The 526800-nt window shown below is 40.3% G+C and overlaps 6 protein-coding genes and 1 long non-coding RNA gene across 9 annotated transcripts; 5 read left to right on the top strand and 2 right to left on the bottom strand.

Annotated features, from left to right (window-relative positions):
* Window positions 1-16701: 16701 nt before the first annotated feature.
* SLF1 (SMC5/6 complex localization factor 1) lies at window positions 16702-54669 on the top strand. The gene is made up of 18 exons (XM_086480032.1): window positions 16702-16809; window positions 16860-16973; window positions 17123-17198; window positions 19526-19769; window positions 21941-22103; window positions 26634-26762; window positions 28178-28231; window positions 32809-32967; window positions 33529-33695; window positions 35104-35241; window positions 37001-37166; window positions 43748-43895; window positions 46100-46245; window positions 48197-48366; window positions 48864-48997; window positions 51021-51113; window positions 51507-51689; window positions 54169-54669. The coding sequence occupies exons 1-18, from the start codon at window positions 16702-16704 to the stop codon at window positions 54651-54653; spliced, it is 2877 nt and encodes a 958-aa protein (XP_086336158.1). The 3' UTR covers window positions 54654-54669.
* A 17400-nt stretch (window positions 54670-72069) lies between these two features.
* MCTP1 (multiple C2 and transmembrane domain containing 1) lies at window positions 72070-357440 on the bottom strand. 2 transcript variants are annotated; one of them, XM_086480292.1, is made up of 21 exons: window positions 356862-357440; window positions 242998-243112; window positions 224955-225097; window positions 222080-222159; window positions 221426-221534; window positions 214698-214736; window positions 200613-200783; window positions 198982-199112; window positions 186893-187079; window positions 181816-181909; window positions 169741-169843; window positions 167517-167619; window positions 167057-167158; window positions 166637-166711; window positions 164675-164794; window positions 124881-124994; window positions 108798-108851; window positions 80078-80187; window positions 76862-76971; window positions 73259-73356; window positions 72070-72141 (listed from the first exon to the last, which is right to left on the bottom strand). In XM_086480292.1, exons 1-21 carry the CDS (start codon window positions 357438-357440, stop codon window positions 72070-72072), a joined length of 2709 nt encoding a protein of 902 aa, XP_086336418.1. The 2 variants fall into 2 exon arrangements, with proteins under 2 accessions (XP_086336418.1, XP_086336419.1); XM_086480293.1 differs by lacking the exon at window positions 214698-214736 and having other exon boundaries at window positions 200613-200777.
* Window positions 357441-395071: 37631 nt separating this feature from the next.
* FAM81B (family with sequence similarity 81 member B) lies at window positions 395072-419162 on the top strand. Its single transcript, XM_086480031.1, has 8 exons — window positions 395072-395124; window positions 396790-397033; window positions 400650-400768; window positions 405845-405974; window positions 409529-409635; window positions 414000-414135; window positions 416402-416597; window positions 419056-419162. Exons 1-8 carry the CDS (start codon window positions 395072-395074, stop codon window positions 419160-419162), a joined length of 1092 nt encoding a protein of 363 aa, XP_086336157.1.
* A 4657-nt stretch (window positions 419163-423819) lies between these two features.
* Window positions 423820-470901, bottom strand: SKIC3 (SKI3 subunit of superkiller complex). The gene is made up of 40 exons (XM_086479248.1): window positions 470812-470901; window positions 470163-470306; window positions 469021-469112; window positions 468283-468358; window positions 466862-467002; window positions 465653-465751; window positions 465451-465559; window positions 463496-463636; window positions 461517-461618; window positions 458521-458654; window positions 457791-457877; window positions 457598-457701; window positions 457358-457484; window positions 455987-456166; window positions 454455-454579; window positions 453757-454010; window positions 451014-451116; window positions 450043-450219; window positions 448949-449093; window positions 448707-448785; window positions 448525-448586; window positions 448344-448400; window positions 447157-447225; window positions 446125-446199; window positions 445359-445500; window positions 444102-444195; window positions 443437-443514; window positions 442011-442135; window positions 441049-441172; window positions 438955-439173; window positions 438044-438116; window positions 437305-437358; window positions 437081-437192; window positions 435699-435827; window positions 434873-434994; window positions 432891-433049; window positions 430001-430153; window positions 428072-428202; window positions 426233-426356; window positions 423820-424706 (listed from the first exon to the last, which is right to left on the bottom strand). Exons 1-40 carry the CDS (start codon window positions 470899-470901, stop codon window positions 424629-424631), a joined length of 4689 nt encoding a protein of 1562 aa, XP_086335374.1. The 3' UTR covers window positions 423820-424628.
* A 1528-nt stretch (window positions 470902-472429) lies between these two features.
* On the top strand, window positions 472430-496525 carry ARSK (arylsulfatase family member K). The gene is made up of 8 exons (XM_086479749.1): window positions 472430-472573; window positions 476831-476960; window positions 478727-478886; window positions 485521-485803; window positions 488991-489162; window positions 490591-490815; window positions 494178-494402; window positions 494488-496525. The coding sequence occupies exons 1-8, from the start codon at window positions 472430-472432 to the stop codon at window positions 494760-494762; spliced, it is 1614 nt and encodes a 537-aa protein (XP_086335875.1). The 3' UTR covers window positions 494763-496525.
* A 7662-nt stretch (window positions 496526-504187) lies between these two features.
* On the top strand, window positions 504188-510818 carry RFESD (Rieske Fe-S domain containing). Of its 2 annotated transcripts, XR_015184067.1 has the most exons (6): window positions 504188-504370; window positions 505207-505387; window positions 505478-505512; window positions 505738-506162; window positions 507422-507883; window positions 510798-510818. XR_015184067.1 is itself a non-coding variant. In XM_009952357.2 (4 exons), exons 1-4 carry the CDS (start codon window positions 504293-504295, stop codon window positions 506086-506088), a joined length of 645 nt encoding a protein of 214 aa, XP_009950659.2. In that variant the 5' UTR covers window positions 504188-504292; the 3' UTR covers window positions 506089-506478. The 2 variants fall into 2 exon arrangements, 1 of the variants encoding a protein (XP_009950659.2); XM_009952357.2 differs by lacking the exons at window positions 507422-507883; window positions 510798-510818 and having other exon boundaries at window positions 505738-506478.
* Window positions 510819-513338: 2520 nt separating this feature from the next.
* Window positions 513339-520071, top strand: LOC147413221 (uncharacterized). Its single transcript, XR_015184068.1, has 5 exons — window positions 513339-513759; window positions 515426-515550; window positions 516114-516404; window positions 517907-518011; window positions 518978-520071. It is a non-coding gene; the product is annotated as an uncharacterized LOC147413221 (long non-coding RNA).
* Window positions 520072-526800: the final 6729 nt, after the last annotated feature.

Below are 526800 nucleotides of genomic sequence, written 5' to 3'. Positions count from 1 at the left end.
ATTTCAGGGTCTATTTCAGGGTAGTTGTCAGTGTTCCACATTTCCCCCCTCCAGCTCACACCATGGTCTGGCACCCTCCACTTGCACCACGAGTTTTGTGTGTTCTGTAAATCAGAGCACCTCCTTTACCAGTGTCCCCACTGTGCTTTCAACACCACCCTCTTCTCTCACGTCAGTCCTTACTTTGCAAGTCTGTGAACAATCCTATGTAACCTCTTTTCCCTCAGTCATTCTGCTCCCTACCCCTTTTGTTCTGGGAGATGAATCACTCTGGATGCTAATATGTTTCACTCTGCCGTGAAGATAGGTGAAGATGAGAGACGGGACTTGCTACACTGGCGTGGCTTAACTGTTCAAACGTTGCATGATGATGTTTGAAAGATATGAAGCTATGGCTATGCTAAATAACAGCAAAGGCTTTCATGTGTCACCTGTTTTCCTTTCAGTTCTGTAATTTCCTATAAAATCTTAAGACTCTACACTGAAAACTGCCCCAAAATAGAACTTTTTGCAAAGTTCCTGTACTGGAAAACAGAAAAAAAAAAACACATAGAAATGAGAGCAACCTTCAGATTTGACTCATCAGATGTCTTACATCTGCACTAAGTTGCCTATTCAAAAATTGAAAGTTTACCTATACAACCATGAGATAAAACAAAGGATTAAAATTAAATAATAGATTGTACATTTACTAGACACCAAAAGATGCATACAGTGTACAGCTAATGTATCTTCAGCAATTAAAAATTCAGCTATATGAATATTGCAATAATTTAAGTTTTTACATTATTTATCTCAAAGTGGCAGAAAAGATCACTATTTAAAAATAACATGCAAGATGCAAGCCATGAAAAATTGATGTGAAACAGCCATCTTTGAGACTTGAGCTCACTTTATGCAAAACTATTAATGCTAAAAAAGTCCTACCAAAATTCATTGGAAAAAGAAATTTTATGACCCGTTCCATCAATTCTTAATCCTCGGTTTTATTCCCTCTGAAGTATACTAGCAAGCTGTATGAACTCAGAAAAAGGATAAAGAGTGGCTGCTTAAATAAAATCACAAAAGAGAAAATTAAATTCTTTCTGAACCACTCCCTTTTTCCTTCCGTTTGCCCCTCCAGTCTTATGTTTTCTGCTACACTCCCACTCTCAAATTTCCCAATGAAAATAAATGCTGGATGGCTTTGTGTTAAGTGAGAAAAATCACCTATAACTGCATTTTACTGTATTTGCTGCTTAACATATCCCAACAGTGAACCTAACATTTAGAATCTATCATATCAACATAGTCATCATGATCCAAGCTGCAAATAATAGAGAGTGTCACTGTCAATTTTGCTTTCTCACACTTCCTTCCCTTCACTTCATCTGATTTTAATAATCCCTGTCAAACCACAAACAGTCCAAATTACCTTCTTGACACAGACGCTTTCAAGGAAGAGACAGAATCTCAACTTTCATTTAGTGACTACAAAAGCAAGCTGTCCAACTGGACAAATATTATTTCCACTCTTGACAATCTCTACAGTAAAGCATGCTTTTTAATTTTCACTGAAGCTGCCAAGCGTTTGAGATAAGCTTCTTCTTGGGTGTAGATTGACTCACAGGATTAGCAAACGAACAACTGTAATTGTGTTTAAAGAAGCCAGCACTTGCAAAAGGTGACAATTGCATGTCAGAAGCTAACTGAAATAAGAAAAAGATTATACAAATAATTTCAATTTAGTAGATCTGATAGAATCTGGTTTAAGATCATTTTACATTCCTAAGATTGACCAAATGTTGCCGCTATAAATCAGAATTTCAAGGTGGACAACCTTATGTTCAACTACATTAGCAACAGTCTAAGAAAGGTTAGCATTTGACAATGGGAAATATGTTCAAGGCAAATAAGCTTCTGCAAAAGGATGTGATCTGTAATAATTTTCCTCTCTGTTGGCTTGTCTTCAAAGTAAGCTTGATAACATAACCCGCTCCTTCATATATATCAGTTAAAAAGTAATTGATTTCTCTGATGAGGCACAGTATTGTATAATTAGCATTCTATCTGAAGTTTATGTGGATTAATCAAAGCATAATACATTTTCATATAAAATATTTTCTTCACATAAACACTCTAATCATCTGGAAGTCTATTGCTTCTTAGTACTTATTTAAAGTTGCAATCATGTTTTGAAGTGTTACTAGCTATGAAAACGGAAAACAGAATAACCAAGATGCTTCCATCAGAAGCCTCACATGAAGTATTTGTTTAAATGCCTCAGATTGCCTGTCCCATGCACAGGCCTAATTTAAGACTAATCAAAGCTGGTTTAAAAGATTCTTTGGTAACTAGTCAGAACACACCGAAACAATAAAAACCTATCTTTGAGGAATCTATAAAATCACTATGAAATGTCGAAGTATGTGCCTAGATTATAGAGTTCCACAGCAAAAGAATTAACCCTTTCTACTAATACAGCAGCATTTTAGTGTTCTTTTAACAGTTTGGGCTGGCAACTGGCTCTCCATGATCACTCATCTCCATGGCCAGACGTGCTCCTGCTTTGCCTTTTTATTTTGTTTTCCTTCCCAGTGAAGAGCAAGAGCTTTAACAGCTCACTGTATTTTTCTCCTTCAGCATCGCTAGCCAAAGGACTATTTTGATACGCAGCAGCATATTGATTCTACCACAGGCCTGCATCAGATTGGAGCTGTATGTTCTTTTATTCTAAAAAAAGCATCTGATCAAAAGATCACTTAAAGGAGATGAAAAATTGCATGAATAACACATAGACCAATGGTATTCTCAGTTTTAATTAAAGAGACATTGATTTAAGCCTCTTTAAGTTAAGTGCTTAGTCCTGACTGTGTCTTGACTTCCAGTTAACCATCAGTTTGAATCCAGTTAACCACCAGTTTGAATCCAGAGCAGAACCCATAACTGATACCAGCTAGCTTCACGCATTGTAAAAAAGCACAGATTATATATCAATTAGGGTTTAAGCACTACCAAACCAAATAGAAGTAGGAGATAGGAAAGATATCTGTAGAACAGTATATTAAGGTACAAATATACTGACTGATATGAAAGTATCTCTACACCACACCTACTTAACGGTTATCAAAATAATTGTACAAAACTAAACCTTATGTCTAACTGGTTTGCAGTTCTGTTACTCTCAAATAAGCTAGATTTTTAATTTTTTTTTTTTTTTTAAGACAGGAGCTTCTTACGAATTCATAAGCCATACATAAATTATTTTTTCAACCAGTTGCTCAGAGGTACACTTTATCTTCCCAGAGCATCCTCTGTCTATTTCAATCCAGTTTTGCCTCACTTATAGTATAAGATGTTACTAACATCTTCATTTCTTGGCAGGAAGTGCCACTCATCACAACTACGATGCTACAAAAGAAAAAAAAAAAAAAAAAGCATAACCAAGTGGCACTTTTAAAGAATATTTATTGACAATACCTTTCCATTTTTGTTGAAGAAGAAAGGGAAATAAAGGAATATCATGAAAGGAACTTCCTTCTTTTCAAGGATCTCTTCAACTACACTCTCGCACTCCAGCCTGAAGTTCCTTATCACAGGTCAACTAAATTCCTGCAGCTGTCAGCTCATGAAAGAAACACCTCATATTTCATGGTGAAGTTCATTTACCTCTATATTGTTAGTCTGTATGTGCCATGGAAATGCCATGCGGGTATAATTGAAGAATACTCATGGAGAGCTCTAATACATTCTACCATCTCATCTGGGAAGATGCTGTGTCAAGAATACTATTTCAAAATACAACAGAGGCAACAGTGTTAAAAGGTGGGAGAGGGAATCATAACAAAATGCATTCACACAGGGGAAAATAAATCTTTATTTGGAACCAGACCAGGTCATAAATCACCGTGTAAAAAGGAGGCCAGTCAACCAATTCGTGATGCAGAAAAGGGTTCCTCCTCCCTATCATCTTAAACAACTACTGTAAAGACATCACATTAAATTTTCTAGTGCAGAAAGCACTTAGCCTTTGGTTTCATGATTAAGAGGGCAAGTGCTCATAAATATCTTACAAGTGAACACCATGCACTGTGTTATTTCTTACGTAATTACAAGACTCAAACGAGTTGTGCACCCAGCCAAGAAGTGGAATTACAGTATAAACAATGTGCACGACTTGCCTATCACATGAAATAAATCGTTTGCTTCAGAACAAAACTGGATTGAAAATTAAAGGTTGGGTTTTTTTTGAAGGAATACCACATTTCCAGTTTCTAGAGAGAAAAAGAGAAGGACATCACAGACTAAGAAAGAAGTAAAAACTTTTTCTAGGGTCACGTCAACATTTTAGTGAATTTCTTTTTCCTTATATTAATTTTATAGCATTTTACAACTTTTTTAAAGTTAAAAATTAATAAGCCATATAAAATTCAAGCTGAAAACTTATATTACAATCACATTTTTAAGGCTCAATCTATAAATTTTTTTAATTTATCTGCCTAAAACTGAGTATAGTAACAACTCTAGCAGAATGTCCTTCAGAAGCATGAGTTGTGACCAAATCTATTTTTATATAGAAGTTTCTACAGTGAACCTCAGAGTTTCAACTCTACTCTATTAATCTGTGAGATGAATTATGCTTGCTGTGACTCAGCCGACAGCAGGTGGTCCCAACCCAAGATCCCCTTCGCTGCTACACCACCAGGAAACAGTGTGGAGGATGTTACAAGCACAAACAAAACATCCAAGTAGTTAATCGCATGTATTCTGAATAACAAAGAAATAGTTTAGGGATAGAAAAGGGAGAAAGCATGAATTGACAGAACATATTTTTCCTCGATAAGCCAGTAATATGTGACATTACAATATCCTGACTCATGCTAATCTTTGGAGCTGAACGTTATTCCGAAACTTTAAGTTTGTCCCAAATAAGAGAATCAAAAGTCTGTTGCTTTGCCAGTGTATATCATCGAACGTCATTGAACAAATACTTTGATTTTTGTTATCAAAGCAGACTGGAATGATTTTTCCATTTCTTTCTTCTATCACACTGTGCACCAGGGATAAGTTCATCATACAAAAAGAACTAAGTGGGCTGTATTCCTCACCAACCCCTCTATCTGCATTACCTGATGTACCTCACATGCTCCCAGCCAAATAGCATGACAGGAATTAAAGACATTTTAGAGCCTACTATTCATATTTCAAATAATCCACTCCTCTATCTGTACCGCTGGATGATGCAGCTCCCTAAACCAGTTCTTCTTGTATGATGACAAGTATTTATTCAAGTTGGATTTTTGTACTAATACGCACTAATGGCAACAGAATAAAAGAGTGAAGAGAAATAGATTGACTGTACTGAGAAAAGATTCAGAAAACTTTAGAGACAGGCCACATTTTCTGATCCTTGCTTCACAGGGTCAAGAGAGATTATTACAGTTTTCTGTATATTACAGAAGAGATTGATTTCTGCTGCAAACAAAATAAGTATTAGGGACTGTTGCACTTACAAAAATGCTGCAAAGTACAATATGCATTTCAAAAACAGTGGCCTCAATTATCTTTTACAATAAATGTGTAAGTCCTTACTACAAAGAGATACCTTATTCAAATTTCTTACAAAATTACAGTAATCTAAAGTTCATACCTATTGATTTCTTAACAGTTAAAACACCTAGTAATTTTTATAGCTGTTGTAAAGACATAATAATTTACAAAATAGTTAATCTAAACAAAGCTTGCACAGAACTTTCTAAAAACTCTTACATTTAATTGAAGCTTCTCTTACTTTTTCTTCAATCAATAAAAATTCATATCTATTCTTGATTAGTATCAATAAGCACTTTTCTATAAACTTCACAGGTCTCATCTAACCACCCAGTTAGAATTTTTTAAGCATTTATAGTTTATAGCAAGTCAATTTCAGAACATATCAACATACAATCTACATAAATACATACCTTCAGTCAATACGTTCTCTCTGTAACTGAAATCTTGTTTTCAGTTTTAAAGGACTATGCATAACATTCAGTTAACTGTTCATCAGAGGTCCTATGTAAAGAGAAGGTATTAAAGTTACTAACAGGTAGTATCTGAGGAACTAACACTTTCACAGTTAAAAACCCTAATTGATTAAGTATTATATAAAATTGTTCATACAGTAAGACAGTATGCTTCATAATTCCAAGTTCAAAATGTTAAAGTTTTAACTTCAGGAGCCTCCATTTCTGTTGATACTTATACAAACCATAGTTCTACTTAACACTTCATTTCATTCCTCCAAAGGTATAAAAACAATGGAGAGAAGATATGTAGAGGATGTAGAAGGCCACATAATCTCCCAAAATAGCACATGGCAGCTGTAAGAAATGCTTAGACAAGGTGCACATAGCTCAGTAGTTTCACTGAGAATAACCTACCTTGTGGTCATCCACTTGTAGAACAAGCAGCTTAGTGACAGGACAAGGGGTAACGGTTTCAAACTGAAAAAGGGCAGATTTAGGTTAGACACAAGGAAGACATTCTTCCCTGTGAGGGTGGTGAGGCACTCACACAGGCTGCCCAGAGAAGCTGGGGCTGCCCCCACCCTGGCAGTGCTCAAGGCCAGGCTGGACGGGGCTGGGAGGAACCTGGTCTGGTGGAAGGTGTCCCTGCCCATGGCAGGGGGTTGGAACTGGATGAGCTTTAAGGTCCCTTCCAACCCAAACCGTTCCATGATTCTACAATTCTATGACTGTATTAAAAGAACTAAAGACTGACTGATGCATCTAGCAATGGCTGTGGTTGCTAATGTAATGAGTAAAATCAGGCAGCTAAAAACTAGCTTGGCAAAAATATCCTACCGAGCTTCTGTACCAGCCGCTTACCCTGTGCAAGCCCATTTATCCCCACCGACCAGGCAGCTGCACAAGCACTGATGGTGGCACAGGTTAGGTGACAGTGAGTGACTCGTGAATATCTGCCCACTTGGCAGCAGTGCCAGTTTATACTAGATTAAATTGACACAACTATGATAAAAGTGATAGATTGCCTGCATTAGACTTAAAAACTTTGAGAAATCATCTCTATAGAGGACCTGAAAGGATTGTGTTTACACATGCATGCTTACATACCCAAACAGAAAGTTCCATTACGTTTAACAGCAACAAAATGGGAAAGCATACGTAAGAAGTAACAGGAAGTATCCTGTTCACCTCCTTTTGTTTCACAGTATTTCTATGTGTATTACACTCTTGTTTTATTCAGTACTGTTTTTTAAAAAGACAATGTTTCTTTATGTGGAAAAGAATTGGGAACTCTTAGCACCTTCCAGGGTTTTAGTTAAAGTACCCCAGGACTAAATTTCTTGTAACTCAGAAGTTCTGTAGAAGAATCAGCAAAGGCAAGAGCAAAGGAAGTGTAAAAGAACCGCATGTAAGTTTGACAACGGGATGGCCCCTGTTCTTTGACCAATACTTTCACATTCGTGCTTTAAATCAAGAACAAAGCCAACAAAGTCTGTACTTTTTCCACCACTTTTATTACTTTTCTGAAAAGAGAGGCTATGCAAAAAAATGTATCAAAAATGACAGTAAGGTTGTAACTCCAGCCCACAAAAGCCAAGAAATTTAAAGTTAGTCTGACATTCAATCCTTAAATCATGCAATTGTGCTTCTTTTTTAAAAAGCAACAATGCAAGTTAATGACAAGTTGTCAGCACTAACTTTGAATTGCCTGAAGTTTGTCATTTGGTGTTTGTGTCACAACCCTAATGTTATTTAAATGTAGTTTTTAGTATCTATTATTTAAAAAGGTCTACTTCACGACAGCAAAAAGCTTTGATGGAATAAACCTCAAAGTACACTGTAGTGCTGGTATGCCACTTCATTAGAAGTAGTGCATAAAACATATGCTGTTGACAAATCTAATTCATTAAAGGTGAGGTAGATGCACTTTAAAACAACTGGATGGCATCATTATCTACAGTTCCTTTTATAAATTATTCTTCTTTTCCCTTTTGACTGAACTTGTCAGTGCTCCCTTTTCAGACTGTGAATGTTTTTGCCTTAAAATTCAATACCTTCAACATATTTGGACAAGTTAAATTAGTGTCGTATTTGCTAAAACTGAAATTGTAAGCAGAAACATTCACTCTAATTACTTCACCTATATTAACTAATGAGAAATAAAATTAAGCAAAAACATGTAAGAATGGTAGATTTATGAAACATTAAAGTTAAAAATGGAGAGAAGAGGAAATTACAAAGTACAAGAGAGTAACACTGGCAGCATTTTGCATTGCTATTCAGATGACTTGGATTTGATATTGAATTGAACTCTGTAAGAGAGAAGATCAGGCACATCACAGAGCTGACAGCCAGATGACATATTTAGTTATACAAGGAAGAACTGCTAAGTTCATTACTGACACTTCTAGTTAAAGACCAATATTGGTATAGGAACTAAAGGCTATAGAAGGGTCCATAAGTAAAGTTAAGCTGGTATTTGAAGCATGGCCCGTCAGAGTGGTGAATTCCTTGAACGGCCTTCCAACAGATAAAACACATGTAAGCAGTCAAAAACTGATCAAACTCCATCTTAGAATATCACTGCCTGCAAGAACAGTTTCTCCTCAGCCCAGAAAGAATGAGGTTCTTCTATCACTGCAGTCTTTAAAACCCAAATCACAGTGCAGGAGCTTTGCTGAATTGATTAAAAAAAGAAAGTGAAAAAATGCTTTTGAGGACTAAATATAACACGAGTTATGGTTAAATCCCACTTATTTCATGTTCAGCAAAATTCTAAGTTACACTGTATACAGGGAAACTGGAAAAGAGAAATAAATGAAAGATTCTTACTCAGTGACTCTTTCTATAAATATTCCTTTTAATTCCTTATAAAGTGACTAAAACCTATCCATTAAAAAACAAAAGAAATTTTTGCACAGAATGCATAACCATACTTCAATATATCAAAACTCTGTACAAATACTTTGTAATGAATTAGGTGAATTAGCAAAGAATTTTGCTTTGTTCAAGAAAAGCCCATGTATAGCACATAATGCCATCCTATATATTTTTATATAGACATATATTTTTAACTAGAAGCAGTGTCTCAGATTAATTCTATATTGTCTCTGACGGAGACAAGCTCACTCCAATATAACATGTACCCTGAAAATCTAAGAGGTGGACATCTTGCTTAGAAAAAATTGGCAAACGAGTAACTTAAATACAGGAACACCTCTGAATGGAATCCATCGAGGCTTATTTTGTGCCTCCACAGATTTCAGCAAATCAGTTTCTGCAAGCAACTCTAAAACCTGACAGATTAATTTACCACATTTCAATCAGCATCTACCATTTACCTCAGAAGATTTACACCATGTATGTCCAACATGCTACACATGCCATTCTCCTAATCAGTCTCCCCATTAATCCTCATCCTGCTCTTTTTTCTTTTTGTTCCCTCTCCTGCCATACTGTTTTTACAATCCCATGAGTAGAACAGTCAAATTTGTTTAAGCCTTCCGCCACCAAAACACAGGAAGAGTTAGCTGCAGACAGACAAGACTACAGTGGTATCTCCACTCAAGGAGACACATCCCAAAGGCCACCTGTCTCCAGAATTGCTTCATGAACTGAATTCAAAATCGTTCCACTTACAACATAATTATTACAGAGAAGATCCATGTCCTATTGACTGCTGGTACTAGCAACTCTTCTTGTAAAATCATTTCTTATATTCTGTGAAGGGGCTTCTGTTCACCACCAAACAACAGGGAAGCAGGACTTTGGGTACCTAAATTCTACCCTGTTCTGCCTAATAAATCTTTGAGGATGCTGCTGGGAGTAGGGAGGCAGGAAAAGGAGAGAAATGGGGCTGGCATCCTCAGAGAGTTTATGCTTATATAGCGGAGCCCATAATGCCTTCCCAAAGGAAGGTTTTGTGCTCTCCAACATTTTCAAAGAGATGTTCTGTTCCCAGTTAGGGATTGCAGTCCTGCTTTTACTTCACCCCTTACTGATGATCTTTATGAGCAATAAAGTTGCTAACCACACAGCCCTTCTGTCAATACTGGCACTCCAGATGGGAGAAACCGCTAACAGCAAAAACCTTCTACACTAATAAAGGTCATTGCTTCATTGGGAAAGGGGAAGACAAGAGGGAGAGACCTTATCTATGTCATTGCCTCCAAGGAAGTCTTTTATTCTTCTGTGCATAAGGGAGTGCCGAAGCACCCCTTCTGCAAAAGGTCTAGCCACTCCTTCTGCAATCCTCAGGTTATTTTCAGGAAGCTATTTGGATGACCTCACCAATTCTCATAAAGCTCGTGTGACTACAGAGCAGATTATGCATCAAAACAGACCTCAAAGCCTATCTGAAAAGAAACCTGCTTTTTTATGGCAATAGATTACTACATTAATATGATCTATTTTTTTTGCTATTGCTCTGACAGTTCACTTCGGATTTACTCCTTGGTAAATGCTGTCTGCTTTTTGAGTCTAGTAGACAATGATCACTGATAAAAAAAAACCCCACAACACAGCAATGAACACATTATTTTAGTACTGAATGCTTCTACTGCAATCTTCTTCACCTTCAGGCAGCAACCTGGAATTCTCAGGGACGGATGACAAAGTTGTAAGAATACAATAGTTACCTGCTGATAACAGGGGTTTCACTTTAAGTTAAGGGACATCTGAACAGTTACAAGGAGCTGCTTCAATACTCTGCTAACCTCACTTTAAGTAGCAAATCTGCGTCTGATACCTGTATGTCACAACTTTATATAATCTCCCAGTTACACATTGATAAAATACATAGGTAGAACTGTAACATACTGTAAGGTATTTTGATACTAGCTTGCTCTTGTTGTACCTTCGTTATCTTCCGTATTATAATTTATGCCACACTGTCTCCTAACTTCTTTTTAGTATTTTTTTTCTCCTTACATCCATGATCATTTACACCTTTTGCCTACCCTCTGTACTGATGTCATGTACAGCAAACAGCAGAGGAGGTAAAAAGTGTCCATGCAACACATTACCCCACTGGTTATATCACATCTAACTTGATTTTCTAACACCTGTGAGCCAGGGTTCATGTTTATCTGCACTGTGGGTCACCGATCTTGCCTCTGGCAGTTGCCTAATAAGAAATAAATCTAGGAGGATAAAGGGGTTATTGCAGAGAAGAAAGCATTCTGGAATATTCTGAGCATATACCTTGCTATTTAACAACATACAATTATTAAGAAAAATATATAACTTCTGCTACCATTACAGACATTCACCATTCTGACTCAAGTTACTTAGGGAAGACTAATACACAAAAGATAAAGAAAATATATTTTAAAACACACTGAAACATTTTTTTTAAATTTCAGCAAACACAATCTGAATGAACTTATGTGGATCCTCAAATAAAAAGAAGGTGACAGGACTTTGATGAAGCAAAACTTGCTGATCACATCAGAACAGATCTCCTAGGTAGCAGAAAATATTAGAAGGTCAGCAGGGGAATTAGGTCAATTAAGTATTCCAGGCAGGTATAGAGGATTTAGGTCAGGGCAGAAGAACAGTAATATGGTTAAGAAAGACGGTGCAAGCAGCCAGGGACTAACTCATGTCAGGCAAGGACAAGAAACTTGAACTTTACATGGTAGGACAAGAAATTTGAACTTTACATGGTAGGAAGAGTTAACTATTAAATACAAAATAAACCATTCCACCACCTATATTTTAACAGAAAAAGCAAGCAAACAAATAAAACCTTATTCCAAGTCATGAGTGACTGAAAGTGCACTAATGAAGTGCAGTTCACTAATTCATTAACGACTGAAGTAATACACATACAGTATACACACTGGCATCATTTACAGAAGAGCTGCTGAACACCGTTCTGTGCCCTCTGCATTTGTCCCTCAATGCTGACTCACGGACCTACGTTCATGGAATGTGAGCTGGCAGAAGGGCAGATGAACGCAAAGATATTAGAAGATTGGTTGAGTTTACAACAATCAGAAAAAGAAAGGTTCTTTTTAAGAAAAATGGTTACACAGAAGAAACACAAACGATACCTCCAAAAGGACCATAAAAAAGATGGTTTTAAATTTAAGTGCAAAGCTATGGTAACTGAGAGTTGACACAACCCGTAAGGCTTGAAGAAAAGCAACAATTTTCACAATGCTTGTTCTGCCATTTCTATATTCATCAGCTCATGAAAGGAACTATAGCTACACTTATAGAAGAACGATTATAATTACAAAGCTATTCTAGCTTCTGTGGGTTTACATTATGTTTATATTATTTCCCATTATTGTAATCCCATGTCACTACAGAAGAAAATTTAAATTCCTTCACTGTTCCACCAAAGCCAGAGTCAGTGCTTCCTACTGAAGACATACTTACGAAATGGACTTAGAAACAGGGCACAAAGTTAGACTTTTCTCCACATGAAGGCAGTGTGGAGACACTTCATACTGGTTTAGCTTTTTTTGACTGACTTTTCAGTGCAGCTTCTGGGGATGTTTTACAAAGCTGTGATTACTGAATGTTTGACCAAAATTTGCCTGTGATTTTTGTTTCATCAAATGGTACTGCTTAAACAAATATACACACGTTGAGGCAACATTAGAAAAAAGCTCTAACTAATAATTTTTTTAACTCTGAAATTGTTAATCACTCAATCGATAAACTTCTTTGCACGACCGAAAATATTTTAAGCACACAATGCAAAGTACCTTCCACTTAAGTAAAAAAATCTGTCAGATTGTATTTCACAATGGAAAAAATGTTTATGCATTGATTGTATCACAATTACTGCAAGAAATTACATATGGTATTTGATATAGGAAGTCAAAAGGCTAGTGTGGGACAGGAAGCACTAAAAAAAAACCCCAAACCCTAATTTGAAAAGTTGAGGATAAAGTAGTGAAAGGCATGCAGAAAGAGGTTGTGAGATTTAAGGACAAGGATCAACAGTGATCTCATTGATCATGGCAACACCAACGAGGCCTGGAGAAAGGTAATTTCGTGTATTATGTGAAGGAAAACACCTATCTATGGGAAAAAGTAGGAAGTGACATTTCAAGGCAAAAGACATGGTGGAAATACAATTATGTGCAGAAAATAAAGGTAACCAAAAGTACAGGCTAGAAGGCTAGAACGCAGAATGAAAAAGAATTTTCTCTTTTTTATCTCCCTAAGAAACAAAACTAAGAAAGAAGCAGTTACAGAAGTCTGAAAAATATTCACCTGAAACACAGTAAGTAAACTCTGAAAAAGTAAAAGGAATACTTTTTTCTCTGATCTTGGCTTCTTAAAGAACTGAGGACATGGGAGCTATCAAGCCATTCTTGATAGTCCTTAAAATGTCATTAGAAATTTTGTAAGTGAAATACCATTTGTGTAGCTCTGAAAATCACTTCCAAGATTTAATAAAGATGTCACATGTACAGTAGAAGAGAAATTGTACAAGTGAGTATCCATCCAAAACCCAGAGAAAAAGTTTAAATATAGTTTATAATACTGAGCAACTGAACCGTATATTTGACAAACATATTACAAGAACGAAAAAACCTACAGATACTGAAAAATACACTAGCTAAAGAGAAGGCTCCCTAGAACTACAAGACCTCATATAAACTCTTGTAAATATAAAAAAACATAAGGAATTAAGAGATATTTAGCCACTATAATAAGATCACAACACGGACGGAAAAGAAGAAAATATTTTAGGCTTATGATGAAAAAATAATAGAGGGAGGGGATAAGTGAAATCCGAACTTATCAGACATCATGAAAACAAAGGTCTTAATTTCTTAAAGCTACACTTCAGCAGCAATGTATTTTAAAGTGAAAACAGGCGTGAAATGTTTGAGGTCTCATTTACCTTGATTCCACATATCTTAGATACCTGAGACAAGAAAAAAAAACCAAAAACTACAAAGTATTTAATTCTTAAAGGTAACAAATGGTCAGAATATATGTATGCAACTTTTCACTAGCTGCTAGTTTACAGTATCACGTGCTGAAATTCACAAATTAAATTTCTCCAGTCTGTTAAGAGCCCTGCGGCATAAAACTGCAATTAGTTACCAGTTAAGTAATAGTTAGTACGGATTAATAAACTGTTAACTTTAAAAAATATTAATCCAAACATTATTTATCTCAGCTTTAGCAGACTAAATAAACACAGAATTACTTATTCATATGAACTGTAGTCCTAGTTTTTAAATAAGGTAAATTTTTACTATCAAATAAAAAATAAATACTCAGGGACAAGAGATTAAATGTGGTCTAAACTTTAGAACATATTCTGTAAAACAAACACAGGTTTTTTATTTTCTGCACTCCAGTTACAAGAATTAAAATGAGTACCTTTACAGTGCAGACAACTGAACAGCGAAGGTATAAAGGTGCAACAAGTACAAAATAGGAAATGCAATTAATCTGCACGGTCAATCAGGAAATGCAAGCAATAAATACAGCCATTCAACTCCGACTACTCAAGTAGATGTTTAAAGATTTTTAAGTGCTGCTTATATCAAGAACTAATGACAGAGGTGGTTGATAGTTACTTCTTCATGCCTGCATACAAAAATATAGCTGCAATGTTAAGGAAACAGAAGATAGAAAAAAGCATTAAGGGTACCAGAAAACTTTATAAACAGCAACACAAGACCCATCTGAGGCCTGGCAGAAATCTTTTGCCATTCTGATATTGGTGAAACTCAGGTTTAAAACCAAGCATCCAAAGTGCTGCCAAATTTTACATGCCCAAAGCTAGGTGGTTTTGGTCTTCGTTCCACAGGAAAACCTATGTTTTGTAGCACTGGTGAGTTCAAAGCATTGCTTCTAACGATCTAAGCTGCACTGACAAATACACAGCACTTGTCAAAGTTTTGCCATACATATCTGAGTTTACAGGTTTTAAATACAAACCAGCTACCTCAATGTGTACAAAGTGACTTGTCCACTATCACATCAGAATTTTATGGAAGGGGAGAGAGTAGCTTTCAGTTCTCTAAGGAGGTAATTCAATCACCTTTTCTTGTGCTTGAATCAGGATGTGTGCCTTCTACTCTCTAGCTGTATAAAAAAGGAATCAAAAAGAAAGTGTTCTACAACGCTAATTTTATTCATTATGAAGCACTAACAGATCTCTTGTGCGCTACACATGACACAGCAATCAAGTTAAGTCATCTCCCAAACACACAAGGGACCGAAATAGAGTTTCACAAGCAGTCATAATCTTGGCACTTCCACATTTCTCAATTCTAAATTGAGTGCGTGAGGTACAATCTGAATATTATTTTGACCTTTTTATGTTGCTTTGTAATTTAGAAACAGAATCAAACACTGACTTCCATAATGAAGTCAGTAACAACTCGATCAGCGGGGCAGGAATCCCTTCACTATGCGGTTTGATTATGGGGCTGTGGCAGTATCTGTCCATCTTCCCGGAGTATCTGCCATCATGTGGCACAAGACACTCTGAAAGTTCCTCTGAGATCCACAGAAAAGGGTACAGAAGGGCAGAAACCCCCGGTCCCTTTTCTGACTCTCACAGACAGCCCGCTCCAAAACGAAGCCGCTTCAACCCGCATCCACATCCAAGTCCGCCTCGTTCCTCCGTCAGCTTCCTCTACTTAGCGAGGTCTCTTCCATCTTCCAGCACACACCCCTACCAGACTGCTTTAACTCTGCCAGGCGACACAAACCGTGACTTTCTGAGGCGGCGCCGGCGTCTTTCCCAGCTCAGCCTCCGCCACACGCCCCCAGCCTTCCCCCCACCCCCCCCCCCACTCCACCCCCGGCGACCCACTCCTCTCGGCCCGGGAGCAGACCTCCCCTTCCCGCCCCTCGTTCAGGCGCGAAGCTGGGCCCGCTCCGGCGGGGACGCCCTACAGGGGCACCGGCACCGCCCTGACGCCGCGGGGGTGGCCGCCCATTAGCCCCTCGGCCGCCGCCGCTCGGGGAGCCGCGGAGCTGCGCAATACCCCACGCCGCAGAGAAGAGGAGGCAGCCGCAAGGAACCCCGGGGCTCCGTGGCGGGTCGCGCGTGGCGGGTCGCGGCGGCCCGCAGCCCTGGCCCGCTTGACGCCGAGGCCCGGTCGCACGGTAAGGGGAGGGGAAGGGAAGGTCAGCCCCGCTGGGGGGGGGGGGGGGGGGGGGGGGGGGGCGTGTCACTTACCCGGGTGGGCTCCCCCCGTCGCTCCGAGCCGATAGCCCCGGCGACCGCGGAGCGTCAGTGACAACGGCCCGGAACGGCCGCACCGCCACATCCGGGGGCGGGGCGGGGGAGGGAAGGCGGGAACGCGCCGCGGGGCGAGCGCGGAGCGCAGCGCCCGGTACGGCTCGGACCGGCCCGAGGGGCGAGAGGGACCGGCCATAGGGCCCGCGCCCCCGCGGCGCCTGTGCGTGAGCGCGGGCGGGCTCCCCCTCCGCCACAGAAGGGGAGGGAGGCGGTTCGCTCCCCGGGGCCGCCGCACCTCTGAGGCGCTTCCCCGCGGGCCTCCGTGGAAAGCGGGCGGCGGGAGGCCCCCGCACCCGCGGCGGCCCGGTTGGCAGCGGGGCAGAGGCTTGAAGGGCGCAGGCTGCCGCCTCCGGGCTTGTGGGTTGCGCGGGGCCTGCGCCGGGGTAGCTCAGCCCGTTGCAGGCCGCAGTTTGGGAGGCTGTCTCTGGCCTACCCCGTTACCGTTTTTCAGGTGTCCAAGCAGTGACAGCCTCAACCATGGTGTACCGCCGTCGTGTAGTGTTGGGTCCTCGTGGTGTGTTATCGCTTCTCCTTGGAAAACAAGCAGGGACTACTAGTAAGATCGTGCAAGCAGCGTTCAGTGATGTGTGTTTTGTGTGTTAACATTTCCTTTTCGTTTGTTTTTCTTTTAACAGATGGCTCACAGTGAGCAGAAACGGATAGTCCAATTCACCGGATTTAAAAAAGAAGAGAAAAAGGCACTACTCAAAAGGCTGTTAAAACTGGACTGTGTTTTTTTAGATAATAAGGTATTGTTCACTAAAGTACCTGATGATTAGAGCAGAAAGAAAAACCCGAACCTTGAAAGAAAGGACACTGCAGTAGTTCTGTATGAATAGCTAAGAAAGTTAAGCTGTTTTCCAGTGATACAAGTGTGGTTTTTGTTTTGTTTTATTAGAAATATGGAAATTGTACACATCTTATAGCAAAAAAGCTGTGCAAGAGTGAAAAGTTCTTAGCTGCCTGTGCTGCAGGTGAGTAAAAGATTTGCTGTAAAATTTCATAGGACTATAACATGGGACTGGAAAGGACCCTTTTTCTAGTTACCTGTTTACATTTAATGAACTGTCTTACGAACTCTCATTCTTCTTGTTCCATTAGTTCTGATTTTCAGTATTATGTTCAAGTTCCGATTTACTTGGTTTTGGTTTGGATTTTTTCCTAAATGATATTCCTGTCATATTCTTTTATTTAATCTGCATCTGTTCCCGAACAGAGAGCTTTAATATGTAATAGTTAGATCATGAAGTCATATCCAAGTGGTATGGGCGCTTGAAAATGGATTGCTTGAAAAGGAGGCAAAGAGAGTATGGACACCTGTAGTCGCCATGGATTTTTGACACCAAATTCACACGCAACATCCATTGGCAAAGGTTACTGTAAGTTCCTCTTTATGCAGCAAGAGAAAATTACAGGCTTTTGCCATTCGGACACAAGTCTCTGGTCTTTCCTCTCACTTTTCTTTTACCTAAGGCCTGATGCTGAAATCCCATACGTAAGCAACTAAAATGCTTTTAGGATAAGAATTCTGCATCTTAAGATTTCCTTATAGACTGATTACCTGGAAGGATTGTATCATGAGTATAGAAAATTTTGTTGACTTATGAGATTTCACGATACTGATTTATTAAACGTGATCTTTATTTTACCTATATTGTATTAGGCCAGAGTGTTAAATCAATTTTTAGGATGGACAATCTTAAATTTAAGAGACAACAGACACAAAAGACTAAACGTAGATTTGGGTTTAAAGATACATGTAAATGTCTTGAATTTACATTTGTACCTACCATATTAGTAGGCATTTTCGATCATCTATCACTACCAGAATGTAGGTGTGAGTTTATATGTATACACATATATATAAACATAGACACGATTGCTTGAACTACTGTAAAATTCTGATCCTACTCTTATCAAAAAGGAAGTAGACCAAAAGTTTCAATGAGGGAAACAATATTAAAATGCAGATAGATTTGTGACATAACTCTTTGTTTTAAGTATTACAAACCTTTGAGTTAATGTTTTGTTATTTAAATCCCCTTTTGGGGATTTAAAAGATCTGGAGATGTTTTCTTGAACTGAGTGGAAATGGTATCTGTAGTGTCCACATGGCAATGTAAAACTCTTGTCATGTTTCTATACTTGCAAATCTTCCCCAATACCATCTAATACTTTTTAATCCTGGAAGAGGTGCTATTTTCACATAGTCGTTGCTCTTGCCCTTGATGGCAGAGACTGTGTTCATTCCTACTGCAGTTTTTCCCAAATAAGTGTAAAAAAATTGTGTTCATACCCATTTAGAACTCCCTAGAGGTGAACAGAAAATACTAACAAGGTTGCCAGTCTTCATGGACTTCCTAGCTGACAGAAGTTTTGAGATGGCAACTTTGAAATAAAGTGATTTTAATACAGGTTGTGCATGGCATACCTTTTCCAGTCCTAAGTCTACTAGTACCTAGGCTAGGTTATGTAGAAGTACCATCTGTGCTTCTGCACTGAGACATTCTGCCAGTCAGCCCTGCTGTTCTGTGAAACCAATTAGGTTCACACAATTCCAGTCAATTTCTCTTACAGTGTCTTCTGTAGGTAGTTTCAATACAGGAGCAGGGTACTAACCACAGCTCTTGACCTGAACCTGTAAGAAGAGAGAGACACAGAAAAAGGGGAAGATCATTACATACAGTATCAAACGCATACATGCGGAAGATGAAAGAGGAGAGGCGGAGGAGGTGGAGCCAAGGGATGAGAGAAAAGGATGTGAAAAGAAGAAAGGGGAAAGACAAAAGTCTAAAACCGTATCCCCCTAATATTGCTATTCACTACACTTGCAGTGCAAGTAATATTAAAAATATATAAAAGAGACAGCTTACATGCTAAAACCTTTGTTCCTCTTTTTCGTATTGGTCGCAAAATATTTCTTCATTTTACTACATTTATAAAAGTGCCAAATTATATTAAAAATAAAGGGCTAAGCAAGGCTCTGTCGTAAGAACAAAATTTGGGAAGCTGAAAAATTCCATTCGCAGATTTTTGAGGAGATAGACAAGTATTTTATCGAGAAATGGTAAAAGGTACTTCATCGTTTAAAGAAAACAAAACGATCATTTTCAATGGCATTTCTGATTCCAAAGCGTGAAGACGAGAACTCTTGTAGGAAGAAGTTTTTAAAATGGTACTTATAATTCCAGCTTTTATTTGCGCAAGAAAAGTTGAAGTTAATTTTGTATTAGATCTTCAGTTGATTGCCATTTGTCTGCACAAAAAATCTTTTGTGGTTGACAGTTCATTTGCTTTTTAGGAAAGTGGATACTAACTAAGGAGTACATAATTAATAGTGCCGAAAGTGGCAGATGGCTTGATGAAACAACGTACGAATGGGGATATGAAATTGAAAACGACAGCCATTATTCACCTCAAATGCAATCTGCACCTAAAAGATGGCGCGAAGAACTGACATGCTCTGGTGCTGCAGGGGCCTTACACAGATGGAAGGTTGTCCTCGCTGTTAAGGAAGGTGATAAACGAATGGCGTCTATTAGAAGGTAGGAGGATATGTCTTAAAGCTTAAATAATGAACGATGGAACACTTACTGTAAGGTTGAACACATTTTTGTTCTTCAATCCCAGTTATTTTGGTCCATAACAACCTCCAGCTCTTCAAATGCTGAATTGTTTTCGTTAATATACTTACGTACTTTTTGTAAGAAAAGGACTTTAAATCTTTAATTTCACTGCTTTTCTTGCTTTCTTTTAGTGTAGTGTCAAAAATAACACGCATTCATGTATGTTTCCATCTTAAGTAAACTGCTGACAGAAACTTTCTTCATGAGGCAAGATAGAGTCTTACGGTTTTTTACGAGTCATGGTTTGTTTTGTGCGGACGTTGCGTTCGAGTAGTAGCTGGAACAGGAGACATTACTTCACTTGGGTGGGTGACCTGAGCCAGCTGTGAACTCTCTGTCAGGGATCTGGGCCACACTGTGACTGACCTGATCCATTTGTGTGTCACATCTGTGCAACAGCTTGTAGTGCTGCAACGCGTGTTTCTGATACAGTGTAAATACAGATAGTTAAGAAGGGAAAGGACAAAAGTATAAGGGAAAAGGAAAACAACTGAAGTGCAAGAATTCCGTGAGTACAAGGGTTTTTTTTTTCCCCCATGTTCTTCCTCCACATTTGGATTCCATGGTATAATTACTACATTGGACCGCGAACAGAGCATGTTAAGTAATGTTTGCTTCTGGTACAGTAAAAGCAAACATACCCTGACACTGTTTCAGAGCCTTACATTCATTGCAGCAGCAGGTACTGTCCTACTCTCCTCCTCTGTTGAAATTCCAGTTGGTTAGGAGCTCTCCAGTCTGTGTCTGCTGGAGATGCACGAGCAAGAAGGGAAGTGCAGTTTGACTGGTTGATGGTGGTGCGGGGCTGCATGCTGCATCACAGAATGACTGTCTGTCTGCAGTTCATAGAGACAAAGTGAGGTGTAGCTGAAGTTACCATCTTCTGCTCTTGCCAGCTGAAGACATTCTAAGGATACTATTTTCTTGGCTGAGCAAAAGAGTTTACTGTGCGCTGTCTTGCAGAAGAGTGCGCTCATCCTGCTACCCTTGTGAAAAATGCTGTTTCTTTCTCCATAAGAACTGCTTATGCAGCATGATAACACTATTGAAATGCTGTCTTGCTCAACTCTCTGTTCACAATAGAAATAACCTTTAACGGGAACTACATCAGCGAGACAGGTGAACAGGCAGTTTTGTGGAAAGAATCTCTTTTTCCAGACTGTTTCCCATACACCAGCATGGGCATCCTTTTACTTGGTTAGAAAATGCTGAAAGGTGGATGTTTTTTGTCTCTAGTGAGTACTGTTTTCATTCATGAAGACTACTGTAGCCTTGGGGAAAGACTGATTTTTCTGTAATATTTACAACACTGCCTTTTTTCCCCTCTGTGCTTTTCCTGCTGTTAGTGCCTTAGCTGTTGGATGGGTAAGTGTGTGAGACCAGCATCGTTTTCTTCTTACATACTTGGGTTAATAAAAATAAAAAATATATCCAGCATGTCAAGAGCCCCTATTCCTTCAACCATGTTTTTTGTCTGGTGCCTTTTCTAAAAGATCAGAGTAGTTGCAGCTGTTCAACTCTGGAAATTGCCCATCGGGAAACTCTTGCATGCAGTGGTGTCCCAAAGACAAAGAAATCTGTTTTCTATGTACAATACTGGACAGCACCAAGTGCTGTAAATTATTCCAAAATGAATTAAAAAATGTGTATTTGTGTTATGAAAATACAGTGTTATGTTTCAGAAAAGCAGTGTTCCATTTTTGATAAACCACTTAATTTATTGCAAAACTTTATTGAAAGACCATCATCATTGTGGGGGACATAATGCAATAAATTATAGCTGCTGTCACCAAATTTGATCTTTGAAAAAGTGCACAGATAACGTTTTCTGTCAGATACGTAGGAGGTATACATTGATTTCAATTAACAGTGTTAAATTGTGAAGAGAACATGTCTTGTTAAGTGAGTTCTTTTCTTTCCTGAAAGCTATTAAGTGCCCTTTTGACCTCCTAATGAAGGCTGGTCAGTGCCATACGTCTGGAACCCTTATTCTTTTGCACTTGCATGCTTGTAATTTGTGAATGATAATGTAGTTTTAGGCAGTATTAATATAACATAGTAAATACATCTTTCTAAATATGTTTATTTAGAGTTCTTGAAGCTGGAAAAGCAACCATATGTCCATCTCAAAATGCAGAGCACAATATAACTCATATATTCATCAATAATAACACTTTTCTTATGCAAGACAAAAAAAGTCTCTCTGAAGCTCGATATTACCCTTTCCAGTATCTAGGAGAGTACCTTTTTGAGGTAAGTAAATTAAAAAACATGTCTTACTAATACCTTATTATTATTACTATAAATAATGCGGCATTAAGAATATATTTATTGTTATAGGCAATGGGCACAGACAGAAACACAGGAGGTTCTGCCTGAAAGTCAAGAAACGCCTTTTTTTTTACTATGAGAGTGGTGGAGCACTGGGACAGGTTGCCCAAAGAGGCTGTGGGGTCTCCATGCTTGGTGATATTCAAAAGCCATCCATGCATGGTCCTGGGCAACTGGCTGTAGGTGGCCCTCTTTGGGCTGGGGGTTTGGACCAGATGATCTCCAGAGATCCCTTCCAACTTCAACTGTTCCGTGATTCTGTAACAGAAAAATTGTCTTTCCAAAAGTAGTGGTTTGTCTCAGACCAGAAAAAATAACACCAAGGAAGCATACATTATTGCTTCTTCCCCTTCATGTTCTTCCTTTGCTCCTGCTTTGCGCTGGAAAAATGAATTAGGCTTCAGGAGGAAGTTCCAGTGTAGGTGACTATCAACTACACAGTTATTTGCAAAATACCAAGAAAAAAAATACTATTTTTTATTTACATTCTCTTTATTTTAGTAAGGATTTCAAATGTGTTTATGTATCTATCTGTCTACCTATGTATGTGTGTGCATGTATATATTTTACTGGGTTTGGCAGTATTGTAATGCTATCTTCATGCTTCAAGATCTATGTAATAACTTCTTTTGTCAACAGACCTCAATTCTACCTTTTTTTCATGACGTTATAGAAAGACTATGGTAAAATAGTCTGTAGATAATTTTGTTTTAGTTCAGATTCTTAACTCAAAATCAGTTTGCTAGCTGTCCCTCATGGGTAGGAAGAGCTGGTTGTTGCAATGTGAGTCTTGTAAGGGAACGGTGTACTAGGCAGAGAAAATTCACTTAGGCTACTTCTGTTCTAGGAGTCTAATGCAAGCTGGTCACCTGTATTCCGTTTTCAGTGAATGCACTGAGCTGGATGCTGCAAGAATTATAATTTCCTAAAACAGTTGTATGAATCGCTATCTGAGCATGCCTTTAACTTGATGTTGCTGTAGAAAGATCATTCCGTGCTTGTAGACAAAATTAGTTTAAATTCATGTTATTTAAAGATTTCATAAACAGCCAGCAAGTCTGTGAGTGTAGATTAGCATGTCAAGAGGACTTGTGAAGAATGTCTTATATACCAACACTTTATATGTTGTAATGCTTCTCCGTTTGCAGAACTCTCATCCAGGGAGTCAGAAGGGATGTAATTGTCTGCATTTCAGAAAATGTTATGAGTCCTTGCAACTCAAATCACATGATGCTTACATGTGCAAAGACTAGATTCTACTTTGTCCATTTCCATGTTAGAAAACCTGTTGCCATATATGACAAAGTTTTCTTTCTCTTTCACTGGTCAAAAGTGTTAAATTCTTCAGAATGCAAGCTCTGCATTTCTTGGTTGGTAGAAGAGGATTCTCCAAGGTCCCTGTAATAGCTTTTTTCTGTTAGCTGATCTAGAACATGAGACAGTACATCATCAGATCCACTAAGACATGAGGACCTGGATGGACCTTATTTGGAGAGAGAAGGCACAGTAAAAGTTGTCATTCCAGAGAGACAGAGTTTTTTGTTGGACTGGCTAAGTCAGATGAAGCATCCAGTACATTATCAAATGGTTCAGATTGTTAAGTTTACCATTCAGCTCCAAAATTGGATCAGGAGTTAAATTTACAGTGATGCAAAAGAGAAGGCAGAGCAAGAAAAGCAGATTATTTCACTTTCATCTTTCCATCGGAACCGTGGGGTAACATGGCACTGTTCAGTTAATTTTGTTGTATGTGAGGAATTCACTGGAACTAGAATTTTTTCTTGCTATTTGCTTTGAGAGATGCCTCGTGATTTAAAGTTCTTTGCTTGCAAGATGCGCTATTCACTATTGACTCAGATGCACTATTCAGAACTTCTTAGTATTTTGACCTGGAACTACTCGAAAGGCCTCAGAAGATTCTTTTAGTCTGGTAGTTGCTCAAACTGTGCGATGATTTTAGTCAGCTGCTACATGAAAATACTACATTTGCAAGCACGTAGGAGGTAAAACTGTGTTTGTTATTAGGCATAACCTACTTCATTTGAAAATCCTTTGGATTCTTCAGATCATAGAATATACTTTGCCTTTCCTATTTTAAGGAGCAGTAAAGCTGTTACAGAAGGGTGAGAAGAAGGTTGAAAGGCCTTAATGTTTACACCCTGAATACACACATCAATGTGGGATCTCAGTCTAGTGCTTAGTCTCTTAATGAAACTTGTTCAGGGAAACTGTTCTCTATTATACCTTTCAGCTAAGATAGACGTTTACATTTAATAGAGGAATGAGTGTCAAGTTTTTATGGCTACCTCACCTTTTATTGATCTCTATGAGAATAAAGTGTTTCTTGCTATGCACCCTGAATTCCTCCCAGGTGTGATAACAGGTTTCCATCTTAACCAGTCCATTAACTTGCGCGTATCTTTTTTTCTTAGATTTCATTAAAGGAACTCACCTCAGAGGCCAAGACAGCATTAGCTTTCTATTTAAATGCATCTAAAGAACTCAGAAAACTGCCAAGACTCCTGGTCTCTTAAAGGGAAAAGAATAAAACATAGGCAATCAAATCACAGCACTTGTCCAAATGTATTAGCCTTTATCAAAGAATGTTATAGACATGCTCTTTTTCTCTCCCTCCCAGAAGTACTTGGCACATAATTCATTAGAACGTTCCAACTTTGTAAATTCATAGTCCTGGTATTTGACTGCTACTTTGAGCAAAAATAAATACACCCCTTCCTCCCCTAAAGACCCACGTATGTGTCCAGATGCCAAATTCGGCAAAGCAGCATTATATTCTTTTTTTTTCAGTGGAACTGCACTGATAGTCAGACCATTCTTGCTGTAATTTTTTTTTGAGCCAAGTCTTTTCTTCATCCTTATATTTTAGTATCTGTTCTTAAAATCTCAGCCTCATAACTCTAGTGTTAAAATACTCTGTGGAATTGTCATTAATGATTTGATCCTACAAGGTGTCAAATTTATTGGTACAAGATACTAAAACACATGTATCAATTTAGGAAGCTAGTCTCAGATTTAAAATAAATGCTTTGTTGGATGCATGCTGGAATTCATAAGATTTTGCCAAGATCGTACTATAAATTGTTCTAATGTATTTTTATAAGCATGTTGAAAATAGTATGCAGAAAATGCCACAAGAAGTAAAGACTAGTTAGTGCATCAAAGTTCGATTATCCCTGGCTCTTCAAAAGCTAGTTAGAGCTTTTTTCAAGTTGCCAAAATACGTAACTCTCTTCTGTAATATGCAACAAACTCAATATTTGTTTAGAAATACAGTTATGCACATACCAAATACTTTTGGTTTGAATTACACGTTTTAGGGAAAAACTGAAAACAGGATGAAATGTGCAGCATTTGAGACATCATCTTGAAAAGTTAAAAATATAAACTGTTTATGGCTTGCATCATGCCATTGCGTGCACTACTGTGTTATTTTGCCTACTGTTATTTCCCATATTTCCCATACTTGATTAATCTGTCAGCTTTAGGTGTTTGGATTGGAAGGCAAGCTACCCCAAGTCTTCCACACCTGCTCAAAATAAAAAGTGGCTGTCAGTACTATGACGAAGGGGAACACTTCACCTGTATCTGTGTTCTTATCCCATCACACTTCAGGAAGAGACTGGTTTTGAAGTTACACGTGTATTTGCCTGAAGCAAAGATGGTGTTTTATTCGTAGTCTGTGTATCTTTGACGAAAAGCATACACTGAATCTCTTACTGAAATGTGTTGTTCTCATATGCTGAAATAACTTTTAAATTTTTTTTTGTCATTATATTTTACTAGCAAAAATTATCTTGTGGCTTCACTGGGAGTCTTTTCAGAATGAGTTGGAATCCAGTTTAAGAAATACTTTCTCGTTCCCTGCACTGAAGACATAGCTGGAAATTATCGTTGGACTTGGAGATTAAATTACTAAAGAAAAAAGGAACTTTTGTATTTTAAATTACTAGTTTAGACCAGGCTTACAGGCAGGAACTAGGATTTCAGTGTAGTAGCCCTTTTAAAACGAATGCATGGTCATAGTCAAATTGATAAAAAAAATGTCTTAAGCCTCACTATATTTTTGACTTAATTGAAAAGGTGTGGGCTTTGGTTTTAGTTTTTGAAAAGTCCAAACAGAGAATCGTTATGGAAGCATGGCTCTTATTTCAGCCCCAGGGATCGGGTCAGAGTTAAAGTCAGGAGAAATAATTGTGGGAAAGCTTACATTGATAACTCCTGTGCTATAGCTTCCTACAACATCAGCGCTTTGTTTCCAAACTACTGTCTGTTTATCTGGCACGTGGTGTAGACCCTTGAAGAGTTAGATAAGCGTGCATATGCTTACAAGGGTTTACAATAGAATATATAGAAAGACTTAGCACATAAAAGCTGGTTTAGAGCATTAGCTTTGAAACTAAAAAAAAAGTGGTATTTTTTTTCTCTGCACAGCATGAAATACAAAATACGGAAGATATCCAAATGAACAATTTCATGGTTGCGCAAGAAACAGACCAAATCATGTCTGACATGCAGCTTGAAATGAAAAATGCTGTTATAAAACATATGTATTTTGCTGCAGTAAGTAACAATCAGTTAATGCTTTCTTAGCGTAAAATGTATGTTATTGAATTTATCTTTCATTATAGTACTGAGCTAATAAAGTAAGTATTTTAACATCTTTTGAAATAGTAATAATGCCTTTTAACCTGCAGTGTTTAATAATCCCATATTTACTACATCTACCATTAGCTAAAATATAATTGAGTAGTGGTAATTGGTAAACATGGGTGTGTGGAAGGCGTGGTGGACTACTTGAAGTCTTGGTATGATACATGAGATAATTAGTGGCTAATATTGTTCAGCAAAATGTCTTTGGAATACAATATTTCTATGACTTTCCTGTTACCTAGGTGAATTACACATTTTTAAAACTAAGTGTGTTGTAGAGCAAGTATTTTGTTGATTCATACGAATGTTTTTGATTACAAGTAAAAAGCAGAGCTAAATGCACTACTTTGTTTTAAAGTTGTTACATTCCTAATCCTGATAAATGTGCTACCTTAGTAATTAAAGACATTATTTCCTATCTAGAAAAAACAGTTACTTTGAGTTAGGATGTATTATCTGTAAGTTGCAGTGAGGCAGATGATGGTGTGTATTTTTGTAGGAGCTTGCTTACATGAAGCGCTATGATTTTGTAACTGCAAAATAAAGTCCTGTATGTATATTAATATAAGTTCTTAGCAGCAAAAGAACTGAAATTTTTAAGTCCTCGATGTACACAGTGTTTAAACACGAGATTTACAAATAGCTGACTCATGCCACTTAAATCTATACGCCTTCAAATGCTACGTCTTTTATCAGTGACTTTTTATCAAATCTCTACCCTCCAGACCTTTAAAAAAATAAATGTGTTGTTGACTTTTCATGTGTACTACACACAAATGCACTTACTATCAGATTATCTTTCCCTCAAACTATTACATAGTTATGTGCAGATGGGGTAATCGCAATTCCAGAGACAATCTCTCCTAGAAGACTGTTTTGGTAACATGTATTAATAAGATTTTAACACTAGGCCATAACTAAAGATAGCAATAATACTAATAGATTTTTGCACCTGCTTCCATATCTTCACATTGTAGGTATTCCATTGCAAGAGGAATGCAAAGGTTGTGTTTTACCCTAGAAAAAGTGAAAACAATATTTTTTAATGTGTCGTCTAGTAAAACTGTCCTTACATAGCAACCACATAAACAACAAGAAGAGAATAACAGGAAAAATGGGCAGAAAAATTGCCCATATAATTTTAGGTCTCTAATCCTCTATTTCATAATTTTGCCATCCAAATATTAAAAAGATAAATAGGTTGCTATGTTGAATGTTTTGCTTGAACTGTGTTTAACAAAAGTTGCCATTTTGGGGGTTTTGTACGTTATTTGTTGAATATGTTTATTGGTATCTAGGGAGATTGACTTTATCCTGTTTTACAGGCTGTTAAGCACAGGTTTGCTCAAAAAGACCAGTTGAATAACTGCAGTCCAAAGGTAAGGATTCTCAAAAAAAGGGCATGTTGCATATGTGGAATTTTATTATTATAGGCAAACAAACTTTCTTGGTGAAATTAGCTATCAAAGAAACGTTTTAAAACATTTATGTTATCCAGAATGCTAATAAAATTATTAACAATTAGAGCATCATTGGAATATTGTTGAATTTTGTTTGTTCTTGCAGTGCTTTGGTTTGAGCTAGAACAGAACGAGTTCTCTGTTCAGTGATTTTACTTTTCAGCAAAGTCTCTTACAAGTAACTGCAGTTTCTGAAGTTAGCATATTTTTTCATACAGTGTCTGCTTCTAGAAGTTACAGTACTTGATGTTTGTAGTTACTACTAAGGAATGGGGTGCAGAAGGGCTTTTGCTTACACTATAGAAACCAAGGTCACTGCTAAATCTTGTGTGCTGTGTTGAAGTGCCATAAGTAAAAGGGTCATAAGCAAGTAAAAGGGTCGTAAGTAAGTGAAAGGGTCACACCTGCAGGGAAGAAGCGAGCCAGACAGGTGACCCAAACCTGACCAACAAAAGTCTTCCATTACTTATACATCATATTCAGTGTAAATGAGGGATCACAAGGGTCAAGTCCTCTTCTGCTATGGCCAGTGTCCAAGGAGGACTCTGTCTGTTCTTTGGCCTTTGATACCAATCCATGCATTCCTGCATCCAGTTTCTGAGTTGGGCTCCCATCTGCTGCTGAGTCCAGTCTGGGACTTTTCCCAGTGCCCACCCTGCAGCATCTGTAGTGACGTGGTTGGGGGAGTTCAATATTTGTTTTGTATATATTTCGTTATTTTCTTACTGTTTCATTAAAGCTGTTTTAGTATTTTTCCAACTTGTAACTCTCTCTCTCTTATTCTCTTTCTCTTCCCCTTCTGGGGTCTGGGGGTGGGGGGGTGTAATAGAGAGTGTCTGTCATTCATTTAGTGGCCAGCCCAGCCGTAACCCATGATATACTGTTAGAAGCAAAGATGCCCTAATGTGATTTAGAGCATCTTAAATTATTCAAGCACTGTATTTATGCAGTAGCAATAAAGAGAAAGTATACACACCTATTTGCAGTGCTCACCTGTTTTTGCTTGTATGGACAGACTTCAGCTAAAGGTTGTCTCACTGTAGAAAGAAACAGGAGTTCTTACTTAAGCGTAAGCCTTAAACATCATCATGCATGTTTCAGAGTCTACTGAAGCACAGATTGCAAGTAGAATGCATTATGTTTTCCAGTCCTGTTTTCATATTTACTTTGACTTAATCTCTTTTTTTTATCCTATTTGGTTAATTTTTCATTTTTTCTTCCCATTAAACCAAATATATGCAATAAGTCAGGTACAGGTCAGCACAAGGTTTTATTAAGTTTTCGTAATATATCTTTAGTAAATAAATACTTTCAAAATTTTCCATTTTCTATCTATAATCCTAAGAATAAGTCTTTAAATAAGGTTGAAACATTTCCTCGTAATTTTTAAAAAGCATTATCCGTAGTAGCTATGAGCTACTGTACTTTATATGGTAACTTGTGTTATTTAAAAGTTAAAAGGGGAAACACTTAATGAATATCTGTTAGCTTCCTGTATTTCTTAATAGCTGAGGATTTAGTATCTTCATGAGCTATACAACATAAATAGTTACTTGATCTGTAAATGAGGTCCCGGTCTGACAAAATGAGCTCTCAGGCTTCACAGAAATCTCTTTTTATCCAATTTCTTTCTGTTGACACAGTAAGGAAGGGAGGAGAAAAGTATTTTTAAAACATGACCACTAAAATGCCTTCATCATTGTCCGACACTACGATTAGTAGGCAAAACGCTGCATGCATTTCTGTTACTAAAAGGATTTACATTGAAGTTTAATGTTAATGTTTAGTTTATTTATAGGAAAAAAACCTTAAGCTTTCCTAACACATGTAAGCCAAAATTGTTATTCTCTATTCTTAATAATACAATTTTTTTTCTTGGAAATTTTAAACCTAGTTCTATTACTTTTCTTATGCATGACTTGCCACTGCCTTCCGTTGCTTTGTGGAATGTCCGTTGCTAGCCTTTGCATCTGATATAGCACTGCTATACGCAATATATTTACACCTTTTAAAAACAGCTCCAATAAATATTTCAAATAATACTGATGAAGTAAAATGAAACCTATGGACTAAATTAACAGATTAGAAATACATACTAAATTCAGTCATCTCCATTTGCATCTCCTAGGATGGCTAAACTCAGCCAAGTGTTCTGTTGTCTGTCTTCTTCCTTAAAATATTTATTTCTCTTTTGTCAGCTTCTCTTTCACATATGGTGTGTTTTATATACAAAGAATATAAATTCTCTGAATATAAAACACAGCTCATTGTCTGTGGACCTTCATTTTTCATTTGTTTCTGCTGGAAGTTTTAATGCTTGTACCAGCAGTGCTTCACAAGAAACTGCTAGTTCCTCGTCAGCCAAAATGTGAGCCAATGCAGCTTTGTACAGCTTACTGAGTATTAAGGCCCTATAATAGGTGTCTTCTGATAACTGAAAAAAGTTCATTACCTCAGTTTTCAATCATCCTTCCTTACCCCTTACAATTAAGCTGAAAACCAGTTCTCCATTTCCTCTCATCTTGAATGCAATGCAAAAGGCCTCACGCTTTGCCAAAACAGCTTTGTTTCAGTATGCTTTCGAAATAATGCATCCATGCTGCTGTTTCTTCTAGTACTGGAATTTTCAAGAGAGACAACTTTCAATCACAATGTAAAAAGACGGATGCTGGTACAATCACCAGATGAGGGCCAGTAGTAACAGGCTTGTACATGCACAATATACTGAGTTGTCTTCAAACATCTTAAATCCAGGCGACAGAGAAGTTGCTCTTTGACTGCCATTAAACAGTTTATGATTGCTCTTTAGATGTGCTGTTTGCATATAATTAACATTACAAAAGTATGAATGCAACCATTATTTCCAAAGGAAATAGCGTGAAGATTTTAATAGTGCATATATGAATGAGAAAATTAAAATAAATGTAAGTTGCGAACACCAGATGCACAAAGACTTGATTAAAAGAAAATTGTCTGGATGAGCAGCTTTGTTTACTGTTAATGTAACAATGGCGTACATTAGGAGTCTGAGAATTGAAACATTTGCAGATAAACTAAATATCTAATGTTGAGGTAATGTTCATTCACTGAGACTTTAGCTGTGATTTAACTATGATTATAATTTCTTTCAAAAGTTTTTTCAGGTTTGACCTGAGCTGCTAATGTTTCTAGTTTATAACTGAAACATTTCTAGAAACTGTCTCACTAATAGTGGACTGTGTAGACCTCAAGACCACAGTTGGACTCAAAGTCTGTGTTAATTTAAATTTTAAAGTAATTTTAAAACGAATGGTAGGATGTCTTAAGTAGCTTGTATCTAATGCACATTAGAAGCCAAGTTTTTTGACAGAGATCATGAAGTCTACAAGTTGACAGGGACTAAAGCAACGATAAATTTATGTAACTGTTTAATTCCCAGCAGTCCAATCAGTGATCTCCCTGACTCTGCTTTTCAGTTGTGACTCCCTGTCTCAGTTTCTTTGAATTTACAAGAGCCTTAGGCTGTGTGGTCAATGAAATAGCTGGATTTCAAAACAGAAGGTACCAGGCAGAGGAAAGGGGTCCTTCAGTTAGCAGTAGAGTTGCTCATGGTTTGTGCCTCTTAGCTTTGGCTTGAACCTGGACTAGGGGAAAGATGTAAACAGTGCTGTAGCTGAGATCGTCAGTAGCTCCTCTTTTATACCATTAATCTGTGGAAATAAAGGTTTGGAAAGGTGAGTGTGCAGACAGTAACAGGGAAATTGCAGGGCAGATAGAGCATTTCATGAAAGCCATTAGATCCTTCTGGGTCCTCTGAAACCTTGCAAAGTTAAGTGTTTTGCTGTCATAAGTGGTAGAGAGTAAGAAGGAAGCCCTGTGCCATTAAGATCTTCAGAGTTTTTAGATCTGCTGGGATCAATACCCATGCTGTCTGTAGCATTAGCTGCTTCTCTGACATGCTATAAGGGAATAGGAGAACTAGAGAGATAAAAGTTATGTGGTTTTTGATTTTAAGTGTGTACTCATCAATGATTTATTTAATGATTTTTACGTTTTTCTTGCCTTTTTTTTTTTTTTTTTTTTTTTAGCTGTTCAGTGGTACTACTTATGTTACTGCTCCAGCCACATACTGTGGGATGTACTCTGCACTCTTGGAAATATTAATGCTCCTTTGCATACTTTTCCAGAATAAATTACAGACAAGCTACTGAGTGTGTGAATTGTAATTTGTTTTTTAAAAGGGTAGATATATTCAGATCTTGTAAGAAGAGAAGCGCATTCTGAAACCTACTATCTTTTCAGTGAAAGCCCTGTAGTGAAATGAATGCCTTTCTAGGTGACAGCAGCCCATTGGATCGGGCAATAAGTAATATTTCTGCTTTGATTTATAACCTTCTTCCTGTTTTATTATATTACCAACATCTTACTTGGAGATTTCATGTTAGTTCTTGTAAGGGTTTGTTTTTGGTTTTTTTAATTAAGCTGTTCTTTTATTTACAAAGACATCTCATTCCTAGGTTAAAAGTACTGACTTGTCCAGAGACACATGGTATATACTTGAAGGCTTAATGGAAGAGTATTTATTTGATGATGTGATCACAGAACTTGCTGCTGAACAAAAGTACTCTAAACCTCCTGTGCAACTTCTTCATTCTCTTCTAGAATATGCTCTATTGGTGAGAGATGGAGACTATAGTATTATAAATACTAAGAAATTGAAGTAGTATGATCTTTGCTTCTGACATAGTATTTAGTGGTTTGTAGTGATGTATTCACACTTCACTCTATGTTCATCAATGTGTTTGTGTTAAAAAAGGGAATAATTTAATACTTAAGGATTTTATTTATTTATGAACTGTATGCATATCGTGCTCTTATTACATTGTGGAAGAATTGGCCCAGAATTTTTTTGTTGCTTTCAGAATCAGCGCTTTTGCTACTTTTGTTTTGTAACCTAGTGGGCCACAGATAGAGAGTGCAATTGAGAAGAAGGTTTGTTACAGGCAGTGATACATTCAGCTGGAATATCACACTAGAGCAAGCTCTCATTGTTTCCTTCCTATTTTTCTGTAAACTCTGAATTTTCCTGCTTGTAGTTACGAATTAAATTGCATGTTACTTCACTAATTAAATTTGGTCACTTGGGATTGTAAGGACTAAAGAAAATACATAAACTCTTAGCGATTATGGATCTTTGCCCAGTATGGAGCCAATATTATTTTCTCATTTTATTACAGGAACATACTGATGCAATTTTTTATGCTAAACTTCATGATATTTTGTCCCTTGTTCTCCAACAAGATCCTCCTTGGAAGTCTCCATCTATGTTAAAGTATTATTTTGATATTCTTCAGTGTCCTATCTGTAAGAAGGGCACATGGCCTTTCATAGAGATGCTTGTAAGGTAAGAAAGTTTAATGAGGTGATGGATGCAGTAGTTGTGTTACTCCAAACTCGGGACGGGGGAGAGGGATACAGTGCTGTTGTGTCAAAGTCACATTTTCACCAGTGCAAGTTAACTATTATGTGAAGGTCTAGAATTGTAACTTGAGATTTGGACCTTTCGCTATGTTTCTGTAGGTGTTAGCGCACAGGCAGAGGGGTGGGGTTTTCTGAAAAGGAAAAAATGTATATTTTCTTGTCCTCTTCCTCTTTTTAAAAATTATTTTTTAATCTTTTCACAAATTATAATTATGTATTATTGCATACATATTTCGTGTGTCTGTGTGTATGTATGTATATATATATACACACACACAAACATATGTATCTGCAGTTGGAAAGGAAATTCCAGTCTTGTCTTACAAAGGTGAAGCTTCATGTTGTATTTTGATTTTAATCATAAACTTTACCATCTTGTTCAGGAAGTCTGATTATGCCCTTACATCTACAAATACAAGACTCGGTACATAGGAGCTGTTTGGGTAGTTAGTCTATGCTTTAGCTTGAGAACGCAATTTTTGTAATTTGTATCAATAGAAAGTAATTCTTCCGTTCATTTGGAAGAGAAATGTTACCTCTTCTAATTACTGTCGTAAAATCTTAGTAGCATTTAAATACTTTGATACAACCATGATTACAGATATATGAATGTGTATGATTGTAAGCATGTCTATAGTCGTGAAGGATGTTGAATCACTGTACTTGAATTACTGTAATCGGGGCATTTAATAGTTTTTATTAGAAAGATGTCACATAGAATGGAATAGAATTTATCTTTCAGCTCAGTCATTTTATCTTTTAGTACTTACTGGCAGAATGTGAATACCCAGCAGTTGTATACCTTGGTGGTCCATTACACAAAATTCTAGCCAAAAAAAAGTGTTTGCACTTTACTTCAACATTATCTTCATCATGTTAGACAATCGTTAGGCTTGATCACAAACTGTGGTCCTGTCAAACAGTACTGTGTGTAAGCTGTTATCTGAACTCAGGTTTGTAGGATATTAAATACCTATAAAATATTACAAGACTACCTTGTAACTGAAGGATTTTGAAGAAGTTCTGTTAATTTTAGTAATTGTACAGTACCTCAAGTAGAGACATAAAAATAAAATAACAGTTAAATTATGTAGTTTACACTATAATACAAAATCTTCATCTGTGACACAAAGCCCCAGTCACAAACATATTAATTGTTTTTTTTAAACACAACTTTAAAACCAGAAAGTTAGGCTTTAAAATGATCAGTGTTGCTGGGGAACAAGGTACGTCCTTGTCAAAATTGTCGCAAGTCAAAGATGACTTTTTTGCTGATAGGTCAGACTATGATTTCTGTCATACAAATGGATTTTTTGGTGTTTATTTTTCAGCTCTTGCCTTCATTGCAAAACCATTTGTCACGCAATCCCAGTTTCAGAGAAAGGAGGTGAACAGAGGATAGTTCACAAAACATTATTGAAGTTTTTCTTTGATTTAGTAAAAGCTGAAGTAGAGTTTCTGACAAAAAGGTGGGTTTTATAGGATAATACTTTCTCATTACTTTTTCACAATTTCACATGCATTTCTGTATCTACAGAAGGTTGTATCCTGATTTTTGTGTGTTCCTAATAAGATACTATTCTACAGAGATTCTGTAGTTTAGCGTTTCCTTTATATTTCTCGATTCTTAGTTTATTGTAATTTGTATACTTTTTTTCTGATTGTGTTTTAAGGCCTCAAACTTTTTCCAGCCTATTATTTCACTATATTACAAATAACAGTAAGCATTTAGTTCTGCACATAAAGTTGTATTTTTAGCTTTGCCGTGCTTCAGTATTCATTCTTTTAAGATAGACAAACAGCATTTTGAACATCACTTGAACATTCTTTTTTTTTTTTTTTTTTTTTGTTTAAATTCAGTTAACTGTTACCTTTTGCTAGGGAGACAAGTATCTTTCCTTAGTTTATGGAGTATAAGAAAAGTCTTCATTTTGCTCTGCCTTGGTATAGTAAAGTGCGGTGGGTTGGCCCTGGCTGGACCCCAGGTGCCCACCAAAGCTGCTCTGTCATTCCCCTCCTTAGCTGGATGGGGAGAAGATACAACAACAGGCTCATGGGTCAAAATAAGGACAGGGAGAGATCACTCACCAGTTACCATCATGGGCAAAGCAGACTCAACCTGAGGAAATTAGTTGCCAAATAGAAAGAGTAGGGTAACGAGAAATAAACCCAAATCCTAAAACCACCTTCACCCCACCCATCAGTTCTTCCCGGTCTCGCCTTCACTCATGATTTTCTTAATCTTCTACCCCTCCAGTGGCACAGGGGGACAGGGAATGGGGTTTGGTGTCAGTTCATCACACATTGTCTGTGCCGCTCCTTCCTCCTCAGGGGAGGACTCCTCGCACTCTTCCCTTGCTCCAGCATGGGGTCCCTCCCACAGCAGACAGTCCTCCACAAACTTCTCCAGCATGAGTCCTTCCCACAGGCTGCAGTTCTTCACAAACTGCTCCAGCATGGGTCCCTTCCATGGGGTGCAGTCCTTCAGGAACAGACTGCTCCAGTGTGGGTTCCCTATGGGGTCGCAAGTCCTGCCAGCCAACCTGCTCCAGCGTGGGCTTCTCTTTTCACGAGGCCACAGGTCCTGCCAGGAGCCTGCTCCAGCGTGGGCTTCCCACGGGGTCACAGCCTCCTTTGGACATCCACCTGCTCCAGTGTGGGCCTCCATGGGCTGCATGGGAATCTCTGCTCAGGTGCCTGGAGCACCTCCTCCCCCTCTTTCTTCACTGACCCTGGTGTCTGCAGGGTTGTTCCTCTCACACAGTCTCATGTCTCTCTTCCATCTGCTGTTGCTCACGCTTTTTCCTCCCCAATTCTTAAATCTGTTATCCCCGAGGCGCTACCACCATCGCTGATGGGCTCAGCCTTAGCCAGCGGCGGGTCCATCCAGCTGGCATTGGCTCTGTCGGACACAGGGAAGCTTCTAGCAGCTTCTCACAGGAGCCACCCCTGTAACGCCGCTGCTGCCAAAACCTTGTCACACAAACCCAATATGTAAAGGCAACCTTTACTTTAGGTAATATTAGCACAATATTAGAATCCCTTCAGTCTGACTGAAATAGTCATAATTATTTTACTTGTTATTCATCAGAAATTGTGTCTGATCTTTCCGTACTTAAAAATTGCCAAACCTGTGTGTGTTTTGACAGAAGACAAGGTTTCTGTCTGGTAACTATAGTAATCAAAGTGGCATAAAGATTTAGGTTTTTTTCACTTTCTTTTTTGCAGTTTGGTTGAACAGACCAATTCACAGCATCAGCAAGTCATGCCACAGACAGTTCTTCTGAAGACCTTTTGGCCGGGAAGCGAAACCTCAGTGCTTTTTAGCAAACATATAAATATTTTAGCAGATTGGGTCGTGCTTTCCCATAGAGAATTGAACAGAAAAAATGATGTGAGTATGAATTTTGTACTTTAAAATAATGAAGACCAGCATATTTTTTTTAAAGGTGTTCCTTTGTTCATTCCTTTGTGAGGAATTATATGTAAGTATCACAGCTGCTTGTTATAGCTGCCTTTTGTTGTGAAGCGTGCTGGGTTTTGCTCCACTAAAGGAAATGAATTGATCCATAAGATTCTCATATTGATCTGTAGAGAAGAAACGAGTCATGAGTAGCTTGTTGGCTACATTCAGATGTTCACATGCCCTTACCAGCAGGTATTACTGTAGTCATTAGGGACACCAGCTTAACACATCCTGTCAAACAATAAGGTGTAACGAAAGAGGTGATTATCTTATTTTACAGTGATTGTATTCAGGAAATGTTGGAAGGAGAAAGCGAACAAAACTAATAGTTTTTTCCTGTTTTCTACAGATACGCATTATTTTATTTTAATAAATGCCCCAGTTTTCTTCACGAGTCCTTTAGTTTCGTTTGGTATCTTCCCTAGGTCTTTTCATAAAAATGGAATTGAAGGCAACTTAATTGCTGTTCTGTGACCTGCTGACCAGCAGGACATTGACCTGAAAGATACTGAGTGTCCTCTATACCACCTCTTTCTTTTCAGAAGCTAGAGGCCTTGTAAAACATCTTTGACTTCTAGATTTTCACATAAAATACAAACTTACTGCTGTCTCTGCATTCTCTTTTAAATTACTGTGAAAGCACAGAATAAATAGGTACTTCATTCACTTTTTCAATACAATAACAGAACAACAATAGAAAATCAAGTATTCCAGAGAAAAAAGCACGTTCAATATAATACCTGGTAGTTCTTCATTATGTTAAGAAAGCAGAAGGATTAAACATAATGAGAGCTTCACTCATCTTACCTAGCCAGACCTCCTACCTTTTTTGAGGGCTTTCAAAGCAAGACATTCTGAAACAGTGCTGCCTTTTATCCTTGGTCAAGATGTTAAAAAAGTGCCTAAAATTAGGCTTCTATACCGATATTTATATTTAAACAACCTACCTTTTCAAAGGTACTGAGCACCAAGCAGGCTTGCATTCAGTTGGTGTCAGTGGCCATTCTGTTTCTTTGGAAAATGAGACTGCTTTCATACATTTCCTGGTGTTGAATCTGCAGTTTAAGTGTGGGCACCTTTTTCTTTTTTCTACTATGCCTTCTTTTGACAAGTTCCAGCACTGTAAGCCATACCTTTTTTTTCATAAACTGTTCTTTGCATAAGCAGAATAATCACTTGTGTCAGACAGAGCGTAGTACATATATGAAAAATAAACTTAAAAGAAAGAATGAAACATAACATAAAACATAGACCTACCTCTTGTTTAGATTCTATTTTCTTTATATACATAGATAGGAATTGTACTTTCAGCTCAAAACCCAGATGCCTATTCCTTTCCCTCTTTGATCTTATGCACTGTAATGTACAATATCCCTGCAGATATGAATTCTAGCCTTAAAAAGCGGCTTGTTGCTTTATAGTATCTGTAGTGTTGTGTGTTCTTTCTTACAACCTTATTCTTTAACTTCGTATTTATATATTGCATTTTTCTTTCCCTTTGTATTTTTTGGCAAATACAAACTCTAAAACAAAATACCATATTTTTACATTCAAAACTCATCATTGTCCCTTTCTGCACTCTCAGTTTTGTTATACTAAATCTTAATCTACTGATTTTTCCATATATTCAGAGACTTCATTTAAAATTCCATGACATAGTTGAAAAGGTTACTCAGAAAGCCAAGGGAGCAGATCCTCCCCAGCTACGTAGGCAGTACTGTTTTTTCTTTTCTCCTTTTTCTGTTATTTTAGAGATGCATAAATAAAACCACAGTATTTCCATGTCATTAGATATAGCCTGTTGGGTGCAAAATTTCACTTTATCCCTGGTTTAAGGGTGTGAGTCATTATTAACTAGTTTTGTTTTTTAAAAGTCATTTGTTTAAGAGGCCACACATTGTCAAGAAACGCATAAGGCCGTTCAGAAACCTAAAAGAAAGGAGTGACTTTGAGTATTCTTACTGTCTGCATGGGCATGGAAATTGTTTCATAGCACAGTGTAAAGGGATGACCTTGTTTCCCACTTACGCAAGTGTGTTTGCTTGTGGGAAGGAACAAACGTGCCGGTTGTGGTATTCTGAACTTCCATGGAATCCTCCCGTGGAAATTTCTGTAAATGAAAACAGGTGAATAATTTAATTAAATTCCTTTTTGGGGTATATCAAACACATTCTTTTCTAAGTGGTGAAAGTGGGCAATTATTTATTTATTCTTTCAGAGTCAGATTCTCTTTTTTTTGTGATTCAAAGAGATTCCACAAATCAGCACTAGAGTGGAGGGAAAATACCTGAATATGTTTCCTTTCTTTTAGTGCTAATTTGTTGAAAAATTACGTGTGTGTGTGTGTGTGTGTGTGTAAAAAGAGAAATCCAGAAACAGTTACAGTATTCTAAGTGAGAAGATCCGTGCTGAAATTCAGTTACTGGTTTCCTTGACTTACATAGTTGGAAGATATTTTACTTTTCAGGCGTATTATAACCTACATAAGAAAAAGGAAGAATGAAGGGCTCTAAAGACTTAAGTTACACATATGAGTGCATTGGTTTCTTGTGTTAGATAGAATTTACTTTATCTGAAAAGTACCAGAATAAAATTAATGACAGGAAATTGGATGCCCTTGCTCATCAGTGTGTTAATCTGCAGGGACAGCTTGGTGGAATAGAACTGATACACTATCCTTGTAGTTAAAAATGCGCTGCCAAAGAACGTAGGAGTTTTTCTGTCACTTGAGATCTTCAAATCAATATTGAATATAATTTTAATATGAATAACATTTATTATTTAAATAGGTTTGATGCAGAAACTCCTGGTTACTTGAATCAAAGCTGTTAATTCAGTCTTAGAATTTACAAAGGAATGTATATATTGCTTATAACACTTTGAGTAGCGTTGAGCTATTGCATGGCTTTTCACAGCGTCACAAATGGTGTCAGAAGTGCTTTTCATCCCCGATACTACCGGTGTTTTTTTTAAAAAAGCCATCTTACATAGCCTGATAAAGGTGTCAGAGAGGCATTAATTTGATTTTTTTTGTTGCATCATCTTGCATATTTCTAATTTGTTTTCTTCCATGTTTCAGCCGTTGTTACCTGGTATAAATTTTTCTGGTGTAAATTAGTTGAATTAAATGTCTTTCTGGTCTATCTGTGACTTGCAGTAACTTTCTTGGAACTGTATTTTAGGTGCTTTTGGAGTACTGCGTAACTCTAAAAACATTTATACCACATAAAAAAGAACTCTAAAGAATAACCCTGTAATTCAAAGTAAAATAGCTAAAATGAATTTTCCTGTGACTGAAAAGCTTCCCTGTAAGAACTTTTATGTGTACTAAAACACTCTGTGAAACTTCTGTCACGGTAGCACTGTACTTGACTTGGCTAAGCATTAAATGGATCAGTGATGTAGAAATTGCATTTGCTAAGCTGGCAGACATCAGTGGTACTGATGTGACCTTTGTATGCTAACACGGTCAACAGCCTCTTCCCACTTCAGTGCTTTTCTCAGTGAGATAGCTTTGATTCTCAACAGTAACAACAAGGAGGAGAGTTTGGAAAAAAGGTTTAACTGGATCTTACTTAATTCGCTGTGCATGGTGTAGTGGGTTGACCCCAGCTGACAGGTAAGTCCCCACCCAGCTGCTCACACACCCACCCCGCAGCAGGATGAGAGAGAATCAGAAGGGCGAAAACTAGAAAACTCGTGGGTCGAGATAAAGACAGTGTAACCTTTGGTCATTTTGGGTCAGCTATCCCAGCTGTGCCCTCTCCCAGCTTCTTGCACACCCCCAGCCCACTTGCTGGGGGGGGAAGAGTGGGAAAAAGAAAAGTCCTTGCAGCTGTCATCCGTGGTAGTGATTCCAAAGTTTAATGGAAATGCTTGCTTCTTTTTTCCTTTAGAATATTGCTTGTGTTTTCATAGTAATGTTGTCATAGTAGTGATGTCAAATAATTGCTTTTGTGGTTGAAAATGAAAATAATGAGATGTTAATATTTAAATATTTTTAGAACAGACAATACTTTCAGTAAACTGGAGAGCATATCCCTCCTCATTTGTAGCATTGAACCATTTATTTCAAAATATTAAGGAGAAGCTCTTAGCCTGTATACCGCTGTTTTACCAAATGTTAACAAAGCCTGCACCCATTGCCAGTATCTGGTTTGTCTTTGTCAGTGTGCAGATACTTAGCTGAGCAAACGTATTTGCAACTAGTGTATCAGCCACAATTAATATGCAGCTATATATCTGACTGCGAAACAGTATTAACATTTGCAGTATTAACAGTAATTATTTCAGTCTGCTGCCTCAAGGTCAGCTTTCACTCTCCTCCCGTTTCCTTGAAAATATTTCGTAGATGAAGTAATACAAGCTTGTGATTTAGAAATAGAAAAAGAATGTAAATACTTGTGGTTTACATCTCTATTTACCTCAGATTGCATCTATATGTCCTTGATCCTGTCACTCACCTCTGTTAAAACTATGCTTATTTGCTGCATTTGTATAATTTATTTCCTGCAGAGAACTATTGATGGAATTTAATTATTCACCCAGTATTTTGCTTTGGGGTCCAATGATAAAAGAGGGAAATTTGAATGCATTTCAGATGTTTTAAGTTAGTTCTTCAGTTTCTATTCCTGAGTCCTCAGAAGATCGGGAGTAATGTAGCTTTTAAAATATTTAAGTTTTAGTTGAAAAATTTACTTTCATGTTGTTGACATGCCATATCAATGTTCTCAGGGGTTTTTTTGTTATGCGATCCCACAATTCATCTACAATAAAGTGTTATGTACAGGAAAGCAAGAGGCATACCGAATCAAGTAGTGCTTAACAGAGTAAGAAGAAGTAGAGCTGGAAGCCATCTCAGAGATCACATTACTAACAGATTTTGCCTGGCCATTTCTTAAAAGCCGTCAGGATGGAGGTTATACTGCCTCCCCACAGAGTATTTATTTTTAGTACGTTTATTCGTTTTCTTTTGCATGACAAGTAAGTCTATTATCTTTAGGGACCTTATTTGTGTAGGTTTTCAACAAATTACTTTGTAATCTTTTTTATAATAAGTCTCATCTGTGTCACAGTCTCTGTTGCTCCTATATATGTCTGTTTGATTTACTAATGGAGCTCAAACTGTTTCAGTCTTTGGTGCTTTCCAGCTACTGAGGGAATCCTATTAAATTATTTTAAACCAACATTGAACATACTTTGTTCTCAAAGGAGTATCAGACAAACCATTGACTGTGGTGTGAGGCCACAGCAACAGACAGAGAAGTTTTGTTTCCTGTAAGTAGTTCTATAACATCTAAAGCTGATGATTAAGTAAGTACATATTCAGTTCAATTTCCCTCTTATCCAAAATTGTCCATTTTGAAGTACTCATTCTTTTTCACTAGAATGCAATATATTGGCTAATGGTCTGCTGTAACTATAGTGATTCTCTGGTAGAGCCTTAGGTAGGTATCTTTGGGCAAATGAAGTTTCATGTGTTCCTACTATGGTGCACGTATTCTTCCACTTTGTTCTTTCAAAACTGACATAAAAATACTGGATTTTCTGTGGTTGTCCATGTGGTCAGAGGAATAACTTATTTCAGAATCATGGCATGAAATATTCTACGTGGCACAGAAGGGTGTTGGGTAGACGGATCTGACTTGAATTTGCACAGACTAGCTCAGACACTAGAAGCACTGCTTTACCCAGCCACTACTGATGAAGTGAAGTGCTCATGGCAGGGAACAAATGTGTTTGTCTGTCTCACGGTACTTTCTGGATAGCATGTTGAAGTGCTGTCTCAATGCCTCCAGGAGAAAATATGCTTTGGCTTTTTATCTCCAGATGACCATTTACTGCAGGTTCAGGGGAGAAAAAGGTAAGGTAATACCTGTAAGCATGTTCTTTCTAAATTTGCAGCTGCTAGTCTCTTGGAATTTTTGGTAGCAGAAGTTTTCTGATCCCAGAAATGGGCTGCCAAAGTTTTTTCCTGTGCAGAAAGCTAACACCTTGCATCCTTTTCCCTTTTGGCACAGATGTACATGGTTGGTCACAAAAGGAGCTTTAATGTCATGATGAAATCTTTAGGAAAAGAGAATCCTAATAGAGCAGGGAGAATAGGATCCCTGTAATTGTAAAATTAAACACAAGGTTAACTAGCATAAATGCAGTACTTGAAATCTTATAGTTAAACAAAACCTAATTTGAAAAGAAACACTTTGTGCTTGTAAGCTTTGATCCCATTTTGCATGTTGTTTTAGACAAGATGTTGTCAAATAATTTGTGTTTCTTCAGTGCCAAATCTTAATTGATGTGGCATCGGTGGCATATTAATTTCGTTGACCTGGCTGCAACAATTAGCTTCTGAGCAGAAAAAGAAAAGCCAGTGAAGGAGTGATGTGGCAACAGAGTGGGCTTTTATCTAAAGTAGTTCTCTCGTGTTACTACTGGTACGTTATCAGTGTGAATTTGTTACACAGTACAGGTCTATATATACTTTCTTTTTTTTTTTTTTTTTCATTTAGACTTTCAGATGTGAAATAGCTCGTCTATTAGATGGAGTTCTTGGAACTGTAGTGGAATATTGGATCATCTCAAGTTTGCTTATGGACAGAAATGTGTTTCATCAAATAGCTGATGATTTGGCACAGTACCTTGCCATTTCATCTGATGGTAAGTGTTTGAAAGGCCTCTCAGTCTTTTAATCAGATAGACTAAAGTCCAAACTAAAATCCTTAGTTTTCTTTCAAGTTATATTTTACCTTCTGTTGCGGCTGTGCAGTCTTACAGTGTGATGTGTATGTATGTTTTATTGTGTGTATGTGTCTGTCTGTCCCAAGCAAAGACCAAGTAGAACAGGCTTTCTTATTAAAATCCCTCTAAATAAATCTCAATAGGTATTAATGCAAAAGCAAGACTACGCAGTGTGAAGAAGAAGAGCTGTCTTGTCGGTTTAGGAAGAGCTTTAAGCATATCATAGTAAGCCATAACTTCAGAGACAGAGTTGGAGACAGCTTAGCTCAGACCAATTCTCAGGTGAAATTTTTCACTCCACAAACTTGATCTTGTTTGCTAAAGACACTTCAACCATAATTCCAAAAGCTGTGCTGAACTCTTTGACCCATACAGAGTTCACATGAAACATTTCAGTGTCTCATTCCAAATCCTTAGTTTTAATTGACTTTATTTGGAAGGTGGGGGAAAATTCCAACTAGTCCCATGAATCACTGTTGTTTCTCTTCGTTAAATAGTCTAGTAAAGGGAAGCGTTGCAACTGAAATGAACCATTATCTTTTAACGTGGAATGTCAGTTGAGGTATCTGTCCTTTTAGTGACTAGGGGATGAGCAACTCCAAAGACAAAAAAAAATACTCTCAAGAAAAGTACTGCGTGATTAACTTAATTCCCACCAAAGCTTCTCCCCGCCTGCTCCACCCCCAATTAGGAAACAGTGGCAAAACTGTAACTCAGCTGTTACACCTGTATGGATATCCTCGTTTCAGTCATCATTTTCTCTAGAGGTGGGTATACATAGGCTTCATTTAAAGTGTGTCTGCCTTCTCCTACTTGGACACTTAGAAGAACTATCCTGAAAAAAAAATAAACTAAGATTTTAGTGTCTAGACACATAGTTCCACCCCAGTCTCGCAGAAAGCAAATTATCAGAACTGTTACAGCCTGCCTTAGATCTTAGAAGGCTGAATCAGTTGGAACTTTTAAATCAATAGAGCTTTTAGTATCTACTACTATTGCCACCTCTCTAACGGATATTCTAGCTTTCGTAATGAGAATCTTGGATATATATTTCTGTAAGACCCTTCCTGTACACAAATGGAAAATCATACTTTCTATGCTCTTCTTCATTCAGAGCATTCACAAGAGCAACATTCACAATCTGGTTAAAAAGAATAAAGATTCTGTGACCTATTGGTGATCACTGTCACTTGGTTCAGTCCACAGCACTCAAAGCCCAAAAAGCTGTTGCAGAATTCTCCTAAATTTTATCGCTCTTAGAGTAGAAAACGTCTGTACTCTGAAAACTTGTGTTTCTGTTTTGATAAGAGTCTACAGATCAGTTAATGTATGAGCACATCTTAGCAGAACAGAATATTCCCTCAATACAGTAAAGATGTTCCTCCTCATGGCAGACCTTGCTTTCCACCTGTTTCAGCTGCTATTTTGACAAAATTAGTTTGCTAGAATCAAAATACAAATTCCACCCCAAGAAAAATCAGTCATTCTGTCTCCTTTTCCAAAAAAAAAAAAAAAAAAGAGGTCGGCCAGACATATGCCTGATATATATTGAGGTAGATCTAGGAATACATTCTTCTGCCACTGTCTGTTTTGGGGTTTTTTTAAATGGTGGGAACTATTTGATACATATGAAGGGGGTTGAAATTTGCTCATGGTGACTTTTAATGAAGAATTTATAGGTCAAGTCCCTGCATTACCTGCAGATTTCTTTGTTCATGTGTTATACATTTTATCTGAATTGTGTTTGTATTGTGTCACAGATTTGAAAAGTGATCACTTACAAACTTCCCAAATAAATAATTTTACTCTCAAAATCAATGTTTGACTTTTATAAGATTATATTTAGAGCACTTATTTCAAGAGTTTCACATAAAAAGTGGTGCTTTGCCATTTAAAATCTGTTGACCATTCTCTTAGAAGCTCATCTTATTATCAGATGATGGACAGAATCTTTTTTAATAGGAGTATTTTTAGTAATTCTCATGGAGAATAGCTTCTGAATCTGCAACAGCAGGGAAAAAAAGACTGGAAGAGATCTTCTAGATAACTCTGTCTGTACAGACTTGTATATTCTCATTTTAAGGCTCTTCCCCCTCCACACCCCCCCCCTTTCTTTTATCCAGATTTTTCGATACGCGAATTAAAAATGTTCATTTGTTCTATACAATCTCCCTGGCTTCAAATGTTTGTTGCAGAAGCAGTTTTTAAAAAAATGTGTTTACAGAGGAATATAACTATTTCTACAGAACCTCTTTCCCTTCAGAAAATAGTAAGTAACTCTTCTACTTGTTAATAACCTATTATACTTAAATATTTTACAAGTAATTGGATTCATGAATGTCTTGGAAAATGCCTTTATTTTGTGGTCTAAGGTCATGCTCATTGCATGTGTTGTTTTCTACCTGTAGGTAGACTAATGCATTTAAATTTCTCTTTGCCTGACATCTGGGTTCAAACCCATGGTTTCTTACCAGAGAGTTTGTAACATGTGACCAATTTGTTTACGTGCAGTCAACATGAAGAGTCACAATGAAAGCTTTTTAAAGTAAACTTTGATGTATATACTTTATTGCAATGTTACAGTTGTAATTAAGGAAAATCCAAATACAGTGTGTTCTTCCTGGGTTATCTTTTCCTTCTGGTTTTTTGAAGAGGTGACAGTCTATTATTCTGCTGGGTTCAAGCATCTGTTAGACACCAGATTTTATGATTTCGAACCCCAGCGTATTCCTGTGAACTTCTCGTTTTAAAAACTTTCTCCTACTTGCAAACCTTTTCCTGCCTTCAAATTACGATTTGTGATAGTTGGTGAGGAAATACATGATGAAAGCTGTGAAAGAAATTCTCAAAACCATGACTGCTGTCAGAAGCAGGCAAATCAGGGAAGTCACACGGTAATGACGTGACCTAACTTACAGTCTCATTTCAGTAATCTTAATACTAATGACTAAACAGAATACAGAATCCATAACTGTTTCTACCTAAAATTCTACAGGTAGAGTCAAAGAAAAATAAATTTCCACTTTTGTACATTTTTCCGTACATAAGTTTTTTCCTGAATTTTACAGGAGTTCATTGTGAACAGTGTTCGTTGTTTATTAATACATCGTGTTTAAACAGAGTTCGAACAAAAGACTGTCAGAATTTTAAAAATAAACCAACTATGTATCTAATATTTAATGTATGTTGCCAACACATATGCAGCAGCAATTGCTATTTTTAGTATTGCCATGACTACTGATCACTCTCTGCAACTACTTAAATGTAAATTTTTGTAGTGCTTGAAACAAACCCATGTACTTTTTGTGGCTTCCCTTCGCATTACAGTGCTTCCTTTCTCGTTCCATACAACAAGTATTAACTATCACCAGCTCTTCTCACACAGCATCTTACCAGCTAGGCTTTTCTATGGCTTCAAATAGTGACCTCCTACTCTGTGGTGGTAAATGTATAGTGAAGGTGCAGGTAAGGTGGTCCTCACCCACTGCAAGTTGCCTGCAGAATCTACAGTGATCTGCTAGATACTCAAAAACATCTTTAATATCTTTCTTCAGTTATAACCATTGTGTAATCAGTGAATGAATCCCCTCACTGGACTTCTTCCTATGCTTTTGCCAAACTGCAGAATGACTTTTTAAAATGAGTGGTATAGGTGGGTTGGAAGCTCTGTATTACAGGAAAGAAGCCAAAATATCTACAATGTCCAAAGCTGTCCTAATAATGAGCAAACACCTGAGATAACTAGCTTACTGCCTTCGCAGTGCGCAAAGGCTTATCCAACCCCTCATCTTAGAAGGAATGAAGGAGGGCAGCGAGTATTTACCAGATTGCTCCCTGGATTGGGAGCAGGAAGCTTGTAAATACTTCCATTAAGTCCCTGAGAATCAATTAGCTTTACCTCAATCTTATGTCCAGCTAAAGTGACCAACAACCCAAGAGAGAGTTCAAGAGTTTCCCACTTTCCGGATCAGACAGACACAACCCACTCACCTCTGAGGCCAGCATCAAGAGTGAGTTACAGCTCAAAAAAAAAAAAAGAGTGCAGAAGACAACTTTAAACAATCTATGTACACAGTCATTTAGGGTTCATATTTTTAAAATCCTACATACCGCAAGCTGTGGGTGGTGGATGACTGCTTTGCACGAAGTGCAGCAAAAGAAAATGACTGCATATTAATTTGCTGTATACAGAGTCATTGAAAACGTTACTTTTGCAACAGGTCTGTTCCTATTTGCCTGCTTTGCGAGAGTTAGGGATGCATGAGACAAGAAAAATACACCAAGCAAAGAGAAATAAAATAGGGCAACAGCCATGCCCTGGGTCTCAAAGTGTATTAGAGATGCTAAATGGCAATAAGCAGAACCAAGTCAAAGTGCTGCCTGATCTACCGTAAGTAATACCTATAACATCACCAGTTTTATTCTGCTTTGGGGGACAGCTTCTGACCTGACACATTTCTTGAACTTTATGTGACCTGTTTTGTTGTCTACAAATTACTGCAACTGACAGAAAGCTCCATTGTAACACTTCTGGGCTGGGGTTCCCCCTTTCTCCCCATCCTCGCTCTTGGTGTGTGTATAGACTGATGTGGTTCTATTTTGCCGGTATTAAAGGGTACATAGAGAAGTTGAACCAGTCATAGAATTATCTTTAAAGAAAGTTTAATTGTGGGCAATTTTATTACTGTTTTAAATACTGTTATAATTAAATGACATAAACATTATGTAATTAAGACATTTTGGAAATGGATAGATTGTATCTGATCTATACAGATAGATGCTGTATAAGTGTGCTGTATATACACATTTAAAAGCATTAAGTACATTTATATTATCTTAAAATATGAAATAGTGATTTTAGACGTGTCCGTTTTCCTTTCTTTTCAGTGACTTTGTCTTTCATAAGTGCCCTTCATTGACAAAGAAGCTTAGAGCAAAAGCAGAAGTTGAGGCCAGATACTCCAAAGAGAATTGCTGCCTTTTGGCTGAAGAGGTACATTTTTGCAACAGAAATACTAAAGGTATTCTATGTATCTAATTTTGTTAAGAACTTTACATGGTTAGAATCAACAGTTTCAGGTTTAAGAATCAACAGTTTCAGGTCTAAAAATCTTGTCCTGATGAATGCTGAGCTAAAGTGTTGGGTTATGCCTAAGAATTCTTTTTTTATGGTTCCTGTTTCTTTTTTCCAGTGTCTGTTTATAAAAGGAGGAATTGTCTATATGGTGGAATAAAACTGTGTTCTTCGTTCCCCTCCCCCTCCCAGATATTAAATACAGTGTACAGCTTGTGTGAGCTCATTCCAGTCTTGCCTGCCTTACTTTGCTAATCCACCTCAACCTGTGCTTGGTAGGATCAACGTCTTCTGATTTGAAAGTATAATTCAGTCTTCATCTCTTTCAGTCCTAGACATTTTGTGAACAAAGACTGAGGAGTATGCTATGTTACATAGCTGTGTTAAGCATATGGACTGTTTTCTTCCAGGCATTCAGCCCAGACTATGAAAGGCATTTGGCTTTTGTCTTAGCTATACTGGAACCCAAGTACCTAAGGAATAAAACAGCACTGCAGTAATTCATTTGGTTCCTACTTATTACACAAACTTAATAAATCGTACTTTACATGAGCCTTTACCTGAACAGAATTACTTACTGGAACTACTTTTTGTCATCTTCATCATCAGAAATTTACCTATATCACTTAAAACACCACTATATTAATGTGACACCCAAGAGAAGGCTTAGAAAGAAGTGGCAACAGCAAGCTGAGGTTGTTCAAAAATTAAAACCAGAATTGCATCACAGTGAAGGACGAGAAAAACCCTCACCCTCTTGTGGGATTTAAGAGAGCTTCCGTAACAGAGCCAGACCATGCATTTTTAAAATTGGTTCCCTTTCACTTTATTGCTTTTGCAAGTAAAATTGATGTGTGAATTATTAGATGCTGACTTCTACAAAAAAAAAGTGAGCTGAAGGGCTAGGGTAAAAAAAAACCAAAAAAACAAAAAAACAAAAAAACTTGATTTTTTTCTCTATTCTTCCCCTGCCAAAATTACAAGTAGTATCTTCTGTTGAAAGAATGAGTATGGAGCTGACAGATTTACATAGTGAAGGTATTAATATAACAAAATATACCATGTAAATCTTATCGCAAATGCTGAGAGATTTAGCCTCAGATATTTTTCATTTCTAAGATGTTTGTTGCATCATCGTTCACCTGGCATCAAGATTTTCCTCTGGCTCTTATTCAAACCTAATCGTTTAGTGAGAGCAAAACAACGTTGAGAATGGGTCTGAAGTTCTTACCATGCAGAAACTTAACGGTGTCTTTACATAGAAGCAGCAGTTCTCAGTTGCTTGCTGTTCAATTTTTCACACTTACTTCAGCTTTACATGGGACTAAGGCTTGGGATTTTTTTTTTCCAGGGGATTTTCTTTTTTTATTATTATTATTGTTGTTAGGACCCCTTCATTTACTTCTCTCCCTTTCCCCCCCTCCCTTGCTACTGTAGCCAAGTCAGACAGCCTATTGAGAAACAGCAAACCATCTGTTAACGGATTTGAAGTTCTGAATTATACTTGAGTGTGTAGAGGCACTCGTGCTTAGCCAGAAACATTCATTTGAATTAAGCTATAAATGCTGTGTAAAAAGAACCATACATTTTAACGTAGGTTCATGAATAAATTTAAGGGAGGGCAACTGCACTCTAAAGTTTTATTGCTTCAAAACCCAGTATTTTCAGTGTTCTGTGATCACTTGGTGCTTTTATAGTGTGATTGAAGCCTTAAACCTTGAACTGGGGGGAGATAATTCCTGTGTTAAACCGTTTGCAATACAATTTCATTGCTGGATCTCTTGTGGAACAGAAGCTCTGTGGGTTTTTTTGAATTTTCTTAAAAGATGGTTAAACAGGATAAAGGAAAATCTTACTCATTATTGAATTTTCTGGCACACAGCCAGGTCTCCTAGTTCCAGGCACTTTGATTATTTTCTTTAGTTGCTATCTTGCCTAGTCTAGTGTAATCTATTAATTTTTTATGGTAGGAGAGACAGCCCTGCATAAAGCTTGCATAAGTAACCAAGTGGAGACACTGATTCAGCTTCTCTCTTACCCTGGAACAGACATTAATGCTAAAGGTAAGTTATTAATTTTCTCTACAGAAAGGAGAAATTAAGCCAGATAAAGAACCGTATTAATAGGAGTCTGGTAATACAGTTTATATTTATTCTATTAAAACTGTCTTTACTATTTTAAACAACACAAAATGATGACTTTACAGCAAACATGGAGGAGAGGTTAATTTATAGCTAAAGTGTGTTTTAACATCACATTTTCTATTAATTTTTAAAAATGCTATTTAATTTTTTTCAGATGTTTTCCGGTAGAATTTCTTGTTCTGAAATCACAGGCTGCCACTGTAGCTGTGATGAATACTAAAAAGTAAAGTGTTTTGCTGTCTAATGAATTACATTATTAACATTTTACTACTACTTCTGCTGTTTTAAAACTTCCCTTGATTTATAATTCAGACTATGCTGGCTGGACGCCTTTGCATGAAGCCTGTAACCATGGCAGCACAGTGTGTGTCCGTGAAATTTTGCAACGTTGTCCAGAGGTAGACCTGCTCAGTCAAGTGGACGGGGTGACTCCTTTGCATGATGCACTGTCAAATGGACATGTAGAAATTGGCAAGCTGCTACTTCAGCATGGGGGTGAGTGCATTTATGCTAAACTGGTTTAGGGAAATTATCCGCTGTTCTGAGTCCATGTGAAGTTGGTGGTGTTTTTCTTAATAGTTGCTTAAAGTACAATGTTGTTATTAAATACTTATTTTAAAACATTTTTAACTAAGCTGTTCTCGTCACAATAAAAGTAATACTGTTTTCACACTTACCTTGATCAGCTGAATATGAAATTAACCAGGATTTTCATATTTTTTCCAATATGGTAATGTTTTTATTCTGCATTTTACACCATATGCATTGTATCTATATCCTCCAGACTCATTAATGAAGATAAAGATTACCTAGTCACTAAGCAAAGCTAAGGATTTTCTTTTGTTTTGATCTATTTTTACCGTGATGCAAAAATAGATCAGTAAATCTCTATATAATGATGTATTTCAACATAAATTTGTTCAGCATTTATGAAAATTAATGTGATGGTCTTTGAAGAGCACAATTAGCTTGGTAATTAGTTTAAGAAAGGAATCTATATTGTAATTGTGATAACTGCTGTTTAGGGATAATAGTGGGAGGGATGCCTTAGTTTCTAAAAAAAGATACATTGCCCCTTAGGCAGATACATGATAAATGTTTTGAACAATATTTTTTTGTTCACTGACAGTGAACTTCTATCTTGTCTTCAAATATGCTGTATCAATATAATTAACTTAGCATGTTTTTTAAAAAAACAGCTGCAAAGAGTTGTCTCTAATATCAACTCTTCCTTCTTTTAATTATTTACTAAAATGAATATTTGCAATATCCTTTACCATTGACATACTGTGTCAGTTTAATCTCTCTGCAATATATGCAGAGTCCAGAATTTTTCAGTAAAAATCATGGTGCGTACAGCCATGAGGCAGAAGAGTGTACTGTATTTAGATGGCCTATTACTTAAGGTAGAGAAACAAAATTTTATTTCGTTCTTGGCATAGGACCCTCTGTATTTACAGTCTTCTCCTGCCCCCTAAAGGCTATTTCTGTGTCTGTTGTGCAAGCACCGGCTCATAATCAATACATTCCTCTGCAGTTCTACCTCTCTGTTTGCTGAGCTTCAGTTCTCTGGCTCCCAGGTGTTTTATATATCTACTGAACCGTGTATCTGACATGCCAAGCCAATACCTGGGCTCGGTTCAATCGGTCTAAGTGATGCAATAGCCAATACTGTAGTAAGCGCAGCTCCTCAATTGGTAGTGGCATTGTGCTGACAGATGTGCATTTTTCCTAGGCTATTGTGAAGAATAGGTACCGTATGATCCTGTTGTCCTAGGGGAAGAGCTCTCCTTGCACTTGCATTCATCAAGGTTTTCTGGCAACTGTAAGGCTGTGTGTACCCTTATCTCTGCCTTTGTCACACTCTGGGTTTTGGCCTGTCAGCTGAGAAGACTATGGTAGAAAGTATGTTACCCATTCACTGTGGATTTACTCAGCCCAATAACTTAGAACACGTCTCTGCAAAATCTTCCCGCTTTCTTTCTCTAAAAAACCTTCAGCTTGCAAAATTTAATTGTATTGCATAATCAATGAGGGAGTAAAACAATACAGCTTTAATCACAGCAAAGTGAAAACCTCTAGTATGGATATGTAATGTGGTGAATTGCCTCTTGTAATTAAAATACATTTCTGAAAATGTATTGCAAGTTAAAATGGCATTGTTACTTTAGCATAGTGACCCAAATTTGTGTAAGAGGATTACCAACGTGTTCATCTTCAAGGAACACCACCTGTAGTGTGTTCACTGCTGTCAATTTTTTCTTACTAGTGCAGCCTTCCTTAAACTTACCAAGATGTCTCTAAACTGTTTAAATATTATTAGCACCACTGTACTAATAAACAGGAAATACCAAAAGACTGTAGTAAAACATATGTCCTATTTGCATACTTTCAATCTATTTATTAGGGTAATTACTTTTTGTATTTCAGAAGTCTGTTAAGGCCAAATTTTGAAACTCAGTTGTTGGGAGAGTCTAGGATTCATACCTCGGTAGTTTATGTTGCTGCGTAGCCTCGGACAAGGTTGGCCACACCATCTGGAAAAGTAAAATAAAGACCGTCATAGTAATGTGCCTGTAATTTGGAGTCAGTGTCAGCAAATAACTTGGTCTATAAAACACTTAGTAGAATTTTACAACAGTAATAACTTTACATTTTTATATACTCTGAGTATCGTTACTTGAAATTTTAGGATAAATCAACATTTTAATTTCTTTTCCATTTCTATATAATAGTCCTTGGCTTCCAACCGAGCAAAACTGGGAAGAAAACTAAGCCAATATTGTAAAGAAACTGTTACAAAGGGTCTCTCTACATGTTCTAGGCTGCATTACAAATCTGTAACTCATCAGTTACATCAACATAACTTATTACAAAAAGGAATTTTAACAGACCTCTGGCAAAAAAACAAACCAAAATCTTGTTCGGCTGCCAAATGGAATGTGCTGTTATTAATGTTTGTGTTTTCCTGCAGGACCGGTCCTTCTACAGCAGAGGGACTCTGAAGGGAAATTGCCGCTGGATTATCTTGAATCTGTAGCAGTAAAACAAGAACTTTTCCGTGTTGTTCATCCAGAAGAGAATGTTGAAAGCTTCTGTGAACGCACAGAACAAGATTTTTGCAGTCAGCAGAGAGAACTGTGGTTGATTTTATTTAGTAAGATGTTGCTGAATTTTTGTTCAGTTTATAACCTGTCTTCACCCTTTACTTTAACTCTGAGAGAGGCAGCTTGTTCAAATGTACTTCAAGCAATGGCTCGTGGTAATTGTAGGATGAAAAATAAGTTTTGTGCAGGTTGGTTAGTAGATACGTATTTTAGAGAGCTGGAAGCTTTTCAAAAGCTACCACATTTTATTCAAGAAATATCTGCAAACATGGCTTTTTTCCATGAAGAACAGGTGCAGGCCTTATTAGCAACTCTGGAAACTATGGTACAGGCATATCAGCTCTTTTCTTAAATCTTTTTAACAGTTAGTTTCCAAACAAGGTGCATTGCTTGAATCTTGACTGTTATCCCTTGTTATCGGGCTAGCTTTTTTTTTTTCCGGCAACCAAAGAAGTACAAATTTCACAGCCCTGCACAAGCCTTACATATTCGTATCTCCCACGTTGGTAGTACTTCCGTCTACCAGGACCTGGAAGTCAGATGCGTTGATTCAGTGCGGGTTTTGCGCAAGATTTTTCCAATACCACTGCCCTCTCGTTGTCTGACAGATCTTGATGCCTGTGACCACTTCAGGAGGGTGCTATATCATTTGCACTAAGTTAAACATTTTGTTTTCTGTCCTGGAAATCTTTGTTACCGGTCTCATGCCCTAGTTCAGTTTGGTTTCTGGAGGTAGTGACCCTAAAGTTAGGTGAAGCTGAAACGCTGCCACAAGCAGTTTTTCCTTGAGAAGGGCTTGTGTCTACGTATTTTAATGTCTTTTAATAAAACTGGTGTTATAATGGCCTTGTCATTAAACAAAAACATGCAGAAAAGAAAATTCCTTTGATCCACTTTTGTCTTACTTGTCCTTGTCTTGTAAAAATTAAAATTATGTTGTGTAAATTAATTATATCTTGTAAAATTCAAAACAGAAGGTAGTATATTTATATAGTGTATTTACAGAATCAGTGTACTAGCATTTCCCATGTCTTTGATAGAAATGGTCACCCAAAGGCATGTGGGAAATCTCCCTCATGAGCACCATGGCGCTCATGGTCATGTTCATTCATGCAGTGACTGACTTGAGGAGGCTGGCCCAGATACTCGAGTGATTTGTGAAACTCCAGTGGGTACCACTGGCTAGAGCTTTCAAAGGATCAAGTCACCTTGTTGCTTCGCAGGACCATGATGCTACAAAGGGCCAAATCCACCCTCAGCATCACTTACGGTGTCCTTGGCTCAGCTCTAACTCAGTTGGCATGCAGTGGTTTGGTAAATCCATTGCACTGGCAGTGCATGAAGTGATCTGGTAACACTCCTGGGATTCACTCAACTAAAGATGCCGGTGGAAGCAGTGGCACAAATCTAGTTATGTTGGAATTTACAAAGGATTAGACAAGACAGTTTAAATATGTACTGGGCATCAGATTCTGACACTAAGTATGGATCTCCTTAAAATTACACCCCATTTAATATGAGAATTTTGTTCTCCATTCTGTGAATACGTGCAAACCACACATGATAAATCCTCTAAACTAATCCTCTAACCTAATTTAGGGTTGTGTGCTACGTATTCTATCAGATGGTCCTTTTAATTAATTAAGAAAAAGAAAATCCTGTGCTGTTCTTAAAAGGTATTGAGGCTCACAAGACAGCTGAACTACATCATTGTGCTGCTATGGAGATGGGGATGCAGAAGAGTTAGGTCTTTTGGAGAGCCCTTAGTGCACATTTACACAGCAAAACCAACTCTTCCTACCTTGTATCTTTGTAGAGATCCAGTGCCAAATTCATTCCAGAATTTCTGGGAAGTGAGATCCCTCTAAGGGAAGTTTATCCTTCCCCATTCCAAGGGAAGAGAAGGAAGTGCTGCTCTGTCCTGTGGATACCTGTTTCTTTTCTAATAGATTTGATAATAGACCCGGAGTAATTTAAAATCTTAGCCTTTGAAAGGAAGGTACTAATTAGCAACGTTTCCAGTTCCAATTCTTCTATACTAGCAATTTAGAATATTAAAAAAAGGACCCTAAAAGACAGGGTGTGGGTAATAGCAGCTTCTGAAATTGATGTTGCTTGACTGGAGGGAGTAAGTTGCATTGATGCAGCTGGCTTGCAGCACATTAAAACTCCCATTTAGCCTTTCTGCAGCTGAGATGCATGATCTATGGACTCAAGCTGCACCTGGGTAGGTTTAGGCTAGATATTAAGAAAAAATTATCCACTGAAGGGATTGTCAGGCATTGGAATAGGCTGCCCAGGGAGGTGGTTGACTCACCATCCCTTAATGTATTTGAAGGTCGTTTGGATGTGGTACTTGGCGATAGGGTTTAGGGGTGTACTTCATAGAGTACGGCTGATGGTTGGACTTGATCTCAAAGTTGTTTTCCAACCTGAATGATTCTATGATGTCATAGTAATCCGGTGAAGATGCTCAGACTGAGTTGATCTTGGAACCAGACTTTCATTACAAATATTCAGTGTTTATTAATGACTGATTATTATCATAGAATACCTCAAGGATCATGTAGTCCAACCTTTCAAGGTTAAAAATATAATTTAAATGACATAGCCCTGCACCTTGTCAAGCTGAGTCTTAAAACTGTCCAATGTAGGGGAATCCACCACTTCCCTTGAGCGATTATTCCAATGTCTAATTGTCCTCATGGTGGAAAAGTTTCTTCTGGAGTCCAATCACAATCTCTCCAGAAGTAACCTGTACTCATTACCCCTTGTCTTTTCCATGTGACTCCTCGTAAAAAGGGAGTCTCCATCTTCTCGGTAGCCACCCCTTATGTACTGATACATGGTAACAAGGTCTCCCCTAAATATTCCCTTTTCAAGGCTGAACAAACCCAGTTTTCTCAGCCTTTCTTCATGTGGCGGGTCTTCCAGTCTAGTCCTCTGATTATCATAATGGCCCTTCTCTGGACCCTTTCCAGCTTGTTCACATCTTTTTTGTATAGCGGGGACCAAAACTGAATGCGGTATTTTTATACATGCATGCAGAACAGCCTGCTCTGATGGCATAAAGTGTCAGCACATACTGGATTTGTTTCTGTTTGTGCACTTTTTTATTTTCCTCCAGTAAAAAAAGCAACACCTTTGTCATATATAAGATGGACTAATAAACATCTGCATTCCCTGTTGCAGGACGTGATGAAAGAAATGCTACATACATACTTTCTAAAGAATGCAAAATACACATTTAAGTTGGTGATACTAAGATTTTCTTTATAGTAATGAATTTGAAAATTAAAATAACTGGGACTCGGAGAACCACAGAAGAAGAGTTCTGGTGGATCTGGAAAAGCAAACGCTTCAGAATATTCCTGTCTGTTCCTAATATAATAGATTAGTGACTGAGACGAAAGCAGGAAAAGCATTCTGTGGTCTGAGAAAGATGCTGCTTGTATATCCAAGATACTCATACGATTATTTGCTATTTTGTCATTTGGACAGGAAGTAAAGCACATCAGTCATTTTTAAGTCCTACTTACCTGTTTAGACTAAATTCAAGTACACTTCTCCAGAAGATATGGTAAAGAGAGGTAGATGACGTATGCTGAATGAACATTATTAACATTGCAAAATGAAACATGCGGAAGTTAGCAAATGTCTGAATTAATATTCCACGTGTAGCCCCAACTTAAATATTGTCTGTGTGCGTCATCAGTCTTTAATTATATGGTGTCACAATTTTGCTCTCTCTAATATTCTCTCAATTTAAGGATCATATACTGAAAATTTTCCTGTTATTTCCAAGTAACGCTTTTAACAGTGTTCAGTTTTATACATACTGAGTTTTATGTATACTCAAGTTTGCAAACTCCATATCCTTAAAAAATCTTAACTGTATCTCAGTCGTATTTAACATAAAATTATGTGCTTCGTCTAATTTATTAGAGTACCTGTTCTCTTTCAGAATAGCAAAACTTGCCTGTTAAATCATGATGGCAATAATGTGAGATCTATTAAGGGATTAAACTGTCTTGCTTTTTAAGATCCCTCTCAGTATGCAGGGTATTTCCCACTTCCTGGCTGAGTTAAAAGAACAAACAAAATCAGCCCCCCTCCCCTTTTTCTCTCTGCCCACTTTTCACGTGCCAACGTGCTTCACAAGCATGAAGGTACATCTTCATCCTCAATCAATATTATTTTTCCGAGGCCTTTAAAAATGTTCTTCATCATTCTCCATCTTCAGCATACAGTGGGAGAACACCGCTTCTGTGTGTGTACCAGATGCTGCCCAGCCAGACGAGTGACAGTGGCCAGCAGCAGGATGGTTGCTAGCAGCAAAATAGATGCTGGAACGCAGCAGATACACAGTCAGGAATTACAGTGGCATTCAAAGATGTTGGCCGAACTTCGGAAGTTTCTGAAAAACTTGCATTAAGGTGAATTTCAGTGTTATGTTTTCTCTGACAAATACTCTTTTTTTGCACACTAGTGCCATTACTAGATATGAAGCACGTCGCTTTAGGTGCAAAAATCTTGGTGGTATTTGGAAGACATTTTACAGGGTGTTTCTTGATTTCAAAACGGTCACACTCATTGGCAAATCTACTGCCAGTATACTAGGAGTCTGGGCTCAGGGGTTTTGCTGTTGGTTTGTTTTATTTTTATTTAGGAGCAAAGGTTAGCTTATAAAATTTAAATATTCCTGTAGCTTCAATAACCATTTAAAATTTGTTATAACAGAGGGGAGGCTCAAACCTCAGAGCCTGAGCTCCCTTTAAACTGTGTAGCTCTAACTAGGCCTGAAGATCTTTCCTGCACTATGATCCTGACTGATGCTAAATCGCTGCATTGCAGAAGGGGCAGCATCACGAATGCCCTGTGATTTGCCCCTGCCTTGTGCCCCTGTACCCAGCACTGGTGAGGCCGCACCTTGAATGCTGGGTGCAGTTTTTGGGCCCCTCACTGCAAGAAGGACATTGAGGTGCTGGAGCATGTCCAGAGAAGGGCAACGAAGCTGGTGAAGGGTCTGGAGCACAGGTCTTGTGAGGAGCAGCTGAGGGAACTGGGGTTGTTCAGCCTGGAGAAGAAGAGGCTGAGGGGAGACCTCATCGCTCCCTACAACTGCCTGAAAGGAGGTTGTAGTGAGCTGGGGGTTGGTCTCTGCTCCCAAGTAACAAGTGATGGGACAAGAGGAAACGGCCTCAAGTTGCACCAGGGGAAGTTTAGATGGGACATGAGGAAAAATTTCTTCACCGAAAGGGTTGTCAAGCATTGGAACAGGCTGCCCAGGGCAGTGGTGGAGTCACCGTCCCTGGAGGTGTTTAAAGGACATGTAGGTGTGGCATTTCAGGACAGGGTTTGGCAGTGGCCTTGGCAGTGCTGGGCTGACGGTTGTACTTGATGATCTCAAGGGTCTTTTCCAACCTAAAGAATCCTATGACAGACTGCCCCTTTGCCTACACCTTCAGGGACCACACAGCATTTTTGTGTTAGCAACGTGCCATGCTCCCTTGTGGTCGAGTGCCCGGTCAGTTCAGAGGACTCCACCTGCAGTTGGTTGTCAGGTCAGTACAGCCTTCACTGTGTGCTCTCACCTTTAGCTTGCACCGGCTGCGTTAAGACGCTTTCTTTTTTTAACCAGGGATCCAACTGAATGACTGAACTGGACCAATCTGAGTGGGCACTTCATCGCCTCCTGCACCACGTGCAAATGTAAATATGAGTGGCTGTGTATTTACTCTGTTGGGGAAACATGCCAGTCTGAGTGCCGATCCCAGGGGAACACTATGGGAAACATTTCACTCTCAGTCATTATTCCCAAATGCATATGATTTTAAAAAAATAATCTGTGGGATAACTCCATTTTTCATCTGTTAGATGCATATTAAATAATTAGAATCATCAAGCTGTAATATATAAAGATCCTTACAAGTTCAAAAATTTATCATCATGTTTACCAGCACATGAAACAATGTTTCTTTAGGAAAATATCTCTAAAAAAATTACACTTTGCAAAAATACTCATCTCTGCTGTCATATTCAGATAAAGATAGTGAAAACGCACCTGATTTACCAATCAAACCTGTAATCTCTGTGAAAAAAAAGGATTCTGGTTTGTCTAAGAAGTTTCTTTAAGTCACGATATCAATAGATACTATTACAGTAGCATATTTTAGGTGGTTGAGTAGATGCAAAATACCTTCTTTTCAAACAGGATGAGCTGAGGACTGTTTAGCAGACTTTATCCTCCTGCAGGCCAGCAGGGAACCCGGTGCAGAAGAGACGAAAAGTAAAGCTGCAGAGCTCCGGTAATGCTCTCTACACAGGCATCTGTGAAACAGGTGTTTGGATACCGTGATTAAATTGCTCCAAAAATAATTAGAAATATTAAGAAACAAGACTTCTATCTGCCTAAGGCTGATGGTTATATACATTTAAAAAAAAAAAAAAGAAAAGAAAAGAAAAGAAAATAGGACTGTTTTGGTGTTGTTTACCAACATCAGGAATTGCTGTTACCACCCACATTGAAAGAGACTGCTGGCTGGAGAGGGAAGGGAAGAAGAACAAATGATGCGAAAACACGACGATCAAGTCCAGTTAAGAAATTGAGATCCAGCTTCAGGGATCTTTCAGTGCAAGTTTCATTAATCTTTCAGAAGAGCTATCTTACTGATGCTGGAAATTTGTCATTATCCTGAATATAGAAGTGAGAGCAGAACAATGGAAGAGTGAACAGTCAGCTTATACCAACTGTTAAGAGTGCTGACACAGGGAAGTTTACCTGTTGTGGCTTGTCACTTGCCAACAGCTGAAGTCTAATTAATCTAAGTCTTGCCTTACGTAAATGAGCTTGTATACATTTGCTAAATGTCACAGTTTTTCAGGAGAGTCATGAAAAGAAGGTCTTATTCTTGTTCAATGCACCTAAATCACCTTGCTCTTGTATTTAAAAGTAAGGGATGGTTTGCCACGATATGTTACTGTCTATATACCAGCTCATCTGTAACCAACAGTGATTTGGGAAATTTAGGGAAGGCAAAGCTAAGTAAAAAAAAAAAAAAAAAAACAACCAAAAAAACCCCTACAAACAACTAATCTAGAGAGATCTGTATTAAAAAACCATTGAACTGCAGTGCCAAATTTCATTTGTTATTTGCCTTACTTACCCATTTAGTCTTAAAACTTGACGTTTTCTACTCCTCACTAATGCTCCAACTCTGATTTTCTGATGGTAACATCTACCTCAATATACATGTACATGCCTGCTGAAATTTTGCTCTGAGAACAAATACAATCTGGTAGTTTGCAGTGGTTAACCAGTCACCACTTCCAGCTCTTCAGAGCTCTCTGCGTAGCGAGTGTGCTCTTCATAATGGCTCTTGAACTACTGAAGACTGAACTTCATATGGTACCATGTGGACTGATGGTAATGTATCTTCTCTACCAGACCCTTCGGATTTCAGGAGATTTTCACGGAACATGAAGTATTGCCTGTTCCCTGCTGGGCCTTTGCCAACTCCCACAAAAAAAAAGCAGGGAGGGAAACGATAAGATTAAACAATGAGTAGAGTTATCAAAGGCTCTAGCATCGCTGGATTCACAGGGACTGCACCACCATTACTAAATAAAAGTTGTTGTTGTTTGTTTTTTTTGTTTTGGTTTGGTTTTCCGACAAATCCAGAAAAAAATCGTTTCAAATGTGCATTGTGCCACAGCAGCACCAGGTTTAAGGCACAAGGCTTTGACACGGGATTCTCTCATTTGCCTACAGCAACTGCTGTCAGTAAAACCACAATCTGCTGGAGGGGGCCGTCATGGGCTGCCCAAGGGGAAAGGAGGAAAACTCCTGCTTCACCTGAAAGACCACAAACAGGCAAGCGGGCTGCCATTTCAAATATTTCCCTTTTATAAATTTAAGCACAAAACTTGAGTTTCTTAGCCTGTGCAGCACGCTGAAATAAAGGCCTGTGAATAACAGATGAATAACACGTCAAGTTGCTAGCAAGTGTCAGATCCAAGGAAAAACTTTCAGGTCCCCTCTGGGCTTCTGTCTAGTGACACAGGGGGAGAGAGTTCCCTACCAAGCAGAACAAGGGTTGTACTTATCTTTCAAAACTGTACCCTCACCCAGAAACCTCTACAGGCCAGAGCGTCTTCTCAAAGCGAGATGCTTTTCTCCTGCAGAGGAGCACATGCACATTCCTGTTTCTGCAATAGGTACGTGAAAATTGCATAAATATTTAATAGTTTTATTTCCAAGTTTTTCTGTCACCCACTGGAAGCATCATCCTTGAGGCTGCAGGCCATCTCCTGCCTCTGTGGTCTCTTGCACACCCACTTGTGTACCGAGCTGCAGCTGCAAGAGGATCAATACGCTGATTAATTAGATCCCCTCTCCCCGCCATCTGAATAGAATCATAGAATCACAAAATCACAGAATTGTTTGGGTTGGAAGGGACCTTAAAGCTCATCCAGTTCCAACCCCCTGCCATGGGCAGGGACACCTTCCACCAGACCAGGTTGCTCCCAGCCCCGTCCAGCCTGGCCTTGAGCACTGCCAGGGAGGGGGCAGCCACAGCTTCTCTGGGCAGCCTGTGCCAGTGCCTCACCACCCTCACAGGGAAGAATTTCTTCCTAATATTTAATCTAAATCCACCCTTTTTCAGTTTGAAACCGTTACACCTTGTCCCATCACCACACACCCTGATTAAGAGTCCCTCCCCACCTTTCCTGCAGCCCCCTTTCAGCACTGGAAGGCTGCTCTAAGGTTTCCCTGGAGCCTTCTCCAGGCTGAACGCGCCCAACTCTCTCAGCCTGTCCTCACAGGGGAGCTGTGGCCTCCTCTGGACCCGCTCAAGCAGGTCCATATCTGTCTTGTGCTGGGGCCCCCAGAGATGAACGCAGCACTGCAGGTAGGGTCTGACCAGAGCAGAACAGAGCGGGAGAATCCCCTCCCTCAATCTGCTGGCCACGCTGCCCTTGATGCAGCCCAGGATGCGATTGGCTTTCTGGGCTGCGAGCGCACATTGATGGCTCACATCCAGCTTTTCATCCACTGGCACCCCCAAGTCCTTCTCGGCAGGACCGCTCTCCATCAGTACATTCCAGGCTGTACTGATACTGGGGGTTGCCCCAACCCAGGTGCAGGACCTTGCACTTGGCCTTGTGGAACTTCATGAGGTTCACATGGACCCACTTCTCCAGCCCGTCCAGGTCCCTCTGGAGGTCATCCCTTCCCTCAGGTGTGTCAACCCCACCACTCAGCTTGGTGTCGTTGGCAAACCTGCTGAGGGTGCACTTGATCCCTTTATGTCATTGATGGACACATTAAACTGGCCCCAGGACAGACCCCTGAAGGACGCCACTGGTTACTAATCTCCGTTTGGATATGGAGCCGTTGACTGCAACTCTTCGGATGTGGCCATCCAGGCAGTTCCTTGTCCGTCAAGTACTCCATCCATCAAACCCATGTCTCTCCAATTTAGCAAGATGTTGTGGGGGACCACCCCACAGGCTTTACAGTACCACTTGTCCACCTCTTAAGTTTATCTGCATCCCCTGGCTTAAGTAGCCAAGTTCTGGGTTAAGATTGAAAATTTATTTCCTCATTTAATAGCAGAGAGACTTTTATGTGGAGTCTACACAACGTTGATATCTATAGTTCTTCATTCCATGGCTAAACATGTCTCTGGTAGTGGGCTGGACAGGGATGAAATCAAGAGACAAGCTGCCAACTGCATTCCACTGCTGAACATAGGGACGGATAAATTATTTTGAAACGCATTATTTGGAAATAACATCAGAATTTGCATGTGTTTCTTATCACTGAACGTTACTCTGAGAGGGAATTTGAGATGCGTGGCCCTTCCTTGTTGCGGGTGTGTGATGTAAGAGGAAAGGATACTGTTCAGCATTAGCGCTGGATGTGCAGTCTGTAGGGTGTGTGCAAATGAACTGAAGTATCAGTACAGGATAGTTTCCTATCAGTATAGCTTCTAAAAGCTCAGAACTTCTCAAATAGCTCAGTGGTGTATGTCACATTTCCTCAAGCATGTGCTGAAAGCAGAAAGAAGGTTTAACATTCAGGTTGAGATGGAGAAAACCCAAGAAACTCAAAATCGAGGCCAAGTGTTCATCTTTCCCTCTCACTGTTAACATTTTCCTATTTAAATTGATCATTTAAATTAGTGCTCACAAAAAAATGATCAACTAAGGCACTCGGCTGAGACAGGACAGATGCTCCTTAAAGCTCTTCGCAAAAAGCTAACTGCACCTTGTGCCCCCTCTGTTGCAGCCCTGATCATCTCATCTCTGTTACTGTCAGACGTGCAGAGTGTTGGCGGCTCTGGGACAGCACACGTCCAGCGCACAGCTCTCTGTATCCTCAATAATATGTGAGGCCAATTTCCTACCGCTGGCAGGTGGGTGCAAACTCACTGTGTGATGCCAGCTCCTCTCTGCACCTCTTCCTTTGCTTTATCACAGCTTAAATCAAAAGGTAAACAGAAACCCTGGCTTTGAACTTCCTGGCATTTGACAGCTTTGCCATCAAGTGTAAGTGTCAACTACTTCAAATATTCCTTCCTTGTTAACATACTACTGTTTGTTCTGGAAGTGCCTGGTCAAAGTGCAGCCTCCACATTACCCTGTAAAGAAGAAAGCCAAACTGCAAAAATCATGGTGCTGTATTTAATTATGAACCTGAGAACATTTAACAAAGAACGGAAAATTGCACAGTGAAAACCCATTGTCCATGATGGACCATTCATTACAGCAGTCCCCCTCTCCAAGCAAAAAACCCATGCTTGCCACAATTCCCAATTTTAAACATAACCTCCCTCCATAAACTACAGGTTTTATGCTTTGGCATGACTTTATGTTAATTTTTTTACCCCCCAAAAATTTGGTACAGCTTTGTGTTAATTTTTACCCCAAAATAAAATACCCATTATGATTTGATGCAAGCCACACAGAAGCCCAAAGGCTTTAACTGGAGTAGAGCAAGACTCTAAGCTCAGATATTTCAGAAGCAAGTAAGTAACTCACGGCAAGACACATGTATATTGCAGAAAGAGTTACACAACTTCCAGAGGAGGTTTTCCTTCCTTTAAACTAGGATTTTTCATTTCCTGTATTAATCTTTTCTGCACCAACCTTCATGGAGAACAATTTCAAAATATGTCAAAACCAGGGAGTGGAGAGTCAACAGGGTCTGGATGTGGAGTACCAAGGGGAGGGCGGTCTAAGTGGGAGTCACTGCAGGCCCAAGAGAAGCAGTGATGATGAAGGGCAGGAATGACCCCAGTTCACACTGCGACGAGACACCAAACAAACGCTGAACTTCAGAGGCAGAAGGTACATAAGGAAAACCAGAACTGCTGACACAAAAGTGCCAGCTGAAGCTTTGTGACCATATTGCCAAAGAATTAAGTCTGTAAGAAGAGGAATAAGCCAAAGAGAAATTGTGGATGAGGAAAAGAAGCCCACCAAAAACACAAATAGGGAGAGGAAGCAGCAGAGTGTGACATGGCAAACAGCGAGATTTCCCCGTGAGTTTTAATTGCTGGTATCAGTAGTGACCAGCAAATGAAGGAGAAGAGATACGGTATGGTAGCCTTGAGTTTGGTCACCCGGAGACTACAGGCCAACGTGGAAAAAAGGGAAGAGCCACCCTTCACACCGGCGGGTGTGGAACTGACTCCATGGTGTGTCTTCAGCAAGGTCCGAAGTCAAGAAGAGGAGGAAAATGGGTCAGTGGCTGGAAAGGAAGATGTGGATGTCACTGTGGTTTTGAGCTGTGGATTTCCATAAGGATGCCAAGGGAAAGAATGTGTCTGTATTGTGAAGGGAAAATACAAACAGGCTGGTTCCAGCCTTGTAATTCACTGTAATTCTTCCCCAGCTCTGTTCTGAGATGCCACCCAGCCTTCACCAACATTGTACACTGACTCAGCAAACTGTGGTGACCAAAACTTTCTTCTAAAAGACAGACATTTACTTCTAGAAACATAGCACAGAAATACTTTTGTCCTTGAAATAAATCCTGGTCTTTAAAAAAAATATCCTGCAAGAACTTAAGTTCTATTTGATAGTTAATCTGATTTATGAGTAAATTTTTATTTAAATAATCCAGGCTTTTCCCCATTTCTCTTCCCCCTTCCCCAACAGATGTGTTCAGGGACCCTCAGCCTAAGGAACAGAAATACAGCTGACGAAAGCGATTGCTTCAGTCTCCAGGCCCATTTCTTCTGATCGAGCCATTATCTTGTGCCCATGAGCAACAGCTCCTCCCAATACGACTGCACGTTGAGCTTGTTACACGTCCCAGGGCTAGCAACCCTGAGGGGAAGGAAAACATTTTTTGCTTTTGTTACCATATTTGTCCAGGAGGCAGCAAAAAAAGGTCTTCCTTTATGTAGTAACTCAAGCACAGACGTGCATCGAGCAGGCTGGTTTCTGAGGTGTAAATTTTTGTGAGAGAAACGGTCAGTGTGCTGCAATGTGCATTAGGCAGTCCTATAATGTGGTAAAAACACCATTGGAAAAGAGTTTTCTCTGCACCCAGTTTAGCAAAAAGCCAATCCCTTTTTCAGTTACCCTTTGGTGAGGCAGTGGTAGAGGCTCAGAGCAGCCTGTGGGAGATCAAAATGGGTCAGTGTCAACTGACTACCAATGCTGCAAGGTAGTTAAACCACTTTTTCCTCCTTTCTTCCAGCAATATCTAGGAACGGTGCGGTATGACAAGATATTTGTTTGATATTTTAATTTTCTTTTCAAAGTTCTGGTACTTGCAAAGGCACACACTAAGCAAAGAAGGGAAGGTGCCGAGTTGCAGCTCTTGTTCTCTTCTGTACAACTGCCCAGTGCTTGTCACTCTCGACAAGTTTGACCCTGTCTTTTCAGTGTGTTTGACCTTTCGACTGAGGATCCTTCTTCACCAAAAGGCTTTGGGTTGGGTTTTTTTTGTGACATGCCTAAAAAAAGATCATGTGCCATCATGCAAAAAGTAAACTTTTAGCAATGCATCTTCATGTCACGGTAAAGCAGGTCAGGCAACACTGACTTACTAAAGATTCCAGAAAACACTTATCAGCACTCTTTAATCAATATATATATCAATTGTCAACATTTTAGGCTTTCCTTTAATCACCTGCTGTAATTTACATAAAAGCTGAGTGAGAAAAGGCTGTTTTGAGTTTCTTTTGATTATATTAAAATGGAAAAGTGTTTATTACTGTATGACTCACAACTAAGGGTTTCAGGCTTCTATTTGTGCAACTTGAACCATAAAAAAGTTTTTGACATTTACATTTCATTCAGAACCAAGGCTGATGAGCTGAAAAACATCGTTAGACTCCTTTTGGCCCCTTTGGTAAGAGAACTCAATTTCAAACTTCCAGAAATTTAAGTTGGACACTCAGATTAATTGATGGGGAATTTGTCATGTTAAAAATATGGCTGAATATAAAATTCTTCGAGTGTTAGATTCTTATAGAGAAGAAAGAAAAAAAAAAATCTGGAAGTACTATGTCCTGTATGATGGGTAGTAAAGATTTATTTCAATTTTTGCACAACGAAAGTTTATGGATTCTTTTAAAATTAAGATCGAAAATCCTTAGTTTACAAGAAACATGCCTTCTCTTGAATGATTACTATGACATGAAAGAAGCAGAAACCTTCTAACATCGCTTGCAGTGACAAGTGCCCAACCTCCTGGTCTGACAACATGACCTACACTTACTCAGCTCTTCTATGGATGGCAGCAGTGTTTTTTTTTTCCCTTTTCCTGAGCAAGAGGCTGCTGTTAAGGAAAGGAAGGTAGTGTCCACAACAAAGACCAAGCCTGGCCAATTCAAGGAGCTCGCTGTATTTGCGATGTGCAGAAATACGCAGAGATGAAGGTGGTTTGGGACAGCTACATCAGCCTCCAGGTATGAAGGATCTTTTCTCTCCACCAACTGCAGAGGGAGAGCACCACCTCGAGGTGAGCCCTTGTGAGCGTCTCTCTCTGGGTCTACATGCCCTTCTCCAGGCTGCTCCTCACCCTCATTTCTTCTGCTCCACCCCTCAACGATTTACCAATTGCATGAGCCTTTCAAGCAGTTGCATTTCACCCACTTCTGTAAGCGAGCAGAGAACAGTATGCTTTGTTAAAGCCTTCACATTTTACTAAGTTCATGTCTAAAGATTGCATTTTATATGGGAGTGGCTGAATTTCCCCTTTGAGAGTCAGAAGAGCCACTCCTTTTATGCCATAATCAGGCAGAAAGTAATGGAAATCCAGTGTTCAACACTAAAAAATAGCTTTAATTGCAACCGTGCTTGATGTAAAAAGATTTGTTTTTTTTCACCTTTGCAAGATTTCAGAAGAATTCTGGAGGAGGAGGAGGTATTTACTGAAATTTTGCAACACCAGTGTTGGGGGTGGGGGTGGGGGTGGGGAGATGAGCTGTCTGTAATAAAGCAGCTGCATGTCAGGCTGGAAATTAGCCCAGTTGGGAGGAAAAATTTTACCCTCAAAAGAGAAGCAGGCTCAGAAATGGAAGGAAGTTTGTGTCTGTCAGCAAGACTCCTGCAGCCGAGCAAGGAAAGGAGGCACGGGCACAGGCTGCCCTTCTCCTGACCCCTGGCTGCTGGTCAGAGATATTTTTTTGTGGGGCAGGTATGTGATCTAGCGCTGATGGGAGAAATAATTTCTCCTTTCTCTCCTTCGCTTTGTGCTCTTGGGGTATCCTAGAATGAAATACTTCACCATCACATAGTACACTTGGTGGCAGGTCCAGCAGCAATTCCTCTTGTTGGTAGAGCCTGTGCTCTTACAGCCCACATTAGCAGATGTACTGTATGCAGCCTGCTTATTGCTTTCTCATTATTCCACTGTGGCTTTAATTGCAACAGAAAAAACTCAGGTTTCATTCCACTTGGATTTAAAATGCCACAGTACAGTAGCTCTTCTAGGTAAAGCTCATTGCTATTACGAAAAATGCTTAGTTGTTCCTTACTACAAACAGCAACTGTAAAAACAGGGTAAGCAAGCTCTGTACTGTGAGTTATCAGCAGAAATGTAACTACAGCCTCTGAGACAATCAGCCTCGATGGATCCTGAGCACTCTGACAGCTGCTTTTAAGTGTGGACCCCGAAGAAGTTACTCGTTTTTACTGGACCCAAATAAAGTTGTCAAATTTCATTTTCCAAGAGCAGAAAGAGTTTCATGATCATGAGATGCATTATTCTTTTATGATTATGATTGGACAAGTTCCTGAGGAATAAAACCTGGCAGATCTAACAGGTTAGAAATTGACTTCAGAACCAATCTGGAAATAGAAGACACGCTGAAATATTTACGGCATAAGGCAGGACCGATTCTCCACAAAGGCCTCCCACATAAAGCAGGGCAGAAAAACCGCAAGTAGTGAGAATGGGCCCACTGACAAAGTACGATGAAATGAGACTTTAAAATGTCCTGTTGTGGCAGGAGAACCGTATTTAACCAGCCTGCGTTCTTAGCCTTGCCTCTGTGCATTTGTTATATTTTCAGTGAGATCAGTTTTGAGTGATTGAGGCATTAAAAGTAGTTCACCAATTTTCAATAGACCAGTGTTTTTCTCCCCCTGTCTACTCTGCTTCTATGTTTTGGGGCTTTAAAACACTGAAATCCTGCACACAGAAACAGGATCTTTTAATTCACTTGCCCTTCACACCACTCATTGGAAAACAATAGCATAGGACTTCAAAGAAAGAGGCTTCCAAATACCTGGTAGAGAGATGCTTAAAACTGTGTTTAATGCTGTAAATGTGTATAACTAACAAACTCAGACAGTACCACCGAAGAAGACATGTGAAATTGAGTACAGAAAAGAAACACAACAGGAAATCTCACGCAGACCGATGGGCAACAATAAGAAGGTACGAGGCTTGCAGTGTATCAAAGAACTCTGCAAAACTGACAGCTGGCAACAAACATCAGCACATTGTCAAGTCAAAAGTTTGGCTTTTTTTTAAACAAAATAGGCTCAGTGATTCTGACCTCATCAATACACGCTGCTCTTCAGGCAGTGTGCAGTGAAAAAGTGGTTACATGAGCTTCGCAAATAAATTCTTTTAAAGTCATGACATAACAAGAGCGTATTTGGGTCCAAGACTTTCTGCAGAACAGTCGTTTGGTTGGCATTCTTTCAAACGTACAAACAGAAAGATCAAAATAACCGTCACTTCATAAACTGGCTATCAACGTACCCATAACACAAACAAATCCAGGATGATCTTTCATGAGCAATGCAGCTAACATATAATTCTTTAGACAAATATATATATACATTTGCCTGCAAAGTATTTCTAAATAGTCTTTTCAAAAAGTATCGTTACAGTAGTGCAATATAACTTTATCAGCAATTGCAACCAACGAGAGGTAACCCAGAGAGGACCACAGGAACAGCTCCTCTCCAGGATGCGGTCCTGCCATTCTCCCCTGGGCAAAAATCCCCTTTAATGTCACCGGGAGCTACGACTAAGAGCTGCGCACGGGTAGTCCCTTAGGAATGAAGTCTTTGCTCACTACGTGGGGAGCTCAGCATGGAAGTCTACATGCAGCTATCAGAATATATCCCCAAGTACTCGTTATGCAGTGGCCACTAAGACATTTGAAATGTAAACGTTTCTCATCTATGTTCCACATAATTTATAAAATAATGCAGTTTCCATGCAGTAGGGCACAATCGTATCAGAAGAACTGACTACATTATTAGCTAAGGAAATAAAACTGGTATATCAGTTTTTCCACAACTGCATTTTTTTCCTCTACACTATATTTCACACTGGTAACAGGTAATGTGTTATACCATAAAGCCTATTAATATGGTCTTGTGATCTGAAAGCAAAAACATTTTCTGCAACATTTCCATATTAAAATAGTTATGTGCACAAAAGGTGTTCATAGCATGACACCCAAAGCAATATGGAGTTAAGTTTGATAGTATTTCCATTACAGCAGAACTATGAACCTCAGTCACTAAACTATGTAGTACAAATGAAGATTACTGGTACATATAGAAAAATCAGATAGGCAATCAGTTACAAACCTGGCAGTATTTTGAGAGAGACAGAGATTTTTAGGTCTTATAATGGAATGATAAAAACGGCAGGAACTTCTTTTGGGAGCTCCAGAAAGAGATTTGCACTTGGTGGTTCTCATTATCTCATAAAGCAGCCCTACTGCACAGGAAAATGTTGCACCAGGAGTTCACATCAGGGTCTGGAGTTGAAAAAAACCTGCTAAAACTTAAGTGCAGTAGGCTCCACTACATTGTATTTCTCTTGAAATGTATAAAACATAGAAAATTGTAATGGTGACTTACTGGATAAAAATATTAATGCTCACAAATAAAATCTGACTGAATTTTTGAGCCAGATTTAGATTTACACCTTTTGTAGATTTAGTTGGCATGATCTGAGTATTTCAGGTATCTTTGATCATCAAGTAGCAGTGCGTATTTACCATTTCAGATTGATTCCTTTAACGCGTTATGCTGTTTCTAACAAGGCTTTCAAATGGCAAAACCCCTACTTGACACCTTCGTCAAATGTGTCTTTACAGTGCGAAATATATCTTCAACGAGAAATGCCTTTTTACAATATTTACAAAATCTCCCCAATAGATAAAAAGGCAAAATAAATAAAAAGCTTAGAGAAAGGAAACACGGCTTAGGCTGTAGGATTTTTCTCGTATCTTCCCCCAGCAGACGCTAGTCTCCTCAACACACGATGATGGCTAGCCAGGATTGTTTTTCTTCCTCTTGCTCGGGCTGTGACTGGGTTCTTGTTTCAGTTCACGGTATTGCACCTGTTTAAACACAATGTTCAGAAAGAAACCAGTCAGGTGGCGCTTGCTAGAAAAAGAAAGGTTTCTATTTTTTTCCCCAGGCAACAAGAAAGAAAGGAAAAGAAAACTATCCCCCTGCAAACTACTTGGCATCTGCAGCTGTGATTCAACAACAACAGAAGAATAGGTCTGGAGAAAGAAGGAAGAACAGCATTAGGAAAATCCTGCCAGGAAGAAACACTGTGTGCTGACGTCACCTTTAAGAGGGCTACTTTTTCTTTTGTTTTCTCGAACAGAGAACCAACAGTATCCTCCTGAATGAATTGGATGAATATTCTTTGCAAGGTTTCTTAAAACCTCGCTTATCTTCAAAGGCCTACCACAGAGGTGACCAGAGTGGGTACGTGCACCTCTATCTGCTGTTCATACCAGCTCTGAGCTAAAACCGTTACCTAGAAATGTGGAAAGTACATAATCTTTGTGATACTGGACGTGATTTATGTGCCTGACATTATCTTAATGCTTGCAACTTCTCAAGAGACTGTGTACTGCATTACAAAAGCTTGTAATTCATAACCAGCTTATTTTTAGAGGAGTTTATCAGCACAGTTGAACTGGGGCCACAGCAGAAACTTTCAGCCCAGGAAAGGAAAGGCTGAAGTGCTCTCAGCGCACTGTTGGGAGACCCTGGGCAAAGCTGCCTGCCACCGACAGCCCATCGGTGCAGCTCCTTTCATCGTTTGACCTCCCTATTCCCTCTCTGCACGTCCTGATGGCTCAGCTTCAGTGTCTCCTACACGGTGCCTTATCCCAGTCAGATTCACGTGGTGCTGGAGGCTGCTGAACACAAGCTCTGGCACCTGCTACCGTCTCCCAGATACTCGCCGTTTTACTGATTGCTCCTAAGGATCCTGAAAGGCACAATCCAGGTTGTAGCTACTTTCTCACTGGAAAAAGGTGTAGCAGCCTCCCTACGGTTCATGGACTATCCCCAGCTTGAGTCTGCAGTTTCTTTGTGCCAAAGAATATAACAGTGAATCAAAATAACTGTTTTAAAATCCATTTAAAGAAACCTAGAAAGTCATGATGCCATGTATCAAATGAACCACCGTAAGGACACTTTAAAAAATATACACACCACTTGCACATCTGAAGGAACTCTGGATAGAAAGTCAAGTAGCTCATTGTTATCAATTGCATACGGACTTCGAAGCTTCTTTGTAAATTTATTGATGCCTGCAAAAGCAAAAGTTCAAATGTTACTACCATAATTTTTTTTAAAAAAAATATATATACACTTTAGGCAAAATTCTAAACAGGATTTTAGGATCCATTTCGAAGTGACATTGGCACTGAATTGATGAATGAATGAACTATAAACTCAGGCTCTAAAAGTTGGAATCTGCTGTCGTGGTTCCCTCTCCTTCAAAACGCAAAAGTTCTAGGGACATGTTCAAATTCCTCCAATACTTTTTTTTTGAAAGTCACATAAACTGTGGTTACTATGCGGAGGTTGCAAAAAGTAGAGGAATAAAGTGTACTCCATTTCTGTAGTGGAGAGGATGAGCAGTAATGGGTTTAACTGCAGGACAGAAGATTCAGGTTAGACACAAGGAAAATGTTTCTAATGCTAAGGACAGTGAAGCATATGGGAAGCAGTGACGTCTGCATCATGTGAAGGCTTTAGGATGAGTTTACATAAACTTCTGCCCGGGAATGGTAGATACAGATGAGCTGACGGCAGTGCAGAGAAGAGGCGCGATGTCTCCCTTAGCCATCGTGGTCTTACCATGCCTATTGACAATTAGCTTTCAGAAGCACCAAGAAAATCCTTCCCAAACTAAGCAGAAAGCAGGCTTTTAAATTCTCTTATCATTACATACTGGGTCAGATTCACACACTCGTCATGCAAGAACCTGGTTTGTGGGATCTGGGAACACTCATCTCAAACATGGGCAGGAACGGTGCAAACTGCACAGACACTCATGCAAGTGGGAGAAAGCCGGGACAGCGTTAAAAATGTGTTGTTCTGGGTAATTTATCCAGGCTGTATCAGAGATAAGATAATACAGTTTATCTTCCATGAAGTCTTTGCTGCCTAGGCCTTTCAGAAAGCTTTAGCAAGGACATAAAGCTTTGGGATGGAGTGTGCAAGCTGCGGTCTCGATAACACCCGTGACCTCCCACTGCATGAATTCTCAGTTCTGCGGTGTAGATAGGAGATGCTGCCATCCCTTTATCTGGTGATTGAACAGCCAGTGTTGAGAAAGAATATCTGAGAGTCAAACACCTTTGTTTAAGAAGATCCTTTGCGTCAGCAAGTGACCAAGAAATTCAAGGTCTACCCCACTGTTCATCGCATGTGGCCACTGGACCACCCACAGGTGAATTCAGGAGTTGATAAGATCTCACGTTGTCACATCTCATAAAGCAAAGTACCAGCCACCCTGTGGAAGTAGATGCATGAGTAAATCATGATCAAGGCTCAAGAGAAGAAAAGCGCTGAACAGATGATATGGGATGCTACAGAAGAAGTAAAATACAACAAGGGGATTAGGTCTTTTCCAAAAGCTGGAACATTTTCTGATTCAAATAATTTTCTTTATAGTCTTTCCCACCTAAACAGCTGCAGCAGTTACCAGGATGCTGCACTCTTGCAAATGCAATTAGAGTGCAGAGGGTGTTCCTACTTCACCATGGCTAACAGACCACATGTTCAAATAGTCTCCAGCGTCAAGAGAGAAAGAACCGAGAATTTCTTGCCAGGACAGGCTGAAAGAGGGAGTCCCTATGGACACACAGAAGAAAGACATCTATACAAGAGACCAGCTATAACATGGAGGAACTTCCCTTTAAAAAAGCTCTGGCTTCCCAAAGAACGAAATGGGCAGGTACCGCTACAGACCAGCTCAAACTTCCCTACAGACAAAAGTCAGACAAAGAGGTCTTTTGCTTTCAACTGCAGGATGGATGAATGGGATGAACAAGTGCATACAGGCAGGCGAGGCTAGAAAGACAGAAAAATAGAGAAAACAGGGTTTGGAGTACCGCATTTTTTGAAGGGACAGCTGCTCAAAGCTACACGCACGCAACGCCACATGGTTCTGTGCCAACGCTTTTCACCCTGAGGAGGTGTGGGCTGCTGTAGCTGCAGCTACGCCCTGGCATGATACAAGGTCACTGAAAAAGGGATCACCAGACACCCACTGAACAAGGAGCTACCTACACTGAAAAGCAGGAGGAAAACGTGGAGCTGAAACTTCTCATGAACAAAGGTGCCTGAAGTCGTATCTGGACAGACTATGTAACTTGGGGGCAGGAAGGGAAGAGATGGAGGAAAAGAGAGCAAGGTGCATTTACAATAATTTCTGTTTATATTATTCATCCATGGCTGGGGAGCCACGGACTCCAGAATGGGAGTTGGGGATCTGCCGTACCTGAAACAGAGACATTTCTGGGTGAGTGTGACCCCTGCCTGGGTATTGCAGGGGTATGTGTCAGGAGCTTTTCAAACTACAGTGCTGACTGTAGAGTTTTGTGGGTCTTGAAGAGGTACCATAATCTCAGGTTCTTGCATGAAATCAAAGGGATGTATGAAAGCAAGTGTACAAGATGCCAGATCTGTCTGAAAAATGTCAGCGAATGGATATAGACCAAGTACTTCAAACATCAGCAACAAGAGGCCTACCATCTTGTGTGCACTAGGAAGAATGAAATTTTAGGAACAAACTAAGAGTTTGGGTTGCACCCGAGTGACACAGGGTTTGTGGGGAGTAAGTGAAATTCTGAGACAGAAAAAGACGCTTGAATCTTTTAGTTGCATAAAAAAATTGTTTGAATCCTCCATATTGGTTCTTCTCCATGTTATATACTCTGCTACACCTATTTATGAAGACTCCATAAGAATATTTGTAATACTGACTGAGAGACAACAAATACATTCTTTGGAGTCAGTTTGATCATTTTATGTCATCTCTTTTGAGTTTAGAAGTTTTTACAAAGGCAAAATTGTTATTCTTTTCTTCAGAAAGAAAATCTAGGCACAGATTTAATTGAGACAGTGCTCTTCAAACGCCTGTTCTACTGAATAAGGGTACAGCTGCTGGTGGTGTAAGATGTATAAAAAACGTACAAATGAAACTTGGAGCATTACTTACAACAGATGTGGTAATGGTAGCTGTTTAAAATCAGTATAAAGAATAAATGTAAGAGGACAAGTAGTGAGAGGTTGGATCAATCACATTTCCACCCCCCTGCCTGCCCCCAGTTTCTGTTCATTATCAGCCAGGCAAACACCACATACACCTTTCTGTCTGACTAAAGGTGACCCTTTAAACAGGTTTCTTGTTGCTATGTTTACATACGCGTTCACAAGATAAAGTACTGCAGTAAAAAAAGCATATTGTCCTAAATGCACTGTATAGATTGAAATGCCTCTGTTTGTGTATAAGTGGCGAAAATAAATCAGAGTAATATCTAGACAAAGCTACACTTTGATCTATGAAGAATCCTCATGGCTACATGTTTATAGTATGATGAAGCCTAGAATGCCAGTCGAGAAAAATGCATAATGCAGGTGGGCCTAAATCTTTACGCGGTTGTGATTTTTAACTAACCTGTCTGTTTCCATCACAGGGCAGCTTCATGACCATAAATACAGAAAAGTACTGACAATGTAAGTCATCCCTTAAAAACCAGTTTTTCCTAAGCAGCACAGACAGTTTAAAAAGGCTTTACTTACCCCAGACAAGGACAATGTATCTCAGTGGAATGAAATACAGGATGATGGTGAACACGGATAGGCCAACAATTGCCAGCCAGCTCAGGAATGGGACAGTCCAGTTGAAGGTACTAAAAGAAAAATCCACAACAGTCAGAACTGTGGTCACCTGGCAGAGCCAACAGAAGAACAAATAATGGGCAGGACAGGGGGAGAAGTGCCTGCTTTCATCAGTGAGAACAAACCGAAACTACAAACAAACGCGTGGATGCTGGACAGCAGGGCAAGCTTGGGCTTGGACCTGCTCCCAGTGGAAGTGAAACAAGGCCCTGGCTTCACCCACTCGCTCGCTGAATGGCATGTCGCCCAGTCCAGAGGTGCACATCTTCCAGAGGAACCACTGCTCCGCCATGTCTGCCCCCAATTTCAGCACCAGGAAAATCACACGCGTTTCCTTTCTCCCCAAAGGTATTCGTTCAGAGAAGAGCACTGCTAAGGCTTTCTGTTTGCTTTCTGTTGTACATCCTCCCTGCTCTACCATAAGGACAGCGCAAGCAGTGAAAGGCTAAGCAGGACCTTCACCTCTGCCCAATGTGTTCGTGCACTCCCCAGTCAGGAACCTGTCTGTCTTGCGGGGTACCCTCAGGGAAAGGCAAGAGTGTGGGTATGTAAAGCTGGAAACACATCCATGCACCTAGGAAGGAGAGGGTTAGGGAAAAGGAGACGGCAGAATAGTCAGTCCTGAAGACAGGGATAATGCAACAGCACTGGGTGAAGGAAGGAAATAAAACCACTTGGGATGGGAAAAAAAAAAAAAAGGAGAAAAAGGATGGAAGGAGAAAAAAAAGGAGGAAGAGGCGTAAGATAAAGTACATCACTGCGGAAAAAGCAAAGAAAACCTTTATCGTCCAGATAAAATAAAATAAAATAAAAAATATTTCTTTATGGATAAAGGAAGAGAGCTTCTGTGATCCCATCAGACAGGGATTTTCAGGACATTGCCTTTCCAAAAAAGCCCCAGGTTAAAATGTCCTCATTAAGGGTCCCAAACTCTACACTGTAACAAAAAAACTGCTGGTCACCTCATTCTGCAGAGGTTGAGGTGTGGTAAGAGCGAAGTGAAAGCTTATGAGTCTTCAAACAGCCATGCCGTAGCTCTCCAACCCCTGTGTGCAGGGAAGAGAGAAAGGCCAGATGGCCCATTTATATAGACGTCTCATGGGAGGGCTGGTTAAAGGGAGCTTGGCTCAGTGGGATTGTTCCATGAAAGCACCACCATGTCAAAGGTGTTGCATGACATTTATCCAGAAGGAAAATGTGGCTTTGGCTCTCAGTACCCTGATGATACTCTTCAAAGTATTACCACTAGCTACATCCCCAATCAGTGTGATCACATTATTTTGGCTTCTCTGGCTGAATAATTGCAATTATCAGAATTGCTAGCCATATTTTTGATAATGAGCTCTGGCTTCCTGTGTTTATTTGTCTTCTTTTCTCCCTGGCAATTTTGACATGTCTCCAGAGTGAACATTATGTTAGTGTCACTTGGTGTAGGATCACTCCCTTTCTCCTCAGGGGACACCTGCTCTTTTCCCCTCTTCTGCATGCATTTGGGATGAACAGAAGGTTGAGGGTCTGCTCATGTTCCTGTGACTCGGCTTTGTGCAACAGATCACAGACACACCATGTGTGGGAACACTGGCTCCTCACTTAGCAAACCTCCTTATGTGCTGTGTTAGCACAGCATTCAGTACAGGTTTCCCATTATAGTTTTAGGAACAAATTACAAAGATTTACAAGAAGATTCGGTCTCACTCGGTTCAGAAAATTCTGTCGCTCTCATCTGGTATATAATAGAACAAACCCTACTTTCAAAATGCACAATTAGAAAAACTTAATCATCAAGACAACTTCCACAAACAGCCTTTTGATAAAAGACTTCTTTCAGAGAGAGACTCATTTTGCTTGTCTGGAAACTCGTGCAATATAATGTGCTTGCACCTGCCTCTGCTGCTGTGAACATAGCCTGCCTGGAAGTGTCCCCATGGGAATGTTTCCCAGGCCTTCCTATTAGGGATTTTGCTCTTAAACGTGTAACTGGCAACCTCCTCTTCATTCTGATTCTGATATGCTTGCCATTGCTCACAGTTTGGGTGAAAAAACCCCAACCAAACAACCAAAAAAAAAGGCAGAACAGCATGATAGATGATCCTCATGTTTCCTGCAGGCTGACCTCCACCCCATGCATCCAGTTCCTAAAATTCACTTCCAGAAGTCAGTATATATTTTGGCCCCACCACAGGCTGTGGTGGAACACCAATGCACTGCAGCTGGCACCAGCAGTGGACAAGATGGGTGCCTGATGCTCCTAGGTCACACCTAGAGCAAGGGAACACACGGCTTTCACTCCCCTGGAAGATGCACTGCTTTACAGCAAAGCCTCTCACGAAGGTTTTCTAACCCGATGTGGCTCCCGGGTCACCTCTCTGCCTGCCCCTCTGCCTGCACTGCAGTGGGTGGTGGCGAAGGCACTGCTCCCAACTTCTTGCCCCACAAGGATGAGATGCTCTCAGCTTTCGAGGGGCAGAAAGCCAAGTCAATCCCAGCCCTGCTTCACAGCCGACAGCTGGAAGATGTCTTTCTGAAACCCATCTGACCTCAAATAATAAACCTTGCACTGCTGTTCACTGACTGTGCCAAAAATACACCAAACTTCCTGCAGAACCTCTCTTGCTTAAGGCCTAAGTTTGTTGGCAATTCTTGTATGTCATGTATTAGGTGTTACAAATTACAAATACTCTAGAAGGAAAGGTTTTGCTAACTCACTTAAACAAACACTTCCAGTAACTGAACATATGTGCATCCTGAAAATCTGAAACCCCTACGAAGCTCTGCTTATTTCTTCTACCAAAGCTGCATTTTTATTATTACATTTAAATAACTATTGTTAGGAGTCACAACAAGATTCTCTTTATGTTTCACTTCAAAGCCTTAGTTCCAATTGTTTCCACAATTAATACATATTTCTAAATTCCAAAATTAATATGACAGGATTTTCATTAACTGAGGGCCTCCACAAAGTAAAGTAAATAAAGATGAGTTTCAACAATGGATCATCCAAAACTGGCGTCCCCCGCAAAAAAAAAGAAAAGCATAAAGGTCTAACAGTTTGTACCCCAGCTTGTAAAAAATACGAACAGTATTGGAGAGTAATCTAGCACCTGTGTCAGCACTTACTTCTTGATCCTTTCTCCAAAGGAAGCCACTTCATCGAGAATATTCTGGACACTGACACACACCTCCTGGAGGGCATAAAGTTTGTCCATAAATCCTTTTTTTTCACTGTCCTAAAGAAAAGAATAGAAGTAGTTGAATAAAACTGAATAAATTCTGACTGTAGGAAAAGGACCATGCCTCCATCAGTTAAGTTTCAAAAGTGCACGTGTTACCTATTCATCTAAAAGTAATTGGTAAAACCTAGCAATCAGAAATTGTTTTCTTTAAGCAGTGCATATTGACAAGTATGATTTAGTATATATGCTGAGCACCACACAATTTTGTTTGTCATTGCATTAGTTTCTAAATATGTATTTCAATAAGCTTGGTCTCTGGTTTATAAACACGTTGAAGGTGCCAACCTTATATGTTGTGTGCTCTTTCAAGAGATTAGAGTCAGAAGGTGGAATAGGGGCAGTTTGTCGAAACACTCGTTCTTTTGCTGCTGTAGGCACCAGGAAGACAAACATTCCTTGTGGGAGGCACTGAGTGAGAAACCAGAAACACCTCAGCTCCTACAGGGACATCCCCTCTGGCTCCAATACCTGTTTAAGTTGTCAGATGTGCCCCCCATCATCATCTATTCTGCTTGGCCGTTGAGCACATGCTCATGCTCTCATTCTTCCTTACTATACTCAAGTGCTGCTAGGCATGAAATACATGGGAGGTGTAACTCCAACTGCTTTTACAATACGGTTAGTGCAGCCCATGGCTCCTAAAGCATATAAAAAGCCAGCCACGGACAAAATGAAAGATGCGGGGGACGGGGCATTGTAGGAAATAATTTAATTACCTCCTTACTTGCTCACATTTCTATACCCTATTGGACTTTCATTCACAAAGCCATCAATTTACAGCAATGTAGAAGTCTAACCATAATTTCATTTTGGTTAAATTTATCAGGATTCTTTCTGCCCCTGAAAAAGGAGGATTTTTTTCCAAACCAGAGACCATTTGTTCCTCAAAAGCAGGAACCACCCTCATTAAGACATTATCTGGGGTCTTTGATAGATTTGCCACCAGCGAATGTTGTCCTTCTTTCTGCTAGCTCCAGTAGACTTTGTGTTCTAGAAGAACTCAGCAAAGTGCTGCCTGGGTATATCAATGTGCTCCATGGACCATTCCTCAACTGGGCCTCCTCCCGCTCTGATGACCTGTTATTTTACCCTCAAAAGCTTTCTTATCTCTAAACCCAGATGGGCTGTAACATCAAATCCACGGAGAGCCAACGGTAATCTCAAAAAAACTACTGTGTTACATGGGATTAAAATGAAGCATCACCATGGAAAAAAAATTTCATTTTTTGCCAGACTAGATGTAAGTCAAAAGTTTATGTTCAACATTTCCAATGGACTGATGCCATATTGCTCTATCTAGTTTGAATGAGATTAGTGTTTTCTCAAAATAAGAGAATCGTAATAAAGAATGGCTAACTAGCTTTTAGAAAACTGGCTTTTAGAAAAGTGCTGCTGACCAGCCCTTAGAGATAGGGAGGGAGGCCGATTTGTACTAACCCTTATGCATATATCCATTGCGGACTGACTAACAAACACTTCAAAGATAAGAATGAAGCAGAATCCGCCAAGCGAAGGACACCAGGTGGAATCTTCCAATTAGACTGTGGGGCTCAAGGAACACAAAGGGCTGAGCAGGAGAGATCGGGAGGGCAGCTAGCAAGAGCTGGTCCTGCAGTTTGGAAAAGACCCAGGATGGTACAGTGCATGCGCCACAGCACAAGTTCAAAAGTTCAACCCTGAGGAAGACTCGGACCTTCATCCCCAACGACCACCAAGGACCCCCGACGGGGGCGTAACTTGGGCGGACTGAGGCGGGACTATGGGAGGAACTTATGTTAATGAAATAATTAGAATAACCCAACCTTTTCTCAGAAATGTAATGAATAAACATGAAAGATGTAAATATAAGGCAAGAATCCTAACACTTGGGCACGCACATATAGAAGGAGCTATCCCCCGTGCTGCCCGGTGCCACAATAAAGAATCCCTGCTTAGTAACACTGAGTTGTTATTGAGTTTTCTCGGCTTCAGAAGGAAAGAAAAATATTTCAAGATTAGCAAAGTATTAGACAAAAAAAGTTCAATGTTTTGCCGTCACAAACCATGCAACACAACACTCTCTGTAAGGGACTCCAAATTCCAGCACCTAGGAAATTAGCATATGTTGCATTTCATTTTCCTTTTCTTCTCCTGATGCTTAATTAGCAGACAGTATATTGGTTCACTTATTTTGTTGTTATTCTTGCTGTCTTAATAAACCAGACTGCATGAGGAAAACATTATTTAACACGTAATCATCTGAAGTTACTTCAGTAACACTGGTTCTGCAACTGTGTGGTCAAGATTCCTTGTGAAGACGTTGAAAGTATTTAGCTACAGAACTCAGACTGTATAAATAAATAAACCATCATGAGACAGACAGACAGGAGATGGCAAAACTGCTTCTGGTGACTGAGTGTGATTTAAAAAACCAAACACTTTACAGACAGCAAAACCAGGAGTTTCTCTGGCAATGTGAAAGAGCTCATGTCATCAGTCAAGATTAATAATTATTCATATCATGAAGAAATATTTTTGCTTTTTGAGGATCACCATAACCGCAACGACTGATACCAACTACATCCAGTGCTGCACAGCAACACTGAGTCATTTGTGAAGTTATTTCCTTAATATTTGTCACATTCTTGAAGCCTTGGCAATGACAGCATTATCGTCCTCAGGTATACAGCTTCTGAGGAGGTGCAGCATATATCCAGCGCATTTCATTTGTCATCAGGAAAGAGGCAGCTGCTCTATTGCTTCATGTAAAACACATACTTTGGGTACTGGAGAAACATGAAAATAATCGCAGAAGTGAACAATAAGCCATACAGAAATCACAGGTGGTTTTCTGCTTTTCAAATACGTATACACTTCAGTTCTGTTTAACAGATTCTGCCCTGTCTGTAAAGTTATCTAGATTTATGATTAACTTGTGTGAGAAAAGAACTATGTCACTGTAACAAAACCAGAACCCTTTGTGACATCTCCAGAGCTCAACTAGGATTACATTCAGAGGTCCTGAGGCTGTTTTTCTTTACAAATATTTTATAAGACAAACGTGTACCTTTTTTTTGAATAGACATCTGTTTTAAATCATTCCCTAAAAAACCCCACCAAACCCCCAAAGACAGAGAGAGAATCACTATTTCCACCCCTCTGCACCTTCTGAGCTTAAAGCAAATTTGTTGACATACTCCAAGGCAGGAATAGACAAAACAGCACAGGAAAGAGGAGGCGGTCAGAAGGATCAGGGTTTGGCTTTGCTTAAACTAATTCCACATGCCCCACAACTATTAGCTGTTTTTTATTTCCTGCTCCAAAGATTTGTGGAGAAAATAATCTGGGCTGGGGAAAAGCTGCCCTTATTTTCTTCCAGCAAGATGCTGTGTTAGCAAATACAACATATGAGCCACCTTGAGCAAACCAAGGTTCTTAATAATCCATTTTTCAAACACTACTGGTATTTCCTTTCCAAAGAAAGATGGGCTGTGACTGGAATCAATTTCATCATTTGTATGGCTACAATTGCCAAGTTTCTGGAAATAATTGCCATTTAAATAGGAGATAAAATTTATTATACAAAGCTAACAACAGCTTTATTACTATTTAATTTCCATGATTTGTTTGTATGCAGTAGGCTTAAGGTATCTGAAAAGCAAGATGTTTGCTAGGAGATGGCTTTAAGCATAAAGTGTGAAAGCAAGTCAAATTGATGTTGATAGCCTGACTTGAATTTACAAAAGGGAATGAACCCAAAATAAAGACTGGACCATGTCCCCCTCCTCCTTCATAGGAAATTGTAGATTACAGACTGATATACTGCTTGGCTAATAATAATACTTAACTCTTGTATATCGACTTTCAGCCATAACCATATTTTACATTTGGTGAAACCAAAGCAAAACAAAGTCAATGACTTGCTCTAGACCGTGTGGAGCTAATTCACCTGTGAGTCTCTTTATTCAGTGGACTATGCTTCCAATCTCATGATTAAATAGGGTGATTTAGGAAAAGACTGTATCCCTAACCCTAAACCTCTCTCTTCTCCAAGTTAAAGTGCATTTACAAAACAAACATATCAAAAGAAAGGGAAAGCAGAAGAAATAAATAAGCCAGACTCAAAAGTAAACTTTGATCAAGTTAATGGAATTAGGCAAGCAAAAAAAAAAGAGCTTTAAGTGAAAGGAGACATTTTTAGTAGAGAGAATAGAACTCTGAACATTTTATGGTGGGTAACTGTCCTATTAATAACTGCTAAATTGTAGAGAAAGGCTCAGATCATAAAAACAGTCAGGAGAGTTTCAAGAGTAGAAGTAAGTTTTAAAATTTTTAGGAGATGCTCTCTGGCAAAGTGAGAGGCTCCAGATGGACCTTCCAAAACCACCCCTCGTTGCCCAAGCTGGTAATATAGAGCACCTCTGTACAAACCAAAGCGACTGAGACAAAACCAGACTAACTTGCAGACACTAACTGTTGAATACCATCCTATGGTCTGGTCACTGCTCAAAAACCTGTCACTGGGGATTACTGGCCTCAGCAATTACCTCCCAGACTCTAACCTCTGCTTTCTGGGAAGGTCACTAAGAAGAAAATAGTAAGATTATTCCAGCTCTGGAGGCATTCGACCTCCTCCAGGTCTTCCGAATCCCCATCAAAAGGCTTCAGGTCTGGTGATGGATTCTTGGGTAAGTCATTATTTTACCATTTTCTCAGGGAAATGGAAAGAGGTCAGGCAACCATGATGATATTGTCGTCTTAAAGCCGACTGTGGAAGCACGATCGTGAGGTAAAGCTGAAGGGTGTCTTCAGGGCCTGAAAAGGTGTGTTGGGTGACCTGAAACTGGCCTCCTCCATTATGTCTGTGATGAACAGAGAGGGTCAGGTTGTTTTAACTACTCTTCCCTCTGGAAGGCTGCCACTTGTGGAGGACCGTAACGATTCTGTCTTGCCACTTCTTAAACTGAACGAGTACAAGATGACTCCTGGAGGCATTAAAACCTTTCAGCGGGAGAAGTTTCCTCCACCCTTCCAGTAAGCCAGCTCATAAATCTTCAGACTTTTAGTTATTTTAAATAGTGACTGATGGCATGCTGGGCAGACTGATACCAGCGTGTGTTCTCCCCTTAGCACCAACAAAAGAGAAGGTTTGGCTGCTACTAAATGCCGTCCTGAAAAGGAACCCTGGGAACAGGCCTCCTTGCAGCGCTGGCACCATTTCGCATTGGACATCAAATCCCAGGGTTATGTAGATAACCAGAAGTGAGCTTTTAAACTGTGGGGCTTCACTTTTGCCCATATTACCTGGCACCACACCTTCAGTGACCATATTTTCAAGACACTCATAGTTGTTCACAAATGCTCAATGTCATCTCTAAAGTCTACCTGCTAACTTAGGTCTTTACGTGTGCATGGAGAATAGGTCTGAAAGCAATTGATCATGCCAAATGGAAATCAGGCTGAGGATTTTAAAATATGGAGAAAACACCATGATTATTAAAAGAGCAGGGTTTTACAGAGAGAAATGGTATTTGTGGTCACGATTTTAAAGAAAGAAGCAATAAAATGTTATTGCCTAGTAAGCATTCCATATTCAAAACAGCAGAAAGTAGGCACAATAGAAACCATATAAACATGTGGACGAAAACACTGAAGATTCACTGTTTATGAAGACACCATGCCTGTGAGCATGAATATTACAACAATCTGTTCTTCCTCAAACATACACTGAGAGTTGATAAAAATGATTTTGAACCTTCTGTGACTTTTTGGCACTACTACCTATATAACGAATTAGACTTTTTCATATGTAATGAACTGCTACAGTGCTACAACATAAATATAAAATCAGCAAAAAAGTCAAGAGCTACACTAACAATTCTAGGGAAAAAGATGATATTGCAAGCTTTCTACAAAGTACAGAAATAATATTTTAACAGCAATTCTTATGTAAATTCATATTAAATGGAGAATTTTTTGCCAATGCATTTTATCTTCTCTTTCTCCTGACTACATTCCATACTACTGCCCAATGCTGTTTAAATCTGTTCCTTCCTGATCTCTCCTTCACTGCACATTTTAATACTGTAAAGATAACACTCCTGATAAAACACAGCAATGAAGCCAGTTAATGGAGGGACGAGCAATTTCACTGAAGGGCCATCTAGTGGGGGGAAACAAAAAATTTTCCTTGTGTGATACCTTTTTGGCTAATGCTAGACCTTTATGAGGTGTTAATTTCATAAATACTCTAACCAAACATATTACTTCAAAAGGACGGAAGCTTGTTTGTTGATGGGTATATGTTCAAGGGCAAAAAGTCAACAATGCCAAATAATGCTGTGCCTTTTTTGATGTTATTTTGGAAGGAAACTTACCAGAATTAAGGCACTGTGGCATTAAGCATTGAGGTGATGAGAATCCACCAGATGCATTTGCTTTATGTTCAAATTTGAAAAACCTGAAATTTTTCTCTCGGCTGCCTCTTTTTCTCCCCTTCACCCTGTTCTATATTTAAACAAGGGAAGAGAGGGTTTCTTACTTTTGGCAAGACAGAACTATACGGGACCTTGACAGTGATCTCATTAACATTCCTCTTGTACCCTGTCACATCGATGTCATCCGACAGAGGCTAACACAGAAATCTCGGTGCATTGTCCAGCGGTCGTTTGCCATAGCTGATTTTGCTACAACATAGTCCTGAGGTTTCTACTAATGAATAAATGTTGGCCATGATTTTACAGTTGGATTTGTAAATTCCCATGGTTCTAACAGTGTGTTATCCATGGTTTTTCTAAGCTGAATGCAAAACTGCAATTAACAGTGTGTTCATTAACGCAACTCTTCAAATTCCGTGATGCAAATGTGAGAGATATGACAAAATTAAACCTGAAAGCTCTAATAATCTTGAAAAGGTAAGGAAAGAGCCTGCTAGTTCTACTAGAAAGAGTAATTTTAAATAAGAACAGCACTGCTATGCAATAGCCTGGAAGGATAGTGGGGTGAAAATAAGTCATACCAGCTAGAATAAAATATCTGAATTCAGGTGGGAGAAAGAGACAGAGAAACCAGAAAGTGAATGCAGAAGGGTTGTGGTTAGTGAAACAGCTGAATTTTTGAGATGCTTATCTAAATCACACCCACACATTTTTGTTGCCCACTTGGTACTAAGAAGGGTCTCATCAAAATAATATAGTGCTCTGTTTTGAAAGTTTAAAGTATCCTCAAAATTTATCTTTCAATAAATGTCTATACAGCTGTCACTGACTGATACAAAAGGAAGATTATGGAGTTCTGCTAGAGTTGCAGTCATTTAAAATTTCAGTTGCGGTTCTGAAATACGATGGCTCGAATGTAGCAGGTGTAAAAGTTAATTTGATGTTTTAGTGTATGTAGAACGTAATTTTCATTTTCTCCTTGAAAAGATTATGACAATGATAAACATGCTCTTGGACAGAGGATAAAGACTAATTATTCAAGTTCACCTCTGTACAGAGCTAGGACACTGTCTCTGCACCAAAGTCTGCATTTAGATTTACTTTACTGTCTCTGGAAGTTTTCCAGTCCTGTGTTGACAGGATATTATGATCTTGTAATTCTTATGTAAGTTGTTCACCTAAACCAACAGAGATAATGATTTTACACAAACTTGTCTGCTGGAACTGGCAAGCTGAGCTGTAATTGTTTCTGCTGCTGAAAGACCTGCACCTCCAGTGCAGGACTGCAGAGGGTAACCTCGAAGTTGTCATCACTGCTATGTGAACTGTCACCACAAGAGCCAGCTGAAACCGAAGCAAAGCAAAAGGAGCCAAATACTGATCCAAAACATGATCTGGCACTCCAGCCTTAGACTTCTGTTTCAGAGTTAAGGTGAATTGTTCTCTAGAAATGACTCCTCAGGAGGAGGAATGTGGTCTTCCTCTGTCCTCCCCATGTATCACTATCTGGGGTTAGACACCTGAAATGCAAGTCACTAAAGATTAGAGACAAGAGTCCTGCTCCCTTCCTCCTTTGATTACCAGGCTACAATACCCAGCTCCTCTTTAAGCAGGGCTATTGCTCTGATGTTTCTCTCTCACACTCACCGTTACTAACAATATGTTTAGATCAAACACATACAAAACCAATTTTGTATTTCAAAACTCATGTGATCATTGTCTTGGACTGCTGCTGGTTTTCATTCACAGAAATCAAAACCGGATTTTTTCCCTTTAAGGTTCCATACCCAAACAGGCACCCAGACAGTTGTGGTACGAAATTACCTGGGCCTGGTCAAACAGACTGCTGAGCAAAGGACTACAGAAATGTCTTTACCAGTGGTATTTGCTGCCCAAACTTGACTTTTCCGGAACAATCAATCCAAACTTTTTCGCTGCCTTGGATGCTAGTGATTTAACTCAATAGCAAGTTGCTATGAAAAAAAGCAAACAAAACCATTTTCTCGAGGACACTATTTGTAAAGAGCAACTGTTCACAGGGACTTGAAAACAACAGGCAAGATTCTCCATGCGTGCACCATATCCTGAGGTCAACAGAACCCAGGTAGTTTACAACAGTCGAAGACCAAGTATAAAATCTGAAACACTTGATTGCTGTCAAGTGCTCCGTGATCAGATAGAACTCCTCCCTTAAGGAACATGATCTGGAAAAGAAAAACATCAGGCCTTATGCTCAGCTAAGCCAGCAAGTGTAGGTTATCTGGAATATTTCATTCCAAACATGAACCTATAGCAGTGAAGAAAATAGTAATATGTGAGAGCTGGGTGACATTCTCTGTATGAGCTGAATGTTTAAAGAAAACTACCTTGGAAGCAGTTTGGGATTGAATCCCAAACTGGTGAACAAGAGGATGGTCAAAGAAACATAAACACTCAAAACCAAAAAGCACAACACCATGGTCATGTCACTAGCTCTGCCACTCCAGCTCAGAAGAAATCCTACCATGTCTAGAGCAGGAAAGATTAAGTAACGTTCCAAAGACAATGCACATATAAATACATATTTCAAACAGCAGCTACAATTATTCAAAGAATCTATCAAATATTAATAAATTGAAGGAAGAAAGGAACAAAGCAAGCAAGCCTTTCAAAATCACTCGTTTTTTACATAATTCCCCTGGGTAAGCATTCAAGCTGTGCTTTTGGAAGATTACATAGTGTAGAAAAGTAGTTTTGCATTTGAGGCAAAACAAAATGAAAAGGAAGAAAAAAGCAGCACCTAGACAATAACCCTGCAAATATTCTGGGGTGAAAAGTGATAAGTGAACCAAGAATTCTAGGGTCCCTTTGGAGAAAATCCAGAGAAAAGCCCGAAAAGGCTTCATTGTCAATTTTCTCTCTATGCTTATTTCACTGAAATGGGGGAAAAAAACCCTCTTTGTTTATTAGAAAGTACTGAAATTTTGGAAAATATCTAAAGTTGAGCCATCCAGCGAAGATGAGGCAGGTCCATAAATATGCAAAATCACAATGAAGAGTAACTTGTAATAATATTACTTTCATGTCTAGCCACTACAATAGTCTGTTCTACATTCATTTTAAACATGCTTCAGCATGCTAATATCTCAGAAGGAAAAAAGTACATATTTATGCTGGACCACAGTAAAATGATACTCTGACTGAAAAGTTTGTAAGAGGTGCTCATGATCTGGTATTGTACTGCAGTCTACAATACCAGAAAGAAAAAAAGTAGTTGAAAGGCAAATATTTACACAAACTTCTAATTGTTTTTTTTTTTTTTTTCAGAAAAACAAATATTTGTAGTTTTGAACAAGCTTTGACTGCCTACTGTATGTATATAGCTGTTTCAAAAAAGCTTTGACTGCATACTGTATGTAATATCTGTTACTTTACAATAAGAGACCTTGTAGAAAAAGCTACCAGCTTATCTTCAGTCAAATAGGTGAATTCACTTTTGAGAAATGAATAATGGAACTTGCTTAGTTGAATTGTTAATGAATAGATATGCTTTAGAAGGAAAAAGGAAAGCAAAGTGTTGTTAAAATTAAATACAAAATCTACATGATTACTGTAATGTTGGTATGACAGCTGAAAAAATAAATGGCAGGAAACACAAAAATTTTTTGTCCTTCAGGCAATATTAACTTGATCACTGAGCGCTCACAACATAGGAAGCACACTGGACCACAGATGATACTATTTATAGTATATAAATCCTGCAACCAAGGAGGGAAAAACATCCAGCTAAAATACCTAATTTACAGAAGATGAAAAGCAGGCGTCCAACAGAATTTATCTGCTTTCCTAAAGAAACACATAAACAAAGTATTTTAACCAGGCCCCACATGACAAGCATCTTCCCACTTTATCTTTTTCTCATCTTGTCGTAACTTGCACAATGCCTGTTTCACAGAGTCACAGATTGTCAGGGGCTGGAAGGGACCTCGAAAGATCATCTAGTCCAACCCCCCTGCCAGAGCAGGACCACCTAGAGCAGGTCACACAGGAATGTGTCCAGGTGGGTTTTGAATTTCTCCAGAGAAGGAGACTCCACAACCTTTGAAGTACCAAGATCGACAGATTTGGAGGAGGTAGGCTGGGAAACCTGCAGGGAATAATGAGCCTGACAGCAAACTAACAAATCGTTGCTGTTTAACAATTCGGAGTGGATATTGGGCATTAAGCAAATGAATGAACGAGACTGACTTAAGGATGAGCAAAAGGGGCACCCAACAGCATTTCGCTTGAATTCAACTTTGACGCACCCCTGACAGAAGTGGACTCTCTTGAACACGGAGTTATTTTCAGGAGAGAAAATGGGAAATTGTGAAGAGCAATAGAGAGCGCCCCTCCCTTCCTAAATTCCCGATCCTTTCCTGACATCTTCACAAATGCGAGAGATCCGTGTAGGGAGACATCAGCTCCAAAGGTTTGCCGGCACCAGCTGTGCACAGATGCACGAGTGCCGTGCCACCTCTTCTTTCTCTGACTCCGCCACTGCTGTTTAATTGAGGAGGGTGCTGTGTAGCGCATGATATCTACCAACGTGCATTCTGTTTAGAATAACCTATTTTATTCCCATAGGCCTTTTCAGCAGAGAAGACAAATTAGGCCTCCATACTCAAAAAAAAAAAAAAAAAAAAAAAAAAGCGCAGCTTGTTTCTTCCAAAACTTTAAACTCGTTTCTTATTTTAGTGACAGAAAAGCAACAACCACCAGCCACAGTGCAAAAATTCAATGGCAGACCTCTTCTTCAGCTTTCAGCAAACAGTCTTTGTATTATTTACTGTCTAGTAAATAAAGTTTAAATGCTTTTCAGCCTTGGTTGCAAACTTCGTACCCATCTGCAGTCCAACAACAGCAGGGGATAAAGCTGCCATCATAAAATGTCTTTTTTCTCCTGCTTTCCATAGATTTCATTATTTCTCCTGGATCTGCACACATTGTCATATCTAGGGCACAGCGATGCTAAGCAAACAGGGAGAAGGGCTGTGAAATTGTTATCATCATTCAAACAACTGGCTGAGTGGTTCTATCGTATTCAACCTTTTTCCAAAGAAAACACAGAAGAGAGCAGGTGCCACTCCTCCAGAAGAAGAACTGTGCTGTTCTAGCCTGACCGTTTGAGATTAAGCACACAAATACTTGAGGTATTTAGACTCTGTGGCACGACATTTAGCAAAGAGACTACAATAAGCAACTGTGCCGGCTTCAAACAGCTTTTTGTAAAGGGCCAGATTTGTGTGACGTTTGGAAACGCCCAGACTGTACTACAGGTTTTTGCTATTAAACATGTGGAAGGACAGCTGATAGAATCACAGAATGGTTTGGGTTGGAAAGGACCTTACAGCTCATCCAGTCCCAAGCCCCCTGTCATGGGCAGGGACAACTTCCGCTAGACCAGGTTGCTCAAGGCTCCATCCAACCTGGCCTTGATGATGCCACATGCAACACTTCAGAAACAGTTTTCTTTGCGGAAATTTGTTTTTAACATATCTAAGACACTAGAAGCTAAACATATTACAAGAACTGTCCAAATTCCACTTCCCATGAAATCTGGTAATATAATTTAGAGATTTTTCTTCTATTTGGTAACAGAAGAACAGTGCAGTACTCTGTACAGACTATACTTACACTCAACATGACCTTTACTAAAAACTTTTCCTTTTAAGACAGAATAATTGAACATAGAAACTTTCATTATGTATAGAAGTAAAGAGGAAAAAGAAGGAAATCCTGTTAGGAAAATAGTAACATTAATCCATTTCTAACATTTATTCCTCTGCCAACTTTGTTTCCTAACTTAGGGCTTTTGAGGTGCGACAGAGTTCTTGTATGAGGGACTTAACACATGCAACGAACAATAGAGTAGGCTCGCATGTCCCAAACTTGTTTTCTTTGGGTAGCTTTAGTAACTGCTGCATTAGCAAGATATGGGCTGCAAGTGACATCCTGGCGCATGCAGAAAGCCTCACACTTCCACCTACTGGATGGACATATGCCTGTAGAGAAATAGAGTGGCCAAGAGCAGACATCCACAGAAATGACCAAGTTGAGGTCAAACGGAAACTACAACTTCGTAGAATGTATCTCAAGCTCTCAGAGAACTGTGGTACACGATTTTTACAGCTGCTTGTTCTGGATAGCTCTCAATGGCTTTTTCTTCTGTGAGTTTGTCCACTTTCATGTTGGACTTACACGAGCTTCAAGCACCCACAGCAGTGTTAGTGGTTCAACCGTGTCCCCCCCAGGTGTTCCTTAGGCAAACACCCTCCACTCCTACTAATTTGTTATTGTTCATTTTGTTGACTTTTTCCTACAACTTCTTTTACCAACTCTTGATTTGAAATAGATCCCCTGTCACAACCCCTGTGGAAACCTTCCCCAAGCTCTTCCACAACGAATACTCACGCAAGAAATTATGAGTGGGGCTTGAATCCAAGCGCCTCAGGTAACTTGTTCTGAAAAGTTCCTAGTACGATACGCAGAACTTTTAAAATTATTTATGACAAATTTCATGAAATATTTTAGAATTTAAAACCAGTCAAATCAATACTGGGAAAGCAAATGATAATTTACATTGTGCTTAAAAGAAATCTTTTAGACTGTTCCTAAAAGAAAAAGGGTATTAAGGAACTAAGCAAGGAGAAAGAGGTAAAAAACCAGATATATTTCAAAGGATTAATAGTAAACTACCCTGCCAACTGGAAAAGAGGAAACATAACCCCATAATTAAAGAGGGAAAAAAGGAAGACTCTTGGAATTACAGGCCAGTCAGTCTCACCTCTGTGCCCGGCAAGATCATGGAGTGGATCCTCCTGGAAAATATGTTAGGGCACATGGAAAATAAGGAAGTGATTGGTGACAGCCAACATGGCTTCACCAAGGGCAAATCCTGCCTGACAAACTTGGTGGCCTTCTACGATCGGCTTACAGTGATGGTGGATAAGGGAAAAGCAACCGACATCATCTACCTGGAGTTGTGCAAAACATTTAACACTGTCCCACATGACTTCCTTGTCTCTAAACTGGAGAGACACGGATTTGATGGATGGACCACTCGGTGTATCAGGAATTGGCTGCATGGTCACACCCAAAGAGTCACAGTCAACGGCTCAATGTCCGAGTGGAGAACAGTGACAAGTGCTGTTCCTCAGGGATCGGTACTGAGACCGGTGCTGTTTAACATCTTTGTTGGCAACATGGACAGTCGCATTGAGTGCACCCTCAGCAAGTTTGCCAACGACACTAAGCTGTGTGGTGCAGTCGACACGCTGGAGGGAAGGGAGGCCACCCAGAGGGACCTGGACAGGCTGGAGAGGTGGGCCTGTGCAAACCTCATGAAGTTCCACAAGGCCAAGCGCAAGGTCCTGTACCTGGTTCGGGGCAATCCCAAGCACAGATACAGGCTGGGCAATGAGCGGATCAAGAGCAGTCCTGGGGAGAAGGACTTGGGGGTGCCGGGTGCCGCTGGATGAAAAGCTGCACATGAGCCATCAATGTGTGCTCGCAGCCCAGAAAGCCAATCGCATCCTGGGCTGCATCAAGGGCAGTGTGGCCAGCAGGTTGAGGCAGGTGATTCTCCCCTCAGCTCTGCTCTGGTCAGACCCCACCTGCAGTGCTGCGTCCAGCTCTGGGGGCCCCAGCACAAGATAGACATGGACCTGTTTGAGCAGGTCCAGAGGAGGCCACAAAGATACTGAGGGGGCTGGAGCAGCTCCCCTGTGAGGACAGGCTGAGAGAGTTCAGGGTGTTCAGCCTGGAGAAGAGAAGGCTCCGGGGAGACCTTAGAGCAGCCTTCCAGTGCTGAAAGGGGGCTGCAGGAACGGTGTGGAGGGACCCTTGATCAGGGAGTGTGGTGATGGGATGAGGGGTAACGGTTTCAAACTGAAAAAGGGCAGATGCAAACTAGATGTATTTTATGATTGGGTGGTGAGATACTAGAACGGGTTGCCCAGAGAAGCTGTAGCTGCCCCCGCCCTGGCAGTACTCAAGGCTGGATGGGGCTGGGAGCAACCTGGTCTGGTGGAAGGTGTCCCTGCCCATGGCAGGGGGCTGGAACTGGATTAGCTTTAAGGTCCCCTCCAACCCAAACCATTCTGTGATTCTATGATGTTTAATATATTTATTAATGTAGAACAAGAAGGAAGGTTGAGATGCCAAGTTCAGAGGCGACAGAATTACATAAGGAGCTTATGTCACATTTCTGAGGAATATAAACAAGTTAAATGAATTACTAACAGTAGTCGTTTAACTTTACCTAGAGCCATTATATAACCTGATGAGATAATCTCAGCTGAAGTACTGAATTCAACTCAAAAAATAAAAATAAAAAAAGCAGATCCAGAAAAAATGCAGACACGAGTTATTGAAACAACAAAAACCGTGCGAGGAAAAACAAGACAATGAGCAACAGAAAGTACTAGGACATTTTAATTTACACGGAAGATGAATGAACATAATAAAGATATTCAAAATAATGAATGGTTTAGAGAAAGTAAATTGGGACTCTTAATTACTCTCATAAGGTGGTAGAGAGAAATGTTCCATGAACTTGAAAGGCAGCAGAGGTAAAACTGATAAAAGTAAATTATTTTTTCCATACTACGCAAAACTCACTGGTGGAACTTGCTGCCGAAACAGCCTTAATATGAAAAGCTTAATAAAACTAACAGCAGAATTAAGCACATACACCATAATTTTCCCGTGAAATTATCCAAATAGTGGGTAGAACAATTATCCATCATTTGAGACAAAAATATGACAGAATTAAAATCTCTCGTGGATGTCAAACAACAGTTCAAGTCAGAACAGTGAGCAGAAGTTACTATGATAATTAAGCATATACAATACACACATGAGCCGAAACCTTTCCTGTTTATTATTTGACATACTTGTATCTTTGTTAAAACATGTCAGAGCAGTAGTAGGGGAACAAAAGATCAATGGACATAGAACTGCTGATATTTTAGCCTAGGAAAAACGTACTGAGAAGTACAGTCCATTGGTTGGTAAAAAGGATTGCATAAGTATGCACAAAAAAAAAGGTCTTCTGATTTTTCACCTCAGCAAAAATAAACTTCCCATAAAATTTCTAAACAAACAGGGTCACGTGAGTGCTTTCCAGCTACAGCACTGATTTCTTCTAGAAGGACAAAAAATGTGCAAATTCTACTTCTGGCTAACCATTCCCATTCGAGATGAAAAGACGGTTAATTTTACTGTGTTTTTTCTGGTTGTGGAGATTGGGTCTAGGAGAATGCATGGCGTGCCCATGGCTGTAGCACTAGTCATTTACACCAATACTTAATCTCTAACAGCAATTATACGTTTCCTTCTGTTGAACCCTGCCAACCCATGCTTCGCAATAGATTAGTTTTTACTGAATGGTTGTACAATAGCATGCATGAAACAAACATGTAAGAAGTTCCCCAGTGTTCTTGGGAAGGAGGGGAAACCCAAATACCTTTCAATCCAACCTTAAACTGAGAATCACCTGAGGGCCTCCGCTTTACATATAAAAACAGCGTTTTTCCTTGAGTTTGCTTACTTTTTATTTATATGATAGAAGAGCTTAGAAATCAGCTACTATCAATCAGTGCCTCAAAAGTTTGTAGGAATTTCTTCCTCCTCCTGAGGTGTTGAGCTTTGCTTTAAGATGGACTCCAAGCTTGGAGAAGCTGGCACTCCCGAACGCACAGCTCCCGCACAGCATCCTACCGCACTGCTTCGGCCCCGAAATCTCATTCCCTTTGCATTGACTTTAGTGTTTTTGAGTCCTGTGCAGTTGAAAATACTAATGTATGCAGTGGAAAAATATTAATAGAGTGCTACAGGGGAGAGAAGGGGAGTGAATTCACTAACAAGGCTTACTCAAAAACAGGGTTGTGCAGCAGTGTGTAGTGTGCAAGTGCTTTCCTCCAGTACCTGGAAGCACCTGGGAGATATCCCGGTTGTGTCATGGTAACGCAGAGGGAACGTAGGGAAGCTGTGGCAGCTGGAGATTGCACAGCCTGACTGGGTGCCCTTCCAGGGTTGTCTCTGAGATGGCTCCCCACCGCAGGGAGAGGGCTCAAGCTCTCTATTACTAGCAGTATTAACATTAATAAGTAATAATATTACTAATAATTAATGATCATCATTATAAGGACTTTTTTGTTTTTGTTTGCCCTAGGAAGGGGAGGGGGGACCTGTCAGAGCAGCGCCTGGTGGGTCCCAGCATCCCTGGAGGATGAGGCAGAAAAACAATTAGCTGCACCAGAGAAGGTGGGTGAAGGAAGTAACAGGGCATTAAATAGGAAGTAATCAACTATTTCTGAGCGTGCAAGGTAACAAAGCAAGCCCAGGTAAACCAAAGTAAAGTGGGCACCACTTCTCAGAAAAGTAGTATAAAAAGATAGCCATCTTCTTCGTAATTATTTTTATATTTCAAGCACAGGCTCTATTTCCCCTCCTCAGTTGTTGCCATGTTGTGTCCTTAGTCATATTTTTTGAGTGCCTAAAAGACCCTCTCAAGTATGAGAGCACCACTATGAATAGCACCATGTCACTACCTGCGGTCCCAGCTTCACAAGGGTTGAGATCTGCTCAGTGGCAAGAGGCTATTGTTTCTTACACCCTTCCATGTGGTCATTTGTTTCCAACTTTTTAATATTCCATTTATGTGGCATAAAATCTCTTGGCTGATGCCAGTGACAGAGTTGCACTGAGCTCTCCCCTCCCCAACTTGTCTAATTTTACGAAGCAAAACAGAAGTATCTTAATCAGAAAGGATGTCTACTATTAAAAGAAAGATCCAAATTATCCACCTGAAATATTATTAAGAAGCAGTATAATTTAATCTCATCCACACCACACTCTATTTTCCTCACTGTTACTACAAGTGTTACTTTCAATAAACATTTTAAAAAACCTCAGGCACTATTAAAGTGGTTCAAATAGAACTCTAAACCTTTAAACAAAAGCAATAACTAAATGCTGCAAATTATATGCAGCTTATGGTGGAGCTAACTTAGCATATCTAATCACAGTTCTGATTTTCTCCTAGAGTGTAAGAGTAGGATGAACCATACATGGAAAAGAGGAGGGAAAAGGAAGAAGATAAGATTTGCTAAGCATGAAACTTTTCAAACTCCTAACAGCAGGTAATCTGTCTAGTATATTATACTTCAAAACCGCGTGCCAGGGCTTTGGCTATGCTTCTGCCTTCTGTCCTTACAGGCTTTTGTTACGATACAACTCCAAATAAAAAAATACAACTCCCAGAAGAAATGTATAGTGTCTGGATGGTATTGACATCTCCAAAGTGAAAGAACAACACTACGCGTCTCGAGGTAGTGGAGCAGTGCTGGAGTGCTCCCCACCCCTGACCAACACCTCTCTAGATACATGATGGAGAAAGCAAAGCAGGGTATTACTAGAGCATAATGGTAACCATATTTCTGCTGTTTAGCTTCATCCTCAAGGAAATATATCCCTTTTCACTCCCTGGAGGCCATTACAGACCTTGTCTTTGTAAATGACTTTACTAAAAAAAAAAAAAAAAAAGGAACACTGAAATAAGAATACGTGGTAGGAGCCCACTGACTGCAGACTCTTTTATTCTATTTTTTACTGTCTTTTTAAAAGGTAATATTATATTTTCTGAATGTTTTTGATGTTCAGACTGTGAAAACTAATTCCTCCAACCCTCTTCACTTTTCCAGGAAGCTGGCAGGAGGTACAGAAACCATATTGGGTGTCCGAGTCCTTACACTGATGAGACCATTTCGATCAAAAAATAATCATCACAGGCTTTGAAATAGAAACACAGATCATGGTTCTACATACTTCATCAAATCTTGTATAATGTGCTACTTTTCCTTGCATTTTAATGAGGATCTGCTTTTAAAAGCAAATGGTGTTTCTTCAGACTCAGTAGATTACGTCTATCTGTGGTGACATCTAGGCTCCTTATCAAAACAGTAATTTGGACATATAACACTTGTTGAACTTTCCCTATATTACTCCTCCAGCAGGCTCCCAAGAAAGGGTTATGCTGTTCTTTGGATCAACAGACACAGCGTCAAACAGCTGCACTGGGAGCAAAGGGGTTTCTCACTGAATTTTTTGCGGGAGATACCACAGTGTGAAGTGGTGCTCTTGAATCTGCTAGCTTTTGTTTGGGGCTTTTAGGGCTTTTTATAGCCCGTGAAAGAGCAGCCCCTGAAGCCCGACTGGCATCAGAGGAAAAACCAGTCCCGGTCCGAACCGTTGTGTTTTCCTCTCGAAGGGAGCCAGTCTGAAGAACGAGGAGTTCTCTCCAGTAGTCTCTGTGCACAGAGGCGAGTTCCGCTCTCCTGGAACAGGGTGTCCCCAAAAGACCGGCATTTCACACCGTCAGGTGGCCTTTGCTTGCTTGGTGGGTTGTGATCGAGCACAATGTTAATTATCGATTATTTTGAAAAGCACCTTTAGTCTTGCTTGAAAACAACTTTCGGCAAGCTGCTGCAGCTCCTCTCCTTAGTTTGCAGGCACTGATTTGCAAAAGCAAACCAACAAAAGGACTACAGGCAGCTGTCATCTGACAGACAACATTTCACCAGGGAAAAAAATCTTCAGCACTTTCAGGAAATGACATTTCCATATTTATGCATTAAGACCTCACAATAAAGCATAAAACTTTTTTTTTTTTTAAATATTGCAGTGTTAGAACACATTTTCTTCTGAATCAATATATCCTGAGGAAGATGGGTGAAATACGACGCAAGAGCTGTTTGAAAAAAAAAATTTAGTAACAAACTGGCTCTTGCCCTGTAACATCATATAATGTAACTTCTGATAATGGAGTTTCAAGCATTCCCTGAACAGACTATAAAATCTTAATTTTTAATAGACTGTCCAGAAACCACAACTATTACTATGCAAACCATTTCTCTATCAAAATGCAGGGGTGGGTATTATACTTTAGAAAAATAGCTAAGTAAACTGTTTCTTGATCTTCAGGATATGGTATGTATCGATCTAACTTAGGCAGCATTTCTTCTTTGAGAGTGGGAAGGAAAGCAGCCCTGGGACTTCACAGAATAGACAAGAAGATGCTTTGGTGCACACAAACATGTGCACAAATTTCAAATTCCCCTCAAAATTTTTTAAAAAAATCCAATCACAAAATAGCTTTCTACTCAGCAGCAGAGAAGGTATTCTAAAGGTCTTCCATCTGCTCTTTCCCTATTGGTATTTAAAATTTTGATCAAATAGCAACTACAGGCCAACAAACAGCTTCTCCTTACTTAATTTTAAATTATAGCTAATACCATACATTAAAGAGATATCAACACACTGTCATATATGCTGAAGGTAGGAGGAATTATCCTGTTCTTTCGTGTAAAATACTAAAAAGCACATCTGCTGAGCAATTGATCTTAAATTACTACTTCTGATTGCAAGAAAGCTTCAGATTAGCAACGGTGTTCTGACTTTTTCACACTGTTAAAGAAAAACAGAAAGCAATACTTTTTCGATAGCATGCTTTTCTCTCAGAGCTCCGTGTTACCTAGATGCCATTAGATATCTATGACATTACATAAACGAGTGGTGTCCATTTTGTTTTTCTAAACTTGTTAGCCTTTGGAACAAAACCAGTTTGCTACCATAAAATCTGTTTTTCCCATCCTGGACTTTGTTAGTTGGGCACTGGAGCAGGACAAGAAAAGATAAAAAGGGAAAGGAAATAGGAGAAGGAGAAATAAGAAAGAAACAAAACTTAAAAATTTATCAGTCATTTTTCTTATATGTTTTTCGAGATGCCTGAGAATAATCCGTACACATTCCTCAGCTCGATTACATACAAATAACTTAGCTGTAGAATCAAGTAAATCTGTCAGTTGTGCAAGTTTATTTTTCCATGTGCTATCTCGAGATAAGCAGGTCTGTAATATTAGATTTCCACTGACATAATTGTGCATGAATTCTGATCTGATTTAGTATTACATGGCGCAAAAGGTGACACATTTTCTTTAATATAGCCCATTAGAAAAGGAAAGGAATTGCCAGTGTATGAAATCTGAGGAGTTTGACTGAAAGACTCTGGGACTTTGGGGTCAACTCTGTGGAAAAGTAACTTGCTCAACTACCCCAGGCACTAAGCACTGTGACAAGCAAACCTAATACCTGGTGTAGTTACTCAGTTAAGACAATCAATAAGAACACTGCATTATCAGGCTGCTACAGCTGTATGTTAACCTATCGTATTACTTTGTCTGCTCTGAAACCAGTCAAACATGCATTTGCTGATCACTCAGATAACACAGATACCACCCCAGTCCTTAAGTCACATTTAATACTAAGCCACAGTGCTAAAACAACCATTTATTGCTTTTCCATATGCCATAAATTCTAATTTTCTAGTCTACCTAAACTGTACCCTGAAGACCACATTCAAAGCACTACTGAGATGGTGAAGCCAACTGCTCCAAAATTAACATATGTGAAGCTTAAGGAAAGCTCTGTACATTCCTACACGGATGCTCAATCCACGCCTGTTCCCCCAGCACACCTTCACCTGGGACTTTGTGGCCTCTCCCTTCCTCCTTGCCTTCTGCTGCTGTAGATCTCGGTAACCTTCCCCACATCCCTGCCTGCCCAACATCTGGCCACCCCTGCTCCCTAAGTTGTCTCTACCTTTCTGTTTTTTTTTTTCTCTATGTCTGCATCTCTTTCTGCCTGTTCCAGCTCTTGTTCTCGCAGGCTCCTTGACTCAGAGCTGCTCCCACAAGGCCCATGGGTGGGCATCTGTACCCTTGGCGTGCAATTCAATAGAAAAGGCAGCAAATTCACAGGAAAATCAGTGCCCTCCGCAGCACTGGGTTCCTGTGCTTGACCTCTCCTGAGTCCACACCAGGCAGGAGCAGTCATAGCAGGTCCCTGCCCCACTGGAAGGATGCTCTGCGAGAATACAGGTGGGAATTCACAAATCAGCTACTTGGCTTCAGTAAATTTCTACCGAAGGCTGGCAGACTGCTGCCTCTTTCCCCGGCCAGACCCCCCACCAAGCCACATAAACTGTCCAAACAGAGACAGAGTTTCACAGAAATTAGGAAAGCCTCATCCTTCACATTGCAGTCACCTGTCTCTCTGGTTATTTTCAAGTCTCTGCTAGCAACAAAAACTCATTCTTTTTCCACACTGAAACCCCACATACTCTTCTCTGCACTTATGCTTTAAAATCTATAGAACTGTTTAAATGGCAAGTTCCATTAATTAAAGAATTGTCCCTAAAGCAGGATTGGGAGTACTAGAAAATAAGCAAATTTCATATGTGGCGCACACCTGATGCCCACAGACACCAAAACCAAGAAGCTACAAAAACGGAGCAGCAAAGGGATGCAACAGAAAGTGGGAAGAGATAGTGCAGGATGGAGGACTGGGCAAAGCTTTTTTTTTGGCAGAAACAATATCATCCACAAGCTTTACTTATGCCAAATCTACCTCTTCCTCTGCCAGCAGACGAAACCTGCGTAGCGGCAGACTCTGCTCTCCACCACGCTGCGTGGACACTGCCACACAACGCCAGCTTTGTAATTCCATAACACACTCCTCTAGGAGGAGCTTTGCCCTTAAAATTCTTTGGGGCGGGGGTGCCTCTTTCATTTTGTCAGGATTGCATTTTGCCTGGATGATCTGTCCAGCAATGCCATCATTGATCCACACATCAAGTAAACAATATGAAATCTTCTGCTGACACTCAGATAATTCAAACTGCACATAAAATATATGCACATTGTTTACAAAAACTTGCAATTTATTTTCCCATATTCCTGTATCTTCCTCCCTAAAACACAGCAATGACTGATCAAGTGTCGTGGCAAATTCTTGTAGTTGAGATTGCAATTTTTCTTACAAGCATGTCAGTGAAGTCAAAGGCACCCAGCTAGCTTGAAAGGTAGATTTTCAGTTGTGCTGTGCTGTGAGCCTGAGCATCACACCTCAGCTGAAAACCCAGACCATGACATACCATCTGTTCTACAGACAGCCACATTGCTGGGCATCGTCTTCTCCCACAGCATCATCTCTGCCAGTCTTTCGTTCTCATTCTTTGAGTCACAGAATGGTTTGGGTTGGAAAGGACCTTAAAGCTCATCTAGTCCACCCCCCCTGCAACAAGCAGGGACATCTTCCACTAGATCAGGATGCCCAATGCAGGTTGCTTCACGTACACTGTTGTCAGCCACACGTCTGCCACCAAGGACTGGGTTCATACAGCGCTCATCCTCACGCTAGCACATCTTGACCATCACACTTCTTCTACTGGTCTTCCAAAGCTGTGTCTTACCTGTGACCATCTCTGCTTTCTCTGGGACTTAGATGAAGACTCGTTCTGTGTTAAAGGCTCTACACTTTGCTGTAGAACAAATTTAAAAGGCACCTCTCTAAAATGGGGCTGGTCTTTGGGGGGCTAAAATGGGGACCTATGAATAAACCTGAAGCAATATTCAGGTGGCTGGCAAATACGTATCAGTGACTATGCGGCTTGCTTAGTGTTGCAACTGGTTCATGGCAGCAGCTTAAACAGAACCCAGATCTTATGATTCTATGTGAAACTATGATAAAAAATTCTGCTAGAAAATGAGGAATGGTCCATTTTCAGCACTTCTGAAGCCTCATAACAGATGGATGCCTTTGGAGCTATGGAGGAAACCAACCCGCACACGCAGGAAGGTTTCACAGACAGTCCAGCAGCAAAAGCTTTTGGTTGTTTCCTTCAACACTCAACATTTCTCTCCCCTGAGTCACAGAGAAGACCATACAGACATTTTTACTACACTCCATTTAATAATGTTACTTTTTGTGGACCTCGGTGAAAACAAAGCTTTGCTTGGTCTCCAAGAATTTCAGTCTGCTTAGTTAGATTAAGAAATATTAAGGGTAGAGGAAAAATGTAGGGCAAAATTATGTCACATTCTGAAACAGCTAACATAATTAAGACATATTCTTCATTTGATTTAATAATTTATTGAATTATACTTGGATTACTTAATAAATGAGGAACATTACCCACACTATATTAGTCACAGGTGAAAAAACCCACGTACATCGATGAGTGTAATTCATTCAACAGCTGATAGACCCTTGGTCCCCCAGGGACTCCCTCGCACACACACCTCCTCGAGTGCTGAACTTCAGATATAAATCTCAGATTCTGATCTCACTAATCCTCGTTTTACTCCACTAATTTTGACAGCATTTCAGGACTGCATGGGGATGAAGGAGCCTGATCTCGCTAAAACTAAACCTCTCACAAGGCTGTGCAAGTTACTGGTTTCCAAAGGTGCACACTTTGATCACGAAGCCTGTCCGACGCTCCAGCACAGGGCAGGACGAAAACTGCTTTGTGGAAGCTCGTGTGCAAAGGCTCCACGATCCGAGGTACATCCAGGCAAAACTAACGCCATGGCTGTGGCTTTTGGGTGAGTCAACGATCAGAAACAGCACCTGCTGATATTCCAGCACATGGGCTGAAGCAGTCTACACCATCACCCCTCCTATTATGCACCATTTTGACAAAACCCACATGCCTCTTGCACCATCTCTGTACGAATAATTAAACTGAGATGAAATCAAACTGCAGTGGGAAGCCTGACTTCTGCAGCTATGTACTCTAGATCGCCCTGCTGTAGGTTTGTTTGATGAGTGCACATAGTCCAGATAAGCTTTTAGGGGACAGCAGTTTCATATGAAGCTACAGTTTTCAATGGAAGCTGTTGTTACTTTTTCATTTGGTTAGCATTTAGGTGCTATGTTTAAGTAGAATTTAATGGTGGAATCAAGCCACAGGTGAACCTATGGATTTATTCGTTCTCAAATTTTCTCTTCGCTCCATTGACTCCCTATTTCTTTATTGTTTTTCCATCATTTATTTTATAGGAAATAACCATCACTACAACAGATTACTATCTTCTCTTTTATAGAACACAAAAATATAGGCTACATCCGAGTTATCTTTCCTCCTCCTCACGATCTACTCTTGGTAAAAACGCAGGGCATGCTTCTGAGACAGGTTACGAACATGTCTTCGCTTGAAAAGAAAGTTGGTTCCTCTCAGCAGGGATGATTAAAAGCTTTAAAACATATTTTAATTTGACTCAACTATCTTTCATTATAAAAGCCTCTAGTTATCCCGAAACACAGTAACACTGATTGAGAACTGCAAAGAACTTTTTCAAAGAATGAAAACCTAGAGAGAGAGTAGACAAAGACGCAAATTATTTGAATATTTTGTATTCATAAATTATTGTTACTGTTAATAGAAAGGTAAAATAAAATACTGCTCATACTGTGCACCTTCCTCCACGTAAATCTCTGATGGTGGCATTGCTCACTGGCCTGATTCTGTGGCGTGCCAAGGGCTTCTCATAAAATGCCGAGCCAAAATTCTTTGTGATTATCTGAAATCTTACCTGGAGCTTGTTCAAAGAATAAAGCTATGAGAAAATCATACCTGAACTTCTTAAATGGCAAACTAAAATCTCATACACACTGATTATGCATATTGACCACTACATTATTGTAACATAACTGTGTAGAAATCCTTTTGATAGCTTGCGGATAACTTGACTTCATGTAATTTCACTGACCCTTATTTGCTAAGATACTGCATAAGCCAGTGTTTGGAAGGGAGCCAAAAGAGAAAAAAAAAGAAACAGGAGAGAGAGAAATCAGATTAAACTGTAAATCTGTGGTTGGCATCAGTTTAGCAAGCGGTACAGAGCATATGGAATGCAGAATCCTGTGCTATTTCTTGGAAAAACTACTATTAAACTCAGGACAAACGCCTGAGCCAAACAAACTACAACATCTTTTTCAGTTCCTAAATACAGAATATGACTAGGAAACAAAATTAGAAAAAAAAGTGTTCCACTGCTAAGCACCAGTTTATAACCAATATAACAAGAAGTATACTTGCCATTTTTGTTTATTAGTCATATTGCAACTGAAGACGAAAGCTAATGTTCTCCAGTAAAAAACCCCACAGCCTATGACCTCAAACTGACAGCCCTGTCTACCTCAGTTGCAGCACAGGGTGGGAAAAAAAGCTACTAAAATCCAGAACATTAGAATGCGACTAAGTAATAGGGGAAGTGCAAATCTACCTTGTCAAACTCCTCTCAGCATTACACACTACTGCTAATAACATGCATTACTTTAGCTAATTACATACATTTGAGCATTCATCATCCTCAGTTTATTACTTCTGTAACTCTGCAATTTAGGGATGTCGAGCAACATCCCTCCATCACACGTCCCGTAACCTACATCAGTGCATGCCCACATGGACCTCATCAAGTAGCCAAAGAGCTGCCCTTTCACTGTGAGCAAGTGACTAATATCTAAGCTGGCTCTAAAGAAAGACACTTTTCATAATCGCCCAACAATCTGCTAAGTGAAAACATATGGATAGGCTTAGGTAGAGCCTGCCAGGGGTCTTTACTGAATGGAAAACAGGTGCTCCAGCTCTGTGCCATGTAATACCCCATTTACCGTTAAGTCCAAAGGTTACAGGACTAATAGCTGCCTCGTGGTAATCAGGGAAAGCAAAGACACTGGCCATGGTCAAACATCTGGGACATATTTTACATACTTGCAACATATGCTTCAGCTTCAATTAAAGTGAGGCTTTGGCACATTTATTAATCTTTTCACTTTTATCACATAAGAAGACTCATTTACCTGACTCTTCTATTATACCATATGAAAAAACAGAGAAATAATAAAAGCCAGAGGCCACCACCAGCTGGTGTTACAAAATGTGCATTTGTTTTCTCAGAAAACTTCACTTTGCGCATAGCTTTAAGAAAACACAGACACGAATTAAAGTAATACAAAACTGCACCTTTCCATTTTGTCACAGAGGTGTAAGAGGAACAGCAGCAGGTAACACAGTATGTCTAGTACACTAGAAAGGAAAAAAAAACAACCTACCAGCTTCTAACAACAAGCACTCGGTTATAACTATGCGCTTCTGTTTCACAGTTTAGACCAGTGCAAGAAAATCCCGCTGCAAAGAGCACTGAATACACACGGCAGTCCATACATGCATATCTCAAGAAGAGTAATTTTCTTTTCCAGTCAAACAGCATATTCAATCACGAGAACTCGAAATGTTTGCAGTAATGAAGACAGCTTTGAATTTACAAAAATCAACCTAAACACCTTCTGTATAGAAAGACAGCTCTTAAATATTCAATAAAAGGGCTCACTGAATGCACACGGTAATGTCAGTACTCGCTTTTGTTCAACCTTGGTAACTAGATCTAGAAAAATGTTTGAACTCTGGTGTCAATTTGAGAAAGCTGAATATTAGATCATAACATTGAAACCTAGAGTGCTATTTCTAATTGGGTATGTTTTGCGCAGCATCTGCTGATCGCCAGACAATTTTTTGGGGGGGGGTGGGGGGTGTGGAGGCGACCCCCGCCCTCATCTCCCCATTTAAAAGGGGTTTGTTTAGCAATTTCCAAAAACCACTAAGCGCTAACTGCACAGGCAGGCTTAAACTACAAGCAGCCAAGCACTATTCTTTGTGAACTAATCACAGTGATTAAAATATCTAGGAATATATACACGACTGGGATGATACTTTTGCACCAGCTCTAATAATAAAGCAGAAGAAACAGGAGAAAATGGTCTCAAATGGATGGCAGATCAGTGTTTATCAGAAAAGAAATGATGATTCAAAGCCGGCATGTTGAGTTAAAATACAAGCTCTCCATGGCTACATGACTGACCTTTGCAATAAATCTTATATTTTATTGCCAGAAGTGTATGCTTGTATCATTTAGCGTTAAAAACCATCACATACGTGTTTTGTAAAAGAAGGTTTTGTTACTACAGTGTTTGCCAATTCTGAAATGATGTAGCTAATGATTTAAGTGATGTATAGAAGAATTTCGCATAATAACTTTCTGTCAATTGTAAAATGTTTGAGCCGGCGACAGAATGAGGAAAATACTCTTTTTTTTTATCATCTTTCAGATCTTAGGTGTTAGCTAACAGAAAAATAATCATTCAGGGGATTAACTAATCACAGTGAATTTTCTGACATTTCAAATGCTGCTGCCAGCATATGACTTCTTACAGTGGTATATAACTGTACATCTCAACGAGAAACAAAGGTCAAGGGCATAAATTAAGATACACTGTTTTTCTCCTCTTGAAAAAAAAATAATCTAAGGCTCTACTACAATAGAAGTGGAGGAACAGCTGTGAAGGTTGAAATCGTCTGTATTTTAATTCAGAGTTCTTGTGAAATTATCTATTTTTTCCCTTTTCTTCCACAAAAAACACCTTCCTGGTATGAAAATACCAGCAACAACGGGGCTGTCTTCACTGCACTTGTCTCACCAGAAAGCTGTCCTGCCAGTGCCAGCCGTCGCTTCAGTGATACAAGGTCATTCTAATTTCTTTTCTCTGGTTTTTCCCTCTCCCTGGGGGACAACCCATCCAAGCAGTCCCATAGCTCGGCTCAATAAGATGTGGAAATGAGCTGTTATTTACTGTGGCTGCAATCCTCAACCCAACCAGCAGCCTCCAACCTGAACCGTGTTTGCTCAAATAGCTGAATGATCTGCAACAGTTTCCCGGCTTGCTGGGCCACAATGCCAACTCCGAACCAAGTGCACATCGATCGGAATTGTGATTATTTAAATGCCATATGGAGTGCAAAACATTTCAGCCATTCCTCTACCAAGCAATTCTTTGAAAATTATAGACGTCAATATCCCATCTTTAACCAGTATGGAGTTGCTATTTCTGCACCATTTTCCCCTCAACTGCAGCCCTATTTGTAATACTCAAGACAGGACAAATTTTTGTCCTTCAAAAACAGTTGTCACCGCAGTTATCTTCAGAAGAGCTATCAAGTTCCAGACAGGCTGAATTATTTTTGTTCCTGGCAGAAAAAATATTTGACCCAGCTCTGGACCAAGAGGAAAAAAAAAAAAAAAAAAGCAGGATTTATAGTCCTCTATCCTTTCCTGCTACACACGGTAGCATTGTTAGGATGATAAACAGCTCTGTCCAATTTTCTGGACTAAAACACTTCAACTCCTTTTTTAACTGTCTGTAAAAACAGTGTCATGTCTAAATTCTCCCATCCCCAGATACCCAAGTGCTAGGAAAGATAATTACCTTGTCATCTCTGTCATCCTCTTCTTCCTCGTCCTCTAGCATGTCCTCCACTACCTGCAGACAGAAACAGTAGTAGTTGTCATGATTTAAAAAGGAAGAGTTTTGTTCTGTCAATTCCAAACCTTTTGTAGATGAAAACTTTATTAACATTTGAAATAAATGCACAGAAGGAAAATGTACAACTAGGAAAAAACACTTGATCTAGAGATTCAGATTCAGGAAAGTGTTATAGCTTTAATTGACTTCCATTAGGGAATTATATACTGAAAACCCTTGCTGTACAAAATACCTGCTTGACAATTTAAAAGGTAGTTCAAAATTCAATATACGATTGTTTTAACTAAAGGAATCCTTCGTTAACTCCACTGGAGCCTATGCAGCACACAGAAACGTTTGCTTTAAATTTACTGTTACCTACACAAATGTGCAACATTTTTAACAGAATTTACAGCATTCACCAAGAGATTTTTGAATACAAAGCTGGGAATAAATTCATACTAGCTTATCTCCTTATGATCTACAACAATGATATATACCATATGCTCCACCAGCATTAGCACTGTGTTTCTTAATAGTGACTTTATCCAATCTGTGCATCTAACTTTATGCACATTCAGTGCTAGCTGCAGTTGCCACATGTCTGCACGCGTCTACGTATCTTTCCATTTAAGCAGTCTTTTCAATGTAACACTATAAAATATACACATACATTCAATTCATTCTACAAATATCAACAATTATTAATCACATCACGAGCCTGAAATGAACCACTATTAAATCTAGTTTACAGAGAGCCTGAATGACTTTCCAAAGATGCTCAGTTGCAGATTCAGACTTAAAACTCACAAATTCATCACTCAGAACACTGTGATCAAATCTTCAGCCTACCCTATGGGGAAAATTCTCTGTTGGTGGAATTGAAATAAAGTTGTACCTCCTTATAACTAAAAAATAATGTGCCTTTTTGTATTATTGCTTATGTGTAAGTACTTATTAGGATATAATGAAGGTCAGCAAAGATCCACCTAGCCCACTGTCATATTAGGGGTGCAAAAAGTGTGTATTATGTATTATAAAATATGCATAAAAAGGACAAGAGAAGGAAAAACTCACTGATATGAAACATTAATACTTTGGCCTATTTTACGGACTAAAACAATAGTTTACTTTGTTATGTAGGTGAAGCTACAAACAGATATAGCATACTTGTCATTTAAGACAAATCATTAAAATAGTAACTTCATAATCACCTCTCCAAACACAGCTCCAAGGATATTCTCATCAAGTCCAAATCCATGTCCAAGAACTAAGGGGACTTTTAGCACTATCCAAGAGCCAAAATCAGGAAAGAGAACTTAAAACTGAGAAGTGCTTGTATCAGACGCCTTTTGCTGAGTTAGCTCAACCGTCAACAAGGTCCCAGTTAACCCTGTTACGTGGGCCCAGGTAAACAACACACAGATTGATTTAACAGGCACATCTAGTAGAGCCCTCTGCATACATGCGTAGTTCAAAACATTTGCAGTTTCAGCTGCTCCTCCCCATTTGAACCCAGTCCCGAAACACCTCTAACAGAAGCCTGGGCCTTCTGACGGGAAGAAGCCTCCAGTTCTGTCCACTGGCTGCTCTGTCCTCGAGCTTAGTGTCAAAAGAAAAACTAGAAACACAAAGAAACAGTAGAGAGTGAGCATGTCCAAAAGCACAAGGAAGGAGCATGACCCGAGCAATTAAGGAACAATCACTCTTGAATTCTTTCCTGCCCAGAAGAACAATTTTAGCAGGAGGAGCCTGACTGCCCAAATCTTCAGCAGCCTCTGACCTGATGCCAGCCAGGAGGATGTATTTGTGAGTCCCCTCAGGCTGAAGAAGTAATCAAGACGGTGCTCTAGCACTACCCACGAAGAAAAAGCCTCCCGCATCAGTTTCTCTTCTGTTTCCCTTTCGGGCCAGCTCTGATTGATTTCTTAAAGAAAGGGGACCAGACACAGTGCCCAGAGGGTTTGGGATGGTTAAACCTCTCAGCACGGAGAGAGGGAAATGTTGAGAGTGTGTTGCTGAAATGCTTGTCAGCTCCTGCTCAGCTTAGTACATCATTTTATGCATCCAATTTGGAGGTGTCTGAGAGGTCCTGTCTTCACAGACCTCTCTGTGGAAGCCACGGCATTTTCAGTTTCCCATGCACCTGCATCAGCTTCTTGTTCCTCTCCTCTCCTTGTAGCTCACTGTCATCTTCCCTGGCCTGTTCCAAGTGCTTGGAGAGCTGAGCTGTAAATTACATCACTGAGTTCTTCAAAAAACTCACCCTAAAACTTCTAATGTGGATGGTTTCAGTGACCCAGTTTACCAAACAACCCCAGAAACACCTCAGCTCTACCAAGAAAACTGAGAAGTGCAGATGAAAACAAGCTGTTAAGGGCTGCAGCAAGATGGAAACTCTCTCAAATCAGTTTTGCCACATGCAAAGAAGTCTGTAATTACATCATTAGGTGACTAAAGCCCAACGTATAAACCTGAATCTGTTGACTCAGATAACTGCCTACGCCTGGAGCTGACTAAACTCACTAGGTCTCTTACATTTCAACATTAATATTCCCCAGACACTTAAAGATGTCTTTTATGCACACCCAGAAATTCCTTGTCTTGACAGGATTGAACAGCAGAATACCTATCTCACATTAGTGCTAAAGTTAGCATGGAGACAATTAGTTGAATTAGAAACATCTAAAATTGTTGCAAACAATGAGACCTCGCTGAAATCACTTGCATGACAATACCCATTCTAAATTATCCAGATAATAACACTTCAAACTCACTTTTTTTTCCCTGCTCCATCTGCTGATCCCAAACTACTTTACAAGCTTCTAATGAGTGGCAAAATATTAACTTGTTCAAAGGACATAAAAAGTCCTTTGAAATCTCTTGAAGCCCATGACCGAGCCCAGATTTCCAGCTCCTACGTTCCATTTTTTAATTCAAAAGCCACTACCAGTCTATGCTCTTGTTCTAGGCTAGTCATATCGTTGATTACATTGAGCTTTGGAGTACTGAATTGTCTGGAAAGGAAAACAGAATTGTAGCAAAATAAAATGTAGTACAAGTGTTCCTACGCCCAAGATGTATAAATGATTCTTTAAAACATATGAAACATAGTTCATATTTCACTTGTCTTGAAATTCAAAAGGAAGAGTTAAAAGGAGAAAAAAAAAATACATTCAGACAATACAGACACTATAATACCATTTATTAAACCAGCAAAACAAATGTTTTCAGAAATTTGACACAAATTAAAACAAGGGAAGTAGATTCTTCATAACCATATGACACATGAAGAATGGGTATACTGAAGACTTACAAAAGCCCTATACTGAAGTACAATCTATTTCTGCAGAACAAAGCAAGGCTGTTCAAGAGAGGTATGGTGGATCTGAGCCACAGATTTCAGTTTAACACTATAGTAAGAATACTGTAGAAAAAAAATCCACAATGGAATTTTTTTCTCCTTTGATTTTGCCTCGTTGCTATTCAAATAAAGTGCATATGTGCTGCTTCGGTTTGAAGGAACACAGTAGTTATTCGTATCTCTATGTCAAGCATTGTACCTGGGGGAGGTATGATGGGGGGAGGGAGAAGACAGGGAAGGAGGGCGAGGAGAGAGAGGGAGGACAGGAAAAAGCATATGAAGATAAAATGAAACATTAGAGTTATTTTATTAAAAGTTCTATGGCAAAAATCTTAGATTGCCCCTAGAATACGCACTCTAAATTATGCCTTCCAATACTTTGCTTGAAATCAAGTAGTATTAATCAAACAAAGGAAGGGCACAGGGGAAATCAGAAAGATCTAATGCAAGCAGTTAAAAGTGACATGACCTTCTGTAATGTCACTTGTCACAGACTTATATGCCTCATACTGGTAGAAGCTCTTGAAAGAACCTGCTTCTTGGAACTGTCCCTCGAATGTAATACTAATACAGATGACATTTTAAAAAACATACGTAGATGGCCTCAAATACAGCATGTCAGCTACTTCATGGCCAAACAACAGTAAGTAGATGACGTTTAAACATTGCGAAGTAGCACTCTTCATGTGCAAAACAGCCCTGTCGCAAGCTTATTAATTGTAAGGAGCATGCAATCTGATTCCTACGTACTGCCATTGCTCCCGAGCCATTCCCACCCTCCCTGAGGACCCCCGTCTATAAACTCTGTGCGATTCGTAATCCGCAGGAGCTGGGAGGAATGTCTGTTCTATGGCAGCAGCTGTGGTGTGCACCCTCGTTACACCAGGTCGCCAGAAGGAAGCACAACCACCACATTTGCACGCCAAAGAAAACCCCTAGTTGGGCTGAACACAGTCTTCCGAGGAAGCTGATGATTAAGTACAGCATGCATTTGTTCAAAAGGTGATCTATGGACTAATGAACAGGATAGGATTTCTGAGAGAATAAGTAATTTTGGCTTCTAACCCCAACCACCTCAACAAAAAGTATGGTTGGATCCTAGGTATTTACAAGTACGTTAAATCAAAACACCACGATTGTAGAGAACTTTAAAATACCTCCCGAACCTAAAGACTCTGGAAAAATGGCATTGTGCGGGAGCTGCGTGAGGACACTGACATGATCAATGTGATCTAACAAGTGAACCTTTATTTCCGTGTTTCCAGTGCAATTTATAACCCTCGACCACACCCAATAGATACTGATTGGCTTCATCGCAAATAACAGCCCATAGTCCAACCTGATTGGCCACATTGCGAGTCATGTTCAAGTCACGTTCACAGATGTTCACACCCATCTTCTTCAAGAAATTAAAACTGCGTCATTAATGGCGGCTGTCTCTTCTCCTGCACCTGTAAGATGTTGATGCCCCCTGCACCGGAAGTTGTTTATGCTTTCAGCAGTTCCGGTACGTCCCAGCTCGGATTCTCTGGAAAGGCTGGATTGTTCACATGTCCCTTATTTCATAAATGTCCTCCCACAGCATTGAAACTGAAAACCACTATTAACGAACGGTCCTTCTCTCTTAGTACCAGCCTGCCGCTTCTCAGACAAAACGTGCAAATCACAAGTCACTCCACGAATTGCCTACTGCGCCAAGGTCTTCTGGCAATACAACTGAAGTATCAGAAGATACCTCAATGACTATACATGCTAGCAACGCCAGACATCTGCTCTGCACTAGTATGCAAAATAAAGAAAAAACAAAAGGAGAGGCACTACTCTGGCACCTTAATACATTCCTTTAATGCATAGCAACACCTGCCCCTCGTTCCCATTAGCACTTCTCTAGATTTGCTTTTATCTTACTTAATGTAGTCCTTCAAGCATAGGTGGTTTCAAATGAAAAACAAAAGAAAACACCTTGTGTGCTATATCACATGTTATGGTGTCAAAATATCTGCAGGCATTTGTATTTTCACATATAGGTACTAACAGCTGTAAGACAAAACAAAAGAGAGAATAAGCTTTGGTTCCGAATTAAACATGTATTAGATGTGCAAAGCATGTGGTCACAATTGTCCTGTTCAGGACTGTTTGGATTTCATGTTGATTTGTACTGTCTAGACATAAACTGTACCGTATGCTTGTGTGCCACTCAATTCAGTGTTTACGTGTAAATGTGATATAAAAAACTGTGCAATGTTTACGGCTTAAGAAGGGTGCATAAAACCACTTGGGCTCTCTGAGATGATTTCCAGTTACTTCAACTTGAAGCAAAGACGTCCATTGTCAATAAGCCCGCTACAGCAGCAGTTTTGTGCGCATTTTCACAGCACAACGCCTGCTTCTTTCATGGAATTGTCGAGGAGAAACTTTATAGGAGACACGGCTTAATTAAAATGTCCACCTTTTTTATACCACATTTATAAGGAAAATAAAAATCAAATTAACAGATTCTGATTTAAGAGTGCAACGTATCTGGAATACAGCTGATCCTGATTTATACCATTAATGTTTTGACCTTGGGGTATTTCATCTGCAGTAATCACCAAGATAACTGAACCACTAGATGTAATAATAATTAGTGTGATAAGCTTGCCAGTAAGGTTGAATATATTGCACTACAGAAGACAGCAGACTAAAAAGAAAGGCATTAGTACTTTATTGCTAAAATACTTCCTGAATTTTACAGAGACACTCAAATACAATTATGTCTTCTTACAGAATGCATTTTGTTAGCTTATTCTGGGAAGTGCTCATGTTGTAATTTAGTCTGATTCTTAATAGGAAATGAGACTTTAATATGGCTATCAGATGCCTTTTGATGCATGCTGCTGATTACATGTAGTTCTGTAATGTCAACAACAATTTTTATTTGCAGTATAATAAATTTCTTGGCCACATGCATGGGCAGCAAGTACAGTTCATTATACAAGAACATGTAACCTTTTTCCTGTTGTCAGCTTTATATGCCCTCAATATTCAGTTGCCAATGTAGTTAAGACTAAGTCATTTTTAACATAAAAATGGCACAAGCAGTAGGCCTTTTTCTCTGTATTTCTTTCAATATTTGGTTCTTATTTATTTTAGCTTTCTCATATTTACACAATGCACTATGAACAGAATATCAGGTGTTTATTTGAAGTATGTCTCCATCTAAAGGCTTCAACATGTACTGTAGACTTGAGATGTCAGATCTCTCTTAGAATGCTTCATTTTTAGTTCAGCAGAACGAAAAGAATCACATTCTTTGCTTGGCTAAATATCAATGGCAAGTTTACAATGCAGGACTACTAAAACTAACACTTTCACAAAATTTTGTGAGCTAGAATTCTTGGGCAAAACCTCATGATACACTATGTCATTAATGACACAATGGCTCAGTATCGGTTTTCGCTGTTATTATTACCTCTCTTCAAACAGTTTTCAGATTCTAGTTGGACCAGGTATGCTTCTCTTATAAAACAGCACTTACCCAAATAAATTTAAGCTTGTGGGTGTGACACAGTCTATTACATTCAAATTTGAAGCAAACAAGCTTTTTGGGAGAAAAGTATTTTAGGTGACAATGTCTGTAATACACATACTATCGTAATTTCAGTTAAGTTCTTATTGTTTTTCCAAGGTATTGATGCATTTTGGTAAATACATTAAAACTGCAGTACAATCGCAAAGTCCTTGAAGTCTAGGCTGAATTAAAATGTGCTAAAGCAAAATAAAACCAAACCAAAGATGAATAAAAACCTCACATGACTATGGGAATTTTTACTAGAAACTAAACCCATGTTAGTTTATATAATATCCATTACTGATAATAGCCACTGCAACCTGTCAAGTGAATCTTGTTGCCACGTAAATCTTGATGCAAATGAAAATAAAAAATTATTAAAACAGTCTCATAAAAAAAGGCCTCTACGTGCACTGAACTTCAATCTTATTCTAGATGCCCACAATATTGGAAGACTATATTTGAAAAAACATGTGGCAAAATTTAAGTTTAAAAATCAATTTGTTTACGACAAAAAAAAAAATTCTATTTTTTTTTTAAATGCCGGAGATATCTAGGGTGGGGTTTTGGTTTTGGTGTTTTGTTTTCAGGTAACCAAAACCAGCCGAAATATTTCAACTCTGTAGTGCGTTTGGTTTTTGTAACTGCTACTGGAATGACAACAACCACGTAAAGTTTTAGCAAGGGGTTACTATGTGCTCTGATACTGTATGAAACCTCTGATGCGGGGATTGTCATCGCAGTGCAGACAGTCTCTTTTAACTGTATCCCAGGCAGCCACTTACACTATTACATTCTGTTATGCTGCAGGAGAGAAATGCTTTCTGCCCAACGTACATCTTTATATAGTGTCGTGTGTCACTGTTAAATTAGTGCATAATGCATTTAAAATATTTATAGTACCAACATTTAGTTAAATAACCTTTATGTAAGATTTATGTTGATTTGTTCATTTCTCATTTAATGGCAAATTATGAAGAGCATGTTTCATAAAGATAATTCTCCATTTAAATTCAGCAGGCCATTAAATATTAAAATTATGTTTCTGATGCAATCTAGAGCAAATTTGTCCAGCTTCAGCGATTATTTGCACTCATAAAAATTAGACTTGATTAATAAAATTTAAATGCTTGATTAAGCTGACATTTTCATGTTTCTTTTCTGATTTATTAAAAAAAAACCCTGTCCCATAGTGGGGCAACATAGTGTATTTTTCCTCCCTGAGTATACGGATCGTATAGAAAGAACAAACAGCAGCAATGCTTTTCAGCAGACTACTTAACATTCAGGCACGTGTTGCCGGTGGTCTTTGTGCTCTGACAGCACCCACACCGAATGCGCAGACAGACAAGGACCTGTTTGCAAAAGCCTTTCTAACTTGTTTTATTGATAATACCAAATGGGGAGTGAGGTTGCGATTCTGATTGATTTGGCGAAAGTGAGGCAGGCTGCATGTTTTAAGAAAAGTTGACGGGCTTTGCTGAGATGTGCTGTTCGCCGTCTGGCTGGAGCAGAAACAGAAAGTCACTTTCTATTTTGAGGAGTGGAGCAGAACGCCAGTCTAGTCAGCAGTTAGCAAATACAAGGTAGAATCCTTTCTGCATAATGTTGAAAATCACTCTACAAAAACAACTGTATTTTCCTCACTTTTACAGGTGTCATAAATCAGCCTAGTTTTACACACATATTGTTCTACGCCTAGCTCTGTGTTCTCCCAACAGCCCCCAGGCTTTGGGGATTTTGTGGCTGCTGCCGTAGCTATCACACCGGAGGCAAAACTTCTCAGGAAAGCACAGTCAAAAAAAAGTCAAGATGTAATTGCCAACCTGACAACACCCCTCTGTATCATCTTGTGTAAATGACATACTCCAGACACTGTCCAGCTAGAATACAGGAACAATGGTATTTATTTTTGCCATAAATTCATAGCAAGAATTCAGTCCTCTGCTAAAAATCACTGCTGACCCACTGGCAGAAGAGGACTTCTGGACTTTAAGCACAAAATCCCTCGGTACTGCACAGGCCATGGATCTAAAACACTTGTTTCATCTGCAGATGAAACCCTTTGAAACCCTTCCACACCAAGAACTTGACGAGCTCAAGCTTCCATGCTTCAAGAACATAATGTGAAGAAACACAGGAAAATCAAGTTACTACCTTGTTTGTTTGCTTGGTTTCCAATTTGCAGGGAAACAAGTGGTTAAAGTCAGGCAATTTCCTGGTGGGACTGATTTCTCTATCAAATGTACAGCACAGTGGCACATTCTGCCCCAAACAGGAGGAGCAACAAGTTCCCCAAAAGCTCTGACTGACACTTTTGCCTTGCACCCAGAAGAAAGTGAAGGGGCTCTAATGCTCTTCTAGCTGCAACCGAGCTGGGGCTGCACAACCAACTCAAGTTCATCATGCTTAACACCTGTTAAGAAGAATCTAGTGAGAAGGATATATTCCTAAGCATCCTTCCCATTCCCCCTTTTTTTCTTCATGTGGCAATTTCCAGAAGACACATAAATAAAAAACCTGAGTATACATAGCATATTGGAGGATTATATAAAAAGTACCCACAGAAACTGTTTAAAATCTCAAAATGAAAGGCTGTCTTTAACAAGTTATTTTTCTTCTAATCTCAGAATTTCATCCTAAATGTGTCCAGCGCTATCTTTTAATGGAAACATAGACCCTAGAAACCTAAGTCATCAAAGCCTATTTTGCAAAAGATCTCCAGTGAAATTAAAAGATGTATTGTGCCACTTTACATCAGTCTTACAAGATTAATAATATGTGTATATACTCTATTCTACAGTCTCATAAGAGTTTGTGTATGGCACATTAACTCCCAGCTGCTCACCATCATTTTCTATGCAATGACACATGCAACTTGAAACTTTAAGAGGAAATTAGCTATTTAATATTTCCTTAAAGGCTCTAAGTATTAACTATAAATGCAGGACGTGAACTGAAGTGATTAAACCTCTTCTCCATAGGGGTATATATGGCAGAAGAACATTCATAGGTAACTCCAAGCATGTGCATTGTTCTTCTACTAAATTTCAAATTGCTTGGGAATAAACTCTAACAAACAATAGACCAAAAGGACAGAAAGATGAACATCTTCAGTCAGAGAGCCAGAGAGTGGCAGGGGTCGGCAGGGCTATCTTGAGAACAACCCCCCTGCTCAAGCAGAGACCATCAAGTCCAAGCCCCCTACTCAGGCAAGGTCACCTCTGAGCAGCTTGCCCACAGCCATGCTAGTAGGGTCTTGAATATCCCCACAGATGGAGAATTCACAACCTCGCTGGGAAACCTGCTCCTGGGTGTGACCACTCTCAAGGCAAAACTGCTTTCTTGTGTTCAGATGGAATTTCATGCATTTTGCTTTGCGCCCATTGACACTGTCCTGTCACGGGGCACCACTGAGAAGTGCCTGTCTCTCTCTTCTTTCACTTCCTTCAGGTATTCATACACATGGTCAAGATCCCCCCTGAGACTCATCTTCTTCATGCAGAGCAGCCCCAGCTTGCTCAGCCTCCCCTTGTACGCCAGATGCTCTGACCCCTTCATCATCTTCCCTTTGCTGGGCTGAAGTGCAAGTCCCCCTCCTCACCTTCCCAGCCTGTCCTGACTAAAGAGCCAGTACACACCCACTGCATGATGGCTGTGAGAACAATCCCACCATGTCTCTGTGATCATGCATGCACGTAGCGGCACGTGGACCTCTTAACTCCTATGCTGTGCACTCAAACGTACAGGTACTTCAGGGAGAGACTCCCTGGCATGCTGGGTTCTCAAAATGGTGCAAGAGCCTCTTCCAGAGCGGCATTTCCTTATTTGTGTGCGTACACTTGGGGTGGGCCCTCTCTGCCCTCTTTGGTTGGTTTTGAGGTCTCTCCCATCCGCTTCACCCTGCACCCTTTGCTTGCCAGCTCAGGCCACCACTTCCTCACTTGCTTGTGGGTCATCATCACCTCCCTCTCCCATCATTTCTACTTTAATGCTCTCCTCAGCAGGCTGGCCAGCCTTCTGGGAAAGAAGATTTTGCCCCGCTTGGTGAGGTGGATCTTGCCTCTTCCTAGCAGCACTCTCAGTCCTCGAGGAGGATCCCATAACTGTAAAAAACAAGTCCCCATGGTCAATAACAGCTGTGCAACTGGTTGTTGACCTTCCAGATCTGTCCACTCCTCTTCCAGCCCTTCCTCCTCCATGGCAGGATCGAGGAGAATACGACCTGGGCTCCCTGCCTGCTACCTATTTAGTCAAGGAAGAACAAGAACTTGCAGTGTGATCAGAGGAGATCCAGTGTGCCTGCTACAGCAGTCAATGTGTTACAGCCCAAAAGCTGAGAGACTGTCACAGTTTGTCCTAATTGCAGTAGGCAGGCTTACAGACATAGCGAAAAAAAAAAAAATTGATAACTATGCAAACCAGGTTTAATTCGCAATACAACGCACTCCAACCACATGATCAACTGTTTCATCTCAGGGAAAGGAACAAGAGCAGCTGGAGAGTGGGAACATTTTTAATCACTTTGAGGGATTATCTGACCATTCCTTAAGTTAGGCAGCTCCAGCAGGCAGTCAGAACACAGCCTGAAGTAGAAAAGCAGGGGAAAAAAAAAAAAAAAAAAAAAAAAGATTTGCTTCTACTTGCTTCATGCAGTTCTAATAACTGTGACTTTTGCTTAGAAATAGAAGTGGAAAAAAGACCCCAGAGAGCAGTGCTGCTGTTTTCTCCAAGCTATAAAGGTTAGTTTTTTTTGTGCAACACATTTGAAAACATCAAAATATTAAGTAGTTTCTTAAAAAGACTGAAAAGAAGCTTTAAATCCCAGCATACTTTGTGTTAGTTTCAATACATCTAGAAGTCTTTCAATTACAGCTGCGAAGGATGAACTTTTTGGTTGGTCCATCTATTGAAAGAGGTGATTTGGGGTTCCTAAAGAGTCCAGGCTGCTACGAAATAAGCCAGTCCTTTGCTCTCCCTCTGTCTGTGTTCTCCCCGAGCATCCCAAGCGGTCTGTCACTGTCCCACGCTCCACTACCGTGTACCTGCCATTGGCACAGGGCTGGCAGCACACAGGGGCGACACTCCCATGCTGCTCCCCACCATGTGTATCCAGTGCAAGTGACGCGGAGCAGTGGGGACAGGAAAGTGGCAGCGGTTGATACCTCTCCTCTCCCTCAAAGGGTGTGAAAAAGGTGCTGGAAAAAAGGCAGGGGAAAAAAATAAAGGCAGTAAGATCCACTTAGTTCTAGTCTTGTGTGTTGTGGTGGTGATAGTTTAAGATGAGAACGGCAGTGGTGCTGAAAATAAATTCTTTTGTGAGGTCACATATTTAGGAGTACAACTATAAGGAAGTGCAAGGATCCTTGGAGAAAGCAGCTAGGTAAGCTTCATGCAAAAATGTTACTGCAAAATTCAGAGGAAGGCATTAAGAATGCCATTTTAGTGATTTTTTTTTTCCTTGCCTGGAAGGAAATATTTATTCTGTGATTTTTTTATACCTGCCACATGACTCCACGACAGAAGTTCATTCATTTTAGATCAGTTCTGAATTCTCACAGATTCATTTAGAGAACCGTTCACTAAATCTACATCTATCTACATCCGCTTACACCAAAGTGTAACGCGAGAGTTTGTATTTCATGATAGCCTATCTTTCAGAAACACAACTGATCTTGACCAAAATGTATAAAAGACAGGGAATCCAATGTTTCACTTCGTAGTTTGTGGCAGCGCTCAACTAAAACCACATCCATCCTATGAAGAGAGCCCAGTTGAACCCCTCAAAGCAGTAACGCCTAATACGCTGCTTCACCTCTCTGACAGACTTTCCAATAGATGTATCTCCTATTAGCAAGTACACTTGGGGCTCCCCCTTGCCCCAACCTCACTGCACTTTTAATTCAAGAAAGGACTTGCACATATAACTTGCTAGGAGTCAGAGTAAATGGCAAAATAATCACACTCACACACAAACCAGCAGCGCAGGCTCATGTTAACGGCACAGTAACCCAGATGGTTTGACAGGTGAATTATTCCACAAGAAAATAAGTTCCAAACTACTTCAAAGAAACTGATGCCCAAGAGGACACAGCACACAATACCTTGTCTATAGAGACAAACAAGGATGAGCTAAGGCTGGCCCATCTGCCATAGCCAGACAGAAACTCAGTGACCACTGTTTAATTGACCTGCAGAAGAATGCAGTCCCTAATGCCTGAATTGATGAGACAATTAGTAACTGTTTTCTTGTAAGGATATTACAATGGAAACTAATTCTTCTGAGCTACTTTTGAAGGTCCCAAATTTAAGTATTTTCCATAGAAGTTAAACAAAGATAAAGTGCATATGATACTTAACTATGCTTGCCTAGAGTTAATTGAGTAAGAAAAGTTAATAAATATGTTTGTCTTGTCATTAGCTTGAGGATTTCAAAGTAACTTCTAAAGCTAGACGATATTCCTGAGACATGGAGGCAATGATTTCACTGAGGCACACAAGGAATCTCTGGAGACCTGGGAACAGAAGCCAGATCACGTGAATCCTGAAGCATTCTCTAGCCATTAGGAAACACTGCTTAATTAATTTAGTTAATATTTACACTCTGCATAGGAAAACAGAAATATTTAAATGACTCCTAATCTAATGATACTGTGCTAATGACCTGAGCTAAGGACTTGTGATATTACTGAAGATTTGTCAGTTAATTAGAAAGGCATCCAGTAAGTCTGCAGATAACTTCATAGCAGACAGATGCTCACCATGATGATAACCAAGCTCAAATCATTAAAAATGAGGTCCCAACTTACTTGTGATAAACCTAAACAAAAAATAGTAATTAACGGCACAGATATCAAATATTTGGGATGAACACGGGTGGTTGATATAAGCTGTATAGCTTGGTCTGAAGCAATCTCAGCAAGAGGAACATTTTTAGAGCAGCATTTGGTGTCCTCAACAGAGAGCCCCTCAATAGCTTCATTATTTTGTTAGAAAAGTGACATGACCCAATTAATCTTCACAGGCAGGTGATCTTTCAGAGAGAAATGAAGTATATTGCAGCTCACAAGTGAAAACTCTCCTTTCACAAGGGATTTAACTTGCTCATAAAATCTTCAGATTGAGAAGCTTTAAGCATTTCGGGTAGCAGGAGACTAAGATCAAGATTTAAGTAACGCACCTTTTAAATCTTGATCTTAGGCATTTTCCATAAATGTAACTACTTTTGGGATTAGGGAATACCTCTATCATCCCCAACCCTAATTTTAGATGACCCTTGGAAGTATAACAGCCTTAGTGACGTGAAGAGGTAACACCAGTGCCAGATGCCTATATCTGTTCCTCTGGTCACTAACAACTGCAGCTGCTAGACATTAGGGTCATGGCATCATTCAGGCTGGAAGGGACCTCAAACCTCCTGCTCAAAGCAGGGTCATCCATGAGGTCAGATCAGGTTGCTCAGAGCTTTATCCAGTCGGGTCTTGAAAACTTCCAACAGTGACTGCACAACTTTCCTGGGCAACCTCTTCCACCGCTGAACAGTTCTCACGGCAAAAACGGCTCTCCAGTCTGAATCTGTTTCAAATTATGCCTCTTGTCTCTTCCACCACATGTCACTGTGAAGAGTCTAGCTCCATCTTCTTGATAACCCCCTTACAGATAGTGGAGGGCAGCTGCTCAGGTCACCCAAAACCTCCTTTTCTCCAGGCTCTTTCAAGCCCACCTCCCTCAGTTTCTCTTTACAGGGCAAGTGCTCAAGCCCCTTCACCACCTTGGTAGCTCTCCACTGAACTTGCACAAGTTCATCAACAACTTTCTTGAACTGGGGTGATCAAAACTGGGCACTGTTCTAGGTGCAGTCTAACAAGTGCTGAGCAGAGGGGATAACCGCTTCCCTCGATCGACTGGCTGTGCTCCTGTTACGACAGCCCAGGGTGCTGGAGGCCCTCTTTCCTGCTGGGGCACACTGCTGGCTCATTTTTGACTTGCTGTCTCCAAAGATACCCAGGCCCAATTCAGACAGCTGCTTCACAGGCAATCAATCCCGAGCCTGTACCATTGCAAGTGGTTATTCCTTCCCAAAAGCAAGGCCTCGCATTCTTCCTTCTTGAGTTTCATGTGGTTCCTATTGGCTCACTTCTCCAGCCTACCTGGGTCTCATCGGCTGGCAGACCCAGGGTATCAGCTGCTCCCACACACCTGGTGTCACCTGAAAAGCTGATGGGCGTGCACTCTGACACCTCCTACAGGTCATTGATAGAGATGTTTAACGGACAGGTCCTTCTGCACTGCAGTGTTCCACTTGTAACCAACTTCCACGGACCACTATACTCTGAGACCAACTATCTAACCCGTTTTGGTTTTCTTCCACCCATCCAGTTATCCATCCAGATCATAATGTCCTAGACAGCACATTGCTTTTGGGATACGAATACTGATACAAACATCAAATTCATAAAGCTCAGCAACAAAATACATGCAAAATCCTTAAGCTGACTGGATACTAGAAAATTTGCACAGCATAGAATATAACTTCAACTTTTGATGTGTACTTCCGAAAATTCGAACCACGCTTTTATTATCAATAAATGTCAGTTAATGTTTGCTACTTTATACACCAACTACATGCATTTAATTAAACGATGGCATTAGACAAGGAGAAGAAAATAAGAAAAGGCTTTTATTCAGCTCAATGAATGGTAACATATTAATGATAAACTGTGAAATCCAATAAAATGTGATACATTCTGAAACTGTTAACAAATTGGAATAATTTTAACCTTTAACTTCAATATGTGAAATAAAAAATGCAACATAAGGACTTAGCCACACAAAACCATTTTCAAAGAATTCATCTTCTCCTGACCAATAAGCCTCTTGTCTCCGCTCCCACACAAACCAGATTCTGAGGGCAATATATGTTCTACTGTATTTTTATATGACATTTGCAACAAAATTAGACGTGTTTATTGGAGAGTTGGAGAAAAAGTAAATTGCAGGTGGGAAAATTGTCCACTGAGCATTAAGAACTGAGATATTTTCAAAAGGATGTAATATTTAAACTCAGTTACAAAATTTTATCTAGTTAAAAAAAGAAAAGGACATGTATGCGCTTGAAGTAGAGAAGACTTACAGTATCATGTTGCCTGATCCCTGATACGATCAAGAAGTAGTTCCATGCCAGCAGCAACAACAAAGCCAGCGGTATCATGTAGAGCTCAAAGTTCCAGACCACAAAAAGAAAAAGCTAGAAGACAGAGCAGGAAAAAAAAGTGATTCGAATCAGCACTACATTAAACACTTCTGCATAGTCAACACCAATAAATTAAAACAATCCTAAAGAAACCCACCTTTCCTTAGGCAGGAAAGCTGTTTAACCACTTTGCTGACTAGCTGCTTACCCACCTGACACAACAGCTACACTTCACATTGCTTCGTACCTTAATTCTTGCAAAACGGAAACTGATCTGGTACAGTCTAAGAGGAGTATTAATTGTTCTCTTGTAAATTAATGCTTATGTGGACAAAGTAATGCAAAATAGCATAAAAAGAAGATCTCAATTTCAGAAAGAATAGGCTAGTTATTTCCACAGATACAAACTAAGTTGCTGTTTAGCAGAAGGAACTTGGTCATTTTGTAGTTATGTCACACAAACAAGTAGAAGTAGTAAACGTCACAACCAAATCTGAAAAATCTTTTGCACAGAAAACTAGCAAAAAAAGGTAAAGATGTACAACTGTTCTAATGAAAGCACAGTAAAACAGTACTGACCATAGACTCATTGAAATGGGATTAAAAGGAATGCTGAGAGGACACCAAAGTCCACCCATTTGAAAACTTTGATTTGTTGAAGCATTTCCTCAAAACACCTCGAGGCTGGCGGAAGCGTGGCCAGATGACATCTACCAGAGGGGTGTGCCTTGATAATGGGGGCTGATTTCCAGCCTGGGGGCCATGTGGGCATCGCACCCCGGGAGAAACCCGTCCCCACTGCCAGCACTGTGTGCCACAGCTCTCTGCTGTGTGGCTCCGACAAGCTCCGCAGGCTGGACTTCAGCCTCGGCTCTGTCAGACCCACTGAGCGGTACAGAGCTGACTTTTTGAAGCCTGGAAATCCTAAGTATTTGTCAGAGCCTGCAGCTGCCCGGCAGAGACATGTCCAGCTACATACTGTTCCCTGCCGGTGCTGGCACAAAATTACTGGTTTGCAGGAAAGAACTAAAAATATTAGGACTTAGATGGGCTCAAACTAAAACCATTTTGACATCCAGTTTTCCCTATGAACAAAACCCCCTTTATTATAGCCAGCTCTACCCATAACTTGGGTATGTTTTCTTCTAATATAACAAAAATCAATCATGAAAGTATTCCAGCAAATCACACTATGTACCACAGCTGGATATACACCCAGAAATCTTGCTGAGCCTTTTTCACCCAAACAGTTAAACTTTTCAATACTTTACTACCTACTAAAATGAATTAAGATTTTGTGCCACAGAAATAGCAAACCTAAAGCAACGCCAGTATCTAGACAAACTAAAAAAGGGGCTCGTTTTCCCAAATCAGTCACCAAGATGTACACAAAGCCGAGTAAGAATAAAACTGGGATTTTAAGTCTTCTGCTGGATTTTTGTTTAGACTTAAACCAAAATGCTCTTATCAAACACAAACTCCCACATAAAAGAAAAAAAAAATTATGTGTTTCAAGTAATCTCCTCTCTCAAGATCAGCTAACTTACCTCGCCCCCCTACTTTCTACCACTGAATGCTATGTATATGGAAGTCCTGGGAGACTGTAAGGCAAACACGATAAATACTGAAAGAACTGAAAAAGTAGCATGTGTGACATACATAAGAGGATATCAGCACTTCTAATAGTTAATATTTCATTTGAAAGAAAACTGCCTTTTTTCAGGTTGTTTAGTTTAAAAGGAAATCTGTTAGAAATGGTAATGAATAAGAAGCAAACAACAGCTCAGGAATTTGAGAGCTCTTCTACGAGCTTGCTAACTACCCTTCTGAGAGAAAGATCTACGGGGATCTGATGCAGTAAATTCACATCTCAAAAGAAAAGCAAAAAATCCTCGCACCCTTTAACCCCAGAAATGCCCCGAGTCAGTGGATACATGCTGAAGGGAGCCCTGGAAGTCATCAAATAGCACCCAAGTATCAGACAAGCAAATACTAGACATCACTTGTTGAGAAACGGCAATGCATAGAGTCTTCCTTATGGTCCCATCTGAACTTTGGTTAGAAAGACAGAAAGAAAATCAAGTAATATCCCAACAATCCCTGGCTCCAGAGAAAAGAAGCAACCCAGATGGTCTCAGGACACACGAACCTGACAGGAGACCGAGGAACACAGTCATCATGTACTTGGTACTCCAGAACATCAACGAATTTGCATCCAAACACTCCTCACTTGAAGTTTCTAAGTGTCAAATGATTCTTAAAAATATCAATTCCTAACAGTACTGTACAGTAGGCCACTAAAATATCATACTAAGATACCACCTCTTGTATAGACATACCTTTCAAAAATGTGGATATTACACCTGCCAGCTCCTGTAGATGATTTCACTGACCTGCCACCTTAATTTCCATCTAGCCTGGCTGATTTTTAACCAGTTCCTCCTTTCAGGCACTAGTAAAACTGGGACTCTGTATGTGCAACACAAAGAAGAGGTGTGCTGTGCGAGACCAGTGGCCTCACTATCTTCCCCAGAAGAGAAATGCATTCATGAAACACACGGGGGATAAAACAAGCAGATTCCCAGTATTTGACAAAACTTTTAAGTAAACGTGAGCAAACTCAGCAAGAAAATCCAGGGCCTCAGTTCTTAGGCATAAAGGGCCTGACAGCTGCGGGAAGAGGGAAGTGGCACGTAGAAACCTTTACACATGAAGGGGAGGAAAACCTACGTATCCATCCATTAAACAAGGGGGGGGGGGGGGGGGGGGGGGGAATCCAGAAAAGCTAAGGAAAAAGTATAAAAGGGTAGTTCTAGGACTTGCCTATGCCTATAAAGCATCCAATGGAACACGGACTGTATCTGGTATGATCTCTTCCAAGGAAATAATGGCTCTAACTCTGTCTAAAAAAAGGATCCTCATTACTACTGAAACAAGCCAACTATTTTAAGGGAGGAGTGGGAGTCTCAAAGGTTACAGTTTAATATAGCTGCCATTTCCTACACACAAAAATATAAGGGAGGACTTTTTTTCTTCTCCCCCATGAGATCAAGATTTTCAGAGTCACAGGCATGAACTGGCCATTTACAACATCACATCAGTTGATACTCTTAGTGAGAGACACATGCATTAAACGATCATTCAGGGAGACACATGACACCATCCCTGGTGTACAACACTTCAAAAAATAATTTAAGTTAGAATATTGAATATCCTATTCTTTTGCAAACTACAGTATATTTTAAAAAGAAATCTCATCCAAAATGATTAACACTTCCTACTGTTCAGAAAAAAAGCCTGCCCTTTCAGACTAGCAGCTGTGGATCATTAGCTTTCCAGTGATGAGACGTGTTTGATGAGTATTTTTCTTTCTAATTAAGAGATGAGATTCTCTATTTGACTCTCTCTTCAGACAGAAGCAAAGAGAAAGATTTCTGCCTATGTGGAAAGGCCATATTCTACAGAACAATTATTTCAGATTTCTTTTTATCTACCTCCACCCAATTTCATTTCATTTTTAACAGAACCCTGTTTGCACCCACAGACTTCACAGCATTAACCCCTGCATTTCCCAGCTCTCTTTATTTTTCTTTTTGCTTCTGTTTTGACTGCCAGCAGACAAGAGCACGTATAAAAAAAGGAGCAGCCGACGCAGGAGACACTGACCCACACCGTCAGGTGCAGGAGAGCAGAGTGGACGTAATAGGAGGGCTGCTTGTACCGCTGTTTGAGAACTTTCTGACAAAAATCAGCTCACTCCACGGAAATGTCTGGGTACAGCGAAAGCCACAGGACTGAGTGTAAAATGCTCCCAGCTGACACGCAGGGAGGTTTCCAGAACCTGCAGCTTCACAGCAACCGTGACATGTGGATTGCTTCGATGCAAAAACGTTGGTTGACAGCACGCCAGCCTTTCTGCATCCCCAGGCTTCTCCCGGTGGTGATGGGGAAGGGAAGTCTCCGTGGGCAAGCCACCCAGCCAGCCCCAGGCTGACAGAAGAAAGAGCCTTTGAGGTTTGCAGTGACAGCCCCCAGAGTCATGAGCTGTACTGCGTTGAGCAGGACGGTGAGATACGGCCGTTCCCACCGCTGTCGCATCACGCAGGGCATGCCGCTCATTCCACAGCCTCCTCTTCCAGCTGTGGCTTTCTCCGATCACTTTCAAAGAAGATCCCTACAGCCTCATTTACTATTACCTATATCCGTGCCTTACATGCATCACCCAGCTCCTGATTAGCCTTGAAATGCAAAAGTTGGCTGCATGGCGTTTTGGCAGGATCACAAACAGAAACGATGTCTGCAGCTCCAAACACTGTGCTCTAATCATGAGATCATCCATTTACCCTTTAGGCTTAAAAGGACAATTGTATTTCCTGAGGCCTTGTCCCTTGGATGTATTCTCAGAAGACTAGAAAGAATGAAAGATAACCCACATATCTGCATGGTACAGACTGTCTACTGCAGGTTTTAAGGCTCCAGTAAAATCCTGCGTGGTGTTTATACTACGGAAGACTTGAAAATACTTTTTGTTGTACCTTGGAGAGTCAGCAGCTTCTTCCATTACAAAATTAGCCAGTTACCTCTGGCTCCTCTCATCTTGTACAACAGATCTCAAACACACTAGTATTAATGTAAACATGTATGGGAATCCATTTCAAACGTGGTGCCGTCATTCAGGTAAGTCTGGAAGCAATGTACCTTTTGAACATATTCTAAAGCATCCTCCAACAGTTTTTTTCAGCAGTCCTGCAATTTCAGTTCCAATTACCTGAGTGCCAGGAGAAGGTGCAGTCTGAAAGACTTCAGTTTAAAAACACATTATCTGTTATTTTGTTTCTTTAAACAGGCAAAAGTGAACTTGAAAACAGCAAAAACATGGAATGTGTAAAAAAAATACAGGGAAAAATTCATGTCATTCCCGCCTGCATTATTTTGACAGACTTCCAGTACAACCTTGGATTAGCGTTGGCTCTCTCATTTTTAAATGCCTGAGGTCTTGTAGGCTGAGAAATGCTGAGTAAGTAATATTTTTGATCCTCTAAGAACTTTTCCTTTAACACAGAAACTAATTTAGGTGATTTCCCATACCTTCTCTCTCTTTGCTGGAATTAGAACGACCCACTTCAATTCAGATTTTTACTCTCCTATTTACTTCATGCAGAAAAAGAAAATTGAGATATACTTCCATGATAAATAATAAGATCTTAACAGACTAGATGAAGTATTATCTTAAACCCAGTCCCAATGAGGCTTTTGGTGCATTGAAAGACCTGTGGTTGGAGCACTTCGGTCCCACATCTAGAAGAACACTCAGCAAAAAAAAAAAAAAATAATAAAAAAAATCCATTTCTTACTAGGTAGGATATTTCTGGTCGTGTTTTTTCCCATGTTGATAACCTGTACAACAAATACACAGTTCTGTCTCATCTTTCATCTAAGCGTGGTGTGCCACTAGTTATTAAAGAAACAAATCTGGCGATTAGATGTGACTCACTTGATGCGCTTCAACCCACCCAGCTTGGTTTTGAAACGCATCTACAGCTGGATATTTATTTCATCTGAACAACCTTCACGATGATACGATTGTCCCATCACATCACAATGGAAGGTACCTGAGCCTTTACAAGATTGTCAGCACCCATAAAGCGTCCTAGTCAAAGACTCAAAAATGTTTTATTTTTGTTTACTTTTTTCCTTAAGACTTTCAATCAATGTTTGACATAATTTCGCAAAAGTGTTATGACTTTGCTTTGAGAATGCTGACAATTCCAAGAACATGAACCTCAAAGCATGAATGCAGTGCCTTTTTAAACAGCACATGAATTACGCAATAAAATTCGCTATAACCAGTTTCACCTAGCAAAAGTTAGGTGGAAATAAAAAGGACACCCCACCTGGCCACCCTTCCCTCCACCAGTAAATATTCACAAAACGAGGAATCTCTTAGGTCATTTTCTTGTCTTCACTTAAAGAGTTTCTGAGCTGCATTACTAAGCTGTGTAGTTAGTATCCAGGTTAAAATTAGAAGGCCCAAATATGGTTCATTGACACCATTCCCATACACACAGCCTCTTGCCATTCTCAGGGCACTACAACAGGATTTGTTCTCTCAGACTGCTAAAATGCAGACAACCTAAGAGAAATCAATAGTATTTTCCCTATGAGCAGTAACACCTGGCATCAAGTAACAGATGCCCAACCAGGATACGTTAGATCAAAGGCATGTGTGAGAATGGGGCTATTAGGTTCTTCGAACCTCTGTCCCATTTTAATACCGCATTTTCTGAACAATACATAACTGTTTGCTAAATGACCCATGTCTTTGTTTCAGCAACAACTACTTGTTGAAGACTGTCCTACACACTGATTATTTTCAAAGTATAAAAGTGCTTTTAATGCCTGTCCCCAAACTGATTTTGCTTTGGCTTAATATGTAACTCTTAGGTTGACCTATTCTTTTTAGCACAGTTCTGCTGACAGGGGTAGTGACCAGCTGTAAAACGTAAGCCATTTTGTAACTCAAAGTGTCAAATTTATACTCCGTGTTTTTTAAAAAGACGCACTTTGAGCATCTCCCCATTGCACGTACCTCCTCCCATCGCAAAAATCAAATCTGTCCTTCCCAATTTTGAAGTTCCTTAAAAATTGGCTAACAGCTACAGAACTGCACGTGCCATTTATTTCTGTTGGAAGTGTCATACTATGAAAGATACTCCTAAAAAGTGCATTTCATCTAATTATTTACCTTTTTTTGCACACACAAACCCACAAAAGTCACAAATCTATGTTTACATTCCCTTTACATAAAAATTTGGAATCTGGCCGATTTCTCCTCTGTTACAATTGCACTGCTAGGAGAGTGGGACTGTTGAAAGTGTAAAAGTATGTGCCACTTTAGAAGAAAAATCTAAAGTGTTGACTTTGTGAGAAGTGTAAAATCACAACATGGATCACGCTAGATAACTACAGCTATTTATGTGTAATGGATTGCCCCCTTCCTTTCATACAGCTTGAGATACTGAGCAGGGGCTGATGGGCTTTGAACCTGCCTCCTGTTCCTCCAAATTCCTCAAGATTGTAAAATTAAATTGTCTGTCAAAAGTTATCAAGCTGGGTAAAGGGAAAAAATATTTGGCATCTTCTTTAGCTTCAGAGAACAGCTTTGCTGTATGTCCACTGTAGTCCAAACAACAGATATACTCCCCAGACTTCTGTACAGAAGTTGTTGCAAGCACTGTGTTTACGTTTACATCCCATACTTCATCAGAACAGCTTTTTCTTCATTTGCTCCCTTGTCCTCCGTCCATTTGTGCAGATGAAGGAAAATTATTCAGCATTTTAAAAAAACACTATAAAAAGTCTAATAGGGTAGAAACAGTCACCATTACCCAACTACTGGAAAATGAAAGACTTGCAGACTTACTTTTTCCAAAGAAAAATAGGTCACTTACTTTAAAAGGTTGAATGTGAACTACTTAAACCTCACAAATGTTTAAACTGTGCTCATCTGAACTACAGAAAAACTAAACAACCCCTCCTCACTATTCATTCACAAATAGCCACCATCAAAATAAATGAACCATTAGGATACTAGGAAGTCTAGTCATTGAAAAAGTAAGTCCTTTGGTTGTAGGAAAACCTACACTTTGCCAACTGTCTGTCAGAAGTGAAAGGGACAGCAAGAAAATTTAAATTGTATGCATGAAGACTAAAATCATGTAGTTAAAGGTATAAGGGCAGCCTGTGATTTCCAGTGATAAAATGCAAAAATGCTGATTTTTGGTTTGATAACCACCCACATGTCTGGAACAAACAGAAATATTGGCTTCCAGAGAAGAGCAGAGGCATTTCCACAAGCTGTTCCGAAGGCTCGTTTCACAGAGTGGAACTGCATGGCCCTTATTATATTGAAAGTACTTTGGCTTAAACTTCTACTTAGGGCTAAATCCTGTCATTTTGTTTCCACAAATACCTGGAGAGAGCTGCATCAACACATGATGTTTCTGTGATGTCCTGTGGATGTCAACTGTTGGCACACAGAAGCTGTCTCACTCAAGGGCTGAAATCGAGGTTGAATCAAGCCACCTTTCTCTTTCATCTGTTTTTGTCTCAGTACTTAAAAATACTCCAACACGTTTTGGGTTTGTTCTTTGGGTTTTTTTTTTGGAAGAAGAGATAGGCACCAAGGAATAGGATGACAGAAGAATCACCAAAGAGGCAGGGCCACTGCTTTTCAGAATGATAAGAACATCCGTTCATTAGACCACTAATACAGGTAGACAATCAAATTTCACTAGTGTTTTCTTTAAAACCTTTCTTACATGTTAGGAGCGATTTTAGAAGGCGCCATCAACTATGACTTGTTATCAACTTACTTGGTCTAATGTTAGCTTATTTTAACTTTTCAAGACTGTGAGTCAACACTAGTGATCTCTCCAGACTGATTTTCATATTTGTGATTTACGATCCTGCTTAATTTTGTTGTTCTATGATGTCCGGACCATTGGTTGGGTATAACTGTAAAGCAATAAATAAATAAAAGCCTAGGATTTTTGAATTAAGTACATATGGCCTAACTTGCAAGTTGTTCACACAACGTAAGAAAATGTCTTTCTACCTTTTAATGTACTTCTTTGTAAATAAGTGTTAATGAATAATAATACATTTCAGCCACCTTACTGCTCTTTGTAAGCTCATCTCCCAGTCTGTTTTGTAATTTTCTAATTTTCTCCTTCACTGATCTCAAGACTTCACCCTCCAAACTTCAGTTCTCAAAACTTGCAGAGTTATGTGTAGCATCTCTAGCAATGTCTGCCTGTTTCTATTTGCAACGCTAACAGTAATCCAGGGCCGATACTACCTACTTCTTGTTTCTTTCCAGGGTCTTACTCTCCCCTTATGGGCATCATGCAGTACTCCCCTCTTCCCCCTGAATGATCTGCTTAAAGTTACTCAGATGCTAGAGATATCTACACGTCAGCATGCTAGGTAAATATTTTTCTTCAGTATTTACCAAGCCTCTAGACTTTCTTGTGCAGAGCAAGACTGTAGGTTGTAGAGACGAGAGGTCAGCAGAGAATACTGGTGTAGACAGGAGAGAAAGACAGCTCTGGGTGTTTGAACAACCTGAATATTGTAGTTGTAAGACCTTCCCTGGGCTGAGGCCACTGAGACAAGCAAGTATTTTTAGTTCCCTGGTAGGATAGCTATAATTATATTCTGCAATGCTTTCTTTTAACAAAATGCAAAATAAAACTCTCCAAGTTCATTTTTAGCTGGCAGTTTTCTCTAGCAGACTACAGCAGATCCCAAGAAAGCTAAAGAATGTTCACAACCTCCTAGGTAAAAGTTAAAAAATTGACTATAAATAAAACTACTTCTGCTATTAGCATAAACTGTAAGAACTCAAAATATTTCAATGAGGTAAATACAACAGTAGTTAGAATACAGTTCATGACATGTAAGGTATCCTGTAAATTTTCAGTTCGACTCTCTTTACTGTAAAACAAGCACAAAGGAGTGGAAAGATGGCTATTAGCAATCCCTTTACAATTTGGTAGAATTCAGTCATGAATGAATAAATAAAAATAATTTAAAATAACACTAAGATAGTAACTACCATATCACTACTCAGTCCTTGGCTGAGTTTACTTCATGCCTTTGCCAGACCTCTCCGCTCTGAAAAGCTCCATTCAGGTGCATTTGAGGAGTGGCACTAGATTCATACACCACCTCCTGCAAGAGCATCGTCCTGAACTGTTGGGAGCTGTACAAGAAATGGATTCATACACCTTGTTAAGAAACACGCTAGTCACACCTAACGATGGCTGATGCACTTTCGGTCCTGTGAAAAGTTCCTCTCAATACCCACATAACTGCCCCGCTTAACGAGGGCAAGCACTAAACTGACATCTCGGGGAAACCAGAGGTGCTGCATGAAGAAAAAGAATGCCAAAGGTAGACTTGCAAAACAAAAACCCCTAAATTCTTTTTGTCAAGAAACTACAGGAAAAACCCTTACATTCTGCCTAGAGTTAGGTAAGCATTCATATAAGGTGCTGGAAAATCAGAAGTGAGATGCAGGCTGAGAGAAGTAAAGGTGACAACATTCAGAAGTTCCTAGGAATAACAGCAAGCTCTATGGACACCAGTAAACTAGAGAGAGCACAAACCATCCAAAGCAAAGAAAAAGCATACCACATAATTAAAAAGGCTATAAACATTTTTGAGATTTTTAATCCAGATTAATGCCAGATTTATTGAGAAATAAAATTTTTCATCTATATCTATAATACAATTTGTCAAGCAAACACATTTGACAAAACAAGATTTTCCTTCTTATGATCCTAAGTGGAAAACTGTTTCCTGCTGCGTTTGTTGAGGTAATGCTTCTGCAGAGAAAAGTATATTTTCATACTATTAAAAATCAAACATGCCCTTCCAATTGTTTCTCTGTAATAAATTTAATTATATTTGTGCTTCCAAAAACTACATGAAATCATATTTAGCACTGAGAGGTGTGCCCTGGCAACTTTCCTATCGTTTTTTATAGATACTTTTCCCAGCCAGCAAATGCTGCAATGCAAGCTGTCTCCATTTTTCACAATCATCTCTCTTCGTGCTGTAGTAGCTTGCAAAAGTGTGGTTGTGCACTCTAAATATATGATGTTTCACAGAATCTACCTCACCTTTCAGTAGTTCATTGTTTCAGCAACATTACACTTCATTTATTTAGACGTCTGCCACTCCAGCATGTTTAGCCGCACTTTAACATAGAAATGTCCCACAGTCTAAAAAACCATTTATTGAGCCAGCCGCATCATCAATAACGTTTACTAACCAGTGAAGAACAGTACATTTTATAGATGTTCATTTCAAAACACATCCTTAAAAGGTGAATAGGGGAATGCAGAGTATTTTATTGCCATCTACAGAACAGCGTATCATCATTCTTAATAGCCATTGCTACATTCTCAACTTTTTTTTTGCAAAATAACATAGCAATGAGAGCACTGGTGTCAAAACAAGGACAGATTTTTTTGTGTGTATGTGTGTTTAAATGCGTTACACATACCAGGGAGAGCAGTTTTCTCCTTGAAAGGACCAAACCCTGGAATCAGGACATTTCACAAATTTAACAGAGCAGAACTCAAGACATGGAATTATAAACACACGCTGTCCACACCTTAACAGCCTATTTGCGTCCCAGAACCCTTCAGTCAAACCAAAACAGCTGAATACAGTATTACAGAAGCTCTCATTGTTATTATTACCACTTCCCATTCTAAAAGATCTTTTGCAATTTTATAGAGGTTCTAACGCGTTTATTAATCACAAAGGGTCTCTGAAACACAACAAACAGTTGTTCTTAGGGCAAAAGGAGTACTTTTTCTTTCCCAAACACAAAATCACTAATGCTTAGTTGCTTTACACCCTTGTGAAAAACCTCCCTTCCCATCTCACTTCTGTGTTGCTAGCAAGGCAACATAATAATGACCTTGAAAAGCCAAAATGGAGACTTGACCTTGTGATTCTCACGGCTGAAGCAGCTGAAGTATATATGGTGTAATTACTGACCTCGTATTTTTATTAATATACAGGACCACAGACTTGAGGTTTGAGCAGACCTTCCTTCCAGTGTCACTCATCCTTCCCTAACAACCCAGCACCTGCCTTCCACCAAAGCTTTCGCTGACATCACTGAGAAGGCAGCAGGGGTAGCTTCAGCTGGGATTTTAAGAATCCTGTTATGTTCTGTGGAACTGATCTGCCACACTGAAATAGACGGATGGTTTGGGTGCAGGCCTGTGCTCTTCAGATCTCAGTGTTTACCACTCGAGGGAGCACTCTGCATAACGGCAGTGCTTGGCTGCCACCTTCACAACAGCATCTGAAAGCGGGCTAAACATTTTGCTGATGCTTATCAAAGCTATTTGCAAGACTCAAGAATTTGACTACCTGTACTCTAGGAAGGTGTATTCCAGCAGGTATAGACCTCTCTACTCTTCTACTGTTCACTCTTACCAGCTCTGATTGACATCCTTCCCGTATTTTCTACGTATTCTGTCTTCACCTGACTCCTGGGGGAAGGAAACTCGCCCACCCTCCGCTGCTGGGTCTCACCTCACTAACTGCACTCTCCTCTCTTTCTCCTGGTCTCACCTCTCAGCAGAACCCTGTCTTGTCCTGTTTCCCATCCTTTCTATCATGGGATGCCTTTCTGTGCCCTTCCTCCCTCCCTCCCAAAAAAGCCCTAGCTTTAAATCAGGATCCCTATTCCTTTACTGTGCTTGGAGAGGGAAAAGAAAACACATGGGATTTTCTATCTTGATATCTGCACGTGGCCTTCCTCCATACTGCCTCTGGAGGACCATTTGCAGCCCTTGGTGCTTGGAGCGCCGAGGCTGCTAGCAGGGGAAAGCAGTGTATATGAGAAGATGGTAGCCAGAGGGACACATTTAACATGTCTCTTATGACACAGGCAGGGCAGCCTTCAAGAGCTGGCCGGTATGTGTCAGTGCGCAGGCAGAAAACAACGGGCAACACTGACATCAGAAATTGAACCCTTTTCAGGAATCCCTGGTAAGTTTAAAAATATAGGAATACATCCTCAAAATGACTGCAATTATTTTAAGATGAGCATATAATTTTTGTAGGTCAGAAACAAATACACTACATGACTACGTTGGCTCAATGAAAAGTTTCAACCCCAGAATTCGAAGACTGACAAAGTCAAAGGCAAGCGAGGAGATTACAGACAGATTTTAACTGCAGACAGCACCACTGAAATAACCTATAATAAATATCAAGCAGAAAGAAGGAATTTGGGTGTATAACCAGAACAGGATCTCAGTTATTGGAAGAAGTCTCTATGGAGATCTGAGATAATCACAAAAGCTGTCTTCCTCATTAAGGGTTTCACAGCTGCACGGTCTGTCCAAAATAGAACAAACTATCAAGAGTCCCCTCTCACAGTCTCTCTTCACGTCTTCAAAGCACGAAACTTCTTGGGTTTTTGAAAACCCTTAGTGGAGTTTAACTAGTAAAGACATCCTGGTGTCTGATTCCACAGTTTTTGTTGGGTTTTTTTTTTTTTTTTTTAAATACTGGTGAGGTGAAAATCACCATAGCTGGAAGATATCTGTCATGGCACTAAAAATAACGCATACAAACTCGAAACAGAAATGAATGAGCTCAAAATAAAGCGGTAAGTATACATTAAGTGCATACATAATTTTATACGCATGCACACGCAGATACAACTATATATTTACATAGCACAGTAATCTTTCCTCCACATATTTTTTAATTCCATTTTTACACCTTTTACATCGGTCCTTTGGGCCATGCACATTGTTTAGTAACACCATCGTTGCGATGAGGTTTCACTGATCGGTACCTCATTTGATCATTTACATCTTTGCACAGTTAAGAAATAAGATGAAGGAGAAAAGTTGTCTACTACTTTGCACTTGTTCTGCCTGGGTGAAAATGATACCTAACACTTACTCTTACTGAAAGGACCACAACTCTAATTTTGCAGACAGGGCTGAAAAACTTTCTTTTGGTCTTACTCTTTTTGTTTTATTAGAGCATCCTTTTTTCCTAGATGATTTCAAAGTGCATAAGACAGTATTAAAAACTCATGGGGATTTTGTTTAGATGCTACATCTACAGCTAACTAGTCGGTAGTTAATTTTGGAAATTTGTATGAAAACATCAAGAAAAAGACTTTACAGATATGGGCAAACACAGATAAAATCCCAAATTCAGTGACAAACTATCAGTACTTTACTATCTTCTCTGAACATTACAGGCTTTTTATCATGCTACAGGCAACAAATCTCAGTGAAAATCTGGCTAGATGCCCTTCCATCCTGCAGTGCATAAGTAAAATCACCAATAAACTATTTGAGTTTCTTAAACAGAGTTTCTTAATACTCTTTAATTACTGTCCAGAACACTTTACCATCATTCTTTAAATATTTATATATATATCATCCAATATGTTACATCAAGGCCCACCACAATGAAGTTTCCTACATTGAGGGAACTTGAATAATTTAACACTAATGACTTGTCAGTAAGGTATAGAAACAATGTAGAAAGTGGCTGTTTGGTTTTTTTTTAATAAAATACACACCTTGTGAAAGCATAACAGAATTTTTCACGTCCTTCCAGGCATGTTTATACAGCCTTTCCACCTGAAATTTCCCACCAGTGCTTCTCCTTGTCTATTAATGAGCAGTACAACTTCCATGAGACAAATCAGAATGATGTGTACTGACCACTACACAGGTGGAAAAAAATTAAGTAACATGGCTGCCTAAATCTGAAGGCACAATCTCACTATGGCCCGTAAGAGCAGAGTGTAAAACCTGCCACCTACAGCAAGAAGGTGCTTGCACGAGATCTGCGATAGGAGTCACCGCCATGTTCTCCAAGGCTGTCCCACCACGTCAAGAAATCTGCGTAACTTCTGTTATTTCTGCGTTACAGGGACAAAGACATGTTCTGACTGTGAAACAGGTGATGTCAGGATGAGACAGCATGCTGCGAGTCAGTTACTCATCTTACCTTCAAATCATTCCAGACGCAGCTGTACCTCCCCGAGTCTGTACTGCCTACAGCACTGCTTCTCAACCTTTTGAAGTGATAGCCCATTTTAAGTTATCACATTTTCTTCCAGACTACCACACATCCTTATCGCCAAACTTTTAAATACATGCTGCTTAATATGGATTTATAACTGGGAAGCACTCCCTGTAGAAAGCGACTACAAATCACAGTCTGAGAACCGGTGGTGTAGCAAGTTATTATAGAGCACAATAAAAGATAAAGTAATCAACAGAAGAAATACAGTCTCAAATAAAGGAGGGCATAACAATGAAGCAAGAAAAGAGAAGGAACACCAGTAAGTATAAACACCTGCCAAACCAGCAGACATTTTGGAAAGTTGTATGGATGCCTTATGTTTTAAAACTAACCAACCCATGCAGTTACCAAAATAAAGGCAGTGTCAAAATCCCACCAGATAATTACATCACTTTTTTTATTCCTGTCACTTTATTACTTAATATTGAGTATTACTGCACAGTATGCATTATTTGTGAAATAACATTAAAATTGTTGAGCTATAACGTCTTATGTTGAACGAACCTCAATTATGAGATACTTTAATTTTCCTTAATATAACTTCAGAGCAGGTAGTGTCAAAAGGCAGAAGCAACCAGATTTATATATATGTATTTTGCAACTACATCTACACACAGGTTTAGCTATTTCTCTCCATATGAATAGCAATTCTGTTTCTAGGAATAAAAAGAGAGACAATTGGTTGAATTACTTCTATAGTGTATTTTTATACTTGAATATATTACTGTTAGTTTTATAGAAATTTTTCTTGAGCTGTGATGGCAATCTTTGAATATTTTAGTAGGCAGGTGTTTTTTGTTGTTTTCCTTCCACACACCACCACCATGAAATTGTCATTCCCACCTCAAGCAAAAAAAAATCCCAGCAGAACAAGTTTTCTAATAGTACATTAAGTAAAAAGTAGTATGGCAATAATGATGGCTTTTTAAGCCCCAAAATGCAAAGTGAATGACAACTAATAGAGAAGAAAAAGGAAACTTTTATTGAAACACAACACTGGCATACAGGTAGACCAGGAATTCCAGAGGGGGAAAAAAAAAATCTCATAAGAAGAAAAAGTAGTATTTACTGTCTGTTTGAATTCCCTGTCTCTTTAAAACCTTTCTCCATATTTCTGGAATCTGTTTCAAATTTTTTCTGAAGAGTGGCCTTCATGCTACCCAAACACATAAAGCAGTATAACTGAATGCTGGTTTCAGAGAGATCGTGGAACAGGTACGTGTCCCATCTCCAGTCTGGGACAAGGATGTCACCCTTTCCTCTTGTCACTCCTTTCAGAAGGAGGCGTGTGCACCCAAAAGCATGCACTGAGGAAGAGGAGAGGGATTGTGGGTGCGAATGCACCCCTGCCAGTCAAGTCACTTTTTATTTCAGTGCCTACACACAAACGTTGGTGTCCAAGTGCCCACATTGTGGTTAGCGCCTTTAAAAGGCAAAGAAAATAAGTTAGCAGCTCTTCAGCTACTCCCAGCTCTTCCAAAACCTGTGGCACCAGGGAGAATTCATTTCAGTCATGAAGATTGTGACATATCTGGAGAAAGCTCTATTTGCAATTGCTGGAATATCATTTGCTCTGACTGTGCCTTGCTTCAAACATCAGAAAACAAAAGCTTATTTCCTATGCTCTTGCTTCTCGCTACCATATGAAGGCATGAAACCCCCAAATGCTATAGAATTATTTTCAGTGTCAATTTCTTGTTTATCACATTTTCTACCCTATCTATTTTTTAGTATCTGATAAGTCTCCCCGGGATCTAGCTACATCTCTGATAAAGAGCTGTTTGAGGACTGCATTCTTGACACAAGATTTCTCACATACATTTTATCTATATGTAAATAAACAAAAAGGGCATAAAACATATTTACAAGTATAGGTGTTCCTGGTATCATTTTCAAACATGTACACAAAGTGAATGCATGTATGCGCTCATATACATACAGTAATACAATGGGATTTCCACGGGGAAATGTGAAAGTTATTGTTAAAATGTCTGTCATCCATGTAAGAGAAACAGAAATGAGCTGGGCATTAAATTTGCATACAGCCCCAAGCACAGAGGTTCCTGCATGTGTAGTGTTCTCCTGTTCTTGATGATGGGCATATCTGCCAGGGAGAGTCTGTCAGGATTAGCTCAGGAAGAAACACCCCCAAGGAGATAATTTGAAGACATACTGAGAATTTGCCTCAGTACATGAAAATAAACATGAAATCCACTGCAAACTATGCACACTAAAAGTAACCACAAACACTACGCCACACACCAGGGGATAATCTATTTCAGCTAATTAACACACAGCCACACACAACACTGTGAGAAGTGGTTGCCACTTAGGATTGATTTAGGTCTTGCATCGCTTAAATAGACTCAGAAAGAAAAGGTCTTTTTAAATGTTCAGACGGAGAGGGGAAAAAAAGGTAAAATTAAAGTAGCTGTGAAATAAACAGGCTCAGATTCACTTGGTGGCTTAGCTTTCTAATGAATAACAAAACAACGTAAAGACTTTGCTACTTCTTCTATAATAAATATCCCAAAGGTACAGTCTCCTTCTTGATCTTAATGCTGCTTTTGACAAAGTCAGTACTAACACCCTCTGCTCCAAGTCACAATCAAGATTATATTTTACTTTACAAGTAAACGGGCGTTAACAGAGTGTATCTTTTAACAACAATACCGGCTGCTGAGATAGAAATTATTGTGACCTAAAACTCAAGTAGAAACTAGACAGGTTATTACACTGTGTGAGATTTTACTTTAAAGAAATTATATAATCGATCTGTGAAAACAACTTGGCCTGAAACCACCTAGCATAAGAAAATGAAGTATTTATCTTTTCTTTCCTTCTCTTTTCCCCCAAGTCCTCTTTCCCTTTTAATTTTTCTTGTTATGAGAAAAAGCATGATGCCATTTCTAAAAGCTTTCTACTTTCTTAACACACACACACAAAGAAAATAACATGTCATATCAAAAGTAGGATGTGAAAGCACATCTCCAAATGTTCACAGCTTCACAACTTATTAAGCATCTTTACTACTCTTAAATAAGTAACTGGAATTATTCCAAAGATCTCATGCACTTCTGCACTGGCATGCTAACTTAATTCCAGTTGTTTCACTGTTAGACAGTTCACAGACACTACTGAAGAGTAATAAAACAGATTTGACTGAAAAAAACCCTGAACAGCTAGAGATTGCTCACCCACCCACAAAAGGTCTGAAGCAAGCTTGTAAACCAAGGAAATAAGGAGCGGTCAGAGAACTACCCAAGGAAAACTGAGGTGGTATCTGTACCACTTTTGGGGTGTGCTCAGCTGAGCTGGGCTTCTGCACATCACATTGCTCAAGAAAGTATGGCTACAGAGGCACAGCTATGGTTTGAGCCAGCGACAGCCACGTCCCTGGCCATCTCTGTCTGGTTCAGCAACAGCGCACTCAGGATCTGATACCGAGATGTCTGTCCTGCTGACAGCACGGACAAGGAGTTTGGGCTTGACTTCAGGCTTGAGACTCCAGCAAACGTGAGAGTATCATGTGCATTTGTGGTAGAGACAGAGCTGACAAGACTACCTACTGTACGAGAACGGGAAACAAATCTAAATACCACCAATCCTCCTTAATGAAAAAGGGTGTCTTTCAACATAGATACGCAACTCTGAAACAGAAAATTAATTCCCTACATCTAAAACATCAAATTTCAGAGTTCAGGAAGATGAAGCATTAAAACATACAAACAGAGATGCAACTTTCAGAAAGGACTGGACAAGTTTTAACATCTCTATCATAATTAACTGGCAAAAGTTGTGAAGCGCTGTCCCTAAGGACCGGACACCAGCCGGGGTGCAGGGCCTTGGCTGTGCGATTCTGCTTTGGAAAAGGGATCACTTCCAGACAGTCGTGAACCACCAGCAGCCAGCTAAGACCCGGCTGAGGTAAGGGAGTTTGTGTTCGGGCTGTGCCTGAGCAATGTGCATTCTCTGCTCCATTGGCCCCATTTTCCAGAATAGCTACCGCAGCAAGCAGCCAGTTTTTATGACAGCAAGGTGACTGTCGTTTCCTCTTTGCTACACACCTCTCAAGGTCTAACAGCAACCAGCCGGAAACACGAGCCGTTATGCTTTAGTCCAGCAAAATTAGCCCATCAGAATTTGAGCCAGAGTTGATTATCCAAGGCCAGGCATGGACCAAACTTCAATCTCCTGTCCTCATATTTGGGACCATCAGTAGACAGCCACTTGGTTTCACCATCAGCTCTCTTTCATTTCATCTCCTTCCTGATGTAATGCCTAACCACTACTGACATTTTCTTTTGTCAGAAAAACTGTTTCTTCATCACAAACAGTCTGAGAAAAGAATATCAGCATCAGAATGAATGATGCTTTGCCATTTGGTCAGCTACACCTAACAACATGGAGAGAAAAGGAGAGTCTGTCACAGGTAACCAGGATGAAGGGGAACCATTAGTTTTCATCCCAGCAGGAGTGAAAACTAAACTTTTTACTGGAAGGACCATTTGATCTTCCCAGTAAAGTAACAGGAGAATGTTTCACATAATATACATAAATGGAAGTAAGGTTTAGAACTATAAAAATAAATTTTGAAAAGGCTGTTCTGATGATTACAGTAACATCAACTACTATTATCCTTAAGTTACCTAAAGGTGGGGTTACTTCTGTGTCTGCAGCTAGATGTTCTTCTGGTACAAATGCCAAAGTTGGGTAGCAAACCCATTGACTGATGGCATTAATACACTTAATTTCAGAGTAAAATGACTGTTCTGGTCTGTGAACAAGTTAGTAAAAAGTTCAGTAAGTAACTGGCAAAAGACTTTATAAGATTTTAATAAAGGAACACAAGATTTGTTGATGCAATAAAGATGCACAAAGAATTCATTCAGCAAAAAAAAAAAAAGAAAACAATTTTAGTGGGATTCCATCTTGGCATCCTCAAGATGGGTGGTAACTGCTGCATAAACACCTCAGATCAAGGAGAAATGGGATAGGAGTAGTGTTTCATGGATCAACCTGTAGGTTGTTGTGAGGTTTCCAAACAAACCTGTTTGTTGTTTTTCAAATAGCTGTATATTTAGTTTACAGGAGGGGCTCCTAGTTAATAGATTTCTTGATACAGATGGGTGAAAAAAAATCTGGTGACCTTCCTTTTATGAAGGCACAAACAACCTGAGAGGGCACAGCTATTTCAGATAGCAGAAAGCCAAAAACAGAGCAGTGTTTACATCCCACTCTAAAACACCACCACACCAAGACCAAAGATTTCAGATCACAAAGAACCAGCCGTAAGCCTCTTCAGTTCTGTTCTCTTGGACCTTTATTCCACTACGTTACAACCTCAGGCAAAGGCATCCCGACACCAGCAAAGGAAGACCCCCTTCCCTAGCTAGGACGGTACTACACCAAGGACAGAAATGCACGTGGCAGTGGGGATCCTGCCACAGCCCTCCCGATGTCAGAAATGCCGAAAGCAGTGACTTCTGGATGCCGCCAGCACTGACCTGGACTGAATGAAAGTGCCATTGCTAAAACACGCCATCCTTTCTCCCCTAAAAGAACGATGTCACTGGCAGTCTGGCCCAGCAAACCAGTCTCAGCAACAAAATACATGAAATCTGATTTAAAAAAGGGTGTAAGCAAGTGGAGAATCCAACACAGTTAAAATCCTGATGTAAAAGTAGCCTAATGAGAACAGAATCCGTCCACAGATTTTTCACATCATACAACAAAGTAATACCAATAATCCCCTAAAACAGTACTTCAATAATGTTTATCTGTGTCAGATTTCAAAAAGAAAAATACATTAAAAGTAGGACCACAATACTCAGTGTCTGCTTCGTGAAAGCTTGTGATTGCATTCCAGTTTTTTTTTCCTTTGAAAATTTGATCTTGTGTCTTGACAGTGACAAATCGCTGGTTCTTCGCTCAGTGGACCTTCCTGATAATAGAAGATATTCTTCCCCAAGAGAAGGAATATTTCAGGTAAACACATTCACATGCACTGAGCCTGTCCTTTACTGAAAAACAGTTTGATCTAATTGCTTGAATGTTACCACAGGACAGAACATCTTAAAATATATTACCAGGTAAATTTTAAATGGCTATTTTTCTTAAGATATCATTCAGAATTATCTGTGAAATTTAAGTTTTACACCAAGGTAATAGCCCATGCACAATGAGAGCTGTGTAGTATTTATATTCAGAATATTCAGAATAATTCTTTAAAAATAATTAGTTCACTTAAAAAAAGCAGGAAGCGAAAACAAGGTTGAAAAACCCAAAATTGCACTACAGCAGTTTTAGCATAAGTTTATCATGAGGTATTGTTTTATACCCTCACTTAAGATTTTCTTTTAAGTTTAGAGGAATCTACCGTAGAGGCGCGTAAGTGTATGTCTCTGTAATCTTTCTGCCACAGACCCTGACAGATTTCTGCCTACTGCTATCTAACTATGAAAAGTTTAAAAAGATAACTTACAGCATATCCTCCAGACAAACAGTTAAATGGTTTCCTGTCATGTTTTGTGTAGCCTTATTTTTCCCACACACTGAGAAAAGAAACACAGAGAATGCTATACACTGAAAGAAACCTACCAGCCATGCCTGTATACGGTTAGCTTTTCCTTGCGATACAAACTGATACCTGTGTATGACCTGCATATAAAGTACCTGACATGAATACGCGCATTGCTGTGAGGATGTAATAGAGATTTAAAAAAATAAAATCATACTAAAACAAGATTTTTTTTTTAATATATAGATGCAGAAGCATCATTTCCTCACACCATTTTTTTTTTTTTTTTCCTTCTCCTGCTATACTAGTCTATGCTTCGGTTTGACATAAGTCAGTCATGATGGGACCCTCCTCCTGGGCGTCCTGCTTCCCTCAGGGACCCCCGTGCTGGAAAATGACTCCCTTGTCTAACGAGCTACGATATGAGCATTTGCTATGAACAGCAGATGCCTTTCTAACTTGGCCACTGACACGACAAATTGAAGCAGGGCCTTCAAAAACAAGTCAGCTTTTCTCACTAACCATGCGGCACTTGCCCAGGCAAAACAACCAATAAAAAATACTCACTTCTCAGTTTTTTTAATGCTTGGGTTCCTGTAACAACTTGAAAGATGAGGAGGTTTGCATTTTACAAAAAAAAAAAAAAAAAAGAAAACCCAGACAAAGAGTGGCTCGGTGTGTGTGGGAACTCAATCTGTGCCTCTCTTCTCCACGACAAAAATGCCTTCTATTCTAGCGAGAAAAGGGAAAGGCTGGAAACTCCCATGCTGATAGTCCTGATCTTTTTCTACTGCTACAGTGAGTCAAAGGTTAGTTCCCTCCCACCTGCATCGCACTTTGATTCTTCTAACATACATCCAAGCATTCAAACAATACAATTAAAAACCAGTTTGTTCATGGGGGGCTCTCCCAGACATTCTGTCTTTCCTTCTCAAATATCCCAGTCCAGCACACAGACAAAATCATTAACTTGTACATTAACAAGAGCTTTATATGATTTTTTCTTCTTTTAACCCTGCTTACTGAATGTCAGTAAAATTAAATAAATCTTAGCAAAATAGAGTAAATGTCAATGGTTTTATTCAGCATGCAGTGATCATGGGTAAGGGTGACAATCATATCTTCTTTGGTACGATCTCTTAGGAAAAAGTAGTAGACCCAGACACATTCTGCACCGAGTGACAGAAGAGCAACTCCAGAGGAAAATAAACTGTCATTTTAAGAGATGGTGCGCTATCGCTGAGTTCTAGAAATGGAAGCAGTGATTTTACGAAGCGTATATTGAGGCAAAAAAAAAAAAAAGTTAAACTCTAAAGATAATTTGCAGAACAATTTTCTATCTGAACAGCCCAAGATTTAAAAATAATGCGAGTATTACATTCTTTGCTATTGCATATTTCGCAAGTTGAAAAAGGAAGCAACAGCAGCATTGGTAATGGGTCACCTCCCCAGCACTGACAGTGGGCTGATACCCTTCTGGGATGGCCTGATCCTGCATGGCAGTGGTCTCAGTGAAACTCAGTCACCACCAAGCCAGCATCCAGCTACTCTAGGGACAATTGCTGACTTGAGTAAGTGTTGGATCAAGCCCATGGTGAGGAGGATGAATAGAGTTTGCTTATAGTCTTAGAGTTCACCTTACCCAGCAGCTGGAAGAGACCATGAGTGTGCAGATGAGACAGAAACACAGAATTACGCTCATGTGTTAATACCTGATGGACAGTATGTTGAAGTGAATAATTATGAGAGAAGAGGTTCCTCATGACAGCGATCTGTTGTGCCTTCCTCCATCCGTCCCACAGAAAAAAAGGATACATCTTAAGAGAGAAGTGAGTCACAAGGCCAAACAACTTAATGCGTAATCTTGAGGCTACTGTTTTGAGATCACAGATTGTCATCAAAGTCTGGAAATTATGCAAATAGTACTAGCTGCATTTAGAGGTCTGCACAAGCAAAGGCTTCCCGACCTAAATAGTAATTGTGCCTCAGAAAAGGCAGTGATTTTTTGCGTGATGCAAGGGTGCTACCTACAGGCTTGAGGGAAGAATGACATCCAGGGAAGATTAGGAAAAAAGATCCTATTTTTATGAGGAAATAGGACTGAACTAGCATTATCACTAAACTAAATCCTTCTTAATTTCAAGCTAAAGAACATACGTTTTACTGAAATTTTTTAAAATCCATAATCCCAGAGATTTTCGGTTAACCCAAATTAATCCTAAATCTTACAACGGTGCTTATGTTTTTCTATTTTTCTCTATTTAAATAATTTCCAATATAATGAAAAATAGGCTAACTTTCTTTTTTAATCAACAAACATTAAATAATCTCTACACTTGTCTAACACACATATTTCAGACATATTTTTGTTGATAAATAATTTTGGCCATAACTGTTGAGAGTTCACATTCAAAGATCACAATTAGTGCTTGGTCTTGTAAATGCATTAATTTCCCAGACAGGAAGTATTTGTACCATGTAGCACAGAAATGTATTTCTATCCTATGCCTCTTGTATAATCAATGCTTCATTCAACACAGTGCAGCCATGCCAAGAATTACTTACAATAGCCTAAATACAATAGTACGCCTGATATTTTTGAGATAATGAAGAGATGCTCGGGAAGCTCCATTAATCTAAGTGCATGCTTTTTCTTCCCTGCCTCTTTCACACATTCGTCTCTTCCCCGAGCAGGTCAGATATGGCAAACACTTATGCATACGTGTAAATTTACTCCTGGGGACAGCCCTACTGATTTGAATTGAACTTAATGATATGAATTTAACAGCACAGGCTCAGTTTGTTAACTTTACAGAACGAGGGTCCCTACGGTGTGCCCACTGCCCCGCAGACACCACCGCAGTATACACCAGCAGGTAATGACAGCAGCAGCAGCGTCCTCTTGCATTTATGATCGGCTAAGATTCAGGCAAGCCATGCAATTCAAAAGTAGCACATTCTGGCTTTCAAAAAAATTCTGACATCCTTTCTTTCCTTTTTGTGTTTTTTTTTTTTGTTTTGTTTTTTTTTGTTTTTTTTGGTGGGGGGAACAGTTTCACAAGTAGTATAAAACCAGAAAGAAAAGATAAAGATTATTAAATGCATTTTATATTACATAACGTATATTTTACCCCCTAGTTATAGAATTCAGTACTTCTGTATTTCAAGTCTGTATTTTTATATCCATAGTGATGAAAGGACATCACCCTGTCACAAGTACAACTAGATATGTTTTAAAATCACTGCAATGCTATAAAAAGGGTTATTTTAAAATAGGTCTTTTTTGTGTCCATTTGTCGAAATCCTGATTACTTTTTAGGGAGCAAATGTCAAGATATATTTTTATTTGTATCAAATTGTTATGATATTCAAATTAATAAACTGACAAGCTGAAAAAATGCTTCATTTTACAGTGTCAGTTGAACAGAGCACCTAGATTAAAGCACTTTTCTGAAATAGTCAGGATACATTACTACGTAATTCCAGCTTAGCTAGACACAATATTAGAAAGAAAAAAAAAACAAACAAAAAACCCAACATAAACTCTAGTTAAAAAAATATCTCAGAGAAGAATCAACTGATGTATGTTACAGAATGAAATAAAAAGTACTCAGCAATGGTATATAACTTCTGCTTTATTCCTAGGCAACTAAAATATCTCTTAAGTATGAAATATATTGGTCCTACTAACACTGCTACTGATTTGAGATTAAAATTATTTTGTAAAATATTCAATTAGCCATTATTTTCAGATGAAATTTCAAGACCATTTTTACCAAAAAATATCAGCTATTATTTTTCTTATTTTTAGATATTGGGAAAAAAAACTGTTTACATTACTTTAATGACATCCTACATATAATATTATAATTACATCACAATTAAATGAGCTCAATTCTATTTTAATTAAGAACATAATCCTGAATAATTTTTTTAATAGAAATGCCTCACTATAATTAAACTGTTCAGAGGACACTTAAATGAACGTTGAAGAGAGAACCATACAAGCTGCAACAGTATATTGAAAACAACTTCGCTCTGAAATTAAAATTTAATTGATTTTGAAATACTTTATGCCTCCTATGTAGTTGTCTGTAAATTACTTTAAGTTGTCTTTCCCTCTGATTGAACTTCTTCATATTTTCTTCAGTTCTCCAAACTGTTAACTGCATCGGAAAGCTCTGTGAGCCCAGTCAGTGGCAAAGTCTATGGGCTGGCTAGAGAAACACTAGTGAAGGGAAAAGTTCCTACCAGCTTCCTCATTAGGATAACTAAATTTTAAATCATATGCCTACAACTTTTTATTAATTACTTGCCTGTGACAAACTAATGTATCAACATATAACCTCGCTTTGATGCCTTCTAATATTTCAGATGCAAAGATAAGGTTTGTTTTTTTCCCCCTTGTTAAGATTTTCTGAATCCGTAACCGGTGTTAAATTCTTGCAAAAAGCGGGGATGGCACACATCTACAACCCCCCTATTTTTATGATAGAAGGAAAACAATTACTTGTTGATTATTGCAAAAATGTTTCTGATAAGGAAAAAAAATCAAATCAGTCACATGCAAATGTCATTCTCAATTTTGCTGCACGCATCTGCATTAGAGGTATTTCCAACTTTTAAAACTTAACCACTATTACAGAAATCATAACTGACTTCTAATGTAAAATAATTCTAGTTAAATATTTTTACCCTGCTAGAGTATTTCACATGTGTCCTAACATTCATTTCTTCTTTGAATTGCTGTAACATTATGTTGCATGAAGTTCCTACCAGGAAAACTGCTATCACCTTTTTCTTTGTGCTCTTCCCTGAAATATTCACAAAGTTCTTCAGAACAAAAATCAAAACTTAAAAAATAAAATAAAAACCATTTCCTTTATGAAAGCTCAATGACCTTTGACATCATTCACTATTTACAAACCCATAAAAGAATAGATAACAAATATATGACTCACAAATTATCAATTATGAAAAATAATCTGGGGTACAATGCTACACTAATGCAAAAAGATGGATTACTTGTCATAAACCAATAAAGCTTTTGTTTGCGAATCCAATATCTCATTTCTTTCCTTCGTGCGGGGAAACTTAAAATGATTTTTAAACTGCATTAACTTAAAAAAATGCAACTATCATAAAGGTGAACACTGAAAACACCCCCAGAAATAATCTGTCATTTTTTAACTGATTTATATTTTATATTCAACTATCAGTTCTAAAAATCAAGTCAGCAGTGACTAGATCCATCATAGAGTGAGCAGATAGTCCTGTACTTTAGGAGTACATGGGGGTGTTGGTTCTGCCACCCAGATTTTAAAGTAGTCTCAAGGAAGTGCCATATTTGTCATTGCCAGGCAGACAACAGAATTTAATCAGTCTATAACGACATTTTAGAGCACAGACAGCCTGTTTTGAAGCACTCCTCCTGCATCAGAATTCTTCAAGGCTTCGGGTTTACTTTGCTCTCTGTAATTTGGGGGAGGGGGATATTTCGGGTTTTTAATGGAAGAAATGTGAGAAAGAGTGGATGTCTGTAGAAAATAAAATAAATAGCAGCCTTGGAGTACCACAATGCAGTGCCATCAGCTGTTGAGGGGTTACCTACTAAAAACCCTGGCCAGTGATGCAGCAGAGAATTCATTACACTCCCTGACTAGCAAATGACAGGATTGCTCAAATCGGGAGATAAACTGAGATGAGCTTTATTTCCATCCAGAAATCACAAGCTCCCTGCTCGGCCTTTTGCCTTCCCTGCAAACTGTGAACCCAGTGCTTGTGGCACACCGTGGAAAGACACATACCGGCAGAAATGCTACTGATGTTTATAAAAATAACTGCTGTGACTCTCAGTTCTCGTTTAGTTTGTGACGGCTTTTTCACATATACCTTTTGCTCTGCCTGTGCCAGAATCCACAGTCGTCTTTGGCTCACTGACTTCAGTCCGACCAAGTGGAGACACCTGATTTAAAACACTGCCAGCTACAGTTCTTAACCACCTTGCACTGTGAGAAACAGTTGAATGATTTAATTAAAATAATTTAATTTAAATTAGGCGCATTAGACATTGTAAGTAAAGGAGCAGAAGGGTGAGTGCAGTGATCCGGAGGCAATGAAGCATGCTAACCAGAGATTCCCAGGTTCAGATCCCGGGGTCAGACAGGCACTCCCTGCTCCCAGCTTCAGCTGGGAGTGTGCCTGGAGGTGGCTGCCTCCGCTTTTGGGAGAATGGAGGAGCAGGGTTGTGTGTCGGGGGGGATTAACTACATTGTCACTCACTAATGACAGCTGCCAGATGATTAGAAACCACATTAAGTTCTTAACTTTAACTTTGCTAATCAGCAAGATCAAACCCCTACAACTGGGTTGGAATTTTTCTATTTAAAAAAATAAAAAGAAAAAAGAAAAAAGAAAAAAGAGAAAGAATATGAAGCAAATAGTTTGCGTGTTTGCTACCTAATCAGAACGTAAGGCAGCAAACAAGCATACATGCATAAAAATGAACTTTGACAGAATGAAATACTCTACTTATTTGGACCAGCTTCAATAGCACCATTTGCAAGGGCTAGGCTCTCCTTTGCATAAAGGACAAAGGTTTTAAACAATTAATATTATTTCTCCCTATTAAATGCTGACAGTCAAGAAGGAACCAACAAAAAGGAAATTTTATTTAAGTATTTTGACATCATAGTCTTCAAGAAAGTGGAACTTCAGAACAGTAAAGCTCTGCTACATTTACTGTGAGAAAGCAAAAAGAATAAACCTTGTAGAAAAAGATCCAAGTAGCCTGTACCATAACCATTCACTAGGTAGGCTGTTGGTCAAGCCAAAATACATACAATCGCCCTCAGGAAACCTGTAATTTTGCCATATTCCCCATATAGACACAAGCCTTACTTCTTCACTATCATTTTAAAAGCAAATTCAAAACGGACAGTTAATAGTAAGAAGAATTTTTTTATTTTTTTTTAACTGATGACCCCAATAAGGCCACTTTCTAAAATATAAGGGTTACCCAACCCTTTTATGGCTTTAACAAACTCTTACTTCTGCCTCCTATTCCATACAATGCAGACTCTATTTGCACCCATGTGATACTAAATTACAGATAAAGTTACAGCAAATTTGTTTTCTCAAAAAGGCAGTGAGGCCTAATATCCCTTGAGTAATAACAGCCTTGTCTTTCATTCAGCGGTAGAACTGGAATAATTTTCTCTCAGAAACAAACGTTTCTCCCCGCAACAATAGGGCCGTTCTTGCTGTGCTGAATGGGACGCGGCTCGGTTTGCAGGTGCTCCGGGGAGAGGCAGGAGGGTGCCTGGCCGGGTGGGCAGCCCGGGCTGCGGTAGGTACCTCCAGCATGCTCCACCGCCCGTTAGGAGGGCTGAACGAGTCCTCCACTCCAAAAAAGAGCAGAGGTACACTCGGGTGGATCAATAATTTATACAGTTGTATCTTGTTCATACTGATGGAATCAAGGCAGCTAATAAAAACCTGAGGCAGGCTTGGAACAAAGCAAAAATCTCTTAAAAGGTTAAAAAACCACAACTCACACCCAAAGTGACTTTTGTATGTGAAAGGAATACTGACATAATAATGACCTACCAGTGCACTACAGCTATTTTCCAAATGCTCTAGCTAATAGACTGTGATGAATAAATAACTTTTTAATGTGTTTCACTGGAGTTGCACCAGGGAATATTAATATCCAGTATTAAAAACACTATTCAGATTGACGTGAAGCTGCCATGCTATGAGTACAGTGACGTAATAGAGAAACAAAGCTCAAACAAGGGACTTCATTAGTTACCCCTCCTTTAAAATAAATCTCTCCAAAATGTTTCCATGTTTACATGCTACAGCACTGTGATACTATTCCTAAAAGATGAAAATCAAGCACATTTAGGGAAATAAGCATTAAGTGTTGTTAATGTGGCCTTACGCTGTTAATCATTATCTTGGGAAAATTATATTGTGTTTTATATACTAATACTATGACATTTTTATTAACTCATAATCCCTCTGCTAACAGTGGTGCTTTAAGCAAGTAATAATTAAGATGGCAGCAAATATTTAAAATACCTACTTTTAAATTTTTCAGCCATGTTACAGGGATATGGTATTTCCTGGTAGTAGAGGGCCTTTAAGGGCAAAAAGCAAAAAGAATACTGTATATCAAGCAAAAACCACTCATTCTTTCTTTATTAAGGAAAACAGGCTTAAATAATTCCTTACAGTATGGAACATTCATCTTTAAAGGAATTAGATTATTTTAATTATTAAAAATACACTTTTCCTGGAAATCGAAGAATTTGCCATTGGAAAATACTTTCAAATACATACACCTGTGCTCTCTGGTCTGAGATAAGGAAGAGATTTTTCCTCTCCCTTATAAATGAGCACCAGAAAGAGGCAGACCTCAGGAGAGACAGAGCGAGAACAGAAGTCTCCTACAAGCTGACTTTATTAAGATGAGAATAGTCCAGAAAGGGGCATCTCAAGCTAAATAGACGTCACGCGCTCCTATACTTAAAGGCTGAGGAGAAATATTAGGAAATAGCAAAAACTCATGCATTAGTCCTGCCAGGGCTACTTTTAAAGTAGAGATTTACCTTTGGCTTAATATGTTTACCCCTCAAGTTATGATTTAGAGGAGACATCCTGAGTGCAGAGAATCACAGATATGCATTAATATTGGCTTGATTTTTTTTTTAATTATAGCTTTCCCAAGTACACAGTTCCTGTAGTTATGAATGCAAAATATGTATTCAGTATATCAAAACAGAATTAATTTTATCCACTTTTGAGCACATTGCTTTGCTACCTTTTTATTTTTTTAATGGGGTTAGAAGTGTCTGTCTCTGTTCATTAATGAGCAGTGTCTACTTACAGAGGCCAGTCAATTAGAACTGGAATACAGGCACGTCTAATCACAGCTACTATACGACTGTGGAGAGAAAATCATGTCTCCTATTCAGCTAGTGCTGCACACTAATTGCCCAAGAAGTTCCAACTGCATAATACCAGTTTTAACAGATAACTTCGCAGTGCGAACAATAGCTGCAAGAGCAGTGGTCAATCTCAAACAAACAAGACTAAATTACGTCAATTTTTTTGCTTTTGCAAATCAGTGGGTTCTCAGAGTACTTGTGTCTCTGGAAAGCAGTTGGTATCTTGTCACCTCAGAGCTACAGTAATTGTGCAGATGTTATTCATGGAAATGCACAAACTCCAAAGATCTGCCATGCAGTTGCAAGTCTATTCAGTATCGGCTGCAGCCATTTGGCTTAGAGTTATTAATTATTTTTTTTCTCTTCAGTAACAATTCTGGTCACAACATTACTTAGGTCCACTGGATAAATGTTAATAGTTATTCTGGAATAAATAAAATCTACCAGTGAAATCAAAATAAATTATGCTTTTAAATTATGTCTCCTTGTTTATTGCAAAGTAATAAAGAGATTTTGGGATATAAACACCTATTATTTTTCTTTTTAAAAATAAACAAACGAAACAAAAAATGCTATTTCTATCAAACAACTGGCTACGAGGTTTACAGGCTTTTTATTTCAAGGTCAACTGAAATCCTCCTTTCCTGCAGAAGCTAAATTGCCTAAGCATGACACTCAGTAAAAATTTAACATTCTGTCCGCACTCTGAGGGTTTCAACTATTAAAAGACTACCTAGACAACATTGTTTCTTGCATTAACACTTAACTAAAAGGATCTTTGAGGTGATTTTTGCTCCTCCCTATATTGCCGTGACCTGTACAAAAAGTTACTGCGCAAGACAGGCCACTGGAAACACCCAGCCTTTACAAATAACATGGCTAAGGCTATGTAAGGCATTTCTTCACAACTTTGCGACCTTTTGCCCTTTAATCAAGAAATTGCAGCAAACATTCTGCCTAGATAGTGACTGGCTTGATGCAGCCTTGTCACCAAGGTCTGCAGCCGCTGCCTTGGACCAACATGCAGGAGGGAAAGGTGGAAAAGCATGTGGGAAGGTAGTTCAGGGAAACATCATTTTTTCTGGAACAATGGATTTAATCTTAGTTCTTCAGGTACAGAAAACACCCTGGGTGGAAATGTTTACCGTGACTGAACTGTATGATAAAGATTACGTTAATAACGTGCTGTAGAACTCATGTCTAATTTAGAAGAAAAAAAAAATCTACCCCTTGTGAACTTCTTAAGTATTCTCCTGCAACATCGCACTTCAGTGGTTCATCCTTTTGAAATTAAGACTGTCTACTCAGTACACAGAGAGATGCATTATCCCAAGCAAAGGATAACTTCTAGCTCTACTGCTTTTTCACTCAATCACAATGAAGCTTCCCTAAGTGCCAAAATAAGCAGCTTTCCTAGTGTAGCTGCAAATACCCAGTTCCTCCATAGGACTTTCCTACATAAATCGTAATGGAGTTGAGCTGAAAACAAAGCTTCCTGCATGGGAAGTCCACCCCATGCTGAGAAGGCAGGCAGAGGAGCCACAAGAAAGGGGAGAGCAGTACGACCTGAGAGGAACAGACTAATCATTCACTTTTTCTGACAGTTCTGCTGGTCTTGGATATCACCATCACAAGAAGCATCACCATTCACCCGTTATTTCCAAGTGGGAAGCAAGCTTTCAAACTCTCTCTGGTCCAAACCAGCCATTTTTAGAATGGGAAGCACGCAGCATCTCTCTTTTGCCAAAAAGGTAGGATAAAGCTGTGGTACGTGGCAGACAGTCCCATTTTAGGAAAAAGGGACAAAACTTTTACAACGGTTACTTAGGGGTGTTTTTCTTTTGAGGCTTTACTTACAACACCAATAAAACCAACTACTGTGAGTCATATAGCAAGGGTGGCACTAGTAGAAGTATGTTCTACACCTTTTCTATATTAACAGTCTGGATTTCATCTTCTGCAATCAAAACTGAAATGATAAAATTGCATGCTAAACAATATAAGCAGGACAAATATTTTCATGATGCGTATTTGAAACATTAGGAAGCTACCCTAAGTGTTTTCCCTCCAGTAAAATCCAGCATATTGAAAATTACTTGTTTTTCCTTAATTCTTCCACCCAGGTACAGATGCTTCTAGTATTACCTACAGCTACACACCTACTAAACAAGTGACTACTCTATAGAGATAAGCACACTGAGGAATCCTTAAGGAGCATTAAAAAGAAACTGGTAGCTTCATTTCTGAACAGGCTGTCCCTTCTAAGCCTTTTGCACATTCTATTTGCAAATGTGTTGATGGATTGATTCACTGTTCGGCCTTTCTTCCTTGGGCTTTTCTCACTAGCATGCAACATATCCGGTCATTGCTTCTTTCTTTACTACACTGAAACTTTTTTGCAAAACATTAAGTGATACTATTTTAAATATTGAACAGCCTAGTAAAATCAGTGTGTCCCATAGTCCTTCTACTTCAAAGCAAACCATGTAATACCCACCACTGCTAAAGTGAAAAGGAGGTAAAACACCCTTTGTTTTTAGAACTTTTTAGGCAACACTAAATACTGAACAGTAATAAGCAGTTTTTCTTCACTTCTGTAATTTTTGATCAACCACATTTTTGTGCATCAGACCTTTTGGTGTATCAAGCTGTAATAGCATTCTAAAAGCTTTGATAATCATGTATCTTCAGTGGAAAGTTGTCATTTTTCTATGTAGAGAGAAAAGGAAAATAGGTGAGAAGAATGGGCTGGTAGTGAAGAGGGAAGTCCAAGACTTGGGATATCAATGCTCTATTTTTCTACTTCCTGTTTGAGAAATCATAAAATAAGGAAAGTATTTCCCCACACTGCATAGGTGGTTTTGAGATTGAAAATTTTAAGTTCATGAAGAACTCAGAACGGAACCTACGTAAGTGCCCAAAATAGATGTGCAGGTAAAATAAACACCTCAGGGAGCAATTAAAGCGAGGGTAGGAAGGCTCTGCAGAGGGACCTGGACAGGCTGGATCGATGGGCCGAGGCCAATTGTATGGGGTTCAACAAGGTAACAAGCAATAGGACAAGAGCAAATGGCCTCAAGTTGCACCAAGGGAGGTTTAGATGGGACACGAGGAAAAATTTCTTTACTGAAAAAGTGGTTAAACATTGGAACTGGCTGCCTGGGGCAGTGGTGGAGTCACCATCCCTGGAGGTGTTTAAAGGATGTGTAGATGTGGCACCTGGGGACACGGTTTAGTGGGCATGGTGGTGTTAGGTCAACGGTTGGACTTGATGATCTCAGAGGTCTGTTCCAACCTAATGATTCTATGGTTCTATTTTAGACAACCTGGTGTGGGTAACCCAGTCACCTGCATGGTGATGGCAGAAGTGACACAGAACCTAAGGCAGACACATGTCCTCCTGGAACAGCAAGCAGCTGAGCAGCACACAGGATGCTCTTGAGTACCGAAAAAGGCACAAAGTCTGTGCTTAGGCAATGAATCACACCCCTAGACTGGTTTAGCAAGTATGCATTTACTCCGTGAAGGAAGTAAAATGAAAATTACTTTTAAAAAACAAAATAAAATACTAACATAAATTTTTAAGTATATAAATATTGCCCAGGCTTTCCTTGTATCAGATTTGCAAATACAGAATGTGTCACACACAAGAAGGTGCATTGACGACACCAAGTATTTCCATGCCAGCATCATTCCTCAACTGCTATAGGTAAATACAGAGGGTGTTTTTAATCACTGTGGTGCTGGTATGTTCTTTGGGTATGACCGGTTAATGGATCTCAATGGTCATATATACCAGGATCCACTATTTTTTCCTTTTCTTTCCTATCCTCCTTTCTGAAACCTGGAATGCAGTATAACTAAGCTCAAATCCCTCTGTACTTTTGCAGCAGTCTCACATTAGTTCTGCCAGGCTATAGAAAATCAGGGAAGAGGAACCAGGGTTTAGATCACTTTTCTTTTTGTCTGCTTAACTTCTGAACAGTAAGTTCTGCACAGCAGTCTGGTCTACTTCATTCTCTTTCCTGCTGGTGAAGATACAGCTGACAAAAAGCTGAAAGAGTCTCGCACGTGTGTGCAAACTGCATCAGAAATGAAGCTTGTACCTGGCCTTGCCACTGCCATGTCACTTTACCTCTGCAAATCTCTCTTTTGAGAACAGGCAGTTTTGACAGCAAGAGGATTTTTTGGAAAGGCTGTTCTAGGATGTAAGAAGTTTTTGCAATTACTTTACCAGAGCTTCTTCCAATTTCAAATTCTAGACAATAGATGGCAAAGAAAATCTGATGGTCAAGTTCACCCAAGTTTAGTAAAAAGCAATTTGAAGGTGTTTATAGATTATATCCTCAAGAATGCTATCAACAATGGCAAAATCTATGAGCTCTTAAATATACCTGCAAAATTCTGATTCTCCTACAACTACAGTGTGGGGGGAAAAAGGAAAATACTTAAAAACCGACACAAGTGCATTCACACTTCTGATGGTACCACATCAAGTTTCTCCCAAAACATAATCTCTGTCCTTCAGCTTTGAGTGAAAGTTGCTTCTGAAATACATACTTTTTAACAGGAAAAAGATAAGCAAGTTGACAAAATTACTTTACTGTCTCATTTCCTGCTAGGGATCAGCTCTTTTTTCTCCTGTTTCCTTCTCGGTTTCAGTTCATTAGCATGACACCACCACAACTAACTGGTGTACGTGCAAGAGAACTAACACTTAATCAAAAGCTAGGGACACTGTTATGTCATTTTCACACATGAATTGTGTAACATTAGAAGACAAAGCGAAGGTGAGCGAGACCTGACAAATGAGTTGGATGCAGGGAGAGTCATTTTATCAATATTTCAAAGCCTAAGAGAGAGGAGTATTTTCTACGTGCAGGTGTATACACGTATAAAATGATCCAGAGGAATAAGAACAGGAACAGGAGAACATGTTCACAGAACGCTTTAATTTGAGGACATACTGAAAAGTACGCGTGTGGTCGGGTGAGGGTACTCTGCTTCCAAATGAGAAAGGAAACAAGTTTATTTTATGAGTAACAGTTAAATGTTCAAGCAGGCAATTAAAGTGCTTTACTGAGGCCATTTTGGGATACCAAACACTTTGAAGACTATATATTCCCTCATATTTCATGTTCAATGTTCCTCTAAGTAAAATATGTGGTTCCCTTTAGTTACTCAGTTATGAATTGTACTTTAAAGGCAAGGGGACATTTTTGATAATGCACATCTTAAACTTCTCATTAAACTACCAAATTTAAATTCTACCTTTTTGTGCACTCTGACATTTTTGTCTGGCATTTTCATTAATTTTGCGACATACATAAACGTAGCTGAAATGTTAACTGATCAATACTTTGTCTCTCTCATGTAGCACTAGAGCGAAGCTCCCCAAGGACCACGCAGCAGTACAGAAATTAAATGTGTAAAATATCAAATGTTAATGTTAAACACAGCAGCACTTACTGTATAACGACTGAAAAGGCTAAAAGAATTCCAAATGGACAGATGGTAGCACAAATTATCTACAATCACATTTAAAGATTAAAGTTTGTCCCGTAAAATAATTCATTGACTCACATTGAAGTGTGTCCTTTTACTGATAGCTCAGTTGTCCAATTATTTTTGTGCTCATTACAGTGAGAAATGACAGTATTGGAAAAACCGAATGTACACTTTTTTCCCCCCTGCATTGCACCCACTGACATCTGCAAGAACACAAATGTCTGGTCAAGAAGCTGATGGAAATTAGGCACAATTTAGTAGACATTTCTGTGCCCACAGCAGAATTATCTAAAGAAAAAACACCCACTTTTGCATGATCGAATAAAGTTCTTCTGCCTGAAACACACCATATTAATTACTGAATTAAAAATACATAAAAATTAACTGCTAAATATTCCAAAGGTCTGTTTCAAATACCGAAAATCATATGAATTTACAGCAAAAGTGTCTCTTATGTATTCTATTCTTTTCCATTGCATTTAGGTGCTTAAGAAGCATAAACACAAGCACGTAACACATTCTTGATCAGCCTCTAGACATAAGAGGGCTATACATGATATATTAAAGCTGTTCTGGAACTGAAACATTAATTGAACATTGTTGCTATATGCCTCCTTTATTTAACAGGAAATAAATATGGAAAAGGAAGCGAGAATATAAAATCTTCTGATGGTTCAAATCCAAAGTCACATTTTAGCCAGATCAAACTATGTTTCATGAGCTCTTAACAAATATCTTTGAATATCTGAAAAATAACAGCTAATAATATGTCACAGTTACACCAGCACAAAAATGTAAAAAAATTGTGTTTGGGTAGCAATTATTCTTCTGCTATGAATTACTGAGGCATAGGAAAAAAAAAAAAGGAATCAAAACCTTAAGTCATTCAGACAAAATCCCTAGTGGAGGCAATGAGTTTACAAAGTGCAAGAGAAATAAGTAAAATATTGTTTAGTTGAGGAAATGCATAGTCTAGAACATTGAAAACTTAGGTTCTAGGTTTCTGTACTTCTAGGTACAGCATGGGCAACACCGGTCATTGGGCTGGTGCCTTCTTGAGAAAGAACCATGCTAAAACTTTAATAAAACATCTTCTTTCCTAAAATGTCCCAAATAACATAAAGGTTTGAGACAGCTAAGTTCTGGAGTATAAATAATCAGCAAGACTCTTCAATGAGCACTTTTCGTCTCAATGACTTACACTGTGACTCTCCATGGAGAACGACTTCAAAAAGAGCTGCAGAGAACTCTTCACTGTGCGCAGAGCATAAAGCTGATAACTGTGGCTTATTACAGAGTCACCATATTAATCAAGGCTTCCTGTGGGTTTCCAAGGGCAGTCCTCCTTTCCTGATCTCTCATTAATTACAACCAACTTACTACATTTCTGTAAACTGAGCTAGCCTCTCCAAATTTCTTCACCTGTTGTCTTCCACAACGGTGGCCACAGCAGAAAGTAAAGGCATGGGGTGAGCTACAGAAAAGGGTACCTGTAATTGCAACGCCAAGAACTTGGGGCAATGGGAGATCTGAAAAATCAACCCCCATATACATAACTTGTGTGAAACGGCTGCAAATCTGTATCAGGACATGGTCCATCAAGGTACGTCTTCAAGTCCAACAGGAAGGAAGATATGGTTAGTTTAAAACTTTACTTCTCATACACTATTTGTTAGTCTGCCTACAGAGGTGGAAAGCTCCAGAACGGCCTATTTCTCATCTCCTTCCTGGCACTGGCATTTCACTGTGACATTCTCCAACCTCCAAGAGACAACTTCAAGAGGAGATACAATTTGTATAACAGTGAAGAGATGAAAATGATACATATAAGCACACCTTTTCTATAGAATCTATTAAATTCCAGCGTAACCTTAGTGCAAGCATAATTCAGCATTACATGCACAAGCGAACCACTCTCAAGATTTTTCAAGGGCCTAAGATAGCTATGAAACTCCAGAAACTATCTAAATCCAAAACTTACGATCATGATAGAAGTTCATGTAGATTTGGATAGTTGATTTGGATAGACAGTTCACTTGGCTAACAAAAACGTATCAATGTTTTCCCCAATAGAGGGATGATTTGATTCTTGGACAGAATAACATCAGCTTGAAAAGCACAGGAGACACTCTGGATGCAGAGCAGGAACACATCTGTGAAGTCACAGCACTGGTGCAGATGTAACGTGTCCATAACTACCACAACCACTACACAGCAAAACAAATACTAAAATGAAATTAAGAAAAGGAGGCTTTTGAGATATAAAGACATATATGAATATATATATATATAAATAAAATCAAGAACATGTTTCTACTGCAATACACTATAACCTAAACAATGATGTAAACTCATTACAGACCTTCCCGCTCAAATTCAGTGTTGTATGCATTTCCAACTACTTATTATGACACTGAATTTCCTCTATGATTGGAAACAATTACAATCTCACAGTGACACAACTTCTTTCATAGCCACAGCAGCACATCATGAGACAAAATTAATTTTGTCTGCCCCAAAGAATAGGATGTCTTTCATTTCCTTTCTTCCACCAATGACTGGTGGGTGCTTCACATCTGTATTAAAATCAGACTTGGACATATGAGTATTTACTAACTGGAGCAGTAACAGCAACACGAACGTTCGAGTTTTATGTAGAAACATGCAATTTCCTATAAAATTTTGATCAGTTTAAACTGAAATAGTAACAGATCACCTTTCTAAATTAAACAGTAGCAAGTACGTTTAGATTTTTGCACATAGTGTAGTTACTACAGGCGTCAGTAAAAGTATAAAAATCCTGAGAGTCTGAACAACACATGTATCTCCTGTAGTCTTGATGAACTTTGCAACCAAGGACCGACAGCTTGCTGCCATCCCTTGACAGGCTACAGCATGGTTTAACAAGTCATTTAGTACAATTTGAGCCCCGCTAGCAGAAACCTCCTGCAAAACAGCATGATTTAGCAACACACTAGAGTACCCCAACTTTACTGCTTTAGTGCAGCCAGCTCCAATGCCTGGTTTGATGCCTCCAAATTTGAGGCACCTGAGCTTTAGGCACCCAATCTAGGAGTACTGTCAGCAGACTCCCTCTATAAACACTCAAAGAAAGAATGAAAACATTCCCTGCTCATATTCATGGTGGAGAGGCTCAAAACTTCAGTATTTCAGCCAACTTAATAAATTTAGATATTCCAGAAAGTGTGTCCATGTATACATTTTTACTCCTGGTGGGATGGACTCTTTCAGGCAAAAACCAAACAGGGACTCTGGTCTTGTTTGTAGTTCATATGATTTTGAAAATAAAGAGATATTCATCTGGGAAACACAATGGAATCTACAATTACGCTTGGAATTTTCAAAATTTAACAGGAAAATAAAGGTTAATATTAACGAAGCTAGTGTTTATGGAGAAACAGCAGTTTCATTTAAACTGATAAAAATTGAATTCACTAAAATCTGAACTATGACCAGAACTCAATTTCTAAAAGGTACTTGTGCGTTTGCATTAATGATTTTAAAATTGGTTTTATTTGTGGGTTTTTTTTTTCAGTAAGGAAGCAACTCTTTGGGTCCAGAGCTTTGTAGTTATAAAAAAGTTACAGGCGTAACATATATTGCTATGTGGAGGACAAAATAACACTAATTTTATATTCATGATATGTAAAAGCATTCAATTAAATATTCAAAACAAGTTTTAGAGTAAATATGCAATATACAAGGAGGCCAAACAAAATTAGTAAATATGCAATATATAAGGAGGCCAAACAAAATTTAACAGAAATAATGCGCAAGAAGCTCAAGACAGATCCATACTTCACTGATTCTGAGTTGTGTCACTTCCTTGTGTTATTTGTACAACTATAAACTAAAACCCCCAACTTTCTATCTTGTTTGTGTGACATTTTAAACCTTTTTTTTTTTTTTTTTCCAAAAAAGTGAATAGACATAATTTATGGTTCCTTCATAATGCAAACTTTCAAATAAATTAAAAAAAAAATCAGAAACACCGCCCCCCATCAGCACTGTATTATGCCTCTGTCTAGAACACAGAGACAGCAGGGTGATTAAAAATAATATAAAGATGATCATACCAAAAAAGCAGCGAGACTTCTTGGGGGAGAATCCCAGTCAAAGCAACTGCTAATGTAGCAGGCGGCATTTATGAGCACCATGATACAACGCTTCATCCGGCTAAAGTTTCTTGACAGTAGCTGTTAAAAAGATGAAAGAATGAAAATGTTTCAAAACCCCAAAAGCTTCAGAAGAGGCTCATGCTTACAATACTATCATTCTTAATTTCAGTGAAGACTGACAAAATATCATGTTAAGCTCTCTAGGTCACAAATTGAGAAAGATAGTTTAAAATCTGGGAGATGGAAGAGAGAGAATTTGTTAGCTATCTCAACTGGTAGTTGTTGAATTTAATTCTAAATGGTACACAAATTCTTATTCAATTTTAAAAAGTCACTTGCAAAATTTCACAAATTATTTGTTATTAACATTTCAGAGTTTTATTAAGTAGGCAAGACTTTCCCTATTCTGAAGTGCCTACAAATTTTGTCCATTCTTAATAAAAAGATGCTGTAGGACACTAACCTGAAACCATGCAATATTATTGCTCTAATCCAACTAAGATCACATGGCCCTTTACATCCAATTTTTCCTTCACTTATAACAAATCTATCTGCTGTGATGTATTTTGACCACCTATTTTTAAGTATTTATCAAAGTAACTTTAACTGCATACATTTAAACTATACAGAGATGAGACCTAACAGTGCTGGGTTTTGATTCAGGAGAATCCTTAAATCCTCTAAAATAGCAATATACTGGACCAAAAAGAAGTTAACAAATCAGTAAATGATTTAATTTGCATATTGAGTACCACAGAAAATTCTAGGCAGGCAAGACAACCACTCTCAGAAAATGTGGATGTTTTAAAATGCAACCACATCAGTCATACACAAAGATTACCCCCCGCCCTAAGTGGTATTATGGTGGGGTATCCCATGGAAGTCAATTTAAAACAACAAACAAAAAAACCCACCCCAAAACCAACCCAAAGTGGGTGTGTAAAGTTAGCCCATTCTGCAATATGCAAAAAGCACAATGCCATTTTCTGTGATGATAGTGGGAAAAAGAATGAATCTAGAATAAAACGCCTTGCTGTTTGTTTGCTGGAATAGTAGTGCAAAATGCAGCTTTAGCAACTGCATTATGCACCAATAAAGAAAGAAGTATTTTGCCTCTTGAAATCTTTTTTAATGAAGTACATCATACAACTGATATAAAATTCATCCAGAAGATAATTTAAATTGCACTCAAATCTACCAGCTTCCAGAAAAATAAAAAGAGGTTTTGAGACCTTTGCCTTTTCACTGCTAACAACAAATTCCTTGCTCCCACAGTCCAGCCAAACGCCCAGTTCTCTCCATATAAAATACATCATTCGTGGAACATGACAAACTGAATCAGAACTAGTTCAAGTGGAGAAAAAGATAAGCTGTGTTTTAAAATATTTTTTACCAAAACATTAAAACTGTGAGTGGCAAAAATATCCATTAAAAAAAAAAAAAAGAAAAAAAAAGGGTCCAGACATTTCCTACCCACAGAACTCTCAAATACATTGCAGAGTTTTAGTCTGCTTTCACCTTTGATTCAAACCTCACTCGACTAACTTATTTAAAATTTGACTAAAAGCATGCTGAAAGAGTCTCTGCCCTGCAACAAATGGAGATCTTTTGGGTCAAGGTTAACAGCAAAAATTTATGCTAGACTTAGTTTACATGCACCTGTGCTATAATCTGATATGTGTGGAACCTGATGGTTTCAACTGTGTTCTTATTCACGTATTTCATGGAAATTAAGCTGCAATTTATAGAGGAGACACAGTAAACCCATGTATTTTGTTTCTGCCTTTTCTGACCTATCATATTCTTTTGTAAACAGGTAATGAAAATGTTATTCTTTACCCTCAGCTGTATGATACCAGATATTTGGATACACTTGATATTAAGGCTTTTGGAAAGGATTAGTGTTTCCTTACTCTTTACCTGTTTAGACAGTCTGTTTTCCTCTTCAATGTACTTCTGTTCTTTGGGCATTAAGGTTCGTATGCTGGCTTTCACCTATGCATTAAAATGCATGTCAGTATTTCAAGCTTACTCACTCCTTACTAATAACACAAGCTTCAATTTGCAAAAATTACGAAGTTTCAAAGTCATGGCTGCCAAACCCGGGAGACACAAACATACACAGAGGCATGAGTTGCTGCTCCTTACATTAGCAGCAATAGCAGCGGCAGCAGCAACAAAAAGAGTGGGTGTGCCAGGCAGTGGCAGAAGAGTATTCTGTAGTATACATCAAGGTTTAGAGAAAACGAGGAATGACAGAAATTCTCTACAAATCAGGAACAAAAGCTTTCATGAAACTGAACTCTTTAGCAGTACAAAAAAGCCAAAGTTAAGACTTACAGCATTAAAAATCACATCTATTTCAAGATAGATGACCCCCTTTGTTGGCCCTGTCAGCTGCTTGTTTTTCAAGACGTAGGCTTTCTGTTCACCATTTTGAATCTGCAGGAAAAGGACATGACAGCCGTCTGTCTCGCGGTCTCCACTGAATACACCCCCCCGGTGACCCCTGACCCCCAGCTGCTGAAACTGACAGAGAACCCAAAACAACTGTGGCAAGTCTGACAAGTACCTGTTCATTACCAGGACCGAGTCTGTCAGGAAAAATTAACTATCATGGGATTCAACATGGCCGTGAATTGAGTATGTTAAAATTTTAGTGTTCTTATTACAGACCTTGGTTGAGAAATGACAGACACAGAGCTGCAAATCTTTTTTTTTTTTTTTTTTTTTTTTTCTTCTTTCTTCCCCCCTTCAGCAGGAAAAATTCAGATCAGTATGTCAGGTGAATGAAACTTACAGACAGCAACGGTATAGCAACTTTGCCTAGGAAGTCAGCGCTCCGATCGCGGTCCTCGTCATAAACTGTCACTTCAAGCACCGAGTGGATGTCTTTAATATTGCTACAAAGGGAGAAGCACAACACAGAAGAGAGAAGAGGTCACCTACACCAGTGGGTATCAAGGACAAAAGCACAGAAGGTTAGCAAAACCAGATACCCCTTGCTTTTCCAAGCCATGCCAGTCAACAGAACTTCAGTAAATGAGGTATCCCTCCATATAACCAAAATGCTTTCTAAAGGCTGCAGCGCTCAGTCGCTCTCTGCGAGGCTTCCCCAGCAGAAGTTTTCCAAAGGGTGTTGCTTTAAATCTCCTACCTGGGGTTTGCGCTGTGTGAGCTGCAAGGAGAGCCAGCGCGGAGCAGCGCTGGGGGATTCATAGCCTCGAGCAGCAGGATTGAGAGCCTCTAAAGGCCATCCTCTAACACTGCTATCCTTGCAGTAATTCTTACTGCAAATACTGTGGAGTCTGTAGGTTTGTAAACAAAAATAATTACGAGCTACACGAGCACCTCCTTGCACTGAGAACAAGCTCTTTAATTCTGAAATCCTTGCTTAATTACAAGTATACAACAGTCATTACAACAAATTAGGAACAACCAATATGAAATGATCCATTTTTCAGCTACTAGTTTGGGGTTTTTTTGCCTGCGAGCTATTAAACACTCCATCACCATGCTCACAAATGTCACTGTACACTGTAAACCCTCAAGTGAAAAATTCACATTCCTTACTTGGAAGAAAAAAACAGAATTGTTTGAGAGAACTCATCTTTGATCAAATGGCTGATCCAGGAAACATGAATTCAAGCAAAGCAGTTTCACTTCAGTAAAATACACGCCTCCAGATGAAACTGGATTGCGAGCCCAAAATTAATTTACAAATCTGAGGATAAAATAGTCAATGCAAATATACATATAAGAGAGGTGAAAAGTCTCCTTGAAGGCCTTTTGAGTTTTTCTATTTAATTCCTGAGTAGTCTTTTGTCCTCTACAAAACCAGGCAATTTCTTATGCAGTGAACACTGTCAAGCAGTAGAGGTTGATTAGCTATTGGCTCTATTTGTAGATAATCAAAAATAAATTAATGAAGAATTTAATGTGGTTCTGCAGATACACAAATGAGAACTATGTTAACAAGCTAATGAGAAGTATCACTGTTGTGAGGTTTTTTTTTCTTTTGTTCTGAGTTCATTCCTGAGAGCTTACTGCAGGGTAAGAAAAGCTATGGATGCCAAATATATGAATGACAAATTTAGAAGGGAAAAGGAAAGAAAATTAAAATCAGACTGTTTTGAGATCAAGAGGAAAATATAGCATTTTCATTTATGATAAAGTGAAATAAGTGTACCCAAAGCTAAAGCTTCTACTAGTTTTGCAGTGGACTGTTAGCCGATTTCAGCATCAGAGAAACCTGCAACTGATCTGTTTTCTACTCACTGGTGTTGCACTGCAGTCAGACAGAAGCAAGGAGAAAAAGATGTCAACTGAGCAAGACAAATAACAGGAGTATTTTGTTTGTGGAAGACTTTTTCCTATTTTGTCAGAGTCTTTTACTGTCTTCAAAATAACAGAAGGATGAAAAAACCCAACCACGTCACTGCCCAATAAATGAAACGTTTAAGACTGCATGTACCCAACAGCAGCGCAGCACTACTATTGCACTAGAAGGTATTGACAGAAGCACAGCTGGTAAAAGGAAAGAACAAGTGGAAAGCACCTGATTATAATTCACAGAAGTATGAATGCATTTTAAATTCCTTCTTTGGTATAGTTACCTAATGTTTATTAATGTCAAAACCCACATTTTAATGAAGGTCATAACCACAATATCCTTTTTTCGACCCAAAACTTCACGGCCAAATCCCACGTGATGGATTTGGCCCTCAAAACTCTCACTGAAGCTAGCAGGAGTCCTTAGCATTACTCATATCTGGTTTCCAAGAAAGAGATCTCACTTTTTAACTTTAAAATGGTATCTCTAATTTTTTCCACTTTTTTAATCCTCAAAAATATTCAGCTGTTTGGTTTAGAAATATCAGTATGTCATCAATATCCTTCTTCAGAATCAGCAGTAGGTATCTTCGATTCACATGTATATCCCCTCAAAACTCTATCCCTCAAAAAAACCCCAAGAAACCCCAAATCCCACCGCCCCCAAACACTCACAAAACCCAAACACCTACAATGTGAAGATTTTGTTCCATTCCGGATTGAGGTTCTTGTAGATGGTATGTGTCAGCAGTCTGTCATTGTTCAATTCAACTACACAAAATGGGTCACTTTTACCTATAAGATAAAATTTGGAACAAAATTTATGAACTAGGAAAACCCACCATGAGTAAGGTTTAAATAAAAATTAGTTTTGGGTTTGCTTTTTTTTTTTTCTTTTCCTAAGCTGCACTGTAATTCTCTCGGGAATTAATTCAGGGAAGTCCTATGGTCTGCATTATATTCAAGATGATCATAACAAGCTGTTCATCTCTGTAATCCTAAAAGAACATCTTTTTTTTCTTTAAAAACAAAAAAGAAAAGAAAAGAAAAGAAAAGAAAAGAAATCACCACACAGACTTTTCTGATGAAAAATCAGCATGTTCCTAAAAGGTGCCAAGCACCCTTCTGAGACAGCTAAGAGAACTTTACTTTAATGGTGCCGATCCTACATTGACTGCAATGATAACATAATTAGGGCACTTTGGTGTGTAGGAAATGTATTATTCCATATTATTTGTAATAACATAGCACCTATGATACTTATCCAAAGATTACTATGCCCTACATGTTTCACGCTGTACAAATCCTCTCCCCAAAATCAAAAAGCCTTAAAGACAGTCTCAGATAAAAGCCTAACACCAGAGAAAATGGGCAAGTACAATTAAACAATGAGACGATATCAGCTGGAATGATGGGCTGTAGCCTCAGCACAGCAGAAGCTCAAACGCAGTTGAGATTTTTGTATACATTAAAGTAAAATGAAGTAGCTTTGCATATATTTACAAGAAGGTCCCTCAGCATGAAAGCCACCACAGGAGAAAGTATGAAGATGCTGCTTTGAAAATGTAATATGTAGATAATAGAAGCAGTATCCCAGACTGGATATGGAAGGGATTTTGTTGTGTTTTTTGTGGGGTGGTTTTTGTTTTGTTTTGGTTGTGTTTTTTTTTTTTTTTAAGCTAAAGAAAAAGAATGCAGAAAGGAAGTATGTGTCTGTGCATGCCCCTGAATGTGAAATAAGCAGTTTACAGCCAACAACTGCAGGTGAGCAGTGCTTAGATACCAAGCAAAGAGCAAGAAAAATCATCCCAACTGAAAGTTTAGAGGAAAGACATGAAACTTAATACTAAGTTTTTTCTTAGATATCCACGAAGCCAAGGTTTGTGTTTGGAAAGAGAAGAAGGAAAGTAGACACCTGAACCTAGTGCTTAAGAACAGCTTGTTTATGTAAAAAAGAAGCTCTCTGAAGAGGAAGAAAGCAAAAAAAAGGGGAAGGTGGGTATCTCCAGGATTTCGGTGTTTTGTGAAGGTGTTGAAGAAAGTGTTGCAAGGAAGATCTGAGGAATAGCTACAATGGAAGGAGCAATAACAAAAACATGAGGGGCATGGTGAGAAGACAGTTGCAATAAAGAGGCAATAAACTGAAGAAATCACAGTGTGGAGTAAATTATTTAATCATATTCCAAATTACAACAATCAATTTAAATGCTGGCCAAGACATAGAGATGCTATCCCTCCTACCTATTTTGATTTCCTCCAGTAATCGGAGCGAACAACATTTGCCTTTGGCACAGAACACAAGCATATGCAATTATTTTCATGTAAGGCTACAAATACATACATAGAAAGCTGTAGAAGAAATTGCTGCAGATGGGAATCAACAACTAAGCTGCATACTACAGAGTGGCTTGTTCTTGTCTCTGGACTTTCTTTGGACAGCAAACTGTTCGAAAATTATTGAGTGTTGGCACTGGACTTCCACAATCAAATCCAGCACACTAAGCAATTGTGTTTCAGAATGTCTTCAATAATGCCATAATGCTTTGTCATGCATTATAAGAAGCCATAAATTGAGTAGCTCAATGGGGCTACATTAATGATATTAGGGAGGCATGTAATTTGTTTCGTACCTTATACAAATGACAATGAAATCAATATTTAGACAAAGCTGTCCAGGGGTCACATCTCCCAAACTGCAGTATCGATTCAGACTACATCAGAGGTTAATGTGCATATTATTAACTTTAATGATAAAGAATAATTGTTTTAAACGCACTGTGAATTAGAGTTGATGTTTACCTTCTATAGAAAACAATATACCACTGAATCTTTCCCATTAAACTTGAAAAATGATTAATTCATTAGTCAGCAGAGATGGACATACCACACATCTTAATGTTTTCCTACTGCACAAGCCTAAAAGGTAGTAGGAATCTCAAAAGTATTTATTTAGATTCTTTAGGTTTCAGTATTTGAAAAAGAAACACCCAGAAGACAGTTAAAACAACAAAGCAGAGCTGACACAGCAGGTGAGCTAGATGATACTAGGTATATATGTATATCCTTTTTTAAAGTATCATCAACCATATTCGCATATGACGGTACAATGTGATTTCTGTTTATTCATTGTATACAGACACAGCAAAGCACACTGCCATGTCTAAAGGCCACCTTCTGTAAACAAAGAGAAAGTATTTACTACATTCATTTATTTTCTGCATCTGTTGACATGCACTTTCTCAATGACTCTCCTTATAGATTTATATGGCTATCAATCCACTTAAGAAAACTAAATAATATGTAACATCAACCACAGAGGTCCTCGATCAAACCAAAGAAAAACGGGTTTCAGAAATAAAAGAATCCCCTTCTCACACTCAACATTTCATGTCTCTTACCCCCTATAACCTGAAACAGTTCGAGACCAAATTTGACAAAAGGAGATATTGTGAGACGGTACAAGGGAAGGCCCAAATATCACGGTTGACAAGTAGAAGTTTCCCGGCTGTGAACATCTCTAGTAAGGAATGCTGTCTTTACTATATGAGAAGGCTATGAAGCTCCCATACGCAAAGCCCTTCACCATCGCCTATGGGCACTTCTTCCATATGCTAAGACACTCATAACCAAGCCAGGTATCTGAAAGGCGGCACTCTCCGCTGATGTGCTGAACATATGGTATGTGCAAACATTATTTGGATACCAATCCAAATAAGTGAACATGATCCAGAAAGACAAAGCCAGAGCAATGTACAAGTATTTGGTTAAACTCATATCCATCTGTCATCTTTTAAGTTCTCATTATTAGAAACAATAACTGCAATCTTAACTCTCACTGACAGCCATGGCAACCTGCTGCATTGAAGAGTGTTCAAAATAATGGGATCATTCCCAACAAAAGCCTTAGGAGAGCACTAAAATATTAAAAGACATCTTCCTTAGGTCTCCTTGGTCTCTAGGAGGACCAAGGAAATCCAGGATCTTACAACGTATATTCATCACTATGTTATTCAAAACCAGTACCTTTCGCACAAGTGCTCTAATCAAGGCAGCCTCAGACAACTTCTGTCTACTTAATGCAACCAGCAATTTTGAACAAGAGGTGGATAAACGGTGTTCCTTTTTTTTTTTTATATAAAAGAACCACATGTGTTCAGAAAAGTGCTGTCCATCTAGCAGTTCTCAGAGTACTCTTAAAAACCTTTGACGAGGCTTGTGCTTCCTAAGCTCAATTACATCATTCTAAGTCATGCTGTCATCACAAACATGCCGTTCACTACAGACTAAATCACGACCATCACATATCACTGTGTATCACCTGTCATATGTCAATAAATGCCACCAAAATCCCTGTGTCTACTGAGGAGCTCCCTGCTCTGCGCCTTTCATCGGCCTCCAGTGACTGTTCTGGTGACTTTAGAGGTACTTTACTCTGTTGATCAGAAGCACATTCACAAACCACTTCTGAATACAGCCCTACATATATGCTCAGTGCTGTGCAGGAGCAAGACTACCACCACCTCCTTAAGGCACTTACACATTAAAAGCACGCTCCTAGCACCTCCGAAACCAGCACTTAGGATTTTAAGCAAACCCACGGCCTCGGTGGGACTAATCACTATTACTCCCAGCATTGTTAGAAGGAATTTGTGATATATGTAGGTAGTGAAAACCAGCAAAGTGCACCTTCCATCTTACTGGAATCAGACTTGCAGCAAACCTCAATAAGAAGTAAACCAAATCTCATTAATCCATTCTGTTGCTGTAATGTCTCATGCTTTTTGGACTCTACTTGTACAGTCCTATGGGCTCCTGAAATGACAAAAATAAAGTGCTCATTTACGTAATATGCATAAGAATCTAGAAGGGAAAGCAGCTTCTCTTTTGATGGACCTCCCTCACCTTTTTTTCCCTTTACCTGTTACTGACCTGGACTATCTGAGAATGTCCCCTAGAAGAAAATCTATTTCGTACTGTAAGCTACCACTGAATAAAATTAAAGAACTACTTATCTTTTAAAGCTTCCCATTCTACCTATCATGCCAAACATTGCATCTAGTCTGACAGATATCCTTGTTTGCGCTATGCTGTATTGCGTCTAATCTTCAGACAGTCGGCAAGACCAGAGCTCAAATTGAGATTATTTTACTCAGAAATAAGTAAAGCATTTTACTTTCCATCAGCGCTGTGTCTCTCACGTTGCACACCGTACGCACATTAATTAAAACATTAGTCTTTTATTTGTCACCTTACTTCTCAGAACTACCACGTGCTCCTGGATGAACTGTACACCCATCAACTGAAACCACCCCAACTCTACAGCAGTGGTTAAGCTGCAAGAAAGACTAACCAGGAACTAGAGAGGTCTTGTTTGTAACTTCCTTCAAAACTCAAAGTCACCCAAGGCCCAGGAAGTCCTTCATAAAAGAAATGAAGTTAGTTCAAAGCTCAGATTCATTACCTGGGTCTCAGAAGGCTGGCCACAACTTTTTTCTCCTATATAAGTACATTAAACATACTTTTTCATTGCAGAAGAGAGACCTAAATAGTGACAATTTTTAATTGCTTCTTGAAATATTTAGAAAATTAAAACAACAAAACCTCAACTTTTACACAATTTTAGCTTCTGCTGAAGCTTTATCTTTTTCTTAAGTAGCCTAAGAGCTTTACTGTGTTTCTCACTTGGAAACTTTTGGGAAAGGCCCTTTCCACCAGTTCAAAGGCCACAGGACTTCCACATTTGTAGACAGCTGGCTCGCTATGCTGGAACTCATCAGCAAGCACTAAAGATGTTAGCTCACTCTTGTGAGCTGACATTGTGGACTAGTCTCAGACATATATCACTGCAGTCCATCTTCCAGGCTGGAGGTAAGCTGGACTCTGTCTGATCTAGTGGGCAGCTAAAACAACAAAATGTTGGGCATCACCTCAAATTGAACTTCAAAACTGCTGCTTTTTCACAAGAGACCAAATGACATGTGACCAATTCAGTTGCCAGTATTTTTTGTTTGTATAAATATGAACTTTACCTGAATATTAGAGCTGTCAAACTGCAATATGATGATATTCATATTTCTGGGCAAGTTAAGCAGCTATGTCCTTCAATGGTCCCTGGGGGGGGAAGTTGTCCAATAAAATTTTTTTATTCTTGGCAGACTGTTTTCCCAGAAAAAAAATCCATTTTGGAGCACTGCAACTCTTCCAAACAGGGACTTCAATTCAACATAATTGCGCTTTTGTACTCGTTTTCTAGCTCCGCTTGTACACGAGTAGTTTTTCTTGTTGAAAAGCTACGAAAGCTTAAGTTTTAACATATTTTGTACAAGTTAAACTGTGACATCCTTTTGTTATAAAACTCTACCAAATACACGCATTGTCTCCAGAAAACTGCATGTCACCTGCATATTATTCAGTTAATATTGTAAAAAAGAAGACTAGTAAACAAACACACGGCAACATCCATGTTTCATGCAGTAAGATGATTCTGTATTTTAGACAGCAAAAACCCACCTGCGTACAGTCATAAACATCATTTTCTGTTTTCAACCTTTGAAAATCCAGTTTGTAGGAGAGAAAATAAAAAAAAATCAGAAAGAGCACCAGTTGCTGTAGAACAATGCTCTCTTTCTTAATCAGAGCTGCCATGAACTCTTACAGGGAACCACCATTGATGCAATTGTTTTTCAGAGTAGATGCAAGCCGAGGAGCACATGGCAGACCTACGTGTCCCCTGAAAAAACCTACTGCCTTTCTAAGGATTAACTTGCAAAGGACAGCAGACAGCATGGGGCTAGCTCCTCATGAGTGCTGTGGAGATACTTCTGCCATGGCTATAGAAAGCATGCATTGCTTCAGTATACAACCAGAGACCCAAACAATTTCCTAGCTTTGTTTCTTCAACAGTTTTCTCAACAGAAGGAACAATATGGCAGGCTAAACACAGATTGATTTTTAGCATTTACCTGCCACTGATCAGTCTGTGAAGTTACACAAACTGATAGAAAGTCAACTCCAGCATCGGCTAGACCATGAACTGATTTTAAGCAAATCGCTAACATTCTGAATAAAGTATTACAGGAGTTTTTGCATTGTTCAAATTACATTATCAAAGCTGAACTAGAATCAAAAAGACTACTAAAAAATGTTTTGGATAGTTTAAAAATTTAATAAGAGATTTCAATTCCATTTCTACTTCTAAAAGTCAAGTTCACAAACCACAACTTCACAAAGTTCAATCAAGTTTAATGTGGTTATGAAAGCTGAAATATTGTTTGAATATTTCATAGGCTATTACAGATCTCCCCTACCGCTGGCCATGCCTGTCCATTACAGATCTAAGTCTCCACAGCCAAAAAAAGGCCTTTATTTTTTGGGAAGACAAGACAGCCAGTTCATGACTCTGGGGGGCAGTGCCACTCATGCAGACGCTAATGTCAGTAATGTTGTTCCAAGCTCCCTGCCAGCCAGCTGCTTGCAACAGAGCAGTCAGTCTGACCTTTGGCCAGGAGGAGGAATGGCTCAATAGCATGAGAAGCTGCCTTATCTAATGGATTAAGTACAGGACCCAAGCCAAATGCCAGCTTTGACAAGGACTTGCTCTGTTGGCCTTAGCTGAGTCAGTTAACCTTTATTAGTTTTCCATCTTTAAAATGGAAATGATAATTCCTCTTTCACAGTGCTGCCACAAACATGTTGCAATGGACTGGTATCATGCACGTGTGAGATATCTCACCAGGCTATTCAGTGTAGTGCCACAACCGTGTTAAACTCATTTCCACAGAATATTTACAGAAAAAACCCTATAATGTTAATAATCACAAGTCATCCTTTCACTGTATATTTAATTCTAAATGTTACTGTTAAAGAAAAATGTCTCTTAAATCCTAATTTTGCCATTAGTATCCTGAAACTGCTACTTTCTTTTAAAAATGTAGGTTTGCAGTACATGGTACTGGACTGATGTCTTTAGGCGACCTGTACGATAGGACCAGGTGAGATTTTATCTAGCAAAGCATACTGCCCATCTAGTAGATTTCTGTACTTTGTGAAGATAATTCAAGTGTATATTGAAATCTGGTTGCACTAATTGATAGAGCAAATTACTTTTGGAACCATATTTCCAAAGGGCCTCTGAATTTATTCCTTCAATTTTACATGCATGGGCTTCCATATCTTTGCGAATTTAACGTTTGTGTACATCACTCTGACACTTCCTAGCATTTGGAGAACAATTTCAAAGACTATTTTTGAACATGTGGTATTAGGACATTTTAGTAGAACAGACTTTAGAAAACTCATTTACATTCTGCGCATTTAGCCATCTTGGTACCTTCATCCTACTTTCAAGTACTTTAGTCAAAATTTTAACATAGAATTGTCTTACAACAGAGGCTGAATCCCAGACATAAAACTGAAAAAGAAGAAAAAAAAATTTCTGCCTCATTTTCTATGCTTAGTTCCTGTTCTTCAGAGGAGGAGAAGCCTGAAAAGCCTTTGACTGTAAAACCGAAATATTGCCAAGCTCTGTAGTAAAATCTGCCTGATATACCAGGTTCTGAAATCACCGTACCCACAAAAAAACACAGACAATTGATTAATAATGAGGTCAGAAATACAAATAAATTTACTTCTAATGAAGACTGGAGACACAGTAATCAAAGTGTTAAAAATTCATTTCATGCACATCTCATTTGCCTCTTAGCTGATATTTATCACATAATTCTGTGAGAAAGTAGAGGCCTAAGATGCTCCAGATAAATGTCTCAATTAATTGTACAGAGGTAGCCCTCTTTGAGCTGAACCAGAGCTGTGAGCTCTTTATTAAAAGCACTATTCTGTAGCCTGTAACCTTGTTCCTTGACTCCTCTCTAGTTTCCAATTTAAACAAGTCCCCATGCGGCTGGCTCTAAAGGGCTTTGTCTCCCTGTCATTGTTAAGAGAGCCGAGGCATCCTGGAAGTGTGAAATCAGACCTCATGAGCTGAACGGTTCCCCAGGGAACGCCGGACCGCGCAGAAGGTCAAAGTCATGGGCTGGACCATCTGAAAGCGTCTGATCGCCGGTCTGTGACACAGCAAGCAGGGTGGGGGCAGGGGGAGAGGGGAGCCAGGGGGCTAGAATTGAGCACATCTTAATTAAAGCCCAAAGACAGCAAAACAAACTGTTTTCTAGGCAGGCCGTCACATGGAGCTTGGATTTTGCTCTGCTAATGAATCAGAGTTGCTAACTATTATTCCTTAAAATAATAGGACTTTTGCTGAAGTTGATCAAACCCATGGCACATCTGTTCCCATCCTGCTTGCTTTTCGTCAATAATAAGGCAGAGGTTTTGAGTTTTATTTCATGGTACAGGGAAAAGGAGGAATGCATCTGCCCCAGTAAAGGAGATGCAAGCACTGCCTGCAAAGCCAGCAGCCTTCTACTGCAACCACCTACGCCCAACTGTGTTGCAGAAGGAACATGCTTACCTGACTATTGCCTAAACTGGCACTATATCATGGTGAAGGGTCTGTTGCTTTCCAGAACTCACACGGGTTAGGTGAACACAGTGTGTATTAATTTCAGAGGCCAGCTGGCACGGTGAGTCCATTCCACTTTACATTTTACTGCACCATCAGAGTATTTCATCATCTAAAATACTGCGGGCACACGTGCTGCTATGCCAGGTCTCTGCAAGCAGCTGAACCCTCGAGAAGGTCTGCCTGCCTCCCAGAGGAACCACAAGTGAGCAATGATGTGGGGAAAGGTGAAAATATAACTTCTTTCAGCTGAGGATTTAGGGAGAAAACAGCCTTGCACTGAGTAGCTACAACACAATGGAAGGTTTAAATGAAACTTTCTAATCAGAAAGAGGAGGGAAAAGTAAACACCACACTCAAATGTCTTTCCATTTGTTAGATTATAGTTTAAAAATAACATACTAAAAAATATGTGTTTTCCAAGAAAGGGTATTTGCCACAAGTTCCAATAGAATGTCATTTTGCAGTGGTGGAAGCCCTAAAATTGTGTTTTGACTGTGGAAAGACTCTGTTTTCTCTGGGGGAAACATCCTCGTAGACCTGGCAATTCTCTGAAAGGCCCTGGTCCTGGAAGATGTTTCTCAGCTCTCCCCAAAATCAAGGTACACTTTTAAGCACTGGTAGGGAATCTCTCAACCCCACAGTCATCCTCCCTTTCCTACGCTCCCTTGCAAGCAGACTGAGTGAGGAGAAGTCTCACTTTCTTCTTTTCTGGTGTATTTTTAAAACCCAGTTATGGCACGCACGAGCAGCGCCCCATTTTCAAACTGGTAGTGCCCACTAGCCCCCTTGCCCAAAACTTCACTGAAGTTTCAGCCCACGCTGGCATCTTGTTCAGTGCATGTGTATGGGGGGGGTGGGGTTTGTAAACTGAGCCCTAAACCACCACCCTTAATGTCTCGCTTCTTTAAAAAAAAATATGTGCTAACCTTAACGATTTGAAGTGCACTGCCCAACACTGGGCTATTGAGACTGGAGAAAAAACTGCCCTCAACTATCAACAGTTTATTAGGGGCTTAACTGAAGTGACCTACTGTAGTAGTATTCAGCTGAACACAGCTATGGGCTTTCTGTTGAAAGGAGAAGAATTGAGGGTTTCATTAAAAAGTAATTTGTGCTTTTTACTCATTCATTCAACAGGAGTCTCAATTGCTCTTTATTCACACAGAGTTAATACAGTATTACAATGCTGCTCAATGAATGTATGGTAACAAAAGAAAAATTTCACATTTTGAAAGGAAAAAAAAATCCTTGCAAGTGTAGTAAGATTGATGACTACTTAAAAGATTACAGAAATCTTTTTCTGTCTATGCTTATACTTAATGATGGAATATTAAGGATTTTTAAAATCCATTCAGCCCAAACTAATAAATTTTGATTTATTACCTCACATGAAAAGATTCCTGAAAGTGAAATGGGATACACTCAGCAGACAGGAAACAGAGCAAACCACACAGGTATCATACAGGTGTTTCAGGTACTTCTCAAACTCAAGAGAGGGCAAAAGATTAACTCTGAAAAAAACGATATAGTAAGAGCAAACCAGTCCTTAGCTTTTACTCAAACAAGCCATCCTTGAGTTGTGTAAGTTATACCACTGACGACAGCACTCTCCACCCTGACTAGTAAAGTATCGTTCAGTTGAATAAAAGTGGAGGGTCAAGTTTTACGGAGTTTTTGCAAACGTGACTTATTGACAATCACCAAGTAAGTACTTTGAGTTATTTCTAAATATTACTATTCAAAATTCAATCTGAAAAGAATGATCTGTACACATCCACAAGTTACCAAAAATAGCTATAAATTACTACAGTAGTCAATAAAACCCCTTTGTCCTCTTTTCAAACTTTTTGTCCAAAGTATACAACGATTTCTGCAATGTCTGGAATGCACAGCCATCTTACAAAACATATCTGCCATATAAGTGTTTTGCTTGCTAATGAACAAAGTATGCAGGACACAGGAAGGTATGGAGTGCTCTTCCTCCTCTTCCTGACCATCGTTCTAAATGCAATGTCTGAAAATTTTGGTAGCTCTGTACATCTTTAATTGAATCAAACGTATTTCCAAAAAATTTGTTCAACCAGCACAAATGACATGTTGATCTGGAAAAGTCGAAGACCGAACGAGGTCAGGGACTGAATTATCCCATTTGCCCCTGAATAACTTAATCTCTCTCTCTGTTCAGACCACACCGGATTATAAGGTCAAAGCCGAGTGAGGAATCTTTAGAAGCATTTCTCCAACCTCCCCAAAAATAGAATCTGTTATTTTGTGTGCCACAAGCTGGATGATCAGTTTCAGCAATAAAATGTTTGCTCTGTTACCTTGTCTGAGAAAAAAAAAAAAATTACTGGTATTCATGCTAATTTACAAAAAACTATTAAAAAGTGAGTATGTTGCTATATATCTACTTCTGTTTCTGTAACAGAACATTTATGTCCAAATTGCAGTTAAACCAGCTAGATTAGTATAGTTTCCTTTTTTTTTTCTTTTTTTTTTTTTTTTTTCCTTTTTTAAAGCAGAGCCAGCTATTTTCTGACACAGAAGCAGCTCATTTTGTTCCATTCAACTTATGCAGTGTGAAGGTGATTGTACTTACAGGAGATAATTGGACATTTCTGGAGAAACATGGTCAGTATGGCTGAAATACTTTATTTTGAAAAGTAAAAGGTTTAATTATACGTTTGGCTTACATTACATAAAATAGAAAATAAAAAAAATAATCTTATTTCCCTTCGTAAACAAATAAGCAGCAGTTATAGTTAACTGCATTTATTTCAAATGTCTGAAACCAACAGCAGTCTTGCTAAATATCTGGAAGATATCAAGCAGTTCTCTTGGTGACAACTTTAAAGTAGTATCTAAGTCTAGCACCTTTTATTTGCCTTGTCCTCTGGAATTCAGCTTTAATTTGGGTAATTTTGTGTATTTTTATCAACTAGAGAAAGAAGTCTTTCCTGTGTGTTTTTTCCAGGATGTCTGATGGAGAAAAATGGATACTTCACCGTTCTGAGAAATAACCCACGCAGGGGTCTGCTAGCATTAGAATGGCTTGCTGCCTTTGCTTATAAAAGTTTCGTTTGTTTGCCTGAAGATTTCTTCCTTAATAAGCAGAAGGTGAGTCTGCACAAACAGACTATAAACCTCTAGACAAACTTCTGTTTTAAACATATTATTTTTTCCCATTTCTAAAAAGGCCCAGTCTTAAAACAGTATTTACTGTCACAGAAAGTAAATGAATCCTTGCCTGTGACATCAGCTGCCATCAATGCTTCTGCCCTGATGACCTTCACCTGAAGAAATCCCACATCCTTCATGTTACGGAACATCGCCATTGGACTCTAAAAAAAAAATAAGAAAAAGAAAAATAATTCTGGATTGTAAAAAAGACAAACTGAAAGCAATACTGATGGTCTCCTCCCTAGCCCACATATAAGTTAGTGTAATTCTGTCTAACGTACTCATACTTTTAAATATAATTTCCTGAAGCACGTACAGCTGTCAGTGCTTCTTTCAGTATGTGCAACTTAAACTTACCAATGAAAAAAAACAAAGGAAAAATTAGAATATGAATGATTAAATATAACAGTAATTCTGCTGAATTAATCCCGTAACAGTACATGAACAACCGTCCATCAAAATTTTAAATGATAGCAGTGTATTAACAAATTTAATACAAATACCTTTTCCTGAATAATTTTGTGAGATCTATGCTTACATCTGCCCTTTGATGGCTCCAATAATATTTTGAACAGTGACTGGGGGCCAATATTGTTTTTGTTGTAGTTGATGATTATACACAAGCTTGCACATAGCACATAGGCATATATAAGCTTACATATAGCTTGCAAGTAACATGGACAAAAACAATCAAAAGAGGATTACAACAACTTAATAATTTCCATAACAATCACACGCAAAAAAGATCAAAAAAAAGAATTAAAAGATGGTTCCAATTCCATGGCAGAAAGTTCTTACTATATTTTTTTTTAATTTAAATTTCTGCAATATCTACATATATTAAAAAGTGGAAGAAAGAATGAAAGAGTAGACTATCACTTGCATTTGCCCATCCAACACAGTTTTAGAAAGCTGCCTGCAAAATGTGGTCTGTTGCTGCTTTTTTTTTTCCAAATAACTAAAACTAAACAACTGGGAGTATTGCACCAGTTAGGTGAGATATGCTAAAATTCTCAAGCTCTAACTCCAAACACAATTTAAAAGTTACAGAATTTCAAATGATAGAACATCAAGTGCAACTTTGAATCTGCAATCAATTAATAACAAACCTGGCATTATCATCAGGTTTTTACATAACCTGGGGGAAGAACTCCAGAACAGGAGACTAAAATTAGATTTTCAAATCCATTTTAAATCATACATGTATGTGGCCTAATTTCTGGTTGGTTTTGCAAGTTTTGTTCATAAATACTAGCAGGTACCTTTATTTTTAAGTATTTAGAAATCTGAACTAATGCATTTAATGCCTGTGGCCCTGTCTAAAATTTTAATGTAGTGCAGCTGAAGCCTTTTCCACGGCTCACGATCACGTCCAGATTTCTAGAAAACGCAAACACCAGGTAAAATGCCAAGTCAACGACTCTTTAATTTATTATGAAGGCAAAATCGACTGTTAAGGAAAACCAGAACAAATAACATCACTGATCTGAAACACACAGGTGCTGCTTAAATGCAATATTAAACATCAGCTTGCAAAAACTACAGTATGTTTACACACAGATAACCTATCCAGTAAAATGTTCGACATATACTACAGATCTCTGTCTTTTTATTAGTAAGGCAATGGTAATAGTTAAATCACATTCTGATATTAATTTCACAAGCCCCAACAAGTGACCATTTACTGTTTACAGCAAAGGTCTGACCTTAAGTATGGTACCCCACAGGCTGCCTACATATGGATACACGCATGCATGTTATCATAGGATAATGGTTAACAAATTTTTATCATTTTTAATGTGTTAATCATCAGAAACACAGCTTAAAAATACTGATGGTCAATTTTAATCAGCACACACTCAACCCCCTGCTTATGTGCTTACAAGCTGAGGGTGGCAGAGACGGTGTTATAGATAGCACTGTTATAATTCAAAAGCATGTTGGCACCATCCCTCATTTATTACAATAACAATCAAGGTTTGGAAGCTTCTTATCGGAAACGGTACTGTAACAGAGATAATTCTGCTCTAATACTGTGATGAAAGTGAAGTGATTTACAAAAACGTTTCCACATTTTACCCAAGTTTCCCAATGACCGAAGGAGGCACCAAGCTGCAGGAAGAAAACAAAGCAAAAACCAAACACAGACCAAGCCAAGTGACTGCCCCGCTTCCTGCAATGCCATGTAGTCCCCTTTTTCCAAATTTCACCCTGGTAAGCTCATTCTGCAATATCTCACAGTGCTGTATCTCACTTTGCTACCTTCGTTAGCATCCTGCAGAATAATTAATTTTGAACTTTCAGTTCCAGCCAGTCAGCTGGCTTAGATTCATTTACTACACATCGTGACTGCAGAGACTGATGAAAATGTATACAATGCCACAGCAGAGACTCTGGGAGAAGCAAATGACTTTAATGCATTACTTTAAATACATAACTTTAAGTAATGATTTATCAGATGATATTCTGTCTTCTTATTTATGATTATTGTTGAAGGCCTCAAAACCCACACGGTTTCTGAAGCCTGAAATTTCCATAGCAGAGGAATCCGTGATTTGCTGCGAATCTTTTCAGCCCTCAATAGATGGGAAAAGATTGAAATGCTCTGGAGATGAGTCCTCTTTATTTTTTTAATGAAAGGCTGTATAATGTATTTTCTGTATGGCTGCAGCAGCTGTCAGGGGGAGCATCTCAGTTCAGCTCTATTATGGGAGAAGCAATACCCCATCCTATGGCATCGAGATACACTGAGGGGCCAGTACTGATTGACAGCTTGTCACCATGACGTCTTATTCCATCTCTGTTATGGAGAAAATTAATGTCACACCACCAGCCTTATGACTCGCTGTCATCTTAGAACTGCTCACCTTTTATCAATGCTCTAAATAACATTTCAAGCCCATCGTCTCACGGTGGACAATCTGGTCAAGGGACATTAAATCGGATGACTGCGAAATGTCATAATAAAAATGGAATGCTAACAACTTCTTCTCTAAACTAGCTCCTCTGGTTTTTAAACTGTGACAAGGGGGACCGTGGGTTCAGCACACCCGTTCTGAAAAGGTCATACAATCTCTCTTGGTCTGTACCCATTAATGCGCCCCCCTCTTCACCCCAAAAGGAATTAATCTTTTCAGACAATTGTGGTAAAATAATGGTTCAAACAGTAATGCCTGTTTAATTTGTAAGGCTCCGACGTTCAGCTACAAATGGTTAAATGACAGTAATAGAGTCATTTTCCAAGGCTATTTGATCTGATAGCAAGGTCAGCTCATTAACTGTTTTTGGCTGCAGAAAGGGTGCAAAATACATTTCTCAAATAGAAACTACATTTTTTAAGAGGACAAAAAATAAACCCCAAAATACAGCCACTCAATGGGGAACAGGACATCTTGCTAATTGCATACTCTTTCTTTGTATCAGTCTGAAGTAGACACATGAATACCAAAGACAAACCAAACATCAGTGAAAACAAAGTATCTGAATTTCGTTAATCCTTGTCATTTCTTTCTTCTGCTGTCCACCAGTCATCTTAATAAAACCAGTAAAATTTATTAGGTATATCAATGCCACAATTTTCAAAAATACATAATGACAAATTCATGCATCTGCAATACGAACACCTTCCAAAAATATAAACGTTTTCAAATGCATACAGTAATGTGAAGATAAGAAAAGACACATATCCATGAATATGTAAGAAACGAAAACAAATAGATGAATCTTACACCACACAATTATGCATTACACTGGGGACAAAAAACTGAGAATTTAGGAAAACTGATTAATAATACACAGTCATGACATGTTTCTATACTGCTACTAAATTATCAAAACCATCAGTATCACTTGACTGCCGTATCATCACACACAATAATCCACAGAAATACTGTATTGTTGCGCTTGGTAGCAAGAAGTATGTATGTCACCTCAAAAACTTATCCATCAGAAATTTACTGTATTTATAAAGGTCTATTCTGACAACCACAGACTGTCTTGGCGGATACCAAAATGTGCAATAACTCTCTTAATTGTAATTATTTTTCAAATATGGTGCACAATACCTTAGCTCTCGGTTGGTTTAGGAATATTATGTTTAGCCTCACTAAGTCACCTCTATTAAACTGTGTTTATGATAACACTATTGGTGTATGAGTTGTACAAGCATTAGCAGACAGCTGATTCAGTGGAGATAGCCAGAATAAATTTGCTGAAGCGCACATCCTGCTAATCTGTTTGAAGAATATTGTACAGCATTAGTACTAGCACTTCATGTTATCTGCACAGCCTGATAAGGTACATCTTTATTAAATTCAGTTATTGAAAGGATGTCAGTCATGGAATAGGAATATTTTAAAATCTAAAAAAAAAAAATTAAGCGGCTCTTTGTTAGTCAGAGCTTGGTTTAATGGCTGAGTGTCTAGAGAAGCCTTTCTAAACACCTGGCAGCATTGTACAATAAAAGCTTTGTAATTTTAAGTGGAAATAGCTTTTTTCCCCTTCTTCTTTCTCCCCGTGTAGCGAGACAGTTACTTTTAGTGATTTAGGTATTAGCAAATGCTGGAGTAAGAGCTCCCCTCTCTGTTCCTTTGGTAAAACTACACAGATTTTGTGTAATGTGAGGATGCTGGGAAATGAAAATAATTTGTTTCAAAATATTTTGAAATGGAAATATTGTTTAAAACAATTATTTTGATGATACCAAATAGTGCTCCAGCCTCTAATATGCAGGCAAAAAATAAGTTTTCCTGCCCTTTAGTAGATGCTCAAAAAAAAGACGAAAACTATTGGCACCTCAAACCATTTGGCATAAACACTCAGGAGAAACTGTACAGCCTCTGAGTGACCCCCTGGTTATTTTGTGCTTAGTAAAATTTACCTGCAAAGCAGTAAAATTAACTTCTCTATGTCACATGATCGGATTCAATAGCTGAATTACTATGCAAAGAATACCTTACTGTATAAAGAGCCTTCCTGATGTTACCTGTACCAGCCATGATAACATTAATTGCTAGTTCAAATGACTGTCATCAGCCAAGCGTGCTAAGGATATAAAGTATATATTTAGCTTTTTTTCCCCAATAGTCATCATTCATACAAGCAAATATTCTGCAAACAAAAGGCAAAAGAGAAGGACTCCATACATATCTCCTCAGTATCTCCTCTCGCTCCTTCTGGTCCTCCAGGGAGTTGACAGAGAGGTCAGAGATAGTGACGGCAGCTGAGGCTGTGAGAGTAACCAGCAACACCAGGCATCCCTCTCCCTCCTCCAGCTGCATCTCCAACTTGTGGGTTTGTTCTTTGCTCAGGATTGACAGGTCAACCTGGCACCTAGAAACAAACATTCTCCATCAGCACGTGGTTTTCTTCACATCAAACAAGAGCACATTGGCTTAGTTGCATTCAGTTGGAAAAAAAAAAACAAATCAGTAGAAATTTCTTCCAGTTTCTGGAAGGATTTCTCTTCAGCTTCAACCCATGCCACTTGCTTGATTTTTTCTTCTTTTTTTTTTTTTTTTTTTTTTTAAAAGCTACAACCTGTTAGGCATGTGAACAATAAACACTGAAAAGAATGTACAGGCACTAGAAACAAGGTTAGTTAATATGCCTTACTCAAGTGCAGTCAAAGAGAAATTTAAAAATTCAGCTTCAGACACAAATTGTACTTTTTAATTACACCTCTTGTATAAACACAACACGTAGGATTTGATGTGAATGTTTTTGATACCATTCATCGAACAACAGCAAAAATCCTCTCCTAAAAAAAAATTAAAACATCTGTGTGGACTTAATTGTGATGGAGTTAACATGAATGAGCACAGAAAAACACGACTTGAGCACCACCCAAAAGGCTCAGCTCTTTTGCAGTAAGCTGTGCATGGCTCAGGGTCAAAGCTTCATGCAGGCATCCAAGATAAAATTTGATGCCACAACCCCCTATATAATAAGACGCCTCATGTTGTAATGAGCGAGGACTGCTTACAACTGTGCAGAGTGGAGGAAGCCAATCCACCCTGCTTGATCCCTTCCTGAATAACCCTGGCTGTACCATACACTGATCTAATGAAGAATGGCTCCACACGTGCCAGCCAGCCGAAAGAGCTTTACAACGTCTTTAAAAATAAAAGGTAAAGCACGGAAGGAAAAACAGTATCGCTGCTAACAAAGAGCTGACCACAAGCTTTTAATTAAAACAAGAATACCTTCGGGTTAGTAATTAGCCTGTGCACAGCTTAAAAGTTTTCATATTTTAATTTGTATGATTCACGAGTTTCAGCTTTCCTAGACTGCAACTCTCAGCACGCCTAAAAATTCAACGCCTGTGTCAAACGTAACGCCAACTTGCACTGCAGATGAATTTCTGTGAAAAAGCACTATTTGGGATACTTCTACTTAAAGCATCCCCCAGCAATGTTTTGTCAATTCACTACTCTAAATAAAAACAATAACAACATCGAAATAAAGTAAATGAATATATTCTATATATAGTTAAGCCACTGAATATTCTACTTTTAACAGTGATTATTTAATGTGACAAGCACATGTTCTATATGCCACTCTCAGTGAACTAAACATCTAGCAAACTCTTTTCATAAAATGTCAATTGATTTTGAAGAGAAAGATAATGTGGTGACCGCAGGGCCAATAAACTGAGAAAAAGGTGGCAGACATGAATAAATAGGCATTTAACGACAGGAAATAGCCAATTATGAGAGTAAGTGCGGCCTCATAAAATGGGTGCTGTGCTATCACAGGCAGACTGGATTTGCTACAGGAAAATTCCATTTTAATTTAAAAAAAACCCCAACATTTACTGTCTGTTGTGTAGCTGTCAAAATTAGACTACTGCAAAGCTCATACAGTAACAAGGTTCAATTATTTTACAATGAAAAACATTTCTAAGTGACATAGCTTTCTGAGGTTAATGTTTACCTTTTATTTTGAACTCTACGGATGATAATGAGTGAGAAATGAAATGAAGAGCAGTAAGGAAAGACTAAAGCTGCTGCTGTCAGTGCAGGCTGATGGTCAATGCAAGTTTCATACATGTATACAGGCCATCAAATTCTTATTTCAGGCTGCAGCGAGGAGTATAACGCCCTCCTTGAGGTAACAAATACTGTAATCAAGCATTCAAAGCCAGAGTAGGTTAAGATGCCCTTGGCATTGCATGTTCTCTAATAGGTTATTTCAAAACAGACAGCCCTCAAAAATACATGTCTGCAACAATAATCATTGAAATTGAATCATTATTTAACCAATAATTATTGAAAGAATCAGTCCAAACTCTCTTAAAGTTAGTAAAAGAATCAGAAAGTCATTATGATATAAGCAATGAAGAAATAATCTGCCCCTCACTCAAGAACAGGCAACAAATACTACCCCCACTGGAACACAAAAACCCACAGAACCCTACATGCATTAGAAAACTGCAATGACGGAGGGTTTACATCTGAGCTACAAGCTCCAGCTTCTTCAGTTCTTGAAGTTACAGCACTTTTGCTACATTAGCAGTCCATGCTATTTTTTATTTAGCCTAAAAGAAACAACTGACAATTTTACCCATGCACCTTTCCTACAGATATAAAATATTCCTAATAGCACCACATCTAGAACAGATTACCTGAGAAATATGTCTCTATTGTCTGCTTGATAGATCTCCAAGACTAGCCCGTCACCAGCTAGTTATTTCCTAAAATCATATATAGAAGGGGTAGGGAGTGATCTGGAGGCGTTTTCCAGTGAAAGAGTTAACCATCTTACAGCAAAAATATCCTCTGAAGGGCCCTCAGATAATCTGACAGAACACAAGGGTTATTCCGTTAAGGAGTGTCACCAATGCGCTTTACAGAAGTCTAGGTTAAGAGCGTCTCCATGTACACATGGTCAGGTGAAAGCACTTTCTCGTTCTGCACCAAGTCCTCTCCTCTGGCCTCGCAGGAGATGCAGCCCACACGCGTCTAACTCGAAGGTGCTGAGGCTTGAGGAGCATTCAGCAGGAGGCCACAGCATCGGTGGCACAGGCACCTCAGTCGAAAGGAGAGCTTTCCAATTTACAGACATGATAAAAATTTAAATTTTTTCCTGTTAATACTTGAGGGTTGTTTTTTTTTTGGGGGGGGGGGGGGGGGGGCAGGGCAGAGCAGAATCACGTTTGTTTGCTCTTGCACTAAATTTTCCTGCAAAAAATATGAAACCATTAGATCTACTTTGCCCTCACCAGACCTTTGCAGTGATGGAAGCCTGGTTTTATTAAGGCATTACCTAAGCACTTAAAGCATTACCTAAGCACGAACCCTATCCTAGAATAACCTTTGCAGACATCAGTAGGAAACACACGAAACTCCTTTTTGGATTAGATTTCCTTACAAGCACCAAAGTTAACAAAATACTTCTAAAGACAAATAGCTTTGGAAAGTTCAAGTTGACAACGCCCCTTTACATTTTACTGGGAGTATATACAAGTATGCCAAGCTTAAAAGCTTCAGCAATGCTGACTTTCACAGCAGTTAAGATGTTCTCTTATTAGACATTTGTCACCTACAACTGTTTCCATGGAGAATAAAGATCCTTTGAGGAGGAAGGTGAACTTGAATGTTACCGGAAAGTGGTGCATGATGAGCATTGTGGTGGTAGAATTTCTTTTCTTGCATTCTCAAATTGAGGACCATGAAAAATTAGAGCCATTTTGCAAAGGCCATAAGCTGCATATGACCTGCGGCTGTTGCACTGAAAGCAGGAGACAATAGTAATTTTGGACAATTCGGTTTCTTATGCAATTACTATTTACATGCTGCTGCTGAAAGAAAAAGTTTCTCCACCTGCGAAGGTGTCAGCCTGAAGAATTATAGCAAAAGTAGCCATTAACTCCACAGACAGATTTCCAAGCATGGCTATAAATCATATTTCAGGGAATTTTAGCTTTTGGGGCAGTTGGAGCATTTTGCATTACTCCACTGCTCCACGCTGTATGGACCCTTCAGTGCAAGCCTGTGTCAGCATTAAAAGTGGTGGGCAGGGGGAGTGGAACAATCCCCCTGGCTGGCTGACCCCTCGGGAAGAGGCACGGAGGCATGTCCCCCCAGATCAGCTCTGCACGTGAACATCATCGGGCACTGGGTGGATCTGGATTTTCAGGCCTTGAGAGGGAGAAAAACCACACAAGTGCCTCAAGCTCATGTGCCCAAGTATCACAGATAAGTCACACCAGAAACAGGGTACAGCTCCCACAGAGGAAGACTTGAAGGTTCAAGGGGAATCCACCACTTCTCTGAAACTGTGTTCTGTGTGTTAATCGCCCAAACTGTTAGAAATACATCTCTGATTTATTTTTAATTTTAATATATCTGGCCTATGGTTCTTTTTATGTCTTTCTTTACTCGGTTGAAAAAGCCTTTAGTGCTCCGTATTTCCTTCTAGTGAAGGCACTCATATACCATAATCATATCTCTTCTTGATCTTCCTTTTGATATGTTAAACACCTCCAGCTCCCTATACATTTCCTTGGAACACATCTCCTACAGCCCTCAAATGACTTTTTGTAACTTTTCTGATCCAGTGAAATTCTCCTGCATCCTTTTTAAAGTATGGAAGCCAGAACTATATGTAGTATTTTATTATCAGCATGTCTAAGAGGTAAAAATCACCTCCCCTCTCTAGTTCTAACAGAACCCGGAATGTAAGACCGCGTTGGCACCCTGGTGAAATATCCTTGCTAATGAATGAATTACAAAGGTAGCGACATGACATAGAAGGCCTCTTAAAAGCCAGGTGGCCAGGCAAGGGAGAGACAGCAGATAGCGAGATCATTTTCTCACATGACAAAATAAAGCATAAAAGAAGAATTGGCACAATCCTAAGTGATAGGGACAGAAAAGCACCACTTGGCTACAACCCAGGCAACTTAATTATCATCATGACTTGTTCAGGAAGACAGCCTTTTAACTCCACTGTGATCCAGGTCTATGCTGCTCCAAAGGATGCCAAAGAGAGGAAACTGTGCGATTCTGCAATTAGAACTGAGCTGGACACACATCAGAAGCGGCAAGGCATGAACTGCTACAATTTGTGAGACTCCGTATCCTTTATGAGCAGAGTATAATGTTCCAGTAAAACCAAGAAACAAATGGAAAGGGGAAATTCTGCAAAGCACTGACAGAAAATGACACTGCTCGGAAAGACAGGACTGCAGTAATGTGAAGTTCTTGCAAGAATGAGAGCGCCACATTTTTAAGTGTAAAGATAATGAGAAAGAAATAAAATGACAGACCCCACAGGATGATGCTTGTGATAGGTGGTGGATAGAGGCAACAGACTGAAAACCAGGAAAGCTCCCAAAGGAGTCAGAGACTGTAACTCAGCTACGTAGGACGCCGACTGAGTGGGAGTGCAGTGGCGATCTCGGGAAGCTGGAGAGGATCCCCAGGAAGCTGGGAGTGTGCTGCCTTGTTGCAGCAGGACCTGGGACACGGTGCTGCCAGCTGCCACGCAGCAGCAACACACGGAAAGCAGGAAAGAGCCCTGCAGTTTGGGGTAAGTCAGTCTTGGTAACGGACATATGAGAGCTACATGAAGTACAGGACAATCTCACCAATCAGGGAGCAATACCTGAACACAGACAAGCGTTTATTGCTTGCTAAGGGAAATACAGTTCATGCCACAAAATCCTGTTGATGGATTTTGAAATGACCGAGTAACGTTTTCCTAAGCATAGCTCTTCACAAGAAGACTACAGACTTACTTTTGAAATCGCAGACAGAAAAAAGTACTCGCAGATGTTTTATCATGTGATATTTCCTACATCGTCCCTGTGGCACAGCCATACGCTACAGATGTGCACTGTTAGTGCTGTCACCAGAGCAATTTCTTTACAGCAAAATTAACGCCTTCCTCTGCTAAACCCATCTATCGCTTTGATGAACATTGTGTCTTCCTGCACGGTTCCCCCCTCACTAGTTGGTCCAAGCAACTCAGCAAGAGCTTTCACACAGCTCCAGTCTGTGCCTTCCAGAAATTCTCACAAACCCCTGCCTACACCCTTAACCGCTTCTTAACCTTACTGTCAAGCTCCTCTTATCTAGGCAGCCACTCCACCTTTCCTTCTCCCTTGTTCTTATTCCGCCATCCTTACTTCACGTAGTGGCGTACACTTCCATGTGTGGGAGACGGAGTGTCGGAAGAAGGATCCATAAACATAACCCAGCTTGTGTGCAGCATTCTGGATTTCAGAACACATTGGGCAACAGTACCAATTTTGCAACAGTGCGTGACAATAACAACCGTGAGTAAGACTTGTAAACAATAATGTGGTAAGAGAAAGTTACTGAAGATTTGTGAGACAAAACTCAACCTTTTTTGGCTTTCTAGCAGAACGACAGTGCCTCTGCATTAATAGAAGAAGTTAAAATGTGAAGAGATAGTAATAAATAAGATAGTAATAAATAAGACTACCTGAAGGCCAAATTTTGAGATGCAGCATTTACATCTAACACCCTTTGACAACAATCAGAAACGGCAAAGGCTCAGCACATCTCAAGATTTCTCAACAGCAGGCCTGTCCATAGCATTTTTAGATTTTAATGCTTTGGGCAAAATCTTAATTTTACATAGAGAAATGCATCTGCAATAATTTAACTTTAGTCATCACGTATCATCAACAAACTATTATACACACAGGCTGCTGGTTCTGTGCTTGATGTGCTTGTCTATGTTTGCACAGAATTGCCATGTAATTCACACACGCACATGGTTCAAAAGTCAAATTACATTATTGTAATTAACATATTGACCATTACATTTAAACTCTGAAAGCAATATATCCTTCCAAAGCTACTTTGACATGCAGAAATTTTCAAACCACCATGCAAAAAAAAAGTATTTGAAAGACCAGCGTAATAAAGTACTATTTATAATTCCAGAGGAACCTATTTTGTCTATTCTGAAGAGTTTTGCAAAAATTGAGAAAACTTCAAGATTCATCAGTTTCAACGTTGACACAGGCTTTCACATCTACTAATCAAAACCTCTTTCTTGGGCAACAATATTTGAAAATTAAAATTGCTAGCTAGTATTTTAATATAAAACACAGTGTCCACAATGTCTCTAGAAAATACCTGGGAAGAAACGTTAGCAGTAGCATATTTAGTGTCCTTCACTCAAATTCATATGCATGTTGGAGTACCCACACACAGGTTTACAGCACCACTCAGTTCTCTCTGATAACGTTCAGTCTCCCATAGTGAAATGATGTAGATTTCAGTGGAAAAAAATGAAAAAGGCATAAATATTTTCTGTAAAAATGCCACTTCAGGTTAGAACTTTGTGTAGTGTATCACTGTGCTTTCAGGTTAATAATGCAGCAGCACAGGTCTCATATTGCCTGTATTTATATGCACCCAGAAACCCCTCTATGGCTTCACTACTGTCAAAAAAAACTAAACAGACAAGACATAGCAAATTAGGACCTGAAAACCTAAATACTTAATTTTCAATGTTTTAACTTTTGTATTTTGTAACACCCATTATATGGTGTGTACCCGTACATGCATGTACAGAAAATCAATCTGAATTTTCATGACACTATTCAGAGAGAATATGGGAAATTTCAGTTTGCTACAGATAAAATTAAAACATAGCTTTAATGAATATACTATATACAATGTCTTTTGCTCTTAATTTACATCAGATGGGAAAAAAGACAGTAGTGTCTATAAATATTGATGAAAATAGATATAGATTAAGTCAACAGTAATCTCCTAGCACAAAATATGAGTAAAAGTCAATGTCGTTTTAAAGATAAACACAGATTTTTCATACCAATAAATAATGCTATAAATCCCGCCATACAGGATTGAAAATAACTTCAGCCAAATAAAACTGCATGACATGGGATTTACTTATCCTGTATGTTCACAGAAACAACTTGTTCTCTGACAGCACTCATTCTTTGCAATTTATTGCAGCTGTCAGCAGCCAATTTGTTCAGATTACTGCTATACATAAAGGTGTAACTATCATGAGGATTTATTAGCTGATTATCGTAAAGGTGACAGTCAGTATCACCCTCAAAAACACAGATGATAATAAAGTTAAATAATTACATGAAGATTAAAATAATTTCACCTTTATTTTGATCTTACTATTACCTACACAAACTTCCTGTAGTATATGTGTTTAATCACAGCAGTATATTGACTCAGTATGGAAAAGAAATTATTTACTTCTAGCAAAAACATGAATATTAAAAGCATTCAAACTGAACAATATACACACACACATATGTATTTCTACTTATCAGATGAAGCAACGACTAATACTGCTCGTGCAAGTCCACATGTTTATTTGAACACAAGAGGGCTGCCACTGTGACTTTAGCTCCTGGTGCTTTCCAAAAAAAGGAACTTCTAGACCTCATGTCTTTGGTCCTGGAATGCTTTTTTTTAAAAGGAGTTTTTTTTTTAAAGACTGGTATTCAGAAGAATGACAGAATTTTGTACCCTGCATGATGAAGCACAGTTCTGGTCAAGCCCACCGTTTCCTCATAATAGTCAGCATACGATTGGTAATATATTTTCCTCAAATCTTCTTCTAGGCTTTTGAAATCCCAGAATAAACACTGAAATAGTTTTAGGATTTAGGGGTTTTAGAGCATTCTAAGATGGAAGTTCACAAAGTGCTACACCCTTTAAGCTCTCATGGAGAATGCACACAACAAACTCAGATGAAATTGAAAAAACAAAGACATAATGCTCAAAGTTAAGAATGAAAATCAACCAGTCAGCATCCCATTTCAGGCACTGCCATGCTGAACACGACTGGGTACCAAGATGAAGATGGACCTTTATGCTACTTCTGTGACAGATACATCTTTCTCCTTCTCTGAATTCGGATGCCATGCTGTCACTTTCACTCTCTTAATACCTTCCTCCTTCTTATAAGCCACCCCTTCCACTTCCATCCTCCTCCTGTCATGCCACTCCAAAGCCAGAACCTCACTGTCAACTCTTCAGCCTCCTCAAACATCCTTCCTTCATCTTCCTGCCCCTCAAAAACAGGATCGCAAGCCCATGCCATCACAGTCTGCGCACATATGCCATCACCACCTTGTCACATTCCCAGCTTCATCCTGGCCCTTACCATGCACCAGCCTAATGAGTATGATGATACACACAGGGCCCAGGGAACTCTATGTTCCTGATTTCCCACTTCTTTTATTTCACTGAAGCACAGCAGAGAATCACTCCAGGAGAAGTTACAGCATTCTGTTTTGGAATAAAATTGGCAAGTTACAGAATGCGGCACAGTAAGAACATTTCAACTCAAAGGGGCTTTCCTATGCCATTTTCCAGGAGGAACCTGGAGTTTATCCCTTCAACCTTCCATCCAGCAACCCTGTTCTCCCACAGCCAGCTCAGTCTGGAACTGCTGAACCCATTTTAGGGATTGCACTCTTCAAAGAGATCCCCTGGCAAAGCAGTTTGATAACTTTGGCATGGGACATTCTGCTCACCTTCATCCGTGCTCTGCAAGCAGATGAATATGGAGGACACAAGAAAACCAACACTGTGGATGAGAGGTGAGAAGTGCTCCTTAAACAAACTTTTTCTTTAGTTTTCCCAATTTGGCCTGCTGCTTCCCTCAATGAGTAGGATCTCTTCAATCAGACATGGCTTCTCCCTAACCATACAGCAGTATGTCCAGGCAGGACATCTTCAAGAAATAATGGTTTTCATTTGCATTTAATAAAAGTATTCCTATATAAACATAACAGCTGCTGCTTGCACACTGTTCAAGAAAGAGGGAAGATCACAATAAGACGGAAGGGATTACTCTCCCAACACTGAGCAATGCTAGAATACACCAGGAAGTCTTTTGTTTACCTCCCACAGCCTCATTATCACTTTTCCTGGAACCTGGATCAAAATATTCCATTTATAACGTGTGCCTTGAGAGCCACAGAGCCTTAGTCATGGAGCATGACTCAGTCATGCTTTACAAAATTAATATACATAAAGCATAGCACACACACACAGCAAGTCTGTAGTGTCTGTACAAAAGTATTTCCAGCTTTTAGAGGCAGCCTCAAAAGGAGGAACTGGGGAAGGCAGGTCAATGTGAAGTGGAGCTGTCAGATGTCGGTGATTTTTATCCACAGTGACTGGAAAAGAGCATCAGGAAGGAGGAACATTAAGACCTATTTCTGTATTCAAACTGAGCTTGACAAATGACAAAAGTTTTTCAAGAAATCCTCATGGACAGGAATTTGTTTGCAGGCTGCACTATACAGAGATAAGGTACCAACGGAAGGTGAAAAGAGACACTGTCTGAAAGGACAAACTGAGGAGGGATTATACATACACTGACAGCAGAGAGGTCACAAAAATCAAGAGCAGCAATATTTCGGGCAAAATACCACTGATTTTGCTAAAATCAGTTATATACTGCAGGAGCACTACAGTTTAGCTTTGTCCAAGGAGCATCTTTTTTGTTGTAACAAGAATTACTTCTATTTAAGAAAATGATAGGAAACAAAAGGAAACAAGATTCTCCCACTGAAAAATGTTAAAGGCATTCTTAGAGAGAGGATTTCTCATGCTATCAAATTTTTGGGGCCTAAATAAAATGCAGAAATCATTTGCTACTTGCATAATAGCCTGCAGTTACAAACAAGAACTAGATGCACACTGAAGATGTACAACTTTTTTAAGTATCTGAAAAGTTACCTGAGCAGCTCATGTGTTTGAAGTTACAAAATTTCCTTCTCCAATTTCTCTATCACATTCCTAAGTAGGTTAAAAGTGCCTTGGAGCAAAAATGGTGTCTTTTATTTTATGCAATGCTCTTAAAAAGACTTTATAATGACTGATAACAGTAACAACATAAGTGCCACTTTGATGACAGTTCTGAAAAATCACACATGAAAATTCCGAATCTCACCATCTTTTGGATAAGTCAGCCAGAAAACAGGAATAATTTCCCAAGATATATCACGTGTTGACATAGAAAGATTATGTTACTTTAGAAAAATAGTTATTGCTGCCATATGCACTGACTGAAATCAAACAAGGGAAAAAATCATAATGTAAACTTCAAATATAAACATATCACCCTATCCTTAGGATTTCATCTTATATACTAAAACGCTGCTGTGTATACTTTTCAAAAGTGATTTTTTTGATAACAAAACTGTTTGCTGCTCAACGACTCTGTGTGTATTTTGAGTTCCCACAATTTATAGTATTTATGGTATTTATATCACAGAATATTATCCAGCTGATCTAATTTGATGAAGAAAGCTATCACCCTAAATAGAATGAGAGGGAGGAAAAGGTCTGTAGAAACATAACCGCATTGACAACAGAAGGACAGGGCTTGGTCTGTGGGATTTCCATTCCTGATTTTAAGTACCAAAAAAAAGTAATTCTACTAGTTAATAGGATCAATGACCCAGTGCGAGCACCTACAACCAATATTCTAACAGAAAATCAAAACATATACCATTAATAATAATTACTATTTTTATGATTGCACGGATATCAATTAAAGTATGATGTAAACAAACATCTGAGCTTTCCAAATCGCACCTACTTTGTTGTATCTATAGGCACCAAACAGTTTCCTTCCCTATTAGCTCACAGTTAATGTCATTGTTAAAAAACATTAGCATCTTTCTTCTTCCAACACAGTAAAATAGAGCATAACCACACAAACTTATACCATTTCTTGAACTCTAAGACAAATCCCGAAGATTCTCTTTTCCTGAAGATGAGTTAGGTGAATGATCTTATTTCTTTGCCCCCAAAGCCGTGCTTAGCCCTTCAAGACTCTCATTTCATTTACCAGATAGATTAATAAAATAAGTACAGAACTTTGGAATTATGTGTCTGTTACAAGCCATGACAGTTACTTCTCCTCCGAGCTAGATGTTGCCGTATGGAACTTCCTGCATCTTGATTACTGGTCTAAACGCGGGATTTTTAGTCTGGGAAAACCTGTGTCTATCAATTGGTAAAAGCTGCCACCTACTGGTCAATAAAAAACATTTTACACCTAAGTAAAGAATTACATCAATACAGCAAACCGTACTGATACTTCGTAAAAAAATTCTCCCCTACCTTTAAAAAAAAAAACAAACCCAAGAACAAATGGTCATAAGAAATAGTTTCAATGGCAAGGCTCATTTTAATCATCAGCTTTCATCCCCAGGGAACAAGAAGGCTGTAATTGCACAAACCTGCCAATAAAATCATCCTTTTTGCCAGCATCTTTGTCCCACACGGTAATATCAATAATTCCACCTCGTTCTTCATAGAGATGAAAGTCAAACTGCTCCCTCCACTGAGGATTCAAAGTTTTTGGCACGATCTGAAAGGAGAGTAAAAAGAAAGTCATATTACATTGTACAGGCATACGCTTTCTTGAACTGTGAATCTGATCTTTATAGTCTGTTCAGGAAGCTTTTCCCATTTGCAGTATCTTAAACAGTGAGAATTAAACAATAGTAATTAGAAAAGACTACTGGCCAGTTCTCTCATGCCTCTCTGACACAACAGCAACCTCCAAAATCGTGCAACCTGTCACCTTCAAAAGCCTCCTGAACAAAGGATTTACCCTGGGAATGGAGCCATTTTTCTGTAGAACAATTATCCCCTCTCTTAAGTGACAGTTAGCTGCAAAGTTATGTGTCTGAGCCTAAAGGAAAGCAATGCACCTGCAATGACAAGTAGATAGTGACTGCACGTATTTAAATGGAAACAATTTTATCATGTCCTCTTTCCCCAGCTGCAGTAATACAGGGAGAAAGATGACACTACAGTTCACTTTTTATGGAATAATATTCTCTTTTTTTTTTTTTTTTTTTCCCAAAGCTGTATTTTACTTCCTTTCTTTTGCAACTTGGACAAAAGCAGCTATCTCAATCATTTTCAGTCCAGTTACTTCTGACAAAAGAAGTAACTTCAATGGATTTCAGCCCATGTACTTCTGACCATGCTCTGCAGAACAGAAAGCTTGCAGATTTTCTACCATAATGCAAAAGCAGTAATCACAGTAGTCACATCTGTCCTGAGTAAGAATGGAAAAAGTCTAGTATCTCCCTTGTGAAGCAATCGCTAACTTTTACATCCACCAGTTCCACTGGTATGCAAACACGGCATCTCAATCCTCCTGGTCTCTTCCTCACTTTGCCCTTTGTCTGGCTGTGAAAACCACATGGGCTGTCACGGCCCTTGAGAGAGGAAGGTCTTGTGCGTCACTGGCCGAATCAGCATCTTCCATAAACAGCAATTTTCAAACCAACAGAGATCAGGGAAACAAAAAATAATATCAAGAAAGCCAGGCAAGTCTCCACAACCACTTTCTCCCTGACAAATCTGCTCTACCTGTTAAGCTCATACACGTACAGAACTTTAATGAAACTTGCTGTAAGGACACAATGAGGGAAATGAGAATAAAAGTACAACATGGTTTGAGGTATGACTATGTAAAGGATCCAGGAGGCAACTGGCATGAAGCCAGAAAGATGCAGGGGTGGTATCTACTTGTCAGAATCACTTCACATCTCTCCCCCACTGCAAGTGACCCATAATGGGAAATAAAAGCCAACATAGTCTGTATGGAAAAATGAGGTGTGCCTCCCCAACAGCCTGCATTTTTCAGTGCTATGTTTTTCCCCATCTAGTATTATTCTTGTTTATAATAAAATATAAAGAAAACATCTAAACAAAACTTCAGGTGCTCTGACAGCTAATTAACACAATAAATCTCCATTACTATTTAAATAGTAGTGAAAGCCAAAAAACCACAAACAGGAGCAAAACATTTCAAACGCAGCCAACGTGCGTTTTAGGTCACAGCTGAAATTACCTTGCTCTTGTACTTCTGATGCCCCAACCGGAACTTCACGTAAGGATCACTTAGTCCATTTGCATCCATCGCCTTAAGATTGCGACCTTCTATTAAGGTAATGCTAACTATCCCTCTCCATAGCTGAGACTTTCTGTGCAGGTCTGAGAGACGTAAGCTCTGGGTCTGAAACTTTAGGGAAAGAAAAACAGATCTAGTTAAAACAATTCCAAAAAAATCCTCTGCATTTTAATGTTCTTTTTCATATTACTATGAATGTAAAACAACCATCTTAAGCCATTTTGAAGTTATTTGACAGTACAAATGTACACTGCATTACAAAGAATTACTTGGAAAGAAACAAAACCATGACAAATACGTAGGTAATGTCATATGCTGCTTTTGCAGAAGCAAGCAGAATAAACACTACTTAAGGAAATGTTCAGAAAAAAAAAAGTGTTTTTTCCTGCTTCACCTCTCCCTCTGCTGATAGAATTAACAACATCACAAATAAATGTTCCAGTCTCTTCTATTAGTAGCATATGATTGAATGAACTTGAGAAAATACTGAAATAAACATAAAAACATTGAGAAAATGAAAATTCCATTAAAATAATATAAACCCACCATGACCATCATGGATCAAGTTAAAATAAGTCAATAAATTCCCATGCACATGACAACTATCTCAGCCTCTAAACTGATGTGATACTCTCAGAAACAGCACGGAAAACTGAATTAAATACCAATACATTAGTTCAAGAGTTTCAGGACAAGACGTTGCAGAGCCTCTGATCCCAACTGTGTGGAAACCTGTGGGCTGTGTACCCTCTGCCACTGACTTCAGCAGTTAAAAGAAAATTCACACGCACCCACTCAAACTGGATGGCCACAGCATTCATCAGTGAACTCCCCTGGGGGTGGGAGAGCTTGAGTAACTTAAGAGCAGCTCCAGCTTATTCTGAGCCACAGGGGGTACAAGGTACCAGAACTGGGAAATCGCCTTTGCACTCCTAAGGTAGGCAAACACGTCCCGGGTGCATCTGAGGAGCAAGGCACCTGAAGGCTCTCCCTTTTATTCTGAAATTTTATTCGTTCAAGGTTACCTTATCTAAAACCAGAACACTTGATAGCTAAAGAATATTTAAACTCACTAATCATTCATTCCAGGAATCAAAAGAAGCAAGTCTGCATGTACTCAGCTGTAAATACACCAAATACATGCATATTCTTTATTATGCAATATAGTTTGAGCAACAAAGGCTTCAGGGGCTCAGCAACCCTCTGTACGTGAAGGGTTGCATGGTTGGCTTCATCACTTGCATACCTCCAGTATCTCTGTTAGAGGTATTCAGTGCAAATTTGGTTTGAGTCTTTCAGAGGGTAAACACAGCTGGATGGTTACAGCTATGCCCAGGGCAGGAATTTCACTTTATTACCCAGAGAAGATTGTAGAAGATACACTGGAGTATAACCACTACATTATAATCTGCACTCACCAGACGCTACAGAGAGGTGTTACACGTGAGGACTGGGGTCACTGCGGTTGGAGCAAATCTGAGTAACATGCTGTCAGCAGTATTTCAGGCATCATATTGGCATGTATTTGGGTTTTCCATGGCTATTCATTCCAAGCAGTACAGTTACTCCCCCCAAAAAATCACTATATTTATTAAAGATTTCTCTTTCTGAAGTTAAGGATTTTACTGTGGAGAAACTTCTCACAAAGTTACTGTTTCTTCAAAGGTAAACATGGAACAGCGGAATAATAGTAAGTTAACCTGCAACACGAAGCTGTAGTGGGACACCAGAAAGCAGAAACTCTACAAAAATTGGGGCACAAGTGGGAAACTCAGTTGCCAAAAGAGATTTCATTTACAACACAGGAACATTATTAAACTTCATAAATCTTCCACTGGCACATACACCCCTTTGTTGGGGGTATACAGGCAACATTGCCAAAGACTTGTCTTGCGAAGAAGAGGTAGATTGTTTTCTTCTTGTTGTTCTAGTTTCTTAGAGGGTTTAGAGCAAAAGAAAGACTGAATGGTAAATAACCAAAACTGACTCTGCCCTGAACATAAGGTGATGAGAGACACAGAAAGAAGAGACAAGGCACATTTAGGAAGACAGAAGCAGTGCTCAGTTAAGACTTGTTCTGGTAATGAATACACAGTTGTTGGTTTGTTGGTTTTGGTTTTTTTGGTGGTTTTTTGTGTGGGTTTTTTTTTTTTTTACAGTTGAGCAGGAATCCAAGTGATTTCCAGGATACCACCATGGAAAAGAAGCACGAGTTTGCATTTACAACTCTTAGAGTAAAGCTTAAGCACAACTGCATAGCTCTATACTTCACTAATCACAAATGAGACAGTGAATCATTTAGAGACTATACTTGTTCTAAAGTCAGTATTTTCAACTGCTCTTAAAATAATAGGCTGCATTAGAGCACCTGCCACCATACAAAACACGCTGATTTTTTATGACTAGCAGGGAGTTTCATCAACAGGGGTAATTCACATACGAGATGGCAAGGCAAGATCTTAAACGACCAAGCGCAGAGTATAAACTGACTGATGGGTCAGACAGGAGTTTACAGGAGTCAGGCAGAAACCCTGAGAACAAGTGTTCATGTGTTGCTGGAAAAAGCCCTTTTGGTCAGAGCCAGAGCTCTCAGTCTACAACACGCAAAGAGCCCAGTGGTCCATCGACCGATAGCAAAGCCGCAGAGCCTACACCTCAATCTGCTGGAAGAACAGCAGCCGGCTGCTAAAAGTAAAGTGGCATGGGCTGTTGTGGCTATTTCTTCCTCGAGGCAGGGAATCTGGACCACAGTGGTGCTCTTTTCTCCCTGTCTTTATCGGTAACACACAGATCCATGGAACAGCAAAAGGGAGACACACCAACAGTCAGGGTACAATAGCTGGAGCTAAAGCCATCGAGATTTCCTGGACATGGACTATGTGGCCTTCTCCAGCAAGAAAAACTTCCAGCTAGCATTTTTCTTGTTTCCAAGCGAAACAGAACAGCATCTGAACAGACATCTAAAACACGCTTTCCTTCCAGTCAAAGTCATCCTTATCCTCAGAAACTGCAGATACTGACGTAATCCCTAATTTCATACAATCTTTCCTGGAGGAAGTAAAATAGATACGAATGTTTAGATTTCAAGACAAATTTGACAAAAAGCTAACAGATGAAGAAGTGGGGAAAGAAGACTGATTTCAAATTTTAGAGTTCTTCCCTTATGAACTTAATTTCACAGTGTGAGACAGGTACATCAAATCCAGGTGTGTTTTTAGGTACCTCAGCAACCTTCTGCAATTCAGCCCACAGTGAGTTAGTTACAAAGTCAGAAGGGAAACCATGAGAGTATATCAAATAAATGAGCACAGAACTTTCCAAATTCCTCCTACAAAGGAATATTTCTCAAGACAGAATTCTTAGGTAGCCTATTTCCCTCAGAAAGCAGGTAATGTGTATGGCACCCTGGTTTCACTCTTCTGCCACAAACAGAAAAAAAATCCCACCGAGAAACTGCACAGCTTTTCATTTCTCTGGAAATAGGTGTGAAGGTATAGATTTCACAGTATTTCCACCTGAAACTGGCCATACTGTCTATATAATGCCACAGTTTGGAAAGAAGCAAGGTCAAGATCTTAGGCTACAACCAACTGTTATTAACGTGGGATTATTATTCACATTCTTATGCATTTATATGCAGACAGGGAGACTCCCACCTGAAATGTTCTAAACAAACAAACAAAAAAAAGGGTGTTGGGGGAGAAATTGCAGCCTGCACACTGCGAAGCTTTTTCTCTTTTTCCCAAAAGGAAATTAAAACTAAGACTTCTGAAAAAGTCTTGCACATCAAAGGACACTCAAAGCCGCCTGTGAAAGAAAAAACTCACATATTTTCATATCCATACATTACTTTAATACTTCTACTACAAATATCATGCAAAACCAACATCTTCTTACATGATAAAACTAGCTTTTATTTGTGTTAAACCTATTCTGACTAAATATGGGGTAGTGGAAGGGCTACGGATGCCAATAGCAGAAAATCTTCTGACACAGAAGTGTATCATCTGTTACATATGATCAATAGAGTTAGCCAAGTATAATGTCAGAGCTGAAAGATGCTCTTACAACATGATTTAATGTTTTGTATATGGTCATGTATTATTGGGCAACATTACTGGGTGGGCAACCATCCAGGCTTAGCCAGAATCTGAGCATTGTTCCCAGACTGATCAAGACCACGTTCTTGACGAGTGCATTTAATTGTCACAACTTTATTGTGACTTTCTTCAAAAGATTAGATGCCTTTAGTACATACTTCTGAAAACCCTACTAAGTATTTAAGTTTATCTTTGGGTATCTAAGTTACCTTTGAAACTCTAGCCCACAATGAGTCTGAGAAACCCCATAAGCTGTCCCCTCCCAGCCTGACCTCACCTCTTCACTGATCAGCCCTCACGCCCTGCAAAGCACCACCTCTCTCACTTGCATGTGCTTGTGCCCATGTAAACAGACTCTGCTTTTACTACATCTCCTCCTTGCTACACACAGCACTAGGACATGCTCCTCCTTCTTTGCATCCTTGAACACAAAATCCATTGGTCAAGAACGGCTGAACAAGAGACAAAAATAGAACAGTGTGTCCACCACAAACTTATTTTAAAAAAGAAAAGCTTTAAAAAGCAAATAAATAATGACACTATATATCCTGCAGCGGCATTTCTATTCAAAGATAGAAGCTTTAAATAAAATACCAATCAAGAAAACAATGAAAGAATGTAGGAAAGAATTATACTCCTCTCCATTGCGGAACAGAGGGCAGATGGAGTGAATCAAAGCCAGTGTTGTAAAAGACTGCTGCTAACAGGATTCTTCTCTCCCAGTTTCTCGGATGCTTGCGCAGCTTGGATTAAACATTTAAAATAAAGACTGAGAGTGTCAACAGATACAGCTGCTAGTCCTATGTACTTTGTACACACACTGAAAAGAAGTCAAGGGGAAGCCATATGCATTCACAATGCTTTTCCTCTATTAGAAACTACACAAGGTATAATGCCTTGCAGAAGTTATCCACAGGTAGACACTGAGCTATGTAGACACAAAAATGCCTTCGATGGGATCATGAGGATCCCTTTCTAACGTCTGCTCGCTGTGACTAAGCAAGCTTTGATAATGGACTACTACTGATAGCTACTGCAACAAGAAAGAGTATTTTCCTTAACTTTCTATGACCTGTATTTTACATTTTAGGATATTTTAATTGAAGGTGAAGCTAATCTACATTTCTGTAGTTGAGAAATTTGCACTGCCCTATACCCTGTGAGTTTTTGATACAACTGCCATGTTAAACCCCGGGTGTTTGTTCTAACAACTCAATATTGTCACTGCAGTAGCAATCTTGTGGTGACACTACAATATTTGTAATACGAGAGGATACATTTCACACATTTTTGTGGTTTGCTAAATGTAACCATTGTGCAGGCAACTGAAGGGCACTTGCTGGAGCTAGCTCAGGTGTAATGTGATGAAGGCAATGACTCTATTAAGCACTATGACTTTCATTTTTTAGAAAAGGGTTGAAATATTTATACAAGACCATAGGGTGCTGGCAAGAGTTGTCAGAGAGGTTGCCAGTACAATCCTAAACTTCTCCCTCATCTTTCTCCCGGCAGCTGCTATGGGAAACTGTGTTCACAATATGTGAAAGTCAACGGGTCTCCTGATGATCCTGTTATCGCCTGGGATGACCAGTGTCACCACGGTCCTAACGCTGACGTCAGCGTGACACACATAAGGACAACAGCCGCCGAGACTTGATAGAAACTCCCTGTGCTTTGAGAATTGCAGGCATGAACCCAGAAAGCTGAAATGCTGCTCTGCTGTTTTGATCGTTAACCTTATCAGCTGTTATCACTCACATACAAGTAATGCAAATATAAGACTCACCAAATATTTGCATAATTTTTATGACCAGATGTCTAACAGACAGGTGTATCTATTCTGACATTTTTTACTTCTACTCCATTATTTAGCAGCTTTCCATCAAGCACTATTTACAGCTCATAAACTGACATCTACAACCTCATGGCTCACAAAAGCAAGTATTTTCTCAAACGATTCTTCTTAAAGAAGAAAACCCAACAATTCTACCTTCTATTCCAAAATTCCAGAGTTTTGGTTGAAAGATTCTGGCTGAAAGACTGAACTGATTGCAAATTCCTTCAATTAAGAAATATCATACAACTCTACGCTTCTGCTTGTCTTTGCAATCCTTAGACCATGATCTGCTATATTTCCAATTTTATTCTCTACTCAAGCTGCACCTCGTTCCAGTGGAAAACCATTTGTTTCAATTTTAAAACAGGAAAAAACGCTTCATAAGGCTCCTGACATCAGGAAAAGGCAAATTAGGAGTCACACAAACTAAATATTTTGAGTTGGGCATAAAAGCATCAGTTAATAAGGCCATAGCTTTTGGCACTTTAGTTTGTGCAACTGGAACACACATATTTTTAGAAAAGCTTCTAAAACAACTTTTTAAAACAGCCAGTAGTTAGGAGCTGAAAGCCTTATGTTTTGCAATTAATTTTTGTTTAAAACGTTCATAAATTGTATTTTTCTTTTTAAATGTATATGCAAAAATTTCTAAAGCAGAATTAAATAGTTATCTAAATGCAAATTAAAAAATCACTTTAATTCACTTGCTTTAGGCAGTAAATACACTCTTTTATCACCAACTGTAATTAATCAGAAGTAGCTTCTCAGTGGTGATGATTTTGGGATGATAAAGTATTTTTACTCTTGGTTTATGCATAACCTGTTGCAATCCAGACTAATTCACCTTCATTTCTGGGAAGAATAGACCTGTGGTTCCAATTGATCAAAGTCACACTGAAACAGCTCATCACATATTAATAGTATAAATTAACAGTATTATTACGTTTTAGCGCATTCTAGTCTTCCCAGTTCTAAACTCACTGATAATACAAAACAGAAGACAAGGTATGAGAGAAGAGAAGATGATATCTTTCCTCCAGATTTTACTGGAATACTGTGACTGGATAAGGCATAGCAGGTAACTGTTAAACATCTTTTCCCCTACTATGTTCGGCTAACGATGCCAAATCACTTGTTTCTCTGTTTGTCCTTAAAGTAAAGCACTTAAAAGGTTTTTCTGGTGTTTTCTTAATGTACCATTAATGTAAAAAAATGTAAAGTTTAACGTGGGGTCTGATCATGTCTGAACTCAATTTAACGGCAATTCACCCACAGATGTGAAAAGGGCTGGAGTAGACACTTATTCAGATGAAAATAATTTTCAGTGAAATGAACAGACAGAGCTCTCTCAGTACACTTTGGCTGAAAAACACTGTCTTCATTAAAACACCCTTGCTTAAGTAGTTGCAGTTCACAGGAAAACACGAGCTAATCTTACTTCTTCGTATACAAATTGTGAACAGAGGCAGTGAGTATATTAATTAGTTCTCCAGGAGTAGAGGGTTTGTTGAAATAAACTATATGGAATAGCACCTCACTCATCCTTTAGCTAAATTCGTCAAAAATTTTCCCGATAAACATCAGAAACACTGTTCAGAGAAAAATCAAACCTTTACGTGGGAACACGCCAATTAAGACAGAACAAGGAATGCAAACAGCTTGGTCAAACAGTACTACGGCTTTCGGTTACCCATCCTCCCTATGAGTACCTATAGGATCACTAACTCATCAGCACACTGTCCAGTGAAAACAGGAGCTAAACCAACGTTACTACCCAAGTTCACAACCAGAGAGGATGACTGTTGCCTACGAGGCAAAAATTACACTGATATCTTCTCATCTTCAGTGTGCAAGACCTAAATAAATATTGAGACAGAGCTTGATCACTGTCATACTCCTGTCTTGTAAATTAAGTAAGCAGAAAGGGGAGACATGTTGACAACTTATAAAACCAACCTCAATTTCCAAATGTTTTCCACATGAAAGCTTCAGACAAGACGACTCAGGTGCTGCACCTTCCTCTCAATTTTTGTGTTAAAAATGGATATTTGGCTTACTTGAGCAGCACACTGTATGTGCCCCATATAAACTATCAGAACTTGTCCGCAGGTTCCAGACCTTGGTGCTCTTGCCTTAGCCAGTGTACCTTGTTGACCTACAGGACTACTAACACAACAAAGCTTATGAAGGTTCTCAGATGAAAGCAAAATGCTTCATCTGTCACATTTCTTTTCTCTGGGAATGGTAAGTCCATATCATATCAAGCCCCTTTATGTTACAGTAGAAGTGGGGAGACACATAAAGTTTCTTAACTGCTAGTGCAGCCCCTGCCCTTTACAAAGAGGCTTCCTCCATGCTCTACAACTATCATTCAGTGAACATCCAGCAATGGTCGTCAGCAAACTAGTCTGACCACACAGCTTGACCCCACCTTGTGCTGGCAGTTCCTGCTCCTCACAGTAGTCCATACCTTTGCATTTGTGGCTACTCTGATGCTGATAACACAGCAACGATGTTTTGGTTACTGCTGGTCATCGCTCACAGAGCATCAAGGCTTCGTGCAGGCTGGGCTCAACCCACCAGACATGTTAATTTCCCCATCTTCTCACTATTCATTCTGACCTATGTGCTGCTCACAGTAAAGTTTCTTCCAAGTGCCACTGTTGTGTTTCCTCTTACATGCTCATAACTGTTTGTATCTGAGCACCCAAAACTTCCTTCTGAATTAAGTGTATATATGCACACACGTATTTCGAAGGATCATTTTTTTCTGACTGACTAAAATGTGTGTATAAATTGTGCCCAAATCACTGCAATAAAATGTATCCATCTGTGTTATAGGAAAAGATGAACTTAATTTGCATCATGGGAGATACTGTTAGACGTTAGGGAAAAAAACAGCCTTTAATGGAAATGATAGTTAAGCACTGGAACTGGCTCTCTGGGGAGGCTGTAGAATATATCCATCACTGCAGATTTGTAAGGACAGACTAAACAAACACCTGTCAAACACAGTTTAGCTGTCATTGTTCCCACTTTAGGGTAGGAAGACAACTTTTCAGGCTGCTAATCCTATTTTCTGTTTTTCACACCTATCCTAGACACAGGTAGATTTTTAAATATCCCAGGCACTTGAAATTCTGGCAAGTGAGGTTGGGTCTGCACACCAACACTACCTGCCTTGCCATCAGCCTCATCTTCCAGAGACATTGCCGTTATCTTCTGAAGCTCCTTGACTCATATTTTTTTTGCCTCCATTTCTCCCACTCAGCACAGTGAGGATAAAAGTTTCAGCACAAGCTCTGTGTGCACTACCCTGTAAGTAAACAGCACCACCTGAAGCCTCTGCCTCTTCCCTTTTTCTGAATTAACCTCCTGCAGTTATACAGTAAATGGTACAGCAGCAGAGGGAAGAGGTGATTTTTCATAAAATATTTACTGGTATATTCAGGTTCTTCACAGAAGAGTCTGCCTGGTCTGTATAAAATGACATGCTCTTTGAGAACGAGCAGCCAAAGGAAGGCTTTTACTTAAGCTAACGCAAACCATTAACTGTCAAGTGAAGGCAGAATTACTTGACAACTCACAAAAACCTCAAGCTGTGTTTTTTTTAAAAAAAGCACGGAGGCTCTTCCCCTTCCCCATTTCAAGCTATAATCAAGGGAAAGTTTTGATTTTGGATGGAAAATACATCTGTCAGTGTTGAATTGTAATTGCAGGTTCATTGACCCCAAGTTTAGTATCTATGCTTTTGATTTTAAAATTAAAACACCACTTCACATTAAAAAGTGCTAGATGTAGTAAGATTTTACCTTTTAAAAATGTTGGTAGTAATGGCACAGCAAATGTAATGAAATTTCACCATTAGAAGCTAAGAGAAGAATGAGGAGGAAGCACTTAAAGAGAACATAATTTTTACATGAAAAAATAGTCCATTTAAACAGGCTCTTCTTTCCTCTGTTATCAGCTTTGGGATTAATAACAGTAAAGAAAATTTTAACCTTTTGTTTTTACTATTACTTTTGACAGCACTGCAGTGAACACCACAAAAATGACGAGGAGAAAGAGAGCAATACCTGCATTTCTAACTCAATTCTATGCTGCCAACATTTCAACAGGCTCCCTTCTCATACCCTTTCCTCAGCTATTGATTAAGCCTCTGTGCTGTGGAGAATTACTAAACAAGAAGTCAGAACGATTTTTTTCTTGTTTTCATAACCAGAGGAAAAAGGAGAAAACAGCTCTTCCCAATTAGTCTGCGTTGGCTCGTGCTGGAGATAGCAATGTTTTCTTTCTCATCACAGGGACAGCTTGCACCTCGAGGATTCTGTAACAGAAATCACCTCAGCGATTAGCATTATTCATCTCACTGTCAGAGGTCGTCTTGACTATTAGTAATAAATTGCCTCTCTTGCAAGCTGGGCTTTTCTTTTCTCCTCAATTTTCTTTGCTCCTCAACCACCACAATTGTTTTCCCAAATTAGATCTGGCACCCAGACAGTTTAAAAAGCAGGAGAGAGGCAGTGAGTTTGTTTCCCTCAACCCAAAGAATGAGAGCCATCAGCAAACTTCGCATCTTCAGCAGAGGAATTAATGCAAAAAGAAAAATCCACCCTAAGGAAAACTGTGGTGGGTGTGGAGAATCACGGAAGTCAGATCCATACACACAGAGGAAAACTGTTTTGCACAAGTCAAAGTTTTTCCATTAGCTTTTTAAAAAGAAAAATCAAGTTAAAAAATCCTCTATTTGGTTTAAACGAATGACTGACTATTCAAATCCAACAAGCACTGTCTTTTTGTTGTAGCATTTGTCTGCTAATTCACACAATAACTAACAAACTGAACTCTAAACCACAGGAACTCAGGCATGGGCACATGGAAGTTATTGAGCAAACGTCACGATCATGAAAAAGTGAATGAAACACTGAATAATCCGCTTCCATCTTTCTTCGAGCTGTAACGGATCTTTGTACAGATGCAGTGGTAGAAATGGAGCTGCTTCCTCTCCCAGACCAGCGGCAAACAGCCCACCTGCGAAGTCATGATCACGGGCCACCAGTTTGCTTTAATGCAACATCAACCTTATGCTGGACAAAATAAAGTTTGAAACCGAATATGAGCTGCAACTTCCCAGCATAAGTTGTTGGGGTTTTATTTTTTGTTTGTTTGTTTGTTTTTCTTTTGTTTTTAAATAAACAGCTTTGCCTTTTTTTTTTTTTTTTGTAGCCCACCAGGAATCTCTTGTCACTGAAGACAGGGAGTTTGAGTTTCCTTTTCAGAGAACAAGGGCATAAACAATCTGACTTCAAAATTGTTTGAATTTCATTTTTGCTAGATTCAGTGAAAGATGAGCATTCCTTCAGACCTAGGCAGCATGGGGAGTGATATAGCTCCCATGAATTTTGATGAAGATTTTATCTGGTATAAAGCAAACATGACAGGGAAAAGAAAAAAAAAAACCAAAACCAAACCAAAACAAACAAAAACCGAACAAACCACCCCAGAACAACCCAACACAACAGAAGAAAAAAACCCTAACAACAAAAGAGAAAGCAGTGCTGCATTTTTGCAATGCCATTAACAAATTTTTACAACACTAGCATGTTTGAAAACACTGGTTTACACACAAACTAGATAAAATGCACAGCTGCATTGAACCAGGTATTTCATGAGACCTTAATTCCATCTTTAGGGTGCACAGGGGGAGCAGTATTTGAAGAAGGGACTCAGAATCTGGCCAGCGCTAAGTGTTTGCAAGTATATGAATGCCATAATACAGTAACAGAGAAGATTAGTTACCGTTCTTTTCACAGATACACGTGCACAAGGCACTAGATGCAAAGAATGCAGCTCATGGACAGAAGCAATGCCACAGTGGTCTGCACCACTACATCTTAACTTCAAGCTACGTTTGTCACAGAACAGGTAGGCTTCAAGTACCTAAATAGTTAAAAGTAAAATATACTGTCACGATCCATAAAATCGAATTCACTAACTAGAAGCGCCATTGTAATTACTCTAGAGAGCTAAAAAGTATGTTTAGGAAATTTTACACTGGCATCTCTAAAAAAATTTTAATAATCTGTTTTGTCTCAGCTCTCAAGAGTGCAAGACAAACACTTCCTGACGCAGCAGGATCTCCACTAGGCCATTTTATCTTTTATCTAATAGCATTAAGCACCTATTCCTAGACTTTTTTTTTAAATCTGCAAATGATGTCCTATTCAATATTGATCAGCCTAGAGAGCACCAATTTTTTAATGAATTCTTTGTAAATAAAAGATTTTTTGATCTGTTTTCTTGACAGCAGACCAAAGATTTGGAACTCTGGAATAACCTCACAAGGCAAATAAGCTCCTGTGCTTTAACTTAGTTACTTCTGTATATAAATCACACGCACAACAGTGCATGTAAGATGTTGTACACGCATTACATATCTAGGTAAGATTATTACTTCAGCTGAAATAAATGTAAAAAATGTAGAAAAATGCAGAATTTAAATTCATACATTTGCTATTTGCTCAACCTTTTGATATGCCCCTTTGCAAAAATGGCAACTATTGTATGAAATGTTATCAAATGAATGTAATAAAGGAGAACACAGATAAATAATTCAGCTGAACAGCTCTGAAGAATTCTGCACTATCATGTTGTGCCATTCACTTAGGATTATTGAAGCTCACAGTTTTGTCAGTTTGCCATTTGGAGTATGGGAAAGTTCTCAATGAACCCGTTCTACAAACTGTCATCCAAGACAACCAGCACATCAGTCAGTAACGCATCACTTCCATGACGCAAAACATCTCTGCCCGTCACCATTCTTGCAGCTCTTCATTAACTCTTCAGAAGTTTGACCATCTTGAGTATTTCGGGAAAAGTTGTACGAACCATGTGAGAATCAAAACACTACACATCATCACTTCATCAAGCATCTTTGCTTCACAGATTTCACAGGGGAAACAGATTGAGTACTGTCCTGCATCAGAAGCAGGCTGTAAAAACCCATTCATAACCCAAGAATTATGAACCCTGATTTCTTTTTTTTTTAAAGGTTAAAAAGACTACAAATATTTGTCAGTGAGCACCATATCAACACTGTTTATCAATAACCTGCTATTTAAATTTGTGCATCATTATGCTAGAAAAGTTAATCCCTTTAGAAAATAAGTTAAATCACCCCACATTTTTCTCATTTTTAACATCTTTATACAATAACTCCAGATCTACACCACCAGCTCAAGACCTTGAGAAATTTTAATTCTAGTTTTAATTTTGCAAATAATAAGGTGGCTTTAAAACTTGAAAGCAGCATGGCAGCATTAGGCAAAAGTGGCCAGAAAACTGTTGAGAAACTATACACATGTTCTTTATTGTTTTGGAGACACATATAGCAAAAAGCTAAAAACAGACTGTATTCCACTGCAGTCAAACTTCCGGGCTTTCCCTGGTGGAAAAAGAGTACACACTGCTCCTTTTTTGTCACTCGCTTTATCCTAAGAGGAGGAAAGCCAGGTAATGAATTTGCCTGAAGAGGCATCTAAAGGGCTGTATGAAATGGAGCCTGACAATGATTCCTTAAAGCACTCTGCTCTTGGGAAGCCAGGCTACGACTGCCATCTCTGCATGTCCAGCAATCAGGGAAATTTGTCTCTCAGAAGCATCACTGTGAAAACTTCCTCATGTAAAAATCCTAATCAGTAAGAGGAGTAAGTGACAGGAAAAGGAAAGCTACCCTTCGGCATGAATTCTTTGTTAACATTAACAAGTAATCTTTAAGGATTTTTTATATGTGAGAAATTAAGAGGTTTTAGAAAAATAATCAGGACGTGTTTGCCACTGATATGAAGTTACTAGATGACTTCAAGATAAGCGAGAATGCTGTAACAAAGTTGAGAGGTTTAATGATTACATTAAGAGCTCAACTGTTTCAAGATTTTGATTTGATGAAACACAAAACAATGTCATTAAAACACAATTTGAAGGATAATAAATCCTGTGGCACAGGTTTCCAGTCCTAGATGGCACGTTTGGTAAAATATCACAGTTCTAAAAAAATAAAAAGCCAGAAGACCACATGCTAAAAGTTACCTTACTTGATCTTTTCCAACTCTTCCTCATTAGCATTGTCTGAAAATAAAATAGAGCATTTTAATTACCTGTTCTCTGCAATACAGAAAAGGAGGCCAGCTGTCTCCAACGGGACAATCCACATTTAACCACCACTAACCACTGAAGCAGCCACACGTATATCCCAGCAACAACTGCACAAAGCTGAAGTAAGTCTAGACAACTAGCAGCACTGTTTGCACCCAGGCATACTTTTCTGGGTGGTGTGAAAGTCTCATTTCTGGAGGCAATGCATTACGTGAAATAGTTTAAAAGAAAGAAAGAAAGAAAATTAGATAAGCAAATGAAAATAACAAATGTGCCATTACTGATAGTGACTTTGATTTTGACTAATACTTGAATGATAGTGTTTTTTACATTAACGTACTCCAACTTTACGGAACACTACTGTTTAGCTCACAGGTGTAGCCACGTAAGGGAAATCCTGCATAAGGCTACTTGGACAAAGTGCATCTATCACAAAATATTTACCGTTTCCACTGCTAATTAGTTTCATAGCTGTAAAAATAGCTCTTTGGTTTGATAATCATGCACACAGGATAGAAAAAAATAATTTCTTGACTGTTTAAAAAACCCAAACCGCAGCAGTCCTACCCCATTACCTAAATAATCTGTAAAACCTTGGTACTGCTAGAGACAATGCTCTGACATGCTGGGAGGCAAAGTGTTCACAGACACAGACTCTTAATCATTAAATAAAAGAGAATTATTTAATTCTTAATCACCAAATAAATAAATACTGGTCAAGACTGAGATGGACAATTTATCTGTGAACATAACTGTTGCTTAAAGCAGTTCTGTGGAAACACAGAGGAATTAATTTATACAATTTAATAACATTTAGCAGCCTGTGTTGACACTGAGCAAGAATGAATCAAAGTCCATTAATTTCTAATGAATCTTTGTTGTGAAAAAGTTGTAATTTTTATTTTTTATGAACTGCTGTAAAAACACTTGCTGTTTCAGATAATGGAAATACATTTTGAAATGCAAACATATTCCTTGTTAAGAAATAAAAGTATTACACAGGGGAAAAAATGAAAATGGGAGAAAATACGTATGTTTTATAATTTTGAAATACACAGAATTTTTTTAAATAGACACAGATTTTTGGGAGAAGAAAATATCCCCAGCTAGCTGCTAAGGAAAATTTTTAAGTTGCTATAGACGAAGCCTGAAGGCTCTGCCGTAAGTTAATGGTGGATTTGGAAAATATACATAGATACTAAATGTTTTATAAAGCTGGAGAAAGCCATTTAATTCATTTATACAGGAAAGGCACACAATTAAGCAGCTTGAGGCCCACAGCAGGCCCTGGAGAAAACCTCAGAGTTCCTGGGTCCTGTCCAGCATAGCACAGCTCCTCCATTCCTCCTCCTTGCTGAATCCTACACAGCTACAAGTCACAAACCCAGCTTCACTGGGCTCCAGACCAGGCTGTGTGCAAGGAGAATATGGCCTGACAGCTGAATTAAATATGTCTCAAATAATATTTGAACTCCAAGGAGTTCAGTTTGAGTAGCAGCTACAGCAAGGTACGGCCATACTTCTTGAGTGCATCAGCATCATCACCAGCTGCAGCTGCACAAGCTGAAGCCATCATAACCATCCTTAGAAGTCAATCAAACAAATATATAGCACAATCTACATGGAACTTTTTCATCTGAAAATATTCCATGAGCTGAGTCCAGCTCTGCTATTCTTTTTTTCTATGATGTTATTATCACTCTGGCAAATAAATAAAACAGTAATATTGCATTACAAGATTTAAGACAGCAAGCAAATTGACAGCGTATTAATGTTGTTAATATTTTCATATGAAGCAAAAAATATTAAGCATCATTTGGGATAAATTATTTAAGGAAAAAACAATGCTGTGAATTTTATTCTCATTAAATAACAACATCCAAGTAGCAGTCCTATGTTCCCTTTTTTCCATTTTCTATGCTGCTCAGGCCGTTGGCAGTGATGGGACAGTAGTCCCCAATCTCTGCTGGCCCAGAGGCAACAGTTCTCATCAAGCCACCAACTCTTTCATTTCCTGCAGCTGATAGCTGCCTCTCAGACCAAGGCTGGAAATTACTGTTGCAGAGAGGACATGAGACAGCCAGCTCTGACGAACTCATGGTCACCCTGCAAGTTTCCCGTGACGAAACCTGTGCACTGAACTCTGCTGGTGAAAGAAAAAAAAAAAAAAAAAAAAAATCACATGCACCCACAGCACCACTGTTACACCACCAAGCACAGAACCTGCAGACAGCACATACACGTTTTTGACTGGCGTGCACAGACTCCAAATGGCACACAGGCATGCATAGCACTATGTGTATCCAAAGGGAAACATGAATGGAAGACTGTTGGAATTAAAGAAACAAAAGAAGCTTCATTGGAGCAGGTCGAAATTAAAAAATAAAAATAAATAAATAAATCAATCCATTGCTACTTCTGACTTCTTTTAAACTGGTCATCAAAAGGAGAAATTAAAAGAAAAATACAGAAAGTACATCATAAACACATTAGTTTTTAAAAGAAGAGTTAAAAGTAACAACTTTTTAGAGATCACAGCTTTTACCTTTTTTATATATATATATACACACACACACACACACTTTTCCCATACTTATGTATTTCACGTCTTCTTAGTTTACACTAGTTACCTAAGCTGTCTGTCCTCTCAAGGCAAAATAATTAAAAAAGCCACCCTAATGTAAAGGACAAGTATTGTTAACAGCACAGAGCAAATGCAAATGAATTACTGGAACTAGTGCTACTGCAACTTAATTGTGATAGGTTGGAAATAGATTACATTTTTCACAAATGCTGAAGACGTTCTAATGTGTACAGTTGTAGAAGAATTTATTCATTAACTTTAATTCACAATATATGACTTGAATAATCAGGTCAAATCAGATTGCCTTCATTTGTCAAAACTCAAAGGGATATTTCTATTCACGTACAGAGTTTGAATAGGATATTACAAATTTATTACTTTAAAAGTTCAACTTTTCTATGCCTTTACAACAACCACTGGGTCACAAAAGGCAAAGATAAATACCCACAAGATCTGCTAGGAATTTTGATTTGTTCACCGGCCTGTACTGTTATATTAATATTCAATGACAACTGCAAGCTACTTCTGCATTTTCTTTCAATAAAACGTACCACAAAAATAAAAATGTGTTCTTATTTATGAAACTAGTATATCGAATCTCCTCTAATCGAAACTACGCTCAGTATTATTCTGCTGGAAAAACACAAATTGTGAACTACTTCAGCACTGTTTTTCACAATCCACTAGGACTCAAAGATAAATAGTCCCCTCTCCTAGTCTGTAACACCATTTTGTATACAGTTATATGAACGTATGCATATGTTAATATTCTTAAGTGAAACTTGAATCCAAAGATGTAATCTGTTTTGATCCTCAGAAATGGGACCTTCCAGCTATAAATTCTAAATAACATCTCCTTAGTCAGAACAGAAAATCTGCATTTCATCAGAATTTCTTTCAGAAAGATAGGGAAGCACGCTCCTGTGTGTACCAAATCACCCTCTCATCTCCTTGCACACCTCAAGGCTTCACAAAAGATAGTTCCCCTCAAAACAAAACAAAATATTACTCTGTCAAACTGACTACTTATTTTTTAAATCATTTGTAATAATACCTCTCTCATAGATAAGTGGCAATATACAAGGCCCCCAGTTTTGTACCATTTTGCCTTGGACTTCCAAGTGGAGTATCTTATCCTCCAGCAGTGTCAGTGTTTCTTACGCAGCGTGACAGGATGCATCTTCCTGTAATACACAGCTGCATTATTCTGATACACCAATAAAATGCTTTGCTACAACACCCGTCCTCCAGCTACACAAACGCAGCATCAAAAGATTTTCCTTCTGTCTGCACACCAATGCACGACCTGCAAAGCACTCTCAGTTGCTCCAGTTCAGGCAGCGAAGGGATCTCCTTGGAAAGTCTAATCTGCATCGAAAAGTTACCGAACGACAAACCACAAACAGCAAGTGTTGTCCAACAGGGCTGGGTTTGGATCATGGCCACAGAGCTGCCCAAAACACAGGGTCAGACACAATGCTGCTGCTATGGCTACACGGGAAAGCTCATAGTGCTTTCATTGAAGCTACTCCTTTTTTCATTTCCCCAATGGTCTTAATAAGCATTCTCATTTTAAATATATGGAATTTGGGTACCTGAAATTTAAGTACTAGCAGTTAATCTCTGAATTCTTCAGCTTGAGGATTTAGCCATTTTACACCATTTACATGTGACAACATGTGCAAGCAATTTACTTACGAAAAAAATGCTTATGATGTGAAGAGACAATGTTTCTGTGTCTTCTGTGCAGCACTCATTAAAGCACATCTACAGGTGCTCAGAGGTTTTTATCTGTGTATTTCAACTACACTATTTGAATTATTACCTACCTAGAGACATCCACGTAGAAGGGAAGCAGTAATCTTTTGACAGCACACTACACAGACTGGGAATGTAGGAGCTGCTTTAATTGCTACTTTATGCAGTGCACATGTCCAGAGTGGATAAGAATTAGCCTCATTCAACATTTGAAAATTTATTGATCTCAACCATATTGAATTCAATAAAAAATATCCTCATTATTACAAGACCTTTTAAAAATAACTAAGTATGACAGCTTAATTGGAGCAATACATTTTCTAATATATCTACTCCTTGGAGAGTAAATAAAAATCTAATAAATAAATAAATAAGAACATGTGGTAACCGAATAAAAGATAATTGCACCTTGAATTATTAAACCCCTAACACGTTCATTTATAGCAATTCAATATTAATTTTGTAGGTCACTTTCCCTGCACTGTGACACAAATTCACTGATTGTACTGCAACTTTGTCAGAACTGACCTGAGATCTGTATCTTGGGAAGACTGGTTTATAATAATAAATACAAAGATTCAGATTCGTAGTCTGAATCTTAATCTGAATCTTGGGCATTTTCAGAACGAAGTCCCCTATAACGGCTTGAACAGGAAGAAAAATTGCTCACTTGAGCTAAACTGAAAGGATGGGCGTACTAAATAGAAAGCTAATAACAAAACGCATAATAGCACAAACCCAATTCTTCTTGCTATTACAACCAGCCAGCTGGATATGAAAAAACTTGCTAACCAGCAAGTTTATGGTCCTCCCATGTTGATGTTCAGTTGCAAATTCTCCAAGTAAATACCCATATGAAACACACGTTATACTGTAGTATCATAATTTCACCTTCTCCCCTGCGATTTCCTTGGGTGGTCACTATAACAGCTGGTAACACTGCACAGGGCACAGTAGCTATCCTATGTGTATGATGAAAAAAGGGAACCAATGTGCTGTCTGCATATTGGTTTCCCACATAAAAATACAGTATTTCTGTGCTGCATGATTTAGGTTCATGGCAGGATAATGTCAAAGCCACTTGGAAAAACAAGGCTATTACCAGCTGACTCAGAAATGCTGATCTTGCCCCAATACACACCAAAAAAAAACCTGGAATGAAATATATTTTTCAATTTAAGTGATAAACAGTCTTGTGGTGCAAATCTGCAAGATAGTATTCTCAGTTGCCTGGACAAGCATGTTGCCAAAAGGAAGAAAAATACACTGTTTAAATAAACTTCCTGCACATTACTATCATACTTCATTATCTTTGCTAAGTTCTACCAGAATACCATGAGGAAAATTAACAGATGCGAAACATATTTTCAAAATTCTACACCTCTATCATACCAAATTCCAAACATCTCATTCCAATAACTGACTTACTAGGCTGTTTAATAATAGCTAAGAGAAAGCAGAAAAAGAACAATATTACAGCCTGCTAATATGCCTCAGGTATGCCACAGGATGGTGTGTCACACTGTAGCATATAGAAATGTACATGCTTTTCCAAAAACCATACAGCTGATCATATCCATGTAAAATTTCATCAGATTAATACTTTTTTCCTGCCTTCTCCTAAGCCAAAGGAATCCACATTATTTTACAACTGCTCAGTGAGATATCACCTCTTGTATTTCTGCCATATTTGTATTAGAACTGCTCAAGCCAAAAGTAAACTGACAAAAAGCTAGTAAAACACATCCAACTAGCGACAGCCTTTGTCACAACAGGACGTATAAAACTGGAAACTATTGTCACTTACAACTAAGCAGCTCAGAAAACTTAACACTGATGATGGCATTACAACAAATCTAGAAAACCACACAATTTTGTAATTGAAATCCAGTCATGACATTGAAAAATATCAAGTAATACTTCACCATTAGATGCCAAAAAGCAGAAATACTACCTTGCTCTTCAAGTTTCTTTATTTTCAGTATGGAATAGGATTCAAATGTTCTTACGTAAAAGACAGCAGCACTAGGTCCAAAATTCTCCAGTGGTTTACTGATATTTTTCCATATTAATCAGCACCATCCACCTGCAACTGACTTTTGTCTGAAACTGCTTAACATTTATGTTCCACTTGGATACCTCAGTGCTATATCAGGGAGGATCCAATTCAGATGAAGTATGCTGCACTACACCAGAAACACTGTTCAGTATAACTTTTAGAACTGGAAAAATCAAATTAATCTTTACTCTTGTGCTTTAAGTCATCCAGCCACAGAACAATCACAAGAGTGATGACTCATATTAAAATATTTAAAATTACCACTTCTCGCTGTTCTTCTATAGGAGCCAACAGAACTGATAACAATATACTGCCCAGATCATGGTCAGGGTAATGAGGATCTTTCAGACTCAAGGTGATATCTGTTTGCCTAGAAAAAAAAAAAGGCGCCTTTATTTTGATTTCAGCCTCTCGGATAAGGAAACTTCCCAATCATGAGAATTAAAGGCATCTGCATTTATATGAAACTACTTGAAAAGGTTGTTTTATATATCTCCACTTTTAAGTTCTCCGTTTCTACTTTTAAGAATTGCAGTCTAAACACTCATAAATAAATACCAGATACTGTTACCCTGTGATAAGTACTTATACCCACTGAATTAAATCTGAGCTGTAACTTTGATTAAAAAAACAAAAAATAAAGCAAAAAGTAAGCAGTAATGCTGCGAAAGAAAATACAGAAACAAGATTAAAATGGTTGTAAAATTAACCTCTCTGTAGACACTTTAAAAAATGCTGTGCATTATTCTTAATATATTATTAAATTCATATTAGAGTAATTCTCTAACATAAGTGGTTTTCCTCAGCTAGTTTTATATAATTATTTTCCAGCAAAATGTTCTATTTGCAGTTCCACAAACACGGTTTTAGCAGATAACCACAAAGAATTACTCCATAGGCTTGTTTGTGCCATACCTGTTTAATTCCAACGAAGTGAGATCCAAAAATGCAGAACCAATAAAGTCGTCTTGAAGTCCAAAGTCATAGTCAAAGACCTAAGACGCACAGGAGATAAATGCATTTTTCAGTATCGGAAATCTTTTCTTGATATTTTCTTGTTTTACAAAGGTTTATGAAACTCCTTTTCCAGAGTTAAGCCACGTGTTTCTCACATGTCAAACCAGGACTCTCATAAGTAACCCGCAACTTTCCAGCCACAAAATCAAGTTTGAAACTGCTTATTTAAAAGTCAGAATGCACCACGTACAGGCACAGGGGGTATATGGCTTCTAGACTGCATATATGAACATCAACTTTATAAAAACAAAAGAAGCATCTTTAGAAAGGTAGGTACTAAACGAAGGAAGGTCAAAAGAATAACTAACATTAAGCAGAATCACTGATTTGCTATACATTAATTGATAACTTTATCAGTATTGCAAAGTACAGGCAAGAGGGCAGGATAGGATTGTGGAAAGTGGGTTATTACAGCACTTGCATCAGTATCAGGAACAATAAAATTGTAGGTTTTGAAGGTTGCCTAAGTTTCCAGGTTTTAGAAATATTACAATCCAAGATGAAAACTTAACAGATACGTGTAAAGAAATAGTGACATTTATTACTCTACTACTAGGACCCTCCCTGGTAACTCACTACCTAAAAGAGAAAGCATCTGGACAAAGTTACTGACAACCAGACAGAAATCTGTGGCCAGTATGTGGAACGGTATCAGTGATTTGAGGTGGATTATGCCTTCCCAAGTCAGAGGGAAGAACAACAAATAAACTGGGGACAGCTTTTGGAGGGAAATAAACAAAAAAGGTGGATGGCACAAGGAAAACTTGTGATAGAAAATTACAAAAAAGGGGGAAAATGTCAGTTATCAAAACTTTCTACGTAAGTTAAAAGTTTTTGGCAAATATTGTCATGATAATTTCTGAGGACTAGAATATACTTTCAGTGGTAAGAGGGAGACTTGTGAACAGCTAGTAATGAGAACATTTAACAGAGATGTGACAGGCCTATGTTCAAGGTCTTCAGTTTTGATATAAATACTTCAACTATTGTCTTACAGAATCTCTTTTCCAGGAGGCAGTTAAAGCTGTTCATCTTCTACAAATACTTTAATATAGACTGGGCTAAGATAGCTGTAACAGAAACCCTGTGGCCCAAAGGCTGCAGTACTGTTGCAGGACTCAGAGCATCGAATGCAAGTGTTGGAGCACAATTCCCTCATGTGCATTATCTACCTGAGTGGGTACCTCATATTTTCTCTCTCTAATAGTCAGTGTAACAGGGTAAGACGACAAATTATGTAATCTCAGTTCATGTTGCAAAGTAGAATTGTGTTCTCCCCCTACAAATCATCAAGGTGGAAATGCCAAATAAATATTTTCGCCTAACTGAGTGCAATTTAATCATGTCTTATACTATAAAACATTTATATATAATAGATTTTATATATATAAATACAAAAAGTATTTCACACAGTGTGTTCAGAGTACAAACAGGGATTATACCACTTGACACACTCTTCCTAGGAAAAAAAAAAAATACACACACCTACTCCCTTGTGACCCTACTGCACGGTGGGTATTTGGCATAAATGAACCAAAACAGGTAGCTGTGTTCTAAGCGTCCTTCTTTCAGTCTGCTTCTGCCTTTCACAGTGCTGGGCACATGTTCATTCCTGATGAGAGACTAAGCTTAATAAGGGCAGGAAAATGCCAATTGAGAAATATAATTAAACTTACACTTTTCTAATACCAACGTAGTTTATCTGAGCAGAACACATGAAAGTCAGATTAATACTCAAAGGCTGTTTGTGTCATTCACCTACTAAAAAAAAAATCTACCATTTCGTATTTCAATTTAAATTTTTGTCATGTATTCAAGATTCAGACTGTTACTAACCTGAAGTATTGTATCATTTCAGATTAAATAAAAGGATTATGTAAGTAAGACCTAAGTTTCCATACTTTCTCAAAGTATTCCTGACCTGTGTATATTCTAATTAGAACCCTAAGACTACAGTTTTTCCAATACCATTTTTTAGAACTTAATTTTTATCTACTTTGTTTTACACAATTAAGGATATAGATCCCCATAAACTATTTGGGCCAGAAAAGCACCTTTCTGTTCTGTGCCTATAAACCCATGACCACAGCTTTTCTAATTTCCATTCCAATATGGACAGCTAAGAAGTACTAGTGGCACTGCTGCTGATTACCAGGGGCACTGCTTGCCTCTCTTTAATTTAAACTCAAACTATCTCTTATTTCAAATAAGTGATGCCTCTCTCATGACAAAATCATCCTCACCTGTGATATGCTAAGGAGAATTACAATGCAAACAAATGAATAATAAAAGAGCATAAAAGTATTACGAAACATATAAGCAAACCTACCTGTGTTCAGGTACAAACAGAAAAAACTAAAACCTAGAAGAATTAGACACACATCTTAATAAATCCTCAAGTTAACCTCAGCAAAGAATTGATTTTAATGGGTTAGATTATCTTCATGTCTGAACTATGCAATAACACTTCCATAAATAAAAGGAATGTCATCATCATGTAACACAGTTTACTTCCTTTGTCCTTCTCCTAAGATCAAAATAAAAAAGTATAAAACAATTATGGCCTGAAATAAACAAAAATGCCTGTATTTACTTTGCTTTTTAAATTTGATATCATCACTCTACAGATGTGATCTAAATAATTTTCACCTCTAAATAGCCTTCAGTAATGCACTATCGCACAAAACTTCAATATATAAAACCCATAAAATCTAAATTCTTTCATTAACTCTTCTGTGGTATTTGGAAGCCATTAAGTAAGACAGTGTCTCACCTTTATATACAACGGTTCTCTTGGGTTATCTATAAGAATGCAAGCTTTTTCTTCCCACACAGGATTGAGGTTCTTGTGTATTGTTTTACTTCTAAATACTTCTTTTCCTCCAAGTTTGAACTTGACGTATGGATCACTGGTTCCTGTTAAAGACATATATATACTGTTTATTATGTCCTTTTCATATATTAAGTGAATGGAGACTAAATTACCTTAAACAGCACTAAATGCAATTTCTACTGATAGTCAAACTGAAAACAGCAGCTGAGGAAAGAATCTTTCATTGTCACAATTTCTTATTTTCCACAGTGTCATTACTCAGGTAATCCACCGTGTTAGCATCAAAAGGGTGCCTGCACCACTTTCTGTTGTTTGCAACCCATACTCAAAGTCATAAATGAAATACTGGCTATTGCAGTATCGTTTTTAATTAACAGAATTACATCCTTATTAGGACTACAATTTTATCTTAATGCAATCACAAAAATTAGATTACAGTTAAAATTACTTCTGTAAAATACTAATCTAATCATTTTATGCCTTTGAAAAGGCACAGGCTCCACTGACACCACAAGTACAATTCTTCCTTGACTTTACTGTGTCCACGCTTCCCTCTTCCATGTAGACACGTTTCCTGCAACACTCCTGATGTGCAAGGCAGCTCTAAAGCAGCCCACAAAGTTCACATGCTTTCTGCAGCAATCATCTACCTGCAGGAGAGCCCAGGTCCAAGCCCCCTGATACAACTGAGTAACAATTAACTATGACCAGAAAGACAACCCTGAAATGAACTGGAAGAGAAATGTTAAACATGGCATGAACGGAGGATGGATAGGATGTGAGTGTGGAAGTGTCAAAAGGAACAACTGGTGGAGGGAGGACTCTTGGGGTGGCACATGCTGGGGGCAGAGAGAGGAGCAGCCATCCAGGAGCACATCTGTGTCCTCTTCTCAAGACACCCGTGTAGGGACAAGACAAAAGACAGCAAGCAAAAACCTGATGGCACACACAGAGGCATCACAAGAATGAGAGACAAATTACTGACAGCTACCAGAAGGTACAAAACAGCACATCCAAAACCAGCACAGACATGGTCACGCAGCTAGCACAAGCCCTGGAGATGCAAGGAGGACCTGTCGGCTGGCGTACTTCCCCTCCCCATCATGTATGACCCAGACAGCACATTCGTGATTGTGAATGTCAGTATGTGGGTGTGAGAGCATAAAAGCAAGTGACCAAAATGAGTTTTGGTTTAAAATAAAACCACTTTCCCCTGCCACAAGGTTTCACACTGAGATTTACTGCATCACCATTACCACGCTGCTCTTTCCCACAATCTGACCTCAACTCCCGGCGCACTGATTAGAGCTGACGAGTGGGAAAGGGACTGAATCTGGGGGAAGGACAGGGGCAGAAGGGGACAACACCTCTCCCGCTTGAGTCCAGCAGTCCTGAGCAGCACAAGGCTGCTCTTGATGAAGGCTGAAGCCAAAGCAAGCCGTTGCTACTGCTGGAAGGAGCAACCACTGCTGCCCCTCCACTGCCCGCTCCCCTGGAACCAGGCAGCAAATGAATCTGGGAACTCATCCAGCTGAGAAAGGCAGTCAGTTTGCAGCTGGATGGGCTCCAGGGCACAGCCACAAGACATACAACTTGTGCCTGCAATAGCCCCCATGAAACTACTGCCTTCAGGGTGGACATGAAGAAAGACTGCTCACCTTTTCCTAAATATTTTGATTAGAAGAAATACAGTTAGGTCTTTGAACAAAAGAAAAAAAATAGATAGAAAACTAAAACCTTCCTGAAAATGCCAGTTGGTAAGATTGCATTCTTGTGTAAATTAAATTCATTTTAATGAAAAATACTGGATGAAATTCATATTTCTCTTTCTCAAGTATTTCTGAGCTTTAATGTTTGAGTCTATTGATCCAAAACTATCTTAAAATAAACAATAATTCTAGTACAAATCATACTTGCATCTTCATGAGCAACAGCAAAATTATATGACAGACTTTTTTTTTTTAATGCATTTCACAAGACCAGCATATTCTAGAGGTTTGTGTTTACATTCACTGGTAAATGCAGTCACCAGCTTTTGTTAACATTACAACATGGTCTTCTAAATACAAAGGCTGGTATGACCAGAGCTCTTTGCACTATTTCATGCAGCCACAAGATGTCAGTAATCTTTACTAAAATTATACATCCCTTTAGAGACACTATTGCGTGGAAAACTGATCTCACATGTAACAGGGTTACAGTCATTCCCTTCATAACTACTGGGGCAGAATTTCAGTGGTGTTAAAATGTTTAGTCTAGTACGATTAACTTGCTCCTTGGTTATTTAAGTAGCGGTGATAGTTTTTAAGGCAAAGATCAGGCATTTGAATTAATTCTGTGAAATTTGAAGAGTACTTTCAACATGGACAGCAACAGTAACACAAGCCGTAACTCCCCTGCAAGCTGTAATTCTCCTCACAGCTGCCTTGAAGCGCAGACAGCTGGCCTTTAGGCACTGTCTTATATTGTGTAGACTCGACAGACCTCAAAGACTCTTTTGAAATTTGAAATCTATGTACAATATTGTGGTGAGATACATATCCAATGAACAGTTTAGGATCCAGGTGTCAAATAATTTAATATTAATTAATTTTTATATGTAAATTTAGTAGTAGGGTAGGTCAAACGCCAGTTCCACTTACAATACATTGCAAAACCTCAAGGTTTGTATCTCTGTGCTATGAATGCTGAGAACCACTAAGAAGGTTGCTTTGACACATCTCTGCTTTAAAGCTGAGAACTTACTAAGTGCACTTAGTTAAAAGCTCCTTCACAGACCTTTTTCATTCCTTGAAGACAGACCACCAAATTTTTAAAAGTATATGTATGAAAGGCAAGGTTAAAAACAAAATAAATCTGATCAGCCGTGCAATCATCCAGTAAGATTTTCACCTAATGGGAAGCAAAAGGAAGAGCATAACAGAGACCAAAACTTGGTCCTCTCTCAGTTCTGCTGAACTGCATCAAGCCACCTCCAGCACTGCTTTATGTCACAGGGTCCCAATTTTAATATATAGTGTAACAACAATTTTCACACACACTATATCGTTTTAATGTAACAATAGTGCATTCATATTAGCATTACACTATTAATAACACATCAAGCATATTTAAATATTTTATGTAATAATATACTAATATGTAATTTCATCAACATCAACAATTCAATTCACATATTTTTCCTCTTTTAAAGAGAAAAATAAATTCAGTTTACTCGGGACCTTATTGTTAACAGCGATTACAGGTTCCTGACACAAAATCAGAACAAAAAAAATCAGACACCCCTCAGACCATGCTTGTGAGAACCTGATACCTGTCATGGATTCTTGTTATTCAAGTCTTGGATTTTTCATCGTCTTCCTGCCTACCAGACCATTCAAATGAACCTGACACTCTAAGGCCTCACTGCACAAACATTTGTCTTATCTGTAGCTGTGAAGAACATCATCACGAGCCTCCACTCAGCAGCTTAAAACCTTCTCTCAAACAGACGCAACCACGAGACACTGCTCTCTTGTTGAAGCACCACCGTTGCCTGACTAAAGGCAGTAAGGACTTTTGGCACAGGGTGGCAGCCTCTCTTTTCCTAGGAAATATCGGCCTAACAGACACCTAGAGATGCTGCTGAAGTCCGGGAGAGAAAACACACATCATTGCAGCCACTGTTACCTGACCCTGTGAAGCAAGTGCTACAGTCCCGCAGATCCAACGCCAGCACTAACATTGTGACACCGGGGTCTGACGCTTCTCTCTGTGCAGCCATCTCCTAAAATGGGGTTTGCTTTGCAAGTTTAGGACACAGATTGGACCTCGTAGGCAGACATAAAAGAAGATTAAAAAGTATTTTGCTGGAGAAATATTCAAGATGTTTGTCCAAAGGAATACTAAACTGCTTTTGGGAAGGAACCAGAGCTGTGTAATAGAGTGGAAATACAGCAAAGGCAAATTTGGTCAGAATATTAATCAAAGTTGTATTGGCTAGAAGGAACATGCATTCCAAATAAATTGTGTACCTTTACTTAATTGGCTCCCAAGGCTTCATAACAGGCTTTTCAACATTATTAGGCCACTTGTTGAACAGACCTTTTTTCCTTAATGAAATCCTATTTAATATAATGTGATAAACTGCTAACCAAGCAAAATTCAACAGTGAACACAGGGCTGAATGTAACCACAAGACTGGTTAATGAGCTTGAGACTGCTCCATCATAGCTGCTGCTGATGGGACAGAAAGGAGACGGCAAAAGTCTCCATATCCCTCTACTATATTTTGTCACTTCACTCAGTGTAAACAAGGTCGAACTACGAGCATGTCTAAAGAACTTCAGCTGAAGATCTACATTACCATATGGTAACCAGACACTGCAATCCTTAAGACAAATTTTAATATCTTACACTAAAAAGAGAGAATACAGGCTATAAAAAACCCAGTATAACATAGATGAACGATATGGGAAAGCAGCACTTTCAGCTGTCACTTCAGGTAGAGATGTTTTTATACTTCATGTAACAAGAAGAAAGAAATTACATTTCAGAAAAATGGTGAGTTAGCATGTAGATTTATTATACAAGCTAATTAACTGATTTAATTAAAACTGTTTAAGTATCGCACAGTTAAATGCATTCATTTTTCCATCACTGGCATTCACTCACAGTTTAACTTTTGAAACAGAACAGAAAGCCAGATGCAAGCCCACTCTGACAAACAAGAGTGACTGTGCCATAAAAGCTTTTGCGTAGTTCAGATGCTCATCACTGTGCAATTCAGAATCTAGTTTCAATTTTTTCTAAAGTTAAAAAAATAACTGTGGAACACGTGGTTTTCAGCCTGTTGAGGAAAACATTTCAGAAAGGAAAACAGAGCAAATCAGAGAAAATATGTTCTTCTCCCCTCCTTATGGCTTTAGTCATAGGGAATTCATTAAGGTTTTCCCCGCAGTGGTTACCACTGCTGCGAAGTCAACCACTCGGACACAAGATCTTTACTTACAAAGGTGATAAGGCTAAGTCGTAACGTTACAAAGGTTGCATCCTCATCCAGTTCCTAACGTAAATCATGAGTCTCTTTTGGATTCACCACACATACACAGTAAATAACACACCTAGACCAATTTCAACCTAGTGGTTTGAAAAGATACAAGCTTCAAATAGTATTAACTGGGAATCACAGTAATTAAATACAATTTGCTGCTGTACAGCACATAGGAGGAATACTGCATGAATAAGCACAAGCTAAAAATCAGTAAATGCTCAATACATATGGGAGAACAGAATTTTTCATCACCTCAAGTAATCCAGCAATGTACACATTTCTAGAAGCAAAAATAAGGTAAATGCATGTTCTTGATTTTTTTACGCTTAGAACTACAGCTAAACCTCTGCCACAGCTTTCCATTATTCCTCCATTTTACTTTCAATCTTGGAATTGCTTCATTTGATCTACAATTATTTGAAAAGAAAGCAAGCCACTAGAGATGTGCAGGGATGCACAACAACTTTGATGTCATAATTCCTGAGAAGCTTAATTATTAATACAAACATTTGTTCTGGGCTCATGGTATGAAGAGCTCTTTCACTGACATCCAGCTCTTCCGCCTTCTCTCTGGCTCCATCCACAGTCCCCTCTTAATAAAGTTTCTCAATCTCCACTTATTTTCTTCATTACATCCAAGGCAGAAGAAAACAAGGGGGGAGAGTTCTCAAGTATGTGTCAGCTGAGTATGTATCAGTTCATAGCATTTTATATATTTTATATTTCCACACTGCGATATGAAGCACATATAAAAAGAAACACAGAAGAATATGCCTGCTCTGTCAAATCTTTTTTTTCTGAAAAGTAGGGTAACCACTTAGCACAAATTATTTTATATTCATTTAACAAACAGAAATAGCAATTATTATTTGTACAACAGCTGCCAAGCCTATCTCCTTGTTGGTCTTCAGCAAACCCCTAAACACCACAACTAAACACTACAACTAGAACACTAAAAACTACAGCTTTTACATAAACAATCCTACTTTCTGTCTATCTGTCTAGCAATGAATTATCCACCCAATTCACCTAAAAAGGACACTAACTAGTTTAAATGATACAAAGCACTTCTGGAAAACTAATCTTCTAAGAATGAAGATGCCAAGTACAAATTCACAGCGAGCACACAGATGCTACAGGATGCAGAGGAGTTCTACTCAGAAGTCAACAGGGAATACAAAATTTTAATTATTCAGTGCCCATTAAAAAAATATTGGTTATAACAATCACAGCTTTTCATCTTTCTCTTGAAGACTCATTCCTGCCACAAAAAAGGCAGCTTTAGTACTGTATTTCAATGTAGCCCACAATCTTTACTTAGTTTAGAAAACACTCCATTTAAGCAAACATTAATTATGCTTGTGAAATAAAAAGAATGAAAAAAATCATACTGGTACAGGACAGAATAGACAAAAAAAAGCAAATTTGCAATGGTCAGCTTAATTACAAGAAAACATTTATATTTAATTTTAAGCACAGTTGAAGTCAGATTCATTTAAACAGGATTTAAGCATGCTACAGAAGTGTTCCCCTTGCAGTTCTAATTAATATAGCAGTTAATATACTTTAATATAAACAGAATTACATCCCATAATCAAAGGAAACACTGCTTGCTCCGCCCCTAAAACCTCAGGACTGAAATTATAACCTTCCTGAAATTGTTTCAAGTCTTCCTGAAATTATTTAAAGCATGACCATTTGTTTTTCAAGACAGACAGCTTTTGCAAAATCAATCAGAGGTTTCACCTCTTCTGGAACAAAGGCAGAGGGCTGTGATTTGCTTTGTCTAAAAAGCACAGCTGACTGTTGGTCTCACACATTACACCTTCCAGTTTTATAGAATGTTTTTGATATACTTTTGCAATTGACAAACACATGAGTTGCCCTTGTCAATGTAACAACGCAGTCAATGATCTTTCTCTCCAGTAAAACGTTCCAAGTGTTTCTCCATTACCCAGGGATAATGATTTACTACTGTGGAATAATTACTGGAGGTGACTTGGAAATCAAATTTACATTAAAAGACACAGCATTGTTCACACATTAAGGAAAGATGCAGAACAGAGCGCAGCAGGTACGCAAGGAATCCATCCCACAGAAGTTCCCCAGGCAACCTTGGGTGTTGGCAATATCAGGGGAGCTCGATGTGCTGACTCAGAGAAACAGCATGGAGGGTGGAGTGGAGTGAAGTCACAGTGGCCAGGCTCTGATTCACTGCCAGGGTGGGAACTTGATGGTACCATGGAACAAAAGCTGCATAGTTGCTACCCTGGGCCAACAATTGTCATTTTTTGACAAAGTACTGTTCTTTGGGTACATTTTGCTCATTATAATCTCATTATAATACCAAAACACACCTCCATCCCAAAAAGCTACCTGCCTTCAAGGTGTGACCACCTCTCACTGAGCTTTTGCCCTGAATTTCTTCAGTCTATACCTTTAAAAGCAAAGTGAGAGAATTTTACATATTTACAATATTTTAGTTTACTAGCTAGAAAACCTTAAGATTGGTATTTCCTTATTTGCATACAGTCATCTGAAAAAAACCAGACGTAGTAGGACTACACTAACAAAGCAGGAATTTCTGTTCTCTTTTAGCTTTCATACACAGAGGTGTTTGATGCCTTCTAATGGCCTGGAATTAACAGACCAGGTTCCTCCCTCTGAATCACCAGAGGACAATGGTCTGGAAGTCCCAAGCCAAGCCAAGCCACTGCTACAAATGTCTGTCAACCTACCTGCATTACCAATAAAAGGCTTCACGGGGACTTGGGCCACCAGCGTGGTGCAGACCACTGACGTGCTGCATCATCCCTGGCCAACAGTCCACCTGACTGGAGGAATCTCTCCTTCTAGTCTTGGCAGAAATCCCCACTGCAGTCATCTACTCAGAACCATCACTCCACTCTTGACACAACTATCTGCATCTGCCATAGCAGTGCAGGGCCACTACAGGTGACGCGACAGCTTGCTAAACTTTCTTTTTCTACCTGATTTTAACACTGTCAAAGTCATCTTGCTTAATCTCCATCACTTTATAGCTAGAGGACTAAGATGATTTAAAGCTTCAGTGAGATGTTTACAACCTGGGAAGACTTACTCACTGATCACCTACATTCATACAACCATCCAGAGACGTATTCAGGAACATACATGCTTTTCTCCCTCTTACGAATATCCCTATCCACTCTGAGAACAAAAGCTATTAAAAAGGAATGAAAGCTGAGCCTCTACAAATACCAGTGGTAAACAGGCATGTTTTATAATCTGCAACGTTAGCACTACGCTCCACATGTCTAGCAAAGGAAAAATCAATTTAACTACACAATACATTGTCACGTGAAATTAAAGTGAATGATAAACATGTTCCTACAACACTTAAGAGTACTAATCACAGCAATGAAATGGAAAGAAAGTGAAATAATCTGCGATTCATTATTAAATAAATCTATTTGCTGAATAAGGAATTCCCTGGTACATTTATCACAGAAGAAAAAAAGAAGGAACATGCTTTATTCTCAGTGCTGATCTTAAACCAGAAACAGCCATCTCTAAATGATGGTAAAAAAACCCAAAGACTAAAAAGATATAGCCAAAAAACCTGGATCCCTAGTGCTATTACTAGAATTTGCGAACAAATTTTGATTATTTTTATTCTTTTCAGAACTAATAAAAATGGAATCACAACTACAGTTTTATATAGCTTGGGAGAAAAAAAAAAATCCAAATTATGCCTCTAGACAACGACAATTTACAAGGAAGAACTTGAACAAGTACAAAGCCATGTCATGTGTGCTTTGGACAAAGTGTATGGGTCAACCAGCAGGCCGTTGGTGCGACTCCCACTTCGATAAGCCCTAAGGGACTGGAATAATGGTAACACAACAGGAAACCCCACCTTGCATCTGGTAAGTATCTGCTGCTGCTCCCACTGCACTAGTACGAAATTTTTTGGCCTCCCACAGGAATTTGTGCTTGTCTGTAGTAGGTTGCCCTCACTTACACCCAGCTCTTCCTTCTCAATCTCATCCCATGTAGCTCACACCAAAGTCTCCACATTGTGCTACTGCTATGAAAAGTGGGGCTCTTCTACAGATGAAATCAAGTTCCTTACACTTACCCATCTGCCTGTTTCTGTCTTTTGCACATCTTTACATGTCTAGATCAAGATTGCTTGGGGATGGATTGTGCCCATGATTCACTTTCCTGTTTAGGACATGGCAACAAATAAACAAAAATAAGGCTACTGGGAGCGTTACATCATTTCAGAAAAAAATACAGCAAAACCTTTTGATAAATTTGAGCTTCTGTGCAGTCCAGTTAGGGACGTATTACAGAGAAACACAGCAGTTTGGTTTTACTGGGTTGAGGTCAAATTCTGACCACAGTCGATGCTGAAATCACTTTTAGACAGAGAATAACCAGCTCTGAATTGTTACAGTCACAAGTCCTCACACAAGATGACACAGCAGATATAGAAACAGCCTCAGGAATGCAAGATTTCCACTCATCTCATTTTTTGCCAGGTCTTGATAACAGACTTCCACTGCTCTTAGCCAGAAGGTTTATTGCCCATGATTGCTCTCCTTTACACTATAGCTTAACTGACATGGCAACGCTTGTTCACAAACTCTGTACGCTAAGAAAATAACAGTATCAGTGGCAGACTGCAATCGGAAAAGGATTATTTACAGTAGAGACATTAACCTCTCCTATTGGCAAAACTTTTTATTATAGTGAGAGCTACCAAGAATATGACTGTAGCAAGTCAGCTAGAAATCAAAGTCAAGATACAGTACACCGATTGAAAAATCAGCTAATTTCTTACTCCTGATACAGAGATGAGTTAATACGCCCAGTCAAACTAATTTTCATAACAATGAAAAGTAACTACCCTGCTTATCAATTTGTCTTATTTCCTAAACATTTTGCAAGGATATCAATGGAGAAGTCAGTCCAAAAAGACTGCAGAAGCTAGGATTAATGCACGGTATTCTTGTATTTTAAAAATGTCTTCTTGAACATAAAGAAAAGGGAAGGAACATTTTGCAATTAGAAATGCTATTCATAAAAGTGTAGGTAATAAAAAGTGTAAGAAGGTGACAGACTGAGATAATACAAGACCTTTACTCTCTATTGCTTACTGGATTTACAGTGAAACTACACACACTATAGTTCAAAATACCGCTTTAGATAGTATTAAAACAGGAGCATAGGTAGGAAAAGATACAGCAGGAAAAGAGGGTTAGGTTACGGGGGAGAAGGATTTTTGTCTCAAAACTTCTGCTATTCATAATTCTAAAAATTCCCATTTTTGCCTTTAATTACAACAGTATTTGCAAAGTAATCAGCTAAGACCAGAATGACTCTGTCCTAAAAACTGCTCTTAATAATATCTCTGTATTGATGTGCTAATCCAAAAGCATTCTCTACTGTAATTAACAAGAGTGGCAACAACGTGACTGCAGCAGTGTCATCCAACAGTATATTGCCAGAAAAGTTTTACAAACAAATCTGAACATCAATTTTACTCTCTCATACTGCATCATGAGGTCAGCTGAATGGGCACACAAAGACCAATGATGTCTCAAACAGGGGGGGAAAAAAAAAAAAACCTGACTTGATACCCTGGAGAAAACATGTTTGGCTGTACTCCTCTAAATTTCAAGTTGCATTATACTTGAAGTTATATCATAGAATGGTTTGGGTTGGAAGGGACCTTTAAAGTCCATCTCGCCCAACTCCCTTGCAGTGAGCAGAGACAGCTTCAGCTGGATCAGGGTGCTCACAGCCCCATTCAACCCGACCTTGAATGTTTCCAGGGACAGGGCTCTACCACTGCTGTGGGCAGCCTGTGCCAGGGTTTCACCAGTGCCTCATCACCTCAAGGTATACCACTGTGGCGAGGTGCATTATTTCATACTGACGTTTATGTTACACCCTGCATGAGCACTCCGATTTCATTAGAATTCCCTACTATTCTTCTAAATTGACCTGCAACCAAAACACAAAATAAATGCCCCAAAGATCACCTCTGAACAGCTATTTATGAGTGCTTACTGGAGAGTTTCTCTAGTTCGTTTTTAACTGTAAAACTCAACACCTCAAATGGCCTCTTCCAGAAGATGCGAAAACCGTATTGACAGCATTTCTCCCAAGAAGGTAACGATTATTGGGTTTTTTTCTATTGCATTTTTATGTGATTCTAATATATTTTACACACTGTTTTACACATGTAACCATGACAGGAAAGGAAATTCTTGTCCACTTAAAGTGATGGAGATTCTACTGTCAACTTCAATGGATCAGAAATAAATTAAGTAATCATAAAAATCTAAAGTATACCTGAAATGCTCAGAAAGAGTGCTGTTTCATATAGCCTGTGATTTCTGAACCCACAATAAACCTATTCATCCCACAGTCCATCTCAATACAACTGCCATCTTTGCTGCACACGAATTTTCCCAGTGTACTGCAAACTGACAGTTTCAATTTTGAGTGCCTAAGAGCAACTAATCAAAAAATGTTTGAAAAAACTATAGTTATTTTTACATTTCATAATTACACTTTTTCGATACCCACTCAGTCATATCAATAAACATTTCTGCATATGCTCCATAATTCTCATAAATAAAACTCCATTTGGGGAATTACTGTTGTTGGGATTTTTTTAAATTAAATTTTCCACTAAATTAAATAGGCTGCTACCCATAGATGCAGATTCTGGATGAAAGTACTCTGCAGCTCCAAAAAACCTATCTTTCATTTGGATGCCTAAATAGTAGGGTGGTGAGGAACCTGGTAAAGTGTAAGAGCCTACTGACAGCAGTATTTGAAAAATGCCTGTACTTGCCAGTTTTTGCTGAGGGTGGCACAGAGCCAGCACTCGCAGGCAGCTTCTGCCAGACCTTGACATGGAGAAATTCACAGCAACTGTTGCTGTCTCCAGAGGTATCAGGACTGAGTTTATTTTGGCGTTCCTGTAGTAATTTTCATTGTAAAATGCCAAGGAACAGCTGCTAAGCTGTGTTCTCATATTATTTAATAATCCCACAATTCACTTGAGACAGTCCATCTTCCCATGGGAACAGACTACCCCTTAAAGGCTTAGGAAAGGGAATTTAGCCACCCTCTTAGAAGGCTGCCATGCAGTTTCCTCAGGTGTTTCCTTCCTCTTGAGATGGAAAAGTGAGGGGAAAAAAAAAAAGCCAAGGGCCACAGTGTCTTAAGAGAAACACAACTGGTCAGATGTTTAGTGAAACACTAGGGAGAACAAGAGATCAGTAGGGTGCAAGTGATGGACTGGCTTTTTTTTTCAGCTCTCCAGGTAAAGGGAGAAGCTGTTGCCTCTGAAGATTTCAAGGGGACAGGAGGATACCACCAACAGGTGAGTACCTCCTACAGTGCGTAAGAATTCCTGGCTATGCAGAAGCAGAAAGCCACATTAGAAGAAAAATGCTGTATGTAGACCTAATGTAAGCTGTGTGCTGGATGGAGAGATGCAGGCACGGTGGGGGACCTGGCAGTGAGAGCAGGCACCGTGTCAAGAGCAGAAGGAACCAAAACAACAGATTGAGCCCGTCCTCCAGTGGACTTTGGCACCTTCTGCAAAGGCACGTGCTCGGATGGACAAAGCTGCTGGAGCACATTTGTAGTTAGCGCAACCCTGCTTCTCACTACTCCTCTTTGCTCTTTCCTCCTTGCTTTTCTGCATTGCAAAAGGACAACTACTTCCCATCACCATCAGGTATGAGTTGCTGCCGCCAGGACCCTGTGTGAGATCTGGATACCTTTTGCTGAGAAGAAAATACAGCCAGTGTCCTCCAGAGCTTCCAAGCGGCAGGAAGCCAGGCTGTGAGGGGAAGAGAAACCACCGTGCTGCTGCAGAGAGCAGAACAGCAGCAGCAAGGCTCAGGTAGAGCAGAAAGGAAATCAGAAAGTATTTTCCCAGTCTGCATTTTGCATTGGACAACACTGACCTGTAGCTGTTTACAATTCTGCAGAGAAAAAAAAAAAAAAAAAAACCAAACAAAAAACCCCAAAAAAATCCCACAAAAATCCAGCCACCTCTTCCTGAATCTTAGGCATCGTTACTCAAATACACACTAAAAGCAGTGCCTACCTAACGAGCATGTACCTTTAAATAAAACATCCTGCAAATGTTTTTACACACTGTGAATGCTGGCACACTTATCTACATATATTTACATGAATTCCAGAGTAACAAGCATGCCAAGCTGCCATTTCTTGTTTCAGCTTCTTACCCTCACTGTGTCTGTAATAAGGAAGCTGAGCATTTAAAAACTAGTTCTTCCAGACATTCACATCCCCAGGAGTTCTTAAAAATTACTAGCTCTATTTTCGACTCAGATAAAACTCTCCTGAAACACCTTCATATAAGCTAACATTCTTCCCCATTTTGACTTAAACTAAATATAAACCCTTTGATTTGCATCAAAAAAATAATTATATATGATTTCCTTTGTATTAAAGAGCATTCAAATTCCATATCTAATTACTCCACTAAAATAAAAATAAAATTAAAGAGCTACTTTGATGAATGCTCACAGTTAGTGGCATGAAAATAGTGATCCAAAAGGCCTTTTAAAAATAATTTAGTATCTGGCTACATGTTATAGCATGAATAGCTTTTCTCTTCAGTTACTCTCTTGTGACGATCTGCCACATTTGGAAGATGGCGCGAGCACTACACCACAGATTTATGCCAACAATCGTCTCATCTCATCTCTCCAGGAAATCAAATAGGGCCATGTTCCTATCATTCTCAGCAGTGTGACAGACTTAGTAATATTTTACCATAAGCAAAATTTATTCAATAATCCTGGTCTACCTGAGTCATGAGGATGAAGAGTTTCTCAGTCAAGACAGCTACACTGTACACACCGTATTTCCACCAAGTTAAGGACTGAATTTCAGTATCCTACATCAGTGAAACCCACGGTTCAAACATAAATAACATGCTTTGCAGTCACACTTAACTGAAAAGTCTTTCCAATAATTGTAAATGCATTGCCTTACATGTAGGTTTGATTTCAATACTGTGGTTACAAAAAATTAGGAGTATCTGAAAGGGTCACCTAATCTCACTTTACCTGTTATCCCATTGGCACTTATTTTTCTTCTAGATACTGAAAATGTAGATGTAAACAGAGTTATTCACCAGACAAAATGCAACGTCTATGTGTATGTTCTTGCACTATTACAGCTCTTCAGATTCTTCTGGTTTTGACAGTCATCTCTCCTCATTATTCTCAATTTAAGCAGTTAGTTTCTTACTGATACAAGTATTTCACACCAGAAATGGTGAATCTATGAAATTGAAATGCGGTGTTTGCACTGCACGAGGGTACTAACTGCACACTACTTCTGGCCTGCTTCTTGCTGTCCTTGGGTGCAGATTTCAGTACCAGAGTCAGCCGCTTCAGGATCAACCCCTCAGCTGTTTCTACACAGACAGACCCTCTAGTCTGAGGAAGCATTATAGAACTGTCTCCTGCAGACAGACGCAGAGATCTGGCAGTATTATCCATTTAGAGGTCAAGGCCATAGACAATGAAAAACATCTCTTTTCAGGAACTCTTCCTGTAAGATTTCACACAGAAAATCTACAAGTTCTGATCATCATGAAATAGCCAATGAACATTTCACTTCTGCTCAAAAAAGTATTTTCCTTGTGCTATTTTGCAAGATCAGGTCAATCTTCATGCTTTTTGTACAAAAAAAATTAAAAAAAAATAGATCCAGAAGGGATCAAATTCATCATGTATCTAGCCTGTTTTTTGACATGACACAAGTCCTTCTTGAGATTAACCTGTGTTACTTATTTCTCAGCTTTAACCAAAGTGGAGCAGTGAACCAGCATGCACATTTCTCAAAAAGCATGAGAGGAAGTGGATCCCAGGCTCCAGTGAAGTAAGAAAACACTGCGAGGAAAACATATTTAAAACACTTAAAAGACTATTTCAATGTCTTTCTTTTGACTGAAGAGAACAAAACCCAATGATTAAGACATAATTCCCCTCTTCACTAACTCTGCTATAACATTTCCATTTGCATTTCAAAATGAGTCTCTTTTAAAGCAAGAATTGATCAACCACAGGGTTTTTTGTTTATTTGTTTAAAAATAATATTTAAGATGTTATAAAACATCTATAAAGGCATGTTACTAATATGAAGTAGCAACATAAACTCCACATGAAAGAAGTCAGAGACCAGCAACAAATCAAAGGGTTCTTTTAATCTAAAAATTTTAACTCCAGAAAAAAACTCTTAAAATACATATATTACACAAACACACCGTCTATGACAAAAAGCAAATGAGAAATCAAAAGGAAAAGAAAAACAGGAAGATGTAGGTAATAAGCTTAACTTGTTAATATTACCAACTTCCCAGGTCCAACATTACACAGCTTTTCCCAATGTAATGGGAGAAAGTCTCAGAAAACAATTTTTTTAATGTAAGCACATGGTTTACTTTAAGATGGGCTTAAATAAAACACATGTTATAAACCACGTTTATGCTCACTACAGTATTTTGCCAGAAGCAAAAAAGTAAACTGTCTCACCACATAGGTGAGATGAAGTTATGGTACCACAGCCCTGTCGTACTGGGAAGGAAAGCTGGATCAGACTGAAGACAGGATTTCTTGTGAAGATGAGGAGTTAAAACGAACTGTTACGTTTCCTTCTGTCACACCGCACATACAGAGCATAAATATTGCCTGTTAAAACGAAGGATTATTTTCAATCATTTGAGAAGACAACAGCAAGACGTAGGTCCTCATAAAGTATGTTATGTTCCCCTTTTGTTGTGACTACCAATGGTGCTATTAACTAACAGCCATGACTAATGCTGGCATTGCTAGTCACACAAATACAGATTCAATCCTTCCTCTTTTCTTCTGAGAATGTTGTGGTGTCTTTTTATAAATGCGAGGAAGACAAAGTGTGCAGAACACTCACAGCATGAGAATTCAACTTTGAATTCCAAGACTGCAATATGTTCAGCAGCAGGTTTCTAAAAAGATAAGTGAAACTGCAGTTCAAAAACTAAAATCAAAACAAAATTCTTTTCTACCATGTAGTTCAAGTATTCTGTTAGAGTGAAATTCACAGTTCTTGGAGAAAATTCAATTGTCAGGCTTTAAGCAGAGGATCTGGAAAACGTTGTGGAGGAATGGGGTGTTATGTGCTCTCACAGACTTACAGAATACGACTCCCCTGAGACAGTCCTCGGATAAATCTTCCAAGCTCTTTTTTTTTTTTTTCCGTCTTAGTAGCTCCATTTAGCATTTGGATACATATTTTTTTTACAGTGCCTCCCACGGACTGTCCTGTAATCCCTTTCTGGCTCATAACCCCCTATACAAGCACTGCTGCAGCATGCAGGCAATGCCACAGAAACACTGGTGCTGCCTCAGACCAAAGGTCCTGTGAGCTCAGTGCTCTGTCTCCATCAGGGCTATGAGCAGATGCTAACAGAGAAACAAGAGGACACGCACATATATTATTTCCCTCCAATGTCCTCCTAGGCATCACAAATTTGGAGCAAAGATTTTCAAAGCTAGACACATTTTCTGTGCACTTCAATGCCCTTTGTGGATTCTTCTTCCATGAACTCACCGAACCTCCTCTGGCACCCACATAAACCTCCAGTAAGAATTCAGTTTTACACGTCCTGTCTTACAGAAACACCACTGGGACTACCGCAGGGATACTTTAAACAATAAATAAAAAAAGCAGCTACTACACTCAAGAGAGGTTTTAGACAAAAATGACTTCCCAAATCAAGCCCCTTTCTGTGCACTTCCCATTCAGCAGAGATCTAAATCCAGTAAGTGCCTGACAAATGCCTGTGAAGTCCCCTCAATTCAAACTCCGCAGGTGCTCCTAAAATCTCACTCTGAGTAGCTCCAGGAGAAAGGGAAAACAAGCAGAAACCATGAAACTAGAGCCCAACAACTACCTTCTTCCTCAGTATCTTTTCAAAAGAAAAGCTAGTACTTGCTCAGCCTTTTGAAAGGTGATAGGTGTATATCACCCAAAGTGAATTATGGGCTCCAAAATGGGGTGGGCAATGACCATGCACTGCAACGCAGCGCCTGGGCTCTAGGACTAGTAAGTATCAAGGAAACACTGCTCTTGTCATGTTGCCTCCCAGGTAGCCTGAGGAAGTCTCCCTGCTGCTCAAGCAGCAGTCTTCCAAACCAGCCATTTAAAGCACTTGAGATTCTGCACAGCACCTAGTATTCATTTCAGACCCTGGGATTCCCCCTCAGCAGACTGATCTCCTATCCTTTCTTTACTCTAGAACTAGACTCCTGTCTTACAGGGAGAAACAAATTACAGATGTTTTCTTTGCATACCACATTTACATTTTTGTTCATTTATAAATAATATGAATAACGGATATGACTGAATTACAACACATCATTCAGAAACTGGGCAAGTCTCTAGCTCACAGAACAAAAACATTGGACTATTATTTTTAATGAATGTCAGGCAAAGCTTGATAGAATATCTGTATGTAGAGGAAGATTATACATGAATTATACATATATGATTATTCTTGCAACAGTGAGTATATAAAAATTTCAGTTTCAGTGCTGCAAGACAGCACAAATCTGCACAGTTAAAGTAAATCTATCACACCTTTCTTAGTTTTAAACATTCAAAAAAGAGAGGAAAATTAGCTAGCAGAAGAAATAAACCAGTATCAGCTAAGTTTTATTTCTCTTCCCATGTGGGTTTAGCAGGCCCTAGCTCCTTTTCCTTTGTGCTTTTGAGCAAGAGAACCTCTGTTAGTTTTAAGCAGAGTTTAACTAACACATTTCAAACCTTAATTGTAATTTTAATACCCTTATAGAAATTTACCCAACAGAACCCACGTAGCTTCCCAAATATCAAGGCAGTGAATACCAGCACACTCACCTCCACGGTCCCGTGCTGCTAGATTCTGTCCTCTTCTTAGGGTAATGTCCAACTGGTACATCCCGGGATCCCCCGAGGGAAAATCTGCATTACTCGTTCCAACCAAATTTGTTCCCTGCAGGGGGAAAAAAAAAAAGGCTAAAATGCAACAGCTAATGTTACCAGAAGTTTCATGTAACGTATATTTTTCTTTCGTATCACCATCCTGTTGAACTAAGACAGGTTTGTAACCCATGGCCCCACTCAGAGCTAATACCCCAACACCAAGGAACCTGTTCCTGTCATCAATATGACAATTCCTAGGCATCCTCTTTTTAAAAACAAAACAAAACCAAAAACAACACAACAACAAAAAACTGGTTGACACCTCAATGGTTAAATCTATTATTTTAAAAAGGTGGTTGAAAAACAATTCTCTGATACCTGTATTCATCATGGCAACCTCCATTTTTAATTACATTCACATACACACCTGGCCCACTAGAGCTGAATAAGAAAAATAATAGAGCTGGAACTTACAGTACTACTTGAACTAGTCATTACCAGTACCCTCAAACATTGTGTTTATTCAGCAGTGATAATCTAGGCATTGAACAAATATACACGAGTTCCTATTTTGTCAGCTATTGCAGTACTTTGCAATATACGTGAGTTATGGGGGAACAGCTGGGGGATCATAAAGACACTAAATGCAGCTGTACCACTTCATTTGTAACACACGACTTCTTAGTTTGCCTGTATGCCACGGCAAAAATATGATTCTTAGAGTAGTTATTTGTATCAACTGTATCTTAAAAAATGAAAAAAAGCCCCACAATAAAGGAAGTCATAATGCAAGGAATCTCTGGATTGCATGAATAGTAACAACATTTCTGTCCCAAATAACAAAGGACAGAAATGATATTTCTTACAGTGTATAAGCTTTTGCAAAATAGTTTTTAAACACACCTTTCTATAAATAGCATCTAATTACAATGCATTGGAACACCACACTTAAAATTAAGACCACAACTACGGCATCTGTTATACACTCACAGTGCACAGAGCTTCATATATTATACATACTGAGCACCACAGTTACATATTCTCAAGCCAGGAGCTAACTCTTTTAAGACTGGTGCTATTAATATTTTATTATGTGATTATGGGTTCTCTGAAAGAAAAAAAAAAGGCAGCGTGATAAAAATATCAGAGATCACATGTGTACTAGGTGTTACACGACTTCGACAAGAAATTGTTGTTGTTTGTTTCTCTTCCTTCTACCCACCTTTTCTTTTCAAGGTACTAATAAGTCTAAAGCATGAAGGAAGCCACAAAGCAGAGGCATTTTAACATATCATTTATTCTCATTATTCCAGAGTCACAACTTTGAGCCCTAGCATATTAACCTTTGCTGCAACACATACAATGCGGGCCGAACTGCACACTGACATGCTCACCACTTCCACAGCAATGAAATCATTCAAAACTGAAGCACTTCAGAGAAGATGGTTAGATGAGCTTTGATTTGACAGAGGGTGTTGTTCTTGAAACCTCTCAACATTTATCTTCTCATTTTGTCCTTGTAACTGCTGAGGCATGGCTGAAACTATCCAAAAACCTTGCAAGGCTCTCGTAGATCCACCACCTCCTTTTAAAGTAATAACAACTTGCTCACCATCTCTTTTTATTTTTTCCCTTAATGCACTGACTGCAGAGGGATACAAGATTGACAACAGCAAATTTCTACGCCACCCCTGCAACGCTCAGTATCTAGTCCAGCCAAACACAGAGAAAAAATTGCATACTGGCCTGACCCCTAGCCTCATCCTAGGCCCCGGCATTGACTGGGGTATTGTGAAAGAAGAAACTTGTGTTCTGAACTAGATAAACACCAAAACTCTCCTTCCCCTTTCTTGCCCTTCTTCAGGAGCTCGCAGGCACAAAAGAAACATGTCTCCCAACATTTATAACCCCCTGCATGATTCTTTCTCATGGCGCTCCCCTCTCTCTTCCCTCTGAGGTACAACACAAGCTCTACATTAAAATTCCTTGGTTTAAACAGTGCCATGTTGCTCCCTTCTTTTCGCTTTCTCACCTCCTTATCAACACTTTTCCTTTCTTCTTGCAACGGAACTTCACTTTCTTTTTAAAGTTTACATTAATTTTTCAGATAGCTGCTCAAGCAGGATAGAAACATTTAGGTGAGGAACATAACAAGCCTACAGGACATAAACAGCTACACAAGTGAAATATAAAGCAAACAGATACTGTCCCTAAGTACTAGAAAGTCAAACCAGTATTTCTGCATCAGAACAGCAGCATCTGAAGTATGCAATTAAAACTGGAGGTTGCCATAATAAATGCAACTATCAATAAATCATTTTTCAGTCACCTTTTGTAATTAACAAGTTCAAGAGTTAAAGATGGCAACTTGTAAAAAAAAAAAAAAAAAAAGAAGAACCACTTTGATGTGGTCTATAGTAAGGAACTGAAGTTAGAAACTTGAGAGCACTCGTGAAAGCCTACAATTGCCCTAACCATAGAACAGTTACAAAACCAAATTTTCTGAACTTCCAGATTCCAACTAACAACATCAAGAAAAGAAATTCTCTGTAGTTAGAAGAAAAACAAATCATCACAACTAGAAGTTGTTGTGAGCCACAAGGCTTTTTCTTCCCAACTGTCGCAGGAAGATGACACCAAGTCTGATGACCCAAGTGCATGCCTTCAATTTTAGTGTCTAAAATGTACAGAAGGTCTTGAAATTACTTTTATTAAATCTTTAATAAAAATGCTGAAATTTCAGACAAAGACCAGAAAGGCAATTAACCATATTTTCACATATGCAAAATCGCATGTTGGAAGGTAATGCCTGAATTAATTCCTTTGAATTAATTTTTCATAGTGGTCTGTCACTATTTTACTGCAGAATGTTTTTTTTAACTGAACTTTGACTAAAGTCTCAGACTCTACAATTTCCCATAAAATCAAAATTTAAGGGAAATTTATTATTTGGCATAAACAGTGAAGTCTTGTAGTGAATTTCAATGGAGAGATTAAAGAACACTGATTATCTTGAAAACAGGCTGTGTGCAAAGGTCAGGACAGAGGTCTTGATGGCCATACCCATCCTCAGTCGCACTGCTGTTTAGTAGATACCAGCGCCTCCTGGGCTGTTCTCTCACCCAACAGTGAAAGCAGCAACAGGAGCTGCTTTCATTTTCAGTGAGACATCCGTGATAAGGTCTTCAATAGCCTGCACTTCAGTGAATCAGGAACTGCAATTCACTTCTGACTCATGGCATGTCAAGTGATGCTTGAACATTCCCAGAAAATGCATCATTTCATCAAGCTGAACTGAACAGAGAGCTCACACTGATGGCCTCTATGAGTGGCACTCCCCCTTCAAGCGACCATTTTTCCAAGAACTATCTCCATATTATACAAACTCATCTGAAATAAGACTATTTCCAACAAAACCAGGAAGCAGAAATAAAATTATTTTTCAGTTATTATAATTATTCAGCTGGGTTATTATTGGCTCTTCCATTAGAGGGGTACACAAGGCAAGCCCATAATGGACACAGGATGCTCTCCTGGAACAACTACAACAAATAGCAGAATGCCTAACTTCTAACTGGAAAACACTCAGTACTGTATTTTAAGACCAAAAATCAAAGACAAGCGTTACTACACGACTGTGTATTAAGCACGCTCATGGAGCTAAGCTGTCCGTCTAACAGGCTGAAATAATATGTTTGCTCACTTTTACAGAAGCTCTGGGGTTTAGATATTTACTGAGACATCTGCCATTCTGGAAACATACAGGACCGAGGGAAACTGAGGAGGAACATGCCCTTGCCCAGGCCTTATGCCACTGTCACATTCGGAGCCACCAAAAAACAATGCAAAGTGTCTGTTCATCTTAGCACCCAAAAAAATTAGTTTTCTGATGCCTCCGACTAATATCCATGAGCAGCTTCTGCTATCCAAGCTGGCGCAAAGTGTCCAAACTACTGTCGAGATAGTAACTAAAGGTTTTGGTTGTTTTTTTTTATAAACTCCCATTTCTGTGACATACAAAGAAAAAAATGAATTTCCTCTGAAAATTTCTAGAGCAGCTGGAAGCTCTGGCTGCAGCTATGTCATGAAGCTGTTCACTGCTAAAACCTTTGTGATCCACTAACGTGAAAAGTAGGCAAGTAATTCCATCTCTGCTGTTCACATCATGAGACACACTTCACTGTGTTTTCCAGATTTAGCAGCTTAACAATTAGATGAACAAACAATTTTTTACAGCTGAACAAATGTTGAGCATATAGTAGCTAGCTGATCGATAAATACATGCGAGTGCCTGCATACCAGTAATAAAGGAAAAAGCTACCCAGTTTTTCTACACCCAGGGCCTTCCACTGTATGAAGCGTTCATTGGTCAGAACCCAGTTCCACCTCAGCATGCAAGGAAAAATGATGCCACTTTGAAACTGCCAGGATAGCTAAAATCACCACCATTCCCACACCATATCATTTTTCACAGTTTTTTAAAAACACACTATAAAACAAAAAGACAGTGAATCTGATTCTGGTCACTAGGCATTACCGAGGCCAGGGGTAAACCTGCTGAAGTCAGATTAGCAATTTATGGCTAAAAGATGAGAACCAGTCATATCATTTGTGCTATCTTCTTATGAACCACATCACAAAGTTTCAGCCTAACTCATTAACTTCTCCCAGATTGAGACCCTGAATATCTACCACTACCATTTTTGCCACCGAGAACTGCCACCCTTTTATATCACCGTGAATACCAACATTGTCCCTCAAAGCTCTTTAATATTTCTAACACTTAACCAGCTAAACCAATCCAAGAAACCAATGGCTTTGCCACGCTCCTACAATTTATACACCATACCGTAGCATGACTTTGTGCCAGCAGTTCAGAGGATATATGAGATTTAAGGAACTCTTCGCTGCAGAAACAATTACCACTTCAAAGGAACAGGTCCTAAAATTTCATATAGTCTGTGCAATGCCAAAACTGAAAATATTCAGCAGTTTAAAAAAGAAATCTACACCTGTAACACATACCTCCTTCCAAAAAGGGAAAAAAAAAAAGAAAAAACCCTAACATTTTCCTATGCTTAAAAGTGTATTTTGGAAATGCATATGAACCAGACTGAAGTAATATTCTTATCTGAGCCACTTAAGCAACAGGTTACAGCTCTGTTGATTTTCTAATCCATTTCAAAATTCTGCCAGAACACACTGATAGGATAAGCAAAAAGCACTTATTTTTTCCAGCTTAAAACAAAGGCATCAGCATCATCACTTCCTTCAGCAGATAAAGGGGAAATGTAATGGGAGTCGTATAAAAGGAGAGACGAGGGAAGCTGGAGAATCTGGCTGCACTGACTGCCCATGTGCTGGGGTCCCTGTCAGGAAATGGGATGGTGAAATAATCTGGCATTCCTTTCATAGGTGCATACAATAGATGAAATTAAATCAAAGTGTCCTGCAAGGAGGAAGCAGCAGAACGTCAACAGTCAAGGGCTCACAGCACGGCATGAAATATTATCAGCTTTCAAACAGGAAAAAAAAAAAAAAAACAACCACAAACAGAATTAAGTTTGCAGTAATGTAACTGTGTCTTCAATATTGCATAAGCAGAATTTTCCACTCCAGTTACTGCCTGGCTCAACCTGATTCCTTTGGATCATTTTCATTTGTCAAAGTTTTATGCTTTGGAAACACCTGGTTGTCAACTCATTGTCAGTGCAACTAATGGGAACTGACTGTGCTTCGAAGTTACCACAATAAAGGTAAGTGACATGCAATTTTTAATTTTGCTGAAGTATTTCCTTACCTAACTTTAGAGTTATGAAAATCATGTCCTAACCAACACTTTGTATGCTAGTTCTGGCTGATCGCAAATCAGGAAGAACTGAGGAATTTCTGAGTAAAAACAGTTACACAGCTCAATCTCATTCTCTTTATTTTCCTTATTCCCTAAACAAAAAAGGAATAGCAACACAAAAGAATTATTAGTAGCATTTTATATGCCCTAATAATCTGCTTTTTGATTAACCACATATGTGCTGCACATGGGACTGGCTACTTCGCTAAAGCTTGTCATACAACAGATGTTTCCCACAGACAAGATATGAGGATTTATAACCAATGTGAAAAGCCTCAACTGCTGTTGCGAAGATCCTGAATTGGATAAAATGTACTGATAAACTGTAAAAGTTGGGGTTTGCATATGTGCTCTCTATCACATAACAGCAACAGGGCACACCCGCTAGTCTGAAATGTCTCAGTTATGAAGAACTATGAATTCGAGGGTTTTTTCTGCAGCATAAAGACATTTTTAAAGTTAGCATTAATCACACACATACACACATTTTTATTTATGTCAGTATGCTCTGCATATGACTGTCTAGTTTACATTGTCAGGAAATACACGATGGCTAAATAAGAGTCACAAGTGCATAAAAGATTCAGCCTCTTTCCTGAGATTTTGGCCATAGCTGAAAGCGCTATTTAATCTGCTTATTAAAGAAAACCCTTAAAAATCAAATAGCGATACTGACAATTTACATCTGCAGAATGAGGATATTTTTGGTGACATCTGTACTAATCATTGCTCTTTGGTTGTATTTGAAACAAACCAAAACAAATGCTCTTTCTCAGTATCAAACTGCTTACTGTCAGCTTGCTACATTTCCTTCTGAAAATGAAATTAATAGAGGCAGAAATAATAATAGAAGATGCAAGCACATCAACATTTTGAAAGTTTTGGTATTCAGAAGTACACTTCAAATCATTTTTTTCAGTTGAAGCACTAACCCTGTCTAGCAGCAAAGGAAAGCAAATACTGAAATTGACAATGCAATCAGAAGAGATTGCACTAGGTTGTTCCTCCTTCCATCTGTTTCCATATCCTGTTTTTGGGATAGAAAACTCAGTTTGCTGCCATTTATTCATTCAAATTACTACAAAATTCTACTTCTGCAGCACCACTGATAGAGACTGAGATACCAGTACAGCAAACAGAAAATAAAAACATGTAAACCTTTCTCCACCAAGATCATAAATATATTTTTGAATAAAGCCACCACAGCTTCCTTCCCAGTTTTGCTACACACCATCCTGGCCTCCCTGCCCCTGCCCCCCCCCCCCCCCCCCCCCCGTCATTATCTTCTCTTGTTATATTAAAAATTAAAAGCTCTCATCCAGTCTCTTCTGTGAAAGGCAATTGCTGTAATCACGCCAAATCCTTCGGGGGTTATCAGTGCTGCCTACAGACACAATAGTTCACTACATACCACATATTGTACACACAGGGATTGAGACCGCAAGCTTTAATTAAGGGCAGGTAATTCTTTGCTGTCTTTTCCAACTCTTATTCCTCTTTTCATCCCTAAAAGTATATTGCCCCCATCTCATTGTAACAGATCATGTAACAGTGTTTTTGAAAGTCCAAATATGTTTTACCACTTTGTTTCCCCTTCTCTGGTACTGCTCCGATAAATTCAAAGCTTTTTAATCTACTATTGATGAGCACTTCCCTTGTATGGGACATAAGTTTAAAACTACTATATTTGGTATTTCAACTATCGAGTTATGAATCTGTAATTTGAGTTTGATCCAGTATCATCGCCTTTAATTTTACCTCATTGTCTTTAAAATTACCTCTTCTTGCCCAGCACTCCAGTACAGCTACTGCTTTTCACTAAGATTTCAGCTGGTTTGACACTTACATTTTACTCTCTGAACAAAGTCATTTGTTACAGCTTACTGGTTTGCTCTGGAAGCATTTCTTTTAGCACCGTTCTCACTGACCATGCTTCTTTGTTAACCAGGAAATAGCACATCCAGAGCAGGTTCTTCTCCAACAGCTTTTGTGGTGGAAGCTGTTGTAGAGAAACCCCTGTGTCCTCACCAGGGGCTGCACAGTCCCTCGCCGTAAGACCAAAGCTTCCCTAACCACTGCAGGCACCTTTTCAGGAGCAGCCAGTTGCTGAAGATGAAGGGAGGAATGGGTTGTGTATAATCCCCTCCTGAATAACGTTACAGAGGCGATCAGGAATAAATTAAGTAGGTGTGCTAGACAGATCTGAATTGTCGTATCTAATTAAAACTGCAGATCAGCACAATGGCAAGGGTATTGCTATTGCTTTCTCTTCAAAAAATCCTTTGCAACACAATAAGGAAACACTCTACTTTGTTTAAAATAAAATTGTCTTCTACAGAAGACACCCACATTTCTAAGTCACGCTTTTGGCTGTTCAGCAGCAAGTTGCACAAAGCGTTCGAGAAAAGGAGCCATAACCCTGTAAATGTGTATACAAATGCACACATAACTGAACACGACCAAACACATGGGACTACCAACCCTCTATCCCTCCACAGCACTAAACTCTTCTTACGCTTTTTTTGTATGTGAAAATGGACACTGTGAACTACCATTTCAGAAAAGTAACAAGAACAAAAAAGCATTGAACCACAACATGGTTGCAACATCCAGTATAAAGGGAAGCTTCACGTGTATTGGAGGAAAACATTTTCTAAATACATTATCTGAATCGTCTTGCCTTTACAGCCTATAAAATTCAGACGTGTATTCATGTAAGCCTGAAAGCTATGTTAACAGAACATTAATTTATTCCTGACTGAGTATATTTACCTGGGCTTATCTCCATTAAAACATAAGAAAAACCTTCCTTTTCTGGCATCCAGAAATAACTTGCTTTTCAGAAACAAGACATAAACCAGGAAGAACTGGTTTTGACTTGTTCCCAGTACAAAATTTCTCCAGTTAAACCAGTACTATTGAAAAGTACTAGAAGTACCTTTCCAGAAGCATCTTTCCTTGCTGCATAGAAACTAGGAACTGTACTGAAGACAGCCACATGAGGTTTCAATAGTATCCCAAGCGTAATTACTCACCAGGGACTCCAGCTGAATGGGGCAAAGACATTTGCAGGCAGCAATTATCGTCATAATCGCTTTGGTTTGATCTAAGGAACACACTTCTAAAAAACGGGAATTAAATTCATCTTAACCTGTATTCAGGTGAAGTCTACACTCAAAAACACAAAGCAACATTCTCCACTACTGAAGGTTTCATAGTCTCTAAACAAGACCAAGAGTGTCTGTCTTCATTCCTTTCAAGGCATTTTCTTGCATGATTTTTAACAGTCTTTACACCAGCTGGCTACAGAAAGGCTTTCTACCAACAACAGTTAAACCAGCATGTCCAGAAACAGTTAAACCAAAATCCTTTATAAGTATTGCAACAAATAATGGCAAAGAAGAATCTGCTAGAAAAAAAAAACAACTTGCAATGAAAAGGACAGTCAAGTGCTAACCGTGAACCTTTTGGTCTTGACCGGGAAAGCCTATAAACACATGAGATGGGTATTAGTTCTGATAATAATGTGCATAAACCTTTTTTTCCTAATAAACTCCACAGCCTTACTGCTATTGTATTGTTCGTGCAAGCTCCTTAATTCAACACAGGGATCCACTGCGTAATCTTTGATATGAGAATGAGATGCAAGGTTATGACCACACACACATTTTCTGCAGTCATGTCTCCAACAGATACCCAAATGTCCCTATCTGAGCATCCTTGAGGATGAGAACCTCAGGCCTCTCTGCAAAATGTCAGTTAAGGAGTAATTCAAGGTTTCCAACTTTGAACACGACAAAAAGTAAGTCTTTTTTACTGAAAAGATGTGTAATACTATTAGGCTTAACAGTTTGAGAGATGCAGTTACTGAAGTCATTGGGTTTTCTCACTGTCTATGGCAAAGCCTAGAACTGCTTCCATGATGCTTTCAGATGTGCTCCACTTGTATTGACTGACGCAAAAAATGTTTAAGTACAGAAAAAAACAATGGATGCTTTCCAGAGATAGAAGCTGCAACGGCCAAGCACGTCATAGCTAATTTTTGTGTCACTGATGACCAGCAATGCAGAACTCCACACTAAGAATGACAACTAGTGCTGAAATGTGGGACTATAGTCCAACGACACAAGATGGCAGCTCTTCACTAAGACAAACATTTTCACAACTGCAGGCATGGATTTACTGCTCAGAGAAGCCCCAGTGGTGGCAGCCAGTCAGTACTGTCATTCTGTGACCCTGAGAAGCAGTTGGGGATGACAGAAACCACAAGTTCCAGGGTGGATACAAAGATGGCGAGATGAGAAAAAGTTGTAAACATCTCGAAAGTACTACTGTAGGTCCACTGTGCCTTAACCCAATCATGATGCATACACGCAGCTCCCAAGAGAGAAATCAGCTGCGAGGCAGAATACAGCTTGCAAGGAAAAGTACCAGTGAGTGGTGCTTTTGAGTTGGCAAATGGGAGGCAGCCCAGTACTCTAACAGCAAAAGCCACTGTTGCCTGGTTGATACCCAACGCAGAAAAACATGCTTATCTTTCAGAGACCTGACAAACTGTTCACATTTTAGCTCCATCACTGACTGCTGTACAATGAAAAAAGTGAGAAAGTGATCTGCTCAGAATTTCTCAGAAAGGTCCTGGAATCCCTTGAAAATGGAGACTGGACCATAACAACCTCCTCAAGAACCCACCTGAATCTCGCATTGATTTCAGAGGGGGAGGAATACCTTTGCAAACAGAACAGACAAGCCTCACCCACCAGTGAGGGTTACCGATTTCCTAAGTTGAAATGAACCCTCTATGAGCAGTGATATCCATGACAGGGCACAAGTCTCCAGCAGGGCACCCGTCTGCTTAGGGGCTGGTATCACCAAATGCCAGATAAATTGGAAAAGTGCTTTCCTGTGGGCATTGCTCAGTGTGTCTCTAGAAAGTATCAGACAGTGACAAGACAACTCCCAGCTCCAGAATAAACCCCTACTGTCATAAATAGCTAATCAAAGACCAGAGGAAACGAAAGAAAATGCAGGCAGCCTTCCAACAGAATGCCTGTCTGCTGACCGGTGAAGCAACGATGAAGCTATTCAGGTGAGACAGTAGCAAACGCAGAGCATTTTCCCTCAGAAGTTTTACTACTTCTGTTCTTCTGGTGATTTCCAGTGATAGGTTCTTTTTCTAGAAAAGATGTAAAATGTTTATTAAGCTCTATACAACAACGCCCAAGTTTCTGGCAGGAAACCAATGCATAATCTATGGTAACTCGTGGAGGCTTGTTAACCCGAGGCTGTGTATCAGCCCTCCTGGGCACAAGTGGCTGCTGTTTTGCTGGAGTCCCTATTGAATGACAGTACTGCTTTCAGCCTGCTCGACAAGGTGCCTCTTTTTCAGGTTAGTGCAAGTTCTCTTCTTGTCCTCCAACAGTATTTCAGTAAAACACAATCTAAGAGAACTTCATTTAATGAAATGGGGACAGCCCACAGACTTAAAGTAAAAGTTTCTCAGTGGATGTATGCAGCAGTGTCACTGTTCTCCTCTATTGGTTAACTGCATTATTAGCTGGTTTAGCCCTTGCATTTTTTATGGGGGCAGCTCATACTTCAAGAATTGACTCTTCAGAAGGATGATTCCCTTCTCAACTCATGAAGAGATACAGCTCTGATTCATTAATAATTTGCAAATACAGTCTATTCTTACAATGACGCCCAAGGAAACCCAGAATTTTGCAAGTGCTGGAAACTATTCCTAAATGATAGCAGTAATAATGAAGCATATATGAATCGTTCAACTCTCAGTTTAAGATGCTCCTCCTACAATGGGGATAACAAAAATAGCTGATAGTTGTCCTTCAGAACGCAGTTGCTGACCTTCTCTCATGAATTTATACTATGAAAAAATTTTATGTCCCTTCCTTAATGCAAATAGTGCCATTATCACAAAAATCATCATGCACAACTCTTGACAGATTCATTTGTTTTACCATCTCTGAGTACAATCAGAGTATCAGCATAGTAACTGAGAAATTTCTGGAAGAAAAATAATCTGAGTGCCCACAAAGCCAGCATCATTGCAACTGGAGAAGCTAAATGTGGATGGATGATACCAGAAGATTAAGCTGAAAATTAATGTACAGTCAGCACCGTTGGAATAAACATTCCCATCAATTCAAGTCTTGTGACAAAGCCATAACCTACTACCAACAGGCCAGTTCTGCTGAAGTGGATTCAAACAAGTGACAAGATCCCCCCAAGGCATCCTGACCACTCATCTCAGGAGAATCAGTATCAGCACTGATGACAGGTGAACACATCCTTCCTTCCAGTGTCCGTTGTTCACATCACCTACACTATCCCCATCAGACAGAGAAGAAATCGAAATACGGTGTTTCTGTCAGCCTCATAGTGAATCCCATGACAGGAGATGTAATGCAATTCCACAAGGTAAAGTAGAAAATAAAGAAATAAGCAAACCAACTGACTGATAACTACTGATTTTTAAGGACAAGTGAGGTCAGGGGCTTGGAGAAATGAAGTGCTCTTGCTCAAGCTGCAGTTGGAGAAGGAACCAGCTTACCCCAGGAGTTACTCCTTCTCCTAAAGCATCAGCGGTGGATGTGGTAGCTCTAGGCTTGTCTCATTCACTGCTGCTGACTAGGGACTGGCACATGCCCAAAGACAGTGGAGTAAGGGGAAGAATTCATTTTCTTCCACAAGCAGACAGCTTGCTAGAAATCCCATGGATATTCCTAGAAAATTAGAGCTGTCTCAAATGTAAGCGGGATCCCAGAGGAGATGCGTTCTTTGTACCATTACTGACATACTTCATTTTCCCTAGCTATATGTGTACCTCAGCGGTTTCTCTGGCTGGGTTAATCCCTTCAAGGATTGTTAAACGAAATGGGAATTACTTTGAAACTCAAGGCAATTTGGTCAAATCTGCTGAAATTCGTTGCTGCATCCTTCTCCCTAATCTCATTCCCTACCCTGACCCCTTTATCCATTTTTATTTCAGAGGGAAACTGAGCAAAATGTGCTTATAATGAAAACCTAGAGTCACAAGGGAGAAAGGTCTACTCTTAGTTCTGAAGACAGTATTAGAAAGGAGGACACAGCTCTTCATTAATTTCTAAATAACAAATAGTATGCAAAATACTTCTAGAGGAAATTTTATTACCAAATTATTCATTTTATTTGTGAAAAAAGTTACCAACAGGATATCTTACCCCAGGGGAAAGTGAAGCTGATTACTGCCCTCAGTCTTTAGTTACCAGAATTTCCCACAACTGTTTACAGAATGATTGCCTCTAACCGAAAGGTAATTTAGAAAATATACTAAATGTGTAAACGGCCTTGATGAATTGATTAGAGAGTAACATTTTAAAATCTATTTTGAGCATAAAATAAAACCCTAGAAAAAGTTAAAGGGAGTTTTTCATGTCCCCTTCTCCTTTTTCAGCAGACTATTTTCAGTCTTAGGAGTCACTCAATATGTCTTCTCCTTCTACTCAGCACTGGTGAGGGCACACCTGGAGTGCCGAGGCTACCTCGTAGGACAGAGATGCTGACAGACTGCAGCAAGCCTAACGACATGTCACAGAGATGATGAAGGGATCACAGCACCTGTTGAGGAGAAGATGGGACTGCTCCACCTGGAGAAGAGTTTCCTATCCAAAAGGGGGGTCCTATCCAGGTCTATAATACCAGCCAGGCTCTTCTCAGTGGTGCCCCAGGACAGAAGAGGCCATGGTATTATACTGAAATACAGGATATTCCATTTTAAACATGGGAAATAATTGGTTTTCCTGTATAAAGGTGGTCAAACACTGCAGCAGGTTGCCCAGACACTGTCCCTGAAGATACGCAAAACCTGCTCTGACACGGTTGTGGGCAACCTGCTTGAGATGACACTGCTCTGAGTAAGAAGTTCAACTGGGCTATCTCCAGAGGTCCCTGAAAATCTCAGCCACTCTGTGATTCTCTATTTCTTTGAAATATCACAATAAATAAAGTATATACTGACCTCAGCTACCTTTCCTCAAAGCTTTGTTGTGCCTTCCACTCCTGGTTGGACTGGTCCATGGCAGTGCACAGTTGGCATTCAGGACTACCATTCTCTCCACCCCTTACAAGCAGAGTATGTCCGAGATAGCAAGATAAACCCTGAACACTTCAGGTCAAGCCTATATATACACATCTTGCATTTTTGCTGCAGTACTCATGTATGTTGTAACCTAAACCTTTCCCCTGCACATGTCAGTCTTTTTCTGTAAAAAATCCTTTAGCATGGCATACTGTGTATGACTATACAAACATGAAATTGCTTCTTGCATGCAACTGAGAGTGCATTACCTGCACTCTCAAAAATGCCAAGAATACAATCTTTTTCGAAAAAGGAAAAAATCTGCTTCTTTAAGCAGACCAATTGAAAATCATCATGGAACAAATAAGACGTGACTTTCATCTGCGCAGAATTACTCAGTTCTCAGGACAAGCAAAAAGAATGAGCTCTCCCATGCCACTTTGGTTTTAAGAAGATTACTGGAAGTTACATGGGCTGTCTTGAGCACATTTTTGCTAGTACACACGCACTTGCACTAATGAACACGTGAGGCATGCACAATCTAAATGGGGAATAAAAGAAATCTGCAAGTGGACGAAAATACACTGAAAATACAAAAATCACATACTTTATGTCTATCCAAAATAAACTTAAAGTCCTAAAACTATCAAATTGTGAAGCATTAAAATCATGTCTGCATTTCCTTTTTGTATTTTTTCCTCAGACTAAGTCTCAGGCAGATGCAGCACTATTCTAATTTCTGACAACTAGCATTGTCATCTCTAGAGAAACTTGCAATACCACACACAAAAATCCTCACTTGCCTGAAGAGTGCAGAATTACACTGCAAGTTATGTCAAACATGGCACATGAAGGATAACTCAATTGGGAACTAGAGACAGGTGTCACATTCATATCAAAGATGATCTGTGAACAACTAGCTGTCTCCATTTCACAATGAGATAAATACCTGAAACCAACATATATGCCATATGCATCATTCCCTCAGAAAAAAAATCACCTTCGGTCACTGTATTTAAAAAGACACTGTCCACATTTTCACAAAAGAAAACCATACTAAAATGTTCCTAACTTAATTTTCTACATTATTAATCATAATCAGTTATATACATAAATATGCACACACTTCATGTAACCTAGGTTATTCAGAGTAGTTTTATATTTAGATTACATGGCAAAGTTGTATTTCAGATTTTGGGAATCAGAACACAGCATTTGAATTATTTTGAATTTATTTTAAAGCAAACACAGTGATAGCGTTGCTACCAGTCAAACAACACTAAACTGCTTCTATGAGGAACTTCCTTCGTGCTTTTGTGCTCACAGTTCACAAGACCAACATTATGAGGATAACACTGGTCTATTAAATACAAACAGCAAAAACATTTTAAAAATAAGATTCCAATGTTACAGTTAAAGCTAGATTTATTTGTGCTGCCTAAATATTTAGATATGTTCAACTGCCATTAAGGAATGACAGTGTCACAGTCCCAAAATCCATAAAAATCCTTGAACAGTAGTTTCCAAGTACAGCAGAAGACGGGTATCCAAGAGCAATTTAAAACGAAGAATGACGGTCTCCAAACTACCAAACCTGTAAGTAATTAAATATATTCTTCTGTTAACATGGAGAATTCAGCAAAAGAATGACAACAGTGAGATTTCAGAAAATCTCCTGTATTCTGAACTATTGCAAATATCAGCTTACCTGTGAGTTAGTGATGCTTCTCTCCATGTGATTTTGTATACTCTAAACTGAAGAAGCTCGTTCTGTATTGTCCACTTAGGGCATGCAGTTTCCATCAAAAGCAAACATTGAATTATTTTCAAAACAGAGCTCAAATCACCTACATTTTAGAGCAGGATGCATGTAACGCTACATCAGAGCATGTCAGATCTCAAAAAAAACCCCACCAAACCTAAATTCCTACCTTACCAGCTCCAAACTGAGAAGTTCCTCCAGCTTTCATCTACCTAAAATAGTATTACGGGAGCGAGTTAAGGATCTTTTGCTTCACAAACATACCTGCAAATCAGAATTATCCTTTCGAGCTGACAAGTGCTCAGTAGTACTGCTCATCTTCAGCTGGTAGCAACAGCTCTGCGCAAGTATCATTTGACTACTGCTGTGAACTGCAGCTACTCAGAACAAAAGTAAGATAAGTCTTGATATGTGAATATGTTTCAACACATATTCAGAGGAAATGACTCAACTATCTTCATATCTTCAAACATTGAAAGCTGCTTCCTCCCCCCTCCCCCACTGCAGATGAGGGTTCTGTGGTTTATTTATTAAATATTGGCATGAAACAGTATTAAAGCTCAAATGGTGAACGCTAAATTACAGATCATCCCTACACTGACTTTTTTTAAAATATTACCTTGAGCAGAGAAATACTAAACTTAAATGTTTGTTTTAACAAATGCATGTACCAGTATTTCGTGAAAATAAAGGAGAACACATATCCCAGTATATTAATTCAGAGGTTATTTTGAGATTTAAAAGTAGTATTCAAATACCACCTGATATTCTTCTGATAAAATTTCAGAAAAAAAAAAATCTTTCTTGGCCATTATAGGAATATCAGAAGCTGAAACAGAATGCATTCAGATAAGAATGAAATAATAAAAATGCAGACTTGATCCAACTGAATTTCAATACACATTCAGTTATAACTAAGTATTCCACAACTGGATACACATTGTCATTTGTTTGGCATGAAAGCCTGTCCAATCTTGTGTACCTTTGTATGACACTTAATTTACTCCTTTGATCTGTACCCACCGAAAAAAAAAATCTTGCTTTAATTTAGCTTGAATCTTGAATACAGAAAATGAAACCTCTCTCCTTAAATTCTCTATATGTCTTGTACATTTTATAGTAATTTCTGCTCCTTTGACACCACCTTGTATCAGACTGCTGATCTATGGGTTCTCAGTCTTCTCGGGTTTGGCTTCTTTGCAGTAAATATAATATCCCACAGGTGATGAGAAATGAGCACGATTTGGAAACGTGGATTCTCTCTTCCTAGACCTCTCCATTCCACAAGGATGCCCCTGGATCCTTGGTACCCCCTCTCAGACTGGTGCAGTTCACCTGAGAATATGCAAGTCTAGATTTAAATCCAGTGGTGTGATTTCAAAAGACTAGTTTTAAACTTTACAGATCCTCAGAGACCACACAGCAGACTGCAGCCCTGTGGGCAAACCACTTTTGTCAGGAAGTCATATTTTAAGCACTGAAATAACTGACTTTATATATAATCATTAACGGCTGTAATGAAACCCCATTAAGAATTCCAGATTCTTCCTTCAACAGCACCTTGCTACAAAGCAGAAGAGTTTGGTGGAATTGGTTATTGGAGATCACATAGCAGTCAATTTGCACACTAGAGTTGGTCAGAATGTTCCACCTTTTTCTTAATTTCAGATTAGTTTATCACTTCAAAATGGTGGAGTTAAATATGCTTTCGGCATTCACTTCAGGACAAAATAATCAAAATCACTCCTAAAGAAAAAAAGAGTATCAGAATCACTAAGGAAGGAGACTGTGACTACACATCCTGATAGACCTGGATGAGATGCCATACACTGAAATAATAGAAATCATAGGAAATAGGTGCATAAGGAACCTCAAGAAGTCACTGCTCCCATGGCATGAAGAAAGATCATATATGTGACATACTGTGACCACATATATGATGCTACCAAAATCTCCATGGCCACAGCTGAAGACAACTTACATTTTGTCAGATTTCTCTTCACCATCAGCACCCAGAAGTAACTTAGGAGAACAGACTAATAAGGAGTAAAGTCCCTCCTTTCTCTACTTCAAGATATATTTTCCCCAAACCAGCAAAGTTTTATTTTAAGAAATGATGGGGAGTGAGCGTTTTGTTATTAAGATAAGGACCTGCGTAGCTTTTGTAGCTTCAGATACACGCACCTGCCCTTGCCCATATCATTTAATCCCTCTATGCCTCATTTATGACCACTAGAAGCAGTGTAATAATTCTCCCTTACTTCGAAGATGAACGGCAAAGCACTCTGGTATCGTTGTGAGAGGGTTCACAAAAGGAACAGTAACATTTCTTATGTCCCTGACTGCAGCTCTGGAGAACAATGAAGTCATTTTTAAGTAGCACATACGTTGCTGTTCTCATTTAACAGCACTTTCCGAAGAACCTCATGTATTTTCCATAGAGGAAAAGCAAGCAATGGAGGACAAAACACTACAGCAAGAAGAAATTGTAAGGCCTATGTTTTTTAAAGCAATGTCATCTATCACTGCTGTCTGCCTTCAAAGCAGTAAACCTCATCTGCTCCAAAGTAATAAATACTACAAGCCAGGTTCTTATACATGGTTAAAATCCATCTGGGAAGAGCTCTTTGCAGAAGTGGCTTGAAAGATGGTGAAACAGACATCACTTTTCATGATGATAAAAGAAAGCACTTTGTTACTCAAGACCTCAACAACATGCTGAAACAGGGATGCTGCTGATGGGGACCCACCCCAACGAGACCCTTAGACTTGTGGATAAAACAGGCAGGTGGAGATCACTCAACTTCCCATCAGGTGCACTCTTCTCGACTGACGCCTCCTGAACTCTCCATCATCTAGCCAGTCCCAACAGCCACTCTCCTGGGTCCTCATGCTGACAGCTTCCCCCAGAGCCACTGATGACTTCTCTTCCATGCCATCAAAGGGGCAAAGGAAATGAGTATGGACCGAGAAATGCTGCCCAGAGCGCTCAAAGGGATGCTTACAGGAAAATGTACGATACTGAGCACCCCACAGCACAGCATACACGCAACAGTGCACATCTCCCACAACAGTGGGAGAAAGTCTTTTTTTTTTGTCTCCTTTTTTTAACTTGCAGAATCTGCCTCTCTGCTTAGTTTCTAAAGGCACATGATGAGGTATTGTTACAATACCAAACGTTTTGCAAATTTGCTTTCTGAAATCCTATTACAACAGATAAGAAAACAGTTACTTGGAAGGCAAAACAGGTCTCGTAGCTCTCTGCTGTGAGAAATTAAACAGCAGACAATGGACCTACGACACAGAGTAAATTGTCTTTAAAATGTGCATTTTCTGATGAAGCTCATATGCCAACAAACACATACAACAAAAACACTTTCTACAGAATCCACATGCACATTTCAGGTAGACTTAGCTACCTGAGTCGATCACCTGAAAAGGTTCTTCACTTAAGAAATAATACACTGTGATTAACTACACCCTAATCTAGTCATCTGAGTAACACATTGTGCATTGACCTGAAAGAGTGGAACAGCTTATTTCAGCTTAGACAACACTGGTGTTACTTTTCTTCAGAAAACTCTATGGTTTTATGAGCAGCACTCAGTTTCCCAGAGCTTGCTGCATGGTTCAAAAGAAAAATACTACCTACAAGAGTTTTGTGACATTGCCTCTCGATTTAGCATTCTAAATTAATACAGAATTAATGAGATAGCTCATGTTAGTATTGGTATGACAAGGGGAAAATAATTTTCAGTTCATGAAAAGACAGTAATTGTAACACTGCAGCAACATCTGATTAGAAGGATACAAGCATATTACATTCCATATTCAACTGACAAGTGCTGTATTTCTTACAACTCAAGACCTTTGTTTAACATGATAGCATTTTTTTTTTCTTAATTTCACAGAATGCAGATACTTTCACTGCTGGTGAACATCTCATCTTCTAATCATAGCCTGTGATTTATTTATTCATTTAGCAGCACTTGAGTTGCCCTGTGCACAGCAGAACAGTGGTTCAGGCAGCGCAGCCTCAGGCAGGAGAACGCTGCGAGGCCAGCGCTCCCTCCGTCATTCACTCTTGCAGCCTTGATTTCCTAACTGAGACAGAACAGCAACCATAACCATTAGCGACAACATTTAACTACAAATCATGGCACTGCAACTATGACACAGCTAGTGTGAATAATTTACACGAGTTAAACAGCTAATGCCAATTTCTCTATACCTTGACTAATGCCTGTTTTTCTCTGCCCACTGACAGCATACTTCATCTGAATTTCTTATTAATTACATCTGCTCACATGAATTATTTTTGCAAATGGAATCAAATACACTTTACTAAGATATTGAGTTTCCTACTGAAACATGAAAAAAATACCAAAAAATCTGCAATTTTACTCAGTATATAGGCCTTTACAGGCCTCCGGCCTTACCCCTGCAGACCACTAAGTAGTCAGTTACTGCCAGCTGGACAGAAAACTGAAACTAGCTACTGCTTGTAGATGCAGGCTCCTTGGAAATGATCACTCAGTCCTGCCCACTATGAGCACGCTTCTCTGAAAACCAGCCATGAGAGTGCATCTTCCAGGACGAGAGGAGCAGGCTCCTGATGCCTGCCTGTCTGTCAAACAAAAGGGTGATGAGGAGAAAGAGGCCCTTGATACAAATCAGGACAAAAACTTCAAATACAAGGACAACACTATCCTTCCAAGAACTTCACAACAAATCCCAGTAGAGGGCATTTCTCTAAAGACAGGGAACAGCATGTAAGAGATACAAAAAGATCATCTACGAACTTCCCGGGGCAGATACTGTCTACCAAACAGCCTGCTAGAATTGAGTTACCTGGTATTCATACCATCACTTACACTTTCATGCTATTAGCCATCAGAGTAAAAATGCTTCTCCATATGTTGTTCACAAAAGAACAGCCTGAGGCAGGGCTATCGGAGAGGCTGTCAAATTGAGACTTAAGAGAGGAAAACACAAATGCACAATACTTAGACAAACAAGAGTTCCAGGTGGCCTGGGACAGCTGCTGCAATGGGCACTGACACTGGCCACCTGTCCTGTGCCACCATGTTAGGCAGAGAGCACAGCATCACTGAACTTCTGCAGCAAGCCTACTCACCTGTCTAGAGTCAGCAGGGAGGCGTATGGAAGACTGACCCAGGCCCTTCTCAGCAGAGCCCAGTGTCAGGACAAGGGGCTATGTGCACAAATTGAAATACAGCAAACTATTTAAACATGAGGAAAAAATGTTTTTACTGTGACTGTGGTCAAACACCTGACCAGGTTGCGCAGAAATGTTGTGGAGTCTTCATCCTTGCAGGCACTCAGAATCCAACTGAACAGTCAGGGACTGTTGGTCACTCTGAGCAGGCTGGACAAAATTAGCTCAAGAGGTCCCTGCCAACCTCAGCCACTTGGTGCTTCTGTGAAAAGCTTTGCTTTTTATCCCATAATGTAAAAAGAAAATAACTGTTTGTGGACCCACTGATTAGAATCTCATTTTTCAAGACACTTCAGGCTAACAGTCTTCCTACGTTTGCTGATGAATTAACTATGGATACTAAATTAAGGAAATATATAATAAAGGTCAATTTTTAAAACAACCACAAAACAAAAACCCCACAAAACACCAAAGGTCCAGAAAAATGCATATGAAAGAAAGAAATAACAAATGTTGATTATTATTTTATTACAAGCTACTCAAATACTTGTTCTCATGTTCTCTAAGCTGTATACAGATGGTTTTGCATATCAATGCATGCAATAATACAAAATTTATCAAAAATTTAACAAACTAGATTATTTAACACACTGGTTTCCCAAGCACTTTAATCATTTAGTGACTACTTCGATAAAAATGACAGGATAATGCATTTTCTTGCTCCACAGGTATTCTGAAAACTCTCATTTCAGCTGAACAGACTGTTGTGCACAGAAATGCTCACCAGTACCATTAACATATACGTCGTTCCATCACTCCCCACAATGCTTATACTCAGAGCTCAAAGGCTTGTTCATAAACCATACGCAGTGGAGGCTAGGCATGACATGAGCCTCTGCTGTGAATCTGTACAGTAATTTAAAGATTTGCTTTGTTTTACTTATGATTGTGTTTCCGAAGCAGTTTGTTCCCTTTAAAGGTGTAAATGATCAAATGGTAGGTAGGTTTAAGGACAAGGACACACTTTGGATCTGGTAATCTGGTAAAACTGCACCTGCTATAGTATAAGGTTAGCTCATCACGCTATCTTATAAATGGTTTTAACGCAAAAGCTGACCTTGGTTGTTCAACAAAGGTGACCATTTTTATTATTGGCCTATTTGCTATTTGACATTGACTGTTTTAGACCTCACTACTGATTATCAGATACTGTGCTTTAAACTTTTGAGGAGAACCGATTTCATCAATTAGAAAGTTTTGTCAATTTGAAATACCAACTTACATGTCAAACTGTATTTTTTTTTTTTTAATTTAGCAAAAGGATAGCATCTATGACAATTCAATACTGGTGAAACATCGTCAAAAGTAACTTACTCAAATTGAAATCAACATGCCCTCCTTTTAATCCTCAGCAATTATTCATGTAGATTTCTAGATTTCCCTTACATAATTAGTATACATAAACTAATCTCTGAAGAGTCATCCTGGGATGAAATCTGACTTTTTTCAAACCATGAGAAAGCTAACAGCAATTGTATGCTTCCACTGCTTATAGAAGGGAAGCAAATAAGACAACCTACAGACAAAGCTGTCTTTGCAGTAGATTTGTGCTTAGAAGCAGATGGAAATGTAATTTTTCTCCTTTCCACTAGACTTATCTTTTCACAACTTCAGTAACTTAAAGTGTATGTGGTTTAGAGAGGAGAGAAGGCAGTATAAAGCAACTACACATTGCTCCTGAAGAGCAAAATGAAGTTTTGCTTGAGCTAGAAAATACATAATCTACGCCAACATAAACACATTACAGTCAGATGCACTCTGGAACCCAAGTTACCCAAAACCAAAGCGTACTGAAACACCTTATTTTTCATCAAAAAGAGAAAGCACTTCTTCCTTTAAAGCACTGCAGAATCACGCAAATGCAAAATGCATTTTGATACATTTAAAGCTCAGGTCCAAAGAAGGCAATTATAAAAGCTAATGGAGTACTACTTTATTTATCTTTTTAAGATTAGATTTACTTATTCTCAATCAGGAATTTAGTTTCATTGCTCATGCATAATGGAAGACAACGTCTATAGTATTATATCAATTCCTGGAAATATTCCTCCAGGCCTTTCTCGATTACATATATAGAAACCCATTCCAGAGCTTCATTACAAAATCAGGTTCGTGTCTGTGAGACAACCGAATACAACTTTAGGTGATTTCGGTTAGACTGCTGCCTTGCCGTATAAACCAGGCAATCTGCTCAGGTATGCCTACACACAGCGCAATACCATGCAAAATTACCTAGCCAGCCATGAACAACCTGGTTCCAAAACCAGGACCTCAGAACTGGGCACAGATGAACAACTCCATGCCAACACACAAATAAACACCCCTGGGAGCTTCAAATGTTATTTTTCTACATTGCTCTATGAAGCTTTATAGTGACATGTAAATGTGAGGAGCTAATAATTCAGGACAATACTTACTTTTTTTGTACTCTCCCATAAACACACTCTTAAGTCTCTATCACTGTCCCCATGCAAACCGGGTTAATCTCTCTTTTCACATCTTCACACAAATAGGAGAAGGCAATTCTTCCCAACTGAAAGATCTGGCAGCATTTCTGGCAGAATTCACATCCCCCTACTTTTTTTTTTTACCTGCCCTCTGGCTTGGAATACTTCTAGCACAACATACTTGATAATGTTTCTTGTAACTTGCTTTGGGTAGATCTCTCCCATGTATTTCTTTTGCCCATCCTAACATCTTTCAAATCATGAGAATTCTTGGGGGAAGAAATCTATTTTGATAGCAGCCTGACAGGCAAAGCTACCATAGATCTTAAGACTGATTTCACCTATTGTAGGGAAATTACAGCTTTCTTCCCCTAATTCAAGAGCTGTCTAACTTTTTGCAGGTGGATTTGACATTCAGACCCATAGGTTTTCACCGGGTAGCACAAATCACAGGATTTTGCCCTGAAGACCTGAAAAAGTCAGTTTGCCCTTAGTAAGCTAAGTGGAAACCACAGCTAACACACAACAACACAAACTCAGATTAAATCCTAATTCCTTCCATATTAAGTAGTACATATTTATTTGAATTTTCTGGTTCTGTTCCTGTCACCTGCAAAATACATCTCAACTCAGCTGAGTAAAAACTTACCCAGAGATCACACAATAAAGAGTTGTTGAAATGCTTATGGAAAAGCAACTCCTGGTAAAGAACAAACCCTAATACAAGCGCTCATTTAGAATTTATTGATGCCATCATATTTCCCCAAATGAGAGATAAACATCTTGGTGGAAACTCTAGGTCTACAAACACAATCTGGAATTGCATTGATTCTCCATTTTAAAACTCACAATTTTGAAATGCATCAGCATGTTGCAACTTCACTGGAACTTCCACTATTTGATGCATGAAGGTAGGGCTCATGTCTGTATAGAGAACCAGGGGGTGCAAAAATGTTCAAAACATCCATGCACACGCTTGCAATTCTGCTGATGAGTTCTCTTTCCTAATAGCCAAAGGCTTTGTTAACTAAGTACCCATTAAAGACTACATGGAAAAGAATCTTGTACAAGGTCTTACATTTTACCGATTTTGACAAGCCATTAAGGACTTTGAAATAAGCAGTTATTCACATAAATGAGAGACTATCCACTTACAGCCAAGTACTTACATACTAAGGGAGCTACCATCTTACTAAATGCTGATGGAATTTAAGAAAAAGCTCTGTGAAGAGCAGAACCACCTCAGTTTAGATGTGTTGCCCCCGCGCAACATAACTGAAGGCATGAAGTTGGTATAAGCAGACTTTTACGAACTGAGACTGGTTCACGCTTCTATTTTAACCACAGAAAATCTACAGTGAACCTTCATAGGCACAACACCCAGTTTCTGTGTTTGTACAAGTCTGTCTTTTCCACCGCTTAAAAATACTTTTTTTTAACAAATTTTTTTTTAACAAATACTATGGCTGAGGGTACAGTTCAGATGTCAGCTGAACATGGTTGACACTTGGTTATAACAGAACCCCAAATTGAGAGAGAAGAAAGAAAGTCCAGAGTGGCATGGCAGGGGACACTTTGGCTACAAAAAGAGCCATGCAGGAGGGAAGAAAAAAAAAAAAAAGTCTGTGCTGACCTAAAATAGCTTGTAGTCATGCTAAAGCAACTAAAAGTAGGGGGTTTTGCATAGCTTTATAGACTTGTGTAGATCACCTTGCAGAATACACCATGTCCACCAATTACACTGCTTATAAACTTACGACAACTACATTTCCAGAACTGATTAAACAAACAGACAGCACAAATATCTCATTCACCTAAGACGCCCCTTTGCATCCTTTCACTTCATAAAGGGGGTATACTTTGCCCTTTACTATAAAGGAGACTTCCTCAATACATCAAAGATGTGACTACCATGAAAGTGCTCCAGTTAACCTTCAGGACTTTCCTTTTCTACTAACCACAGTAAAGAGGATGAAAGCAAGGCCATAGCCGCTAAACAGAAAGGGACACAAAAAACGTTAGAAGTAATACAAAATTCATAGAGATGTTTCCTCCAAATCAATCTGGCACCAGATTTTAACTTTTGTATTGAAGTGCAATTTTGTGTGTAATTTTGTGTGCACTTTTGACCACAGAAGGCCATCATGAATACCACTGTATTGTGTGGAGGTAAGGAAGGAGACAGTTGAGACTCTTCCCCTGGATGTGGTGTTTTGTCTCTTTTTTCAAAGAGAGAGAGCAGAGATGCTTGCCCTAAGCAGCAGGGTTGTCTGTGAATTACAAGGGCATCTCTCCGACATTGGGCTCTTCAGCTTGATGAGGTGCAGGATGTTAAGTTTCTCGTCAAGAAAATACTAATAATGAGATGTTAATGCTAACTAACAGGTTAGTACTGGGTGCTGCACTATAGCCACTGTGTCACATAGGGAGCCCAAGTGTGCAGCTCAGGACTGTGCTTTCTGGTATCAGCCCAGGCACCTCTGGAATTTGCTGTTACGTATTCTCAGAAACCTTTAAGTGCTTCAGTGACTTTTGAAATCTATGTGTTCTGTTTAATTGTTGTCACAAAGCTCCAGTATCAGAATGTTTAATCATCTTTCAATTATCACCTTTCAATTATTTTTTAGGTAATTCCTCCTGAACAGTATGAACAGCATTAAGTGCAAAAATATAAAACTAATCCACCATAAAAATATATGTGCTAAGTTTTCTCCTTGAGGCAGGGAACAGGCATTTTCTCATTTTAGTAGCTCACACACTTTTTACTTGCAAAGAGTTACTCTATGACTGTATGGCTTTTTATTCGTTTCCATAATAATTTCTTCCAAATAATCAGAGAGCAGAATTTATCATGAGCTCCAGGGAAAGACTGGACCCAGGAGGTTTCAGTAATTGAACAGACTGAGCAAAGCTTTGATTTGCAACTATAGCCAATTCCCAGTCTAGAAACCTGAAGAGCAGCTCCTTTTTCTACCCATTTAAAAATGCATTTATGACACTTCTCTAGGTTTCTTCCCAAATCTGCACTGGATTCCTAACACCTTCGTAAACACAAATATTCACAACAGACTGTTGGAGACAGCATTACAAATCAAAGAGTTGTCTCAGTGTTTTGGAAAGCACAGGCATTGCACGGTACAGCACATTTTATTCACTGAACACTGCAGACTTCCCTGGAAGAGAACAGAGTACAAACCCTCTTCATCTCCCCTAGCGAAGTAAGACACCTTGGAAAAGCATCATTTTAACAGGCTGCATTTTAATTTGAAGGCATACAATTTGTACAAACACTTAATCTCAGGAAGAAATGCAGAGACGCCTTTTTGCTTAAATAAATCCAAAGCTTATCACACAAGTAATCATTTACAAAAAGTCTTCTGAACATGTAAGTGCATGTATTTGCATTTTTTCTTCAACAGAAGTTAAGATTTTTATTTAGAAACATTCCTAACTCATTCCCAGCTTTCATCTGTCCTCATGCTCTAATTAGCCAATTAATTCAGCAAACAAGACTTAGAACATATCAAAGGGCCAACACAGGCAGCTTGTGGTCACACAGCAAGCTTGTATTTACACTTGGAGATGTAAGATTTTGCTTAAGAAACAGACCAAACACAGAAGGATTCTTGCCAAGATCAGCAGTTATTACTAGACCAAAATAAAACTTAAGATTCCTACAACATGTAGGAATTTTCTTCAGCACATTGGCTGCATTCAGACCTTGCAGACTAAAGTGCGTTGCAACCTCACAGGCCCTCCAAATTCTCCTTACCTGCCATCTGTCCTGGAGGGTACTTCCTACCTAATGCTATTCTTCTGAAGTTAGATACAAGCACAGACCTTCTCACTTGTCCTGGAAACTTAACATCTATATCCTGCCTCTCCACCCAAAACCAGACACTCCCCTACCCAATTACATGGCACTGTCAGAACTCACCCAAGTCTCTGGCTTTCAGAGAGTCATCTGAAAAGTGCAGGAGGTGGCTGTGAGGGCAGGAACTGCCATTCATAACACCATCACCCCAGAGGAGAGAGAGACCCTGACTCACCCACAGGGTCCGAATAGGGGACTCCAGTCCCACAGCTCTACCCCACAGATACCACTCCACAGACCAGCCAAGACGACCACTGCTTCCAGCCCCTGAAGCTGTTGCCCACAACCAGCCCCTTCCTCTTTGTTTTTATCTGTCTCCTCCAGCTTACTTTAAATTTCCATCCTGGGAGAGGAAACTGGAAGTCAGGATTACCTCCTGGGAGACATGCCACACTTGTCAGTGAATAACAGGATCACGCTTTCTCTCTCGTGCTATTTTTCCCCCCCTGACTTCAAGCCTGATCTGTACAGAATAAGATTGATTCCATTTAACTTGGCACAACAGGAAAGAGTGAGAATTACGAGTGACATGGTGTGACCAAGGGTAGGAAATTCAAGAATACCACTGAACTACGTATTTCATAATTGCATTTGGCACTCTCACAGAAATCACTTGCCCCCACACGAAACCTGACACTGTTGAGAGATGTGAGATAACAGCAAATTTTTCTAATGTAGAGCATAGAACTAAAACTGTATAAGAAACCATACGGTGCTAGAAACACCTTAAAGACATGCGACCTCTTCAGCCAAAGGCACTAATGGGCACTGTATCTTTCATTAACAAAAGATAATTAATAAAAATAGGAATGTGTTTCTTAAATGATGATTTTTACTACATTTTTCAGTAAATATAAATCTTACAGTAAACACATACCACAGCTACCAATATTTTGTACAAACTATGGTAACCCACAGGAACAGTCAGTTATTAATGCTCCACTAATGTTAATTAGACCAAACCCAGAGCACTACTACCATTTCTCTATTCCTCAGGGCATAAAAGAGGCACGTTTTATTTGCTAGCATTTTTCTGTAATTTAAAAATCAAATTAATTTCCCCTGTCCTCTTTTTATTCATACAAAAAGCCATTTCTGCGAAGAGTTAGTCCAAAAATCTGAACACAAAACATAAATGTACTTCTCCAACTATCATACAAGTGTAAAACAACAGCCTGGGGTGATGGAGAAGTAATGCAAGGCAACCACAGGCAGGATGCCGATAGATCACACTCAGATACTTGTTTTAACTATAGCTTGTACTGGCCAGTCACGCAAAAAACACCTGTCTCAGTGTGACCAGTAACTTCTGAGATACACAAGAAAAAGCACGCTAACAGTCTTGAGCTTCTGTTGATTATATCTAGGTAAAACTGCAGTGACAGAACTTGTAAAGTACCACATTTAAAAAACAAAAACAAAACAATACAAAATAGAGTTAAAGGATTTGCCACCTCTGCACATTCTTCTTGCAGTACAAATTTGTTTGGAAAAAAAAAAAAATCACAACAGCAGTGCAGGCCTACAGCAGTAAATCTGAAAGGCACAGTTTGAACACTCCCCACTCAATGCACAAGCTGTCACATCTCCCAGTATTTTGTCACTTAAGCCTCACATCAGAAGGATGCCTTATCTAAGAAAAATACTTTGCAAAACTATCAATTCAAAACACCAAAATGAGCTGCCTACAATCTGTTTTATTGTTTTCAATCACAAGCAATGGATCCAAAACCAATACAAGTACCTTGCAGACAATGTAAGCAGCACTTCATAAAACAGCAGCCACAGTTGTCTAAACGCTTCCTAAGTAATACACAACCCTAGGAATCTCGATACAGCTATTAGTGAGAGTGAAAAGAACAATCAAGGAGATATTTTGTCTATATTCCAAATAACACTGAGTATTTTCTTGGATGTGAAAGCTGAGTTTATTCCAAAGTTGTGCGGATAGGCAGGAAAGAGAAGACAGTGCCTTGATGGATTGATGACAACAACGACAATAAGTGATCTTAATGACTAGTTCCAACCTTTCATTAGTGCAAAATGAAGCAATTAAGAGGTTGAGCAACAGATACAAATAAACCAAAGAACGTGATAGTCCAACCTTTCTACACATCACAGGATAGTTTGGCATAGACCTGTAGTAAGGCTGAAACAGAGTGACTTTCGTGTCTAGTAAAAACCCTTCTTATGATTCAGTCTGCAAAAGGCAAACTCTAAGAGACACCCAGCTTCATGTCTCAGGTCCCATTCTGCAGAACAAAACCAGTTCCATATCCAACGCCTGTGTAAAAAAGGAGTTGTAACTATGTTGAATATCTTCTATTACTGTCTCTAAGACATTTGAGAACATAGATTAAAAAAATCACTGAAAAAGATAAAGAAGAATACAAACATACAATCTCAACCCATATAATGTAGTAAGGGAGACCACAATGATCCTACAATAATCAAGCTGGAGCAGTTCAGAACTTGTCCATGAGCAATATAATGGCAAACCTGTATGAACAGGGCACTTGTTTGTAACAGTACAAATGCAAACAACAATTTTCAAACGCTCCTTGGCAAGGTTGGGGTTTTTTTATATGTTTATGTGAACTTCTGTAAGGTCAGATGCTGGTCCAATAGGTAATGTTTTACCAGGAAACTTTTTTGATGTGTTTACGTAACCAATTCAGTTTCCCAGTAAAGCATTACCTATCTGAGCAATGTCTGACCTTATAGAAGGAGTTTTGCTGCTATCTTCACCATCAGCTATGAATTACACACTGATATAACAATGGATTATCCAGTTCTTAAGGCACAGAATGAAACAATAAGCTGCAAGCTACAAGGTACTAAATACAGCAGTAGTCGTGACAACAGCCTTGTGAATGAAATGGGAAGTTTTCTATTCTAGGTCTTCCTGTCCTTGTTAGGGAGTAGGAGAGACCAAGGGAATTGCATTGACTTCAGCGATACACTGCAGCCTCCACTACAGCAGAAGTCCTGTGGTCAAACCTGATCAGGAGCAGCAACGCATCAGTAGGGGCAGGGGAAAGGCATCTCTCCCTGCTCATGGTTTTCTCAAGCCTCATTGACTCTATGCCTTGAACTTTTAATACTATTATACTTGGTAGCACCACGGTACTTTTTTTTGGTTGCTCCTTCCAGGAGCTGCCTCTCCTCCTGATTCAGGGCTGGCACTGCTGGGGACTGTAGCCACGGCTTGAACTGCAAGGTAGAGTGTGGCACAACTAGCTGATCTCAGGCCTGTTCATCTCCTCTTAAAGGTCAAGCTCACTCAGCTTTGACTAACCACAAAGCTGGACTCCAACCCAGACACGGCTAGAAGGTTTCAGTATTGTATACCCGCAGAATGCACCTCAAGGCACCACCCCTACGACCGAAGAGCACATTGAACCCAAAGAATACAGCCCATCCTTCGCCTCCGTGTATACTCAGCAAGTACCTTGTGCATCACATCTCACATTTCTTACTACTTATCACCTATTGTGTACCAATTATTTCCTAACTGGTTAACAGCTGTATTCAAAGGCCAGCCATTGGCTTTAGCCTCTATTTTTGGCAACCATGAAAACCAAACTGTACTGACTCATACTTGCCGTCTCAGAACCATGAAGGAAGCCTGATTATGATCTTGCTGGTGATATTGCTTTCTCCTTCTCCAAGGCAAAGGAAACAAGAAAGGAATGAGAAGAGATGCCAAGTCTAACCTTTTCCCAAGGTCTCATCAGAAATAAAGCACTGATCAACTGTATCTAGCACATTTCCAAAAGGAGCAAACAGCAAAAGGGCACTGTCAATCTCTTCACCACAGACTGAACATGATCTCCATAAACCTGCAAGCCCAAAGCCATTGTGTTTGACCTCAAAGTCTTCACAGGACAAATAAGAATGTTGGCAGTGATCCTTCATGAAACGTCTGACATGATTCTTCATTTTCTAGCACTTCAGGAACTAATAGACAGTTGGGTGACAGCAAAGACACAGCAGAGAGCTAAAAAAAAAACCCCACAAAACCAACAACTTGCTAGTGCAAGCAAGCGCCATGTCTTCTGGCAAAGGAAAGGATACAGATCAGGAAAAACTCCACACGCTGCGAACATCTTTTAGTAATTTACCAATGACGACAACATTTTCTCTTTCAGGATGTCCTCCATTTAAAAGAAACAAGCTGTTAAACTGACAATCCGTTATTCCCAACTTCCTCCTTGGTGACTAATTTTCAGAGTCACCAACGTTTACCAAGGAAAGCTTTCAAAGTCACTTACATGTTCTACCTAATGCCAACTCCTCAGCCTCAGCTCTGTTGACTTTCGACCTGCTTCTGTTATAGCTTCAACTTTCTTTCACTAATTACTGCTCCACTTGTAGCCTTTCAGGCTGTCACCTATCAATCTGAAATTTTATAGCATTAAAAAAAATAAAGTGTAATCCGTATCACCCAGTTTGGCAAAAAAGTTTCTGTATTTGCAAAATGCCTATGAACACTTGACAGAACCTTCAAAATTATAGTGCAAATGCAGACTGGTTATAAACTTTTGCACTTTTTTTTTTTTAACCTGAACATTCAGAAATGAGTGCTCTTTCATATTAGCAAACTGAAATTTTGCACTATACATTAAAACTTCTAATACCATTTCCAAAGTTTGTTCATGAACTGCTATTCCTTTCATTGAAGTGATACGACTTTTATATCCTAAGTGACTAAGCACAGAAAGATTGTATATATAATACTCTTTAGAAGTACAGTTTAAGTGATGCATCTGTTCCCAGTGACAATCAACCAATAGGTTTGCGTCACTCCCTGACCAAAATAGTTCTCAAAGGCGAACAAGCCTCCCAGAAGCAATCCGAGTTGTCTGTATTAAGGCCACTTAAGTATGGGAGAGGCAGGGCAAGAAAGGTACTGCCAAAATCCAGAAGATTCGCAGGAGTCTGTTATACAACACAGCAGTCTTAGATTACAGTGGTAACAGGCAAGACACATACTGGTTTCCCAAATGCTACTCACAACAAATTGCTTTTGTTGTCCATTCTTTTGTCTAGAATATAATTAACTATCAATAACAGGAGATTTTGAAGTGAAACATTTTAGTTCCATTTTGTGCCATGCTTCTAGCATGCAGACTCACTTAAAAAAAAAAGTGAGTTAATGTCTCTGTTATTTAGTCTATTAGCCAAGGACTGAATCGGGAACATATCTTCAAATGTAAATATTGAAATAGTATCATACACAGACAAACAAAAGAATCAAGCATTTCTTTGCAAGCATTACTTATACTATGCACTTTTATTTTAACATTAACACTTTAAGACTTCTTATTTTGAACAAATGCATATTTATATGCACACGCACACTTACACGTATTGTGACATTTCCAAAGCTGATCTCTTTCTCCTGTCTTCCTATTATTATAATATACATCCTAAACAACACAACCCTTGAGCCTAAAAGATAAGTACCTGTCTCAATACTACCTGTGTATTCTTATTTCATTTGGATGAAAATATGGTAAAATTTCTAAGCAAATAAGATAATTTGGAAAATTAATCACTGTTCCTTAGATTTACAGTAACAGCAGCTTAACACGGATTCGACAGTTTGCCTCACAGATGGAGAGAGTACACACAGTAGACACTGCATTACTCCACAACTCCATTTTGTAGGGATGAAAGCAGCATAGAGACTGATTTGTTCCATAAAATGTTGGGGTCATGCAGATACAGCCACCTCAGTCCACTGCAGACACCTGCTATGCCCAAATCTGCAGAAAGTTACACATAAGCAGATGCTGCAGCCTGTGCACGGAGGAAAGGGTCTACTCGACCAAATCCCCTAAGAAACGAAAAATCATAGCATAGAAATATTCTGCACAGATTTTGTTCTGCAGAGTACTAAGAAACAATTGTTACCTCAGCAGTTAGAAGAGAATATCCCTCACTGCTGTCATGTATTAGTGAAACCTTAATTTATTACACTGCACTGACTTCCTCTTAGGGAATAAAAGTCATTACCAAAGCTATCTCCAAGACGGCTATTTTGGAATGCTATCCAAGAGTCTCAGATGTCTGGCAAGAAAATATGTCATATATTACACGTACACAAACTTTTATGATACTTCTCATACTTATGATAAAATGTGCTACAGAGTTTGGAAAATACCATACAAATTTTTGCTTTCACATTCCTAATGCTTATTTCCATTCCCTCCTATAAGAAGTATAGTCCTTTTCTCCCATGCATTAGGAAAGGCAGAGTAATTTCTCTGAAAACAGACACCTGAACAGAAAAAGAAAGAAATCTGATGTATCAGAGGAGGACTGTCTTCTACGAGGCCTCTAAATCTCATTCCTAAAGTAAAAATTTATTTATAAAAAGCGAAGTGATTCACTGAAATACTATTGCCATGTAACTTAGATCACCAGAATGTTCTGTCAGTCAAACAATACTCAAGTATATTATGCATATATATGAAGCATGAAAAAGATGCACGACAGCTGTTAAACTCTGCAAGTTGTTATTCAGGGGTCTTTTCTTCATGTACATCTTCATGTGCAAAAGCTGACTGCCAAAAGCATGTAATTGCACATCAAGACCAGAACAAGTACAAATACACGAATAAAACCATAAACTTTTACACCAACAATTTTGCAGTAGTCTTAAAAATATCTTCTGAGACAAACTGAACTGTAAATTTAACTTAGGCATATGAATTCATAAGTGCACGTATACATACACACATACTTCACCTGTACATTATACTCACTGAGTGCTACCGTACAGTTCTTGAGCTTCGTGCCCAACAAATCAACTGCTTTATCACTGCAGTGGAGCTGTCCATTTCTTCCATTAAATCTTGCCTAAACCAAGAGGTTTTTCAGGAAGTTACATCCCAGTATGTTCCAACTGTATCTCCAAACGGTAAAGTCAAACATAATGGGGAGACTGTATTTCTGTGCTTTGTTAACTTTTTTTCTCTGTCAGTGTTAATTCACTTATATCTCATTAGTCATTCATGTTAAATCACTTATATCTCTGTCTTATGCTCTCAGCTCGATAATATCACCTCGTAATACTCTGTAAGCTTCTGGAGCCTCATCTTCACTGTGTTTAGTTCAGAACATTGTTAAGTATCTCAGATCTTGGCCGACAGTTTTCCAGCCAACTTTCTAGCTGTAAGTAAGAAAGAAGATTAACAGTAACAGTCTTAATATTTCTAATCTGCAGCTGCTCAATTCTTTCATGCTCTTTTTCTGCTTTCTTTCTCTTCACAAAAATGCTTCCTTGCATTTTAGAAAAGTTTATGGAATGAGATCGAAGAAAAAGCATTCTTTTGCAGGGTATTCCTAAATCCAGCCATCAGGTAACAAGACAAAATCAATTATATTACAAGAGAATGATACCAATTTTCGTAATTGCTTTAAATAATCTTTCTTCATGTATGATGTATGAGTCTGCAAACAATATTAAATACAGGAAAAAAGTTAAGCAGAATCTGTCTTTTAATCAGCCCACCATTTTAGAGGAGTATACAGTGTAGCAAATGACCAAGCAGTATCTTATATTCAAAACGTTCCAGCAAACAAAGATTCTGTTTCCAATAGTTTTCCATAAATTCCATTCCTTTTCTCCATAATTTTCCCATATACCCATAATAAGAAATCAGGATTAAAATCTCAGTGAAACAAATTATGGGGGTTTCTTGTACCAGATAGCAAATGCTAACTCATACATGCTTGTCAGTAACCACTACAGAGATTACTCTTCAAACTTGCTAAACAGGAGAAAATCTTCTCATGAAGCAACTATTAAATCATTACTATGCTTCTCTTTCTACCCACACTGCATTTAATGCAGTTATTTTAAGCCTCTATGAAAAGCCATGAGGAGAGATCATCAGAATTCACAATTACTGCTTGGCTTCACCCACACTTGTACCTACACTGTACTTCCTCCACTCATCTCAGGACTGACTTCAGAGTCCTGATCTTGGATGTTCCAGCAAGGGCTAAACATTAAGCTATTGGCCAAGACACCTAGAGCCCTCGAATATTATTTGCACCTTAAGTATAGTACCAGTTCAACAAATAATGTCCTAACACATACAAACACAACCTCATATATCACATAGTTCCTGCTACTGTGGTTTTCTACAAGGAAAACTACCTACACGTCCCACCCAAAAAGGTCAATAGAAGATGACACCATAAGAAACCCTACCAGAAGTCCTGCAAGGACATTAGGTCTGCTTCACTGAAACACAAACGTCAACATTCAACTATTTCACTGCAGTTTGTAACAACTTACAAACTACAGTGACTGCCTATTCATCACTGCTGCCAAAATGACCAGCTGCACACTTCGCCACAGGCCTCTGGCAAGTGACCCCAACTATTAAGAACCATAGAATCTTTAGATTAGAATAGACCTCTGAGATCAAGTCCAACTGTCGACCTAATACCACCATGCCCACTAAACCATGTCCCAAAGTGCCACATCTACACTTTTTTGAACATGTCCAGGGATGGTGACTCCACCACTGCCCTGGGCAGCCTGTTCCAATGCTTGACAACCCTTTCAGTAAAGAAATTTTTCCAAATATCCAACCTAAACCCCCCCTGGCACAATTTGAGGCCTTTTCTTCCCGTCCTATCACTTGTTACTTGGGAGCAGAGATCAACCCCACCTCACTGCAACCTCCTTTCAGGCACTTGTAGAGAGCGATGAGGTCTCCCCTCAGCCTCCTCTTCTCCAGGCTCAACAACCCCAGTTCCCTCAGCCGCTCCTCACACGACTTGTTCTCCACACCCTTCACCAGCTTCGTTGCCCTTCTCTGGACACACTCCAGCACCTCAATGTCCTTCTTGCAGTGAGGGACCCAAAACTGCACCCAGCATTTGAGGGGTGGCCTCACCAGTGCCGAGTACAGGGGCACGATCACCTCCCTGCTCCTGCTGGACACACTATTGCTGACACAGACCAGGATGCTGTTGGCCACCTTGGCCACCCGGGCACGCTGCCGGCTCATGTTCAGCTGGCTGTCGATCACCACCCCCAGGTCCTTTTCTGCCAGGCAGCTTTCCAGCCACTCCTCCCCAAGCCTGTAGTGCTGCGTGGGGTTGTTGGGACCCAAGGGCAGGACCCGGCACTTGGCCTTGTTGAACCCCATACAATTGGCCTCAGCACGTCAATCCAGCCTGTCCAGATCCCTCTGCAGAGCCTTCCTACCCTCATACAGATCAACACTCCCGCCCAGCTTGGTGTCACCTGCAAACTTACTGAGGGAGCACTCGATCCCCTCATCCAGATCATCAATAAAGATGACAAGACCGGTCCCAACACTGAAGCCCTGGGGGACACTGCCTGTGCCTGGCCACCAGCTGGATTGAACCCCATTCACCATCATTCTCTGTGCTTGGCCGTCCAGCCAGTTTTTAACCCATTGTGGAGTGCACCCGCCTAGGCCATAAGACGCCAGCTTTCTTAGGAGAATGCTGTGGGAGACTGTGTCAAAGGCTTTACTAAAGGCCAGGTAGATGACATCCAGAGCCTTCCCCTCATCGACTAGGCCAGTCACTTTGTCGTAAAAGGAGATCAGGTTGGTTAAGCAGGACCTGCCCTTCATGAACCCATGCTGGCTGGGCCTGAGTGCCTGGTTGTCCTGCACATGCCATGTGAGCACCCTCAAGATGAACCGCTCCCCATGTGAGCACCCTCAAGATGAACCGCTCCATAACCTTTCATGGCACCGAGGTCAGGCTGACAGGCCTGTAGTTCCCCCGATCCTCCTTCTGGCCCTTCTTGAAGATGGGCATCATATTGGCAAGGCTCCAGTCATCTAGGACCTCCCCTATTGACCAGGACTTCTGATAAGTGATGGACAGTGGTTTAGCCAGCTCTTCTGCCAGCTCCCTCAGTACCCTCAGGTGGATCCCATCCAGCCCCAGAGACCTGTGGATGTTCAGGTGGCATAGCAGGTCATTAACTGCATTCTCCTGAATTAAGTTTATTCTGCTCGCAGTCCCGTCTTCCCGCTCAGGGGGGTGATTACCCTGAAGATAGCTTGTCTGACTATTAAAGACTGAGGCAAAGAAGGCATTGAGTACCTCAGGCTTTTCCTCATCCTTGGTGACAATGTTCCCCTCCACATCCAATAGAGGATGGAGATTCTCCTCAGCTTTCTTTTTTTTGTTAATTTATTTGTAGAAACTTTTGTCTCTCATGACAGTGGCCAGCTTGAGTTCTAGTTGGGCTTTTGCCTTGCTAATTTTCCCTCTGCATGACGTAACAAGATCCCTGTACTCTTCTTGAGTTGCCTATGCACTCTTTCAACCCCCAAACAGGAAGTTTTGTTCTGGAGAGAGGAAAGGAGAGAATTTTCCCTTGCCACACCAAAACTGAGAAGACAAGGGGTAACTGTTTCAAACTGAAAGAGGTGAGATTTAGATTAGACTTTAGGAAGAAATTCTTCACCGTGAGGGTGGTGAGGCACTGGCACAGGCTGCCCAGAGAAGCTGGGGCTGCCCCCTCCCTGGAAGTGCTCAAGGCCAGGCTGGACGGGGCTGGGAGCAACCTGGTCTGGTGGAAGGTGTCCCTGCCCGTGGCAGGGGGGTTGGAACTGGATGAGCTTTAAGGTCCCTTCCAACCCAAACTGTTCTGTGATTCTACGAAAAATTTCAATCACTGCTTTGATGCCGGAGGCCTCTTACTAAATATAAAGCAAAAGCATGCCGTAAGTTACAAAATGGTAGTTATTCACAATTAATTCAGTAAGTAGCTGGCATGCTGCCTCCAGCCTGCCACACCTCTCTGTCTCAGAAGAACTTCACACTGCTTTGATTTTGCTGCCAGGTACTGAAAGGACCATGAATAACATTGACATGGGATGTTTCCTCCTGCAGAAAGTGTTTTGAAAAGCTCCAATACAGTACCATTCTTACTAGCCACAGATGCCTCCAGAAGCTCGGAGAAGTAGCCTCTGGTAAAAATTACTTGAGCATTTTACTGAAGTGTTTTGGAGCAATCACCTTTAAAGTGTTCAAGTTATTGCCGCTCACAGTTATTCAATGAAACTCAAGTACTTTCAGTCCTACAATGTTACTAAATCCTCTCAAGTACAGTTTTTCCTCAACTACCTATTCTTTTTCAGTCACATTGTTTTTATTATCCAAAATTAAATTAAACAGCATTTCAGAATCTTTATGATTAATTCTAGACAACAGGAAAATAAATATTCAATAGTTAAAACCTGCATTCCCCAAAAGCAGACTTTGTAAAAGAAACTGTGTCTGGATGCCAAAAAGTGCATAAATTCCCATGAAACAGCAGGAAGCAAGCAGAACACACTGATGCTGGCAAATAAGCACTGAATGAAATAAAGCAGCAGGTTTTAAGTCCTAAAGAGCTATTTGCTTCTGAATTGTACCTTAATAGCGTATCTATTAGAAAGTGCTACACAAAAGCTAGATAGTAATGAATTTCTTCTGAATTGCTTCTCTTTTATGTATATATTTCTTAAATTACAGAAACATGTTTATATGTATTATTATTAAAACTATACTAATCTGCAAATTATCTCAGAAACTGTCCAGATTCTACAAATTAAGACAACTGATGCACACTGCTTAAACAGCCAGAAGGGGAACTAAGTGGATGGCAGATGTCAGAAATAGTTTCTGTACCTCTGTCTCTTGCTGCACACAGCAAAGGGTAAGCTCACAGTCCCACAGTAACTTTCCCATCAAATCTTAATATCTGACACTAGTAAATCCTTACGTCCTTGTTCTCTGACTCTGACCTAGTCACTCAGCAATGCCCCAGCAGTGCAAAGCAACTGGAAACCCAGCAGCTCTGCCAGGGGACGATTCCCCCACAAGCAGTAAACCCTGGGTGGCAGAAAGCCAGATGTATCAACATCAAGACCCTGGGGAGAGCGGGAGAGGGGACCCAAGCCCCAACCAAGAGCCAGGAGATCAGCTGTGCTCCTGACAAAAGCCAGCCCAAAAATACATGCACGGGTTCCTTGGTGTCCACGGTGTCACCACCAGCTGCAGCTAATGCAGCAGCACTCAGCTCCTCATGGCTGAGCAGCCCCCATCTCCGGGGACGGCCACACTGCTGCTGAAAGCCAGAAATTACTCTTTTTATAAGCCAAATTTAAAATAACCTAAGTATCGAGAGGAGGTAATTACTCACTGAAGCATCAAGGCTCAACTCTTCACATCTCTTAATTAGCTGCCACTAAAAATATCAATTCCTCATGTGAGAATGACATTCAATAGCCCTCAATTAAAGATACTACAGGAGGCTCAATTAAAAAAAAAAAAATATCAGATCACTGAAACAAGTGCACTGCTATTGACAACGGCAACATATCTTCTCTAGCACTTAATCTTGGTACTACGAGGGACAGTGATCCTAAAACTTGAACCAGGCACAACGAATTCATTTGACAAAAAATTGATCAGCGAGATTAAAAACCACTGTGGGAGTCTGAATCAGTAGAGAGCTTGAACCAACATCTAGAATATTCATAATTCAAAAATTAAAATAATGTCACTGCTAATTTCAGAGTGTGATATTATTATTGTATTTTTACATGCACTAACTTTACAGTTCAGTTAAACTGTGCTGAGATTACGGTTCCATTTAAAAGAAAAAAGAAGCCTTTAAAGTCTATGATTCTTACATTGATTGTTTCAACCTAGTGCAGCTTCTGATTGAGAGAACACTGCCCGACAGACAGCTTTTTACCTTTGTAAAGATTTGGGTTGCTAAAGAAACTTCAAAAATGGGCAATTAGATTTTAACCTTTATTTGAAGTACTAATGGAAAATGACAGTAATTTTTTGTAACACTTCTTTCTTCTCTGTCTTCATTGCCCCTAGCTCTCCAGCCTACTTCAATCACCAAATCAGCACTGAAACGTAAAAAGGTCACAGTGGCATGTTATAAGAATAAAAAAAGAAAAATTAAAAAAGGTTTTTTAAAAATATATTTTCTTGATTTTATTTTCCTATTAAGAATTCTGGTTTTATTAGACTGTAAAAAGATAATTAGTTAAGTATAGAAGACAGAGAGCATTATTTAAGCAAGACTGTCAGAAAAATCTCTTATATTCACTGCTGATTATTCCAAAAGTACAAATTGAATTATACTTGTAATGAAAACATGAAGTCTCCATAGCTCATTTATTCTGTACTGAAACCTGTATCATTTCTTCAGAAATAAGCTTACCTTGTAAATTATACTGCTAATCCATCAAATTCACACGGTAGAGTAGGTACAGTTTTATATTCATTAGGAATTCGCTTATAAAACTGACAATCTGGCACAGTTTGTACTCAGCATAACAGGACAAGTTAGCATAAAAATTGAATTGTATGGAGAGACAAGTTCAAGTCGGTGAAGATAAAGAATTCTGACAGCACAGCAATAAAAGGACACTCAGTATTTTCAATATCTGGCTGATAACTCACTAAACTCATCTGTTTTGTTTCAGCACTGGTATCTTCAGGCTTATACACTAAAATGAAACTTTCTTCCATATATATTTAAATGTTGATGGTCACAATTCTGGAGTGCTTGGATTCAAATAGAAATTTCAGCACACCTACACAGAGTCCTGGGGAACAAAATGCTTGCTTCAAGACACAGGAAGGTATAAGGCAGTGAAAGAATAAGGCCAAAAGGAAAACTGTTCCATTATGGGCAACGAGGAGGGCGGAAAATGGAAGTGACACTGCAAAGTCAAATACACGCATGCATTTGGAAATGTAACGGGCAGCCCAGAACAGAATTCCTTCAGCTGCACACCTCTGGATACACACAGAGAACAGATTAGTTTGGAGTTTCAACTAGACAGTAAATTCTGCCCTCTTCTACCAGCGGAGATGAGACCCTGGAGATGAGATTTCATGAGCTATTCTTCTTAGGAGAAACTTTCAAAATTTTGTTCTGGCTTGAACTGATTTTTGAGCTCATGTACAGTATTACCTGTCGGTTCAGAAAGATCACATTGGAAGGTCTTGCATTACTTTTATGGATTCAGCTACACTTTTCATATTACATGGGTTTGATGGTTGCTTTATCTTCCTTTTTTTTAAAAAAAAAAAAAAAAGGCTGACTTCAGGAAGTGTAAGTTACCTTTCAAACACAACAGGATGTGTAAGGGAACCTAATTTTTCTCTCATTCTCTCACTCTCTCCAAAATTTAGTGCATTTAACATTGATAAAAACTCAACACAGATTTACCACCTAGAAAGAGAATATAAAAGCAGCAAGTGCAATATTGTGGACAGGGAAAAACAACAGTACTGTTATATTTGTGAAATAATCATAACTAATAAATTATATGCATCTTCAATATTCTGTAAATAAGTAATCTCACATGCCTTAAGACAACATATTTGTTCAGAAGTCAAGTCTTCTAATCATCAGCTTTCTATTAAATCAAAAGATATCATTTGCTGTGGTTGAACATACTGTTCATTCTTCCACTGATGTGATGCAAAACACTCAAAAATACAAGAAACCACTACACAAGAGACAAATTCAGGACCATTTATCCAATTGAAACATCAACTAAAGCTTCCTTCAGGAGATCACTGTCTGAGGAAACAACTTCTCCCAAAAACATGCACAAAGCAAAACAAAAAAACGCTCATTTAGAGGACATTTGTACCCATCCCCATTCCCCAGAAATAAGGATCAACTTGTCAGTTCCTCGATTCCTTGTCAGTAGTTCAGGAACTGCTCAGAGAGACGAGGGTTTTGAGCTGTTCCTAAGAAAAGTAAGCCCCCAAAAATTCATCAAGGTCTCAGTTTCAAAGGGACACAACATCTATCAATCCCTGTGGGGGCCACAAGCACTTTTAATCCTCTCCTGGTCAAGCTTTTCATCGATTATCTCCTGGCACATTACCCAAACTGCTCATCACTTTTTTGCACTTTCCTACTCCCCAAGACACTCCAGAAGCTTTCTTGCTTTATCTTTCTGGCTTCATTTTCCACCAGAAAACAGACCCATCCAAACATACAAAGCACAACCTCAACTATAAGAATATTCAAACCTGAATATTAGCTGCTTACCTGATTCTTCTCCCTTCAAATAAGTAGGCAACTGCTCTTTACCTCACTTTCCATATGAACTCCCTCAGTCCCCTCCATCTTAATTATGCACTTTTCATTTCATCTGCTTCTCATTAAATAAAACAGTTTGCTAAGGTTTTAAAGACTGATGCATAAAGACAGAGGAAAATAAAAAGGAGTCATGCATATTCACTGACCTCAGGAATGTCTGCTCTCATTTTCAAATCCTTCCTTCCCATTTTATTTCCATAGAAGCCTTCAAGATGTTCTTCCCTAGGAACATCTAATACAGTCTTCCTCAACAGCAGCCATACAAGACAATTAATTGTCTAATAAAATTTGTTGTTAAAACAGAAAAAAGGAAATGAAAAAATAGCCTTTATTGTATTAGATCTATTTCTTTCATTAACGCTAAGTGAAAGAGCTCAGAAAAGCCACTGGCTTTCAGTATGGATGCTCTGCCTGGCATTATTCATTGCTGTCAACATAGCTTTATCACAGGACATTTGACCTCAAACAGCACAGTCCAAAACATATCATAGAATCACAGAACGGTTTGGGTTGGAATGGACCTCAAAGATCATCTCGTTCCACCCCGCCCCGCCATGGCAGGGACACCTCCCGCTAGACCAGGTTGTTCAAGGCTCCATCCAACCTGGTCTTGAGCACTTCCAGGGATGGAGCATCCACAACTTCCTCAGGCAACCTGTTCCAGTGTCTCATCACCCTCAGGGTGAAGAACATCTCCTTGTATCTAGTCTAAACCTGCCCTCTCCCAGCTTCCAACCATTAACCCCCGTCCTATCACTGCAGGCCCTTGTAAAAAGTCCCTCCCCAGCCTTCTTGTAGGCCTCCTTCAGGTACTGGAAGGCTGCTAGATGGTCTCCCCGGAGCCTTCTCATCTCCAGGCTGAATGACCCCAATTCTCTCAGCCTGTCCTCAGAGGAGAGCTGCTCCAGCCCCCTGAGTATCTTGGTAGCCCTCCTCTGGCTAATTCACATTAAATACACCTAATATAAAAGATGGACAACTAACTCAAGAATATCAACATTCTCAAACTAATCATATCGAGGTCTGTGTTTTTCCTCATTTATTTCTCAAGGGTGAAGACAAATACATTAAGCCCTGGATTCAGAGAGTATGCAATCAAGCAGATCCTGTGCCTGATATAGTAAAATAAGTATATTCTCTGAAAGAGTGATTCTGAGTGGTTTAGAAGAACATTATGGAAGACCATGTGAGGAAGGGTATAATGTACTGTGGCAGGAATCCTCACCTCAACCATGCACTTCATGTATATCCTCCAGCAGGGGAAACATGCCCTTCCCTGTCCCCAAACGGCCAGGAATGAGGAAAAACAGTCAGAGATGTAGCAGGGCAGTACCCCTGGTGAAGCACCAGGACACATACTTCATGACCAGCCTTCTGCCCCTGCACCAAAAATACCTGGCTTGGGAGTATACTTGCATTCTGAGCTTTTTCAGAAAATTCACGGACAAGTCATGATCACTATTTTTAGAAATTTGTACCAAAATTATATTTGTAGTAAAATTTGTAGAAAACATAAGTAAAAAAGATAAAGAATTCAAATATGAGTAAGATTTTACTTTTTTTAAAAAGTTGAAGAGTTCCCTGAAAGGAAACCTATTCCAGAATGTTTTCTAACAAACCAATCTTAGTGATGAAAAGTATTTAAGAAATAGTTTACAATGTATCTTTGAGTGTAGCTTTTTTAGACAGTTTCTCCAGAACAGATTCCTGTGAAAAACGTGTAAATAGCTGCATATTTTTTTAACCATTTACAGAGCATAAAAGAGATGAGAGAGGAGATTTGTCTGCATGGGCAGAGTGGCCAAATCCATGAAATAACATATGCAGTGCTGCTTTGCATACTTCTGCCATAATTCAGCAGAGAAATAGAATATTGCCTAAATTATATCTAAAAGCAACAACATAACCATAGCAGAAAAAATAGCTTTTGCAGAAGTGTGTGTATTAACATTGTTCAGTCCCTTAGCATAATGTAGAAAACAATGGAAGAGCTGCAACTGTCAAGAAGAGGAAGGGTCACTGGCCTCCAGCGGCACAAAAAGTTCTAGCCAGAGAAGAACAGCTCATGGGACAACTACGGACAGATGCTTTCTCAACATTGTTCAACAGTTCAACCCTTTTAAAAGCAGCGTATCCTCCATTCTGCATGGATGCTCTATTCTAGAAGAGGGATTAACATCACATATTTGCTTGGTAGCTATGAATAAATCCTATACAACAATGCTCTCTCCACTTTTGTACTTCATGATAAGTAGATCTGACTCGTGTATCTCCTCTTTCTACTTATTTCTACTTTATTCCACTCTCAATTCAATTCATCTCCTATATGACATGAACAATGACATTATTAGGAGAAAACAAATCACAATAATAGATACGGCCATTTCAGATTAATACAGTTCAAAAAAGGTTCAGTCTGACCCACTGGATCACTGCCTCTGGAAGTGCTGTTCCTCAGCAGCAACAGAAGCATTCCTGGATTCTCTGTAGAGACAAGGGGGAGAAAAGGCAACATGGCCAACTTGAGGGCACCCTCTGGGGAAAATGGGCAGTCACCCCAACCCACCCTCTGAAGTTACTTGGTGAACAAAGCAGAGAGTGGTCCTCCCAGGCTGGCTGTTGTATCAACGGTGTTTTATGGCAAGGCAGCACAGATGCCGCTGAGAATCATCACCAGGGAAGTGGGTGGCCCTGAACACAATCAAAAGATTGATCAAGTTTTCAGTACTGCCAGAGTCCCTCAAAATACATACAGTGCACGTACCTCCATCTGACTTTATAGTTTTCATGTGATGAGTATTTTTGCCAAAATAAATGAATCTCTGCTCCCCCTGCCCCACCCCCTCAAAACTTCTAGCAAAACACTAGGTCCTTTATCTCACGGCTCAATAAAAGTTGCTGGGTTTGATGTTGAATTTCTTTCATGTCTTTTTGAAAACATGCTAGATCTTAAAAGTGCTAATTTTGTATTCAAGTTTTGAAGGCTCCATATGCTTCCATGTACAACCAAGTAATTTATCTGCAGCTGTTTAAGCACCAAAATTGTCAGTGACTAAACACTGAAAACAGCTTATGTGGTACACAACTTTCTTGTTTACAGTCTAATATGTTCAATTACCAGCCAGATCAATTTAGGGCCAACATTTATGTTTCACATAAACTTTATTCACTTGAGTATTCTCCTTGATATTGGACACAGAAAATAGCAACAGATTCAAGCCCCCTGCCCCCTTTTTTTAGAGTGAACATTTTGTCTACTTTTGGTAATTTTCCCGTTTAAGACAAAGGGATAGATATACACCGTGGTTTGATACTGCAAACATCACCCCAGGCAATTTTATTTAAAGAATCAGTCTTCTTGGCACTAGAAGATGCAGCATTGTGCTTTAACACAAGAAGATAGAAACACTAGTAAAACTGCAACACAGTCCTCCTCCTAAGCAATTTTGGAGACAACTGAAATCTTTTGGAAAAAAGAAATCCCAGGAATTAGGGAAGACAAGCATATAATGCACTGTCTCAATTGCTATGGGTTTGACTGGAAGATAGGAGTAACATCTGAATATCTTTCTGCTACAAGAAGCAAGCTATAAGTGAGATGTTACACCTATGACTGTAATAATTCAAAGTCACATACTAGGTAAATTATTAATTTAAATCATAATTTAATACTAACTACCTAAATCATGAAGAGGAATGCAGAACTCAGAAATACTTAAAAGAAAAACAAGTTTACTTCTAAAGAACCTCGAAGTTTAACATTAGAGAACTGGAGAATAATGCAAGAAAGACTTTGTCAATGACAAATTCAGAGTTAAAACAAGAAATTCAGTATTTTGCCTGGGAAAACAGAAATAAAGGGTTGAGCTGGACAGTGTTCTGTAGTCAACCAACTTTGGAGACTACCAGGTCCTTCTGATGAAGGAATATGATCCCACAGTCCTGGGATCATATCATAAATGACTACCATGGATCTATGTAACGGTACTGGAACACAACTATCTAAACCAGACAGATTTCTACAACTGCCTTTATCGGGTTTCTGTACCTCTTCATCTACTTGAGAGGTTCTTTACTCATGGCAAAGCAACTTCTAATAGCTTGGTGCTTTACCAGGTAAAATGCAGCACAACTGACACGTGAACATTTTCCTCAATTTGCAATCAAAGCAAGGTCTCCTATTTTAAAGAAGTAAGCCTTTGAATTGGTAGCAAGAACTCTTTTAATTCATGACATTGAGTGTACTAGTAAGAAAATGACATTACCTGTATTTCAAATAAAACTTAACAGGTTAGCATAGCCAAGGGCATAAAAAAATTACATTACTCACTGTATAATACTAACATTACTATCAAAAAAAAAAAAATCAGGAAAGTTAGCCGAAGGCATTATGCTATCAAAAATGAGTAGCAGGTAAATATATACTGCTAAGTATTCCTGTCAAAATTATGGAATATCTGTGAATGCTTCTGTGGTACCTTAAAGTTAATCTCTCAAAGACAAGGCAGGGGCAAAATATAATGCTCATTCAAATTTATTCTTTCAAATTTATCTCCTGATGCGTATTATCCAATAGGCAATCAGTAACTATTTTTTCACCACATTATTTTATTGTTGCAGAAATCCTGTGGTGAATTAAGGTGTTCATGCTTTATGGATGGAATTTTTCTGGAACAATGAATCCTGTGGCACTGCTGCAAATCAAAGTCCAGGCACTCCACGCTCACCACATGGGAAAAAAGCAAAACACCTTCTAGGAACTCTGCAGCAAAGTAAGGAAGTAATATATTCTCCATGTCAGCATTTAACTACTTTAACCTCGTCCATCACTCTCTTCCTGACCTCCTTTTCTCATTTGCTTCCCTATCTCAATTTTTTCAACAGATAAAGGAAAGGATTTACAGGAAAGCATCAATCACAGCACCTCCAGCTCATTTCAAACTACTTAGTGTGTCTTTAGTAAGTGTGGCATGATATCACAAGAAGCAAAAAATAAAAAGCACATGATCTTGTATCTAAAGATAGCATAACTAATTTTTGAATGCTTTACTGAAATTATAATACGCTTTAGTTTTTTAAATATTATAAAAACTAACTGCACAGTTGCGTAATATGCCGTATTTCATCACACCGTCATCTTCAAGCACAACTACTGACTAACAAAATACTTCTCATATAGATATCTAAGTGTTTTACTAGAGTTGTATATATAAAACGTAGCTTAAAAAACCTGATTGACCTATTAAAATCGATACTTCTAAACTAACATGTGGTTATAAATGTTTCATTTTTAACAAGTAGGTTTTTATCTTTACAAGTAATACTTGATGTTTATTGCGCATTGCATTCCAATTACCACACAGAACACTTAATTAAATCCGACATTAATTGTGAGACAGCCAGAATGCCAGTAACACTGCAGAGTCCCATTACTATACAATAATGTTTGACAGTTCTTAGAGAATGCTGCAAAACTGTGCTATCGAAAGTCACACAAGCACAGTACTTTCTTACTTTGCTTTCTACAAAGGAGGTAATTCCTGACATGAAGCATGCTTATTTGATCTGTGTGGCCAGAAAGAAAGAAAGAATCAGTAGTCTTCAGCCATGCCCCTCTCCTCAAGAGCAAGACTCCCAAAGGGCTACAAGACAAAAAAGTGATTGTCAGCCAACAACAACAGATGAATGTCTGAAGAGAATACTTTTCTAGAAAGTAATTAATAAATAAATAAATAAATAAATGACTACATAACAGACAACACTATTTGCTGAAGAAAATCTGTGTAGGGTGCTCAGATCTCTACTTATGTTGAACACCTGCCCTGTCTTGGGGTTTTGAGCATACAGATTCTGGTAAACTGCAATTATTCAAGCAGCCTATTGCCTTCTGAAACTACTGCCCCATTCCTGTAGCCGGAAAAGAAACAAAGGGTCCTGGAGCAGGGAAACTCTGATAAGAAGTTAAGTGTGCAACTGCCTTCAAAACTCATTGCTCAACATCAACAATCATTGCCATAGGAAAGCGTCAGCTGCCACCACTTTCATGTCACCTTCTGTAAGTAGGCTGGCGACTAAACTTTCTCCTTCCCAAGTAAACAGGTCTGAATCTTGAATCAGTTTTTTTATGTTTTAAATATATCACAAAGGCTGATCAGGATGAAATGTCCCTCTGGGGCTGAATGTTTTCCTGTGCACTGGTGTCTCTGGACTGGAGACACAGGCTGGAGAGGAAGACGGTAGCTCACCCAGTGGACTAACACTCACATAACAGGTACCATTAGGAAAAAAAAAAGTCCAAAGCCACATTCAGGCTTTCCTCACCACCTAGAGTCTGCAGAGGTAGCTTAAACATGAACACAGACAGCAGAGGCTTGAGATTTTTGTTTATTTTAAAGGGAGGTTTAGGACAGTCCCTCCTTTCCCTACAGGGGAGTAATGATTTACTGACAGCACATAACAATCTCAAAACAGGCCAACTGCTCTCCTACAAAGTTAACAGTTCCTTCCTGTTCCTCCTCCATGACTTCTCTATTTCCACCATTTTTCATCCCACGTACTGATAACCTCCTTCAGACTCGAAAACAAACAGGTATGTCCACAAAACTATGAAGAAGGCTGATGTAGACTCCAAATAGGATGTAGGTTTTATTTACAGACTTTCAGCAGCATGGTCACTTGCCCTCTTTTTTTTTAATGAAGGAAGAGTTTTTTGGGTATCAATTTGCTCTCAGTTGAAGGTGAGACGAATAATAAAACTTGGTAGTACAGAATTCAGACAGTAAAAATATTAAATTATTTGTTAAAAATTACTTTTAATCACCAAAGTCATCAAAAAACCCCACCTTCTTCAGAAACACAGATTGTTATATTTTCATATTCTGAACAAGTTTTCTTTTCATATTCTGAACAAGTTTTCTTTTTTCTTAGCATACCTCAGCTCCTTATTAGTTCTCAGTAACTTTGAAAAGTTTCTTACACGGAATGTGTGAATTTTGTAACTTCTATGTTAAGTAAAATGTCAACCAGCACCTGAAAAGCAGATTATCATAATTCTTTCCTTTCCACCTGTATCTTGGACTAGACCTAGAATAAGACTCTTCAGTAATTAAGTCACTCACTGATCATACAGCGAAAGAACCAAGCAGTGCAGACAAGTGCATCGTAATTTTCAACACACAGAGCAGATTCTTGGCTGAACGTAGAATTTCTGTTAACCCCGTACCTGGCCTCCCTTAAAACGAAATCTTCTCAGAAACTGGTTCTGTATTTCTAACCACACCCTGTTAGCTTTCCTTGTAAGAGCTCTTCAACCAATCTCAGGCAAAACTGCTGCCTCACTGGCCCACCAGAAAAACCGTTTGCTTCTCATTTACACTGCACTTCTGCAGCTGAGTGCACACACCCTGCAACCACTGCTCCTGCTGCCAGGAACACATATATCAGTAGTTTAAGGACAACTGAGCATCAGTGATGCATTACGCTGGATGCCCTCCCTGCACGGTGTTAGCAATAATTTAGCAAAAATAGAAAATTTCTTCCAAGTGCTGGAGCTGAATGTCACTCCAAACAGAATGAAAGTTTTCTTACAAGATAAATTCCTGTATGCCTACAGAAGAAATTCCAGCTAATTCACCTTCAAATCCTCTCCAAATACTTCCCCTACATCAATATACAAAAATTCACAAAAGTAATAACATTCATTCCATCTTGATTTCCCTTTGAACAACGGGGTTTACACCTAATGAAAGACTACAGTGTCTGAAAATAACAACTTTTGATACATTCATACATTCTAGCTCATCTATAAAACGTCTTAATTCCTGGGGGACCAGTAAAGCCCATTAGCAAAACTAGTTCTAATAGTCTGTGAAAAACAGTAAGGTAAAACTAAAAATCTTATGACTGCTTTATATTATACTGAAAGCGATGTTACTGTAATGTTGTTGGCCTCTACAGTACATTAGGTTAGCTGTTCTGGAAGTTCATTTCTAACAATGAAGAGACTAGAACTGATACTTAAGCTAAAATAAGTTTCCTACCTTTTAATTATGAAAAACTACATCAAGGCCAGCAATGCTGCCTAAACTGTCTCCAGCATTGGATGCAAACTGCTGTGCTTCAAGCAATGTACACAACAGCTAGCCCTGCTCAAACCTACGGATTATTTTGAGGTGGGGATGCAGTAAACTAAGAAGCATGCAGCACCACTCTGCAGCTAAAATGATTATAGCCATATTTCGACACACCAAGGCCACTGACAGTGATTGGATTGGAGCCTCCCGCGCACAGGAACAACAGCTGGAGAGTCACCTCTATCCTGCAGCTCACTGCAGCAAAGCTCTGCTCCAGAGGCTCACAGATGTCTCTTGCTCTAATTATTCATTCCAAAAGCACAACTGGAAGCAGACTGAGTGTAAGCAGCCTATGCTAAATTTAGGACCTTAGATCCACTAGCTACACACCCTCCAGTAAGTTTTTTCTGTCCCCCAGAGAAACTCTTACAAATCTTTTTTGTGCTTCAAAGCAGAAAAGCCAGCACATGAACATAAATAGAAGGCACAATCATTAAAAAGACAAGAAAGCCTATTGGAAAGAAGTACTTGAATGAACAGGGAGGAGAATCTGCATGAAGGGAATCATAAACAAAGAAAACAAAATTAATTTTGCTCCACTACAGTGGTCTGTGGAACACAAAACCCCTAACTACCTGATGTCTCATTCCCACAACGTAAGGAGAAACTTAAGCACCTCTGACTGAGATTTCAAATAACTGACAGCTAAGTGGGAATGTGTCTCACAGTCAATGTTAATGAGGGAGGAAAATTGCTTACTCCTTCCTATGGATCCAAGCACCTCATCCTGTGGTGCATGAAAGGACCCATCATGATCCAAAAGCCAAGGCTCCAGAAATCTCATCAAGTGGATGCATCTGGCTCCCTGCAGTTGGAAAGAAAGGGGCCTCCCTTTCTCCCTGCGGCATCTTCTCAGATAAAGTTATTTGCTCGAGCAGATGGAGATTCTTACTTAAATGATTTCTATGTTTGAGGAACCTGAACCTGTAATTCTCATCTCAAAGGGAACTTCAAACCATCAATCTAATAAGCAAGTTAATTAGAAACACCAGATTTACCAAGCAGACCAAATACAGAATCACAGAATCATTTAGATTGGAAAAGATCCCTGAGATCACGAAGTCCCACTATCAGCCCATCACTGCCAAGGCAACTGCGAAACCCTGTCCCAAAATGCCACATCTACATGTCCTTTAAACACCTCCAGGGATGGTGACTCCACCACTGCCCTGGGCAGCCTGTTCCAGTGCTTGGCAACCCTTTCGGAGAAGACATTTTCCTCATGTCCCATCTAAACCTCCCCTGGCACCACTTGAGGCCGTTTCCTCTTGTCCCATCACTTGTTACTTGGGAGCAGAGATCAACCCCACCTCACTGCAACCTCCTTTCAGGCACTTGTAGAGAGCGATGAGGTCTCCCCTCAGCCTCCTCTTCTCCAGGCTCAACAACCCCAGTTCCCTCAGCCGCTCCTCACAAGACCTGTTCTCCACACCCTTCACCAGCTTCGTTGCCCTTCTCTGGACACACTCCAGCACCTCAATGTCCTTCTTGCAGTGAGGGACCCAAAACTGCACCCAGCATTTGAGGGGTGGCCTCACCAGTGCCGAGTACAGGGGCACGATCACCTCCCTGCTCCTGCTGGACACACTATTGCTGACACAGACCAGGATGCTGTTGGCCACCTTGGCCACCCTAGCACACTGCCGGCTCATGTTCAGCTGGCTGTCGACCACCACCCCCAGGTCCTTTTCTGCCGGGCAGCTTTCCAGCCACTCCTCTCCAAGCCTGTAGTGCTGCGTGGGGTTGTTGGGACCCAAGGGCAGGACCCGGCACTTGGCCTTGTTGAACCCCATACAATTGGCCTCGGTCCATCAATCCAGCCTGTCCAGATCCCTCTGCAGAGCCTTCCTACCCTCAAGCAGATCAACGCTCTCACCCACCTTGAATTTGCAGAAACAAAATCGGGCAACTGCATGAGTTTTTCTTCTTTCTTTTTCTTTCCCTCATCAGCCTCTTTATTTGCAAAAATTCTGCTTTTCTAGGTAACAGGTAACCAAGAACTGATGAAAGAAATACAGCATTCTCATTTTAAAGTTATGATTGACAAGTCTCAGATGCTGAAAATTTTCCTCAATTACACCAAACAGCAATGGACAGAAATGGAAACAGAAACTGCTTCCTTCAAGAACCAAAACTGTTAGAAAGGCCTTGGTCTTAACTAGCTTATTTCAAATCATTAATATAGCAAAAGAGAAAATAAATTAAAGATCAGTTTGCTCTATTGTAAATTTACAACACATTTGACATAAGTAATCCTAAGCAGAATTGTAAATATGGGATTACCCATAAGTAATACTACATGTCAGGGAACAATGGCAGCCGAAAGTCTCAAGTTACTTTAAAAAAAATAATGCATTCCTTTTTTAGTAATTGTAACTTAAGAATGCACTTCCGCAAATATTTAGCATCTCTTACAATAAAAGACTTGAGAGCAACAATTCACAGTAATGTAAAAATCATGCACTCTAAGAAAATAACATAACATGAGAAATTAGTGTGACATTTTGCCTAATGAAGTAAAAACAGAACTCACAAACACCTTCTTGATGGTCTCCATCTCCTTCCTGAGATGAAGACACACAACAGATACGCTGAGGAATTACCTATTTCATAGCTTTGAATTTCTAGTAATCCTAAAACTAACACAGTAAACCCTGAAACATTTTATTTTAGTGGTCCCTAGAATCCCATGTATATTTTTAACATTCATAATGTGCCCTGCCGGTTCTCCTATTCCCAGGACTTCTAGGGAAGACTGCTGCCAGTAATTGCTGCTCTCCTGCCTCTCAGCTAATTACATTCTTATCCCCAAGTAGAGTCTGGAAAGCTGTAATCTCCTGCAAGACAAGTTTGCTGCTGAATAGAAAACACACCTTTGAAAGAGTGTTTTGGTGTTGGTTGATCAAACCATCCCTTTGGTTGGGTTGATTTCTGCACTTCAGAACTTAGAAAGGTTACTCTTTAGCATCCCCTTCCCTCTGCTCCTGCTAAATGGTCTATTAACTTTGCTTTCTGTAAACTTTCAGACCACAAAACAAGCCTAAAATTGCACTGGGAAATTCAGAACAAAACATTCACATTTTAAAAAACCCAACATATTCTGTGAGAGTACATATGCCTCGCTCCTGCATGCGTCAGCCAGTTGACAATACTTCTGGGTAATTACATGCTCTAATATTTGATTTATTATCCGAGTCTGATTCTTATATTGTTTTGTGAATTTCCAACAACCATTAGTTCACACATTTTGAGGACAGATGCAGATTAGCTATCATGAGATGTTTCTAAACAAACTAGGAGAATACAGCAGAGAGCCAAGACACTGGGAACCAAAGGAGATTGCTGAGAGGCGTTTGCATTTGGACCCAGCAACCTTCAGACCAAAACAGACTCAGCACCTAAAGCAGCTTGTGTCAGCTATGCAAAAAGCACAGAACTAGCAACACGGAGCAGGTCACTTCAGTCAAAAGGTACAGAGAAGTGACAATGTGCAAGACCTCCAGACAAAACACAAGCGTGTTTAGAGATACAAGGCCTGCACAAGCACAGGCCAATGTATTTTACAATGCATTATTTATTTACAATGCATTTACAATTACATTACTTAATGCAATGGTCAAGCATTAAGTTCCACTCTACCTCATCTGAAACTGTGCGATCAGTAGATCATAGAGTCAACCCAATTACTGGGTACACTTTCAAGTACAGCTACTTTTTTTAATCTACTGAGGACACTTCAATGCTAATGGGTAACATTCTAATTGAAATTGTACACATTTTTGACCACAGTATTAGTAGAGCTACATTCATACTACATTCCAGATGATTCACCGGGAGAGTGGCCCAAGGAACCGTTCACTTTCCAGTGTTCTCAAAAGTAAGTTTTCTGGTAAGGCGTTTTGAGGGCTGACTCAAGAACTCTAAAAACAAGTGTCCTGTCCTGGTTAAGGTCTTTCATCTTCTTCAACAGGTCACATCCAAGCTGCTTCCCACAGTGCAACAGGGCACTGTTACCAACACTCACCTGCAGCTTCTCAGAACTCCAAATAACTGTGAAAGGCACAGCGGACTACTACCTTGGGTACACAGACTCTTCTTAGGAGGATACTACATAACTTGCTAGCTAGCTTGCAAACACTCATATTGAAAAATAAGCAATACCCACACATAACTAAGCCAAAATATAACATCTAGAAAAGACCAAAAAGGCAGGACAGCCACACACATTCTTATGCTTGTATCACAATGGACATATTGCAGACAAATTCTTTAATACACTGTCCAAAACATTTACGTTTGCCTTTACATTCATACCTTTCAGCTGATGAAACACATACATAACATCCGTGACCTAACAAAAGGGCAGGAACCATACAGTAGATCTGTTAATTTTTAAAACAGTTCCAGGAACGCACAAATCCACACGAATACCTAAGAACTTTTCCTATGAAAGATGAAAAAATAATAACAAAACTTTAAACCTAGAAACTGATTATTCCCAAGCACAGAGTAAGAACAGAATTGATTAAGAGGCAAAATGCCAAGATACAGTAAGTGACATGTGTCATCCAGTACTCAAGAGTTGAACTTTGAAATCGTTCAAGCTTACTTATTACTATACAAAGGGAGAAAAACTGTCCCAAGCCCAACCTCCTTTTTTTCCTTTCTCAAGCACTGGATCATATTGCTCCTGCTTACTGTAAGGCAGTTGGACTAAATGACCTTTAGAGGTCCCTTCCAACCCAATAGATACTATGATTCTATATCAGGCATTTCGGGGTCTTCATTTACAAACCCTTCCAAGTATCTACTTTCATATATATAAAACTGTAATGTATTAAAAATTAATGCACTTGCTCTTAGAAGCTAGACTTGCAGTCTGCATTGTCTCTGAAAGGAGCTGGAGAGGAACAAGAGTCTGCCACATGAGTTTGGGGAGCCCTTATCAAATATTCCTAATTCCTGAGAGAATGTGAAAATTTTTAAATAGGATTTTAAATGTACAGGAGCGCATTACCTCTCTGATAAAATTTTGACGAACAACTCATTTTGAATATATACATGATGCATGTGTTTATGAACAGACAATTTCAAAGTGCATTACATATATACACATTTTAAAGATGATTTAATGTGAGCTTGACACATATTAAAAGTGATTTAAAAACAGTTTTACTATAACCGTTTAATCAGTAGCTCTGGACAGGTAAGGGTTGAGTTTGCTATTCATTTGCTCCAGAGGTATAAATTTAATTACAATAACTAAATAATCATAATAATACACCAAAAAAGCTACCGTAAAATGCAAAAAAAAAACTTACCATAGCGGTAGACTACACACGGAACTGTAATTGTGCATTTAAATAACAGATGCATCTCTGATGCTCGGAATTTATGATATAATTTAATCCACAATGTCTATGATGGGCCAAACACCGAAAAGGCGATGAGATTTACTTACATTGCAGCAGGAAAGACACAAAAAGAAAAGAACAGATCAGGTTTGGATTCAGAGCGCTTCAAAAAAATTTTAGCCAATTACGGTTTTCTAAGTGTGTATGAAACTGATGACACAAATTGAGAGTCGAAATGTGCTATACTACTGCTCTCTCTTATTACCAAGCAGAAAGAACATGTAGGACAGACAGCTTATTGTGTTGAGATACTGCAAAAATCAAAGTTTACTGATGGCAGACAACGGCCAGGCCAGGATCAGATTCTAAACTGATTCCTGCTACAGTCCCTACAAATAGATCTGCTGGTGAACGAAGCCACTCCTGAGGTAAGCTGAACAAATCCAAAGTCCTTTAGCTTTTATTCACGGGTGGGGACATGAAGAAGTGAGCTGCTCTGATAAGAGATAATTTTAAAGGAATTATATTATCCATAGCAAAATCATTTGTGCTGATGAATTCCTGGTCACCTGCAAAAGCACGACTTCCGCGAGCCAGAAGAAATTCCAACGCTTACAAAAACTCCAGGCCTAGACGGGACACCATAGCTACAGTGAAAGACAACAGGCCACACCTTTCAAGACTGAAGATTGAGCTTTCTGGCACATCTTTATTTTGCTTTTACCTGTTCCTACTACTAACTGTTAATCTTCCGACAAGTACCTAACCTTATTTGAATGTTTTTCTGGCCAAGCAACTATAAACTACATATCTTAAATGCATCTAGCTACTAGCCATGAACCAGGCATAAATCTATGCCTTCAACTCAAGTAATCTGCATAAGGTACAATGTATGCAGTATCACTCACTATATGATCTAACTGATCTGGAATGCAGGGTATTAATTTAAAACCACCACATCACCAATTACTGAAGTAAATGCTTTAGGCAAGTAAGATCTTTCCAGATACTTCTTCTAAATAATGGCCATATATGATACTTTGGGGGACGGTTACAGTAAGTAATAATAGTAGGGAATAGCTCTGCTCTAGTCCAGGTTTGCTGTTTAGTTAACAGCTGTTTATTATTTAAAAGGAATACTCCTCCAAACTCAACATGTTTATCAGCCTTACTTTGCTGACCCTTTTCAACCCATGGGGATTGAATAGGAAAATAAAATGAAAAGTGGTAGCAACAGCTGGTAGAGTTACCTCCAATTGCAGAATCCCCTCTGCCTGAAGGAGCACTGAGTGGGAGTTTGGCATTTGTGGTGTTTTCATGCTCCCCTCATCACCCAAACATCAGGGTGGTACCGACTGGCACTAAGACTTCCCCAGGCTACAAACAACTGGTAAGGCTCCTTAGGTATAGTTGCCAGGTTTTTGCTTTTAATTCATTAAATAAAATCTTAGAAAACGTCAATGCAACTAACAGATGGATTAAAAAACAAAACAAACAAAAATGTTGTTAGACATGCTGAGATTGAACTATCATATTACTGTGTGTGCAGAGCCCAGCAATATGTAACTGTCGCTCCTAAGCAGTATGCCAATCCAAGGAAACAGTAGAAAAAAAACCTGTAATAAGCTATCCAATATCAAAACACTTCACCTGGGGGGGGGGGGGGGGGAATGTTTTAGCAAGAAAAACCCAACATAAACAAAACTCAGCCATATACACAACGGTCTGTACACAGACCATGCAGGCAAAGACTAGTTATTAGGATGTAACACTGCCAATGATCATGAACAGATCTGGGCTGGAAAACTGAAGAAAGTGTCCCATTGACCAAGGGTGTTCTAAGACAAGAGTAGAAACAGGAGAGAGAAAGCATACCTCATTTCCCAGGTACTCTCTTAGCTCTCAAATGTGATAAGATGACAGTCACAAATCCTATTCGATAGACTAGGAGGTACCTCCCTGTCCTGCTTTTCAGTATTTCTGCCCCACTTCCTCTACTCATGTCAGGTGTACTCTATGTTAATTAGTTACGTTTCCCATAAAGTGTAATAGTTTGTCTTCAGCATTGCATATGGGGTTTCAAATTACTATCTTTCCCTCATGCCTTTGTTTTGCAAAGATAATGCTTTAACCCCAGCCTCATGTGTAACTAAGTCCTGACCAAAGGCATGTTTTCCTCCCAGTTCAGCAAGCCTTTGTAAGAGGAACACAAATTGTAAACAAACTCATTTACACGCATGGGAAATCCATGCTTTGAGAGTTCAGCTCTGAGAGGTTTTGAATGCAGGCAGAAACCTGCAACATCCCACCAGTGTCACAGTCCCTGTGGGAGCTCAGAGCTTGGGACACAGAAAAAAAAAACACAACAAAAAACCACACAAAACAAAACAAAAACAACGGGGGCAGGGGGAAGAGAGAGGAATGTATTTCATGACCCAAGCTTTTAAACACACGAATACAGAATGACTTACCATTGCTGTAAATGACTATTCTCTTTACAGTGCAGAAAGAGTTCTTGTGCTTTAAAGTTCTTCTGACCTCGGTATGTAAATTGCAGGACTAAATGCTATCTGCTCATTTCAGTAAGATACAGATCTGTCAAACATGTCATGTTGACATCCATGCAAGGAGCAACACAAATAGATCTATCCCTGCTACATGCAAGTGCTTTTTAGAAACGTGAGGGAAAGTATGACATATAAATAATGCAGCTTTTTAAAAGAATTCTCAAACCTGTTTAGGGATATCCTACACTTTCTGTAGAAGAATGCCATTTAGACTCGATCAGGTTTAACATACAATATAATATGCACGTCATGAAAAACTGAGTGAGCAATCATGGTCTGATTCAGTAAGTTCCATGGCATAACATTTAGAAAACAAAAAAAAGATCAGAAAAACTTATACAAATTTCCACTGATCCACCAATTTCAGAATTTAAGACTTCACAGGACTATGAAATCACACACGTTGACTGCTCTGCAGCACACAAACACACTGGCCTGCCACTGTGTCCATTGCATTGCTTGGTCAGAACAGATCCTCCTGAGGTGCAAAGGGATAGCAAGTCTGCTATGCACCTTGATAGGTTGCTCTCAAAGCTAATCATCCTAATAAAAGTAAGTTAGATATGCCTTTTTACATAAGAACAACCAAAGGCACTTGACTGATGTACCTACATTTATGTAACGTTACAGAAGCACTCTCTCCACCAGCAATGTTGCAGGGAAAAATCTACTGAAGAGACCCTTTTTGGTCTGCTGACGTAATCCTGGATTATAACCATTCTCCACCCTCTTTTAGGTAAGCTGAGCATATTGAACTCTAAGGTTTTCACTGTTTGGCATTTTCTTCAGCCTGCAAATTGTATTTATAACAACTCAAGACTATTTTTCAACATCTTCCTAGAAATGCACATACTGTGTGCAATATTTTAACATCCTTCTCAGCCGCTCCTCACTCACAGGTGAAATCAACCCTCCTCACAGTCAGGATTTTCCATTTTATAAATCTCAAGGCCACTATAGATTGTTTTGTTGCAACGTTACACTAGGTTATCTCACTGAACTGCTTGCTAACTATGACTCCTTTCCAGGAGACTATTCCCCTTTTACAGAGATGATACCTGCATTTCTTATCACCCAGCGTATACACAAATACCAATTTTGACTGTATTTAAAAACTGCCCTTTGTTTAAATGAGGCTAGTTTATAAAGACACTCAAGCTGTCACCTATGCCTTTCTGCAATGTGTCGCCTGCCAATTTCATTAACAGCAAACAAATTTACTTCTAGATCATAAAAGTGTTGGAAAGCATTAGATGGAATGCCCTGAAAAACCTCAGTAGAAATATTTCTGCTCAGCGATGCTAGAAAATGACTATTTTTCATGCATGACTATTTTTAACATGAGTTTTAATGATACTATGCAGCAAAAATGTTCAGATATAATTGTGCAGTATTAGATCAGCTCCCTGTCATGCTGTCACTGGCATGAAAGAAAAAGGCTAAGTTTATGCCTCAAATCTCTCACTGCTGCCCTCAGCACCAGCTCACTAACATCCAAAGCAATGTAACAGAGCTACCCCGTACTCCTCCTCTCCCCTGCCAAACCACTGTGGGCCTCCTGCTCACACCATTTCACCAGGCTGGTTCAGAGCAGCTTGGTGTGCCAGTTGCACACTCCAGCATCGCAGGTGGCATTGCAAGATACATCCTGACACCTCAGATGACAAAGGAGAGGGCTGCATCTTGCATTTTAAAATCACACATTTCAAAGGCATTTTCAATAGATGGCCTTGGCATAAGCAGTAGTGATCCCTTTCCTGATAGGCTTCAACAGTATGACTAGACACATGCCAACAGGAGCATCAGTTATGGACTTCTGTTCAGTCTGCAACCACATACTGTACTTAGATTTATAATGTGATGCCACTAAGTTGCATTCATTCTTATTTAAATAATGCACACCAAGAGAACTACAAGACAACATTTTGTATTTGTCAACACTATTTCTCATACAGATTTTTCTTTAACATTTGATATTTTTAAGTGTTTCAGCAGTCACTAACATATCTAATTAAGATCAGTTTCTGCTCCTGGACAAAAATAAAATTGCAATAAGCTACATTACTTTACAAATACCATATTAGCTACATTCTGTAATGAGAATATCTTCTTATAGTCACAGCAGAAAATGTTACGGGCCATCAATATCAAATTATGAACTCCAACACAACATGTTGAGCACATTTCGGCACATTTGAAGTCAAATCTACTGTAGCTATTTATAGACAATCACCCTGTCAAAGGGCTGGGGTTTTTTTTTGTAGTTCATCAGTGACTCAAACAAAGACTTACCAAGATCTCGTGATGAAGTTGCTGTGAATGATTCAGTTCACAGCTCCCTCTACAGAGGTAAGGGTGAGGAAGACCAGGTTAGCAGCCTACAACTACCCAAGGGGGCAGCATCTGCTCTGTGAGAAATGTGAAGAGGTATCACACACACAGATTTAGATTTCCTATACATGCATAATAAAAATATTTTTTAAATAGTAATAATAATAAAACGCCCCCTCCCCTACAAATAACCTTAAGGAGGAAAAAAAGAACCTAGAAAAACTACAGTAAGATTGAAATACTGACAAATCTCAGTCTCCCACAAGAAAAGATAAGGTCAAACTAAACAAATGTACCTCCAGAACACCTTGTGAAAGTTTGCTGTTGTCAAAACCTGCAAGTTTCTGGGATTAACCTTGGCTCCAGCCATGCCATCTTCAAAGACATTCAGTAAGTACTGATAATTGCAGCATAAATGGAGGTTCACATGTTGAAAAACTGGTATCAGGGTACAGGGCAGCATGGCTAAACACCATGGCCCAAGAAAATAACCAGGCTTGAAGGAAAATGAGAGAGAATGAGAAATTGAGAGAAAGTCTTTCCATCTAACAAGAAGCAGCTGTGATGGGATGCTACAGATACAAACGCTACTGATAAGTAGGGTACCCAGTCACAGGGGCCATCCACATGAGACCGCTGACATTGCAATAAAACACTGAACATAATCCAACCAGAAAAGGAATTCAAAGACTAAAAGAGATGACTAAAACTATCAGAGAGAGTCTGTGGCAAGGAAACACACAGTGTGGACCAGTTCCCATTCACTACCTAGCAATTCTTGTTACGATGAATTTCCTATACAAATGTAAGGTAAAGCAGAGCATCTAAATTACTCTAAAATGTCAGCTAGTGCTTCAAATAGTTGATTAATTACACTTATCAGCAAAATATATACCAGAAGAAATCAATCCGCTTGTTCTGTTATTCATCAAAAGATGAATAAGCATAAAAGAAAACCTGCAAGCAAATTTTAAAGATGAAGTTATTTTCATATATTCATCCCTCAGGCACTTTTAAATGGCTCATGAGATCTTTCTGCACTTCCATGAACATGATGAATTTATCTAGTACTCTAATCAGGCTTCATACTTTGAGAATCATTTTGCAGACAGGTTTCTATCTTATTTCAGATATTCTTACAACCATTTCAATTTTTAAAAAGAAATAAGGAACAAAGAAGAAAGAGTCAGCAATTATAGCAGTGGAACTTGAAATGCCATGACTACAGTTCTGCTTTTAACTTCACAGGGCATCAAACAACTTATCTTCATAGAAGAAACCAGGTATCACATCTGGCTAGCTAGCACTGGCTGTACGGCAGACACAGCCTTGCAGTCACTTGAGATTTCTGTTGGCACTTAGAACAACTTTAGTCATCTGCTCACTGTTGGCACTGAAAGACACAGATGTTTAAAGCAGCAAGAATTCATTACTGATGCTTATTAAAGTACTGACACAGTATGACAATTCTGAAAACATACACACCAGTAAAAGCACTGTCATTCACTTACAAATTCCCACTGAAATCACCATAAAAATAATTTAAAAAAAAAAACAAAGCAAAACAACAACAAAAATCCCAACTGTTCATTTGCTAGAAACAGAGGATGGAAATGACAGAAGAGAGGTCAGACTAAAATTCCAGCGTCAGTAGCACAGTCTTCTGAAGGATTAACAGCCGCGGTCTAGTGAGTAACACCAGTATTGTGTTCCTCGTCACAATTTACAAGGAACAGTCTGATGGCTTATGCCTCTATGGTAACCTGAAAAGCATGCTTGAAGTATTTTCTAGAAATACGGCTATAACACAGTTTTTCTCCTTTGAAAAGTAAGTAGTACTTCATTTTACTAACGTTAATCTTCAATGGACAGGCAATATCAGAGAGCTGTTTGTAATCACTCTTAAAGAACTATTTTCTCCCAAAGACTTCTACTAAGTTTAATTAAACAGATAATTGGGATGAAGCAACATAACTTACATAACACATCAGAGTTTCTTTCAGAAAAATTACATAACAATACAGCTAAATACAACTGAAACAGAGTTTATTAATGTGTGTCACTGCTCCAACAGATCTCCATCTCCCTCGAACGTGCTTTATGGCCTACAAGAGAGGAAAGCAAAACAGCAGCTGAAAAGCTTTCCATCACTACAACTATGGCGTCTTGCCCACAGAAGTGAGATATTTTCTAACTGGGAAAATACAGGACATCTACTTCAGTGAATTTCCTTACTAGATCAGAAATGCTGAAAGAGCTTTTATTTTTGTCTGTAAATAAAGCCCTGGTTTAAAATTTGCCAGCTTAACCCAGTTTCTTCCCATCAGATCCAGTTTCTGAGAGGCAACAAGCTGAGCTCTTCTCCCTGTCTCTTGTTTAATTTAACGAGCCGCTGCTAGAGTCCTCCACCTTCACATGCAGGACCAGCTGCTCAGGGATACATGGAAGTAGCCTTTCACGTCTAGTTACCAGGAGCATTAGGAGCATCACTGTCCACACAGCCTCTGGATCTAGGCAATCTAAAAGTCAAGTCACTTGCCCCGCATTAGGAAAAGCAGTAAGTCAGTTTCTCCATTTGCATGACGAGGCACTATTTTACCACTAAAATGCAACCCAACTGCATATATCTAACATATTAATTGATATTTTAGGACAATGGACTGCTCACATCTCCTCCACTATATTTGAGATATATTAAAATGTTACTGGTGAACAAAGCACTTCATCCCAAACAGAAAAACTATTTGCCAAGTCTGTCCCAGTAATCCCCTCACAGGACCAGGGCTAAACAAACAAAGCACACTTACGAAACACAGCCATCTCAATTACACAACAGCATCAGTAAATTCTTTGGGTAAGGGAGAGAAGACTGGTGCGATGTCTCTGCTCTCCTGGCCTCACACATAACATACGCTCCTCCTCGGTTCTGTGATAAACGATTTCCATTGCTGACTGCACGAAAGAAAGTCAGATTTGGAGTTTGACAGTGACACAGAAAATAACTAATAAAAATACAAAATCACCCCTGAGAAGAGACTAATATTTAGAGTGGACTCTTCATGCATACACATACCCCTGCATGTAAACATATGAAGGTACACGCATACTACTTTATTTCCAAAAACCCCACATCTGGAAGGGCCAGAAATCTCTCAATGGAAGAAATCTAAACTTAAGCACATTAAGTTTCCCAGCTGCCAAGCTTATCTGGAACAAAATTACTCCTACTTCCGAGGAAGTGCTCCAGGCACAGACATTTCTTTCTATTGCCCTCTGACGACTCAGTAGTTAAAAGAAAAAGCCTGCATTCCCTTTGCATACCGATCTCTCCAGACTAGTTGTATCCCAGGAGAGAATCATCCCCCCAACACAAACGCATGGATGAACGCATTAACACCTCCTTCACTGCAGTAAAGACTTAAAGAACACGCCTCACAAACTAACCCACGCTAAAGGTAATGGAACTGGAGCACCTCCCTACGAGCAGTGGGGTACTGCAATCACCACACTCCAAAATATCGCAGATGGCAGACAAGAGAAGCGCTTCGGTTCAGTGGCATCCGTAACCTGTAACTTGTGCAAAAATTCTCTAAGGTTTAACTATGAGACACACAGAAAGTGTAGGCCCATTGTTAGCAAAGAACATTCCTTTTCTAACAAACAGACTTTTCTGCCTTATTCTTAGAACTCAAATGTTTGCTCTGCTTGTTCACAATTATGTGACAGAATTCTCAAAATTTTAAAAGATAGTGTAAATACAGTATTTACTAATATAGCATATACTCAATTTGTCACCACAGATAAAGAATACACTTGAAAAGTGAAATAACATCTCGACTATACATTTTGCACACTACAAAAACAATACAAACATAAGTTAGCAACCAGTATCTGGAATAGATCTGCTTTCAGAAACCAACTGTGTGACATGTCAGATTATATAGAAATTAGTCACACAAACATGCATATATGCATCTTTTGTGATATTCTTGCATTGTAAGAGATTACACACCTCTTGCTTCCTGGAACTGAGTATTAGTGTTTCTTTTAGGGAATTCCTTTCATAGGTAGCTTCTGCTGAAGAATTATTTTAAAGGCTTTCATCCTCCCACTGCATTGTTCTTAAAAGAAAAAGAAATGTTGTAGATGCTACACATAAAGCTGAAAATGTCTCCGTTGTTACACAAAGCTGAAAATATGTGCTACACATTTGAACACACACATGCACTTTTTGAAAAGCAAGGTGCATTTGTTGAAGGTTACTAACTAGACATTATGTTTAGTATAAGCTACTTTTAAATTAACCTTAAAATTACAGAATTAAAATTTCTCTGAAGCAGTATAGGCAGAAAAATGTTTGCTTTCAGAGAAAGACCACAACAGAATTACCGTAATTCAGTGAAATTCACTATTTTCATTATTTATCTATTCAAGAGAGATTCAGAATACACTTACTGGGTTTGAGCAAAAAATCAGCAGGATCAAAAATACTTCTCAGAGCGAAGAAACAATGAGGGCCTGCTGCTGTTTAGCACCAGAACACAAATCCACGCAACTCTTCCCTTATATGCTTAAAATTATGTATGTATTAAAGTATTTTACTAGACTGATGTAAAGGTCATAAATTAAACTTCTACAGTGGAGGACTTGCCTCATTTGAGTCAAGATGATAAATATTTTGAGGCTCTATTCCACTTAATGATGTAAACCTGTACTGCACTTCATTTTGGATGATGGCATGCTGCAAAGTTCAGCACTTATTATTATTTAAACAACAGGCTACACAGTTTTCCAAAAGCAGAATCAAGTCACCTAATCTTGGCTGAAATGCCATCAATTTTAGGTGTGATGCACCTTGCAGCGGCTGCAGCTGGCTGAGATTTAACTCAAATTGGATAGGTAGCTCAACTAGCCAAACTGGAGCCAGATTTAGCCCCAGCTGAATAAACTGCCAAGAGAGCCTGCAGCAACACTTGTGCTTGTTAACTCAAGCCGAGATCCTCACTGTTGAAGCTACAATACTTGATAGAGAGATTGGTGGTTAATAATTAACTCATCTTTACCACTATGACACTGATGAGTAAAGCATATTAGAAACAAGCAGAAAGAGAGGACTTGGTGAAACTATTTCAGGGAGTGAGTGGCAGCATCCAGTTTTCCAAGAACATCAATTACCACCCTGCCCCCAGTAGCCCAATACCTGTTAATGGAAGAGCCTTAACACTACTGGAATCTATACAAACATAACAGGTTTATCACAGCAGAGCAAAACTGTAGAAGACGACAAAAAAAAAAAAAACCCACCACCAAACCACACACACAAAAAAACCCCAAACCAAACCTCCTAAATACCAGAGAAGCAATTATTAAATGTTAGTTCCTATGACACATGAACAGGAATATTCTGCCAGAAAAGTTCACACAGACTCTCATCAGAAGCAGATCATGCAATTTCAGTTAACCTATTTAAACCACTTACTCGTCTTCGCAAGGCTCTTCTCCTCCTATTTGCCCATAAAGCCCAGTAAATGCTTCTGGAAGCGCACATGTTCTTAACACATAACTTCCTTCTCTTGCTGCTCCCTTCCTTGGTCTGCAGCCCACATAAATACTCTCACTTATCTCGTAGACAAGAAAAACTAAGATTAGCTTAAGGCTGCAGAATTAAAATTTTCAAATATATTCCAAGTACTGTTTGAGCAGTGTTCGTCTCAAGAGCAAAGCAGGTACAAGCTCTGCCATTCATGCTCCAAGCAGCAATCTGACTTCTTGTTATGTTCTGGCTGCTGCACAGCAGCTGTGACCTTCATAAAAGCTAAACTTGGCAAGAGAGCCCACACAGGAGATGCAGTTTGGACACAGTGCAGTCCAGCCACACAATGAGTGAAAAACTCCCTACACAACTTCTGTCCTTCAATTATTATTTTTTTCTGAAAAATACTTTATTAAAAAAATGAAAAAAATGTACTGAACACAGAAATTAGGTCCCTGAAAATGTTCTTCATAAACAAGCAGACCCGTGGTCATCAGCTTGTATTTCAATTTCTTCCAGCTGGCAAAAAAACAAAATCATAACTGCAGTGCTCAGCTGGTGCAAATTTTTTTATTTCTAGAACAATCCACTCAACTGCAAAGGTCCAGACACTAAGAAACTCTGCCAAATGTAGTTCTGACCTGCTGATATAGAATTCCACCTTGCCATGTGCTCTATCAGTAAATGTGCATACACGGCCACTAGCAGGTGAGTAGCTCCAGACTGTCACATCTTCCACAGAGAGATGACACTTGAGCTCTACACAACTGCATCACTGAAGCACTTTTAGGTATGCTTTGATGTCAGACACCTTGCTGAATTGGGATCTATTGCCATCTCTCCAAGAGCGAGCTGTTCAGGGGGAATTGTAAAACTAGTATGCATTGCAGCTTCAAAAACAGGGATCACAGACATTTTTCAACACTTAACTGACACTGATACGTGAAAAATGCTAACCAACAGGGACTCCGCTCCCACAGATCAGAGCTAATATAAACAGGAATTCAGGCACATAAAAGCAGTGCTGGAAATTTAACAAATACTCCCTAGCTGAATATTACTCAGGTTAATGTCCCAGTCTTCTGGGTCCTAAATGCCTTATAAAAGTCTAAGCACCAGGGGAACAAACGAATCCCTGCTTCTGTTGTTCCGTTTTTTGGGGGGTTTCTTTTTTAGGCATTAACGGAAGAATTCATAGAAAATCCCACTCCATTTGTTTTAAAGCTTGCTTATTTTCCTTTCTGTTGTTTTTCTACATGTTGACTTTAAAAACCAAACTAAACAAACAAAAAGCAAAAAAAAAAAAGGTGTTTGATTTAACTATTTCAATGAAGAGTCATTAATAAGTAGTAAATTAGCAGTATAAAAACATTATTTTTCATATCAAAATTCTAAGAGATTTAAATTTTGGTGTGTTTGGAATCCTTTGCCTCTATGAATCTCTACAAAATTGTGCAAAATATCCCTCATCTCATCTAACATTTTACCTTCTGTCAATATCAGATTTTATGAAGTAAAGTTGGGAGGGGGCACATTCAGAAGTGTTACCCTTTTAAAACAGCTGACTAAAGGGCACACATTTGTTTTCCTGCCTCTATCATATCTGGCTTCTTTGTTTTAATGTGCTCTAATCTTTTTTTTTTTTAAATTGCAGTTCTTATTTTATATTTCATAATATCCAAAGAACTTATGTTCTAAGAATAAATGTGTTTGATTGTGTTTCCAAAGCTAAATAATTCAGGAATATGAAATGGTAAAAACTTTGCTTCCTAACACGTATGAAAATTCTTGAAGGAAAAAAACCTCCACATTAATTAATAATGCATAGTACTGGAAGGTACGACAGAATTCTGTGATCTTTGATTTTATCAATTTTCCAGAACTAAACAGCAGTACTTGTTATCAAAAGAGAGACTTTCCCTCTTGTCCCTTCAATAAAAGGCAACCATTCTTTCACTCTCCTATAAATTCCTTCATTTATTTATTGCATCTAGATTTTGGATAGACTGTGGTACATGGGAGGAAGTCCATCTCGTTTTAATCCTACACCGCAGAAAACCCTGCAGTGCCAGATTAGTTGTGTCATTCATTGGTGAGATAATTCCTGTGGATTTCTGCTTCTTCCTCAAGCACAGTGCAGAAGTGAAAGTGAAGGTACAAACTTATTTCAATTCTTTTTGCTTTTATTTAGAATTTTTCTTCTTTTTTAGCCATCTCCTTTAAATCCTTCAGGACAACCAGCAGGAGCTCTCCTAAAGTTGCATACATCAGCCTCTGCCTTAGCATTACCGAAGTTTATATCAGTACCACTTTTGCCGCCGCTGCTCTCCTTTCTTTGCACTTTCTTTTAGCAGAAATCTCAGGCACACCCATTGCCAGGGTTTCCTCTGTAGTTTATTGCTGTTGCTTGCTAAATCTTGTCTACTTAAAACTTTCAAAGACAAAAAGAACTCATAGTGTTGCATTAGCACATGGGGGGGTGGGGGCAGGGAAGTCACTCAATTTGAACACAACCCCTCCGTAGTTCAGAAATTTGAGTCCAAGATCAGTGGAGACTGGTAGGATTTACCAGAATAAATTTTATTTATTAAAGATCGAAGTTCTTTATTTTTGTTGGCTTTTCTTGCTAATATTATAGGGAGTTCAGTTTCTACCATAAATACCAAAAGAGTTACCCAATTTCATTGCCTAAATTACAGTCAGAAGCAGGTACCAAGATATCACTTGTAAGCATGAGGAACCACCCCAGCATGTACCCCCACGACAGCTAGCATATTCACCTGATCATTGACTGGTCACGTATGTTATACACGTGACCCACTGTAAATTCGGGATACAATACTCTACTGGTTTAATCTAATGCTTGCATGAAAACTGAGTTCCTGTATTATTTTACTCAACTTGAACACACATGCCAAATATTTTATCAAAGTAATTATCCCAAAATTTGATTATAAATGCCAAGAATTTTTTCCTTTTAGTTGACACGTTCTAATCCTGCTAAACCAATTCATCATAGGATTTATTATCCTAATTATAAAAAAATCCCTTCATGTCAAGTTATCCACATAACAGTATCCTATATTCATCAGATTTTAAGTCAATAAAACTCATTTTGCCTTTGCATTTCAAAAGCCGTTTTGTGCATTTTAGCAGCATTGAAACCCTTAATATCAAAGTTTCAATTCAAGATTTTACAATATTATTCCATTTGACTCAGATGAATCTTCAGTCTCAACTGCCCCAGTAGTTCCTACTTTACTAAGTCTAACACAGTTTGTACATTGCCATCCTGATCTATCCCACATGCCAAATTTCTCCCATATATATGAGTTTACATAAATGGTAATTAAATCATCAAGATTTTAAATCACTATTTTTCTGAAACCTTGCACTCAATTGGGACTTTTTTGCCACACTGACTTTTTTGCCACTTCAAAACATTTATAGTTCAAAGCTGGGGGTGGGCAGGGCGGGGTGGTGTTAATGTCATCCTGCAAATTATGGGGTAATATTGTTCAATACTGAAATTTTGCAACTTCTTTCTCCAGGAGAGTAACTGACAGCAACCATCGCACATCAACCAGTGCTCAGCACTTCCACAGCTGAACATAAATACCCTCATATTCACAATAAGGAAGTAATTCATACCCTGACTGACAAAAGGAGAATTTTAACCCAGTTTTGGCAGAGAATTTTTTTTTTTAAGTGTCAGAAACTGAAATCCTGCTCCCTTACCCCAAGTTCAGAAGAGAGGCCATCACACGAACACCTCTTTGGTGTGCTCCCACACCTCACAAGATCGCTCTGCAGAGCCCAGCTCCTATAAAGCTTTTGCCAGCAGTAATTGCAGCTCCTGCCTCGGATTCTGCACCTCAGCCAGCAGCTGAGCAACTACTACAGCATCCACCAGAACACAAACACGATCACCACTTGGTCTTCTTTAGAAAGAATATTCCCCCCTGCCCCTTTCCTAAACAATCGCACTTCCTTGGAACAGAGCAGCATACCAAGTGAATTCCAAAGTCAGACTGCATGACCATTCAACCCTGAGTCTCTATGCAACTAAGACCATCAACTAAGATACAAAGCTAAATCATACTACTTGTAAATTTCCATACACAGAAGTCATTAATAGTAAATGTAGACTCTTCACAGTCCAGGTGGGACTCAACAGTAGGCAAACGCTGACACATACCCACATTGAATGTGGAAATGTCTAAATTACAGCTATGAAATTATCTATCACTCAGTTTATCCACACACTGATATTGTGTGATAGAAGGGTTAAAATCCTTTCCCTAGGACAGAGGACAAAAAAACCCAATGGTTAACTCCCATTAAATCAAGTCCCTGCTGCTGCAAACTAACTACTCTTCTAAATTAAGTATCTCAACATACAGCTGCCTAAACATTACTTTTTATCACCTGCTCAAAGAAAGAACACACAAACAGGCGTAAGACCCGAAACACGTATCTGGCTGAGGATACGGCTGCTCTACGTCTACCGAGGCAGACAAAATCCCAGCCGTGCCTGCCAGAGAGGCAGGTAACGCTGCCAACACAGACAAAAGTTGTTCTTCAACACTGCACTCAAGAACAGAACATGCTGTTTTCAGGTTGACTAATAAACATTGGCTTGCTTTGAAAAGTTCATCCTGTGTTGCTGTAAACTTCTGCTCTCTGCATACCGCCCAATGATGCTAAATCTTGCACAGGAGTTCAAGTTTTTGCTAGAAGAATCACGAGATGATAAAACCAAGCACCTGAAATGAACGCCCCACCTATGATTATGGGGTTCATCCTTAGGGAAAAAAAAAGGGGGGCGTGAGGCTAGAAAAACATTTTCATAGAGATATCATGTAAAGACCAGGTACACAGCACTCTCTCCGGCACCCTGACAATCACTTAGAAATACTGCACTACTTGGCAAATAGAAAAGGGAATACTTTCCACTACTACCCTCTGTTCCTTCTTCGTGCTTCACACTACCAGATTGCTTTGCCTCTCCACTTTTTTCCTATTCTTCCTCCACTTCTTTGCTGCTAGAAGGATCTTCATCAAACAAAAACAACTTGGAAACATCCCAGAACCTGTAAACATCAATTTAGACCAATTTGGTCTTCAAACTTTAAGGAAACTGATGTCTAGGATAGCTATTCAGAGAACTCACTAAGCATTAAATTGTGGTCCACTAAAATCTTGGTTAATGCTCATGTGAGAGCTTTAAAAGATGAAGTTTGCAATTCTTGAAAATATCAGACTCTCAAAAGTTTTGTGTGAAATTTGAAAGTACAATCAACAGAAGCTGGTACGGTGGCTTCTTTTACATAACTTTTGCATAATTCTTCCACTGATGACTTCTTTACAACTTCAAGCTGCCTGTCACTTAATAATTCCTTGATAAAGTTTGTCTATTATGAGACAGAAGGTCAGGATTCCTGATATAACACTAGAACCTGACCATCTAATGCACACATCTTGCCTCACATAAAGAGCAAATCCAGGCTTAGCAAGTCAGGTATTGTCACAGCAGCAAGCCAAGCATCCTGTCCCACACAGCGCTAAAACTCAGCATTTGCCAAGTAGCATCTGTTAATGATTATTAAGCAAATTATTATCCAAAATATAAGCAAATATTTTACTAAACAGCTTTAGTTTCTGAAGAGGAAAGCAACAGCATTGTGGCAAAAGAAAAAAAGCCAAGTCCTCCTCCAGTTCATTTGCACTCTGTCACAGCACTTCACACCTGTGTGTGATCCACAGGTACAAAGAAGATTACAGAAGTCCAGAAGCCAGTGAGAGACGGCTCCATCTCTGCTTCCATCTTCAGTCTGCTGGGTGGGGAGATGGACAGACAAAAAATTGGTTTTGCTTTGTAGGTATGCTTTCTGCCTCCATTTTTTTAAGTAGTGTCTGGAGCTTTCTTAGGCGATTCATTCTTACACTGGCAGTACATTCTGTGGTTGAGGAAGTTGCTTCTTTCTTGTTTGTGCCATGCAGATCTATTTCTGACTTTTCTTAATAGCCACAGTTTGCTAAAAACCATTAAAAAACCAAATCCCAACCACTTTTGTGACCTGCCTTGGTTAACATATACATACCAAAAAACATAGTTGCCACAAATTTGCAATGGTGTAAAGAAAAGGACAGAAAGAATTAATCCACAACCAGAAATGTCCGAATTACCCAAAGTTACACACAACACAGGTTTGCCATGCTATGCCTGCAAGAAACAGGTGGGACAATTTCAAACTGCAGTTTGTGAAAGCCAGAAGGTTAGCAAGGGGTTTTTCTGTTTGTTTTAACAAAGTTCTCTCTGGAAAGTTTTCCAGCCTAGACAGGTGAGGGGAATAAACAACAAAACATCAGTGACATCTGTAAAACCTAGAACTTAGTAAGTCTGGTGCTGCTGAGAGGAAATCCTAATTTAATAAATGTACACAGATATCAGAAAAAGGATGCTTGGCTACAAGTCTGCTCTGAAAAATATTTTTTATCCTCAAATTCAGCTCACACCCACTTGCCCCTGGTATGCTGCCTGTATTTCACAACTGTATCCACCTTTTCCCAAGGGAAAACAAGGCCGACATCTAGCACATGCGTGCGACTGATGTCAAGCTTCTTCACCGTGAGAATTATTTGTAACGCAATGCTTATTTGTAATGCTTTGCATTACAAAAGCACACTAACTTACATTAGCAAATGCAAACACTTCTTGGTGGTAATCGGCTAACCCATGTAACATACTTTAACAGAAGTATGTGCTGACCTGTGACAAGCAATTTATATTGTTTCCTGGCCATGCTCACTTGTACAATAAATTCTGAGCATGTTTCTCATACCTCACACTTCGGTCCCTTTATGCTTGGTAGCATAAAGATCATGGATACCTGTGTGTAGGTCAGGAAAGCTTCTCCAGGAGTGGCCACCCCTGGTGCAGGAGAGGCCAAGGAGGCAGCAGGAGCAGCAGTGCCACACACTCCACAGCCCTGTATGCGTGTCCCCAGCGTCCTGATCCATAGCACGGCAAACAGAGCCCCATTAACTCAAACACCCCCAGAAGAGTAGCCAGAACTCGGAGGGTAGCAGCAAATCCTGTGCCTCACCGTTCTCAGCTGCCACCTGGAAACACGCTCTGCATTTGGAAAGCACAGACGGACATTCACTGAGGAACTACAGAACTATTATCTGAAACAAACAAATAAGCCTTTTTCCGGGACTGAAAAGCTAAGTTAAATGCCATTCTATGAAGGCAGTTTGAAAGCTAATTTTTCTACTTCAGTAGAAAACCAGAGATCTGCAGTAGTCAGACTGCATCAGACACTCTGTTTCTTTCATCTGGTTCCTGCTAAACGAAGTCCTCAGGAGCCTACAGTCCCACGGCTAGTCACTCACGGAGGGGTTGTCTAAATTTCACCCCTCTCTCTTACTGGCCTGCACACTTCAGAAGGATCCATATTGCCATAGTACTCAACTGACCCATTCCTCCACTTGCACAGATAAAATCCAATCTTTCCATTTCTTATTTACCCAAAGAACTTAGAGGTTCTGGTTAAAGTAATGAAGAAGCTCTGCACTCATGACTTAAGCTATCTTCTAGTTTCTTGTTTCCTAGGACATGCCCATACCTTCCTCAGGATGCATAGAGCCTAGTGAGTGTAGAGATCTGAACTACTTTGGCAGGACTACAACAACTCCAGAATAGGAGACCGTATAGCCATGCCCAAGGATTGTGATGAACCAGTTCATTTGTCCTTTTCAAGGCAAGACCTCCCCCTGCCCTGCCAACACGAGCATGTATCAGAGTAAATGGATAGTCTCACTCTGTAATAGCATTGGGCATCTCTGTCCTGTGCCCCACTGTACAAGAAAAGACTGTGCCTACTTATCTTACCACGCCACAAGAGCCTCTGGGCTTTGTCTGCACGAACTGCATGATACACATCTACTAGTAATTTTCAATAGAACCAAATCTCACATTTTTCATGCTTTGTTGCTTCAAATCTCCAGCTTTGTTTTTAAGCAGAAAACATATTTTGACCCATTACTACCTTACTGTATCTATGGTTAAACAGTACTGCAAGACAACAATTTACCTCACTGCTCCTTTTCCTAGATGGACAGATCAAAGTGAGAATTAACCCCTTGAATTTATACCACCCACAACATAAGAATAGTTAGGCAAATGAGTCACATTCATGGATACAATACAGATGTCTCCCATGCTCTCCACATTAGTATACAGCAGCCAGAGTCAACTGTCACCTTGTAAAGCATCACAATTATTTTTACTGCCAGAAATAGTACAGTAGCATTTCTAGAAAGCAACTAACTATGGCCCTATGGCAATCTGTGTTAATCTCCAGACACAAGCAAGGTATAATAAAAAAATATGCATTCTATAAAGTAACTGGAAAAAATATCCCTCTTTATGTGTAACTGGTGAACCTGAAGTGAAAATATCTCAGAATTTACAAATCGGATAGTGTTCCTCAAAACCCCTAGAAAAAAAAAAACATAGACGTATTTTGCTGAACAAACAGCTCAAATCCAGAAAGAGCAGCATGACCTAATCAGCTCCTCCAGCTGACCTGGCTCATTAAGATATCCATTTTGCCAGTTTCAATTACAATACACACAAAAAATTGCTTATGGCCAGCTGGTATCAACTAAAGTAAGAAACATGGCATTATTTTCCTTTTACTACCATGTGAAAAGTCTGTTAACGTCTGAAGACATGCAAACCATCTTAACCTTGAAAGGTTAAAGATAAAGGAGGTCCAACATCTGGTGCCAGAGATAGTTATAGCAATGTTACATTGCTATGTCTGACTAAAAGTTCAAGGTTTATTTTCATTTTTTAAAAAATAACATTCCTTGCCTGCAACCTCTTTGTGGTTCAAAATTAGTCTGTGCAAAAAGCTGCAAAACAACCTTGTATCACAGGCACAAGAGAGACGGGTAGAAGATTAAACCCTTTATCTTTTTCTCAGACCATCCTAGAACATACTAGGTGATATATGCCTCTAAAGCATCAAAACACAGATCTTCAAAAGCTAGGGAAAGGAGACCAGAAGAAGTAGGTAGAGAAATCTGGGGGGTTTGTTCTACTGCTTTGATTTCAGTGTCCATGCAATGCACTAAAAACTTTTTGGGACTCTTATATCCAGCAAGAAGTAAAGATAAAGCTGCTGAAAATTAAATTAAGGCTCCTAGTATCTTAAAATAAAATGATAGCTGCAGCCAACCTCAAAAAAAAAAACCCTATCAACAAACTTACCACCCTGACACCTTAAGATAGCCAGGAAATCTTCAACTCCACAGCTGATCAATACAACCAACAAAATTTCTTTCATTCAGTCCTTGACCTAAACACACACCATAACCTATGGAGCAATTTGTGAAGTTTTCAAAATCTAAAATATTAAGTTACTTTCACTATATGAAGCTTTTGAGCAACGGTCAGGAGTGAGAACGAAGAAAATAACCAAGTTCAGCCACCAACCTGAGCAGCTCCCTTTCCTTCAAGCCTGACTTGTTCTCAGAGCTCCATTTCTCTACTAAAACAAGTCAGTCTCTAGTCCCTCCAGTCTCTTAACACTCGTCCCTGCAAATGTGATATTTATACAGACATTGGTAAACACAAATGAACCAAAGGATCATTTTGCTTGGACGTCATTTGAGATACACAGTCAACCCTCTGTTTCCACCATTCCTGACCACGAGGAAGGCACTAAAAGACATTCTGCAGGCTTCACTGAAAGCACAAAGCAAGAGGAACCGAGTGCACACTGGAGCTGCTGGTCCTTCTCCTACTCCACACTTCCTGCTGCCTCATCAGCAACCCTTTCACTCTCCTCAGATTAAACAGGCAAAGGTGTCTTGCTCCATTCTTCCTTCCCTCTCTTCTCACAGATGTACATGTAAGTCACTTAAATGTTTTTGACTTTTTGTGGTTTAATAAGCGTTTGTTAGCTGACCTATATTAACTGACCCACGAAAACACCCTCAGCCCACTGGAATGTAACAGACTATACTCTAGTAACCTAACTGGCTACAGCTGTCTGTACTCATTCCCCAGTTCTGCAATAACATAGCAGTGATTCTTCTGAATATGGAGGTAGGCTTTTTTTCTTTAGGATACTTGCTTTGCTGAATGTTCCCTGCACTTGCAAGCATATGGCATTGTCATGCTGAATGATGGAAGGCCTCCACAAGGCTTGTGGCTGCCTGTGATCCATGGGCAGCCACGAGCCTTGCTGAAGCTGAAAATGCAACAGCAACATTCAACACAGTTAAATGAAAGCAAAATTTGATATTTATTTGCCAAAACTGTGAAAAATACAACCCTAGGGACCTTTGACAAATGCCACATGACTAGACTGAATACAAACACAGAAGCTAGGAACTGATTTGGATGCAGCCGTATGTGTACAGCAGAAGTGACCATAGAAACGGCCAAGGCAACAGCCATTAAAGATTTGGGAAGAGTAATGGCTGAAGAAGCCATTGGGAAAACAAGCTTAGACCAAAATCTTATCCCACTATCCTGGCTTACCTGTGCCTACTAACGACATGTCTTCCATTTACATTGATATGTGTAGCCCATATGCAAAGTATGCAATGGCATGAAGCATCATACGTGATACATACATGCGTATCCACATATTCACTTGTATTATTTGCACAGCTCGAAGTATGCAGGGAACCCAGCAAGCACATAGATAAAATACAGGCCATGGGATAAACAGCAGTATTTTTTTTTTAAAGCTGTGTTTGCATATATAAATTTACTCCCGCATGGTTTCATGACTCCTTGCAGCTCACACCATTGTTATGTATGGCTGCATTGTCATCTTTGCACTATTTAAAAGTTTTATTCAATGTTTATTTCATTTTTCCCCATAAATCTTTTGATAAATCACTTCAGCCTGAATAGTTCCAGTTTAGTTTTCTTCCTGTCCCCTTCTTAACAAAGCCATTCCATGCTTTAACATAAGCCAACAAAGATAAACCAACCAATAGGCAACACCTAGTTAAGAAAAAAACCAAACCAAACACAATAAACCAAAAAATCCAGAACCTAACTGGCTTTTCTCAGACATTTTTAACATTATCACATGCAATAGTGTAATACTATTGTACAATCTAATAATTCATTAATGTTAGTTTAGGTAATGATTACAGATATTTAACTTTATTTAGGAGCTATCTGCAGCATTTGTAGCTTTGTGTTCAGAAATCACCTAAGAGACAGAGAAAGTGGCTGTTAACCTTTGACATACCGACACCATCAGTTTGAAGGATGACACGAACTTCAAGTCAGCACTCTAACTGGACTTTAAATGAAGTGCTCATGCACTTAAGCATGCAAGGCCACTGTGCAGAATGAAAATTTAGAAACCAATTACAAATACTTTCGAGATTGCCTATAAACAGGCTTTGTACCAGAGATCACTCACCCTCTCCTCCCGCTCAGCTGAGGAAATCCTCTACCATGTGTGTGTTTTAAAACTTTTTGCTTTTCCCCCTTCACCTTCAGAAAGGTGGAATTCCTTTCTGTCCCCCTCCATGGCCCAAGGATCAGGGTGTGAGCAGTGGAGCCCTGGCAACTCCTTCAGGTTATAGTTGCAAACGAATTGCAGATCTGGGCTGCCTGAACCACCCCACATCCCTGGTGTAGTGCAGAAGGAGCCATAGGGACAGCCAGGAAGCCAGAACTCCCCCACAAGCATACCGTAGGTGGTGGCATAGAAAACCTCAGCAACTGCTTGGGGACTTTGTATCTGTGTCCTTAGGATGTTATTATTGTTTTTACGAACAAAGACATAGCTGAGACAGCTCCAATTTAAAGGTTATACCAGATTGAAAAAAAAGTTCTAGCACAAAAAGCTCCAGAAGTCCATTAGAAAATTCACTTCTGTCTGTGTTTCTTTTATTCCACTAAATGCTTTCTACTCGCACACTGGCTTCACCTCACTCAGAAGATTTTCATTAGCATCTTTAGAGAGATACTAAAACACCTTCAGTCTGACTACTCACACACAGAGTTTACTGTGGAATTTCCTCTGTTGAATCACATGGGATCATACGCAGATGTTTGTTCAGTGTCAAAGATACCTCTATTTTTATCACGGGTCTCATGGTATTCTGAGATTTTCTTCAGAGCTCCTAGAATCAATAAATCACAGCAAAATATTAAAACTTACGTTAAAAAAAATCTTTTTTTTTTAATGTTTTTAATTTTATCACTATCTTTATTTTTAATTAATCAACCATTGTGCTCCCGAGTCCAAAGACTCAGGAGAAATGAATGTTGCCTGAAAGTCAAAAGGAAGCCTCAGAATGCACCCAGAGCAAAACAGTAGTTTCACAGTTTCTAGGCTTGTAACTTCAAGAAGCATGAGTCATTCTGTGAACACTCAAGGACGGCCATACAACACTGCACTTCAAGATCAATGCACAATCACCTTTTTTCCCCAAAAAAATAGTTTCTGGAGCATTCATGGCACCTGCAGGGGTTACTGTAAGAAGAAATCTATCCCACTAACAGGATGGTACTTTTGCTCCGTATGTTTCTAGATAATTTTCTTGACACATGACTTTTCCCAGAAACTTACTTGGTCTCCTCAGCGACAAACATGTAACAAGTGTTTAAAAGGAATGCTCTGTTTTTATAACAAGAAACCTGACAATTCTCAGTACCACTGACATAGTGAAAGTGTGCTTTGCAGTACACCTTCAACAGTTATCTTGCATGCATATGCAAAGCAGCTAGTCCACAGGCTAGTAACCTCCACATAAACAGCATGAGTTTACATTTTCCGGGGGCTGTGAGAACAACCTTTAAATACACACTGGATTTTAAGACCAGATTCTCCTGACTGGTAAGCTGAATGTGCTACAGGATCTGTCAGACAAAGGACATGCAGACCAGTAACTTTATACTACTCTGGCTCAGGGCTGACCACACCAGCCACCTCCTGCTCCAGGCAGTCTTCAGATCAAGTTGCAGCCTGATTTCTGGGACAAGATCATTCAGGAAAGCAAGGGCTGCCAGCTTACATAGCTGCCTATGCCCCTTTTTTTCTCTGCAAAGACCTCTTGAGCTACAGACCTAACAGCTGCCTTGGGCCTTCAGCACTCAGGAATTCCTCATGTGCAAGGAGTTCACCATGAACTGGCATGAATCATCCTCGCAGCTTGATCCCATTACAGTAACATAAAAAAGCAGGACTTGACTTTTAAAGCCTTTAAGTAACTGAGAGTCACAGTCAGAAGTCTGGATTAACAGAGGATATGGATTCCTCAAAGATGAGATGACAACATAAATGTTTAGAACTGTAATAAGTAGGATTCGGCAACCTTTCGTTTCCATTCTTACTTATTTAGAGCATGCTACTAGAACCATGTAAAAATCCATCTTGCTCTCTTACAAATCATTTCTTCCAAAACCCAATTTCTAGCCACCTACTGAGAAGCTCTGTATCCCAGGGCATGCCAGGGAAAGGGAGAATAGCTGAGGCTATGCCTAAAAGTCTAGCGTGAAGAAACACATGAGTAATTAATTTTGGCTTTCTACCTCTGCCCTTTCCTCTTCTACACTCAGACCCTCCTACTTCCCCACAAGAACTTTTTCAGAACTTCTTATGCAATATTAGATCTGGTCCAGATGAACACGTCCCATGTGAGGGCTGTCAGTGCTTCAGGGTATTGCTAACAGCGAGCATGAAGGATACCCTTCAGCCCCCCTGTGGCAAACAAAAGCAAATGCTTAAAAAGCACATCACGCCTTGAAACAGCCACACAAGACTGTGCAAAGCATGAACTCAAAGACTGTATACGGCACTTGTCTTTTTTCATTATGAAACAGTCCTCCAACCTGCCCCACACACCAACACAGGTACGCACATGCCTGCTCTCTGGCCTCATCTTGCACCAGCCCCTGTCTGCGCTGTGCCAGGCTCCCCAAGCGTGCTAATGATCCACACTGCCTTTTCCTCCCCAGACATACACAGTCCCATCCTGACCCCAAGCCCAGCACCTGCAGGAGGGAGTGTACAGCCAGCAGCCAGCACCCTGCACCAGAGCACTCCCTTCCCCAGAAGCTTCTGACAGCAAGGAGTTTCCCTCACTACCCCCTGCAAAATCCATCCCTCACCAGGCCCCTCAACAGAGACACCCTCTGGGACCTGGTCCTGTTACCCAGCTTGGTCTGGACATGCCGTTCTGGATCTGAAGGTCCACCCTGCACAGGAAGACAGGAGAAAACACAACGGGAGGAGTAGTACCTGTCCAGCTCACTGGCCTTGCTACACACATAAGGCATGAAGCTAGCCTTCTTCCTCTCCCATCCCCACACCAGCTCCAAATAAACTATGCACTCTTCACAGAGGTTTTGGGAAAGCAAGGAGAGGAATAGAGCACAGAAGAAACAGAAGAGCACAGGGGGAAAGGCCAGGTGGGTTTTTCTCACACCTCTCTCCCCTAAGCCCTGGCTGGATCCTGGTGGTCACTCACAGGAATATAGAGACCTCTCCCAGACTGAATTTAAATGGAAGCTGTAGCAATAGGAGGAAACAGTTTGGGATGAAACAACTGCGGGAAGAGAGACCCAACCCTCCCCTGGCTGCTACAGCATTCAACAACAGTAGTGATTCTTTCAGCTGTTCAAGGATACTTTTAGCACCAAAAAAAAAAAGGCAAGCAAAAAAAAAAAGAAAGCAAAAGTCGGTACCACTGCAGCAGTGAAACACTGTTCCACTGAAATGTATCTATCTACATAAGTGAAAAGGAAAGCTGGCAACATCAGGAGCATCTACATACTGCCACCTACTTTTTTCAGACTGGTGTGACAGTCAGAAGGCCATGCCAAGGGCAGGAGTTAGTGAACAGCTCAGAGCACATCACCTCCGTGCATGGCACTTCATGTGTATGGTGACTCTGTCTGGAAGACCACCGCACCTCCAGGAGCCAGCAGAGCTCACTGGGGCAGCCGCAGCCCGTGCTCTGCACGTCGGCTGCTGCATGGTCAGCGTGGACAGCTGATAGCAGCAGGGGTGCCCACAGGCAGCTCCCACCTTGCACCGGCGATTACACCACCTGACTAGCCTTGTCTTTAACAGCACAGAAACAGCTTCTCATGGGAACATCCTCTCCGTGTGCAACAAAGGATGAATACAGTCGTTTTCTTTTGAGAAAATTCTTTAAGGGCTCAAAAGACCAAAACGTCAGGTAATTTTTCCACAGCCATGTTCCCATCCTGGCAGCAGGCCCATCCAGTGCCACACCACTCAGGGTTCCCAGCACCTGAAGGGATGCAAAATTGCCTATACTATCCTTCTTCCTAGGAGTGCTGGCTCCAATAAAAGGCATTTTAGGTTATACTTTACAGAGTGCCATTTTTACTGGGGTCATAACAAATCGGCAGCTTCTGGTGCAAACAGCGTCATGGATGTGATGCTGGAAACCATCATACTCCTGCCACAAGCTTTTGCCTTCTTTTCTACACTGCACTTTCATACATCAATGGGAACAGCTGCTCCAAAGGTAACTTTCGTCATAACGGAATCTTCCTTCAAGTACAGGACACAAACATTGCTAGTTTTGCTGCTTTGTCTTTTCAAATATTTAGCTGCATTAAAATTAAAAAAAAAAAAACACCACACAACCCAAAAATCTCTGTGCAACCCCTGGTAGCACAAAGGGCTGGCCAGTTTATCTTCTGGGTTAAAATTCCAAGGCAGGAAAAACCATCTTTTGGATCAGCTACAGAATTTTCTAAGAATACTTTTCTTTTTGAGCAGAAGTACTGCCTAACAATGAGTGCAAATTATACATAAGATCCGGTGTTTTTCAAATGAATGCCTAAGTCAGACATGTCTCTATTTCAGAGCTTAAATAAGCAGCTTGATTTTTGAAATTCAGAGCCCTCATCAGCTCCATTTGTAATACAAGTTGCCGAACACTTTTCAAAATCAGGTCTCCTACTGGAACATTAAAACATGGATATAAGAACTTAAACCAACCACCCAATTTAAGAAGTGCTGTATGTCTAAACAGGTATAACAGTGTCACTGGGAATAAAGAGAGTACTTAAACTACTAGAAAATTTTTATATAGTATGTTTTTTTAAACTCAGCATCAAACATACTGAAGTTTAATGATTATCAGATGCATACGCATAATACATGAAAAAAAATCATTTATTTTGTGGCTTTTTGGTAAACACATGTCCTTGGTCCAAGGTAACAACAGTTACTGGCTTCACAATCTGTACTGAAAAGGAACCACTGTCCCTGAGGGAGAACGGCATAGGCAGTCTGAAAATACTTTCCCTGGAGAAATAAAATTATTAAAAAACAAAACTTATCCTAAAAAAAAGGTTTTAATTATTTTTCATTTTGTCTGCTGCAATCCACTACCACTGCATTTGACATGCAATGTTATCTTAAAAGAATGTGTAAAAACCCCATGTTTCTTAGTATTTATTATTTGCAACATTCACCTGATACTCTGAAGTATCTGATCGCTCATCACAAAAAATAAAAAAAACTATGACACCAAACTCTACATCCTGATCTATTATTACCATATTCATTAATTAGTATCATAACAACATACATTGTCTTCTTTGCATTCTATCAAATATATATATATATATATATATACACACACACTTTCAGCAGTCACTATGCTTACTTAGTAGTTACCCACCAGACATAAAGAGGAAACAACATGTTTAGGTAGACAAGAGCTTCAGTACATCGGCAACTCCTGCACACAACTAACCACTCTTCCATTTGCAATACATTTTTGCACAATCCATCAGATGACTTAAGTTAAAAAAAAAAAAGTGTGGCTTGTTTGTATTTTTTATTTTAATAGCCTGTTTAAGCCATAAATAAAATGAAGGAGAGAGAAGAAATCATTCACCACAACACATCACTTCAGCAACAGCAGTGACACCGTGAAAATCAGCTAAGGAACCCATGCACATTTGGGTGGAAAAACATTCATACAAGCCAAAGCAGAGTTCCTTCAAAACCCAAGATTCTGAAATTCTGAGGAACAAAAGAACATCAGAACTGGTGGTACAATAAAGCTACATAAAATTCATGATGCCTAAATAACTACGAAATTGAGGAAAAAAATAGACGACTGCTACCTAGCGCAAGTTGTCTACAAGAGATTGAACTGTTTCTCCGATATTTTTAGTTCAGCTCTTCCTTACAAGCCTAAGCCTTTTTCCTAAAGCTTTGTAATGAACGTTCACAAAGGAATAAATTAGGGAGATTAATCTAACTCTGCAGTTCAGCTCTGACCTAAAAAATGCAATGATTTTGAATTTATGGAGATGAAATGTACAGCCTTCAGAACAAATCCTCATAGGCCACTGGATTAAAAAAAAAAGAAGTCTTAATCTATGTACCTTCTGTTTTTCAACATATTGTGGCTTTGGCCTGTCCCTATTTATCACTTCCATATTCTTAAAATTCTCACTTACATGTACTCCAAGTCAAAACCAAAAAGGCCAGCTTTATTCCAAATTTCCAAGGCTCTCTACCATCATATTTCCAGCTAAAACTCCTCTTCAAAATAAAGTTCTGTACTTTTTTTCTAAAAAAAAATTGCAGCATGGTTTTGTTTATTGTTCTTCAGTCTTTTTAATACCAAATGCCTGCAGTTCCTCCCCAAACCTATAAAAAACTTCAGACCAAAATTAAGTTTGGCTCTGTCTACTATGTTATTACCAGCGATAAAAATTGTTACCAAGAATAGAATGATCTTTTTGCTCCATTAAAATTAGATAGTAACAACCAACATAAGGGGTACTTCTTCAGGTCAAATTTGGGCTGTCAAGGACACAGAACTGCCACTGGAGAAATCTGCAGGCAGATGGAGGTGTCCTTGAAGCATTTTTCTCCTTCAGCTTTGGCTCCCCAGACAAGCAGACCACCACCCATCCTGAAACAGGACCTCAGCACTGGAGGGTTCGATTCACACGCAAGGATGGAGGCACACGAGAGGGCTTCTTGCACTCACACTGGAAAAAACAGCTGCAGAAAAAGGAGCCGTGATTGTCTGAGCCTAATCACAAGCACTTCTACAACCACTACCACCACAGAAAGGAATTTTTCTCAAGCATCTGAAGTGAAAACAGACAGTGTGAGTCACTGGTCAGCCTGAACAACAGCAGTGGCCAGCAGGCCCCGAAGTCTGCCTGCTTATCTCAGTTGCTATTGTGGTGCAAAGGCAGATTTACTGAGATATTATAGACTACTTGCTTTTCTTTTTTCATGAAGAGTCCATACTTGCTAATTATATTGAAAAGTAAGTATGCCCAGAACATCTGACACAGCTACACAAAGAGCAGGTTCTGGGGCAGGTAGAAGGTGCCAGAAGATGTCACCCCAGAAAAGAGGCGCACCAAGCTGCTCAGTGCTGCTCTAGCATTTTCAGAACCATGCAAAGCGGCACAAACACCATGAAAACCTGTATCTGGGCTACGTCAATCACCTAGATGACACTTTATCAGGATATAAAAGGGTCAAGAAAGGTCAGGAATAGTACATAACCCCACAGATGAAAAGAAAGGTGACTTTCTCCAAGTTTCTTCTGGAGGAGGAAGAGATGGACTCTAAAAATACATCAACAGCAATTCAGAAGTCTTTCACAGTTTGCAGTCAGCAGCTGGCTTGTCACATATTGCAGGGCCAGGGTGGGGCAGGGGAGGCTGGGTTTTTTTCTTCTTTTTTTCCCCCCTAGTTTCCACTGCTAAATCATATTAAGAGAGAGACAAATACAAATGTTACAAACATTGTCTTTTATATGCAAGCAATTGAAATTGACATAAGGCTGTTAATCATGACACAGGCAAGAATACATAAAAATTTGAGAAGCTAAATACTAAAAGGAAAAAAAAAGCCTCATACATGACACAGGCAAGAATACATAAAAATTTGAGAAACTAAACACTAAAAGGACAAAAAAAAAAAAAAGCCTCATCCAAATGGTAGCTCTCCACACAGAAGTGGAGGAAAAAAAAAAAAAGGCTTATTGCAGACATTCACCTTTTACAAACACCAAGCCGAAACACATTAAAATGACAACTTAAACAGGTTGCCTTCAGCAAAATACTTTAGAAAAGAAAACTACCCACCCATGACAGAACAAGCTTCATTTGATGGCAAAGATTATTAAATAGTACAGGGTTTGTTACTTAAATTGTCTACTTTCAGCTACTATGCATACACAGAAAAAAAATATTTAACCACCACAGGTATCGTATCTTAATCAAATATTCGAGAACAGTTACCAAGAATTTACCTATTTATGTGGCAAATCAGTAAATTAGTCCTCACTTTTCATTGCTTTGTTGTAAAAGTGGTAATGACAACATTGAAAGCTGGATGCGAGTATATCTTTTTTTTTTCCTTCTGAATTAAGATATTTGAATTTTGAGTAAACAAAGCGGGCAAGTCTCCAGCATTATCACAGGAATAGACACACATGGAAAAATCCATTAGGTAGGTGATAGCTTTGACTATTAGTTGGCTACGCATGCACTTGATGTCACATGTATGCACCAATTCCTAACAGAGCACTTCAGTGATGTCATAAACCAAATAAAAATGTATTTTCATTTTTTAACATAGAGAATTTAACATACAAAAGAAACAAAGATTATTTCACCTATCTGGTATACTGGTACTGTAATAGTAAGACAGGTATTTCTTGCAACCAAGCTTTTCCTTCAGCACAGTCTCCACTTTCTTTCCTGCACCATCTTCTATCTTCTTTCCAGTACCGTCTTGCACAAAAAGGTGAACCAAGATCTCTTCCCTAATCCAATTCTTGCCTCATTTCACATTAAGCACTCTTTAGGGAAAAAAAAAAACAAAACAAAACCAAACCAAACACCCAAAATAATAACCCCACCCCAAAAAAAGCCCAGAAATAATGAAACAAATATTAGCACCTATGCTAGGTGGCAAATTCATGATCGCTCATGTGACTTCTACAACCACTGCATCTGTAATGTTTTCCCTTACAGCAGCATACCTTTAACAACAAGCACATAAAATTACTATCTAGAAAAGACTCTTAGCTTGACAGGAGGCAGGAGATGAGAATTTCAACATTGTCTGTATAGGAAGGCACTGAACCAGGGTCTTCCAACTCCCAGATGACAGGTTTCACCTCTTGTAACACAATGGGCTAGGAGGCAGACACAACCATTTCTTGTAGGGATCCCAGTCTCACCGCTGGGCAGTACCTAACAGTCTATCAAAACAAGCTCTTCAGGGCACCTGGACAAAGACACACTTTCTTTTTTAGGCCCCCAGTTCAGACAGAAACTTTGCAGAGGGCTGCTCAGAAAGCAGTACTTTCAGATGAGCACAAAGACTCACCTGCTTCTGGAGAACTCTGAAGCCGAACAGAGCGATGTTTAACAGGTTTGAATGCCTACTACTAAGGGACTTCTTGGATCACAATTCCTGACTGGTAGAACTAAATGCCTCAGCCTTGCTTAAGGTACCTGCATCTCTAGAGCACAACTTAATTATTCCAAACCCAGACCAAATCCTGGGCAGGTATAAACTCATCCTCTGCCTTGTGTATCACCGAAGTACACCCATTAACGCCAGCTGAGGATCTATGCTTATACAAAAGTTAATTCCAAGTAATAGAAGCAGTCTACACCAAGAATAATAATAAATGTAATCAGGTCAGGTATAGAAGGGAGTTCTTCAACGCATAATGATTAAGCAGAAGCCACTTAAAATTCAAAACAATTAAAATCCTAATTAGGTTTTCTTCAATTGCCTGATAAAATGATATCGCTCCATTTCGTCTGTGTTTCTTCTCTGCCTAGATCAACCACATGAGGAAGGGGAAAAAAAGAAACAAGCACACAGACCGATAATGTCATAAGTCAAGTCTGTCTGTAGCTGCAGGCCAGGAGGAGATTACCTTCAGTAAATCTCCAAGCATACAGCAGCATGACAGGACAGGACCACTCCGAAATGGGAAGCCCACGATTTCCATGTCTCTGTCTAGGATCACCAGGGGCTGAACATTTCATTGTCAATGCAACTTTTTACTTCTACTGGGGAAAAAAAAAAAAAAAAAGAGGGTAACAGTAAAAATATGAATCATGTACATTAAGCAGGTATAATCTTAAATGTAAGCATACCTTTAAACCATTCACCATATTTTCATTCAGGTAACGCATGCATGAAGTAATAAAACTCAGAAAGTAAAGCAAATGAAGACAAATCCCACACAATGAAAACAACACTTAAGGTGGGTGAGTGGGGAGGAGGGGCAACAGAAGAGAATCACTGAGACTGAACCACAGAGTATTAGACCTCAGGGGCAAGAAGGTTCCTGGGTTATCACAGGCATGCAAGTCCTTGGGTGGAAAGGCTCTGGAATAAATTCTCTGTATTACCTGTACACACGCACTGTCAAGCTGCTGCAACATCACAGGGGAGAGAAAGGCTGCGTTGCTTCATTTTTTACAAGTAATCCATAGCATTTTACACATAAAAATACTGAACTTTCTACTTCAAACCTCCCAAGTTCTCCTTCGACCAAAAATATACGTGATTAACTACATCAGCTCCTTCGTTTTAGCAGAACATTGTCTGCACAGCAAACAATATTAAAAATGTCAGATACTACAGTAGCACACAAAAAGAAAGACTACAGCTGTTCAGAAGTGTTACAGTATTAAATACAACACACGCAACAGAACAGACTACAAAAATATCACCTGCCAGGATTGTGTCAGAAATGTGATGCTAATTGGTTTTTTTTTTTTTTTTGGTAATCTTACGAGTCTGCAATAGGCCAAAACAGGTGAGAAATGCTTGATGAAAGACTGCAGATACTGAACTTTTGAAAGGCTTTTGTAGGACAGGGTCCATCCAAATTCCCTGACACAAACTAAAGATGATATTGCCTAAGCAAAATCTCTGGGCAAGGGAGGCAGTGTAAACCAAGTGGGACCTGCATATCTCCTGCATCTCTGCAGGCCCTTATGCTTTTGTTATACTGAAATGTTAAGAGATTCTGGGATTTTATGCTACTCATGTTCGTAACTATTCTTTCTCTTTATGTCACAAGTCTTTATGCAATATTCTCAACCAAACCAAACAAAACATTATTCTCCTATTTATCAAATAATATTCTTGACAGCCTTTTGACTCAAGGTTGTGTCTTAAAACCTGCCACTGAAGGAATTTCATGGGACACAGCTAAACTTGGAGGAACTCTTATCCAACACTGACATCAAGACCCTCAACATCCCTGGTCAAGTGCCATCTAACTGCATGTACACATGAAGTCTCCATTTTGATTTCCACCAGCAAAGCCTTCCACATATCCAGGTTTCAGATACTTGACACCACAGAGCTGTTCTGAACCCCGCCTCTTGTCTGAACCCTCTCAGTACTTTCACAGAAAGCACCTTCTCACCCAAGCACAGCAGGCAAAGCTGTAAGGTGTGTATGTCTGGTGTATGCCTACCCTTCAGGACATCAGAGAAAATGAACAGAAGGAGGTAACATATTCGCTTTAAACAACATCCCATTGTAGAACAACCTTACAACGTAGCTGAGACAAGTTTATATGCATCTTGTTCTGCTGAATTTGGAGCTGGAATTTAGTAATATCGGCTGACACTCACCTAAGTGCCCAAACCAATCAGACTACAGTCATCTGGGACCTCTCTCAATCTCTCTCAAGAAAGGTTTTCTTCCCACGTGTTAGATCAAGCAATTTTGTGACCACTAAGTGAAACAGATTCATTTTCCAGCAGCTCAAGTCGATTAACTCACCCTGCTGGCACAAAACAGATCCTACAGAAGGCATGCAGAACCTGCAGGCAGATGGGAAAGGGTAACAAACAAGTATATCCCAAGCCTGGCGACAGATCCATCACTTCACTGGTTGAAGCTCCCTTTTATACGGTCCAGTTTTGAAAAGAAAGCATCTTGGGGAGAGAAGACAGTTTTCATTCAAATTAAAATCCAGTCTTATTTACATTATCCAGTCCATTACCTCAGGCAGTATCTTTCCCATCCTGAAGGAAAAGTCTGACATATTCTCCATATATCACATTTCACTGACAGGCAAGGAAACAATCAGTTTTACATAATATATCACATATGTCAGTTTCTAAGTAGCTTCCTTAGAAACAGCAATTACTGAACAGAGTACCTGGTGACTGCTTATTCTTCTGCCTTTAACTGTCTCACTCTCCTCCTCTGGTGTTTGCTTGTGACTGCTATGACGTTTTATGAGATCATATCTCACCTTTTTGTCTACGGACAAAACCTTTCTCTTCCCTATATGTTTGTGCCTTGCCATTCCTAGTAGTAACACAAAAGTTGATTATTTGAGTTTAAAATAAAAACTCCGTGCACTTCTGATACAAGCCTTATAATCAGATTTATTGATCGACTAAGAACCTAAAATACCCATTATCAGAATATTTCTCTCCCCTAAACAAACCAGTAAGAAAAGCCATGACTATTCTTGACAACACAGGTGTATTATCACCATTCAAGTCATACACTTCAGGAAGCACAAAGATTTTTCTGCAGCTCAACTTCGTATTTACAAGCAGAGCACACTAATCTCATGCTGCCATTACTAGGTCATTCAGCAAGTACATTTCATGTTTTGAAAGTAATTGTACTGGAAAGCTCCTCTGTGGGCCGGAAAGCTGCTTGATTTGGAGAGTATCTTATTCCTAGGCCAGTTTATGACATGCCTACTTTTTTTCTCTTGCATGTTAAGGAGATGGAGCAGTCTCAGAGGACTTCACTGAAAAGTATGAGAAGATATTTAAGAAAAATACTGCTACATCAGCACAGATCAACATGTATGTCTATTTTAAAATTGATACCAATACAACAGATAATGACTGTCTCATGACAAGAACTCAATCTCTAAAACAGAAACATTTTACATATAAAAGAGAAAGAGAACAGATTAATTGTAATACAGTCATTTTGGATTGCAAAAAAATTTCTTGCCCCCTGGTGGTATAAGTACTATAAAAGCCAAACCTATAAAACCAAGGAAAGCTGTTGGGATTGAGCAAGGGTGGGAAGGGAGATTACGGCTGATTTTCTGTCTGGTTTTTAACATTTGCCAATTATAAACAGTCTACATCTGGGCACCCATGATTGAGGTGATGCAGAATCTATTTCCGAGTCATTAGGAGAGCAGTCTAACTGGCCGTTCTTTACAGTAACTGCAGCTGCACTGCAGAAAACAATATTAGACATCTGCCATAAAGAAGCACAAAGGATTTCTCTTCCTGCTTATTGTTATAATGGCTAGTCCAGTAATAATCTTCTCTTTCATTTTGTAACCACTTCATCTAGACACTTCTCATGACCTGATGCACGACTTCCGCACGGGGAAAAAAAGCTGATCTGTGTAACTTTGCTCAATTATATTTTTTTTGAAGCCACAGTGTCATTTTGAAAAAAAAACCTACACTTTAATGTATTTTGGGTCTTCAAGGTATTTTGCCATTATAGGCAATCAAACAGCACAAATAAAATGTGTTACTTGCAGCATGTTGGCCCTTTCTGACACATAAATAAATAAAGCTAGTTTATTCTTCTCCCATGGGTTACAGCAGCAGATTCCCACACAGGAGAAATTACACTGGTTTTCTGTTTGTCTGAGCAAACTAAAACACAGTGGAATGAGAATCACAACTCAAGTGACATTTAGCTCTAGGAAAGCTATTCCTCTGACAGGCTAAGAGGAGAACTGTATTAAAATGCTTCTTTTTCTGATGAACATATACAGAGAATACCAGAAGCCCTTCATCTTGCTGAAGAACTGGAACAGAGCTATTTCGCTTGTTGTCTTCATCAGTGCTTTTGCAGTTTTCCCCACTTTTTCAAAACCAAAGAGAACAGTTCAGCTGGAAGTGACATACAATGATTATTTAGTCCACTTGCCTGACCACTTCAGGGCCAACCAAAAGCTAAAGCATGTTATTAAGGGCACTGACTAAACACCCCTTCAACACCGACAGCCTTGAGGCATTGGCCACCTCCCTAGAAGTCTGCTCCAGTGTTTGGTCACCCTCTTGGTAAAGAAATGCTTCCTCATGTCAGCTTTGAGCCATTCCCAACCGTCCTGTCACTGGATCCCAGGGAATTTTTGAAAATTTGAAGACAAACAATGAAATACAACTACAGGTTGCCATCTATGCAGTGCAACGAAGACAGAAACAACGATTTCCATTAAATGATATGACATAACAAATAATTCACATCCAATAAGCTGGACCAGGAGCACTACAGTGACCAGAATAAGTATTCCTGGCAAATGAGAATTAAATAGCAATCCTGGGCTTTGTGAAAATTAATGATCTAGCCCTGCAACAGCTAATGCTTCTTTTAAACAGGGACATCACCAGGTGACAAGAAGTGTCCATGATATAAGCACATATAGCACAAGTCAAATTAAATATTTTGTACAATTTTCACAAGATCGGTAAGCTTTTCCCTAAATATCAAATACTTCAGACAGAAAACAATATCTAAAATTTCAAGTTTTTACACATGTTGGTCATAAACAACCCACTTTTCAAAAAGATTTGTTTTTAAAAAAACCCCACCACATTCACGTTGCTGCCTTCTTAAATCTCAATCTTCATTTTTAGTACTGAGAACAAGGATAATGTCAAATAGTTTTACCCTGTAAGTCTCTAATATCTCAATCTTATGCCCAACAACAAACATTTCAGCAACATGGTAATAAACCTTTCCATATTTTAAAAATAAACTCATGAGTTGTACTTCTGCCTTGCTCCTAAAAAATTCAGTCAATAAAAGATGTCAATTCTTTTTTCTGCCAAACCTCAAAGTGCTGAAATATTGACTCTATCATGCACTATATATAGCTGAAAACAGCTCCATTCCCCAATGAATTCATAAAAACCAAATGATGACTACCTCAGCCAGGATGCCCTAGAAAGTTGCAATGAAAGAAAACCTCTCCTGTCTCCTTTCCCAGGTGCCTTCCAAAGGACAACATCCCTGCAGATTCTGGGCAGTGAAAGGGAACAGAGCAATAGCTTCTGAAGGCTGTACCCAAATAATGTGACAGTGACACACTAGTGCAAGCCTTCTGCAATCTGGCATCACTATGCCATCTGCCATCACACCCTTGTGCAGCAGAAGTCTGCACTGTTTCAATAATTGAGACCTACAGATCTGCCTTACAAAGCAAATAAATTGCAGGGCACATAACACTAACTGTTAACAGTGTTAAATAAACAAGACAGAAAGCCTGAAGAGCTACCGATGTTTTAAAGCACTGCATTAACATGGCAATACTACTAAGATGATGATAAAATTTGAAATAAATGGTCCAGAATGGGCCCATTAAAAAACAGGATTAAACACTGATGACAATGGTGAGAGCTGGGACAGTGAAGGACGCCCATTCCATCTAGAACTTTGAACAAAGAGACCTGAAAAAATTTACCAGAAGAGCTGCTGGAATTCACTAGGTAAATCTCTTGGGACTTTATTTTGCCTCTGCTATTAGCACATAAACCATTAGTATCGAAATTATCACACCGATGAAGACACACAGCAAGAGAGCAGAGCAGAAGGGAAACCAAAGTTTCTGCTCATCTTCCCTGTGTGTTCCCCTCCACGTATTTCCCTCCCTCTTCCATGCATGCATGCACACCCATGCACATGGTTTTCACCCAACTCTGACACCAAATCAAATGTGGTTTAGCAAAACAAATTTCCCAGCAACAGCTGACAGCAGGCTTACAGGCCAAAGTCCATGACTGGCCAACTCCCCTTGCATCCCAAGGATAGCACTTATCCCACTTTTACTACCCCATCTCTTTTTCCCCTCTGCCGCTCACACCAGCTATCTCAACAGCAATAACAGTAACACACATCACATCAAATCCTAAAAAAAAGACTGAGTGAGAGAGCAAGCAACTGACTGATATTCTTTTCCTTCAAAAGGGACTTGCAAAGGCTCTGAGTGGCTTTGTCCTGCATAACTATTCTGTCTCAAAATGCTTTGTGCATTGTCTAGGACCCATTTCTCCCGGGTGTCATGACCTCTCCAAGCAGTAACCCTCAAATCTTTGATATGGATTCTCTAGCGCATTTGTCAAGGAAATAAATATGTCAAGAGCTCTGCTTAGAAAGATAACAACCCATACTTAATTGTAGTTAAGTCATGTCAGCACCTTTTGTTCTTTTGCATCACTTACTATACCAAAAGTGGACAAAATACACTACTGTGCACAGCACTTGCCTGCACACCACAGGCAATAAAAACAAAATTAAAACAAAACCAAAACAAACAAAAAGAGGCCTCAAAAAATAAATCCCCTAAGCCCCCTCCCAAAACCGTGTAGATACAACCTTGAAAGAAAAATCCCCTCGTTCCACAGATCACTTCAGAAATGCAGATCTCTAACACACCAAGATGATTAGACTATTACTACTGTTAATCTGCACTAACTCACCAAAAACACTGCAACGTAAATCTTAGCATGTAAATGGCACAAGAAGATTAACTGTTACCCTGCATATTGAACTGCATTTATTAACTGAATTATACATACAAATCTTATAAACACGATAAAGACTAGAATTCCCAATTCTCGTAACTCAGGAAGGGATTTTTATGCACCACATAGGGGTTGCATTATGAATATGCATTTATTCCTTCATATTTCCTGGACTCCAGCTGATTCCCACATGGTATGATGGTTGTTTTCATTAAAATGTAGTCAAGAACCAAATTACAAAAGTCAGTTCTTGTGGCATGAAACAGTTTTCATATTAATACTATACTGACTACAGTAATTCAAAACATCAAAACACCCAACTAATGTCAAATATGAGTTATTAAAACTGTAACACAATATAAGAAGTCTGTGCCAAAGAGGGCAATAAGCCTTCAATTGTTAAGCGTAAGGATGCCCTTAAAACGAAAGGTGGAAGCTCCATTTCTTACTTTCAATTAACAAGAGTTTGATAATTCTTTCCACTTTTTTGTCAAGCCTCCTAGAACTTCAGAGTCTCCCTCTGCTGTGCATGAAGTTTCAATTGATAATCATTCCTCATCCAGGAAATACAACGGTAGGAAGTCAGCATTTGCTTTTGCCTACTGGAAAGTTTTGTCTCATCTCCAAGAACTTAGAGCTATTTGCCAGATAAAATCAGCTGGTGGTTTTTGGGCCAACGCTTAAATAGGTAGAATCTTCTAGCTTTAGGGATAAAAAAAAAAGATCTAAGAGTTCCTGGAAGGTAGTTACATTTTCTGGACAGTGCACAGGAGCTTCACCACAGCTGAAAATGAAGTCCTGTCCAAACCGGACAAGAATTAATTTCTGGAAAAAGTCTCAAACTTCTTTCCCATGCATTGGGTCTGCCAGCACAGACTGAAACTGCATTTCAGCCGTGACCTGTACCGCGTGCTTTGTTCTAGGCCCCAGAACTGGGTGCAAAAGGCTTGGAGAAAGAACTTGGCTCACAGCTACCAATAAAAGTATTAGCTATAGTTCTCTTATAATTACATGAACTGCAGCATAAGCCACCTTAACCAAACACAGGAAACAGAAAAGCATCTGGCTTCTCATGCCTCTGGCACTGCACAGAAGATTTTGGTATTTGCTAAAAAAATTCCATAAAATATTTATCATTAGCTACAGGGCAGTCTAGCTGCCGATTTAATAACACACACCAGAAGCAGCAAACAAGTGTCTCACCAGTACGTGCATCTCTTACATGAGAGATATGAAACAGAAGAGCTCACACAAGGTGAGAAACCAATAAGGATATTCATTAACTGCAAAGTAGTGAATGGCTTAATTGGATATACTGCACAAAGAACCTGTGAGACACATTAATTTTATCTTGTTCATCAAATGTTTGCAAGCCTTCAAAGGATTATTCATCTTTGGCTAATACACTCACCTGATCACAAGCACAGCAGAGACTGTAAACTGAATGCCACCAGATGAGACACATCAAAACCAAACGGCATCCTACCCGTAACACACCTGGCGTTCGGACCAAAGCCAGCTTCCTTATGTAAGCAGCACTCATCCCTTCTCCCCCCCCAAAAAAACCCACCTCATCCACCTGATATCACATTTCATGACTCATTCTTCAATATGATTTTCTTGAGAAACAGTTGCAGAACTTCCCTGGAACAGGACAGAACAAGGAGAGCAAAAAGTTTGAGCACTGCACCATTTCACAAACTGTTTTAATACTGAGTCTTACAGAGCATCCTAACAGTGCCAGTGGCTAAAAGAGTATTTAAACAACTGACTAAATTGGCTTTGTTTTTCTGGAAAGAAATTTACTTCCTCCCTCCCCTTTCAAATGAGCAGAGGGAAGCTAGAGAAAAATTACAAAGCCATAAAGAACTAAATTTACACATATTTGAGCAAAGTTTGAAGTACAGTGTTTCATCCAGAAGTATGCACTGTTGCGGCTTCTGGATTTTTGCAGCAACTTGTGATCTTAGTATGAAGGAGGTAATGTAGAAGCGAGAAAAACAGGAAGGGTTTGATCAAAAAAAAAAAAAAAAAAATCTAGAGAATGAACAGCCAAAAATGACAGAGAATACAGGCTGAAGGAAGAAATAAATTCTGCTCACAGAGGTTCACACTTCCCAGCATCAACATGAAGAGACAGTTTAGAAAAGTATTGCAGACACTTTTAACATCTTGACAGCTCAACAAAACCTGTCCCCATAGTTGAAGTTCCCTTCCTACTGACAGGAAAAGCTCTAAATGTGTTTCTACTGTGCCACTACCTGGTCTCAACATGGTCCAAGATTGACAGCATACATTTCACCTGTGAAAAGTCACATTACTGGAATTGCATGTCTGTAATTCAACAGATTTTTACTCTGATAATTTCCGGTGGGTGGGGAAAAAAAAAAAAAAAAAAAAGAACGAAAATAAACCAAACAGCCCTGGAGGTATATGGTGCTTAGGGACGTGGTTTAGTGTTGGGATAATTAAAGGTCCTTTCCAACCAAAATGATTCCATGAAATCAGTAAAAAAATAACATTTATCTCCGTAAAGCAGAGGTTGGAAGAAGTGGCAGAAGAAGGGTAAGGTGATCAAAACCCCTATGACAAGAGGTAGTTAAAACATCAGTTATCTATTCCAGAATCTCTCCACTTAGTGGGAAACGAAAAATGTTCAGCCTTGCAATTACATAATCCCAAAGAAGAATAGAGTCAAGAATTCGATCTTTTGCCCCACATCTTGAGACCATCAAATGCACTTTTCCCTACAGGACCTGCATTGCGTTTAGAGTTCTCAGAGAAAAAGGACTGTCAACGTGCTCTTTTAACCCCCCGTCTCCAGGTCAGAAAAACTTCACTAGGGACATGAAACATTGGGACAGGATGTCTGTGGTAGTGTTCACACATCATCTCCAACTTTACTGAAGTGTTAGGCCATATTTTCTGGGGTATGAGACAAGGGTCCACAAAGAGAAATCCATTAACTGATGAAGAACTCAGCAGCCGTGGCTTGGTACCTAGCTACAGTACCTGATACCCCACTTAGCAGTTAAAGGCTTTCCCTGCTGAAATGAGTGGGGGAACATGTGAAATATGAACACCACATCCTATCCAACAACAGACAAAAGTTTTATTTTAAGCATCAGTGATGATAAGTCTCAAATGCATCAGAGCAACAACAGGGTTTAATGTGAAAAAGCATGGTCTAAAGATAAACCCTCATTCGTAAGGATAAAATGCCAAGTAATTACCAGACAGCTACCAGTGCTAATGGCTGGAAACTCATATGACCATCCACAGAAAAACTTGATGACAGAGCAACACAAATAGATTGCCAAATCATTACTCCCTTAGGGAAACTGTAACACAAACATTATGCATGCTTAGTCTTTTCTTTTAAAACAAGTTGAAAAAAAAAAAAAAAATCACATTGCTCCAGAAGTGAAAGGATTTAATCGACAACACTCTGAACGCATTGATGCAAAGTCCAAGCATGGTATGGTGTCTATAGTGCTACTGCCTCTCCCATTTTCTCCTTTGAGATGCAAAACTAAACCTAATCATTTGGACCAGCAAGGGCTACAAGTATCTCTCAGTCCTTCCCATAACATGCTCTATCGATGGGCCACAGCCAATTCCAAGTCAAGTCACTCGATCTGCCCACCTGGAAAATCAACTCTTTTTTGGAGGGAGTATCCTCTGTTTTTGCTGAATCTCTTCTTAAACAAATGCAAAATGATGTCAACTCCACTGGTTACAGAAAAGCACAAACAAGGCAGAGCTGGATGTATTGCTACAGTGGCAGAAATTATCTATTTACCTTATAGCACTGTTATCCTGTAGTGGTAGACATAGCCTACAAAAAGATACAGAAGGAAATACAAAAAGGAATAACAAAGAGACAAGTCCTTTCAACATTACTTTGCTACTTATCTTTCAGCACAGTGTTAAATATTACCCTTCAAGAAAATCTTCATCCTATATTGCACCGTTCCATGTTAATCCCTGTTAACAGTTCTGTTCGGAACATGCAAAGGTATCTATTTTATGGCTTTTATGTATACTTATCACCCTCCAGTCACTTACGTAGTTAATTCCTTCCCTTTAGGGTGAATTAAGCACTTGGGAACTTTTAAGAATTTGAAACTACAAATTCTATTAGGTCAATAGTCTGAAGCTATAGATTTTATTTGGCCAAATGACTACATGGGAAAGCATATCAGCAACCTCCAAGCAGAGCACAGAATACTGCTCACCATCCTCAATTACCTGATTTGCTGAGATACAGTCTTCCTCTTCACCAAAAAGTCATTCACATAAAACATGAGTAACAAGGTGGCTTTCCTGACAAATATCCCAGTACTGCAATAGCTTTATCCCCAGGTTCCACTTCTCACATACAAGAGTTTGAAACTTTCAAAACTAGACTTTTTGACAGCAATGGTCTATCATAGCTATGTCTTTGAAACAGGAATCCTCTGGCCTGGTAACAAGGTATGAATCAGCCACCCCCACAGGACTTCAATACTTAAAAGTCCAGAGGGATCACTTTTCTGTGCGTTTGCTATGGTTTGCCATCAGTTCACCATTACAGAAATAAATGTAACACACACTGCTATTTCCATACTGACCTAAAGGTGTTCTAACTTGTAGTTTTGACAAATCAAGTCTACCAGATAGTCTGGGGGAATTCTGCCACCTTTTACAAGGTAAGAGGAAAATATTTCTTTTTTATACTTCACAGTATAAAAATTCCCTAGAAGATATCACTTATAATATCTGAAATCTAGAATCGATAGTAAGATTAGAGAGAAAAGACAAATTCAGTCTTCAGATCAATGCAGAGCTCTCAGTCGTCTTGCCAAAGACCAGCAATTCACCCAAGAGGAACAAAAAAAGATGATACTTGGGTCTATTAATATGTTAGCACCACATCACAAAACAAAACAAATTAGAACAGAACTGCCTACAGAGCTGGGTGCTGAAGGACATACTGGCAATTTTTTAAAACTGTTTTAGTCATATTTTTTAAAACGCTAAAAAGTACTTCTCTTTGCAATAGTATAGTAAGTGATCATTAGTCTTACTGGTGTGCCTAATAATTTTCTGCATCCAGCATTTCAACAAGAGGGAAAGAATATTTTTCAGCATTTTTTTGAAAATAAAAGTTTAATGCTGTAATCATGTTTACGTGTTTCCAAGTTTAATGCTGTAATCATGTTTAGGTGTTTCGTGTTTTTACATGTAAAACATTCAGCACAATTCAGTAGGTTATGAAATACACACATGAAGTACACTGAAGTAACAGACTTTTGACAGTGACTGAAATTCAGCTAGAATCCAGACATTGAAAGTTAATCACTTCACAGCAGAGTCATTCGCTAGAAAATTAGCCTTTTTTTGTTCCTTCAGTGCAAGGACTGCAACAATTCCTATCCACCAACCATCTATTATTCTCCACATAATTACTTTACTATGAACATCTTTACATATGAGCAGTAAAGGCAGGGGAAAAAATAAAAGAAAGCAAAGCTTAAATGAGGTTTTGGAGAAACAGTAAATCAACAGCTGCTACTAGTTCACTTTAAAATATCCAAGTACTTCACACAAGAATAAATGTGAACTGGCCGATTCTGGAAAATTATACAGCTTACTGAAAACTCTGGAGAGATTCTTTAGTTAATCAAGCAAAGGTTATTCAAGATATAGTCAAATGCAATTCTGTTGTGCCATCTCTTAATTTCCGTGTCAGTAATATACAGACACTGTATTAACATACTCTAAGTTGACAGACTGGTCAGAGGCTGACAGAGCACAAGAAAGAGATTAATGCTCTCAAGCTGCCGAAAGATAAACCTTTTATCAGAAATTAATACAATGATGAAATAGGGCAATGCAGAACATCCCTTGATAAAATCAGATGTCTAATTAAAACTCTTGGAGAAACTAACAGCCTTCAGAGACTGCAACAGCTTTCTTAAAAAGAAATTAACATTAGTAACAGCTTTTTTTATTCCTGCTTGCTGTTTCTATTTCTACATCATTTCTATTAACGAGCTCCAGGCTCAACCCAGTCTAAACATTTACTCGTACACTTAATCCCTATATGTCAGTGGCCAGGTCCCCAAAAGCAAGCTTTCTTCTTTTTCTAAAATTTTGCCCTTTTATTCTCTGAACACTACTGCCCTCAAATCACGCCCCAAATACCCATGCTAATTACCTCTCTCCAACTCTTCTTGTTTTATATGGGCATTATCTCAGGAAAACATAATCTTTGATAGTCAGAAGCGTTTGATTTTCCTCACCACCTTCACCTATCCCAGTGCAGTTTCCTAGAAATCTGAAGTAGCAATTAAGATTCTCTTGGGTGACATTATCTGTGCAGCTTTTCACTAACATTTTCTGCCTTTTGTCTTTATTTTGTTCTTTTTCCTTCATTGTCTGGATCAATTACTGAAACGTGACCTGTGCATACGCCAATTAAAATAAACAAGCCAAATTTTTCCCTTGTGTAACTTCACTGACTCCAGTGGCTCTAAGCCAGATACAGATTTATTCTGGTACAGGCAGAAAAACGTGCACAGCGTGCCACTCGGGTTTTCATTGGCTCTGCATCCCCCTCCACACCAAATTCAAACTCTCCTCTCTTCAGGCTTCCTGACAGCTCTGCCTCTGTCCCTATTTCACCACTGCTCTTCCCTTTCTCCTTCCCAGACACCCCAGTACAACACCATGCTCCTTGCCCCAAAAGTGCAACCTCTCTTCATACAACCCAGCTCTCCAAACTCCCCTTTCTCTGCAGATCCCTCTCACATGCCACACAGCTCGCTCAAACCAACTTCATTGAGCAATACTTACATGTTATTGAGAGAACAGGAGAGACCCTGCATCTGCATACATTTCTCCAGTTTTTCTCATTGTTTCATACCTCTCTTGCATCATTCTGTGTTATAAAACCTAGACCACTGTTATCCAATCTCTGATCTTGAAGACCCACAAAGGTAGGTCTGAAGAATGCTTATTAATTAAACAAATGGTTCTGTGTTGCAGCAAAACTAATGAAGCTTCATTTCCTATGGCTACACATCTAGAGCTTGAGCAGCAGCCCCAGCCTTCCCCAGCTCCTGCCCCTGCAGTACCCCCAGAGTCCTCCCACACCTCCAATTTACCCACATAACCACAAAACTGGAGACAGAAGGTGGGAAGCGGTTAAGAAGCTGTCCACTCTTTCAGCTTAATGGCACAACCTGGACATACTTTTTAAAAGTCACAAAGTTTCTTGCTACCAAATCATTATCTTGCAAGAAAACCCACCACGGAAACATGCCCACAAGAGTTCTGACTGCAACAGACGGACTGCAGCCTGGACACCCCTTCAGTCAGGAACCCTCTCCCTCAGCGCTCTTCACATCCACTGTTGATTCAAGATGACATATGCCCATGCTCATGTTCTCTGATTAAGATGATGAAACACTTGTAGGTTCTTCATTATTGCAAATCTCAATAAACAGTGATATTTCCACCTTCCTGGTTTTTACTACATGATTATGACCAAGCAGAAGAGGCGTAAAGCCTTTCATCTCACATTCAGGAGAAAGGCCACGCAGGCACAGGATAAACCCAAGCTCCCACTGGCAAGGGGATCAAATTTTAAGGGACAAGTGGAAAAACCCTTGCCGCACTGCCTTGGGGCATGGTAGCACGCCCAGCTGCTGGAAGTGCCATGGAGCAGCAGAACTCCCAGAGGGCTGCGGCCATCTAAGGAGATGAAACACTCCAAGGGGCTTCCATCGCCCTGGGCTTGCTCTCTCAAGGGTGCAGCGCACATCCTGCAGCTCTCAGTTATGTGAAGGTGCCTGGATGCCACGTCTGGGGTTAGGCAAGGTTTTGCCAAGCCAACCTGCCATACAGCCTTTAGAAGCTAGAAGACGGATGTTTAATTCCACATATGTTTACTTCTTTGTCCTAACAAACCATGCTTACACTTTGGCTACCCTTTAAAAGGAACCAAAGCTTCCTTCTACAAACACAGTAGTTACAATGCCCTTCTCTCTCCAAAATTATTCAAGGACAGCTTTGAGAAGTATTCACGCTTCGGGGAAGAACTAGATCAGCATTCAGTGCTCAAGCATAATGGTTATTTTTCATATAAGATCCACTCTTCAGCACGCACCTTTACTTGAACCAAGACACTAACTCTATTCACTGCAACAGAAGCTTTATTCAACACTTAGAAAACCAGGCCTCTGCTAGGTTGGCCATGCCCAATGTGACATCGCTATATCACATTTTAATTAGATCAAATTATTTTTAAATGGTTTGGCTATGCCAAAAAGTGCATTCCAAGATTAAATCCACACAGAGTACAGCAAATTACATTGTAAGTCTTCCCATCCACCACACTAACTTGTACTCCTTTTTACTGTTTACTGTATTACTTTTTACAACTGCATTATTTCTTCTGCTTTTAAGATGAAATTAGACTTTTCACGGGATTTTAATTTCCCCATCATCTTCCTTAAAATACCCAGTAGGCCTTTTTGTGTACACATTCGCTAAAAAAAAAAAAAAAAAAATAAAAATCAACAGTCTTGATCTGAAAGAGGCAGTAGCATTTGCTTGGCCCCGTATTTCCATCAAATTTTACATACATTTTAAAGCAAGTTGTAATTCTACTACTGTTTTACCTGTAGATAATTTAATTTTTGTGATTCTGTTAGTGACTAGAATTTTTTTGATCTTTAGCCATGTAAGGCTGCTGGGCAATAAAAATCCGGACATGTCTGAAAGTCTGTGCTGCTGTAAGTAAAACTCGGATTTGAAAACCAGGAGTTTTCATCCTCATGCTAACAGACTTCTAATCCCAAACCCTCAGAGGGGCCATGACTGAAGTCAGGCAGGCACCCGAGTACCAGACACAACCAAAACCAGTCCAACAGTGCTTTACAGTCTGAGTCTCATTTCCCTAACTACCCCATAGCTCAATGAAGCTGGAAAATTAAATCAGATTTAATAATCTGAGTCAGATTATACCTCTAGAGAGGAGAGGAGCAGAGGAGGCTGATGACAGAATAGCAGAACAGCTGTTCCAAACCATCCCTCCAAAACAAACATCATGATCAGCAGCTCTGCAAACTCCACCTACACACAAAGGCCATGACAAGCTTTATTTAATATCAAAACCAGCAGGTTTGGTGTGCAGGCACAGCCAAAGTTAATACTAGAAACTGCTTGGAGGAATTGGCCGTAATCCTGCTAATTAAAGACAAGTGTTAGAAGGCTTGGTTACCACTTTGCTTTGATTAGCAGTATTCTCTCCAAATGTTATGACTGTACATTGTTCAAAACAAGAGTGATCCCCTCACAACTAAATAACAATTAACATGTTTTGTAAATAAATGTGCTGCTGCTTTGCTGAACAAACAGCGGAACAGGACTGAAACCCCCCCACACATTTTCATATTTATTAACTGCTAGGTGTAGCAGTCTTCAAAACAGAAGAATATCCTGTAGTCCCGAACAATAATACTCAAAATGTGCAATACATTTTTGTGAGCCAGGGGTGGAGGGAGAAAGGACTACTGAAGGAAAACGCTGACATCATAAATACCTATCAAAATAATCCCACATCAAGAAGCAGCAACAACCTAACACATTTACAAACATGATTTACACACGGGATCACCACAGCAGCTTCCAGTCAGCAGATTAAGGGTGCTCATCACCAAAACAACCTCACAGGACTCAGCCCCAAAGTTAGGTCCAGGTCCATCCAAGGGATGCTTGCAAGTTGTTGCAGAACCACTACGGCTCCTTGCTAGATGACAACCACAGGTTCTGTAGCCCTGACAGAAGCCAAATCTATTCACACAGCTGTAATAAGTAACATGTTGTGCTTTGTTCATTAAACCTGTATGGGAGGGTATAGATGAAAGATTTATGTGCTCACAAGAAGGCTTGATAGCTCAACTGAAGGACATTCGGCAAAGTAAACAAGACCCGTGGCTGAAGGGGTTGAATAATCACATTCTTGCATAAGTTCACCCACAGGGCAACGAGGAAGACCCTCAGCCTTCATCCTTACGACCACCAGGAGGTAGAAAAAGACCCCCTAGCAACAGAAGGAGTATGCGCAGAGTATCGCCCTGATTGCGACATCACCCTGATTGTGACGTTGCGAATACAGAAAATGAGACTGTATATAATGTGCTTACACGAGGCGGGAAGTTGCGAGCCGTTGGCGGAGTGCAGACTCCCCGGCCGCCCAGCGCTGCCTTTGCTCTTGTTCGCTTGCTAATATAATAAAATTCACATTGGATTTTGACACTTTAAATTGTCTGTGTCTCTACCTATCACAATTTGGTGCCGTGACTCGGATCGCGACTAGATTGTGGCCTGCAGCTGCACTGGGGAGGCGCCCCGCCATCTGGCGGCCCCTGCAGCCCTCAGGTCGCTTCTGTCTCGACCGACGAACCTAAATTGAACACTGAGCAAAGGAGAACCGGTAACCCTGTAATCTTTGTGCACGAAGCCCCGAACGAAGACGCAGGACGCGTGAGTATAGGCCGGGAATCCGTTCGGTTTGGGTTGGGTATCCTGGGGCACGGTGTATGAGACGTCCTGCCAGGGCGAAGTGAGTGCGGACCCTCTAGTAGTGCGTTTCTCGTAGCCCGCGAGGGAGCGAGCCACAAACGAGGGGAGCAGTTGGTGTGTGTGTGTGAGTGCCTCAGAAGATGGGACAAAGGAAAAGCAAGCCCTTTGAGCCCATGGGAGAGGGGCCCCATGTGAAATTGCCCCAAATACCGCCCGATAGTCCCCTAGGGCTGATGTTGAAACACTGGGATAACTTTCCCTCTAGGCAGGGAAAAGATAAGGTGAAAATGATCCATTATTGCATGGAAGTCTGGGGCGGACAACAGATTCGAGGAGACCATCTGTATTGGCCTGTTTTTGGATCATTTGAGGACTGGATATGTCAGGCGCTAAACATTTATGTTAACTCAAAGGAACCATTTAATTTGGAGGAAAGTGAATATGCCAGTCTGTGGATGGTAGCTGACACTAGGGTAAATTTATACCCTTTAAAAGAAAAGGGGGGTGGCTACCGAGGGAGGAAGAATAGAGAGGAAGACGCGGTCCCTGTAATACCACCACCATACATTCCCCCTCCACCGCCTCCCCCTCCCATTTCACCACCACCCGCACCGCTTCAACCCTTGCCCTCGGCCCTTCACCGCTCGAACCCTGATTCGCCCCCCTGTTCCCCTGAAACTTACAGACGTAGAACCAGGAGCCAAACACGACGTACACATGAGGGTGGCGGTTTGTACCCCTTGAGGGAAGTGCCAATGGGGGGTCCACAGCCAGGAATAGGGTTCGTATCCGTCCCTATTAACTCAGGGGACGTAAGACACTTTAAAGATAAAATGGGGGATCTCCTGGAAGATCCGCTGGGGGTAGCGGAAAGAGTGGATCAATTTTTAGGACCCAATACTTATACATGGGATGAGATTCAGGCTATTTTAGGGATTTTATTCACCACAGAGGAGAAAAACATGATCAGGAGGGCAGGGATGCGAATTTGGGACGCACAGCATGCCCAGGGGCCAGCGGCAGATGTGAAATGGCCCCTACAGAGGCCCAATTGGGATCACCAGGACCTGGTACATAGGGGCCACATGCAAGATCTTAGAAATATCATCATCCAGGGTATCAGGGAGGCAGTCCCTAGAGGACAGAACATTAATAAAGCTTTCAAAGAACATCAAGAAGCAGATGAGTCGCCCACTAAATGGTTAGAGAGACTACGAAAGAGTCTCCAAATGTATTCCAGTCTGAATGTAGACACTCAGGAGGGGCAGGCTCTGCTGAAAATGCAATTTGTAGCAAATGCATGGGAAGATATTAGAAGAAAAATTGAGAAGATAGATGACTGGCAAAACAGAGGCTTGGATGAGTTATTGAGGGAGGCACAGAAGGTGTTTGTCAGAAGGGAGGACGAGAGGTTTAAGAAGCAGGCAAGATTGATGGTGGCAGTGGCTCGGGAAGGACAGCGTGGGGGTGGGATTAGATCGACTCACAAGACAGACCCAAGGCCTGGGGTGGAAGGAACAAGGAGAAAGGACGTGGAGTGTTATTATTGTGGGAGGAAGGGTCATATGAGAAGGGAATGCAGAAAACGGCTGCAGGATGAGAAAATATTCAAGGAGGATTAGGGGTGTCAGGGGCTCTATTTGCTGGGGGCTAGACATAAAACCGAGCCCTTGATAAAAATTAAAATAGGTCCCCAGCAACAGGAAATCGAGTTCCTTGTGGACTCCGGGGCCGAGAGGTCCACAGTACAAGAGTTACCCCGGGGATGTCACTTGTCCCCGGAGACAATGCAAGTAATTGGAGCAAAAGGAGAGCCTTTCGGGGTTCCAGTAATAAAAGACGTTCTTTTTGAAACGGAATCTAAGTTTGGGGTGGGATCCCTATTGTTGGTCCCAGAAGCAGATTATAACCTACTGGGACGAGATATGATCATCACACTAGGCATTAATTTGGAAGTTAAAAATAATGAGTTACAAGTAAAATTATGTCCCCTTAGGAGTGAGGATGAAGTAAAAATTAACCCCGAGGTTTGGTACACTCCGGAGACAGTGGGCAAACTGAATATCCCACCCTTCACTGTAACTATCAGGGATCCGGAAATTCCAGTAAAAATAAAACAATACCAAATCTCACGAGAAGGCAGGATGGGGTTGAAACCAGAGATTGAAAGATTAATTAAACAAGGGCTACTGGAACCATGCATGTCTCCCTTCAATACACCCATCTTACCCGTAAAGAAAACTGATGGGTCTTATAGATTGGTCCATGACCTACGGGAAATTAATAAAAGAACACTTGCAAGATTCCCAGTTGTGGCAAATCCGTATACTTTACTGAGCCAGCTGGGACCTGAAAGTCGATGGTACAGTGTGATTGATCTCAAAGACGCATTTTGGGCTTGCCCACTAGATAAGGACAATAGGGATTATTTTGCCTTTGAATGGGAGGATCCTGAAACCCACAGAAAACAGCAGTTAAGATGGACAGTGTTGCCCCAAGGGTTCACGGAATCTCCCAATCTATTCGGACAGGCCCTGGAGCACATTCTCCAAGAGTACGAGCAGGGAGAAGGAGTACAGCTGATTCAGTATGTAGATGACCTCCTGATAGCTGGACAAGAAGAGGAAAAAGTCCGCGTGGAGAGTATCAAATTGTTAAATTTCCTAAGCCTAAAGGGATTGAAGGTTTCCCGATCAAAATTACAGTTTGTAGAACCAGAGGTCAAATATTTGGGACATTGGCTGAGCGAAGGGAAAAAAAAGGTAGATCCCGAGCGAGTAAATGGGATACTATCAATGCCCCCTCCGGCAAACAAAAGACAGGTTCGTCAGCTGTTGGGATTAATGGGGTACTGCAGACAATGGATTGAAGATTATAGTAACAAAGTCAAGTTTCTATATGCCAAATTAAGCCAAGAGGGACTGTTAAAGTGGTCTAAGGAGGATGAAAAGCAATTAGAAAGCTTAAAAGAGGATTTAATTAATGCACCAGTATTAAGCTTACCAGACTTAAAAAGACCATTTTACTTGTTTGTGAATATCGATGGGGGTACGGCATTCGGAGTATTGGCACAGGAGTGGGCTGGGAAAAAGAAACCTATAGGATACCTGTCCAAACTTTTGGATCCAGTGAGCCGTGGGTGGCCAACCTGCCTGCAAGCGATAGTGGCAGCAGCTCTGCTTGTGGAAGAGGCACACAAAATAACATTCGGGAGCGAATTGAAAGTTCTATCACCTCACAACATCCGGGGAATTTTACAACAAAAAGCCGAAAAATGGATCACCGATTCTAGGTTGTTAAAATACGAAGGGATTTTAATCTCCTCACCAAAACTAACTTTAGAAAGCACTACTTTACAAAATCCGGCCCAGTTTTTGTACGGGGAACCTGAAGGGGAAAGGTTGACACATAATTGTCTACATACCATTGAGGAACAAACAAAGATAAGGCCAGACTTGGAGGAGGAGGAACTGGAAGGTGGAGAAAAGCTGTTTGTGGACGGGTCCTCTCGAGTGGTAGGAGGGAAGAGAAGATCAGGGTATGCAGTAATCGGGGGAAGAAATCTTAATGTAATAGAATCAGGACCCTTGAACGCAGCATGGTCAGCTCAAGCATGCGAACTTTATGCAGTACTCCGAGCATTATGTTTACTAAAGGGAAAGGCAGGAACAATATATACAGATTCAAAGTATGCATATGGGGTAGTCCATACCTTTGGAAAAATTTGGGAAGAGCGGGGCCTCATAAATTCCCAGGGAAGGGATTTAATACACCAGGGCCTAATAACCCAAGTCCTTCACGCCCTAAGAGGTCCTAACCGAATTGCAGTGGTACACGTGAGAGGCCACCAGAAAGGCCTAGATTTCCGACAGCGGGGTAATAATGCTGCGGATCAGGAGGCTAGAAAAGCTGCTCTAATGGTTCTAAGGGCTCAGGATCCCTTCAAACAGAGAGAAGAATGTATCAACTGTGGAGGTAATCTCTATAAGGAACCTTGTTATGCTTGCTGGGAGGATTGGGGCATGGATGGGATAGCATGTGCCTGTGAGAATCCGAGAGCAAAGCATTGTTTGCATCATGGAAAGGTGGTCCACCTCCTCAGTTTCACCACTCAAGAAGAGGAGAAATTACATAAAATAGGGGTAAAAAAGGATGAAATGGGAAAATGGGTGTTACCTGATGGGAGACAGGTACTTCCAAAATCCTTGGCTATGGGGGTATTACAAAGAATCCACGATACCACACATTGGGGAACCCAAGCTTTGATAGACCAATTCGCTAATAAATACATGTGTATGGGTATTTATAGTCTGGCCAAGCAAATAACAAACAGTTGCTTAGTGTGTCAAAAGGTCAACAGGAGTCAAGTAAGAGAAAGACCTTTAGGGGGAAGAGAGCTGGCACATAGGCCTTTTGCGAGGGTTCAAATAGATTTTACTGAACTCCCAAAGGTGGGTAGGTACAAATATTTACTGGTAATCGTGGATCACCTTACGCACTTTGTGGAAGCATACCCGACTGCACGAACAACGGCCCAAACTGTAGTAAAGGTGCTGTTAGAAGAAGTTATCCCAAGATATGGGGTAATAGAAGCCATTGATTCCGACAGGGGACCTCATTTTGTGTCTAAAATAGTTAAGGATACCTTGGGGGCCTTGGGAATAAATTGGGAATATCATACCCCTTGGCATCCCCAAAGTTCAGGAAGAGTAGAAAGAATGAACGGGGAGATAAAGAAACAGCTCACCAAATTGATGATTGAGACCAAACTATCATGGGTCAAGTGTCTGCCCCTCGCACTTTTAAATATAAGGACCCAACCCCGTACAGATGTAGGGATTTCCCCATTCGAGATGTTATATGGGATGCCCTATGACCTAGAAGTTCCACATAATCACCCTCAATTAAAAGAATCACATGTACTGTGGTACATCACTCAAATAATGAGTCGTAGGGAACAGTTGAAGAAAAAAGGATTGCTTGTCCAACGACCCCCATTAAACATGGCAATCCATAAAGTGAAACCCGGGGACTGGGTGTTGGTTAAATCATGGAAAGAGACCTCATTAACTCCACAGTGGGAAGGGCCTTATCTTGTTTTACTTACTACAGAAACCTCCATACGAACAGCTGAAAGAGGGTGGACTCACGCCAGCCGAATCAAAGGACCCATAAAGAATCAACAGTGGCAAGTGACCAGTGTACCTGGGGACCTAAAAATAAAATTTCAAAAGACCTGAATGAATACTTTTGAAATTGAATATATTGAAAATCCAATTCTGACTAAAGATGGGCATGTAAGATTGCAGATATTAAGTTGTAACTGTTACTCATTCATGTGCTTTGTGTGTAAGGTGTGTCGGGAACGGTGGTGGGCCCATTGCCGAGACTGAAGATCCCAAGGGGCGTCTGCTGAATCTGCTGGGAGTGGGAAAGAGAACTTACAAAATTGGCACTAAAAATTAAAAGAATCACAGGGAGAGACTATTCCCGAATCAAGGGAATGGTGGGGGATATTTGCTAAGGGAATCCGGCCCGAAAATTATTGTTACCATTCGAAAGAACCGATTCCTTTTGTCGCTGAAATAGTAAGAGGGCAGTGCCGGAAGTTCCTGAAAGGGGTGAAGTGCAACACACCTCAAGTTAAAGATACCAACTGGAATTCGTACATCCTGAGGCAAGCTGCTAAAGTAAGCACTAGCCCTCCTGAAGAATACCCCTGCTGCCGAGAAGATGGTACCCCTCGTGGCTCGAAGCAACCGAGTCGACGAGCGAGGCAGAGGAGTAAAAAACTGTGGAGGAACGAACCCAATGATTGGGACTGCAAAGCAGTGCTTGAGATCCTGCCTCAAGGATGGTAGCAAAAAGGCGAAGCCCTGGAGTGCAAATGACAAAAATCGGGTACGGGTATCAAATTGGGGTAGGAATAAGCAATTGGTATATTACAAAACCCACCATTTTTCCCGATACATATTTATAGGGGCAATCTGGGTAGTCTTCTGCGTCCCTATCTGTGAGCCATACGCACACCAACCTTTTAATTGGACCCTATCTAGATGGGAAGACCAAGCATTAATTAAGAATATCACTAAGTCAGGAGCACCCACCTTCCAGTTGACGGTGGGATCCCTCAGTCCCTATTGGCACCCAGACCGGGTAGCACCATTCTATATGTGCCCAGCCTCAAACCCAGGCAAAGGATACTGTAACTCACCGGGGCACTATTATTGTGCATATTGGGGGTGCGAAACCATAGCATTGGATTGGACCCCTGGGGGAGGAGTTGACAAGTTCATTACAGTAAAGTGGAGGCCCTCAGGCTGCACGAAACCAACACGGCATAATTATATAGACACTGGAAACGGGCCACCATCGGGAAACGTATGTCAGGGAATAAACATAACCGTCCTAAACCCAGAGGACTCAGCATGGATAATCGGAAAAACCTGGGGTGTCCGGCTTTATGTGGCCGGTGCCGACCCTGGTAGCCTATTCTTTATAAAAAAGGAGGCCATTCCAAATGATCCTGAACCAATTGGACCAAATCCTGTGCTCACACATGAACAAATTCTGGGACCCGCAAATGATACTGAAATTAGCGATAATATCCAGCTTACTAGTAAAAACCCTCACTCTGGTATAACTATCCCGGAAGAAGATTTAGGAGGGAATACCTTATGGAAAGTGATGCAAGCGAGCTACCAAATATTGAATAAAACTAACCCACAAATGACCAGCTCCTGTTGGCTGTGTTACGGCATTAGACCACCCTTTTACGAGGCTGTGGGAATTACATCTAAGGCCAAGCGTGTAAATGGGACGAACCCTGCACAATGTTTATGGAGAAAAGGAAAAGATCAGGTCCAAGGTCTCACCTTGGAACAAGTAACAGGAAAAGGACGGTGCGTTGGGACAATTCCACCCATAAAACAGCATCTGTGTAATGTAAGTATTTCACTCACCAAGGAAGCCCCCGCGGATTGGTTAATACCAGCGCCAAACACAAAATGGGTGTGCTCAAGTATCGGAGTAACACCCTGCTTGAGCCTACAAAATTTTAATAAAAACAAAGATTATTGCATACAAGTAGCAATAATTCCAAAAATTGTATATCACTCAAATGAGTTTGTCTACAATTATCAAACCACCCCCGAGCACCATCTTGCTAGGAGAGAACCGTTTACAGCTCTGACCATAGCCGCCCTCCTTACAATTGGAGGAACCGGAGCGGCCACAGGGATAACCTCTCTGATTAATCAACAAGCTGAATTTAAGTCACTTAGAGTAGCAGTGGATGAGGATTTGAGCAGAATAGAAAAATCAATAGACGCATTGGAAAAATCACTAAGATCACTATCAGAAGTGGTGCTTCAGAATAGACGTGGCTTGGATTTATTATTCTTGCAGCAAGGGGGATTGTGTGCAGCTTTAAAGGAAGAGTGCTGTGTGTATGCAGATCATACCGGAATAGTACGGGACACAATGGCAGAGCTAAGAAAGGGGTTGGAACAACGAAGGAAAGAACGAGAATCCCAACAAAGTTGGTACGAATCATGGTTTAATCATTCTCCTTGGCTTACTACTTTATTGTCAACATTGGCGGGACCATTAATACTGCTCACTTTAACGCTTGCGTTCGGACCTTGTATTTTTAATAAAGTTATTGCGATAGTTAAGAACCGTTTAGAAGCCGCTCACCTGATGCTTGTTCGAGCGAAATACGAATTGGTACCCGATGAGCCTGATTTAGCAGAAACCCTTGTCTTGAGTGCTCAAGAGCTACAAAGGTTCAATGAACAAAATAATGGACAAAAGAAAAAGGGGGGATTGTAATAAGTAACATGTTGTGCTTTGTTCATTAAACCTGTATGGGAGGGTATAGATGAAAGATTTATGTGCTCACAAGAAGGCTTGATAGCTCAACTGAAGGACATTCGGCAAAGTAAACAAGACCCGTGGCTGAAGGGGTTGAATAATCACATTCTTGCATAAGTTCACCCACAGGGCAACGAGGAAGACCCTCAGCCTTCATCCTTACGACCACCAGGAGGTAGAAAAAGACCCCCTAGCAACAGAAGGAGTATGCGCAGAGTATCGCCCTGATTGCGACATCACCCTGATTGTGACGTTGCGAATACAGAAAATGAGACTGTATATAATGTGCTTACACGAGGCGGGAAGTTGCGAGCCGTTGGCGGAGTGCAGACTCCCCGGCCGCCCAGCGCTGCCTTTGCTCTTGTTCGCTTGCTAATATAATAAAATTCACATTGGATTTTGACACTTTAAATTGTCTATGTCTCTACCTATCACACAGCTGCTCTGTGACAATAAACAGAGCGTGCCTTTTAATTCAGTTACTCATTTCTCCCTAATTATGGCAGAAGATAATACATAACAGTATGCATTAGTCAACTATTCCCGCAAAAAGTAGATGAGTGTTTAGAATTACACAAACTCTGAAACGACTCATATGTTTTGCAGTTTTCTCACAAGAATTTCATTCCAAGATTTGGCAGCCCCTATCAACACTAGCTTCAGCACTTAATTTCAAAACTGACAGTCAGAAGAGCTATGGCTTTGTACACCGCCTTCCACCAACGAGGAGGAAACAACTGTCTCATCAGCCTGCACCAACGGCCGCCTGTGACAGTGCCGGGTATGTTCTCCCAATTAATTATCCACTATCTATTAAATTTGTACTAGCGGTCGCTGCTCGTGTATCCTGCAGAAGTTAAATGAAATAATAATTCAAATTCGGATAAGCAGGCCAGGAAAAAGTGGAGGTTACCTGAGCAAAAGCCGTGCTGGAAGCGTCAAGGACAGAAACCAGCAGCGAGGGGCTCAGAAACGCGAAGTGGCTCTGGGGAAAGGCATGAGAGCGAGGGAACCCCCGCTACGGGTACGAAAACCCAACTTCAGCTTTCGGGACGCCTTTTCTCTGTATGGTTTACACAAGGTAGGACTGAGGGAGGTCGCTCATGCTCTGGAATACGAGCACCCTCGCAGCGCGGCGCTCCCACTGCTCGGCGCGGAGGTGGCCCCGCGACACCGCCTCTCACGACGGCCGCCGCCGCTCCACGGGGAGCCCAGCCGAGCCCCGCGGCGAGAGGAGGTGCGCCGGGGTACCGCCGCAGGGCGGCCCCGAGGCGGCCCTCCCCCTGTGGCGAAGGCGGGCAGGGTGGGAGAGCGTCGGTCCTCACCTCACCTCCCCTCCCTTCCCTTCCCGCCTCGCCCTGCCTCCCCTCCCCGGACCGCCTGCCCGCCCGCCGAGGGCCGCCGGCTCTGCCCGCTAGCGCAACCCCGCAGGGGGTCGGCGGGGAGGGCCGACACTCACCGCGCTGCTGTCGCCGTCCTCCGCCCGCTGCTCCTTCCTCCTGCCGGCGGTGGGCGAGCCCTGCAGCAGCTGCTCCAGGCAGGCGGTGCTGGGCAGCGAGGAGCTCTTCTGGTGGGACAGGTGCGCCCCGGGCCGGCGCCCCTCCTTCCCGCCCTTGGGCCCCTCATCCCCGGCGGCGGGGTCTTCGCGGCGGCCAGGCGGCGGCCCCTTGCCCTGGGGGAGCAGGTGCTCCCGCAAGCGGCGCAGGGCGGAGCCGGACTCGCCGCCCGGCTCCAGCGGCTCGGCGGCCGAGCAGCAGAGGTTGGGCTGGGAGGACGAGAAGACGCGGTCCAGCACTTGCCTCCGCCGCTTGAAGCCGCTCCATTTGGCGCCGGGCGGCACGTCCCCCTTGCCGCCGGCCGGCGGCGGGGCGGGGGGCTCCGCAGTGCGGCGCTCGGCTGCCGACCGACCGCCGCCGCCACTCCGGCCCTTGCCCCCCAGCTGCAGGTTCTTCCACAGCCGGGCCTGGAAGGACACCGCCGGCTCGGGCTCGCCAGGCTTCTCCCCCGCGGCCGCCCGGGGCTCCTTGCTCGGTTCCATCCTCCTCCTCCTCCGGCGGCTGCGGGAGCAACAGCAGCAGAGCCCGCCGGAGCCCGGCGCCTTCACTCCCGTGCGGGGCGGGCCGGAGCGGCGTCCGCCGCCGGGGACGAGCGCGGGGCTCCGCCGCGCCGCCCCCCGCTTAGCGCGGCACGGCCGAGCGAGCCCGCGGCTGCCGCCGAGGCTGGAGCCGCGCCGGGTAACTTAAAGAAAGGACGAAGCCCCCTCCTCCCCGGCCCCGCCAGGCGGAAAGTTTGCCGCCGGCAGCCCCCACCCTCACCCGCCCCCGGGCGGTCCCTGGGTGGCCGCGGCGGGGGCGGGCTGCGCGGAGCCGGGCTGCGCAGGGGCGCAGAGCCCGGCGGAAAAGTTAATGGAGGGGCGCGGAGCGGCTGCCGGCAGCTCGCCTATATGTGTACATGCGGCCATGCAAGGACATATCGGGAGCGGGCTTATCCTTGCCCCCCTCCCCACCTTTTTTTTTGTTGTTGTTGGTTTTTTTTTATTATTATTATTATTTGTGACTGTGGCGTGGTGCAGGGGGCGCAGAGGGCAAACGGCGCTGCAGCCCTGGCTGCCGCCACCGCGCCCCGGAGGCCGCTGCTGCTGCGGGGGAGGGGGGCAGCGCCGTGATGCTGCGGTTTCCCTGGAGCCGGGGGACACCCAGGCCCTTGGGTGAAGGTGGGGAAGGGAGACCGCGTCCAGCGGTGCTCCTGCACCAGCCGGGCAGGCCCCGGTCCACGGTGACCTTGTGGAGGGAATTTTGGGATTGCTCCGAGCAGGTACAGGGGAGCGCTGCTGAAAACACCAAAGGTCTCTGTCGGTGGGCAAATCTGCCTGTCCTTTGGCAGGTGCGGGGGCAAAATGCATAGCCCAGCCAGGCAGGTTCCACGAAGTATGGGGGGGGGGAAACCTCAGCTCATCTGTCACTCTCTTTTCTTAAAAAAAAAAAATAAAAATTATAAATAATTACATTGATTTCTCATCATAGCACATGGTACCAGTGGCCCCACGACTGCATTTTTGGATGCTTAATACTATCTAAAGTTTCTTTTTTAATTAAAGTGATAGCAGCAGGATTATTTCAGGACAAGTTTCCACATTCCTGAAACAAACCGAAGCAAAATAAGTATTTCTTGCATACAGTAAGCGATACTTTCTCCTTTCTCTAGTGTAGCTTTGAGTTTCATTTCAAAAGTCGCTGCTTTACACCATTGAGGATTTGGACACCTATATCCTGATTCAGCTTTCCCCAAAAAGTTTGCAACCAGGCACTTGACAGTACAACTTTTGTGGAAAAGAACAGGAAGAATACAAATTAAAAGTACTGAGATAAAACAACAGATGCTTTCAAATCACCAGGGCCTTGGGATTTCAATCTACAGTATTTGAGAAAATAACAAAAAAATCTTCTGAACCACTCGAGATTATTTTTGAGAAGTCCTGTCAAACAAGTGACATTTCAGGACCAGAAAAAGCCAAACACAGTCACAGTCAAAAAAAAAAAAAAAAAAAAGGAAGAAACGAAGATAGAAAATCACAAATAAGTCAAACAACGTTGGTCCCTGAAAGTCAATACAAACAATCAGCTTCTAACTACCTAAAAGCAAAAGGTCAGATAGCAAAGTTCAGATGGATCAAGACCTGGAGAAAGCTTATGTGTCTCAATTTCTGAGATGCCATCTTCAAATCAAAGAAGAAAATGTGCTGAAACGGAAGTTCTTTAAAAGGTTTGCTTTCTTGCAAAAAATGGATTTACTCAATGAGCAGGAATCAAAAGAGTAGAAGAAAACATGAGTTTGGTTCTTCATCTGTACTGGGGATAGTGACAAAGGCTCTCTAAAGAAGGATTTCCATATATGTGTCCGCCTTGTGCTTTACTCTTTTTATTTTCATGTTACAGTTGAAACAGGTCTAAAATAAGCAGCTTTTCAGATGAAGAGTAATTTCTATTAAAGTTACAGAAAAGTGAATTTTCACAGAGCCAATAGGTATAGGAAGAATACAACACTGAATTCAGAAATGACAAAATACTGAACTACTCTCATATGTTTAAATGAGTTCTTTTCAGCAGTGATCACACTTTCCTGTCAAAAAAAAAAAAAAAAAAGACCAGAAATTTGTTATTTGTATAGATGCATTCACTACAGCAACTAATCTTGTAGATGCAACACCACGTGGAAGCTCATCGTCTAGGAGGAGTGGACACAAGCCACGGTACTGCAGACTGGTGTTTTCGGTCCGGCTTGTGATGCATTTTTACAACCCTTGCATTGAGCAATCCCAAATAACAGGCAGGCCTCCTGATTCTTTTTCCACAAAAGCCAGCATAAGCTTTCCTTACATTAAAATTGTGTCATTACATCATTTCCAAATCTGTCTAATTTGTGTCCATTTTATCCAACCAGAAAGTAGATTTGCTTATAGAAGAAAAAGGTCAAAGTAGCTTAGGCTGTTTAGTTGCGGAAATGCTCATTGTCCTGGGGGCGAAGTGGATCTGGGACCAGAAGGCGGTATATGGCCATACTGTAACAGGCAGAGTGAGATTATTCTAGAATTAATTCAAATCAATCCACCATAAACAGTTTTATGATAAAATGAGTCATTCCGCACATTGACTTCTCTAAGCTATATTTGTTTATTAAAGTTGAAGCTGAACCTGGCACAAAGATCACAGCAAGACTTTAGGCAACATTCGAATAGAAATCTCAACATTTAACAAGAATATGGATTAACACCTGTGCAGATGGGAATGACACTTTTAAGAATGTACGTATAAGCCTTTATTAGCCTTAACAATAAAAGAAGGGTATCTGAAAACATTTCTTTGCGCCTTGTTGCTTCAATGTTTCGTAAGCTAAAACAAAATGGAAACCAAAAAAAAATCCTGTATTTCAAACATGAAAACAAGGAGATTCATAGTAGAGAATGTTTTTTTTATTTCCAACATACCAATTATACTTGTCAGAAAGGAAGAACGTTTTTTGAGGAAAGCATCAATCTCCTCAGAACTGTATTTGATCTATCTATATATTACTCTAATTAGTTTAATTTAAACTGATAAAACAAATGTATCACTCAATGCTAAGCACTGTGCTTTTAAAAAAATCTGTTTTCTAGCAGTGTTGCAGACTGACCCAAAGCCCCAGTAATTTACATCAAATAAAAATCTCTTTGTTTTGTTTTGGATATGTCTTGAAAAGAAATGTTACCCTGTAGCTTCTGATATTTAGATTGTTTTCTATATGTATTTGTATTTGGAAATATACTTAATTTCTTAATTAACTCCTCCTTTTGAAACACCCTCCCTTCTCCCATGATTCGGAATCTAAAATACAGCAAAGACAGTAATACTCTGAAATACGTACCAGACAGCTACGGAGGCAATATTTGTTTGAAGATGGCCTTAGGCTTGAAGGCTGACTATGATTTTCATCTTCTCAGCCTGGAACAACTTTTTAACACCATTTGCACATGTTCACTGCTGTCATCTTTGTCTTATTCTTTCTCGATGTCTCTTCAGTCTGAATTACCATGAATTTGTGTCTCCTTTTTTCATCTGAGTTACGATTCAAATGGCAAAGTTCTTGTCTATAATGCAATCTTTAAGTACAGCCTTGAATGTTGTTTTTCTCTTGTTTCCCCACCCCAGTAACAATAGGACATAGGCAACCCACTGATGAATTTCAGCTCTTGGCCTGATAAGCAATAACTCAGGCAACTTCTCCCCAACTCGCTATGAGAAGTTTTGTATTGTGCAGACAATCACGTGTTCTTCAACTCTTCTTGTCCATGGCTAAAATATTTTTACCTGAAGCTTTCTAATTGGGATTCAGCATGAGACAGAAATCCAGCATAGAGCACTGTAGCCAGAATAGCTAAGAGCTTTGAAATTTGAGAAGTATTGAAACCATGTCATATGATTTGAAGCTTCAGGCAACCTTAGCTATAGGCAGTACTACAAGTCCTGTCTTCACCCACAAGTACACAGTAATGAGTACATTTCTTCTTGGATTTTATACAGATGATTATGCTCCTACCACATATGGCTCTTCTAATTTGACAAAACATAGCATCTCACAAAGCCAATCACAACTTAACTCTGCAAAATGCTTTATCATCTTAGTGCAGTTTTGAGTATTTTTAACCAGCTATTGAGTTTTTTGGTTGTAGCAATGCCAAAACAGATTCAGCTAGGATAATGCAGGCTTCAAAATGTTGTCCTGAACTGAGATAACCACCTTTATATATTAGTAAAGTACCATGAACATGATAGGATGCACTGTTATGAGAACTCAGGTCAATTTGCTGGAGATTGATTTCCCTTCATTTCATGTACATCTTTATCTTTAATGTTTTCACCATATCACTAGCCGTCTGGTAATGTTCCTTAGCTATTTGTTAAATCGTTGTTGTCGATGCCTGACACAGTTCACTGACAACGTGTGCGGGAAGGTCTAATGCAGCTCCTGGGACTAAATGGAAGGAAAAGCAGAGTCATAGGTCAGTACAAAGTCACAGCACCGGCATATCATAAGCCACCTGCAGCACTCCAAACCACGCAGTCAGACCATGAACCAGTCTACAAGCAACAGTGGAAAATCCAGCAAGATGTTCTCGCAATTGAGAAGCAGCACGCTACCCCTACGGGAGGACCAAGCATCAAGACATGGCACTCCCTCTGATGTTAGCAGATGTTGTTCCCCTTCAGATCTGCACCACTGAATATATACCTCTTTAAGGGGATTCTGGCTCACTCTTTCATCGTTAACGTTTGTACTAAATGGCAATAATATTACTGCTAAATTGTAATTTAGAAATTTTATAGACCTTCAATTTTGTTCTGATCTTGTCTGACATCTTCAATATTTCTCCAGTTAATATGTATAAACCTTGTATTTCAGACTACCCTCTGCCTATTTTATAACTGTGCTGGTTTTATAATGTGAACAAATATCTGTAAAAAAATGTATATCCTTAAATATTTTGTAGGGTCTCCAGAAATCAGAGGTATCAACTATTTTGGCCTCCTCTGTTAGTCTGATATTTATTTGCTAGCATGACAAGTATTTTTGTGCAACAAAATATGTCCATCAATTGTTCTTTTCTGTTCTGTGATTCTTCTCAACTTCAGCCTTGTTTTTTTTTATTCCTGTACTGTAAAGCCCATCAGTGCTTATTATTCACCACTAATAGTCATGTTGACTTTTAAAGTTATTTTTGCTGATTGACCCAAGTAGTTTTATGTCATTACAAAATTCTGAGTTCATAATCTGTTAGATCAATGGGCAAACCTTGAAATGCTCCCACTGCTCCTCGATGTTTACCTTAAGAGAGGTTTTGGTGTTTCCTTCAGTACCTGTCAGGGTTACTGAGCCGGCTGTAGCTCCTTCCCCTTTCAGTGCCTCTGAAAGCTCTTTCTGAGGGGGTTGCTTCTAGGCCTTTGCCTGGCTTTCAGGAGAATTTCATGATTCTCTCTTAGGCTGGGACCTGTGTCTCCATAAATCCTGTGTCTCCCCATGTACTAAGTTAAGGCTTCTTCCTTCATTTGCATTCACCGTAGCCACTGAGCTGGGAGTCTTCTTAGAACCAGTACGTAATTTGTGCTAGCATTAGAAACAAAAAGAAATAAAAAAATATGTTTTAAAACTGCAGACGCTCTCCATATTCATCTTATTATAACATCTTCTGTTGCTAAGCATTTCATCCATCAGATCCTGCCTGGTTCCTTAGCCGCCTTAACACAGTGCCTCCTAAATCTTATAGCAGTTTTTGTTATAAGAAGATTTGTCACTGCTCTGTATTTTTTCCCTTTGGTCAAAAAAGTATCTCTGCAGGTTCGTCTGGATAGTAAGCATCTCAGATGTTCAGAGTGAATCTTTCTGGCAGTAGTCCTTGACAGCTTTCACGTCTCTGTTGAAGCATCACCAGTGGTGAGCCCTTTTTTTCATGCCTGCTTGTTCTTTCAGGTGTCTCCTGTCGACCCTGTATAGTTACATGGGGAACCGACTACGTGCATCATAAATGAGAGTTCCAAATACTGTGTACCCAGGACACGTACTGATCTTTACAGTCTATACACTTTACTTATTTCAACTACCGTTGAACAAATTTGCAGAGACTAATTATATTTTTTTTTCTCCCTTAAACTTTTTCTTATCCATGGATCATCTCTGCTTAAAATCATCTTCCCTCCCAACAGCCTTCTTGTTTTGTTAAGCTCTCAAAATCCCGAGAGAATATAAGCGTTATGATTTTATTTTTTTTTTTCACATTAGTATTGCTCACATTTAGAACTGCCTCCTGATTCTGCAAATGGCACTGGGGTCCTGTGATGAGCAATTTCAATTCCAGTTGAAATGAGAGATTGTGGAGGACTCATATGGTCTCTTGCATGTCCTCCTCCATCCTAGCACTGGTATTAGGAGGAATGGGAAAGGAAAAAGCTGACTGGAGAATCATTTGGGGCTTCCATATAGTTTTATATATATAATCTGAATCATACTGCCTTTTTCTGTTACTTCAATCACCAAAATGTCAAGCTCCTTTAATTATAATTTCTCATATAAATAGCTTCTTTGGTTCCTTTCTATTCTGTAAGTATTAACAACAAAGGAAACAATCTATATAAACTCGTATTATCACTCTTTCTGGTTTTGGATATACGACTTACATCTATGTATTGTACAGACTGTCTTTTCCCAAATAAATTCTTTGATACACCATAATAATATCAGGCACACAATATAAACATTTAGGTTTTCAGTCTTTGAGCTTTTTGCTTGGTCTTACGTTGCGTGTTATATAAAACCAGCCAAGCAGCATTTTAAGTAATAAGCAATACTTCTTGACTGCTGGACTTCTGGAGTATCAGTTTGAGGTACGATTGCGTCAACCTTCAACACACACCTTGCCTAGCCTTCTTAAGTTATTTTGATGAGTTCAGTGCGATGTCTGTTTGTCCCTGTTGTTTGACCTCAAACACCGCTCTTTACTGCATCTTGGTCTGAACATACTATGATCCAGCACTAACTAGCCCTGAACCTTTCTTGTTTATCTATCCATCTGCTCTGTGTTTCCCAAAATACTTACTTGTTCCTTTTTTCCTAAACTGCTTTACTGTTTCCTTGAGGTTACCCAGGGTTTCCTAACACAGTGATCAGTATTCTGCATAACTTTTTTCCCCCTCCTTTGCAAAACTTTTGTTTTAGGAAAAACATTGTCTGCATTTCTACTGCTGTTGTCACATTTTGAATTTCTTGGAGCAGGAGTGAATTTAGTAGCTATGTTACACTGCCTGTACTATTGCCCATCCCCACAGCTACAGAGCCTCTGCTTGAGCACAGTTTCCTGAGTTGCCTTTCTGCTTTCCCTGTTCTTTGCAGCTTTCAGAGCAGATGATCACCTGCTGGCTGGATAAATGACAAGGTCATCTGTGCTTCTCTTTGGTCTGCATCCGTTACCCATCTCCCTTGTGACTGCAGTAATCCAAACTTAAAGCATGTTTGGGACAGGGGGCAGAAAGGAAAGAACTGTTTCTGCTGACTAAGTCTCTATGACCGTCACATTCACTGATGCCCTGCGTCCGTAGTGGTCCCCGCTGTTACCACAGAACCGATGAATTTGGGAGGATAAAGGGAGAAATAGCTCTGAGCCTATCTTCTGCCCCCAGAGACTAGAGAAAGCAAATTATAACTTTATTTCTTTCCTTAACGCTCAAAGAGTAACAAGAACTCTGTCTCCCTCAGCTGTGCTAGCACTGTGGCAGATGTGACAGCAATGGCAGCAGGCAGAGCCCTTAGTCCTGGGACATGCCACTTTCACCAGTCCTTGGTAAGGCAGCAGCCCATACCAGTGGGAAGCATCATGTGATTCTGCATCTGGTGCCGGGTTTCACGAGGAGAAACACCCCTCAGTGTGTGCCCGCGGTGCATACCGTGCAGCACACACAGCACGGGTACCAGGGGGTTTTCCATCCAAGCACATCCCACCCTGCATACCTAACTGCTGCTATGCACGACTGCAGAATGAGCCTCTCGGTCGCTGCTCTGCTCTATTTTCTGCACAACAGGGAGACCTTGTCTTCCACGGCCAGGTTATCGCCTTGTTATTCTTCCTGTGCTGGTGGAAGAGGAGACGCTCTCTTCTCTTTTCGTGCTCCAGTACTGAGGGATCTCAGCCTCTTCTTTTCTTCTCAGTGAACACATCTTGTATGTTAAGGTGGAGAATTTCAGAGCAGGTCTGCTCCCCCCTCCCGCCATGATCCTTCATCCTTGGGTCCCCCAGATCTAGTAAGGGCGTTGCTAGGAACACGCCAAGATGCAAAGCAGATTTGGAGGTCAACGAAGCTGCTTCCCCAGATGCTACAGTACATTCAGAGGTGAACTAACCCCAGCGCAGAATGCATCTGAGTGAGAGCCACATGTCAGAAGTCAGATGGACAAAATTCCAGCGGTGTAGGGTAGTAAGACAGGACGGTGCTTCTTCTCCTGTCTGGTCAGATTACACCTCTTGTGTGTTGCCCGCACCTGCTCCGACACATTCAGCGTGGTTGCCTTGTAGGAACCCAGTAATTATTCACTGTGTGTTACTGTTAGGTGCTTCTTGCAGCTGCAGTTTGGAGAAGGTAGATTGGAAACAACACTGTGAATAAGCACCCGCAAGATTCCTCCTTTTTTTTGCAGTAAATGTGAAATACATATTCCAGTATAAACCCGGGGAAGCTCATGAGTTTGGCAAACCTGCAATGCTGGTTTTAAGATCGCAACTAGAAATTTTTAAGTGCTAACTATTCAGTTTTTTCATGAGAAGTAATTGCTTCTAATTTTGGTTGCTTTAAAGTGAGTACAGTATGATATTTTAACTTCTCTGCTGTGGACCTTGATCATTCTGTTGATATTTTGGATATTTTATCTTTGTCTTCTGGCATTTGGGTAAACTTTTTAACGTTAGCTCTGTCTTGGTTTGAAAGACAGATGTCTGCGGAGGAAGGCAGGAGCCTCCCTTGAAATGGAAAATGCAGCCCCCTTCCCTCCAATTTATTATACTTTTGAAATTAATGGGCCTTCAGGCAAAGATATGGGGAATAGGAATAACAGTTCTTTACTAATATATATATATATATATATATATATATATATATATATATATATATATAACACAAGGCAGGGAAAAAAAAACCAACCCACTGGTTTACACTGACAGAGTCAGAAATACAACCTGACCCCCTGTCAGGGTGGCAGTAGCAGTCCGATAAGATGCTGGCTGCAGTCCTCCTGAAGCGATGGATGTAGTGCTGTTGAAGCAGCGGTCTTGTAAAAGAGTCTGGTCTTCCTCCGAAGGTCCAGTGGTAGGTAGGTAGCTCTTGTCCTCTGGAACTCCAGTGGGGGGAAAAACTCCTCTGGGAATCCAGTGGAAGAAGGCTGCTAGGGTGTTCGAGATCTCAGTTTTTATCTGGCATGGACTGCTTGGCTCCTTCCCCCTGGGCGGAGCATCTCACAATGGGATGGGGAGTCGTGAGGCAGTTCCTTGATGGGCCATTAACAGGAGATAGTCCAGGAGCGAGTTATCGATGGGTCAGGCGATAAGGATTTGTTGTGCCCAGTAACAGGAGATAGTCCAGAGGGAGGAGGCAGGGAGCACCGCCCCACCTGGTCTCAACAGCTCCTGAAGATGGTAATAGAATACTTTTTTTTCTTTTGGCACATTTTACACTGTAACCTAGGACAGCTCTTATTCTGAAGCTTCGCTATCATTTCTGTTTCTCTGTCTCCATGTGGATGGCATTTGATCTAAGAAAGGGGAACATTTACTGACTCATTAAATGACTGAGGCTGGAAATGAAGAAGGTTTTCATCATGGTTTCTTAATGCATTTTTGTGTAAGCCACAACTGTATTTTGTTCTAACACACTAGTAACATATGTAAAGCTTAAAAAAAGTCTTATTTACTTTTCTGAAATGTTACAGTATTGTTCTGCTCTTAACAGAGTAGAAAAAAAAAAGCCTTTTTTTTTTTTTTTTTTTACTTAAGGTAAAGATAGATATTTCACTTATAAATTATTTCTTTACCAGACTTCTCACAAAAATCTGATACAGCCCATTTAGGAGTTACCAGTGATTGTAAAGATGGACATTCAAGGCAATGTACGTAGTCAACTCCACTTCTGTACTGTAAGCTAATATGAGTATTAGAGCTCACTGAAAGAAACAACTTGATGAACTTGATTATGGGGAATTACAGGTGTGATACAGAACTTAAAGATTTTCAGTGTGTCAAAACTGGCCTGCACAAATCAATAATAAAAGAACAATTATAATCTAAAGACTGTTTTATCACCATCTGAAACAAGGTTGGAGAGAGCCCAGTCTTCATCGCAAAAAAGACCGAAAACAAGTGGCTTTATTCAGCATCAGCTATTCCCTCCAAAGTGTCTTTGGACATTGTTGCCTCAGGAGCATTTTGCAGATTAAAAAACCCCACTTTCTGAATTAGCATGGGCTTGCAGATAGTCATCTCAGGAAGTGATTTGTGGTTTGTGTGTTTTTTTTAACAAAAGGTCTTCCAAAAAATCCTACTACATCACACATACAAATTAGGCAAATGTATTTTGCCTAAATTTGAGGTTCAATCAAATGGGATTCAAAACCATAGCTCAGATCCAGACATCATTAGTCTTCCATGAGTCCAGATGAGGAAGACAAAATGAAATAAGAAATAGAAAATTCAGTGTTCAGGAGGCAGAATCCAATGAAAGAGGAGCAGAGAGCAATAAGCCTGCAAAGTAACATGAAGTGTCTGTGGTGAGATGTCAGTAAGAAGGTAAAGAGGACAGGGAAAGAAGGAAGATATTGGATGATTTGTGGGGAGAATGTCTAGGAAAAGGTAGTATAAAACACTAAAGCTTCTGTAGGAAGAATAATTGCAGTCACAGATAGCTAACGCTGGCCTTGCTTTTGTCCAGCGTGCCAAAACATCTCTGGGAATGGCCTATGTTGGAGACAGATGGAGCAACCTCTCTGAGTGCTAATGCCCCCTTACGTCTGGGTGGGGGAAGAGACACAAGTACACCTTACACACACAGGCTGTGTTACACATGCGGAAATATATATGTGTGTATATATACATGCACACTCTGGACTCATTGCTTTACGAACCAGACTGGCGGTTCTTTACTGTAAAATGCAGTGGGCTGGCTTTGATCCTAGTATAAGCCACTCTTTAAAAAGCTGTTCCTTGTATCCACGAGGAAGAGGATGCAAAAAACCTAATTTCCATCACATATGTGAAGTGTGTTTCTGCATCTGCTTAGTACCGTATTCCACAAGCTTGCCCATTCCTGAACAATAGATATTTAATCTGATAAAATTAATCTGATTTTGTTGGACCAAGTCTATATCCACAGTACTCATTGGGAACATAAAACGTACAGCAGCAGATGAAAGTAAAACTTCTGACGTAGATGTAAATGCATCTTAAAAATACAATCCTAAGTTTGTTCTGCTTTGATTGATTAAAGATTCTTATCATCTTGACGTGTGCAGATAGGTAATTAAACACCAAACTACTAGTGCTTGCATCCGTAGCCAAGGTAAAATAGCCAATGTGAAATGCAGGTGTCATTTCTGACAAAGAGAAACCACAATAGACCACAGTAACATGGAAATGGTTCCCAGTGATCACTTAGACTCCTGAAGAGCAAAGACTTTACAGTCCTGCTGGACCTACTCTATTTTCTAACTGCATTGCTAGATTTTTCCTTCATGTGATGTCTATATTCCCTATCTCTAATTTAAACCAAATACTTTAAAACAACGTGCTATACTTTCAGTATACTTTCAGCGGACAAAGACACTTACATAGTAATAGGTATTTCCCTTGTATATGTAAGATTGTCTAATACAGTTTTGATCGTTTTCTTTTTTTTTCTTTAATAACTTCAATATGAAGCTCATAATGAATACAATGTTTATGGGCTTGATTTCTTCAGTTGCTTTTACCGTATGTTCTCTGATGTCAACTTTTTCAGAGTTCTTAAATGCATTTATTCAAGTTCTGTGACAGAGACAGAGGAACTTTTGCATATCAAGAGGGAGTAAAAAATTTCAAAGGTAAGCTAGAATTATCTTAGATGGTAAACATCTTTACAACATTGGTAAAACGAGTAGTAATTTGTGGCTGGCTACTTGAGAGCCAAGTTCAGTAAAAGTGCCATCTGCTGCACAGGATCCTGCACAATCCCAAATGAAACTGATTTTTGAGGGTTTGCAAAGGCATCTACAGCACAGAAGCCAGATGGCGAATTTAATGTTGATCGACAGGCAGACTTTCAGAGCTGTGAGTGCAATGTCATATTTTCTTGGTATTCTTTGTGATAGATGCAAGCAGTAGTAACTTGTTATCTAGTTACCTGCGTGCACATACAAACTTTTAAAGAAATGTATGGAACATACACGTTACATTGCTTTTTATATTTTGAATTGAGCGTTGAAAATCTCAGTTTGGATGTCTACCGACTCATATTTGCACACACTGTAACTGCACATGCAATTATTTGCATGTTTAAACACCCGAACTGCAAGAGAAATGAACCCCAAAAGGTACAAGTCTGAGAGCTCTGAAAAATGAAGGTGCAGAGCAGCAGAACTGCTACGAGTCGGGCGACGGGAATATAAGCTTTTTTTGAGCTCACATCCAGTTGAGGACAACTTTGCATGAGAAATGGGAAATTTATAGCCCATTACTAATCCCATTGGTTATCTGTTTATCAGCTGGAGATTAATTATGTATACAATTCACCTGAAATTAATTTTGAAAGTATTTAACACCTCTGAATGTTAAAATGATTTTGTATTTAGTATCTTTTCCACATTATACACATTGGAAAGAATGACTGTCCTTATGATGAGGGAAATAATTTTTTCAGCAGCATGAAACTAACACTAGTCCTTTCAATCTGTAGCAAACTCATACCGCAAACAAATTAATTAATTTCCTCTGCTCACATGAGAAATTGTAACCTGAATGTGTTATTCTCACACTCATGACTCGCTCACTGAGATTAGGCATGACTCAGGATTTTCCCACCGAGCGAAATTTTTCAGGAGGCTGATCAGTGCCATGGAAGTGGCCTACAAGTGATTGAGAGCACCCCTTTGTGAAATCCAACTCGTCTAATGGGCAAAATGTGTGCTCCATTTTGCCTGCGGAGTCCTGGGTGTGTACGTGCTCATATGAACTTGTTCCATAACACAAAGGTTACCACAAGATGCAGTTGTTAACTCAGAATTTTGTCTTACACAGTGAAAAATAGGTGTACCTACTAATATTCAGCACCTGTTCTCCTTGATGTGTTACTAGAACTACAGCTTACCCCTCTGCATGCTCATTACGGATCGCACATGGCTCATTGTCAGACAGGGCTAACTTCTTGTCTTGTACAAGAAAGCACCAATAAAAGACAAAACCAAAGTAATTGTCTTTATGTTCTAGTTACTATAGGTTTGTCACATATGGAAATAAGAGAGCAGGATTTTTACTTTTGTGAATAGATGTGAAAAAGACTCTGAAGATGAAGCTGAAAAACCTTTTAACTTCTGGCTGAACAATTTCATAGGCTAGGAAATACTATAAAGCCTCAGAAAGCAGTACTCAAGTGTTGCTGAAAGTTTCTGGCCATTCACATCTGTTGAATTGTGAAGCATCACGGGACTGGGCTTGTGCATTGTGAGTGTACCACTGGGGCACGTCACAGTTGCTGTAATTCATGGTTACTTTATGGAAAGTGATTTTATGTTTTTATAAGGTGATGGAAGTAATAGGTGTAGCTCTTTGGACGTTTTCCATATTGATTTTAAGTATTTAAACCACAGCACACACAAATAGAAAACTATTTCCTACATCAAAACTTCAGCATTTCAGAATTTATGCTGTCTTTGGGAGCCAATGTGGTATCTCTGTTTATCTCTGTGTATCTCTGTATAGCTGATGCATTGCAAATGAAAAAAATTAATACACCTGATTCTTCCCTATATTTTGTTATAATCTGTTTTCAGCAAAAGTAGAGAAGATGCAAAGAGGACTGTCATACAGCTGAGGTTTCAGCTGCATGAAATGCAGCTGGGCAGTACTGCAAATGAGCAATAATTTGGTTTTCAGGCTGTAGTGTGTTGACTAGAAGGTAATAAGGAGATGCCACAGCATTTCGCTTATTTACCTGATCCTGGGGAGACAATACTGAAGAAGTGGGCGTAGTCGAAGAAGAGGAGAGGAGTTGTCCCTCCAATCTGGCAGCAGCCTCACAATTCAAATCAGGTAAACTAATTTTCAGCAGAACATAAAAGTCATTTTGCTTGTAAAGGTATAAAAGAAAATTTACCAGTTATTCAGCAGCAGAGTAAGTATTCCCACCGTTGTCTGCTACTTTGCAGAACGGCATTCTTATTTTGATGAAATAATTTAAGAAACCTCTTTTGGCTAGGAAGTTGTGATCAGAGAACTTCGGTTGCAAAAACAGAAATTTAGAAAAAGTAGAGTAGCTGAAAGAAAGGAGTTCAAAAGAAAAAGGTATATTGGTGCAAGACGATCTGCTTGGCGTAGTAGTTAGATTTCATGTCACCTGTAATGAGAATATTCTCAAGTGAAAAATCTAACCTTTATTTTGAAACATGTATCTTGAATACAATAATGTATCTTGAATACAATAAACAGCATATTATTCGTCTACCATTTATATGAAGGCACATTTTTTTCCACTAAATATCTGGAATTATACCCATATATGTGTGTATATTTATGCATACACAGAGGAAACCCACACCTCAGAAGAGTATACCTGTGTTTCCCCTGCTTTGTGTCATGTTTTCTGCTGAACAAGGACCAATTTTGAAGAGAACTGAGGAGCAGAACTGTTTGATGGCTGAGAAATCAGTCCCACACCTTTCCCTGGGAAGAGCCACCCCTAATTGTACAGGCTACTTATGCCAGGACTCTGTAATTACGTAAAAAGCCAACGTAGCTGGCATTTAGAAAACAAGCACTTATCTTTTCTTCTAGGACCAGCCAATTTGGTTGCACTACAAGAGCCTTCCTCAGCACCCGCTCTCTTATGGACTTTGTAAGGAAAAAAGGAATTACTGTTTTATGTGAAATATTTTCTACACCTTATGGTTTGTCGAGGTTAATATGGTGCTGCCTTCTTCTGCTTTTATAGGTCAAGTATTTGCAGGATGATAAACTCCCCCGAAGGGATGTGTTCCTTCTGCCAGTCCCGTGGAGCAGCATGGTAAGCATGTGTTTTCCTTCCTTCGGGCCATTGTGGGCAGATGTGGGGGTATAACAAACATTCAAGGGTATGTAGTTGTGTTGAGCTAGAGGTCTATCTTACAGCACGATATGCACTTCCAACAGCATCCCAAAATATAGGAGCTGAGCCAGCTGCCTTCCTCCTCTGGTACCCAAATTCCTCCTGTGATGGCATGTTCTTCTCCACATTGTAAGTGCTCTCAGTGCCCACATACCTTTTCCATCATTTCACTCCCACTAATCCCTTCAAGCGCTGTGATTACTCTCTGCCTTTTTCTGTTTATTCCTTTCTGGGTGTTATTTTATCTCTTTCATTCACTCTTCTTTTGACTTGTTTGGTTTTTCAGAGTTGTCTTTGCCTTTTCGTTTCAAGTGAAATCAGAAATTCTGTCGGATTCAGTCCTACAGTCTGTCATACCACATTTTAACTCTGAATGGCAGATTTAAGAAGTTTAAAGTGTCAGAACACTTTAGGGAATATTATGATCAAAAGTATAAAAGTAAAATCCATCTAAGCAACACTTGCATGTTTCCTGGCTTGCTTACACTACATAGATATTTAAAGACATTTTTTCAAAAAATATTTCATTTGTTTCTTACTTGTGACAGATGTGGGTTTTTTCTTGGTTGTTTTTTCTTCATCCTTGAAAGTATCCATGAGAAACCCAGTCATTGGTGGGAAATTAGGAATTAGGTTTAATGGTTTCTCTTTCATAATGAGCACTTTTTATGTGTGTTTCTCAAAGAACTAGTGACAAAAGCTGGTCAAAGAGTTAATTATGCATAGAAATATTAATTTCTGTCTAATTAAATTAATGTGAACATTTTCAAATAAATCAAAAGGGCTAACAGATGATTGAATATTGCTGGAAATCATTTGATGCATAATGCATTCCTGAAATGAATTTCCGTATGAAACAAACTGATTAAAAACATTCAATTGTATTTAAAATGTGCGTACAAATAGCTACAAGTGAGGATCACAGGCAACTGCTGCAACGTCCATTTTTGCAGACTTTGCACTCTCGAAGGGTGGTTGGTGTGAGCTGTTTACATAATGATGTGCAGAGCTGTACCATGATATGAATGCTGGATCATTTGACCTTGAGGCATTTAACTATACACTGGCACATACAGAAAACTCACCCAGAAGAATTTTAGAAAAACCTGGAAATGAATTTACACCAGGGAGCCCAAGCTGCAGAAATCTCTGATGAGTGCCAGCTCCCAGGGTTTATGAACCCTCACTGCACGTCTGAAACCCTGGAAGCCTGGAAAGGCTGTGGGAGCTCCGGTTCAGGGGCAGCTTCCCAGTAGCGCAGATCATGCTAGGCTGGGAGGTTCTGGGTCCCCAGTTCCCTGCTGAGGTGCTGTGAGAGGTCAGGATCACCTGCAGCCTGGGAAGCACCAGGAAGGGCACCCCAATTAAACATCTCCCACGTTTCCACATGCCTTCGTCAAACCAATATATTCCTGTTTGCAAAGGTCTCAGGCAGGCTTGTGTTACGGTACCCCGCTGATATGCTGCTGTACAGGACACCACCTCCTGTGTCAGCTTTCATGGAAGAGCAATTGTGCTTCTAAATTCAGTGCTTGTGATGAAAACCTTGTGCATGTGCCCAAAAAATACCTCATGTATTGAGCAGTCACAGTATCTTTGGTGAGCCTGAAAGTAACTACAGGACACAGGAACTCTCTGTTTTGTTTGGTTTTTCTTTCCTTGTGCTGCAATATGGGTTGGACGTATGTTCTTACTAACACTGTACCTTAAAGGGCTTTAAGGATATAGCATCTTCCATCTCCGATGTTTTGGGCTAGTGGTAGTACTAACTGGGCATATGACCCAAAACATCGGAGGTGGAAGATGCTGTAGACTAGCATATTTCTGCTCTGAAAAAATCCCTTGGAAGGTTGTAGGCTGGCCTGAAAAACTGTTTACGAAAAAATACCATATGAATAGAAAAAGATGATGTTCTTTTATCACCAATCACAAGGAGTGGAATGCTGAAGTACACCTAGTCTGTCGTGACCCTCACCTGCTAGCCAAAGCTAGTTAATCCACCTGATTCTGAGACAGTCATAGCTTTAAACACAAAGGATAAAACAACATCTTGTAAAATTCATGCTCTCTGTGACACATGTAATTTTTATTTTTAAATTATGAAAGACTGACCAATTGGTTTCCCCAAAAAAACTCTACATGGATATAAAAGTCCGTATTCTTTCATTTTTTTTCTGAGGTTTACAGTACATCTTTCTAGCTTGATCTTTCTAGTGTCTCATTACTGATATGGATTTCTAATGGAAAATGATGGCGTGGAATAGAGCCCATAATAAGCATTTATCTGCCTTTCACTTTGAGCACTTTAATAAGCTGGTGTGCAGATCCTTTTCTCATTTGGTTTCATTAACGTAGAAAAACTGACCTGTATTTTGTCCTGTTACAGTATGAGTTCTTAGATGTGCAGCAGGCTTTCTGGGGCCATGCATGTTTTAATTAATGTAACACTTACTTCACAGGGATGTTGAGAGGCTTAATTAATTCAGTGTTTCACAGTCAGGTGGCAAACAATGAGTAATGACAAAGTTCTGCCAACAATTATTTTGTCCAAAACTCAATGGCTGTGTCTGTTGGGAAAAGGACTATATTATATTAGAAATATGTAAGTACACGATACCGCACGAGAAGACTATTCTATTTACCGGTAAATTCACTGCTACAAAAGTAATTCTGCAACAGGACCCCACGTCCACATCTTTCCCATCTGAAACAGCCCTGTGACACTCGACTGAGATCAGTAATAATATGTGTGGACAAGGCTGCAGGTTTTGCTTATTTAATAAAAGCAGACTGTCACACGCTGAGAAAGCCCGCTGTCCACATCCATCATTACTACCGCTTTGCAGCTCCTGTAATTAGAAGTCACAGGGGATTGTTTACAAGCGCCGCTTCCTTGCAGAGACCTACATAATCTGCCATCCACCGAGATCTCCAGACTGCGCAGCCTGCCTGGATGTGGACAGCGGGCAGGATGATGCCTGTTTGGACTAAGTCAAAATGACATTTCTCTTAGCTGAATTCAGGTCAACCTGCACTTCAGGGTTAAGCCAAGCTGGAGGACAATAAAAGTAGCAATATTCTGGAGGAATTTCTAGTGAGTGTTTCTGTGCCTCCTCTCTTGTTGCAGCTGATGAAACCTTCTTAGACATCTTCAAGCATTCATCTGAATTAATAATATGATAAATGACAATTTAATGCAGGACCTATTTTCCTTAGTGAATATGTACAACAGTGCTCACTGTCTTGTTACATATAGGAAGTAACCGTATCCAGTATCTGCATAAATGTGTGGACCACCACCTGACACCCAGTGGTTTGGGACAGCATAAAGAAGCCACAGAAAAGACAAACCCAGTCCTTTCTGAATTTCCTATATGGAATCTTGATCAAATGATAAAGAGGTGTCAAAACAATAAAGGCATTTATGAGTCATTTTGTGCCTGGAATACATCAATGTTCAATTTTTTTTTTAAAGTAATTCTCTGTGTTTACTCTCGTAGCTGTGGAAACTCACTCTCAGGTAGGAAAAAATAACACAGCACTCTCTGTTGTGCTTTGCACCGGGAATTCAGTTTACCCCAGCTGCCCTAGCACTGCTTAGAGATGCGCATGGGAATTTGTCGGTTCTTCCTGAATGGCAGAGGTGGCTGCTGACTGCCTTTGGTTATGTCCTGTGTGACCTTCTGAACGAAGGAGATGGGAAGGGACGTGGGATCAGTGGCCTCCACAAGTCTGGAGAATCAACCATCTATTTCTTTGGGAATGATAGTTTCACTGAAAAGTTGTTTGACATGTAGTAAATAGATGAAATATCCTAGATTTTAGGGAAAATGTGTTGGTGGGATGTTCACTTAGCAATGCTTAGCAAAACATCAGAAAGGATTAGTAATGAACACCTCCAACTGAAATGACTACCTAATACCTACGCCTTTCTGGTCATCTTAAGCCAATGCTCTGTCATTGACAAGGACTTAAAAGTTCAAAGCAATATGATAGAAATGTCATGTCATTCGAAGAGCTGAACAACATTACCTTTGTTGCACTGTGTATTATATATATTTCAGTGTATTTTTTTGTACACTAAAAATATTTATTTACACTTACAGCATGTTTCATCAACTTCAACAAAAATCAATTAAAATGACAGGATCTTCTGAAGCAGTACTTATAAGTGCAGGAAAACTTTAAACAATTTTCAAAGCCACTTTTTTCTTCCTCTGGATAATATTACATAATTCTTGTTAGGCATCACTATGTTCAGCCAAAAAACCCCTGAACTATAAATGGAAGAACAATGTGAAATCAATACACTCAGACGTGTCTCCTAAGAGAGTGAAACAGTAAATTTTGAGTTGTGAGGAAGATTGATATTTTTGATACCCATATCGAACTCTGGTATTTTATTTTTCTGGAATAGGGACAGGATTTGAGAGGTCTTCTTTCTTCTGCTTTCACCCAGCATGATGGCAATGGGCAAGCTCCCCTTTTCTTTGGCAGCTTTCACTACTTACGTGTTGGTGGTGTCTAGGCAATGCTCCCAGGCTCCCCTATGTTTATCTTCCTTTGCGCTTTTTTTCGTCCTGGATTCTGTGCCAGTTTCCATCAAATTTGTTTTACTCTATTGGCAACAAAATATTCTATATTTTTTGACTGAAAAATATTCGAACCAAATATGTTTATTTTCTACCATCAATCCTAAGCCAAATTGCTTCCTTCAATTACATTACAAGATACCTTTCTCTGAGCCAAGTCCTGCTTTCTCCACTAACCAAAACGGGCCTGTTCGTGTTGGTGTTTTTTGTGAGTCTCAAGATGCTTCGGAGGAACATGACTAGGTGTCCACTCTCTCTGTGGAGATGATTTCATACTTGTATTACTCCAAGCTTTAAACTACATTGATTGTTCCTCTCTGTGGCTATCAAGAGAGTAATTCTGCGTTAGCGTTTATACAGACTGTCTCATGCTTTCACAGACTCTCTCAAAGAAATAGTACTGAAATACAAGTTAAGTGTTGACCGACAGAGTGGATCACACTAAAACTGATCCTGCCTCACCTGGTACAAGCACTGCAATTTCTAGAGTAATTGTGACACCTTTCTTACAATAAATACCAGGGGCAAAAACAATCAGCTGCCTAAGTAAGCAGTATAATATTTGAGTTAAACCACACAGGCACCATCTGAACAGAGAGATGTCCTCACACACACAAGCAGTTCTCGAAGCTGGAGCCGCTTGTTACCCACGGTGACCGGTGACGACCCGTCTGGTCCAGTCCTGCCCTCTCCTACAGCTGCCTGCCCTGACGACCAGCAAGGGTCAGAACAGTGACAAGTACATTGGTTTTTTGAAAGGGACTTAAACTCACTGCGCTGAGATTCGTTACATAAAGCATTTTCCACTCCTAAGCATCCACTGAAACAATAAATGATTTTGAACAAGAGCAGAAGGATGGCCTATTTTAGAGCTGCTCAGCCATTCCTGTTACACGGCTTAGTTAGTTTAAAGTTTTGGGTTGATATGTCCAGTGCTAAAATTGTACTCATACAGAGACTGATAAACCATTGATAAAAATATTACACAGGATCAATTATACAAAACCAGTAACTACAAAACAGCCTTTGCATACTTTTTGCATTTAAAACAGTCCGTTTAACAACATTACTATGTCATTAATGTGAAATTCCACCTTTATTACATCTTACATGCCGAGATCATATATTCATGACAGAGCACTTTTGCTGCTAATAGCGGGATTAGTCTATTGTGAGGTTATTTACAGCATTATACCAAACATACCCTCCCCTCTGCATGTATGTAATCCCAGCAATAGCTGCAATAGTTGTTCTCCTTTTAAGATTAACTGAGGTTGGCGGCCACATTTTTTTCTATTTCATCAGCACTAGAGCTGCTAATATTAAGCAGCTTTCATCTTTTTTTTTTTTTTTTTTTAAGAGAGAGATACATGAAACTAGGAAAGTGCACTCATTTCTGTAATCAAACCAGAAACAGCAGTCTATGCTGCTGTAAGAGCACACTTAGAAAGAATGCAAGATAAAGTGAGACAAGAAATAACAATTGGGAGCACATTTATTTCTCTTTCTACAAGATAAATATTTTTTCTCAATCTTTTTGTCTTGAATAATGCTCAGTGGAGATTTTACTTCTGAGAGCACATAGTGCAGAAATTATTTTCCTGCCTATATACTGCAGACTCAATGCTATTTATTGACCAGAGGGTAATAAAAGACTGTGGGTGCTCGAACAGCTTGACACATGTCCTTAAATATCTTTGCTCTTTTTCTAGATTAAACCCTAAACTTGTTATGTTTATTACTCAATATTATGTCTTTTAATAAATTTCCTGTCATTAGGATAAAAATGTTAAAAACAGGTAGAGGCTTTATTTAACAATTTCATGTTTCTGCAAAAATATAAAAATTTGCAGGCCCTCTCATTCTATAAAGAAATAAGTCTTGCTCCTGTTTCTCAAATTCAAGGAGAATTTACAAGACCTTCATAGTGGCAGAAAGTTAGGAGGAGAATAAACGTAGTTAGAGAACAGAGTAGTGTGTAGTAGTGGTGTTTGCAAAAGACCACGATCCCAGGGAAATTCTGTGCCTTGCAGGTGTACCTTTGCATTAATGTAAATGTATAATGATCCTTCTCCAACCGTAACATGTAACTGATCTCAGGCAAATATCCCCTTCAGAAGAGTCAGGTGACCATAAAAAAAAAGTGGTGAAGTCAAATTCTTTAATTTGTTTACAAAGTGCATCCTATTCCTACCAAACAAAAAAAGCATTAGCAGAAATTGAATTATGATGTCCTGTGTATAGCTATACTTGGGCTTTACTATGTTTCATGTACAGTGTAATCTCAATTTAATTTATCTAATCATTGTGCTATGTTAGGTGTGCTATTGTATTTGATTTGAGTCACTGAATTTAATAAATTATTAATTTATTATTATTAAGTCCATGCACTCATCATTGAAAAATATTTTGACCCTATGTCCAGCTAAGATAATTGAAACATTTCCTACTTATGTGGAACTAATACCCTTTAGATAGGAAGCCATCAAATTAAATTTGAATAACTCTCTAGTTATTCAGCAAATAAAATCAGTAAAAGAGCACATTGCACTAGACCTAGCAGCGTGATCCCTGGGAATAGTAATATTACCATGCTACCTTTGACTTCTAGATGTTTTAACATAGTGACCTGGATTGTCAAATGCTTATAGCTCCAGAATTTTGCGTTTTACACTGTTTGAATGTATATACACAGATATACAATCTGCTGCAGTATCATCTTTGCATCCACTGACACCTTCCAGCTTTGTGTTCTTGCTACACACAACTTTTTAGATCAGTATGTTCAACTTTAAGAGAATGACATGATTCTTGCTTACAGAAGCAAGAATTGCCAGATTTTACATTGAAATAAAAACAGCAATAATTTTAATTTGCATTTGCAATGTGAAAAAAACCCTAGCCATCAAGTCCGAGTTCACTGAGCAGGTCTGCACTGATGGCCTGCCACTAGCTGAAGCCAAACACAGTGTCTTACTTTGGAGCAGCTGGAAGCCTGGTGGTATTCAGATGCAAGTAATCCATCTGATTCCAACAAAAAGAAAAAGAAAAAAAAAAGTAAATATCTATAAGCATTTTAGCTCCCGCCCCAGTCTCTTCAGTGATTACACACTGCAGGTCAGTGATTCCCATAGGAGTGATTCTCCCTGATCTTTCCTCCCACGGGTTTCTCCAGGATCCCAGTCCTGAGCCCAGTGGTGCTGATGAACTCCCAATGGCTGTGGGGACCCTGTGGACAAAGGAGCTTGTGGTCCCATGTCGAGGCCCAGCCATCCCATGATTCCCACCAACATCCCCTCTGCCCTTCGGCAGCACCTCGCCACTCCCCCTGCCCCTGCCCACTGGCCGCCTCCTTCTGTGCAAGGCTGTACTGAAAAAGCCATGAGATTGAACCAACCATCAACTTTAACGTCAAGCCTTCATTATCTTTTGTGATTTTTTTGCCCCTGCTCAGTGTTCTCTGGTTTATGTCACAGTTTCCACAAAACTGGGGTTGACCTCTGAGCTAGCCATGCTGTATTTACACGGTTTAATCACAGTGTGTTTTTCTGGACTTTGGATTTCTTTTACACAAATAGTAACCAGTTCCTCATATTGCTACTCAAATCTTCCAACTTCATAAATGAAAGCTTTCTTAAAATAACATGGGAAGGATTTAGCTGATAAATTTATACAGGCTGTTACTGAAATGAATATATAAAATTTGTATTATTATTTTCGCTCTTACTGACTTTGTTGCTTATTGGACTATCTACAGAGAAAGAACTGCACTAATCTGCATTGTTAATCACTGAAGAATAAAATACCAAAATAAGTCTCACTGACTGGAGGGTATGGAAACCAAAGTACAAGTTCAGGACTCCACACACAAGAATAGACAGTACTGTCTATGCAGAACACAGGGATACGATTGAGAAAAGTTGCAGTAAACGGACAACTTCCAAGAAACCTGATTTTGGAGCAGCCTACCTTCCTGTTAGAAGTGCACCACCAATGAAAACCCAGCATGGGAAAAGCCAAGCAGCTCTTCCATGAGAATCCTCCCTGTCTCCATTTAAATGCCGTCTAGACGAGATATGCATTATTTTCACGCCGAGGGAATCCAGCCTGCACACACACTGTGTGAACAGCCCATCTGTTCATCCCCATGCTAAACATAGCGCACCGGAGCCTGCCGTGCAGGGGCTGCCTTCAGAAACACATGGTTACCCGGCAGCTCTGCCAGGTCCCTGGAGAATTTTCCGAGGTACAAGATACGTGGGAGCCCATCTGTCTGAAAATACAACTTGTCACAGGCACCATGAACTCCACGCTTCAGCTTACTGTCATTTCAGGAAGATGCAGCAAGAGGGTCTTGTTGGGCAGTGTCAGATGCCAGGAGCGCATTTCTTGTGCTTTCCCTGGGGCAGCAACAAACCCAGACCCACATCAGACCCTTATAAACCCACCCCCTGGCTTCAGTCTCGCGTAACACTGCTGAAACACGTGGCAACATATTTCTACGTGCCCTTCTGCTCCGTCCCACTGATCAAGAAGGTGTGAGCAGAACGTCCTTGAGATGCAACAGAGGGTTGGGGCAAGATCTTCGGAAGACTTTGAAGACGCCAGTGGAAGACTGCAACACAACCTGCTGTACCACGCCAGCCCTGAAGGTGCTGACCCTTTCTGGGCAGAGGGACTTTTTGTTAAGTCTTTTAAAGATCAGTGCTGACTGCTGGCGTGCAGAGCGCACGAGGACGTGCCCACCCGGCCCAGCATCTTGGGTGCCGCTCCACCAACCAGACGCCTAAAACCCAGACGTTTCAGTCACCAACTGAAGAGAATCGTGACTCCACCCGTTGCCTTCTAACCTACCTGCTTTAGGACAGACTGTTCCCTCTTATTTCGATAATGTTTAGTCTAATATTCAGATGTTGACAGATGACAGTACAGCATTGAAATATTTTCCAGTGCAAATGAATTTAAAGTAGACTATAGCAATATTTGTTAATAGTACATTCCTTCTCTCTTGGGAAAGGCTATTAAAAAAAAAATCCCCTTCTCTGATGCTGTACTAGTCTGGATTTTTCCTCTTTTTTAAAAGACAATATATGAATAGCACTGTACTTTAATAAGTAACAAAAATGATGTTTTTAAACTCTACAGCAGCTTAGAAGTAACTTAAGAGAGATAATCCTTTATACTGGAAAATAGAGATTTCCCACTGTAACTTAAGGATTTTCAGTCTAATATTTAAGTGTGATTGATTCTTTCTTAATTCTGTTTGGGAAAAGAATTTCCACCACTTGATTCAAGCAATACAAATTTTTGGTGTGGAAAAGAGACCAGCTCTTTAAATAAGATAACTTAATATCGTAATTATTTACTTCAAGCTTTTCTACGCTGAGGCAGCCAGGATTTCCCAGTCATCACTTCTCTCTGTTTTGTTGCAAATGTTGTCCAAAACCAGCGGGATCCACTAAGAGATCAACAAGTTGAGGACATATTCCAGAAAGTTCAAATGCATGTGGTTCGCCTAGTACTTCTCAAGGTCATTCCCTCATAAAAATTCAGAGTATAATAGCTATTGACACATTTTGTAACAATTTTCAGTCACTCTGTCTTCACTATTGATTTCCCTCAACAAAGTACTGGCTTTTGGCTAGATTTCAGGTTCAGTGGTTTTTACTGTGTTCTCTTTGCCACCAAAATATAGTTTTTCAGGGCTGGGGACACAGCTCAGATTTACTCCATGGATAGAGAAACAGGAACAAAAATAATAAAAAACCACTTCCTCTTTTTCCAAGAGGCAAAGAAAGTGATTAAGTGTGTGTCTGACTCCCCATGAAAAACTTCTGCTCTAACTCTTCACTTTTAAGATGATTGCTCTCAGGGCCTTCCTTGCCTCAGCCTTATCTTCCCACTATGGACCATTACTTGTTATACCTCTGAAGGGTGTTGTTACTGTGAAAGAAACATATATATATATATATATATATATATGTAAGGAGCATAAAGAAATATTTTTATATACATAGATAAGAAGCATATATATCTACCTTCTGGCTGAGAAGTAGGTTAAACCTGTTAGCTGCAGAGGTGCACAAAGAGTCTTCAAACAAGTATTGGAAAATATACATAAATAATTTTAACTCCTTATTTGAAACATACCTCTTTTTTTATATTAGTGATTAATTCAGTTTTTTATCTTATTTTCTATTCACAAACTTTCCTTTGGTGCAAGCTTTGGTGCAAAATGGATCTGAGTTTCTAACAGTAGGTAACCTTCAGTTTGGCTGGTGAATTAGGCAATATCCTTACTTCTAGGATGTTGCTTTCCATCAGCAACTGATAAAGTGTATATGGAGTTCCTCTTCTGGTCATCCTGGACGGTTATATTTTGGAAGGAGGAAAGGAGATCATTGGAGATCAGATAGGACACAAAGATAAATTTGAAGCAGTCAGTTGCGGTAGATTTTAGACTTGGTTCCCTTCTATCCAAATTAGTGCCAAAATGCCGTCTGTCCCCTGAGAAGAGACAAGTGCTGTGGCATTGCTCAGGATTGTGCCGCCTGCAGAGGAGTCACAAGGCAGATTTATTTCAGCCAGGAGACTGATTTTCACACCATCTTTCCCAAAATGGGTACTATGAGACAGGACTCTCGCATCTTCCAGAATTCAGCACTGCTGAACTTCCAAATGCTGCCTTAGGATGGTTCTGCAGATCATTTTCACCAGTGCAGAGCTGAGAAGAGGTGCCCAGATGTTTGGTTGTACTGTGTTTTGGCTGCCCAAGTGGAGCTGTCCAGCTGTCACTATACGATGCTTTATGTCTACAGTGCCACAGAAGGATTTAAACTGATTTGTAGGCAGTATTCTCAAGCTAAAATGTTGTCTATGTTCAGTGTTATTTCCTTAAGGGCCGTTTCATTTTCTTATGTATTCAGCTCTTACTTTTGACATATGTTTGTAGAAAATCACAGTCGTTTTCTATTTGCAGAAGCATCAACAAAAGTAAGGGACTGTCATTTTGCGTTTTGCATCTTGATATGATCAGCTCTGTGTTGTCCCCTGCACATCCACGCTGCATAACACAAGCACAACACTAGAAGATTTCAGTGATACAGAGAGGGCTGTCAAATGTGATTCTCTGATCATTTGCTCTGCGATCTCTTCGTCTTTGATCCCCCTCTGTACATCCAGGTGCTGATGATGACATGAACCACACACATGCAGCCCTGCCCCTGCAGCTTACCACCAGCTACCCTGTGTACAAGTCCTCGTTTGGAAAGAGCAGCATTTACCATTTCTTTGACATCCGTCTCATTTATGCTAGCTGTGCATTTACATTTCTCCAGCCCTCCTGGAGATGAAGAATGGCGTTGGGCATTTCTACCAAATCAACTCTCGAGCCCTTGGACATGGCTTCAACACTGCAGCTACCAGGTGGACCATAGTGACAACAGTCTTCAGAAGAGGTTCCTGTGAGGTCTTGTGTGACTTTTCTTGGGGAAATTATCTGCAAATGTGCCAAAATACTCCCTGAAAGACATGTAAGTTGTTCACTTGCGATCCTATATTTCACTTGAAGGGCAACCCACTGTGCCAAAGCTTTCCTGGGTAGAGGTCCAACATGGAGCTGAAGGGGTCTTCTCAGCTGGAGGCGGAGGGACCCACACACCTGCAGAGGTGGGGCCAAGCCCCCACCATGGAGCAGGCAGTGTGGTGCTGCTAGGGAGGGTTCACTGCCCCCAGTAACCCCACATGGCTCCTCTTCTGTCAGGCTGGGAGAGCAGTGGCTCCTCAGCCCCACCACCCTTTCCTGGATGAGGATGAGAGATCATGACTCGAGCACAGCAATTTAGATGGGATATGCAAGAGAAACACTACTAATCCTCAGCACACTTCCTCCTTGGAGCAGGCACCGGGGTTTCCTGGAGACAAGAGCAAACACAAACCTCTTGGCAGCAGCAGTCCCCATCGACCAGGGACCCGCCGGCCCCTCTGCCTGTCTGCTTCTGCTACAGCATGCTAAGGAGGCAAGTTTTGTGCACCTTTCGGATTTTACTTTAATTGCAAGTGTTTTTACTGCTCACAGGGGGATAGGGTTTTGGGGAGGTTAGCAGCAGGCATGTCTGTGGTTTGTTTGCTGCTATTCTGGTCTGCCCAGCAAACCTGCAAAGTGGCTGCTGGCTGCAGGGTGAGTGGAGTCTGGTGCTGTTCGGGAATGGCCTTTGCTTCCCTGGCAATTGCTTCTAGAGCTCTGGCTGTCTGGGATTAAGATTAGCTGAAGTTTCAAAAGACAGAGGGAGAGGAAACTACCAGTTTCAGGGTAAAGCAGGCAGTCTATGGCTTTCCCAAGGCTTTCAGTTGCTCCTGTTGAAGGGTACGATTCAGTGCTGCTGAGGCACTAGGGTGGTGTTTATACAAGAAGCCCCGGTCTGCAGCTCTGTTATTCTCCATACTTTAAACAAATTTTTAATTAAGAAGCTCATATATGATACTGCTGTTTCCTAAGTAGGTATTACATATGTAAAAGCAGCTCAAACATTTGAATTCCAGAAACCCTTTACCATTGCTTTTCTTACAGAACCATACCCATGTGTGTTATCATTAAGCTTAATTTATACATTCATAATTCATGACGCACTACAAGCAATGCCGTACAGGCAGACAGAAGTATGTTACGGTTATTTACTCTGATTTCTCATTAGCAATGTTAGGAAAATGTTTATTATGCAGTCTAAGTCTTATTAAACATCTATATAAGTTTTTAGAGTACTGAAGTCACTGTAGATGTTTATGGGCCGAAAACGCTGGGTTTGACAACACTAATGCAAACGTAGCAGTTTTGAGAAAGCTTTTTCTGAATCACTGAAAACAGAATTTCTTCCTGGTGAATGTGATTTTAAACTATGATTATTTTCCAGCCTTATCCAGTTTGGATATTCTCCTCTTTGATATGCGTTGTCTGACGCCAGCCAACGTGTTTTGCCGTGTTTGCGCTATCTAACAAAAAATTTTTCACTGCTGTTCTTTGAAAAATGAACGTTTCCGTGGGGTTGGCAGCCCTAGGAACTGATGGCCTCGCTGCTCATTTGCACAACAGGCACAGCCTGGAAAGCTGCACCTCTTTCTCACCACATGGCCAACCCCATGGAGAAGATTCAGCCGGACAAAAGCAAAGGTCATTCCTCCTGGATCGGAAATCAGACTTTTCGCTGGGAAATCAGCCTTGGTGCCCCAGCCTGCTGGGTCTGGTGGTGTTCATGAAGGCATAGGAAAGTCCAGGTTGACACAAGCAGTGTACTGCTCTCAGAAATGTCTAAAACATCTTGCGGGTGTGCTGAAAGCCCACCAAAAACTGTTGAACCTGCTGCTTGAGTCACAGCTTTCGGCAGAATGGGGCTGTCAAGGTTTGAGGCTGGGCCGGCCACTAACGAGTGACAGACGCTCTCTACTAACCCCTCTCCCCTCCCAAAAGGGAAAAGGAAAGAGAACGAGAGAGTGAGACTTTACGATTTGGAAAAGAAAACTAAAACAGCTTTAATGAAACAATAACAATAAAAGAAAAGATAATAATAAGGAAATAATGAAATATATAACATATGTACAAATATATACAAAACCAATACCGAACCCAACTCCCCCCACCCTGATGACAATACGTCACCACCACACTGCAGGGCTGGCACTGGGGTAGTCCCAGACTGGACTCAGCAGCAGACAGGGACAGGATACAGGAGCTGGACTCAGGCACTGGATATAGGGATGCATGGATCGGGACCGACGACAGAAGAACAGACAGAGTCCTCCTCGGATGTCGGCCATCGAAGAAGAGAGGAAGAGAGCGAGACCCTCGTGATCTCTCAGCTTTATACTGAATATGATGTATATGGGATGGAACACTCTCTTGGTCAGGTTTGGGTCACCTGTCCGGTTCGCTTCTCCCTGTAGGTGCAACCCTTTTCACTCCCAGCACCCCAACATGGAGCACAAGATTTAGCAGTGACCTTGGTCGCTATAAGAACAAGTTTAAGCAAGGGCCTCTCTGCATCCTATTCCTTGGTACGAACTATAAACATCAGGCCTTATCACTGCCAGAAGCACTCACTGTCTGGAAAAACAGGCTGCTGTTTCAGAAAGTGCAGTTAGAGGAGACTTAACTGAAAAGTTAAAGCACTAAAACAGAATTAGTTCTGATTTAGCCCAAACCAGGACAGGGGCTAAGGAGGAGCTTTGTGCTCCAGGCAGTGGCAGGCAGAGGTACAGAGGAGGTCATACCCACGTCCATAGTACTAGCATCTCCTGGCACTATGTGCATGTGAATGCCCACGTCCAGACACTGAATGAAAAACCTTGCAGAACTCCTCTGAGCCTTTCCTTTGCTGAGCCTTCTAGGTAATCCTTATTTCCAGTGTCATTTTGAGAGGTTTTTCAAAGGATGATGATTCCTCTGAGCACATCTGTATCTTCTGAGAGTGCCCACAGCCAGAATAAGGACAGCTTTGCCTCCAGAGCATCTCAAGGGGTGCTCCACAAAAAAAAAAAAAAAAAAAAAAGGAAAGCCCTGGAAGGTGCCAAGGTGGAGGGCTGAAGACGGACATTTTTGCAAGTGTTTTTCACTCAGGGCTGGAACTATCACAGGCAGGTGATGGGGTGATGCTTTGCAAACGCGATTAAGTGACACAGCAAATAAGACCTGCAGTTGGATTTCTAGAACAGGTGAGTGAAAACATTTGCAAACAGCATCGTCCTCAAGCTCAGGCAGAGATATGCAGCCTCTGACTAGCAGAGCCAGCTAGTTAAAGTGCTTGCAAGTATTAATTATTTTTCTACCTTTGCCTTTGTAAATAGGGACCAAAACTGGTCAAGGAAAAAGGGGGAAATACCTGCAATTACCAATTTTGTACTAGCTGAATCCATGTTCTGCACAACATTGCAGACTGATTACTCTCAAAAGACTTTCTATATTTAAATGTTCTGCACACGTTTGGTAACTCCGCTTTCAGACAATTATAGGCGTATGTCCCACCCATTTGCTGTGGTGATAAAAATGTGAGGGGAATTATATCATTATTGTTAAAATTTTATGTGTGGTGGACAATCAATAAAATGTCAGGTTTTGTCTCTGGTCCTGGAGATTGAATCCCATGTCAAAACATAGTTCAAGTTCAATTGCTGAAGGTTGTCTCCTGTGTTTAGTCACGGCAAGATCACCTGATAAAACATGTTATATGGCAGGTCCAGCTGGATAATTATGGCAGCCCTCAGGGTTTAAAACCTGGGAAAGCTGAAGTAAGCAACCTAAGGGGTGAACAAAGATGCTACCAAGAAGGAAAAACTGAATCCTCCGGGCCTGAACTTCAAACCCCAGCCATGCTGTCTGTGCTGCGTATGTGGCGTGGTGCTGAAGCCATCCATCCTCTCACCAAAGGCATCCCCAAACCCCATGGACTCTTCTCAGTTTGCCTGTTTGCAGCCTCGTGGAGGCGGCCGTGGGAAGGGCTTCAGCCACCCACCAAGCAGCTACCCGCTGCCCATGGAGCACAGTTTTCAGTTGGATAGCAGAGGTCGCCGGTAGCCCTTCCAGTCTGAGCCATTTTCCCAGGAAGCTCTTGCTGATGCTAGTTTTCCCTGCTGTTAAATGGTCTACTCAGCAATACTTAGTGTACTCGCTATACTCAGTATACTCAACAATTCTAAACCCAGCTCTGCAAGACATCCCAGCTTGTCTGGGTTTTATTTGGTATGGGAAGAGACAGCCCATATTTCCGCCTGGTGTAAATAAAAATTCAGGAGACAGAACTGAGCACAGCAGTGGGCTGAGGAAGCTGTTCGCTGAGCTCCTTAGATTGTTATCATTGCTTAGAGACCTCCTGTGCAACAGATGTTATCAAAGAATTGCTAACAAGAGCACCAGGATTATTTAATTCATGACAGAAGCAATTAGGCAATGCTGACAAATCATTCTTGTGGATATGCTGCAAAACGTTTGTTATTGGTTTTAGCAAGGACCATGCCTGGAGTTAAACTCATCAAATGCTTTCTGCTCACCTCTGCTCCGTGTCTCCTGCCCTTCGCCCACGGCCTTTTCTCCTGTGTCCCAGACCATGCGCTGCTGCTTCTTGAGAAACAATGTGGAAAAACAGCTGAATGACCCCCAAAATCCCCACCCTCATTACTACAGGTTGGCCAGAATGCATCTGTTATGCATCTGTGTTGTGTGTTGGTTATTTAATAGAGTGTCTATGCAACGGCTATGCAATTTTGTGCCTATTTTATAGTCTCATTTCTCTTTGTGCAAAAGCCTTCATAATGATTTATTTGACTGGCAGTAGGAATGAGGCAAGTGCTCTGTAATACATAAAATAAAAATCAGCTAATAATTCATGTCATTTATATATATAAATTAAAAATATTATATATATATAAATACTGAATATATTAAATTAAAAATAAAGTACTTGACGATTTTTTCCTTGGCTTGTTCATAGCCAAGGGATAACAATTTTAGAAGAATTTCCATATTCTCAGGCATACATCCATATTTATCTAGATATCAAGAGATGAGTCACACAACCCATCACTGTATTCAGCAGGTTACTTTGAGAACAATGTAAATAAACTCAACTCACCATCTTGCAGTATTCATTGATTCCCAAGTGCCAGCCCTTGCCAGCATAACTTCTGTCATCTCACCACGGTTATGGAACGTGCTGCTCCATGTAACAGAGCGTTTGTACCAGTAAGTTGGTTTCTGTGGCATCCTTCCTACATCGGGGATGAAGACTGTTATTAAGAGGTGGGTGATTCACGCTGAAGCGTTATGAACCTCTGCAGTCCGGTAACATGCTTTCTCAGGACCTCTGAGGCTCCCCTAGAGCTCCATGTGGTGGTCTACATGGTAGCAGCCATTGTGGCTCCCTTGCCTTGTAAAACTGGTAAACTGGTGCTCCACACAGCCCCGCTGCCCTTTCTGAACCTCTTGTCCTGGCCTGCCCCAAGCTCTGCTCTGCTCTCTGCTGGAACTGGCTGGACGTATTTTTCTGAAATAAGTTCTCCATCATTTCCGCGACCTGTGCCTCTGGGCAAGCACTGGCTCCCCATGCTGTTCAGAGACCTGCGGGACATGCGAAGCTCCTGGCTTCTCTTCATGCCGCTCACCAACCACCCACCACCAGACCAGGGGAGTTTCATAGATGGTCAATGAATGTCATGAACTTTCTGAACGTTGAGCTCGCAGGTAGGCTTGTATACCTGCCCTCGTGTTAGAGTTGCTAGAGCCATACATGGCCGTTGAAGCAGCAATTTGCCTTTCCATCCGCCTTCTCACAGGTCACTTGTATCCATGTGTATGTCTGCAGCAGAGATGCTGCACTTGCATTTCTGCTAGAAGCGTCGCAATGACCGAGGAAGGGGAAATCATGGCACTGATCTCTTGCTGGAGTTAGCACAAGCCCTCATCCGACCTGTGTCCTGCGAGGGGCAGCAAGTGCCCTTGCTGGGTGCTGCTGGAGCTCCTGCCCTATGGTGATGCTGAGAGCCACTTCTGATGCTCGGCTGTCTTGGCATGTGAAGTCACAGACTCACAAGTCCACGCTTTGCTTGTCACCGTGTGGCTTCTCCTGAAGAAATAACACTATCTCAAGGCCCTGTCTCAAACATTTGACCTGCTAATTTCACTATCTGGGAGAATAAGCTAATAAGAACTTGTCTTAAAATGTTGACACGTTTGTTTGTTTATTTTATTGGCCAAAGTGTGACATTTTAAGCTATTAACTTCAACGACTCTTCAAGGTCACCTGTCTCAGAGCAGTGGAGTCTCGCGGCTCACCGGGCTCCTTCCCTCTGGACTGTGTCTGCAGCCGCTGCAAGCATTGAAGGTGCTGCGAATAACTGATATGGGCAGGGAAACAACAGATACGAGATGATGCAGAGCTAACTTTGAGCTCAATGATACAGACATTTCTTCCCGTGGTGAAGTATGGGAAGTGTTTATAGTAACTGAGCGATGAGGTAAATAGTGATCACTGTATTGCAACAGCAGCTGCATGTAATTTATACTGTTATGCAGTAAATTTCTGCAAGGTTTGGAAGACTTTTTCAAGATCTGTGTTAAAATAGCTCCAATGAAAGCATTCTGTGTGGCCAGATTTACTGTGTGTTTCAGAGCGTTCTTAAAACTGGCCTTGGTATTTTTAACAGAGCTTCTGCACAGCAGGTGCGATCACTGGTTCTCAGCAGAGGTGGAAAAAATCTGCGGCTGAGTTATAATGGGGAAGAAGGGCTGACTGTGACACTGCAGGAAGGGCAGAGTGACCTACATCAAAAGTGCAAACAGCTCTGACCCCAGGAGGTGGAAATTTTTGGGACATGCAGTCGCTGGCAAACTGCCCGTTGGTGGTTATAAAAATTCTTCCTTGGATATGGATTGCAAAAGCCACACAAAAGTAAATAAGTTATGCACTGTATGAATTAACTCAGCAGTGCAACCACTCGGGTTGGACAGGAGCTGTTTTTCAGCTCTGAGGAACATGCCTGGTTTCTCAGCCTTGTCCTTTGGTCAGCAAGCATCGTGCAGTGCAGGACTCGGTTTTGACATTAGCACCACCCAGGGATGGTGAAGGTGACTGGTCAAGGAGGGACACGCTGGTGAGAAAGTCCCTATGTTAGGAATGGCAGCAGTATCCTGGAACAATGCACAAAAAATACATCCCGTGATTAGGTCTTAGATGTATTTTCTCTTACGCCCCTACCAGCAGCTCAACCAGAAAAAGTCTGGATTTTCCTTGAGCCATATCCTTGCCTGCTCTCTGCTGAGCAACCAGAGAAATGAGGATGCATTTCCATCTACCAAGAACATTCAAGGTTCATGTGAGTTGAAGGTGCACATTGATTGCTCACAACTGTGAAGTGCCATTGCAGTGGATTACTCTTTTTTTCATAGAATTGAGGGAACAACTTTATGTAACAGCGAATTGATTAACTGCCCTTGATGTCACATTTATGTGTTACTCCTCTGAATTTTCTTGATATTTTCTTGCTGTCTCTGTAACCCTGCAGGCCACTGACTTAAACTTTTTTCCTGAAGTTGAAACTGCAGCTGTGGCACCAAAAAAGTCTGTTGAGAAATGCTTATAGTCTAACTGGCAGAATGATGAAGGTATTTTCTAGGACCCAAATGCCCCTCCTTTTTTTTTTTTTTTTTACTTAAAACACTCTCAGTAGTAACAAAAATAAACAAACAGAATCCAGGAGATACAGCATTCAGACGTGTTTGCCCCATCTGAATCCTTTTTCTCCCTATATGCAATAGTTCCCTGCAAGTGTCCCTGCATTGCTGCTAGTCTGCTTTTTGAGGAAAGTGAAGTTATTCTGCTTTTAACGATTTTTTTTTAGTTCCTTGGTAATTTCAAACAGATTTGATGGAGCTTAGAGTTCAAAGTTTTAAATGTCCTGCAAGTTTAGCATGAATCAGTAGACCTGCAGAGCTGCAGAGAAGTGTCACTGCTGATCTTCAGTGTGAAGTGAGGATCATTTGTTGAATTCTATTTTATTTTATTTGATCTTCTGACCAGCAGCACGCAGAAGGGCAGACACAGCCTGCAGCTACCCCAGGCGTGCTGCCTCTGAGCTGGTGGAGCAGGTTTGCAGGCTGCATTACACTGGGAGGGAAGGTCTCAGGGACACAGCGGGGAACTGAAGGCATCCCAGCTGGAGGGATGGGAAAGATCACGGGAAACAGGGGAAGGAAGAGGGATTATTTTGGTGAGGGGCTGTGGAACTGCAGTCTTTGGGAACCGTGGTCTGTTCACAGAACAGTGTTTTGAATGTGGCTCTGCTCAGTACAAGAAGTTAGAGCGTGGTTTCCAGCAGCCTGTAGCAAGCCCTGGTTTTGCTTCTCTCGAAGAGATTTCCAAAAGAGGGATATGAATATGCCAGTCAGCTGCACTGGGACCTGCCGATGCCTCGGTATCTCTCCAATGACACTTGCCAAGGGTTGGAGAAAGGCTGGGGCTGTCATACAAAGGCACTTTAATTTTTCTTGTACTTGATAAAGTGAGAGCAGTGTGACCTGCATTGCCTTTACCTACTTGTTTGCTCTCCTCTTCCTGCCTCCATCCAGCTCCCATCATCTCTGCTGGCCTCCGTCTTCAGACCCACACTGTAGAACTGTTCCAACTAATCCTGCTTCCCCACTTTCTTTTCTTCTTTCAATTGCTTGACATGCTGTCTCTTGAACATCCCATGAGCCCCTGAGCTTGGGTGAACCTGATTGAGTCGGTTCCTCCTGGCTCTTTAAACCCCAGTCTCTTGGGAGCAGCTACTGCAGCTCATCCAGGACTAGGGAGCTATTATTCAATCAGCTTCCTTTTTTTTCTGGCAGCATCTTTGCTGGTCATACCTGGATACTTAAGGCCATTAGTGTGTGTGGTGAAGCATTTCAGCTGGAGAATAAAGCACCTCATCTGTGTTGGCCCTGAGCCACAGGAGATGCTTTACTTGCAGGAAGCATCCCGACATGGGAGGAGCTACTGGTGTAAATTACTGTTAGGTTATGAAGTCCTTGGAATCTGGAAACCTTCTTGGCTGCTCCACTCAGTGGTTAATTAAGACTGATAACAATAATTGATGTGTTCAGAGCAGCAGACTGCAGGGTTAGCTTATTGCACACACTTAGCTCTTTTGAAGGAGGTCATTAATAAATCAAAGTGGCTTGGACCTCCTAAATCCATGTTAGTTCTACTAAAGCCAAACAAAATCAAACCTAAAATTTGCATCAAATTAGAAGGCCAACGAGGTTTGTAGCAGAAGTTAATGTCTGTAAAGGATGGATCTAAATCTTTGGTAAACCTCCCGGTGCTGACAGAGGATTGAGGGTGTTTATTGCCCCGATTATTCATACAAGCCTTCAAACTGACACAAGGTGGCAGAGGGTAGAGGATGATGATAGTCTCATAATGAGGAGGAGGCTGTTTATGGAAACTGACGCGAGGTAGCCGTCTCCTGTGCTCCCCGATGTCCTCATTTAGAGATGCACTCCAAGCCAAAGACAGCTCGCTCAGGGTCTGGCCAGCCGGTGGGGGCTTGCAGGCCAGTGACATGATCAGGCTCAGACATTCCCCAAGTTTGGATGTGACAGGCGTCCTGCAGGCTCTAGCCCTTCACGAAGGGCTTGAGACAGTAATCGTGACAGCAAATCTCTCATTAACCTGATGAGTCACCGCTGTTTTCCTTTATTTTTGTGTATTTTTTTTCCCTTTGCTGCCTCCTCAGCTCTCTGCTCTGTGCTGATCTGGATGCAAAAATGGGACCAAGTGACGGGGAGTGGAGAAAAGGAGCAGAGGAAAGATCAGGAGAGAGGGACGGGAGAGCAACACCCGTCCCTTCTGGTCACAGGAGTCACTGGGCCGGCTCGTCTACCCATGAAGAGTCCGAGGGGTGTTCCCTGGGACTCCTCAGGAGGAAACTGGCTGCAAGGCAGGTGAAAAGGCAGAGACGCTAAGGGGAATTAAGCTTCAGAGATGATACATTTAAGTCTTTTACAACTTCTTAGCAGGGCTCAGGCTCAAACTGAGCCATTGCTCTTGCGTTGCTGCATGCCAGCACAGCCATACTGCATGTGGCTGGCTGCAGACACAAAAAATGCAACTTGGTAAGACTCGTTTCTGACTTAATAAGGAGTGCCTTGAGTTAAGATGTCCTATTCCATGTGTGCTATGATCTACAATCATGGTCACGGACAAGGCAGGTAAGATTGTGTAACTTATTAAGCTGCCGTAACCAGACCTCAAGCCTAAATCTTGAGGTTGGCTGTGGAGAGTAAGCTGTACACCAGTGGACTTCACTGAACTTACATTCTCATGCAACCATCTTCCTCTAAATTTTTTTTTTTTTTTTTTTAAAAAAAGATGGTTTGTGAGAAACAAGATGCATTTGAAAACAGAAGGGGAAAAAGTAGATTGTGGACACACTTAATTTTCAGCTAGTGACTTCTGCTGTCACTAGCAGAAAAGAGCTCACACAACCTCAGCTGGTCATTTTGATATTTAGATTTTTTCCCAATAATTGAAATTAAGTGTTCAGATCTTCTTGGTACTTCACGCCTACCAAAGCTTATGCTTATTTTAAAACCTAAATTGTGCAGACAAGTGTAAAGTAGCTTCCGGTACACACAGACATAAGTCAGCTGCAGAACATCATTGCAGCTCATATGGCTGTAAGATTTGTTGCAGAGCCTCCTTAGGCACAATTCAGTCATTAAACTGTCACCTTCACATTTTGTATATTGATCGAATAGGGTAGCTGAACTCTTTTCTTTTCACCTTTCTTTTTTAAAAATTATTTTTACATCAGAACTTTTATTTATAGCAGTCTAAAAGCAGAGATCAAGTGAAAACGCATACGACTTCTTTCCCAGATGACTAACTGGGTATTTTTCTTCATCATTAAGCTACAGAGTTTAGCTAAACTGTGTGATGAAAGGGTACTTCATATAGCATTGAGAGCATAAAAAATACGTCATTCAGGTTAAACTAAGTCATAAAACCCCCTTCATTTTCTGGATAACATGCAACCCCAAAGTTCTGCAGTAATTAAATCTCTCTCTGGCTTTTTACAAAAAAGTAAATTGTAGCTCCAGTTTCCCTCAAGCTCCAGATTGTTCCTGTCTAAATTGAGCTTCATTCCATACCTGCCAGTCTCAGATCCTCACAACATCCTTCCTCTCTTCTCTATTTATATGCAGTTTCACTGAGTGTATTTGAGCCCCTGGCTCATTCCTCTGCATTTCAACAGGCGGATGGGGAGGGGGTAGCTGTAAGAAAACCATTAGGATTTCAGAGTTATTTCCAGTGAGTAGGTGTAAGTAACACAAAGGAAAACCAAACACAAGTGTTGCTGTACTTGGCACGAGCTCTCCTTCTGCCCGTTCTCAGCCAGGGCATGTTGCTGGGGATGCTCTGCACGAGCACCACTGTATCCACTGGGGTGTTGTCGAAAGTGGCCACTGCGAGTGTTCCATTTTTGCCTTTATTTAAAATGAAATACCAAGAGCTTAAAATGAGAATTGCAATGGTGACACATTTTGGAAGTACCTCAAAGCCTCTAAGAATAAGTCCAGGTCCTTAAGCTGTGTGGGTTTTGCTTAATAGCGGCAAAAATGTTGTTTAGATCACCAAGGCCATTAATGGAGCCAATGCCCAAATGTTAGCCCTGCGCGGAGAGGTTGTTATTACTAGTGGTATTGCAGGGATGCATAAAAAATGCACAGGAGCATCAAAGCCCCTGGTACAACAGACAATCTGGACAGCCGGGGCTGAGACTTGTCCAGCTGTGGACAAGAGAGTGCCAACACTCACGTCTCTTGTCTTGCTTGCCATGACTGGTGTGACACCGAGGTTTTTGGTTTTCACAGGAGAGACCCTTCCCCTCCTCTTTGCCTTGGAGACAGGGCTCGCCTGCTGGAAGAGCGGTTATCCAGCCAGGAGAGGACCACGGCTTTCCTCCTCCACCAGGCTTTCCGAATCAAAGACGATATCGTCTCCTACCTCCAGGGAAGTAAAGGGTGTCAGCATGGGGAGACTGCTGCCCATCAGCTGCTGGAAAACCACCTCCAGACCATTACGAGCATTGTCAAAAATCTCAGCCAGGACATTGAGGTAATATATACCAAGGAGCGTTTCCCTGCTTTCATGGCGCAGCACTAATATTGGCTTCAGGAGCAGAAAAGTACTTGACATGACCGCTATGTTTTAGTTAAATTCTGATTTTTCCTATATACTGGCACTTTCAGTTACTTGAGAAAACAGAAGGGAGGGGACTAGGGAAAGTAAAGTGAAAAAAAAGGAAAGTAAAATGGAATAAAAAGCAGATTAATACATTAATGAGTTTTGGTAGTGTTCTAATTCAAAAGTTCAGATTCTATTTGCTTTCAGTTTTGTTGGAGTGCAGGAGATTGAGTTCGAGGGAAATAAGCAGCTAGGTGTATTTTCATCTAACGTGTAACATCAAGACTGAAGTTTGGGTTTACTTCTTAGTTTTCCTGATGCAGATACCACTTTATACAAAATTCTGCATGCAGACATAATCAAATATTGTTGAAACTCTTCACAAGGCTCAGTGCAGACAAGAATGAATGTTCAGGTTCATGTTCTAGTTAAACTGACTGATTGTTCTGTGCTGGAAATGCATGGGATGCCCTTTTCCTTGCTAAAGATCTTTGATTATTTGCTATTACTTGTTGTAATTGTATACAAAATTTACAAACACCTTTTGGGCAAAGATGTAAAATATAAAAATAACCTGAAGTAGACTTCTCCAGAGATTTGTTTTGTCCTTTGAGGTGTTAAATGTCTTAAAATGCCAGTAAATTCACAATACGTTTTGTTTGTCATGGAGAAATATTTGATCTTCTGTACATTTATCTCAAGAAGTATTCACTTGTGGCTCACCTGGAATTAATCTGAATTAAAACTAGGGTCTGTGTTAATTTCATACTGATTTTATTTTCCAGATTTTGATCCTATGGTGATAAGAAATGCTATAAAACCATTGACTTATTTTAACCATCCAGCTCCTCTAACCCTATCCGGATCAAGTACATACAAGACTGTTTTGCTAGGAAAATGCCTAAGATGCTATCAGCATCTAAATCTGATTTTTCCCTTGAAATTACTCTTCTCTAGGTCCTAATCTCAGGTGCTTGTTTGCTTTGTGTGTTTCGGTTGTGAGGATTTGACAAGGGTTGAGCACCAGCCACACAGAAAGCAGCACAGTGAGACATGTCAATCAAAGCCACTACAGAATTAGTGGAGGTTTGATGAATTGCTCCTGGCACGCAGGAAATGAGAGTGGTTGAGCAATGTCGATTTCTCAACTTAAAAAAAAAAAGAAAACAAGAATCTGCCAGGAAATATGACTCACTCGTACTCCAAATCTTTCCCAAAGCAGCAAGAATATCTTCTAAAAAAGCCTGCTTTGGGGAAGACGCTGGCATGCCGTTGCCACTAGGAATGAAGCTGAGCCTGAATAAACACACCCCTCTGCCAGAGCCAGAAAAATGCCCTGGCCGTCGCTGCACCAGGGACATCAAAGCAATTAGTGCCAGGTGGAAAATGAGCAGACCCTTGACAAAGATGTCCTTTGCCATCCAGGAGAGGATTGCAAACGGCAAGAGAAAAGCATCGATACTAAAAACCAGAGGGGAAACATGCCTGGTGTCATCTCTGGTAACAGCCATGAGATAACTGTGTCTCAGTGGAGGGGCTGCACACAGAGTAATGGGTGACCATCAGTCACATGCGTGGCATTGTGCCCGTGGCTCTTTTTTGGCCCAGAGGTGGTGACCTCTAGGACAGGAGCGCTGCCAGGAGCCCAGGGAACTAGCTGGAGAAGGAGAATATCCATCTCCCTCGATAAATAGGAGGTGACTGCTTTCCATCCTAAAGAACAAGCGCCTCGTCCTACTTTTGCCAGAGAGGGAGTGGTGGTTCCATTCTGTGCCTCTACCTTCATGGACTTGTGGCACCAGACTCAAGTGGCCAAATCTATTGCCAAAAATACCAGTTGTGCTGTACGTTCAACCCTTTGAGAACATTGTTCTCTGGCACATAGCAAAACCAGGAATGTATACCCCAAAATATACCCAGTATACTCAGTATTTCAGTTATCCATACTCAGTGTGCAGGGCTGGGGGCGGGGAGCAGGATTATTCAGGAATAGCTGTATGAATGACAGGTTTGAATCGCATTTTGCTCCACAGTTATTACAGCTTTCTCCGCTCAGCTGTGCCCTGCTTTGGATGGATGCTGAAGTGTCTCCTTCCAAGCAGGAGTGCACCTAGTGCACCACTCGGCACTAGGGATATTTGCATTTGCCACAGCACTTTCCCTGCTTGCAGCAGACGGGGAAATGTTTTCCCTGACTCTGTTTACAGGGACGTGGCTGCAGGGGAAGGGGCTCTGGTGCCGCGTCCAGACACACGAGCTCAGGGCACTGGCACAACCCTGCTGAAACCCAACCGGACTGTCCCTGTGCCCTCCCCCAGCCCCGGAGGTGGGACGAGCCTGCGCTACGGGCAAACCCATCTGCAAACACTTTGCCAAACTTTAAGCATTTACAGCTGAAATTTTCCCTGATATCCATCCTTTCCTATATTATTAAAAAAAAAAAAAAAAAAAAAATCACTCAGTGGGGAACATTTCGAATAAAAAACCAACAAAAGCCACTCTTATTTTTGCACAAACAGGATATTTGCATTAAAAAGGGTAAAAGCCGTGCTTTGACCAAGTTAAGTGCTGTGTAGTGCTGAATTACACTGAAATGTCAGCCTCAGGCCTCTCCTTTCAACCTCAGAAGTAAAATCAGGAGATTTTAGAAACCATTGTCCCCCTCCGCTCGTATCTGTAAAAGGTCACATGAGCTGCACAAGGGCTTCCTAAAATTAATGCTTGTGACACTTTCAGATACCATCAGGATGAGCCACTTCAGAAGAGCCTGCAGGGCGGTTACTCCTTCCGTCTTTAGATCAGACTTTTAGTGCTGTGCAACAAATCAGGTACCCGGCCACATACTGAACAGTAAGGGTAAAACCAGACACTAAAGAGCTGCTTATATTGGCCCACATCCTTCTTCAGGGCTGGGTGGGTGTATCTGTAATGCACTCTAACAGCCGGTCCGTGCTTTCTCTGGAGCCAAAACCTGCCTTGTGCGGGACTGTGTGTGTACGGGGCATCCTCTCTCGCATCCCAAGGGCGGTGCATTAACTTGGACACGGTCATTCGTGCATTTGCAGCGTGGGAAGACTGGGCTCGGGGCAAAATTCCTGCTCCTGCCTCTGCTCTGCCTTGTCCACCCTGCAAAGCCTTGCTGCAATGCCCTCAGGCTGCTGCAGAACACTCAGCTTAGATACTGCCTCTCTCCTAGAAACACCTATTCCCTGTTGAAAGCAGCCTGATTTAAAAAAGCCTGTATGTTATTTATTAGGGGCTGTGGATGTTTCAGGAGGAGAATTGAATTAATTTCCTACTTTTTGCATTTCCTAATTTTTGTGTGCTAGACTTTTCAACATAAAAGTACGGGGTTTTAAGGGAAAAACTGGCATATTGTTCACGCAGATAGAGATTTTTGAGAGAAAAATACAGTGTTACTTTCTGCAAGAAAGAAAACCAACCTTTCAGACCTGCTGTCATAAGTGACGCTTTGAACTCTATTTTAAATGAAAAAAAAAAAAAAAAGTAGAAAAACAACAGTGCATTAATGGTCTTGAATTTACAGGTTTTGGAGAGGCAAATAAGAACAAGGGATGGCGCTGCAGTAGCAACTACTTTTGCTGTTCAAAGTCTGGACCATAAATACATCCAAGGTCTTGGAGACCTGCGTGGAAGAGTGGCAAGGTAAGGAATGCATCGTGGCCCTCATTTTCATCTCTGCTGGTTGATTTGTGCAGAGCAGATTCAGAGTGGGCATGAATGTACTTCTCACTCGTTTTGTATCTTCGTTTTAGTGCCAGATCTGTGCTTCACACTCTCCATGTTAGAAAAATTAACAAGCCAGGGAAAAATATATATTTTCCTGTCTCATTCTTCATCACACACTTAACATTTTAGAGAATTTTTTTCTTCTCCAGTCTGGATAGACTTCAACTGAAGTGGTTATTTCCTCCTGCTGTAATTCTGTTGTTTCAATAAAACCTTTACCTCCTCTCTTTGCAAAGTAGCTCTTGTTGAGCAAACTTGATTTCTTTGTTGGGTAAGATGATACGTTTTCTTTGACACAAGTAATTGCGTACACATAAAGTAGGTGGGGTGCTTTGTAACACAAAATATTATGATTAAGAGAAAGACAAAGTTAAACTCTGCTATGCAGTATCAAGAGAGCACGTGGATTAAGAACTGTCCGAACTGATATATCAGAAAAAGCAGTCACTAAGGAAGATATCTCCCTGAACTGGGATGTTTCTAGTATTTTTTTTTTCTCCAGAGGCCAGTCATATGCTTTTCTTATAAAACACTACTATTGACATTTGGGCATAACACAAAAGTCAGTCAAGTGAGGTGGTAACAGAGAATAACCAGGATTATTGTCAACGTGGGCTTATTGAGAAAAAAATATATTTTATAAACCCAACAAGAGACTGTTCCACTACTGAGTGGCCCCTGAAAAGTTTGGGGAATACAGCAGGTAAATAGCTTACCATCAGAAATGCTGGGAGTATGGCCTTGAACAAGAGAAGCAGAGGACCAGTGAATAGGGAGGTTATTTTAGCTCTACGTATGGCACAGAGATTGATACCAGAACACTGTACTGAGCCCAGAGTTCCCTTCCTGAAATTAAAATCTTGAGATGGTGTAAAGAAGAGACAGCAATATGATGGTGGGATGTGGAAAATTTCTGGCTGAGAGAATTATACATCTATGTATAGTTTACAGGAAAAAAAAAAAAATCTGGCGATGATTTAATTTCCATTTCTCTCTCCAGGAGAGAAAAAAATCATAGAGTACCAAAGGACTCCAGACTACTGCAGAGAGACCCAAGAATCCAAAATGAGAAGCTGAAGCCAACACATTCAAAGTTGGCAGGAAAAAGACAGGGTTTTTTTTTAACCTTGTGGCTGATTAGCATTGGAGCAAAGTAGGAGGTGATCCTGCAAGAGCCTCCTGATGTTTTCAAATTCAGGTCGGCAGACTCTCTAGACAATACGCTTTTAGCAAAGCCATAACATTTGATGGGTGATGTGTCTTGCTCCTCTTTTCCTAGTGCTTTCCTAGGCATGATGCTTCCCTTTGCCAGCTACATTGGGACTTGCTCCCATCTTCTGTGCTCAAGCACTTGCCTGCAGCAGAGGAAAGAAAAAGCACTTGGGGAAAACAGGAAAATGGGGCAATAGTGGGGAAAAAAAATGACGAGACCAGTTCTGCTTATGTAAGTTAAAAAAAAAACCAACACAAAACAACCAGAAGAAACAAGAGGCTGAGCCCTCGTGGAGGTCCACAACAACACTTTTTATGAGGTCCTTCTTCCTCCCCCTTCCTTGCCCAGTTTTCGGATGTGCAGGTTGGCCTTTCCCACAGGTATAAAGGAGTATCCCAAAACACATATTGCACATAAAAAACTATGATGGGGGCACTAAAGCCATCATCTTATGATGCTGGAAATGAAGTCCTTAGATCCCATTTATTCTTAAGGTGAGAAAAAGGAAAATGGCAGGTTCTATAGCTTCTTCAAAACCTGGTATTGCAGAACCACAGCTGGTGTTCTAGTGACATTTCAACAGCAACATTATAATGCAGATTTACACGAGTGATTGCCATGAAGCTAAAGCATGGTATAGTTTTACAGGAATCATGAATCATCAGCACTTTCTTGTTTTTCTTGCTGCTGAAGTTCCCCTCTGGAAATGCCAACCTTTAGCTGCATACCTGCCCCCAGCGTCATGGTTGAGGAGTGAGCCAGAACTGAGATAGAGAGGACTGCCATTACAGTGATGATTAATATTTTTGGTTTTTGTTGATCTTGACTTTCAGAATTTGGAATTTCTATGTATATTAAAGAGAGCCCATAGTGGCTAGAGAAAAATGTACGTGCTCATATAATTTACATTTATTGAATTAATAGAAATCTTCCAAATGCAAACTTGTGATGACAGTTTTCCTCTTGATTTGTAGTCTAACATTAATCTAAGACTATCTGGGGTGAAATGAACCTTAAATGGAGCCACTGCTCTTTCTCACAGTGGATGATTCATCGTCCTGTATTCTGCCTTGTGTAAAGGATTCATGTGGATTAGCTCTTGTAATTCAAATCGTGTCTATTCTTTTACTCTATCTTTCCCTGCAAAATACATGGAGACTTCTTGGCAACTACTGAGGTGGTTGTCCATTAATTCTTGGACCTTCTGACTACGTTTCTACGCCATGTAATCATTTATGTGTCGAGCAGCAGCCATCTTTAAAAAACCAACCTTCAGCATTCCAGCCATAGTGTCATTCCCATTGAATTAACTACATACTTTGTATTCTAACTCACTCATGTGGGCATGGGAATGTGCGTTACAGTAACAAAAATTAGGCAACCAACTGTAAAAAAAAGACACACTTCTGATATATATTAATTCATTCTCGTCAGCCTCACTGACAAAAGAACAAATAAATGCACAAATGAATAAACAACACGGTTCACACCAATGGTTGTGTTGTACTTGTTTTTCTTGTGAGCGTTTATGTTGCTCAGAGAAAAAGTCCAACGTAGTACTAGACTATCAAAACACTGTTATGTACCCATGAACTTACTCGATCCTTCAGAAAACGCAGTACTTTGGCAATTATGGTAGTCCAAAGAATACTGTTCTTTCCATGACTTTGGGGGATAAAGCTCCTTGAACATACAGCAGGTAGCTATATCCCCATCTCTTAACGAAGTGCTTTGGTATAACCATCAGAGGCTTTTATTTCTTTATATTTTAATTCATCTGCAAATCTCATAGGAGGACACTTTCTGTACTGTTCCCCACCCGTCTGCACTGCTGCTTGCACACTCTGCAGCCCCTGTTCTGTACGACTGGAAACCCATGATCTCACTGTAAGCTGCGGAATGTCTCCTATGTGAAATATTAAATTAGAGCAAGATCGAAGCAAGTCCCAAGTATCCCCATTCTCTTCCAGACTCAATCTGCCACACAGCAATAATGCATTTAACTACTCTGCACATAATAACGATATTACATGTTGGGAAAGTGAGATCTGAGCTGGCCCAGAGACTTCAGGCACACCAGCAGTGCTGAGGGTCTTTGCAGAGCTCACCACGTCTACGGGTCCCCAAGCTGGACTCTGAACCCCCAGGTTGCTCAGTAATGCAGATGTAGTTGCATTAGTACCACACTGCAAGCCTTCTTCTCAGGCTTTCTGGATCCTGTCATCAAATCCTCTATTTTTAAGTATACAATGTTCAGGTTTCTTTCTCTTGCAACTGAAGTTGAGTCTGACCGTGGTCCCCCTGCACCCTCCCCTCGCCAGGCTCTTGGCTTGTTTTCTAGGTTTGCAGCTGGAGAAGCTGTGATGGCAGCCAGCTCTGGAACAGCCCCCTCCCTCTCCAGATCCATGTTCACCTTTGCAGCTTTTTTGTACTTGTTTTCCAAATCAATGGTTTCTTTTGATCAAAGTTCTGGCCTTTGTACAAAGCCTCTATTATCTGCAGTAACTTTTTTTTTTTTGTTTCCTTGCTCTACATGCTCTGTAGGTGTATCACTATATCTAAGCATCATCAGGAGATGACAAAAAGCTGGTCTATTTAAACTGTCAAAATTTCTCTTTAGCTCCATTGTCTGTCAACAGCATCGGCTTTATTCAGTGGTGGTGCTTTGGAGGATAATTTCTCTGGCATTTTAAAACTTACCTGTTTTCCTCACTCAGCTTCTATTCTCTTGCTTATATTAAATTGTGCACTACTTTGTGCCCTTAAGGCTTTTTTTCCACACTTCTGTTTTAAGTACTACCAGCAATGGGTCAGACAGTTACTTCTGGGGGGGGGCAGCGTGAAGGACGGGTGCAGGAGTGGAAGTCAGTGTCTCCTTGCTCATGTTAAGTATATGTATAGTGTTATATGTATATTTACACATACACTGAAAATCTTCTTGCTTAATGTTAAATATATATATATGGCACATATATACTACATCTACATGACGTGTGTGTGTGTATATATATGTGTGTGTGTGTGTGTGTGTATGTATATACACACATGAAAGACAGGGGCTGAAACAGTCATTCATTCTACCTGGAAAGAATAGCTGTGAATGTTATTCAAACCCTGAGCTACTCAATTAATGCCACCAGTCTCAAATCATTCATTTGTCCATTTTAAATGGGACGGGATATTTCAGAGAATGCAACTGAAAGAGTTTGAAGAGCAAATGACCAATGCTCCTTACGAAACAGCAAGGGTTGTTTTTGATCTAAAAGTGTTCGTGCGCAACACCTGTGTCCAGGCAGCGGAGGCTGCAGGCTGGGGTGGTTGTGGCAGCAGCGTGCCATCTCTCCTGGTAGGCATCCAAAAGCTGGGGATGCTCGGAGTTCAGATTAGCCTCTTGATTTACACTTCAGATTTAACTTAATTTATGGGGGTTCGATAGTGGGAAAACAGGGAGGACCTGGCAGGGTGAGCTGTGGATGTATCCACAAGGAGGTTTGTGGTATAAAGACCCCACAGGCATCGCTGTGGAGGGCATTGCCTCTGGTCGCCTCCTGCTTCCTCGCCGTCACTTCCAGCAGTGTTTTAGTGGGCAATAAAGTCTGGAAGCAGATTTGGGATCAGGGTTGTTGCAATGGGGTGTCTCTGTCTATTTTGCTACATGCCGGGGTGGTCCCAGGGGGCTGGATTTTATCCAGTGGCAGCACATGGAGACTAGCATCTGCCTTCAGCCACGCTCCTGCATCCCCCCGCTGCAGAGGCTCTCGTCTCTGGTTTGACTGCAGATGCGAGGCAAGCATTGCGAAGCTGTCGGGAGACATCAGTGTTATCAGGCGTGAGGCCCAGAAGACTGATAAAGAGATTTACGGCCTTCACCATGCCCTCAAAAATTGTGTTGGCGACTTTGAAAAGAAGGTGAGTAGAGAAGCCTACAGTGAAATACCTGGTGAGTGGTGACTATGCATATACAGATACAGCTTCTTAATTGCTGACCAATATTAAAGACTGATATGGTATTTATACAGTATATCAGGATTTTTAATAAAAAAATATTTTCCATGATACTGTGCAATCACAGAATCATAGAAACGTTTGGGTTGGAAGGAACCTTAAACCTCATCCAGTTCCAACCCCCTGCCACGGGCAGGGACACCTTCCATCAGACCAGATTGCTCCCAGCCCCGTCCAGCCTGGCCTTGAGCACTGCCAGGGAGGGGGCAGCCCCAGCTTCTCTGCGCAGCCTGTGTCAATGCCTCACCACCCTCACAGGGAAGAATGTCTTCCTTGTGTCTAACCTAAATCTGCCCTTTTTCAGTTTGAAACCGTTATCCCTCATCCCATCACCACACTCCCTGATGAAGAGTCCCTCCCCACCTTTCCTGCAGCCCCCTTTCAGCACTGGAAGGCTGCTCTAAGGTCTCCCCAGAGCCTTCTCCAGGCTGAACAACCCCAGCTCTCTCAGCCTGTCCTCACAGGGGAGCTGCTCCAGCCCCCTCAGCATCTTCGTGGCCTCCTCTGGACGCACTCGAGCAGGTCCGTGTCTGTCTTGTGCTGGGGCCCCCAGAGCTGAAAGCAGCACTGCAGGTGGGGTCTGACCAGAGCAGAACAGAGCACGAGAATCCCCTCCCTCAACCTGCTGGCCATGCTGCCCTTGATACAGCCCAGGATGCGATTGGCTTTCTGGGCTACGAGCGCACATTGATGGCTCGTGTGCAGCTTTTCGTCCACCGGAACCCCCAAGTCCTTCTCAGCAGGGCTGCTCTCCATCTCTTCACCCCCAGCCTGTCCTGATACTGGAGGTTGCCCTGACCCGTGTGCAGGACCTTGCACTTGGCCTTGTGGAACTTCATGAGGTTCACACGGACCCACTTCTCCAGCCTGTCCAGGTCCCTCTGGAGGTCATCCCTTCCCTCTAGCAAATCAACCCTACCACGCAGCTTGGTGCCATCTGCAAATTTGCTGAGAGTTCACTTGATTCCATTACGCCATTGATGAAGGCATTAAATAGTTATTGGTCCCAGGACAGACCCCTGAAGGATGTGACTGGCTACTGACCTCCACTTTGGAGAGGCAGTTATAATAGATGTAAGGTATTAACAGACAATAAAAATATTCTGGGATTTGGGGATCCTCAGATCATAAATGACCCACTACTGTTTCCAGTATAATTTATGTTCAAGTGCATTAGAAAATTCCAGTTGCAGGCATTTTGGAGCTAAAAAGGCCATCTAAATCCACCGGGTTTTCTCTAGTTTTAAGGTGGTGGCAGGGAGGCATCTAATAGCATATATCTATTTCCATATTCATTTGGGCAGTATTTCAAGGGCTTTTGAAACTGTAACACAGAAAATGTTTTGGAAAATGGTATTTTGTGTAAAAGTGGGGTTTTTTCTTCATGGAGTTGGTAAGCCAGCAGCGGGTAATGGCTGTTACTGCCTGTCATTCCTTACAGCTGGCCTTTCCTCGTGAGAGGTTCGCTACGCTCAGTAGCAGTTTTGGAGTCTCTAGCTGGATCAGGAGTGTTTGCAGTAATATTTCACAAGAACTCAGGTGTACTGGAAAAATCAGATTTCTAAACTTGCAGCATGATGGCTGCCTGCTCTTGCTCCAAACTAGACATCACCTGTGCCTGCCAGGATTGTGCAGATGTGGGACATTAAATTTCTCACCCACTCTGGTATTGAATATAATCTCATGACTATATTTTGGCTGTATCTTCTGTTGTACAAGGCACCATGCCAGTCATCGTGTACCTCACCTACCCAAGGTCCTCTTCTCCAAGGAAAAATTACTCATGACAGAACTTAAACAAAGATATCTTACCTGGAATTCTGTTAAAAAGACAATGTTTGGATGTCTGTCTCCTTGGATACCTATGAAAAATGTTCTTCTTCACCTGGGAATGGGGAAGGGAGCAGGTGTGTGTGTCAGAATCTCATAAAACTTTACACAAATTCATGTAAAAATAAGTCAGGGTAGATATGGAGCAGGATGCAGAAGAAAATTCATGAGCTGCAAAGGGAAAAAAATATTCTTGTATGATGGTGGAAAGGAAGAAAGGATTCCTGAAAAAGAATCATCCACTGCTACAAAGGAAGAGGGTACCAAGTCAGTGCAATGAGTCTTCCCTGGCGCCTTTTTGACATGGATGTGTCACAGCTACCAAGCAGGCCATGGTGTCTCATCAGCGATTTTTTATGCTTGTTTGGTGTAAAATCTCTGAAGAAAACTGCTGGGATTTCACATCCCCTTTAATTTATTAATTAACTGAGAGTAGGCAGCCTGAATCCTTCATCCCTTGCATCAGACTGCCCTTCAAGATCAAGTTGCAGCGGTGGGTGATGTAATCCAGGTTGTGCTGGAAAAACTCCTGGAGGATGAGGTCCTATGAGAAATGGGTGTCTGGTGGCTTCTAGTCTCCAGAGTCCCTTGCACTCCATCTTCCAGAGGCACATGGACATCCAACTTTTCTTGAAATAGCAGATGCAATGGCTGGAGCATCCACAGCGTTTCCAAACCGCTCCGCTGTGCTGCGTTGCGATGCATCGGGAGCCCACAGGGTCACATTTTCACACAAATTGTGGCGTGCAAAGTCAGTTGTGTGCAGATGATGGATGAGCAGCTCAGGGCCCTGGCTTGACAGACCCTCTGAGGGCTGAAATCACAACTCTTAGATGGGATGTTTCCAGCTTTTCCTGCCTGTAGGGCCCAATGGGGTCAGGGCACCACCACCAAGGGGGAATACGCACGTGTCCGTCCCTGCAGGATGTGGGGTGACCTTGGCTTCACCTCATGAATCTACCTTGTTCTCTGCACCCCAGCTGACGGCCCCCAGCCCGCGGGTCAGGTTGGTGAAGCAATCTCGCTTCCCCCAGCAATGACTGAGCCCCTGAAAAGGGCATCTGCAACCCATGAACTGTAGGAGAGCATCAGGTACCAGGGACATCCTGCAGGCTAAAGCCGGGGACGCGCGACCCAGCCCAGATGTGGCAGGGTGCGGAGATTCTTTGGATGGGGTCCCCCCAGGTACCACCTTTTGTTGGTACTGAAGCAGCTGTTATTGTGGGTGAGCCTCTCCTCCCTTCACTCTTCTTGGGATGCCATTAGGTGTCGGACAGCCAATACTTTTCAACACACACATGTTTCCAAAGACTTGTCCATCCACTTTTGGGGAGATTTGAGTGGCGCCCAGTGCCTTGTTCAAATAAAAAGAGCGTTGCTGACCCATGCATCTAATTGCGAAGCCTGCATCCACAAAGACTTTGACTTCAGCAGGTCTTACAGCCTTGGTGACTGAGCTCAAGTTTTCAGTCTTTACTGAATGAAATTATTTATGAGAAAAGTTCATTTTTGGGAAGCTGCACCTTGATGTTAGCTGTTTTTTTCCATGCTTGCAATCATAATGCATACTTAAATGTAAGTGCTCATGGTCTGGCTCATAAAGGCATTCTCTGTTCAATTCTTATTAGGTAATGCAGCTATTAGGCAAGATAGAGACTTCCAACTCTGATCAAAGCTCGAATCTAAAGACAGTCCAGGGAGACCAACATCACGAATTGCAACTTCTGGATTTCAAGTAGGTGATGGAGGGTTTTTCATTATGATAATTCACCCTGAATGCTTTAGTGTGATGAACAGGTTGCCATGAAACAGCAAAACAAACCCATTAATTAACATCCATTCAAAACACTAAGAGAAGGTTAATGAAGATCTATGCCATAAAATAATGAAAATACATAATGAAAGCATATTGTCTTGCAAGCTAATTGTTAAAATGAAGCACTAAATGCCACCCTGTAAGAAGAAAAGTATGAAACCAATTAACTTTCCATACTTAAAAGAAAGACAGCAAATACAAAGACACTATTTACCATTATAATTGGGGCTAATTTGTGATTTGCCTAATGTGCAGAACAAGATATTTTCTTTATGCGCTTGCACCATCTGCCCATTTCGGAGACAGCCACCCAGTGCAGGGGTGCTGCTGAAGAAAGGCAGGCACAAGGCAAAAGTGATTTATTCTTTTCTTATTTACCTAGTATGTTTTTACTGTTCCGGATGCAGAAGTATCCTTAGGGTGCCATTTTAATTTTGATGAGTTTTAGAGAGGACGGAGCTCTGGGGAAGGATGCAATGAACAGAAGTGTCTGGCATCCATATTCAGAACAATGCAAAACAGCCCAGCATTGAATAGCAGACACAGGACAAATAAGTGAAAATCTAATTATAGTAATCCTGCAACAATGATATTTCGAAGGCAAGAGTTCCACTCCTTAAAATGGGGAAGTATTTGAATAAAGACTTATTTTGATTAAGATTTTATCTGAAATGTATTCAGAAGTAAAAATAGGCTAGAACTTTGAACAGAAGAAAGTTCTTCTCAAGAGAATAGGAAAAGGAATCGGGGTGAACAGGGAAATAACACCTAAATTGGGCAACGAATAAAACTGGGAAAAGGGAAGGTGAAATAAGAGGCAGAGATCGGTGAACAATGGAGACCAAGATGATGTGAAAGGGACAAGAAATGAAACCAAAATAAGAGGGAACAAAGAACAGAACAACACCAGAAAAGAAGGAAACTGGAAAACTGAATCGAAGTAAATGCTGAGTTTCTCAAAAGTTAATGAGACCTTACTGAAATGGTAATCAGAAATAAGAAGCTTGACAAGAGATGGCTTTCAAGACACTGAAATGTGCTGGTATTGTGTATTTAACATAAAATACAAAATACTTATTTACCAGACATTGAGATTTTAATCCAGTTCATATAAAATCTAATTAAAATAGCATGCCCTTTGGGGAATGTCTGTCTCCTTTTATATTGGTCCTTTAAAAGTCTACCAGATTTATGTATTCTTTTTATAGACCTGAAATAAAATTTAACTTCTGGAACAGACTGGAGCTTCTGCATAAAACTTGGCATGTTTAAATCAGCTTTAAAGCCTGAAGTTATCTCCTCACTTGACATACCGCTGTCTGGGCCCCAGTTGTCTTTGACTGCAGGCTGGCAGTTGTATTGCAGAAGTACAAACTGCTGTTATTAACCAGAATTGCAAGAATTTTAAACATATTTCAGGATTTCATAGGGGTTGTGCCTTGCTCAGAAATTTGGCCCTTCACAGGGGAGTGGATGCTTATCTCTTGGGGTCAGCTGGGTTGGAGTAGCTGCATTCACCTGCTCAAAGTCAGTTCAGCTGCCAATAGATCTGTTTTCACATGTGAAAATTTATTGTAGCATTACTGGAGTACGTTCTTAATAAACATCCACAAGTATCCCCTTATTAATATTTCAGGCTTTACTGGGCCAAAGACTATGGTGAATCGCCTGTCTCTGGAGCCTCGCTCCTACTAGATATGTTTTTGTAAGCTCAATGAAGGAGGGATGCTCATTGAAGAAAGTTTAAAATAAAATAAAACTTTATACTCTTTCATGATGAATAAGAAATAATTAATGTCATAACAAAAATATTAATATTATTAATATTAATAGTAGTAGTATTATTTATTAATCATCATCTTGCCACTGTCAAGTGTGCCCCTCAAGATGTGCACCAGCACCTTCATCCTCCTCAGCAGAGCCACACACCGGCTGCAGTTCCCAGGATTCACATCCCAAAGAGACTGTTGTGATCATTTGGCCTGAACCACGCAGGCCATGTAACCTCACGGAACTGCTGGTGTGGTTTGTAGCAATCATTTTCAGTGTCTGCTAAATAACTTTCTATAAAGTCAGTTATTTCTGCAGTTCTCCCCCAAAGCAGACTTTGCCAAATCTTTCCCAAGTTGCCTAAACAGAGTCTCAAATAATTATTTTTTAGGTTTAAAGATTTCCTTCTTCTCCCTTTTCCAACTTTGGAGAAATTGAAGTAAAGTCAAACACCAGCTGCCAGCCAAACAAAGTTTGGGTTTGAGCCTTTGAACAAAGCCGGCCATCAGTTCCATTGTTCATGGTTAATTCATCTTCACCCATTAAACGATATTCCCCAAATTTGTTCGGTAATCTTAACGCAAACAATGGCATGAGACCTTTGTTTTATGCCTGGTGGATTAAAATCTCGAGATTACAGACATATATATGAAAATAACCACATGAAAGATCTGTCTGAAGAGGTTCCAGTCCTGTAGTTGCTGCCGTGGTGGTCGAGCAGAGCTGTAACTCCTATAACGACCAGCCCGTTCGCCAACCGCCAGGCACGATGATCCTGTGCCTACAAACAATGACCTTGGGGCAGGCAGCAGTGGATTCAACCGAGCGCTGTCTCCACCCCTACCTGACCTTTCCAGAACACGGTTTGGGTGGTGATTCCTGTTATTCCCATCGGATGGCTCACTGTTAGGTCTGAGAAAAGCTCTTTGCACTTTCCCTCCCTGTGCTCGGGTTGGATACCGGTCCATATCATCAGCGCACTGTCACAGTGTTTGTTTTTTGCCTCATGAACAAAGACTAGTGCTCCAGGAAGCAAACTCTGTGTGCATCATGTTCACACACGCATGGTAGGACTAAAAACTCAGTACTGCTCAGGAGGATGGAGCCGGGCTCTTCTCGGTGATGGCCAATGACAGGACAAGGGGCAGCAGGTACAAACTGGAGCACAGGAGGTTCCACATTAACATACGGAAAACTTTTTCCCTGTGAGGGTGACAGAGCGCTGGAACAGGCTGCCCAGAGAGGTTGTGGAGTCTCCTTCTCTGGAGACACTCAAAACCCACCTGAACACATTCCTGTGTGACCTACTCTAGGTGGTCCTGCTCTGGCAGGAGGGTTGGACTAGATGATCTTTTGAGGTCCCCTCCAACTCCTGACATTCTGTGATTCTGTGATTCTTGGAAAATCAAATCTCAGAACTACTAAAATGAGTAATAGTGGTAAACTGACCTGACAGGCTGCTTATGTAGACCTTGAAAGGACACTGTCTACAGCAAACTGCGTATCACTTAGAGAGATTTTGTGCAATTAACAATTTTTACCACATTTACAGTAACTGCTGATGGTAATTATCACTTCATTAGACTGATACAGAGCTGTTATCAATCACTTGGTATAAAAACCACTTTAACTCAAACACCTTTTTGAGAAGTGACATTAAATACTGGAAGTACTGTAAGCACGAAGCCTAGTTATAAAATCCTGCTCTTTACCTCTTGGTTTGTATCCTAACTGAGGCCCAAACAAATTTCAAGTGATCACTGTTTGCATACAAGCATGTGTTAAAAATTAATACAATTAGATTAAAATTTTTCGCAACACTCCTACAGTCAAGTCATATGCATAAGCATGAATATTTATATATGTGACTACAACTTGGATCTGAGTTCATGTCATGTCACGGTTCACGTAAATTACATGCTGCAGCATAAGACGAGCAAAATCTAACCGCTACAGTTCCCTTGAACTTGACGTTTTGCAGATTTGATCCGCCTGCTCACCACGCTGGCCTGTGGTTCCCCGCCTCCTCCAGGTCCCGCCTGCTCTGCTCCCTTTGGGTGGGCTTTCACATCTCTATCCAGCCACTGCCTCGAAGACAATCCTGCATGCTCCTTTTGTTTTAGTTATAAACTTTTTTTTTTATCCTCATGAACTTCATTTTCAAACCGCAAGTGATTTTGCTGCTCTCCCCCAGGCCCAGCAACGCAATCGATGTTCAATGCGGTAGTGTGGTTTCTTCATTCGCTTCGAACAGAGTTAATTCAAATGGGAAATAAACATTTTTCAGCCCTCAGATATTTTCCTAAAGTAGACCACACTCCAGAAATGACATTTTGGCATGTAGGCACAACCTTCGAGGTAAGGAATAATAAAATAATTGAGATTAGGGGCTTGTTAGGAAGTGATTGAGGAGTTTTGGAGTAATTTAAACAATTTACTCAAGTGACTCAAGACTCCTCCGTAACACTGACTAAGCCTTAGTCTTGTTACTAAAAAAATAACCATAATTTTAGGTTGACAAGTACTCTAAGTGACTTGAGGGATCAGATACAGACTCATTGGAAGCGGACAGAAGCGCAGCTGACACGGTCTGAGGAAGATCAAGCCCAGCACAGGCATCGACTGCTTAACTCGGTGCAGGACAGGCTGGTAAGACTTGCCAGGACAGCAGCTCGGGGCACTGGGGTGGGCTCCAACCCTGCCAGCACTGCTTCCATCACCGTGAGCCCAGCGGGTCCCAAATGGTACACACAAAAACCAAGATCTAGCACAAATCCAGGTGCCTTGCGACATGGCCAGCAAAGAGATGAGTTATAGAAAGCATGTGATCATTGATTAATTTATTTTGGAAGGGATATCTGGAAGTCATAAGGCTTAACCCCTTGCTCAAACAGGGCTCGAGCCTCATCCCAGTGGTTTTTGTTTCTGAGGATTCATTGAGATCCCACAATGCTCTGGGCATCCCAGGAGATAAATTCTTCCCTGATTGTGGCACCAGTTCACCTCTGTAGCCCTGATGTACCTGGCAATGGCATTTCCCTGTCCCAGGGTGAGCATCAGTGCCACCACTGAACAACACCCAGTTTCATTCATGGATAAGTGCAGAAAAGGAAGCGATCGCCTGCACAAATTCTGCCTGGTTTTGAATACAGACAAAACCTCACCACCCTGCAGTCAGTACATTGAAACACGGTGTGTTTCAGTTCCACAGCAGCAGTTAGCGCTTGGCACAGGACCAATGCCTTTCAATTAACTACTTCACAGCTTTTAAAGCTCTTCCTCGTTTGCTGTGTGCAGCTCATTTCGCTTCAGAGTTCAAAAGCAATCGAAACATGATCACGACGTCTTAACGCCAGGATGAAGGTTGCCGATCAAAGACCAGATTCAAAAGTTGACTGGAACTAAAACACTCCTGATCTTTAATCTCCATTTATTCTGCCTGATGATGGTCTCTCTTACTCAACACAATCAACACTTAGAGCAGCCAGGAAGATATAAAAAACATTTCTGACTTGCCAGCTGCTATCCCAAAGCTACCGTTTGAATTCCCTTCCTCCACTAACAGTTTTTGTGACTATTTTGCAGAAAACACACCGAGTGTATTGCAGAAAATACACCTCAGCAGTGTTAGGTTAGCAGCTGGACTTAATCTTAAAAGTCTTTTCCAACCTAAATGATTCTATGGTTCCATATATGTGGTTACTCTCCCCTAAGGGAGACTGCTGTGCCAAAAATCACAATGTCAACAGGAGTTTAGGCTTTCAAAGCCACTCTTAAATACCTTGAATAAGGAATGCATTTGTCTTCTGTGTGTGCTTACACGTGCATGGTGGTCCTCTGTGGAAGCACAGCTCAGTCCTTGGAGAGAACGACTGCTGGAGAAAAGCAGTTGGAGATGAGCTTCAGGAGGGCACTCATCCCCACTCGGCAGCGCTGGCAGCTGCCTTCAGCACCAGTCCCGCTCATGTCCTTTCATTGGACTGAGGGCACACGCAATCCCGTGTGAGGCCAGGGCTGCAGTGACCTGGAGGCGTGATGGGTCTGGCAGGCTATGTGCTGGTGATGGGGCTGTTTTGGGAGTGCAGAGCAGCAGCTCAGTTATCGCCGGAGCTGCTGCTCACTCCATCAGCCACCTGTACTGCTCGGAGCATGTCCCACCACCGTGCTAAACTCTGTTTAGGTCCAGACAGCTCTGCCAGGTTTGCAAACACCTTCCTTGGGAGGCAGAGCCATTGTCTCGGGCCCACAGGGCTCCCTTGGGCTGCAAGGGCTAAAGAAGGTCGGAGGATTTTGACCATGTTGACCGGATTTGGAGTTGACCAGAGGGCTCGGTGCACGTTGAAGACCAAGGAAGGGGTGGGGGGCTGCACAGCTCGGGTTTGAGCATGCCTCTGAGGAGGGGGAATTGCCTCCAAGAGCTGTGTTGAGCTCAGAAGAGGCAGAGGACTGCTCGCCCTCCCTCAGTTAGGTAGTTCTTACAAGGCTCAGCCTCCTTCTTCACGCCAGCAGCTGAGCTGGGTTTACACCACAATGTTGCACCCCTTAGGTCAGAAAGCCGAGGCGGGCACATGAAAGCAACCTGAAACAGGTTGTTTGAGTTCCCAGTCTCATACTGCAAAATGTGACAACAAATCACTGGATTGACATGAATCAATCAATAAAATAGCAACTGAAAAAAAAACAAAAACAAAGGCACTTTCGTCCTGGCCCAGCCCAAATTTCTGAGTTTATTTGGTTCGCTGGGGAGGAGAGGACTGACGTATCCTCCGGGGTGCCAGACCTTACCTGCATTTATTCAGTGCTGTCACACATGAGATTAGGGAATGAGACCGCCTGAATGCGTGGCTGGGAGGAGGCAGGTTAATGTAGGCAAATGTAAAGTGTCTTACTATAAACTTGTGTTATGTATTCAAAGGAAAGAGCAGAAAAAAGAGTAGAAGAAAAGCTCCTACTTCTGTCACTAAAGCTAGAACAAATGGATAAACCACAGAAATACGAAAAGCAGCTGAACCAGAAGAAAAGTGATGAAAAAAACCTGCATGCAAGAATCACCAGATTTGAAAGACAGGTCTGGAAGGAGCTTCAGGAAATCCAAAACGAATACAGATCAGGTGAGGATGGGCTTTCATGCCATTTATTTCTAAAATAAATTTCTACAGTAACTTGCTGCTCCAGAAAATACCTTCCAGCAAAGACAGACATTAAAATGACTCTCTCTCCCCCAGATTCCATACACAAAGGTCTATGGGTTGGCCTGCTTGTCTTTGCAAACAGCCAACATGACATTTGCACACAGGTTGCTTTCTCTTCCTAAGAGTCTCAATTTAGAGTTCATTTAAAAGGCAATTTCACAACCTGTTTTCCACATTTTTTAGAGCACCTATTTCTTCTGTTAGCAAGGTCCCCAACCTTTGCTGGGAGGCATAAGCTGTTCCCTTTTGCACAGATTCTGCTGCTGAGGTGGTGTTTGATGGTTTTCTATCATTTCCGTCCTTTACTCCCCATTCTGAACCAACGGTAGCTGCAGAAAGAGGCATCTGGACGAGTTACAGTTACCCGACACAGACCGTACGTTGTGCAAGCAAGGAGGGAAGCAGCTGGATGCCATCGCTGAATGCTCGGCAGCGGCTCCATACGGGGGCAGTCACAGTCATGCATCTCACAGAGCATGAACCACTTTACCAATCTGAGATGATTGATCCCAGCTGTTCAACATTCAGCAGCCATTAGAAAGGCTTCCACCTGGCACTACACACATGGCCTTCACAAGGAAGATTTTTGCCCACTGTGATTGACCCTGTGTCACTCAAACCTGGTCCACTGTAATACCCTCTGCTTGCAGCTGGTCATGGAAACACAGTGGACACATCAGCTTATCCCAAAAAACCACTCGGCCCTCTCTCCAAGGGAACAGATGGCTGAAAATGATCACACAAGGGCTTCAGGTCCTACATTGGCTCACGTGAAACTCAAGTGTATGTCTCCCATCTTCTGAGATGCCTGTGACAGAGGACCTCAGCTCTTTACTTCAGCTCCCATTCCTTCATCATCTGCAGCCCACCTACAAGCCCTGCTCCAAGGCTGTAGCAAACCAAGCTCTACATTAGCTAAGATCTTTCTGCAGCTTGGCACAGGAAGGCTTGGCCTTCTACAAGACCACCGAGTCAGCACGAGACAGCATCTCAAAGCAAGCTGTGGCTAAGCAATATCAGAATAAAAGATTCTGGTGCTGAAAGGAGAGTTCTCAACTTTGAATTCCTGCCTGCAGAAAGCAATGATAGAAGAGATCTGTTTGTACCAAACTTTGGCCATGCTTGGTGTCCAAACGCAAGCCCAAGGATTGCTCTTTCCCATGGCAGTCCTCTGGCAGGGGCTGACGCCTGAAAAAAGGGAAAAAGGGGCTACTGAGGTAGTGTGGAGCAGCACAAAGGGCACAGAGGCAGCCTTCAGACTGTCTCAGCAGATGTTTGTGCTTCAGGTTGGCATCCTGGAAATGAGACACATGTCTGGAACTTATAAAACTCTGAGCGGTATGCAGTGATTTGGTTGAATGCCATCTAGACTATAGCAGTGACAAAATTAATACACATTAAACAACTGTTCCAAAAAGAAAAACATGTCATCAGCTGTCATGTTATAATAAGCGTTTTAAGAAAAACAAACCAACAAAAAAAGGCGAGAGGAAGAGAATTAATTTTAATTAACTGTTAGGCTGCTTGCTTGCTAATAAGGTAACACCTATGGGACACATTGGACAAACGTAAAGAACTACAACGTTGGAATATAAAAGTTATTGCAATCTGGAAAGATCGAGGTAGTAGCAGCTTACAATTCCACTTTTCCAGTATTTGTTGACAATATTTGATAGTACAGTGACCAAAGTAAGGGGCATGAGGCGCTCTGTAGCTCTGCCTTGGAAAGAAAGTGTGTCTGCACGCTCCCCTCTTTCTTTTTACAGACCTGCATACAGGTGCACTAACACTGAGCAGGTGAAGCTGAGCTCCTCTTCTCCCTGAAGCACATGACAAAACAGGGTCCACGTCGGATGAAGTGTAATTTGTGTTTGCAGTCGCTACAGCTTCCGGGAGATCTGTGGTTCAAACGTGCTGTCTGGTAGGCAGGCGGCAGAGCAACAGTGTCAGTACCCGATGGGAACACAGAGTCTTTGATTTAAGATAAGGGCTGTGGACTTAAAAGCGCCAAACCAACCAAAAACCCCCAATGCTTAATGACAGGAAAATATGCCTGAAGGGTAACAACGCCCTTGGTTTTAAGGATGACAGTATTATCTTTACTCCACACCACAAATCCGATGTCAGTGGTAGTTTATGGCTATGTGTAATCATGCCTGGTGTTGTCCAACATATTCCAACGATTCCTACAGCAAGGAGCTTGCTATCCAGGCTGCTAATGCATGCCCATGGTATTTGGATTTAATGTGCTTTGTGTTAAACGTGGGTCAGAAACCTTTACCAAAAATAAATTAAAAAAAAAAAGACTCTTTTAATGTATCAAAAGCAAATCAAAATCAAAACACTATTCAATTAATTGTTCCTATTCTTCTACCAGGATTTCAATCCATTCATGAGTCTCTGGAGCTGCTGAAACAAATACAGAACACACAGCTGAAACTTGAAAAAAAGAAAATTCAGAAAGACATGAAAAAGAGACAATGAAAGTGACTTCTCAGAAGCCCGAACATCGAGAGCAAGCCTCGTCCACTCTGGCAGGTGCTCTCTCCAGTGAGAAGCAGCATCGCATTAAAGAGAGCAGTCGCCTTTAGACACACCTGATTTTGCTTCCCCCTGCCCCCTGTGCTAGTTATGGTATTGCACAGCCACAAATGTAACAACTCTGTAGCACCAACAGTCATTTTCACACCAACTTTAAAAGAGTACTTCACTGTAGAAGAAAAGTTAAACTTCAAGGATTGACTTAAAATTTTACAAGCAGATTTCATACAAAAGTATTCATAGCATGTAAAGGACTTTTAAGAAAACAAGTACTCAGTTATCAGGTGTGGCTGGCCCAGTCCTGCCATAAGCCACATCAGTTTTTAAACTATTGAAATCAGGTCTGGTAAATTCCTCCAGGCGCACACAAGGTGCATGTAGTAACAGCATTATGAAAACTGGTATCAGAATATCTACGATGCATGATTTGGAACCATTATAATAAATTACTGGATGACTAAAAGGAGTTAATAAATCAGGTACAGGTGACAAAATGCAAGTTAACTATTAGAAGATGCATTATTAAGACAGTTTATTTCTCATCTTCCCTGACAGAATAAAAGTTAACGGTGGTTTGCAGTAGAAAGCTCCAAAACGTAATTGACATTGTGAGTTTTGTTTTGCTTCAAAAACAAGAAAAACAATCTGGAAATATGGAGAAAACCTCTGGGTGTAGGGCAAAAGAAACACACCAGTATAATTTCCCATCTGAAGCTAATATGACTTCTTTAGCAGCAAGGTCAAAAAAGGTGGTCACGGTGCAACTCAAACATAAACCTGAATTTCTATCAGTACTTTTGTTTCCAGAAAGCCCGATACTGACCATTGCCCAGAGGAGAAATTCAAAAGGGCTCAGATAATTCTCCTCCAATAATTCGTGTCTCAAATCTGTTGTGCTTTTCGCTCTACGAGGAAGTAGGTTTCTTGAGGCCACGGATTTCAGGCGGCTTCTCTGAGAAGCCAGACCTGCAGAGCGTTTTGGCTGAAACCGAATCGATGCAGTTGGTAGGAATGCCACCTTCAGCCATTAATCATGTTCCTCCTGCGGGCAAATCTTGGGCACACTTAAACTTCCTCCAGCGAGTAAAAAGTTCTAGAAAACATGCACGTCTTGTAAAAGTCAGACAACATCCACCAAAGCCGCAGACGACCTTTCTGCTCTTTAGAGCCGAACCCCGCAGAAAGGCTCAGGTGCTCGCCTGCTTTCAGGTCGGGTCTGTGTTATTTACACGTCCTACAAGCAGCAGGAAACACACCACCGAAATCTCAACAACGTGCAGCAGTTTCTGAGCTACTCTGAACCCATTTCTTGGTCTCACTGCATGTTCTGCCCATCACGGGGGGCTCTGCTGTCACTGCAGACTTAGAAAGTCCATCAGTGCAGCCACAGCAAGACATTCGGAGTTGAGGGCAGCCTCCCAAACTGACTTTTCTCTAGCCCTTCTAGGCACTCCTGTTGTCCCGCCGCAGGGTCTGGTACCCAGTGTGCAACCATACACGCAGAGCCGAGATTTATTTATTTCAGTTCTGAGCAGAAAAGCGTGCTAGGCGGAAATTCCACAAAGCTAGCACGCCTCCTTGTTTCACCTTACAATTTATACACACTTTCACCTCAGTATTCCTCCGCCTTCGACTCCTCCCAAGTATGATGTAATTTATTAGTAATTTGCATACAGTTACATAATTACTATGCATGCTCAGAGGGTGTCTATTGTTAATGCTGACTACTCTAAAACTAAATACAAACAAAATTAACTAGCTCACAGGTTTTCAAAGATGTTGAAAGTGTGTTTCACTGATGGGCCGTCCTTGCCTAGTTCACACCATTGGTACAAACAAGACCACCCCGTGGTGCCTCCTGGGGGGGGACATTCCTCTTTGATCGGTCTTGCAGAGTTCTTGTTCAAGAGCACAGCCATTAGTAAGGCAGGAAGGCACCCGCTGCTGACAGACCACCTGGTCCGTTGGACAAAACGAGGGGCCCCAAGCCTTGTGAAAAACAGGACAGAGCTTGGGAAAGAAAAAAATGGAAAAAAAATTCCATTGCCCGCTGCACACCACTCCTGCCATTTACTGCCCACGTATTCGGCTGCTGGTGAAGCAGCAGTTAGGACAGGCTGGTGTATCCGCCTCCCCACCGAGCACCCTGCATGCTGCGGTTCCCAGAGGAACAGCAGAAAGGTGAAATGCTCCGTTACTGATCAAGTGTTTCTGAAAGCGCGTGGTGTCAAAAAAAAAAAAAAAAAAAAAAGAAAGAAAAGCCAGGACAACCTTCAGAGTCCAACCCTGGGACGGAGAAAAGAACCTAAGTATCACTGCACATTTCCTGTCTATCCATCCACCCATCTACCTATACATCCTTTCACATGACAGTATGGCACAAATGTTGCTTTATCTAAGCACTGATTTGTAGGACTACAGCAGAAGGGTTTGAGGGCCTAATTATAAGTTCAGATCACACATGAACTGGAATTGGAACGCTGCTATTGTCTGACTGACTTCACTGCATAAAGGAGTTCTCTCAGTATTTATCACTCCACACTGCAAGCAAAGTCCAAATGATCCCTCTCTGAGAACACTAAATTTAAAATTTATTTAACTGTCAGCTAAATCAGTAGAAAGCAAATTAACTGGGACAGAAGGAAAGTTAAACTCTAGACATCCAGGATGACATTCAATTGGGCCGCAGGATTAGGGATGTACTTTTCCTTGCAAATGTGCATTTGTGCAGCACTAAAACTGTTCTTGAGGGTTCAATATCTACAAACTTTAAAAATAATATTTTTTAAAATACAAAAGGTATCAAACAAAAGTGTTGGGGAGAGAGAAGTACACACCTGCATTTTTGTTAAACTCTAAGGTTTGGAAGACTATCTAAACTACCGCAATTGTCCGCTGGACTTTGTGATACCATTTAGAGAGAAGCTCAAAAGCTACGTAGAAACCAAATAGAGCAATTCTTGGGAAATAAAGAGAATGAGATGAACACGCATGACCCAAACAAATAAATAAAATTCTCAGAAGCAAGCCATTGTCTCATGTTTGTATAACAGAAGCATATAGAGAAGCATATAAAGTCCTTCGTATCTGAAAGCAGCGAAAAGTTCTACCTTGAAACTCTTTAGCTCTCATTCCATTCTGCCTTCAGCATAAGCCAACCCAAAAAAACAAATTATAATTGGGGAACGTTTATGTTTTCCCCTTTACAGTCAGAGCAGCTGAAGGTATGACTCCCTCGGCAGCGGAATCCACAAACAGTTCTCCACTCCCCAGCTCAGTGATGCTTACGTGCCTTTGTACAGGTAGTTTGCGTTCTGAAGCTGAGCTCTGCGATAGTATCAAATATAGGGCTGTCTCAACCTGCATGAATTTACAAGTTTTTCCTGTGTTACAGCAAACCTTCTACAAGTGCTGATTTTGTACAGGCTATACATTTGTTAAAAAATGAGGAGAGCAACATTTCTGCCTCATATTGTTGGGTGTTACAAAGGCTTAAATTTAAACTCCTGTTCCCTGAGCATTTTTCAATGAGTAGGTGGTAGAGATACGTGTTGGGTTTTTTTTCCTACAAGGCATGTAATACTACTTCAGGCTGTATAATTATCTTGTTCAAGGAGTTCATCACTGATTACAGTAAAAGTAACTTCATAGTCTTCTGAGGAGAAAAAACACTGTACTATTACTTTTTCTAACATGCAGAATATTCTCATTTGATGGTTACTTAGCGGTTTCTCTGGTCTGTTGTTATTTGTTCTCCTAGGTGTCAGAAATCATTTAAAGCTTAGTGCAAAAGAAGTACAGGCTAATACTCACATAGAGGCATTTCTGCCCAACGCATTAACAAGGGCAGGCGGCTGCTTATCGCACTGTCATCAGGCTGTCGATGATGGCTCTCCCACCACTAGAGTAGGAGGCACAAATATCAAGACCACGCGCCAAGGATAGGAACTATAGGCTCTAAGAACTTTTCCAGGCTTTTAATAGCAGCAAGTTAAAAAAAGTTACAGCTAGTTTTGAGAGTCACGAGTCTGGCTTTTACAGCATTCCCTTTTAATATTTGCAGTTACTGATAGTTCAAGACTATGTGACAGCAGGTTGTGAAGGGAACCACAATCTAAAATTACCGAAAAAAAGATCTTTTTAAGGAAGTTATTTTACATTGAAACGGGTGGGAGAACGCAAGTGTGGGAGACAAGGAAGGATTCTTGCCATTCAGAGAGGTTTCTACTCACCTCCACAGAGCAGAAACCCCAGTCTACCGAGCTTAGTTTTCCTCTTTAAAACGACAAGCGGCACGCTTGTGGCTCTCGCCTGCTTTCCAGAGGCCACTGCGCGTGGCTGGTTGCAGAGACGCGCCCCCCGCACGCCCCGGCTCGGCATCTGCTTTCTGTGAGCGCCATACAACGGGTTCCAAACACCAAGCGTACGTTCGATGCAGCCCCACCACGCACCTTGGAAGTGTCCCTTTGCCTCTCTAATACGCTGAGGCCGTGGTGGGCAGACCGGAATTTTAAGAAACTTTAAAGCAGGAAACAGACAGCTATCGTGACTCGTGCCAACAGTCTGAAAACCCTAACGATAACACTAACAGATTAGAATCCTTGCTTCATTCTTTTTATTTTCATGTACATAAAGGCAAAATGACATCACTCTTAAAAAGCACTGTCATGATTCATCCAATTAAGCAGTCAGCAGCAGAATTACCAAGACATAAATAGAGCCTGTTATAGACATTTATAAATACAACCCCGTCCCTGACAATCACAAGCTTTTCTTATGGGAATGTTTACTGAAGCCTGCAGTCAAGAGGATACACTGCTGTAATTAGGATTAGCTAAAAAAATAATAATAATAAAAAAAAAATTAACAAAGTATAAACTGACATCACACAGGAAGTTCCATGTGGATTTGGGTCTCAGCTGCAAAACAAAGTGTATCAGAGAAATTCAGGCATTTTAAATCTCTGAATGTTTCACAATATCTGGGAGAGAAGAAAAGTTTGCTGATACTTAGCTAGTAAGATTCTGTGCCAAGAAAAAAAGTAGAAGCCTTTTCAACCTTGCATCACTGCCAATGCAGTTAACATTGTACTTCTGTGTGTGGCCAAGGGCGAAATACAGACAAGTACTCTCCATTGTGAATAGCGCTGAAGTTTCAGCGAGGAAGAAAACAAAAGCAAAATTCAGGGTTTTCCTTTCAAATCAAGGGTATTTTTATGGTGGGACCCATGTCAACAAGAAAATATCCTACTTTTGTTCAAGAAAAAGTGAAACTAAAGACCAAGTTGCAGTTGATGCAACAGAAAACCAAAACCAGACACAAATGAAAAAGCCCAAACCACATATGCTTCTGGAAGACGGACAGATTAAGTTGCATGAATGGAAGATTTTTCACTTGAGATAGTCCATACTAGGCACTTGATGACAATTTCTCATTCAGTTCCAGAGCTCTAACATCTCCATTAGCTTTGGCATTTTCTATGAGCACCTGCAGAAAAAAACAAATGATGAAAAAATGAGAATTTCATATTTTAATGTTGGTATTTTACCTGCAACCTCAAATGCATTTTAATTTCTGCCATGCAGTTTCCCTAAAAGATTAAGTAACCCATAAGCCCAGATAGGAAATATTCAACATTACCCATCAGCTTGCTTAAAAAAAAAAAACATTGGGCACTTAAAATGCCCACCCTGTAGTGACTTGCTAAACCTGTGGCCACTTGCAATGCACCACAACAGCATCATCTGTTACTTGAGGCTGAGACCAAGCTTGACAAGTAAGTTACCCGCTGGCAATGAAACAAGAAAAGCTAGACGAGACCTACCTCCCTGCTGACACACACTTGCCTCCTGTTATACATTTGTATAAATCTAAATTTGCCATAAGGGAGCGTTCTCTGTAGCTACTTAAATGAGACTGTGAAGGTATCCTTTTGCCTCCTCCATTTAAATCTACTCTTCCTTGACTTATTTTCCACATAGAAAAGCTATTTGCAGGTTTTCTGCCAGTTAAAAAAGCTCCTGCAACAGTCTAAAGTTCACAGATGTTCATAAGCTTCCGGCACTTCTCTTGTAATCTGATCACATTACACACACTAAAAATGAAAACCATTAAGCAGAATCAAGCAAATCTCCACTCTAGCCATTATTGTTATTGTACTCATTGGTTGGGAGTACAGATGACTCTGCAGTAGGAAGTGCAATGAGATCATACCAGGATCACCCGAACTCACTAATTCTAGCTTTTTTATGAACCTGTGCATCCGTGTACAGATTTTTGTCAAGGCTGAGCCTACTGGACATGTTGTACCTCCAAACGTACTTTGCTACAGGTTCAAAGTTTCACCAGAGAACAGCAGTTAATCTGGACAAAAAAGCTCACCGTGCCAGTGGCAGCAGTGAGGAGATTGTTAGGAGAGTGGATTCAGAGTCTGAGTAGCAAAGCGATTCCCATGACAAACGAAGCATCACATGAAAGATGCTGTGCGGACTTGTGAGTTTGACCAAATCCATTTGTGACGTACTGTCAACAGAAAATAATGTACCATTTACTATGTACTGAAAATGATGTACCATTACAGATATAATAAAACTCTTCAGTACAGAAAGTACAGCACTCTACTGTTCAGATCTTTCGGGTCAAGGACACCACACTGTTCCAGCCAGGCTAGAGGGAATTAAGATTTTAGGGCGTTAGTATGTCCTGGTAAAACTCTGATACAACGCTCCTCATGTCTGCTGGAGAGTCAGTACCAGAATTCTTGCCAGTGTGGATTAGAGAGAGATTGTACTCTCTGTTTTTCATTAGTATTGCATGAAGGAATGGAAGACTTTCAAACTGGATGCAATTTTGAAAACAGAGGCACGCTTTGTCAGTATAGAGTCTTTAAACATTGCAAGCCCTGGAGCAGGCGAGCTAGCACCTCCCTAGCCTCCCTCTACCCCACTTCCAAGTTGCAAGCACAATATTCAACGTAAACAGAACGAATTTCTGTAAAAAACGGACTGTCTTACATCTATTAATTCATAATCATCTTTGGCATACAGATGTCGCAGGAGGTACCAGCGTGCCACTGACACTACGGTTTCTGGATTCCCCGGCTGATAAACTACTCTTTCCAACAGTCGGCGCGTCTCCCTAGAAACACAACCAAAACATCATCTGAATCAAATGCAGCTGACCAGGTTGCATGTAACATATCAGTATCCCAGAGCAAACAACAACGATCAGGAGTAATAATATAAGGGAGGTTCTTATTTCCACACCACCCAAGAAAGTGAGGGAGCAGAGTTGCACATTCCTTTGTTTCCTATGTAGCTGCATCCTGACTGCTAAGGAACGCTGCCAGCATTGTCATGCTTAATAGATTACACTCGATTTAGTATTTAACTAGTATTTATCCCAAATTGCATTCCCATAGCAGGTTTTACGATTGCTACAATAACATGATAAACATCATGCTGTCTGCGAATGCAGCGCAATCTGATTTCAGTATGTGATCTGCCGGACACGTACTGCAGGTATTCTCCTGTTTAAGAGCTATGAAATATAACTTTCGGAAGACAGTGCAGCCGAAAGAAGCAGGTACTGCAATAAACCTTAATAATCCAAATAGAATTTAGTATTATACACAAATACATTTAATCCAGGCACTCACAAAGGGTACTGCAGTTCCTGCAAACACAGAGGCAAGATGTGAAATTGCAGATGAGAAGGAAACTGGAATAGAGTACTACACAAAGTCTAAACAACTATTTGGGTGATGCTACCTTCCAACACTGTCAGCTTATACCTAACCAAGACATTTTCAAATTCAATGTGTCCTTAGAAATCTGGTAAAAAACTAGCAGTTAAGTTTAGGGATGTCATATTCATTCACTGGTGCTCCATCAGCATTGGCTCTTGTTTCAAGAATTCCGTCTTTTATAACCAATGTGATTTTCCAGTGCATTGTGATTTAACAGGCTGTTGAGAGGTCATACTTGGTTTCTGTTTGCTATTTGTACTTGATTCATTTCTTGTTTCAGGATTTTGAAACGCCTAGATGAATTAGATCTTGTGATGCACCTTACTGTTCATGTAAGTTAATACCTGAAATTGTAGTAAAACTGATTTTAAATAAGTTTTCTGTGCAATTGTGTTACAAGCAACAACCATCAGAATCACATTAGGCTGCCTGTCACCTTCTTAAAATCCCACAAAGAAACTAAGCCAGTTTGTTTGAATTATCTACAAAATCAGGTGAAATATTTGAACAAAAACATCAAGAATAATCCAATTTTCCATAGCTTAAGAAAAATGCGGCAAAAGACAAATTAAGACTCAATAACCAAATTCACAAAGCAGGAGGCTTCCAAGCCCTGCCCCGCCCCCCTCCCCCAAGTCTTCCTCCCCTTCCTCAAAAAGCCACAACGAGCACCTGGTTGCTGGGGAATGAACACAAACTTTGGCTGTGAGCTCAATTTAGCATCAAAATGAATCCTAGCAGTAGACAGAGTCGTGATACCTGTTTTCCACTGTGCTATTGAACAAGATCTTCGAGCACGTATAGTCTTCCCGATCAATTTATTTAGGAAACACGCTACTGAAATAAAAGTTGTCTTCCAGCTGTTTTTCTGTTGGTATGAAGGTCATATACTTTTTTTTTTTTTCCAGAAAAGAAGGAAGATTCTGCTGCTTTGCGCTCCCCATGCTACTAATCCCTTCTCCCTCTCCCTTTTAGCTACCACACTACTTCAAGAACTAATTCCTGTTTTCAATTGTCTTTTAGTTCTCGGAGTTAGGTCTGGGGATAACGACCGCTTGTAGTTTTAGACAGTGTGTTCCATTTAAACTTAACAGGTCATGCATACCTTGCTCTCATCTTGCGATTATACTGCAGCAGTGCTTGAAGGAGAGCTGCCAGGGGGCAAGAAGAAAGTTTCAAAGCTTCAGCTGTTGCCTCCTGAACCAAGGATGGCCAGTGGTCATTTGAGACTTTAGCCTATGATAAAAAGAAAAACGAAAAAAAAAAAAAAAAAAAAAAAAAAAAAAAAAAAAAAAAAGGGCTTTATTGTAGTGTGTAGTGTAAATCAGCTTTTGTTTGCAGCTCTCTAGAGAGCAGGTTTAATTCAAGCTGTTCTGAGTTATACAAAGTATTTGGCAGGTTAGAAAGACATTTCTTTAAAAAAACCCCAAAACCAAACAGTGGTTAGAAGAGCCTGAAAACTCTTGTTAAATATTCTAGGACCAGCCTTGCCAGCATTCCACTTGCTTGTTTACACAAAGAATCTTTTAATTTTTTCCATACATGATTTAGGAACGCTTGTTTTAGTCACAAAACCTTCTTTGCTCTTCAGCTTGTACATCTTCATCCCATTTACAAGACTACTCTAGAATGTAGAATTTCTCCCCAGATATGACATTGTATTTTACCAGAACTAAAAAACTAACTCAAGATGGTAATTACCTAATAGAGCAAATATTGAGCAAATCCCTGTATCTCTTGGCTTAAGAAAAATCTTATTATCCTCATTGTGTCCAGAGAGCATTTAAATGACTGTACTCTAAGGGGTGCCCAGATTTTCATTTGGAGAGATAACTGGGAGACAAGCAATTTTCAAACACAGAGCTTTCCTGGATCTGAGCAAGGTGTTCAGCAGGCTTTTGCACATTTCATTAAGCCAGTGCAGATTAGAAAGGCTGAAAGGAAATCCGCTCGTCAGCTGCTCTGCTCATGCAAAAAGTGAGATGAGATAATCAGATTCGTACTAGATTACATTTTTAAACAAAGTCTTGCATACTCTCAGACAATTCAGGCCAGCACCTGAAGAAGTATTAATTAAGTTAGAAGGTACCTTGCGACCTGTGGAGACATTTAGGAGCTGTAGGAAACAGTGAGCAGGCCGCTTAGAAAATGGACAGAAGAATCATGGGAGGAAAAATCCTGCCACTTGACAAATTCTGCTTTTTGAAGCATATGGCTTGTGAGAAAGAAACTTGTCTACACTGAGGGGGATTCTCTTTTCCCACCAGGAGCAACAGCTTTGCAGCTTTACCCTCGGTAAAACCGCCTGCCTTTTCTTATGCAAGCACTCAGGATATATGGGGTTCCTTGCCCGATGGTGGCTGCTAGCTCAATCATCTGCTAAAATACTCGAAAAAGCATTAGCCAAGATCACAGCAGTTTCTACGTTTTACATGAGGCTTTAAAGAAGTCTGCTAGAGCACTTCAAGCTGCTAGAGTGACAATGCTTAGAGAGAATAGACACTTGCCAAGAATTTCAGTTATGTTCACCTGGCCTCTCAGTGGAAGGAGTAAAATAATTTTCTTTATACCACAAGGTACACTTCCCTTAGATTGCTTTTGTACATCAAGGCATGGGACTATATCTAGAAACAACCACACAGCGTAAAATTACTTGAAACTTGACTGAAGTCTCCAGGCACCAGTGCAGGAAAAAAAATTTTTTATGGCAGTTGTCTGAACAAGAGGACAGAGAATTGAAGGACATGTCAATGTGGATGATCAAACTGAATCTGTTATTAGAGGATAAGCTTTGTTGAACGAGTCAACTTCTTTATGTACACAGTGGTTTTATGTGATTATTTCACAGCAACCTCTCTTACAAAGACACATTCTAAAAACAGTCCACTGCCCCTTGCAATTTCATTTCATTTTCTGGTTGTCATTCATAAAATGCAAAGTCATTCAAACAGGGGCTTCATTTAAAGACGGCAGAGGCCCTACATCTCATCAACTCCTGTTAAATCATGCAGTTATATAATTTTGATTATCCTACCATGCAGATTTCCAGCGCGAGCATAGCTAGCCTGAGCAGACTGGATAACTTCCCGTTCCAGCTGCCCTGCTGTGACGCCAACTGCAGACTCTTTCTGTAACACATCTCCGCTCCAACCATCATTCCTTGAGACTGATACACTTTTGCCAGCCACTGAAAATAAACACACAGCAAAATTAGTTATGGAGCCACCAAAACACACATCCATTAGGTAATACCACCAAGTCCAACTTATGAGAGTATTACAGGATATTATTATCTAAAACACCACGACGCACCCAGCCCTCATTCCAACAACACACTGCACAACGCCCTGCAGGAAAATGTGGTCTGCTGCAGAGCTGGCAGTGCTCCTCACTGCAGTATCGTATCTCGGAGTTCCCTTGACCACCCATGGACAACCGTTTGACAGCTGTCTTAATCTGGAGATTGCTCACAGGCGAACAAATTACACAACTGGCTTTGCGGAAGTCATCTTTCAGACCAGAGGAGTGGTCTGTGGTGCCTCATTTGTCTCTGAAAGTTCTGTTGACATGAAAAGATAATTTTTCCTCTGGAACAAAGGTTTTTTCAGCCTATCCGAGTAATGCCAAGAACATGAAAGACATTACAGTGTGAGCCTGAGCTCAGATGATGGGCTGGGCTACACAGTTTCTGACCTAGCAGGGTCACACTGGAGGAGCCAGATGGGGCTAAGGAAGGAGACACTGGGATCTGTGCAGAGTTTCACACTGCTGCTGCCTGCTCCACCAGCACAAGATGTCCTGGAATTGCTCATGAAGAGAAGGAAAAAGATTCTGACTCCTCCCTCTTTAATTCTGTAGTCATGTCATATTTTTTTGAAGCAGATGCAGCCACAAATTTGCATATCCCTCACATGTACACAATATGCATCAAGATGCATACGCCACATTTAGAAATATTATTTGCTGGATCATCAAGCAAACAAAGAAATTTCTTACTAAAAAACCAACTCACTTGCTTTTAAGCGAAGGTCTTTAGACTTTTGCTAGCTACAGACTGCCTGGTGTTAGAAAGGGCAAAATTCTTAACACTTTCTGATGCACAGAAGTTATTTATCTCTGAGAAGACACACATCAGGAAGTATTTATTATCACTAGTGGGACTGTGCATCCTTGACATCAAGCTGCAGGACTGCTTTGTAAAGTAAAACATCAATTTGAGTGCAGAAAAAAAACCCAACTCTCCTTGGCCTCAGTTCTTTGCAGCTGAAGACATCTAGCACTCAAGATGTGAAGGAGAAGAGGACCCTCATGCAAAGGCACAATGGCAACTCTGACAGATCAGCTTTTCTCTAATTTCCTGGTAATCCACAGCACAAAAGGTAGAACAGCCATCAGAACAGTAGTTCAGCAGCACTCCTGAACCTTGCAAGACAACCATTTAGACAAAAGCCAAAAACCTAAGCAAAAAGTAAAATTAATGGCCCCTCTAACTTAATAAATCTGTAAGGCATCATGATAGATACTTCTGATTAAGACAAATACATCTATCAAACTCTTCGGAAGTCTACAGCCAGAAAACATAAAAGCATGGATCTATCCATTAGGAACAGATGCAGGAGCCAGGCTTTTTCAGAATGCTATCCAAGCCCTCAGAAATATCTTCTTTAATTGAAGACTGAAGAGATCTCCCTCAGAAGTATCTTATCTGTGGCCTGGATTAAAAAGACAAAACAAAACAACCATCTCCCCCTGCCCCAACCACATACACTTTCAGTTCATTTCTCCCTGTTTGTAAGCAAGATGACACTTGGCTATGCAAGGGATGCTTGGAGAACGTACATAAGTCCTAATTCCATGTTCAAAACATATTACTAAATAGAGGATATAATCACGTCTTGCATGCCCCCATATGTCACAAATCCAACGCTGAATTGAGTTCTGCACTTCAGAAAGATGAAGTCTCACAAACGAAAGAAAAATGTGTCCAAAAAAAAAAAAAAAAAAGCACCTTTCCACAAATGATACTCTCATGTTCCAGAAGGGAAGAGGATCTGCAGCCTTATAAGTCAGATAATGATCTCTACAGCAGCCTTGATCTGATTTTCTAAGACTGAAATCTACTTTAGCGATCTTACCACAAACACAGCTTTATTTGTTCAACAGACAGAGGTAGCACCATAAATCCTGCAACTACCTAAAGGACTCAAAGTTTATGGCATTTTTCTAAACGACATGCTGCTAACACTGGTAAAGGAAGATAGTAACTGTAACTAACAGCAACGGTTATGAATTAAATAAATAACTATGCTGCATCACCAGAAAGATCTCTTGGCATGTGTGAGACAGACTTCTCAGATTGTCTCAGACAAGCAGCATATGAAGCGATTTATAGCACCTCCATATCAACTAAAAATGATCTCTTGTGATGCCATGGAAGGCAGTGAGTGAACACTGTATTGGGAGTGATTTCTCTCCCCTGCAGACTCAACTTACTCAAAGGAATGGTGACACCTGATGTCAGGAGATTATAGAGAAAGAGACTTACTCAGGTTTTCAGACTCTGAATAAGGAATTGTATATTACTACATTAGGAAACCGTTCACTTCCACCTATTCTTATGGCTTATGAAGTATTTCACTGGCTTCTGCTCACACACCAAGTCACAGGTCCCAGGGGTCTATCTCTAGTTTTTAATTCTCCTGACTCCATGTCTCTTTGCTCTGACAGTCCTTATTAGTTCAACTACTAAAGAAAGTTAGCCTAATGTTACAACTTTATATGAACTGAATATAAGCTGTTTTTTCTGTCACTGGCTGTCAGCAGCAGTCAAATAAAAGCAAACAGTGAAACAAACTCTCACCCAGCTATAGTGCATACTCTGCTGAGAGCAGCACACCAAAGTCAGGGAGAGGACCCACACTTACTTGCCAAGCTGCAACTGAAGCTGAACTGGTCATGACTGACTTGCGAAGCTCCTCCAGGATGCTGTCTGGAAGTTTTTTGTGAGACTGCAACAGCTGCTTACACTGAACTTGTCTCAAAAGCAGAAACAGAGCTGGATGATCAGGGCAGCTTTTTAACCCCTAAAATCAAAACAAGGCTCAACATGGTACCAGAATAATCTTTTCCAAATATCAGAAGATACTTTAATTTTTCCTTTTCGGTTTTTACAGAAAACAGCATTGAAATCATTCCCAGGATGCTTGCAACATGGCATTTTCCTCCTACTCTGCACAAAGGACTGTTCCAGGGATTGACACATGAAAACAGATAGCATTTTTTCTGTCCTCAAAATACATTTGAAGTCTATGCTAAATTTTGCACGTGTCCTATCCATACAGGTTTCTGAAAGATAGACAGGCAAATGGCAGACCTCTAGTTCTTCAGTTTCACAATCTTGACAAGTTCTAGACTAACAGTGGCAAAAGCCTGTCCTGTGCTCAAGTGACCTTGAGTACGTTCCAAGCAATTTCAGTTCTCCAAGTCAAGGTGTTTTGTTTTCACTGGAACAGAAGCACCTTACTAAACCTTTCCTGTTTAACAACAGCAGATACCTATAGTGTATTTTGGGGGACAAACTCATGCACAGAAGCAAAGACACAAAACTAGCCATCTGTTGCTTTATCCTTCTCAGGTGAAGTATGTGAGGCTTCTGCAAGCCACATTACATGTTATTTTACCTGTGCAAATCACAGTACTTCCAAGAATCAGTACAACCAGATCTATTCTAAGAAGCAACACTTGTATTTTTTACCCATTTTAAAAAAAAACTAAATATGTTGTCCATGAGTCCTTAACAAGCTGCTGCTTTGCAAAGAATTCATGGACGTGCAGAGACTTTCTGAAAGACAACAGAAGCTGCTAGTATTTGCTGCAATTCTCCCCCCCTAACAAGTGTGGATTCACACTGCCTGTCTCAGTGTCTCACTGCAGTGCCTCATTCATCATCACCAGTGATATTGCTTTCTCAGAATCCTGGGGTCCAAAACTGTCAATGAGAGTTTGTGGTACCAGAGAGTGTTACTCTTGTTTCTTCATAAATTGCAGGCACTGACTGGCCTCTCCCCAAGCTATTTAACTAACAAAAATCAAACAAATCCCACCATAACCTTCTCTCATGCCCAGATACCACCCTGTAAGTCTAGAAATCTCTGATCCTCACTAATGTAAGAAAAGTCAGTAGACATGCTGGCCAGAACAGGTAAACACACCCTCACCAAGAAAAAAAAAGAAGGCAAAAAAAACTACCCCCCAGAAAACCATGTTTGGTTTGGCTTATTTTTTTTTTTTTTTTTTTTTTAACTCCCTTCCCTGTTAATACAGAAATGCCATAAGCAAGGGGCACACTTGCATAGGATTAGTCATTCTCCTTAATGAAAATCAGGGATGTGTGCTGCTCAGTCAAACTGGTTTTTTGCTTCTTTTGCCAAGTCTTCTGTTCCTGAACACATGAAAACGACACTTGAGGCTTGTTAACACCCAAGTCCCTTTTCCCAATTGTGTTGCCCCAAGACTTTTCTTTTTAAGCATTAAACTTGTGGCTCTGAAATAGACTGTCAACACAACAGAGCAGAAGACATTTAAGTCCCTTGCAAGCCTCCTACCTGAACTTCTCGCCTTCAATTTCTGTAACGTTTTGCTTAATACTAGATTAATGAATGAAGGCAGGAAGGGCAGACTTAGCTTTGCCATGTCACACACGGCTTGTTTCAAATATTAACACAGTTTTGGTGTCGCAAGCAGAGTAAGTACCTCGGGGACGGCAGAAAATGCCAACAACTACTACATCTTATAGCTCTGACGGAACAGACAGTTACTAATTCAAAGATTACCTTTTTGCTGAATGCACGCAAATCATGATTTCTATACAATTGTACCACAACCTGCCAGTATGATGCCATCATACCTTGGTACAAAGAGCTTCAGCTTCTGAGAGTTTACCAGTCTCCTCTAGACTGGTAATAGCTTGGCACAGACACCAGTCTTCAAGAGTCTGGATATAACTATGTGGAAGGTTACTTTCTCCAGCTGCAAAAACAGATCAAACACTTAACCAGATTACTGTACATGCTGTAGTGCCATACCATGTCACATGATCTAGGTCTGGTAAGGGAGAACTTCTAGGAGTATTAACCTGACATGTTCTTCTTCATTAGTAGGAACATTAAGAGACAGTAAAATGAAAAGCAAGAAGAAGGGAAAAAAGAATACACAATTTGAGTTAATGGTTTGAGAACAATCAAACATGGTATTTTCATTCCAGTTTTCAAAACGCTACAGATGTTGAGCAAGACTGAGGCTGAGGTTATCCCTCCACTGGAAAAGTTAACAGAACTCCAGAGCACTTTAGCCTTTCCTTGTAAGCAGTGTTCCTGTGCTGTAATACAGCCATCCCTCCCTCCCTCCCTCCCTCCCTCCCTCCCTCCCTCCCTCCCTCCCTCCCTCCCTCCCTCCCTCCCTCCCTCCCTCCCTCCCGGCATCAGAGGTCAGAAGCACTATTTTAAAAAAGCATTTGAGCCTTTGGAGGGGAAAGCAAGCTGCGATTCAGTAATTAACCCTAGCTGTACATTAGGATTTAGCATTTTTATGTGATAAAATACAGTTACAGCTCAAACTATTATTGAGCAATTCTCAGCTTATTTGCAAGTTTCTGAAACTCAGAAGAGTACTGAAAGCTTAGAGCATTTCAATTTTATTTTATTTTTTTAAACTAGAAAACTTGTATAGCTTACTTTTGGCTGAAACTGTAGATACAAGTGTCATCTCGAGATCCGTTCTCTTTGGCTGAGTGTTGTTTAGACAGACAACAGTGTTTTCAGCATGACAGGCTGCCATTAGCACTGCCCAGGCAGCAGGATTATCTAGAAAAGAATGGTTAAAGGCAACTCGTGCCCATTCTAAATATGCTGGTCGTTCTTAGAATGGTCCTTACCATACTAAGCATGAAAACATAGACATCAATGGAACCACAGGCTGTAAACAAGAGACAGCAAGAACAAGGCAAGTCCTTTAATCAGGCCAAGGCAGCTGATAACAGTTTGCCTCTAACTAGTAAGATTCTTCAAATTATAAGACGAAGATGCTGTTTCTAAAGCCAACCAACGTATTTTTCACATAGCCACGGGTGTGCTAACCAAAGCTGCCAGCTTACTTCTGATGACACAGATTAAACTTGACTGTCAGTGCTGCACAACAGTGGCAGCAATGATGCCAAGACGCCACCCACAGCTTTCAGTCACAACAGACTCAGTCCTGTTTGACCATCAGCATGAAAGTTATGGCGATAGGTGCCTACTTCTAGTGTCACCTAATTCCAGTGTCAGCTCTACCCTGACCTAGCCCTGTGAAGAGCAATTATGACTTGGAAGAGTGGTCTCAGTCCTGAACTGGACAGAGCTCAGTTTAAGATTTCACCCAACTAAATTTTCATCTCAAAGATAATGAATTTTGCCAGCAAAACGAAACAAAGCTTGAAGATCTAACAAAGTAAAATGTAAAGTATATGCTTTTAAATAGCACTCGGAGCCTTCTGTGTATGTCTAGGAAAGTAACTGAAATTTTTAGTTTGCAGCCACACTAATGCATCCGAGCAAAATTACTGCAGAAGAAACAATGTTTTGGTATTTCACTATCAAGTACAAATCAGCACTTGAAAAACTCACCAGATTTGCACTTCATACATTTAACGAAGATCAGCATTTAGCAATAGGAGAACAGTTGCCTACAGTTCATAACCAGCATACTGTAACAGAACATTTCCAATCCAAATTCTCAAGCTAGATGAATAAATCTCTCCTACTTGGTGTAGCATACTGACTCTGAGGGAACATGTGTCTTTCTTTTTTGTCTAATATACTAAATAATACTTATCTCTTCTTCTGTTGAGGGATTAACAAATTGGCCATGTTTTCAGAACAAGCCTTAAAACTCAGCAATTTTTTTCTTCTTCTCTGGTTTAGTTCCCCATGTCTAAACTTGGAATGACAGTTAAAGTTTCAGCTCTAAGCATTCTCCCCAAAAGAAACCAAGAAAAGTAGATTTTTTTTGTTAGCACAATTATTTTGCTTCCGACGGGTAAAAAAAAATCACTAGTGTGTTTAAGAACAAGAGTAACCTGGACAGAGGTGGATTGCCTTCTGAATATTTTTCAGAGGATTGTTTTTCTCATCTTCTAGCGCGTGACATCCTGCTGCCAACTGATTAACTGCAATATTCAGCAGGACTTCCTATAAAACAGAAAATAAAAAGAGATTTAACACTATAATACAAGTGATCAGATGGAATTAGTTTTAGGATTCTTTATGGAATTATAAAGTCTGTATTTTAAGAAAGCCAAACCTTTCCATGGTTTACATCAAGTGCACGTGCAATGTTTCCTGCTGCAGCTCCCCCCTGCAAGATTAAAAAAAAAAAAATTGATTTGGTTATATGACTGATTAATTAAGGATTCTTATACAAAATGTAATGCCAAGATCTCTTTTTCTTTGTTAATCAGAAACACAAAGTTTGCACAATGAGATCTTTCCCTTGCCTGCAGCACAATCCCTTTACAAAGAACCAGGAAGAGACATTCAGGGTTAGAGTTTACCCATATGCTGTGTTTCTAATTTTAGCCCCATATAGAAAGGGGTTTGTTTTCAGGTGCTATTTCTGTTTACATCCTTGGCATAAATTAAGACAAAGAGTATTTATTTGGAATGAGCTAATAATAAACATACAAGCAGGACAGAAATACTGGCTAATGTGAAAAGTGACATTGACTAGATTAACCAAATTCAACATATGTAAATCCTAATGGATACTTACATACACATATTCACATGCATAAAACTGAACAAAAAAATATACATATTATAGTCTTTTCTTGTTGGAATAATTCTAGCAGATTTTTCCTGTAAGTTTACTCAACGAAGATAAAGAATTGCTAACCCATGCAAGATGTCAATAGCTGGACATGTACGCAAGCCTTAAGTTTTCATACTGCCTATTGAATGCTCATTTACTGAGAGGTGGGGTTTTTTTTTGGTTACGAAACAACACAAGCTACTCAAGATGCAAACAGCACACATGCACTTACTTTTGTCTTTTGTGATGCATACAGTGGTACCACTCGAGACAGAAGAGACCAGAGGGCAGGATTACCAGGGTTACTGGGAAAAGAACAAGGATATTAGACTTTCTGGTTTAGATACGAACCTGGTCTTCCACGACTTGGTAGGCAGTTGCTATAAACCCCAAATAGATCTTCTTCTACTAAAAAAACACCACAACGTGGTTGAAAATAGACGTGGGTAGTAATTTAAGACAACACAATACTGAACTTGTACTGCTGGCTAAAGAAATAAAATGTACACTATGCGTATCAATATTCATGGGAAGGAAACAAATAGATTCTAGGACTATACGTCGTGTCCTTACAGTGTGAAGAACAAGGAATTTTAATTGCAGTTGGTGAAAAACAATTTGCATAAAGAATCGCTCCCGAAAACACTTGCAGAGATTGTGAGGTATGTCTTGCTTAAACGCATTGATTGAAGTTCCCCCTTTCTAGAATGCTAAGGCTAATCAAAACACATTTAGACATAGATGTTTAGCTAACAGAATGGACAGGCTCAGAGGCTGTTAAATATTAAATAAATGCCCTAGAGACTTCTCTAGGTTGAAGGTTCTTCTACATATGATGAAAAATGCTTTCACAAGATGCTGAACTGATCTAGCTACCGAAGAAGCCACCAAAACAAAACCAGAAAACCCCAAACAAGCCATGAAACTTCTGTCATTTGATCCCACAGACCAGAAAGCAAGCTTCTGTCAGCCGATACTACAACCTTAGGTGAGGACTTCATGTATGAAAAACAATTTTTTTTTTTTTTTTTTTTTTTTTTTTTTTAAAGAAGAATGCTGCAAGTGAACAGAGGTTTACTTACTATTCAATGAAATTAAAGCAAAGCATTTACAAGGCAATCCAAAGAAAGGCAAAATACATACCTGTGTACTGCTCTGGAGACTTCTCTCTGGACACCCACAGTCCTACCTTGCAATGCATAAACAGCAGATACAATAAGGCACCTCTCATAAATCCCATCGTTCCCCTTTTCATGCTTCAGTAATTCTTTCAGGGCTGCTGTTGCAAGCGTAGCATCCTGCTTTACCAATCCCAGTGTGCACAAAGCCTTCAGACTTTCTGTACTAGGCTCCTTTAGTGAGCTGTTGAATCAGAGGGAGGGAAGGAGTCACTGTTTTGGAGCGCAAATTACACTTATTGTTAACATTACAGTACTTGCTATTTCTGAGTCCTCTTGCTCCTATGCATCATGTATGCACACAGAATTAACAGCCTCTTGCTGTGGGATCATGGATCACACTAGATCAGCATCCTTGAGGTCTCAGGGTATGGAAAACAGCAGTGGTTATGTGCCATTTCAGCACTCAAGCTTGTAATGTATAACTACTGGGCAAGACTGACACATTAATTGTCCTTCAGCAGCAGCCATAAAATGAATGGTAAGAGAGAACACCTAACACTGACAACTATTTTCTTTTCTTGAAGACATTCGTACTGCTAACTAGTATCAAACCTGAGTTGTATTTTGCCTATTTACAGCTTTGCAATAGAAACCCAGGAAGTAAAAAGCCAGAAATGAGCCTGCTGCATAGAACTGCTCTGAGAACAGGGATGTTCTGAGAAATTACGCCTTGTTTACGTCAAGATTTATTTCAAGGTATGGTAGTTTGAGCATGCTTTCCACCATCTATTAGTTTTAGTACCACTGTCAGTTGCACTGTCCCATTCATTTCACCATGAGAGGCAGTTTAACCTCATATCAACAGTACTGCAAGCTTTACTGGAGATCTACTACATACAGTTACTCTTAAACATAAATTTGCATAGCCAGCACTATGTTATCTGGTGCAACGGCGCTATGCTTTGGCAAGTAAAAAGTGGGATTCTGTCCTATTAGCTATAAAGATATACTCATTGCTAAAAAACTCTGTGCCAACGTGGCCATGAGAAAAGAAGAAAGGCATCTTCTTGTTCAAGGTCCTACTCAGGACCTTTAAGACATTTAGCACGAATTCCTGTCAGTAAAGACATCTGTCTATTGAACTAGAATGCACCATTTTTGTTCTTATTACTAAAATTCACCGTATACCTCTGTAGCACTGCGCTTCCAATTCAGATCCAGACATATTCATTGTAGTGTTACTTTCCTAAACCATTTATTATTTTTTTTGTTCTTTAAACACAAACAGCTAAGGTCATCTAGAAAACTCTCATTGTTGATGTTTATGGCAAAACCAGAAGTCTGCAGTGATTAATAGGATGTAGCAAATATCAGGCTCATAGCTAGTTCATCATCAGTTACTCAGGATTTTGAGTGCACTAGGTCATGGACCTTCACTATTTCAGCAACTTCAGGAGTCTGCTGGCAAGACGCAGACTGTACAGCCACTACTGGAGTTCTCTATTGACAGAGAGTTGATCCTGAGAGGCTGAGATGTTAGCTCTTAATCCATAGCTACCATGAGACTAACAATGACACATGGGCTTTTAGCCTCCACAGGTCTGAAAAAAAAGAGACATTCATGACTTAAGTGAACAACTGATACAGATCTGTTTCTTTCCACAGGGAAGCTACAAGATTGTCCTTGTCTATGACGCTTGGAACACAACTGTTCTGGAGATTTCTGACTAATTAAACTGAAATTGTTTTCATTAGCCATCTTGATTTCTTACAGCTAAAGAGCAAAAACATTGCCTAGTGCTTAGGACAACTACGGATTAGTATTATCCTGAAAAATAAACCTATTAAAACTACTATTCATGTATATTATGACACCCAAACTGCCCAGCCCACTAACCCTTCCACTCTATACTGCTTTAAGAATATGAAAGAAGACACAGGCCATAAAAAACCCCAGATACATCACATGAATAAGCTTTAAAGAACCTGCATCCACTCCCACTTTTACCCTGCAACAAAGAAAGAAAATATCCACCTGAGATCCCTGAAAAAGTAAATTGGAGGATTCAGCAGTACAATAAAACATCATATACTCATTATTATTCTCTCCACTCACCATTTAAACAGAAGTGTCTTTGCAGCATCTACTTTGTTCTGTTTATACTCTATTATTGCCAAGGCAGTCAGGATATGTGCTTTATCTTGTTCAGACTCAGCAACAGACAAGGCTTTTTCATAGGCTGGTAAAAATTCAAGACTCAGAATTGAAGTAGAAGAAAAAAATACAACATTCATAAAGCCTCTAGGAAGGCATGATATTAGAACACACACACAGAGGCACTTTGATTTCAGGTTCACTATATTTTCACACCTCAAATCTTAGGCAGAAGACAAAAAAAGTTGACTAAGCATTGGAAGTAACCGTATGTTAGGAAATGCCAGATTTACAAGGCTGTTTAGAGCCTGGGAGTTGTTTAATATGTAGCAAGTGGAAATAGAACTGAAAAGCAGCGTTGGGATACCCAGAAAAAGCCTGTAAGAAAGAACACAGTTGAAATACCCCCGTGACAGTTTGTTTATGAAACAGTACTCCAGATGGGCACACATCACTCCAGTCAAAAACTAAGAGTTATTTAAGATGCTGAGCTGGCTGCTCCTTCGCAAGTGCTTACACTTCTACACTGACAATTCAGTATACATCTTAGCAGTGCAGAAGACAACAATACAGCATTTATATTTATCACTAAAGCTAAAGTGAACAACACATTAATCTCCTACCCAGAACTGATTTTTCCAGGAAAGCCATTTCATTTGAGAACAAAGGAAGCTAAGAGCACAATAGCTTAATGGACAAGAATGAAACACTTAAAGAAATGTAGCTTCCCTTTGTACATTTGAATAGTTCTACTACGTTGCTTAACAGCCTAACGATTCAAATAGTTGTATTTTGTACTTATGCATTAGGACTGAAAGAGTGAAATAAACTGAACTACAGCTAGGTTGGTCAGACATCAAATTTTGTTAAGATTAATCTCAAGAGAAGTGTCCCACAGTGCTTTGAACTAGGCAGATGCTTACCTTTGATACTTTCCTGCAAGAGTCCTTTCTTGAAGTAGGCTAATGCTAGCCCCACAATCCCTTCAAACTCAGTTAGGGGTGTTGATGTGTAAACCTCAATGGCCTTATCACACTGGCCAAGGGCACTGTAAAGGCAAAAACAGTCACTGGTATGAACAGCTGCTTTGATGCAGACAAGCTGCAGAGGATACTGCAGACCAGTATCCTGTTTTCCACAACAGCTGTAAGCAGACATCTGGAAAAGAGCAAGATGAGGACAAGTGTGCAATATTACCCAACCTCCTTCTGTTACAGCAGTTACTTTCTCCATGTATCCATTGCATGAAGAATAATCGATAGGAAAAAGTTCTCCCCGTCTGCATAACCGTATGTAAGGACGTCACTTAATGGTCAACACAACGGAGTGGGAGAAAATAGCAAAGAAGAAACATGAAAGAAGCAATTCGAAGTATGCATGCACACAGACAGGCAGGCGCACGTACAGATGGAGAAACAGCAGTCTTGTTCTAAGACCACTGTGGAAGAAATTATACAGGATTGTGTTTCTTAGAACTAACTGTTAGTTACTGGAGCTCTGCTCTTGTGCAAGTTGCACACAGGAATCATCACGCATACAGCTTGGATGTGAGACCACATGAAACTGAAGAGTTGCTTCTAAAATCTTCCCTGAAGTTGAAGAATGAATGATCAGATTATCACAGCCTAGACGTTCCAGTGGCACGTACAGAAACTTCAGAATATATGAAGTTTCCCTAGAGAGCTGACAAATACCTAATTAGCAAAGCTTGAGCTATCTCATATCAAAGAGAAGTCTGAAAGTCTTCATCTGTTAAGACTTGTGTCCCATATTCCCTGAGAACCAGAAGGGAATCATGAAGGGAACTTACAATTGTGAGTAGGATTGCAGCAGAGAGGGTCATCAGCAGAAAGATCACGCACACGTACACAACACCCCAAACCCCACACGCTTCAGGCTCCGTAAATCAATACAAATTCAAAGGGCAGGTAAAAGGGTTTTCAAACAAACCTTCAAGCAGCTGTTTTATTCAGACAAAGCTGCTATACTTCTCAAGCGTGGACATGGTAAAAAATCCAATTTTTTCTGGAGACAATGAAACAGCTATATTGTGTAGACTATGTTAAGGTGCTTAAATATCAAGCTAAGGATAAAGGAATCACTGCTATGTTACGAACTGTGAAGATATATAGCAATTCCTTGCAGTCTGATTTTTTTTTTTTTTTTTTAAATACACTACCCATTTCTGGGGCACATACAAAGTTCAGTCAAATTTGTCTACAATTAAGAACGATGTGTTTTTTAGCAACGACCTTTCACCTTTCAGCCTCGTCCGTGTTTTGCACGACTGCGTTCACTACATCCGAAGCTGAAGTTAGGGGCTGGGAAAATACGTCAACAAACACTTACCACAGTGACCTGGCATAGTTTTGCATTGCATTATTGTACTTCTCAGTATCCTCAGAGTTTTTCAGCAATGAAGCTGCCCTGAAAATAACCGCAATTAAGAATAATTACCATCTGACTGTAACACGCATATTTTGACAATAGTTCTCAGAGCAGAATGGACAAATGCTTTACGCAGAAGCTTTGCTATGCTAATTAAGCACAAACAGAGCTTATTTTACAGTTTTAATGGATTAGCAAACATGTTCAGCAAACATGGTTTCCTTGCCACCTCCCTCTATCATCTGAAAAGAAGACAGAAGGAAAAACCAAAAACAAAGCCCAACCACCTCAATTAATCACGAGGCAGAGATCAAAACTAAAACCAAGCTTATGAACCCCCAAAATTTCACTGAAATCCCATACAGTGAATTAGCTAAATGCCCTGGTAAGACATGCAAACTTTGGAATGCCTTTACTTCTCCAGTTCTGTGTTCTGCATTTCCAAACTTGATATAACAACATCCCCACACCTCCCCTTACAGTACACTTAGTTGAAATGTACTGTTGAATTGAGAAAGTAAGGTTTCCTAAAAGAAAAGAAAAACCGTTAAGTCTTTCAGCTGGTGCACAGAAAAAAGAGGCCAAGGAGCTCCTATCAGTAAACCTTCCAAGGGCGCATAGCTTACCTTTCATAGGCATCTGCTGCCTGCCTTTTTAGATGCAGGTACTCGTTCAAATAACCAAGCATTGTAAAAGCAGACGCATCATCTGGATTTCTTTCTAGAAAACCAGAATTGACAATATAGGAGAACGTGATCAGAAAGAGCTGTGGAAAAGCATTACAAAAACACTGCTACATTGATGCCACAGGGTATGCATATATACAAAACTCTTTGCCAAGTGCTTCTGTCAGTTGCTTACTAGAATTGCTTTGACAGGCTGCAGGCAAATACAGAAGAGATACAAAGACCCACCACATGACATCAGGGTAGCTCAAAAACATTCAGGAACTTATGACACAGCACTAATGCACTCAATATATTTTAAGTTTCTCAGTAGTTTGGGGTTTATTGCAATGAAAAAGGAAACTATTCAGCTTGTAAAATACTAGTAGAATCTTACGATTTATTTTTAATGCTACAACTTTGAAATATTAATAGCTAAGGTACAGATCTGTCAGCAGTCATCTCATTACAGACTTCTAACATTTTTTCCCAGACTAGGAAAGATCATGTAGGCCTCTCCTGCAGTCCATTTAACAACAGGGATTGCACAAAGAAATACAGTCTCACATTTATCTCATTTTAAGTGCTTGCCCCTTATTTTGTAGCTCTCAAAAATCAGCAACAGATTACTCATCAAAGGATTTATTTACAGTAATTAAAGAATTTACAGATTAAAGAAAATCCACATTTGCTCTATCTACCTTCTGGGCTAGACATACACAAGCCTACCCCAACGGGGAGACCACACTGGCTTGGAACCATGCCCAAGAACACGGTCTGTCTCCTGCTGAAGGTTAACACAATCATGTGCTTGACGTTATGGAGTCACACAGCATCCAGAGGCAGGCTTCTGCCCAACATCACAGCACGGGGGCAAAGGAGCTAGCATCTATCTGCACCTATGCGTACAGACTCACCCAAAGGAAGTCTGTCAGCAAACACTTGATGACAAGCACAACAAGGCTCTGGCCCTGATTTTGATGAGTCTTTAAAACAAAATCTGCTGGAATGAGTAGGAAGACAGAACTCGCATCTGTTTCATCTTTGTGTGACAATACAACACAGCAGCCCACTCACCCTGTTTTGGTTACTTAACTCTACAGTTCAAAAGTCTCTCCCCAAGCCAGCCAGATCACCCTCTGCCAGAACTAGTACACGTGTATCCACCCATTCAGAACTTTAGACTTGATAGGTTAGTGGGACATTTAAATCACCTACCTGTATACTTGCTCAAGACCACTTGGGCTCCTGGAATAGCATTCATTTGAACAATGTTGTACAGATACAGTTCGGTGTTTCTGTTGCTTTTATCCTGCAGTGTTGAACATACCCAGTGGGCATAGCCTTTTACTCCCTCATTCTCAAGAAACAAACAAAAAACCCCAAAATACGAGTCATTAAACCTGCTCAAGCAACAGTGAAATAATTAAAGATTATAATAACAATTCTGTGTTTTAAGACACAGTCTTGGCTAAAAATCTGCATCAGCATGAAGCAGGAGAAGAAAATACCAAACTCGATTACTCCATGCACAGTTTTAAGCCGTCCTTTGGGCCAAGAGAATTCTTAGACACTAACATATCACTTGCTGCACTACTGGAGGGATGACAGATGAAAGAAGCTGTAAGAGAACGTAAAGTCCTCCACTTTCTTAGAACTCAGGGTACTGGCAATATTCTTGCTCTCTCCTGGAACAGTTATAATTTATGCCTTTGATCTCTGTCCAATTCTGCAGAATATCGAGAATGTTTTTTCAGGACTTAGGGAGCAGACTTCTGGGACTATTGGGACCAAAACATTTAGTAAAATAACTGCCTGCTATTCAGTGCTGGGAACAATAACATAGACATCAGGCAATCTCATCTGGAACACGACCATAACTGTTTTACCATTCAAGACATGCCTATTTTAAAAAAAATTACATGACCTAAGTAGCGAGATTAGATAAGCGGAAACTTCAGGACAGTACAACTGTTAGACTTACATGCATGCTGAGTTCAGTTGTGTGTCTGAAGAGATCCATAGTATCATAGCTGCCTATCGTCTCTGCAACGAGAGCCTACAGAGAAGCAAGAGCTGCTGTGGTCAGGTACTTTTAAAAGTTACAACATCGACAAGAAGCTCAGCACACATTACTTCAGACATATCTTAGGCATTTAACACAAAGACACTTTCTTTTCTCATACTCTCCAAGAAATATCAGTTTTAAGAAGAAAATGAACACAATTAAAGGGAGCAGTTTCCATGTAGCTATGAAGTTCTGCTGCTGCTACTTTACATTCTTCAGGACAAAGACTTTGTGTTAGCACAGCTTGTAACAACAGCTGACAGGCGCTGAACTTTGACATGTGATGGTGCTGGTTCTTCACTAGAATCCAGTCTCAATTACCTGTATCAATTAGCTGTTATTAGGAGGTCAGCAGCATGGGATTATGAAGTGCACCTATACTGATCATAAAAGTATGAGCCACAAATACTTCTACTATTCATGGACGGCCTAGACACCAGTGGGAGCATATCCAGCACTCAGTGTTAAGGGGAGGAAAGGACCTCCCAAGAAGTACAAACTGCTTTTGTCCCAGGTACATTAGAGACTTTCTAACAGCACTCGACTTCTAGTACCACTGAGAAGAGAGTTAAGTAGTGCCATATAACGAGGCAGGGGTACAGCTGAAGCTGAAATAAACAGCACCTCATGAAGACGGTGCTTTGCGGACAATGCTCAATAAAAAGCTCCAGAGCCCAAACAGCTGTTGTTTTTTTAATAGCTAGCTCCTTACAACATCAGCCAGAATAACATTATATAAAGATATCTGATGAATGTAGCTTCCATTGTACTACCACCATAGAAACAAAGGGAGCCATCCACCCTCAGGGGAATTAGAAGCTCCCTTCATTTAAATACATTTAATTTTCAGGACATGCTTAAATGCCAATTATTAGGACAGAGCCCAAGTCCTCTCTTTGACTAACAACCGGGTTTGGTGCACAGTTCCATGTTTTTTTGTCATCTTACCTGCCCAATCCAACACAGTAAGTAAGTAGGGTCCAGAGACTGGGCTACCTTGAAGGCTTCATGAGCTTGCTGTAGAACCAAAGATAACAGTGCTATTGTACTGTCTGGCATGGTAACAGAGCACTTTTGAGAATACACTGTTATTGACATGCAGTAGTATCAGAAGAGGTTTCACAGACAAAATTAGGTCACTACTAAAAACATCTGCTGTGCCATATAGAACGATGCACTGCCCAGAGAAATAAAACAGTTTAGTCTTACTAAAAAAAAATTTAAAAAAATCTTTACAAGATCAAAGTTCCCCCCCATTCCAAATACATCTCCTTCTTAAAACAGTTCAGCAGCCAGATTATCTCTTAGAAAAATTATTATTTTAAAAGCTGACTCTTGGACGACAGAGTTTTGGAAATCTGCTTTTCCTTCACGTGAACAGTTAAACTAACATGTTTTCAAAACAGTAAAACTGATTATCGCCCAAAAACTAGCTTTTCCCTACGGACTGCTTCTGTTTAGACCCCCTCCCTCAACGTGGCATAAGGTGAACAAAATCTTAGCATTAGTACTCTTAGCAGTAAGCAGTCTGCAGTATCAAGTTATTTTTATTAAAAATAATTCTGACCATCACATTTCCAATTAAACAAAATTTCTAGAATTCTGACCAGCAAAAAGGATAGGATGTAGTTTTAGCTGCATGAAAACTCTGGACTTCACTTAAAATGTACTCCAATTTTTCTCCAGAGAAACTCTGAAGGTTACACAGTAAATCATATGACACACTGCTGAGCAGAAAGCAGCTACCTAGGGAAACTCAGACTAAGTTCTGTTTGTGACTTACAATTAAAAGAGTTCTTGGTCAAACCTGGTGTGCATTGGTTTGATCAACTACTACTGAGTCCTTCCAAATACTTTTTATTCCATCCAGTTGCTTGGAAAACAATCTCACCAATTCAGAAGCTCAGTTATCCCCTCCAGAACAAATATTTAATTCGTGTGCCTCACGTAAGGTACAGGCGACAAAGTTATTTCATTCAAAGTAAGTTGGTTTCTTGAATCTGAGAGGACGTTCTTCACTGTTTGCCCACACCCCCACCCCAATACATTTCCTTGAAAAAAACAAAACAAAAAAAACAAAACAAAAAACTAAACATGGAAATGGAAACTATGTTTAAGATGGGAGAGAGAGTTACCTCAACGTTTCCAGTTGCCAGATACAAAGCCCCCAAGTTGGTCCAGGCAACAACATTCTAAACAGAACAAATAGAAGTTAAAACCAATGTATTATTACCACATTCAAAAATAACACTGCATCGGGGAAAAAAGGTTTTAAATGCCCACTTGAAACAGATGGCAGCTGCCTACAGCACTTACGATTTGCTCAGCTTGAACAGATTTGATGAACGAATGTTGAGCAAGAGCATAATTCCCAATAGCTGAAGAGGGGGAAAAAGAAAAAAGGAGAGCTAGAGCTAACTGGATTTCATAAACACCATTAGTCAAGTTGCTTTCTAATTTAGGATATTATGGAGCTAGGGGTTTCACTGAAGACTTACCACTACAGGAAGCAACCACACCAAGTGCATTCCAATAAAGATGATTTTTGCTGTGAAGCCTCACAGCTTTTTTGAGACACTGGAAGAAAATCAAATGTGGATTATATCACTGGAAGAGTAAAAATTAAGACTTCATGCACTTACTTATTCAGAGATGTAGGTTTTATTGAGGACAGAGAATGAAGACAAGCATCAACACCAACTTAAATTTTAAAGAATGTAACAGGAAAAACAGGCAATACCTGTAAAGACTTCTCTAGCAGTTCACTGATCTCATTCATGTCAGTGCCCACTGCTGTGAGGTGCTCTGCTTGTCGATAATAATTTATTCCAAGATCACACCATATGCTAGGCAAATGCATCAATTTTAAAGCTTTGCTGTAACACCTACAGAAACATGAGTCACAGAAACATTATTCCAAGCCTCTTTGAAGAAGAGAAGAGCAGAAAGCTGAAAAAACATTCAAAAGAGTGGTTAAAAACCTAAACCAAGCAAACACACATAAATACAAACAAAACCAGAGAAGAATGGAAAGCAAACAACTAACTGATTTTCATTCAGACAGTTATCTTCACAGAATCTACCCTGGTCTAAAGGCAGCCTGTAGTGCCCACCACTTGTGAAGCCTCAGATGTGCAATCAAAGCTGTGTCAGTTGCAATATGTACGCTTTTAATTAAAACAAACATCAGTCACTTTTACAGTTAATCAGACTTCCCTAGGAAGTATTTGACTTCATGTATCATGGCTGAGATTTACCAAGTAGTTGCATTTCCTGCCTAACACATCCAACAGCACAAAGCTCAGAGGAGGTCACAGAGGAGGCTACAGCAATACTACAAATATTTTCTACGATATGAGCTTCCAGGGCCAGAAACAAGGAATTCCCTCTTCCAATGTACTCTAGACCCCATACCTAGGGCAAGAATTGATGACAATTTTATAAGAAAGAAATACAGACAGAAAGCTTAAAGTATTATCTTGGACTTCAGTAGTCCTGAGAGAATTAGTTAGCAATGACTGCAATCACTTCATTTAAAAAGGTGCGATTTGTTGATGACAGGCAAGATGTAGTCATGCTTTGGAGACAGAAACAAGGAGAAGAGCAGGTACTAGACGAAGTGTTGACCATCACTGTGGCAATCCAGGAAACACATTCTGAAATGAGCAGTGTAATCTGGAAGAAGCATGAGACCCCACTTACCACCTCACTATTTTTTTCTCAATATGCATGTGTTGACAGATCAGCATGTCTTTTCTAGAAATGGTCTAGAATACTTGATACTCTACAGAGACTCAAGCTGCACAGAAGCTCTTGATAATAGAAAATTATTACCTTCCTCCCAGACTGAGCAGCTCACTTTTCTTCAGTGTCTGTTTGCCTACATTTTTGCCCAGAAGGGATCCTAAAACTTGAATATTCACTTTGGCTGATGAAATAACATGCACACTAGTACAGGTATCTCCAAGCAGTTTCCAGAGGCAAGATACATCAGGACGGTGCTTTGTTGCCCTGTTGATACAGAAACCCCACACAACACTCAATCAGACGCTTCACTATCCTTTTCTGAAAGAAAGTTCACCACTTTGAAGAGCGGCACAAACTCAAAGGTAATTAATCAATGAGCTATTTGATTATTTTTTTTTAATTCAAGTTTTCTTCCTATTCAAGCTATAGGTCTAAAAGGTCAAAAATAACCAAAAAAAGATAAACTACAAAATGCCAGTGTATCCCAGCTTCCTTGGGACGAAGAGTTAGCTCTGAAAATTAGCCATTATCTATCAACACGTCAGCTGACTACTCCTACTCTTGCATTTCAGAGCAGTACCATGTTATATTACGAGACATGACTCATCTGCAGAAGCCTGATGGACCTTCTCCTACACCTGCAGCTCTCCCAAGGTTTAATTTTGTATGAAATGTAAAACAAAAAGATTGAAGAACAGAAGGAACAAATTCCTCTCATCCATCGTTTTTGTTAGAAATCCCCTCCTCCCAGCCCCATACACACAGGAGGACTACTGGAGAGAACTGTGTGTCATTTCACACTTGTGTTATAATCAAATGACTCCCTCTCTTTAAACAGAAAAAACGCCAAAACTGTTTAATTACCATTCACTTAAGCAGCCTAAGTCCAGAATGTATTGTTCAAACCATCTTCAATAGGCACATTCCTCCTTCTAGATTAGAAGCCTGGTCCATTCAACTTATTTTAACTGGAAAACCTCAAACACTTAACTCTTATTCCTCTGCCCGTTAACCCACAATCCCAGTGGAAATTAAATAACTGAATATTTAGTACTAACCTTGTAAAAAATTCAAGAGCCTGCTCTATGTAATCCATGGCCTTCTTATCAAAATAGTTATCAAGGGCTGATCTTGCCAGCAAGAGATAGCACTCACCAAGTCCTGAAAATAAAAGAAAATATTGTCTATGAAAGCTTTTATGATACGCTTGATGCAGGAGGTGGGGTGGAAGGGTGGAAGCCTGCTCAGTGTTCTGCTTGATATAAAGATTTATACCCTGCACAGCTTATGCCAAAATCAAAAGACCCACAGTACTCAAAACAGAGACTTTGCTTTTAACCTGTCCTGTCAAGTCTGAACTGTAGAATAATTTGAATATTAAAATAAGCCTATTATTAAGCAGGGCTTACACAGCATTGAGGGTGTCTCTCCAACATGCCCCCCTCACCTGGTAGGCTGGGGGTGGGCAAGATCTTGGGAGGGGACATAGCCAGGAAAGCTGACCCAAGCTGACCAAAGGAATGGTCTTTGGTCATACAATGTCTGCTCAGCAATAAGAGCCAAGAAAAAGGAGGAAGGGGGTGGCATTAATTATTATAACGTTTATCTTCTGGAGCAACTACTAGGCATACAGAAGCCCTGCTTCCTGGGAACTGGCTGAACACCGACTGCTGGGGAAGTAGACAATAAATCTTTTTTTCCTTTGCTCCCATGCACTGCCTTTGCTTTTGCTTTATTAAACTGCATTTATCTTGACTCATGCTTTTTTTCAATCTCATTTTCTCCCCTGCCCCTATACTGCTGAGGAGGGGAGTGACAGAGCAGCTGGCGGGCACCTGGCGTCCAGCCAGGGTCAACCCGCCACCTACGGAAACAAATCCAGCTGTTGAAAAGGAACTACATCTAATGCCACAACTTCTAGTGTTCTGGAGCCAACAAGGTAACCGCTTGGTTTACAGGCTTGCTGGCACCAGCAGTGATTCTGTCTGGCAGTAAGTCACTGGCTATGAGTAACATTCATTTTCAGTATTATTTTCACTGTTCTGAGGCTACCTTCCTCATGCTATCGTACCCTGTACCTATATGAAACTACTAAGCGCAGTAGTCATGTTTTGCAAGCATTTTTATCTTGCCCCCACAGGTTCTTGTCTTGACCACACAGAAGTCCCAAGATCATGAGCTTCTCAGAAGGCAGGGAGCTCTGTAATCTAAAACCAAAACTGATTTTATTGTTAAATTATACTTAAAAAGATATGCTGGAGCAGAGGCAGAATAAACATACCATGTAGTAACACAGGAATAAAACACATTGAAAAGATACATTCACGTAACATCAGTATAGTGATTCTCTCACCTACTAGGAGACTGTCCTTCCAACAAATTAATTCAGAAACTAACTGATCAGAACTGTACCAAAAGAACACTGCTGTATGTTTCAGAGAGTTTTAAGAAGGCCCACAAAAGACAGCCCACCAGACTAAACATTGAACTGTCTCCATGAAGGTGAAGACTGTTTTGAGACATTTGAGATCTCCAGCAGGATCTGGAGCTACCAATTCAGAGATTAGGATGAGACAGATTACAAGAGAGAATTTAGGAGACTGGTTAAGTACACAGGGGGGAAAAACCTTGATATCATCCTCTCTAAGCATTTTATTCCAGGTAACACTGTCATCTGTTACCTACAGACACTAAAAAAAGCCATAGACACATGCACACTCCTATACAACACCTTTGCAAACTGCTCCTGCAGTCAGTCAGCTGTTGCCTTCTTCCCTGACAGCTAGTAAAACTGCCTATCTGCAATACCAACTCCAACTCCATCATGGAGCTTTTGCCACGTCGCTTTAGTCTGGCAAACCAAGCAACAAAATTATAAAGACGGAGGTAGAGGGACAACCACCCTGTGTCCCTTTCAGATGAAAAACTTACTGTTGCAATAGTAACCCAACACTTCTGACTTACAAGAATCAGCTTACACTTACCCAAAAATCAAAAGGCCTTACAACAAAAGAAGCCTCTATAACTCAAAAATTCATACCAGTACCAAGCAGCAACTACTTCAGACGGATGTATGGGGTGAAAATGATTGAAGACTAAGTAGCAGGGAGAACGTGAACTGAACAGTTATTTATCGGCTATCAAAATTTTATACACTCCCAGTATTATTTATATCTCTTGAGACTCACAGTTCCATCACCAGAAAGGAGTTCCAGTTCCCTCATTTCTCTCTGCTCCCCGCTATATACTTAAGACCTTTACCTATCACCATCTCTAACACTTGTGAGACCTCTCAGGATACTCTACCGCTATTTTTCACCATTTGAAGAAGCTCAGAGGGGTCCGAATCACAAGAGCTAACACAAAAAGTGAGGAACGCATGGTCAAGAGGAGCATAAAATTAGTATAGCCCACCTCTTTGAAACGGCACCCTGACTCCATTGCCTGTTGAGCGTTTGACTGCTTAGGTGAAACTGCAGCACTGTTAGCTGGCTTCCTCTATCTAGCCTCGATTTTTCTACCCATTTGGCCTGGCAGCTACACAAGAATTACTACCTTTCATACTTAATTGAAAGAGTAATAATCTCTCCCATGCATCATGATTTAACAGCTCTTCACATATTTGCAGGCTACTACACTCTAGCTTTCACGCAGGGGATCGCAGTGCTCTACATACTCAAAATCCAACCCTATCCTTCCATGCAGGCAAACCTCAGTACAACAAGAACCTCTCCACAAGACTGAAGCACTACAGTGTGTAGAGGGAGAAAGAGTTAACACTGTCAAATTCAGACATATTACCTTTCAGTGCAGGCACATAATCTTCAGTCTTCTTTAAGATTTGTTCATAGGTAGCTATAGCATTTTCATATTTGCCTAGAATCTGCTCAACTGCTGCAGCTCTGTAAATGCTGTACACGAGTTCTGGGTTCAGCTCACTTGCTTTCCTGAAGGATTTTAGAGCTGTTGAATAGCTACCTCTGCTCAAGTAAGCCTCCCCTAGAACCTCCCAGCAGTTGGAATCCTTTGGATCAGCTCTGACAGCTGCCTGCAAACTGAAGATATCAAGACATAAATTTACTTAAATAAAAGGAGATACAAGTTAACATAAATTATTTCCTTGCATTATATATTCTCAGGACACAAACACACAATTATATGGAACTTTTAAACACAGCATAGTAGTGTTTTCATCTTCAGAGCACATTATACAAGTTTAGCTGTTGTACCTAATCCTGGCTCATTATTCAGTGCTATACTGTGCTTGTCTATGACAAGCCTGTCATCAGGCTTGTTCACACAGAGCACTGCTATGCTGAAAAGACTACTTTGTGCTAATTCTGGAACCGAAGATAGAGCAGCTTGCTCAGACCCATTTCTCATTGTTTAGTACAAGCCATCCTATTATCAGCTAACTTATTTTCAAAACTTGCTAAGATCAGAGACCATCTTATTGGGATTTATAGAAAATGTTTTAAACCAACCACTAATTCTCTTACTCAGCCACTGCTTGTGACGGCCGATCAGTTCTCAGGTAGTAAAGTCCACGATGAAGCCAGGCCCATTTTGCTGTACCAGTTCTCGCTTTTTCCGTCACCTCATTCAGGATTGACAGAGCAGTGTCCTAACAAAACACCAAAAATAGCAGGTTAGTAAACACATGTATATGTAAAGAACAAAGTTCTTGTTAAAGAAGAATACTCCTAATCCAGCAAATCATTAAACTAAACTGTTAATTACTGTAATGAAGAAATGTTACAGGGGCTTTTTAAAGCTGGTAGGCTAAGTGGCAGATTAGAGGAGGAAATTGTCACATCCAGAGGCGCTACTATGTTTTATGTACGTGTCTTTGCAAATAGACAGTAGCTTCCTGCAGTTTTGTAATTATTTTTGTAACTATTTTTCTTTTAAACTAGAGAAGGATATAAGTATTTACAGGAAGTCAGATACTTAGACTGACTTTCCAGATGTGCAAATGCAGTCTGTCTAAGTATGGGTTGCTTTCTTGCTCTGTAATCATAGAAACATAGAATAGTTTTGGTTGGAAGAGACCTTCAAGATCATCAAGTCCAACCTTTGCCCCAGCTCTACCAACACCACTAAACCATGGCCCTAAGTACAACATCTACCCATCTCTTAAACACTTCCAGGGATGGTGACTCCACCACCTCCCTGGGCAGCCTGTTCCAATCCCTGACAACTGCTTCAGTAAAGAAATTCCTCCTAATATCCAGCCTGAACCTCCCCTGGTGCAGCTTAAGGCCATTTCCCCTTGTTCTATCGCTTGTTAATTGGGAGAACAGACTGACCCCTGCCTCGCTACAACCTCCTTTCAGGCAGGTGCAGAGAGCGATGAGGTCTCCCCTCAGCCTCCTCTTCTCCAGGCTGAACAGCCCCAGGTCCCTCAGCCGTTCCTCATATGAGACATGCTCCAAATCCTTCACTAGCTTGGTAGCCCGCCTTGGCACCCTCTCCAGTACCTCAATGTCCTTCTTGTAGAGAGGGGCCCAAAACCGAACACAGTATTCGAGATGGGGCCTCACCAAAGCCGAGTACAAGGGAATGATCGCCTCCCTACTCCTGCTGACAGCACTATTCCTCATACAGGCCAGGATAATAGTACAGGCTAAGAACTTTGTATTACAAGGCTATATATTTTTTAAATGTTCTGATGACTTTGTATGCTTTTCCAGAAAGCAGCAAGGCAGAGGATGGAGAAAAGATGTGGCACAAGTCAAATATGAAAAAAAAAAACCCTAATTTTCCCTTCACGTTCCCTACCGAAAAAGTCCTTCATCTAAACCACATATGTGATGACTACAATGCTAATGCTTGGTTCCTCTACTCTTCTCCCCAGACAGATTTAACTTGGAACTGGTGCAGGTCCAACATGAAAGCTGCTAAGCAGTAACAGAACATCTGTTTTCAGATCTTATTCTCAAATACAGAGGAAACCTAAAGTGATTCCTCAAAGAGCAGGATGAACGGAAAAACAAAAGAGCAGTAATCCGAAGCCCTGAATGTACAATACCATGTCTCCCAGTTCCACACTTAAGTCTACAGCTGCTGTTCCAGATTCTTCATCGGTCCCATCCAGTTCAAAAGCCTTTTTATAGCAACCACGAGCTCTACTTTTGTCTCCAGCAATGTCTCTGTAGTAGTTACCTAAATAATAAAAGACACTTCCCAAGTAGTTGTCCAATTTTGCAGCCTATAAGGAAAGATGAATACAATATAAGACAGCATTTTAAAGGATTATACTGACGGACAGGTCCACTGATAACTACTTGTTCAACCTCTGCTTATCAACCTATTTAAGCCCCTTCTGTGATACCTCTGTGTAGCCAAACTTTAAGATTTCAGAGATTACTTAAGCTTTAAATATTTGCAGCATTTGCTTGCTACAAACCTCATGACACAAAGCATTTTGTACATGAAGTACTAACAAGCTACATCCCAACATTTTCGTATTCTACTCCGTTTCAACTATTATGCGCATATTCTCACCATATTACATCACGATTAACTCCAGACTTTTCCAAAGTGTAAGTTCCTTTTTAGATACACTTGGCAGATTTGTTTATACTTAAGAAACCCGCAGCCCCCAAGCAGCAGGAAACAGCTTTGACAATAATAATAATAATAATAATAATAATAAAAAAAAAGCTCACATAAAATGGTTTAGAACGAAACAGATTGTTCACTTCAACTACAGTCTCCAGCATACTCTGCTTTACTGAAGTGCAAACAGTAGGCCATGACTTGAGTTGCCAACACCTATCATCAAGTTATATGGTGAGTCTGACTTTACAATTTCTAGAGTCATATTTTGTATACTTCCCTGTTCCCAATAAAGACGTAAGATTAAATCTTTTGGATTCACATTCTTCCCTATGTTCAGAGAAAAAACCACAATGACCAAAAACCCAAAGATCAGGAAAAGTGTATAAATTGTGGGATTTTGTAGACTTACTTCCTTGGACAGACATTGAAACCTCTAAGACCATTCTCATCTTTTTTCCTTCCTCCCTTTTTTTCCAATTTGAATTTTGCCCTCCCCATTTCAAAATGTCTTCAAAGACCAACTCCAGTCATCTAGAGGCCTCAACTTTACAGCCCTCAAGGAGAGAGGACTGAGAGAATCGCCACCACCTTTGGCTAAATCAAAGGCCTTAGGAATTACGTGAAAAGAGAAAAACAAAAGCAGGAAGATTCCAGGTAACAGCACAGCTCCCTGCAATGCCTTTTTGCACAGCTGAACTTGGTTTACAGGCTCTGGAGGCTTGTAAACAGTAACAAGCAGAATATTCAAGTCTGTCATTCCAGTCAGTGTAATTTTGCATATTTGGCTTCTGATATAGGAAAATACTAATTCTACACAAATAGTTAAAGCAGCCTTTACCTTCAAGAACTGAGTGAGTGCTTTTCCTTTGTCTTTTTTGGTCTCATCACTCATGAACCAGTACGTGAGCCCCAGGTACTGATGATACTCTGCAGCTTCGGCCTTTCTTTCAATAGCATTTAGAAAACTAAATAAAAGGAACAGAGGTCAGATCAGACAAATTCTCAAAAGCTACAAAATACTATATTCTATTCCCCTCTTACATTTCCCTGTTAGAGGAATGGAAAAAAAAGTATCTACCTTCTTTCTGCCTGTTCATAGTTCTTTTGGGAATAATGGATGAAACCCTCCAGAGCATGGGACTCAGCCAGATCAGGATGGGACAACAGAAGTTCTTGTGAGATCTGCAAAACGATGTCATTTTTCCCTAGTTATTTCCTCTATGAAACCAGGAATCCTACTTAGTGAACAGGAATGACAATACAGCACTGACCTTTGAAGCTTGATCCACTAAACCTTTGTTCAGATAAGCCCGGCCTTTGATAGCTAAAACCACTGGATCACTGCTTGCATTCACAATCTAGAAAACCAAGTGATAGACATGACCAAGTTATTCTCTCCCCAGATCAAGAAATAAAAGATGTCAAAAGGAGACAGACTGCATGAAGGTAAAGATGAGAAAACATTTAGATAGAAAGGCTTGAGAAGCCTTAGACAGAGTCATTTTCATGAAGAACAGGTGAAAGATTGTAGAGAGTAACGACAAAGTCCAAACAGCAAAGAATGAATATGTGAGGCAAGAAAGGGGAAGCAACTTCTGCTTAAAGCTTAACCACTCTACCTTAAAATAACATGCTCTTGTTTATGACTAAGGACAAGTGAATGAAGGACATAGGGAGTTATAAAAATAACTCAAATTAAGATGATCAACAGCCATAGAACTAGCAAGAACGCAGCAGCACCAGACAAGGTCAAAAGTGACAACTTCCAAAATTAGAATCATGAGTGAAAAAAAGAGTTGTAGCAAAGCTTGAAAAAACAGAGAAGGAAGCAGTATTTGGATTCCGCCATAGTTGGTAGGAGTTGTCTAAACCGCACAGAACGCAAAGAGGAAGCAAGGTGAGAAATACACAGCTTGGGGTTTTAGTACAGAAAGACGAGAGCACTTTTTAGAGAAAAAAAAAAAACAAACCAAACCAAACCATTTTAGACAATGAAAATACCTGCTCAAGTGCTTTAATAGCTTCTTCTGCAGCATCAGCATCAGCTATTTTTATCAAAGCCTCTGCTTTCAATTGAAGGATAAGATTCTTCCACTGAAGACTAGGACCCTCAGGAGTTCCAAGAGCCTCAAGAGCTGTTGACAAGAGAAAAGTTTCATCAAGTAAAAGTAGAAAAAGTAACTACAAAGAGGACCACTGTTCCCAATATTTTTAAAATCTTGTTAATCACAATTTTTCAATCTAATAGAGCACCACTTAATAGAACAATTTTTTGACTGCTCTCCCCCACGTTGAAGAGATGTTCTGTACAATTTCTATCCATTCAAGTTTATAAGTTAATTTTAGAAAGCTCCTCTCGGAGACGTGGAGAGCCTGATTGCTTTCTAGCTGCTGGCCTTATAAATGGAATGTGATGTTTTTCTGATCTATGTTCTGAAGAAACAATGACCTTTCAATAAACAAGCTGTTTCACACTTCAGTGTTTAAAGAAAAAAAGTGTTACTGAAACCAGGGGTTTAGTCTGTGCCTATGCAAAGGTAATATTGTACCTTTCTGTGCAGTACTGGTAACTTCTTCAATACACAGTATAATGTCACTCAGAGAATGAGGGCATCTGTTGCATTCTCCAAAGGCAAGAACTTTCTGAATAACTCAATTGACTACATTTATTTTCACATACAATGAAGTTTTGTCTGACTTCATACGGCCAGTAAGACAAGGCAAGCATAAAGCAATCTTTCCCCAGAATTCTCTCCAACTTCCCACATATTCTTTGGACTCAAGGAAACTTTTTGCATTCTTTTAGCAGGGCACGATAGCTTAACAGACACCTTGCATTGAGAAATAAAACTTAGTGTGTTTGTTCTGAGCCTACCAGCTTTTAGTTTCACTTGGTACTAACTAGACCTCACAAAGGAAAACAAAACACTTGATCCTTATTTATCTTCCACTTCACTTACAACTTCACATATTTGAAAATCATCTTTTCTCCAGACTTCACAGGCTATTTACTTGTTCTCATATGCTGCATTTTCCATAAATTCCAGACATATTAGTCTATTAACTTCTACTATTATTTTCTTTTTGAGAAAAGGTGGATGGGTACCAAAATTGCACACAGATTTCACCATGCTGCTAAAGTTCCCAAAGCAACTGCATGTTGGTGCTCTGTTTCAATAACCATTCCCTTCCTTGTAATTCCTAGTATTTGACCTGAATGTAAAGCGTAGAAGGGGAAGGAAACAGCATTATTTTTTCCATAGAAAATTAAGACCTTCCTGGTCTCTACTTCAACAAGACTGTAGGACAGATTTGTGGGAACAGTTCTTCCCACAACTGTATGATTTTGCATTTAAGACTATGGAATTTTATTTATTATTTTAACACCTCATTACCCACTCTGGTAACCTCCTCTTAGAATTCTGCAGTCTGCTTTGAACAGCAGCAAACTTTATAACCTTATTACTCAACACTCATAAACGACTAGGAAAGTGGATGACCAATATCGGTATGGGTAAAAATGTCAGGGACATCTCCTTCTGGCCAGTAATTCCTCCTTCTAGACGTTACTACTACACTGTGCTCTAGCTTTTGACTTATTTAAAACTGACAAAAACCACTCAATGCTACAACTCTACTTCTTAACCCAAGGCTGCTTAGTTTTCAACAGACTTGTATGAGACCTTATCAGTTACCACCTGGAAATCAGAGTAGACTATACCATATCCCTCTTACCCATCTGCTCATAAACTCCTTCAAGGATTCTAAAATAACAATTTACTTTACAAAAGCCATACGCTCTATCCTTAAGAACAATTTTTCTACACGTATTCTCTAACTCTGTCCTTCCAGCTTTAACTAATTTAACCACTAAACATACCAGCCGGTTTCCCCGATCTTTTGTAGAATCCTTTTTAAAAGTTAGGGTCACGCTATTTACCTCAAAGGATTTGGGTGCCAAGTCAGTTTAAGCAAGTAGTTACATAAACCACTTAGTACTTTAGCAATTTCATTTTTATGTTCCTTGGTCAATTCCTACGTCAATCTCATAGTTCCTTAACGCTAATTTTTCTTGCCTTGTTTTACAGCAACTTCTATTAATGCGATAATCACAGACAAGTTGTTTGATGAATCCCCTGAAAAGAAGGGCCATGATGTAGAATTCACTCTGAGCTCTTCTGCACGGAACACAGATGGGAAAAGAAACACCTCATTTTCATTCTTTCTACAATAAATTTCTTTCTACCTACTTTGTTCTGTTTTCACATTTCCTCTGCCCAAATTTATAGGCCTTTTGAATCTTCCTCGCTGGCAAGTACTTCCCCTTGCTTTTAATAATTTCCCATGACTGTTTAGTCAGGTGTGCACACTTCTACATCTTGAAGTTTTTCTTGAGAAGTTTTTATTGCATTTGTCCCTGTCAGAAAAAAGTCCACTTTGGCTGCCCCTTCATTTATAATCATTAGAAAATGGCTCTATTCAGATTAGATAAGCATCACTAAGCCATAATAACTGCCCTCATTCCCATCTAGCACAGATTAAGATCTAAACTCAGTGACGTTTCTTAAGATGCAGTTGTAATATGCAAAACATCTGCATTTTATATTAAACTGATTAAAATCTTATCTTTTAAGCCTAAATCCCAAGTCTACCAGACTAAAAATTTTTGACACCTGCCTTTGTGGTTTCGGGCAATTATCTGCCCGAGTTGATCAACCAGCAGCTGAAGAAGCACATCAGAACAGGAAAACCTTCTAAATATTAACGATCAGACAGCTTTCTGGTTCTGATTACCCAAGTATTTTCTCTTTTCCTGAGACTAAGCAGCATGAGGTGCTGTCATAAATGAAGAGAAGAAGGGGACACCAGCAAAAGTCGTGAGACTGCAAAAAACAAGGGCCAATGACTGCTGCTAACTCAGACCTACCATGCACATTGGCTGGACTACATAAAGTGGTGTACCCCTGCAGCTGCTCTTCCAATTAGCAGGCAGTTACCTTGATTGCAGGACAGGACAGCATTCCTCTGTTTGTGAATTTTCATCTGTGCCTCTGCCAAATAACGCCATGCTGCTGGACACTGGCTAGTCTTCTGCAAACCTAATAAAACAAGAGTTTAAAAAAGGCGCTAAAAAAAGTTGCATAGGGCTGCAAATACACTGCAGTTAGCAGACACAGTATTGCCATACAATGCCATCAAAAACATGTTATCAATCAGTAAGACTTGCAGTTAATTTTTCCTTTGACTCTTATTTTCAAGTGTTGTAGACCTAGAGGTCTCCACGCAGTAAGGCAAAGATTAAGAAGCACATAAGTTTCTGTTAGGCTTAATTTTGCATATAATGTTACATATACAGAAAAGAAAAAGGGGAAAAAGTGAGGAAACACACATCACTGGCTTAACGTACACTTTTCTTTCAAAAGGAAAAAAGTCCTTCATTTTGATCAGACATTAATGTCAGCAGCCTGTAGACCACTTTGTAAAGTTTTTCTTGGAAACCAGAAAAGGCCTGTAGAACTTCAAGAGAGCAAAAAAATGCTATCAGGAGTGTTTCACTGAAACTTCCTGATAAACACCTTAATTAAAGATTCAGTAATAAAACTCAATTTGAGTCTTCTGATGCATATTTATATTAATACTAAACAATGCCTTGAAGCTTCAATGCCTAAAATGCAAACACTTGGCTTACTCAGAAAGACGTTATTTCCAAGCTTTATACATTTACACGTTATACCAAGAGCCTTGCCCTTTGCACTCTCCCCTTCATGAGCAGAGAACTACACATAAAAGTAGAAACAAGTAAGTGAAATTATCTGATTGATGTTCTGGTGAAACACTGGTATAGGCTGCCCAGAGCGGTGGTAGAAGCCCCATCCCTGGAAACACTCAAGGTCGGGTTGGATGGGGCTCTGAGCACCCTGATCCAGCTAAAGCTGTCCCTGCTCACTGCAGGGGGTTGGGCTAGCGAACACTTAAGGGTCCCTTCCAACCCAAACCATTCTACGATCTTTTGTCAAAAACATGTTATATGTTTTGTCAAAACATCCAACGGCATTTCAGCCAGAAGAATTTGCTTTGCATGGAAGACTTTTTCCTCTTAAGCACCTGAAATTTCTATATGGGATTTTAGGCAAGACATGTTATTTCACGGTGTGTAAGCTACTGTAGAATGTTGTAGAATATTCCAAAATCCAGTTTCAGAAACAATCTTATTCTAAACCTGGGTGAAAGGATGCAGCACATCTCAGCATAACCTGACTGACTTCTGATCGCTCGGATGCCAAATGTTTATTTACCCAGCATTCTCAACAAGTTGTTTTGAATTTTCCATGGCCAGCACAGTGAGACTGGAGAGTCCTATCTTCCCACTAGCATACTTACGAACCATTTTCAAGGAGCTTTGCCATTTCAATACGAGCAAGATAATTACAGACTAGTTAGCCAACTCTTCAGCAAATCTGGCTACTGTAAAAAAAAAATCCTTCCATATTTCTCTTTAGATACATTGAGTAAACACTAGTATTGGGTAAGTGTCACAGAGGTCTTAAAATGATGTAACTTTAAAAGGAAGTCATCTTTGCTCAGGTATAGAAATGCAGTGACTAGATTGGAGGAGCTGCATTACATTTAATTCAGAAATTCCACATTTCTTCATTAACTGCTATTGCCGTAGTTACTGTTTCATCTAGGTATTTCCCCAATAACAGTCAGATTAAAAAAAAGTTTAAAATTGATCACACTGAAATACTACAGAGCTGACTATGACAGCAATGACAGACTTCAGAGATGTTATACTTAAAGCTGTATTTAAAGAAATTTCAATGTCCAGTCAGAGAAAGTGTTGAGTATTCTTTGCAAATCTAGGTGGTCTTAGCACTGGCAAAGTACTATGCAAGTGTAAGATTCCCAAAATATCCAGCATAAACCAGCTGGCATTCAAGTTATAGAGTACTTACACCTCGTATTGCACACTTACCTTCAGTAAGACTCTTAATAGCCTCCTTGTATTTCTTTTCTTGGAGGCATTTTATACCAAAACCAATGATGGCTGGACCACTGCTTGCATCCATCTCCAAAAGCCTAGAAAAACAGTGCAGGGCCTCTTCTGAGAAAGTACCTGGTTTCCAAAAAAGAAATATTTTATAGAGTTTTAGATTAAAAAAAATGCAACAGCATACCTTATCTACATAATTATGACCCATATCCTCTGAGCTCAAAGTAATGAATTTATTACCTAAATTTTTTCCAAAGGTACCGCATACTTATTGGTCTCCAACCCCAAAAACAAACCCAAAGAACAAGCAGAAACCTAAACACCCAGTATGACCAAACAAAACAAACTGTCAGTCTGAAACCTGAATTTTTAACACTCGTGTTAAATTACTACAGGCATACATCCTTTATCAACGCCTTCATATGCTTTTCATGTAAGCCTAACTGAACGACCACATGCCAAAATCTGCCACGAATCAAAATAATTTCCTTCCAGAGCAGACCTTGTGTACCTACAAATTTGCTGTGATGACCCTGCTGAAACAGTCTTGCTTTGAAAACATAATTTAATGTTTTGGTTAATTTTAACTGATGCCACTAACTTCTTACGCTTGTGTTCAGCTGTGACCGTAGACTTCGGAGTCCTTGCTTAAAGCAACTGTTGTGACTTACAGCAGCAGTCTCTGAACTACTATTTTCTCTAAAAAATTATGGACTCATTTGACGTAAAGCTTGCGTTTGATTTGCATTTGGTAAAGGTGACCAACAACGCATCTCAGTTACACGCCCACAAGTTTGGGGCATGAAGGACTATGACATGGTTGGAATGTCTCAGATATAAACAAACAACCTTACTAAAACCTAAGCATCATCCTCCTCATCCCAAGATGGCTGTGGGATGGTGAGATGTTGTCAGAGCATTAGTATATAAGAACTGTGCCAACCAGATGCTCCTTTTCCTTTGAAAATTAGTTTCTGCATATTTCTCCAAACTGTAAAGCATTCTCATAGGGAAATGAGAGCCTGGGCCTCATCTGTCTTCATCCTCTCAAATCAAAGTGAAAAATTCTCTGTTTTATGTTGCTACATTATTCCACGAAGCCTACCTTCAAAACTGGAAAAGGCATTCTTCTACCTAAGCTGAAAGTTAATTCTCTTTATATAAACCAGAGGAATTTTTTTCCTGGCTATTTCCTCTATTTTCCTGATTATCCCTCAAAAAAAAAAAAAAAAAAGTCAACTGCTGCTGCCTTAACAATAAAATTAAAGACCAAAATTTTGTAGTTATCTTTGAAAATCCTGAGCAAGTGTCCAACACTGTTGCAATGCTGTTTAGTGAACTACTGAAAATACCAATGGTAGGCTTTCAGATCCCTGCACTATTGAACACACCATGGTTGTTGGGTTTTTTTTCTCAGAGATTCTCTCTTTTTCTACTTAGAACAAAATCTAAACAGATCTGTTTATTCCCTATTCACCAGGCATTCTTTTGAAGAAAGTTTCACAAACGTTTGGTGTTTTTTTTTTGCCAAGGGAGGTTTTCTGTGTCAGAACAACCTTAGTGTAGCCTGTCCTCAGCCTCACAGCACTGGGTAACATTCTACATTCCCTCTTCTAACCTTAAGAAGCTAACTTTCATTTATCTGGAGAAGCTGGTTTCAAGTTTTGTAAGGCATTCTTTCTTTGCAAGTTTGTACATTGCCAGACTCGCAGAAGTTTTTTGCCAATTTACAGTTACCACTCAAGTTACAGAGATAGGAAATAGCAAATCATTGCACCAAACACTTTTCATTTCTAGACACACAGAAATATAACATAAAAGTAAATAGTGCACTTGCATCGGGTCACGAAGGGTAAAAACTTTTAAAAAGACTGTCACAAAACTAACTATAAAAGGAATAATTTAACCCCCAAAATGTGTAAATCCAACCTGCTCACCTGATTGAACAAAGTGCAGGCAAAGTACTTCTAAAGGGTAACTCACAGTAGGATACAAAGCCATCATATCATTACAGGCCTCTTCCAACCTAGTCGTCTCATGAGGAAACTTGAAAGGAAAAAGATAGTTATTTGTGTGAATTATCGCACATGGAATACACTACACCTATTCACTGATGAAGACAGATTAACACAACCTTACTTTTGACAAGCACCGAATAAAGTCCTTGTAAAGATTTTGGTGGTCTTCACCAGGAACAGCGTCAGCAGAGTTCACTGCATTTTCAAACGCAGTCAAAAGCTGAAATAAGAAATAATTAGGAGTGCAACAAACAATGACTCTAGAAAATGTTATCTCCACAGAAAAGACTATTTCAGTTGGAAGGGACCTACAGTGATTATGTAGTCCACCTGCCTGACCACTTGAGGGCTGATCAAAAGCTAAAGCATGTTATTAAGGGCACTGACCGAACACTCCTTCAACACCGACAGTCTTGGGGAACTGACCACCTCCCTAGGAAGTCTGCTCCAGTGTTTGGTCACCCTCTCGGTAAAGATATGTTTCCTCATGTCAAGTCCGAACCTCCCCTGACAGCTTTGAACCATTCCCAAACATCCTGTCACTGGATCCTGGGAAGAAGAACTCAGCACCTCCCTCTCTGCTTCTCATCCTCAGGAAGCCGTAGAGGGCAATGAGGTCGCCCCTCAGCCTCCTTTTCTTCAAAGCAGACAAACCCAGTGTCCTCAGCTGCTCCTCAAAGGACATGGCTTCCAGCCTTCCATAGTTAAGTAGATAGTTACATGTTATTATCTGGACTCATTAAGTTTACACTAGAACTGTGAACACAGAAAGTCACAAAGCAACTTCCTCATCGTGAAGCAGTACTCAAATAGGATTCAAAGCACGTTAATCGTCTAGTAAAAACTGAAGCAGTAATATACTGTTTCAAAACACAAGATAGGTACAAGGAAGGCAAAATTTCTAAGAACGTAGATTCTTCTTCACACCTAATCCCAACTCAAAGGAGGACTTGGTACCACAAAACCTAGGCCAGGGTCAACCCACCTCACTGTCAAAGCTTCTAAGTGATGCTTCTTGTAACATGCAGTGGTAGAACAACACATCACTGTGCTACAGTGCAAACATGGACTCCTGCAGAACTCAGGAGGCAGTTAATTAAGGAGTTCCAGCATGACTGCTTCGATTTAGGTGCTTTATTTCACCTCAGGCTGCTGCATCCTCACTGTTTTTGTCAGAAAGTAAAACCACCCACCTTTTCCTGAGAAGTTTAGTACCACTGAACATTAGTGAGACAGTCACAAGATTTGTGCGGTGTTTAGGGCTTCATTTTTAGTCTAGCTGCACTGTACATGTATAGGTATCTGGATGAGTAGGAGTGAGAAACATTACCGACTGCTCAGTCTTATTATCCTGGTTCTCTGTACTATCTTTCAGCAACTGGATCATCTTCTTCCAAAGCTGATGAAGCTCTGCCTTTTCTGCACCTTCCTCCTGTTTCACTTGTATTAGTTTCTGCCATGTTTCAGCCACCTGTCAACAGGAACAAATGAACCATGCTGTCACTCTTCAAAGAACCGGAGGTCTGATAAAAGCCTTCCAATTCCTGTCAACCCTACCACAACAGGGCAGACAACAGAGCAATGTTGAAAGTAACGACCCAGATTCACCTGCTTTCTGATTAAAGCAATGACAAGTCCCAAAGCATTGTGTGGGACCTGTCCACCTTCCAAGGTACAGTAAATAAGGGAGGCAACATCAAGAATATGAATTCTGACTCTGGTTCCTGGAGGAAATAAACATTAAAAATAGATATAAACAGTCCTCCCATAAACTCTGATGAAAAAATTGAAGCCTTGTTGGATCTACGGCACCATGAACAGAAAGAGAAGAGCAGCAGCAGTCCACATCCAAATTCCAGTGTGGAAAAAGCAACAGAACCGAAAAAGAGAAAATAGGACCCTGAAGCCTAACTTGTGGTTTCCTGTTGCACATACAGCCTTCATATTCTGAACTGTTAGCCCTGAATCTGCTTTCAGAAACTGCTATACAAAGAGGCTTTGCAGCTAATTAATGGTCTCTAGCCCGACGTGAAGTGCTATGTAAAATTTTTCATTTTCCATTGTTGGAGGAAAGTGGAGAAGATGACATGGAGTAAGACCACACACCACCTTGAAAGAAAGTAACCTTTTTCAAAGATAGAAGTGTGCAGTGTAACAGCAAAAACATGTATCTTGTACCACTACTACAGAAACTATAGACAACCATTCAGGCATTGAGCAGCTCCACCTCGTGGTAAACTGACAAGAGCCACGACTATTTCTGCAACGGTCATGCCGACACAGACTTTAGGAGCGCTAGGTGGGCTGAAGCTTGGGTTGAAGTACATGCCCCTCTAGCATGAAGTATCAGGGACAATGTAGGAAGGGATCGCTACACCAGTGAAGGGTAATCAGACACCCAGAACCGGACAAGCTAAGCAAAGGACACCTGACTCACACATACTGCATGTAAACGTGCATTTGGGATCCTGCTTGACTTCTAGAGATAAAACAGAAGAATGATGTTCCACCCTTTCAGCCTGTATATTAATATTCTTTGCCAAGTTTTGTGAGTTTAATGGATTGCATCCAAGTCTTAGGCAGTGGAAAAGAAAGGAATCTAGTTAAAAATCATTCTTCCTGGTTATGGTCCACAAGGAGATTTTCAGTAGTCTGTGGCCAAAAAAAATTGGGGATTCCTTGATGAAAAGCTTAGTTCTCATCAAATGGATATTTCTTCTTAGAAGAGAGAAAGTATAGTACTTAACCTACCTCTAAATATTTCTTTTCTTGATGATATAGTTCCACAAGCTTGTTACACACATCACACCATTTCTGCTTGTCACCCCTAGAAAGCAGAAAGAAAATCCCACACAAACAAGCTAAGTTTTCCATAAAATTGTACATTTTTCAAATTCTGACAAATAATTTTTAGTAGGTTCAGCTGCCAAACAAACATTTAGTATGAATACTACAGATCAACCTGAAGCTTTTACTCACTGATGCTTTAATTGATGAGTAAAAAAAAAAAAAAAAAGAAATATTACTTTAAGGGATTGTACTTTTCTTTTTGATCAATTTTTTAATTTAGGAAAAAAAATTGAACGCCAGCCAGCTACAGTGACAGCTGAGAGGCTGATTTGTTTAGAACTGCACCTATATGAATGAGATGACATATACTGTGTGATCTTAGAGCAGAGAAAAAATAAGCCTGCTTATTAACACAGGCAATGAACTCTCAGAGCTAAATGCTTCAAGGCAGTGAGTTGAGATAGAGGACAAAAGATAACAAATCTACAAAGTACTAACCTCAAGTACAATTACTCCAAGAGTTCTTGTCCTATTGAAAGGGATGGCATCAACAAACCTTATACAGGTACAGAAAACCTTAGTAACAAGTGCAGACCCACCAATGTGACAAGGCTTTGAAACAATAAAGCCTACCCTGTGTATCAGCAATGGCATTCACTGAACCACAAAGACTGAATTATGGTATTCAACATCCTTTACCTTTCATAGAGTTCCAAGAGCTTTTGGTAAACATCTGCTAAGTCTCCTTTGACACCTGTTTGGCTGGATTTCTCATATAAGTTTGCTAACCCCTTTAAAACAAAAAAAAAAAGTAAGTAAGATCTGATGTCAACAGTCATGTGTTATGAGAACACTGCAAGTTCTCCCTACAAAAATTATTCTATTGCCTTCAATGGGGTCAAGTGTTAATGTAGTAATCTCAGAGCAGAATCTACATTGGTATTTCTGTACTGCCTGATGAATCTACTTATTTTAAATTAAAAGCTTTCCTCAGGTTCTTAACTAATACCAACAACTATTCAAAACTTCTATGTATCCCATAATCTCGTCTGCATAATAGACAATATACAAAGCACACTAAGTCATGTGACAAAAGATCTATACTCAAGTATCACACCGTCTTGTATATTAACAGAAAGCCACAATCTGATTGCAAAACTGAGAAAATTTCGGTATACCTTGAAATCAGGCACCAACAGTTACAGTTTAACAAAGTATTTATATTGAAAATAGCAAGAACCTTACTACCTTAGAAAAATAGTGACTGTCGTTATCACAGACAGACTTAATATGCAACCTTATGCTTCAAAACTGCACGTTGTAACTATATACTGTCACAGATTGTCATGCACACACCACCTGGAACATAGCTATTTTAAATATATAGTATTGTTTTTAAGTAACAGCAACAGAATTCAGTAACAATCCATTCGATGCTGGAAGATGGAAAAATAAGCTACCAGGTGAGACAATTTCTCTCCTATGCAAGAAGCACTGTCAAATGTTTCTCAAGCTCCAAGCATCGAAATTCCTAAGCATGGACAAATCTACTGCATGTTTGAATTCATGTCCTCCCTTGCATGTTTCACTATCTAGTCTACAGAAGAAATACAAAATTAAATAAACGAAAACTAAAGTTCATCCTGCTATACAAATGCAGTGACCCACGGCTTTACTCTGAACACGCAAATAATATACAAACCTCAGCTACTCTGAAGCTTCAGTCAAACTAAGGGCCTCAAGAAAACATGATGCAAGTCTCAACTCCACTTTGTTCATATATTTAACTCCACAGCAACACTTTTCAGGGAATGAAAAAGTGGATCTGAACATTCACGTACCTGCCATGCCAGTAACTGGTTTGGTTCAAGTTCAATAGCTTTCTTGTATGCTCCTTTGGCTTGATCAGGCTGCCCTAACTCAGCAGCTGCCAGGCCAATAAACACCCAAGCATTGTAGTTATTTTTTTCTTGCTTCAGGACAGCCTAGAAATACAGAATTTTAAGTGAAACTGATGAATGAAATGCATCTTTTAGACCCATGTATTGAGTTTCACCACTCCAGTTTGGTGAATTATTCTGTATGGTAATATTAGAAGTTAACTCGTTCTTAGGAAAAGGCTAAGATTAATAACTTCGGCTTTTTATGCCAGAGAATGCTTCATATCCAAACTGTTCTGATAGTAACGCTATCTGTAGCTTAGCAGTTAAAGCACTCCTGTCGAGGTCTGGATTAGAAGTGGATTTTTATCTCTATCAGCCCAGACCAGTTCTTATTGCCACATATAAGCAAATGCAAAAGGATGGGGAATAAATGTTTACCTGTGGGCAACTAACACGAATGATCAATGAAGTTAAATCTGAAAATCAGTCTCAACTATTACGTAAACAAGGTACTCCACACTCTGCATTACTATACAGCTGTAGGAGTGTGGGAACAGAAAACAAAATGTGCAAGAAAATATTACCTTCCAAGTGAAAAATCAATTACCTTGCAATGTTTTAAGGCTTCCTTATATTCTTTATTTCGTATTGCTTCTCTAGCACTCTTTAATGCTGCCTTCACCTCCTTATTTGACATCGTGGCTACTAAGTAAAAAGGACATATAATCAGTTCTTATAAAGGATACGCTAAACTCAAAACATTGTTTATATCCTGCTGTAATTGCATAGCAAATTTTAACATGGAAACACAGTACAATATGCCAATATGCATACAGCACTAAAAACTACTGAAACAAATAATAGTTAACATTAGTTACTTATGCTTAGTTCCACACACGATTAAGTCAATATTCCAAACAGTTAAATGACACATATAGCTCCTCCATAATGAAATTTTGGTTAAGGTTTAAGATAAATTGAAATAAGAGAAGAGGTTTTATATGACAGTCACCTTAGACTCCTAGAAAGACACCCTGCATATAGTTTCTTTCAAAAGAGGGATTACTAAGCAGTCAACGGAGTTTAAGAGACATATTGCACTGGACATGTGCTCAAGGGGTTCCTAAGGGTCAGAGTTTTTCTTGTGTACTATCTACAGCAGCATCACGGCCAGCCTGTCACTCATGTTCAGGTGTTATCCACGGTGCTCCTCTCCCTTCACATGCACCTATGGCAGACCCTGCTTCTCACTACAGCTGTACAGCGAAAAAGAATAGGCATTTAAGGACACACACAGAGGCGTTCAGGCTTTTGAAGTCTGACATAATCATACACGACTTTGATGCATATGGCAAATATTTCGCCTCAAATTAACTTTAGAAACACCATAGTCAAAACTGCTTAGGCTGAGAAACCACACTGCTGGTGCAGTCACTGAAAGAGACAGAAAAAGGGACAAACCAAAGACCAAAAAAACCTTTTAGCAGCTGAGAAGCAAAAGACAAAGAATAGCTGAACCGCCTAGAGGAAAATTATTAACAAAAGGACAAAGACAGTGGATTTCAAGGAGTCCCTTGGAGCCTAAACCAAAAGAAATCTGTCAAACTTACACTGCTCAACAGCTCCTGAAGACAAATTTTCTTCCTAAGAGGGAACAGACGCCTCCATCATCACAAACACCCCCACCCCCCCCCGCCACGCTGACACTTCCGAGCCCGAACTCCGTGTTCACCTACAGAGAAAAGAAAAACCACCTCAGCGCAAAACCGGGCACCTCGGAGGAGATCGGTTCGGCAGTCCTGTCCCGCAGCGAGGGGCGACCAGGCCGGGCCGAGCAGGGACGCGGCCGGGGCCCGGTGCCCCCGGGACGAGTAGGGAAGCGCCTCCGCGCCGGCAGCCCCTCCGAGCGCGGCCGTTCGCCCGCCAGCCCTCACGGTGGGGGCAGACGCGACGGGCTAGGCCAGGCCGGGCCACCGCCACCCGCCGCTCCTTCACCTTCACCTCCCGCCGCCGCCGCCACCGCGCATGCGGACTCGCACGCCAGCGTCGCGACGCTCCCCGGTCAGCCGCCATTTTCTTTCGGGCACTGTGGGAGCTGTAGTCCGCGGTGCCGAGGGCAGCGGGCGGCTCAGCTGCTGCTGCGGCGGTGGCGGCCGGGCCTCTGCCGTAGCCAGCGCCAGGATCGGTTTTGGGGGGACGGGGCGGGGTGTCACGGCGTCGATGCGATGCGGGGCGGCGGGCCGCTGGAGCGGGCCGGGCTGGCGCTGCTCCTCATGGCCGCCGCGCCGTGGGCGGGGGCGAGGCCGCGGCCCGCCGCCCGCGGGGGTCAGCCCCGGCCCAGCGTGGTGCTAGTGGCCTGCGACTCCTTGGTGAGTATTCGGGGCGAGGTGGCAGCCCGGGGGCGAGGGGGGCCGGTCCTTCCGTCGAGGGAGGGCGGGCGGGCGGGCAGGCAGGCAGGCGGCGGGGGCTGCTTCGGTGGTGGCATTTAGCAGATCCCGGCGTGACTGGGACCTCCGAGGATGGGACAGCGAGGACTTCCCGTGGCTTTGCCCAAGCTACACGCACAGGCCTGCGAAAATAGTGCTGTTTTTTGCCCTCCACCACCTCCTTACTTAATTACTTTCCTTCCTCTGACTCTATTCTTTGTTTATTTTTATTTTATTTTGAGAATATCGTCTCTCTTAACATTCCGAAGTAATGCATGGATTTCGTAGATGACAACTTTTTTTCCGAATTTTTAGCTTTTATGAAAACTGTTATTTACCAATAAATTGTCAAATCTGTAAGAGTTTAGGTTCTGGGAGTTCATCAGTGGCCAGTTTGTCTCCAGATGCTAGCAGAAGCTGCACACAAATCTTAGTAAGGCTTCTGCATGTTGTCCTGTAAAGAGGAAGATTCTCGTGACTGTCTTGAAGGGATTAGTGAGGTAACGGTTACAAAAGAGAAAGACAAAACCCCAGATGTTTGTGATGTTCTTACAAAAACAATTAAGAACGAGGTGCTGTTTCTGAAAAGTATCGTGTTTGTCTATACAATGAATATGCTAAAACAATTGTTGTGTTGCATAAGTTTTTTATGAGACGAATTTGAAGGCAGGAATAGATTTAACCATTTTTATTACATTGCTAGCAGAGAACAGGAAGAGTTGGGTACTGTGGAAACTGTAACAGTTTTTCTGAAAAAAAAAAAAAAAAGGCAAAAAAGTTTAAGTCCCAGGCTGTTAAAAGGCATGGGCTTTCATTTGAAAGTGTGCCTGCGTTTGCTGTGAGTGATGCTGTCTGTGGATGACTCATGCCTGTTTTGTCAATTGTGGCAAAAATTTTCTTCTACGTGGTGCTGGACTGTGCTTGGCCTCCAGAGCTGTGACATCTTGCTTGAACAGCCAGCTTTATGCTGTGGTGTTGCATTAAGCGCTGTACTTCTCACAGGGCTTGCTGGAGGAACGTGCCAGCAGGCAATTCAGCTCCTAAATTGCTGCTTGAGGTTAACTGAGTGATGACAGGCTTTGCTTGCAATGCCGCTCAAATTTCTGGATGAAATGGGCTTGCTCGTGTTACTCGGAATAATTGTATTGCCTCAGGTCCTTAAAAACCCACAAGTCCTACACAGTCCTTGGAGGGCAGATTTCCAGAAATACCTGTAGAGCTTTCACTTCTCAGCCTATAAAAGAAGCTTCTTCACTGAATAGACGTCACCTGTCTGTCTGGTGTCAAAAGAAAGAACTTGTGTCTCCAGCTGTTCAAACAAACAATATCTTCATTGGAGAAACCTGTGAATATGTTATTGACAGGATGGCACATCAGTTGTGTACAGTCTAAAGAGCAGTTACAGCCTGAAGTTCCTTTCAAGTTCATATTGCAGATCACAGCTTTATTTCCAGTTTGTCTTGCTAAACGGCTGTTGTAGTTGCCATTTGTAGCATCATACAAAACTAGGTGGTCAGTCTTTTGTCGTATTCTGATCTCTAGTGGCCCAGTTTACTGGGTAGTCATCTGCTTCAGTGTGGTGCTAGGATGCCACAGTTAGCTCTCTGGTGCCAAATGAAGTGATTCTCTCTACAACGCTGTGCTATCCAATAGCATTTTCTGCCAGAAAACAAATGAAGAGGATTGTGTTCTTCCGCATGCAGTCCCTGGGTGGAACTCTACAAAGTGAAGAAAATGACGTAAGTCTCTGACTGTGGACTTAGTATATGAACGATGGCTAGGTGGCCAACGATGGTGAGGTGAGGAAGTGCTCATGCTGTAAGGTTAAAATATTTTAAACAATGACAGAATAATTGTAATCTTAAAATACTTCAGTTACTTATAATAATTATTTCCTACTGTGGAGCACAGTTATGCTGTGCTCTGTTTTCTGAGTTCCATCTGAAACTTTGCAAAATCTGATTATGTGCAGTATTCTTTCTAAATTCTCTCTTGGACAGTTAGTGCCTACCCCTGGGGAGTCATGTGTAATGGTAATAGAAGTAACATAGACTGTAAATTCTTCAGATTTGCTCTCACTTATTTTTTGGTGTTGGATTTTTTGGTCCTCTCACAAATTATTCCAGAAAATTCAGCTAGTAAAACTAAAGTGAAAAATTTGAAACATACCTGCCAAGGCCCAGAAACAGCATAGTGTGAAGTTGGTAGGAAGTCTTATGTTGTCTGATCTGTATTCTGGAAAAGCTGAAGAGAGAAAGAAACTGTTGTTCTTTGCATGTAAGCTTGTCTAAGATTTCATATAGGAGAATATTATGTTAAATACGATGTTTGTTTCAAACAGTTATTTTCAAAACAAATACAGTCTTTCCAAGAAAAAAATGCGTTTTCTTAATTAAAAACTTTAGAGGCTAGCAATTCTCAGAACGTATGCCTCCACCTGCCTATTTTGTTCTAAGCTAATAGCACTTTCTGTTATCCTTTGGAGTTTTCACTGTGAGTCAGATGCCTGAGAAGTGTTTGCACCTTCTTCAGGTGTACCATTATTTAAAGGTGAATTTCACAGAAGGTAAGGCCTTGGTCCTGCATCCCTTGAGACCGTACCTGTTCTTTACGTTTTGAAGTAGATGATCAAAGGTCTCAATCTGAAACAGTCATGGACTTTTTATTAGTTGAATAAAATTACCTATTCAGTATTAAGAGAAAGTAACTCCCATGATTCACTCTTGGTCATATCTGCTGATTTTTGGATATGATTCAGCAGGAGTGAAGTGGTCGTTCAGTTGAATATTTTCTGTTGAAGGGGTATTGTCTCACTAAATAATTGTTTTCAAGATTTCTCACCTAACAAAAAAATTACAGTGAAAGTCACCGTGCCATTTTGTACTTTATGTCATGTAATGATGACAGTTAGGTTCAGCAGACAGCAAGAACCCATTGTGCCAAATGAGGTTGCTCGGTGTATGGCATGGAAAGCATTTTTGTAGGGTGCTGGTAGGCTGCATGTGGGTACAAAGAAGTTACTGCAAGGTTACAAGCAATCACATACCAGCTGTTTTGCTGTGGTTTCTAGTATAGGAACTATTCTCACTTAACAAAAATAATTTAAAGTAACTTGGTAGGATGGTCCATTGCCCATGTATGGATTAGAGGTAAGAATTTGCGTGCTGGCATTTATTATGCAAAGGCTGATGTGGTAATTTGTCTTTGGAACAAGTGAGCCAGTAGCTGGTGAATTTGTAACTGGAGTGTGATGCACTCACCTGGCCTTGTCTGCCTGCTTACACACTCTTGCAAAATGCTGTGTGAAACACAACTTCTAAGGTACCCATGTGTTAAGAAGCACTTGTTTGTGCTTCTGTCACAAGTCTAGAGGAGGGCTACTCAGATGCCTACATCTGAGTAATGTCTCTGACTGGGAGAACTGTTAAAACTGTGCAGATTCGCTGTCACACTCTTCACCAAAGACCTGACCAGTAAGGCTGGGGCTGAGTAGAGACTTCTTGCTGAACCAAGGAAAGACAGGCAAGTGAAAGGAAAAGACAGGGCAGTCTACATGAAACCTGGTTTCGCATCATCATTTTGTACGGTAAAAGTACTGATTAAAAATTTTGGTCTTTTTAAAGTTACTGGTTAAAAACTCTAGCTAAAGAAATAGTTAAAATGAAGGATCAATAAAGTATTGCAAGGGAGCCACTGCAGACAGCATTTAGTGGGAGAATAGCCTTCCTTCAGCTTGCTGATCACTTTTCCAGTCCATAATTTAAAATAAGTTCAGAGATGTGGCGTGGATAAACCTTTAAAAAGAGGAAAAGGATGAGGGATCAGTTCTGATTTCACAGAAATATGTACCAGTGCACACATCTGCATTGGGATTCAGACTGACTGCTTTCCATCTTCCACCATATCTACCCCTGTTGAGTGTGTCATGGTAGGACCCTACTCCTGCAAGAACTGGAGCTTAGAAGATGTATAGTGATAGAAAAGAAGTAATTTTACTATGAAGAAGTCTGGTTATCTTTTTCGTAAGTAATCCACATTATATTGATCTAATTAAAGCTTCTCAACACTTTGCTTTCCATACCTGAGTAGAATGGGCAACATTTGAGTAATACAAGTTCAAGATAACAAGTCTATGAATTAATGCAGGCAATAGTTTGGATTAATGCTGTTTATATACTGTTTTCCTCTGTTTGATTGCAGGATGGACGCTTGACATTTTATCCAGGAAATCAGACTGTGGATTTGCCTTTCATAAATTTTATGAAAAGATATGGCACTCTCTTTCTCAATGCCTATACCAATTCTCCAATCTGTTGTCCTTCCCGTGCAGGTAGAACCAAGCAAAACATCAGATAAATACTTGCAGATGTCAATTTAAATATATGGTAATAATGAGAAATTTAAAACGATTTAAGTTTGGAGGAGAGGATTGGTTTTGGTTTTCAACATGGCCAAATTTTTTTTTTAGTTTGTGTCTGAATTTGTATGGTATTCTCATGTTTGATCTGTTTCTCTTTTCTGTTTCTGTGCTTATTCCAAACACACCGTTAAATAAGTAGTGTGTCCTTCAGTTGCTTTAGTTGAACATTTCAGTATTTTTCTTGCTGCAGTGTTCTGTGTTCAATTTCACACTTGCAGAATTTGCTGGGAAGTTAGAAGGAAGCTATATTCTTGAATCAAAGGTTACATCTTAGAACATTTCTAGCTCTTTCAGTTGTTGCCAAGGCCCTCCAGAGGTGATATAAATGGAGTTTCATCTGTAGCTGAAAGGGAGATCTCCCTTTCTCTCAGGGATACATTGGAAGAAGCAACCTGTCCTGACTGCAGCAGGCACAGGCTGTCGAATTTAGTGTTAGTGTTTAGTATTCCATTTATTGATAACCTAGTTCCCTTTTCTGTTTCTCAAGGTCACATTTTAAGGGAGTGAGATTACATGAACATGCCATCGGTCTTGTTTTCTTTTTCTTGACTTTTGAGTCTTTCAGCCAGTCTTTGTTGCTGAGAACAATAACCTCGTGTTAGGTTATTTAATTTTAGGAAGTCTTGTGAAATTAGCAGCTAGTGCTCCCAGTGAGGAAGAGGCTGCATGATGAATTCAACAATTCATCGATTCTGTTTAGCATTTTAGGTGGTCGATCAACATCATTGTCATGACACATCAGTCATCACAAGCATAGCTCTGAACCAGCAGGACATCTTTTGTTCAGCCAGTAGCTTGGAGACCTGCACGGACCTGAGGGTACATGTGGTGCGGAGGTCTCGGGGATGATACTAGAAGGGATGGTGGGAAGGAGGACTTCGGGGTGGGGAAAATAGGAGTATTGCCATGGTATGGGGTTGGGGTTGACACGCTGTGCTGACAAGATATTCCCATTGCTTGTAGAACAGCTTAGTTTCATTTTACAACTCCCTTTGACTCTAAATTGGCATTGGGGAGAGTGAACAATTCTGAACAAGCTGCAAAGAAGCACAGGAATTCGCTAATAAAAGCTTTCCTTATAGTTCCTTTGCAGCTCTTTCCTTGATTTCATTTCTTCTTGGCCTCTTCTTTAGTAATCTTGCTTTGTATCTGCAGCTGCTAGTGAGTAATTACCTGAAACGGATAAAACTGAGGGCATGTAGTATTTATAAAAATAATATACTCTAATTCCCTCCACAAAACGTAACTTTAAATTTACATTAAAATTGGACTGGAGTAAGGGGAGATAATACTCTGGAGCACATGTAAATGCATGACTTTCATCAGGATCTGTACTATGATGGCATTTTCTTTCTGCTATCAGTAAGAATGTTTCCTGATCTACAGAAAACCTTGGTTTAATGATTGTGTAGTGCTTGGAAAGATGGGACCTACTTCTGCAATTCTGGGGATTGTTTTAGTAAATGTTGCTATTTGTATTGATGATGAAAATAAGACTTGGAATAATAATACTTTGTACTCCCTGCTCTATTGGATCACAATGTGGACTTTTTATCTCTAAAATAATGAGAAGATTGATTCTTTCTCAAGTATATTCAACTTAACATTCACATAAGAAGTACTACTTATTCATCAAATTCATCTCTTTTTTTTTTTTTTTTTTTTTTCCTCCCCAGCTATGTGGAGTGGTCTTTTCACTCATTTAACAGAATCTTGGAATAACTTCAAAGGTCTGGATCCAGGTTATGTAACGTGGATGGATCTCATGGAGAAGCATGGCTACCACACAAAGAAGTATGGGAAATTGGACTATACTTCTGGACATCATTCAGTAAGGTAATCAGGTAGGCTCTTCTGCTATGAAATGGACAGGAGTGAATAAATCATGTAGTGGTCTGACAAGTGGTTTCTGTCTCTGATTGAAATGGTAGTAGCTTTAAATTAAAAGAAATTTTGTGAGGAACCTAGCAAGGGTCTGTCCTGCAACTTTATGCAGAAGCAAGCATATCCCGTGCAGATGCACTTTGGCTTTTAACTGTAGCTGCAACATGAATATCAAGACTCTGGTTTTGCCCAGAATGAATGAAGAGCATTTTTGGTCATTGGTATTGCTCCCTAAGTGAAATTTATGAACTGGTTTTGCCATGTCTTGAGACTTCTTGGCTAGATTATACTAGCAGTGTAGGGAAAGCAGAAACATGTTTGATAATACTTGAATATTAAATCTGTCATCACAAAATATGAGGGGTTTTGTTTTGGTTTTTTTGAAGGCCATATGTTTCACAGGCTTGTGCTGTTGTGGTGAGTTGACCCTGACTGGACACCAGGTGCCCACCGAAGCTGCTCTGTCACTCCTCTCCTCAGCTGGACAGCGGGGAGAAGATATAATGACAGGCTTAGGGGTCGAGACAAGGACAGGGAGAGATTACTCGCCGATTACCATCATGGGCAAAACAGACTCGACTTGAGGAAATTAATTTAATTTATTGCTGGTTAGGAATCAGAGGGGGCTAATGAGAAGTAAACCCAAATCTTAAAACACCTTCACCCCACCCCTCATTTCTTCCCAGGCTCACCTTCACTCTTGATTTTTCTCTACCTTTCCCCCTGCCAGTGGCACAGGGAATGGGGTTTGGGGTCAGTTCATCACACATTGTCTGTGCTGCTCCTTCCTCCTCAGGGGAGGACTCCTCGCACTCTTCCCTTTCTCTAGCATGGGGTCCCTCCCACAGCAGACAGTCCTCCACAAACTTCTCCAGTGTGAGTCCTTCCCATGGGTTGCAGTTCTTCACAAACTGCTCCAGCATAGGTCCCTTCCACAGGGTGCAGTCCCTCAGGAACAGACTGCTCCAGTGTGGGTTCCCTATGGGGTCGCAAGTCCTGCCAGCCAACCTGCTCCAGCGTGGGCTTCTCTTTTCACGAGGCCACAGGTCCTGCCAGGAGCCTGCTCCAGCGTGGGCTTCCCACGGGGTCACAGCCTCCTTTGGACATCCACCTGCTCCAGTGTGGGGTCCTCCCTGGGCTGCAGGTGGATTTCTGCTCCACAGTGGACCTCCATGGGCTGCAGGGGGTCAGCCTGCCTCACCATGGCCTTTGTCACAGGCTGCAGGGGAATCTCTGCTCAGGTGCCTGGAGCACCTCCTCCCCCTCCTTCTTCACTGACCCTGGTGTCTGCAGGGTTGTTCCACTCACATAGTCTCATGTCTCTCTTCCATCTGCTGTTGCTCAGGCTTTTCCCCCCCCCATCTTAAATCTGTTATCCCCGAGGCGCTACCACCATCGCTGATGGGCTCAGCCTTGGCCAGCGGCGGGTCCATCCAGCTGACATTGGCTTTGTCAGACATGGGGAAGCTTCTAGCAGCTTCTCACAGGAGCCACCCCTGTACCCCCCACCCCACCACTGCCACCTTGCCACGCCAACCCAATACAGTTGTACTTCCTATGCTATAAAGCTTTCATTTCAAACAAAAAAAAAGGCTAGAATTACAGCAATTTATGAAAATAATTGAACATTTAGAGGCTAAGTATATTATGTTAAAAAATAATAAGCGTAATATGTCTGGACAGTTGAGACAAAATGTGGTGTCTTACATCTGCATAGTTTTTGTAAGATGCACTATCTCCCTGATGAATAATTGTTGAAATAATGAGTAGCTTTTTCTTTGATATTAAACAGGTTAGAGTTATTAAAAATTTCCTCACTTCCCTCACTAAAATGAGCAATTGGAAGTTGAAAGGTCACATTAGTAGTTAATGGTATGTTGCACATAGACACTGCTTTTTATCTACAAAATACTTTGTAAGTAGTATCTACTTGAGATATAAATTCCTCTCCAGTTTAAGACTGTCAAAAAAGAAATGAAAGCTTTTTTCCCTTTTTCCATATACCAGTTCTACACTGGAAGTAAAAGATTGTTCAAATACAGACTCACAGAAAAAAGTTCATGTTTACTTACTTTACCAGGCAGTGTAACTATTTGTGTACGACTGATGCTTCTCTCTTGTCTCTCTCTGCAGCTCTTCTTAGTAACTTAGCATTTAACTATGAACAGATGGGCGTTCAAACTCTGGTCTTTTGCTTTGAATTTTTTTTCTTAAGGCTGCATTACTCTTAAAACGTATTTGTTTTTTTCTAGTAAGAAAGAATGTACTAAAAAGTCATCTGCTGTAGTGTTACTCTGTTTCCTTGTGCTTGCTTATGTAAATATTGTGAAAATGTCCTCTCTGGTGAGGAACAACTGAACATTAAGATAAATGCTTCCAGATGTTTGTGTTATTGTAGTGTAGAGATGGTTCGTTGTGGCTACCCAGGCATTCAAGCTTTTCGAAGGAGGGTAGTCTGTAAAGTGCCAGTAACAGAACGTTCTTCAATAAAGCAAAGGGCCAGATTTTGTTCTGTGTAATGAAGCAAGACAGAAATGATTCTATGGGTGCATCATTCTTAAACATTTCTAGATTTCTGTAAATTAAAAGGACTCTGAAAAATGAGAATTATCTGCAGTATTATACAGACCCTTACACTTTTCTTCTGAATCACTTTTGTGCAGAGAAAATTTTGGGTTGACTAAACAGTACATAGTATGCACTCACCCTGCCCTTCACCGAGACAGAATAAATGCTTTATAACATTGAAATTTGTTTATCTCTAATCTAAAGTCACTCCAGGTTTAAAGAAGAGCAGCTCTAAGTAATTCCAGAAGTTCCTGGCTGTTCATATCATAACTGGAACGCAAAGGTGGCCCTGAAAAAAAAGGTTGGTTGCATATAATTGTCTGCATTCCAGAAGTCTTGCCTTCATTTGCCTGAGCTGAAGACCGTAAGTTAATTCTGGCTTCAGTACGCAGGCCATCACTGTGGGGAGTGCAAAGCTGAACAGATAGTCCTTAGTTCTCAAATAAATTTTATTGTGTAGAAATTAAAGAAAACCTTAATGTGAGACTATGTAGAAGAGGAACATAATTTTTGTGTTGCTTGACTTTCTAAGTTGGTAAGTTCTGCCAACTCACAATCTCATACCCACAAACATACTTACAAATACTACGATTTGTGTTCAGGTAGTCTGAACAGGATGTCTGGCGTGTGATAGGGCAAGGGATGTCGTCTGATGAGGTCTTTCCTATTTTTCCGTTGATTGGTAATGGTGAAATGGCATTTTGCGTAGGTATTTTTCACTCTAGGAGTGGAAAAATTGCTATGGTGTGATACTTTGCCTTTTACTTCAGTCTTAAGGAGCATCAAGGAAATAGCCTTTTTGTTTCCTTTTTGTGGCTATCTTACTGTGCTCTGTTTTTCTGTTGGAATAACAGGGAGAGGAATTGTATGCAGAATGCTCAATGACCTGGCTGCCATCCTGCTGTCAGGATACTGCTGACAAGTCTTCTGTACATTAATCTTAACACTGACAGCACCTTCTTCAGTACTGACCTGTTTTGCTGATGTCATTAATGTTCTTGGCTCTCGGTGCACACCATGGCTTTAACCTTGCTGTCATACTTACTGTGTCTGGTACCCTCACATTTGAATGGTTCTACTGGTATATCTTATCTAAATGTTTCTGTTATAAGTCTCCACAGATGAGAAATAAATTGAGACAATTCAGGTGTAGCAGAACCAGTATCAGTGGAGTTACTATCATGTACTCTTGATTTTTCTCATTCTGCTATGGCATAGATTCATGTACTTCAGTGACAGGTTTTGAGTCTCAAACAACAATTATAGTGTAACCATATAATCACACCATGTTTGCATAGCTCTTGGTCCTGTGAGGCTGAATTCTTAGGCACTTCAAAGGTAACAGAAAAGTACTGTGCAGTCTATGGTATTGAAGTTTTTAATTGTTTTTTGTCTTAGGCCTTTGCTCTGCATTTTCACCTGGTGCAGATTTTTGATCTGTTTTCTCTAGCTCTCCCTTCAGTGAGAGGTTGAGATCTGTGCCTCACAGGACCAAGCCTTTATTGTTATTTCAGTAAGTGTAGGTGGGGGTTGAGAATAAATGAAAATAAACACATGGTTAGCCAGCCTTTCTATACCCATACAAGAGGAATTTGAAAATGGCAGTTTACACGGTTTTTCATTAAAAAAATGAAAACTGCAAATACAGTTCCTCAGCCAGAGAAAAATGTACATCTCATTCCTAGCATGGTGTCTGTGTAGACATTTAAAAACCCTAAGTAGCCAATTAAGTAATTATAAATAGTATAGAAGAGTTATTGCAAAGGTTCCTGTTCATTGTGGAGATAATTAAAATATCCTGCTGGTTTAATTCCTTGTTAAAAAGGAGACAAGTGAAGGGAGATATAACAGTTCAGCTAGCACAAGATTCAGTGGGCAGTATTATCTCTTTCGAAACTTTTCTTAAGCACGTGTTGTTTCTTTAAACAACAAAACCACCACTTCTGCCCAATCCTGTATTTACCCAATAAAAGAATAACTGTTAACTTTTCTGCTGTGACATTGTGACATAAATTGATTCTGCTTTGTTGTAATCTATTGTAAGCAGTGCATTGCTAACACAAATCATCTCTGTAACTACAGAAGTTTATGTATTTTAAAAATACCAATACTTAACGAAATATGCTAAGTATCTATTAGAATGTGACTTACTCATAAGATAATTATTCGTAGCTGTGGATTAATGAGATTTGAGGAAGAGGGCTTCTAGGCAATCTGTGTACAAAGAAATATATACCAACAGAGAGAAAGAGATGGATCTTCCACCTCTGGACTTTTGAATACCTGAAGTCTCTGCTTCCTGTCAAAAAGACTGTGTGTGTCCTTTTGGATGTTGGTGGCTGTCTTCACTTAACATTTAAAATAGATGCAGTTACTGATTGTCATGTAATTACTTTCACTTGGGTTAATGATGATGGTAGTTCCTTAAGTTTTATCTTCAGTGTTGCATTGTTTTATCCCCATGCTTTATTTATTGGGTTTTTTCCATTGTGTGTTTGTTACAATTGCTGGAGTACTTATGATATGAGGTATGATCCCACTTCAGTCCCATTGAAAGCATTGAAAATTTGAATTAATTTCTGAAGCTTTTAAATAATTATCTGTCAATTCCTTACCCTTTCCTTTAAAGTTCAGGATTTGAATCTAGTATTGCCCCTTTTTCCAACTTTCCACCTGGCTTTTTGAAGATTCTTATTTTAGCATATCTTTTTCTCCTCTTCTACCTGAGAACCAGTTTTCCTCTTGGATGTGTCAAAACATGTCCTTTGTTGCTCCAGAATGTGGAAAGGGTCTGAAGTGGGATTTTTGTGGGTTGGGTGGTTTTTTTTTGGTTTTGTTTTTCTTTTTTTTTTTTTTTTTTTTAAACTTGCTCCTAACCTCAGTCTGATTGGATAGTCAGACTGGCCTATGGCCTACATAGTCTTTTTTTCTGTTTAAGTCAGTGTCATGACATTAGATGTGATTTGACACACGCACCCACCCCTTTACCATCATTTCATTTTAATGTTTATGAAACATGCTTTCTCTATAGGCTATCTAGCTACCTTAATTTGTTCTGAGTAATTTGTTTAAGCCTGTTTACCTTGAAAGTGTGAGCTTAAATAAGGAATTAAAAGAATAAAAAAAAAATTGTTGTTACAGATAGTTCTGAATAGTTTTTTCTGGAAGTTAAAAGCGCACTGGTAAAATTCCTATGGGGACAAAACTGATTAGATGCTCTTTAAACAATAATAATGCTGAGTTTTGATGAAAGTACATGATCAAATCTTGAGCAGTTTTTCATATTTTCTTGTATCATTTCTCTGGTTATATTAAATTGCCGTGAACAAAATGAAGATTACTCAAGGTCTTAAATGGGCTGTTTCCTCCCAACCCTCATTTATGACAGTTGTGGTGTCCTTCACCCTAGCAAAGAAACAAGGATAGCTGCAGCTCAGATTTCTCAAGTGTTTTAGAGAGGCAACAATTTCCATGATACTAGAAAATCTGTTCCAAAAATATTTTGTCATTAGTGTTGTCTTCCCCCCCCGCCTTGCTTTCTCTGTACCCTTCTCCTCTCTTACTCCCCTTTTTTGATAGCATTTATCAACTACATGAAAAACAATTGTACAAGATAAATCGCTCTTGCAGATTCTTGTCATGAGTGATAGTGTTAAAAGTGTTGTAATAGCACAATCCAAACCCAGAACATTGCTTCTAAAGGCAACCTCTCCAGGCAAGTAATATTTTTCAATATTTGTTGATGTAAGAACCATTCTGACAGGAAGTTATAATAAATAGGAAAGAAGATTCAGAAGGAGGAAAAAAAAATGGCTAAAGCTTTGAGTATAAAATAGATGCACAATAGCTATTGATCAATTGAATAGCAAATCTCCTTCATGTAGAAATTACAAATAGATTGCAGCTACAAGTATAGGGGAAGTTCTTCAGGAATTCTTAACTCAAAATTCTTTTGACTTGGATGAAAAGTGAAGGAAACATGTTCCACTGAGTGCGTATCTTGTGTATATGTTTTCAGTAACCGTGTGGAAGCCTGGACTAGGGATGTTGACTTCCTGCTCCGGCAAGAAGGGAGACCCATGGTAAATCTTACTGGCGATAGGAAGCTTGTGAGGGTGATGGAAGCAGACTGGCAGAATACTGATAAAGCAGTAAATTGGATAAAGGAAGAAGCCGGTAACCTTACTCAACCATTTGTTCTTTACTTGGGACTAAATTTACCACACCCTTATCCATCACCCTATGCAGGAGAAAATTTTGGATCTTCTACATTTTTAACATCTCCCTATTGGCTTGAAAAGGTATGTGAAGATGAAATTTGAATACAAACTTATTTGTAACTGCACTTATTATGAACAGTGTTTTATACCCCACATGATTTTTTCAAGTCAGACACAGTTTTGATAATTCAGTAGACAGTAAGAAAGTACTTGGATGAAAGGTTAGATTTCTGATTTAAGGTTAGGCAAATAGAAGTACAGAATTTCCCTCTGTTGTAGGACAGAGTTTGTTAGCAGTAGTCACTGAATCAATAAAGAAGTTTGGAGTTCAATGGCTAAACACATTTAAACAGAGAATGAAATTGTTGCTATACTTATCTGTAATTTCTTTTTTTCTGTAATGGTCTGAAGTTCATTGTTTATAACATTCTGTATTGTGCTTGTTATAAATGATGCTATATGCGATCATTCTGTCTGAGTTTTATAGTGAGAGATTGACTTTTCCTACAATATGAACTTAGAATGTGAAGTAGTAAGGCACAGCACAAGTCTGTCTTTTCTGTTAACTTCTTTCCATGCTACTGTAGCTTTTCAGTGTCTTTAGAGTGCAGAAAAGTCCCATTATGTCCATATGTGGAAAACTAACAGCGCTCAATTTCAAAGAAGTAAATATTTTTTTTTCTGTCTTGCATCGTCTTGCAGTGCCGTTACCTGTCGTAAAAACGTAAATGGGTCACAACAGCTTTCACTGCATAAAAGCATTTCTCGGCTTCAATTCTCTGCGGCGGAAGAACAGAGAATTAAGTTGAAAAGACTTTATGCTTACTTTTAAAAGTGTGCAATTTATATGACTCATTTGGCCTTTTCTGCTGGGGAACTGCAAAATCTCTTTATCTAGGTGCCACAAAAATACCAAGACTTACAAAAAAAGTGAAGGCTGAGAGATGTGAGTTTCTTTGTAATAGTGAGGGTTGTGAGTAGTTCTAGGAATGGTGAGAAGTTTGTGGGGAGAGGAAGAGCATGGGGGAAGAAAGCCTTCATTTGCAAAAAGCAAGATCTAGCTTGGATATTAAGAAAAACTTTCTAGGTGCTGATTGCTAGGTTAGACATGTCTTGGGAAGTGGGGGGTACCTTTTTTCAAGTCACAGACAGGGTTGTAACATCTCTGACAAATTTTTGTCATCCTTAATCTGGTTAGAGTGCTTAAACTTCGTAGTTTGCTGAGGTCCTTTCCACCACTACATGTACCTACTCAGCTATGTGAACCATATATTACCATTTATTGACCATAGGCTGATTCTTCTGGAATGTATCTGTGTTTTGGCTATGGAAGAAGCAGTCTGAAAATGGCAGAGATCAATCTCATTAAGATGTTTGAGTGCACAGGTGAAGAACTTGAATTAAAATACATGTTTACTGGAGAGCTAATACAGAACAGAGTATCAACACAGTATGTTTATGAAACACTGTGTTGCTAGCAGATGGTCCCCTGTATTTTGCCCAAGCTGGTGCTTTTTCAGGGCATGTGGCTTCATTCCCATGAATTGATGACAGACAGACAAAGTGATTATGACTTTGTGAATCCTTAAAACCAGGTTGTAGTCCTGTAGAAAAGGGTCAGTCTTCTGACGAGTTGTGGGTGGATAGGGACACTTCTTGCTCCCATTATATCTTAGGCAACTAATAAATACTATTTGAGGAGTCTAAAATGTGGCTTTATGTATCCAAGAACCTTCAGCAATAGGAAGATGACTGAAGCAGTTGTCTGCTGTTACTTTACCGTCTAGATTTCTCCTTGCAGCCTGTTTTCTATAGGGCCTAAGAAAACAGGTTTTGGTAAGTCTGACTGTTACAAAGCCAGGTTTTATCCCTATGGGCACTTTAATTCTTGATGTCTTAGCAACTGTTTAGATGACTTAATATATTTGCTAGATAACTCAAGAAAGAATATTGACTGTGGGTGGAGGTGGAACTTTGTGAGTATTGGAACACGTGGCCGCAACAGCACTGGTCATCAGAGATACACTGTGTGCTTGAGGGACAGACACTATGCTTGTAGCCCCACCAGACAGTTCTTAGTTATCCATGCCACACCTTGGGACAAAACCAAATTGGGTTCAGCAGACTTTGATTCTTAAATTGCTGCACCAATAAACAGGGGTGTAGTGCTTCTAGGGACAGCTTTGGTCTGATTGCTTTTGTGCTGCATGGAGCCCCTTGGACAGTAATTGTCTCAGTTACTTTATCAAGAACCAGTGCTGCCCATGTCCGGGGCCAGCCCAGGTGTGGAGCTGTGGTTGCAGCCCTGGGAAGGTGCTGCACAGGCACGGGGGTTGCTGTGTCATCATCCAGGCCTCAGCTCTGTTCACTAGAGATGATGTTCAGAGGTAAATGAGAGCAACAGTTGTGGGTTTATTATTTAATAAACTTAAGTTTTTCCATACTGAGAATACGTCTTCTCTACTTTGTGGTAATTTGTGCTTTAAGTCTACAACATAGAAGTACTTAACTCTGTTAAATGCAGCACTTAAGGGAAGGCGTGCAAGTGTGACTGCCTTGGCTAAATGTGTGCATTGAGCTTTGAGGCTCTAAAGCTGGTATGGCAGCACACAGTATCTGTGAGCATGCCAGTTTGAATATACAAATCCAACATTATTTGTAATTGATTGGCTCCTACTTTTTAGTTTCAAACTGATCTTACACTTCATAACTAAATGGATTGGCATCTGTAGAAACAAATAGAAGAGTATTAGAAAATTGGCCTAATGTAGTGAATCTTTTTTATCAAGGTGTGAAGACTTGTCATCCACTGCCCTGGAGACCTTCCCAGACTAAGTTAATTTCCATATTATTCTGTAGGCTCACATAACACCTGATCTTTTTGATATGTATGGTTTATAGTTATCCTATAGTTAATGAGACACTATGCTGATACTTCTGTACTTACTCTAGAGAACAGTTCTAGAAGATCGTTCTGCAGTATCTCTCTTAAAAAAAGACGACTACTGGTAAAGCACATATTTCTGGCTCCTAGCTTTAGTTTCTAGCTGATTTTTATAGCGCGCTCTTAAAATTACTTGATACCTATGGAAGCGGAGGGGAAGTATGGAGGAGGTAGCAGCACCATGTGACCACTAAGCAGCTGGTGTTTCCTGGACCACAAGTTGAGAACTGTGAATTTATGCTGTAAAGTTTTAAGTTAAATCTGAGTATAAAAAATTTGTTTAATTCAGTTGCTAAAGTAATGTTAATTTCCTCTTATTTTTAGGTAACTTATGAAGCTATTAAAATTCCCAAGTGGTCTTCTCTTTCAGAGATGCATCCAGTAGACTATTACTCATCTTACACTAAGAATTGCACAGCAGAGTTTACAAAGCAAGAAGTGAGAAATATTAGAGCATTTTATTATGCTATGTGTGCAGAGACAGATGCCATGCTGGGTAGGTAATGTTTCATTGTACAGTGAGTTTTCTTGTTCTGTTTTTTTTAAGAAAAAGCTGATAGGGCTGGTCTTCTGGAAAAAAAAAAGCTGAACAGCCCACAAATCAGATGTGGGGGTAAGTCACGTGGATGTTGCTTAATCAATCTAGATGATAAATAACTGAAGAGCTTTTAAGGCTATTGCAAGGTGAATTCAGAGCACTCTGAACAATAATCACAACCAGCAGTCAGAGACCCTGTGAAAGCCCAGTAACTGCAGCAAAATTGCTTGACCCATGTACAAGAGGAACTAAATACTCTTTGATTAAGTGCTACCTGAAATAATGGAAACATTTGTGAAGAGGGCAGACTGGCAAAGCAGATCTAGAAGGAAAGGTAAATTTTAGGGCATAAGCAGTTTCCTTAGAGATTGATTTCAAATGCATGGACTGAATGACAGCTATTATGCATAGACTAAACAATAAGGTTACCTTTGAAGTCTCCCTTAGCAGCAAATTATTGAAAGTTAAGAATAAAAGGAATTAATTAGGCCTTAAGAATTCTGCCTGATTTGCAGTAAGGTCTACATACATAAAAATTACAATGCAAATTGGTCTTCATTTACAGTATTTTATTTCTTAATTTGAGAGGTGACCATGAATGAACAAGAATTTCCTTGCATTCTAATATGAAATTCCTGAATAAATAAGCTAACCTTTTTAGCAATATTAGGATGATAGAGTAATTTACAAGACACAGAATTACTCTTCCACATTTTATGAAAGGAAAGAGGTCAACAGGAGCCTGACAGTTTTAGGGAATTAAGGTAGTGCAAAGTAACTGCACTGGGATTTAATTTGGTAATGTATTTTAAGTTTTTAACTAGTCTTTTTAAGCAAGAATCATCTTCGTGTTTTAATATTAAAGATGTGTAAGTGCTTTGCTTAATTATGGACTTCATTTGTCTTGGCCCTGTCTTCATTGCACATATATATGTGCAAGAGGCTCCTGTGGGGATGTAGGCACAGGAAGGAGAAACTTCCACTGATTATGTGTAAGGTGGATTCTTGCAAGAGTCCTTCACCCTAAATCCTAGTGTCAGGGCTTCTGATGGCCTTTTTTACCGCTGTTGAAATCGCTGTTGTTAGTTGTACTAGCAATTAAATGAAAGTGACAATAGCAAAAATACAGCTTGTCCTTCCCTTTTAAAATTTTTATGGTTGTTGTTCAGTGCCCTCCACACTTCACTGGGAGCCAGACCCCTGCAACTCGTTGGTGACTGTACATTATTCTGGGCCGAATGCTTTGGGCTCTGCCTTCTGTGGCAGAGAGAGGAGTTTCCAACGCTCCGATTAGGATTCCTCCAGGTTTGCGTGCTGCTTTGCAGGTACAGAAGTTGGAAGGAATGTTTTGAATGTATCCTTTTCAGTATCTTTTTCTTGTTGCAGGTGAGATTATTTCAGCTCTGAGAGATACTGGGCTTCTTAAAAAAACAATCGTTATATTCACTGCAGATCATGGAGAACTTGCTATGGAACACCGGCAGTTCTACAAGATGAGCATGTACGAAGGAAGTTCCCATGTCCCTCTGTTAGTTATGGGGCCAGGGGTAAAAGAACAGCAGCAAGTACCAAATGTGGTGTCTCTTGTGGATATATACCCTACTATGCTTGGTGAGTTAAGTCATTTCAGATGAAAATTTTTTTTACCCGGTTATTATTATGTGTTTGTATTACGGTTGGAACTATGTCTCCACTTTGTAAGGCAATGTAGTAACACAACAGGAAATAACAGTTTATCTGTGGAGCATACATACGCACTTAATACAAAATGCAAAAAATGAATGTAAAAATTAAAAAAAGGAGCTGATGATGTTCCTTATTCCTGTTACTGTCATCAACACAATGACTGAATAATTTTATACAGGATTACAAACTGATGCGTTTTAGATATGAATAATTCTGGCTAGCCTTCATACCTAACAGTTTACTATAGAAATTACAGTGTAAATGCATCTAGACATGAGATTAAACCTGAAAGGATGACAGGTTCATTAGCTTATCAAAGCAATGTCCTTTATGAAGGGTGACATGCAAGAAATGTGATAAAGTCTTTGTACAGGAAATATGCAATTGATCCGGGCAAGCATAATAAGATATGATGATGGATATCCATTCTTACCTTCTTGGATATGGAAATACTCATTACGGGGAATGATGGTGGGATCAAGTGCGCCCTCAGCAGGTTTGCCAATGACACCAAGCTGAGTGATGGGGTTGACACACCTGAGGGAAGGGATGACCGGCAGAGGGACCTGGACAGGCTGGAGAAGTGGGTCCGTGTGAACCTCATGAAGTTCCACCAAGTGCAAGGTCCTGCACCTGGGTTGGGGCAACCCCTGGTGTCAGTACAGGCTGGGGGATGAAGGGATGAAGAGCGGTCCTGCTGAGAAGGACTTGGGGGTTCTGGTGGACGAAAAGCTGGATGTGAGCCATCAATGTGCGCTCGCAGTGCAGAAAGCCAGTCGCATCCTGGGCTGCATCAAGGGCAGCGTGGCCAGCAGGTTGAGAGAGGGGATTCTCCTGCTCTGTTCTGCTCTGGTCAGACCCCACCTGCAGTGCTGCGTTCATCTCTGGGGGCCCCAGCACAAGACAGACACGGACCTGCTTGAGCAGGTCCAGAGGAGGCCACGAAGATGCTGAGGGGGCTGGAGCAGCTCCCCTGTGAGGACAGGCTGAGAGAGTTGGGGGTGTTCAGCCTGGAGAAGAGAAGGCTCTGGGGAGACCTCACAGCAGCCTTCCAGTGCTGAAAGGGGATCTATAAGAAGGATGGGGGCAAGCTTTTTAGCAGGGCGTGTAGTGATAGGACAGGGTGTAGTGGTTTTAAACTAAGAGGGCAGATTTAGACTAGATATAAGGAAGAAATTCTTTACTGTGAGGGTGGTGAAACCCTGGTATAGGCTGCCCAGAGAGGTAGTAGAAGCCCCATCCCTGGAAACACTCAAGGTCGGGTTGGATGGGGCTCTGAGCAGCCTGATCCAGCTAAAGCTGTCCCTGCTCACTGCAGGGGGTTGGGCTAGATAACACTTAAGATCCCTTCCAACCCAAACTGTTCTAAGATTCTAATTCATACTAGATATGGTTCTTATATGTGGTATCATATCTAAAGAGTTAAAAATCTCTTTGTTTTTTTTTCTTTGTGCCTTTTCCTCAAATAAGATAATTGGTCAGATGGTTTAAACATCCTCTCTATTCTTTTCCTCCTTCTTTTTTCTTCCTGGAACTTTGTGTGTGTAAGTCCTTACCTTTTGTTCTGACAGTTCCCCTGTCCTGTAATCTGAATGTCAAAAAAGGCACATACATAAAGAAGAATGCGAAAACATGAAGAATCTGTCATCTCTTCAGGCTGCATGCTGCTGCTGACTAATAAGGAAACAGATTTCAAGTCTTTTTTTTTTTTTTTTTTTTGTGATAAATATAATCCCTTTGCCTTGTGTTGTCGTCTCTTAAGATGCCATCCAAATACTTTGCTTTACTGACTTTGAGATTAGGCACACCCTATAGCGAGGGCAGTACAGATGTTTTGATTCCAGCAGAGTCTGTGTGATACAGATCATTCAGCCAGGAGTGCAACAGCTCTTCCGTTTTTTAACAGGATGTAGCGTAACCTTTCCTCCAGACAGCACTGACTTTGTTTGTCTGGATGGAAGTACCTTCGGACCTCTGTTGGAAAAACAGGAGCTACTGAAGGTGCCAGCCTGCAGCATTCTTTGCATGTGGAGAGTGCAGTTACTGCAATTAATAGCATTTCTAGTTTAGGATGACAGAAGAGGAAGGCCTATATCCCTTTTTCATTTGTTCAAATGTAGTATGTATTCGTTCAAGTTTTTAGCCTCCACATTGGAAGCTGCTGGATTGATGAGTTACAGGTCTTCCTAGTGCTTAGTCAAATGCTGGCCTTTTCATTTACTAGAGGAGGAACTACAGATTAATGACAGGCATATAAGCTGTAGAAACAGAGGAGAAAAAGGAAGATACGTGCTGATGACGGAAAAAGTCGCCTATGGGCAATTTGTGTGTGCTGTGTTTCACCACTCGGTGCAGAACGGAAGATAAAATACTACCATGGTGGTCTGTGAAATGAAAAGTGTTGAATTTTGAGTAACTACATGCCAAATTCAGTAGGGTGATTAAAAACAGCAGTACTGCCATACCCCATTTTTAGGACACACCAAAGTTTAGGTAACGTGCTTGGGATTCTCAGCTATGTTTTTCTGAATGTTTCTGAGAGGTCTTTGCTTAATGTTGACCTGATCTTTGGGAGCTAGAGACTTGTGTTGTAAGTAGATACTAAGGAGCTTGTTTGAGTTACAGCATCTTCTAGGGGCTATAGAGTCACCCAGTGTTTTCCATATGTGCACTGTATTGGTACCACTGATACCCTCTTTATCTCCAGCCCTGCCAGAGAAGCAAGTGGCCCTGTTCCTCAGTTTCCCCACCAGTTACAGGTGATAACCATAATGACCACCTTTTGTAAAGTGTTTTGTTATTCTGTGATGAAGAATTCGAGGTAGGAGCTTAGCTCTTTTACTATCAAAGAAATGAAAGTTTAGGCCCTGTTGGATATGGAGCTTTTAGGGTGCTTTCACACTATGATAATATCTTCCTTTTGCCCGAGGTGGTCAGAGTAGAAGGCAAGGCTATAAAAACGTGATAAAAAAATTATAAAGCACCGCCCATCACTGGAGGCTGTTGCAGTCAGTTTTAATATCTGTTAAAGGTTATCTGACTTAAGACATGGCTAGCACCGCTTCTGGTCAAGATGGTGGGCAGCTGACCTGGGAAAATTCCTTAAGGATGGGGTTTTTTATTATTTGGATATTTTTGTGTTCCTGAGTACTACAAGGAGAATAATTAGAATGCATGTTTTATTACTGTGGTAGCATTATGTTTGGACATGTGTAGCATTACATTAGGCTTTTTTTTTTAGTCACAGTAACTGCAGTAGCATTTTGACTTCGTACATCTTTGCTTAGATATAGCAAGAATTCCTGTCCCGCAGAACCTCAGTGGTTATTCTCTTGTACCACTGCTATGTGGAAAAGCTGAAAATGAAGTGTTGTCCAGAAGGCCTCGGCCCTCGTGGGTGTTGAGTGAGTTCCACGGATGCAATGTGAATTCTTCCACGTACATGCTTCGAACTGGCAAATGGAAATATATCGCCTACTCAGATGGTCGTTCAGTACTTCCACAACTGTTCGGTATGTTACAACTTCTATGCCCTGACTGACTGATTAATTTACTTAAATGCAAATTGTCTCTTTACTGACTTTTTGTTTGTTCCAGACCTTTCTGACGATCCAGATGAGCTAACAAACGTTGCCATAAAATTCCCAGTAATTGTACATTCCTTGGACAAAATGCTCCGCTCTGTAGTAAACTACCCAAAGGTTTCTTCATCCGTTCAGGAGTACAACAAAAGACAGTTTATGAGTTGGAAACAAAGCTTGGGTCAGAATTACTCAAATGTTATTGCCAACCTTAGGTGGCATCAAGACTGGTTAAAGGAACCAAAAAAATATGAGAATGCAATTGATAAGTGGCTTCGTCAAAGTAAGTAAATAAAATCAACCTAGATTTAATAGGACTGAGGGGGTGACAAAATTCTGCATTTGTAATATTATGCTGTATTTCAAGTGTTTGAATTATTGTCTTATATAAGCTACTGAAAGCAAAGATGCCCAAACAATTACCACTTTGTGTTAGAAAGCCAAAAGCATCTTATGTAACTAGCCAGCACAACAAATCTAGATTTTTACGTGTTATAAATGTGTAACACTGACATATACATAGGAAGTCTAGCACATAAGTGCAAATTGCGTGTAAGCAATATTTAGGTGGTTGCAAAAATGCAGATGATTAAGCTTTGGAACTCACAGGAACTTCCATTTTTAAGGACAGACAAAAGCAAGGATTGTAAAACTTGGTGTAGTGGGAGACCAGTTACAGTGGATTGTGCTGGAGCCACCTTTCCATCAGGACAGATGTTAAGTCCACAGTTCATCCACCTTAGAGAAGCTGTAGCTATAATCAGAAAGTTAGCTAGCAATAGTCTGCATGTAGATGCATTTTATGAAGGTATGTGCTATGTCAGCATTCCTGTTCTATACGTGATTGTCTCTCCATCTTTTCAAGTTCTGCCTTCTAATCTCTTGCTTTTGGATCTGGTACTTACCGCTCCTTATGGTTTAAAGCTTCATAGTACACATAGGCTACTAATTGAACATGTGTGCAAGTGAAGAGGAATCTGGTCTTTGGTCACCGTTGGAAATTTAAAAAAATAACCAAACCAAACCCTTCTGACCAAACCTGTGAGTAGACCAGTTCCCTGAAAAGTGATAGCGTGATGTGCATAGCATAAGATGAAAACTGCTTAAATAAATCTCCATTACGCAGTTAGGTTCTGCAGGTGAATGTCTTAATGTGCATCACCGAGTGGAGGACTGGAACCTGAAATGTACACAGAGGAGAGGCAATTGAAGCTTGCAGGAAAAGTTAACGTAAAAATACTATTTCACATCTTTCCAGGGATGTGACAAAAACACAAAGCAGTTTTGGGAAAGGGTAAGATTTGGCTAGTAACCCTTCTGCTTAAGGGAAAACGTAACTGTAGCAGCACTTACGTTTGCTTATTCTTGAATGCCGTTGTCACTGCTATAGTAACAGTTCGGGATGACATTACAGTTCACACCTCAAAGCTTCTGGAGCCTGTAATGAAATACTCAGCCATACCAGTATGCTAGTGAAAATAAACATGAAAAATACATGTTTTTTCTGATGGTTAAGCAGTCCACAACGACTTACCACCTAGAATTACGTACATATTTATTAACGTTTTAGCTATTTTATATTCCTGTGTTCATGGAACATCAGTGTTAACCTTATACTACTTACTGTATTGTAGCATTTCTCCCCCGCCCCTTTTTTTTTGTAGGCAGGGAACAAAGTAAGAGTTAAAAAAACCCTTGAAACACTGTAGCACATGTCATTATAATTCTTGCTAAAATGAGTTCAGATCGTGATGAAATTATTTAAACAAAAACTGTCTTAGTGTAACGTGAACCAGCTGCGTAAGAAGATAAAATAAATGTATCTATACGAAGGCTTGTTCAGGAGGGAAAAGAGTAAATCATAGAATGCCAGGTTGGAAGGGACCTCAAGGATCATCTGGTCCAACCTTAAAATAAATTGTTATCTTTCCAGATGTCTGGACAAAATGCAGTACATTGTACAGAATATAGCAAAGTAAAATTATGGTGAACTGGTTGTGCATGCGCTTTTTTTAAGGACTGAATGTTTAAAGAAATTACTAGGGAAAACTGTATTTGTCAGTTCTGTGGACAGTGCTTTCTTTGAAGACAGGAGCTTTTAAGATGTGCTTTTTCGTAAGTGTTAGGCTTACAAAAGTGCAGCTTGTGCTAAGTCTGTGAATTGGAAAAACGGAACTTCTTACCACAGTTCCTTGGACAACAACTTCTTGTGTCACAGACTGTCCAAAGCAGCCCAGTGCAGAGGGGCAGGTTTCCAGATAATGCAGGAAACCCCAGGAATGTGCCAGCTCACAGAGCAGAGCTGGAATGTCAGGAGGCAGGGATGCTGCCTTGCCAGGTGATTCTGTGGGGTGTGAGATTGTGGCAGATCACAATCAGATCCTAAGTCGGCATGGATATAGATGGATATAGATGGATATAGATACACACACTACGAGTCTAGTACTTCTTTTTGTATCTGGTCTTGTTAAAACGCTTATTTAAAAAGAACACATGGACTTGTTTGTTAAAACCAAAATTTGACTTTTGCAAGTTATTTATTATTTGTGTGTGAACCTTCCTTGTGAAGAGTTATAAAGAGAGAAGGCAAAAGCTCCCTAATTTAAGTCCAAACCAGATACATTTAACAGCGTGGTCACAGTGAGATACTCTTAGTGATGCTAATGCATCTGCATTATGCCAACACAAACCAAACAAGGTTTGCAACATGCAAGGCTGGACAGCTAACAAAGGAAAAAATCTGGTTTTCCGTCACAGTGAAGGAGTTAGGCAGTGTTACCTTTGGAGAGATGCTGGGGAGAAGGGGGCAGGCTGGAATGCCAGCAGGTTCAAGTGTATTTATTAGATGTAGCCAGGTCAACGCAGCCTCCTGAGATTTACCTGAGACTACCAAGGGCATTGGCCTGATCAGCTTCCGAACCTTTCTTCCTCTCATCCAGCACTTACAAAGGCAGGAGAGGTTACCACTGTCCTGATGAACAAAAATGGGAATTATTTTTGTAAATACAAGGCCCTAGTAGTCACTGCAGAGGTAAGAGACTGCAGCTGTGAATTTGCCAACAAATCCATGAAAATAATCATCTGCTGCCTTTGTCAGGATAACTACCCTAGTGGGTAAGGAAAAAATCGGTGGGGAAATCCAGACTTTGAATGCAGTTGGGCAATGGCCTTTCTGATCTCATTTTAAGCAAGCTGTGGAAATAGAGTCTAGATACAATCACGGTCAGTTAGGTTCACAACTCGCTAAAATCAGTCTGCAGTAGAAACCAAAAATTAAAAAGTGGGAAGGCTGATCAAGTAAGGTCTGCAAGAATTTTATGTAGTAGTGTTTGGTACTTTTTTAGTAAGTAATTTGAAGGCAGGAATAGGCACTTGTTTCTTACTGAACATGAGAAAATGCACCCTGGGAGAGCTATCAGCACTTCTGAGGATAGGCTAAAATTAAAAGTAGTCTTGATAGCAGGAAAAATTATCTGAAAACTAATCATGGATTAGTTAAAGGTCAAAAGAAAAGGGGAAAATATTAAAATAGAGAACAACAAACTGTCTGCAGTCTGGCAGGAAAAAAAATCCCCACAAGCCTGGAGATTTTGGAGAACCAGAAGCAGAGTATGAATCAACAGCACGATGTGGTGACAAAGGAAACAAGTGACGTTCGAGGGTGATTTAAAGGGAATGTTGTATGTAAGACCTAAGAGGCAATTATTTTGTTCTTAACACTAGTGAATCCTCAGGGTATTGTCTCCACTTTGTGGCTTTTGTGTTTTATGAAGGACATAAACAGATGGAGAAAAATAATACAAATGAGGGACTTGTGAATCATATTAGGTTTGTTTCAGCTGTCAAGAGAAACCTCGAAACTCAACTATGAATAAGACTCATACAGAAGCACAGCAAACACTGCCACTGAGAGCAGAAAAAGAAACATCTTTGTTCAGGCAGGGCTGTTCTGATGAGTCCTTTGGAGAGAAAAGACCTATAAATGGTTAAACATTAAAACTGCCTGACTGGAGAAGCTATCTGAACTCTGCCGCTGGAATTTATTAAAAATAAGTTGAAAATATTTGTCAAGGATGGCCACAGTATGTGTGATGCTGCAGTAGACAAGGCAGCCAGGCCAAATGCCCCCAGGACACTCTTACTGCCCCTTTCTGGGTGGGGATTTAGGCTTCACCACTCTTTGTTTCTCACTGAACAAAGTTCGGTCCCATTGACACAGCACAGTTTCAGCTTTACTCACTTTTATAATAACCCAGCAGTAATCGTGAGTAGACATCAATTACTGTAATGAGGTTCTGTAAAAACATCCCATGAGGTCACTGTTTCTGGAGTAACATCTTCTGGGAAAAGCCCCCGCAAGTCCAGCTTCCCTGGAGGAAGCTTGTTGAGACCAAGATGCTGCAGCTACCTGTCAGACAGCATCTGGTACTGTGATGAGCAACTCTGGGACTAGACAAGCATCCTCCAAGAGACAGTTCTGGTACAAGATGTGACACCCGTAGAAAAAGAGTGAGATACAGAGAAAAAAAAAAATTATTATTGGGTGGGTTGTTGAGCGCCAGAGAGAGAGGAAGGATGTGATGAGCCTCGGTTCCTGTGGCGCTGAACCAGTGCTGATTTGTTGCCCAGAATAAGCAAGGAAAAGCCCTGCCAAAAAGCCAGCGAGACCCTTGCCGGGAACTGACCTTCCTCATTCCCCATGTGAGTCGCGTTACTGAGAGCCACTGCAAGGACTGAAAAGCCCCACTTGGCAGCTTCCTCTGGAAGCAGATGCTGCCGTTAAAAATGTCATGCAGCCGCCGAAACCTGCACAGACGGCCCTGCTGTTCCTACGCTGGTCGTACCTGCACAGAAATGGGTGCAAAAACAGGGTCTGTGGGGGAGAAACAGCTTCACACGGTCACAGCATAAACACGTTTCGGTTCATGTTCAGCATCCCGCGCTCCTCGAGGGTGTCAGTGGGATGGGAATCCAACCTGGCAGCCAGTTGCTGCAGGGACACAGGCATACCTCCGCTCCGTTGAGTATCAGTGGGGTCCCTCCCAGGTCCTGTGACAGCATTTCAGACAGCTCCCGTCTGCAGGTACAGAGCTCTCGCTGTTACCCGCTCTGGTTTGTCCATCGTTTTTATACGTGTGAGCCATCGCCAACGTGTCAAGGGTACGGATACGCACACGCTACCACCTATAAACATTGCACATCGTTCATGACCAGTCCTACAGAAACAGAGCTCTCGTGTCACAGAAGGATGTAGGTTTGGCTCAATTTGTAGTGTCAACGCAATGAAAAATATTCAGCTGGTGAAGTGGATGTAATGGAAATCTTATGAATAATACCAGAGCTAAATGAGAAAGATTCGCTCTCAGAGCAGTATTCCTTCATTGCTTTGCCTTAAAACACACTAGGCAGGAATAAATACAATGATGTTTTAGAAGAATTTTGCACGTTTTACACACATACATCCCCTTGCAGCATGCCTGTTACAGCCCCCTGTACAGCTAATTAGTCAACTAATGCAAGAATTACACCAGCCTGCCTGAAACGGAACGGCTGCATCCACGCTTCTGGATTTAAATAAGAGCAACAACTAGGGGGAAAGAAGAAAAAAAAAAAAAAAAAAAAAGGTAATTTTTTGGACTGACCTTTTTTATTTCTGAATGAGGTATCACGAAATCGACAAAGTACGACCAAAATATTCTTAAGGGTTACAAGTCAGTCGGGCTCTGAATGGAAACAACGTTCGGGCAGCGACCGCCACCCAGCTGATTTTGCCCCTCTTCGGTAAGCGTGTCTGACGCGAAAACACACCCCAAGAAGTGGGAAAAAAAAAAAAAAAAAAAAAAAAAAAAAAGGAACTATATCCCCCAAGCTCAGCCAACGCTGCGGTAAGAGACCACGGGCAGCGTTGCGGCTGCCCAAACGCTTCCCAGCGCGCAGCCCCGTCCCCCCCGCTCGGGATGTGACCTCCTCCCGCCGCCCCGCTAACACCGCGCCTGCCCCGGGGCCGGGCCGGGCGAAGCTGCTGCTGCTGGTGGTGATGATGGTGATGATGCTGCGGGCTCCGGGGCGCCGAGGCCGGAGGTGCCAGCGCGGCGGCGGAGCGGTCGGCGGAGCGTGGCCCCGCGTCGGCCGTGGCCGTCGAGGCCGGGGCAGCAGCAGGCGGCGGCGGGCGCCGTTCCGGAGCCGGTGCCGGTCCCGCAGAGTCCCCGTCGGAGGCGGCTGTGGAGGAGGAGGCAGGCATAGGGGTTGAGGGCGCTGCTGGCCGCCGCCACGATGCCCAGCGCCGCCAGCACCTCCCGCCTCCCACCGCCGGGCGCCGCGGCCAGGCCCAGCTCCACCGCGGAGCGGGGCAGGCGGCAGAGAACGAAGAGAGCCGCCAGCACCAGCGGCAGCCGCAAGGCCCGCCCCGGGCCGCGCGGGAGGCCCCCACCGCCCCCCGCCCCCGGCAGCCCCCCGCGGCGCCGCCGCCCGCCTCCCCCTGCCCGCCGCCGTCGGGCCGCCCCGAGGCTGCGGGCGCAGGCCCAGCCCAGGAGCCCGGCGGGCGCCAGGAAGCCGGTGGCGACCCCGTAGGCGGCGAAGGCCAGGCCGTGCCAGCGCGGCAGCTCCTCGAAGACGCTGCGGCAGCGGGGCCCGCCGGGGCGGAAGGCGAAGGCCTGCGGGAGGGCGAGGAGCGGCGCCAGCAGCCAGCCCAGGGCGGCCAAGCCGCGGGCGGGCAGCGCCGGGCGGTGCCGCTCCAGCGCCAGCAGCACCAGCCCGTGGGCCGAGGCCAGCGGCCCGCAGCGCTGCAGCAGCGGCAGCCAGCGGCAGGCGGTGGCGGCGGCCCCGGGGGTCCCGTCGGCCCCGCGGAGCTCGGCCGCCAGCCGCGGCAGCAGCTCCAGCCCGCAGCCCGCCAGGTCGGCCAGCGCCAGGTGTCCCACCAGCAGGTCCCTCCTCCGCCGCGGACCCCCGCCGCACAGCCCGCCCAGCACCAGGCCGTTGCCCACCAGCGCGAGCAGCAGGACGGCGCCCGCCCAGACCGCCAGCGGGCCGGGGAGGGGCGGGGGGGCGCCGGGGGCGGAGAGGTTGAGCCCAGGGGGGACGGGGTCCTCCTCCATCGCGGGGCAGACGCCGCTTGGGACCCCCCAGCTTTCCGCGCTGCCGGCGAGGCGCTCCCGGCGGGCATATATAGGGGCTCGCCGCCACCCTGCACCGGGGGGTGGGCTGCGCGCACGCCGGATCGCACGCCCCCCGCCCCCGGCATCGGCGGGCATCTTCTCCCGGCGGTCCTCATCCTCGTCCCCTGCACCGCCCGGCACCGGCCGGCGTCCTCCCCGGCTGTCCGCTTCCCCGGGACCGGGGGAGCACCTTGCACCGACGGCTCAGTAACCTCCCCCCGCCCGATCCCCGGCGGAGCGGGGACTCCTCCGAACGGAGCATCCTCCGGAGGACAGCCGGCGGAGGGGTGGGGGGAGTAGGGGGGTCGCCGGTCCTCGCTCGGGAGCTGTTAGGCTCCGGGGCAGCCCCCGACGGCTGCCCGCCCCGACACCCGTGTCTCCGGGGGCCATCGGGCTCGAGACCCCCGCGGCAGTGATATTTTTCCCTTTCCCCCAACGGAGTTAACTCGCAAGGAATTACTACGACTCATAAAACCGGCTGTACTTCTAGGCAGAAAACGCATCCTTTGGCTGCTCCCAAATCTCTTCGACTGCCGTTCCCACCAGATGGCATTTGGCTGCAGGGACGCCTCCATCCATCGCGGTGTGTGGTGACTCAGGAAACGTCAAAGCAGCCAAACTCTTAAGAAAACATTACGAAAAATCTAGTGGAATAATCTAGTAGAAAAATCACCTTGAAGTGTGTGTGCATGGGAATAACCTTTTCTCGTTTTGACTGGAACGGTTTTACTTCCATTGCTAGGTGCTGCTCTGGTAGCTGGTTGGTAGCTCAGGATTCTGTTGTGGGACCTGGTGCGGGGCTTATGTGGGATGTTGTACTACACGTCTTGTTTGAATGGATGGTTTTATCACTGCCATCAGCCCGGAAAAAAAAACAGGAGCAAGCAAAACGGGTTATTATTTCACCTCAGGCAGAGTGTGATGGAGAGTGAGTTTGCCAAGGGTCTGTGAGAGCACAGGCAGACAAATTGCCATTTTAACGTGCTTTTGATAGGCAGGTGATGCTCACCAGCTCAGCTATCTCCTGATCTGCGCTCAACTATCTCCTGATCTGCGCTCAACGCCTGTGTCTCTGCTGTTTCAAGAAAGGGAGCAGGAAGCAGGTCTTCCTTTGCCTGTTCCAGCTGTGAAGGCGGCGGTCCAGGTGGCATTGAGCCGGGCGTTGAGGTGGAAGAGTAGGTCACCTTGGGTGAAAACCACCTCACAGGTCTGTTGGCCTTCCCTTACACTGGGTCCTGTCCCAAACTCTAGGCAAGAAACTGCTGCTTTCGTTGCCTTCTGGTTGAAATCTCTCATGATCCGCTCATATTTTGCAGGTACGTATCCACTTTGTGGATGAGAAAGAGGCCAGCAGTAGGCCTGTGGTGAGAGGATCTAGTTACAGGTCTTTCATGACGAGGGCATGTCCTTTTCTAAGGGAAGGAAGTCTTTTGCCACCCTACATGCGTTTAGCAAACTCAGCAGCATGTTGTAGAATTGTCGAATCAAAGACCGATTTGGGATGGAAGGGACCTTTAAAGTCCAACCCCCCTGCAGTGAGCAGGGGCATCTTCAGCTAGGTCATTAACAAGCATGTGTTGCCTCAACAGCTTTCTTCTGGGGGACCTCCGATATGCCAAGGCAGTCCTTAATCTGCAGTTGGCTGCAGATAAGCATGCAAGTCTTGACTGTAAAACGAAGCTACTGATTGCTTATGCCAGTTGGGCCACGTAGAGTCCACAACGTGCCGACAGTCTGAGCCAGGCTGGGGTACCTGAATGATTTATGTGTACAAAATCCAGGCTGGCCCTAGAAGCGTCAATGAGCTGGAGGTTTAGTGCCAAGTGTTATTTTAATACTGGGTTTGGACACACAGAGATATGTGTATGTGTGTGTGTTGCTGTGTATAGATATATGTCTCTCTGTGTGTCTGTATGTCTATACACGTATGTAGGTAGATACACAATTTTTTAGAGGTGTGTTCGTAAGAGTGTTTCTAACTACAGGGTTCTGCATTTTAAGATTTTGCCCAATTTGAAAAGTTTATAGACAGAGTCAGTCAAAAGGTGATAGCAAAAAATTGGGGATTTCCTGCTCCGGTTTCCTACACGCGATACTTATTTTCTGAAGAAAACAAATTTTCTGAAGAAAATAAGCGTGGATGCCTGATTGGATCGTCTGATGAGTCTGGCAGTGACGTTTCACTTTCTAGGTAAGACTGGGTGGACGTTCCTGTAAACTGGAGAAGCAGAGAGTCGGTCCTTAGGGTCGATCTTGTGCAAATCAGATAACAACTGGCCTTGAGAACACCACGCTGTCATTCACACCAGTCTTCCCACACAACGGTTTATTAGGAAATAATCCTGAATAAACACGCAGCCTGGCTCTGCGCAGAGTTTTGGTTCGACGCGTCCCACTTGGACGAGGCGGCAGTGGTGTGGGCTGATGGGAGGATGGCGGCAGGAGGAACCCAGAGGTCTCTCTTATCAGGCCAGCCCCAGCGTGTGCCCCGGCTCCTTATCAGCCCTGTCAGAGCTGGCTCCTGCAGCGCTGAGCCTCCATACATCCTGGTGCTATAGGGGCTGGCCCTGCTGCCTCCTGTTTGCACATTAAAGCAGGGCTGCGACATGCGCCATCACTCCTGTGAGCAAGGCAGGACAGTTGTGATAGGCACAGCGAAGAGAGGCAATGCTGGACCTCGTTATTCTGAGCCTCCATTTCTTCATCTGCTTGCTCATCTCCGTCGCGATCTGGCGTGGACCGAAGGTACGGTGCAGCTCGCTGTGGCTCTGCACCCCCCCGCAGCGGGACACCCCCAACCGCCTGCAGTTCCCCTGTGGTCTCAGCGCGTACAAAGACCTTTTTTGACCTGATTTTGTGAGGAAGCGAGGGGAGCATGGTTGTACTGGGTATTCAGAGGGAGCTGGAATGCAGTAGCTAGTTGTAATCAAATTTAATAGAAAGGCAAGTTGTGTGATAAAACTGCTTATGTTCTCTGCTGGGAGAGGGAGAGGCTATTAGACATTTGAAATGTAAGAGGACGAAGAGAAAGGCAGGCGCATTTGCTAAAAAGGCTAGGTTGAATACAGCTTCTCAACAAACAATTTTTTTTCCCCTTTTGCAGGTGAAGTTTTTTATCAGCTTACACCTGTTTTTATTTCTAGCTGTGATGTTATATAAAGAGCATTGGATTTACATGTACATGCTGCCCATTGCATAGCCAAATTGTACAGTATTTCACATTTACCGCCCTTGTACTTGCTTGCATATAGGTTTTGAGGGGAGGTGGCGATTAAAGCACAGAGTAAATGAATAGTGATTGAGAATTTATCTTGCCTCAGCCTCAGGTATCGGGTTTGCAACAGCCGGTTTTCCTAGTCCCAGTTCTTTAAGTGAACATGTTGGCCAAACGTTATTGCCAAACGTTATCGCCAAACTCCTGCGCTTTGCTTTGTGCACACATTGATAGTCTTTTAACACCTTTCATCTCATGTGTTACATGGGTCGGGGTTTTCTCTGGGACCAAGACATCCGTTCTACACATAGAAATCCAAACATGACCTGCTTTGTAAGCAGCTTTTGGAATTTATTTGTGTTTTAAGGATGTGGATTTGCACAGCTCAAGCACAGAGACAGTTGAAATGGAGCCAGATGGGCTTATATTAATTGGCAGAGAAGATGACATAAAGAAGTCCCGAAGAACAACAGCCAAAGTCAATGGCAGAGAAGTCGTCGTTTTCTACCATGAAGGGAAATTTCATGCTATGGACTCTCGCTGCTACCGTAAGATATTTGCACATAAGATCTCAGTGTTGCACCAATTAAGCATAGATTCTGCTGCATAAATTAATGCTGTGTTCTACCATGTTTCAGATGAAGGAGGCCCTTTGCGTCTTGGAGAAATAGAGGTATGTAAGCAAAATAAAAATAACGCCGTGGCATAGAGTCATGTGAAAACTAACACATTTTTTCGAATGTTTTATCTGAACGTAACATGGAAAGAAATGGTTATACATGCAAAATAGCAGACAGCTATACAGCCAAATCACCAAACATGTCTTTTGTCCTAGCGATTCTTCCAGGAGAAGAGTCAGAAACCAGTGACTTACCATTTTTTCTTCTTCTTCTTGCAGGACATCAATGGTCAAGCATGTATTATTTGTCCTTGGCATAAGTATAAAATTACTTTGGAAACAGGAGAAGGATTATATGAAGGAAGAAACCCTTTGGAGCCGTCACCAACGCCGCAGTGGCTATCAATAGGAGTCAAACAGAGGATTCACAAAGTCACAATAGACAATGGGAACGTTTATGTGAGTCCTCCAGATTTGTCCGTGAGCTTTGACTCCGATTATTTTGCTGACAAGCACAGGAATAGTGGTGATTTAGCTATGGAAAAACAAAGCGACTCACAAGCAGCAGAGCAAGTCATGGCCAGAAAGCAGAATCCTGGTGAATGCTCCAATGAAGAACCATTGTCGTGAAATAAAAATGCACTGTGGCTGTGAAGATTGTCTCCAGATTAAATTCTAGTGTTAATGTTAAAGCATTGACACAGGTAGAACTGAGTAAGATAAAAAGCTCTGCATTGTCAGGAATGTGACTGATCTTGTGCCAAAGATTTTTTTTTTTTTGCACTTGCGTTTCAAAAAGACTCTTTTACAGTGGAGTGCTTCATAATATTTGGTATTTTAGAAACCCTATTTTGCTAGAATCATTTTAATTTTTAGGAGGGAGTGTATTATATTGCTGCTTATAAAACACATTATGTAGTTTAAACTAAATAGGCACGTGTAAAGGTTATGTTTATGTACTTAACAGTTTGTGCTTATAATGCCATCGGTATAAATGACATGGAAATTTTAAACTTTTTAGATATGCGAGCAATCTGGGTATGTTTAATAAGTGCCACAAAGAGAAGTAGAAAACGAGCTTTTTTATGCCTGTTTGTGTATTACTACCATGAGTCCATAGAAGTATTTATTTTCCTTCTCCTCACTGAACTCATTCTGGTAGTTTATCAGATAATGTGACAAGCGTTTGTCATGCATAGCTTGTCTTCCTGATTCTGCTGGATAAGGAAGACACTGTTGGGTGTGAAAACCTGATATGTGATGCAGTGGCTCTTGTTTGTTTTTATTTATCGTAAACACATTTTTATACATTGCTTTGAAAAAAGCATGCTTTCTGCTTGGAGCCAAAAGTTAGGTTTCTCTATGTGCATTCACTGCATAATATCAGGTTTGCCTGTTAACCCTCTGGGAAAGTTTACCTCCGAGCTGTGCTGGGTGAGGGGCAGGCTGGGCTCTGGGGCATGGTGTGTTCCCCTGCCCAGCCCGTGAGGTCCAGAGAGCAGAGATCCCATCTGAACGCTTAGCATCCTCTTGCATGGCTGCAATTGCGTGGCTGCAAATCTTCAGGTTGCGTTTTTGGGTGATTTGTTGGCTGCTTGCAAAGTTTAGTCATAAGTAGGCTTGGTTTGAAGTTGCCTGGTCTTCGTCTGCAGGTTCCTCTTGTGCATGCAGTGGGTCCTCTTGCTTTTGGTGTATGCGGAGGGTACGGAGGTCTGTGTCAACACCATCGTTCATATAAATGTACTTAAAAGTAGTGAGGTGTAGGGAAGTATCAGAGGAAAACATCTGTCCCCAATTGATCACAACGAAGAAAGCAAAGCACGCTGTCAATTCATGTCGCCGCATTTAAATTGAGATGTCCACTTCTGGTCGTGCCTCCTTACCTCAACCATACGTGGTTGACAGGGAGAAGTGACACCTTCAAGGTGCTGTTGATCAGACCTGCTTTGGTTTTGTATTGCAGAAGAAGTACAGCGCAGAAATGCTTTCCTCCTCCTCCACTCACTGACCACGCAGCCAACCAGTGCCGATGAGATCAGATGTGAATGCCTGTCTTCCATCAGATGAGTCGCATCTTGATCATCTGCTAGAAAATGCTGTTATTTGCTGACTGGTCCTGTGTGTTTCTTTTTTAAAGGAATACCTAACCTTCTCTTTCTCCATCCTCTTGCAGCCGCAGGGCAGATGGTGAGAAGGTGGGGAGGTGACATGGCGGATGCTCCAAGGGACCTGGAGCACCCATCCCGTTGGGTGGTGCAGAGGGGGACAGAGGATTGCTTCCCTTCCCTCCCTCCTCACCCAACTACCTGCACCCACAATGAAGCTCAACCGTAGGTGTCTTGTCCTGTGAAAGACGTGGGTCGTGTAAAAGAAAAGTCCTGTAAGATCTTCAGATACACCTGCATTGGCTCGCCTGATTGCTTAGGTAGTCTTTTTATTGCCTTTTTTTTTTTTTTTTTTTTTTTAAAAAAGGCACTGCATTAGTAGAAATTGACTATTTAAATTAATAAAGATACAGTTCAATTTAGTAAAGTACCAATTATGAGTTAAATATTATTGCCCATATGCCATTTAGTAGGATGTTAGCAATAGGAAGTCTTACTTGAAAGTTTCATAAACATGTTTGTATCAGTGGAAGAGTGCTCAGGCTTTACCAGAAAGGAATTTTCTGGCTAAAATCCAGCAAAGTGTTTAATCATATGTTTACTGTTAATCATATGAAATCTGTGGAACTGCATGCCCCGGCTTAGAAAAGTCTCTTTTCTTCTGTACTTCTCAAGCGTAGTAACTATCTGCAAGCTTTTAAGATGTTTTTGCTTTTGTTTTAAACATGTTCTTATTCTCAGGGAGATTGCATTAATTTGTTGTATAAAGTTTGTCAGTTAGTTTACTTTCCCGTCAATTTTCTTGTTGATGATCACAGAAGGAACAGAGAATTATTAACTCAGGTGGCTGCGAACAAAGGAGGGAGAGTTGGATGGCTGTTAGATTTTCTTTTTTTTTTCTTTTTTTAAAATTTTTTGACAGCAAAAAAACCCAACCTACAGCACGTTAAATGCACTATTCCATTTTATTTGTCTGAGCTTTGAAGTGCTAGAATATGCACCTGATTTGCATAGGTAACCGTTTAATGTCCCAGAGTTGGACATTTCTGAGTCTCTTGTCCTGACAGCCCTTTCAGGGTTGCTGGTTACACTGAGAGACGGCGTATGGACATGGAAAACGCGGGGGTTATCCTGAAAGGCAGCCAGTCAGGGGACCCGGAGGGAGGGACGGAGCGGGATCACGGGGGGATCTCAGATGCAATAGGAGAGCGGGGGCAGCTGGCACCGGAGCTGGGCAAGGACTGTCAGGAGAGGTGAGCAGAGGAGGTCTTGGTACTGATGGGGGAAGGAGACTTCGGTGGGGAAAACCAGAAAAGGCAGCAGAAGGCAGTTTTGGGGAGCAAGGAGATGGAAGCAGGGTGGGGGATGTCCAGGGATGGAGGATCATCCACACCCCCCTTGCCACTGGTGGGGATAGAGGAAGGCCGGGACGTGGCTGTTTGCAATTAGAGACTAATAGCGGGACAAGGAGGGAGATGAGGAGTGGTTCAGTTAAGGCAGCAAGACTGAGGTGGCATTTAAGGGATAATGAAGAGACAGAAGGAATGAGTAGTTGTGGGCAAGAGACCAAAAAGTCACTGGCTGGGTAATTAGAGCTTCATGGAGAGATGTGTTAATGATGTTAATATCAACCCTCCACATCATTCAGAAGGAGTGTTTCGTTGGCGATAGTTTTGCGGGTTTAGTTTAATTTGACAAATGAGCAGACACCATCTGCTTTCCCATCATTAATCAGCCAGGCAAAGAACAGAGAAATGTTTTCTGTGCTTGGGACTGAAAATTTTCATGATGACTCTGCCAGACATCCAGGCTCTGTAAGCTGCTTTCACAAGCAGCTTGAACAGAATAAACAGGTTGTGTTTATTCTATCATGGAGCCATCTTTTGAAGAAATACAAGTGAAAACTACGACCATTGTAGTTTGAACTGCAGCTTGGGCCTTGACCTGATGTAGCTGCACTGTAAACCTGAATTCGATGATGTTAACTGTAAGGCTGGATGCTGCACGTTTCCCTTCTGTGTGTACTGCTTTCTTCTGCAATGTCCCCTTCACCTCGTGTGGCACACGAAGTAAAGGATGCCTTCAATGTAAAAAGTGTTTTAAGTCAGGATTGAGCAGTTCACGAATGTAACCCATATGGAGCATTTACATTGGTGAAGGCAGTTTCTGCAGGACAGGAGATCACATCAGGCAGGGAAAGCTGCCCAGTCTGTAGGAAAACAGTTTTAAAACCAGCCTTGTCCTGTTGAAGCCCTTTTCAAGAGCTTTATACAGTTGCTAATTTCACACTTCATTTTGGAATGGAATCAGGTCTGAAGTTTGCACCTGCTCTTCCTGATATGATTGGGAGAAGTAATTAACATTTTCCCCTGCTGATTGCACAAACACAGGCTGTAAGAGGCAGTGCTCACCGATTCCCAAGCGACCCTTGCTCTGCCCACTTGGCTTGGCAGCTGCTCTCGAAGGGCACTGCAGGGAACAGGGGATGGGGAAGGCAAATAATATTGCTGGAGAGGTTCTGAAGCCTCTGGTTGTGTGGGGGGAGAGGGGACATGTGCGGGGACACTGCCTGTCGTGGGAGAGACAGTCCTACAGCGGGTCTGACCGGTGGGGGCTTCCTTACCCCAGCTGCATCTGAGGCACCCAGGGTAAACTGTTTTCTGCCGGGCCAGCAAATTCAGCCATCTCCACTGGTGGCTAAACTGGCACTGTGCTGAGGGCACGGGGATGGAGGAGGAGTAGGTGAGGCTTGAGGGGGTGTGATGAGTTGTGTCAGTTCTTTGAACTCTATCCAGCAGTTGTTGGGTTTTACATGGCGTTTATTCATGCAAACCTACTGATTTCGTTCAGTGGAATTTTTTACTTGAATGAAGAGTTAAACGCAGTTTTCAATTTCTGATCTATAAACTACTGAACTAGGCTGAAAGGGAAAGCGCCAGTTTTGCTTGTAGATACACAAACCGAGAAATTGATGCAGATATCCTGATTAGCCCATTAATGACTCTTCTTCCATGAGATGAAGAGAGTGCCCTGACAAGCACCGGCTGGGGTGCTTGAACAGTGGGATTGTTCTGCTAAAAGAGATGTTTGAGAAGTACAGTTTGTTGTTGCAAGCCGTAGTAGTTAGAGATCCAAGGAATCTATTCCAGAAATAGTTATCCTGTATGAAAGTTATGGTAAAATGTGTGCTATCTTATTTTTTAAAAAAGAGTTGTATTTCATTTAACTCTTCAGATTACAGTGAACAAAAGAGATTATTTTGTTTGTGGCTTTCCATGTGCTCTGGGTATTTTGCTGAGGCTGTGATTGACTAAGGACCGAGACAACACAGAGGTTACAGATAAAGGTAATATCTTTTTATTAAGCCAGCCACTGTAGAAGTTGGAAAAAATACTGAAGATTTTAGGCACACTAAAGTAGGGCTGTAGTGCCTGAAGTCTTTTCTGACATATTTGTGTTTATATGTGAGTTGTTCATAGGAGATATTACCTCAGCTTGCAAATGTGCTGCCTTGATTTTGATTAATGTCCAAGATACATCCTGTCTCCATTCAAGCACCATGTTTTTTATTATAGTCTATACTGAACGTCCTGAAAAAATGGCATGTTTATTTAGCACAGATAGCTGCAGGGAAAATTACACAATTCTGTAGCTGCAGTTTGGCCCAGGAAGGCATAGGAGAGCAGTGCAGAGGTTGCTTTCCACACAAGGTTGTGTGGCCTTGCAGTGTTCCTGGCACCTTACTGGCTCAGCACCTGAGAAATCAGCACCATCGTCTGAATTTGAAGAGCAATAGCTGTTCAGGATGAATAGCACCTCCTGTGAGGCTGTGTCACCTTGCAGTGCTAGTGGTATTTTTCATGAGATTCAGCACTGAAAGAAAACCTGAAGGTCGTCATCAGTTTGGAGATGCAGGTGTTCACACAAATTTTTGTTAACAGCTTGGCGACTCTAGCACGTGCTAAGCAGAGAGGAGGGTTGATGTTAACTAAATTCCTGTGCAAGGCCGAATGCAAAGTCCTGCACCCAGATTGAGGGAACCACCAGTATGAGTACAGCCTGGGTGATGAGGGGATGAAGGTGCTTAGGGGGCTGGAGCAGCTCCCCTGTGAGGACAGGCTGAGAGACCTGGGGGTGTTCAGCCTGGAGAAGGCTCTGGGGAGACCTTAGAGCGGCCTTTCAGTGCTGAAAGGGGGCTGCAGGAAAGGTGGGGCGGGACTTTTGGTCAGGGGGCGTGGTGATGGGACGAAGGGTAACGGTTTCAAACTGAAAGAGGGGAGATTTAGATGAGATATTAGGAAGAAGTTCTTCACCGTGAGGGGGGTGGTGAGACACTGACACAGGCTGCCCAGAGAAGCTGTGGCTGCCCCCTCCCTGGCAGTGCTCAAGGCCAGGCTGGATGGGGCTGGGAGCAACCTGGTCTGGTGGAAGGTGTCCCTGCCCGTGGCAGGGGGTTGGACCAGAAGGTCTTTAAGGTCCCTTCCAACCCAAACCATTCTGTGATTTTATATAATGTTTTACTCCCGGTTATTTTTTCCATTGCTTTTTTAATAACTGATAACATGTTAATGTAAGGACATGCATGTTAGAAATACTTTAACTATCGGGTTTTTTTTTTAAAATGTGCTACTTCTGTGTTGATCTCTCATCCCAGTGTGTTTTGCTTCTATAACTTGGACAATGCAAGCTTCAGTGGTAACTATCTGTTTTTTTCTATGGACTTCTTTTACAAGATTTTTCTTTGCTGTGCAGAATGAAAGAATCCTTTCCGAGAGCATTCATAGCAGTAAAACAGGGTAAGACAGTAATATTGCCTCATATAGCCTGTGTTTTCAAATTTTATCGGTCACTTCCTTAGTGAGTGATATTATCTGTACTTCATAGCTGTGAAACTGAAGCAGAAATTAACATTTGAAATGTTTGCTAGTTTTGGTATAGATGAGTATTCCTCCAGGAAAAAAATGTAGGTGCTGAAAATGAAACAAAAATGATACGAAACGTTTTTGGCATTTACCCAAATGCTCTCCCCATATCTCCCAGTTGCAAAGTGGAAACAAGAAGGAATCCAAAAGTTCCTTCAGGCTAAATAAAATAAACCTGATTTCTTGTCTTTTTAAGTTCGAAAGAGATGTAAACAGAGCTGTTCTAAATCCCTTTCCTGAGATCTCAGATAAGCGACATAGCCCATAGTTGCTGCCTCTTGCAAAGGGAAGCAGTTATGCTCTTTAACGGCGATGACTAGCTTTTCCATTATTTGAGCAATGACATATTTAGCCACGTCTTACACGTAGGAGGCTGCTTGCCAGAAAGCTCCTGAACTCTCCCTGTGCCTGGCTCTGCAGAGCTCACCCTGGAGCTGTGGCTGGGGCCCGAGGGGACAGTGTATTTCTCCACAGACGACCACTGGCTTCTGATGAAATCCATGTGCCTGTGAGAAATGGTTCCAGAAATGCACGTGGATGGTCTGCGCTTGTGCCTTGGATGCCTGTGGTCAGGGTGATTCGCAAAGAGCTGCGTGGCAAGGCTGGGGTCCCGTGGCAGCGCTGCTGGTGGACCTGCTGCGGGGCCGCTGGGCATTGGTCGCCAGGTTGATTACAGAAGAGGATGGGGCTCCTGTGGCCCCTCCAAGTCCCTTTATGAAAGAGCTGTGGGTGGGAAGAGTGACAGTGAGAATATCAGCTTACTTGGCCAGAATTGTTCCAGGTAAGATAAAAAGTGCAGCTTCGCCTTGGGACCTCTGACAAAGTCCTGGTGTTTAACATAAAACACCTTCTGCAATGTCATCTCTATATCTCAGGAGCAACATAAACATTAGTAAAGAACGAATATCACTAATGAAATGGCTGTCAAGGCCTTTCACGTGTCTCCCATCTCCCAGTTTCCTTGCAGCCAGGGAAACGGAACAATGAAGGGCAAGTTGCCCGACAGCTGGCAGGCTTCAGGTGTTTATTTCAAAGGGGACGAACTGAGTTTCCAAAACAAGCAGCCCTTGCTCTTTGCAAGATCTCTTTCAACCGCAGCGGCACCTGACAGCGTACGCATCTGAGAACTGACTGTAGCTGTGTCCTGTCCTGCAGAACGTGGGGCGTGCATGGTGCTTGCTCTGCTGAGATGGGATCTTGGCACAACGCTGCGTGGTACATGGGAATGGTACCTAGCCACGGGCTTTTATTAATTTGGATTAAGAGGAGCTAAGGTACGTGGTTATGCATATGTATGCATATTATACAAACTTTTCCTGTAAATAAAGCTCTAGCTGCTAGGCTATAGCACGTGGTGAATGGCAAAGGAGGTAGCTGCCAGGCCATTTCTTCACTCAGATGTTCATCCTTTCCAGAGTTTGATAATCCAGGTTCTGATAACACAAACATAACCCTTATAATTTAGGGGTGTTGTAGCAGCTGAAAATCAGTTCTTTTTTATGAGGCCATGACTTGGCCATACTTTTGGAAACAGTGACTTCCTTTGCAACCTGAGCTGTGTCAGAGCCCCACCATATTAACAAGCACAGTTTGTCCTCTCCTGGTGTGATGCAGTGGAGGAATTTTGCCTCATGCCACTTTTTTTTTTTTTTTTTTTTTTTTTTTTCAAATGCAAAAGCCATTACAGCCTTGGAGTTAGGGCAAAACTTCTGGAGCGATAAAAAGGCTAGGAGACCTTTACAGAAAGTTCTTATACCTAGATATAGGAATCTCGTACTCCTCCCAAATTAGCGCTCACTGGTGCAAAGGCAAGTTTAGCAAAATTCATCAGGCACATAGACTGTTTTGCAGGATTAAAGACTTAATGTCCAATATTTTCCTACTTTACCTATGTGTTAAATATTCTCCGACTGTTGAGCATTGTTTTGCCTTGATTGCTTGGTGTATGTCTCGAACTGTACCTGCATAATATCCAAGTTTTCACTGAAAACCTTATCAGTTTTCTAGATAGAAACAAGATCAAAGGATAATGACCCCCATTATTCCTGGCAAATGAGGCAAAATTTAACATAGACAGTGCTCGTTAACTTTGGGTCGAGTCCCATATCTCTGAACTGAGATACTGAAAACCTGTTTGGTTTTATCTGAGTACGTAATAACACGCAGCTCTTTTATGTGGAACAACAGCTTTCTTTGGTGGTGGTTTTAGGTAAGCATTCTGTACTTAAAGGAATCACAGCATAAAGTGTACAGATGTGCAGTTAGTCATTGCCCATTAAAATTTTTTTCAAGTGACTTGCCTAAATTCTATCAAGGAAAAAATTCTTCAAAAGTAGCTAGAAGTTTTTCACATCTATGATGAAACCATTCACTCAAGCTGTAAGTGACAGCAGACTACAAAGTTTCGAGGCAAGAGCCTTTTGAATGCTATCATGGTCGTAGTTGCTGTCCCAACCTCGTGCTATTACCTTGGTAATGGATTTGAGACTCTACGTAGAATCGTAGAATCACAGAATACAGAACTGTGAGGTACAGGGCAGCATGGCCAAAAGAAAAAAAAAAGGACAATAACATCAGACAAATGTACATTTGTTGATTCTGGTAGAACAGGAAGTTTGGAAACAATCTGGGAAGGCCTAAATTAGTATTGAAAACAAATGAACAAGAAATAACAGCACAAGATCTGTTCAAAACACTGATAGCATTTTGACATCACTCTGCAGATGTTTCCCTTTCTTATAATTAGCTTTTTCACTTGCATGTCCCAATAATAGTGTTAATAATGCTTATTTTTGCCATTATGCCTAATAATCAGAAATTAGCTTAAAAAAAGAGTTTTGCTGTCATTTATGGTATCACATGAGTCCCTCCTTCTAAAGCATAAAAAGGGTCATTTAAGCTGTACTCAAGACATCTCAGAAAATCCTGTTGTTCCTCTAGCTGGTTGCTTCACATCCTGACGAGGTGTCTGACGCATGGTTCCCAATTCCAAGCCATCTGATGCTACTGGCTGAAATCCACCAAGATTAGCTGTAGGACTTCATAACATCTTACTAGGTGAAATGGTAATTACAATCTATTTTCTGGTAGATGGTGTCAAGAAAGAAATCAAGCATTGATTCATCTCTGGACAATGCAAAATGTTTCGGTGTTAATAAATAGCAATATCAAATCCGTCACCTAAAAACAAACAGTGCAGAGCCTGTTTGAAGGTCTGAGAATTTGTATTTCATTAGTTATGAAGCAGTATTGTTCAGAGATTTTCTTTAAGGTTGTTAAAAGCAAATGCCAAGGCTAAAATATCTAGGCATGTTATGTTTACACTTTGTTATTTCCACACTTTGTTATTTCCTTCTAATGTAGAGGATTAATAAAATATCTGACTGATTTTGAGCATCCTTAGTGCTTGCAATGAGATAACTCACATTTGTCGTCTTACATCCCTTACTTCGGGCAGCAAGGCGTTTAGCTGATGTCAACGACAGGTACTTGCTTAGCATCGGATACGTGCTGTTTATTTAGGTGCCTAATTTATACATCCAGTTCTGAAAGGCCATGAATTTATGTGATCCTTCCCTTTGGCAATTTCCCTGACATGAACTCTTCCCCTTCTCTTCTCCTTACAAAGGCCACAACTGAAAACGAACTGATTTTTCAAGCCAGACTTTTCGGCTGATGTTCTGAGAAGATGCAAGTGTAGAGACACACAATATTTTATTTTTCTGCTGTGTGGGGATCTGGCTAGGAGAGCCGAATAAACTGTTCTGTGGGATCTCCTTCTGGGAGCTATGGTGTTTAATAAGAACCATTTTGTAGAACAACAGCATTTTCCCAAATGGATCACTGTCTTGGCATTGCTTTATTCTAGACCAGCCCTTAGCTGAGAAGCTTCTGAAGAACCGCAGCCATTTAACAGCCTGTGAGTATCTGCTGCAGTTAATTTCACAACACGGGTAGCTCATCACCCAGAGGAAGACAAAAGAAATGAAACTTCTGCTGATTGCAATTAGAAAAAAATGAATGCAATAATCTGGTTGTTCATGTTGGCACAATAAAGCTAGTATTTAATTATTTTTAAAGTCACAGAAATAAAGATGGTTTGGTTCACCTGCCACCCCTTAATATTCTAATAAGAAATAACTTTGCGGACTTCATGTAATGCTCTCTCCACACTTTATGCCAGTGTTTATAGCTTTTAAATTGTTATTTTTGAAGTTCCTGACTCTCTGATCGTTCTTTGCTGTACTCTGATTTTTCAGTCGTGCATCACCTCTGCTCTGCTGTGATGGCAGAGCATCATAGGGTGTATGCATGCAGAACCCATCTCAGTCCTAATCCTCACGTAACATTGTACAAAGAGACCCCGAAAAGGTGATCCATACAGAAACCGGTGCCATTTCTTAGTTCTTTTAAGTGTATCGAAGTGTTAAATAACAAATCTGCAGGCTAGTGGGATGAATGTGGTCTTACTGTCAGAGCGACTGAAATGAGACTGAGAACAAAGAATGAAAAGACTGGAAAAGTTAGGAATGAGAAGAATTCTGATTTCAGGTTAGAGATCAATATAAATGAGAGGTCTTTGGATTTAAGTCCTCAGCTTGTCGTGCCGATGTATACATTCTATACATACTGATAGCAACGCTTCTGGTATGCGCTAGGGAATAAGGGTTGGCATTCAGATGCTCCTTCAGTAAGACCCACCCTCCATAAAAGTCCTTTTCAAAATTTCCGTACGGACCATAAGGCAGCAGCCGGGCACAGTCCCCAGTTTTAAACCACCTCCTGCAGTTTGTCTACAGCAGCAAGGACGAAGGTCTGGCTACCCCCTTCCCCTTGCACTGCTTTCAAACAGCAAGAGAATTTGGTGACATTGATAAAATTTCTAAGATTTGAGGATGTGGAGCTAACCTAAGACACCTTCCACGTGCAGTGTATTAGTGGGGTGCATGGTACTCTTTCTATAAACGCCATTTTCAGAAGGGAGGACTGGACCTCCATCTCCCCACGAGGGGTCATGTGCATGCCCATTACCTGCAATGACTGGACGACAAAGTTTGCCATCCCAAACGAGGGAAGAGGTTTCCATGAAGCTAACAATGAAAGGCTCATCCACATCCTTGCAAAAAAATACTAATCACAGCTAAAATATTGCACTATCCATTTTCTTTTTTTTTTTTTTTTTTTGTCATCTGCTTAAAAAAGTTGTTTTACTATTGCCAAGCTATTCCTGTCTTCAGTGGTCAAGTAAGAAATTGCAAATTCAGGTCAACAATCTGCCCTTGCGTACTGTGAATTGAGTAAGCCACTATTTCAGATGGATGCAGAATACTATTGACAGGATTCAGAACATCAAAACCATAAAATGTTAATTTCTCATCATAATCTTGATCACCTACTCATAAGAAGTTCATCTTTGTTTAGTTTAGGAATTCTGGAGCTTCTGAGGAGGTGCATATACTGTGATGGATCTAATGAGGAGGCATTTACCATGTATGCTCCATACCACAACACAGGGGTTGCAAGAAGGTGGGTGAGATTTCTGAAGACCCTGCTCTTACTCCAGCTGAAATTTCTGTGGTATGCATTTGGCTTGAACAGTTATTTTTTAGACAGTTCAGAAATTTTGTGGGTGATATTGTCAGACTTGTAGCTCTTACTGACTGGTTGTTTCAAGCTTCTCTTGGACAGGAATTAAACTCATAAAAGGACTGGATTTAAAACAACAGGTTCTCCAGCAGAGTAAACCATGGATGTACCAACATAAGATTAAAACTCAATTAATTAAATCCCATTTAGCACTCTGTAGAAATGTGTCACCTAAAATAGTTCTATATACTCACTTTATATTACTTTGCTGACAGCTCAATTTTAAATTAGTACAAATGTTTTGACTAATGGAGAATGGAAAATACTCTTAAAGACTGAAGATTTCAAATAAGCCCCATTTATGTTTGGTTTGTTGTTTTTTTTTTTTTAATTTTTGTGTTTTCCTGTAATGGATAGGAAATAAGAGGTAAGTCCAGCCATTAAGTAACTCCACTTCTGGACTTCAAGCACAAATTATTTTTGTTTTGGTCGTGGTGCTGTATATCATTTAGTTTTGAACTCACTTAAAAAGACTTTTGTGAAGAAACACAAGCTGCACAAATCACAGCACGCAGGCTTCACTGAGCACTGGCTTTCAGAGGGGGAAACTAAGTGCAAACCCAGAATATTTTGTCCCAGCAGGACAAATTTTGTCAAAAGCAAAACAAAGAAGAGAATAAAATGTCTTGTAGGGATGTTGCCGAATAAACTACTGTTTGTAAAATCCATGGGAAAGTCTATCAACCTAGAAGCTTATAGAGAACACTGATTGCTATTAAGGAGAAAACACGATTGATTTTCTTCTTTGTAAGCTGTTTTTTCCACTTTGTTTTACCTTGCTCCCAGATGTTTTTCCCTGCTTGGTCTTTTCCGAACATCATGCCCCTACTTTTCTATTTTTCTTAGATGAAAAAGCATTCTTAGGCAATGCTGGCAAGATTTCTGGAGATACGAATCTACATTCAAGACTATAGCTTAAGCTGCTGCCACATACGTAACTGAAAATCATGATGTAATTTAAGACTCTTCACTGTAGAAAGCTGAGTGAAGATTACTGATGGTTCAAATATAAGGAAAACAAAACAAAACAAAACAAAACAAAACAAGAACTGCCAAATCTTTTCTTGCAGAAAAAAGCCTGATTTTTTAGAAAATATGTTCAGAGAAGAAAAAAAACGTATCAAATGTGTGCCTGAAAGTAGTATTTACTGTTTAGACTTATATTGTAAGAAGGTCAGGGCTTCTTAATTATTTGGAGACTTACCCATTGCCTCTGAAGGGGAACTAAAGAAAAATAGGGCCTTTTCCTTAGAATTTTACTAAAATTGATGCTATTTGTCATGTGCTGTTTCTGTCTTCAGTTTTAAACTGGGAAGTGAGATCTCACCCTAAGCAGGCTATGAACATGATTTTCGAAAATCATACCAATTTTGTTCTTTCTTACGATTCAGCAGACAAGTTAACTTTAAGAAAGAAGGAAAAAAAAATATGAAATTCAACCAAAATTGCATTCTTTTGTATTAACGAATCACGATGAGGTTAATAGAAAAGAAGCAGATGGAAATTTATAATGCACATATTACCATCAGAAGAGCAACACATCTGCCATGAAAAGGAAAATAGAAGAAATGAAAAAGGAAGTTTAGACTGAGTGCAATGTTTGCTAAACCTTTGTAGACACTAAGTGGAAAACACACCTGTGACTTGTACGTGTGTTCATTTCATCCAGATCAACTGACTCTGCTGCCGATTCCTTGCTTTTCTGCAGTATCAATAATAGCATGTTGTTATAATATCAGAAAATGCCTCTTCTTGCTCTTTTCTGGAAGTGATCTTTTTTTGCAATATGAAAAATATAGGCCCTTACTGCTAATCTGTTTTGATTGTTTCTGAGCAGACCATCTTGCACGCTGACCAGTCTGGCCTTTTGGCCTCATTTTTCTTGCAAGTCCAATACTACTGATAAAGCAATAGACAATAAAGCTCATTAACAGAAAATACCTGGTGTTAATCAGTCAATTTATATCTATGCAAACTCTAGACCAGTAACAGATACTAAAATTATTAAATTTTAAAATTTAGTACAAATGTAATAAAAAAATTAAAAGCTAATTAAAATACAAAAAGGTAATTTGTGGTTACTTTTATTTACCTCAACTTGGAGAAAGTAAAGCATGAAAGGACAATACCAGTTTATGGATTAAATGAAGGTTTCATCTTCTGTTTGGAGAGCTGACATTCAGAAATGCCAGCTTTTTATTGAAAACTTTTTATGTGAAAAATAACCAAATTTGTCCTGGTCCTTCTCATTGATTTCAGAGGTGAGGTGTAAAGTGCAGATATGCACTTCAAATTATAAAAAAAAAACCCAATCCAGTAACAACAAACCCCACCATAACAACAAAAATTCCAAGAAACTTTCTGAAAACAAAAAATGACACAGTGCTGTGAATTTCTGTCTCCCTCCTCTTCAGAGGGAGCAAATGCCAGCCTGATTTCCCTAAGCAATGCTTAGAGAGTCATGTTGTCCGTACCACCCATCCGTCAGCCCTTTGTAGTAAACTTTGACTATAGTGGACTGACAGTGGCCTTGAAGGTATTGAATTCTCGCTAGTTCTGCAAAAATTGGATGTTCAATTGCTTCACAGATGACAGCCAAACCCGGAACAGTTCTGTGACTCTACATTGTGTACCTGGGGTCAGAGGCAGGAAAATGGTCATTCACTGGCTACTGTTCCTAAAAATAATCCATTGATAAAGACACTTTCATTTATGTCCTTTTGCCACGTGCTATTTCTCACGTTGCAGGTACAGTTCTCACTCAGCGAACGCGCCTGAGCAGCCAAATACCTCTCGAGAGTGGGCTGCCCTCTGCAATAAGTAGTGTACTCTTACTTATTGCAGAGACAATGTGGGAGGCTAGGAGACTAAAATTAAGTGATTCTCTGCTACAGTGAAAGCAGTAAGAACAGCATTCAAATCCATGAAAAACATTCGGTTACCACACACGGGTCATCCTCTCCTGATGCCTTGATGCATGCCTCTGTAGGTAGAGGTGTGTGGACAGCCAAGGAGGCTGAGAACTAGAAGGAGTATTAAAGAGCAGCAAAATCATAACAGAAGGGAAAATAAGAAAGCAGAAATCAGGAAAATAAATAATTAATAAAAAAGAAACAACCGATTTCAAGTCCAGCTCTGAACTGGATTTTGGGATTTTTAGAAACAAAAATTACTTTTTTAAACACGGAATGGCCATCCAATGCCCACTTGGAAGATAGTTTAAGATCTGTATAAGCAAAGCTGGTTAACAATGTTCTCTGTCTTAATTGTGGAGAAATGCAATTGTGTAAAAAGCTTTGGAATATAACTTTAAACATGAAACTTACTCCTGATGAACTTTTATTTATGACTTGTTGAACTTGCAGCTTTGATAGGTGAATAACTGGCTTTGTTATGCATATACTGTATGGTAGATATTTGTATACCTAGGTATAATATTTATTCTTTAATTTTCTCTTCTTAAAATGCACATTAACTCACATGTTTAGCTAATGTTATTAGGTAATTTTCGTTTACCTGATGTAAAGAATGCTACCTGCAGTCCTGTGATACATTTTTAGTAAGAGAAACTAGAAACTTCATGCACTACTGAGCAAAACTGTGAGCAGGCAGAGGGCAGACCTTCTGCAGGAGCATGTTAAGTAGTTTGAGGCACTTCTTCCTGTAGAATTCACGTGCTGGGTCACTCGGTCTTAAACGCTTATCCAGGGGATCATAAGGTGGATTGAAACAGCCTGGAAATTTCAAAACACGCTGACCGTATGCCATCCCTTCCCTGCCCCTGAACTACAGCAGCGTCTCCTGCCAAGGTGGTCTCACACCTCTTCCAGCACCTTGTGGCAGGGGACACCTCAGCCCCAGGGACCTGCAGAGTGCTTTGATCAGCATGTCTGGCTGGGCCACCCCAGAACAGACTTTTCCCCTGCCTCTGGTGGGGAGCACCTGCCCCTTCCCCAGTCCCCTTGGTGCTTGCTCCATGCCCACCTCTCCCTGCAGCTCAGCCTCAGAACCGAGGCCAACAAGCCTTGGCAAGGAGAACCAGGGCAGGCTGGGGCGGCGATGGTGCTCCTCTGCATGACGTGGTGGTCTGTATCCACCTCGAGGCGGTGGGTGCTGCCACTGAAACATATAAACTACTTTTTTTTGGTCCTTTGACCTGCTTTCTAACACAATTAATAACACTTGTTAAACAATGACATGAGAACTACATGGTGCCACTGTACATCTACAGTTGGGGATTCTTACCACTGTGAATGGTGTGTGTTCTTCTGCAGCATGCAGTGTTTTCAGCCCTTCATCTCTGCAGCAGGCTGAGGCATGTAGGCACCAGATGGGTCCCTTCCTCATGGTACGGGACCTTGTTCCCCTCACTGCTGAAGGCTGCAAGCTTGGAGGGCAGTCCTTGCACTGGGCTTCTGAAGCAGCAGAGCTGGCTTCTGGTAATCCACGGCTCACCCTCATGGTGTTAGCAGCTTTCCACAACTCAGCAGTTGCTTTCACAGCTCTGTTCTGCAAACTGGGTCTGGTTTAAATCAAAAAAGTGTTGTTTTTCTTTCTTCTCCTCCCTTCAGATCATTTTCCACCCCCTTCCTAATTTTGGTTGAATATTGGGCTGATATTACATTACTCGACCTGATACCGTAATACTAGGAAAAAAAATAGCTAATGTAGATGTTAATAAGTGGCCAGGAGTAGATAAAATTTGTGAGAGCATTCCTCAGAAACTCAGATAAGAAACTGCAGAACTGGGTCTGGGGTCTGTGTGTCACTGGAGGTGCCATCAGAGGCTGCCAGTATGATCAAAAACTGCTTTAGTGGGATCTGGGGAACACTGAAGCAATGGGTCCAGCTGCCGTTCCTGGTAAGATGATACAGTCTGTGACAGAAAATGAGATCAAGGGACATGTGGATGAACATAGTCTGTTGGGAAGGTGTTGGAGAGGCTCCAGTGAAGTCCAGTGCTGCTGGCATTTGGAGGAAGGGCAGTAAGTATGCCTATAAGGGGGTCGTGTGGGCATAATAATCCTCTTGCACTTTTGAAAAGCCTTTGAGAAGCTTTTGCAAAGCTTATTAAACTTGGTAAAGAAACTAAGTTGCCACAAGATTGGACGAGAGGTTGGTTTTTGGGTTGAAAGCTGGTGTAAGAAGAGGAAGTGAAGGACAGGGCTTAGTGGTCACTCTCCAGGCGGGAGAGGATTCATGGAGTCAGGCAATAATTCAGGTCAGAAGGGACCTCTGGAGGTTATTTAACCCAGCCTCCAGTCTGAATACATCTAACAAGCTCAGATTGCGCAAAGACTTTTCCAGGGAGACCTTGAATGCCTCCAAGGATGGTGATTCCACAACTTGTTGAAAAACCCTTGGGGTTTGTGCTGGTTCTTCTTGATGCCTCTACCAGTGACCCCTAGACAGCAGTCAGCAGTGAAATTTGTTGGGCCGGAGGGACAGAAACCACTGGCCGTGAGTGCCTGTGCCATTTCTGAAATTGGCCTGAGTATGTCGGGGGGGAAATAAAAAAAAAAAAAAAAGTGCTTCCCAGCCCGATCAACCCTACACCATTTTTCTGGCATAGTTGTACTGAAAAATATTAGTGGTCCTTGACACTGTTGCGCCATTCATTCCTTGCTCTCCCACACAGAGTGGGATTTTGTTGGTTTGGATGTGGCAGATGGCTACAACAACAGAAAAATTCCTTTTGTTTGCTGGTGCTTTGTCCCTGCAGGAGGTCTTGGCTGGCAGATCCTGGATGAGCAGCAATAAAGTCAAGCCTATCACAGGTTACATTAGGAAGAAACACTTCTATTCAGCAAAACATATTGCTGTTATCTGGAGTCATCTATTTTTCTTGAAGAAAAAAAAAATAAATAAATAAAAACCCGAAACTGGCAATTTACCTCTCCTAGAACAATGTAGTTTCTTGTTCACCTACAGCTGATCAGAACATCAGCAGCAGCTCTGTGCAGCATGCAAACTCAGATATCTAACGAGTGGGCTTGACAACAGTTTTGAATCCAAGGGCATTAAATCCCCTCACTGTCCTGAAATTACAGGCCAGTTAGTCCTATGTGGATCAGCGCAAGGAAGGCTACAGCTTCCACAAGGAAAAAATACTCCTCCTCGACTTGGCTGCAGTTATCCTCTTGCCGTGGAAAATATCATTCCCCTTTTGTCAGCAAAGACTGCGTATTTGTCTTCATTGCTTTATCTGAGATACTGGAAAGCTTCAACAGAAATAATTCGAAACAAAATAGTAACGCTCCAGTGTAAAATGCACAAGACCAAAAATGCCATTGTTTTCTGAACCCTGCCAAAGACTCCCTTTTCTGCAGTTTTGTCTTTGTGGGTCAGCAGCAATGGCAAATGCCTGCTGACTGAAAACCTTTGCTGATCACAGGATATTCAACTTCCAGATTGTCAAACAGGGAACAGTCAAGCAATCCGCTATAATCCTCTTCTCTCAGTTAAACAGTCTTTTACGACTTTCCCTTGCAGCACCCACGAACTTGCAAAATGCAAGTAGGCGTGCCAACCGACTTCCCCGTTTGTGATGTTGATCACCCTGCAAAAATGAACTAATTTACTTTTCTGGGGTTTGTTTGTTTCTTAGTTTGAAATGTATTACGTGGCCCCTCAGCGATGTAGACAAAAATGGGGTTACAGACCTACTTTCACAGAACAAACAGCATTTTCATCCCATTTTAATGCTTACTTTTTAAATGTTGCTTTAAAATCTTCTGACTGCTGAAGTGCTAGTGCAGTGTTTCAGTCGGGAAGCTTTACGTGCTTTTCACCAGGTGAGGTGAATCCCACATCCACCATCTGCATAATTTGCTGGGACTGATGCTTCTGGCAGTCCTAATTAATTTCCCAGGTGGTCCAAGGAAGGAGCGAGAGGAAAACAAGTGTTTTCTGCACCCTCCGTCTCTGTTGGTACCCCTGCCCTTTTCACCCATGGGCAGGGCTAGGTCTGCAGCAATGACTAAGCTATGCTAATTGGAGCTTGGGTTAATTGGGGTCACTTCTCACTCAGGCTGCCTTATTTACCAGCCCAGTTTTCCTTGCTGTCACAGCTCTCTGTGTGTGTGCATGTCTCTGTGTGTGTATATATATATATATGGTATATATTTGTGTGTGTGTGTATATCTGTGTGCCTATTTATTCATTTGTCTTCACTAGGTTATGCTCACTGTGCTATAAGGAGCGTTTTCCCTCAAAGGTTTCCTCATTTTTGACATCCAGACCACTACAAGTTCAAATTTAAGAATTCCAGGGGATATTCAGTGTCTCTCACAAAGCACACTGATAAGCGGTTGTAAGACTGTGATGGCTCTGATTACGTTGGCTCTCACAAGACAAACTTCATACACCCTGTGTCTGGACATTACCGAGGATTTGGATGTGGAGGATGGTACATCACAGCCTGAGGATCACCAGGGGAAAAAAACAGTGGCTTCCTTTCATTGCCTTCTTTTTTTCAACTCACCTAAGAAACATGGATTCAAACTATTTTTTGGGGAGGAACAAAAACAAAACCTCCACCTGTAGTTTGTCTTTTAGTTTTCAAAGCAGAGATATATTGAAAAGCAGAAGGAGCTAGAATGTGATAATATGTGGGAAAACAAAAATGTGGGTAAATTATCTGTTGTTTTTTTCTTTTTTTTTTTTTTTAGTAGGCCCTGTAGAAATTACAATAAAAATATAAATACTATTCGACTTCACTAACACTCAAAATACATTAATGCTCAAGATTTTTAAAAATGACCTGGCCAATCAGTACAACACTGATGTAAAATTTTGGCAGTGACGTCACTTGTCATCTCCCATATTTGCCAATAGCGCAGTAGTACCTTTCTGGGAGCACGGACTATTGCAGGCAAAGGTCTGTTAATTATTCTGTTGATAATTGTATCAAGACCTCTGTTGAGTCCGTTCTTGCCCGTGGGACTAACAGCAGCGTGTGTTCAGGTAACAGAGAGTGTTTATTTAGCATTTAGTGTGCCTAAAATATTCTCACTGTGCTTTTTTTGCTCTAATGTGTATAGTGCTATCTGACACAGGATGTGACACTTCAGAGTGGATTTGGTTCCAGGTGTTTGTCTTTATTTTATTATAATTAGAGGTAGTCCTTTTTTTAAAAAAAGTGCTTTAAACATCACAAAAAAACCTAGATGGCACGTAAGAAATGATCAGCCTAATATTGAAAAGACGTGATTGAACTGAAAAAAAATTAAAAGGTTTAAATACTTTAACAGAGGATCTTCACACTGCTCCCCCCCTTTCGCTGTTATGAGTCCCTCGGTGCTGCTCTCTCCTGTGGTGACATGAGCTCTGTCAGAGACCCGGCCATGACGCTGGTCCTTTCTCTGGAGGTCAGCAGTGTGACCTGCCGTCGCCCCTTGCGCAGGGTCGCACGTCGCTCTGCCCCAGCGCCTTCGCCCGTGCCTCTGCTGACCTGGCTGCACCGCGTTGGCTCTGCAGAGACGTCAGCTCGCTCTGCCCCATCGCGTGCGCTGCGCTCGTGCTGCCTGACGTCAGGATGCGATGGCCGTGACCGAGCGGCCGGCCGTTCCCCTCGCGCCTCGAGTTCACCTACAGCCGGCGAGCGACGCAGCCACCACCACCACCACCGCTGCTGCTGCTGCATCATCTCCTGCATCATCATCTCCTGC

Source organism: Leptosomus discolor, chromosome Z (assembly GCF_034619465.1).
Source record: "Leptosomus discolor isolate bLepDis1 chromosome Z, bLepDis1.hap2, whole genome shotgun sequence".
Taxonomy (NCBI): domain Eukaryota; kingdom Metazoa; phylum Chordata; class Aves; order Leptosomiformes; family Leptosomidae; genus Leptosomus; species Leptosomus discolor.
This window is presented reverse-complemented; position numbering and strand designations above follow the sequence as displayed.

Excerpts from the sequence above, each read along its gene's own strand:
- SKIC3 (XM_086479248.1), bottom strand. The coding sequence starts at position 470,901 with ATGTCAAATAAGGAGGTGAAGGCAGCATTAAAGAGTGCTAGAGAAGCA. Across the intron at positions 447,226-448,343 it reads TGGCAACTGGAAACGTTGAG|CAAGCTCATGAAGCCTTCAA; the intron begins GTAACTCTCTCT and ends TTGGTTCTACAG. Across the intron at positions 434,995-435,698 it reads ATCTACAGTTTCAGCCAAAA|CTGGAGAAAGTAACCTTCCA; the intron begins GTAAGCTATACA and ends CTGTTTTTGCAG.
- SLF1 (XM_086480032.1), top strand. The coding sequence starts at position 16,702 with ATGGTGTACCGCCGTCGTGTAGTGTTGGGTCCTCGTGGTGTGTTATCG. Across the intron at positions 16,810-16,859 it reads TGCAAGCAGCGTTCAGTGAT|ATGGCTCACAGTGAGCAGAA; the intron begins GTGTGTTTTGTG and ends TTCTTTTAACAG. Across the intron at positions 46,246-48,196 it reads CTCTTTCCCTTCAGAAAATA|GTCTGTTCCTATTTGCCTGC; the intron begins GTAAGTAACTCT and ends CTTTTGCAACAG.
- MCTP1 (XM_086480292.1), bottom strand. The coding sequence starts at position 357,440 with ATGGAACCGAGCAAGGAGCCCCGGGCGGCCGCGGGGGAGAAGCCTGGC. Across the intron at positions 187,080-198,981 it reads AAGGATGATTTTATTGGCAG|GTGCCAGGTTGACCTGTCAA; the intron begins GTTTGTGCAATT and ends GTTTGTTTCTAG. Across the intron at positions 73,357-76,861 it reads ATACATTGTCCTTGTCTGGG|GCATCAATAAATTTACAAAG; the intron begins GTAAGTAAAGCC and ends TTGCTTTTGCAG.
- RFESD (XM_009952357.2), top strand. The coding sequence starts at position 504,293 with ATGCTGGACCTCGTTATTCTGAGCCTCCATTTCTTCATCTGCTTGCTC. Across the intron at positions 504,371-505,206 it reads CGATCTGGCGTGGACCGAAG|GATGTGGATTTGCACAGCTC; the intron begins GTACGGTGCAGC and ends TTGTGTTTTAAG. Across the intron at positions 505,513-505,737 it reads TGCGTCTTGGAGAAATAGAG|GACATCAATGGTCAAGCATG; the intron begins GTATGTAAGCAA and ends TTCTTCTTGCAG.
- ARSK (XM_086479749.1), top strand. The coding sequence starts at position 472,430 with ATGCGGGGCGGCGGGCCGCTGGAGCGGGCCGGGCTGGCGCTGCTCCTC. Across the intron at positions 489,163-490,590 it reads AGAGACAGATGCCATGCTGG|GTGAGATTATTTCAGCTCTG; the intron begins GTAGGTAATGTT and ends TTCTTGTTGCAG. Across the intron at positions 490,816-494,177 it reads TATATACCCTACTATGCTTG|ATATAGCAAGAATTCCTGTC; the intron begins GTGAGTTAAGTC and ends ATCTTTGCTTAG.
- FAM81B (XM_086480031.1), top strand. The coding sequence starts at position 395,072 with ATGTCCTATTCCATGTGTGCTATGATCTACAATCATGGTCACGGACAA. Across the intron at positions 414,136-416,401 it reads ACTCGGTGCAGGACAGGCTG|GAAAGAGCAGAAAAAAGAGT; the intron begins GTAAGACTTGCC and ends ATGTATTCAAAG. Across the intron at positions 416,598-419,055 it reads CCAAAACGAATACAGATCAG|GATTTCAATCCATTCATGAG; the intron begins GTGAGGATGGGC and ends TTCTTCTACCAG.